This window comes from Pituophis catenifer, unplaced genomic scaffold (assembly GCF_029215685.1).
Source record: "Pituophis catenifer annectens isolate HBS135680 unplaced genomic scaffold, rPitCat1.0.hap2 SCAF_1, whole genome shotgun sequence".
Classification (NCBI taxonomy): domain Eukaryota; kingdom Metazoa; phylum Chordata; class Lepidosauria; order Squamata; family Colubridae; genus Pituophis; species Pituophis catenifer.
The window spans coordinates 84557621-85134336 of record NW_027256881.1 but is presented as its reverse complement, the minus strand read 5'-3'; the positions used below and the strand labels follow the sequence as shown (position 1 = coordinate 85134336).

At 38.0% G+C, this 576716-nt stretch overlaps 6 protein-coding genes and 1 non-coding gene across 8 annotated transcripts; 6 read left to right on the top strand and 1 right to left on the bottom strand.

The window, feature by feature from the left end:
• Nucleotides 1-35989: 35989 nt before the first annotated feature.
• Nucleotides 35990-121044, top strand: PHACTR2 (phosphatase and actin regulator 2). Its single transcript, XM_070952115.1, has 13 exons — nt 35990-36106; nt 89938-90105; nt 94902-94982; nt 96233-96388; nt 99601-99861; nt 102991-103534; nt 105585-105787; nt 108367-108523; nt 109497-109552; nt 111855-111916; nt 118433-118570; nt 119747-119823; nt 120847-121044. The coding sequence occupies exons 1-13, from the start codon at nt 36064-36066 to the stop codon at nt 120860-120862; spliced, it is 1962 nt and encodes a 653-aa protein (XP_070808216.1). The 5' UTR covers nt 35990-36063; the 3' UTR covers nt 120863-121044.
• A 5413-nt stretch (nt 121045-126457) lies between these two features.
• On the top strand, nt 126458-140575 carry LTV1 (LTV1 ribosome biogenesis factor). Of its 2 annotated transcripts, none has more exons than XM_070952107.1 (11): nt 126458-126568; nt 128540-128671; nt 129131-129319; nt 129679-129766; nt 130243-130387; nt 130638-130881; nt 131424-131551; nt 136711-136847; nt 138139-138191; nt 139382-139582; nt 140229-140575. In XM_070952107.1, the coding sequence occupies exons 1-11, from the start codon at nt 126566-126568 to the stop codon at nt 140340-140342; spliced, it is 1434 nt and encodes a 477-aa protein (XP_070808208.1). In that variant the 5' UTR covers nt 126458-126565; the 3' UTR covers nt 140343-140575. The 2 variants fall into 2 exon arrangements, with proteins under 2 accessions (XP_070808208.1, XP_070808200.1); XM_070952099.1 differs by lacking the exon at nt 126458-126568 and adding an exon at nt 127020-127155.
• A 589-nt stretch (nt 140576-141164) lies between these two features.
• Nucleotides 141165-151204, top strand: ZC2HC1B (zinc finger C2HC-type containing 1B). Its single transcript, XM_070952088.1, has 8 exons — nt 141165-141513; nt 143116-143180; nt 144314-144433; nt 145718-145856; nt 146753-146883; nt 148517-148619; nt 149590-149662; nt 151110-151204. Exons 1-8 carry the CDS (start codon nt 141477-141479, stop codon nt 151138-151140), a joined length of 699 nt encoding a protein of 232 aa, XP_070808189.1. The 5' UTR covers nt 141165-141476; the 3' UTR covers nt 151141-151204.
• A 623-nt stretch (nt 151205-151827) lies between these two features.
• On the bottom strand, nt 151828-153514 carry SF3B5 (splicing factor 3b subunit 5). The gene has a single exon (XM_070952078.1). It carries the CDS (start codon nt 153416-153418, stop codon nt 153158-153160), a length of 261 nt encoding a protein of 86 aa, XP_070808179.1. The 5' UTR covers nt 153419-153514; the 3' UTR covers nt 151828-153157.
• Nucleotides 153515-174804: 21290 nt separating this feature from the next.
• Nucleotides 174805-178495, top strand: STX11 (syntaxin 11). The gene is made up of 2 exons (XM_070952066.1): nt 174805-174857; nt 177157-178495. The coding sequence occupies exon 2, from the start codon at nt 177164-177166 to the stop codon at nt 178028-178030; it is 867 nt and encodes a 288-aa protein (XP_070808167.1). The 5' UTR covers nt 174805-174857; nt 177157-177163; the 3' UTR covers nt 178031-178495.
• A 9525-nt stretch (nt 178496-188020) lies between these two features.
• Nucleotides 188021-188103, top strand: TRNAL-UAA (transfer RNA leucine (anticodon UAA)). Its single transcript has one exon. It is a non-coding gene; the product is annotated as a tRNA-Leu (tRNA).
• Nucleotides 188104-195522: 7419 nt separating this feature from the next.
• Nucleotides 195523-553647, top strand: UTRN (utrophin). The gene is made up of 76 exons (XM_070932667.1): nt 195523-195581; nt 197961-198126; nt 244505-244566; nt 251600-251692; nt 252362-252439; nt 255112-255204; nt 257081-257253; nt 259100-259215; nt 260082-260236; nt 265597-265800; nt 267483-267664; nt 269306-269456; nt 270191-270310; nt 271267-271368; nt 274267-274374; nt 275468-275647; nt 275818-275987; nt 277149-277272; nt 278530-278617; nt 282364-282602; nt 283611-283791; nt 286174-286319; nt 287708-287920; nt 292467-292580; nt 295128-295274; nt 296764-296934; nt 298891-299070; nt 300784-300918; nt 302846-302995; nt 303984-304145; nt 304767-304895; nt 307336-307509; nt 309512-309667; nt 310408-310578; nt 313887-314066; nt 315853-315981; nt 316150-316320; nt 317140-317295; nt 319416-319553; nt 321253-321405; nt 327639-327824; nt 328696-328868; nt 332030-332180; nt 332888-333063; nt 334361-334496; nt 334944-335093; nt 337541-337619; nt 338429-338643; nt 342247-342364; nt 343432-343637; nt 347288-347442; nt 349205-349394; nt 434239-434411; nt 444887-445043; nt 461477-461606; nt 473242-473510; nt 475187-475333; nt 476860-476938; nt 477814-477874; nt 491707-491768; nt 492994-493068; nt 498294-498495; nt 501151-501236; nt 506658-506815; nt 507684-507850; nt 511685-511796; nt 522385-522521; nt 523513-523551; nt 523993-524058; nt 525331-525396; nt 527439-527597; nt 529056-529299; nt 533230-533338; nt 535582-535674; nt 549162-549184; nt 551632-553647. The coding sequence occupies exons 2-76, from the start codon at nt 198048-198050 to the stop codon at nt 551638-551640; spliced, it is 10431 nt and encodes a 3476-aa protein (XP_070788768.1). The 5' UTR covers nt 195523-195581; nt 197961-198047; the 3' UTR covers nt 551641-553647.
• The last annotated feature ends 23069 nt before the right edge of the window (nt 553648-576716 follow it).

Here is a 576716-nt window from a genome sequence, read left to right as displayed (position 1 = left end):
ATACTGGTAGATATTATCTTGGACTGGAAAAGGGTGTAGACCAAGTGGATAAAGACAGTCTGGTAAGTGTAATCATACACTAATTTTGAGGGGAGAAAAGATACTTTAAAGCTAGTATATTGTACACAGTAAAAATATACAAGAGTGCAGATAAGAAACAATTTTTAACATGATGAAATTTCTACTTGGTAAGTCATATTTTTAAAGAAGGAATTGAAGTAAGAAACAATATTAGGAAATCATAAAATATAAGTTTTAACAAGGCTTCTTTAAAGCACATGAAAAAGGAGACAGATAGTTCGGATAAAAGAGTGGTGGATTTATTTCTTATACATTGTTTTCCTTTATTCAGTTCAATTTAGACACTGCCCAATTTCAAACTGATTTGGGTTCGTGCAATACATAAACCACAATGTGGTTTACTTGCTTCTTGCTTAGTGTGATATGTGCAAACCCCACACATTACAGTTGAACGCAATATTCCGCACTGTTAAACCGTGTTCAACAAAGTATGGATAAAGGTCTGGCTTATAATTATGTGTGAATGCAGCTACTAAAGCTATTAGTAAATAACCAATTTCAATTCAATAATGTTTACTTCTTTCATATGGGTTAGAATTGTGAGGTTAAAATAGAGACAAAACATTGCTTGGGAGCAGTATCACAATTATAGTTCACTTTCAATTGAAGACACTCGAGTTGTATATATAGTTTATTTATTAAATTTTTATACTGCATTATATAGTTGTAATGACGATATTAACAGTAGATTTCCATCCTTCCAAAAAATAGGCATGCTGGATTCTAATGGTAAACCAATATTATACAGTACAATATTCATTAGACTTTGGCACCTGGAACTGCTGTGCAAGAGAAATGTGACCTTCCTTTCATGATGACATCAAAATATTGGTGGAATTTATTGACTGTAATCTTCACTACTATGCACAGAATTAAGAAACACATCTATTGCTGCAAGAAACTGTTAAAGATAAAATTCTGGTTAGCGATACAATATGCCTTAAAAGCTATTCTGGCAATGATTCACAGAATCCATCTGTCTATCATTCTGTATAATCTATGCATCTCTAAACAGATAATTGGTATTTCCCGCATAGAAAACAATATCCTGCCATCTGTCTATAGAGTTCTGCTAAGATGTAGACCTCGTTAAGTAGACTAGCCAATTAAATGGTTGGCTTTATATTGATACTGTCTAAATGGTTTTCTGTACAAAATGGCAATGATAATCCTATGAATGCTGTTCTAGGCACAGTATAGGTTCCATTAAGTATAGGAATGAGATGGATATGACTGGAAATCAAGATCTGATAGTTCAATTGACAAATCCAAAACTGAAAAATTCAGGATAAAAACAAGAACTCAAAGAAAATATTCCATCAAATTCCTATGCCATTTATTTGAGTACTTATCCAATTTTTACTTAAACAGGTCAGAAGTCCACATGTAAATTTGGACTTATAAGGATCCCTATATGGATTGAATTCGATCCTGGTAGGATAATTTATCATGTAGAAAATAGAAAGCTATGAAGATTTTACTTTTACCCCAAATATTAATCTTTTCTATAACTCAAGGGTTTTGTTTATTTAAAAAAAACAAAATGTCATTCAGTGTTTATACTCACATGACTATCCTGTTTCCCCAAAAATAAGACATCCCCTGATAATAAGTCCAATTAGGCTTTTGAGCACATGAGCTGAAATAAGCCCTCCGTTCCAAAAATAAGCCCTTCCTGAAAATATTTAACCACATGCACAGCCGGTCCCCGACATTTCCCTTGGTTAGGGTTAGGGAGATAGAGTGGGAAATCAGGTAAGATGGCAAGAAGAGCCCCTTCTTGCACCACGCGCCCTAAAATAATAAGACCTCCCTGAAAATAAGGCTAAGCGCTTATTTCGAGGTTCAAAAAAATATAAGGCAGGGTCTTATTTTTGGGGAAACATGGTACTTCAATCTTATTTTAGCATAAGGAAGAAAATTGTCTTTTGATTTTTCAATTGACAGAAATTTTACCAATCCATCACAATACTTGATGACGCTTGAGATTTTATATGTGAGTTGCAATTTTGGTATGCAGATGTGGAAGCTTTAAGGTTTCTATTGATGTCAAAACATAGTATTTATGATGCTTATGTATTAATCTTATATCTAACCTTGTTTATAAATCCACTGTAAAGCTTCCATATTGGAAATTTGTAATAGTTTTTGATATTCCAGCTGACATTTATGACACAGTTGAAATCAACATGTTCAGAGACTTTGTTGAATGGTGAAAAAAATTTAAACTTCTGTGACTGGATCCTGAATCCAGACACCCAGAATCATGAAATCTTGCAGAAAAGCTTTAATTCTGCTGTTTTTCAACTTCTGTCTTAAGTTCTACAACTCATTTTATTGCTAGTAGTCCCAAGGGGAACAGCCAAGTAATATAACATAATTTGTTTGGAATTCAGAACTGCCCTATTATTAGAATTTGTATTGAAAATTTTCTTTGGAATATAAGGTAAAAGTAAAGGTTCCCCTTGCACATGTGCTAGTCGTTCCTGTGTGGGCAGCATGCTAAATGCCAAACGTGCACGGAATGCTGCTACCTTCCCACCAAAGGTGGTCCCTATTTTTCTACTTGCATTTTTTATGTACTTTCGAACTGCTAGGTTGGCAGAAGCTGGGACAAGTAAGAGGAGCTTACCCTGTTACATGGCACTAGGGATTTGAACCGCTGAACTGCCGACCTTTCAATCAACAAACTCAGCATTTTAGCCACTGAGCCACCCCGTCCCTCTTTGGAATATAGGGGACAGTAAAATGGAGTATCCCTTTCTGTTGTTAATATACACATAAACTAGTGAAAAAGGCAAAAATGCATTTGAAAATAATTATTTTAAAATATGTAGTGCTTTCTTCAAATCAGAAGTTGGACTTCTATGATTAGATAACATTAGCACCAATTCCTAGTCAGAATGGCATATATATTGTATAAGAAAACAAATTGGGGAAAACAAATTCAGTATCCCGTAATTGGACAATGTAAACTAATGATAGACCAATTATATCAAGTTGCACTATTGTATTTAATCCTGATATTTTTGACTTTACATAGACTCAAAAATACCTTTTACAATTTAGAAGATGTTTTAACCATTTTGAAAAATCCATTTTTGATGGTAGCACATATTCTTTAAAGACAATAGCTTTCATCTTTCTGGATACTGTATATCATAAAGCTTCTTGTTCAACCATATAGTAAATTTCTACCTAAAATTGAATCTATCTGCAGAACAACATCAAGTAAGAGGGACAGAACAAGTATCACTGAACTTTTTATTGACTTTATATGTAAATTCTGGCTTAACTGCTCCCAGGGCATATTTGCAATTTCCTGTTTCTTTCTGAAATCAAGAAATGACTGGGCTCAGGAAGTACTGCTTTCAAAATTGAGGGTTTATTCTCTTTTGATCTCCATTTTGTCTATTTTATCCTAGACATTGTAGGAAGAGAGCTGTATTATGGCTGCAAAAAATCAGGAGGAGTCTAGTAATAGCTTTTCATACTAATATGATTTCTTTAAAGGCATAGGGTTTTCTGAATTGTATCTCATATCACAGATGCATGGTAAGATTAAATTGATATAGGCTTTACATTGAGCTGGGTGGATGGTGGTGGAGAAAGAGTGGTTATGAAGATTCAGTTACTATACACATGATTCAGATTATAAGTATCTCCTCAAGTAACAGATTAAAACACATTGTGGTTGTTATAATCTTCTGAGATAGCCTGAAACCTTTTAATGTGAGTTGTGCAGTTTCTCAAGTCTATAGTGCTGGTGTAGTTTGGTTCTTCTGAAACTGCTATCTGATTTTAAAAACAGTGCTCTGGAATTTATCCTGTCCCATTCATGTCAGAGGCACCGTTTAAGGCACTTCTGGGTTGAAAGGATTAACTGGTGACCACACCGTAGCTCAGGGGATGCTCTTGGGGGCTATTTTCATGTCCCCATCAAGGAGCTGGAGCAAGTGACAAGAGCTCATCCCGCCACGCAGCAGGTCTCGAATGCAGCCTTGCTAACCTCCAATCCAGTGTCCTAACTACGTGAGCCACTGTTCTCCCTGGAAGGTTAAAAGTCTCTAATAATACTTTGTCCTTGCTTTGAGTCCTGATACTAAATTTGTATCCATTAGTTCTTCTGTGCAAAGTTTGTCCCCTTTGCCCTCGGTAGAATCTAGAGGGACATTACTGGAAGATGAAAGAACAGCATGTGAAGCTACCTGTAATCTTGTGTATGGAATTATTGGCGTCTATGATGGTGCTGATATAAATGTAGGGGCAAATAGACATCTGGGTTTATTGTGGAATGAGTAGAATCATTGTTCCATACTTTATTGTTGCTTGTGAGAATTTGATATTTCCTTACATTTTTCAGTAATGCTTTTAAGATAGCTATATTTCAGATAAAGTGATATAGTGGCTGTAGCTGGTACCAAATCTCTGAAGAGAAGCTAGTAGAAAAAAGACCTACATTACTATACTATAATATAGTTTTGAAAAAAGATTGCTGTGCAGAATTAGCTCACTAGATGGAGCATTTGCCACACTGATAGGTAAACTGTTTTTACTGTAATATCAAATGCCAGCTTGAATTTTTAATTTCTCAAAGAGGCTTTTTAATTAAAATGCATATTCCTAAAGAAGAGATGTAATGCCGGACAGTTGTATATCCAAATATAAAAACTCATTGGAACTTGTAACATTTTAAGGTTAACATATTAAACTTTTTAGTACACATTTTGCAGATTTTAATAGTAGTATGCCTTTTAAATAAGCATCTGGAGGTCCAGAACTTTCTGAGAAAAAAGATATGGTGCATTTTGATATGTCTAAAAGATTCATAAAGTTAGTTTACCATCCAAAGCCAACTACTACTATTATTATTATTATCTCTTTTATTCATTAAACATGAAACTCAGTCAACTGAACATTTAAAAATGTGTCACAAATACGATTGACTGGTGCCAATGGCTGATACGGGTTGCTGCCAGTGTCCTAGGTGTCAAGCAAGTATCATCATCATCTTCTTCTTCTCCTTCTTCTCCTTCCATTTGTATTTTAGCTCTTTGGATTCATTCATAAGTTATTACAGTATTTGAATTGGACATATACTTCAGGTTTGCAACATTACTGATGCAAGTTAATCTGTGAAAAAGTCTATTTTGCATATTTGGTATACCTATGGACAGTGACTGACTGAGGAACTGGACACATTGTGATTGTTGCTCATGCTATATAGCCCCATCTTGCTCTACAATGATTTTCTGCAATCTTCCCAGGACAAGTTATCCAGCAGGGTGGCAATACAGGTAGTCCTCAACTTACAACCACAATTGAGCCCCAAATTTTTGTTAAGTGAAACATTTGTTAAGTTAGTTTTGCCCCATTTTACGACCTTTTTTGCTACAGTTGTTAAGTGAATCACTGCAACTGATAAGTTAGTATCCCAGTTATTAAGTGAATCTGGCTTCCCCATTGACTTTGCTTATGAGAAGGTCGCAAAAGATGATCATTTGAACTTGGAACACAGCAATGGCCATAAATATGAACCAGTTGCCAAGCATCTGAATTTTGATCACATGATCATGCTGCAAAGGTCATAACTGTGAAAAATGGTCATAAGTTACATTTTTCAGTGCCGTTGTAACATTGAATGGTCACTAAATGAACTGTTGTAAATTGAGGACTACCTGTACAGAGGATACATCACACCCAAGGAATCTGAACCCAGATTACCATGTTCAGTTTTAAATAATCCTTCTCCAACTACCCTCCCTGTAACGAACTCTGGCCATATTCTAAAATCCAAGATTTTATTCCAGCAGATAAGAATAACTTCTTTAAACTGATTTTGTCTTGGATTCGGTATGCATGACTGTTGTTTCCCCTCCTTTTTTTCCTGGTATTTCCCTTTTTCTAATGTTCCTTTCTATATTTAGATATGTAGCTTCAAAGGTTTAAAAGAATTTTGCACTTAAAACTTCCCTACAAGCAAATTTGCATGATTACATTGCCACCCTGGGATATCTAAAAGATATGGTTAAAAAAAGTGAAAGATGACATGACAGTGTAATCAAAGCTCAACATTTTTTCTTTTAACCACCTGCTGTGGATACCCTTATAGCTCCACCTTATATCCTAAGGCTGGCAAAAGGTTTGTTAACTTCATGTTCTTCAGTAAGCTTGGCCATTATTGTCTGCCTGTGATACCAATATATATTCTGCTAGCCAGATCTAAGCATGAGTCCCTTTGAAAGTGTATCCATCAAGGTTCAGATTGAACAAATATTTGCCAAGAATATTTGTTGCCAAAAATTGTTCTCCCATCTTTTAAAATGGCCAAAGTGCTACATTATTGTTATTATGTTCATGGCCCAGTCAGCCAGGTGTTTAAACTGTATTTGGCATTTTCATCCACCTACCTACTTAATCTTTCCCAAGGATCTGGACTAGGCTGATATTGTTTGATGGTGTTAAAAGTATCATCACGGGATGTAAATTGTTCCAATTAAGGCTGCCTTTTGCAATTGACTGGTGATTTTGTAAGTGCCGTTGATCAGCAGCCAGAATAGAATAGAATAGAATAGAATCAAGCAGGAGAACCTATACTATCTCAGACAAGTGACTGTCCAGTCTCTTCTTAAAAACTTCCAGTGATGGAGTGCCCACGATTTCTGAAGGTATCAAGTGGTGTTCAAGTGATGTTCCAGATTTTTTGAGATTGCACCCAAGGTGCCTGTTAGTGTTAGTACTATCTTTGCTTTCTTTTGTTACAGGCATTCTACTTCTATTTGCAGGTCTTTGTTTCATCAGTTCATCCTCTTCTCTTCTGCTGTCTCCAGGTATTGCCATCTCCACTATCCAGAATTTTTTTTTGTTTTTCTTATCAACAAATGTTAAGTCTCAGGTGTTATGTCCCAGAACACTTTAGCTTCTTCATTTTCTATGACTTTCTCTATTTTGTGGTCTCACCAGTTCTTGCTTGCAGGTAAATGATATTTCTTACAGATCTTCCAATGCACCATAATTACTACTTTTCCATGCCGTTGCTTGCAGTCAGTCTGTGCAATCTTTTTGCAGCAGTTAACTAGGTGATTCACTGCTTCTTCAGCTTCTTTGCAGATTATTATATTATTATGGTTTTAATAAAAGAAATATTCTTTACTGCACTGCTTGGATTTTTTGGGGGGGCTGATCCCACTTATTCAATTATAACTGCAGTCATGCTTTACATTAGTTGGTTTGTTTCTTGCAATGAGCTGGTGCTTATATTTGATATTATAGTAATGGCATGTTTAATTACTTCTGCTGATTGTTTCTTTGGAACAAACTTCAACCCAGGGAACCTTATTCTGTTCTTTTTACACTGTTTTGGATGCTCAGGTATTCTTTGTTTCAATTCTTTTTTATTTAATGTTGTTTCTGAGGAGAAGGCAGAAGGGATGATGTCTGATTTGAGAATGAAAACAATTTAAATAGCTATGTTGGCTTCTTGTACTGTTATTCTTTGTTTCAATTCTTCTACTTCTTTATTTGGAAGGCTTTGTTCTTTCTGAGGCAGAGGAGAGGGTGACAGGTTTCCAAATGAAAACAATTCTATATCTCTGCTGGATTCCTCTACTTCCAACTCCTCCAGCTTTACCTCTACAGTCTGAGCTACTACTGGCAAGGCTTTGATTTCTTTGCCCTAGGTAGACCTTTGCAGTTCTTCCAAGTCTGCTTCTGTGAATACTTTATTTCACATTATAAATCAATGTTGATCTACTAGCCTTTGTTCTGTAATTTTGGATTCTGGATGTTGTCCCTTCCAGAACTGGTGCATTCTTGTCAGATATCTTCTTATTGAGCTTAATTTGTAATAGCAGAACATTACCTCTTTGTTTTCAATATTTATATTTTTGCAACGGGTAAACACCTTTTCTTCCAGTAGTCTTGAAGCTGCTGTCCCAGGATGCTCATCCAAATGTCCTAAGTTCTATAGGTCACTTGTCATCAGATATTCAGGAACTCCAACATGTACGTAGCACAGTCCTTGTTGATTTGGGTAAGGACCAATCTGGCATGGATTTCAGTAAATTACATCTTGCCATATTGGTTATTGGGGAGACATTCTTCATCTGGCTTTCCTGATGAATTCTGTCCATACAGTTGAACCTCTGGCACAGTGGTGAAATGTAAAATTTGTTACTACCGGTTCTGTGTGTGTGGCTTGGTGGTGGTGGTAATATGATTGAGTGGGTGTGGCCAACTTTTTTTTTTTAACTTTTAAAACCATTTTTCCTACAACCTGTTCAGCTGAAGAGGTTGTAAAAAAATGCTTTTAAAGCCTCTGATGATCCCAGCTGACTTGCCTGATCGGCAGAGGCTTTCTTTCTTTTTTTTTAAAGCCTCTGATGATCCCAGCTGAGCCGCGTGATCATCAGAGGCACTTTTTTTTACTTTTAAAAGCAATTTTCAGCCAAAGAGGTTGTAGAAAAAATGCTTTTAAAAACAAAAAAAAAGCCTCTGATGACTGCACGGCTCAGTTGGACAATGGGGGGGGCAGGGATTTTTGCTACCGATTCTCCGAACCACCCGCCTCCATCGCTACCAGATCAGGCGATCCGGTCCGAACCGGGAGCATTTCACCCCTGCTCTGGCATAGCTCTCATCTTCCTCAGAGTATGCAAGTCCCATAACCACATCAAGGTAGTGTCTCCCTGGGGGATTATTATTATAATGGTTTGTTACATAGTCAATGAGAAGTTTAAAATGGACTGGTCATTTTTATCTACCTACTGAGTCTTTCTCAAGACCTGGGATAGATAGATGTTATTTCATGGTGTTAAAGCTATTGTCATAGGATGTAAGCCAGGGGTGAAATCTAAATTTTTTTGCTACTGGTTCTGTGGGCGTGATTTAATTAGTGGGCGTGGCCTGGTGGTAAGGTGACTGGGTGGGCCACGTCAATGTCACTTCTTTGCCCTTTTTTAACCTACAGAACACAACACAACACAACTGGCTCACCCACAATGTAAAAGCAGCTGTGCTAGACCCAAAATGGCCCCTGCAACAAGCAGGAACTTCACACAGCCACAAAAAGCCCCCAAAAAAACAACTTTCACACTTTACACACACAAAATTCCACATACAGCTTAGTGAGATTTTGTGTGTTTGTGTAGTTAGAGTGAAACACTACAGAAACACAGTAAATCTCAGAAAGCTGCACAAATATTATTTTATTTTAATTTATTTTTATTTTTATATAAAAGCAGCTAAATTTAAAACTTCCTAAACTTTAAATGGCTAGGTCTAAAAAAAGAACAACTAAAAAAAAAACCAATTAACTATTTTTTTTAAAGCTCCCAAAGGGGAAAAAAACTTACCCAATAGAACAGGGGTCTCCAACCTTGGCAACTTTAAGACTTGTGGACTTCAACTCCCAGAATTCCTCAGCCAGCTTTGCTGGGAGTTAAAGTCCACAAGTCTTAAAGTTGCAGATAGAGCTGCTCACCGATGAGCTTGATTGCAGGCAGGGAGATTCAGTTGCTTGCTGATGCAATGGATTGCGTTGTGACCAGCAGCTAAGGTAAGCAAGCTGGAGGCTTGGGGGGAGGGGAGAAAAAAAAGAAACTTTTTTTTCTTTTACATGGCTCTGGCGATCCAAGCTGAGTTGCTTGATTAGCAGGCAACTCAGCTGGGATCGTCAGAGCTTTCCTTTTTAAAAGGAAAAAAAGGCTCTGATGATCGCGCGGCTCAGCTGGGCATGGGGGGGCGGGGGCAGGAATTTTTGCTACTGGTTCTCCGAACTGCCCACCGCCATCGCTACGTACTCGCCCGAGCTGGTCCGAACCGGGAGCATTTCACCCCTGATGCAAGCAGTTCCAAGTAAAGCTGTCTTTTGCAATTGACCAATGGTGATTTTGTCAATGCTGATGATGTTCAAGTGGTGGTCCAGATGGGATTGCACCCAAGATGCCTATTACTATTATCTTTGCTTTCTTTTGCCACAGTCATTTATTTTATTTGTCATCTATATTTTGTCATTTTTCCAGTTCTTCCTCTTCTGTTCTGAACAATCGTGGACTCTTCAGTGTTATATCCCAGATATTTTAGCTTATTCATTTTTTATGACTTTGTCTATTTTGCAAGAACCTCCCACCAGTTCTTGCTTGCAGGCAAATGGTATTTATTGCACCATTATTGCTATATTATTATATGGTTCATCACATAGTCAGCCAGATATTCAGATCCAATTTGGTATTTTTATCTACTTATCAAGTCCTTTCCAAGGACCTGGGATAGGCAGATGTGGATGTTTGATGGTTATTATTGTTAGGAATTATTATTATTGTGGTCTGTCGCACAATCAGCCAGATATTCAGACTGGATTATGATTAGAAGTAAAACAATATTCAAATATTTTTTGAGAAGGGAAACTGCCAATGGAACAATTGTAAAAACGTTATTCAGTGATGAAATCAAAGGATCAGTCATTGGTTATCTGGATCAAGAGAAAGCAAGAAAAAAGGTTGAAGTGTCAAAAAGTTCTAAAAAATGAAACAAAATGGAAAAGTGTCAAAAAAAAAAACTTCAGGAAAATGAAGACATGTTCTCAATAGCGATTTTATTTATTTATTTATTAAAAATGTCTTAAATAAATTTCCGGTGTATTATTTAACTTGGCATCACTGGGTATTCCTTTGTCCTGGGATGCCTCAGTTTTCTCCTGAAGCAGGTGCTCCTGCTGAAAATTGTACCTTGGGGGTAAAGTAAAGAAATTATATTACTTCCCCCATTACATTCAGGGTCTTAATATAACCTTGGATGTTACAGTGCTAATTACAGTATCTTCAGCTTCACTTCAAACAAGTAGTTAAAGTACAAGTGCTAATGGATGCTATTGTGAAGGAAAAAGCAAGGAATACAGTGGATTATTAGCCTGATTACTACCCTAGGAACACGTCATCCAAACAACATTGACTTGTGATCCCTTCAGAAATAGAGAGAATCCTGTGGCACGCTGTGAATGGTGAGCAGCCAGGTGGAAAAAACAACTGTATAATAAACAATATGTTTTTTGTCTCCCACCCTCTATAATGTAGTGTGTTTTGCATCATTGCCAAAGACTTCAAAACAATAATAGTACCTGCATTGCAGCTTGCTAGTGAGTTAATCACAATTTCAGAATACTTAACAGAAGCACCAATATTCACTTAACAGGCCCTAAAGTTAGATTACTCCCTAATGGTATAAAAAAACAATGAAAAGTGGAATTGACTCAGAGACCTTGATGCCAAGTACAATATGGCTGACATTTGTTCCTAGAGCTGTGATGGTGAACCTATGGCACGTGTGCCACTTCAGGCACACAGAGCCATGTCACCTGGCACATGCGGCAGCACCCGTTCCTCTTCTGGGTTTCTAGCGTGCATGCACGCGCGATGATCAGCTGGCCTTTGTGCTTGCGTCAGAGCTGGTCTTCCATTTTCTGGCATGACCATGTGCACTGGCCAGCTGATCGACACGTGTGCATGAAGACTTGCCGGCTGGTGCACATGTGCATGCCAGAAACCACAAGTACATTTTCTGGTGCGCGCTGGCCAGTTGATTGCCGCATGTGCATGCTCGGCAGTAATCTGAAGACTTGCCGGCAGTAAAGAAGAAGAAACTGCAGTAAAGAAGAAACCTGAAGACACCACAAGTACATTCGCCAGCGCGCGCAGGCCCCGGGCAACTCCTATTCCTGGTCTCAGCCCAGATAAGCGCATACATGAAGTGCTCTCTTTTCGACGCTTGGTGCCGAAAAGGTTCGCCATCACTGTTCTAGAGCAAATGAGTCTTTTTTTTTTTTAGCATCACCTGGCTCTGGCAATATCAATTACAATCTTCTGTGCCTATCTTTCCTATTTTGGAAAAAAAAAATATTTCTCCCTTTTCCACACATAATGTTTATATGCTCAAAGTACATAAAAAGATCTGGTCTGGTACAATGTTATAATGCGTTTGCCCTCCAATATATATAGCAAAATTTTATACAATTTCATGCATCATGCAAAAAAAGGATATATGCCTGTGATGGCGAACTTATGGCACCCGTGCCAGAAGTGGAATACAGACCCATGTCTCCGGACACGCGAGTCATTGCCTGTTACTCTTCTGGGTTCCGCGTTGCCGGCCAGCTAGTCTTCACACATGCGGGAGCACCGGAAACCAGAAGATCAGGTGATGAAGATCATCTTCATGGCGCGTGCATGCGCGCCGGGTGGCTGCTCTCCCGGTTTCTGGCACGCACATGCACACTGGCCAGCTGGTCTTCACACATGCATGCGTGCCAGAAATCAGAAGACCAGGTGGCCAGTGTGCGTGCACATGCCGGAAACCAAAAGAGTAGCTGCCTGGCGTGCACATGCGCACCGGACGGCTGCTCTTCCAGTTTCCGGCACACGTGTGCTCGGTCCTGTTTCGGCATTCGGTGCTGAAAAGGTTCGCCAACACTGATATATGCATTAATTTACCTGAGTTCCTCCTAATGTAGTAAAAAAAGACTTTTGGCAGCTTACGGTCTTATCAAATTACATTAAAACATCCATGGAATAAAACAAAAAGATGAAAAATGATTTAAAAAATGCAACCAATAGATGACAACATTCTTCGTTGAAAAAAATTCCCTCTGCTTACCATAATTTCCAAAAAGGCAATAAATTTTTAATTCTTGCATTTTATTGTCTGTATTTCTAAAAGGATCTGAATTATAGCTTATATTTACTATAGCATGCTTGCTATTTTTGTTTCATATATGCAGAAAAATCTACAATTATGACTACGTCATCCCTTTATGTTGCTATTTACTCACATTTCGATTTTGCAATGATGGACGTACAATAAATTACAAATAATATTTTAAGGATTTATTATATATAAGGATTTATTTATTCATTACAAATACATAAGTATCCTGTTTACAAACAGGATAAGGAAGCCATGTTGGTCGATATTTTTGCAATATCGTTAGTAAATAATTTAGCTTTGCAGTTAAACAAAGATACAAAAGAAAAAAAAAGATTAAACTAGAAAGGCAATAGTGTTATAAGAGCTTTCCAGAGACTGTATAAGAAGCAGATTTAAATCTTTAAATGCTTGAAATAGAAATCTCTTCACATGTGAATAAGCTCTACTAAATTACATAGGATTTAATTACAAGAAAATACATAATGCAACTGTATGGCTGCATTCTTCTGCTACTTAAGTAAAAGTTTAAAGGCAGTACAAGCATAGTTCTGAGACTTAGGAAATCAGTAATGTTCACAGGGTGATTTCCATCAGAAGAGATCCAAGGTTAGGACATTTAGCACTGAGTTAATGGATGTGCAGAAGAAAATCTTAAAGAGATCCCAAGTTTCCTGTTAAGCATTTTTTGGCAATCTTCTAAGTGCTAAAGATGCTAATGCTTTGGAATTCATAATTCATTTAAGAAAGCCCTCCTTATTAATAGAGATATGCCCTTACCTATCTGCCAAAAAGACAAGAAAAGAAATTAGGGTTTCATACATTGGAAATATTTATTGGCTTTCATGTATAACAGGGGTAATTTATTTTAGTATGAATTAATTAGTCTTATTATGTCATGGCTTGCAGTATTGTCAATTTTTCCAGCTGCAAAGATGCATAAATATTTGGTCCTTTTCCTCTCCTTTTTATATCTATTGAGCTTCCATCTGACATGGGATCATGATGATTGCAAAAGTCAAGGAAGTTGGGATAGATTCCTCTTCTTTTGTTATATCTTCAACATTAAGGTTACTAGATGTCCAGCAAATGAGGTCATGTCCTCCTTTGTCTTCATGTATTCCATCCAACAGGCATAGCCTTGAAATCAAATATTTCCAAGCTTTTTGAGAGTCTGGTTGGATTTTTTTTTTTAATTGCACTCTTTTAACAACACTAGTCATTCAAACTTTGGTCTACTGCATTGTGACTTTGTACATTGTCTGGTGGTGGTTGTTGTTGTTTCTTTTGCCTATTGACAGACTCAGCAGTCAAGATCAGGGGTGTCAAACTCACGGCACATTGTCGTCACATATGGTAATTTTTTTCCCTTCTCTAAACTGAGGGTGGGCATGGCCAGCATCTAGCCCACAGGCCGCGAGTTTGACACCCCTGCTCTAGATTTACATTATTCAGTCTAGCCTTTCAAATCCATGGTCACTCTAATCTGTAAATTACAGTATACATACAGTTCAGGGGTGAAATTCAGCAGGTTCTGACAGGTTCTGGAGAACTGGTAGCGGAAATTTTGAGTAGTTCGGAGAATCGGCAAATACCACCTCTGGCTGGCCCCAGACTGGGGTGGAAATGACGATTTTGCAGTATCCTTCCTCTGGAGTGGGGTGGGAATGGAGATTTTGCAGTATCCTTCCCCTGCTAACCAAGCCACATCACGTCCACCAAGCCACGCCCACAGAACCTGTAGTAAAAAAAGATTGAATTCCACCACTGATACAATTCCATGGTGAAATTTGAAAAGTGCATTGTCATTGAGCCTATATTATTGCTAATATATGATCTTGAAAATAAAGACTTGTTGGAAAAATATTGTGGTTATAAAACCAGTCTTTCTAATGCTGGAAAAAGTAATTTCATATACATGTAGGCTTGACTACAACTTTTTGCTGTAATTTTTGTTGCAGATGCAACAAATCATAATCAGTGTGATGATGTTAACTAGTTGGATAATGAAACATCTGCAAACAATCAAGTTCTGAGGCTACCAAAAACTCCGCATCATGTCTCTCTCTTGTGTGTGTGTAAATGCTAGTGCAAAAGTCTTGGCACAAGCCCAGACATATCTGCTAATCAAATTCTATCCCTAAAATAGCACATAATCATTCCCATTTCTAAAGAAGAGCATCCCTAAAATTTCTGGGTTTTTTAATATTGCTTTTCATTCTTGTCTCATATTCCAAAAGAGGTAGCTTGGATATTAATTATCCCTCCTTCACTACTTATTTCCTGAAAAATATTTGGGGCAAATCCTATCATTTGGTTGATTTTTTTTAGAAACACAATTAAACATAAATCCTGAGAAGGTGGGGTTATTTTGAGGGGGGGTTCAGGAAGTGTCTCTATCCAAGTCTGCCCTTTTTTATTATTATTAATCATATTTCTGTGCTGCCCACTCTCCGAGGACTCTGGGTGGTTTACAACAATCCACAGTATACTAAATAGCATATTGCGCCCAACAATCTGGGTCCTCATTTTACCCACCTCGGAAGGATGGAAGGCTGAGTCAACCTTGAGCCGGTGAGATTTGATCCGCTGATCCGCTGAACTAGCAGTCAGCTGAAGTAGCTGCAGGATAGCACTCTAACCACTGCGCCACCTTGGCTCTCGGCTTTTTAAAAAGCTGGTATCTATGGTTTGTGACTGCGGGATCAAGGAGTACTGCTCTGTTGCTATATAAAGAGAAAAGGAATAACAGAAAACACTCTTTTGGTTCTCTCCCGATTCCGTTAGGCCCGCAGTCATTCCCAATTGTTATGCATTTTACTTAGATGGTACGGCTAATAGTAAGAGTATCAGAAGCTGGTAAAATTCTCCATAGAACTGATAGATCCGTGATAGCGAACCTATGGTACGTGTGCCCAAAGTGGCACGCGGAGCCATGTTGCCTGGCACGCATGGCATCACCCATTCCACATCTGGGTTTTTGGTGTGCATGTGCGTGTGACTATTGGCTGGCCAGAGCGCATGCTCACGCAGGAAAACGGAAGACCAGCTGTTCCAGTTTCCGGCACTGCTGCATGCAAAAAGGCCAGCTGATCATCACACACGCATGCATGCCAGAAACCCAGAAGAGTATCTGGCTGGTGCACATGCAAATGCCAGAAACTGGAAGTTAATTTTTGGCCACGCACATGCGCCCTGGGCAGCTCCTCTTCCAGTTTGCGGCCCAGACAAGCGTGCACGCTCCCCTTTCGGCACTTGGTGCCGAAAAGGTTCACCATCACTGTGATAGATGGTGACTTAGTTGGACTTTGAGAATATATTTGTTCCCATATTTTTGGTAATAAGATCAATATTTTATATTATTTTCTTTTAAAAACTCATCATCAAACAGCAGTAGTTTATAATATTGTGATTATAACCACCTCGCTAGAACAACCTTCCAGATTTTGATAAAATGAGTACCGTATTTTTTGGAGTATAAGATGCACTTTCTCCCCTCCAAAAGAGGCTGAAAATTTGGGTGCATCTTATATTCTGAATGTAGCTTTTTCAAAGCTTTTTTTCAGCCCTAATGAGGCACTAACGAGTGAAGCGATTTTCCTCTTCTGAGCTTTGCCTGCTTCCTTCGACTCTCAGCTATGCTTTAGAAGCTTTTTTTCAGCCCTAATGAGGCACGAGCGAGTAAAGTGATTTTCTGAGCTTTGCCTGCTTTTCTCATTTCTCAAGCAGGGGATAAAAGGCGCGCACATGCTCAAAACCAGCAAACTAATGTACTGAAGCTGACCAGACTAAGGACGCTAGCCAGATGAATACCTGGTAGGCAGATTTTTTTTTTCCTATTTTCCTCCCCCAAAACTAAGCTGCGTCTTATACTCCGGTGCATCTTATACTCTGAAAAATATGGTAAATATGCTTTGAAGTTTGCATACTGACTAAGAGGGCTCTGAGCAGTCTTAACACTGTTCAGCTTCTGAGCCTAGCAGCTAGGTATTAGCATCTGCTGCAACATTATAATGAAAAGAATTCTGCAAATAGAAATACTATTTTAGTGTTTACTGCAGTCTGACAATGGAGTAAAACTGTGACATTCTTCTTCTCTGCTAATATTGACAACTCCAAATGTCACTATGTGACATTCTCATGTCAAAAGATAGACTAATTTTTAGCGTTCTCTATCTGTACCGCAATGGAGAGAAACGTTTTCAAAGTCAGATAATATCAGTGGTGGGATGCTGCCGGTTTAACAACTGCTTCGGTGATTGCGTGCTTCGCAGTTTTAAAAATACTAACCTTCTGTGTTACTACTTGGGAGTAACACAGCTGAGGCGCAGCAATCCGCTCTGCCATGCCAATCAGCTGAGAAGATAAAGGTAAGTAAAGCTCAGGGGCAGGTGTGGGGGGGGGGCGACCTGATTGTCGAAGCGAACCGGTTCATTCCCAGCTGATTGTTGGAGCTACTGGTTCTCCCAAACCGGTCCGAACCGGTAGAATCCCACCCCTGGATAATATACTACAGAACAAACACCATACAGTAGATTTTAATTGTTTTACACATACAGGTGAATATAATGGTATTCATTTTTACGATCTATTGTACAATTTTCTGATTAGAAAATTAACTGATAGGATTAGAAAGTAGAAGAGTTCCTACTGATAGGTGGATGGCTATATATTATATACCATATTTTTCGCTCCATAAGACGCACTTTCCCCCCCCAAAAGTGGGTGGAAATGTCTGTGCGTCTTATGGAGCGAATATTGCCAGTCCTTTGGTGAATAGCAGCTGGGCCGTGGCAGCAGGGTCCTTTTACAGTGCTGAACCCCGCCTCTTCTGTCTCTTTTCCACAGTGCAGGAGTCAATAGGCAGAGCTGGCACATGAGAGGACACCTATCTGTGGTCCTCTCAGGCTCCACCTCTTGCCCTTACTACATGGTTCAGAATATTTTTTTTCTTGTTTTCCTCCTCTAAACCTAGGTGCATCTTACAGTGCGAAAAATACGGTACTTTTTTAATAAATACATTTATAAATACATTTAATAAATGCATTTATTAATTTTAATTTTATCAAGTTTTATGTTATCTTTTGATTTCCCCAGAAGTGCTATCTTAATGTATTTTATTTTTGTTTTCATCTGGTTCTTTTTTTGAGGTTTTGTATTTTTATATTTTCTTTAGCTTTAATGTTTTAATTGTACAGTACCTGGAGTTGCTCTGTGATTGAGATGAGTCTTACCCAAATTCGAGAAATAAATAAATAAATAAACAAACAAATGCTTGCTTTCTGTGATATCTTGTAATGGACAGATATTGTATATTTTCAAGTTCTAAAAACAATAGGATATTTGGTATGATAATACATGCATTATCGATTGCATGCATTCATTCGATATACTGTTTAGTAACATGAAGTGTATCTCAAGGCCCTCAATCATTTTGAGTCACGCTGGGCATTGACCTTAGTAATTAGATTTGGAATAACTTGATCTCCTCACTCTCCTTTTTTTCTTCATACTTTCCTTTGCCATCTGAAATATCTTCTTTAATATAGGTAACTATAAATTTCTAGATTGGCCTACTGGTAGTCCTTGATTTACAACAATCAATTTAGTGACTGTTCAAAGTTACAACAGCAAGGAAAAAAGCGGCTTATAACCGGTTTTTACACTTATGACCATTGCACCATCTCCATGGTTATATGATCAAAATTCAGACATTTGGCAACTGGCTCATATTTATGACAGTTGCAGTGTCCTGTGGTCATGTCATCCGCTTTTGCAACCTTCTGACAAGCAAAGTCAATGGGGAATCCGGATTCACTTAACAACCATATTGCTAACTTAAGAACTGCAGTGGTTCACTTAACAGCTGTGGGAAGAAAGGTCGTAAAATGGGGCAAAGCTCACTTAACAAATGTCTCACTTAGCAACAAAAAATTTGGGCTCAATTGTGGTCATAATTTGAGGACTCCCTGTAGAAGACTTCACCACAGCAGATGTTTTTCAGTCATTTTTCCTATACTTCTAATGTCAATTTCTTTTTATTTTGCCTGGGTTACAGTATCTCAAAATCTATAATGCCATTTGTTTCATTTGGGTTCCCCCCCCCCCCGTTCATTGTAGAGTCTTATTTCAGTGCCTTACCCTATGCAATACATGTATGCAGGACATACAGTTGGACCCCAGTCATGGAGAGATATTTATGTTTATCGAATTTAAATACCATCCATCTCACCCTCAGAATAACTCTGGACAGTTTATAGATAAAATTATTTAAAAAAGAAGATTCTGTCCTTGTCATCAGAATGAACATGAAACTCTATTGCAGGTATGAAGTCCGCTGACTTTTTAATGCTAATTCATAAGCAGGCATCCTTTTTATATGCATTTTATTGTTATGAGGTAAAGGTAGTTTAAAATCCCACCATTAAACCCCCATCATTGCTGATGGAGTTGCTATGTTTGTATCTGCAGAGATTTGCAGAAGAAAGCATAAAATGTTCTAATTTTAGCATTATGATAATTTCTATTATATTTTATTGTATCTTGATACTATTCTATTGTATCTTATGATTTACAGTATGTTGTTTTGTTGTGTCTTGCTCAAGTTTTTATTTTTTTAGGTCTTCGCTTTTAGGGGTTTTTTTTTATAACCAATGCATTGCTTTAGTTGTATTTGGTCTTTGCTTTTGTGTTTTTAACTTGCCGATTGTTGTCCTTAAATAAATCCGAATTTGATTCAACTTTATTTGTTCAGGTTTGGTTTAATATTGTGGCTGAACTCAATCTTTGACTAGGCCAGTCCATCATTTTCTTTCCTAGGAGAATCTCATAATCGTGAAAGGCTTTCAGAAGTCAAAGTAAAAATAGCTGTTTCACGTTTCCTGATTCAAGGACATACCTATCCCTATTCAAGAGGTTTCTTTCTGGACTTTTTTTGCATCTACTTTAAGGAAGTTTTAGGTGCAAGAGTTTGGGAAGTGGCTTCTGCTGATTTTGAATTCTCCCTCCTCTTCCGTTGCATCACCTCAGGGAATATCATGGGGATTTCAACTATCTTATGATATCTATGATAGGCTTGCACAGTCTGCTGATAATGGAGCTAATGGTTATTTGTCATCCGCAGAGAGAGATAAATTTCCCTGGCAATGTTTGCTATAGTCGGGGTGTGCACTAACCGAGGCAAGGTCTAATAAACTGGCAGGAGCTTTATAAGTGGGGAGGGGGGAAGTGAAGAGAGCAAGCAAGGAAGCAAGCAAGCACAGAAGAGGAAAACAGAAAAGGAGTAATAGCAGCCTGCTGGCTCTGGGATAAAAGAGGAAATGGATACTGCCGGTAAGTGAAATAAACATTAATGCTTGGCTGAACTACAAAATTCATTTGTAGTGTGTGTGTGTGTGTGTGTGTGTGTGTGTGTGTGTGTGTGTGTGTACACACACTGAAGGTTTGCTTTTTCTGTTTGTATTATTGGCCATCATTACATTACATTATCTTTTTAGCATTCACTTTTGTAACCCTTTAGGGGTATTTTCCATCTCTAAAGAGCAAAGATTATGTAAACTGTGATATAAATTGTAGCTCAGAAGCTGCTTAAGGGATGGGCTAACTTGCATCCTTTTCTGCCTTCAGATGGGTGAGGAGAAAGCATACATGTAAACTCTCAAATACTTTTCAACTGTCATACTAATTTGAAGAATCATTACTATCAACTCACCTAAAATGTTTTTATGTACATACGCATTTTAAAGCTATTTATAGGTGTGCAGTTTCATTTCTTTCTGATATTATTTTTAAAAATGTGATCTTTTCCTAAGATAACACTTCTAAAGTATGAAAAGGAGAGTTACACAATAAGGAAAAAAGTGAACTTTTAAATTAAATATCTGATTAGTACTTAAACGAGAATAGTTCTTTCATATTTTCACTGTGATGCATCTAATGATATATAATTGCATTATTTTATCTTAGTGACGCAACATTTCCTTGGATCACACAATACAAAAATGTTTAGAAGAGCCCATTGTACCTTTTTATTAAAGAAAATTGCCAATTCGAGCTAAGCAAATCTTTTATGTTTTTTTAACTTACATGGCACAGTAATTATATTAACCTTTATTCAGAAGAAATTGCCTTTTTATTCAGTAGTGATTACATTTTTAAAAACGTGTTTTAACATTTTAGTCTTAAATTCAATTCTCACATCACTCAACAAACATAAAAGCAAAATTCAGAAAGAGGATGTAATGTTGGTTCAATTTATATTTATAAACAAAATCAGGACATTTCTAACTTTACAATAAATATAGGTTGTTGAAACAAGACAGCCAGACCAAACTGAAGTCCATTAAGGTTTCAGAATACTTTTGTTTATTCTGTATATACTGGTTCTGGATTATAACAGAATGACATAATAATGAGCCATGACTAGACAAAATTTTCTTTACTCCTCCAGCTTCCTTTAGCAGTAAATACTAATTTCATACAAAGAACTTCTGATTTATCCTAGTTTTAATTATCATGCTGTAAACTATTATAGTGGCCTTTCAGGCCAGTTTGATCCTAAACTATATAATAAAAATATCAATATAATCCAGTTATAAGACATGTTATGAAAATAGAAGTAAAAGAACACTAGTGTTTTTTGAACAGTAGTTGTAGTACTATTTGAAAATGAATGGAAAATAATTTTATATATAGGTTTGTTCTTTTTATTTTATTGAAGCTTTAGGTCTTAGATGATTCTTATTTGGTTAAAGATAAATAAATATTTTAAATTTGTACTAAGAAACTGCCATTTGGATTACTTCCATTAACTAGCATTGAGCAGCCTTACACAGGTACGCATGGCTACAATTGAACCCAAAATTTCTGTTGCTAAGTGAGACATTTTTAAAGGTAGCTTTGCCCCATTTTACAACTTTTCTTGCCACTGTTGTTAAGTGAATTATGGCAGTTGTTAAGTTAGTAACACAGTTGTTAAGTGAATCTGGCTTCCCCATTCACTTTGCTTGTCAGAAGGTCACAAAAAGTTATCACATGACCCTGGGACATTGCAACTATCATAAATATGAGTTTTGCTCATGTGACTATGGGGATGTTGCAATGGCTGCAAAGAGCCTGGATAGCTCTGCAGACTAAAGCACTGTAATTTAACACCAGCTGTCTGTAATTAAAGTAAGTTCGAATCTTGCTAGGCTCAGGGTTGACTCAGCCTTCCATCCTTTCTAAGGTAGGTAAATTGAGGACCCAGTTTGTGGGGGCAATAAGCTGACTTTGTATAAAATATACAAAAGTATGAAGGCTATTGCTTAACGCACTGTAAGCCGCCCTGAGTCTCCGGAGAAGGGCAGCATATAAATCAAATTTAAAAAAAAAATGTGACCAACCATCATAAGTCACTTTTTTCAGTTCCATTGTAATTTGAATAGTCATTAAATGAACTGTTATAGGTCGAGGACTACCTGTATAGCTGAAAGGAGCAACAACTACTGCTTGCTTTTTTTGTCATTATGAACAACCATATTCAGGTAATTAAGATTTCAGTTATCAAATAGTATCTCTCAAATGCAGTATAGGATTTTCCAAGAAAGCATTGTTCATTGGTTTCTCTGTGAATTTCATGAATAAAACTGTGCACTTGCTCCATAAAAGCCTGATCTGGAAATACCCACAGACCTTAAGAGAAATTTATTGGTACAATTCCTGTTATTCTGATACAGTATATAATACTTTCACAAGGATTCTGAAGCTTCAAGTAGATTATTGTTCCTCTATACAAATGAATGAGCAAGTATCTAGGCTGTGGTTCCAGGCTAGCAAAAGCATTTTTAGCGTTATTATCCACTTCTTAATTAAGGTTTTGCCTGCATGCTCTAATTTAATCTTCCTTAGTTGAATAGACTTAATCTCTCAGTAGTCCCCAGACAGAATAACCATTACTGAGACTTTTGGGAGTTGAAGTCCATAAACCTAGATGTCTCCCAGGTTGGAGAAGACTCACTCTGGAGGGTATCTACTTTACTTAATGATATTAGTCTCATTTCAGCACAGTGCTCTCCAATTTAAATTACAGTATTATGGTTGCATCAGATTTTTTTTTAAATAAAGCAAGCAAGAAGCCAATCAATGGACAGATCTAAAATATACCTGCACATGAACAGATACTCTGTTGGCTTGCTGCCTACTCCTGTGAAGCATCTCCATATACAATACCCCTAGAGGTTTAGCTGGGTATGGAAATTAGGAAGTAAGACCCAGCAGTTGTGTTACTGTAATACCAGCCACCCTGGATGATTTGAAAGAGGATTAGATAGGTTCACAGATGACTAAGAGATCAATGGCTAATGATTCTGACAACAGTTTACCATCTCCTGATACTCATAGCCACCATGCCTCAAACATTGGTTGCTGGTAAATGAGCTATCAGAATAACAGGGTTAGAAGGGACCTTGGAGATCTTCTAGTCCAATTCCCTGCTCAAGCAGGAGATGCTATACCATTTCAGACAAATGGCTGTCCAATTTCTTCTTAAAAACCTCCAGTGATGGAGCACTCACAACTTCTGGAAGCAAGTCATTCCACTGATTAGTTGTTTTCACTGTCAGGAAATTTCTCTGTAATTCTAGGTTGGATCTCTCTTTGATAATCTTCCATCTGTTACTTTTTGTCCTGCCCTCAGGTGCTTTGGAGAATAGGTTGATTCTCTATTCTCCATGTCAGCCCCTCAAATATTGGAAGAGAGCTATGTCAGTCTTAATCCTTTTCATTAGACTAGATATAGCCAGTTTCTGCAACAGTCCATTGTATGCTTTAGCCACCAGTCCCTAATCATCTTTGTTGCTCTTCTCTATACTCTTTCTAGAATCGCAACATACTTTTGGTATTGTGATAACCAAAGCTGGACACAGTATTCATAGTGAAGTCTTACCAGTGCAGCATAAAGTGGTACTAGTACTTCATGTGTTCTTGACACTAGCTCTGTATTGATGCAGCTTAGGAGTGTAGTACTTTTTAACTGCTGCAGCACACTGCGGGCTCATGTTTAAGTGGTTGTCCACTAGGACGCCTAGATCCTTGTCACAGTTAACTGCTGTTGAGTCAGGTACCACCAATTCTATACCTGTTCATTTGGTTTTCCTTGCCTAAGTGTAAAACACTTTTTGCGTCACTGAATTGCATTTTGTTATACAGGGCCCAGTGTTCAAGTCTCTCAAGATCCTTCTATATCTTGAGTCTATCTTCTAAAGTGTTGGTTATTTCTCCGAGCCTGGTGCTGTCTGCAAATTTGATGAGTTCCCCTTCTATCCCCTCATCTACATTATTTATGCTTTGAGCTTCCCAAATGCATCCAGTTGGTTACTGTATGACACAGATGTTTGGAGTACATGGGCTGTCTTGATAAATCTATAGCAGAAGTGTTTTTCATCAGCCAAGGAAATACATGTGAAAGCAAAAATAACAGTGGAAATATTATGGTGCAATGTTCAGATATTTTTTAAAGGTGACCTTGCCCACGTTTTAACTTTTAACTTGCTAGCTTCACTATTACTCCTTTTGGAGAACAAAACATATTTCTTCTGCTAACAGCAATTATAACTAATAATCAGTGATAATGTGGGTGATAATCTTCTCTGTGTTTATTTAAATAAAATATTGCCCATGAAAATCTATGTGTTCTATCCATATGTTTTAGTGAGGAACATGAAATGGTAAAAGATAGCCAAAGACAGAAATGCTAATCAAGAGAAGATGCATGAACTCCAAGGAATATGCATAATGGCAAACATTTGATGGCTGCTCTAAGTAATACTTTTGCATCACATTTATACATCTGCCAAGTCCTTGGTACTATTTGAGCTTGTTTGCTTGTGGACATTTAATTACCCAAGTAGGTAATATCAGTGTGAGTGAGTGTGAGATTTGCTCCTGTTTATATATCGTGGCTTGCCCACCCAGTTTTACAAGCAAACAACCAAGCTCAGAAGACTCTACAGTTGAACTCTGAACTGTTGTTTACATGCAAACATCCAAGCTCAAAGGGCACTGACTCTATAGTTCATTCCTGAGTTACAGATATTCTCTTCTGTTGAAATGTGTACATCTGCCCCTATAAGAGTGTGGTTTTACTCACTGGCATGCCACAATCATTGCTTCACATAATTTACTGCTAAAAGGAGAGGAAAGAAAATACCCAATGTAACCACCCTATGGATAAGTGAATCTGAACCTTGTAAGATTAATACTGACAATGAGACACAGGAAGGCCGTTTTTAACATCTATCTACAGTTGTTAATCCATACATTATCCTTGAGAAATCTATCTACTTTGTTCTTACTTCCTGGCTGGCTTCATAACTTCCTTTGCTTTATAGCATAATCAGTTTGTGTTGCCCCTTTAAGTGTATTGTTCTAATGGTCAAACAAATATATTTCTGCAGATAAGGGGGAAAAGCCCTGTAACAACTTCTACAATAAATGAATTCCTTTAGTATTACATGGTAAGCATAACTCCCATAAAATATTTGGAAAAACTCTGCCTTGGGCTGTAAGATTAACATGGACTCTTTTTCCCCCTCCAGCTAAATTATAAACTAGTGAGAAAGATTGGGTTTTTTTCTTTTTCGTATTCTCCTCAAAGACTGGTCATCTACCTGACATCATTTCCTGGGCAGCTATTATTTCTGACAAAAGACTAGGTGATCTGGCACACAGCTGCTTGCTCTACTGAGTCCTAGAGACAGTAATTTAGGTACACAAATACTAATGACTCAACCTTTTGTTGTCATTTACCCTTTTGATAGACTATGAATCAGATGAAGGATAATTGTTTAGGAGAGGGACCGTTGAAGATAAAATTTATTTTAATCATTAGTGACCTTCAAATTAATAACAAAGGGATAGATCCCTTCTTTTGTGTAAGAAACACCTCCATCCAGTTTCATGTTTGAATTGGAATTCCTGATCCTAGCACCCCTTTTGTGAAGCTGTGTCTTCCATACTGATATCTAGTAAGCCATTGAGAAGTGTCTCAGGAGACATGGATGAACTCCAGCTGCAAAGAAATGATTTTTCAAGCATCCCAAATTTTGCTTTATCAATATTTTTTTTAACTTGTTCAGGCCCACCCATATGTTGAACTACAACTGATTTCCTTCTTGCTTACGTCATGGTTACAAAGGAAACTGCCTACTTTCTCTTGGAGTTAGAGAAGCTATTTTGTGCATTGAGTTTAATATGTTGCCTTCAAAGCCATTGTTGGAATGAAATATTATGAATTTACTTGCACCAAACAATGAATATGTATTTGGAAATATTTCATTGAATGGAAACAGATAAACTTAAGACAATTCTTTTAAGCAGATTATCCTCTGAAGGAGGATATATCATGTATTTTATAATGCTTGCCTGCTAGGGAGCCAACGGGCATCCAGATATTGTTGAACGATTACTACAAGTAGCTCCAATTATCCTTGCCAATTGTAAGGAACATTTGGGGTTTTAATTCAACAGCATCTTCAAAGCAACATGCTTTGTTTACTGAAAAATTATTTAATGTTTTCTGATTTTTATTTCAAATAATAATTTTGAAAGAGTGCAGGAACTCTTTGCCCACAGTGCTCATTTTTATTCAATTAATTTACTCTAAATTAAAACCTTTCTCTTTGCTAAAACAAGGAACTAGTCCTGTTAGTGATGGGCATGGGATGCTTATTACTTGCAGAGCCAAATAATGATTTTGGTATCAGTCCCAAAGCTCTAAACAACCTGGGACTGAGATGTTTTCCTATCCCATCCTGCCTGTGTTTTATAGACATCTAAAGTTCTTGTTGCCACTTTCATTATTGAAAGTACGTTGGGCAAGAGTCAATATTTTTTTTTCAGTGGTATTATCTTGTTTATGGAATATCACAAGAACATAATTAATTAGCAGTTCAAGTGCATTATAACAATGTCGGCATTTCTAAACCAAGAGTGATTTAGAATCAGTAATTATTTCTCAGTTTAACTTACTTCCCAAAGTTATGAGAATACAAAATAGAGGCAGAAATATAGCAAATTTATTTAATAAAAGTATATGGCCACATCTCATTTATTCTGGATGGCTATCAATTAAAACAACCAACATTTAAAAAACAAATTGCTGCCAAGAACCATTCATAACAACCCATCTTCAGATTAACCATAAAAATGGGTTTAACTTTACTGGCAGAGCCTCCAGCTACATGGCAAAGCCAGATTTTTAATACCTTGTGAATAGTCAACAGGGCTGAAGCAAACCTAATCTGAAGGGGAGATGATATTCCAGAGGGCCAATGCTATGGCAGAAAATACTCTCTTCCTGGGTCCCATCATATGGAACTCTAACCGATAAGACCTGGAACATGCCTCACCTGCCAGATCTAACAGGATGGGTACACAATACTGGGGAGACAGTCCCATAATTAACCTGGCCGTGTGCCATGGAAGGTTTTAAAGGTATCCACCAACATCTTGAATTGCATCCAGAAGCATACCGGTGCAGTTTATGGAGCAGAGGCAACACATGTGGCAACCAAAACTTTCGTCACTGTTATCTTTCACTAGCTGAGCTTTAAAATACTCCTTAAGGACCGCCCCAAGTAAAGTGTGTTGTATCAATCCAATCAGGAGGTGATTAAGGCATGCAGCCTTGCCATTTAAATTGCTGTGTGAGCCTACGAAAAGCTGTAACTCTTCTAAGATGTTGCAGACAGATGCCACATTCAGATTCCCACATACTCAAGAGCATTTTGGAGACTGCATCCTAAGCACTACATAGCCCTAATATCTGGATCTAAGATATTTTATCCAACTAAAATTCCTTAAATTAAATTACAACCTATCTTTCTTTTGGAAAGAAAAATTTAATATTCCTCACAGATAAAGGGAAAATCTGTTCTATTCCATTGGCCTGCTGTCATTGTTTTCCTCTCCTTTTTTCTTCAGTTGCAAGATTTGTGTGCTTGCTGAGGAGCCTTTAATATTGTCCTGATAAAAGCAGTGGTTATTTAGCTGATCAGGTTTGAGATCTAACAGCTGGTCAAGGCCAAGAAAAGGGATATGTAAAAAAAAAAAATCATTGTTTGAGACCTTTAAGATAAACCTACTTCTAGTAGATGTGCATAATTTTATTACAGGATTGAACAATTATTTAAAATGGCAAAATTCATATATCATTTTGGAAATAGGATTAGGATTAAAATCACAAATGAGCCATGGTGGCCCAGTGGTTAGAGTGCAGTATTGCAGGCTAACTCTGCCAATTGCCAACAGTTCAGTCCTGACCAGCTCATGGTTGACTCAGCCCCCCATCCTTCCGAGGTCGGTAAAATGAGGACCCAGACTGTTGGGGGCAATATGCTGACTCTGTAAAGGGTTTAGAGAGGACTATAAAGCAGTATAAAAGTCCAAGTGCTATTGCTATTCAGATTTTCTTTAACTCCATATTAAGCCAAATTCCATAAGTGTTTGTAATCAATCACTAGCTCCCAACTATTCATTTACAGTGAAGTTGGGCTTATGCAATAGTGTTATAAAAGATTTATATGATGATATCTTTGTTTTTCACACACATTTTTTCAATTGGAATTTTATATATAGCATATTGATTTGTATGCTGTCTTTCAACATACAGTTTATCAAATGCTAAAAAAGAAAGAGGGCTATGGTTTTAAAAAAAACCATTGGTTAACACTGTTTTTGAGAAATAAAAAGGTCAGGAAAATATCTGCTTTAATGTTGCAGACAGTTATACTAAGGAAACCGCTCAAGATAGGAAGTGTCACAATTTACGATCAGAGAGAGAAAGCTTTCCAGTTGCCACACATTTTGTGAAATGACAAGTGTAATTTTCAGAGACTTTGTATATCAAAAATATAAAAGTACTGATGAAACAGGAGGCTTTAATATTTCTTTCTGCAGCATAAACTCAAAGGGACGTCTGGGAAATAATTTACCAACTGCATAACAGTTACATGCCCCATTTTCTTAGGCAATCCTGAAGTGTCCAACAATGTTTTCTTCTAGGACCCCTGTATTTCTAAATTGTTACAGTGTATGGATATATAATGTCCTAGGCATTTCAGCTTTACAAATCTGTTGCTTTTCACAAAATAATGAGCAGAATAGTGCTTCTATTAAGATCATTAGCATTTTTTCTTGTAGTGCTTAGCGGCATGCATGCAAAGAGCAATAATTTTTAAATCTAGGTAAAAATGCAATGAAATAAACCAAAAATATTGAGTAGAGTCATTTCATAAAAGAAAAAGATGTTTTTTGGGGGGGAAAGCATTATATTCTTGCCCATTTTTGCTCAATTAATGTTTAAATACCACAAAAAGAAACCTAAACTAGCTTTCAATGAGCATTGCACACTTTGAGTGTTACTTTACATTTAAAATTCTAAATGCATGTTCCAATTAGTTAGATTCCATTGAGTTGGCTTTGATTCCTGATAACAGCATAAGTGCCTAGCATTGTGATCTGTTTTTAGTAATAATTTGTATCGCTTTCAGGAACATTCCAGCAATTTATTTTCTTGTGCCCATCTACCTTATTCTTTTTTGGTCCATCATCTGTATTTATCACATCTTCAATATCTTCTATCACATGTCCTCAATCTCTGCTTGCTGATTATCACCTCAAGGAAACCAACAATTGGGTTTTATGTGGTTCAGGCTGAGTGATTGCTTCTTCTGCAATCTTTGGGACCCTACATAATCATCTCCAAATCAAGAATTCAAAAATGACCATCTTCTTTATTTTTTTCTTCATTAATCGTAAGTTCAGTAAGCATGTAAATTACCATTACCTTTGTTTTCTTAGTATTTATCATTCAACTTTATTTTTTGCTGTTTTTTCACTTTCTTTTTGTCTAAGAAATGGTGCGGTCTACTTATCTCAAATCATTAGAAGCTTGACCACCAATTTGCATCCTGACTATGATTTCTTCCAATCTCTCCTTTCTTGTAATAGATTTGCTGTGTATGCTGAACAGAACTGGGGACTATATGCACTTTTGTCTCACTTCCTTTTGTATTCTGAATCCATCAGTTTCTCCAATTTTAATCCTTATAATAAATTGTTCTTTTGAAGAATCTTTTGCATTAAAAACAATCAGATATTTTCGTACTATTATTAGGCACATCGAGTTCCATATTCTAGGACACTCTACAAGTGCTATTGCTATGGACAGATTAATAGTGTTTTAAAAAGTGGTACTTTTCTGCTTTGTTCCCTTTTCTGGTCTGCCAGAGTCAGACCAGAAAAGCCACTTCAGTTTAAGCTGTGGTCAAAGAGCTTAACATTAGCAGAAAATAAACTCCCATTCTTCCCAGTCTGTGGTGATCGAGGTACATTCAGGTGAACCTGTAGAAAGCAAAATGTATTGATCATCTATTAGTCATTATGGATTGATGCTATACATGTCCATATCCATGGATGACCTCTGTGACAGAGCAAATGTCTGATTTTTGTCCTCCCTGATCACCTAGTCAATGGTCTAACTTGGGCCTGAATCCAGACTGGAAAAGGATCCACATAATCCATCGCCACAAAAAAAAAGAGCTTCCAATCAGCTATCTGTGGAGGCAATAGGAATAAGCACATTTCACCTCACATCCCCACAAGATAATCCCTAACAAAGGCTCATCCCTGTGGCACCTTTCCTGAGACTGGCCCACTCCCTGTCTACCATTATATCTTCTTATTTTAATCTGATTTTGATTTCTTCTGGCTGAATGACAGATGGAGAGAACTTTAACTAATCAATGGAGCAAAGCCCTAAGCGTTCTTATTTATTTTTCTCTAATTAAGTAGCATGTTGTTATGGTATAAAGTCTGGTCAAGATAGCCCAATTTTAAAAATTCTTATTAGAATTAGAATAAGAAACCTTAGGAGTTATCAGAGGATATATGCTAGCTAGGTAGTAACATAGAGGGATGTTAATAGAAATTATTGTCTTATAAATGCAGAGCTGGCTTAATCTATTTTCCCTAACTAGCAAAGAGAAGAGTTGCTATCAATGAATGGAGAATTAAGTTGATCTGCTTGGAACTAATGACAAATAGCAAAAGTCCAACTAAATTGTAAAAAAAAAAATTCCTATGACATTAAAAATCGTATAAGGAACAAGAAGTGTTAATAATGTTAATGCTGTAATGTCAATCTATATGTGTATGTATGAAAGCACATATGTGTGGGGAGTTTCCTCTGAATCAAGCTTGGTGACCTCATGGACAACTCACTGTAATTTCCTGGGAAAACACATATTTATCTTCTATATTGTTTTTATTGTATTTAAGAAATGTTTTTCAACTTTGCCATCTGGCCCAACTCACTGGTTCTCCGTGGTGGACTTTATCCAAGTATTAATCAGATCTAGCTCTGCTTATTTTATTTATTTTTTATCTACCAGCACAAGGTCAGTTCTCCCAGCACTTACCAGGAGATAAAAGTTCATTTAAATTGAGGGTAACCAAATCTACATTTCTACATTGCAAGTTGCTCTTAACATTAAAGTGACATGCTAGGGTTTCATTGTTTAGATTTTATTTATGATACTAAATATTTAATATAACTGGTCTCCAATATGTATTTAATAATTTCTCTCCTCAGTCAAAACCTAGATCTCAGTTCTCACAGATCCCTCAAAATCTTAGTGTTGTTTTCAGGAACCTCAAAAGTTATTGATCAATTGTAATACTAATGGGGCAGATAAGAAAAATGATTAAATCTCTCTCTCTCCAAGAGAGATAGATACAGCTTTTGAAAATACATATAAATTGTTTTACAGATGGTTCACATTAATGCCCATCTGCAGCTTGCTAAAAGCAAACTTAACACTTTTTAAAAAAAGAATTCCTAGTAGAATACTGTTTTCACAGTGCTATGGCTTTAAAAGTTGAAAAGAGCCTTGGTGGCACAGCAGACTAAAGTGCTGTTAAGTAGCACCAGCTGCCTGCAATTACAGCAAGTTCAAATCTCACCAGGCTCAAGGTTGACTCAGCCTTCCATCCTTTTGAGGTAGGTAAAATGAGGACCCGGATTGTGGGGGCAATAAGCTGACTTTGTATAAAAAGAACACCGCTTGGGGGGGCCGAAAGCCCTATTAAGCAGGTATATACAAAAGTATGAAGGCTATTGCTTAACGCATTGTAAGCCGCCCTGAGTCTCCGGAGAAGGGCGGCATATAAATCAAACTAATAAATAAATAAATAAATAAATAAATAAATAAATAAATGCAGAATATTTAAATATTAGATAAAATGTTGAATTTAAACTGGAAAGTTCAGTTTTAGTATATGAAAAGTATGGGTCTGTATCTGTGTATATTTGCTTCTGTATATACACATGCACATTTGCATATACTTTTTGAAAAGTTTAAAATAAGCACTTACCATGTTTGCTTAGAAAAGTTGTTTTTTTATAAAAGAGAAGGCAATTCATGGAGACGAAACATTACTTTAGATCAGGGCCCCCAACTTTTGGTTGTCGTGGCCTGTCAGCCGCTGGCTTCTCCAGCAGCCGAATCAGATGAGGAGGCGGAGTGGGAGTTGGGGCCAGCATCAAGGCAATCGGAGAGCTCTGAGGGGGAAGATGGAATGGAACTGTCAGAGATAGAGACAGAGGTGGAGCCTGGGCTGTCCATCAGCCCAGTCTGGAGGTGGCTGATGAGGAAGAGGAGGAACAGCTGGGTCTCGTGCCTAATGCATGGATGCGCAGAAGGCAGAGGAGAGGAGAGGAGAGCAACAGGAAGCTGTGGGACTGAAGAGCCACTCAGGCTATCTAAGCCCCACCCTAGCTCTGGGGATAAAAGGTAGGGGGCGGGGACGAATAGGTGTGGCAGACAACTATTTGTCTCTCTATCGGTCAGCCACTGAAAGTCTGAATTTCTGAATCCTGTCGGGAACTGTATCGGAATCCTTTCTTGGAATCTGCGGCGCTGAGAGTTGGGCGCACCTTCGGAGCATGTTTGTGTGTGTGTGTGTGTATGTGTGTGTATCTCCCCACTGCTGAGAAAAGAGCAAGCACACCTTCCAGGACTTGTGTTATGAGTGTGGTGAAAGAGAGAGACTCCTGATGTGTTGGAGCCATTGCAGGGGGAAGGGAGCGAGATTCGCTTTCCACAGGCACTTAAGAGATTTCCTTAGCCTGTTGTGAGAGAGAGTGGGGTTGCTGGCACTTCCAATGAAGGGAACGTTTAGTTAAAAACAGCGTGCTTGTCATGTTTGGGAGCCCAGTAAGAACACCGGTCTGTGGACCGGCACTGGGCTACGGCATGCCAGAAACCAGCCCATGCAAACAAGCAAAGCTCCATCCGCAGGATGCAGGCAGCACTCAAAACCATACCCCCTCCCATCCGCGGAAAAACCTCTCTCCACGAAACCGGTCCATGGTGGTCAAAAGGTTGGGGGCCGCTGGTTTAACTTGTGAACAATTAATAATCTTTCCACTTTGCTGTGCTTCTTTGTCAGATAATGGAAATACAAATCACTTAGTATTTCAATGAGTTTGCTTTTTTAATAAGTTCTGACAAATGTTTAAAATACTTAAAGATGTTTAATTCTTATGAGTGCTAAGAGAGATTCTTTGAACATAGGCTTTTCCATAATGTTTTACATCTCAACAGGTGGCAGCATCTAGCCAACTTTACCCACACTTGGAAAGTTAGTAATGTCAGGCTGGTTAGGATGGGAAACCAACAGGAAATATTAGGTTAGGTTGGGAAGCTATATTTGCCTTGTATCCGAGAAACATTATCTGGATGTTTCCCTATAATTATCAGGAGTTGAACTCAAGGGCATCTTTACCTTTGCTTAGAAACTGATATCACATGTTGATGTAATCATTAGGAGTTGAACTCAGTTCAAAGGTGTCTTTATCTTTACTGTGGAGGTTTTAGGCATTTATTTAGGCAACATTTCCTTTTAAATATTTTCAGTGAAGGGTTAAAAATAATAAAACCTACCTTATCAGAAACAAGTTGTTGGAAAGAGGTGATTTTCTGTATTCTGTTGGTACTAGCAGAAAAATTGGAATTACTATTTTTCATCTCACATACATTTAAATACAGGTAGTCCTCAACTTACGTTCACAATTGAGCCCAATTTTTTTGTTGTTAAGTGAGCTATTTAAGTGAGTTTTCCCCCATTTCATGCTGCAGTTGTTAAGTGAATCACTGCAGTTGATAAGTTAGTAACCCAGTTGTTAAGTGAATCTGGCTTCCCATTGACTTGGCTTGTCAAAAGGTTGCAAAAGTTGATCACATGACCTTGGGACACAGCAATGGTTGTAAGTATGAACCAGTTGCCAAGTGTCTGAATTCTGATCACATGATCATGGAGATGCTACAAAGGGTGTAACCATGAAAATGATCATGTCACTATTTTCAGTGCCGTTGTAACTTTGAATGGTCACTAAATGAACTGTTGTAAATCGAGGACTACCTGTAATAATGAAAGTGGTACTCTCTGAGCTTGGCTATTTGCTTGCAGTTATTTCATTAGACATCGCCACACTGATGATATTATCTAGACTGGTAACTATGAAATGTCTGCAAGTAAACAACCAAGGTCAGAGAGCAGCCAGGACTCCAGAGTTCAACCCTGAGCTACATATATTCTCTTCTATTGATAAACTATTTGCACATTTTATAGCACACAGTATAAATAGCCAGGATAGTCTACAATGCTTTTTACCACAGAGTAGTTCTGGCAGCCTAAGATGGCTAGTTCATTTTGTTCACGCATATGCGTGCTATTCATAATATACCAGAGGGCGGCGAACTAGCTTGGCACCAGCTGGCCAGCAGCATTCGGGGAGGGTGGGGGTGTCAGATCAGCTGAGCTTTCTTCCACTGACTTTGCCATGCATCTGTGCAAGTGCGGCACCAGCTCCCACTTCTGTACGGAACGCTGCTAGCTTTTCCCAGTGGAATGGAGCCTATTTATCTACTTGCAGTTTATATGCTTGTTTTCCAACTGCTAGGTGGGCAGAAACTAAGCGCAAATGATGGGAGCTTATTCTGCCACCCGGTGCCTTGGGTTCGAATTGTCGGAGTGCCAAGTATCTCTGGCCAACAATTCCTTGACCCCTAAGTTATTTGCACTAGATGTAGCTTAGAAAATCCAATTTGTAACAACTGCTTCCTAAAAAAGTTACCAATTTCAAGAGACTAGTTTATGAAATTAATTTTAGATGTTGCTTTTCTCAGTTCTCTTCAGTGCTAAAATAAATTCTAAATGTGCAAAATTTTGTTTTAGGGGAAATATTCTGCCCTTTTAATATTTCCTAAAATATTTCATTTTTCTAGGAGAGGAAAAATGAAATATTTCATTTTTCTAGATTTCAACTTCCTACAGTAGAATACCGACTTCTTTGGGAAACCTGATGTTTAGCTCTTCCAGGAAATGTTGTCAAACGTGATAAATCTTGAATGTTGTTGTTTTGACTCAAGACAATAGCTGTGTATGGGCTGTAACATAACTGTAAGTAAACAAAAACAAATCCTACAAAATGGGGGGGGGAGCATTGCAACAGTAAATAAAGAGTGAGGACAGAAAAAAAGACGGGCCCAAGAACTGCACAGATTAGACCCTTCTAATCTATCTGCCCATCAAAAAAAGCAAAAACCCAGCCCTTTGAACCTGGGAAAGGAAGTGGGAGCAAGCACTTTTTAAAGAACAAGGGACTCGGTTCAAACGAAGCGTCATTCATGCTTTCTTACTCCTAACCTAGAATTTCAGGTCTTCCAAGGGTGCACCCATCACCGTTGTAACTGAGTCCATCCACCTTGCTGCTAGTCGTCCCCTTCTCTTTCCTTCTATTTACCCCAGCATTAGCTTGCAGCTGCCTCCTTTGTGCTGGAGTTGCGAGGACTTACAGATTGCAGCGAATTGCTGCTGTGCAGGGGGGGCGCTTCCCGCCAGTCGGCGCGGCGTGGCTGCCCCGGATTAGGGACTCCCTCCCCACGACCTTTGCTTCCCCCCCCACCCTCCCCGTAATCTGCATAGAGGAATGACAGGCATTTGGTTGAACAGGAACAGTTTGAGTTGGGCTGCGGCAACCGCAAGCAGGAGGAGGAGAGGAGGAGGAGGATTTACAACTAGCTCGGCAAGAGGAGGCAGAAGTTGCACGGAGGAGGCTGCTAAGATTAAGAGCTGGGAGAAGCTGCAATGAGTTCTCCGAAGTTTCTGTGCGAGAGGAAGCCTGATCAGAGGACCAAGAGAGCCGCCTGATTGCTGGATCCCGGCCCTCCTCCAGGACGCGAGATGGGCCAGACTTCAATCTCCACTCTTTCGGCAGAGGCTAGTGGTAAGTGGAGCTGGAAATCTGGAAGAGAAGGCGATCTTTTTGGCGGATTCTCCCTTCCCCCAAGCGGGAGCTTGAGCGTGCGAGCGCTTTTGTGGCTAGAAGAGAATCCGGCGTTTATGGAAACAACATGGTCGAGGTGCCAATCTCTAATAGGCAGACCACCCTCATTATACGCTGGGTTCTTCCAAAAGAAGAGCAGGCTGCCTCTTGCGATCTCGACAAAAGTTTCTCTTAAAGGAGCAGCCCTTTCTTTCCACGAAGTTCTCCTCGAAAATAGTGGCTTTTGATTTTTGTGTTCTCCTCTCCCCGAAGTTTATATGTGACTTAATTCTTAGAGAAAGGCCCTCTTTCTTGTATTTTTCGAATCGGAACTGCGAGGTGCAAAAAAACAAAACAAAAACCCAAAATATTTTTATTACCGAGATTTGTAGCACGTAAATCCGTACAGTCCACGCCCAACTTCTCCTTTTACACATTCTTATTTTGTTACTACGAGTGTGGTTTCCTATCATGTATTTGTATTGTTTGTGTAAGTTTAGTTAGCTCTAATCCTCTTGTACACATTCGTCTTTCACTTTTGAACCACGTAAATATTTAGGTGTACTTTAAGTGTTCAACTGTTGTTTTCTTCCTAATGTGTTTTATAAAAACAAATGGATCGTTGATGAGATAGATAACATACCACAGGGGCAATACATAAAATATTTTAATATAACACTTTTTGGATCTTCTGAAATGAAAATTGTAAAAGCTAAAGAACTATGTAGAATCTTTATGTAAGATATATGTTAAGAGTTCCTTAAATACTACATAAAACATGTAACCATTTTTGGAACATTTTACCCAATAGTATGATTCCAATTGCTGATTAATATGGTATATTTTGAAATCTCAGCTTAAAGACATATGTTCCATCAGACAATGTAAATGCCTGTTCTGTTCAGAAAAGTGTCCATAGTGTAAATGAATCTATGAAAATGTATAAAACACAATTCACATTATACAGAACATTGTTTAGGAAAAAGCATGTAGTTGTTTTGCTTTGGGATATTAATTCATGTCTTCATTTTTTGTAGAATAGAGATGCAGTGACACTCCTAGTAATTATGAGTCAGAGCAGTTGAATACTTTACAATTAGGGGCTGTTTTTTTTCTTCAAAAGACACACAAAATGTGAACATTAGTAGGTCTTTGTTATATTCATAGAATAAGGGTTTAGCAGCTTAGGGTATTAGGGCTTTACAGTTGTTTCACAAATTATTCCTCTGTTGAGGTATTTCAGATATTTAACAGATGCAGTAGAATAGGAAGTATAACTCATTCCTTCCTGTTCCTCTTCAACATCACTGGTTCAGCAAGGTGTTAAGATCAACTAGTGTAAATCTTAATTGTTCTCCTTAGAGCAGTAAATTTCTTGAGCTGCATAGCAAATCTTTGACAAAAGTACCCACCTGGAAAGCTTTAGGGAACAAGTAGCTGCCATTTATAAGAATTGCCCAATGACAGTTGAAAACTTCAAAAGGAACATCTGTCTGTTATGTACTTAGGTGCTAAGAAAACATAAAACAAACATGTTTTCTGTTAGTGGTGATATTGTGGTATGGTGTTTTTGTATAACACATGGAATTTGTTAAACTTCCATTTGCTTGATGGCCAGTTTCAACTCAAAATCAGCCTTCTGAAGCCTTCCTGGAATTGTGTAAACCAGTAATCTAGTTTTATCCATGTTAGTAAAGATTTGTAGGATATGCAAGTAATGCAGAATCACAAAGATAACAAAGTTGGAGGTCTTCTAGTTCAACTCCCCTGCTCAAGCAGGAAACTCTACCGTTGGACAAAAGGACTGTCCAATCTTTTCTTTAAAAATCTCCAGTGATGGAGCACCCACAATTTCTGAATGCAAGCTGTTCCACTGACTAATTGTTCTCACTCTCAGGAAATTTCTCCTTAGTTCTAGGTTGGATCTCTTCTTGATAGGTTTCCATCCATTACTTCTTGTTTTACCCTCAGATACTTTGGAGAATAGATTAACCCACCCTTTTCTGTGATAGTCCCTCATTTGGCCACTGAGCTCAGGACAGCCCCCGACCTCCTTTCCTTCCGTAGTGAGTTGAAGACGTGGCTCTTTCGTCAACTTAACTGATCCGATATGGGTGTACATTGTTATAATTTTAAATTGTTTTAATCGGGTTGTTGATTTTAATTTTATTGTGATTTGTATTGGATATTGTTTTTGTAAGCCGCCCTGAGTCCCTCGGGAGAATGGCGGCATATAAATCGCAATAATAAATAAATAAATAAATTTAAGAATTTTAAGAATTTAAACATGTTAAAAATGCTTTCAAGAAATAATATTAAGACACAAAACTCAAGGTAGATCTTCTTGAATTAACTCGTTTTCTTTTAAAGTAAATTTTTGGGTATGTGAACTCCTGGGTTTGCTTTCTCCAGTCTGGATGAAGTGTTACTTGGCCATTCTGGCAGCAGTGGGTGTTGTGTAATGGATAATGTGTTGTAGGATCCTGGTTCAATTCCACCCTCAGTTACAGAAGCTTATAGGATGATGTTCAACCAGGCACTGTCTCTCAGCTCAGCTTACTTCACAAAGCTGTTAATGTGGGGAATATGGAAGAAAGGGTAACCATTTACCTACCTTGATCTTCTGGACAAAAAGGGCAGAATATATGCTAACAAACACATTTACAACAAACCAGGATCTGTTAGTTGTTCGTGTATAATGCTTTGTTGGAAGAAATGTCCATCTGGGTTCAGTTCCAAGTGGGAAGAAAAACACTGGAAACATGGAGACTACTTGAAAAGATGGTTTAATGATGGATAGGACCACCATTGGGGTTTTTGGGTCCTGGGCAGAAAAGAGCACATGGAGTGGAGAGGGGGATATATTTATATACTCTCTTGGGCCCTGCCTTAGAGATTCCTGTTCCTGTACAAGAAATGTATTTCATTGGCTATCAGACTCCCAGGGGGCAGGGTCTTAGCTAACTTTGTAGGCTGTCTGTGTCCCAGGCCTGGTTGAATCTTGCTGGGTGATGATGTAATGAAGGGGCTTTGGGCAATTTCTATTATGGCTTAATGGCTTTGTCCTGGTTTGGATCTTGAATGAGGGCTAATCCTATCATGCCCTGAGGGCCATGTTTTTTGAGTTGTAGATAAATTGGCTCAGCCTTTTGTCTTGTAAATAACCAAAGTATCTGCTGGGGGCAGGGAGCTGGGGCTGAGTTTGTCTTAAAATTTCTGTTTCTCTTTTAGGGAAATATTCTGCCTTTTAATATTTCCTAGAATATTTCATTTTTCTAGGAGAGGGGTGGGTGCTAACATCTTACAGCTTGATGGGATGATGCTCCAAAACCTAAGTTTAATGTGATAATCCATTTAGTCAAATATTATTAATACTTCTGAGAATTGCTAGAGTCAAAATGGCTGAAGAAAACCTTTATTTGTTACTTAGAGATCTGTGCTTAGTATGCATTATTAAACCTATAAAGAAAGCATTCAGATATTTGAAAACAGCCAAGCAGTTTCTGCTGTATGAAGAGATCCACAATTTGCTTAGTGTCTGTTCTTTTTCTATAGATGTCAGTAATTGTAGCATAATCCTTTTATAAAAAAATCTGTGTTTGGATGGAGAGTCACAAGAGTGATCAGTCATACAGGTTTAGAACTGTTTTACTAACAAAATTTATTAGAGGTTATCTATTCAGCAGCACACTTCAAAAAAATTATGATTGATTAGGAGCTACTTTAAAGAACATATTTTTAAAAAGTGAATTTAAGTTTCACCAAGGCAACAATATACAGTAAAATATTGGGTTCCTACAATTTACTGTTTTAGTTGTTTATTTCTCTGCATGATTGCTTTTCCATTGATCACTGGATAGTTTGCATGCTTTTAGGATGCTTTCCTCTGTCTATGTTTGTACTTTCTTTGCAAATATCAGAGTAGAGTTGTGTAGAGTATTCTGCTGTTCTGAAGCAAAGCAGATGGCTGTATTCAAAAATAAGGTGTTTTTTGGCATTGACTGCCGGGCTCTAAAATTGTATTTTCAGAGAAACAGCCTTGTTTGTATTTGTTTCTTGAAAACGCTGTTTAAGAGAGTTTTCAAATTAGCTGATTGACGTGTATGGTTTTTAAATAATGGGGATTAGATAATAAAATGTGAATGCTTTATAATCATAAATTTCCATGGATTGATTATGAGGTTTGATTGTAAAGTTAAAGTTTAGAAGTTGGAAGGGGTACTCTGTATTAATATAGAAAGACACATGATAATAATGCCACATTACATCTGACATATTTTGTATTCTTGAAGTGTGATACAACAGAATATTAATGGACAGTTGAGTCTTCCATCCATCGTCTCTAAAGTCTAACAATTTTGACTGCTATTCCTATTAGCCACTGGTGACTGATTGGAGAAGAACCAGAGCTTTCATTGAAAAATTCCATATCTATTAAGTAAGTGCCCTTCCTATATATTTCAAGGATTCTTTGGGTTGTTGAAAGCAAACCAGAGCTTTCCCCTTAAAGCTAACATTTGATAGTATATCTGGATATTCCAGTGCTATTTATCAGTAAAAAAAGGAATTGATTTTTAAAAAATTACATTTTACTTACACCCAAAGTCCCTCTACCGTCACCCCCCCCCCCAAAAAAAGCCAAATAATTGTTGGATTCTCTATTATTGGCCATTTTGTAACCAAAGTATTTTATTTGTCAGAGTGTTTTCTTATGATGAGAACATGGCCCTAACTATCTTGTTTCCTCTTTCCTATGGCCAAAGAGTTTTACTCCATAGAATCCTGCTGTTTGTTGTGTTTGGCAGTCTACAAAGGCATTGTCTTAGGTCAAACATTAATGTGCGTTTGAACTAGTTTGCTTTTCAGTCTCTTGGGTTTAGGGACTTCCTGTTTATGAATGTAGGAAGAGCATTTTTCCTATGTGGCTACAGAGGAAATTGATCTTACACTGACCAAGTTGATCTTATGCTGTCACCATCTATTACTTGTACATAAGCTGCAAAAACTAGGGGTTTTTTTTCTGTTTCAAGAAATAATTTTTGAAATCATATTTTTAAAAAACCATACAAAAATGCTAATGAGAAATGGCCCCCTGATAATTATTTAGACTGACAAATCTGAATTTCTCCATATTCTATGCAAGAGTTGTTCTAATGCAGAGAAGAACTCCTTGTATGAAAAGGAATGTGTCTGAAAAAAGCCATTTCTCTTTCTCTACGTAGTTGAAACTCAGTTTTCATTTTGGAATGGAAACTTTCTGATAAAGAATCATGAAGTGGCAATCCCCCTACTGGTTTCCTTGGGCCTCTCAGAGCTCCTCCATGAGGATTCTGCATCAGTTTGAAAACAGCTGCATACCTCTGTATTTCCACAGTGTCAGCAAAGTTGGAGAATTCTTATTTCCTGTTCATCTGCAGTGTGATAGTAATTTTGTGATTGATCGGTTTTTTGAGGTGCAGTGATTCCACTTCTCCATGGAAAGAACTTCAGTCTTTCTGTAGTGACTTGGCTTTGCCTCAGGTCTTGTAAGAGAAATGCTGGCTTGATGGTTTTGTAGCTCCTCAGTTGCCCAGACAGGGAACAGGTGTGAAATTGGCAAGAGTTTGGTCAGTTTCCTCCATGAAAATCAAACAGAATCAGTTGACAAATTTTGATCAGGTGACCATAAGGGTGCTACTGTGGTGGTAAATGTGAAAACTGGTCATGTCAATGTTTTTAATGCTGTTGTAACTTTGGTCACAAAACAAATGGTTGTAAGTTGAGAAATACCTCTAATGGAGGGAAAGGAACAAGAGTATTTGCACAGTAAAGCAAAACTGCAAGAGCAGATTTGTGAAGCAAGACGAGTAGCTCTTCAGAGGAATCTTCAATATTAACATGAGTTTATATTGAAGTACAGGTAGTCCTCAATTTACGACCACAATTGAGCCCAAAATTTCTATTGCTAAGTGAGACATTTGTTAAGTGAATTTTTCCCCATTTTACGATCTTTCTTGCCACAGTTGTTAAGTGAATCACTGCAGTTGTTAAATTAGTGACATGGTTATTAAGTGAATCTGGCTTCTCCATTGACTTTGTCAGAAGGTTGCAAAATATGGTCACATGACCGCAGGACACTGCAACCGTCATAAATATGAGTCAGTTGCCAAGCATCTGAATGTTGATCACATGACTATGAGGATGCTGCAATGGTAGTAAGTGTGAAAAATGGTCATAAGTCACTTTTTTCAGTGCCTTTGATCCTGTGACCCCTGAGGACGTGGACAGGATTCTGGGTAGACTGAACGCGACCACTTGTTTATTGGACCCGTGTCCCTCCTGGTTAGTGCTGGCTTCTCGGGAGGTGACACGAGGCTGGTTCCAGGGGATTATAAATGCTTCGTTGGGTGAGGGTGTCTTTCCTGCCGCCTTGAAAGAGGCGGTGGTGAGGCCTCTCCTCAAGAAGCCTTCCCTGGACCCGGCAATGTTGGTAAATTATCGTCCGGTCTCCAACCTTCGTTTTGTGGCGAAGGTTGTTGAGAGTGTGGTTGCGCAACAGCTCCCCCAGCATCTGGATGAAACGACGTATCTGGATCCGTTCCAGTTGGGCTTCAGGCCCGGGTACAGCACGGAAACGGCATTGGTCGCGTTGGTTGATGATCTCTGGAGGGCTCGGGACAGGGGGTGCTCCTCTGTCCTGGTCCTGTTAGATCTCTCAACGGCTTTTGATACCATCGACCATGGTATCATGCTGCACCGGTTGGAAGAGTTAGGGGTGGGAGGCACTGTGTTGCGGTGGTTCTCCTCCTTTCTCTCTGACCGGTCGCAGTCTGTGTTGACAGGGGGACAGAGGTCGACCCCGAGGCCCCTCATATGTGGGGTGCCGCAACGGTCGGTCCTCTCGCCTCTCCTGTTCAACATTTATGTGAAGCCGCTGGATGAGATCATCCGTGGTTTCGGGGTGGAGTACCATCAGTACGCTGACGACACCCAGCTGTACATCTCCACCCCGGATCACCCCAACGATGCCCTTGAAGTGATGTCCCGGTGCCTGGAGGCCGTACGGATCTGGATGGGGAGGAACAGGCTCAGGCTCAACCCATCCAAGACCGAGTGGCTGTGGTTTCTGATGTCCCGATATAGTCAGTTGACGCCATCGCTGACTATTGGGGGCGAATCATTGGCCCCCACGGAGAGGGCTCGCAACTTGGGCGTCCTCCTGGATTCACGGCTGTCTTTAGAAGAGCACTTGACGGCCGTGACCGGGAGGATTTTTCATCAGGTTCGCCTGATTCGCCAGTTGCGTCCCTTTCTGGATCGGGACTCGTTACGCACGGTCACTCATGCCCTCGTCACCTCCCACCTGGACTATTGTTATGCTCTCTACATGGGGCTCCTCTTGAGGAGCACCCGGAAGCTCCAACTGGCACAGAGTGCGGCCGCGCGGGTGGTAATGGGAGCGACATGACGCTCCCATGCAACACCTCTCCTGCGCGAGCTGCACTGGCTCCCGGTGGTCTTCCGGGTGCGCTTCAAGGTTTTGGTTACCACCTTTAAAGCGCTCCATGGCTTAGGACCTGGTTATCTACGGGACCGCCTACTACCACCAATAGCCTCCCACCGGCCAGTGCGCTCTCATAGAGAGGGACTTCTCCGGGTGCCGTCAGCCAAACAGTGTCGACTGGCGGCCCCTAGGGGGAGAGCCTTCTCTGTGGGGGCACCTACCATCTGGAATGAGCTCCCCCCGGAGATACGGAGGATCCCGGATCTGCGCTCCTTCCGCCGTGCTGTGAAGACCTTTTTATTCCATCAGGCGGGCTTGGCCTAATCTCTCCCTTTTTAAATATGTAAATTTTAATCTGTTTTTAAATTATTTGGGTGTTTTAATCTGTCTGGGCCAAAATGATTTAATTTGATTTTATTCTGGTTTTAAATTTTTTGTATCTATGTATTTTATTGTTGGCTGTTCACCGCCCTGAGTCCTTCGGGAGTAGGGCGGTATACAAATCAAATAAACTAAACTAAACTAAACTTTGTAACTTTGAATGGTCACTAAATGAACTGTTGTAAATTGAGGACTACAGTACTAATAACAGAAAAACGATAAGGTGAAACTTAGATAGAGTTTCTGTGATAGGTAGTTTAACTATGTTATGTTCGCCCTCTTCAGAGGTGGTTTTCATCTTTCCAACCACTATAGGGCACTTAATGATTGGCGACACAAATTGTCCCTCTGACTTGGAGCACCTGTATTTGGCCTTCTGAGACAGAAATAATCTTCAGATAACCAGGCTGCGAAACCGTCCTGTTTGATGCATGGTACACAGTGCTCCTTTTGCAAAAATCCAGCCATTCTAGTCAGTGCAGAATATAAATACTTGAGGGAGCTAATTCAATGGCATTTTTTGTACCAAAACTTTGCTATATTTATTGGGTTTAAGTTCATTTTCAGGGTCTCCTTTTAAAAGGCTTTCAAAATACCTGCCATTCTGTATATGTGTATCTGTTCAGATCCTGAGAATTTCTGGGAAGACCAAAATTTTCCAACTGAGTGAGCCAAATTAAATATACTTCAACCCTGTTACAATTCAAAACAGGCACTTGCTGACTTAGATGGAATAAATTATAGTTAAAATATGGTGCAATTTAAAAAAACCCAGCAATCAGATATATAACACAATAACAGTAACCAACATAAGCAAAATATAATACGTTAAAAATAAAAAATATAAAGGACATTTCTAAATATGCTATTTTATAATTAAAATCAAGATTTCTGAAAATTCAAAGTGCTTTGATTTGAAACAGATATGTGCATTATTATTATTTAGTGTTGTATATATAATTTTCACTATGTACTGACCTTAAAAGTTCATCTATATCTTTCAAATATATGGACAGAATTTCCTAAATGCAGCCAGGAGCTACTGCTATTTTCAAATATTCAAGCTGATTGTTGACAAAATATTGTCAGATTAAGTGGGTAGATATTAGTTGAGTAAATGTAAATTCAAAATACGAACAGAACATTTTATCTTATCTGATTGTGTGAGGTAATGAAATTGACCCTCATATTACTGCTGTGTGAGGTTGTGAAAATACTCAAAGTAATTGATGTTTATATTAAACAAGACCCATTTAGTTCCTCCTCTAGTACAGAAATGATACCACTACAGTGACTTGCGTAATACTGATCAGGATTTAGCTATGAAGGACATACAGAAAATCCTGATAGATGGTTGCTAATGTTTTCTACTCCAGCATTCAGTTTCAGTACTCCAGCATTCAGTTTCAAAGTGCCAGTAGAACAGTATAATAGAAACATGTCACGAGAGCAAATGGTGTTTTTGAATTCTCAGTAGCATTTACAAGCATGCAAACTTGAATAAACGTATTCTCTATCAATTTATTAAATCTCCTTTGGAAATGTTCTACGTTGGATCCACCTTGGTAGTAATTTCTATGCATTTCTAGGCAGCATACGATGCCATCTTTTTGCCCTTCTTTTTTTAGATAATGTAGGCATCTGTTGCGCTAAAGTGAAGATATCTGTTTTATGAAAGAGTGAAGATTTCTGTGAAAATCCATTCTTTTCCATAGATTTTTTGTATTTTTTAAGAAGTATTTTAAAATTAGAAAGAAAGGAAGAATTGTCCAATTAAATCCACAGAATGTATCAACCTATAATTTTATATCACCGTGTTTCCCGGAAAATAAGACCTCCCCGAAAATAAGCCCGAGTGCTTATTTTCAAGCCTCCGTCTTATTTTCGGGGAAACACGGTAAATATACTTTTACTATACGCAAAGCATGTCTGCTGAGAATAATTATTATTATGGTCTTGTATTAGTATTCTGATAACAGTATAGAGGTAATCCTCGACTTATAACAGTTCACTTAGGGACCGTTAAAAGTTATGAAGGCACTGAAAAAAGTGACTTATGACAATTTTTCACACTTACGACTTTTGTAGCATCACCATGATCATGTGATCAAAATTCAGATGTTTGGCAACTGATTCATACATACGACCATTGCTGTGTCCCAAAGACATGTGATCATCTTTTGCAACCTTTCGGCTAGCAAAATCAATGGGGAAGCCAGATTCACTTAACAACCATGTTACTAACTTGTCAACTGTGGTGATTCACTTAACAACTGTGGCAAGTAAAGGTCATAAAATAGGACAAAACTCACTTCACAAATGTCTCACTTAACAACAGAAATTTTGGGCTCCATTGTGGTTGTAAGTCGAGGACTACCTATATAAGCCTGGTAAATGCACGATAAAGTAGGTAGTCCTCAACTTACAATAGGGACCAGAATTTCTGTGGCTAAGCATGTTGGTTGTTAAGTAGTGACCAGTTTTACAACCTTTTTTGTAAAACAACCTTTTGTTAAGCAGATCACTGCATTTAAATAATCACATGGTGATTACCTTATTTTTCGGACTATAAGACGCATCGGAGTATAAGACGCACCTACCTTTTTTGGTGAGGAAAAGAAGAAAAACAAATCTCCCTCTGCCTCTGAGCAATTTTGCCATGTTGTAGCAAACAGCCTGCTTTACTTTCATTTTCGTTTTCAGCATAGCTTGATTAGCACAAGGAAAAAAAAATCTGCTCCAGCAATTTACCTCTTTGCAGCAAGCAGCACAGCCCTGCGCAAAACAGCTGAGAGCAAATCAGCTGAGAGTCGGGAGGCCGATCCAATCAACTTGTGCTAATTAGGCTATGCTGAAGCTGAAAGGAGATGTTTTTTCTTGCTGTTTGCTTGCAAGGAGGTAACTGCTGCGAGGCAGAGACCAAAGGGTGGGGGCCAGTGGGTGGGCGGGGCTACATTCGGTGTATAAGATGCACCTAAATTTTCACCCCCTTTTAGGGGGGAAAAAGGTGTGTCTTATACGTTGAAAAATACGGTAAGTGAATCCGGCTTCAGCCATTGACTTTGCTAGCCAACTGGGGAAGTCACAAATGGCGATCACATGACACCAGGACGCTGCTACCGTCGCAAATACATGCCAGTTGCCAAGTGCCAGAATTTTGATCACGTGACTGTGAGGATGCTGCATCAGTTGTAAGTGTGAAGAAGACCGGTTGCAAATCACTTTTTTTCACTGCTGATGTACCTTTGAATGGTTGCTAAATGAATGTGGTTGCAAGTTGAGGACTACCTGTACAATGAATATTTACAAACAACATTTTACACAATATTTCTGCTTTTCTTTTGAGTTTTCGCTTGCGTGTGTGTTAAAATATATAGTATTATTGTACCTGACATTTAAGAGACGCAAGCTTTCTGAATGTGAGCTTTTCCCAGGGGTGAAATCCAGCAGGTTCTGACAAGTACTGGAGAACCGGTAGCGGAAATTTTGAGAAGTTCGGAGAACCAGCAAATGCCACCTCTGGTAGGAATGGAGATTTTGCAATATCCTTCCCCTTGGAGTGGGGTAGGAATGGAGATTTTGCAATATCCTTCCCCTTGGAGTGGGGTAGGAATGGAGATTTTGCAGTATCCTTCCCCTGCCACGCCCATCAAGCCACGCCCACAGAACTGGTAGTAAAAAATTTGGATTTCACCACTGGCTTTTCCCAAATACTCATAGGAGTTAAAAAATTTAAAAATATGTATCTCCCTTTGTTCTGGTTTGTTCTGCTTTTAGCAGAGTATTGCTCTGGTGGAAGTATTTGTCATTGTTTTCTGCATAGAGAAATGCACATAGCACGCGCTGGGGATGTGAGAGGCCCCCTGATGTTTTTCTTAAGCAATGCTCTCTACTACTATGTTCGGTCTTTCTAATACTGCAGGCAGAATAACTGATGCAACTGTGCACTAGTTGGCAGACAGGAATCCCAACTGTTGGTCTTTGACAGTGAAATGACTGTCACTGTGCAGTTGACTTGCAGGGGAAAACAAGCAGCCAAGACCGAGGAACAGAGTTGCCTGTCCTCAGGTTATTTTTAAAAGCATTTGGGTTCTTCAATGCAGGTTTACAGCATCTGATTTGAAGCTAGTTGACGGCAGTGCTGTGGAGTCGGAGTCGGAGTCGAGGAGTCGGAGTCGGAGGAAATTTTGGGTACCTGGAGTCGGAGTCGGAGTCGGCAAACAATGCACCGACTCCGACTCCTACTAAATTTAGATTGGAATTTTAAAAAAAGCAAGTTTAAATGTCCCAATTCACAAAAAGTTATAATTAATGACTTCTCTACTGTAAGAATAAAGACCAATGCATGCAGTGCCTCACGTAACCGCAAAATGAACACGTTAAGTGACCGTGAAGAAGCATGCTTTTCATGTGCTTCACTATAAGGCACGCAACGCACAATTAGGAGTGGCAATACTTATACTTTCCATAGTGTTGTGTTCTGCTGTTACAGGGAACGCAGCGCCCATGGGTAACCTAGCCTCTCACTGATAAGGGATTAAGTAAATATGTTTTTTGCAGGACTAGAGACACTTGCATAAGTGAAGGGAATGGAGGGTCAATAGTTCAAGACTGAAGCTGTAAACCATTGGAAAAACTGCTGTCATTCAGCTAAGGCTATAAAAACTTGTAACTCTGATTGTTAGCTTAAACTTTAAACATGACTAAACACTGTTTAAATTTATGAACCGGCCAAATACTCTGTTCAAAGAAAATACATTGTATGTTTGTATGTGTGTTTCTAATTATTGTTATTTATTCATATTTGTTCTCTTTTATTCTTTAAAGTTTAACAATTCATTCTTTATCTTAATATCTTTATATTTGTTTGGGGTTGGCTTTCTTCCCTTTCATCTTTTTTATTGTACAGCAATCTTTCTCCTCAAACCTACCACCTCTCTCTTTTCTTTCCTTCTTACTTTCTCTTCCTCACCCTCTTCTTCTCCTCCCTACTTCCTCTTCCTTTCTCCTTCTCCTCCTCTCTTCCTCCCTCTCTTACCCTCACTCCTACTCTAATTTCCCTTCCCTTCCTTCATCCCTCTCTATTGCTGTATCCTTTTATGTATATGGACTACTCAGAGGGCTGAAAAAGTTATTTCTGACTGGTCCTCTCCCTTTTGACCAGTCCTCGAACTTACGACTGTCCTCACATTTTACGTTTTTGCCCTATCTTGTCACCATGGTGAAGAGAAGCAGTTGTGAAATGAGTGACATGGTTGTTAAAAATGCTGCACGGGCATAAATGTGAGGATGGTCATAAGTGTGAGGACCAGTCAAAAGTGCGAGGACCTGTCAGAAATGACTTTTTTCAGCCCTCTATACACATAGCCATGGCCACCCGGTCACATGACCAGCTAGCCACACCCACCCAGTCACATAACCTCCAAGCCATGCCCACAAAATAAGCCACGCCCACAGAACCGGTAGTAAAAAAATTTAGAACCCACCCCTGGTTGGGGGTCACCACAACATGAGGAACTGTATTAAAGGGTCGCGGCATTAGGAAGGTTGAGAACCACTGGCTTAGAAGAACTTGGTGGAACAGCTTCTTGGATTCAACTGTAAGTGTTTATATTGTATAGGACAAATCATGTCTAGGTTTAGTGCTGGGATATATAGCTTATTTGTTTGTATAAAGCCATGTACGTACAACTTACAAGACTGTGTATGTTGATATTAAAAATCTAATTATATGCCAGTTAGTATAACATATTTTATATTTTAGGGAAAGAGGCATCCTAAACAATGGCAAAAAGACTGCTAACAACAAACACAACAAAGTCTACTGTTTATGAGCACTTTGCATTATCAAGTGATGGAAAACATTACGTGTGCCAATGTATTAGAAAAGATGATGATGGTGAAAAACAATGTGATGCAAAAATTAGCAGTTTCAGTGGGCCTGATAAAAATGCACCTACAAGAGCATCAAATTTGAAAAGACACTTACAGCGTTTTCATCCCAAAGTGTTAGAAGCCGTGAATGAGAAAGATAGCAATGAAAACATTGCATCTACTTCTGTGACAAAAAACGTTCAGAAATCTACTGGAGAACAATCACAAATAAGAAAATTCTTTATATCTGACAAAGTTACCATAAGGATGACACCAGAAAAATTCAAACACCACATTATTGAAATGGTAGTAAAGAATAGTGTACCACTATCCTTCTTTTCACAGACAGCCTTTTTAGGCCTAAATGGAGAAATGGCAAAAAAACTTGGTGTTTCTCTGGAAAGAGAAAGTATAAGGAAACTTATAATTGAGGAGGCCAAATGTAAAAAGGAAGAACTACAGAAAGTTATGAAAGGACATTTTGTCTTCCTTAAAATGGATGCATGCACACGTCACAGAGTCAATTATTTCGCTATTAATGTTAGATTTGTGGATGAAAATAACAAAACAATAACACGGACCCTCGGAGTAAAGGACACTCAGGCACATCACACCAGTGATTACCTTCAGAAGTTAGTGGAGGGTGTTCTAGAAGATTTTGAAATTAAAAAGGAACAGATTTTATGTGTTGTGACAGATAACGCTTCTAACATGTTGAGCACAATTGAGAAGATGAAGGCAGATGAAGAAGGTATCAAACAGATATTAGACTTAGAGGAAGACAGCTCTGCAAGTATTAGAGAAAGTTTAGAAACTGAAGAGAATGCTGACATTTTTTTAGACAACTTTGTTGAAGAAGCATTGAAGCTTGCTACTATTCATCATATGCGATGTGCTGTTCATACACTGCAACTTGCCATAAGAGATGGATTAAAAGATCGCCATGCAGCTACATTAATTGGCAAATTACGGCAAGTAACTGTTGCAGCCAGGGCCCCAAAAACAGATGCAATTTTGAAAAGACGTGCAGGAAAAGGAGCCATTTTGGATCAAACAACTCGCTGGGGAAGCACTTATTTAATGGTGAAGCGTTTGCTTGAACTTAAAGACTTCATAGAAGAAATGGACAATGAAAATCTTGCATTAACTGCAAGCCAGTGGACACAAACAAAAGAGCTGGAGAACCTTCTTTCTCACCCCTTCACTGTCACCAAGAGGTTGCAATGTGATGATCTAACCCCGGGTAAATTCCTCTTGGAATGGAAGAGCCTGTTATATCGCCTGAACAAAAATGGAGGGTTAATAGCTGAGGGCATTGCATCTTCAATGATGAAAAGAGAGAGTCTTTTGCTGGAAAATGAAATCTTGTTAGCGGCTATTTATGTCGACCCAATGAGCCGACTTTTATTGAACAGTAAACAGATTGCTACTGGGAAAAAGGCCCTCTATGATGTAGCAGTTCGCATGAAGGGATTACGACCTGAAATACCTCCACAGGAGGATGGAGTTCTTTTAAGCAATAGTGGTAACTCAGAATCATCTTCTTCAAACGAAGAATTAGACTTTGATTCCTTCTTAGACAAAATGGAAGTTGCTAAAGGAAAGCGACGTCGCATAAGCGTTACAGAACCAGTAAATGTCCAAATAAAAAAATTCCAACAGGAGTTTTATAAAGCACTAAAAGAAGTTGAAAAGTATGATCGCTCATCAAAACTTACTGTTGAAGAAGCCATCCTTGTTTATCCAGAGATCGTTAGTGATGTGGCCAGAATAGTTACTGCAATGCCACCCACCCAAGTCAGTGTCGAAAGATTATTTTCAGCCCTAAAAATAATAAAGTCTGACTTAAGAGCCTCTATGAAAGAGGATCTGGCAGAGGCAATTTTCCAGAGTACTGCTCCTGCAGTCCATAGCTGGGTTTCTTCATCATCAGTTCCTTTTGACTGGGTGATCTTTAAGAATATCTCTCTCTTCGTCCTGTGGCCACGCCCCCTGCTCCCATAATGCACCAGTCTTTTCACTCAGTCACTGAAGACTGGTGTGTTTTTTCTCTCTTCGTGATCAATATTGCTTCCTTCTTAGATTCTGGCGTTAGGTTTTTTATTTATTTTTGTTAGTTATTTTTTCGGTGAGAGCCTTAGAGGACAAAGCTGCAGGGACTAGAAATCGGCGCTGGGGCTCCAGTCCGTTTCTTCCCGGGGTTTTTCTGACGGCCGTCAGACCGCAGCTGGGAGTTCCGACCCTTCGGGGCGGTCCCCTGGCCTCTATTTCAGCCGCCGGGGTGAGTGCAGGCTTTGCGGATCGCCGCAGGCACCCCCCCACTCAATTAATTTGGACTTCTGCCATCGGCTCTCGTAGGGGCGGCTCCGGAGCTTTGCAAGGTTTGCCCTGCAGGCTCTGATGTGTGTGTGCGGCCTCGTCTGCTGGAGCGAGGCCTAATTAGCTCAGCCGGCTTGTATTTCCTTTATTGAAGGCGCCTTTGATCGGCAGGAGATCGCGGAGCCTTCGCACGCCCGAGCGGCCAGTGGTGAGAGTGCTGGGCGTCCGACCTTCGGGCGGCGCCCTTGGGGGGTGTAGCTGGGCTAAAGGCGATTTGCGGTGGTGTCCAGGCTCACCCTAATTTCGCCGCTGCTGGCCCATGTGTGTAGGAGCAATGCGGGCGCCATTTTGAGTCCACTTTCATTGCGTCGGCCATTTTGCCTCGTTTTTCCGGCTGGTCGCTCCTCTTGCCATTGTGCTGATTTGTTTTTTCTCCCTTTTGGGGGGCTTTAAGTTCTAAGAGCACACCTAGTATCTGGACTGCCTCACTGCTATCCCTGTGTGCTGGGGTCAGAGGCTGACTTTACCTGGTTATAAGCCCAGTCTGATTGGGGCTTCTAGGTTTTTTTCCGCCAAGCCTCCAGGTTCTCTGCTGTTCCCCTCATCATACGAGGCGGCCTGTGACTCTTGTATATAGTTTCCCATTGTTGTTTTTTAAAAAAGAAAAAAAAAAAAATGATAATAATAATAATTATAATATTAATAGTTTATAAAAAAAAAAAAAAAAAAAAAAAAAAAGAAAAGAATAAAGAAAGAGAAGGAAGATTTTTGCATATTTCGTGGCTTAGCCCCTGTTATGGCGGATTCTTTTTTGTCTTCTGACTCGGAGCGGGAGCCCAGTCCACCCAGGGCCCCGGCCAAGCACAAATCGAAGTCACGAGGACGCTCTGCTGCCGCTTCTACGGAGTCTCAACAGCACAGACCCTCATCAGCGGCAGAAAAAGACGCTCAGCGCCGGCATAGAGCGCTTGAGAAGCAATATGATAGGGCCAGGCTGGCCACCTCTGCTTCTGTATTCGCATCCAGCCAGCTGTTACCTCCTCATGGTCACTCATCTTTGACCCCTGAGACTGCTTCTGGCCTGGATACACCACTCGCTCCGGATCGTGACGTCTCCACTTCTCAGGTTCCGCCTAGTCTTCCTCGCGGCCTATCCAAAAGGACCTCTCTGTCCTTACCAGATGTTTCGGCTGTGGGACTTGCTGAACCTCTTGCTCAGTCTTCTCGCCGGGCTGAAGCGACGTTTACCCCTACCGCTGCCGGACTCCGGGGTCCAGACGGGCAGATGCTGACTCCTCAGGTGGACCTCCAGGCAGCGTTGTCCAACGCTCTTTCCTCCATTTTGGCTGCCGGCCTTCAACAGTCTGTCCTTCAGCAACCTCTTCCAGCTCCGTCCAATACTTCATTCTCTGTTGCTCCTGGTCGTTCCAAGTCTCCATCCCGAGTGGCTCAAGTCTCTTCTGAGGACTCTGAACAGGAGGAGGAGTTTCCTGAGGAATTGGAATTCTCGGAGGATGAAGGCCTGGCTCCAGACACCCCGGCCTTTTCCGGCTTATTTCGGCCTTCATTGTTTAAATCTCTGCTGCATAAAGCCAGGCAGGTCACCAATATGGAGGTCCCGTCTGCTGAACCTTCTACTTCCTCGGCTCCTCATGAGGCCTTGTTTTCGTCATCCAAGCCGGGCAAGGACTTTATTCCTTGTCCCCAACTCTTTGCTGATGTTCTACAGTCCCCCTGGTCTCAACCGGGCTCTCAGATGGGTCCCACCAGCCTGGACAAAAAACTGTATTGTGGGGCTCCGGAATTGGACTCCTTATTATCTCTACCTGTGGTTGACCATCCGATTGCCAGCCTCTCCTCTTCTTCGCTTTTGTCCTCGGATGCTTTGGACGTTCTTAAATCAGAGGATAGGAAGTCTGAACTCTCCTTTCGTAAGGAGCATCAATCTCTTGCTTGGACAATTAAGACGGCGACTGCTACGTCGTTCTTTAATAGAGCCACATTGCTTTGGCTGAGGCAACTTCAAGAGAAACTTCCGCCAGAAGACACGCGTCTTCATCAGGATATAAATAAAATTGTTGCTGCTACCGAATATTCGGCGGATGCCTCGTTAAACTCCGTGAAGTTTGCCTCAAGGGCCTTGGCTTCGTCTGTCACATCTCGCAGACTGTTTTGGCTCAGAAATTGGAGAGCTGATGCCAAGGCAAAGTGGAAGTTGGCGGCGGCCCCTTTTAAGGCCCCGAACCTCTTTGGCCCTGCCCTCGATCCTGTCTTGATCGAGGACAAAGATAAAAGGAAAGTGATGCCCACGTCTTCATACCGCAGACCGGAAAGGCGCTACGCACCCTATTCTCAGCGTCAGCCCTTTCGGGCCTCGTCGGGGTCAGGGGGCCCCTACTCACAGCGCGGTTATTTTCCTGGGACCGACCGATCATCGGACAGACAGCGCTTCAGGGACAGGTCCAGAGCCAGCAGCTCCAGACGCCCCTTCCGTGGAGCTGGCTTCCGCCAGTCCCGTCGAGGCAAATGACTACAGTCTGCAGGATCCCATTGGCGGACGGCTACAACTTTTCAGTCACCAATGGGAACGCTCGACCAAGGATACCTGGGTTCTTCGGACAGTATCTCAAGGTCTGGCCATCGAGTTTCTAGGACGCCCTCCGATTCGCCACGTCAGCTGTCCAACCCACCTGTCGCCCGACAAGGCGGCCCTCTTGCGGAAGGAGGTCCTCCACCTACTCCTTATCCGAGCAATAGAACCTGTTCCTCTGGATCAGCGGGGCAAGGGCTTCTATTCAACTCTCTTTTTGGTCCCCAAACATTCCGGGGGTTGGAGAGCCATCTTAAATTTGAAGCAGCTGAATCTGTCAGTCCGCTACCGCAGATTCAAGATGCACTCCCTGGGATCCATCCTCGCGGGAGTGCGACGAGGCGACCTACTCCAGTCTGTCGATCTCAGGGAGGCGTATCTGCACGTTCCGGTCCTCCCGGCCCATCGCCAGTACTTGCGTTTCCAACTTGGGGAGGACCATTATCAATATTGTGCAATGCCCTTCGGCTTGTCATCTGCTCCAAGGACTTTCACAAAACTGGTGGCGGTGGTGGCGGCTGCTCTCCGGATGTTGCCTGTAAGGGTCTTGTGCTATCTGGACGACATTCTGGTCCTGTCCTCCTCCAGAAGCCAAGCATCTCAGGACCTGGCCCATGTCATCGGTTCCTTTCAGGACCACGGGTTTTCGATCAATTTCCCAAAGAGCCATCTGCACCCGACCACTGTTCTCCAACACTTGGGAGCAGTAATCGACTCCATTCGGGGCCAGGTCTCCCTATCCCCGGACAGGGCGGAAAGCATTCGCAATCTGATTCGGCTCATTCACTCCAAGCGGACTGTTCCTCTTCTACATCTATCCCAGTTATTGGGGAAAATGGTCTCGTGCTTCTCGATAGTGCCATGGGCGCGCAGACACACGAGGCCGTTGCAGTGGTTCCTACTGCCTTTTCAACGCACGGGTCGCAGCGACTCTCTCCACAAGGTCTCCCTTCCCCCTCAGATTTCCATGTCCCTCAACTGGTGGACGGGTCCCAACCTTCTTCTCGGAACGCAGTTCCTGCTCCCGGATCGGCTGACATTGACCTCGGATGCCAGTCTTCTAGGCTGGGGAGCCCATCTCGACGAGCGGATGGTGCAGGGCCGCTGGTCATCTTCGGAACAGACGTTGAGCATCAACATCTTGGAGCTGAGAGCGATTCGCCTAGCTCTCTGTCACTTTCAGTCCCTGTTGCAAGGCCAACACGTTCTCGTCCTCACGGACAATATCTCCGCCAAGGCCCATATAAACAAGGAGGGGGGCACGAGGTCAAGGGACCTGATGCTGGAAGCAGAGAAGCTGTTCTCTTGGGCCGAGGGTCACGTTCTGTCTCTGAAGGCCGATCACATCTCCGGCGTGGACAATGTCAGAGCAGACTGGCTCAGCAGGCAGCTGTTAGATCAGTCGGAATGGCAACTGGATCCCGAGATTTTTCAGGAGGCTGTCACCATCTTCGGCCGGCCTGTGGTGGACCTCTTCGCCAGCCCGGCAAACGCCCAACTTCCCAGGTTTGTGACGCGTTATCCGACTCAGATGGCAGAGGACCACAATGCACTACGGTGCCGCTGGCCTCCCGGCCTCCTGTACGCCTTCCCTCCACTTCCGTTGATTCCTCAAGTCATTCGAAAGTTGTTGGAAGAAAGGGCGGAGATTTTGCTGGTGGCTCCCAATTGGCCTCGTCGACCGTGGTATGCAGACCTGGTGGCCCTGTCCATACTTCCCCCGTGGGAGATTCCACCGAACCGTCTCTCTCTACGCCAAGGAGCGGTGTTCCATCCAGATCCAGGATGGCTCCAATTGGCCGTCTGGCGTTTGAGCGGGTCATCCTGCGCAAGGACCGGCTGCCCGACTCTGTCATAACCACTATACAGGCGTCTCGCAGACCTTCGACATCGCGCATATACGAGGCCTCATGGCGGGCTTTCTGCGTCTGGTGTGCTGACAACTTAGTGGATCCTACGTCGGCTCAGGTCGTTGACATCCTCTGTTTTTTACAATCGGGCCTGGACAAGGGCTTGTCGCCGTCTACCCTTCGTCGTCAGACTGCTGCTTTGTCCACTGTCGTTCGCTGCCCGCCTTACTCGTCTCTGTCTCAGCACCCTCAACTCAGAGAATTCTTGCATGGGGCTATGAACTTACGTCCGCCTCCAGTTCGTCGGTACCCGACCTGGGATCTTTCCCTGGTTCTTCAAGCGCTCATGAGTCCCCCTTTCGAACCGTTGGGCTCTGTGTCTCTTAAGTACTTGTCCTATAAAGTCGCTTTCCTCTTGGCGATCACATCCGCCAGACGGATATCCGAACTTTCAGCTCTGTCGATCCGGAACGATTTGTGTATCTTCCACGCTAATACTGTTGTTCTTCGCCTGGACCCGGCCTTCTTGCCGAAAGTGAACTCATATTTCCATCGCGCCCAGGAATTAATCCTTCCCGACTTCTGCCCGTCGCCCAAGCACCAACGTGAGAGGGATTGGCACACCCTTGACGTGCGCAGGGCCCTCCGACGTTACATTCGCAGGACTGAGTCGTTCCGGAAAACAGAAGCCCTTTTGATATCTTTCCATCCAAGATCTTTGGGCCAAAAAATATCTCCATCGACCGTGGGCAGGTGGATTAAGGCGTGCATCTCCACTGCTTATGAGCGCCAGGCCAGGCAGGTCCCAGCTGGGATTTTACCTCACTCTACTCGTAGTGCGGCAACATCAGCTGCTTGGGCCACTCAGGCATCTGTTTCGGACATCTGCCGGGCTGCCACCTGGTCCTCGGTGACACCTTTTATCAGACATTATAGGGTGGATTCATTTGCCTCGGCTGAGGCTTCCTTTGGCCGTCGTGTCCTGCAGAGTGTTCTGGTGACGCAGGACTCCGGGGGCCCTTAGTTTCCCACCCTTGTTTTTTTCTGAGCTTGGGTATATCCCAGCTATGGACTGCAGGAGCAGTACTCTGGAAAACGAACATTGTCTTACCTGAATGTTCCTTTTCGGAGTACTGCGACTGCAGTCCATCCCCTCCCTTGGTTTTTCTGTCTTCCTGATATTAATGAACTACTGGTGTCTGGGCCGGTCTGACTTTGTTGATGTTGTCGGCCCGTTGAGTTTTTTCTTGGACTATTTTAGGTGGTCGCGCCTTCGTTCAAAGACTGGTGCATTATGGGAGCAGGGGGCGTGGCCACAGGACGAAGAGAGAGATATTCTTAAAGATCACCCAGTCAAAAGGAACTGATGATGAAGAAACCCAGCTATGGACTGCAGTCGCAGTACTCCGAAAAGGAACATTCAGGTAAGACAATGTTCGTTCTCTTCCTTAGAACTCTACATTGAATTGATTTGCATTTGCTAAGCCTATAACTACATTTCAAGATTAATATAAACCATTTCTAGGTTTTACAGATTTTGTTTTTGGTTCATATAGATAAGCTTTGTTTTTGTTCTAAAACAACCAAATAATGTGGTTTGTATTTTTGAACTGGTAAAGTTCCTGTTCCTGATGTTTATGCCTGCTGCTACTATCCAGCAACTTGATTAATTAAATTAATAAAAAAAAATTAATAAAACTTTGTTGTTTTCATTGTGTTTGTCTTTTGCTTAAACTGTTCAATACAGTAGACTGTTGGCTTCCCAGCCAGTAGTCCTGTGGTAATGACATGTATGTTGCCTTTCTTTCCTTCAAGGAATGTATAAAATACATTCGCATATTAATACAGAGGAGTCGGAGTCGGGGAGTCGGAGTCGGAGTCGGAGTCGGAAGTACAAAAAACTGAGGAGTCGGAGTCGAAACATTTATCTCCCGACTCCACAGCTCTGGTTGACGGGTCATGTAAAAAAGAGTGGGTGCAAAAAGGATTGAATAGAACACTTTGTCACCCATTTCTATTTAGTTACATATTACCCATCCCTGATTATTTATACAGTTAGTCCTCAGTTAATGATAGTAATTGGGGCTAGAATTTCCATTGCTAAGACATGCAGTTGTAAAATGTGACATCATATAACCACAGGGTAGATTTGATTTAAATCACGATTTAAATCACTAGTAAAAAGGCTTGATTTAAATCAAGTCGAATTAAATCATAATTTTTAAAGAGCAACTGTTATCTCTGTCCCGCAGCAGCTCCTCCTCTAACTTGCTGTTGAATCACCGACAGTCCCAATATTGCAGAATATACAGCCTCATGCTACATAACTAAGCTCCATTTCATGCCTAATAAACTAAATTATTAGTGTACCTTAAATATCTTTAGATAGATTTTTTTACTCCATTTTATTCAAATAAATTTGATAAAAATAAAAAAAATCTGATTTAAATAAAGAAAATCCGTTTTTTAACTTTTTTAAAAAAAAAAACCATCGATTTTTATCCACCCTGTATAACAACATCAGTTGGTGACAAAAATCCAGCAGGTCCCACTGTTCTTGTTCAGTGAGAATAGCAAATCATTAGGCTAGGCCACGGGTGTCACCTGATCATGTCACGTGACGTATCATGATGTATTGCGATGTTTTTTGCCTTTGCAGAAATGGGGTAGGCATGGCCTACACGTGACGCATCTGGCCCGGAGGCTGCCAGTTTGACAGGCCTGGGCTAGGCCATCCTTGGGACTTCTTGCTGGCTTCCAGGAAGCAGTCAGTGGGGAAGCTGGCAGGAAAATGTGAATCCCGGGTGGATTTGAAAGCCTGCTGGTGGATGCATAAGTGGCTGCTTTGGCCTAGCACAAACACAGCCAGGCCTGGGATGAAAAGGCGAGCAAGCTGCCTTGGGTTCTGCCGTCTTACTGCTCCCAGGGACCTTCACTGTTGTCTTCTTCCTGCTGGTGAGGTGGCGTGCCCAGCAAAGGGTGGTGAAGCATGGCAGGCAAAGCATGGCGGGGATGGCAGAGTACAGGGCAACAGAGCAGTAGAGTGCAGGACATGCCAAAGGGCAAAGAGAGAAAGGAGATAGACAGATGGGTGGAAGTTGAAGTGCACCCTGCAGTTGTAAATGCAGGTAGACTGCCAAACACCTGAATTTTGATCATGTGACTGGGGATGCTACAGCGGCTGTAACTTCAAAGACTGGATGTGTCATTTGTTCAGTGCCAGCGTAACTTCAAATAGTTGCTGAATCATTAAGCAAATGGTAGATTGGATTTTAATATTCCACCATTATAATTCTGGGGATTCCACTGAAAATTTGAAAACTATAGCAATAGCACTTAGATTTATATATCACTTCACAGTACTTTACAGCTCTCTCTAAGCAGTTTACAGAGTCAGCATATTGCCCCCAACAATCTGGGTCCTCATTTTACTGACCTTGGAAGAATAGAAAGCTGAGTCAACCTTGAGCCTGGAGAGATTTGAACTGCCAAATTGTAGGCAGCCGGCAGTCAGCAGAAGTAGCCTGCAGTACTGCATTCTAACCATTGCGCCATCAGAGCTCTGTAGGAAAACTATAGGGGACTTCTGCTGAACTATGTTGTAATCTAAAGTTTTAGAACCCTGGGTTCTAGCAGGGAAGGAACAGGAGACGAAGTCTTTAGATATCAGGGCTGTCTATAGGAAATACATAGCATCATTTATAAATTGGAATTGTATCAATTTTTATCTTGTTTGTATGATATCCAAGAGTGGCAGCTGATGCTACACCAAAACTCTGAAAGTGAAACACCCCTCTCCAAGATTTCAATAATACATCCAAGGTTGACCCCCTCATCCATGATCAAGTCACAAAATGAGGAATAATCTTGTTACAGACTGACCTGGCTTTCAGTATCCAGCAGCTGAAATCCCGGGCTCTCAAAAGTCTGCTGACTGACTCCTTCTGTGTTTGATTCAGAAGCTCAGAATATTTTTAGAGGCAGCATCAATAACATTGTTTAGTTTAAATGTATTAGTTTTGGAATTCAGTACAATATACGCAAGAATATTTTTATACTTAAGTATACAGTGCAAGCTATTTTAAGGGCATTCAAAAATAGTGTACAATATAATAGTCTTCTATAGCAACTGGAGTTCTCAGAATTCTGCTTCTATTAACATATATTCTTTATTTTAAGAAAGAAAATAGAATTATGAGGAGGGGGAAAGCAAACAGAAGTACATAGTTTTTGCCAAATGATCCATTCCAGCAGCCTGGGAGGTTAACAATAAATTTAATTCTTTCATTACATCAGTTATGATTCATCAATAGGAATTTTGAAAATATTTAGAGAAGCAGCAACTTAGTCTTCCTTTTTCTGTATTGTCTTTTCTATTAATGTTCTATTGGGAGATGTGATGCAGTGAATAAAAATAAAAAGAGCCGCAAGTACCTGTTCTGCACCCATTAAGGAACTTATTAACTTGTTGAGATCGTTGTTAAGAAAGATTTTAAACTTAATCTGTTAAAAAGAATTAACATTCTTTTTGGATTAGGTTTAAAATATTTCTTCAACAACAATCCTGTGGACTTCAGAACATATTAAATATTAGTAGGGAAGGATATAAGATAGATTGTGAATCTTTCTATGCTATCAGATCACCACTTCAGAATATATTTTTTTTCCTGGCAAAGTGGCTAATATGGAAGAAGAATGAAGCAGTGAATTTCACTGAAGCAGAAAACACAGGAAAATCATTTGTTTTGCTTTTGCTGGTAACATGACTGTTTCTGGCAAAAGAAAAAAAGGAAGGCTTTTTAAAAAAAATTTTTGCCTGTCCTGTTTCTCAACCCTATACAGAGAACCGCTTGAGTACTCTGATCTTGCATACCTCTGACTGACAAAAAAGAAATTTCTCTTTTGTAGTTGTGTCATCTCTGTAGACTGCCTTCCCAAGATCTGGGTTGCATGGGCATTTCCCTTTATCTGTTGCACTATGAAATGATGATTATGAACAAGGCGCTATGCATGTCAGGATGTTTGGCAGCACATTGGAGACCAGAATTATATTTTTATTTTATTTTTATTTATTTATTTTTGTCAAGCATGTATTAGATAACAGACATAGGTGTAGACATGGTTGTTAATCCATGAAATGGATACAAATAAAAGGGGACATTAGGATAGAGACGGTAGGCATGCTGGTGCGCTTATGCAGGCCTCTTACAGACCTCTTAGGAATGGGGTGAGGTCAACAGTAGATAGTCTAAGGTTAAAGTTATGGGGGTTTGGGGAAGAAACCACAGAGTCAGGTAGTGCATTCCAAGCATTGACCACTCTGTTGCTGAAGTCGTATTTCCTGCAATTGAGTTTGGTGCAGTTTACCATAAGTTTGTATCTATTGTATTGTGGTTGAAGCTGAAGTAGTCATTGACAGGTTGGACATTGTAATGGATAATTTTATGTACTATTCTTAGGTCAGACCGAAGGTGGCGTAGTTCTAAGTTGTCTAAACCCAAAATTTCAAGTCTGGTGGCATAAGGTATTCTGTTGCGAGCGGAGGAGGCTTATTTACTTATTTGCGTTAAGTACCTTGCATTTAAGGTCAGTAGTGGTTGGTATTGAGGAAGTTAGGGGCGTGCATTCTAGTTTTGGATGATGGGGAGGTTGGATGTGAGGATGTGGGTTGCGTGACTTACTTTTGATATAGTCAGCACAGTAGTCGGTGTATAAGTCAGTCTCTCCTTGGTCTTGATGTCTTTTAAGTTCTGCGCGGAGATCATAGGAGCATGCTCATTGCAGTATGGTTAGGTCAGGCCATGTATACATGAGAATGTACCATGAGAATGGAAAGATCCATGCTGTCGATACCATATAGCCATATAGTTTTTTCGATTATGTACATTGTTCTTTGTTGCTGCTAAATTGCTTTCTGAATCAACTTGCTTTGTTTTTTCCTCAATCATAAAATATCCAAATGGATGGAGTCAGCACAACATACCACTCCCTGCGAGTGAATATGTGTGCATGGTCACATACACAAACATGTATACAACATTAAAAGGAAACTTGCTATGTTCCTCAAAGATAGCCACAAGATCTTCAACTTGATGAAGTATCTCTATTGCTAGTAGTGTTCTTCAACTAACTTGGTTAAGCATTTGTGTGAATATAGCTGTCTCTTATTCCAGCCTCACTAAGCTCCCAGGAGGAAGCCAGGATATGAATGTAATGATAATCTTGGAGAAGAGTCATGGCTTGCTGGGGTACTGGGAATCCTGGATTGGAGGTTTTGGGATATTCTCTGGTTCCTAATGCCAGGGGACTTACGTGGGACTATTTACAACATAGAAATGTCCTTCCCAGAGTTATGGGAAAGTGGTCAGGCCACGTTGTCATGATGTAACACTTGTCAGTTACAGAATTGTCTAATTCTGGCTGCTGTTGCTATGTACCACATTGCCTTCTTCATGCCACCACAGCATGAAAGTAGGGTGTTTGAAGCCAGACTGGCATCTTTCCTACCCTCTGCTGTATGTCCAACGGATATAAGAGCCGTGGCGGCACAGTGGTTAGAATGCAGTACTGCAGGCTACTTCTGCTGACTACCGACTGCCAGCAGTTCAATTCTCACCAGCTCAGGGTTGACTCAGCCTTCTATCTTTCCAAGGTCAGTAAAATGAGGACCCAGATTGTTGGGGGGAGTACGCTGACTGTATAAACTGCTTAGAGAGGGCTGTAAAGCGATATATAAGTCTAAGTGCTATTGCTATATGACATGACTTTGTTGCTATGATTTGCTTGGCAAACTCCATATGGCTTATGGACATTAGCAGTAGGACAGTCTTTAATAAGTAGGCTCTAGCAGTATTTCCATTGGAAAGCTTAAAGGTTTTTTTGTACTATTCGATTTCTCGTGTTATGTATTATCTCCAGTATACAATAAGATGTTCTGTGGGTGTTCTGTTTTTGTAGTACAGATGAATTTCTTCAACCTCCTTTCCCCCAATCTAACAGTGAGCAATTTGGCATTAAGGAAAATTAGTATACATGCAGGCAATTTCCTGGCTATCCATTTGGCTTCCTGACCTACTTAAGTGTTAATTTTTTTAAGGTTATGCAAAATTAAGCCCCAGTTTTTAAGTACAAGTCTTCAGCTTAGTGTTTAATGCCAATGTTTGGGATCAGGAGACATTCTTAGAATTTTTTTAAAGCTGCATTTTAATGCTTTGTTTGAAAATTTGATCTGCATACCTGTAAAGCTGAGACAGGTAAATAATGAAGGTAGACAGTATCCTGGTTGGTCTAGAAAAGATAGAGAGTCAATTTGTTATAGTGGTTAAGGCACCAGGATAGAAATCGGGGAGAGCGTGAGTTCTAGTCCCATTTTGGGAGTGAAGCCTGCTGGGTAAGTCAGTCATTCTCTCTCAGCTCTAGGAACCAGGTAATGGCAAAACATTTCCAAGCTCTTATGAAAAAACTGCAGGGATTTGTCCAGGCAATTGCCAGGAGCCAGTACTGACTTGAAGGTGCACACATACCTTAGTACCGTGATGGCAAACCTATGGCATGAGTGCCACAGGTGGCACGCTGAGCCATATCTGTGGGTATGCGAGTGTTTCCCTAGCTCAGCTCCAGCATGCATGTGCATGCCAGCCAGCTGATTTTTGGGCCTTCCGGGCTCACTGGAAGTTGAGAAACGGGCTGTTTCTGGCCTCTGGGGGGTGGGGTGGGGAAGGCCGTTTTTGCTCTCCCCAAGCTCCAAGAAAGCCTCTGGAGCCTGGGGAGAGCGAAAAAACGGGCCTACCGGGCCCACCGGGCCATTGTGTGCCAAAAACGGGAGGAGCGTGTAGACATGCGTGGGGGGGCATACGTGACCCCCCTGTGCTCCCCCCCTGCTTTTGGCACACAACGGCAAAAAGGTTAGCCATCACTGCCCTAGTAGGAAGCAGCCTCATAAATGATGTGGCTTTCTGGTATTCTTTTCTTTTCTTTTCTTTTCTTTTCTTTTCTTTTCTTTTCTTTTCTTTTCTTTTCTTTTCTTTTCTTTTCTTTTCTTTTCTTTTCTTTTCTTTTCTTTTCTTTTCTTTTCTTTTCTTTTCTTTTCTTTTCTTTTCTTTTCTTTTCTTTTCTTTTCTTTTCTTTTCTTTTCTTTTCTTTTCTTTTCTTTTCTTTTCTTTTTTCCAGAACGCTGCTACTACACTCCAGCATTGGGAAAATCCTCTTATCTGACAGCAACTGAGAGAACTTTTTTTACTTATCTACCCACTCTGTGCTCTCTCCACGCCCCCTTTTGCACCCGAATCCCCAATCTTTCTCTCAGTTGCTGACACACTGGGAGGATTTTCTCTGTGCTCTGAGTGTTGCGTTAGGCCTTTTGGTTATTTTTGATTAGCCCCCTTTTTTTATTTCTCCTTTTTTTTCGGTTAAGTTTAGGTTTCTCTGAGTTCCTGTGAGTCTATCAGCTGCTCGTCGGTTTCGTGCCCAGGGAGCTGGGTCGTGCCGACTTTCGCGCTTCTGCGCCTGCTGCTGCCGGCTTCTGTCCCTGAGGGGCGGATCCGGTAAGGTTATTCTATTGCCGGGGAGGTCGGGGCTGACTGGGTCGCTCCCCGGCTCGCTGTGTGTAGTGGCGTGACTCATCCAGCGGCCGTCCCGTCAGGCTTCTGCGGGCGGCGCTGTGACTGGCGGTGTTTTCGGCCTCGGAGCTTCGGCCGTAAGTGATCGCTGAGGGGGGTGTGTGGCGTGGCTGTCGGAGCTCGCTACCCTCCCGCCGTACAAAGCCGCTCCGGTCTCCATCCCTGATTGGCGTCCGCGTGTGAGCGGCGCCAGGGGGAAAGCGCTCCGCCATCCTTCAAAGCTCGGGCGGCCCGCCATTTTATAACTACGCCACCAACTTGCGGCCGCCATTTTGAGCCATTAGGGCGGCCGCCATTTTGGGAATCACCTCGTGGCAGCGCGGACCCTAATTAGAGGGCCGCAGCCTTTTCTCTGAGGTCTGACTGGCTGAGTCTCTGTCCCGCCCTGGGCATTGACTCGGAGGAGGAAAAAAGGGGGGGAGAGTTGCCAGTTTATAGCTCACCCCATTTGCAGCCATTGTGCAAGGCTTTCCCACACACCTGGGCAGAGACAGGGGTGCCCTGGTTCTTGGCGTGGCAGGAGTGCCAACACTGCTTGTTGGGGCATAGTGCTTGCCCGGAGCGGTAGCCAGACTTTTAACTCATCAATCAATTAATTAATTAAGCAAGCTTTCCTCCAATCATTCAAATAATTAATCAATCAAGCTGATATTTATTAATTAAGTAATCAAAGCAGCCAGTCATTCAATCAACCAATTAATTAATCAAACAAGTATTCATCCAATCAATTAATCAGGCAAACTGATATCTGTCAATCAATCAATCAATTATTGATTCATTATTTCTTATTATTACAAATCCATCTGTCTATCAATTGGTTAATAATTACTATTCAGCTTGGGGCACTCTCACCATGGCGGACTGTTCGTTCTCCTCAGACAGTGATCAGGAGGTCAGCCCTGTCAGATCTAAGTCACGCAAGAAACAATCGGGCAAACGCTCTGAGTCTGGCGGTCACAAGTCCCGCCACTCTAAGACCTCCTCTGCCGCTGAGAAGGATGCTCTCAGGCGTCATAAGGCTTTGGAAAAGAGATGTGAGAAGGCCAAGCAGGCGTCAGCTTCTTTGGTCCGGGGTGATACGGGATCCGCCCACCAGGCTGTTCCTGTTCCTGACCTTTCGGAGCGGAGAACGGTCCAATCCGGTTCCTTGGCTTGGCAGAAGGGCGTGTCCCAGTCGATGCCTGATGTTTCCTCAGCGGGTTTAGAGGCCTTTCCGCCCCCTCGGCGCCAACCTTCGGCCACTTTCACGCCTACAGCAGCGGGACTCCGAGAAGTGGACAATCCTCCGCCTCCGTCTCAGTTTGACTTCCAGACGATGTTGTCAACAGCGTTGGCTTCTATTATGGCGGCCGGAGCGCAGACAGCGGCCCAGACATCGGCGGCGGGGACTTCGGGCACGTTGGCCTCTTCAAGCACTCGCAGGGCTCGTTCCCCCTCGCCTCGTGAGTCTGTTTCGTCTGAGGGCTCGGGCCATGACGAGGAGGGCCCCGATGACCTCGAATTCTCTGAGGATGAAGGTCTGGTACCTGACACTCCAGCCTTCACGGGCTTGTTTCGTCCCTCACTATTTAAGTCCCTCCTTCACAAGGCTCGTTTGACTACTAATCTGGGTTCGGTGGGAGCACAACCCCCGACTACCCCGTCTGAGACCGGTCCTCATGATGCCCTGTTTAAGCAAGTCAAGCAGGAGAAGGACTTTATTCCGTGCCCTCAACTGTTCGCGGATATTTTGCAAGCGCCTTGGGCCCAACCAGGGTCGTCCACTGCACCAAGCAATTTAGATAAGAAGCTGTTCTGTGCGGCGCCCGAACTTGAAGCCATGTTGGACGTGCCCACTGTGGATGCACCGTGGCGTCTCTCACTTCGCATTCGATGGTCTCATCCGATCCGCTGGAGGGGCTCAAATCGGAGGACAGGCGCACCGAATTGGCCTTTCGTAGGTCTCATCAAGCCGTGGCCTGGACTGTTAGAACTGCCACGGCTACTTCGTTCTTCAATAGGGCCTCTTTGATCTGGTTACGCCAACTTCAGGAACGGCTCCCTCCAGAGGATACCCGCTTGCGCCACGATATTAACAAGATTATTGCAGCCACAGAGTATTCGGCGGATGCTTCGTTGAACTCTGTCAAGTTTGCATCGCGGGCGTTAGCGACTTCTGTCACATCGCGACGCCTTTTCTGGCTACGGCCGTGGAAAGCCGATGTGAAAACCAAGTGGAAGTTGGCGGCGGCCCCGTATAAAGCTCCGAACTTGTTTGGCACGGCATTGGAGCCGATTCTTGTGGAGGACAAAGACAAACGCAAAATTATGCCCTCGTCCTTTCGCAGACAAGACAGGCGTTACACCCCTTACACACAACGTCAGCCATTTCGTTCCTACTCGGGGCAGGGAGGCCCCTCGACTTACCGGCAGTCGTTCCAGGCTCCAGACCGCTTCTCCGACAGACAACGTTTCAGAGAGCGTGGCAGATCACAGTCCTCCTCCAGGCGCCCCTATCGTGGATCCACTTCTAGACCCTTCAGAAGGGGCAAATGACTCACCGACTCCGGGACCAGTGGGAGGTCGTCTCCAGGCCTTTTGTCATCGGTGGGCCCGGTCCACTCCGGACGAGTGGGTGCGTCGTACTATTTCGGAGGGCCTCGCAATCGAATTCACGGATCGGCCCCCACGACGGTTCGTCCGGTGCCCAGTTTCCCTGTCCACAGACTCTCGCAGCCTGATGGTGGCAGAGATAGCACACCTGCTGGAGATCCGTGCGATAGAACCGGTCCCGTTGGATCAGCAGGGGACCGGCTTCTATTCGATTCTATTTTTGGTTCCCAAAAGTTCGGGAGGGGTCAGAGGCATTCTCAACCTCAAGGAGTTGAATCGGGCGGTACGTTACCGTCGTTTCAAGATGCACTCTCTTCGGTCCATTCTGGCTTCTATTCGCCAAGGGGACCTGATGCAGTCGGTGGATTTGCGAGAGGCTTACCTGCATGTTCCAGTGCTTCCTTCGCATCGACAGTTTCTGCGATTCGAGTATGCGGGCAGGCATTACCAGTACTGTGCGATGCCGTTCGGTCTTTCCTCGGCTCCCAGGACTTTCACCAAGCTGGTGGCAGTAGTGGCCGCGTCCCTCAGTACCGTTCCGGTGAGGGTGTTATGTTACCTGGACGACATTCTGATCCTGTCCTCGTCCAGGGCACAAGCGGCGCAAGACAGAGACAGGGTGCTCTCGACGTTCCGAGAGCACGGATTCTCCATCAACTTGGACAAGAGCCAGCTCGTCCCCACGACCGCGATCCTACACCTCGGGACCCTGATAGACTCCAAGAAGGGTCAGGTTTTCCTGTCTTCAGAGAGGGCAAAAAACATCAAATCGCTTGTGGGCCAAGTACTGACCCGGAGGAGGGCTCCTCTGTTGACGCTGTCACGTTTGTTGGGGAAGATGGTTTCGTGCTTCCGCGTTGTTCCGTGGGCACGCAGACATTCTCGTCCACTGCAATGGCTTCTTCTTCCATTCCAGAGAACAGGCAGTTCCAACTCCACAAGGACGGTGTTCGTGCCACCGCGAGTCAGACTGGCACTGGGTTGGTGGAAGTCGTCGGCCATCCTGCAAGGTTGCAGTTTCCTGGAACTAGACCGGGTCGTGATCACCACCGATGCCAGTCTCCATGGCTGGGGAGCCCACCTAGGTGCCCAGGTGGGCCAAGGACAATGGTCTCCGGAGGAACGTGCACAGAGCATCAACCTTTTAGAACTTCGAGCCATTCGTCTCGCCCTTCTGCATTTCCAGTCGCTGGTTTGGGGTCGTCATGTCCTGATTCTCACGGACAATACATCTGCCAAGGCGCACATAAACCGGGAAGGGGGGACGAAGTCACAGTCCCTGATGCTCGAGTCGACACGTCTGTTCAACTGGGCAGAGAGGAATCTGGAGTCCATCCTCGCAGACCACATTTCCGGGAAAGCCAACACACGAGCGGATTGGCTCAGCAGGGAAGTGATAGACCAGGCCGAATGGCAGCTGCTTCCCAGTCTATTTCAGGAGATTTGTCTTCGCTTCGGACGGCCTCTGGTAGACTTGTTCGCCAGTCCGACCAACGCCCAGCTTTCCCGGTTCATCACTCGTTATCCGACCCCAGCGGCAGAAGACACAAACGCTCTGCGGTGTCGTTGGCCAGCGGGTCTACTGTATGCCTTCCCACCCGTCACACTGATTCAGCAGGTGGTTCGCAAGATGATAGCGGAGAGGGCGGAGCTGTTACTGGTGGCTCCACATTGGCCCCGCAGGCCGTGGTTCGCGGATCTTGTGGAGTTTTCGGTGACAGACCCGTGGGTGATTCCTCCACATCGGATCGTGCTGTGTCAGGGGGCCATTCGTCATCCCGAGCCCCAGTGGCTGCAGTTGGCCGTCTGGCATTTGAGCGCGTCCTCTTGAAGAAAGGCCGTTTGCCGGATACGGTGATTGGTACGATTCAGTCGGCCCGTCGACCATCCACGACGAGGATCTACGAAGCCACGTGGAGGGCCTTTTGCCGTTGGTGTGCGACTACTCATGTGGATCCTACGTCTGCAACGGTTCAGGATGTCCTCATCTTTCTACAGGCGGGTTTGGAACGGGGTTTGTCTCCCGCCACTCTCAGGCGCCAGGTGGCGGCCCTGGCCACTGTGTTGTCCTGTCCACCGTACACTTCCTTGGCTCATCATCCGTGGGTGAAGGGGTTCCTTCATGGAGCTACGAACCTGAGACCGCCTACGGTTCATCGCTATCCCTCTTGGGATTTATCCTTAGTTTTGCAGGCTCTCACTTTGTCTCCGTTTGAGCCGCTGGGTTCCACTTCACTTAAGTTTCTGTCGTTCAAAGTTGCATTTCTCCTGGTGCTCACGTCGGCTAGACGCATTTCTGAGCTCGCTGCCTTATCCGTCAGGAAAGACTTGTGCATTTTTCATGCTAACACTGTGGTCCTGAGGATGGATCCTGCTTTTTTGCCCAAAGTTAATTCGTGGTTTCACCGGGCGCAGGAATTAGTGCTTCCGGATTTCTGCCCGTCGCCGAGACATCACCGGGAGGTTCTTTGGCACACTCTGGATGTGCGCAGGGCGTTGAGACGTTACATGCGTAGGACGGCCGAGTTTCGGAAGACGGAAGCCCTATTTGTTTCGTTTCATCCTGCATCCATGGGTCAGAAAGTGTCGTCGACCACGATTGGTCGTTGGATTAAGGCCTGTATTGCTGCTGCTTATGAGAATCAGCGTCATCCTGTTCCTGGGAACATTCTGCCTCATTCTACGCGGAGTGCGGCTACTTCAGCTGCCTGGGCTACCCAGGCTTCTGTGTTGGACATCTGTAGGGCGGCTACTTGGACTTCTTTGTCGCCTTTCATAAGACATTACCGGATTGATGCCTACGCTTCGGCTGAGGCGTCTTTTGGGTGACGAGTTTTGCAAGCAGTGGTGTCTGGGTCCTCTGAGTTGGATAGTGTTTTGCCCGACCCTGGAAGTTAGGCTTGGGTATGTCCCAATGCTGGAGTGTAGTAGCAGCGTTCTGGAAAATGGACATTGACTTACCTGAATGTCCTTTTTCGGAACGCTGCGTATACACTCCATTTCCCTCCCTTTCTTTATATGTTGGCTTGTGGTGGTTTTGTGTTAATAAATTTTGTTGTAGTTTACCTGTGGTGTCTTCGTTCAAGACTGGGGATTCGGGTGCAAAAGGGGGCGTGGAGAGAGCACAGAGTGGGTAGATAAGTAAAAAAAGTTCTCTCAGTTGCTGTCAGATAAGAGGATTTTCCCAATGCTGGAGTGTATACGCAGCGTTCCGAAAAAGGACATTCAGGTAAGTCAATGTCCATTCTCTCTCTTTCTTTCTTCTGGTAGTGCCTACTACCGTATCTTATTCCTAGCTAACCAAATTATTCCACCTGCCTTTTAGCCATTATGAGTATTTGCTGATGTTAAAATATTATGTTTAAATCATCCATTAAATTTTATGGATTTTCAAAGAAGGATATAAAGTGCTTTGGTTTTAAAACTCTTCAAGTATAAAATATGGCTTTATAGTTAAATTTCTAAATATAAATGAAAAAGATCTTCTTTTGTTCTAATCTTTGTTTTCCACATTTTTCATGTATATACTAGCAATCCCCTACATAATATAATAAAAGAAAACAAAATTAAAAGCTTAAATGCAGAAACGGTTGATTGTGGGCAGGAACAGGAACAGAATTTGAGAAATTACATTGTGCAAAATACTGGTGACTAAGCCTTTGTTAGGCCTTTACAAGTTAAAAAATGTCACCAACCACTCCTTTTAAATGCTTTAGAAAGGCATTCATTTTAATGGAAGGAACTTAAATCTGGGTTGTATAAAAATAACCATTTCTTGCACCATTTGTTTCTGTAATAATACATGCTTTGGTGAAAGAGAACACATGGCTGTAATTTGAGAGTTTGTTATTTTAATTTTATATTGTAAATCATATTAAACAATATGAGTTCAAAGATAATAAGGAGGAATTTCAAAGAGAAACTGGCCTCCTAAAGAGCTCTGGAAAGCAAATACAGTATAGAGTGATCTTTGCATGTTTTATTCAAGTAGTCTTTTTGTTCTCCCTGCAGTTCAGGCAATAGTCATAACTTCAGCTTATGATGTTTGGTAGAGGTTTCTGGAGTTGAAAGTAGATGGCATAATTTACTCCCAGTCACTTCATCATTGTGGACTATAATCCTATCAGAATAACCCAGAGAGGAGTAAATCAAGTCTGTGTAGCAGAACATTTATTTACCGTGTTTCCCCGAAAATAAGACAGGGTCTTATTTTCTTTTGACCGCCAAAATATGCCCTTGACCTTATTATCGGGGGGTCCAGCAGAGAGAGGCTCCCTCCGTGCGCCATCAAACCCTGTCCCTCCTATGGGAGGGAATGCAAGCAGCCCGAAGGTGCCAAGCCGCATGAGCGCCTGTTCCCTCCCCGCTTACACGCCTCCCAGGCCTCACCATGTTAATGTGAGTGAAGTCAGTGAGTACCCAACTGGAAGCTGCTGGAAATGGAGAAGACACCGGTCAGGCCAGCTGCCTGCTGCCAAGTCTTCCAGCAGCCGGGGCAGAGAGTCTTCCGGCAGCCGGGGCAGAGAGGCGGTGAAGGGAGCTGCAGCCCCACATGGGGAGACTGTGCCGCTGCTGCTGCCATCTGAGCACTGAGGATGGCTTCCTCTGCGGCTTCCAAAACCTGGCTGGAATCCAAGAAGAGGTCGGTTGGGCCAGCTGCCTGTTGTTAAGTCTTCCGGGCAGCCGCATGGAGTTGGAACCATAGAGTGGGAAGCGGCCTGCTCTATGGTTCCAACTCCATGTGGCTGCCCCGGCTCTCGAAAGACTTGACAGCAGGCAGCTGGTTTTGGAAGCCATCCTCAGTGTTCGGATGGCGGTGGTGTGGTCTCCCCATGTGGGGCTGCAGCTCCCTTCGCCACCTCTCTGCCCTGGCTGCCGGAAGACTCTCCGCTCCGGCTGCCGGAAGACTTGGCAGCAGGCAGCTGGCCCGACCAGTGTTTTCTCCGTTTCCAGCTGCAGGGGAAGCCATCCTCAATGCTGGATGGGCACAATGTGGCAAGAAGAGCCAGGTGGCTGCTCTCTTGCGAGTGGGGCAGGAGTTTACAGGTGAGGGGAATGGATGGATGAATGGATGGGAGGTGGGTGAGCGCCAAGAACGCTAGGGGGAAAGAGAATGAGAGGCAGCTCCCGATCAGCTCAGCTGATCTGCGGGTCACAATTAAGGGGCCCAGCTGCCATTAGCTGACGGGGAAGGGAAGGGCTGTCTCTTGTGCTGGCCACGCCCAACCCTTCACTGGGGCTTATTTTGGGGGGAGGGCGTATATACACCCACCCCAAAAATCAGGCTTGGTCTTATTTTTGGGACATGTCCTATTTTCGGGGAAACATGGTATTTATTAGATGTTTACCCCACCTTTATTACATTTATAAGTATCTCAAGGTGGCAAATCTACTTAATATTCCTTCCACATCTTATTTTCCTATGGTTCTCAAATAGCTTGCAAAGAATCATTCTGCTGGATGAATTTATATTGCACATTAAAACAGGATTTAGTTTTGATATTTTAATTCAATATTTTTTCTCTTTCATTTCTTATTACAGTGAAATGCAAAAGTACAGTATCAACATTGACTTAGGGCTGTCTGTCTCAGCCTACATACATCAAAAGTGGCTCTCAATGAAATCAACCAACCCTACAAAGTATTAATCCACAAATTAAACCAATCATAGTTTTAATTGTTCTGTATTAGAGCTTATCGTGAACAAAATTGCATTCCTAAGACTTATAACAGAAAATATTTTCTTTGAGGGGGCTGTAAAGCACTGTAAAGTGGTGTATAAGTCTAAGTGCTATTGCTATTATTATTGTGAAAGGGGAGTTGAAAAATCGCCTTGGGGCCAATTAGTTGAGGAACCACCGATGATATCCTGTAGTTTCTACCTGGCTGAATAGAGCTGACAGAGTGAACGTACTCTGGGTTCCCTTGATTAAACAGTGGGGCCCTTGGTGAATTCTGAGCTTGGTTGTTTTCTTGCAGACGTTTCATTACCAAACTAAGTAACAATCACATTAAACTGGGTTATCTTTTGGAATTTATAAAATGGTCCTCCTTTGCCATGGTCCCTGCCCTCTGGAATGAGATTCTCTCCCCCTACTTCCCCTCCTCTCTTCCCCCAATCTGGACAGCTCCCAGTCTGTTGATATTCAGACAACCTTAAAAGAGCTGGCTGTTCTTCCAGGCCTTTGATAGGGTGGATAGAACCCCACCTCCCACCCCCATTAGAGAGGTCTCTGTGTTTGTGTGTGTGTGTGTGTGTGTGTTGCAGTGGTGGGTTCCTCCCAGTTCGGCCCAGTTCTGCCGAGCCAGTAGCGGTGACGATCTGATGTCACTGAACCGGTTCTGCCCCCCCCCCCCCCGGCGTTATTTTTACCTTTTATTTGGCCCCACCTTTTATTTGGCCCCACCAATCTATTGCTGCCTCCTGAGTCCCAGTTGATGGCTAGAGGGGAAAAAACTGCTTAAACTCTTGCCGTGGGGCTTCAAAGGGCCGCCCTACAGCTGATCAATGTTAAAAGAAAACAAATGAGTAGACCAGTGCCTGCAAAAATAAATGGGTAGACCAGTGTCTGCAAAAATACATGAGTAGATCAGTGCCTGCAAAAATAAATGGGTAGATCGGTACGGCTCTGTAAGCAGTTAAAAGCCTAGTAGATCAGTACCTCTGCTAAATCCTAAATAATTGTCACATGACCATCAAGCCACACCCACAAAATAAGCCACACCCACAGAACCAGTAGTAAAAAATTTTAGTGTGGTGTGTTGGTGTGTTGATATCTAGACTGCCACTGCTGTTTTCTTACTGTATTTGTGTTCTGTTTTATATCATGAGCCACCCAAAGTCATTCTGGAGTTGGAGGGCTAAAATCAAAAAGATATACATATATATTTTCATGAATAAAATCAGTCCTGAAATTAACAGTGTTCGGGAGTGGGGCCTGAAAATTAGGGGAGAGATATTCGGGGCTGTGATTCTTATCTTATTAGAAGGGTAACACTGCTTATTGGGTTCTGCCAGGATTTTTTAAGATTTTTCAGTTTAAATAATCCCAAATATTTCATAGTGCCAAGAAAGAGTGTTCCTTGTTCTTGGTAAGGTGAGGAACAGTCAGTACATTTTAGCAAGTGTGCCACAAGTGCAATTGGAGCCCAGCTTTATTCCAACTATGCACATACTTTTCTGTGCAAACTAATACAATCTTGCCTATACCCTAAATAGGAGGTATATACAGTATGCTGACATATTTAAGAGTGCTGAACCCAGATTAAGTTTTCTAATATTAGTATACCAAAGTAAATTCTTTGTTCTTGTAGACTGTAGACAAGGCTTAATTACAGTAAATAAATGATGTTTTGTGCTGCTTATGGCATATAATTCATTCTTGCTACCTAAACATTTATTCTATGAATTTGTTCTTATTTATAGAGACTGCTAAGAAATGATGATGTGCTTTATCATCTGTGTATTTTAGGTAGGTGGTGGCAATGTCAGTGATGTATTTTTGCTGTTTAAACAGAGAAGTGGTATTTTTGAGCTAAAAATTGTGTACTTGACACTTCATGAATTGCTATTCCTTCTGACAGTTTGTGACGGCTGGCTGGGAGGGAGAGGAGTGAGGGAAAGAAGGCCATTTACAGAGTTGCTTGGCTGCAATCCATGAATGATTATAATCTAAATCATATAAAATTATGACTTTAAAACTCCATAAATTAAGTCTTTCCTGTTACCTGATACATGCAATTACAGTTTATAATGTCAACAGAGGGGTCATTATTCAGACTGACTGGTCAGGAACGTAATATTTCTGAGTTTTTAAGCTTTTAAAATATAGCTGAACTTCTTTATAGTTTCCAGCGTTTACTTTTCAGTGTGATTATTTTTTATAAACACATTGGATAAAGTATATAACTGAGAAGGCTTGTGTGGAGTATTCTCCATCCTTTTATTTCATAATGCTCCATTGTTAGTTCTACACTTGAAGCATTCAATGAAACAGCTGTTTGCCAGAAGTTGAAATGTGATACATAATAAAAATTATCTTTAGTTTAACACCCGTGGCTTTCTAGTGAGAGTGTTTTTCAGCAAAGGATTGTTCATCAATTCTTATCTTTGGTGAGATCCTACTTGTTTGTAATCAAAAAGCATTCTTGATTTTGAAATCGCACCACAACCTTATCCGTTTTAATTTATCATTTTCAATTTTCAAATTGGCAAATTGAAATTTGGGGCAGATGGTTATTATACTGTACTTCCTCTGGTTCTGTGGGCATGGCTTAGTGGGTGTGGCAGGGGAATGATACTGCAAAATCTCCATTCCCACCCCACTCCAGGAGAAGGATATTGCAAAATCTCCATTTCCACTCCACTCTGGGGCCAGCCAGAGGTGGTATTTGCCAGTTGTCCAAACTACTCAAAATTTCTGCTACTGGTTCTCCGAACTACTCAAAATTTCTGCTACCGGTTCTCCAGAACCTGTCGGAATCTGCTGGATTTCACCCCTGGATTTACACATTAAATCCAATTTTGGTCCTGAAGAACATATTACATAAAGGTAATACAAATTGGAATCTGTTATTGAGTGGGCAGAATCAGTAAGAAATCAGACAGGCTTCATATACAATTACAAAATGGCTGAATAAGCATATGGACTAGTTTGTGCTAATGATTGAGAGGCAAAGTTGTTGCCATTTCACTGAAAAAATGTACTTGGTCTACATTAGGCTACCATAGAAATGGTTGATATATTTTATTGTATTCTTCCACATCTGATCTAAAATCAGTAAAGGTGAAATTACTAAAATGATGTATTCTCAGCCGATGCATTAACTTCAAATATGTTAAAGTTGAGATTTGTCCCCTTTTTAGGATTTTAATCCTGGTGTCTATCACTTTACACCAGGATTTATAAAATAAACCACAATTGGTTGGGTGTGTATAATATAGTAAATAAATACTGGCTTATAAACCACAATGGGTGGATTCGCATAACATGCAAAACTAAAACCAAACAGACAATATTATTACTTAAGAATGATGTAAGAATCAAATCAAGTAGAACCAGCTGGGCTAAGAGAGTTTTTCTTGATCCACAGCACTTACTGTATGTGCACACAGTGCCTCCCTTCTAATGCAAAGGTATTTCAGATATTGGGGATCCTAAACTTTTTAATATCTAGTAAATATCTTTTTGAAGATATTTAATTGAACCTTGCATGTTTGCTCACACTGCTTTACTTTTGTTTTAAAAATATATTGACAATTTCTTAACTTTATTTAGGCTGGTATAGCAATAATTATGAAAAGGAAGAATATTTGAGGCAATTAATGTTGTATTTGCATGTGTTTTACAACCTGCTCTACATGGGACTGCCCCTAAAAAGCATCCGGAAGTTCCAGGTGGAGCAAAATGCAGTGGCCCGCATGGTTTTGTGCAAATCTCAATATGTATATGTATCACCTCTTCTACAGGAGCTGCATTGGTTGCCGATTTGCTTCCAGGTCTAATTCAAGGTGTTGGTTGTCACCTTTAAAGCCCTTCATGATTTGAGACCAGGTTATCTTGCCAGTCACATCTACCTGACCCACTAGAGCAGAGAGGCAAGGAATGTTGCAGGTCCCATCCCCTAAGGAGGTATATCTGGCGGGACTCAGAAGAACAGCCTTCTTTGTGATGGCTCCCTCCTGCTAGGAATATCATTCCTCCAGAAACTGGACTGGCCCCACTCTAACACTCTTTCGGAAGGCCCTGAAGATGTTCTGCCAGCAGACTTAGGGAACCCAGAGCAGGATGGAGTCCATTAAATGACCGGTTTGAATGTGTATTGTCCCTGGGTGGGTGTAGGTTATTATTTTAGTATTTTTTACTTTTTATTATTTTTATTTCTTTTATATTGTGCTTTTATGTCCTGTTGAGTCGCCATGTACAAATAGACAGCAAGATAAATTTTATAAATAAATATTTAAAATTTGAGGGTTAAGTACTCATTTTATAATTTAAATTTGTATTTCTTGACATGAATACCTTTTTGATTGAAAACCCTGGCATGGATGAAAACGACTATTATGCACTTAATTATGTGTCATGATATATTATTATATCTAACATGCACCACTTTGGAAGGTGAGGGAGACAAAGGCAAAGACGCGCTGCTTGGCTGTAACAGCACCAGTCCTCTTCAATGATCTGCCACTGGAAGTTAGATTAACCCAAACTTCAACCTTCCATTTTCATGAATTAAAGATGGAACATTTTCAGAGAGTGTTTGGGGCTTAGCATATATTTTAGAGGATTGTTTCTGGATTGTTTTGACTTTGGTTGGTGAAAGAGTTTTTTTCCCCTTGAATTTTATTAACTCTGATCTTTTCATGTTTCTGACAATCAATCTGATGTACTGATTAAAGGCATTATGATATCTTGAGTTCCAGTCCTACCCTAGGCCAGTCCCTCTTTCTCAGCCCTAGAAAGAAGAAAATGGCAACCCATTTCCAAAAATCCTGCCAAGAGTACTGCAGAGACTAGTTCTACATTTGGGACACTGGGGAGAGCTCAGTGGGAATGTGACAAGATTCAAATGTACTAAATAAACAAATTATCAGGGGTGGGATTCTACTGGTTTGAGCGAAGCGGTAGCTCCAACGATCAGCTGGGAGCGAAGCGGTTCACTCCGACAATCAGGTTGGCCCGCCCCTGAGCTTTACTTACCTTTATTTTCTCAGCTGATTGGCATGGCAGAGCACCTCAGCTGTGTTACTTCCAAGTGGTAACACAAAAGGTTAGTATTTGTAAAACTCTGCATGCGCGCAAATCACGTGATCACCGAACTGGTTGTTAAACCGGCAGCATCCCACCACTGCAAATTACCAACAATTCTCTATCTATTAAGTTGCTTGGTGTGCATCAGGATATGTGTAACTGTGCCTTGAGAGCATGTATGCATATCAAATAATACAAACACAATTTGTTGTGGATTAAGAAGACCTCTATTGTATTAGACTAACAAAGCCATATACTCTAGTAGCCTGCTGCTAGCAGCAGCTGGCTAAATGCCTTTAGTGAGCACATAAATGGAGACGTGATGGCAGCAGGTTCTCTCCTTCCTCCTGCTTCCAGCAGCTGATGTTCCTGTACTCATTTGTCTCTAAATGCAGTGACTTGGTTCATATTCAGAGACTTACTGTCTGAGACTATGATGGCCTTGCTTAATTGCCATTCATAGACATAGACCAGAGCTTTATGAGGCCAGTTGGCCTCTCTCAATAAATGTCACTGAATTATGATTTTAGCGTGTTAGGAAAAAAATATTAATACATAGTGATTAATCTTACGCATTTCATTAAATTAATTATACTTAATTTCAACTTAATCCAATTTAGTTTTTATCCTAGCCTCATTACCTTGCTTGTCCTGGTTGTATTAAGTTTGGGTGTCATTGGCTTGAAAAGGGCTGGGCATCAGGTGCCCTACAGGCTCATTGACATCAATAGTTGTGAACTCTTCATTGCTTCACACTTTTAGTGTGAGGCATTTGCGATGTCTGTAGGCTTCACTACTTAACTAGTATTTGACTATATGAGACACTGCTGCATATGGCATTTGTAAGCCTGGTTTGAGTTAATCAATGGGCTGGCTGTCATAGACTGCAACAGAGCTATTTCTTGGCACTGATAGATTCTGCGAATGAGATTTTAAGTATTTATAATGTGACAAATTGATGTCAAGTTGCAGGAAATGAATGAGAAAAGCCTCTGCTTCCAGTAAATCTGAACTCTAATAATACCTGGAAAGCAGATGTTTTTACAGTGAGATCTCCTCCAAATCTATATCGTACTTAAAACTTTCTTAAATACAATACTATAGTCGTTCCTATCAATAATTAGTTTTAAACTGTGTCATATGGGAACATCCTGGTACCTTGTTCAGTTGACCTTTAAAGTTCTGGAATGGCAATGACTTCAGGGTCAGACTCTTAATTCCACTGAAGTATTAAAATACTTAAAGTCATATTGGTATGGCAAAGAAGAGCCAACAGTTGCCTGGAACAGAAAAGCCTTGCTTGGACAATTGTGGAGGGTAGTAATCATAAAAGTCAAGTTGGTTCTAGTGGGCCTATGGTTGACTCTTTGTCAGCTCCTCTGCAGATGACCCTGTGAATATAGAAATCTTCCAGAGACTCTTGAACCCAGCTCGTATACAAATCTTTGTACATATTAAAGACAGACCTTGACTTATAGCTATTCATTTAATGACCATTAAAATGGCACTGAAAAAGTGACTTAAGACCAGCTCTTTCACTTGCTATCCTTGCAGCATATCCATGGTTATATGATCAATATTTGGGTATTTGTCAACTGGCATCCATCTATGATAGTTACAGAGTCTGGGTTACAGTGTCCCAGGGTCACGCCATTCTGACCTTCCCAGCTACCTTCAAACAAGCAAAGTCAATGGGGAATGCCAAATTCACTTCACCACCACAGCAAAAAAGGTCATAAATTTGGGTGCAAATCACTTAACAGCTACATTGCTTAAGGAATATTCTCGTTCCGATTTTGTTTGTAAGTTAAGGACTGTCCGATTGGGAAGACTCCTACTTTCAGAAGAGAGGACTATTCATTGCTATTTTAGTGATAAACTATATGCATCTTTATAGTCCATGAACAAAAAGCTTCTGGGTCCAAAGAGTTCAGCTGATGGGAAAAGAAGATCTCATTCCCAACTAAGATGAAGGGAAGCTTAAGTTTGGCAAGGTATTTTGTGAAAGGTACAGTAGTTTGTAGTTGAACAGCCCCTTATCTTTTATTTAGCATGCTTTTTAGACTTATGCAAATGCTCAGTGAAGGATGAGAGTTTAAAGACAACTTGTAAAAAAAAGATTCTTAAAGAATTTGGGCACAGTGCCACTTCACAAATCTAAAATCTTCTCTCACAGGATGCATCCTAGCAATAACTGGGCATACAAATGTGTGAAGAACATTATGTGCTTACATACCAACTGTCACAAATTTCCCAGAACCGCCATGTTTCTCAAAGTATGGTCTTGCAATAAAACCTTGTCCTACATAAATCCTAGATCTCAAATATTTGAAATCAGCAAACTTATTTTGAACATGACATTCCATCCAGATTTTGTTTTATTCATCCCCTCTCCAAGATACCTTTTCTGGGTTTGGTCACTTAATCTCAATTTTATTGACACAGGATTTATTATATTTATCCAAAAAGAAAGACAAACGTTAATGTATGAATGTTCCCTTGAAAAGGACACACAAACAAAAAATTAAAAACACAAAAAAAGTCTTCCGTGGCACCTGCCATCTCTATCTTGCCAGTCTAGCATCATCTGAAACAATCTTATTTCCTCTTACCCTTCTGATATGTTGGACTGCAAGGACACATCTATATAATATGATTCTCAGGATATTTCAGAAGTGGTTTGCCCTTGCTTTCTTTTAACTCCTCAGTTAAAATAAATACCTTTAGTTTTTTTCCTAGCAGTGTCCCATCAAAATAACAAGTTTTATCTGTGTTCTGTTGTTTTGAAATTAGCCGAGGTCAGAAAGGTGCTGCCACCTTCTGAGGTAAAATAAATTGAGATACACAGTAAATATTTCCCTTTTTCGATTATGGAAAGTTGACAAGTATTTAAGTCCAAACACTATATATATACAATTACAGCTTCTAATCAAGATGGAGTTTCCACTTTTGCAGAAACAACAGGACTGTTACGCTGTTACATATTGTTTTAATTTAAAATGTCCAAGCCTTCTTCCTTTAACAGACAACCTTGCTGCTTTCTGAGAATCAAGATGAAGCTGCATTCCAGAGAGCATTTCAAATGTGACATTATTGATGTAATTGCATTTGTAAAACAATCAAGAAGTACTGCATACAGAAATTCTGTCTAGGCAAGCAAACATATTTCCCAGATTTCATTTCAAAGTTTGTGTGGCCGTGTATGGAAATAAACCACATAAACTTTCCACAGGATTAACTCAGAAATTAATCATTATGGGTAGAATAAGTACAACTAAACATTTAAAAGCTGGTTAGGATGACACACTGAAATAATTTTTGAACTCTGGAAAAATCTTAGGCAACCTTGCATATTTCAAGGTCAAAAGTAGTAAATATATGGTAGCTTACCTCTATGATTACATTTCTCTACCCACATTCCCAATATTAAGGCAAAAATCAGGAATCGTTTGCAAGCCCAACTACCTACACTTTTAATCTCTTCTCTAGCAGGAGGCTTAATTAACATTTTGTAGCATTGGCAGCCCCATCTGGAAATTACTATTCAGCCACCCACATTAATACCCAAGCTTTTCCCCCTTTCCTTTAATTAAAATGCTGTCAGAACGCTTAGCTCATGAAAGAACTTCCTGAAGTTAACAGTTGTATAGCGACATGTTGAAAACTGCATGGAAGCTTGTGCTGAGCTATACTTAGAGTATAGCTTTTTTTCTCTTTGACAGTTTTATTAACTAGAGATTAATTGTGTATGTGCGCCGGCCACTTCATAGTAGGAAATAGACAAATGAAAGAGATTTATTAGGTATATATCTACCAGGACTTCAGGGTGGCATATACAGTACTATGGCTCTGCATTTCCCCACAACAATCTTGTAAGGTGGGTAAATCTGAGAGAAAGATTAGCCTAAAGCCACCCAGTGAGGTTCTGCAGCTGACTCTGGGAAGTTAAAAAAAAAAACAACCCAAAACATCTGACCAGTGCCATAGCTGCCTGGTTCATTGTTTCACAGCCTTCATCTTGCAATGAACTAATTTAGGAGGAGGATGACATCTGAACTAGTCTTTTAAATAGAATGTACTGAATTTTCTATTTCCTAATGAACTTGCATACTGTATGAAATCAAAGTATAACCAAAAGAATGGATAGGTGAGAGAATTAAAAATTGGTGTTTCTCTAATAGCTGAAGAAATATAATAAAATTAAGGAAATCTATACCTAGGCTGAAAAAATATAATAAAAATACGCACATGATTAATTGCTTTTATTTATAAATCAGTAATTTTTTTTAAGCGGAGCTGCTGTATCATTTTTTATTTATTAAATTTATATTGGAAGATTATAAAGAACAGAGAAGCACATCATGGAGGGAGTTAAAATGATGAGGTCTAAAACAGTGGTCCCAACCATTTTGGCACCAGGGATCGGTTTTATGGAAGACAATTATTCCTTGGACTGGTGTGGGTGGGAAGGAGAAGTATGCAATCTAGATCCCTCACATGCACAGTTTACAGTAGGGTTCATGTTCCTATGAGAGTCTAATGCCTGATGATGTCAGGTAAAGCTGAGGTGGTTATGTTAGAACTGGGGAGCGACTGCAAATACAGATGAAGCTTTACTTGTTCACCTGCCACTCATCTCCAGCTGTACAGGCCCGTTCCTGACAGGCCATTGATCGGTATTGGTCCCTGGCCTAGGGGTTGGGGACCCCTGGTCTAGAAGACAAATGTTAATATAATTGTAAAAGCATTTGCCATGCTTAGAACAAAATCCAGTGCAGATAGTCCCAGTGCTGTGGAGTCGGAGTCGGAGTCGAGGAGTCGGAGTCGGAGGAAATTTTGGGTACCTGGAGTCGGAGTCGGAGTCGGCAAACAATGCACCGACTCCGACTCCTACTAAATTTAGATTGGAATTTTAAAAAAAGCAAGTTTAAATGTCCCAATTCACAAAAAGTTATAATTAATGACTTCTCTACTGTAAGAATAAAGACCAATGCATGCAGTGCCTCACGTAACCGCAAAATGAACACGTTAAGTGACCGTGAAGAAGCATGCTTTTCATGTGCTTCACTATAAGGCACGCAACGCACAATTAGGAGTGGCAATACTTATACTTTCCATAGTGTTGTGTTCTGCTGTTACAGGGAACGCAGCGCCCATGGGTAACCTAGCCTCTCACTGATAAGGGATTAAGTAAATATGTTTTTTGCAGGACTAGAGACACTTGCATAAGTGAAGGGAATGGAGGGTCAATAGTTCAAGACTGAAGCTGTAAACCATTTATTGCCAATAAATAGTGGTGGGCGAGGGGCGGGCGACCCAGCAATTTAACAAATGGTTCGGTGGTTTTTTTGTAATTTTATTGGCCCACGGAGCTTCAGCATAGGCTAATTAGCCCTTGATTAGATCGGCTCCCGACCCCCAGCTGATTTGCTCTGAGCTGTTTTGCTCAGTGCTCTTTTGCTTGCTTGGAAAGACTGCAGATTTCCCCCCCCCCTAGCTATACTGAAAAACGAAAGAGAAAGTAAAGCAGGCTGTTGGTTTTGCATGTTAGAAAATTAGGCAGGCAGATTTCTTTTCTTTTTCCTCACCAAAAAAGGTAGGTGCAAACAACGGGAAATTTAGGGAAAAAAGGAGATTTTAAAACACAAAAGAAAAAAAGCTCTATTTAACTAGGGAATTGTAATAATTGAGATACTATTAATTGTATATTGTGTTGAAAGCAGAAATGGTTAAGTTGTGGTTTGGAGGAATATATGGGGGAAATTATTTGGTTTATTATTATTGGTAAATATAATTAATTGATTTGTAAGAAATTGGATTGCATGGAAATAATTGGAATATTCATGTTCATATTGATTAATATACAAAAAAGGTAGTTATATAACTAATTGATTTATATTAAAATGTTGAATTCATATTAAACAACTGTAATATTACAGTTGCACCTACAAGAGCATCAAATTTGAAAAGACACTTACAGCGTTTTCATCCCAAAGTGTTAGAAGCCGTGAATGAGAAAGATAGCAATGAAAACATTGCATCTACTTCTGTGACAAAAAACGTTCAGAAATCTACTGGAGAACAATCACAAATAAGAAAATTCTTTATATCTGACAAAGTTACCATAAGGATGACACCAGAAAAATTCAAACACCACATTATTGAAATGGTAGTAAAGAATAGTGTACCACTATCCTTCTTTTCACAGACAGCCTTTTTAGGCCTAAATGGAGAAATGGCAAAAAAACTTGGTGTTTCTCTGGAAAGAGAAAGTATAAGGAAACTTATAATTGAGGAGGCCAAATGTAAAAAGGAAGAACTACAGAAAGTTATGAAAGGACGTTTTGTCTTCCTTAAAATGGATGCATGCACACGTCACAGAGTCAATTATTTCGCTATTAATGTTAGATTTGTGGATGAAAATAACAAAACAATAACACGGACCCTCGGAGTAAAGGACACTCAGGCACATCACACCAGTGATTACCTTCAGAAGTTAGTGGAGGGTGTTCTAGAAGATTTTGAAATTAAAAAGGAACAGATTTTATGTGTTGTGACAGATAACGCTTCTAACATGTTGAGCACAATTGAGAAGATGAAGGCAGATGAAGAAGGTATCAAACAGATATTAGACTTAGAGGAAGACAGCTCTGCAAGTATTAGAGAAAGTTTAGAAACTGAAGAGAATGCTGACATTTTTTTAGACAACTTTGTTGAAGAAGCATTGAAGCTTGCTACTATTCATCATATGCGATGTGCTGTTCATACACTGCAACTTGCCATAAGAGATGGATTAAAAGATCGCCATGCAGCTACATTAATTGGCAAATTACGGCAAGTAACTGTTGCAGCCAGGGCCCCAAAAACAGATGCAATTTTGAAAAGACGTGCAGGAAAAGGAGCCATTTTGGATCAAACAACTCGCTGGGGAAGCACTTATTTAATGGTGAAGCGTTTGCTTGAACTTAAAGACTTCATAGAAGAAATGGACAATGAAAATCTTGCATTAACTGCAAGCCAGTGGACACAAACAAAAGAGCTGGAGAACCTTCTTTCTCACCCCTTCACTGTCACCAAGAGGTTGCAATGTGATGATCTAACCCCGGGTAAATTCCTCTTGGAATGGAAGAGCCTGTTATATCGCCTGAACAAAAATGGAGGGTTAATAGCTGAGGGCATTGCATCTTCAATGATGAAAAGAGAGAGTCTTTTGCTGGAAAATGAAATCTTGTTAGCGGCTATTTATGTCGACCCAATGAGCCGACTTTTATTGAACAGTAAACAGATTGCTACTGGGAAAAAGGCCCTCTATGATGTAGCAGTTCGCATGAAGGGATTACGACCTGAAATACCTCCACAGGAGGATGGAGTTCTTTTAAGCAATAGTGGTAACTCAGAATCATCTTCTTCAAACGAAGAATTAGACTTTGATTCCTTCTTAGACAAAATGGAAGTTGCTAAAGGAAAGCGACGTCGCATAAGCGTTACAGAACCAGTAAATGTCCAAATAAAAAAATTCCAACAGGAGTTTTATAAAGCACTAAAAGAAGTTGAAAAGTATGATCGCTCATCAAAACTTACTGTTGAAGAAGCCATCCTTGTTTATCCAGAGATCGTTAGTGATGTGGCCAGAATAGTTACTGCAATGCCACCCACCCAAGTCAGTGTCGAAAGATTATTTTCAGCCCTAAAAATAATAAAGTCTGACTTAAGAGCCTCTATGAAAGAGGATCTGGCAGAGGCAATTCTCTTCCTTAGAACTCTACATTGAATTGATTTGCATTTGCTAAGCCTATAACTACATTTCAAGATTAATATAAACCATTTCTAGGTTTTACAGATTTTGTTTTTGGTTCATATAGATAAGCTTTGTTTTTGTTCTAAAACAACCAAATAATGTGGTTTGTATTTTTGAACTGGTAAAGTTCCTGTTCCTGATGTTTATGCCTGCTGCTACTATCCAGCAACTTGATTAATTAAATTAATAAAAAAAAATTAATAAAACTTTGTTGTTTTCATTGTGTTTGTCTTTTGCTTAAACTGTTCAATACAGTAGACTGTTGGCTTCCCAGCCAGTAGTCCTGTGGTAATGACATGTATGTTGCCTTTCTTTCCTTCAAGGAATGTATAAAATACATTCGCATATTAATACAGAGGAGTCGGAGTCGGGGAGTCGGAGTCGGAGTCGGAGTCGGAAGTACAAAAAACTGAGGAGTCGGAGTCAGAGTCGGAGTCGGAACATTTATCTCCCGACTCCACAGCTCTGGATAGTCCTTGACTTACAACAGTTCTGTTGTGGTCCGCCGGCAGCCTGCGGAGCTGGCAGCAGAGTCAGACAGTGAGGAGGCTGGGGAGGAACATGGGCCAGTCCTGGAGTCTGGGGAAGGATCGGACGAGAGCTCTGCATCAGAGGCAAATATGGGGCCAGGGCCATCTGGGAGTTATGTGCTGACTCCAGAGCCTCTAGAGTCTGCCGTCAGCAAGGCAGAAGAACGGGAGCCTGTTCCCAGTGTGCGCATGCGCAGAGCTGCCAGAAGGCAAGAACAGTTAAGACAAAAGGGGCGACTCAGGAGTAAGGCTTGGAGATGATTGGCCCTCCCATAAGACATAAAGGAGGAGAAAGGCACGAGAGCCTTTGCAGGAAGGAACTTTGTTCGTGCTGGTCGGTTTAAATTCTAAAGCTCCGTTTTGTCTCTGTGTTCTGTGTGGCCTTGCAAAGCTAATTGCCAATTAGGTCTTTGACAGTGTGTGAAGGGAGATAAAGGTGCGTGCTTATCAGCCTTATCCTGAAGGACTGTGGCAGACTTATGTCAGACTCTTTACAACTACACTGTTTTCCCCAAAATAAGACATCCCCTGATAATAAGCCCAATCAGGCTTTTGAGCACATGCACTAAAATAAGCCCTCCCCGAAAATATTTAAATGCATGAGCAGCCGGTCCCCGCCATTTCCTCTGGTTTCTTCCATGCACCCCAAAATAATAAGACCTCCCCGAAAATAAGGCCAAGCGCTTATTTTGGGGTTCAAAAAAATATAAGACAGGGTCTTATTTTTGGGGAAACACGGTATTTGTGACTCATCATGGGCTGGGAATGAACAGAATTACCTTAAGTTAAGTTACCTTAAATTACCTTGATCTATAAAACCTTAAAAACAAAGAACACAAGACTATGTATACCAATTACCATGAATAGAAATTAAAGCAGTAACAATAGCACTTAGACTTATATATGGCTTCATAGTGCTTTACAGCCCTCTCTAAGCAGTTTACAGAGTCAGCATATTTGCCCCCAACAATCTGGGTCCTCATTTTACCAACCTCGGAAGGGTGATCAGCAGAAGTAGTCTACAGTACTGCACTCTAATCACTGTGCCACTGTGGTTCATTACCACTGCGCCACCATGGCAATCCTTCAACTGTGATGTAGATAATCTATATGAATTTTTGGAACATAGAATATCAGAGTTGGAAGGAGACCCTATACCAGTGATGGCTAACCTTTTTGCCATTGCGTGCCCAAAGTGGAGAAAGCGGGGGGTGTTGCACGTGCACATCCCCATCCCCATATTTCTATGTGCCCCATCCCCGGTGCATGTGCATGTGACCCCGCATACAACCCCCGCTTTTGGCATGGTGGGCCCAGTAGGCCCATTTTTTGCTCTCTCCAAGCTCCAGAGCCTTTCTAGGAGCCTGGGGAGGGCGAAAATAGCTTTTTCCACCCTGCCGGAGGCCCTCCGGAGGCCGTTTGTGGCCTCCGGGGGGGGGTAGGGAAGGCCGTTTCTGCCCTCCCCAAGCTCCTAGAGAGGCTGTGGAGCCTGGGGAGAGCAAAAAACGGGCCTTCCCCACCCCTCCAGGCCCTCCGGAGGCAGGAAACAGCCTGTTTCCCTACTTCTGGTGGGCCCAGAAGGTCCAAAAATCAGCTGGCCGGCGTGCACATATGCACCAGAGCTGAGCTTGCATGCCCACCGATATGGCCACAGGTGGCACGCGTGCCATAGGTTCGCCATCACGGCCCTATACCATTTCAGACAAATGGCTGTCCAGTTTCTTCTTAAAAGCCTCCAGTGATGGAGCACCCACATATTTTGAAGGCAAGGTGTTCCACAAATAATGAAAAATAAGTATGTGCATCATTAACAGTAAGTTTAGGTTTCATGGAATAATTACTCATGCTGTGAAAATCTGGAAAATAGTAGAATGTGAATTTCAAGTTAAAGTAAACTTTTGAACTTAAAGATTTTAGCAGTGAGCAAGGGACTTGGTGGCCTAGTTACATAAATCTTTCCATTTCCTTAATTCTAGGGTTCTATATTAGATAAATAAGCAATTTTTCACAATGGAGTAGTGATGTGCTATTCTCACGTGAGAATATTTTTCAGTTTGTGCATGTACTTGTTTTAAACAGTAAGATAAATATTAATGCTGAAGTTATTATATGGTGTTGACTTGAACATTAACACATTAGTTTTAAACATTATAGTATGTATGTATGTATGTATGTATGTATGTATGTATATATAAATCTGATATTTTAACCTGCTGCTTCTGCATTTGCTGCTATATTTTCTGGTTGTGAGCCAAGATTCATTACAGGTAGTCCTTGACTTACGACCATTTGTTTAATGATCGTTTGAAGTTACAAGGGCAGTGAAAAAAATGGTTGCCACACTTAACAACTGTTGCAGCAACCCCATGGTCACGTGGTCAAAATTTGGGCACTTGGCCGCTGGCATGTATTTATGACAGTTTCGCTGTTCTGCAGTCATGTGATCACCATTTGTAATCTTCTAGCCGGTTTCCGATAAGCAAAGTCAGTGTGGTAAACCAGATTCACTTAACGACCACATGACTCACTTAACAACTGTCAAAAAAGGTCGTAAACTGGGGCAAAACTCACTTAACTGTCAATGGAAGTTTTGGGCTTCCCCAAAAGTGAAGGATTACCTGCACTCATGCGTGTTTGGGTATGTAATATCTTATTAAGTTTTAACATTAGGTATTTCTTATAGTTTATTATGTTTAAAATTAATTTTAAGGGGCCTTAGATTAGCACCACCATAAACTGCCTGAGCTCTTGTGTCAAACTAAGTTACTAGGTGGCATTACTCGGTTTATGGTTTTGTATGATGTGTGGAATCAGCCAATTGTGAACTGTTTAGCAAACCCTTAATAATCAACCCATACTATAATGCAGTACATGAATTTATCCTGTAAGGAGTGCCTTATTTCCCTTATAAATTAATGATTGAATCTTAAAACAGAAACTTGGATGGTCTTCATACATTGTATATATTTTGTATATATATGTATTTGTTTTTTGTTTATACAGTTGATGGGATTGACAAAGTATCAGTTGCTAACTCAGATGGGACGAATCCAGGATCTCAAACTCCTCCTTTTAAGAGGAAGGGCAAACTTTCAACAATTGGTAAAATCTTCAAACCGTGGAAATGGCGAAAGAAGAAAACAAGTGAAAAATTTATAGAAACCTCAGCAGGTATGATTGTTGATACTGACAAATACTTTATGAAACCTGAAAAGATTATATAGGGAGTCCTCAACTTACAACACTTCATTTAGTGACTGTTCGAAGTGACTGATGACCATTTTTCACACTTACAGCCATTTCAGCATCCCCATGGTCATGTGATCTAAATTAAGACACTTGGAAACTGACTCATATTTATGACGGTTAAAGTGTCCTGAGGTCATGTAATCCCCTTCTGCAACCTTCTGGCAAGCAAAGTCAATGGGGAAGCTAGATTCACTTAACAACTGTGGCAAGAAAAGTTGTACAATGGAGCAAAACTCACTTAACAAATGTCTCACTTAGCAACATAAATTTTGGGCTCAGTTGTGATCATAAGTTGAGGACAACCTGTAATTGCTAGAGTTGCAAAGAACCATGCAATTAGTTCTACCATATTAACTTTTAGATTTGATCGCTTTCAATGTTGTTCCCTACTTCTCATGATGATTTTTCCCAGTTCTTCAAAACTTGCCTGATGTTACCTATTTTCTTGCATTTCTGTCCTCCTGCACATTTGCCTCCCATGAACTTTGTAGTTGTGCCAAAATACTTTTTTATAAAATGCTTTTTACCCTCAACTCCTGACTCCTGATTTATTGCTTTGATACTGTGTCTTAATCCATTGAATGCCACCCACACTTCAGCTTTCTCTTTATAGCAATTAATGAGCTATAAGATCCTTAAAGATCAAACATTTGGGTGAAAATTATTCTTCCCAGATTAAAGCTCACATACTAAATCTTTTAGAACCTAATTGTTTTAATGTAATTAAAATGAAACAGAATAGCATATTCCAGATGTGCATTTATAGTGAACTGTCTCATAATCTCTTTTGATTTTATTTTTATTTATGTAAGTTTAATAGCACATTAATAAATTGGTGTTTTTTAGAAAAATGTTCCTCCTTTTGTTTGTGTGTCATTAAAATATAATTTTGTCTCAACAATGTAAATGAAGATGTATAAACTTGAGAGAAATATTTATCCTCTGTGCATAAACACTTTCACTGGAGGAGTGACTTTTTTATAGTATACTGAGAAAGAGGAGATGAACATAGTTCATTGGTGATGTTTGGAATATAATAATCCTGATCGTTGCCTTTTGAGATCAAGAGACACTGCACATTTAATATATTTTTACTATTAAGAAAGAGGTACAAATAGGTGAAGAATTATGCTGTATGTACTGTACATATCCTGTTACGTATATACAGTTCTGGATTCTAAAAGAGTTGAGTTCAGAGTACCTTTGCTCCTTAGAGTAGTCAGAATACTAATCTAAATTATGTGTGCATACTCTTTCTCTCTACCCAAACAATGCTTAAAAGCCACTTTTTCCATGTTGATAATTTCTTAAGACTTATTCCTACCTTTATTAACTATACACACACACATACACAGACACACATATACATATACACAACACAGTGTGTGGTGTATACACACACACACACACACACACACACACACACACGTTTATAAATACAAAGTTAAAATATTTTAAAAAGTAAGAAAAACGTAAAATGTAAGGAAAATGAAAAGTAGAAGGTAGAAAAAACAAAATACAACAATTGGGGGAAAAAGTTATATAAAAGGTGACTCCCATTTCTCTCCAGACAAGAATAAACAACCTTATTAAGTTAATACCTTCTCTAATATTTTAATAAGGATAAAAATATTTCTTTACCCAAGACTCATCTCTTGTCAATAATTAAATTATAAAAAATATCATTCGATCCTCATCAGCAAAATATCTGATTAAGATCTGCCAGAAATAGTAATGTATTATATTTTCACTTTAATCTAATACATCCTTTTTGTATTTCAACTTATCACTTTCTCTAAGAAATAAAGCAAAAGAAAGTTTTCCTCATTTATAAACAGATTTGAAAAGCCTTGTCGTTTAGTCCTGGTCAAAAAGAAATTCCATTAATTGCTATCAGAAACCACTACACATACACACGTAGTCCTCAACTTACAGCAGTTCATTTACTGACTGTTCAAAGTTACAATGGCACTGAAAAAGTGACTTATGACCGTTTTTCACACTTATGACTATTGCAGCATCCCCATGGCCACATGATCAAAATTCATATGCTCGTGGCACAACTGGCTCATATTTATGATGCTTGCAGTGTCCTGGAAACGTGACCATCTTTTCCAACCTTTTTGACAAGCAAAATCAATGGGAAGCTAGATTCACTTAACAACCTGTTATTAATTTAGCAACTGTGGCATAATTTTTAACACTTCCCCTTTGTATCCAAGTTAGAAGACTTTCCAAAGCATTCTTCTGATTTATTATTTGTATGTCCTTTTTACTTATTAAGACATCAGCCGATTTCGCATGTAAAACTCTTGTGGCATTCTCTTCCCTATCACTCTTGTAGTTTGGCATCTAAAATCCATTTTCAATTCTACAACTTTTTCCATATCATTCTTATATTCTGGACATTTTTTTAAAAATCCATTTTCAAATCCACATTCAAATCAGTCTCAGTCTCTGTTTTAGCCAGTAACCTTTTGCTGTTTAAGATAGAATGATTTTTTAATAATTTGTTTATTGATAAGGAATGAGATATGGGAAGAAGAGATTTTTAAAAATTGAAATATTAGAGAAGGTATTACTGGAACTGTTTATTCTTGCCTGGAGAGAAATGGGGAATTTTATGCATCTTTTTTCCTCATATTTTTTTTAATTTTCCTTTTTCTACCTCTGTACTTCTCCTGTTCTTTACTTTTTATATTTTTCCTAGTTTGTATTAGTCTTTTATCTTTCTATTTATAAACTATACTAAAATTATTATAGGCAGTCCTAACAAACAAGCAAAGAAACAAACAAAAATGGATAAAAAGCATGCAAAAAATATAAGGGATGCTTGTGACAAGCTATCATTATTGTTCTTTTAATATTAATTTCAATTATCATACTACACATACCTTCCCTAATGCTTAGACCAATAGAGCAGAATCATACTTGTAGGCGGGTTCCTGATATATCACACTACATTATATAGATTATCATAAAACGAGTATTAAAATGTGGTATACATATCACCAAACCTTGGATGAGTTTGGAGAAATTCTCTTTGAGTTATAATTATAGCATCTCAATCCTTCTAGGTAGAACAGACCAGGAAATCAACCCAGGAACATTAGCTTTATTGAGATTGGCTATAATAACAGAATTTTGCAAGTCTGATTGTTCTGTACTTCCTTCCCTTTTTTTATATTCCAGTGAATCAGGGAGCATCTTCCTGAGCTTCTTCTGAATTTTATCTCTCTGCTCTGGATTTTAAAAAGTGTTTTGACCCCTTTTGCCTAGATAATTTTTCCTACTTAAAGGATGTACGAAAACATATGTTTGGATAACATGAGAAATATCTCAAAAGTTAGTTGCCTCTTTCTGAAGTAAAGCAAAACACAGAAAGGAGAATTAATAATTGCAAAGCTTTTTGAAGTACAGAAGTGGAATGCAGATAGGATTTTAGAAAGAGAAGCATTCCATGACTGGCTTAGAATTTAATTTATTTATTATTTGTTTTTTTATACCTCATACTTCTTAACCTTAAAGTTGTCTGTCTCCCTCGAGGCAAATTTAGAAGGATGGGATTTGGAAGGGTAAGCTATGCATAAGCCGTATCTGGGAAATCAGTGATAATAGCAAAAGTTTAAATTCACTTGGAATGTTAGTCTTATAAAATAAACTGAGGCAAAATTTTAAGGGATTAGAAGGGAGGATTTGGGCATTGCTATCCTTTATTTGTATATGATGTTTGCATCATAATTTGCAGTATATATATAGCCATAACATATAGCCATTAAAAGCAGAGATTACATTGTTTATAATTTAGTGCAGTGGTCCCCAACTTTTCTGGCTCCATGGACCAACAGCAACAGCAGAGTTGGGGAGAATGGAAAGGATGGTTTTGCACACGCAACCTAATCCTGCGCATGTGCAAATGAAGCTTTATGTGCTTGGCTCTCACTTGTGTGGCCCAGTTTCCAAAAGTCTGCGGGCTGGTACTGGTCCACAGACTTGGGGTTGGGGGCCCCTGATTTAGTCCATCAAAGCATAAGAAATGTTTAGGAAAATTCCCTGATACAAAATTTAGGCTGAAACTAAATCTTGAGGCTATGATTCATGACTCTGAGCCAACATCATTTGTCTATTTGTTATGACATATGCTAGTGATATAGAATAGACTAGCTAAGGGAATCTGTACAAGAGAATTTCCTGAACCATGAGGCTGTAAGTGATGTAAATTTCCTGAACCATGAGGCTGTAAATGATGTTTTAGTTTTCAGAAGTAAATTGTTTTTAAATTTTAATTTAACTTCTATTTTAAAGCAGAAATATTTGTATTCAGCACAAATGAAAACATAATTAATGCAGCTTCTGTACTTGAAGAGAGAATGAATGTATCAATCTAGTCATATACATTTGCTTACTGACCAATATACCTTAATAGGTAATTACATACATATCCATACTTTTCATGTACTGTTCTATACATTGATTTTTGCTATTTAAACTCCTCAATTTTCTCTTTTTCAGCAATTCATCAACTGCTTCCTGTTATTCTCCTTCCTTTTGACCTATCCATTCTTCCTTCAAACACTTGCTTGCAATTAGATCCTAGTCCTCATTCTAATACTGCTAAATAATAAATATGGAAGCCAAAATTACCTTTACTTAATTTTTTTTGTTGTCTTAGTTTATTTTTTACTGAATAATGTCTTAATTTCTCTATTTTTTTTAAGTGCTGGAAAGAAAGATATCAACAAGGCAGAGCAGAGAGGAGCTAATAAGAAGGGGTGTCCTAAAGGAAATAAATGAGCAAGGTGATCGCAATTAATGTAGATTAATAGACCTTACATTTAATGATGACAAATGTTATTCCCATTGCTTTACAATGTATATATCGGTAGTTCATTTTTTAATTTTTTTTTAATTTGATTTATATGCCGCCCTTCTCCGGAGACTCAGGGCGGCTTACAATGTGCTCAGCAATAGCCTTCATCCTTCTGTATATTTATACAAAGTCAGCTTATTGCCCCCACAACTGGGTCCTCAATTTATCTACCTTAGAAAGGATGGAAGGCTGAGTCAACCTTGAGCCTTGGCGAGATTTGAACCTGCAGTAATTGCAGGCAGCTGGTCTTAATAACCAGCTTAATAACAGGGTGCCTTAGACCACTGTACTACCAAGGCTCCTATTGACAAAGTTTGCAGTTAAGACTGACAATAAGACTGTCACATATCTCTTATAGGGTTAGGTTGAAAAATAAAACTGAAAAAACAGTGATTTTAACTCCAGGAGCTTTGGCCCCCTCTTTTCTTTTCTCCTCAGAAGTGCTCAGATTGTCTTGCAAAGCTAGTAAAGCAGAGACTCAAAGGTCTCTGAAAGACAAAGGAAGGGAGAAAGAGAGAAAGCTGCTTCATGATAAACTAGGGACGCTGGGGAGCAACAGAAAACAACCTAACATGGGAAGATAGTGGGATTTCATATGGGACAGAGAAAAGAAAAAGATGAGTGAGAGGCTTGGGTGTGAGTGAATTTTGGCTGGTAGAAAATGGAGTGAGAGAATTGGTGGGCCGATTTTGTAAAAGAGAGAACTGTTTAGGGGTTGTAAAGGAATAGATTGGGTTTCTGCCCCTGAACTCCCACTTCTACCTTATATTCAGACTCTTGGTCAGGTTTTTAATCTTCCTATCCCTATCAGTTAATCTTTCTATGAAATTTCTTTGACCAAACTGATCATGGGAGACATTTGTGAATGGTCACCCATTACCCAGAGCTATTTTGGAGTAAAAATATCAGGGGAGGGAGGAGGAAGGATACTTTGTGAAAGGTTTCTTAAAATTCTCCCCAATGTAGAGATGAGTCCTCTGTTCTAGTACCACAACATGCCTTAAGTATAAAAGAAGATATGTAGAAATGCATAAAGCTAAAACTAGCTTTAATCAGGATGCTATGCATTGAACAATCCTATCCCAGATAGCAGCACCATTATGAAAATAAAGACAACTTAGTTGCATATAATGAAGGTAATGCTTTCAGAACTAGCCAACATTCTTGTTTTCGTTTCAGATGTGGATGCCACAGTGAATTATGAAATCTCTAATGGTCACACGATAGTAATTACAGAAGAAGCCATACAGGAAGAAAATGTAAAAACTGTAGAAGACAATGGCTCATTATCAGCAAAGGCAGCTGTTTCTGAAGAGAAAAAGGAGGATAAAAAAGGTATTTTAAATGCAATGTATCAGAATGAATATGCCCATTTAAAAATAACTATCACCCAGTGTATATTATGAAAAATGAAAACAGACCTGTTTATAACTACAAAAGATAATGTGTAATTCAGTGGAGAAGAGACAGCAGTAAGAAAATTTAATTTCTATTCAGAGGCAGACATTTTTAATAACACACAAACTAAAAACTTGAGTTCACTATTGGAATGGGAGGAAAAGTGCTAGGTCTTAAAACAAGAGCAGATTTCTGATTGTCCTACAGCAGGGGTCCCCAACATCTGGGCCGGAACCCACTAATGGGCCATGAGGGAACAGCAATCGGACTGCAGAAACAGCAGGCAAGTGGACCTGTGCTCACGTGCATCCCCACTTGTGCGAGCAGCGGGCAAGTGCATGCCCATGTGCTCCATTTGCATGAGTGGCAGGTGCGTATAAATGGAGCTGTGTGTGTACTTGCCAGCTGCGCGCACGGAACCATCCCTCTTCCCCCCCCCTCCGTTGATCCGCAAAGCCAGAAAGGTTTGGGAACTCTGTCCTACAGTACTACATGAAACTTTGGATGTTACGTGATCTATGGGATGTAGTTCAAACCAGGTTTGAAGTCTTACTCAGCTGTGAAGTTCAGGGGTGAGCGGTTTCCATCTATCAAGTTAGCATACAGTTTCACACAAGATTATTTGGGATAAAATAGGAGGATAAAAATAAGAAAGCTGGATAGCAATAATACTTAAAAAAAAAACACCTAATAACCATTGCTGCTGTTTTTTAAAAACAGTAGCTGGAGAGTGGGATGGGGTGGGGATAAAGAGATTTGATTTATTTAAGGAATTTCTGCTCTTTTTCTATTCTTACATTAGTTGATTGATGCATGCTCTCACTAACGTGTCATTTACGAGTTATCATCCTTATCCATGTCAATGTGATCGATTTGAAGACAGAGCTCAAATGAAAGAAGGCTAAGCTCAGAATCTTAATAAACAATTGCTGTATATTTGGGAAGTTAACATGGAATAAAATAATCCTTAACAAAGCTGCTAGTCTTATCCTAGCTTTTCTTAGGCCGTGTTAAAATACCTTTGGACATAGAAGCACACATATTTCCTATGGGACTTGCTGCTACTGCTGTAGAGTTAGGTGATCTGTTACAAGACGAATTGTACCCATGAAAATGAAAGAGAAACCTTTTCCTATTTTAGCCAATATTAATGCAGGTTAATGTGCTTCTTTGCTCATTTTAATTTTTAAAGCGTATACTTCTAATGTTTTCTGTCTGACAAAGTTGGACATTAAAACATGGCTACAATTCTGCTCATGGACATATATCTATACCAGTGATGTCAAACTCATGGCGTCATGTAACGTATCGGGACTTTTCCCTTTCACTAAACTGGATCTGGGCACATGACACATCCGGCCCAGAGGCCGGAAGTTTTACAGCCCTGATCTATACTGATATCAGGAAAGCTTTATACATAACAAAATGCCAGATTGTGCATTGAAAAAGACTAACAACAGAACAAATGCAGTTACTGTAAATCCTCACTTTCCTTCACCTCAATGCAATTTTGCAAATTTCTGCTGCAATTTTTTTTCATTTTTCATAATGATATCATAATTTATACATTTGCTTGATGATGTCAGAGAGATAACATGAATTTCCTCAGTGCCATTGTTCTTTGAGTTATTGAATACCCCACCCCCCAATTAGTAGTTCTAATTATGTTAAGGGCATAGGTGATTAGAGCTTAATAGGCTGGTACAGGAAAAAAGATTTCAAGGGAACGCTTTTACATCTAAACAGCTCTAGAAACAATCCTTCTGAAGCTTACACAATAAATGCTTAGGAATGCTATCTATGTTTGAGTCGTGGTCTTAATGACAATCAACAAAGGAAAAGGAAGCTATTTTCTTGAACCAAAATCAGAAATGCTGACAATTTTTCATTTCTTAGGTATTTTAGGAAAATGTTTATTGATGGTATACTCAATTAAGAAATTTGTCCTTGATCTTTATTTATAAATCTGATCAGCTTTTCCTAACATATTTTTAGAAAGATAGATATACCCTGTTTCCCCCAAAATAATACATCCTCTGTTAATAAGCCCAATCAGGCTTTTGAGCGCATGGCAATAAGGCCAAGGGTTTATTTCAGGGTTCAAAAAAAAGATAAGACAGGGTCTTATTTTCGGGAAAACATGGTAATTAGATATAAATTATCCATAGTAGAATCAAACAATATTGTAAATATAAATGAAAGCTATCATAGTGATAATTATCTTAAGCTTTCCTTGGCTAGGAACTTGTTACAAAAAGTTATATTATAATAGTAGTCCTCAATGTATGACCACAATTGAGCTCAAAATTTATGTTGCTAAGTGAGAAATTTGTTAAGTGAGTTTTGCCCCATTTCATGACTTTTCTAGCCACATTTGTTCAGTGAATCATTGTAGCTGTTAAATTAGTAACACTAATTGTTAAGTGAATCTGGCTTCCCTGTTGACTTTGCTTGTCAAAAGGTGGAAAAGGTGATCACATGATGTCAGGATACTGCAACTGTCATAAATGTGGGTCAGTTCCCAAGCATCTGAATTTTGACCACATGACTATGGAGATGTTACAGCAGTCATAAGTGTGAAAAACGGTCATAAGTCAATTTTTTCAGTGCCGATGTAACTTCGAACAGTGACTGTTGTAAATCAAAGACTTCTTGTAAATGATCTTTCCCTTCCAATAAATGGAGCTATTTTACTGAAAGCCATTAGGGCAAAATGGATGTTTTGTACCATGTGTACCTAACCACACTGCTTGTCTTCATCTACAAATTGTTTTTAATGAGAATGCTGCTCATCTTTCGCAGGTTGGTGACCAAATGTTGGGAAATTCAATTAGGATAGTTTAGAAAACATTTTAAAATAGTGGCTACTGCCCCAAACTGTTAGCAGATTTTATCTCCCTTCATTGAAGGAAGGATTATTATTTATTTTTTTTTAAATCTTTTTGATTCTGCATTTTGAGAGCCATTCTGAACATTCTGTTGAAATCTGCACTAGATGGTGAAGTGTAGTTTGGTGACCCTTCTTTTTTTAAAACAAAAGCAGTCCTTATTCTCAAGAAAGCAGAGCAGCAGGGAGAAATCTGTTTCTTTGTCTAGTATACCCTTGTTGTCCGTTTGTCAGTTGCTTGTGTTCACTTTCTTATTTGTAGATAAGCCTCTTCCTAAAGGCCTTGAAACATCAGCCGTGTCTGTTTCTCCTCTTCCTCCTCCTCTACCACCACCTCCTCCTAAACCTAAACCTAAGCCTAAAGCTAAAAAAGCAGCCATTCCTCCAAAAAACGCTGCTGCTGCTACAACTAGCCATAAAACTACTGAAGTGCCACATGCTAAAAAAAAGGGCAAGTCTCCTTCCAAGCAGACCTCTGCCCCTCCTGCCAAGCCAACAAGCCGCAGTGGGACTCGAGAAGCTGGTAAGTATCACATGTGGCTTTGAATCCGCACTGCTTTATTGCTTGCTTTAAATGTTGCAGTGTCCATATTCTCCCTGTGGATAGTTATTAATAAATTGGAATTTGTGTTATCCAAATTGGATTTTATGTTTATTCATTGTCCTTGTCTACGGTTTTTCAGCTCACCTTGGCTCACAAAATCCAATGTTGAGCGTTAAAGTCTACCTTGTTTTCCCCAAAATAAGACATCCCCTGATAATAAGCCCAATCGGGCTTTTGAGTGCATGCACTAAAATAAGCCCCCCCCCAAAAAATAAGCCCTCCCTAAAAATATTTAAACACATGCGCAGCCGTCCCCTCCATTTCCTCTGGTTTCCTCCATGCACCCCAAAATAATAAGACCTCTCCAAAAATAAGGCCAAGCGCTTATTTCGGGGTTCAAAAAAATATAAGACAGGGTCTTATTTTTGGGGAAACATGGTAATAGGAAGCAATATTTCCCAGATAATTTGTGCAGAGCTGAACAAAAGCTACAGCTGCATAAAAAAAAAACCACAAGCATGTAACATTAGTTGGCTGTGAATGATTATTATTAAATCTGTTGTCTTATCCACTGTCTCCATAATGTGTGGGTGGATAACTGGGGCTTCCTATACAGCAGCCAGATGCAAGACCTTATTTGGTGGTTACTGTATTAAGTTCTTTTAATCTAAAAATGCTTGTAAGAATACTATTTATTTCCATCCCTCTCGATCAGCAAGACCTATCTGAAGATAAAATAGTATAGTAGAAAGACAGTTCTGGGATGTTGTTCTATATAGGAGAGGAGTTCCTGAGGATTGTACTCCGCTAATCGTTGCCGACTGTGGGGGGGGGAGGTGCTCATCTCCGTTTCAGGGGTCTTTGGGCTAGCGCTGTCCGAAGATGTTTCCATGTTCAGATGGCCAGCATGACATCATGGAGTACTGTTACCTTCCCACTGAAATAGTAGCTATTTATTTACTCACATTTGCATGCTTTTGAGCCGCTGGGTTGGCAGGAGCTAGGGTGAGGACAGGGCACTTAACCTATCAGGCAATGCTCAGGTCTCAAACCTGGCTTTTGGCAGGTACAGAAACAGGATAAGAAAAACAGTAAGCTAATTTATTATTATTTATTATTCATGTCTATTTTGCAAACCATCCTTGCTTCCATCATGTCTGTACATTGCTTAATAATTTTCATTTCGCTCTTCTTGAGCTCTATACATCCATGGCTTTCTCTCTCTTCCAACTCAGTTATCAACTCACATATTTAGCTTGCAATTTGTTCCTCATTTACTCTCTATATGGCCAAACTATAATTATTTCTATCAAATACCATTTAGACTTCAATTAATTTTATAAATGGATTTGGAAAATATGCGAGTTAAAAGATAATAAAAATGATATGGTTTTCTTTTATTGTTTCTGTACTTTTGATTCTACCACAAATATTTATTAATCTTACTTTCAAAAATACCTTAGGAATAATCAGGTTGAGAAAACTCTTAGTTTGGTGTTTAAAAGTCCCAGATTTCAATAAGAATGATTAGTATATATATACAAAATGGAAAACATACTTTGTTTTTAAGGTTATCTTAGAAAAAGATTCCACAGAGCATTTTAAGTTAGTTATGTCCCAACAGAACAAAAAGTTTCAGTTGTACTCACTAGAAGAAACAATGAGAATATGAGACCCATTTCGAAAACATTAAAATCAGTCTCTTTAGGAGACAGGTACACAGCTCTGCTTTCACACCTGAAAAATAAGTTTAAATTAGAATCTGTAATCAAAAAATTAACTCCAATCAATCAACCAAGAAAACAGATAGAGATATTTCTATTGAATTAGATTAAAGGGCAGAAACATACCTCTTTCACATTCCTTTGAATTAGCACATATTGCCTAATAGATTACTTTATTGTTCGGATATTTTAAAAAAAACCTCTTTGCCAATTCTTCTGTAGTCATTGACATTCCACTTATTTAGCAAAAACAAATAACAGATTTGGCATGCTTTATTTTTCCAGCCTGCCTGCCAAATGCAAACTCAGCAAAAGCAACCATGTTGTTCTTTGCTGATGTTTTTTGCTTGCGCATAGAGTTGTTGCAGGTTATTTAAAAAAAAATGCTTGCTCCTTTTACTGTATTCAAGCAGAAACCCAAATCAATAGACTCTTTGCATTTTAAAATGTATCTTGAATTTTAATGACACCAGATCATAACTATCACATGTACACCGAAGCTTTACAACCCTTTTCCCAAAAATGTTTGTTGGGAGAATGTGCCCTTGCTATATTAATTTTTTCATGTTTATAGTTTAAAACTTATTGTAATGCTAAGTAATTAAGAATCCTGATTGGTCCTGATGGCCCAACTGCTTAAAGTTCATCACCTATGCTTTAGTCCAGAAGACAAATCATATGAGCCATGGTGGCGCAGTGGTTAGAGTGTAGTACTGCAGGTTACTTCTGCTGCCTGCCAGCTGCCTATAATTTGGCAGTTCAAATCTCACCAGGCTCAAGGTTGACTCAACCTTCCATCTTTCCAAGGTGGGTAAAATGAGGACCGAGATTGTTGGGGACAATATGCTGACTCTATAAACTGCTTAGAGAGGGCTGTAAAAGCACTGTGAAGCGGTATATAAGTCTAAATGCTATTGCTATTGCTATATTCCAGAGTAAGTAGAGGGGAAGAGCATTGCTATTATATTACTTATATATGATAATACGTAATTATTTACATACTTCTACATTAGTGGTGTAGGTGCCATTTATTTACCTTCAGGCTTTCCATTACAGTGGTACCTTGGTACTCAACTACTTTAAAACTCATAGAATTTGGTACTCAACACATTTTGATGTGAAATTTTTGTCCCAGTACTCATCTTTTGTTTGGTACTCAAAAGGTAAGCTAGAACTAGTCATTGTCGGCTGCCTTGTGATTCACTACCTTATGGGGAAAAAATTGTTTGGTATTCATCATTTTTGTACTCATAGCACCTCCCAGAACCAATTAACGATGAGTACCAAGGTACCACTGTATTAAGAAAGAAAGACTTCCTAGCAATACAAAGTAGGTTAATGCAAACCTTCTCTTATGACAAAAAGCTTTGCCCTCTCGTTTCAGCTATTTCCTCTAATTTAAAGAAAGGACATGCTTCCAAATCATCATCTCCGTCTGCCACATCATCTCGCTCTAAACCTTCTAAAGAACCAACAACAAGCAAAAGCAGCACAGGGACTCCCAGGGATAAGAAGAAACATGGGAAACAGGTGACGACACGAACACCATCTGATGGGGACATTACTTCTGCCTCCAGCACGACAGTAGAGAACTCGAAGACCAAAGTGGAACTCTTTAAATCAGAAGAATCTCTCCATATTATCTCTGAAGCTGGAGACACAACCCAGAACAGCACTGTGACTGTTCCTCCTCCTCCTCCTCCTGTTCCGGCTCCTCTTCCTCCATCCATCCCAACTTTGTCTCCAGGCTGTGAGCCCGCTGGCTTCTCAGGCACAGAACATGTGCCAGTTAGTATTGAAGCAGGCCCATCTGTTCCTGGCACACATTTAAACGATCTTCATATAAAAACTGAAGCAGACAGTGAAAGCTCTTCAAGCAGTGCTGTCTTAGACCATAGCCCGGAGATTGGGGGAGAAAACACAGAATGGTAAGACTACATGTTTTCAGCTAGTTCTGTAATTCTGGGGTACCCATGCATTTGGGAAGATGGTGGAGCAACTCAGGTAGGCTTTTGTATACCTTGACTTTGAATTTGAACATGTATCAAAACAGGAAGATATGAGTAAATATAATTCAAGTAATACTTTGAATTCTATTTTCATACTTCTAAGCAGAAAAGGAAAAGAAAATTAAAATGGCTTGGTTGGACTGATTTGATTCCATTTAAATCTTCAAACTTGTTTTCAAAGTTACAGTTTAAGATTCAAATTTACAGCTCTTTTGGAGATGCTTGCTTGGAAATCTTGACAGAATAGCTCTCAAAATCTGTGGTGAAATGGCACCCTCAGCATGTATTAAAAAGGCAGGTACTAAGTGGAATCCAGCTTAGCATTCCATTTATTGAAAATAGGGTAGTAGGTTGAAAAGAAAGCTAATGGAAATAAATAACAAGCCCATTTGTGAGGCATCAAAGGAAGAATTAAAATGAGTTCAGCCCCTCCCTGGACATTTACAGAACCAGTTTAGAAAATTCAGCCCTTCCCTTTTCATTTACAGAACCAGTTTAGAAAGTACCATTTCTGTTCCAGTGGCAGGATTATTATACCTATTAAAAGCAACTTTTCTTCATTTGTTTGTATGTTGCCTCCTGCTTCTCTTCTATACCTCTGTGAATATACTTGGTTGCCTATGTGCAAAGTAAATTAATTCAATTTAGAACAATCCAAATGTAGTCTGCATTTAGAAAACACAAATTGTAATGCTCAGAATTACTTATATCTCAATAATGAGAGTATATGCACCAAAAACAAATTCCTTGTGTGTCCAATCACACTTGGCCAATAAAACATTCTGTTCTATTCTATTCTATAATTGTCCTTCTAAGACCAGCATCAAGGATGTTCCATACAAGGGGAAATATTTACCTAAGGGAGAATGGATAAAGATTATGAAGAAGGAAAGTTGTAGTGAGTTGGATGTAAAACAGAAAAAAGGGATTGTGTTGGCTGCTATGTATAACATAGACCGGGAAAAGTTTGTGGTTTATTTAGATACAGTTTACAGTATGTCTATCTATATCTTGTTGAATATTTCAAATGAGCACTTTAGTAGTCTGTAAGAATTGATGGAAGGTAATAAAATTATATAGGCCACTGAACAATTCAACTTTGAACATCCTGACCAGATCAAAGTTGACTTAGCCTTCCATCCTTCTGAGGTCGGTAAATTGAGGACCCAAATTGTAGGGGGCAATATGCTGACTCTGTAAAGCACTTATAGAGTGCTGTAAAGTACTATGAAGTGTTTTATAAATCTAAGTACTACCGATAGTGCTATTGCTAAGGGGCCACAGTGGAAAAAATTGAAAATTGCAATGGCACTATAAAGTGGCAGCAGTTGGAATTAATTTTTCTGTAGCCCATCTGCTCTTGGCAGTACTTCTGATTACAAATTACTTTAAAATTTCAGGAATGATTTTCATCAGCCTTTCCTAATCAAGTATTCTCCAGATGTATTATACTACAACTCCCAAGATTCTTAGCAAGTATGGTCAAAGGCCATACTGACTAGCATCAAGAATGAAATGGCCCACCTGAAAACCACCAGATGGAGGAATGTTGCTTTATATGAGCTTAAAGCTGGTCAGACATATGCTTAATATTATATATGACTGATTTATGAACTTATTTTCTTAATTCATCTATATGATTGTGAGAGTTAGAAATTTGCTTTCTGTTCATAAATGGAAGATAGATTCTTAAAAATTTAAGCTTTTAATTTGAATGGATTTAAAGTAAGATTCTTAAAACTAGTAACAATCATATTGATATGCCAGAGTATGGGAAAATTTGAAATGTGTTGAGTTTGTGGGGAGCTTAGTTTTAAGTCTTTAGAACTGATTGTTTCACAAGAGTCACGTAGTTTGATTTATGTTAAATTTCAAATCATAAATTATTATCTTACATATTTTTCCTGTATGGTTATATTATACACTATTATAGTATGGTTATATATGACTGGTCTTCTGTATTCTGTAGTAGTTCTGCTATCAAAGAAGATCAGGAAAAAGAAATCCCTGAGCAAACTAGTCCTCTTCTGACAGATGAACTTTCTGAAACTTCTGAAGAAAATCCAGAAATTGGAAACAGCAAAAATAATCATACCAGTGACTCAGATTCAGATGGGCCTATACTTTATACAGATGATGATGAAGATGATGATGAAGATGCAAGCGGTGAAAGTAAGAAGATTTGATAAGCAACTGTTTGCCATTTTAAATGGAGAAATAATGCATGCTGTGCAGTTTGTTTTACTTCTGAACCAAAACATCTAGAAAAGTTTCTAAAAATGGAGGTTACCGATTGACTTGTTGCCTTCATTGGAAAGTGATTTCTCATTGCATTGGCAACAGATGCTACATACTTGTTGTACAGTTGGAATGTCCCTATTGGAGAGTTTGATCCAAGTTCTTGCTATTGTCCTTAATAAGCAAATTGGGAAATATGTGAACTCACAAGCGGATATATTGGATGTATTTCTTGGGGCACAATACATATTTGCAAGCCTTATTATTTGACATGTGTTTTATATATATTTTGCTTCCCTCCTTTGGAATCTTCATCCATGAAGATGGAATCACTTAGCGTCAAAGGCTGAAAATTGGTTTCACTAGCACTGTGATTATCCCACAAATGCTGCACTTTCATATTTTAGATGTGAACATAAAAGGTTTTAATTTAATGAGTGGCATTTCCATGTAGGGCTAGTAAAGCCATTGCCTTTGACTGCTGCAATTAACGTAGCTAGGAATGTAAGAAACTCCTTTATTCAAAGGACATTCTTACACTCCTAGCCACGTTAATCACAGTAACTTATTTATATGAGAGCAAAGATAAAAAGGAAATGTATACTAATACCTTAATTAGGGAGAAACAGGCTCAAACTCAACCCCTCCAAAACTGAGTGGCTGTGGCTCCCGGTGGCCCGGTATAGTCAGCTGGCACCATCGCTGACTATTGGGGGTGAAACCTTGGCCCCCACAGAGAGGGCTCGCAACTTGGGTGTTCTCCTGGATGCACGGCTGTCTTTGGAAGATCATATGACGGCCGTGGCCTGGGGAACTTTTTATTGGTTCGCCTGGTACACCAGTTGCATCCCTTTCTGGACCGGGATGCCCTGCGCACAGTCACTCGTGCCCTCGTCACGTTACGTCTGGATTACTGCAACGCTCTCTACATGGGGCTCCCCTTGAAGAGCACTCGGAGGCTCCAGCTGATCCAGAATGCGGCCGCGCGGGTGGTTATGGGTGCGACTCGGTGTACCCATGTAACACCCCTCCTGTGCGAGCTGCACTGGCTCCCATTGGTCTTCTGAGTGCGATTCAAGGTGTTCTCCTGGATGCACGGCTGTCTTTTAAAGCGCTCCATGGCTTAGGACCGGGGTATATACGAGACCGCTTTCTGCCAGCAACAACCTCCCACCGGCCAATACGCTCCCACAGAGAGGGGCTCCTCAGGGTGCCGTCGGCCAAACAATGTCGACTGGCGACACCCAGGGGGAGAGCCTTCTCTGTGGGGGCACCAGCCCGTTGGAATGAGCTGCCCCTAGAGCTTCGTCTTAGCCCCGACCTGCGCACTTTTTGCCGCGCCCTTAAGACCCTTCTGTTTCAGCAAGCCGGACTGGCCTAATATAAATTTTAAATGGGTGTATGTGTGTTTTAAATTGAGGGCCAAATTTTATATATCTGATTTTAATTGGTTTTAAATTTTATAAATTCATGTGTTTTAATATGGCTGTACACCGCTCTGAGTCCCTTGGGAGAAGGGCGGTATAGAAATTTAATAAACTTAAACTTAAACTTAATTTTAAAGTTTAATATTTATGTATTAATGTAAATAGGCATTTATTGATCAGAGAGATAAAGCTGTTCCCTTCTCCTTATAATCTAGCTCAGGGGTGTCAAACTGGATTTCTTCAAGGGCTGGATCAGCATTGTAGTTTTCCATCTGCTGGCCGGAGGGAGTGCGGGGGAGACTGGATGGATGCTCCTGCAGCATGCTAGCCAAATTGGGGCATGGGAGAGCTCATTTTCAGCCTGGATGGCCTTCTGCAGCATGCTGCTGGCCAAAATGGGGTGCAGGGACCGCACGTGACCCCCACACCCCATTTTGGCTGCCAAAGGCACCATGGGCCGGTCCTTTGCTATTTCCAGGTCAACCCCATGGGCCAATTGCGGCCCGCAGGCCTTGAGTTTGGCACCCCTGATCTAGCTAGTGAGGTTCACGTCTGCTTCTAATTGCAGAAACTCAGCCTAAAAACTGGAAAGCCATGAGTTCAAGTCCTGTCTTAGGCACAAAACCAGGTGGGTGACCTTGGACCAGTCACTCTCTCTCAGCCCTGGAAAGCAGATAATAGCAAATCACTTCTGAAATGTTGCCAAGAAAACTGCAGGGCCTTATCCAGGCAGTTTCCAGGAGTCAACATTGATTCAAGGACACCTTCTCCATTCTGTTATCTTCCAGTTTGCTAACTAGAATATTCCTATCAAATTATTTCATAAGCATTTTTGGGGGGGGGGGGGTGGAATTGAATGTTCTAATTCTACCTTAGTTGGCAGATGGGTTCTAAGACATTAATATAATATATTAATATATTATAAAGGAAAAGTGATTTTGATACGAACTAAAATTGCCCCACACAAAGGGACAAAAAGCTAGAAAGAGATTTTTTAAATTCATGTACTGAATGTCCAAATTGTGGCTGGATCTTGACATACTTAAGTGTGAACTTAATGAATTAAAAAATTCATTCTCCATCCAGGCTCTTTAGCAAGTAAAATACATCGTAGGGATACTCTCGCAATCAAACTTGGCAACAGGCCATCCAAAAAAGAACTGGAAGATAAAAACATCTTACCGAGAACATCTGAAGAGGAGAGACAGGAACTCAGACATCAGATCGGCACAAAACTAGTGAGGTACTGGCTGGGAGAGAAAAAAGGGAGAATAATAAAGAGGCTTCAGGAATAGGAAAAACTGTTTTTCAGCTTTTTGAATAGGTGATATGAAATAAATAAATGACCACTGTGATAATTAATTTATAATCCTGCAGTTCAGTCTCAGGTTTTTACACTTGTTCTATTCAAACTAGACTGAATACCTAAGCCCCCACTCCCCATTGCAAAAAAAAAAAAAAAAAAAGATTGCAGGCAAGTTTTGCTCAATTAGACAATTCACAGGTTCTTTTGATACAACAGTTATGCTACTTGCCATGAATCCAAGATAATTTTGTCTTGAAAGAACAGATTTTTTAAAGCTGATATGCAGTATAGTCTCCCTCCCCACCCCCCATATAAAAGACAGTGACATCTTTGCGAAGTGGGAGAGGGAACGAAACGTCGTTCCAAATATTCAAAAATTCCAAATATTCTCTGCTAGGAGCTCTTTTTGGGCAGTTCCGATCCTGGAGAGATCGGAAAACAAAAGAGGAAGATCTGAAAACCCCGGACAAACAGCAATCGCCCGGGGGGATAAAGACAAACCTCTTAAATCCAGCAGAGAAAGAGTCGGCCTTCAGAGTATACTCCCTCCCCCACTGTAATATCATCAGAATAGGGTTTTTGATTATTTCTTTTATTTCAAGTAGATATTTCCAAAAATGCAAATCAGATTTTGTAGACAGTACCATGGTATATATTCATAAGCAAGAGCAGTTACAAAATTCATTATATGCTTAATTTATGTGATTTCTATACACTCATCTAGTTCAGTAACACTAAATGGTAATTTGCAAATTCAAATTAATGCTCAGCATTGAAAGTAATATGTAAAGTCATAGTATTTGGTAATTGGTATTTGAGAAATTGTTTTGGCAGTGATTCTTTCTAAAGTTATGCCTTCCTAAGAAGTTGTTGTAACTGGGAGAAAATATCTGTGTCTTCCTTTTTGCAGAAGGCTTAGTCAAAGGCCCACCTCTGAAGAACTAGAACAAAGAAACATCCTGAAACGTAAGACTTTAAAACAATGCATCTAATTCTGCAATGCCAATAATGTTATATTTTCACAGTGATCACACTTCCTGGTTTTATGAATGTGAATAATTCTGCAAGTTCTTTGCTAAATATAGCCAGAATATTAAACCATATATATTGGAAGAGTGTGAATGTACAATTTGCAGCTGAATTCATTGAAACATAACCACTTCTGCAGAAGTGTACCCTGCCATTTGGTGCCAAGGCAGGACTGGAGTGGCCCTCAGATAGTAAGCAGGGGGACAATAACATTTGGGAACTACAGATCCTAACATGAACATTAGATCTAAAAATCTTAGTATCGAGTGCTAAATTATGAATCAATTTATGATATCATGCCCAGTAGTTTGAACTGAGCATCCTGATCATGCATTACATAGTAAATATATTAAATATGTTTAACTATATGTTTTATAACTACTTTAAATATGTAAATATGTTTAACCTTTTACAGTGTACAGACGTTGTTTATTTAGTAAATCGCAAGTATGGAGTCTTAGGGCAGTAAGTTTGCTATTCTTGCCAAAACTGGCTTTCTAGAAACATAATGTAGCTCTTTGTGCCAGATGAGAATAAGGATTATCATTGTTTGAACAACTATTGGGTAGAATAATTTCTGTGGCATTCCAGTAGAGTAGAGCTTTGTTTGTTTTAGGTTTTTTGTTTCCTTAGCAAACATACATTGTTACCCAGATATATAAATCCCCACAAGATATAGTGGAATGTTCAGGTTTAATTTCCTGGATTATATTAGGGCACAAACCTGAATGTCAAAAGCAGATGTAGGCTGATGGAGATCCTCCCAACCCAAGTAGATCAGACAGACACTTGGCATAAAATGCCAGCATTTGCTCTTCTCACAAAAAAGTGGCTCTGAAATTGCAAGCGTATTTTCCTAACTCAATCTGTATTAACCACATCTTCTTTCAATCTGCTTTCAGCGTTTTCATGATGTGATAAATAGTGTGGCCAATATAAACTGAGTTGGTGAGTGGCAACTGTGGGTGAATAAGTTATTTTAGCAACAGTGTAATCCGGTCCAAATGGCTTCATTTCTACATTATCATCATGTCATGTTGATAGGCTAGAACTACTGATTTACTGAAACTGAGTATTTGCCACATCTACTGCATAATTTGCTACCGCCTATATACCAGATGAGATGTAACATTTAATTCATCCATCCAAAATTAGTATCAAAGTTCCAAAACAGCCAAACAACAAATGCTTAAAAGTGGATAGGAATTAACGTACAGAAATATAGTGATGGGCCACTATTGAGAGATGTTCTGCTCAACTCTTAACATGTAGTGAGAGATCCTAGCTCTTAGTTCATTAATCTTGAGATGCACAGGCACAGTTTAAGGATACCTCAATGTGTCATAAATTCTCCACCTTGTCTATGGTGGCAGCTTTCTAGATGAATAGCAAGAGATTTACTATCCTGAATGGCAATCAATGAGGAAGATTGGGCATCTTCAGTAAGCCTGTGCATTACCATTCTCTGAACAGTACAGATTGCTGTAATTATATAAATACACAGAGATAGTGCAAGTAAAAACAGAAGCTGTGATTATATTTCTACTGTTAGAGTAATGATGGACAGGAAAGTTCTTGCACAGTCGAGAGTTATCATAAGTTGAAGACAGGTATGGTGGCATAGGCTAACCAATTTCAGCTTGTTTGCTTCATTCTGTTGCTTCTCTTTGTTCATTCCACTTGCTTTTTAAATAGGACGAGCATTTTTTCTAGGTCTCAAATATATAAATATTCTCACCAGTACAGTCCTTGGAAGCTCCTACCCTTCAATTGTATAAGGCATGATTGGTCCTTTCTAAATTGAAATAAACTTGGGAGATACCACTCGTGTTCTTACCAACTTACTCAGTATATATGTTTATACCATATGGCTTCAGAAAAGGCAGAAAAAATTTATGCCGATGAAGAAGGATGAGAGTGAAGGGAGAAAAAGAAATGATTTTTTCTCTAACACATCATTAGATAGAATAATTGTTTTAACACACATAGCTTAACTATTGCTTCCTTGGAAGGCTCTCTATTTGAACCTTAGGAATAGAAATTAATGGAGGCTGCCTACTCTCTGTTCCTTATCCTATGACTGATCATAGAAATGAGACTAGTTTAAGAAATGAAAGAAAATACAACTTGGAATGAATTTAAAATATTAATGAGGATTATTTTCTTACATTGTAACAAGTCTGTCACCTATTTATCATGCCGTAACTATGCCTATGTTTCTTCTTTCATTTGTAAATAGAAAAGAATGAAGAAGAAGAACAAGAAGCTAAAAGAGAATTGAAGCGCAGTCTCAGTCGAAAGGTAACTTAAATGTTTTGTCAATAGATCCTTTGCATTCTTTCTTTCTTTGTGTCAGAAACACCTATAAAATATACCCTGTTTCCCCCAAAATAAGACATCCCCTGATAATAAGCCTGTGGTCTACAGGTAAATCCCATTATCGTTTTAAAGAGACAAAGACCAAAATAATCCTGGAACAAAGTTTATTCTTTGCAAAGGGCCTTTCTCTCTAAAGTAGAGAAAGACGGAAATAAAACAATTTACACGAGTTTTTATAGTCTTCAGGAATATCAGAATACACGTCACTAAAGTACCTTGGGAATCAGTTTCAGATCTTACATAACATCTTATATAACATATGCAGTACATAATTCCACCCTGGATATTCCCCAATTCCCAACAGAAATACCCCTCAAATACCCCTCAAAAACATCAATTACGTACTTCCTTTAATTAATGAGGGCAAGTTGACCCAGGAACATATTTCCTGCAAAACAAACATCCTCTAAAAAACACAGGAATTACACATTTCCTTTCTCATGTTCTTAAATGTCAGCTAAATTATATAATCAGGTTATACAAGGTAAAACAAAGCCTTAACATGATTTCAAAATGGCGTAACTCAGGTTATGCTTTTACAGGAATAATTCCTATTTTTCTCACAATCCCCAATTCTCCTCTTCATTATCTTTTATTCCTGTAAATTATGAACATCCTGTAACAGTATAGAAACTCTTCTCCATACAATAGGTAATTTGGTCAATGCCATGTTACCACATAAAAACATTAACTTGGAGGGAACTTGTATCCTTAGACATAAAAAATGTAACCCTTCCTCCAAAATCCAAAACTTCTTGTATGAAGGTATATAATTACCAAATAGCTCAGTGCATTGCTTATATAAAAATTCCATTCTATTTGTAAGGCCAATGTATTGAGGAACTATCTCATATGTACGTTTGCACTTAGCACACACCATCTGCAAAAGATGACTTAATACATATCTCAGCTTCCTCAGTGGTGTCTATTAGGGTTAGTGGTGTTTCTATAAAAGAATAACGGTGCTCGAATTCAGTATGGAAACATAGCTGCTACCAAGTTATAGGATAACTAGGCAACACAGCCAAAATCCCCATTCCTATCCACACCTGTAGAATAACAAACATTACCACAAAAAAACCCATTATTCCTAGTGAACTAGCTCCCCCAACATATTGTCCAAAGAGATAAAAGATTATTATCTTACCTCCAATACATCAATCAATCAAGGAGAACTTACATCCACTGGATACCAAAACATAGATTTACACCAATCAATAATATATTTCCTCAATACAATCAAAAACACAACAAGAATTATTACCACTCCTAGCCAAATACAAAATTCTTCATAAAACTCTTCTTCCATCCATTGGTCCCCAATCATCTAAGGTTTGTCATCAAAAAGTCAATTTAAAAGGGTTTGCAGGTTCCGCAGCAACTGTCCTTCCATAAGGCAAAACCACCAGTCTCTCGACTCTGGAATAGCATACCCAACCTTGTTCCTTAGTCCTTACAGCCGATTCAGTAGTCAGCAAAACTTGGAACGGTCCTTCCCACACCAGCTGCAACTTCTTCTCAGTAATGGCTTTTATCGGACCCAGTCTCCACTTTTGTATTCATGTGCTTGGAAATCAAGAGGTGGATTCTGTCCTTTTTACCTTAAATGAGAAAAACACTGGGACAGTCCCTGTATATATATTTTCAGAAAAAACATCCTTCAATTCTATCCTAGGCATCTCAACTTTCCCCACATATGGCAATCCAAACATCATTTCATACATAGATATCCCCAAATCTTTCCTAGGACTAGTTCCTATTCTTAATAGTGCTAAAGGCAAACACTTCATCCAAGGTAGTTGAAACTCTAACATTAATTTTTATAACATAGATTTACTTATCTGATTAGCACATTCACAACACCCTATAGAACTTAGCATAAACAATAAATGTAATTGCCAATCAATTCCTAATTGTTCCATAAGCTTCATCACCTTGGACAATGAAATGTATACCCCTATCACTATCAATAAGATCAACCAATGCATATTTCAGTATTATTCACTCCAATATAATTTAACAATCTTCTGAGCACCTATTTTTACACAAAGATTACATATATCAATAGTCACACCACCAGCATTTCAATGTAATCTACTTAGATTCACTGAAAAGGCCAAATTGTCAAATCTCTACATATTTTTTCTTTACATACACAATGTATTCATTTCCATACCATTTATATAACTATTGTATACACACCCCTAGACACATATATGCATATACATTTAATAAAATCAATAAGTGCTTGCGTTCCCCAATAGGTTCCCTCATGCACTCATTCAATCACATTCCACATCACAACTTTAGTAAAAATTTGCACTCCATTCTTATTAATCCATTTCCCAGTCACTTACACACCCCTTCATCCACTATTTATATAATATCAAGTTTAGAAGGGTCCCCAGCTGCCTTTAAAACAGCTGTGATAAGTTCCACCTATCGCAATTCCTTTTACTAAATATCAACCCCCTTTCAATCCAGATTATCCCAAAAGTATGTAAGATACCATAAGCATAGGTTAAATCAACATAAATATTCCCTACCTCATTAATATGTGCAATGCTTACAATAAAGCAAAAACCTCACATGTCTGCACTGACCATTCAAACGGTAACTTTCCACCTTCCAATATCTCAATAGTGTCTCCATTCACAACTGCATAACCATCCAGTCTCATCCTATTCTCAATTCATTTATTCATAACCACACAATATCCCATCTCTCTCTCCTATTGGTCAAGAGAACCAAACTCTCTTGAGACAATTCTAAAAACCTAGCATTTGTGCACCACCTTTTAGTTCCCAGTCCACATGCGAACCAACACTCCTTCGGCTATACCATCTTCCATTACTACAGACAAGTGGAAATTTTTCCTTAAACTAGGCAAACATAACACTGGAGTAACACTACATTATTACTTTCTTCAACTCTTCAACCTTTCTTCCAAACAACTTAGTTTAAAATTAACTATCAATAATTCTTCCCTCAAGGGAACATCCTTTACCTAGACAACACTAAGCTAAAATAACATAGTCAACTATTCCCCAGACTATCCAGTATCCAATATCTAGAAACCGCACCTTCCCTCCCCCCTTTCTTACTTCTCTTGTTCAGAACAAAAAGACGGGGGAGATATAGAGAGGAAAAATACTACTCCTGTCTCCAATTAACATCGCAAATACCTCTACCTAATCCTACTTCTCCATAGGATCTCTCTCAGCTCTCACTTGCTCATTCAAACACTTGCTATTACAACATAACAACAACGACAACAACAAACTCTTGCCACTCACTATTTCAATATACAAAAGGAAATTTCTCAGGGGTTCAACACACAGGCATTCACAAATATCAGGATCACCTTACCACCCCCATTTAAGGGCTTACCACACTCACTCATATTTATTCTGCAATCAGACCTTTTAGTGTATTCCAACACACACATGCCTTTTCCCTGCCAATTAGTCAGCATAAATACTTCAAGGAACTTTATTATCATTCTCAGTATTATTATTTTACAAGACAATGAGCTCTATTGCCTAAACAACTCTCATTACACACACATACCATTTAACAACATTTGCAAACCTGGAATAAAACCTGGAAAGGTTCCATCCCTTCAGATACCCATTTCATTTTCATGCTTGACATCTTGTAGCCCATTCCTCAAGCAGTGGAAAACTTCAGGATGCAGTTTTTAATCAAAAACTTGATTTCGGGCCCTAACCACACCTGTTCTCCACAGCTCCAGGCTTAAGCCAAGAAGGTCACTTAATTAGCCGGCACACACATATCACCATCACATCACATTAATCAAAGACAAAATATTCGCATTCAACCTCAGGTAAGAAGAACAACAAACCCTCATTACCACATTCCTACAGAGTTTTCTGCCTCATCCAAGAACAAGAACGATCTGTATACCAAGCTCACATCCCAGAAGAGACAATGCATCTCTCCCAAGCAGATTAATGTTTCCTTTAAGAGGAATGCCGAATGGTATTGCGGCTAATTCCTTTAGTTTGTGAACATTTAACATGAGGAGAAGTGGATGGATTCCGTTTCACAATTACTAACAATTCACCCAACTCCTTCTCCAGCTACCTATATTACTGCCCTGTTGAAGTCTCTTCCTCTCTGCTCCCAGCAGCAACATCAATTTCACCCACAACTTCCATTATACAAAGGAGGGGGAGGTGGGCATGTAGCATAAGCTAAAGGATTCCAACCTTCCTCTTCTTCTTCCTTCCCATACAAAACTCTAGAACTTCTCAGGGAAGAGGAGTTAAACTACTGAACATGGAACTGAGGTTCAACATATAACAATTGAACTATCAACTTCTTCTTTCACCAAAACTTTCTTCAAAGCATTGATCCAATATGGGTCTGACTCCCCAAACTTACTCCACCTATAATTAGGCTGTATCAGCACAAACGTCAGCCAAACCTCCTTACAATAATTAATCATAGTCACCTTATCTAATACCTTTGTACAAGCTTTCAACCAATCCTCTGACTATTGTACTAACAATTTCCCTAACGGAGATATGGGGGATGGAGGATATTTCAGTCGCAGCAGCACTTTTCCCTAGTAAAGGCCCCATACGTTCCCCAACCTGTATTACACCAATTATCCACACAAATCATACAGGCCATACACACACAAACATACACAAATCCAAACCACCAAAAAGAAAACTTATACTCAATCGGGCTTTTCAGTGCATGACAATAAGGACAAGCGCTTATTTCAGGGTTCAAAAAAATATAAGACAGGGTCTTATTTTGGGGAAAACATGGTAGATGTATAACATTCAACATTAAGCAAAGAAAATGGGTATAAAATAGCTAATAAAAATATAGCATGTGTAAAAAGTATGTAAAGTACAGGTAGTTCTCAACTTACAACAGTTCATTTAATGACCATTCGAAGTTACAACGGGACTGAAAAAGTGACTTATGACTGTTTTTCACACTTATGACCGTTGCAGCATCTCTGTGGTCATGTGATTCTCATTCAGATGCTTGACAACTGACTTAACATCTATGACGATTGCAGTGTCCAGGGGTCATGTGTTCCCCTTTTGCGACCATCTGATAAGCAAAGTCAATGGGGAAACCAGATTCACTTAACAGCTGTGTCACTAATTTAATAAAGGCAATGATTCACTTATCAAATGTGGCAGGAAAAGTTGTAAAATGGGGCAAAACTCACTTAACAAATATCTCACTTAGCAACATCAATTTTGGGCTCAATTGTGGTCGTAAATTGAGGACTACCTATAAATAGGATTAAACCTAAATGACCTTCATCCTGTATCGGGCCACATTGACAGGATTTTCTCTCACCAGCATGAGGTCTTCCTCCGTACATGTACACATAGACATTCTTTGCATTGCCAACTGATAAATGCTGGCGAAGGCCCTGGAAATTTTGTTCTCTTGAGGAAAGATTGAATGAGTTGGGTGAGTCATTTTAATGGGGAGAGGGAATGATGACGGAACTATTTTCAAATGTTGGAATAGCTGTTACGTAAATAATGAGAATGAGTTCAAGGAGGAAGTGCAGCTCCAGAGTGCTCAACAACACTTAATTTCACAAGTGATGTTTGAAATGACATTAAGATGAAAATATAAACAGGCAGGGTACATTGGTATGTTTACCTGACAATGGGTGGACATAAAAAGAGATTTGGCTGTGGTGTTACAGTTATACATATCAACTCATATGACGACCTACAAAATGGGGAGATTGACTAAGAAAATCCTGAGTCCCAACTGGACTCATTGCAGAGGCCAAATGGAATATAAGTATGTGATGAAGTTGATTAACATTATCCAGATGAATAAGACAATGATGTATAAAATGAAGTCAGTGTGTGGAATTCTTTGCTCAAGAAAGCTAAAGAGCTTTGGTAGCACAGTGGACTAAAGCACTGTTATTAACATCTGCTGCTTGCAATTACTGCAAGTTCAAATCTCACCAGGCTCAAGGTTGACTCAGCCTTCCATCCTTTCAAATGGAGGTAAAATGAGGACCCAGATTGTGGGGACAATAAACTGACTTTGTATAAATATACAAAAGTATGAAGGCTATTGCTTAACGCATTGTAAGCCGCCCTGAGTCTCCGGAGAAGGGCGGCATATAAATCAAATTAAAAAAAAAAAAAAAGGTGTGGTTGTCTGAGTCCATTGATTTGACTTCTGAGAAACAAGACTAAATTCTAGGGATTTCTTACAATGCAAGATTGTCCTGCAATCAAGCGGAAGCTATGTTGCTTTATCAGTGAATTTCTTTCATCAACATGATTCTACCTTTGTGTTGTTGTTTTTTTTTAATTCTATACCCTGTCTGTTTTCGATGATGTTTGTATTAGGATAACCCTAACCTCCAGATTCTTTGGGAGAGAGTTTATGAAATTTTTTTCTTTGCAGCTTAGTTTGAGACCAACAGTGGCTGAACTTCAGGCACGAAGAATCTTACGATTTAATGAATATGTGGAAGTAACAGATTCACCAGATTATGATCGACGTGCTGATAAACCCTGGGCAAGATTAACACCTGCAGACAAGGTAAGAGGCATAAATCCTGCATGAATTGAATATGAGTAATGAATTGAATATGAGTGAGTGAATGAATGAATGAATGAATGAATGAATGAATGAATGAATGGCTGAAGAGCTGAAATTTTAAATACATTGTCTTTCTGTATCTCAAAATAAATCTCCATTAATTAAGATTTCATGCACGTCCATACATGATTTCTTTTAATATGATTGTTCTAGAATTATTTTAAAACAAATTGTACAGTTTTGCTCAGAAGGAACAGTGCACTAAATCTGGCTCCCTTGTCTCAGTAATTATTTTTCATATCATAGTATTTGTGGAATGTTAGAATATAGGTAGTCTTTTGTTTGACAACTGTTCATTCAGCGATTGTTCAGCATTACAGTGGTGCTGAATGAAGGGACTTACAACCCGAGCCTGAAGTTACAACTGTTGTATCACTATTGCACTCCATAGTCACATGATGAAAATTCAGGCACCTGGCAATATGACTTCCACCACTTGTTGGGTTTATGCCAATAACATTATGCTTCAATGTGTCTTGCGTTTTGTTTATTGTTTCCAGTCTTGCATTTTATATATCTCTATAGAGTAGAAGATGCTGAAGTTCTAGGAGTAGTTTGTTCTTTTGAGAGATGTAGACAGATATTTTAGACCTATGTTAATTGTAAAGGAAATTCTACCAGAATGATGTATGAAATAACTCTGAATTATTCCTCAACAATGGTTTGATAGATTTGAAAATCAGAGTAACTTTGGGGACCTCTCCCTATTTTGAGTAGTAGGTTTCTCTTAATATACTTTATGGGTAAGTTTGAGTGTTGCTTTTTAATTAAGCTTGAAACACTACACTGTCCAATTTCACAAAGTAAAATATTCTATATAAAGTAAATATAGAATCACATATATAAATTGAACAAACAAATAAAACTTCATGATATAAGAAGAGAAAAAGCAAGTTAGTTAACAAGAGTAAATATTAAAAGGGGATGCAAACTATTATCCTTCAGAGCTTTTGACTAGTTTCCATAAACCCTTAGAAATTTAGCCAATGGTTAGGGATTATGAAATTTGGCTCACAAAATGTATTTTGCCACGTTTTTGAGATTGACCACTTTGTTACATTGTAGGTATTTCCATTTAAGACAATCTGAGTTTACATTTGTGTTTTCTTTCATCAGGCAGCAATACGGAAAGAATTGAATGAATTCAAAAGCACAGAAATGGAAGTACATGAAGAAAGTAGACAGTTTACAAGGTAGGAAACCATTCATGCACAGATAGCAAAGTTTCTTCTTTTCCACTTTTGTATCACATGAATACTTTTGCACATTGCTGGAACTTGTGATGGTGGTATATAATATAGTTGCATCAGCCTGGTTTTATTTTTCCTGCAATCAATATTGTGACTCAATTTCTGACATTGCCTTGACAGAGTAGGCATTGTATTTTATTCAGATTATTTAATTTTGTCTTTTTGTTATCCAAAAATAGTTCTCCAACTACAACTTTATTGACTCAGATGTTTTAAACTGCTGGCTAAAGTAATTTGGTACTTGTCATATATGTGCTTACAGTTTCAAATTATTGCAAACATGATAACAGGAAACAGACAAAAATAACTTATAATGATGACCTATAAATTTGAAATTTATAGAGGCACAAATGATGTGTTTCTATGAATACCTTCAGACATGATCAAAAGCTTCTAAAATCCTAGTTCCTGTACATGTATCCAATGATGCAAGACTTTTGTTCTATCGTATTAGTTCTCCCATCTCTGAAGCAAATGAAATAATAACAATAATTGGGCAACATTCTGTTCTTAAATTGAACAGCATTAAACTGTGTTTCACACAGTTATGTGAAACAGTATCTAAACAAAAGGTTCCCATCAATATTTTTTTTTGCCCATGGGATCTCAGTTCATTGCTAGTTTGGAAGCATTTTGTCTTTCTAAACCTTTCAAGATAACTCATTTTAATCTGTGGGGTTGTTAAAATATTATTCCTGATAGCATAGCACACAAAGAGCTAAGAAGTAAATAAATGTATTCATTAATACTTAAAAATTTAACAGCAATGTTAGTCAGACTTGAATATGGATTTGAAATATGGATTCAATCTATTTTATAAAGAAAGTGGTATGTATGGTATGGGCATTGTGTGGATGTTTTAGCATTTGGAATTTGAATATTTGAACTTTACAATTGCTCTGATCTTTCTTGTACCTTGAGGATGATGAGAAAAAAAAATCAAAACATTTTATTTCTCACCTTCAGGTTTCATCGTCCTTAAGTGTTGAAAATACTCTGCTGTTGAGCACAACTATCTTTCCTGAGGAAAGTCCTCCATCTTGAAGCCCAGAGTACATCACAACTGAAATGTCTGCAGTACCTTGAAACCTGAAGTTACTCTATGTTGTGGGTCCTCATATTTAACAAAAAGAGACAAATAGAAGCGATACAGAAAAGAATATAAAAATGGCCATGTAATATGAATGTTTACTCTTTTGTTTTGAATAGAAAATCTTACTGTTTTTTCCTTACCACCAGTTAACTGGGTGAACAGAAAATGACTATTGACAGGAAGGAAGCACAATCCATTTTCAAATAGAATGGGAACAGACATACCTGAACTATTGTTTGTGGGCCAACTTATATACTTAGAATTAAAAAAAAAATCTTCGTGGAAGTAAGTTTATACTACATTAAGAGACTGGATTACTACAGCAACATGAAAAACCAGGAATGTGAACAATTCTCTTTCTGTCTTCCAGAATGTCTTTTTTGGAGAATTGCCAACTCTACTTCTCATAAATAGTACAGGAATTTCATGTAATATGTGAATTTGGCAGTAATTACTACAATTCACAGTTATGTTTATGATTGTATGATTATGACCTCTAAATTATCCATTGGGGGTTACAGTTTTGAGTACAACTAGATTATATGAGTTGTACAACATTAAAATCGCTAAGTGTATCTTTATTATTTAGGACTGCAACACAAATTCCTTTTTTTAAAAAATGTGATGAATTTAAAAGAAGCACCAAGGGTTCTCTGTAATCATGAATCAATTGAAAAATATGCTTAGAAAGTTTAAAAAAAAATGAGACAATAAGAATGCTGTGAAAAGAACTGATGATCTTTAATCTTGCTTAATCAGACAATAGTGATAATCGGATTTTCAAGCCAAACTCAAAAGTTCAACAAAGACGAAATATACATGGACATTCCCCCCGCCCCCCGTTTTGATAGTTGAGCTATATTTAATTGGTCCTTAAATCAGTAAGAACAATGTAAGATTAAGAGGATAATTTATATTGAAATCAGGATTTATTTCTATCAGAATAGGAAAGGTCATGACAGGAGTTTTCGGGGGGGGGGAGAAGGGGGCTGGCAAATCACATAGAATAAATTGGCATTATATTGCTACGTTTGGGACTACAGTAAATATTTGTTGTAACAAACTAATGGGATAGAAGAGGGTGTCCTTTACACTGAAATGGCTGTTCAAAGGCACATGGGAGTTTATGCACAAGTAAAAATGTCAATATACATATGTACAACAACAAGTGGATTTTTGTTGAATCTGAACAATATCCAATTAGTTTAAAGTTTTATTGCATTTGCAAATAAAACTCTTACAGATGCAAGTCTTCCCTGCTTGAGCACACCACCTGCACATGGATGGATTCCTACCATAACAGTGCTTTGTTTCCCTTTCCTTTGCTTCTTTGACATCACACCAGTCAGCCTGGGGAATGGGAGCCTTGCCCACATTTATTTTTGTTCAATCTATCCTTCCACAGTGGACAAGAGCAATAATGGGGATCGCTAAAAGGAAGTTATTCTGTTCCCCAAAGAACCTGTTGCACTGAACATCTCCATGCTAAGGAAGCAAAGGGACAAAGCAGAACACTATTATATGAGAAAGATCCTTTATCACAAGAGTCAGGGAACACACAATCTTTTATTAACCTAGAATTTGAAATATTTCTTGACTAAAAGTATTCAGTGTTGCAGTTTAGCAGCATTTGGAATGATTCAGGTTTTGTCCTTTGCCTTAGCAAGTTGATGGCACGCTTTAATGGGAAAGGGATTTGCTGCTGTAGACATCTATTAAATCCTCCTCTAGGACCATGAGAAAACTACCAAAAGGGGCTTTAAATTTACAGCCTTTGTTGTGTGTGGTTATGTGGAGCAAATGGTCAGTCTACTTTTATATTATCTTGTAACTGTATTTGTGAATATCCAATTAGTATAACAGTAAAAGGTGGAGTGCTTTATTATGTGGATCCTAAATATGGTGGTTTATTACAAGCCGACGACATTGTTTACACTAAAAATTGTCTTATATTAGCACTTATTTATCCTTTTAATGTACACAGTAAAGCTTAAGGACCTGAAATACACAAGGGCATGTACTGCAGTATTACAATATATGTGTATTATTTATCCTTTTTAAAGTCTGTACATACTACCATTTATTTTTGTCCATGTGTTCTCTTTAGTTCCTAATGATAAAAGATACGTATTTTTTTCAGCAATAAATGATCTCTGTCATGATTTTTTAACGTTGGAACTTTTATTCCTTTCTTTTGAGAAATTAAAAATGTATCAGAATTACTTTATATGTGTGTACTTAGAAATAAGATCTCCTGAGTTTACCTAGAGCCTAGCCATATGCCTATATAAATGTATACAGCATTATACTCTAAAAATATTTTAAACCAACCTAAGTGTGATTTAACACAACAGAGGCTGTTCAAACAGAACTATTTGTAACAAGAAACTGAAGATTTGAACTAGGCTTAAGAAGATTAAAATAAAATAATTAGGGGAGGGGCTCCCAGATGATCTATGTTAGTTTTGAGGATGGTTAATGTGGCGGATTTTCTTTTGAGTGGAAGTTAAGCAGGATCAGGATAGATTATTATGTGGATGAAAACTTCCAGATAATTTCAAGGCTGTGGGTTAGAAGTAAAACAATCTTGAAGAACATATTTTTCCTGCACTGTTGCCAAGAAAACCATAGATGTGTCCATATAGTCTAAGCTAAGGCTAGTTTAGGCAGAAAAAATCCAGATAACCACTGGTATCATAGATCTTTTTTGCCTTTCTTGTGTCATCTAATGATTATCCAAATTTTTGCAGATTTTATAGATTGTTTCAGATATGGTACCTTTAATAGTTCCAGGAGTCAAACTCAAATGAAAAGTTTTGTTCGTGCTCTCTGAGTTTGGATGTTTGCTTGCAGATATTTCATTAGCCAACTATATTGAAGATATTGTTGATAGTATTAATGTGTCCTCTCTAGTTGTTCCTTGTTCCAAGATCAGAGAGCACCAAGAACTCTACAGTCCAACCCGAAAGTAGTGTCTTCTATTGGAATCAAATGAAAGAGTTATTCTCTATTTTTCCTTTTTTTTACAAGTTACAAAAATATAGCTATACAGCACCATCCACAGACTAGCCATACTTAGAATATTGTGCAATATTGGAGGAGTATTAAAACTTCTTTGAATTGTAAAATCCAATTTTAACAAATTTTGGTTGTGATATAAAGTTAAACAATTAAGAATTAGTGCCTTCCCTCTCTCTTTTCTGATTGTTTTTATTTCATCTTTTTACATTGTAATGTTTGAAGGCAGATACAGTCTGAGATCCTGTCTGGTCTAAAAGCAGGAATATATATAAGCAACCTAGTTTGATGTTAATATTATAAAGCAGGGAACTCCTGTAAATATTCAAACTCATAGTTTAACTTTTTAAAGTTACTTTTAACTTTAGAAGTTCTTTACACATAGACCATATATTTACCATGTAAGTCACCTCTAGGCAAGATGAGTGACATGTAAGTTTACTAAATAAATTAAATAAATAGTAAAGATCACTTTAGTACAGTTAAACTCAAAAACAAACAAAAACATCATGCCACACAAACTTTTTGCATTCTTTAACAAAGTAACTAAATTAAAGTGGGCCAGCAAAATTTGTGAACATAGTATATATTTGACTTCAGTGAGGCATTTGACAAGCTAGTCCACAGCTTACTTCTTGGTAAGATAGAAAAATATGGAATAAACAGCATCACTACCAGATGGATTCATAACTGACTGACCAACCACACTTAATGTATTGTCCTCATTGGAATCACATCTACATGGAGGGAAGCATGCAGTGGAATACCACAAGGCTCTGTCTTCGGCCCAGTAAGTTTTCAACATCTTCATAAACGATTTAAATAGATAGAAAGGGAACTCATCAAATTTGCAGACAACACAAATATCCAACACTTTAGAAGATAGGCTCAAGATCCAGAAGGATCTTGACTAGACTTGAACATTGGGCCCTACCTAACAAAATACAATTCAGTGATGAGAAAAATAAGATCTTATATTTAGGCAAGCAAAGCCAAATGCACAGGTATAGAATAGTTGATACCTGGCTTAGCAGCAGTAACTCTGAGAGGGATCTAGGAGTCCTAGTGAACAATCATTTAATACAACAGTGTGATGTAGCTGCCTAAAAAGCCAATGTAGTCCTAGGCTGCACTCCCAGAGCATCAGGATCATGTGAAGTGTTAGTACCACTTTATGCTGCACTGGTAAGGCCACACTTGGAATACTGCATCCAGTTTTGGTCACCACAATAAAAAAAAATATATGTTGAGACTCAGAAACTGAATAGAGAAGAGCAACAAAGATAAATATAGAGGACAGGAGGCTAAAGCATAGTTTGAAGAGTTGCAGGAACTGGGTATGACTAGTCTAACAAAGGACTCAGCATGACATAATAGCAATTTTCCAATATTTGAGAGGCTGTCAGAGAGATGGGTTGACCTATCCTCCAAAGCACCTGAGGACAGGACAAGAAGTAACAGATGGAAGCTTTACAAAGAGAGATCCAATCTAGAATTAAGTAGAAATTTCCTGTCAGTGAGAACAATCAGTGGAATGGCTTGTCTTCAGAAGTACTGGGTGCTCCATCACTGGAGATTTTTAAAAAAGAGACAAGACAGCCATTTGTTCAGATTGCCTATATAGATTCTCTGTCATCGAGGCCACGGTTGTCCCAAAGGTGCTTTTTTCCAAGAGGCAACTGAACTTTGTTTTTTCTTTGAAGACGTTTCGCTTCTTATCCAAGAAGCTTCTTCAGCTCTGGCTGGATGGTGGGAAATGGAAGCATCTTGCCACAGCCGAAGAAGCTTCTTGGATGAGAAGCGAAACGTCTTCAAATAAAAAACAAGAAATTCCAGTTGCTTCTTGAAAAAAGCACCTTTGGGATTTACTCCGATTGGTATAGTCTCTCCTGCTTGAGCAGGAGGTTGGACTAGAAGACCTCCAAGGTCCCTTGCAACTCTTGTTATTCTGTAATTCAATATTACAAACTGTAATATTTATAGTGGTTTAATAGTCTTTCACATAGTGACGCACATCACTCAGACAAAAGACCACGTGCAAAAAACGCTACATCTCATCTTTATGGGCACTTCCGGTATACCAAAGGGTTTTTTTTCCCCCTAATAAAGAGACATCTATGATATCAACTATGCCGCTCTAGCCCTTTCTAAACCGTTGCTCTTTTCTACCAATACTTCCGCTGGAAAAGGGAGAGCGCATTATTGAGGCTTATGATTTTGTTGGGATTATTCCCGGCATGAACACGTTATTATTGCATGGAAAGAAAAACTGTATACTCCATTCTCTCTTGACGATCTTCCTTGAGCTTGCTGGATATTGTAGCCAGCCGATTTATTTGCTTGCCCCCCCCTTTTCAACAACAATTGGTATATCCCAAGATGGCTAGAAGTGCACCAACGAGATCGGAAACTAAGAGCGACAACTTCGGGAACACTGACGATCCGTTTCCGGAACCGGAAAAACGGGAAGCGGCAAAGCGCGTTAGGTGTGGAGTTGCCCGTTTGAGAACTCGGCTCGCGAGTTTCCGTAGAGCATTCGACGCTTGACGGCCATTAGCGTCGGAGACTCGCACAATGGTGAGCGGTGCGTGAAGTTCAGGCTTGAGCAGGCTGACAGTCTTGGGCTGCGGTTGTCAGTTCTCCCGCCCTTTTATGGAGGAAGATGGATAATCTGAGAAAGAAATGTCGGAATTCTTCCAATTGACGTTGACAGAAATGGTGTAGGGCAGGGGTCCCCAAACTTGGCAGCTTTAAGACTTGTGGACTCCAACTCCCAGAATTCTCCAGCCAGCATAGCTGGCTGGAGAATTCTGGGAGTTGAAGTCCACAAGTCTTAAAGCTGCCAAGTTTAAAGACCTCTGGAGTAGAGTCCCCTGCCTGGGCGGAGGTGGGGGGGGGGGGAGTGAGTGGGTTGGACTAGATGACCTACAAGCTCCCTTCCAATTCTGTTAATCTATCTCACAAGTGGCAGATCATTTATGAACCTGCTGTAACTTGGGGGGAAGGGACATTTTGGGATGGGTGAAATCCAGGAAAATTCAGATAGAGGCACCTGCACATGATGCCCTGTAATTCCAAGCAGGCACTGAATCTGAGGCCGTGCTACTTAGAAACGCAGCGAATTGAAATATGCAGCTGTGCTGAATGGACCATTAATGAAAAGGGTATGGAATCAAGAACAGCTTTGCCATTTGAAAACTTACAATATTTTTTTTTTTTTAAAAATGGATATATGACCAGATCAATTAGGATTTTGCCGGCAGGAAGCCTCCCACGGAAATCCAAGTGGTGACAGCGTCTGGATGCTACACATGTTTTATGGCCTCACAAAGCAACACTGAAAATCTTAACTTTTTTTTAGGTTTTCAGGAAATAATTTCCTGTGAACAGATAAGTTTTTCCAAATTATGTGAAGCCATTAGATATGTGGTTTCCACAATCTGTCACCACTTGGATATCTGTGTGAGGTACCTACCTGGTAAAGGTAGCTGCAAATTGCACATGATATGGGACTTAACCAGGAAAAAGTAATCATAACTATCCTCTCCTGTCTTCTTTCATGAAGATTGGAGTAACTGTGACACTTGGAAGTATTTGTTCACCTTACTTTCCTAGATGCTGTTAGGGTGGAGTCCGATTCTTATACTGAAGGCATTGTGTTGGTTGCTGATTTGTTTCCTGATGAGATCTAAATTACTTATTATTTTTAAAATCTAAATGGTTTGTGTTGGGATTAACCGAGCAAATGTCTCCTTTATAATTTCCATTGTTCCCCCTCCCTGATATGCTGGGATTAGCTGATATGATTTACTTGCGATGAAGGTTGTCTCTTGGCAACTTGCATTTCCGTCTTCTCTGTATCAAATTTACTGGAACTGTGGAATCTAACTTCATTGTTTGTATTTTAGGAAGGCCTTAAAACAAAACTTTTAGGGAAAAGTTCTTTTTATTTTAATTATTGTCCTTTTTGCTATCTTTGGCTTTGATTTGGTTTTATGCTTTTTGTTATACACTTAAGAGATATTTCAGTAGTATGTAGTATATAAAGTCAAGTAATTTGAGAATCATCTCAAGTTATAGGCATAAAATTTACCAAGAGTTAGGCATAAAATTTACCGTTTCAATAGGAAAAACATTCACTGTGGAAATTCTCTGCAGTGGGATGATCCAAACATATCTGTGACAGAAAATGTCTAGAGCTCTACAAACTACTCTGTGTTCTGGACAACCCTGGAACCAGACAAACCATCCCAACAAAGCTCAAATCAATCTATTCTGGTTACATTTAACACATTTTAAAAAGCTAAAAGAATTCAAAATACTTAATATGCATCAGTTAACTAAATAAAGATGAAACAGATTTGTTTATTTATTTGGTCTTTGTGATTGCCCAGATCAGAGTAATGTGACTGTGCAGCATTAAAAATTGTTTGTTTGTTTTTTTCAATTATATTCCTAGGGAGGATTTGAATAACCTGTTTTTCCTAGATAAACTGAAACCCTTATCAGTTTTGTTCCATTTTCAGAGAACTGTCTCTTGTTTTGTAGCCTCACAGACGGAAAAAACCTTTCATAGAAAAGAAAAAAGCTGTAACATTTCATGTAGTGCACAGAAGTCAGAAGGACCCTTTGACGGCGGATGATAGTGCACCTCAGAGAGTTCTGTTGCCTACATTAAAGGTAATAAGAAATGACAAAGCTGAAGAAAAGCAGACTAATGCTTACTTTAGGTAAAAGGATGGGGAAAGACTATCCTGCTTATGGATTGACTTTCAGGAGACGCTTGAGTTGACCATTGTGGGGAAATGATACTGCAGAAAAAATGTCAAGACTATTACTAAGTGTTGTATCTTTTTATTTTTGATGAATGTATTTTATTCTCCTTATGTACACTGAGAGCATATACACCTAAGACAAATTCCTTGTGTGTCCAATCACACTTGGCCAATAAAGAATTCTAATTCTATTCCTATTCTACTCTACTCTACTCTATATGTTTTTTCTAATAGAAGAATTCTGAATTCTCTGAGCATCAACATTGCTACAAAGATGTGTAGAAAGTAATTGGAAATGCTTTTTTTCTTTTGTTTGACAGCAACATTAGCTAAATTCATTCATTTTCTTCTTCAATGCCTTTAGAAAAATGATGAAAAAAGAAAAGAAGAACAGCGGAAATATGGAGTGTTCTTTGATGATGATTACAATTACTTGCAACATTTGAAAGAAGCTTCAGGACCTTCTGAACTTGTTCCATCAAGCTTCCCAAATCAAGGCAGGATTGTAGTGTCTACAGAAGGGGAGGTAGAAGATGAAATTCAATATATTCCAGTAAGTAAAAATGTTCTTGGCTACCGTGGTCGTATTTCCTATAATTACTATTATGTATGTTCAAATCAAACTACTAGTAGTTCTTAAATTTAAAGTTTACATTTTTAAACATGTTTTTGATTTTCGCATACCTTTTTCAATCACCCATTGAATTCTTTTATGATAGATCTAAAAACAACCTCATTTTGATACATTAGTGCTGCTAATAAAATTATTGACAGCATTCCAAACTTTTTTATTATAGGACAGAACAGATTTATACATTGTATTATTGAAAAGAATATGCTAGAAACTCAGTTGAGGACACTTGGTCTCTTGAACATTTTAAAAGAAAATGCTACATATTGTTTGTTCTTTAGGCTCCCACCATTAATCTGCCCTCCTCAGTATTTGCATCAGAATTTGAAGAAGATGTGGGACTATTAAACAAAGCTGCTCCTGTTCCAGGTACTTCATTTACACTACATTTTTAATGTACACTTATATTTCAATGTGTAAAATGAAACTTTTTCCTTAAATTTTTTTAAATCTGTCCTTCACATTATTAGTGATGTATATATGATTTGAGGAATTCTGTTACTGTCCTAATCTGTAAAAAGAGATAAATTATAAGGGTTTCATAGGATAGCTGTTGTTTGCCTTGATGGATACTTTGTGCCACTGAGGCAACACATTATTTTCATCAAGGCAAGAAGACAACACTGTTCACGTTTCCATTCAATTCAGTCTGAAAAATTTTTGAAAAATGCTCAGGTGTGATCTGAGGGTAACAAGAGAAAGTAATTTTCTAACTATTTGCTACTGTAGTGAGTTATTTTTTTCTGTTTGGTAAATAACTTGTGTTCAGGGAAACTGAAAGTTCTGAGAAATTACTTTATCCTGTCAAAACTGCTTTTTTAACGTGGTCTTTTATCTAACAATAGGGCCTAGACCGGATCTTGATCCCGACATTATTGCAGCACTAGATGATGACTTTGATTTTGACAATCCAGATAATCTGCTTGAAGATGACTTCATCTTAACAGCTAATAAACCTGGAAGCCTAGAACAAGAGAAGGAACTCTCTTGGTAATGGAATGAAAAACATACTACTATACTTTTATTATCTTACTCAGTTTTCTCCTAGGGAGGGAATCCCAATACTGGGTGTATCAAAATTATTCCACTCTTTATACCTTTTTCAGGTCTTGATTGATTACTATTTCATTCTTAGTTATATTGTACAGTAGTACATGAAAAATCATGAAGTATTAATCAGCATACTAGTAAAATGAAGTGTAAATCTAAGGAAGCCAATTAATGTATATGCTATTGCCAGCTTATCTGAAGACGAAGATGCTTGGGAAGATGTGGAGGAGGAAGAGGATGGAGAAGATTTTCAGAGTGATGAAGAATATGATTCTGAGGGTCCTTTGTCAGATGACAGTGATTTTAAAGGGAAGATGAAAGAATTTCTCTTCATGGAAGAAGAAACCAAGAGCCGTTTCACAGAGTATTCCATGACCTCTTCAGTCATGAAAAGAAATGAACAACTGACACTTCTGGATGAAAGATTTGAGAAGGTGAAATAAACTTACAACAGTTATTGTAATTATTGGCATATACTTGGAAAATATTACTTAATTTTAATTCTGATCTCTTAACACCCCTTGTATGTAAAACTATTGCTCTATTAATGTGCTTATCTTTAAGAATTTTAAGGAGTTTTATAATACTGCATCTAATGCTGTGACTTACCTTGACTTGTACCTTATTTTTTGCCTTAAAAAAATTAGTTTTTAACACTTTAATATTTGCCAGTAATGATGGTTTTAGATATTTATTGTTTTAGTTTTGTTGTATGCCATTCAGAATCACCTGTTTGTGAGATAAGTGGCTATATAAATTAGATAGAAAGGGGATCACTGGGATAACAGTAACTTTTGTTTCATGAGCTTTTTTCATCAATAGAAAATGTTGGTTATATAAAGGGGAGGGAATGTAAAATAATTGTCCTCAAATACATTTTAAATTTGTTTTAAAATGTATTTGAGGGTTGTGATCTAAGTTTGTTATTGAAAGCATATGGAATTGATTTAAATATATATATATATTTTATATTTAGTTTTTCGAACGATTTGATGATGATGAAATTGGACCACTGGATAATGCTGAATTAGAAGGTTTCATCCAAAGTGACAGTGCTCGATTACAGGAAGTTTTGAATGACTACTTCAGAGAGAAAGCAAAGGAGTATGTAAAGTGTTCTTACTGGATAGTATGTTTCTTAGAAAATTTCTGTGTACCTGTTCAACAGTGAACAGTTTATAGATAGAACAGTAATATTACTAATGTAAGACCTGTGGTTTAAAGCATAATTAACTCAGTCCTTTAAAAGTAACTTTAGGAAGTATTGCCTCATGCCCGAACAGCAGTGTAGGCTTCGGCCAAGCTTTTCTTCTCTATGTAGAGTTTGAGCAATGATTGTCGTAGATTTATTTTATTTTATTTATTTTATTTTGAATTTGTATACCGCCCTTCTCCCTGAGGACTCAGGGCGGTGAACAGCCAAGTAAAAACATCAAGTACAAATATTAAAATACAGTTAAAATATACATATATAAATTTGGCCCCATTAATTAAAAACAATAAACAAAACACTTAAAAACACTTAAAAAATTAGGCCAGCCCGGCTTGCTGGAAAAGGAAGGTTTTAAGGGCACGGCGGAAGGCACCGAGGTCTTGGATTCTCCTTATCTCTGGAGGCAATTGATTCCAGAGGGTAGGTGCCCCCACAGAGAAGGCCCTCCCCCTGGGGGTCACCAGCCTGCACTGTTTGGCTGATGGCACCCCGAGGAGGCCCTCTCTGTGGGAGCGCACGGGTCGATGGGAGATCGTCGGTGGCAGCAGGCGGACTCGAAGATAGCTAGGCACTATGCCATGGAGCGCTTTAAAGGTGATAACCAACACCTTGAAGCGCACCCGGAAGACCACTGGGAGCCAGTGCAGCTCGCGCAGGAGCGGTGTTACATGGGAGCGCCAGGCTGCTCCCGTCACTACCGCGCTGCTGCATTCTGGACCAGTTGGAGCCTCCGGGTGCTCCTCAAGGGGAGCCCCATGTAGAGAGCGTTGCAGTAGTCAAGGCGAGAGGTGACGAGGGCATGAGTGACTGTGCACAGGGAATCCCGATCAAGAAAGGGCCGCAACTGGCGGATCAGGCGAACCTGACAAAAGGTCCCCCTGGTTACAGCCGTCAGATGTTCCTCCAAGGACAGCTGCCTATCCAGGAGGACTCCCAGATTGCGAGCCCTCTCTGTGGGGGCCAACGACTCGCCCCCAATAGTCAGTGATGGAGTCAACTGACTATATCGGGATGCCGGGAGCCACAGCCACTCAGTCTTGGAAGGGTTGAGCCTGAGCCTGTTCCTCCCCATCCAGATCCGCACAGCCTCCAGGCACTGGGACATCACTTCAAGGGCATCGTTGGGGTGGCCTGGGGTGGAGATGTACAGCTGGGTGTCATCAGCGTACTGGTGGTATCTCACCCCAAAGCCACGGATGATCTCGCCCAGCGGCTTCACATAAATGTTGAACAGGAGGGGCGAGAGGACCGACCCCTGAGGCACTCCACATATAAGAGGCCTTGAGGTCGACCTCTGCCCCCCTGCCAACACGAACTGCGACCGGTCGGAGAGAAAGGAGGAGAACCACCGTAATACGGTGCCCCCCATCCCCAACTCTTCCAACCGGTGCAACATGATACCATGGTCGATGGTATCAAAAGCCGCTGAGAGGTCTAACAGGACCAGAACAGAGGAACAACCCCTGTCCCGAGCCCTCCAGAGATCATCAACCAATGCGACCAATGCCGTTTCCGTGCTGTATCCAGGCCTGAAACCCGACTGGAACGGATCTAGATAGGATGTTTCCTCCAAGAATTGTGGAAACTGTCGCGCGACCACACTCTCAACAACCTTCGCCAGGAAGCGAAGGTTGGAGACAGGACGATAGTTGGCCAATATTGCCGGATCCAGGGACGGCTTCTTGAGGAGAGGCCTCACCACCGCTTCTTTCAAGGCGGCGGGGAAGTGACCCTCACTCAACGAAGCGTTGATAACACCCTGGAGCCAGCCTCGTGTAACCTCCCGGGAGGCCAGTACCAACCAGGAGGGACACGGGTCCAGTAAACATGTGGCCGCACTAAGTCTCCCCAAAATCCTGTCCACATCATCCGGAGTCACAGCATCAAACTCCTCCCAGGTAACATTCTCAAGACTATTCCTCGTCACCCTGCCCTGATCTACCCAGTCAGAGTCCAAATCCCCCCGGATCTGAGCGATTTTGTCATACAGGTATTGTCCGAAATCCTCCGCCCTGCCTTCCAAGGGATCCTCCCGCGCTCCCGGATGGAGCAGGGAGCGGGTTACCCTGAACAGGGCGGCCGGACGATTCCCTGATGACGCAATAGAGGCGGAAAAGTAGTTAAACTTTGCCGTCTTTATCGCCACTAGGTAGGTCTTAATATGCGACCTTACCAGTGTTCGGTCAGATTCAGCGAGACTGGCCCTCCAACCGCTCTCTAGGCGTCTTTTCCGGCATTTCATCTCCCTCAGCTCCTCGGTGAACCAAGGAGCCGCGAGGGATCGACACCGGGTCAGAGGCCGCAAAGGCACAACTCGATCCAAGGCCCCACCAGCCGCCCGATCCCAGGCAGCTACCAGGTCCTCGGCCGAATCGTGTGCCAGATCTTCAGGAATTGGCCCAAGCTCCGTCTGGAACCTATCAGGATCCATCAGGCGCCTGGGGCGGATCCATCTAATTGGGTCCGCCTCCCTGCGGCGGGGTGTAGCAGTTTGAAGGTCCAGACGAAGGAGTGAGTGATCTGACCATGACAAGGGTTTCATGTCTATATCCCCTATAATAAGACCACTCAACCACTGGCCAGAGACAAAAATCAGGTCCAGCGTGTGTCCCTCCCTGTGCGTGGGGCCATGAACTAACTGGGTCAGGTCCATGGCCGTCATGGAAGCCATGAACTCCCGAGCCATCTCTGACGTTTCACCAACGGACGGCAGATTGAAATCACCCATGACCATAAGCCTGGTGTATCAACTGCCACCGTGGCTATCACGTCGAGTAGCTCGGGCAGGGCCGTTGTCACGCGGCAGGGAGCTAGGTACGTAAGCAGCAAGCCCATCTGAACCCCATGACCCCATCTCACAAAGAGGGACTCACACCCGGCAATCTGTGGCACAGTGGTCTCCCTCGGACCCAGACCTTCGTTAATAATAACCGCCACCCCCCGCCCCTCCCCTGGGCCCTCGGCTGATGGAATGCTCTGAAGCCTGGTGGACACATCTCAACCAGAGGGACCCCTCCCTCCGGGCCCAACCAGGTCTCCGTAATACCCGCCAGGTCCGCTCCGCCCTCTTGAATAAGATCGTAAATGAGGGGGGCTTTATTTACCATGGACCTGGCGTTGCACAGCATCAGCCGGAGGCCCAGGTCCTGAGTATCTGAGCCACCTAGTATCCGAGGGGAGCCTTGAGGACCGGGGCGCGCAATCGCTCTCAAGTAGCGAGTGCGCACCCCCGGCACAAGATAAGGTCCTCTGCTCCCGCCATATCTGCCCCTCCCATCCACCGTGCTGATGACATCCCCAATCCCTCGTCCTGCGCCCTCCAGACCGTTACCCTGTGCCAGGCTGGGCCCTGACCTAGGTGGATTACCCCCCCCATCCCCTTTGGTCGCCCTCCCAGTTCCCCTTAAAAGATTATTAAAAACCCTAATTAAAAAACCCCTCAATCCCCGCTTTAAAACATGCCAAAGATGGCTTGAGCTTCATCTTTTCTGCTAATCCTAAAAGGAGGGAATCTTTTTAATTACTGGTATCTTTTTAAATTGATCTCTAGTGAGTTCAGTAAAACATCTGGTGATAAAATGAATATATTTTTAAAATAATTTTTAAATCATATGGCTGTGGTACATTTGGGGAAAGAACTTAGTTAAGACTTTGGTTATATCTGGATTGATTACTGATTACAATGTTAACAGGTCTATGAACCAGTTGTTTAGCAACCAGTCTAAGTTACAATATCCTTTCCAAAAGATACCTATGACACTGTTCCAAACTATGAATGCATTTTAGGAGCTCAGCAACCAGCCTGCATTTACAGTCATTTGCAATGGCTGGTGCCATCGCTGACTATTGGGGGCGAATCATTGGCCTCCACGGAAAGGGCTCGCAACTTGGGCGCCCTCCTGGATTCACGGCTGTCTTTAGAAGAACACTTGATGGCCATGACCGGGAGGATTTTTCATCAGGTTCGCCTGATCCGCCAGTTGCATCCCTTTCTAGATCAGGACTCTCTACACACAGTCACTCAGGCCCTGGTCACCTCTCGTCTGGACTATTGTAACGCTCTCTACATGGGGCTTCCCTTGAGGTGCACTCGGAGGCTCCAACTGGCGCAGAGTGCGGCCGCGCGGGTGGTTATGGGAGCGACGTGGAGTTCCCATGTAACACCTGCGCGAGCTGCACTGGCTCCTGGTGGTCTTCCGAGTGCGCTTCAAGGTTCTGGTTATCACCTTTAAAGCGGTCCATGGCTTAGGACCTGGTTATCTACGGGACCGCCTGCTACCACCAATAGCCTCCCACCGGCCAGTATGCTCCCATAGAGAGGGGCTCCTCCGGGTGCCGTTGGCCAAACAATGTTGACTGGCGGCCCCTAGGGGAAGAGCCTTCTCTGTGGGAGCACCTACGATCTGGAACGAGCTCCCCCTGGAGATACGGAGGATCCCGGATCTGCGCACCTTCCGTCGCGCGCTTAAGACTTTTTTATTTCATCAAGCTGGCCTGGCCTAAATCTTCTCCCCTTTTTAAATGTAAATTTTAATTTGTTTTTAAATTATGGGGTATTTTAAATTTGTTCAGCCAAATTATTTAATTAGTTTTTATTCTATTTTAAATTTTTGTATTTATGTGTTTTATCCTGTGGCTGTTCACCGCCCTGAGTCCTTTGGGAGTAGGGCAGTATAGAAATTTAAATAAATAAATAAATAAATAATAAATAAATAAATAAATAAATAAATAAATAAATAAATAAATAAATGTCCCATGGTCATATGACCACAATTTATGATGTTTTTGTCAAAACCCAGCATTTATTTCAGGTTTCTGGCAAAAAATACTTTATAATCGCAATGTTTATTTAATAACTCGCCACTAAAGAAAGTCATAAAATTGGGTCAGTCCCTTGATTATCTACTTAATGACCATACTGTCAGGTAAATAGCTAGTCTAAATAATACTGATTTAAGTAAGAAAAGCTGACAGGTTTTTAAAAATCACAGTATTTTAAAATTTAAAATTTAGCTTTTTTTCCTTCTGTATCTTTCTTTTTCTTTAAAAGTTGTGTGAAACTTGATGAAATTGAAACCGAGAAAGAAACAGAGTTGCCCTTGAATGAGGAAGAAGATGAGATTGAAGAAATGGTAACTTTAATCATTGAAAAACCAAAAGAAAAATGGGATTGTGAATCCATTTTAAGTGAGTGTTTGTTTGTTTGTTTGTTTGTTTGTTTGTTCGTTCGTTCATTCATTCATTCATATATATTTGTATTAGCTGCCCATTTCATATAGTTACTCTGGATGCCATGCACATAATAAAGAATATACTGTATAAAAACCATTAAAAACTTCACCCATGTTAGGTCAAGTTCACTCCTCACTGAACTCCAGAAACACTCCAGATATCTCTTAGCCCGTTTCATCTCCCTTAGCTGTTCCTTGAATCTTGGAAAGTGACAGGATCCATGAACCAGGAGAGGTTGTATGGTCATGATCTGGTCCAAAGCCTTGCCTCTTATTCCAAGTGACAGCCAGAACCAGAGTATGCTGCAGACCATTAAGAACAACCCCCATCTCTTCTGGAACCCTTCCGGGCCCATTAGGTACCATAGACGAACTGATCGAATAGGTCCAGCCTTCCTGTGATAGATAGAGGGCAGTACCAGAGAATCTCAAGGTTACCATGACAGGAGAGCCACAGAGAGGTCTTCCAATTCCAGATCACTATGCCACTGCTGCCACAAGAACAGAAAAACAAGAGGTTAAATGTGTGACCACTGGTCCTAGATGACCTGGGATAGGCCCACAGTTGTCATAGTGATTATGAACTCCTGAGGGACCCTGAAGCCCATTCCCAAGGAATGCAGATTGAAATTCCCCAGGCCTAGGGATTTCCACTATCAACCCTGAGATGGAGTCAAGGCGCTCAGGCAGGGATGTTGCTATGCAGCAGGATGCAGGGATTTCAACTGATCCTTAGACCCCAATTTAATGAACAGACTCTCACATCCAGTAACTTGTGGAGCTGTGCCCTTGAAAGCCATCAGAGACTCCCATATAACAATTGCTTCACACAGGACTCACATAGGCACATTTCCAAGAGAAATTTCCAGACTTAGTCACATCTCAACAATCCGCATCAGGTCACCCATAAAAGGCTTTCTTAATCTGGCATTTAATAGCAACAGCAATATGCAGAGTTACCTAGTTTGGGTAATAAAACAGAGAGTACTAAGGGCACCTCGTGCAGAATTATAAATATTTTTATAGGAATAATGCTACTTTTGCTAAGGGTCAAGTTTACTCATTTCCTTTAAGCAGCTTTTGCTTTTTTAATATACCTACTTATCATACACATTCATTAGCCTCAAAGACCTCCATAGATATTTTGAGGTTTAAAAATTGTTTATTAATAACATTTCAAATCAAAAGTTCAGGAGAAAATTAGTTTGTTAATAAGCTAACCTTTGATATTATGTCTTCTCTTTAAGGTACTTATTCAAATTTATACAATCATCCAAAACTTATTGAGGTGCCAAAAAAGGTGAGTGGAAGTTTCCATTACACTTTAAAGACTTATTATTGCAATGAATGGGATCCAAAGAATTATTAGCAGTATATTCAAAAAATTGACTAAGGGGATTTTTAATTTAATTACAGGTAGTCCTTGACTTACCACCATAATTGAGCCCAAATTTATGGTTTGTAATCATTGTAATGGTACACTGAAATATCATGTAACTGGATTCAAAGTTACAACTTTTTTATGATAGTTAAGGGAATCCATTTTCTCCAAAATGTTGCTGGAAACTGGAAATAAATGCCAGTACCTGGCAAAAAAAAGTCACAAATTGACTTCCCTTTAGATATAACAGGAAAGACGTGTTATGGTTTCCATCAGCCAGGGATTTGCCTTAGATGGGTCCCAGGAGGCAGGCCTTCTCTGCCAGGACATTCTCCTTATAAAACATTCTCCCCTTCTGAAAGTTAGGCTCACCCATTCCCTGCTATTCGTTTAGGAAGTTCTTCAAGACCTAGTTATATCATCCGGCCTTCGGGTTTTTGGGAACTGGAGACAATTTTAGTTGCCTCCATTGTGATTGCTATTCTTGCTGTCTCCATGAGGTTTGTATATTTTAAAATGTTTTGATAATATTCTTATTTTAATTATTTCTTTTTATCCTTTTATAATTATTGTTTTTATCCACCTGCTGTTTTATTCAATTGTTATACACCATCCAAAGTTATTTTGTGTGAGTTGAACAGCCATGTGTGTGTGTGTGTGTGTATGTATGAGAGAGAGATAACAAGATAACATATTGTAGAAATAATGTAGAGTTTGTGGTCTGCCTCTTTGAAAGTTAGCCCTTTCCTAGTAGTCCTCACCTCCAAAATCTAGATGCATATAAGTTAAGATTTAGAGGGAGGGAGGGAGGGGAGGGAGGGAGGAAGAAAGGAAGGAAAGGATTAAGCTTGGACCCAATTTTGATCCATCTTGTAATTTATCAAAGTGCTGAACAGGGATGAATGAGTGAATGAATATATACTGTATGTATAAGGAATTCATATATCAAACATGAATTAACATACGGTAGGTACCAATTTTTCCTCCCAATGGCACCTAAACATTTTATTCAGTTATTACCTGGCTTAGTATTTTGGCTTCTGCAAGTTTCATTGACCCAGTTAACTCATTGTTTTAAAATATTCATTAGTTCCATGTATTTTTTATAGCTTAAATCAATTAAAGTGTCTAAGAAGACAGGAATCCCACTAGATGTTCTGCCTCAGAGAGGACCAACAGCTAAACAGACTGAGTGCATGCAAAGGATTAATGACTCTGATTTGCCAAGAATATCCACACAGCCACGCTCTAAGGATGAGAGTAAGGAGGATCGGAAAGCTAGGAAACAAGCTATCAAAGAAGAGCGAAAAGTAAGTTTTATTTTAATTTTTAAAATAAATTATTTAATTAATTAACTTTATTAACCTGTAATTGACTGAAGCAAAGTGGATTACTGTTATGTCATAACTCAAATATATATTAAGTAATTGAAATGTTGCTTAGTGTATATATTATTCCCACAGGATGGAACTCAAAATAGATTATTTAGGATTCCCATTTAGGCACTGAATTTAGCTTTAGCGATATTGTGGCTTCATACACGTAGAACTTGCAATTGTAAAACCATCCCAATGAACAAAGAAATGACATGAACCTAATTAGAAGTTGTGCTATGGCAGGCCTAAGGTAAAATTAAAGGATAATATCAATAAATTAGTTGTTTTTCTTACATGGTAGAGACACAGGGGGATTTTAAAAAAATATTTTAAGTTACAGGTAGTCCTCCACTTACAACTACAACTGGGCCCTGAATTTTGGTCGTCTACTGCACCCTACTTTAAAAAGTATGAAGGGAATGATTAACATCTGAAAAATTAGGCCTCCTTTCAGTGCACTAAGCCTCTTCTGCCAAGAGTTCTGAGCCAGATATTGCTGACATTGTATCTGCAATGCTGATTGCTTTGAGAACACTTTCATGAAGCGGTACATTAATATTGTAAATTATTTCCCCATTAGGAACGCAGGATAGAAAAGAAAGCAAACAAGTCGGCCTTCAAGCAAGAGAAGACAAGGCAAGAGAAAGAGCTGCTTAACGTGAAACAGAATCTTCAAGGACTCAAGCTGTCATAATGGAAGAACTGCTTCTTGTTAAGGACGATGGCTATTTCCTTCTGGTTGCTAACTGGAAAAGATACTTTTGATTTAACACACCAGAAGAGTAAAAATAATGACAATGTGTTGTTTAAATATGTCTAACCACCAGTGTTTACTTACATGGAAACAGTTTTTGGTTACCACAACAATAAAATCAGGGTAATGTATTTCTATTTTCACAGCAACAATAAACCCCCTTTTCAAATTCATCTGTCACCTTTCTTTATAATAAAAGTAATTCACTTTTATAGTTTAAAAGGATGGTATGCCCAGTAGCTTTTTATGGCACTGAATGCTGGCCAATCACCAAATTCATTGAGTGCTCTTTACACCCCATGGAGCTGCGCATGCTTTATTGGTCATTAGGTGTCTCTCTTCCTGACCATGTCAGCAATGTCACAGTATGACAGCAAATGGGCATTGCGCCAATACCCAAGAAAATGCAGGAGAAACACTGGTATGGCCATGTCTTATGAGTAGCCCCCCCACACCTTCCATTTTAACACAGGTGGAAAACACCCTGTGGAAAGCTGAAGCAAAGATGGCAAGACACAAGAAATGCAGATATGAAAATTGCCCAGCTGGACCCGGATGCTACGTTTGATATACAAGATGGCATTCATCAATTCAAAAAGCGAATCCTGCACCTGTTGGGAATAACGCTAGGAGGAGGATGAATTTATTTTATATTTCTTGGTATATAGGAGAGAGATTCAAGGAAAATTACTGGGCTTAGGTGGCAGAAGTTAAGTTTAAGATTTTACAGGAATCTGTAAAATTTCATATTAATGGGATCTATTTTGGTACCGCTCTTTAAGAAGCTGTCTTTAAAAGCAGCTTTGAAACTGGCTAAAGGCTCCATGTTTATTTATTTATTAAATTTCTATCCTCCCTTTATTATTTTACAAGTAAGGCAGCAAAAATACATAATACCGTGCATCATTACATGATGGGTGAACTGTGTCATAATTGTTTAATTGGTCAGCCAATGACATTTCACTTGGAATCCTGCAAGCAAGGGAACTAGACAACAGAAAGTCAGCTATTAGGTACATCTGTATCCCTGAAAAAAATAATATTAAAGAGAACCTGAAAGCACTGCGCTATGAAATGAGTTTGGATTCTGAAAACAAAGCATATGCCACAGGTATGAAGTACCCAACAACATAGCTATTTTGAATGTTGGGTAACTGTATATCACAGTGAAACAATTTGTCAGTGTTTTTATATAAAAGTATTTCAAACTGGTATCTGCATGATGTGTTTAGAAGTATCTGTAGCCTTTATTCAATTACTATCTTATGATAAATCCCATGCAGTGATGTAACTGTTAAAAAAAACCTTTCTATTGGTTTAAGTAGCCATTGTTGACATGTCTTTTTTTTTTCCTGGATGGTTTCTTAGGAGAAGAACAAGCCTAACTTTCCCTAACACTCTTGCTTTTGGATACCAAAGCAATAGAATAAGGATAAAGGAGAATTTTTGTAGCTCAAGTTGAAATGAGGGGTCCTTGGTGCTCTCTGAGCTTAGTTGTTTACTTGCAGAATTGAGAACAAATCCAACACCCCACTTGTACGGATAATACTAATACTGTCTGCAAGTAAACAATCAAGCTGAGAGGGCACCAGGACCCCTCAAATAATTTTAAGTTCAGCATAATGTAAAGATTGTAAAGAATTAAAATATAAGTGCACAATTAAGAATATTTAATTTACTCCTGTACTATGACGTATATTTGATCAGGACTATGATAATTAACCATACTTAATGGGAATCACAAGGACTGCGTAGCCATGATTCTCTAATATACAGTAAATGCACTGACATTAGTCAGGTTTGCAAATGATGCTAAGGAAGCTGATAATTTTTGAATAAGCCACAGTGCCAAAGCCAAAAGCCAAATAAACTCTTATGTTTTTGTATGCGCTGTCATTTTTTGATAATTTCAGATGGATTCCTAAACAGTTTTTAAATAGCCCCACAAATTATTTATTTTTGTAAACTGTTGTACCTTGAGGGTATTGAATTAAAATTTGGGATAAAAATATTTTAAATGACTGTTTCAGAATATTTATTTAGTGTAATTTAAAGAAATATCTACTCTACTTAGCATATAGACTCCTATTCCTAACATTCTATCTCAAGCAACATTTGTTAGGTTTCTTTAGAATCCTAAAAGCAATAAATATGTAAATGACTTGCTGCAATATTTTATTTTTTAAGGTATCTGTGTTCAAAGAAATCTGTACGTTGAAAGAAAATTCCTGAAATAGCCCCTGCAAGATGATGCCATTGATTTTGTCAGTTTTTATCTTAAGCTTCTGAGGATTTTCCTTAAAACTCTGCATCCTTTGCCTCAAAGTTACATTAAGAAATTTAATGGAGGCAGAAGGTTCAAGACATATTTCACTTTTAAAGCTATAGACATGTATAACCTAAGAAATATAAAATGGACTGTTCTTGCAATGCAATTCATAACAGTATTAAATCATTATATTCTGCCTGAATGGGCAATCCTGTGTGTACTGATTTAGAATTAAGTTTTATTGAGCCCTGGAACTTACTTTTAACTCAGCTGTAGGGTATACTATTCAGTTACTCCTTCATAGCAGATAAAATAAGTTCTGGATACTACGTATTAATCTATTTCCTTTAGACTTAGGAAGGATGCTTAAGACTATATTTACAGAGATGTTTGAAAACTGCTTATACTTTAGAGATAAATAGTAATTTTTCCTGTTCCACACAGAGGCTGGCGCACCAAATTTGTTTCTTTGCGACACCTGTGGAAGGCATTTTGCACAGGAAGCACTGGTAAAATAAGAGCATTTTGTACTGAATGTATTTAAGTGATAAAAGAAAAAGAAACTGTACCTGTTTTGAACACACTCACTCAATGAACATCTCAGAAACAAGGGAAATAAAAAGAGAAAGAAGTTTAGCAGGAAGATTTATGACAATTGTACTGATTTATGCAAGCAAAACAAAAGCCTTTGGAAAGCACAGACTTGTTCATCAAAGTGTATAATTCTGTACTAAATGAGAGTGTTGATATATCCCAACTCCGGAAATTCATGTTTATTGATTCAGAATCAGGATTCAAAATCTTATGATTCGTTTTACAACTGTAGTGATTCATATAACAATCATGGCAAAAAAAGTTCATAAAATCCAGCATGATTCACTTGATGACTGTCTTGCTTAGCCACAGAAATTCTGGTCCCAATTTTGGTCGTAAATCAAGAACTACCGGTAACTACATATTAAGGAAGGAAAAACCCAAAATACTTAAATTGAGGGAGGGTTCTAAGTCATGTATTATAAATCTTCCCAGCATCTGTATCACAATTCAGAGAAAATTAAACAGAACATTTGGAATTACTAACTGCACATGGCACCTATAATTAAGTGATAAACAAAGTGGGATATAAATCCGATACATACAGATTAAAAATAGCCACCGGCTCAGTTTTTCTCTGTGATACGCAATCCTTCCTAACTGTTAAACTGGACTCAAAACAGATTAGTCAATTAGCCTACCAAAAACAATGATTACATGCCATGAATTGGGGCATATAGAAGTAACCTGTAATTTTATGTGACATACAAGCACATAATTATTCCCAGTTAAGCATCAAGGTACTGTAATACACTAAAGGTTGAAATTATCATAATTCCCCCCCTGGGGGAGGGAAGAAAGAGTTTCAAGTACAATCAAAAATAATATATGATTGCGCCAGGGGTGGGTTCTACTTACCTTTACTACATCATGCCCGAGCATGCACTCTTCTGTGCATGTGCAGAAGCTTCTGTGCATGCGCAGATTGCTTCTGATGATGTCTGGGTCAGTGGGCGGAGCCTCCCACCGGTTTTACTACCAGGGGGCAACCCAGCACTGGACTGTGCTAGTTTCGGAATGTGACCATATGACTTTTTCTTTGCCTTAGGCAAGGCACAATCCGATATGCAAAAAAAATTTCAACAAGAAGCGCAAGCCATTCAATTCCTTGAAACAACGACTACAGGGAACTGACATCCCAACAGTGAAAAAGAAGCCACCCGTGAAGGTAGACCTGTTAACACCATTCCCATGTTTTCATCAATATGTTTTAAGTCTTGCCATTGGGATGATTTGGAGCTGGAGAAGGGGGTGTCTGGATTCTTTATGTAGGTTGGGGCTGTCCTAATATAGAGGTTTGTAAGATCCCATAACATTTATTACTTGATCACCAATATTTAGCTAATGCCTGGAATTCCAACCTTTTGTTATCTGATATAAAATGGAGTGAACATTATTTGTCTTCTGCTGCCCTGCCAACATTCATTTGAAATAAATGCTGTTAACAGGAATAGCATTAGGGGCTCATCATGGGTGGGTTCTACTTACCTTTACTACCAGTTCGCAATGGGGCTGCGTGCGCTTCTGCACATGCGCAGAAGCTTCCTGTCGGGGTCAGTGGGCGGAGCCTCCAGCCAGTTTTACTACCGGTTCTTGCGAACCAGTCCAAACCGGGGGCAACCGACCACTGGGGCTCATCCCTTATTAGCAAAGAGGTGACATTTCTATTTCCAGGCCTAGAAATGTAAACTTTAAGGATGCACCATTTTTGCCTCATTCATGTAGCTGCTCTCAGGATTCAACCATGTTCTTCCACCTGGATGAATGAATTTAGCTTCTTACCTTATCCATATTTTCAGCCACGGCGAATAAATGGCTCTGGGTCAGTTATTCTGCCTCAGCCCAGTATATCTCTCAGGCTTGTGGAAGGGAAAAAAATGGAGTATTAGGTACGTTGATTTATGTTCCTGTAGAAAAGATGTGATGTAATGGACTACTCTCCTTCCCTTCCATTTGTCCTACTCTCTCAGACTTCCCATGCAATTTCCTTTTCCAAACCATCATTCCCAACCAATGACTATTGGATCTCCTACAACAGAGCAAACCTGGGAAATTCTGTTTGTCCTAAACAGATAATAATAATAATATACGTATTTTGTACCATCAAGCCAGTATTGACTCCTGGAGACTGATTGGACTAGTCCCTGCAGTTTTCTTGGCGACATTTTCAGAAGTGGTTTGCTATTGCCTGCTGCCTAGGGCTGAGAGAGTGTGACTGCCCCAGGGTCACCCAGTGGTTTTGTGCTTAAGGCAAGACTAAAACTCATAGTATCCCCATTTCCAGCCAAATGGGTTAAACCTTAACCACTACTCAAGCTGCCTCTTATAATACCCATTGGAATTCTTTTATTATTCATAATCTGTACAAAATCTCTTAAAATTGTTTTTCAAAACAACACCTGTAATTAATATATGCTCTGATTGACGAAAGGGAAATCTAATTCCTTTGCAGAATGGACGGGAGAAAAAATCGAATTGGAGACAACAGCATGAAGATTTTATTTCGGCCATCAGAGCAGCTAAACTTGCAACTCGTGCCATGAAAGAAGGCCGTCCTCTTCCACCACCACCACCTCCGTCCATTAACCCAGGTGATTTACTTGTACTGCAACTACACCTTGGCTTAAAAATAGAAAAGTTGGTTGGAAGAACCAAAGCAGATCCCTGGCTCATGGTTGTAGAGAGTAATAGTCTCTAAAGGTTTCTCAGCCTAATTTTTTCCTACTATAGGATGGCTGGAGATGGTGATTCTTTCAGTGAATAAATAGCGGCCCTCATATTTTCAAATAGTGTTTCTATCCTAATCTCAAAACTTGAAAGAGTTGAAAAAATAATTTGGAATGTTTTTCAATAAAACATTCTGGAATATATTAAGTAACCAGCTGTCAGCCTTTGAGGCAGGGCAGGAAGCTTTGGCTTTATTGATATAGTTATAATAATTAAAATCTTGAAAGCTGGAGTGTCTTTGCCCTTCCCCCCCTCTCACACTCCAATGAATTAGAATTCAGTCTGTCTGAATTTCTTTGTCATACTTTCTGTTTCTTGGATTTAATGTTAGTCTTTGTTTTGGTAACCATTTCTCCTTTTCGCCAAGGTCATCTCTGTGGCTCTTTACGCTAAATATTCTTCCACTTAGTTACTGTTTCCCAGCAAAGTAATTTAAAAAAGAAGAAAAGGTTATAAATACTCAAGAGAATATGACTAAAATGACCAAATATATTTGTATATGCAATCCATTCTTCTCTGAAAGTAGATAACTTTCTGAGTCAAAAGCTGGTATAATTCTGACAATTACTAAACATTTATTAACTTTTCCCTCTTCTTGCCTAGGGCTTGAAGAGCAACAGCTTTCTATAGCATTCTCTTAACAGTAGAACTATGGAAATATCATTCATTCATTCATTTGCTCCATTTCTATAAAGTTGCCATTTATATACCCATCCTCCAAGTATCATTTGAGATAGTCATGCTGCTTTATTGTATTCAGATTATATTCAGTGTCCTTACTGTATGAGAAGGTTTAATCAGACTGCTGGAGAAAGGCACATCAACTTTTGCAAAGAACAAGCTGCCAGACGATCCTTTGCCCCAGGCCAGAAGGGAGGCAAACCAGCTTCAGTAAGTAACTGGACTCTATTCAAGCTCTTTGCTTCTACCATTTTTCTCTCATCCTTTTTTGAAGGATCATCAGTCTTGGGCTGCGATTGTCAGTTCCTCCCTTTTATGGAGGAAGATGGATAATCTGGGAAAGAAATAGAGAGAAATGTCGGAATTCTTCCAATTGACATTGACAGAAAATGGTGGAGGGTCTCCTGCCTGGGCAGGGGGTGTGGGTTGGACTAGATGTCCTACAAGGTCCTTTTCGACTCTATTAATCTGACTAATTTTGACCAAAATCCTGTCATTATTGTGGCTTTTTCACTTCAGGTTCAGGAAATAACAAGTAATCCTTTGGAATAAGGAACAGATGTAAACTACACTTTTTCTTTTCCAGTAATGATTCTTCACTTTTCCTTTAAATTGTTTTAGAATTGTTTTTCATTTATTACATAAACGCTTTCTTTGGGGTAGAATATTAAATTAGAATTCCTAATGGTCACCTTTTCCAAAACTTAGAAAAAGATGGTGGATCAATTATGTGAATAAAATATTCAGAAGCCATAATTTTTTTTAAAAAGCTAACCATACTCAAATGTATTCAAAGTGAATGTTTTGGGGAGAAGACAACAGTTATTCCACTGGCCAGAGGAGGATTAGGTGGTTTACATGCTGAGCTCAAAACAAAAAAATTATAAGGAAAATCTTAGAAGAAATTTGGGTTCTGTCATTTGGAACCTCACTTTCTAGTGAGACTTTTAAACTTTTCTGAAGGTTGTAAGTGAAAAAAATTGGCTTTGCTTGGCAACAAACAAGTATTATGTTTTCATTAATATACTATAAACTGTGGTTTATTAATGAGCCATTGAGGCACAGTGGTTGGAACGCAATATTACAGGCTGACTCCACCCACTGCCAGGAGTTTGATCCTGACCAGCTCAAGGTTGACTCAGCCTTCCATTCTTCCAAGGTTCATAAAATGAGGACCCAGATTGTTTGGGGCAATATGGTGACTCCATTAACTGCTTAGAATGCAGTTAACGCTATTGCTATTCTGTCCAGTAGCATGGTTATGAGTAGAGCTGGAATAAAAAAATTGAGAATACAAGAGATTTTAAAGCTCTATTTGGAAGCAAGAGTTTGATGGTTTTCTGCAAATATTGCCATGTTTATCAAGACTCACAGAATTGTCCTTTATAACCTTTAGCCTATTTATCATTCATATAATTAACTGAAAATCGCACTAGATTGTAATACTCTATTTTACTACTTAGCAAGCAAGGAGTAGAACTAGTAGTTTCTCCTGAAATATTCTAGGTTTTGGTTGGGTTGGGATGCAAAAGTTTTAAAAACTTGCAGTCTATTTGCGCAACAATTATAAAGAATTTTCAATCGATTTTTGTTATGACAAAGTCAGTTAACTGAGAATCAGAGTTATGCGGTAGACAGTAATGAATTAGGAAAATTATTTAGATAGGAATTTCCCTTCCAAGTGAAGTTTACTGGGACTATCTAAAAATTGCTCAATCAATATCAATGTCTGATCTTCTTTTATTCTCACTCCTTTGAAGATATTTTTAAATATAAAAATGATTATATTACACTCTGAGCCTCTGTGGTGATGCTGTTTAGTTATGTACGCTCTGTTTTCTAGGGGAAACAAGGAGTCTCCAAAAAAGAACCAACTTTAACAAATGCTGTGGGGACACTACTTCAGAATAGATTACAAGGGGCAAATACTGGCCAATCTGTAACAGGTAGGAGGCAACGTATCTGAAATAATTTTTAGAAATACTGAATGCTTAAAGCCATCCCATCAGAACTACAACACCTACTGGTATATTTTACCAGTAATGCCATCTTCGCAGATACTATATATCAGAAGTGTCCAACCTTGGCAATTTTAAGACCTGTGGACTTTAACCTGTGGAATTCTGGGAGTTGAAGTCCACATGATTTAAAGTTGTCAAGATTGAAACCTTCTGCTGTATATGTAGAATTTTATGTCGAATACAGAATTTATCGAAAATCCTTTTTAAAAAATCTTCTCTAGTTATAGAAATCCTATAATATAAAATCAAGTTTAGCTAATAATACACCAACTGCAGTAATTTATAATTATGTGATATTAATTTGACATATAATGGAACAATACATAATCTAGTCTAATGTATAGTTTTCAGGTTTTTTGCTGTTCTATACTATTATTTTAAAAACAAGATTGATTGTATAATTTTTATTCACGTAAGGTGCTTAAAAGAAAGAATAATTAATTTTAGGACAATCTAGCAAAAGCCATGTACAGTAATATAAATTGGAGGTAACTGTTCTCATTGTTTGCTTTCCCAGTTATACTGACATTCATATTAGCATATTTATTTATTTATTTATTTATTTATTTATTTATTTATTTATTTATTTATTTATTTATTTATTTATATAGCATTTGGGTGAGTTAAAATTGATGCTTAAGATCTCTGACTTAACTTTAAAGTGAAATCATACAAACAGCACAAATCATACCTCTATTTGAGTAACGTTCCAAAAGAGGATTTAGGATGAACAACTACTGAGCTAGTTAAATTTCACAGCATTTAATGTAAAATGGGTGAATTAATACTTCAGGTCTGTAATTTGAATCAACAGTGCTTTAAATTGCTTGAATTTGCTGATCATTCTCAGGATATATTTTTCAGAGCTCTTTACAGATATATTGTTGTTTTAAAGGACATGGTATTGAAATTTCAGCTGGAGCAGTACAGAAAAAAATATCCCCTATTTCTTCTGGAACAGAAACTGGGTAAGATATGTTGTGTAGATTAACAGGCTATAATTTAATCCAGCATATTGATCTGAGGATTTGGGCCCATGTGATTCTGCCATGGTCATAACATATTAGGGCATTTCCTAGATAAGTGGAGTACAGGTAATCCTTGATTTAGAACCATTAATTTAGTGACTACTCAGTTACGTGGCACTGAAAAAAATGATTTACAACTGGTCCTTACACTTACAACCATCATAGCATCTCCAGTCATGTAATCGAAATTCAGGCACTTGGCAACCAATATGTATTTATGATAGTTGCAGCATCCTTGGGTCACTTGTGACTTTTCCAGCAAAATCAATGGAGGAGCTCAGATTCGCTTAACCACTGCATGATTCACTTAACAACTGTTGTGATTCATTTAACAAACATGGCAAAAAAAGGTCATAAAAGGCCTTGACTCACTTAACAATTGCCTTGTTTAGGAATGAAAATTCTGGTACAATTGTGTCATACATTGAGGACAGTATATTTTGCTTATCGGAGACAGTTACGTTAATAGATAAAATACCAGGATTATAAATGGGAAACATAGCTTTAAATCACCCAGGAATCATGAAATTCAACTCTTCAGGTTATTTACCCTTCCAGAAAAGACTAGGCTGTTGTTATTTCACTCATAAATAGCAATAATTTTGTTGCATAGAAATAAGCTATGAAATGGAAAACTGTAGCATTTACTATATGCTTCATATCTATGACATACTAGTTATTTCTTAAATTTTTACTTCATTTTCATGTTTTTGTTTACATAAATAAACATACCATTTGCATGACTTGTTCTTATATACATTTTACTCGAAATACCAAGCCACAGACCAGTTTCATTAACCATACTGTAACTACCGTACTGAGTTTTATCAAAGGCTTGTTATAAAATATTGTAAAATTGTTCCAAAATTTTGATACTTCGTGTGAATTTTTAAGCCTCCCTGGTGAGTTTATTTATACTCAACCTTTTAAAAAATATATAAATAACCCAAGGTGGCAAACATGCCTGATACTTCTTCCACACAATAATAACCCTGTGAGGAGTGTTGGGCTGAGAACGACTGGCTTGTTCTCTCAGCCAGTTTTCATGCTCAAGGCAGGATTAGGACAGTCTCCTGGTTTGTAGGCCAGCATTTTCACCACTATATCAAACTGGAACTATCAATAGCACATTATTTCCCATTTTTTTCCACTCTTCATCCTGTACATACTTAACTAATTTATTTCCCTCAGCCTCTTAATTTTTGTTTATATTCTCTTTTCTCCTGTGCTACTTGTTCTTCTATCTTCCAAAGATGCAATGTAATACTAGAACAAATATGTCCAGTAACAAACTGTGAAACCATACTAAGGATCCATGAAATCATACTGCAGTTTCTCAAATTGGCCAGTGCATCAAGCTGTTGTGTTATCATCTGCTTTATTTCAGACTACCTAAATTAATGCTTGCCTGCTCTTAGGGCTCCAACTCAGGGAAGAAGATGAGGAGAACATGCCCACCAAACTTCTGAATAGCAGCCTTTACTTTTTACAGCACCTGAATTAGAAGAGCTCAGCAAACCAGTTTACATACATTCAGCCTCCCATCTCTCTTAAAACTTGTATGATGGATTGAAGTGTGATAATAAAACTAGCATGGCCATATTCCAGTTTTTACAGGTGATAATCTTATGTAAGTAAGAATGTTTCCAGCTTTATGGCCTATGTTTTCTATTTTTTTTTCCTTTGGTCAACTCCTATGCTGCCTTAATCAAAGTGACTCTAGAGACTTTACACAATAGGACTAAAATGTCCAGAAATAACAACTGAAAATGAAACAGTATCACCAAATACTATACATAGGATTTACTGGGAAGCATACCACAAATATATTTTCATCATATTACAGACCAGTCTATTCTCCTGCAGGTATGACAAGAGCCAGGTTTTTATGGAAGTCTCTAAGTGTCGGGCCACAAATAACTCAGTGGACATGTTGATCCACAGGACAGGACAGTTACCAAGAAATGTCTTCTAGGTATCACAATGTCTGTGTTTTATAGCTGGAAACAAGTGTTTCCAATTCTTTCAGATCTTACTTATGCAATAACCATAGGAGAAAAACATCCCTGTAGCTAACTAGGAACTGAGCTGTTAAAGAGCTTTATAAGTAACTAACATAAAGAGCTAACATCCATGAATTGCAACCAGAAGCCCTTTGGCAAGTCAGTACCTTTAACAGAGCAGCAGTTTTGTGCATCCACTCAGCATTTTGGCTGCTGGCTTTGGAGCAACCTTCAAGAGTAGACCCACGTAGAACATTTTGATGTGCTGCCTTTGAATCAGTCTTAATTTCTGGTGACTGCTGAGACTGGTTCCTGCAATTTCTTTTGCAACATTTTTCCAAAGTGATTTGCCATTGCTTTCTTCCAAGGTCTGGGATTGACTGGCCAAAGTCACCCTGCTACCGTTTAAGCTTAAGACTAGAACTCTCAGTCCCCTAGTTTCTGCAGTAGCATGTTGCTTTAACAACTAAACTGGCTCTTGTGAAGAATATTACAATAGTGCAAATGAAAAGTGATTAAGGGATTAATGACTGTGTGAATGGCATGCTCATCAGGAAAGAACATAATTCGCACACCAAATAGATCTGTTCAAAAGCCCTCCTGACCACAGCTACCTACTTTCTCATTGACCAGGAGCCCCCTGAAATTTTGTACTGGTTTTACCTGGGCAGCACCACCAAGTTAGGTATCATAAAATACGTTACGCAGAACAGTTTTACATTAGTCTACTGATCATTACACTGGTTAACAAATGTAAACATTTGGCTTTATCATTAAAACTAATTTAAAGTAGGATGACCACCCGTAGGGATCTTTGTACAGAAGCCATCTTACAAATGGCCAATTACACATTATTATTTTTTTTTACCAGAGATCACTCAAGGGCTGAGATACAAATCGAGATGATTTTGGAGATGCATTAATACCACCCCATCTGTCAGGAGCTGGTTAGCTTGCTATTTCAATTGATTACCCACACATTTGGTTTTTTTTTTTTTTAAAAAGCATAATCTTTTATTAAACCGAATTGTGAAAATGCCTCCCAAACACTCCAAAATGGGGAATGATTGGGAAAAAAAAAGATGCCTTTGCAAGTCTTCAAAGCAAGCCACCCCTGTGCCCCGTCTGCGTGAAACCATCGGGCCCCGCTCTGCTCCGTCTCCGTCCCAAGTCCCCACAGGCTACAGAGGGCAAAAGTTCAGAAAATGCCCTCCCCGCCATGTAAGGGTCTACGAAACTCGTCGGGATCAATTTAACCGCGCAAGTCCACAAGCAGTCACGGGCGGGGGGAAAGAGGAGGTGCAGAATCCAATGGTTCCCCGGGGGGGGGGGAGGGAGGGCAAGGATTCCGCAGGGTCGGCAAGGCTGAGCTCCCTCATCCATCCTTCTTTCCTTCCTTCCTCGTTCGGGGTGGGCTGCACGGCTGCAAAGCTTAAGACTCGTCGGGCTTGTCGGCGGGCGGCCCGCAGGGTTGCAGCATCTTCTCCATGAGGTTGAAGCGGACGCGGGCTTTGCTTTCGTCCTCGGCGATGGCGAAGTAGTTGAGCAGGTCGAAATGGCCCATGTAGGAGCAATAGGAGTCCCGGTGCTGGTTGACGAGCCACTCCCACTTGGTGGTGTCGGCGTGGCCGGTCCCGATGTACTTGGACTGCAGATGCTCCAACTGGCTGTGAATCGTGTAACGGTCCGTCATGATGCGCGAGGGAGGTTAGGACGCCACCTCGGAACAGGCCCCGGTGCGCGCCAACGGTCCTCAGAAAATGGAACCTGAAGGAAAAAAGGCGGCCGGGCGATGTCACTTCCGCTTCCGGCTTTACCGGTCGCCTTGCGGCCAATGTTCCTCTCTAGCCATCCTTCGATGGTTACGATCATAATTTTCGCGAGGTGGGAAGGGGCGGGCTTTAGAGCCTAAGAAGCCCAGTCAACGGTTGTCCCCGCCTTCTTTTTAAACGAATGGAAGGGCCGGTTTCCTTTTTAATTTTAAAACGTCAATAAAAAAAAAAGACAGTCGAAGTGCATCTTGGGGGTTGGAGTCTTTGGAGAGGAATTCTCATGTGACGTTGAAGGAGAAGACGAATAAAATAACAGAGTTGAAAGGGACCTTGTAGGTCATCTAGTCCAACCCCCTGCTGAAGCAGGAGACCCGCCTAGAGCATCTACTGTAGTAATTCTCGGCAGCGCTACGAAATGCTCTAGCTTTGCCACCCTCTGGGATTTTTAAAAATGACTTTCTAGTTTGCGGGAAAGGAATTTCGGGATAGTCTCCTAGGCAGAAATTAAATAGGTGGAATTTTGCTTAGTGTTCCAGATAACTTCCCTTGTGGGAAGTTAAAAACTCTTAGTATTATCTCTAGATTAAGTTGGATGGCTGCTTTAAAGCAATCCCTCAAAGAGAATTACTGTCTCTTTATTCTTACTATTGAATGTGTTTATCTATTAGCTAATTCCAAATTATTCTTGTGCGAGCCAGGTCTTCATTTCTCAGACGAGCCAAGTGTTTTTACCAGCGTTTGTATGAAAGATTTGAAGCAGCAATTTAAGAAATAATCTCTGAGCATGTGCCAAATGTTTACTCTTACGTTTGTTTACTACCGTTTGTAGGAGATCCTTCCTATCCTTTTGTTTTGATACGGGAGCCGACCCATGAAAGCAAAACTTTACAAAACTTTCATCAGAGCAAATGATGGGGACAGATAGCTATTCTGATTTCCTTCATACATTTAACAACTATATTTTTAAAAAGTGTTGAAACTACTATATTTTAAAAAAGTTTTGAAATGTTGCTTGGATTACAAGCATGTCTGTCTCTGTAGTTAAAAAGAATAGCCGCTGGATGTCATAATTTCCTACTTTGCACAGAAATTACAGTAATACATGTGTGCATGGTTTCTGTGCCTTGAGAATCAGAAAAGATCTATCAGAACCGTGTTGTATAGTTTCTGCAGTACAAGTGGGTCCCTTCGAGCTAATTTTATAGTATATTTTGGATGATTTTTATAGTTTTTTTACTGTTTTAAAATGTTTTTATTGTTTTAATTCTAGTATATATGTTTGAATATATACTCAAAATCATTGATTGAGATGGGAGCCTATAAAAATTTAAATAAATAAATAAATGTGTGTTCTTGGATGGTAGAATGCTGAGTTGCAATATCTTTTTTCCACTCTGGTAAACAAACTTGTGCACACATACACCTTTTTAAAAATATCTTGTTCTTACTCAAAATATTTTACCAAAGCAGTTTCAATATTAATACATTCTTCAATGCAATATTTTCAATGCTACCTCATAATGGAAGATGGTGAGAAAAGATTCTTCAATCTGCCACACCTATTTACAATCTCAATGAACGATTTAGTAATTAGACCCTAGAAGCTCTAAAAACTTCATGAATTATTTCTGTTTAATCAAGGACAATTTAACTTGAGAAATAATTCTAATTGTTTGAGTTCATATAACATTCATTTCAAAATTCAAAGCTTGGCCAGATGACAGGAAATGTACTCCTGTTTTGTTATATTCCTTTTCTTCATTGAATAACTGTATTTTGACCAGGGTAAAAAAATACTTGTTTTCTTAGGCCTGTAAAACAGGTACTGCAAGAATTCTTATTATATATAGGTTCTTTCTGGAGTATGGGAAAAATACTGGTTATTGTGGGCCAAATGGCAATTGTCTTTTGGACTGGAGCACTACGGTATTTCATTGAGAATCAGGTGTAAAAGTCTCTAATTCTTGTACTAGCTTTGTACTAGTTTCATTTTTTAAAAAAGAATAACATGATAGCCGGTGAGAAAGAGAAGACGTGATAAAAAAATATAAATGCATATTGGACTGCAAATGTTTGGTGATCATATTTATGATAATACAATCATGTAACATTGTCTGGTTTAGACAGGAAATGTCAAGGATCTATTTGTATGACCAACTCATTTGTATACAATCTGACCACAGTATGTTTATATTCTAGATCTTCTGTACAAATCAAAGTATTTTGTTAAAAAAACTCAAAAGCTGTATTGATCATCCAGGGAAAATGAAAATTTGGAGGGAACACTATCACTACCGGTAATACGAAACTAAACTATTCTAGTACTGGTTTCTTTATTAATTTTATTTGGTGCAGATCCATGTGAACACTTTGAATTCACAATTAAATGCACTGATATGAACATACTTTCTGAATTAATGGGTCATATTATCCACACAAACTACTTACTACTTACATCTCAATAAGCATTATTAGTAAGTAAAAATAATTCTTACTCTGTATGGAAGCTAGTGTTTATACAATTGCCAAGTGCTAACTATAGAATAACCTGCATGGGTGGGAAATGGCTCAGATCTAGTTCAGTCATAGTGAACTTCAAAAGGAGAACTAATTCATCCAGGGAAGAGGATTAATTAAAAGGACACAAAAAGACACAGTTCCTATAGTCAGATCCTTCCTGAGAAATACAGGCAATCAGTAAACCGAAAATCAAGTTCTTGTTTTTAAAGGCTGTACAAACATCAAGAGAGCGGGGTGGGGGGTGGGGAGTTTCTTTTTCTTTCTTTTTGCCTCTGGCCTGTTTATCACATTCTAGTTTGTTTTTTTTCTTTAGTTGACCTGATTCCAAGTCAGAATATGTCCACTTCTGCTATCTCACGCACACTTTACCCCTTACATCTGTAAAAGACTAGTATTGTGGAAATAAGGAAGAATTGCTTCTGACTATTGTATGAGTCTCTTTTACAGGAAGAAGAGACAATTTCCTGCTAGCAGAGTGCAACTATCTCTGGCTGAAAACTCCTGAGTTAATCCTCCAGTTCTTTGATAAAAAGGTCAGGAAGCAGGTGGAATGAAAGAACCTAGGGCAGGGTTTCTCCATCTTGGCTGTTTTAAAATGGATGGACCAACTCCCAGAACTCCCCATGCTAGCTAGGGAATTCTGGGAATTGAAGTCCACTCATCTTAGAACAACCAAGGTAGAGAAACACTGACCTAGAGAATTGCTTTGAATCCAACCAGGTCAGATTGCCATGGTCTATATGAGAGCATTATATAATCCAGTGGGCTGTTTCATGATTAGGAGGTAAAGCTAAAATGATGACTCACAAAGTGATAACAAACATCTCTTCCTAGGGTGAGTAATCCTGCTCTCTATGTACTCCTGGAATGCTTAAACAATGGTATTACAACCAATACAGAAAGACAGATAAATGACTGGATCACAGTTGAAACAATCACAAAGAGCCTTAGTGGGCAACCTCATTGGGCTGTGATCTCAGGCTTACAAAAGGCAGAACCTCCAGAAAAAAAACATTGACCCACAATTTTTATGTGAGAATAACCCTAACTATGGTGTGGTTTTCCTTCACTTTATTTATATTTCCTGGGGAAGGATGTTCGTCTCAATTTCATTTATAAAAACTTGTGTGTGCATGTGTGTAACTGCTCCACACTTTTCTAAATCCTTCATCCCAACAGATGAAAAAAAAATCTTAAACACATAGGATGGATGAGCATGCATTTGTACATATATGTGTAGATGTGCATGTGGGTGTATAATAGAATAATAATATATTAACCGTAAAAGAAGAATATGAAATCTAATAACCACAGCCCTTAGTGGCTGGAAGTGATTTCCTGACTAGGATATTCCCCTGTAGGAACATGAACATCTGCTTGTGAGAATATGTACAAGATGCAACTTAACTTGGAGTTAATTCTAGATAGCATTTTCTGACGCCACTGCCTGTTCTTAAAAACATAGACAGGAAGCTCCCAATTTATCCTGATCTAAGATTTTAAAAGAATACCTTACTCTCTACCATTTCCTAGAATTACATTAGAAATCTAATGAAAAGAACTCCACATTATTCCTGCCCGAACAGGTTTCTTCTCCTTTGGATCTGATGAATCCAAGGCCATTTAAAATCTCTTGATTGCTGGGGAGAGGCACAAAATATTCCTTTGAACACATTGACTTTCTTCTTGTTGTATCATACATGACTTAATTTTTCCCCCCTTCATTGTATTTTGTCCACTAAATTATTGATTCAGTTATTGGGAATGTGTGGGGGAAACAAATATACTAAAATAACTCGTCAGAATATCTTGAAGGAAAAATAGGGCTTCATTTGAGTATAAATAGATTCCCCACTACGTGTGGGGCCTGGGTAACAGTGTCTTTATTGACCCAAAGAACAATGACCTAGCTAACCAAAGCTTCCTGAGTTTCTGAAGAACACAGTACACTCCTGCTATTTTTAAAATACCCTCTTTTTTCCACACTTTCACATCTGCCTAAAATAAGGTGTGGCTGTTCTAACAACTTCATTAAGTTTAATGACTTTGCCACTGCAATTTTTTTTGGCAGCTTCTCCTAGCAATTCAGAGAAAGATGTTGGGTCCTATTATCCACACACAGAAAGATGTTGGTGAACTCAGAATGTCAAAAGCATTTCTTTTGAATAATTTTTCACGTATGCTAGGCCAGCCCTGCTGTTGGGTGAAAATGGCAGTAGCAACTTGAAGAGAAAATAAAGGGCCTTCAGTGGAGAACAGGATGGAATTCCAAGAATCATCAAGTTATTTTCATTGCTGGAGAGAAGGGTGATCTTACACAGTGTAGCATGTACTTATGGGTTCTAGGTGGGAATAAAATAAGGCAAATGTCTGCTTTTCAACAGAACCAGACAGCTCCGCCCAGCATCAGCTCATCATCACTCCTAATGGAGGTTAAATTTTTTCAGATATGCAAAGTGTCTTTTCTGAAGTCTTGGAACACCTTCTGATCGTGACAGGTGGTCATTGTTTAACAATGTTAATTTGGACAGAAAAGCAACATGATTGCAAGTTGAAAACCTATATCAGGGATCCCCAAACTTAGCAGCTTTAAGACTTGTGGAAGAGCTATGCTGGCTGGAGAGTTCTAGGAGTTGAAGTCCACAAGTCTTAAAGCTGCCAAGTTTGAAGACCTCTGACCTACACAGTCATAATCAAAACTACATAACTGAACTACAGAAACCTAGGGACAGCAGTTCCAGTAGTCCCAGTTGCTGTTTTTAACTGAGACCATGGAAGTCACTAAGTGAGGATCTCATGTGACTGCAACTTCTGGGTTCCTGCTGGCTTCCCCATTGATTTTGCTTGTCAGACGTCAGCAGGAAAGGCTGGAAAGCATAATCACATGACTATGGGATGCTGTGATGGTTGGAAATATGGGCTTCCAAACACCTGGATCGCAATCCCATGACCACAGGGGTCTCGATGACAGCTAAAATTATTGAGGACTAGTCATAATTCCCACTTGTTTAGTGCCGTTGTAACTTTGAACAGTCACTGAATGAGTGGTCATTAAACAAGAATTATCTGTACAGGTAGTCCTCAACTTACAACAGTTTGTTTAGTGACCTTTTAAAGTTGTAACAGTTGCAGTATCCCTATGGTCATGTGATCGAAATTCAGATACTTGGCAACTGGTTCATATTTATGACGGTTGCAATGTCCTGGGGTCATGTGATCCCCTGTTGTGACCTTCTGATGAGCAAAGTCAATGGGGAATCCAGATTCACTTAACAACGTTGTTACTAACTTAACAAACATGTTACCAGCAACTTAACAAATGCAACGATTCACTTAACAACTGTGGCAAGACAAGTTGTAAAAAGGGGGCAAACTCACTTACATTTTTCACTTAGCAACATAAATTTGGGGCTCAATTGTGATCGTAACTCGAGGTCTACCTGTATTGCAAAAGGTTGGGAATTGCTGCTGAAAATAATGTTAAGCCTTTTCAACCTCTTACATAAGAGCCTCTTACATAATGCCAGAATTATATGCCCGTCATAGCAAAACCTGCACGAGCAAAACCCACAGTGCCTCCGGCATTTGTTCATCAATGTACTTGTGGTTGAACATCCTCATCCCCAGGTTAGTCAACTGGGAATGCACACCAGGTCTTGAGATGAACTGCTGGTGAGTACTGTAGCAGCAAATTACGATTACGATATGGCCGAAGCAGTATTACCATGCAGAGCTCATTACAAAGTCACAGGGATAGATACAGGTAGTTCTCCATTACATCAGTTCATTTAGTTCAAAATTACAATATCACTGAAAAAAGTGACTTATGACTGTTTTTCACACTTATGATGACTGCAGCATCCCCTGGTCACGTGATCAAAATTTGGATACCTTGCAACTGATTCCTATTTATGGTTTTGCAGTGTATCGGAATCATGTGATCAGCTTTTGCGACCTTCTGACAAACAAAGTCAACGAGAAATCCAGATTCACTTAAGAACCGTGTTACTAACTTAAGAACTGCAGTGATTCACTTAACAACTGTAGCAAGAAAGTGTTGTGGTCCACAGGCAGCCTGTGGAGCTGGCAGCAGAGTCGGACAGTGAGGAGGCTGGGGATGAACATGGGCCAGTCCTGGAGTCCAGGGAAGGCTCGAACGAGGGCTCTGCATCGGAGGCAAAGATGGGGCCACGGCTAACTGGAAGTTACGTGCTGACTCTGGAGCCTCCAGAGTCTGACATCAGCGAGGCAGAGGAACAGGGGGAGCCTGTTCCCAGTGCGCGCGTGCGCAGAGCTGCCAGAAAACAAGAACAGTTAAGACAAAAGGGTCGACTTGGGAGTAAGGTTTGGAGATGATTGGCTTCTCCCATAAGACATAAAGGTGGAGCAAAGGGACATGAGCCTTTGCAGGAAGCAACTTTGTTTGTTCTGGTCGGTTTAAGTTTTAAAGTTCCATTTTGACTTTGTGCTCCATTTGGCCTTGCAAAGCTAATTGGCAATTAGGTATTTGGCAGCATTTCAAGGGAGATAAAGGTGAGTGCTTATCAGCCTTATCCCGAAAGACTATGGCAGAATTCTGTCGGACTGTTCACAAAATGCTTGGGACTCATTACAGGCTGTGAATGAATGGAATTCATAGCCGTTGAAATAAAAAGAGGGTTTTTGGGACTAAGCGTGCAATTGTTACTGTCTCAGGAAGCTTTGGTCACAACAGAAAGGTCATAAAATGGGACCAAACTCACTTAACAAATGTTTCACTTAGCAACATAAATTTTGGGGTAAATTGTGGTTGTAAGTCAAGGACTATCTGTACAGAAAACTGTGACAAAGACAGAGGATTCCTTCTCAAATAATTCCAAAACATTTTGCCAAGTCAAAGAATAAAATGTTATCGGCTGACTTGTGCTATAATGCTGCCCAAGGGACAGCACCCTCCATCATGTCTCAGGCTATCTGAGGGGGTGGGCCACCTAGCACACAGCAGTACATTTAAAAGAAATAAGCATCTGGAAAAAATTGAGAATAAACTAATGAAGCTCTTGCTCCTTTCTCCTCTAGCATATATCCAGGTATTAAAACCAGAGAAAGCAATCTCACTCTGCCTAACAGTAGGCTGGTCTACTGTTAGGCAGAGTGAGACTCCAGCCTTGAAAATAGTTACATTTACATGGCAAAGATATTCTGCTGACTGGAATTTGATTTCCACTTGGATTTATAAGTGTAGATACTTATAAGATATTGTATGACTCTTCCTCCCTTAACATTTCTTGTCTTCTATTTGAATAAATTTATTCCCTTACTCTTTGTATTCCAATCAACAACCATGCAATCAATTTAATTTTAGTTGCCCTCCTATAGTTAAATAATTCGGTCTCATTTTGGTTTTTTCCCATATTGTGAGCAGACCACAAACACTATGTGCTTTACAAGTCATTTCCCCTGCTGATTTTTCATTGAGCTTAATAAGCCGTATTATAGAAACATTCCACTTTCCTTACCTTTACCTCTTTATCTTATGTCAAGATTTGATCGCCTACATCTCAAAGAATTAAATGAAGTAAGCAAGCTCAGCACATTTAATTAAAACACATTTTTATCAATCCTTCCGAGAGCAATCCTTCACTTCTTTAACTCAAACCATAGCCTCAGATGTCACATGATTCTCATTTATGCCATCTGCCTTGCCAGTTGCACCCTGGTGTTTATCCTTCTTTCCCTTTCTAGTTCTCTTCTAGAACTGTATGAATGGGAAGTCCATCTGAGCCCTTGGTGCTTGAATGTCCTTTCTAGATCTTCCAAGTAAATAATGATAAAATGGTAATTATTCTTTTTCATATAATATGCTCTCACATGGGCTAGCAGGAAGAGAGGAATCTTAGCTAATATCCCTGATTCTTGCTCCTGACATACAACACACTTCATAAATAATGGCTCCAATTAACACATTAATTTGGCTCCTCATTTTAACGAGTGCCAGCTATAACAGCTGTTCTTATTTTCTTATCTGGCAAGGTACATCTCCTCTGCTTTTCAGGGACCCATTATAAGGGCAGGAGAATCTGATCTAGCAAAAATGAATTGTTGGAAAATAGATATAGAGAATGTAACCTTGTAAATGTCTTCAATAGATGAAATACATCTGTGCTCTTTTTGTTAGACTTCCCCCATTAGGATGTGTCTTCTCTATTTTTTATTTATTTAATTTATAAGCTTGTTTGTTTATTTCTACAAGTCTTCTCTGCAGCAGAAGGGAAAAGCACAGGTTTTGAACTTGAAGTACAAGTCAGTACCATTTCCTGCCTGGTTAATGGAGACAGCTAATTTTCTGTTGCAGCTGCTGTTCAGAATGGCAATTAAGCTATAGTTTCTTGTTGCGCTCATCCAAGTCTCTGTGGAGTTGTAGCCTAGTTTGTCCCTGCTTTGGGTAAGCCTGACATTCATCATCCTGTCTCCTGTTCCAAACTGACTATTTTTCTTACCCCGAGGGTTTAAAACCTGTTTCTCCTAAGAAACAGCTTGGAAGCCATTCCAGCAGGACTCCAAATCTATTATTTTTAAGGTCTACTACAAGCTTGCACTTGATTAACATGTCATGTCAATCTAGCCACTGTTGACTGAAAACCTGGTTTATGATTAGAACATTGGATACAGGTAATCAGTTATTATGGAATTTGTGGTTTAGCATGATAAACTTTGTAAGATCAAATCAAGTATCAAACTTGAGCTTGCTGTCTCACTTATTATATATTAATTCCTTAATCAGCAGCAAACCATGATTACTTGAACCTGTCAAACACCCATTATCCCTGCTTAGACATTTACCACGTTTGCATTTATACCCTTCTTTCACAGAAGGAACTACTCTGCCACTTATATATTTTTTTCACAGCCCTATCTTTAATTTCTGCATTTTTTTCTGTTTTAACATAGCATTTGTCTTTTTAAGACCTATTCCTAATTATGCTTTATTTTGTGTGTTTTTATCCCACATGCAAAGCTAATTTTTCTAAATTAGGACTGTGGGTTTTCTTGAGTTTCTGTTGCAAGCCTGGAATTTATTTGTTATAATTTTTCTGCCATCTGGACATTTCAAAGAAGAATTAAGTAAACTCAGTATAAGGATAAAAGTTGGCAGACGGGAAACCCAACGTGACCAAAGTTTTCAACCTATAAACTGTAAAGGGTATCTTTATGCTGCTTTTTCAAAGTTTGCAAAATCACAGAAAGAGGGAAGTCCGTTCAAGGCCAAAGTGAAAGGAATAGCACACACCACTCATTATACTATTTGCAGGAAATGAATAATTTCGCCACCACCGAAAGAAAAAAAAACCCCTGCATTTCCTAGAACTGCCAATATGTTAACTAATGTGTAAAAATAAAACCCATAGACTCTTAAATATGAGCAAGAAAATGATAACTGGAAAGATCCCTTAGTTAACCCCTTTAATGGAATAAAACAAGTTTAAAATTGATACTCTGATCCCTTCATGTGCACAAGAAGTCTTGGTATATTTACTCAGAAATCTCATACTTTGTTAGTGAAGATGATCTCTAAATAAATGGACATAGAAATGTAAGTTGATTGGGAAATAACTAGACCAAATAACTAGGCCACCCAATTGCATAAGCATGCATAACTCAGCAGGGAACATTTTAAAACAGGGATGTCAAACTCAAGGCCCGGGAGCCGGAGCCGGCCCACGGGGTCATTAGATCTGGCTTGCTGTGCCTATGCCAGCAAAAACAGAGCTCGGGTGAGGTGGGGGGTTGCTGCAGAGAGTTACAGGAGATAATCGCAGCCAAAAACAGAACTCGGGAGCCTGTTTTCGCTGGCAGAGTGCTCGGGCCACCACAGGAGCCCCCCACACGAGTGACGTTGAGCTGGCTACGCCCACCCCTGTCCCAAGGTCAAACACAACCCTGATGCGGCCCTCAATGAAATCGAGTTTGACACCCGTTTTAAAAGGTTAACACATAATTATTCAGTGGAAAAATGTAACTCTCCTTATCAAAGATAGAAAAACAATATATGGCAATCAATTTTTGATCATTACATGACCTATTATGGTACTATTCAATATATGTTAGGAAATAAGGATGTGCATTACAGGAAAAGCAAAACGTAACCTTGCCTAGGATCCTGATATCATCTACTTTTTAGAAAATGTTACGTTTTCTTATGGAATTTGAGGAGAAAATAGCTTTAATTTAGCTGACCTCATTCAACTTCTTTTGAAGAATTTAAATGTAATATATATAACACTCTCTTTCACCTTTATTACTCCTGGGCCTAAACCAGAGGTGAAATCCAGCAGGTTCTGACAGGTTCAGGAGAATTGGTAGTGGAAATTTTGAGCAGTTCGGAGAACTGGCAAATACCACCTCTGGCTGGCCCCAGGAGTGGGGAAGGAATGGGGATTTTGTAGTATCCTTCCCCAGGAGTGGAGTGTGAATGGAGATTTTGCAGTATCCTTCCCCTGCCATGCCCACCAAGCCACGCCCACAGAACTGGTAGTTAAAAAATTTGGATTTCACCACTGGCCTAAACATAGAATAACTGCACATTATCCTGTGGTTAGCAGCATCTGAAATTATATATAAAAGTATATATTTATATATGCATTATATATAAAAGTATATATTTATATTATATATGTGTGTGTATGTGTGTATACAGTATACAAACACACACACACATACACATATACATATACATATATATATATAAACACACACACTTTTAAACATTTTATTTATATTAGTGGTTCCTTCCCATTAATAAGAAAAATATTACTTTTTAAATGCTTTTTAAAATGTGTTTATACCTATGATATAGGTATATGAGCTGATTCCAGTTCACACTATTTATATACAGTGTTATAAAGTGTTACTTTAAATGCAAAAAAGAGGCAAAAAAGAAAAGGGAAGAAAAATAAGCAGGTACATATTAACAAATATAAGTACTCTCATACAGTATATGAATAAAAATTATTTCACCACATATATTCATCTTGTGACGTACAATTAAATTATTAACAATTTAGGGAGTATAACAACAGGGAGAAATGGGAAATCAAAACAGAAATGAGTATATGCAATTCTGATTTGTAAAGAGTCTTGTCCCAACAAAAATGGTAATGGTGACTTTTTCAGAAGGTTGAGTTTTCGTGTGAGATGGGTGTCCGTATAAACGTGATTAATAAATATTATTCCAACAAGAACAAAGAATTGAGATACATGTACAGTATGCCTATTCTGATAAAACTGCACAATACTCCTTTCTCCCACCTTCCTTTTAATGCTCAGACTTTTGTTTCCAAACAACTTGAGCGTCTACCCAACCCAAGGAGTCTTCCAGAATGGAATCAATCCGTGAAATAAACTTGTGTTCTCCAGGGAGCTTTTTGCTGCACAAAAACACCCGTGGAATTAAAAACAAAACAAAACAACCCAAAACTGAAGTAGTCTTTACACGTTTTGTGTCCATCTTTCCTTATATATTCTCTGCGGGTAATCGGCAGTAATTTTGGCCGGCTTTTTGAAAAATATAACTGTGTGGATGGGAGGATGGATGGATGGATGGATGGATGGATGGATGGATGGATGGATGGATGGATGGATGGATGGATGGATGGATGGATGGATGAGAGGAATAGAAGTAGCGCAGTTGCCCTGATGCTGACACCGGGGCTTCAGGTTCACGCCTTTGCTGCGATGACACCTCAGGGGAGCCTGCCAAGAATTCCGCAGATCATCGACGCGGGGAGCCCGGCATCTGCCCCGCAGCAGCGACCGCCGCCGTCTTTCCAGGCAGCTTCCACCCACCCGCTCGCCGTTCACAAGACGAAGACTCATCACTCCATCACCCGTACCAGAGCATCGCTCATCCCTGACGCACTCAAAAAAAAAAAAAAAAAAAAAGCAACAAGAGGCAGCCAATGGGCTTCGCGCAGGCGGGGCCAGGGGCGGGGATAAGACTCGCCGCGTGGAAACTCCCAGGATGGAAAGGCTTGACAGGTGCTTCTTCCCACGAGGCAGCGTAGTCTTGGCTGGACAGCGACACGGCGGGAAGTCGATGACTCTCTTCTCGGCTCAGGCGGTAAGTGTTTGCTTGATTTCCCAGGTGGGGGCTGTGGGAGATACCCTCTGCTTGAAAGGAGTCTTTATTGCACAGTCCCAGACCATGACAGTGGGGGCTTTTTATCACCTGCACTGGGAGTCTCTTTTGTGTCTATGAACTCACAGCTGGCTGATTTGATAAAGTTTGGAGTCAAAGGTTTGGAGTTCAGTCCGCGGAGGCATCAGCAGCCTGAACCCTGCTTTCTCAGGGGAATGGTGGAGAAATAGAAGATCCAGGTGCACTTTAAATCATCACACCTATAGCTGGAGAAGAAAGGGCTACCAAAACCTCTCTTGTGTGTGTGGCTTTGGGGCTTAGCAAAGAGGCTGAGATGGAAGTGAGGGCAGAGATATGTACAATTTTTTTTTTTTCTTCTGGGAGTTGAGTAACAGAAATGACTCCGGCTGACCATGAGAAAACTGAAAACAAGCAAGAGGAAGTTTTAAAGGCAGCACAGAGTTCAGCTGTAGTTTCTGCTAGGGGGCTTTAAATGGTTGATAAAAATTCATGGAAAAATAAGATTATCTGTGGCTACTAATCATGCTAGTGATTACATAACTAAGTTCCTACTTTGGGAACAAATTGGACCGAAAGTGGCTCTTTCTTCTGTTCTATAGAATTTTGGTAGATGTTTTACTTCTCTATTAGATATGTCCTGAGCACCCATGATTTTTAAAGCTGATACGTTTTATTGTGAATAGTACTTACTAGCATAACATAGTAATTCTAATGTGAAAGTTAATTATAAGAAAAAAAACTTTTCAGTTTTTGGATATTTTTAAAATGTTATTTGATTAAGAATTTTCATTCTGAAAGAGATGTTTTCACACATTACCCATGAAATAAGAACTTGCACTGGATATTTTTTCAATAAATATTTTAAATTCAGGCTTTCAATAGGATTAAATTTATTTTTCATAGCTGGTTACTTTCAAAGCTTTCCTTGTAGTTTTTCATGTTTAGCAGGAATGCCTACTAAAGTTTTAAAATCTTTTGTAACTTTAAAGGAAATGTAGAATACAATACAAATATAATCTGCATTATACTCCCTATGTTTATTAGTGTATATTAGTATGATATTGTTGCATTCCTTAATTCACACATTTGCACATGATGAAATTACTATCTTTTGGACATAAAATGGCATTTTAGGAGAATATTTCTGCCTTTCCCCAAACTGATTCAAAATGAACTTTGTTCCTTTAGTGTCATGAGCCAAATAGCTAAGGGGAACCTCATGTGGTCCCCACCAGATGTGTCAGATTGATTCTCCCATAATCCCCAGTTAGCAAGTTTATGGCTTACTTTTCTGGATATTTGTATTTCATTTGGAGAATATCTCATAAGTATCATTCAAAGATGCCAGGCCAGAATACTATACTCCTAGATACCTTCAGCTTGAAATTAAATAATGGTCTACTGGCAAGAAGTGTATTGAGAAGAGGTACAGGGCTGGATCTTGGGTGGGAGGTGAGGGAATATAAGGAGATCCAAAGGAGATCTCTCAGCTCAATGGAAAAAAATGTGATATGAACATGTAAAAAGAAGAGGAAGTAAATTTAGAAGGTCGGCAAGCACAGGTGAATAAGGATGAGGGAGCATGCCAATAGCAGTATATATTATGTGAGATAAGTGAGGCTAGATGTTTAAATATGTGTCTTCTACTGCTATTAGGACAGAACATCAGGCCCAGAGCCCTGCAGGCCTGGATAATTACAGTATAGCACATGATTGCTCAGAGACAAAACCATCCAGTCCCAGTATGGTATCTGGACTGGCACAGACATGCTGACATTTTCACCCTGGTGATGAAATTCTTCAAGGCAGTATAATTTTTTAACTTCTTATTTTTAAAACCACTTTAGAGCAAAGGGACAATTAGTCAGGCAGACCCAAAGGTGCTTTTTCAAGAGGCAGCTGGACTTTCTTCTTTTTGTTTGAAGACATTATGTTTTTTATCCAAGAAACTTCTTCAGCTTCTTGGATGTGAAACGAAACATCTTCAAACAAAAACCAGAAAGTCCAGTTGCCTCTTGAAAAAGCACCTTTGGGACAACAATGACCTGGATGGCCAAGACACTCCATAGATAGTCAGTCAGACATACAGTTACAGATACTAGTTTTGTTTTTACCTTAAGGGTGTGCTGTTATTTTCTACAACAAAACAATGCTGGTTTCCAAATAAATGTTTTTAGAATTAGGGCAGCAGAAGTAAGTTCCAGTGGTTGTACCCTGTTTCCCTGAAAATAAGACATCCCTTGATAATAAGCCCAATTGGGCTTTTGAGCTCATGCCCTAAAATACCCCCCTTGAAAATAAGCCCTCCCCGAAAATATTTAAATGCATGTGCAGCTGGTCCCCGCCATTTCCTCTGGTTTCCTCCACACGCCACAAAATAATAAAACCTCCCCGAAAATAAGGCGAAGCCCTTATTTTGGGTTCAAAAAAATATAAGACAGGGTCTTATTTTCGGGGAAACACAGTATTGGTATTACGCTTGATCTTGGATTAAAATGAGATACAGAGTTGCACATGCTCAAGAACCTTTTTAAAAATAAAGTTCAGCGCTTTGCTCTAGTCTATATCAGGATGCAGTTGTAAAATATGGATTGGAAGTTGAGGGAACTGAAATGGTAGTTTCATGCTGCGTAGTCTAAGAATTGTAACATGGAAGAATTCTATAAGACTATGCCTCCAAGACATTTGTTTGAGTCCAGAACTCGATCTGAAAAAGGGAAAGTTGGGGCAGGAAGTGAATGATCCCAAAGTTCCCGTAAACTAGCATCTATTAAAGTTACAGTGTTTGCCACTTCAAGATCCCTTCAAGATCAACCTTGTCAAAGATGGAGAGATATTATAGTTACCTGCCTGAGATATAAATTAAGGCAAATGTGGTTAAAAAATAGCAAGTGTTACCCTTGCTGAAATTTAACAAAAATATGAAGAATACAACTTGAATAGTTTTTCGGGAACCCAATGTGTGGGGAGCATGTTTACTAATTATTCTTACATGATAGGCCTCACTTAGATTACAGCTTCTAATTTTAATTTTATATAACTACTAATCTGCTAAGGATTATGCTTCAACGAATTCAGTGACTCTTATTTCTGAGTATGGAAGAATAGGATGCTGTTGATAGTACATTAAGAAACAATGACCATACAACATAGTTTCTTCATGAGCAATAATAAAGTTGTTTAATTTTTAATGTAGTAATTAATATGTTTAATTTATTAAGATTTTAATTTATTTTAATTTTTAAAATTTTAACATATGGTATTAAAAACAATATACTTTAAGGTTTTGGAGCTTTCTTCCAAATCCTACCTTGTTTTAAGATTTGTAAGGAAGGTCTCAGAATGTATGGAAAAAAACACTAGGTCAGAACTAGCAATCAATTGTTTTGTTATTTGGAGTGCTGTTTTAAATTTTGCATGCATTTCTTGCTTGTTATAAATTGTCACATTTGCATTTCAGCATTCTGTATGCCTGGGCATGAATATACATAGATAGACATCATAAAAATGTATAGGATAAAAACAAAGAATCTGAGATATGCTGGGAATTTGTGCTCAGTAATTAGATATGTCATGTTAGTATTTGTGTAATCAACTTTATTACGTAATGCATCTAGCACTTGTGAGCATGAAAATCATGAGGTTTTGTGTCACTTATTAGTATATACCTTATAAGGGTGATGTATCAAGTGACTAGATAATACAGGTACTGTAACTGAATGCAGAATGTACAGTGCTCTCTGTGCTTAGTCATAATACGTCAGTGCATATTTTGCTTCTTAGCTGTTACAAGACAACTAGAGATTAACTTGGAAATTACAAATGGTGTTTTATGACTCGTATTACTCTGGTAATCTATGAGTTTAAGAGATATTAAAAGGGATATGTGATGACATTTGGCACTAGATACAAAATTTAAACACAGTGAAGCTGTTAACATGTTTTTTTCACACTTCCTTTATTAACAATAGACCCCTGCCTTCTGTTTTGCTTAGATACAATTTAAATAGGGGATGATAAACTGTGGCAGCCCCCTAAAGCACTTTAAGCACAGTCCCTGAAGTGCCCCCCCACTTGCTGTGAAATGTTAACTTTCAATATGACAAGGGGAAATTATTTCATACATGGCGAGGGGATCCTATTCACTGTGTGAATCATTTGACAATCTCTTCTATATCAGCTTCTTTCAGTGACTGATTAAAATCTCGGCATGGTTCCTTTAAGACCTGCTGGAATCGCCTAGGTAGACACCTGAATGTTCAGAAGGCACTTTCACCTGGATAGCTAAATTATTTGACAAGCCTAGTAATTATTTAATTTAATTAACTTTAGATGTAATGTGTGTCCTGTTTTTTGCTACCTTTTGGCATACACCCTCCAATCCTACCATATCTTCTGCCTTAAAAAAAAAGTTGTGTGCTCCTGGGTTAACTATCTTACACAACAGAGCCATTTATCTGAATTTCTTTCTTACTGAAGCAAGCTAGTGTCTTACTTTCTCTCAGTCATGCTCATATGTACAATGGAGATGTGATCATCCCAGTTTAGCAAAAATAGAACCTAAGTTTACATTCTCTGCCAGCTGATGCCTTCTTTTGAAAAGGTCTCTAGGAGGAAGACTGGTGACAGGCTGCTTGAAGAAAGGAGTTGAATGTCCATTAATCAGTTTCTCAGTTAAAGTCACCCACCCCAATCGGCTTTCCTCCAGGACTGCTGACTGCCTCATTGAATAAAATGTGTGATCCAAATTAGAAGGAAATGGGGATTTTCAGATGAAAAACAATGAAGCAGGAGAAATATATAAATACCCTTTCCCAGCCAAGCTCGGATCCATACAAACAACCGCAGATCAATAGTGACTGTCTGAAGAAACCCTTGGAGACTTAAAAAATGATCAGCTAATTCTAAGGTGACCCTGAAGGAACACTTAAAGTATTAGTCAAACAGAATTTAGTATATTTCATTGAAATCCAAGTAAGCATTTGCTGAGTTGTTGTGAGTCCCATGTGACTACAGTAGTCCTGTTGTCATCCTGAATCCAAGATCTTAGTGATAGATCAAATGTGCACTAAATCTATTTCTTTAAATTGGGAACCTGAATAAGACTTGATTAGTGCTTTGGAAGGTCCTGGTCAGGTCTATATGTAGGCCAATATCTCTCTGGAAGCAGATATCCAATCGCTGCTTAAGTTCAACCCACAAAGGGCCATGTAGAACAATACTAAACCATCAGAGAGGAGGGGAGCAGCTTAAAGTGACCAATTTGGCATGTGATCCGAGCCCTCACAAAATGATTGATCACAATGTCGGCAAAGCATCATTGATTGATTGTCAAGGAGAACAAACACTGTTGAGAAACTACAGTCATAGGCCAATGCAAGCTCGCCTCTGCGGTGGGTTGGGAACAAGATAAAGACAATATCTCAAGGACACATTCTCTGAGAGTGGTTAGTGGGATGTCTTTGTACCAGAGTTAGAAGGATGTGACAATGAGTTCTATAAGAGCCTGCCCCAAAGAGCTCTGCTGTCACAGCATTACTAGGCAAAGCCATATACAGTAGCAGTTTGGTCACTTTGGGGCTTTCGTGATGAAAAACGGAACTGCCAGCTGTGAGCAGAAAAGCAGCTACAGAGGAAATTCATGTCTGATTATCTTAAAGTTTCATACTGAGAATGAAACTCTAGAGCCATGATGGCAAACCTATGGCACGCGTGCCACAGGTGGCACGTGGAGCCATATCTGTGGGTATGTGAGCGTTGCCCTAGCTCAGCTCCAGTGCCAGCTAATTTTTGGGCCTTCCTGGAAGTCAGGAAATGGGCTGTTTCTGGCCTCTGGAGGGCCTCTGGGGGGTGGGGAAGGCCGTTTTCGCCCTCCCCAGGCTCCTAGAAAGCCTCTGGAGCCTGGGGAGGGCAAAAAAACGGGCCCACCGTGCCATCATGTGCTAAAAGTGGGGGGAGTGCGGGGGGTGGGGGACATTGAATTATGGGTGTGGGCCCACGCGTGTGTGACCCCCCCCCGCAACCCCCGCCTTTTGGTATGTGACGGCAAAAAGGTTAGCCATCACTGCTCTAGAGGATACCAGCAATTCCTGTCCTAAAACATGGAGCAAATTCTACTTCCAATGGGAGAGGTTTCTGAAGCAGAATGTATCATGCTAAATTATTAACCATTTAAATCAGAAGTCCCCAAACTCTTCAACTCATGAACTCCTTTTATGAAGTTCCAGATTGCTCATCAATTCCCAAACACTTATTATAGGGGATGTGATGACTATGAAAATGTATATGAAAATAATTTAATAAATACTACTTTAATAATTCTTTGAAAAACAATAATGACTTCATAAAAATAGGCAATAATTATGAAAGTATCAAATTTAAAATACCATTTTTACTGAAGTTGTTAATATCATAACTACCGGTAGGTGGGATGCATCTGATGAGTATCAATAAGGGTACTGATATATGGATGGAGATTGGTGTATTTTAGTAGTCACCATGCTCTTCTACTGTAGATTCAGTTTGTTGCTATTAATTATCATACATTTACTGACTCCCCTTGACACTTCCAGCCTTTTATCAATCCCAAAGTTGTTGATATTGACCACTTTGGGGGGTTCCAATTTAAATCAATGCCAAATCTTATAGAATACAAGCTAAGACCCAGTAGAAAAGGATGGGATGAGATTAGTGAAAGGTCAGTTTGAAGGAGAGAAATCATGGTTTTCCTCTCATTTCTGCTTTAATCAATTCTCTTCTTACTTGATTTTCCTTTTATTTATCCTATAAGCTGCACCTCTTCTATATTTCTACAAAAAAGATTTTTCCCCTTACATTATTAAATCACCTAGGGATCCAAATGGTAGCCATCCACTTTTTAAAAACAGAAATATAATAAGAACTATAAATGGATGGAATTGTAACTATTCTAATTTTCTATTGTTCCTGGATTTTGAATTTTGGGAGGCCAATGCAAATTGTAAGTTTATCATGTGCATTTGAAGCTTGTCTGATTGAAACAGTTCACAGACAGCACAAAAATTTTCAAATATTTTGTGGCTGTAGTGTTAATGCAACATAATCTTCACGACTTTCCAAAATGTGTACTGTGGCTGTTGTATAAGAACTGTGGGTTGTTCCTGCATGAAGATGTGATTAGCAATATTTCCTTTAGGTGATGAGTCAGGCTGCCAGTGGTTTACCTATGAATTTAGGATTTAATCAGATGTGTGATGTATTGTGGATTGTGCCATCTCATAAAAACACAGGGGGGAAAATGGTTAGAAGCTTTCCTTTTGTCTTTCTTCTAAACCACATCTATCTATATAGCTCCCACAGACCTCTAGAAGCCCTTATCAAACTGCCATTTGTTCTGTGACAGAAAAGGCACATGATTAAACACTTGACAGGAAGCTATCAAATATATTTAATTTTAAGTATAAGTGAAATTGAATGTACGTTCTGGCCCAACCAACTATGGTATTTTGGAATGGGATGGACTCAAAGATTTGAGGGTGAATCCTATTAGAAAATCCTTGACTTCAGTCTTCACAGAATTCTTGTAGACAGAAGCTGTCTAAAGAATTATAGCCCCATAGAGCTAGAAGGGGAGTTGTTTAGACCAGCGTTTCTCAATGTATGGAACCCTGAGAATCAGTCCATACATCTTAAAGTTGCCAAGGTTGAGAATTACTGCTTTACAACATTGAGTCTTGTTGAAAACCTTGAGCTTAGTGCTGGATTCCAACTAGTATTCCTGGCAAATAGTTGTCTAACCTCCTTTTGAACACATCCAATAAAAGGAACCAATGGTGTCTCTCTGGGTCCACCTTTTCAGTTGCTCTTATATTAGGGAGGCTTTGCTAGTAATCTCTTGGCATCTGCTTCCTGTAATTTGAATCTGATTTTCTGCCCTATCATCTGGAATGCTTGGGAACATGTCTTGGCCTCATACAATATTCAGGTATTTAAAAAGTACTATCATATCCTCCTCAGATTCAGTGCTAAACACTGGAAATGCTTTTATTCTTTATTGCTATTTCTCTTCTCCCCCAATTTTAATCCTGAGTGGGCAATCATATTAAAACATTGACAAGCCAATAAAACAGTGATATTGTTAAAATCAGTCCCATAATTAAAGCTGGACAAAGTGTTCCATCTACTTCCACCTGTTGGCAGAACTGGCTAAGATACAGTGAGTGTGCAACATGACTCAGCTTGACACCAGGCTTAATATCTCATGTCAATGGATTCATTTCAAAATTGGGCAGAATTAGGATACATTTTTGAGGGAAAATTTCAGGAATTTAAGAGATGGAATGGCTGCTTTAAATCTTCAGGCACTCATTTTATAGCACGTTTATATTCAAAAAATGGGGGGGGGGGAAAATCCAATCAACCCTAATCCAAAACTACCCCCCCCCCCAATTTCAATCTCTTGGGGCAAGGTTTTTGCTTGGGAACATGTCTTGGCCTCATACAATATTCAGGTATTTAAAAAGTACTATCATATCCTTCTCAGCTTCTGTGCTAAACATTTAAAATGCTTCTATTCTTTTTTTCCCCCCCACAGGATTTAATTACTAGCTCCTGAGCCATCCTGGTTGCCCTTCTGTGAAGTAGTTCCAGTTCTTCTGAATCCTTCTTAAATGGTGGTCTTCTGAACTATATTTAGTACTTGAGGTGAAATCTCACCAGTGCAGGTATATTTGTAATGTCTTGCAATGCCAAATTTCCTGCTTGTTATTGCAACAGTGATCATTTTCAAAATAGTGCACGTCTTGATTCTTGTTTCAAAAGAATAAAAAACATGTTACGCTGTGAATACTGAGTGGAAGGACAGAGATTTCTTGAGTAACATGTCAAATGTAGAGGTAGCATGAAAAGTGTGGTAAGAGTAAGGAATGCAGTTTGACTGGAAAGATGGAAGCATCACTGTCAACTTGACGTAACCTTACAGTTTATTTGTGGATACCTAGATTCTCTTGTACTCTATTCCACCCTGCTGTTGTTTATTATAAAGTTTTACTTTAAAGGCATTTTCTTATGAAACATTAGTGGTGGGTATTTGGTTGACCAAAAAAAGGATGTTTATTGAGAAGCCAAATGTTGGATAAATATTTTTAAAAGTCATTTTACTGAAATAGTACATCTGAAACAATCTAATTAGTAAAGTTTTATTGTGAAATTATGAATTGATTAACTACTACAAAGTTTAATGAGTCTGTAGATGCAATTAATTTACGGTGCTGCATCTGCTCTCTAGTTATCAAGCACTTCAATGTTTAAAAAAGGAAATAAAAATTCGTATATATGATTACTAAATAAAAGCTGGGTTTTTAAGGAAAAGTTATGCTAAGGAGGAATTTATGCTGCAACTCAGCAGCAGATAAATAGTTCAAATTTAGTCAGTATGATAGTTTCATACAAGAGTATAGTGCCACAAGTGGTTAGGATGCTGGGCAGGAGGTTAGCAAGCCCATGTTCGAGACCCCGAGAGCAGCCAAGGGGTGGGGTTGAGCTCTTGTCTTTCACTCTAGCTCCTGCTGGGGATATGAAAGGAGCCCCCAACTGGGCATTCCCAGGGCAAAGGTAGCTAATCCTTTCAGCCCAGATGTACCTTGGGGCTTCTGACTCAAGTGCAAAAAAAATATTAAGCTTCATGGAATAATTTACTCTAGTCAAGTATCAATTCAGCTGATAATATTTAAAATTTAAAATGGAAGATATTTGTATCTTTGACATTTTAATTCATCTATGTCCCCCACCCCATGGATGATGTTTGACTGATTGACCAGCATGACAATCCCAGTAAAGTACGGGTCCCCAAAGTGATCAATATTGACTTCCAATGGTCAATGTGACTATTCAAAGTAATTATTACTCATAAAACTTAAAGTATTATGGTACTTTAAGTATTACTCATAATACTTAAAGTAGCATGGGGTTCAACGAACAATGTGGAATTTCATGAAGGGTGTGGGGATCTCTTCAGTAAATCATTAGCATATTTAATGTCCTCTTAATAAATTAATTCTGGGTCATGGGTTCATGTCTAAGAGGTTTGAGCTTGTGGCTATTATCTTTATAAACTCAAACTCTGACCAGATGGAAGTATTTATTTTCCAGCTGCCACTTGGTGTCCAAGAGAAGCAGTCTATTGTAGTGGACTGAATGTAGTGCTAAGGTAAGACAGAACCTGAAGCCCAGCTCAGAGTTTAAATTGATCCATTCACTATTCTCTCAGCCCAGCCTATTTTTCAGAGCTGTAATTCCCCTGAACTCTTCAGATGAATAAAAGTTTAATGAATAAATGAAATAGTGGAAGGCCTTGGATGATAAGTAAAGAGTAATATCTTAACTATTTGACTGACTTTTCAAAAGTGGACATAAAACAGTAAGTAGACAAGTTTATGAGATCAGCTCTTTTGAAGTAGTTAGAAGCGAAACTGCACAAATAGCAAAAATATCTCCTGGAGAATCTTCTTAAAATAACTCCAATATCAATAAGATTTCCCCCAGGTTTTTGCTTTAAATTTCTTGTGGGAAATTCTGCTTTTGTACAGAATTAATGTACAGAAAACCTCTTGGTTTCGATATACATCAGTTTTGTTTTCTATTTGAATAGCAATGTACATTTCTGTGATTTACATTATTTCTCAGCCTAGTATCCTCTATGTATACCTGTGAATAGTTACTCAGAATACTCTAAATTCATACTTGGAGGGCCTTAGAATGAGAAAGGTTGAGTTAAATATTTTCTACTTCTACAAAGGGGATCTATAAATATTCTGATTTATCAATAGAACAAAGGGATTCATGAAATTCAGTAATTAATCAGAAAGTTAGTGTCTTTCTGATAGATAGTATTTTTCTGATTAATATGGAATATTTCTGATTGATATGGAAATATGTGGTATATCAAACTTCAATCTATATATGGTAATTAAAAGAAATCTATCTTCATCACTTCTATCTGACTTATTCACTTTTTCTTCCTAGGACAAAAATGAGAGACAGACTCTTGGAGTTTTATGAATTATCTAGGCTGTACAGCCAACATACTGGAGATGCCGAGGATGACTTTCAAAGACCTCATGAAATACTTCTTTTTGAAACTGATCATGCCATAGCAAATCTTTACAAAAACATTCACGAGATTCGAACAAACAATCACCGTCTGAAGGAAGATGTGAGACGCTTGAGAAAACAAAACAGTCGCTTCCTGACATCAATGCGTCGTTTCAGTAGCATAAAGCGAGACACAAATACCATAGCAAAGGACATTAAGGTCCGTGGGGAAGAGATCCACAGAAAACTTCAGGTTCTGAGAGATCTGAGTGAAGATGCAGAAACAAAATACGGTGAAAATGCAATTGTAACCCGTGTGTGCAAGGACCATTATGTCGATCTCATGCATGCTTTTCAGGAAGCCATGTTTAATTACAATGAAACTGAGATGAAAGAGCGAGACAATTGCAAAGTTAGGATTCAGCGGCAGCTGGAAATCATGGGCAAAGAAGTGTCTGGAAACCAGATAGAGGACATAATTGAGCAAGGCCGCTGGGATGTATTCTCTGAGAACCTGCTGTCTGACACAAAAGGAGCTCGCTCTGCCTTGAATGAGATAGAAACCCGGCACAAAGAGCTGATGAAGCTTGAATCTCGAATCAAAGAAGTCCATGAACTTTTCCTACAGGTGGCATTGCTGGTGGAAGAGCAGGCCGACACCTTTGATGTCATTGCGTTCAACATGCAGAATGTCCAAGAATATGTTGGAGAAGCTAAAGACGAAGTGAGGAGAGCACTTGAATATCGGAGAAAACATCCTTGCCGAACAATCCTTTGCTGCTGTTTATCATGCCTTAAAGGCTAACTACCTTCTTGAAGCCACTAGATCAGTGTTATGGGAATGCTTATAATTTGTGCTCATCTCTTTATGGTTATCATATTTGTTATTAATTATATATGTGTATGTTTCTTATGAAAACCAAAGGACAGTAGCAGTATGGTACATACCAAAGTTGGGAACCTGTGACTCCATAGGTGTTGTTGGACTACATCATATCTGACAATTAGCTATGCTGGTGGATCTGACAATTAGCTATGCTGGTGGACATCTAAAGGGCCACAGATTCCTACCCACTCATATATTTCAACTTATGTAATAAGAAACAAGATTACCAACCCCCACATTGCTACCAAAATGAAAGGCATACTAGAACCTATGTAAAACCACGGGAAATTTTGATGAGGTGGGTAATAAATTATTCCCAAATAAATACATCCTATGGATTTTTAAGAGAGCAATTGCAATTGCCATTTTTTTTTTCTTGGAGAAAATAAATATGGAAGAAATTATGAACCCTAATTATAAATTATATATAAACTGTATTACATGGATAATGCAGTTTAGACATCTCATACTCATAGTTGAATTTAGAGTTTTGATAAAAGATTTCCTATAAGGTATACATTTCTAAAATGCATTGTTATAAAATTACATGAGAAAAATATTTATCCTAATTATTATATAAAGAAAGTCCTTTGCTTTCTACCCCCTAGTTTAGATTGTCAGGGAGAAACTTGTTGGTAATGGAACCAAAGTACAGTCCCCAATATTTGAAAATGTGGTCTCATTTACACAATATGTCAAAGTTAGATTGGAGCTATTATCTCTGTAGCTAATAGCAGTCTGGAAGTCTTACAGGAATGACAAATAGAGGGGATCAGAAATCAGACATTGTGAAATTGTGTGGCTGTTTCTTGTGCTGGCATGCAAAATGTGCAGCCTAGGGACTGCCTGCAACCTGCTAGCATCCCTTTTGTGGCCTCAGCAGATCCCTAAAGGAGATGGGATTTGACTCATTCTTTAGCCTTTGTCTGAATTTTAGCAATCTGTGTCTGAGGAAGCAAAAGGGATGCTTTCATCTGTATATTGGCTGGGGTGTAGGGGAGATTAGAAAAAACCCATTAAGTCAAAAAGAAACATCCAAAGCAATAGATCTTCCATGCTTAAGATTTGTTTTAGTCACGCTAGTTTATCTGTCTGTTTGAGGATAATCAGAGCAGAAAAAGCTGAAACCAAGAATCTCCTTCATTTAATTGTTGAAAGACTAGCTTCAAAAAAAAAAAAAAAAAAAAAGGATTCATTCATAAGTCTGAGACTTGTGGGTAAAATTCATGTTTTCAGTGTATCACGTTTCTTCAGACAAATGTAAATAAGTAATATAAATTTGGTTGCAGTATTTTGTAAGTTTATGATAATTAAATCACTAATTAAAATATTTTTCCAAAAATTGATAAGTTTTTCATTTATATACTTGCACCTTCTTTTTTAAATGAGTAATCACCATTTTTAAACAATGAATTTTTCAAAACGTTCGGTTACTGAAATTTATGCTTTTTTGTTAAACAGATAAACAAAACATTAGAAATGAGAGTCTTCTACTCTCTTACATATGAAAACATCCAGTGGTGGGATTTAGCCAGTTCGCACCACTTCGGGAGAACCGGTTATTAACTTTCTGAGCAGTTTGGTGAGCTGATTGTTGGAAGAAATCATTAAGGCAGAGAACCGGTTGTTAAATTATTTGAATCCCACCACTGAAAAAAATCAGATTCAGAGCAAAACATTTGTTGTTGTCATTATGATTACTGTCATCGTAAACTACAAATCTTTGGGTTATCAATATTGTATGAATTCTCTAGAAGAATAGTGGGGTAGGCATCTGTGGATCCAATTTGTTTTTTTAACTGGAACACTAAGATCCATTAACTAATAAATAATGACGTTGAAGGAAATGCATATTTCTTCTTCCACACATACATAATTACTTTTCTCTGTCTCCACCTTTTATTCATTTCAGCAGTAATACACAATTTAAATGGAAAGATTGTGGGGGCTACATAGCTGCTGATTAAGTAATGAGTCAGAAATTCTTACTGATCTGTGTAAATCCTCCAGAGATCTATTAGCTGTCCACACTGTAGAGCACAGGATCTTATTAACACATCTTGCTAAATTGTTTGTTTGGTTTTGACTTTGTATATTGTGTCAACCGAACCATTTGTGATTCCTTCTGTAGACCTTGGTTAAGCCATTACTCGGTGTAATGTGTGTGTTCTGAATGTGTATTCTGTACCATATCTGAAATTCAGTGTGTGTAGTAATAAAACATACATATATTATTATTTCATTTTGGCTTGCAAACACAAAATCACTTCTCAGCCCATTTCACATTTTAGAACTACATAAAAGTAAAAGCAAAGTAAAATTGCTTCAACTAAGTGAATGACAAGAGAGTTGTACTTCTGTCTTGCCCCTTTGACTGAATAAGTACTTTCCTCTAATCAAGGGAAGAGAGGTGTATATAAAAAACAGGATTTAGTATGCATACTTCACTAAAGATATATGAAGCTGTGCAATTGTAACAGATGTGAATATGCCGTGAATAGAATGAATGAATCTGGGCATCATGTGTTTGCATGGAATGCTTAGTCTCTGTAGATTGTGGCAGGGCTATTAATTACATTTTTATGCTGCCCATCTCCCCCTACAAGGTGACTATTTATTTATCTAGCCAATTGACATAACCATCCATCTCACAAAACATGTAACTCTGGCCAGCAAATAACAAAACTTAAACAATAAATAAACCCCAAATCACCATCATCATCAAACATTAAAAATATAAAAACAAAGCTAAGACCAGAAATAGTAGGCAAAGGGATGCTAACAATAACAATAGCAATAATGTCTTCTGGCTTCCCTAGGCTGGCTGACATAACCAAGTCTTGAGGGCTTTTGGGAGCTCAGAAGTGATGGAACCAGTCTCGTCTCCCCAATAGTCTGCAGCTCTTTAATCATGCTTAAAGCACAGACATGATTTGTCTATAGCAGTTACCATAATTGGTTTGCAGGAACAACATGTGAAGCTAGAGGCATACACGTTACACAAACACAACCACTGCCATTTTCAAAGAAAGATCCACACTGTGGTAAATCAAAAATCATAATCATGGTTTATTAGAGAAAGAGAAATCATTAGAACTAAGCATATGATGTTTAGTATTATGCATCAATCCAATCAACATTTGTATATAAGCCAGTGTGTTTTTCATACAATGGAACTGTAGAAGGGTAAAAAGTCAATACAGTAATTGTCACAGTCTATCAATCAAAACCCCTGCTTATGTTGTAGACACGTGGGTGTTGCACAAATACACAAAGAGGTGTAGCTTTGATCACACTGCCATCTTGATTTTTTGACTGCCCCTCCCCCCCATTTTACTGTTCTTGTCTATGCTGTCATTTATTTCCCTATATAAAAAGTTGTGTCTCCATTCTTAGCTGATTTTGCACAAATCTGCTTGATAACCTCCTTTTGAAATGCAATGGTTTTATATCACCTTAGTAAAAAAAAAATGACATAATAAACACTACTTTGTTTTTCCTGGACTCTATCCACAGAACAATTGTGTTGTTTTCCTTAAGGAAGCATTAGATCTAATTTATTTGTCAAACATATCAATCTGTGTCATTTCCAAATGGATTACTGTAACAGAAAATTACCCTAGCTCTATTAACCATCACAAAGTCAACCTATAAAATGCAAACCAGAGTGTGTCACAACAAAAAGAACGTGCATTTTAAGAAACTCTTAGTAATTTGGAAATAATTTGAAATGACTTGTGTGATTGCCCAAGTTTGTTTCTTTTTTTGTTACTTTCTTATTGAAATAATTCCCAGATGGAATAGAAACATGACTAATGGATTCATATATGTATGCTACATTTGTATCTCATTGTTCTTGTAGTTTAGGGCTGAAAAACATGGGGCCCTATAGCCACATTCAATCTTTGACTTAATTTCATAATTTTAATGTTTACATTATACTTTAATATAGTCAACATCCTGGATCCCTCTTATAGATATTAGTTAACTGATTTTTAATTCTCTCAAACTTTATTTTGTTTATCATTTGTGTTAGTCTCTGACAGCAATAAACTGAATTGATTGATTGACTGAATTGATTTAATTTTATGTGGACCAACATCATTTCCAAAGTTCTTTCATCTGATTATGTTTGACATTTAGAAAAGTTAGCTAATAGCCTGTTGAATGTAGAAGGAAAAAAGAGAGGAAAAGAGGTATCAGAGGTGAAAAGAAGAGTTTAGGGGAAAAAAATGTAAATAAGTGGCTCCCATTATCTTTGGCTCTGACTTTCTGTTTTCTGCAGGAAACATGTGATGCAATTCCTAGCATATTGCCCATGCAGCCATGTTGCCTTTAACACAGAGGTCTTCAAACTTGGCAGCTTTAAGACTTGTGGACTTCAACTCCCAGAGCTGGCTGGAGAATTCTGGGAGTTGAAGTCCACAAGTTTTAAAGCTGCCAAGTTGGAAGACCTCTGCTTTAACAGATTAAAACAAAAGTTTGCCTAATCTATCTTTCCTTTAAGAACTCATAATACACATGATTTCCCTCCCACTCCCTATTGATAACCTGTGAGGGTGGTTAGATTGGGAGATAAAGAATAAGGATCCCCATCTAGTCAGCCCCACTGATCAGGGTTTCTCAGTCTTGGCAACTTTAAGATGTATGGACTTCACCTCCCAGCATTCCCCAGCAGGCAGGCTACCTGAGGAATGCTGGATATTGTGATCAGTTGTGATCAGTTATATTTTTATAAGTTGTGACTCAGCAGTTGGGAAATGGCCCTAAAAACCTCAAAGAGCTTTAAATGTCAAGGTTAAGAAACTCTAGTCTAGTAGAAATGTGAAATCATTAAGATTTCCGAACTGTAATTTAACAGGGCCTATTGCTACACAATCAACTGAATCGTTGACATTCTCACTTTTTAAATGTAGCCATAACTGCAAAAATGCAATTTGTATGCATTTTTAAAAAATTCAATGAACAGCTACAGGAAATTGGAGTATGTGTGTGATGGCAGAGAGCTTAATCTCTCTCTCCCTCTCTCTCTCTCTCCCTCCCTCTCTCTCTCTCTCTCTCTCTGTGTGTGTGTGTGTGTGTTGAAAATTCCTTGTAGGGATATTTTCTCCTGCCTGTTTTTTGCATTGGAAGTTGAACCTCAGGAAGTGGCCTTTCAGGACTGTAACTATAGATCTGTTGCTTTTTGTTATTTTTTAAAAAATGCACATAATAAGCATTCATGCTCTATCCATCATTTGACTTGGACTCTGTCACTTCAACTAAAAAGTGTTAAAACGGAGGTAAATTTAACTTTGAAGTGTCACATTACCATACAAAGTAGCATAAAACCATCTGTTGATATTTAAAGCTCTTTGAGGTTTTTAGGGCCATTTCCCAACTGCCGAGTCACAAGTTATATTACATAATTGGGGGAAGGGACAACAGCCTGCAGTCAGAATTACAATAGCAATCTTCACATCGGACAGAGAAGCAAAAGCTGGAATCACTTGTGGTTTCTTGCTTACAAAGTGGAAAGTTTTACTCATCTCCATATATTTTATTTGTGTTTGTATCAGTATTTGCATTAATTATGCTCTATTTGTTTTTAGATATACATTCTCATCTCATTTATTGGTAGTTCTTTCACTTTAAGAACTGATTGGTAAGAGTAGCCAACCACTTCTGGTTGGTTAGTATAAGAAACCAAAAGTCTGATTCAATAGGACTATTCTTATGATAGTTCAAAGTAGTTAATAATGAACAATTGGAGGAAGATGATCCTATTAGTGACAGCAGCAAAACCATCATTTCGTATTGTGTAGAAGACGACAATGGTAAACCACTTCTGTATTTTACTAAGAAAACCCCCACAAATAGACACTATAAAATTGGAGTTGGGTGGCCAATACATTTAAATAAATGAATAAATGAAATTACTGATAGTGCCAGGTGATGGGCCTGTCAGGTCAAATGATACATTACATCAGAGGTGGGCAACTGTGGCCCTTTTACAACCTGTGGACTTCAACTCCCAGAATTCCTGAGATGAAGTCCACAGGTTGTAAAAGGGCTACAGTTGCCCACCACTGCACTACATGCTACTAGAGGAGCTGAGAATCTTTTGGAGTGCTAATAGTAACTATGATGCAGCTCCATTAAAGCCTTCCAGCAATCTGGTTGCTAATGTTGCCATGCAGAGAAAGAAAACCAAAGTTGCAAAGAAAGAATTACAGAGCGAATGTGGGACATAAATATGAACATGGAAAATTCAACTCAGAGATAAAATGGATCGTAGATTGAGATACTAGGCATCAATAAACTGAATTGGATGAAATTGGATACTATTCATTACATGAAAAAGAAAGAAGGAACAGCATTGTTTTCATAAGGCTATATAGCAAAGACACTAATTAGATATAATGCAGTCTATGACTGAGTAATATTAATCAGACTTCACAGGCAATCCTTGGAAAAGATACTCAGATGGCCTAACTAACATGTCTGTTAGATCAGAACTGCACAGAGCTAGGTATGAAATGAAGAAAATGCCAAAGATGCAGGATAAAAAGAATACTACTGCTTCTGAATTTTGGTGCTGGAGAAGATTCTTGACAGCATCATGTATAACCCAAGAAAACAAATTAATAGAGCATAGAAGAAATTAATCTAGAGTTCTCATCTGAGGCATAAATGAATCAGTTCAAATTATATTTTAAGCAGGAAAAAACCAAGCTTCCTTGAGAAGTCCATAATGTTACAAAAGGGGGAAGGATAGGGAAGAGGATGAATAACAATGCAAAAATGGACTCAATTATAGCAATAATTGGTGCACTATGGGAAGATATAAATGGCCAGATTGAGGACAGATCATTCTGAAGAAAATGGTTGTTAAGAGTCTCTTATTGTTTTTCTACTTCTCTTCTGGTTGTTTCTCCCTGTATAATACAGGCAAGTCCTTGATTTACAACAGTTCATTTAGTGACTGTTTGATGTTACAACGGTACTGAAAAAGTGACTTATGACCGTTTTTCACACTTACAAACATTGCAGCATTCTCCATGGTCACGTGATCAAAATCAGATGCTTGGCAACTGACTCATATTTATGATGGTTGCAGGGGGCTGGGTCATGTGATCAGCTTTTACGACCTTCTGACAAGTAGTCAGCGGAAAGCTAGATTCACTTAACAACTGTTACTAATTTAACAACTGCAATGATTCACTTAACTGTGGCAAGAAAAGTCATAAAATGGGACTTCAGACTTGAAATTTTGAGCTTATATCAGTAAATGTAAATATAGGAGAAATATGGGGGAGCTTAACCAATATTTGCAAAATACATTTGGGCAATGCCTCAACAGGAACAATTCAGTTTACTTCTACACAATTCATTACTGAGTTTGAATTCTTTCTCTTTCTCGAGTTACTTGCTTCCTTTTTCTTTCACACTATGAAACTGGAATGGGGACGGGCCTTTACTTATTAATTTATTTTGACACTAGTCATTCTGTAAACTAACTCTGTAAACTAGCTATATTTCATTTTTTCATATAAATTATTCTGTAAACAAGCCAGTAAAGTTTTACACAAAAGCTTAGGGCTATCGTAATCCCGAAGCACAAATACATAGACTGAAGAAGAAGGAATGCAAAAAGCTATTTCATTCAGCAGGTTAGCATATCCTGTAAGACAGCTTTTCTATCCTCAAGGATCTAGATTCATGCCCCATTATATTAGAAACCAATTCTGAAAGGTCCCTCACTTTCAAAAGCAGCTGCATGGCCAACATCAAAAGGGACCTGGTGGGAGGGAACCCAAGAGGTTTTAATGAACTATCCCCATAGCCCATATCTCCTCTCCTCTCCCTCTCTTCTCCTCTCCTCTCCCTTCCTGTCTCTCACCTTCTCCCTTCCTCTCTCTCGCCTTCTCCCTCTCCTCTCCCCTACCTTCCCCTCAGAAACACATATTTATTTAGATCTATGTTTAATATTATATTTCAGTATTAAATGACCAAAGCAGCATATTTCAGTAGAAAAATTAGCATTAAAAGTACAACCAAAGGTAGTCCTCAACTTACTGAGCCCAATTTTTCCCTTGTTACTAAGTGCTAAGTGAATTGCACCCCGTTTTACAACCTTTTTTTGCCAGGGTTGTTAAATGAATCACTGCCATTAAATGAATCAAGTGGTCATTAAGTGAATCTAGCTTCCCCCCCATTGGCTTGGCTTGTCAGAAGCCAGCTGAGAAAGTCAGAAATGGTGATTATGTGATTATGGACTGTAGTGGAATGGAAGGACTAAAAAACATTCCCAGGTCAGTCAGAGACAGCTTTATTGCGCAAGGTTCAGAGCCAGATTTGTACCTGAAGCTTTGAACAAAGAAAGAACTCTGATACAATGGTTTTTATACATTTCTAAGACAAAGGATTCAGTGAGATCATACATTTTCCATATATGGTTAATCATGAGATCATACATCCGATTTTCCTTCTATGGTTACATACACTGAATAATAAGTTCATCTAATTACTTAAAGCATTAATCTTAGTTTACAAAATTATCTTATCCACACAACTTTTCTTAAGTGCTCAGAGTTGCTAATGGGAGAGTTACTACTATCCTTGGGTAAATTCATTGGATTAAGTAACTCTTTGTAACATATAGGTCTTTGTGTCATTCACAGTGAGGTCACTCAGATGTTTTTCCATATAGCAGTCCTTTCCGTGACATCTAGGTCTCAGAAGATATATTACCACTTAAAGGGGTTTAACTGTTTGTTAATGTAATTTCCAACAAGCACTTTCCTCTCTTATAATAATGTGAATAGATAGGGTCTCTCAGAGTTCATGTATCCAAGCACGTCTTCCCCTTATAATAATGTGAATAGAGAGGGTCCCCCAGAGCCCATATATCTGACTCTATGATTCCTATTCTATTCACATTATTTCTTTTATCTACATTATTCTTTATTTGCTATTTACCTCAGGACAGTGCAACTATCACAAATACATGTAGTTGCCAAGTGCTGGAATTTTGATCACATTGGGGATGCTGCTACAGTTGTGTGAAAACTGGTCACACATCACTTTTTCCAGTGCATTTTGAACGGTCGCTAAAGGAATGGTTGTAAGTTGAGAACTACCTGTACAGTACAGCCTCTAATATATCTATTATCAAAAAGGTGGGAGAGAAAGAATAAACACCTCCTCAGGTAAGAATCATGAAAGCAAGGTGGACTAGATTAGGTTCAGGAAAAGACTTTTTCCAGAAGTCAGCAAAGCTTCACAGATTCTCTTATGCCATCTTGGGATGTGTTTGGACTCTCACCTTAACTGGTCTCAACCCAGCCAGGCATAGTTTCATTCAAACCATCACTAAACCAACTTTAGTTAGCTTGCTGTGCCCAAGCCAGCCAGAGGTGGCAGAGTTCTAAAACAAACCTGGGCTTTATACAATGTGTGAACCCAAACATTTAACTACGTCACTGGCCATGTAATCAGCCCAACCTTCCTTCAATGGCAGGAACACGGTTGTGCGACTTGCTTGGCAGCGAAGGAAGGTTGTAGCTTTTTAAAAAAAGCTGCTTTCGCGAAATCTGCTAAAGGTTTGCCAATTGTTTGAGGAAGGTACTTTGAAGGAGGCTACTTCCGACCGCTCGCGTGCTTTTTTTATTCCCTTGAAATCCGGGTTGTACTTTCCTCTCTTTCTGCGCCCTCCCGCGCGCCGAATAAAGAACGCTTAGAGCGGGCGGAGGGAGAAGAGAAGGAAGAAGTCGCCGAGCGCGGTTAAATCTCTCCCCTCCGCCCGTAAATTCGACTCAAGCGGGGCCCGCCGTACCTTGGCAGGAGCAAGAAAAAAAAAAAAAGACGAGACGGTGACCCAGGAGCTCGCTCTATGTAAGATTGCCTGCTGGTGGGGCTTATAACCGTACCAGGATGGCCGAGTGGTTAAGGCGTTGGACTTAAGATCCAATGGACGCATGTCCGCGTGGGTTCGAACCCCACTCCTGGTAATGGCTTTTTTTCTGCCCGGCTCCTCTTAAATTAAAGAGGAAACGGAGAAAACACCGCAGAAGATGTCAGGTGAGGCTTCTGCCTTTGAACGGACGCCCGGCAGGACGTAGCCGCCATTTGAGCGAGTCCTCCTCCGCCTCCTCCCGCTGGGTGCCGCTTCTCTGCAACGATAACCGAAAGCAAAGCCAGGTTGGGTTGCACGAAAATGAATTCGCGTCATTTTCCCGGGGCTCCGTGTAAACATATGAACGAAGCCGCTTCTCTTCTCCCCCTCCTCCACTTCCTTCCCTCCACTCTGTGCAAAGCGTGGTGGATAAGGGGTGCAGGAATCACCGACTTTAAAGCGTCCATACGACAAAAAAAAAAAAAAAATGACAATTTTAAAAGGGTTTGATCAGGGAGGCCAAGGGACTGTTTATTTCGGTGGTCTTCAGTTGTGTTGGACTACAACTACCATAATCTCTGGCCAGCCCAACTACCCATAATCTAATTTCACCTGGAGAGCATCGGAACAGAGACGAACAATTTTCTTACAGAATCTCTAGAAAGATAACTGCAAGCAGTTTGATTTTCATTCAAACAAATAATAGGAATGTTGGTTTTTTTGGGGGGGAGGGCATTCCTATATCTTTCCTTTTCCCTCTGCCCTATCAGTAAAGGATAATATTTGTAGCTCAGAGTTGAAATGGGGGGTTCTTGGTGTTCTGTGAGCTTGCTTTGTTGTCTTGCAGAGGTTTCATTACCCAAACTAGGTAACATCATTACTGTTTAGGAGATAGCCCACACTAAAGAGGCTGACACCTTTCTAACAAAGGCCTCTTACCTCAGAAGTTTTTATGTTGGAAACACTTTACTTTGAACCAGTGGTGAAATCCAAATTTTTTTACTACCGGTTCTGTGGGCGTGGGTTGGTGGGTGTGGTAGGGGAAGGATACTGCAAAATCTCCATTCCCACCCCACTCCAGGGCAAGGATACTGCAAAATCCCCATTCCCTCCCCACTTCTGGGGGAAAGATATTGCAAAATCTCCATTCCCATCCCACTCTGGGGCCAGCCAGAGGTGGCATTGGCGGATTCTCCGAACTACTCAAAATTTCCGCTGCTGGTTCTCCGAACTGCTCAAAATTTCCACTACCGGTTCTCCAGAACCTGTCAGAACCTGCTGGATTTCACTCCTACTTTGAACTCCTGGTTGACCTTGGCAGATCCGCAAAAAAAAACCCACGGTGGAATCTGATTGCATTCAGATCATTATATTGTGTTATATTGCACATATATATGTTATATCATACATTATTTTGTAAATAAAATGATAAAACATACCCTAATTATGTGATGCATCATTAATTTCCGGTTCCCATTTACTTAGGACTACCTGTCTTTGTATTCTCACTTTCCCAATGTTTTCAGTGAGGGACAAGAAGGATGGAGGACTGAGAATAATGGAGGTGATCATAGGATGGGTTGATGGGTTTTATTGTGATTTTATTGTCTTTCCTTGAGTTTATGAGAAGACCATATAAAAAAAGTAAAAAATAAATAAATGTCTTGGCCTGGCTCTCATGATAAGGCCTTGATACAATATGAGGTCTGCAATTAAAATGATACATGAGGGAAGTATCTAAATAGAAAGAATGAAGTCCAGAAATATCAATGTGATGATACATCGGTGATGATCCATTGATTAATCAATTTATATTGTGAAGCCTGTCATGGAGTCTTAATTATGAATAGCAAAAAGTATAGCATGAGACAATTGACAATAACAGTTGGCATTTAATAATGAAGGAGACCAATTCTTGCAACTTAATCACCTTTACTTAATATTTCCCCCTATGGGTGAGGATTAGTCTGACAATTCAATTGGGCTATGGCTAAACCATAAAGAGCCATTCTGTATATTAATGAATGAAATAATGTATATTATTGTTTAGGAGGATGTAAATGTTTTATGTTAATACTTCTGCTGTAGGCCAACATATGCCAACATGACTCTGCTAGTGGTCTTTCTTTGGGAGAAGACATTGGTTTTATTTTTATTTTCTTTTATTTATTTATTAGAACAGTGTTTGTCATCTTCAGCAACTTTAATCTGGGTGGACTTTAATTCCTAGAATTCTCCAAGCAGGGGAATTCTGGGAGTTGAAGTGTGGACATTCTCTAAATAGTGATTTAGCAAATGAGCCAGATAAAAACAAATTTCCTTTAAAAAAGATATTTGGGCAAGTATAAGCTTTACACATAGTATAAACATAACTACACATTTAACCAGATACATGATTTGGCTCCTTACTTCTCAGAGATATGCCCCGATGGTAATACTGAGAACAGAGCAGTCTGTCCCATTTAGTACCATTTACTATAAACATTTGTCAGTTTTAGAAACAGACTCAACATTTAGATAGTATTTGTTCCAGGGTAAAATGTGTGGCTTCAGCAAATAAAGAAAAAAAATATATTTAGAGGAGTGACCCCTAGTGGCCCTTTGTGGTTATGAAAACTTTACAAATGCTTTGGGAATCAAGGATTTGCAATTTGGGCAAAATGTCCATGAATTAACATACATACATACATTGAAGTGCTCCAGAATTGTTCATCACAACAGTATAGTATAAAAAGCAAGTTTTTGTTTGGAAGGAGAAACAGAAGAGTTTGAAATGTACAACGAACTCTCATTTTGCTTGAAACATTTTGAAACCCACTGCAATTTTTTTTACTGGTAGTCCTCGATTTATGACCACAATTGAGCCCAGCATTTCTGTTACTAGGGGAGAATTTGTTAAGTGAGTTTTGCCCCGTTTTACGACTTTTCTTGCCACAGTTGTTAAGTGAATCACTGCCCTTGTTAAATTAATAACACAGTTGTTAAGTGAACCTGTTTTTCCCAGACTTTGCTTGTCAGAAGGTCGTAAAAGGTGATCACATGACTCTGGGGCACTGCAACTGTCATAAATATGAGTCAGTTGCCAAGCATCTGAATTTTGATCACATGACCATGGAAATGCTATAACGGTGGTAAGTGTAAAAAACAGTCATAAGTCACTTTTTCAGTGATGTCTATGGAGATTCTCAGTCATCCAGGTCATGGTTGTCTCAAAGGGCCTTTTTTACAGGGCCCTCAAAGGGCCCTGTACACCGCCCTGAGTCCTTCGGGAGAAGGGCGGTATAGAAATAAAATTATTTATTTATTTATTTATTTATTTTTTTTGGGACTTCCATTCTCCACCATCCAGTCAGAGCTGAAGAAGCTTCTTGGATAAGAAGTAAAACGTCTTCAAAGAAAAACCAGAAAGTCCAGTCGCCTCTTGAAAAAAAAGCACCTTTTGGTTTTTCAATGATGTGGTAACTTTGAAAGAAGACTGATAAACCAACTGTTGTAAATCGAGATGTAAATGTATAGGTGTCATTCACATTCCAGTGAGACTTGGCTTTCCTTTCCAGAGACAGCTTCATTTTGCCAGATTCTACCTTAATTAGATTAGAATGAGGCTTCTCCCACCTCACAGCCTTCAGGGGATTGCTAGAGTTACCGGTGGCCAGTTTTTATTTATTTATTTTGTGTCCAGATCAAACCTTAAACTACCGAAATGAGGCCATCTTTTTGGCTTCATCATTGGCCAGAAACAAATAACTTTCAGTGGATACTACTGTAGTAATCCACACACCAACAAGTGGGCCAGACTCTGCGTCTGTCCACATTTACACAGTGTGTTATTATCCTCCAGCAACCTCCACTTAGGAACTCCCATCCTCAACCTATTCAATGTCCTTCAAGTAACACAGGGGCGATCGGATCCCTCAGCCATGTCAGCAGGGCCGGATTTAGATGAAAAGAGGCCCTAGGCTATTCCACTTATGAGACCCTTTCACCTATAGTGAAAGTGTAATTTTAATTTTGCTAACAATTTGAATGTAGGCCCCTCTTGATCTTGAGGCCCTAGGCTGAAGCCTAGTTAGCCTATAGGAAAATCCGGCCCTGCATGTCAGTTATAAAGGCAGATGGATTGCCAAGCACCCGAATTTTGTTCACAAGACTGTGGGGCCACTGCAGCAGCTATTAACTTTGGCTAAAATTGGTAAATTCATTCAATGCCATCGTAATTTCAAACGGTCACTGAAAGAACTGTCGAAAGTTGAGGATTACCTATATCTATTTCGTTGGAAGATGTTGTGTAGGTAGTCTGTTTCCTTTTTCTGATATTCTGGGTTGCTGCAGTGCATTTATATTCCTCTGAAAAATGTTCTTACACAGCTCCTCTTGTGGGAGATTGCTTACTACTTTACCAAAGTAGTAAGAAGCACTTGGTTAGTGTAGGTTGTTTTTTTTGATAGATTTGTGTTTCTGATTTGCCATCATCTCCTCTGCTGATAAGGATACCCAGGAAAAGGTAGCATGTTGTTGTTTTATTCTCTCCTTGTGACCTTTAGTGCTTTGAAGCTGTTGTTGATGGAGGTAGTCCTCGGCTTATAACAATTTGTTTAGTGACCGTTTGAAGTAGAAAAAAAGTGATTTATGACCATTTTTCACATTATGACTGTTGCAGCATTCCCACGGTCATGTGATCAACATTTGGTTGCTTGGCAACTGGCATATATTTATGACAATTGCATTGCCCCAGGGTCATGTGATCACCTTTTGTAACCTTCCCAACTGGCTTCCGACAAGTCAAGTCAATGGGAGAAGCCAGTTTCACTTAACAACTGCATGATTCACTTAACAAGGTCATTTGCTTAATAACAGTGACAAAAAAAGTTGTAAAATGAGGCACAACTCACTTAACAACTGTCCCATTTTGGGCTCGATTGTGATCATAAGTCGAGGATTACCTGTAGTCTCAGGTATCTTCTCCAATTGCTTTTCTATCATGATGAAGGTATCATCTACATACTGGGTCCATACTTTTGGTTATAGGTATGAGAGTGCTATAGTTTCTAGACACTGCATCATGGTCTTTGATATTGTAGAAAGTTAGCACTCACCCGTCTCCTAGAAGAATGAAATATTCTAGGAAATATTAAAAAGGCAGAATATTATATTTCCCTGGATGAGAAAAGGAGAAACATGATTTAAAACACAAAGCAGCTCCCTGCAGCTCCCTGCCCCCACTTCAGCTCCAGGGTGATGGGATTAAGACCTTCACCCTCAGGACATGATATGATTAGCCCTCACTCAAGATCCAAACTAGGACAAAGCCATTAAGCCATAACAATAATTGCCCAAAGCCCCTTTATTACATCACCCAGCAAGATTCAACCAAGCCTGGGACTCAAGGCAATCTACAAAGTTACCTACTGCATGGCCCCATGGGAGTCTGACAACCAATCAGAATACATTTCTTACACAGGAACAGGAAGCTCCAAGGCGGGGCCCAAGAGAGGGTATAAATCTCTCTCTCTCTCTCTTTCATCCATGTGTTCAATTGCCCAGGATGTCAAACCATGTGGTCCTGTCCACCATTAAACCATCTTTCCAAACAGTCTCCATGTTTCCAGTGTCTTTCTCCCCACTTAGAACCAAACTAGATGGACATTTCTTCCAACACTATGAATCGTGAGAATGGTGATCGCATGGGTTTGTTGATATATTTATCCATCAAACTGAAAATAATTAGACAGTGGTTGATGAGATCCATGATTCTTGGTATTTCATATATTTGGCTAGATCAGATGTGTTGTGCAATATCCTGCATGGATTCTTTTACTCGTTCTTTATCTATGGATGTGAAGAATTCTGTATCTTCAAATGAAACTATAATTTCAACTTCTATTTTTAGGACTTTTGATTTAATAGAGGCACTATATTGGGGAGTTTTAATGGTATGTGTGAAAGGCCTTGGGAGATGGGGGAAAACATGCTGCCTAGGAAAGATCAGATAGTGGGGTGGAGGGGGCAGGGAGTTAGCCTGCAGCTGCATAACAAGTCGAAAAAGAAATCCAGAAAGGATCCTCTCTATCTTATGGCTGTGAAAAGAGATGGTGGGATATTTATACGGTGTTTTCAAACTTGCAAGATTCTACAAGTAGTCCTCAACCGAAAAGGAGATGCCTATGTAATTATTTTCACCGCACAAAGTGCCTTTTTCCTGAACGTCTACGGAGATTCTGACTCATCCAAGTCATGGTTGTCCCAAAGGTGCTTTTTCAAGAAGCAACTGGACTTTCTGGTTTTTCTTTGAAGACGTTTCGCTTCTCATCCAAGAAGCTCCTTCAGCTCTTCTGAAGAGTTGAAGGAACTTCTTGGCTGAGAAGCGAAACGTCTTCAAAGGAAAACCAGAAAGCCCAGTTGCTTCTTGAAAAAGCACCTTTGGGACTTTTCCACTGGGACGTTTGACTTCCCAATCTTGCCTATACAAGCCCTGGGATTTCTTAGTGGTCTCCCATCCAAGGACTAATCAGGCCATCTTTTGTTCGTTTTTAATTCCCCAAAGTCATCATTAGGATGCTCTCCGTGTGTGCGTGCGTGCGGAGCTTTCTCTCCTGGCAGGATTCGGTGACATCGACTTCGGACCAGCGGCAACACCTTCGGCTGAGGGAAAGGCCAGCGGCCCCGGTGATTGACAAGACGAGCGATCACGTGGCTCCTGTCACGCCACCTCCCTCCGCCGGAGCGCAGGTCTGCTCTACAAGGGCGGGGTGACCGAGAGGATAAGAGCGCGGGCCCGCCGAAACAAACTTCCCAGCGCAGCGGAAAGTTCGCCGAAAGAGTTCAATGCCCGGAGTTGCGGGCGGAGGTTCTTCGCCTCCTTCAGCTACAACACGCTTCTCTTTCCCTTTGCAGCGGAGGCCGCCGAGCAGCCGGGGCCAAAGCCGAGATAACTTTTCCCGGAGTTCCCCCACTCTTCCCTGCTCCGCTCTGCCTTCACCTAATAACAAAGGGGGCCGGGACGAGCCGAGGGACCGCCCCGTCGCCACCGCCCCCTTCCTCTAAAAGTTGAGCTTGCCCGGCTGGTGAGAGGCGCTTCCCTCCCTCCTTCCCTCTTTCCTTAGGGCGAAGCAGCCGGTGGAAGCGGAGGAGAGAAGCGGGCAAAAAAGGGTTCGCGGGGCTGCAACAAAAGACCAGCCGAGCTCGTCGGGAGAAAGTTTGGCTTTGCTTTTAGCGACTTGTTTAATAAGCAGCGGGGGCGGTTTGCCTTTGGCGTGTGCTTTCTCCAGGGGCGCTTTGGGGTTTTCTTTTGGAAGTTTTTTTTTTGGGGGGGGGGGAAGTCTTTAGAAAAAGAGCGAAGCCGCAGCAAAACCGCCACGGAGCGAACCTGAGGCTCGACCGTCCGGCGCACACCAAAGTCTCAGCCTCCTCCTCCTCCTCCCTCCCCCCCACCCTCCGGCAGGTAAGCTGGTGAATAATTGACGGTGAAGGGAAAAGGGGAAGGAAAAAAAAAAAAAAAAGCAACGCGATTCCTCCAGGCGGAGGGCTGGGAGGACAAAAGGACACCCGAAGAATTCACTTCTCTCTTCCCAACTTCTCTCCCGCCGCCGAACTGTAATTGAGTCTCGCTTTTTTTGGGGGGGGGTACTTTCCTTTGAGTAATTGCTACGGGTGTGGGGGGGGGGTGATCTTAGCTTAGGGTAAAGCCAGAGGTTGGGAGCTGAGCGGATTTCGCTGCCAAGTGACAACTTTTGTGGAGAAGTTTTGCTCCACGTGGGAACTGCACTTTTATTATGAATTTGGCTTACTTAGTCGGTCTCAGCGTTCCTTTTAAGAACTTCTCTGACTCTTGAATGTTTGGAATTTCTTTCCCCCTCCTTATCCTGGCTTCCTTGTAGCAAATGAAAGAGGCGAGACCTTTACATTGTTATCTTTGAGAAGGACCTTTTGGGTGCAATTAGACTAAGCAACCTAACTCTTCAAAAGCCCCCCCCCCCCTTCCTTCCCTTTGGCATAAACTTGAGTGATCTGACTTCGTGCTGTTAAATGTTTTATTTAGAATGATCTAGGGAACTCTTCCCTTTGAGCGCATTTTGTGGGATTTATTACCTACCTGTAGTGTTGGTGACAGATGTTGGAGACTGAGATACCAAACACAACCTGTAAAACTCTGGGCAGCCGCTAGTCAGCACTAAATCATCTCTTTGCTGCCATCAAGTGATGCCCAGATTTTTGTAGCCTTTTTTAAAATGCAAATAGCTTTCATTGGGTTGTGATTTATGCTACATAAAGGTTAGTTGCCTTCGAATCAAGTTTAACTCCTGCTGACTCTATGGATTTCTTTAAAGTTTTTTTTTTTTGAGAGGTGGGCAGAGTTGACCTCTGTTAACCTCTTGATAAATAGTAAATTTCTGCAAATTGATTTCTTGTCCCACTCACTTTTAGATTTCTTGGGATGTCAAAACTATTTATCAGGTCTCAGAAGAAAAACATTTGCATGCATTTTGGGGGAAGGGACAGGTAACAGTCCTGAGACTTAACCTTAGCCATGTCATTGGTACTTCCTGAATTGCTTTAATATGGGAGGAAACACCACTGGAAGTACAGCTTCTGTTTGTGATCCAGTTGCACTGCAGCCTTCCCCAACCCTCCAGATTTCTTTGACTTCAATTCCCAGAATTCCAAAATTCTGGAGTGCACCAGTTTGGAGAAGGCTACTGTAAAGTGAGTGAAAAAGACAGCTGTTGCTTTCACTTGAAGTGGAAAGTAATTGCAATCCTCTTTATCATCCATCTTAGTCCGCCTCCTTCCTGATACATATCTGGAGGGTTTTTTTGGATAGTCACTGGTTATTTTAAGGAAGAATAGCATGACCTAATCTCTGTTGGAGTTTTCTAATTTAAAATCCTTGCAAGTTCTGGTTGCAAGTAGGGTGGAACCTGAGTATAGGCATTAACTTGCTTGCTCTGGAGTGTTTGAAGGACCTCAGAAAAGACTGAAGTGGGCTTCTGTTGGATGGGAAGGCAAAATAATAATAACTTGAGTAAGAGCTTGGCTCTGTTGCTAAGTTTGAGGGGGGGCCTTTAAAATATTTTCTGGAAGAAAGTCACAGTGACACATTTGAATGAGCAACTGGAGTATCCATTACATGCTGTATGCTTGTAGAAGAGTGTATCCACGCACATGTTGCTTGTAGAACTGGAAAGGGCTGAAAGGTAAATTGGGTGGAAATCAAATTCTGTGTAATGTGCAAAATCTGATTTGGATACTTCTCTTTGGTAATGGAAATGATCATGAGCTGAATAAAATTCTAAATTAAATTTCCTTATCTTAAACATTATTTCCATATCTTATTATTTGATCTGTTCCCTGTTTCCCATTGTAGTTGTATATTTATATTAGTAGAGATCTCCTGATTCATGTTTTTATTCCTAATATGACTTAAGTTACCCCAAGAAATTCTCCACTATATTCCCAGCCCCACTGAACTTTACGAGGTGTAATTGTATAAACATGATTCTGAGCCCTTGAAGAAGGGTGCAGAAAAGTATTAATCACACATTGTGCCTTTGCTAATGTATATAACTCCTATTTTATATAATTTAAATCAACAAATGTGAGGTTGATAATTAGTGTTTAGATAACTAATATTCCCCAATGTAACCTTGCAAGAGTTATCCAAACTCTCTAGACAGGATTTGGGTAGAGGGCAAAGTGCTTTCTTTGCTACTTTTTGTTAGTAACGAATCAGTCCTGCCACTCTAAACAGTTTTCTGGTCTATAGACATATAGAGCTAATGATAAAGAAAAATATGAGGTTGCAGGTTTGTCTATATTTTTATGGAAATATCCACCGGACTCCATTCAGAGAAATAATTGTGTACAATTACACTCCATATGTTGCATTAGAATGTATATGGAATACAATAAATACAGTATGTAGGTTCCAAAATAAGTATATTTATGTTTTTTGCATGTGTGTTTACATTTCAGATATTAATTTCATGACAGCCCAGAGTGTGAGTTCAGCATGCAGAGGTTTTAAATCTATATTGTGATCTTGAACTGGGAGAAAAAAGGATGGCTAAAGTTTTGGATATTGATAAAGGATCTGAGGGAGGTAACAATGAATTTAGCAACATTATTAAATCCAGATCTGGTAAGTTTCACTTACAAGTAAATTTTTTCTCCCTAGGGAACATTCCACTGTAAAAACAAAGGAAGTGCTATTTATTTGACTGGAATTGAAGGGCCAGAATGCATGTTATGTACAAGTGCATGCTGATGTCCCTTTAAACAGGAAAAACTTGTTTAAGAAGGGTGTGATTTGGAACAGAACAGCAGAAGTGCAGGGCAGAGCCTTTTAACTCTTTTTTTTTGTCCTCTGTCTTTTTGCCATTATCCCCATTTCTGCTGCTCTTTTTCACTCCCAAACAGTGTCCCATATTTGCAGTAGACGTACAGTATGTGTATTATACAGTGCTTTTGAGATAAATTTCAGTGCTTCAATTGACTTTTCCAATCTCTGATTTTAACAAAAAAAAAAAGGGGGGGGGGATCATGTTGTTGTGTATTGTGCAGTTTGTCTTTCTCGTTCCTTTCTGATTCATCTGCTTGTCAAAACTTTTGTCAGGGACTTGAATCCCTGCTTCAGTTTGACAAACCTCTTGAGGCAATTGTAATGTAATAATAATAATTACAGGCCTCTGCTTTTCTGCAGTGCAAGTCAAGTCTGTTTATTTAATCTCCTCCCCACTCCATATTCCGATTGCACTGGCTTTTATAAAGTGCCATATGTCCAGTGCGCCTTTATAGAATTATCTAGCAGCTTGTGCTGTTTGAGGCTTGGAAAATGTACTGTGTGCACTATTTAATACATTTAAATATACTAATGAGAGTAAAGGCTGCATAAATCTGCAGGGGCAATTTCATGGCTCACAACATATTGCCTTATTTCAAAACCAGAATTGTAGCAATGAGTGGGGAGGAAAGTTTTGTGCACATTTTGGATGTGGGGCTTTCTTGCTTCTCAAGGTTTCTCAAACTATGTTAACAAGGCAGAATTGCTTAAATTGAAAGAGCTCAGGTGTAAACTTGCACCATTCAAGGATCAGCCTAAAACCGTGATGGCGAACTTATGGCACATGTGCCACAGGTGGCATGCGGAGCCATATCTCCGGGCACGCGAGTTGTTGCTCTAGCTCAGCTCCAGCGTGCATGTGTGCACTGGTCAGTTGATTTTTGGCTGGCCCCGCCCACACTGCCCCTCCCCTCCCAGGAGTCTCCATGCAGCCCGTTTTGGATGCCAGGTAAGTACAGGGCTTGCGCGGAGGCTCTGGGATGGCGTTTTCGGCCTCTGGACAGCCTCCGGTGATGGGGGAGGCTGTTTTCACCCTCCCCAGGCTCCAGGAAAGCCTCTGGAGCCTGGGGAGGGTGAAAAACAGGCCTACCGGGCCTACCAGAAGTCTGGAAGTGAGCCATTTCCGGCCTCAAGGCTTCAGGGTGGCCTCCTAGGCCCAAAACGGCGCGCGAGGGGGGGTGTTTGTCATACGCACATGCACAGGGGAGTGCGGGGGGGGGGTTCGCATGTACATGCACGGGTGTGGGGCCCATGGGGGCATTGAATTTGGGTGTGGGCGTACGCACATGTGCTATTGCATGGGCACGCTTTCAGCACCTGAGGAAAAAAAGATTCGCCATCACTGGCCTAAGATAACTGATGTGCATTAATGCAGAAAATGTGGTTTTTGATAAAATGCTTTTTGATTCTTGAAAAGTAATTCTATTGAGTATGTTTTCTGTGAATATCTTCTCCTTATAACCTGATGATTTAAAATCTAAGCATTATTTTTCAGAACTTTATAATGGTATAGTTGGGTTAAAATCCAGTAAGATGTTAATACAAAGTACTCCTATTGATTAAAATAGTTTTCCTACCAAGTAGATGTGTGTAAAGTTCTTTCTTTCAACTGATTTAACCAGAAAGAAAGTGTTAAATTCTGTTTACAAACATCAAAATAAGTTTGCCTATCTTGTTTATTTATAAAATTTATAGTCTGCATCTTGCCATGAGGTGACTCTATCAACCTTTGTGGATTGTCCTGTCCTCAGTTTATTTATTCGTTTGTGTACCTGAAACATGAACCAAATCTTCAGGAGAATTTCTTAGGAAGCGTGATAGCTCATGAGCTTAAGATGCTGGGCTGACAATTACCAGGCTCATGTTCGAGACCCAGTTGTTGCTGCAGGATGGGATGAGCTCCTGTCACATGCTCCAGCCAACCCCGCAGTTTGAAAGCAGGCAACCACGTGTAGATACATGAGTATTACTTTGGTGGCCAAGTTCATGTGGATGTGAAAGGAGCCTCCATTGCCACTATTCCCCCAGGCAATGGTGACATCACTGTTCAATCCTTCCAATCCGGAAGCACTTCGATGATCCTGACTGTAGTAGTAGAAGAATTTCTTGATGGAAAAGTCTCCATACTTTATAGTATACTAGGCAACAAGTTAAAAACCTGTTGTCAAAATAGACATATGTATATTTGACCTTTATTCCACCTTCTTGTGCCAAAAAGTATATCTGAGAGAGGGCTAAAAATAAGAATGGGAATTCCAGCATAGAAATAAATGTGTTCAGTATTTAACATTGTTATATAGAAGTTATTCAATGTTTAAATTTTACTGTAATAATTCTCTTTGGTAAATTATATGTAAAGAAACTGGCTGATTTAATAGAAATATATATATATTTTCTTAGTTGTATATTTGTGCTAACTTTTCTGAAGACTCAGCTGCACAAATTTCAGCTCTCAGAATTCTGAATGAGCCTGCTAACTAGGGAATTCAGGCAGTTATGATCTGTACATTTGCAAAGTGTCTACATTGGGTGACCTCAGCAATCCTTTTCGGCCTGGCATTTTCATATACATTGACTACAGTACTCATAATTCAAGTGGGAATTTCAATGAAGTATATCTGGAGAAGGCAATGAAGTATGTCTGGAGAAGGAATTAGTGGATTATGTACAGAGTAATTGTATCTGTTAACTTGAATAATTGATAACTGCAAAACTTCCTGTTGTCATAGTACTGATCCCTGGAACTAATTGGGGCCTCCAGAAAATATTTAACTAGAGGTGGCTCAGCACAGAATATTTCTTAAACCAGGCTAGATTACGGATCCAGCTAGGCCAGTATTATCTGTTCTGCTTTCAACTGCTCTTGGTTCTCCTTTTAACTGATATCTGACCTTTTTAATTAGATACATCGTGAATCAAACAGGCAATTTTTGGGGGAGCAAATTGGTAGCTCTGTCATAAAACTAATGTTGCTCACCAAAAGAAATACTGGCTTGAAATCAAGTATGTACAGCAATAAAAAGTCCTTTCTCTTCTGCAGAGCAGTCTTATCAAACACAGATGGTCCCTTGACTTTTATAAATGGCTTTTTAGGAATGCAGGGGCTGAAGTGGGAGAAGGAGCCAAGAAAACTGCAGAATGAAAATGATTTCCTTCTCTGTTTTGGAACCAAATCATGATATTTACAATTAGTATTTTTCAAGCAAAACCTAAACAGTAACCATCTCTTTGAAACATGAGTATTATTACTTAGTAACATCATCAACAATCAAATGCACTTCTGGTATGTAGTTTGCTATCATTCTGGTGTATTTTGGTACAGCTACATAACTGAGCTACAAAAATCCAGGTAGCTACAGGATGGCATCACTGAACAAGAGTTTTCTGTTCCTCTTGTCTGCCGTTTTGTGATTGTTGGTTCTAGGAGTTATAGTGTGCCAATAGATAATTGAAATTCTTGTCAGACAAAGCTAAGTTGCTATTCTGAAACTAATATTTTATGTTACTAATTTTGGATGTTTTTTAAAGCAAGAAAGACCAGAGCCAGAGAGGTATGGAGGCTTAAAGCTTGTTTTTTGGCCATTGTGATCCCTATCTCCCTCTTGCAATGGATACATAAATAAATAAATAAATTATAAATAAACTTTATTGTCATTGTATGTGTATACACAGTATACACATACAACGAAATTTACTTGACACCCAAAGACCAGGTCCCACACACATAATCCCCAAACACACTCCCACCCACCACAATTCCCCACCCCTAAATCACCCAAACAGCCACACAACAGACCAAGTAATACTGTCCAATAGTTCACTGATGGTGGCCCTTTAGTTCATTGTTGAGTGCAATTATAGCTCTGGGATAAAAACTATTCAGAAAACGTGTGGTCCAAGTTTTAATTGTTCTGTATCTTCTGCCAGAAGGCAACAGTCCAAAAAGATTGTAAGCAGGATGGGAAGAGTCTCTGAGAATGTTATGCAACTTCCTCAAACAGCGAGATTTGAAGATGTTGTCCAGGGTTGGTAGCTGGAGTCCGATAATATTCTGGGCAGTTTTAATGATTCTCTGTAGAGCTTTTTTGTCCACTACAGAGCTGCTCCCATACTATGCAAGAATGGTCAGGACACTCTCAATGGTGCTGTGATAGTAGGACAGAAGTAGAAGTACATATAAGAACATTTTAAAAAAGAGATGCAAAATTGGAAAGCTTGATAGCAAGGTATAGGAAGGACTCCCTACGCACGGTCACTCAGGCACTCGTCACTTCCTGCCTGGACTACTGCAATGCTCTCTACATGGGGCTCCCCTTGGGGTGCACCTGGAGGCTCCAGTTGGTCCAGAATGCGGCCGCACGGGGGATTATGGGAGCGACGGGGCGCTCCCATGTGACACCTGTCCTGCGCGAGCTGCACTGGCTTCCTGTGGTCTTCCGGGTGCGCTTCAAGGTGTTGGTGACCACCTTTAAAGCGCTCCATGGCTTAGGGCCAGGGTATTTACGAGACCACCTTCTGCCGCCAATAGCCTCCCACCGGCCAGTTCGCTCACACAGAGAGGGCCTCTTCAGGGTGCCGTCGGCCAGACAATGTCGGCTGGCGACCCCCAGGGGGAGAGCCTTCTCTGTGGCGGCACCTGCCCTCTGGAACAACCTACCCAGAGATACGCACGATACCAGACCTCCGGACTTTTCGTCGGGCCCTGAAAACACATCTATTCCATCTAGCCAAGCTGGCTTGACCCTATCCTTACAGTTTTAAATTTATAATTGGTTTTAATTGGGTTATTTTAAATTGATGGCCAAAAGTATTTAATGTTTTTTAAATTGTTTTTAAATTTTATATGTTGTATTTTTACCATGGCTGTTCACCACCCTGAGTCCTGTGGGAGAAGGGCGGTATACAAATTAATTAATTAATTAAACAAACAAACAAACAAACAAACAAACAAACAAATAAATAAATAAATAAATAAATAAATAAATAAATTTATACCAGGTATGTGTGAAAACTATGTCTTCAGGCCAGTGGTGGTATTCTGCTGGTTCTAAATGGTAGTGGTGGCAACGGGAGGCTCTGCCCACTTGCCCGGACATCATCATGTCGCATTTTTTTACGCTCTGAGCATGCGCAGAAGGTCTTGCGCATGCACGAAAGTGGCACTTGCAAGTGAAGCAAGCGCGTGCTCACATTTGCAAACGGGTAGCAAAGGTAAGTGAATATACCACTGCTTCAGGTTCTAAAAGCTAATTGAAAAGTAGCTTTATGATGCTTCCAGTAGAGTAAGTAAACAACCAAGCTCGGAGAGCACCATGGACTCTCCAGTTTCTGGTGCTTATTGTTTGAACCTCTCTTAATAAGAAAAGTATGTGTCTGATCAATGATTTAGATAAGGGGTATCAAACTGATGGCCCATGGGCCAGATGCATCATGTGCAGGCTACGCCCACCCCAGCTCCGCAAATGGGAAAAACGTCGCGAAACATCACATGATGGCAACGTGACATGGCAAGTTTGACACCCGTGATTTAGATTTATTAAATGGGAAGAACTATCAGGAAAAACAATCTAATGTATGGGAAAAGTGAAGTTCATTTTCAGATAATTACAGTTGTTTCATGGGTATTCTTAGGATTTTTTTCAGGAGGAAAAACTACAGCATAGTATATGACTGATTTCACTGTGATTTTCTCAAGAAATAGAGAATCCGTTCTCTATTTTTTGCTCTGATTAATTGTTTTAGTAGCATCAAACTTTTGTGTAAATTTGATTATTTTGTATGATTGCTCAGGAAAAGAGTCATGTGTTCTAGCATAAGAACATTAGAAATGCCCTTATACAAAGTTACATCCTGGTGTTTAGGTGAGTTTTTCCCAATTGTACTTTAAACTCAAGAATTAACTCTGGGTCCTTAACTCTGCAAAGTGGAAACTTTTTCACTGAATGATCACCCTTCTGGCCATCTTTGAAATATACTGCTCAAAAAAATAAAGGGAACACAAGCAGAAGACATCCGAGATCTGAATGAATGAAATAGCCTTATTAAATACTTTGTTCTTTACATACAGTAGTTTATACACTGCTCAAACAACTAAAGGAACACAAAACTACTGTATGTAACGAACAAAGTATTTAATAAGGCTATTTCATTCATTCAGATCTCGGATGTCTTCTGCTTGTGTTCCCTTTATTTTTTGAGCCATGTATATTGAACATTCTTGAGAGTATAGCAGAATCTGATTCATTTCTTCTGCAATGTGGACAAAGGAATATAATTGGCTAATCATCATATTTGGTTAATCAAGACATAATAGTTCTCTTGAATAAAGTCTTCACAGGATGAAAACCATCAGGCTCTGAAATAGTTTTTTAGAATTAGTTCTTCTTGTAGCTATTATTATTGATAATATTAGGCAGAGGTGTTCTTGGTCAGACAAAAGGCAGATCAAGGAATTGCTAGCTGTCTTAATTGGCATCTACTGAGAAAGAAAATTGTTTTCTTTCATTTTGCTCAGCTTGCATTCCGCTGCAGACTCTCTGCTAGACTGTGATGTCTTTATAATACATTTTTACAAGAAAGAAACCATTAATTCTGAGCAGTAGCATACCATACCAGACTGCATCTTTGGCCTCCCCCTACATGTGTGAAATTCCCCAGAATGCTCAAGCTAACAAGACATTATTGAGAATTCTGGAGATGGAAATACACACATCTGAAGTATGCCATGGTGAGAGAAGGCTGCCATTTTGCCTCAACACCAGAAAAGAGGAAGTGGCTCCATCCAAAGTTAAAGAAGAAATCTGTGATCTTCTTTAAGCTAGTACATTCATGTCAGAACTGCCTTCAATAATAAACAGCACAAACTTTTACAATTCTTTCCTTGCAGACTTGCATCATGCTCATAAACTGATAGTATGCCTTTCCTTTTTTATACAATTTATTTTTTATGTTTTGGTTAAATAAACCAATTATGAACATTTCATATTTCCTAGAATTAAGCCCTGAATAGTAACAGAAAAGTATTCTGTGCTAATAATAATTTATGATTCATTAGTTCATTCTTTTTACCTGTTCCTCTTTCCTCTGTCCACTCTTAAGTTATGCATTATATTAACACTCTTTTTTACTTTAAGGAAAATGCTGATAGGATGGATTGCGCTTTTTATATGTAATGCTGTTCATACATTTGACTCTTCTGAACAAGACATACTTTTGGCAACTGCATGCCTAGGGCTGGGAATTTATGCAGTGTTAGCTGTGTCAAATGGCAATCGATTGCATATTGCTTGGATTCTTTGTAATAGAATTTCAGTAGAGCCTGCAGACAGAATTTCTCAGTCAGTTGTGTACAATATAATCAAACCTCTCTATTTCAAACTGTCATCTCGCCTACATGCTGTTTGTATGTTGTAATGGTCAGTTGGAATGACCTTGGGAGATGGGGAAGAGATGCTGCCTAGGGAATGATCAGAGGAGAGAGGCCTTAGCCTACATTTTGCATTTGCATACGGGCAAAGGAAAAAAACTTAAAAAAAAAACCCTCCCTAAATTATCAGATTGTAAAAGAGACAGCAGGTGATTTGTATTATTAAACTTGCGAGATTCTGTTAATCTATAGCCTTTCTATAAAATGAAGTGTTGATTTAGTTGTGTTGCCTGTCTGTTCTACTGGGAAGGTCTAAATTGGATCTATAATATTTGGAGTAGATGGATAGGTCAGATGGGAAGGAGAAATGAAACTTGTCTATGTAAAATCTCCTTTCAATCAAGCTTGACTTTAGGTGTCTTCAGAATATATCCATGGAGCTCTCCTAGCAACAGTACAGAAATAATTTGTCACTGTTGCCTTTTTGTATAATTTGGGGTTTTATTTTTATTTCTTAGTTTTATCTTGTAGCAATAAAGCAGGGGTGTCAAACTCACGGCCTGTGGGCTGGATGTGTCACATGTTGACCCCGCCTCTGCCCAGTTTAGTGAAGGGGGAAAAAGTCCCAATATGTCGCGTGATGCTGCCGTGACACCGCGAGTTTGACCCCCTGCAATAGAGGGATATTATAATATTATTATTAAGTAACCTCTTGCTATAATGAGCAAGAGGTTACTTAATCCAACACTGGGTCTGGTTTCTGTGCTCTTCTTTTTCTTTAACACATATACAGGATGCCAGGGGTGGGATTCAAAAATTTTAGTAACTGGTTCTCTGCCCGGTTGCTGGGTGGGCGTGGCCATGCTGGGCATGGCCTACTCGACCTCTGCACCATGGCGGGGGCGTTTTCACCCTCCCTAAGCTCTGGAGGCTTTCCTCAAGCCTCTGGGAGGGCAAAAATGACCTTCCCCAGGTTCCGGAGGCCTTCCGGAGGCCGGAAATGGGCTTGTTTCCAGACTTCTAGAACTTTCGGGAGGCCCGTTTTTTGCTCTCCCAGAGCCTCTGTGCAGGTGCTGCACTTACCTGGCATCCAAAATGGGCCACGTGGAGACTCCTGGGAGGGGCAGAGTGGGTGGGGCTAGCCAGTCCTTGCAACTACCGGTTCGGCAAACCAGATGTAAAATTAGCATCTGGTTTGCCCAAACTGGTCCGAACTGGCTGAATTCCACCCCTGCAGGATGCCCATATTGGACTGGATTCTCACATGGTGCAAAAACCTATTGCATAATTTGTTTAGGCTCATCATGTGTGAAACCCGATATTTGTGATTTGCTCAGTAAGCCACAGTTAAATAAACCACGGAATAAATTTATAGGCGAACCTATATATGCCCCCATATTTGTACTTTTCATATCTTAATCTTAGGGCTTCTGAACCTATTTAAAACATATGCTGTATATTGGAATTAAGATAGGAAATATTTCCTTCATCTCATCCTGAGTAATTGAATGTTGGCATGAAATGCCAGAAACCATTGGACTACTGTAAGCACATGCCCTCATTTTAAACATCCACTCCTAAGTGATATTGGCATACATGGGTTTAGTTAAGAAATTGAGTCCTTGGGGTAATGCTGTGGGGCACAAATATGTTTGCTGACATTTCCTGATGACATTGCTAGACTCTCTACCGCTCCTTGACTTTTTAAAAACATTATTTTAACTAAAAAGAGTAGGAAATTTGCCTGCTGCAGAGCAAAATGATAGCCTCCAGCGTGATTTTTATATGCAAAAAAGCCAAAGGGCGACCAATAAGCTTTCTCAGAGATTAAAAAGAATGATGATGTTCTGGTAGTTCAGTGCTTAGTTTAGAAGCCTTAAGAGGGAGCATCAGGAGAGCAGGTCATGCAATATTATGTACTTTTCAGTTGAACCAAACTAGTTTGCTGTAAATACGATTCACACACCATTCAGAGTTACAGTTTGTTTGGTAGCTCACAGCTGTCTAGATTCAGATAACACCATACGCAAACAAATCCCATGAAGGATTAGGGTGATATGTGAATCAGGTCCACATGTGTCTTTCTATGACCATTCCCTGTTATAGTTTTGCTTTGAAACGTCTAATTCTTGCTTCCTTCTGACATAATTCAACTATAAACATTTGCCTTTGGGATGCAACTTTATATTGTCATTGGTGTTTTAATATTGAAGTCTGCATTGGCTGCTAAAATGCCTATGTATAATTCTTCTCTCAAAATGGACAATTGGTTAGTATTTTCTTTTGTGAATTTTCCCTCCCTCTACCCCAGTTTGATTATGTAGACTTAAAAGATTGCCTGCTACAGTGTTGTTTACTGTGTGCCTCCCGGGAGTCAGTAACTGTTTCATGCTGAGTTGTAGGATGGACGGAAAGCATTATTGAAAGAAAGAATGCTGAATACCATTTCTTCCATGTTATTGTTTTCTCAGACTTGGTGAGTGTAATGTTAGATATTGCTTTGATGATTATATTCAAAACAAGACTTCTTTGTCCACGAGCAGGAAAAGTGAGTCAAATGAGATTCTAACTTTCCAATATTGCTAGCTTGATCATCGTTGCACATAACTATTCTCCCCTCTTTTTTTGTGTGTGTCTGTAGCCTACGAGGAGTCTTTTGTGAGACTTGGAAGCAAACATTTTAGGATTCAAGCATAAACATAAACACACTTTTATTTTTTATCTTTTTAAAATTTGGCCATTGATTTAATTTTCTTTTACAAGGTAGCTGCATTAAGATAATTCCAAGATACATAAAAAGCATAAGGGTACTCTTGGTTCCCTTTACTGAAATGTGTTGTTAATGAGGAGAGAGATTGCTTGGCACCATTGCAGAAAAAAAAAGACAAGAAAAATGAGTAAAAACCATTGAGATAAAGTAATAGCTTGATTCAGCATACATATAATGCGGCAAGAAACAAGTACACATACTATCAATGAACTTTAGCTTTTTGGAACATTATGTCAACAAGTACATGACCAAATAACATGTGATATGTGGAATATGAGGGAAAGGGCAATGGATGCACAGACTTCATTTTGGAAATGATTTCTTCCTTATACCTTGGGATAAGGCAAGAGTGGGCAACTATGGCTCCTTATAGCCTGTGGACTTCAACTCCCAGAATTCCTGAGCCAGCCATGCTTGAAGTTGAAGTCTACAGTTGTAAAGGGGCCATAGATGCCCACATCTAGGATGAGGTAACAGAAAAATGGGTCCTGTGGTATTTAAATCTGCATGGTCTTAAAACTGCTTCTACTTCATACATAATAATTAGAAATAGGAGGGTTTTTTTTGTAGAGAGAGAAACAAGGATGCATATTTCAGATAAAGATTTGTACTAATGATAGCAAGCTTGGATAATTGGATAAAGGTTTGAAGTGGGATTGTGCATTCATCCTGTTTATTTCTTTTATCATGTTCTTTGCATGTTTGGGAAAGTACTTGCTTTAGAATGTACATTCCTGCTTATGTATGAACGCAAAAACCTTTGGTTTAAAGTTTAAACCCTGTCTTCTCATTGGGATACAAAACCAGAATTGTTTCAAATTTGTGTACACTGAAACTCTGTGATAGTTACATTGTAACTTTTTAAAAGGCTTTCATTTATTAAGCTAAGACCACTTTATTTATTGGATAAGAATCCTTGAACCAGATGGTATCTATCATACTGTAGTATTCTATATATTTTATTTTTTGTGGTTTTTGTAATGGGAAAATATGCTATCCATGGATAGAAGAAATTAACAAATTTTTAAAAAATTGTTCAGGATTGGAAATTTTATTGTTTTCCTCTCCTTTGCAATTCAGTCATTCCAGTTTTAGTCATATTTGCATTCAGGCCTTTGAAATGGCATTATTCTTACTCAGCAGTTAAGCAGTCAAAGCTATCCAATTAAGCACTTATAAATAAGCCACTTATTCATCAGAGCTATGCTCGTTTTTGTATCAATTCATTTTTAATACTTCCATCTCCCATATGGAAAAGAAGATTTTGAAGTATAAATTGCTCACAAAGGGCCTGATATCATTGCAATAAAGAATGGAGGACCAGAAAGCATAAGTCAAAAGCCTTATGGTTGAGTGGTTTGTCTGCCTCAGAATGTGGTAGTTCACTTCATAGTCACATCTTTGCCTTTTTAAAACTTCCTGAATGGCCTTCTGAAGTAGCAAATGGATATTTGATACAACACTCTGTGCTTCTGTTCAGATTTTTGGAGCAGAATTAAAGGAGCAGAATATGAGCCACTGTGGCGCAGTGGTTAGAGTGCAGTACTGCAGGCTACTTCTGCTGATCACTGGCTGCCAGCAGTTTGGCAGATCGAATCTCACCAAGTTCAAGATTGACTCAGCCTTCCATCCTTCTGAGGTCGGTAAAACGAGGACCCAGATTGCTGGGGACAATATGCTGACTCTGTAAACCGCTTAGAGAGGGCTGTAAAGCACTATGAAGCGGAACATAAGTCTAAGTGCTGTTGCTAAGTGCTATTGCTAAAGAACATTTGGATCTCTCTTGTTTTTAGGACAGATCTATTCCAGTATTTATTTTTCCAGGTTGTTCCCTGGCCTAATTCATATGTATCACCTTGGCTTCCTTAGTCATTATTTTGGAAGCTGGAAGCCACATTTATCTGGAGTGTACCCACATTGGGTACATTTGGAATGGAACATTCTTCACTTGCCCCTTATGCAGACTTTCTTTGCATGATTAGATAGATTTGGCCCAGTGAAAGTCAATAGGCAATAAATAAAATGGCAAGAAAAAGCATGACTATTTGAAACCTTCCCTGTAATCATAGTGTCCCATTTTGTCCAAACTTTGAGTTTACCAGGGCAAGTACGGAATGAAAAGAAGGAAAGGGGGGAGCATGGGGGCTCAATGCTATCTGCCTTTTCATTTATAGGTTTAGCAAATCAAAATTGAATTTCTGAACTGGCCTAGTAATTCTGTTCTAGTTAGCAATTACTTCTTGGCCCTCAGTTCCTTTCTGTAACAAAGTGGTGAGGAAGTTAGAAAACATGAATGCCATGTTCATGCTGGTGCTTTCTGGATGAGTTGAGCTACAACCCCTCACAATTTGCAGACATTATGACCATTTGGAAGAATTGTTAAAAAAGCTCTCCATTTCTATTTTAGCTCGTTAAATTTTCTGCCAGTGCCCTGTCATATAATATTCTGTCTTGCATCATTACACTATTGATCCATCTAAATTATTTCTGTCAACACAATCTGATCTACCAAGTTTCCGGCAGGCATTTTTTCCAGTCCTACTTGGAGGAGACTGGAATTAAATTTGAGATTTTGTGCATGTGAATCAGAAGCTCTACCATTGACCTTCATGTTGAGCATATGTACTGTATGCGTTCTTGGAAAGCTGTACGAGTACAGCAATTTCCAGATTATGAAATAGAAATAGAAAACAACATTAGGATTGTAACCAGCAGGCTCCACTATAGTCATAACTCAAGGATTATCGTAATTGAATTGTTAACCCATATATCAATGGTTAAAGACTAGAGTGACAGTTAACTCAATAGATTATGTGTAAGTGTTGTGTTTATTCTTTGACTTATGCTCTGAGTAAAATAATAATTTTCAGACAGAGTCACATTTTTCTACAGCATAGAATAATCTCCATTTCAACCTTCTCATTTGATATTTCCCTTTGCTACCCACTCATAAAAGCAACTTACATGTCACTTTTTTAGGTGTAGTGCCCAAGTTAATTTTGCTGTGAAATGCTTCCCCATTCTGAAATAGTTTTCAAAGTGGTACCTGCAACAATGTATGTGTATTTATTTTGTATATTTATTTATTTATTTATTTATTTATTTATTTATTTATTTATTAATTTATTTATTATTTATTGGTTCGATTTATGTGCCGCCCTTCTCCGGAGACTCAGGGCAGCTTACAATGCATTAAGCAATAGCCTTCATACCTTTGTATATACCTGCTTAGTAGGGCTTTCCCCCCCCCAAAGCGGTGTTCTTTTTTATACAAAGTCAGCTTATTGCCCCCACAAATCGGGTTCTCATTTTACCTACCTCGAAAGGATGGAAGGCTGAGTCAACTTTGAGCCTGGTGATATTTGAACTTGCAGTAATTGCAGGCAGCTGGTGTTACTTAACAGTGCTTTAGTCTGCTGCGCCACCAAGGCGCTCTATCTATCTATCTATCTATCTATCTATCTATCTATCTATCTATCTATCTATCTATCTATTCAATAAATAAAGTTACAAGGCAAACCAATCCCCCAGCCCCACCTTTGAGGAAAAATAGAACTAAAACAAAAATGAAAGCAAATTGAAAAAAACAAAACAAAACTTGGGAACAAAAGAATATAACTTGAGATATATTTTGATAAATACATAAAATGTGTGCGCACACACACAATTTATTAATTATATCCTCACTCCCCAAGAGTGGTTCTGGCCAGCTAGAAGAACATTAAAAATAATAATAAATAAAGCTAAAAATATGAATCAAACATACATTCCAGCCGACAGCCATATCGTTCATTCCCAGGACATGAACATCTAATATTCAGGCTCACAAGCCCGGGGCAAAAATATTATATTACTTTAATTGTCTTTGATACTTGTGTCTTCAGTTGGATTCCCTAGTCATCAGTATCACCTTTTAAAATATTGCTGGTTACTTTTTGAGTCATTGGATAATTTCATAATTAACTCCTGCAGAACAGAATGAACTTCACTAACTTCCTGATTTTCATTATAAATAATAAGTGTTATAATTATATTTCCACAATAAAGTGTTCAATGGTGTAACAAAATAGAAGGACTTTTCTTTAATTCTGACTTAATAATAGGTGAGCCCTGAAATTACAATTTACATTTTCCCATAATCAAATAGGCTTTTGTCGAAAATATATTCTAAGCTTTAAGAACTAAGAGCTTTGTTTTAAAGTATCACCTGCAATATAGAAATAACTCAATTGTCTATAAACATTAATTATTGTAAATGTAAATATATCCAACATAAATGTAAATAAAAGCATAATGAAAGTAGGTAAAGGTTGGGCTAAAGATGATTATTATTAGATATTGGTACTGTTTGGTTATTTGTAATAGACCAGTAAGAGTGGTTGAATAACAACAAAAATATTACAGTCTTTGTGTGATTCATGGACCAATGATATAGTTGTGGTTTCATTGCTGCTCAGATCTGAAATGAGACTTTATATTCTTTAAATATCTATCTGTTATCTATCTTTCTATGTTAAAGTTTCTAAAGGTGCTTTTGATTGACATGACAACTGTAACTTGTGGTTATCTACTATTGAACATAGGATCTGAAAAATCAACAAGTTGTGGCTTGTTGGAAGAAGCCATTTAACCACTGAATTCAGTCCCTGCTCCATGCAGGAATCCAAAATGTCAGCAACAACTTGTTTACCAGCCTTTGAGTGAAGATAACCAATGAAGCCCCCCCCCCAATTGTCTGAGTAATTGGTTCCACTGTCAAACATGCCTTACTAATTCAGGCATTCAATAGCTTCAGTACAGAATACTGCTTTTTGAAAGTTGGGATCATTATTTCATGTCTTCCACTCTGAAATGATAGAGATCAGGTCTTTAGAGAGAGAGGGAGAGTGTGTGTGTACGACATTCCTTACAGGTACTGTCTTATCCTTTTTTCTTTTATCCTTTCTCTTATCCCTCCCAAAGTTTCTAGTTTCTTATTCTTCTACTCACAGGACTTATTTTCTAAAGCCCTGATTATATTTGTTGTCCTTTACTGAATAGATTTAATATGGTTTGTTTGAACATGTTGCGATGAGTTTATAGTTTGTTCAGAAGAGGCTGTCACTTCACATTCAACAGCTGCCTTAAACATGTCATGGACAGATGGTTTGTAGTACCTGTGCTATTTCTTGGTACATTCTTAAGTAGCCACAAGCCACACTTAACGTGCTGTCTGAACCCAAAGTAAATACGTTAATCTTCAACTTTTTCACCAATAAGGAAAATAGCATTCCTTCAAGAGTTGGTAGTGTTTTCTAATCTTGGGATGCTGAGCCAGGATCTGGTTTTCCTCATTCTTCAATGAGATTTGAACGTTTTCAAAATTAGCATTTCTGAATTAGCTTTTGAAGAGTTGGCGTTATTAAGCTGATGCCTTGATGCCTATTTCTGGTTTTTACTGGTGGCCTTTGACAGCCTTGGCACAGGTCTATGCAAAGTTTATAACCATTGAGGAGTAGAATTGTAATCAGTGTAGCAGGTGCCAGTCATCCTAGATTGACTAACTATCATTCACCCTTTGAATCATACCCTTGGATGCTCATTTCTGTCATTTGACATAGGTTAGTGAACCTCAGTATCTAAATGGATCATGGGAATCTTTGGAGTTTCCTCTCTCTGTAATTTACCATTCTGGTGCTGAAGGCTGAAATGTAAATTGGAAGCTATGAATTCATTCATATGATTGTGCAGTGTGGTAATGCATTAGTGAAGAGTCAGCTGGTGTCACTGATGGTTCTTCAGTCATATGATGCCAGCTGTCTGGTCTAAAAACTAAGAGGTTGCATGAGACCTAAAGTTAACAAATGAGAATTCTTGGGAATTGTGCCCAAAACATTTGTATCCACTTAGGTGGAAATAACTTTTTCTTGTCCATTTTATTGACATCATGCATAATTTTTTACACCACAATCACGTACCTTATGCTGGTTTCAGTTTTAATATTTTTTTCATAAATTTGTGATATAGTTCCAGGTTACCTCATTTCATCTTGAGACCAGATTTTTTTTAGAGCTGATGAGCCATATATATCTAATGGGAAGACGTACTTGCGAAAACAAGCGATGGTCATCTGTTGCTGAAAGCAGGCAGATGGGTGGGAGGTGCAAATGTCTACAAACATCACTGCTGAAAAGTATGAAAGTCTTTGAAGATTACCTGCAGGATTAGAGGGATTTCATCTGCCGAATTTTTTTAATACAGTATCTATCAAGGCATCTCTTCTCTTCCCTGCTCCATTTCTTCATCCTCTTAATCATTTTCCTCAAGTTTTGTTCATTTTCTTTTATCCATCTCCTGTTTTCCTTCCATCTCCAGGACAGCTGTCCTTTTCTGTTGTACTTTCTTTTTGTCTTATATATATTCTTTTGTGCTGTTTGTGCTGGAAGGTGGTAGACTATGTGTGTGTGTGTGTGTGTGTGTGTGTGTGTATGTGTAAATGGTTCGTTTCTGAGAAAGATAATTTATGCAGATGGGGAATGAATTTTAGAAATGTGCCATTCTTTATAGTGTATATAGTGTAATATAGTATATAGAGTAATACAGTGTAATTTCTGGCATTTGCATGTATATATATATGCATGTTTGTGTGTGTGTGTGTATACACATGCACATACACACACACACAAGCAAACAGATTATATGAAGAAGTTTCTTGAGGAGAAGGAAATAATTTCATCTGGAACTGGCAATCTTAGATGGCCAATTCTAAGTTTTCTGTCTGTTCCCTTGTTTGAGGAGTGGTTATCTTACATTCATAATTGTGCTTTTTTGGGTAAATGTGCAGACTGTCAGCAGAAGAAGTATGATATGCTTTTTCTGCTTGTTTACTTTATTTTGGATGAGTACGATGTATGAACGAATTGGACGAATGTTATTTGTGGAGTAGAAATCTCTATTGTATTCCTTTCCTCCCACTTGTAGCCCCAATCCCTCATGTCCCTACAAATATCCATTAAAGAAGCTTCCCAACCTTCCCCCCCCAGCAGATTTTGGTGGTTTTGGTAAGCTGTGCAGTACTTCGTTCTTTCTTCTACATATGGACATTGCTCTTAGAAGATACATGCTTGATTTCATCCACAGGATATAAGAGTTTGGCAAAGGAACCTTGAGCCGTTGCTGGGAATATACCGGGTCAGCTAGAACTTTATTTTAATACTGTAGGTCAGAATTAATGTTATGTTCTTATCCTCCCATGGAAAGGATTATGAAGTTTTAATACATGGTAACAGATTTATAGTAACATAAACTTGGCTATTTCTTGTACTCTAAACTTTTCAAAAGTGAAATATGACATTTAAAAAAAAATTGGCCACAGCAGAGTGATAACTATTTTTTGTTTCTCAGTCAGAATTCATCATTATTTATACTTGTGCTTGGTCATTTATTTTTATCTTAATGTCAGAAACATATATAAATAGTGCATGGGCATCCAGAGTCACTTAGGTGAGAATGGCAGGGTAGAAATATGATGAATAAAATAAATAAATTGCATTTGTGGTGCACTTTTGTTAACTGAATGACCTTAATCAGTTCAGTTTCAGGTGATATGATCTTTATATTTCTATGTAATTATTATTATTATTATTAGTGTTTTTATTATTATTTTGAAGAGCCTAATGCTGGGAAAGATTGAGGGCAAAAGAAGAACGGGACAACAGAGAACGAGGTGGCTGGATGGAGTCACTGAAGTAGTAGGCGTGAGCTTAAATGGACTCCAGAGGATGGTAGAGGACAGGAATGCCTGGAGGAACGTTGTCCATGAGGTCGCGATGAGTTGGACACGACTTCGCAACTAACAACAAATTATTATTTTAATGTCTGTATATTTGTTCAGCATAGTCTACATAGAAAAAGAACCTAAATTTATTATGAAGTATAAATAGGTCTCCTGGAAATATCTGAAGATTGTGTGTTGGTATTTCATATATAGGTGTTGGTATTTCATATATAGGAATCAATTCAAGGGATTGCTTGGATGGAATTCACTAACACCTTCATAATGTATTTAAATGTATAAAATACCTTTTCTGTTATCTCACATCACTTCTAACAGATTTATAGTGGATGAAGATGCTTGTGCTTTACTTTTATAATCTAAACATGATTAAATTTGGTGTACAACTTTTATATGTGAAAATAAGTAAGGTTTTTATATTGCTGTTCCAAGCCAATTAAAGCTGGAGTTGATTTAAATCTTTAAGACATAAAGGTAGGCGGGGTCAACAAAATAGTGCTTATGACATTTAAGAGTCTCAGTCACTCCTAAAATTAGTGCCTGTAAATCTCCCAACGATTAAATTGAAATTAATTTTAATTAAAAATGATAAATGCTCAAAATCTTACAAGACTGGCAGATCACCTGATATTTTTGTGTAAAGTCTCATGCCTGGGTTTCCAGAATAGGAGCTTTTGCATGATTCAACAATAGCTTTACTACTGGAGAATGCTGCCTGTGGCCTGCACATACTGAAAGTTTTTCTCCTCCTTTCTGGCAATTGTTACCTGAAACCAATTATTAAACAAATCTGCCTTTTGTGAGTCTTAGCAGACTAATATGTTAGTTACAATCTTATGGTTCTTAAGAAGGAACACTTTCCTTTTGAGGATTGAAAAAGGGAATGCGAAACAGCTGACTGGAGAAGGAAATATCAGCTGGATGTTCCTTTCCTGTTTTTTCCCCATGAAACGTTCATGTTTAATACTTCTCAGAATTGGAAAATTGGGCTTATGGATCCTTGGGTATGACCTTCCAATTTAGCAACAGATTACTTCAGCTGTAGAACCAGTGTAGGTTTATGCTGTCCTATTCATTTCTGTGGGAATTTTAAAAAGGGGAAGACTTTGGGGGGGGAAAATCCAGATTTCCCCTTCAGTTACTTACCCCTCTTGTGAAGAATATAACAGGGTCTTAGGTTTCTTAAAGGCACCCATATCAGAATTCTCCACAATAGGAGGAAGGACTTGTCAGCCCATTCGATAAGCTATTGTTGTGGTAGTTCATTTGCTGCATTTATTTGCAAATTGATACCGAGGCAGATTTGTAGGTTCATACAGAACAATGCATTTCTTAAGAAAAAATAGTTGAGATTAAAAAAAAAAATTTTTAGGGAAGTGCCAGGATACTACCTGCATGATTTTTGGAAATGAGAAGAAAATGCCGCACCAAATTAGATATTTGTCTTGTTTCTTCTAACATGCCTTTTACTCTGTCTGCTTTTGAAATGGTTTATGTTTTAGTATGGGGTTTGGTTTGTTGTGTTAAATGGGTGGGTGGTGGAAATGGAATTCTTTAAATTCTTAAGGACTCTTAAACAGTTCTCTGATTGGATCCGGTGAATGTTCTTTTCTAACAGGGCTACAAATGATAACCTGGAACAATTTTGTTTGTTTGGATTCAAGAGTTGTTGGTATTTATGGTGATTTATATGTTGTCTTACGCCTGATTGCAATTCATTTCAGATTTTTAAATAAGCTTGTCAATTGCCTAGTTCCACATTCAGGGTTTTTAGATGTAACAATCCTGGCACTGGCTAAATATCACAGCAGTATTTCATGATACTGGGCTGGGTTTCCATTCCTGAGCAAACGCTGGAATTTTTAAGGAGTTAGTTTGCAGAATATTTTCTTCCTTAATCTTTCCAAGCTGCTGACCTGCTCAGAATAGCCTTGATTCTTCCAAGGCAGTCTGCCCAGAATGGGCAGTATTAGAAATGACAAATATATTAAGTGAGAGCTTGGCTAATACACACAGTTTGCAATTTTAAACTACAAAATAGACCTGGTTGCTAATATGGCTCGATTTGCAGGGACTGAAATGCTGTTGGGGAAAACAGACTCTGTCCTTTGTCATGTCATACTTGACCTATTGAGCCTTTATTGCTGGCTGGTTGTGGCACAGACAATGTAAACTGAACTGTATTCTAAATTAAATGGTGCTGAGAGAAACATTCCACGCAAAATCCTTCCCACTGCTGTCCTGAAACTAACTTCTATAATGCCAATTAAACATTCATAGTCAAGATCAGGAGCACCATTAACCTCTGTCTGTTGTTTCTTTATTAACCAAAGTAATCCAATGGTTTGTTAAATGTTTACTTTGAGACCTAGTTGTCTTAAAATCCTTTCTATTACTGAAACTAGCTTCTCACAGAGGTCATATACTTGGGTTGTACCACTTCAGAATGCTAATCAGTGTGCAGGGCTGAATGTTCCCTCTTCACTGGAATTCCATCAAACACTTACTCTATAGTGCTAAAGTTGTGCACGGATGGGTTTTTGTTCCAGGGAATCGATTGTAAGAATTTTAATCTGTGTCTAAAGTGGGAGTGGCATGATTTTACTAGTGGCACTCTATGCATTTATTAAGAAAAGCTTGGGAAGACTGTTTCATTGATGTCCCATATCTCTTCCCTCCCCAAAAAGGGAGAGATTTCAAGGGAAAGAGGGGGAAAAAAAAACATAGATGAAGATTGTGTTCTCTCTTCCATGAATAGGAGCCTCCACTGGCTTGAAAACTCAGGTGATCACAAAAGGATTCCTTGTTTAAACAGAAGCATATTTTTGTTTCTACTTTACAAACTAAACCATCGTAGAATGGGACTACTTAAATTGTTTTATGATAGTAACATAACCAGCTTGTTGTGCTTTTTACTGCCAGCCATTCTCGGAATGTTAGTGGGCATTTAAAGTATGAGATGTAAATGTATTAATTATATTCATATGCAGATTTATTTTGTGTAACTCAAGGCAGAAAACACAATGTTTCCGCCTCCTATATTCCAACAACAATCCTCTGTGATGGATTGGATTGAGAGAAAGTGACTGGCCTAAATTCATTCAGTGGGCTTCCTTCTTAAGGGGACAATCCAGTTTCTAGACCAGTGCTTTGACCACTGTACCAGAGTAGCTCCTGCATAACTGTAAGGCACTGATGGAATTGTGTAAATAATAAATAAAAGTTCCACAGTCATGATGAAAGCCTATTTAATTGACTGCTTGCTCTACATGTTGGAGCACAGAGTTTGCAAGGACTTTTTCATGACACGGACAGTTCAGGGACAATTTATCCAGCTCTTTTTATACGCTGCTCATGTGAGTAGACTGTGACTTTTTTCTAGTTCAAATAATCCACTCAAATGTAGATGGACTAATTACGGATTCTATAAAACAATATTCTGTTGAGGACCTGCAGAACAGGAATAGAATGCTTCTGTATTTAAATACTCTTCCTTGTTCTCAGCTGGGCTTGATGTTTTGATTAGTTCTTAATTTGATGAAGTTGTTTGTACATGACAAAATAGGTAAATTAAGAGCAAGTTACATAAGGTTTGCAAATACATGAATGGCAATTGCTTGCTTTAAGGACATGATGTTTAATTTAGACTAAGTTATTCAATCCTTAGAAAGTGCTTAATTGTCTTGTCTGTTGGGCAAAAATGTTTTGTAGTAAACACTACATTATCAAATGGATCTAACTCTCAAACTCTTACTTTTCTGGGCTGGATTTTGAATTTGAACATCTTTATTTTATTTATATTTTTTTCTCCCTTCCTTTTAGACACAGTACATTTGTTTTCTAGTTCATTCTTTCACAAAAATAAAAACACTGTTCCGCAGTTGAGCTCTACAGCGACGGTAGGGTAGAAGGATGTAATTTCATAAAACGCCTGGAAAGTTTTATACTAGAACTGAGACATAAAGTGTTCTCCACCCATTTGGCCAGCCACAAAATAAGTACTATGACTTTTGTGGGGCAGCTTCAGTTGGCTAGCAATGAGGAGGCTGGTTCCTTGTTAAGAGGGCCTGTTGTCTCTGCCAGAACCTAGTATATGACAGCTTTAATTTTTTAAAAATATTTAAACGTATTTTATATTTAAAACATCTGTCTGCTTTCAGCCTGAGGAAAAACTTGTAAAATCCAAAGTTTTGGCTTTGCATTTATCAGGACTGAGACTTGCTTCCTGTTATCCTGGCGGGTTGCTCCAGCAAAACACTGCAAATTACTCATGCATGTACAAGGCTTTAAATTCAATAAAATGGTCTGTGAGTGGAGTAAAAAACAAACAGATGACAAGCAACCTGGCTACTGTAGATGAATAAAATGAAGAAATAAAAACTTCTGATGAATGCAAGGTGAGGCAGTGTTGTCCTCTCCAACGTCTCCATCAGTGCCTGCTATGTTCTCTGACACATCTGATTTTATTTTTTATTTTACTTTTTTTGCTTTAATTTATATGCTGCCCTTTTCCGGAGACTCAGGGTGGCTTACAATGCATGCATTAAGCAATAGCCTTCATACTTTTGTATATTTATACAAAGTCAGCTTATCGCCCCCACAATCTGGGTCCTCATTTCACCTACCTTTGAAAGGATGGAAGGCTGAGTCAACCTTGAGCCTGGTGAGATTTGAACTTGCAGTAATTGCAAGCAGCAGATGTTAATAACAGTGCTTTAGTCCACTGTACTACAGGCTCTTCACTTTAAAGTATTTGAAAAATACTTTAATAAAAATTAATAAAATGGGAAACTGACATGTTGCAGAGCAATGTAACCAGCTTCCAATATCGTATTTATTTCTAAAGACTTCCTTGGAAAATGGGTGGTAGCTTAGCATTTTGTTTGGAAGGATGCCCACTTTTTCAAGAGAAATTGATAGGAAAAACTACTCCATCCCTTTGCACATTGTTTTGCAGGATGTATAGTGGGGAAAACCTATAGATAAAGAATAGAGCTGTGCAAATCTTTGAAGGGAGGATGTGTTTTAATGAAGATTTAAGTGGAATGCAAAATGCTGTGGTACCCCACTCCTAACTGATAAAGAAGAATGGTTGTTGCGCTTCGTTCATCATCAAAAGTGCTGCTGCTCATGTCTTCTATATGAACTATGTCGTACATGAATAAGTTCATGCTTTCCATCAAAGCAAAATGGATGGTTGAGAAAGATTGGCGATGTCTCAGTGCTTCCTTATGTTAAGGCTGAACAACATACTGCTATGAGGCAAAGAAACCTATTGAAATTGACAGACTTGATCTGGAGAGGCTTAAGAAACAAACGTGGCTGCCCTGACCATATGCAGTTTGCTTCTTATTCTTACACCAATTTGCTTATTTAAGAAACTGATTTTCCCAGACATTCCAATTATTGCATAAGACAATGAAGTAATAATAGAGTATCTGTTCCATTCAATAGTAGATTTCATTTTTCAAAGATAAGAACAATATGAATATTGATATGCTTATGCTTAAGCATAATATTCTCTGTAGTTACTGTATAGCTAAATAGAAAATATATTCTTGTGTACCTAACAATGTGCACATGAAGTATATTAAACCTCCATTTCTTCATTTTGTTAGTTTAAAAACTCTGAACTGATGTTGTATACCACTTTGTAAGCTTAGTTTGAGAAAAAGGCCACACCTGTTGTTAGTTCATCAGGACATAGGAATTCCATTGCAATCCCTACTCACATCCTCTTTCCTCTCCAAGTTCAGGCCCCTCAGTGGCTTGTCTTGTCTCATTTTGTAACTGATACACACTGAACAGCCATTCTCACTGAGTTGTTTACTGTCTCCAGATTGGAGTTGAATTGGAAGTTGGATACGAGGTCTGGATGCTTCTATTGCTAGGGCTTGAAGAGACTGAGGGGTGAGCCAAGAGAAGGGATGGGATTTTCAACAGCTGCTGTTTTCTGAAAATTGTACTTGCATCAGAATTGAGGAGGGTGCAAGTTTGCCAATTGCAAAATTTTTACCTGATGAGGCAGGAAGCAAGGATTGGAGAAAATGTTGGGGAGAAAAATGAAGGGGAGATACCATAGACATTCTTGCAGTTTGAATTTTTAAAGCTGATTATTTGCATTGGGCTGTACTTTTATTGGCTCATTGGTTTTTTACAGTATATCAAGTGAATCATATGAATACACATTTACTTTGTGCAGTCACAAACCCTTTTACAACTTACCAAAAATACTTAAAGAGACAGTGAGTCAGTCTATTTGGTTTAGTAACTTTGGACAGCAGAAAGAGTTAGTGGCCATGTTTAGGATTAATAACCTATAAGGTCTGAGGAAGATTTTTTTAAGTTTTAACTTAAAGAAAACTTTTTAAAGAAAAGTTTTGAGTCATAGTTGCTAGTTCAAATGATGGAACTACAGTCTTCTACAAATTTGACAAAAACAGTTTTCAGAATAAGTGACTAAATTGGTTGAACAGCCTGTTCTTGGTATATCTTTCTTGTATGAAATTTCTCACACATAATACTTTAGAAGACAGAAACAAAATTCAAAATAATCTTCATAGAATAGAGAAAGATAAATGCAAAAATATTCAGTAAAAAGAATGCTGAAAGGCTCAAGTAGAGGATAGAAAACATCTGGCTTTGAAAAGAAGACTGTGAAAAAAAAATCTTGGAAGTGAAATTGATCATAAGTTGCATATGAGTCAGCTGCAATGTGACATGGCTGTGATACAACTAAAGCAATTTTAGTTGTAAAATGCACCAATAGAAGTCTAGTTTTCAAATTACATAAAATAATAGTTCCACTACATTCTGTATTGGGCAGACACCTATTTGATCTCACTTCCACTGTCACACACCATATTATGAGATTCAGAAAGTGCAGAGAAGGACAGAGAATGATCAGGAGACCATAGAAGTCTTACAAGGAAAGACTGAGGCAATATTATAAAACATAAAATATGACAGGTGGAGTATGATAGCAGATATCTGAAGGGATGTCACAATGGAAAAGGGTATTCTCTTTCATTCAAGCATTCAGGATTCAGGACAATCACTTTTAAGTTGCAGGAAGACCATATCTGACTGGATATTAGGAGAAAAAAACCTTACTAACAATAAGAACAACTTCACAAAAGGCAAAAAAGGCAAACCATAACCAAAGGGGGTGATATTCAAGCAGAGATTGTAAAGCCATTTCTGTGAGGTACTTTAATTTGCCTTCTTGCACTAAGCAGATGATTGGATAAAAGGTAAAGGTTCCCCTCACACATATGTGCTAGTCATTCCCAACTCTAGGGGGCAGTGTTCATCTCCGTTTCAAAGCTGAAGAGCCAGCGCTGTCCGAAGATGTCTCCGTGGTCATGTGGCCGGGATGACTAAACGCTAAAGGCGCATAGAACCCTGTTACCTTCCCACCAAAGGTGGTCCCTATTTTTCTACTTGCATTTTTTAGGTGCTTTCGAACTGCTAGGTTGGCAGAAGCTGGGACAAGTAACGGGAGCTCACCCCGTTACGCGGCACTAGGGATTTAAACCACTGAACTTTCGATCGACAAGCTCGGCGCCCTAGCCACTGAGCCACTGTATCCCAATGATTGGTTACAATGACTTAAATGTTAGGGCTGTCTATACACATCTTCCAGGGTTACTCCATATTGAAGAAACATCACAAGCTCCTTGCTTCTGAAAGTGTTTGGGTATTTTTATAATATAATCTCAATTTAAAACTACAACTTAAAATGCCATATTTAAAAGCGTCAGTGGTCCATGATATTTAAAACCGTCATTGGCACCTCTATCTGAAATACTTAAGTCAACTTCACCGAGGCCTGTAAAAGCAAAATGTTTCTAAAACCACTTAAAACAAATTAATAAATAACTTGATTGGTCGTCTATGAAGCTAGTTCCAGAGGACCGGGGCTAATTGGGAAAAGCTCTCAACCATGATATGACTTTTTTAGGACAAGGCAATGCTAGTTAATAATGACTGAATAATTGGACTGGGTACATACAGTAGGTTCATGAGTCATAAGCAGATTTTTCAAATAGCTGGGTGTGTCAGAAATGATCCAGAATCTAATGCTTCTGGTTAGCCACAGAGAGCCTCTTCTGGGATTTGCAAATATCAGTAGAGGTTGTGAGGTGTATCATCTTTTTGTCTCAATGAGGTTTGTTGTATTGTGTATGTGGCATAAATTGCCTGTTGGAGGAAAATCATAGTTATCTCGTGCACTCTTCCAAAATGATCCCTTCCATTTTGTGAACCGAACTGCATCCTAGTAGATGTATAATTGCAATAATTTATTAGTAGTGATTTGATTTCTTTGTACTATTTAATCAATCAATAATTGACAGACACATTGCAAAATTATTTAAAAATTAAAAGTGGTGTAAACTATAACCTGAAGGATTTTTCATAAATCTCATATAAATGACAAAATAAAAATAAAATGATTTTCCAGTGTGCTGAAGGTTTTTTTAAAATGTAAAGATAGTTACTGCCTTTATTTTTAATAATAATTTTATTACAATTAAAATAATAAAAGGCTTAACAAAATAAAAATGTAAAAGAATAAAAGAAGGTACAGAAAAGAAACAGAAAATATAAAAAAAATATTTAAAAAAATCACACAGTAAAGAAAAAAAGAAATATTTAAAGAAATTACTTTTTCCTTCATCATAACAAGCATAAACAATTTTAATAATTTATTACCTTCTCTTAAATCACAACAAATGATTTCTTCTTCCCATATTCCCTCTTTACCTACTTTGTTGTTTTAAAGGTTCCTAATAGCTGAAAAGCAGTTAACAAGCAATTTCCAAAAGGGATCTGAAAAGGAACTGCACAAACCATTTTAAAAGTGCCAACTGTGGTTTGAATTGTACATGCAAATGAGTCAGGGATCCAGCTCCTAAATTAAGAGCTTGTTTGGACATTAGGCGAATACTTTAGTTTATTGAAAATATTGAAAAATCTTATCCTTTAAGAACCTATTGATTTTGCATTGGTGAAAAAAAAGGCAGTCAATCTGATACTTAGTAGAAATTGGTCTATCCGTTTAACCAGATATACTACAGGTAATTCTCACTTTACCAACCACAATTGGGACTGGCAACTCTATCCCTAAGTGCCACGGTTGTAAAATGAAAAATCATATGATGGTGCCCAATAGTGTTCGTCAGATCCAGCTGTGGTTTTTAAGCGAATCATGACAGGTTAAGTGCTATGTCATGTGGCCAAAGTTTGCAACCTCCTGCAGGTTTCCTTCTGATTGAAGCTAACTGTGAAGGTTACAAATGGGAATTGCGTGATCATGGGATGTTACAACCATCATGCAAGCCATCAAGTTTATGCTAGTTGCCAAGCACTCAAATTGCGATCATGTGACTGTGGGCATGCTGCTACAACTGCAACATTTAGGACTAGTCATAGGTCTCCTTATTCAGCACCGTTGTAACTTTGAATGGTTACTGAACAAATGGTTGATAAGTGTTCTGACCCAGCCTTAGCAAGTAATGATAAGCCGCTTACTCATGAGTACAAACAAACCCCTTTTCAAACAGGATAGGAACAGTGTTTTATTCACATGGATAAACAAAAATCAAACGTAATTAGTCCCAACAGACCTGGCCAAGAAATCCAAATTGCTTGCTGTATCCTTAAAGCGAAGAGTTGTCTGTGACAACTGGCCATTCTCAGACCCCTATTATTCTTTTCTCAGCCAGGGAAGGGCTGGCTAGTGTCCACGTCTGCTTCTCCTTGAGAGCCAGCTTATTGTTTTCCTTCACTCTCCTCTCCTTTCCTCTCTGTGCATATATCTGGGATGGGTCCAATCTGTTCATCTCCCTCATTCAGCTCAGGCCCCGAAGACAGCTGCTTCTCCACCTGGGGGAGGACAGAAGGCCCCCGGCTCTGTCTCTGATGCTGTTTCCTTATCAAAGCCTTCCAAAGGCTCCGAAGTTGGCTCAGGCTCTCCCTCAACCTCCTCCTCATCTGACTCTTCAGCTAGTTCTGCTGGCAGCTGACGGGCCACAACAGAGAAGTGAAGACTACCTGTATTGAATCCTAGACTAATGTATAGGTCCACTTTACTCTAATTGTAACTGCTAATGCTGCGTCTCTTCTTCCACTTTCACGAAAAATAATACAATATTCAGCTTGTATCTTATTTCCAACCAGATTTTATTATTTGTGTAAACTTAAACCACCTTAATTTACATAATCATGATTGCCCTGGTGCAAGCAGTAAGTGGATTTTTCCAAGTCGAATAGAAGAAGAAAAGAGACATCTGGAAGTTGACACTTTTTCTAGTGAATCTCTATAGTACTAAATCATATTTTGGCATTATTTCCTAGCAGCCTTCTATTTTTAGGTGAAAAGAGACAAACTCAATTCACATGACTGAGAAAGCCTAGAGTTTGGCACGATATTTAACTATGCTGCTTGGCAGACTAGATTGAGAACTCAGTAGAAATATGCAAACTGTATTTACGGGGGACTCTGAATTGAGTTAAGAACTGAATTGGCAGTCAGTTTTGGGTATCAGTCCTGATTTCTTTTTCAGCTCAGTTAAAAGTCTCCCTACTTTAGATTGACAATATGATAAAGATGCAGCATCTTAACTAATGGTATGTTAAAATAAGTCTGCTTTATAAGCTTTAGTCTGGAATTGGTTTTTCCCCACTAACTGTTGACAAAACATTGTTTAAATTCAGATGTCATAACAAGCCACAGTTACTCCAAAATGAAGGCAGAAACTCCCATATATGGGAAAAGGAGGGAGAATATGCAATCTGCAGTATCTGCAGTTATCATAGTTTAGTAGGAAAGTAAGACTTCTTCAGCATTTGCTGAAAGTTCGAAACAAATTGGTGAATGGACAGCAGAGGAAAGAACACACTTGCTGTTTAAATATTTGGAATTTAAACGGCCATTTGATTTGGTGTATTTCAATTCCATGTTTTGGTTTTCGAGATTATAAATTTTCATTTTATGCTTTGGGATCCCAGCAGAGTCTGACGTTTGTTCCAATCTTGGTTGCCTGCAAAACAGTTCTGGATGGTACTGGTTGAACTAGGTGAAAAGTTGACATTGTGAGTGTCATTGCACTGCTGTGGCACCACCCAAGGGTTCAGTAGACCAATCCTGCCCTATCCCTCCAGAGGCCAAGTAGATCAGCTCTTCCTTTGGCTGCTGGAAATTGGGTAGACCAGTCTCCCCCTAATGCTCCAGAGGCCAGGTAGAATGATCCCTCTATCAGTTGACATAGAGTGGTCAGCTGCAGTCAAGCTAGCATGAAGTTGGCCATTGCTCCAATCCCCACTGCTTTTTTGCCCTTGGTCATAGGGATTTTCTGTTTAAGTAAGGAAATATCTCAGATGAAGGCACAATGGGTCACTGGTTGTTGAATATAATGCTAAATCATGATCTTTAATTTTGATCTGAAGCAGCTCTTCATCCAGCAATCTAATTTATTTAGTGCAAAGCAGATGTTTTGTTGCATTGCCTGTTTCTTCTATTATCAGGAGAATGGTGGAAACATTTCTTACAGAAAGGAAGTACTAATATTTTAATAACTTTCAAATGTATTTTTGATGAAAAATTGTGGAAAAAGTGTTTGGGAAGGAATGTTCTTTTTCAGTAAAATAAGGAGAAGGCTAAGCAAAAGCAGGTGGGGTGGGGATGTTTGAAATAATGGTACCTATTCAAACCTTTTTTTTTGCTGAAGGCTTAAATATATTAAAATAATCTCTTCTGAAGTCACATATTTGTGAACTGCATATTTTGTATATTGTCAGAACTTGTTCATATTCAAATGGAACGTGCTCCTGTATTGATATTTATTACTCAGAAATGTGTTGTGTCTTGCCATAATTTACTAAAAAAAAATTAGTGTGGATAGTTGAGCCATGGTTGAAGACTTGTATTCCATTACATTGCAATCTATTTTTGAAGCATCTGAAACTATTCGATAGTGCAGCTATCAGGATTTGTTACAGGGCAAGGGGGATTCACATGTGTGTCTGAGCAGGGTAGATGGGAAGCTTTGCAGATACTATTAACTGGTATCCTGAAAATAAGCTGAGCCAATTAGAGAAAAAGAGTAACAGAATAGTTGAAGCGAGGCTTCACCAATGAGTAGGAATAACAGCCAATGCCACTAACATGAAGATGGCAGTAAGAAAGGTTTCCAATTAATACACCAGCAAGACAAAGCTAATAGGATGATAGGTGTGTATAGTACATATACTACTGTATGTGTGTGACACACACATATTGAGCTGCCAAACTTAACTGGATAGCCATGGAGCCTAGGCAACCACCTATTAAAAGACCAGGAGTCATTTGAGCATTTTGGGAGAACTTCAAATACAGGTAGTCCTCAACCTGCGACCACAATTGAGCTCAAAATTTACATTGCTAAGTGAGAAATATGTTAAGTGACTTTTGCCCCATTTTACAACTTTTCTCGCCACATTTGTTAAGTGAATCACTGCAGTTCTTAAATTAGTAACATGGTTGTTAAGGGAATCTGGTTTCCCCAGTGACTTTACTTGTCAGGAGGTCGCAAGTGGGGAATCACACGACTCCGGGTCGTCACACGAGTGCAGCCATCATAAATGTGAGTCAGTTGTCAAGCATCTGAATGTAAATCACATAACCATGGGAATGCTGCAGTAGTCATCGGTGTGAAAAATGGTCATCAGGCAGTTTTTTCAGTTCCGTTGTAACTTTGAATGGTCACTAAACGAACTGCTGTAAGTCGAGGACTACCTGTATTAGTTTGGGAGGATTCATAGACATCCCCTGTAAAGCTGCTTTCCCTTTCAACACAATGCACCAAAAGATCAGCTATCTCATTAACAGCCATGGACTACTGAAGTAATAACACTGAAACTTTAATGGTAAGAAGGATACAAATAAAACTAGAAGATGAGTGGGTAGGTTGGTGGGAGCTTTTCAACATCAATGTAGCATGTGAGATTTCTGATTTAATTTTCCAATGATCGCAAGCTCCTTTATATATTCTTTCTTTTTTTAAAAAAACTTATATAATAGATGCATTCTCATTAGTTTGTTATGGTTTTAAAATAATAGGTTGGGATATTTTTGGTTTGGGAGGAAAGAAGAAAAAGGTTAAGATCATGCTTCACATTTTTGAGGTTTCACACTGAATTCTTGGCTTCTGGTCTGGGATGGAAGCTTCTAGGAGTCCCTGGTGAATAATTTTGTTGCAGTTTTTGTTATGTAAAAGAAAGAATGAGTGGATATAAGTAAGTTCACAAAATTACTTATTTTGGAGATACTATATGTTTGTTGTTTTTTTCTGATTTTAATAATAAAATCAGGAGCCTGTAGTACAGTGGACTAAAGCACTGTTATTAACATCTGCTGCTTGCAATTACAAGTTCAAATCTCACCAGGCTCAAGGTTGACTCAGCCTTCCATCCTTTCAAAGGTAGGTAAAATGAAGACCCAGATTGTGGGGGCAATAAACTGACTTTGTGTAAATATACAAAAGTATGAAGGCTATTGCTTAACGCATTGTAAGCCGCCCTGAGTCTCCGGAGAAGGGCGGCATATAAATTAAAGCAAAATAATAATAAAAAAATAAATAAATAAAGGAAACTGATAATGAGTTTCAAACGTGCTTCCAGTATTTTGCTGTTTATCTATAAAAGCTTTTAAACTGAAATATACTTATTTTATAGGAATGGAACATGCCATTATTGAACAAAGTTATATGGAGACATAAACATAACTAAGATTAATTCTGAAAAATTTGAAACACTGCTTTAAAGTTTTTATAAATGTTCTTAAATGTAAATGGACAGTCTTCTTTTTTTTTAATATGGATGGGAGCCATTAGCCATTGTTACACACAAACACACCAGCCAGATTTCCTTGGCACGATATTCTCACAAAAGTGAAAACTTTAATTGTGTTAAAAAGGAAGGAAATGAGTCATTGTCCAAATTTTCATAACATGCCGTAGTTCAATATTTATTTGAGTGAACTTCCTTTTATCTGGAGATAAAAGGACAATGCGGAAAATATTCAAAATGCCTGTATTTCTAACAGGTTGTAGCCACCAGAGTATGTAAAAATGTAATTCAATGCTTAGTTCTGTATTAAAATAGTAAATATGTGATTTTGTTAATAGGATTATTGAATCATTGAATGCGATGAACTTCTTAAGATTAAAAAAACAGCTATATTAGCTAAAGCAATTTCAGAACTTAAATCAAAGTTATTGTTCGTGTTTATTTTCTTTACATTCATAGTCTTGTCTCCATAATCATAGATATGTTAATTAAGTAATACAATAGATACATTTTTAAAAGATGCAGTTCTAGTAGTACTCATCTGGAATTTGATGAGTAGAAAAGTTGGTTAGCACCATGGTTTGTGGACTTAACACCACAACTTATTTCTAAAAAGTTTCAGAAGATCTTGTTACACTCAACAGATTTGTTTCTTAGATTTTTAGCCCGCCCTTAATTAATTCATGAGTAACTCAAGGCAGCAAACATAGATAATACTCCTTCCTCTTCCTATTAGCCCCGTCTGAGAGAGAATAACTGACTCAAAATTAATCCAGCCAGCTTTCATCCCTATGGTAGGACCAGAACTCTCTTGGTTTCTGGGCCAGCACATTAACCACTATACCAAATTGGTTGTCTGTCCATTCCACCATGATTACAAGGGGTTTTAGCTTTTTCTTTTTTAAAAATGGTTTTAAATTTAAATAATTTTTTGGTGGGCTTTAACTGATTTTGGGATTTTGTTGTTTTATCTGTATTAGCTGCTTAGAGGCATAACATGGCAATAGCAGAATACACATTTTTAAATAAATAGGTTTCTTGGGTTGTTAGATCTACAGGAAAGCAGAAAAGATTGAGAACATATTGTACAATGGGAAGTCTGCAACATTTGATTCCAGTTGTATGACATTTGAGGAGTTCTAAAATTGGGAAAGTTACCTTTTCTATAATGTAAATTAAGATAACATTTATTTAAGTGAACCAATAAAACTGCTAGTGATATTTTTTTCAACATCTTTTACAATGTTTAAATGATGTGACAAAACCTTAGTTTTACGACAGTAAAAAAGAACAGTGCCTAGAAAATAATTGTATACATCTGGCCTGTCATGTTTCCTCTCATGTTTTGGAAACTGAATCATACTGCATCCAAATTAAATGTTTATTTTTCTTATCTTTGCCTGGATAAGAATGCCTTCTGTCTGACAAAATCTGTGCTGATAGCTTGTATTTATGAAAAGGGGTTGACAAAAGCAAATATAGCAAAATGAGCTAGCAAAATAACAGTAGCAATTTAACAAGCATTGGTTTGCTTAAAATATGGTTGTCTTCATTCTCATAATATATGAAGCTCAATAAAGTCACTTTCTGTATATCAAGCTGAAGCTCAAGAAAAGGTGGTGTACAGTGAAGGAATTAATAAAGACACTTCTATTCTTTAGTACTGCATTTTCATCTTTAAACATTGCTGAGCAGGTGCCAACAAATACAAAACAGTCTTTTGTGAGATTTATTTTGTAACTTACTTTAAAATTCTAATGGTACAAATTCAAGGAAATGGTACAAAACTATATTTTATATTATTTCCAAAAGAAGTAGGGTGATTAGGTTTGATCTTTTGAGAGGAATATAGAAGCAATCCAGATACAGTATTGGGTTGATCCTCATCTTTGATGCAACATCATAGCAACATGGTAAAAAACACTGAATGCTCAAAATTAATGATAAATACTCACTGATTCATTCTGACATTGGCACTCTTTTAGTAGTTACCCCAAAGGGTAGATGGGAAAGATAGAGAAAGAAAATAGATGAATAACCTATTCTGTGGCTGAAGATGGACCTGTCTTTTCTTTAGGATTGTCCATTTTCAACATAGCTATTCTAAAGTGAGGAAGGAGATTGAAGCTTCTGTTTTTATCTAGCTACCTTGGGTTCATCACTTCCTAGATGTGGGAAGATCTGGTGAAGGAATACACATTATAATCATTATTAAGTTGCTAATGAATTTAACATCCTGGTCACAAAATTCATTTCTTTCTAAAGCAAATTGTTACAGCTTCCAGTGATTGGATTCTTTAACTCTCTGGAGTTGAGGAGTGTTTCAGTTTAAGGAAGCTGGTTATTAGATCTGCAGGTTTAGAGAAGACAACTATTGGTAGCTCGATCCCCACATTCATCTGGTGAGAATCCTGGGGCAAAAATGGTTGTGAATTTGTACCAAGTTTTCAAATTTTTAAGCCTGTAATAAGACACAGCTTAAGAAAAGTATTTTCAGTGAAAACAAAGTGACATGTTTGGGGCACTGTATTGTATCTTTCTTTTGAGAAGCTAGAGTGTATAGGTACCTTTTATGGAATCATAAATTTGAAGGGAAATTTCAAGGTCACATGCTTAATCTTCTATTGACTCAAGGAATATTCAAGGATAGGAGAATGGCTCTTAAAGTCCAGTATCAAAAAAAGAAGAAGAAAAAAAGAAAATATGGGGGGAAATTTGAGCATTATAAATTATTTTTCTGTTTCATGTTTAATGCATGGGATTAACTTTAAGAGCTAAATATTTAAGCCAGAAAGATTCTGTTGCAGAAGTTATATATAAAAAAAGCAAATTTGACATAGTGCTAATGGCCTAGAAACCAGGAGACTGTGAATTCTAGTCCTGCCTTAGGCATGAAAGCCAGCTGAGTGTCTTTGGTCCAGTCACATACTCTCAAGTCTCAACTGAGCTCATCTCACAGGGTTATTATTGTGAGGAAAATATGAAGAGGAAGGAGCATTTTCTGTTTGCCATCTTGAGTTATTTTTCAAGTAATAAAAGTGGAATAAAAGGTAAGTAAATAAATTTAAAAAATCCCTCCCTGCTCCCAAATCACTATAGAAATTTTGGCAAGTACATACTATATTTGATTTACTAAACATTCCCATGGAAAACAAAGCTTTTCAAAGAATAACCGCTTGTTGATTTTTTTCCTACTCTATCCTTGTTTCATATCTGTGTTGTAAGATACATAAGCATCTGGTGTTTTATGCACTTCATAGTATTTGTTTTCTGAATTGAAAACAATTCAGAAGCATCTATTGATCTTAATTAAGACTGCTAGGGTTTGACTGGAGCCTCTGAATTGGACAATATTGCTTTGATCTTGTGCCTGTTTTACTGGCTGTTCATTTGCTTCTGAAGATGTTTTGGGAGCTTTTAAAATCCTAAAAGATTTGGGATTATAATGCCTATCTCAAGGAATATATTTCTCTCCGTGACCCTGCTTTAGATTCTTCAGACCAGGTATGCTTCCTCCATTGAGATAAGAGGTGTAGATACTAGAGGCATACAGATTTTTAGGTAAAATATGAAAGCATGGGTTATTTTCAGCTTTATTATTATTATTATATGATTACATGTTGCCCAGAATAGCCAAGGGATGAAAGCCAGTTCATTCATGTCTTTGTCTTGTGAAATTTATATTTTAAATCAAAATACTACATTTAATATAAATAATATTGTAGAATAATTAAGATAGGTATAGGACAGGAGGAAATAGGAAAGAAGGAGCTATAAGCAACTGAAAACATAGTTCTTTTATTATTATTTAAATAACTCTGGATGAAGTTGGTAAAATTGGGATAATCTGCAATAGAATAAATTTGAAATACAATTTTCCATGTATAGAAATCAGTGTGGGAACAATACTGAATTCTTCCTGATTTCTGAGACTGACAATTCATAAAATGCTATTTGATATCTGATGGATATAGAATATAGAAGCAGTATCAATATTGTTGCAAATGGTTACAGATTTAATTTCCCTCCCATCTTCTGACTGTAGCTGCATAGAGTAATTAAAGGAAGGAAGGAAGTACTTTCCATATACACTGTAACCATGCAACATTCACAGTGGAAAAGTTACATTTTGTTCCATGTCTCACTTTCTTTTTCACATAGTTCTAGCTGATTTAACTTGGATAAGGGAGCTGTTTTAATTCCCCAAGCTCTTTTAGTGGGGTTTCTCTTCTTTCTTTCTGCAAACACTTGAATACTTGAGATACAATAGCAGCCAACAAGACTTGAATAGAAAGAAAATGCAACGAACAGTTTGTTTCTAAGAGTAATTAAACCTTTGGACCTCTTGTTTGCCCAATTTATGTTTTGCTCCTGACTTGCACATGCTGTGGTTTCTAGACAGATGTAGCAATTGAAGGAAACTAGTCTATTTGTTAACTCATTAAGTTATTAAAAATTGGATACAATAGAGTTTCTTCCTGCTCAGTTTTTTACTTACTTCAGGAAACTGTTACTTATGATTCAGAGTTTCTCTTTCTATTGGCATGCATATATATATATATATATATATATATATATATATATATATATATATATATATATATATATATATATATGCATATATATATATATATAATATAATATAATTTTTTTTTCTTACTTCTTTGTAGGGTTTATGTGTGTTTTTCTTCTAGCCAGGTTTTCCCTACGTAGCCAAGGTTTTTTTGTAGCTCCAGCTCAGTAGAATCACATCTACTCGGTTCTGGGCTTTTTTCCTTTCTAACACCTAGCAAGCTCTAACTGCTAGGTGGGAGACCTAAATAGATCCATTTCTAGCTCGTTAGCTGTCATCAGTAGGCCACACCCATATCTTATGTATCCTCCCTGTAAAGGTACAGTATCAATTTTCTTACTTCTTCGTAGGGTTTATGTGTGTTTTTCTTCTAGCCAGGTTTTCCCTACGTAGCCAAGGTTTTTTGTAGCTACGTAGGGAAAACCTGGCTAGAAGAAAAAAACACACACACACACACACACACACACACACACACACACACACACATTATTTTGATTTATATGCCGCCCTTCTCTGGAGACTCAGGGCGGCTTACAATGCGTTAAGCAATAGCCTTCATACTTTTGTATATTTTATACAAAGACAGCTTATTGCCCCCACAAACTGAGTCCTCATTTTACCTACCTTAGAAAGGATGGAAGGCTGAGTCAACCTTGATCCTGGTGACAATTGAACTCGCAGTAATTACAGGCAGCTGGAAGCTAAATACTACCTTTAACAGTAGCATTAGTCTGCTGCGCCATCCAGGCTCCTATATATTAGGCATATTATGTAAGTTTGAATTGAAAGAATTGTCCTTTTTGAGCAAGTATTGTTGCTTGATATAATTAATGATTATAATAATATATTAATATTATATTAATATTATAATATAATAATCATTGGAAAGAGCAACTGATAAGATACTACAGTGTATACATTTCTGCAATAGATTCACCTTATGGTTTTGATAAAAATAAAGATGCATAATCATATATGCACCACTGAAAATCATGTTGTTTGACTTAGTTGGCTTTATAAATCAGTAAATTAAAATAAAATAACAAAATAATCTTTGTCCTGCCTTGATATATAGTTTATATAGCTTAATATTAAGTTTAAAGGGAGATAAAGTTTCAGCTGTATGGGAATTTGCATTTTCAGAAAGGTCTTCCCTAGCTCCTTGTTTTCCTGTCTGATATTTTGAGATAGGGAGCTTTTGGGGATATGTGACAAATCCCTATCGAAATATTAAGAATCCTCTTATCTCTAGATATCCTTGTTTTCTTGATACAGGATAGTGATTGGACAATGGTATGTATGCTATTGTGAGAAGATCTGGGAGGAAGGATTTCAGAAGCAAATCAACTAGCCTGGATAGCTCTGCAGACAAGGCACTGTAATTTAACACCAGCTGTCTGCAATTAAAGTAAGTTCAAATCTTGCCAGGCTCAAGGTTGACTCAGCCTTCCATCCTTTCTAAGGTAGGTAAATTGAGGACCCAGTTTGTGGGGGCAATAAGCTGACTTTGTATAAAATATACAAAAGTATGAAGGCTATTGCATAACGCACTGTAAGCCGCCCTGAGTCTCTGGAGAAGGGCGGCATATAAATCAAATTAAAAAAAAGAAAAACTAGAAATATTTAGTACTCTCCAACTTGACTTAATTACTTGTTAGATTCTTCCCCCTCTCACCTCTACAAGTTCAAGACAATATACATTGTATTTCCTTTTCTTGTTTTCTTTGCACAACAATAGAGAAAACAATCTGGACTACCATTATATGACAGCAATCCACTGGCTCATAATGTGGCTATTGTAAATACAGGAGCTAGTGCTGCCATTTCATACTGCTTGCTTCCCAAGCACTAAAACTACAAACCATAGTTTTATAATATGATGAAGTATGCTTAAATTGTTGCACTTGGTTTAAAACAAGTTTTCATTAAATTAGGTTGGATTTATGCCATAAAAACATTGTAGGATTGTAGCTGTAGTAACTATTCCTATTTTCTGTTGGTCTGATTAGTTTTCAGGAGAATACTTCTGCCAGTTCAGGAAATTAGAGCACTGCCATATAAAGAGAAAGTGGTATAAAGAGAGAAATCATGCATACTTTCTTACGCATTATTTAAGTGTACTTAATTGTAAATTAGAATGCTTCATGGTCTTTAGGATTAAAGATAGGGTGGAAGTATTCTGCTTCAGAAAATAAATGGTACTCTTCATTTAGCAGTTAATCATAATTAGTAGTCACTCTTCATTTCTTCAGAGTGGAATCTTTAATGTTAGATAATGGAATATAAGTACACTTGATTTGCATTTTCAGGATGATGAAAATGATGCCATCTTTTTGCCAAAATATGATTTTGTCTCTTTCTCTGTGTCTGGTAATTCCATGTGGTAAAGCATGTGTGGGTAAGTTATTATGGGTTGGAAACATACTTATTTTTTTTTATAGAAAGTTGATAGGACTTGCTATTGGTATGATTATGTCACAAGATTATGGTCTGAAGTATTACACATTGCAGAGATATTGAGGCTCATTCAGATAATCTGTTTTAATGCTTAATGTTGTATCCCCCAAAGAAAAACAAGTGCATTTTTGCCACTAAATTTAGCTCACTGGTACAATAAAAGAGTTTAATTTCAAAGTATTTCCATGACCATCTGATCGTAATTTGGCACCTTCAGATAGGACTGTGATTCCCAGAAATCTGAGTCAATTCCTTGGGAGAGCTGTAATCCAAACATATCTGGAAGGTTCCAGTTTGTAAAGTTTAGTGTATGTGTCAATCTGTATAATCTGCAAAGTCCATGCCAGGTTTGGACAATAACTTTGGTGTGCTTGGCCATTAAGAAATGAATGAAGAATCGGGTTATGTAGCACATTTCATTGCATAGATTGACAGAATGTCATTCATAATAGTCTTTGGGTGTATTGCTTTACATTCCGAATCAAGTAAATATTAACTATAGTTTAATTTGGATGAAAGACCACCTGTGAGATGTTTCTGAATACTCACAACAGCTTGGCAGTTTTAAACTTTTATCAGCTCAAAGGTTTTGAGAAAATGCAGGGCTTTGTGCTATTGGACCAAAAGAAAGTTCAGAAGTGAGAAGAATGGGCAGTATCAAAGTGTGATGAAGAATGATATGTGGCAGTTATATGTGTCTATACAAGTACTTTTTATTGCCATTTGTTCAACCACAGTTTGAAGTTACCATGGCACTGAATGAAGTGACTTAACAGTTAATTTTCGAAGATATAGCCGTTGTAACACTTCCATGGTCACATGATCAAGTTCGGGTGATTGGCAGCCCACTCCCATTTATGATTATTATTGATTACAGGGATGCTTCAGCTCTTTCCACCTGCTTGTCTCTCTCCACCTCCCCCCCACCATAGCTGCCCTTTTGGATGCTCTGCGTAGAGACATTTTTTGGTGGTGGTGGCCCAGGGCCCTCAGAAATCTCAGCCAGCTGCCACTACCCAGGCCTCTGCTTCAGGCTCAGTGTAACCTGCCCCATTGCTGAGGACCTCAGCTTTAAGCCGTCACTCTGGTCAGCCACCCCAATGCCACAGCACAAAGCCTCAGCTGCCCCACACTCTGCAGGCTCTGCTGTGCCCAGCTGACCTTCACTGTGTTCCTGCCACTGCTGACAGAGATAAATTATTAATCTTTAGCTTTCTCATCTTTCTAAAACAGGGGTCTCCAAACTTGGCAACTTTAAAACTTGCAGACTTCAACTCCCAGAATTCCTCAGCTAGCTAATTCTGGAATTTGCTAAGCTGGAGAGCCCTGTTCTAGAATAATTAGAAGAATTACAGTGGGTGGAATACATAGGTAGGTTTATTAGCTTATTGGTAAAGTTTCTTGTCGATGTCTTAACATGCTTACATTGATGAAGCTGATTTTTCCATCTGATTAAAGATGTTCTTACCCATTGATTGACTTATGACAAAGAATCTGCTTGTGATCAGTGATGCAACAAAATGCCACACTTAAATAGAATAGGATTATCTTGAATTTATATGAATTTGAGATTAGATAATAGATGGACTCATATAGTATATTGTATTAATATCATAGCATTTTAGCTAAGGTTTGTTGAAGAAGCCAAAAGGATTGGGGTTCACATATAGCAATAAACAAGAAACTATGGTTTGTAAATGACAGAGCTGGTTTTATATATATGCTATTCTAATGCTAGATAAATCATACATGAATGATGTGAGTGCTCAAATATGAATTTAGTGACCTAAGTAACCAATATAGAATTGGTTTACTTTGTCCCATAGCAATTAATCCTGCAGGGAACTCAGGACTGGGGTTAATGGGATCGATTGACAGCTAAGATTTCAAGGTTAATGAGTGGTTAATTAGAATATAAGGACGTACTGAAGTTTGTTACTATTTACTGAAACCACAAGAGATTATTATGCAAGATGCTTGACATGAAATCTTCCTTTTCATCTTCTTCTAATTCCTTACTAATAAGGCATATACACTGCTCTTCTATGATCAGAGCACTGAACTCCATGTATATAGCTGGTTCAAGGCACACTGGTGTTTTAGAAAGCTCTTAAATCTAGTGTGAAGTATGGTTTCTAAGGCGTATTTTATAGAATGGCATCATTTGCCAATCAAACCATTGTGGCTTAGACAACAAATTATGATAAATGAAATGATAGCTAGGCACACTGTGTAAACATAATCACAGAATCTAAGTAAACAAAGGTGTGTTTGCATTTGATTTAAAAATGATTCTTAGATATTCTTGTGTTTGTGATATTTGCTCACAAATGAATGGGCTTGAAATGACTTGAAATGATTCCATGGGTCCAGAGGTGGTATTTAGCAGGTTCTGACCAGTTCTGGAGAACTGGTAGCAGAAATTTTGAGTAGTTCGGAGAACCGGTAACTACTACCTCTCACTGGCCCCGCCCCCATCTATTCTCTGCCTCACGAGTCCCAGCTGATGGGGAAGAAATGGGGATTTTGCAGTAACCTTCCCCTGGAGAGGGGTGGGAATGGAGATTTTACAGTATCCTTTCTCTGCCATACCCACCAAGCCATGCCATGCCATGCCATGCCATGCCTACCAAGCCACGGCCACAGAACCGATAGTACAAATTTTTTGAATCCTACCACTGCATGGGTAAACATGAAGACATCCCTTTTTTACTTCCAAGATTCCATGCTCTTTCTAGTAGTCAAGCTATCTTTTGGGGTTTTTGACTTTTTTTTTTAAATGCAAAAGTAAATTCTTTAATAATTGGATCTTGGAAAAAGAACTTTTGCCAGTTGAGCAATCCTATTAGCAACGATTGTCATCTAAAGCAGAGAATCATGTTTAAAAATAATACTGAATAATATAATAAAAGGCATTGCCTAACTTATTAATATTTATTGCATTTTTATGCAAAAAGGATTCATGGAAATACCAAAACTAGAGGACACGTGGCTGTGTTTATGTATTCATTATTATTTATTACTTTGCAATCACTATTTGATTAAACTATTTATGCCTCACTTTTATTTCCTGCTGTCTGGATTGAATTGTTGTCTGAACAATTTACAAAATAAAAACAAAACAAAACCTGTCTGCCTTGAAAGTTATAAGGTAAATTAGTCTTTAAATAATTCTCCCCAAAGAAGGAAAACAAACTAGAGAAATAGGAAAAGCAAAGAGTACCTGGAGAATGAATTTAGCTTTGGGCTTCTCACGCATTAGGATTTTGTTGAATATATTGAAGCTTGGAATGGGCTAATTAGTTCCCCAAAGTTACTGTTGTGATGGGAGTTGGCAAGGAAAGGAGTCAGTGCTCAGTTCTTCTTGTAAGGATCTACTGAAGCTCTCCGCTGGGTGCAGTTTTTCTTTTTTGGCAGTGGGCTTCATTTCTAGCATTGCTATTCCAGCCTACAGTCTTTTCTGCATAGTCTTTCCTTGCAGCTGTCATCCAAAACTATAAGCAAAAGATTATTGTTTCATCTAGATGAAGAAATGTTTAAAGTAGAAAGTGCTATTGTTATTCAGATGTTATTACCATCAGACCTCGAGGAAGCACAGCTGTCATTGCCCGTGTCCGCTCATTGATCCATTTAGAGGTGATGAGGGCTTAGAATTCAGCAGTACTATTATCTAAGGCAGGGGTGTCAAACTTGCGTCGTCATGTCGTCGTCACATGACATATCGGGACTTTTTTCCCCTTCGCTAAACCGGGCATGGGTGTGGCCAGCGCATGACGCATCTGGCCTGCGGGCTGCGAGTTTGACAGCCCTGATCTAAGGGTTGGTTGTGGGTTCTCCACCCCTGCGCTAAATGTTTTAAACACCAGACTGCCTTCTCATATATATGTTTCTTAATTGTTCATTAAGATCATCATTTTGATTTTGGATGGAAAATGAATGCCTGGTATCCTCTAGACTTGAAAATATAAAATGCATGAGCTGGAAGGTACTATAAGTCATATAGTTTAACCCAGTGGTGAAATCAAATTTTTTTTAACTACCAGTTCTGTGGGTATGGCTTGGTGGGTGTGGCATGGTGGGCGTGGCAGGGAGGAATACTGCAAAATCTTCATTTCCACCCCACTCCAGGGGAAGGATACTGCAAAATCACCATTCCCACCCCAGTCCTGGGGGAAGGATATTGCAAAATCTCCATTCCCACCCCACTCTGGGGCCAGCCAAAGGTGGTATTTGCCAGTTCTCTGAACTACTCAAAATTTCCGCTATCGGTTCTCCAGAACCTGCTGGATTTCACCCCTGGTTTAACCATCTGCTGCAGGAATCCACTGCATCTCACTTATTTTGGCCATGTCATATGGGTGAATTTACTGGAGAAAGCAATGAAGTTGGGAAGATTTAGAGGTAAAAGGAAACCAGGCTGCCAAAGAATATGATGGTTGGACACTATCAAATCTGACACCATAGAACAATTCAAAGAAGTAGTACAAGATTGGAAGAAGAATTGCCAAGAGTTGGACACAACTGAATGGATAATATCATCATCATCATCATCATCATCATCATCATCATCATCATCACCATTTAAAAATGTTTTAGTGAAGGTGGATCTACTACTGATGTACTTACCAGCTCTTGCTGTCATTAAATTCTTCTTAATATTCAGGCCAAATTTCCTTTCTTTTAATTTGAACCCACTAGTCTTTGACCTTCTCTCAGTTCCAACATAGGACAGGTCTGCTCCACCAGTACATTTATTTATTTATTTATTTATTTATCAATCATATTTGTATACCGCCCTACTCCCGAAGGACTCAGGGCGGTGAACAGCCAAAATAAAATACAGAGACATACAAAAGTTAAAAAACTATTAAAAACAGATTAAATAATTTAGGCTCAAAAAACAAATTAAAAACATCTAATTTATCTAAAAAACATTTAAAACCCAATTTAAAAGCCAATTTAAAAGGGAGAGTTAGGCCAGACCAGCCTGTTGGAATAAAAACATTTTTAGGGCGCGGCGGAAGATGCGTAAGTCTTGGATCCTCCGTATTTCCGGGGGGAGCTCGTTCCAGATGGCAAGTGCCCCCACAGAGAAGGCTCTCCCCCTGGGGGCCGCCAGTCAACATTGTTTGGCCGACGGCACCCTGAGGAGCCCCTCTCTATGGGAGCGAACTGGTCGATGAGAGGCTACTGGTGGCAGAAGGCGGTCTCGTAAGTACCCTGGTCCTGAGCCATGGAGCGCTCTAAAGGAGGTAACCAAAATCTTGAAGCGCACCCGGAAGACCACTGGGAGCCAGTGCAGCTCGCACAGGAGGGGGGTCACATGGGAGCGCCACATCGCTCCCGTCACCACCCGCACGGCCGCATTCTGGACCAATTGGAGCCTCCGGGTGCTCCTCAAGGGGAGCCCCATGTAGAGAGCATTGCAATAATCCAGGTGTGAGGTGACAAGGGCATGAGTGACCGTGCGTAACGAGTCCCGATCCAGAAAGGGATGCAACTGGCAAATCAGGCGTACCTGATAAAAAGTCCTCCTGGCCACGGCCACCATATGCTCTTCTAAAGACAGCCACGAGTCCAGGAGGACGCCCAAGTTGCGAACCCCATCTGTGGGGGCCAACGGCTCGCCCCCAATAGTCAGAGATGGCGCCAACTGACTGTATCGGGACGTCGGAAACCACAGCCACTCGGTCTTGGATGGGTTGAGCCCGAGTCTGTTCCTCCCCATCCAGATCCGTATGGCCTCCAGGCACCGGGACATCACCTCGAGGGCATCATTGGGGTGGTCTGGGGTGGAGATGTACAGCTGGGTGTCATCAGCATACTGATGGTACTTCACCCCAAAACCACGGATGATCTCACCCAGTGGCTTCACATAAATGTTGAACAGAAGGGGCGAGAGGACCGATCCTTGCAGCACCCCACATACAAGGGGCCTCGGGGTCGACCTCTGCCCCCCTGTCAACACAGACTGCGACCGGTCGGAGAGAAAGGAGGAGAACCACTGTAAAACAGTGCCCCCCACATCATGTCCTTTTTGATATTTGTAGATAAATATCATATATTCTCTTAAATTTCTCTTATTGGATTATGGTTTCTGTCATTTGCAACAAAATAATGTGATTATTGTGCTAGTTGGGGATAACAAGAACTAAACTGCTGCACACATAAGGCACCAGTGTGAGAAGGACGGCTCTATAGGATGGGATCGTGTCAATTCTACTGCTATAAAATTCCCTGCCTAGAGGCATGTCTTAAAATCCCACCTGTTGTCTCTTAAATGGCATGTTGAGACAGTTCACACAAGCATTTGGATGTGCATGATGGTTCTCCAGTGATTTATGTTTGTTAGTTGTTTTTATGGATTACTGATTTTTTTTAATGAGGCAATGTATAAAAATTAATGAATAATTTGGCCATTCAATTCTTCAGTTCTGCCTGGACAGTCTGGGGGAGGGTTGATGCATATAGATTAGAGCAGTATAATCCCAAGGCAAGCAAATGGAAGCTTGTTATTCTGCAGCATTCTTGGTCTTGTGATTATTGAAAACCCACAGGCTAATTCCTGCTTTTACTTCTAAATTCCTTAAGCAATTAAAGGAAAGGGGGAATTTTAAGAACTAGTTAAAAAGAATGTTGACCTTTGTGTCTTAATATAATGGATGATGTCAGAATGAGTTTGATGTTCCAAGCACATTTTGAAATAAGCAATATTAGTCTCAAACTTCTGTTTGATAAAAGTAAAAGGAGTGAACCAAAGCAAAGAAGAAAGAGAAGCCTAACAAATGATTTCAGTGTTTTGTTTCAGCAGAGAGAGAAATCTAACTTTGATATCACGTTTTTTGGGGGAAACAATGTTTAATCCAGAGAAAAAGAGGTGAAATATCCAGATATCAGTAAATACTATCTTCTACCTTTGTGGAAGGTAATTAAGGGAATTATCTCTGTGGGAGGAAATTAAGAGGACTTTCTGATTGCCTGTTAAGAGCTTCAGGGTTTGAAGCATTTCAGCCCCGTGAAACTCAGGAATTTGATAGCTCTTTCTTAGTAATTAGTTTGTATGAGCTCTCCAGAAGTTATCAGTCTTCAGAATTTGCTTCTCCTGAAAAGATTAACAGTTTGTTTTTGAGAACTCTAAGAAAAATTTTGGTCAGGAGGTGCAGAAAATCTGTTCTCTTTATGAACACCAGTTTACATTCTGATAGGGACATATATTATCCTTGAATTATGAGAGTCATTTAGCTTGAAAATCATATTCCAATCTAAAATGTTACTTCATGTCTCCATGTTCAGATGAACCTCTGTTTTTTTCTTGACAACTTTTCCTGGAAGAAAATTTTTTGGCTGGTATACCATTGCATAAAACTGAGAACGATATTTACATTTCTTAACTCTGTTATTTTCTAGATGAGCACAAAGATGTACAAAAGAAAACCTTCACCAAGTGGATAAACACTCGTTTTTCAAAGGTAAGGATGGCTCACAGTGGCTATTTTTTAATCTCTTGTCTTCCAGATGTATTAAAGTTCCATGTGAGAGCATCAGGTTGAAAAAGGCTAGCTTAAGTTATGTTCAGTAAAACATAGCACCTTCAGATATGCATTGGATTAAAATATATTCCGATTCTAGATCCACCAGCAATATTTGTTTTGCTCTCTCCCTCTTTCTCCATTAGAAGGGCTTCGTATTAGCTGCAACCTAATTGTGCTAATCACCCTTTAAAACGGCCATTTTCTTTGCCACTGAGTTCCTTCTTCTCCTGCTCAGCTCCAGTTTGCAGGATTTGGTTAATGCATAACTTTTTGAAATACCTTTTGTTATAAAGGGCCCAGTAATAGACTGCATACATTATATGTTTCTTGAAAGCTGCCTGTGTTGGCAGAACCTTCTCCAGAGATTCTGACCTTTCTGGAAACAAATGTTTGATTCATTGTCTTTTAAAAGCCACATGCAGAAATTCTACAGTCCTTTTCAGAGAAGTATGGCATTGTCAGCAGTGTTGTTGGGATTTCGGCCAATGTCAGAATTGCAACTCCAAAGTAAATCTTTTGCTTTTTCCAGCAATAAACAAAGTTATTTCATATCCAGTGATGTGTATGGGTATGGGTGCTCAGTATGACCTTTTTGCCCAGTGGAAGATCTCAGTTAAATGCAAGGTTCAGTAACTTGTATAGGATGTTCCCTTGTAGATTTGGCTGTATCTATATGCATTGACCATGTAGTGTTTCTCTACTGCAGGCGTGTCAAACTCGATTTCGTTGAGGGCTGCATCAGGGTTGGGTTTGATCTTGGAGGGTCGGGTGGGCATGGTCGGGGGTGGGCATGATCATGGTGGGCATGACATAGGACTCGTGTCGGGGGCACCTGTGACTTCCCTGAGACCCTTCCTCACTCTCATTATAATCACCTTCCTTCCTTCCTTCCTTCCTTCCCTCCCTCCCTCCCTCCCTCATCATTCTCCTTTCTTCTTCCTTCCCCTCTTTCCTTATTTTTCCTTCCTTGCTCTCTTCCCATCTTCCCATCTTTTTCTTTGTCTTTCCCTTTCTATTTTCCTGTCCCTTCTTATATGCTCAAATGCAAAAGGGAAAACGTTTCTCCTTTTGTTTTGTTTTTAGTTTGTCTTGTTAGCCCTCTGCCAGCAAAAATGGAGCTCAGGGGGGGCTGCGCGCACCTCCCCGTGCCCCGTTTTCGACTGGGATGGCTTCCTGCAGTCCTCTGCAAGTGAAAATGGAGCTCGGGGATACTGTGTGCAGCTGTCTCAGGCTCCATTTTTGGCAGGAAGGCCTCCTGCACCCCTTAGCCAGTGAAAACGGAGCTCTGTTTTTACTGGCAGAGGCACCACAGGCCTTTGCTGTTTCTAGGCCGACCCCGGTGGCCAGATCTAAGCCTTAAATTTGACATCCCTGCTCTACCAAGTACAGATAGACTTAGGTAGACTACAGATATACTCAATTTACAACTATTTGTTTAGTGAACGAAGTTACAACCTTACTGAAAAAAGCAACCTGTGACCATTTTTCAGACTTACAACTGTTGTAATATCCCTGTGGTCACATGATCAAAATTTAGGCCCTTGACAGCTGTCATATATTTATGACAGTTGCACTGTCCCAGGGTCATGTGATCACCATTGTGACCTTCCCAGCTGTTTTTTGACAAGGGAAATCTGTGTGTGTATGTGGGGGAAGCCATGTGTGATTCATTTAACAATTCCAGTGATTTGCCTAAAAACTGTGGCAAAAAAAGTTGTAAAAGGGGACACAATTCATTTAACAACTGCCTTGCTTAGAAGTAGAAATTTGGGGCTCAATGGCAGTTACAAATTAGAGATTGAATGTAGCTGTAAGTGCTATAGCATAGAACTAAGGTTGGGTGTTTGCAGTCCCTATTTCTTATCTATATATGTTAGATATTATTAGCGTTGGTGGCATTGTGTCTCAAAGTAGCCTATGCCCTATGGCTTACTGTAAAACATCTCTGATCTCTGATTAGTAGTGGGTTTCAATTTTGGCCACTACCAGTTTGCTTGTGGGTGTGCGTGCGTGATGCTTCTGCGTATGTGCAGAGATGTCCGGGTGGGTGGGCGGAGCCTCCCACTGCCGCTACCGGTTCGCCCAATCTGGGGTGAACCGGTAGCAACCCACCACTGTCTCTGATATGGTTTTTGCTTAGCAATGGAAGTTCTGGGCCCAATTGTGTTTGTAAGTCAAGGACTACCTGTAGTATTAGCAATAAATATTTCTTCCTCCCCTTCTGCACATTCAGTAAACTGCACTTATTGAGCAGTTTATTGGATGACAAAGTAAATAGCAGCTCCTCTCTCTTGGTTCCTATAACCACCGTAGATACTCAACAAATAATGTGGAAATTTTCTTTGGGTCTCCTCTGAGTATATCACTTTGCTCTTCCTTAAAGCACAAATGTATTTGTTCAGGCTTCCAGGTAGCTCTGAAGAAGAAGAAAAAAGATTCCAATGCAGAAGCATCTTTTTTAAGGCATAGGCAGGAGAGAAAAACTCTTTAAGTACACAGTGAGCAATTATATTAACTTACCTAATTAAGTTGCTTAAGTGTAATTAAGTAGGAATTAAATGACATTTAGTTTATATGCTGGTCCACCTGCTTCTCTGTCTTCCTGTTGGAATTTAGCTTTGGCCCATCAGTCAAAGGCCAGGTGCAGTCCTCAGCTGGAGACGGTGCACGCCTCTGCTTTAATGCTGCTTAATATTCATCAACAGCGAGGAAACCGGGGCAGGATTTGACAGCACAAATGCAAGATCTGCCTCAGTATAGAAAACCTAGGTTAGCACCTTTTGAAAATAAGTGAATTAAAACATGGATGACTACCCAAAAAGCTTCTTTGTTCTGTTCTCTGTTAAAAGATAGTTTAACTTGGATTAAACTCAAATTATAAGTCACAAGTCAACAATTAATAGTGTGCAAATGGATTTGCCATAAGGGTAACTGCAGCGCCCAAGCTGCTCTGGGGATATTCAGCCTTCAACCCCTCTTCTTGTTTGTTTCATCAGCTAGAAAAATTAGTTTGATTCTGCTGACTTGAAGTCATGCTTTTACATTCTGCTTTCTAGCCAATCTTTAACTGGAGTTCTGGTATTAAAATCAAAATTAAAATAAATGATTTCGCAGAAAGGGAAAGATATCCAGAAGTAGCTCATATGGATGAGCATATGGATTTGCTCTTTGATGGGATGTCTTTGTGTGAGCTATTTAGAATTGAGGTTTCTCTATAAAATTTCAAAATTATGACGGATAAAATGAAGAAATACAAGACATGCTTCCATACACTTCAAAGGGGATACAAATAATCTTGATTGGACTAGAGACGTGATTCTGAGAGCTTTGATTTCACTTGGATAGCCTTTAGAAATCAGGTTGTTTTCAATTATGGTTTAAACTTTAAACAGTATTTTGAAAGACAAGCCTGTTTTTCCTTAGCATTATGGGAGTAAATATAGTTGTTGCTGTTCATTTCTGTTTTAGAAATAATCTATTATATATGAGTTTTTCCTGTACTGTCATTAAAATGAATAAATAAACTAACTGAACTATTTTTTGTTTTTGTTTTGGTCACAAGTATATCAAAGAGCAAATATCCAGCTCTCCCAAAACCTCAACAACATTTAATTTGTTGCTTTCTTGAATAAGTGGAATGCAAACAGGAATTCAAGCAGAAAAATAAACAGATAGAAAGCCACAATAAAATGCTTCTCATTTAAGATGGTGCACTAAATTTAGATGCTGGCAAAATGCACTGTATTTTATTTACTGAAACTGCTCTTCTCTTGCGTAGTGACCTTTCTGCTTTGTGAATCGTTTCCCACATCAAATTCTCATGCTTTGGGTACATCAAATGGAAAATCTTGACACAGATATCAAAGTACCATATTTAGATTACAGAACATGAATTAGAAATTAGTTTTCTATCTATGTACTGGAAATCTTTCCTTTCCTGAATAATAAATAGCCAGTAGCAATAATCTTCATGTTTGGTTCTTATGAGGAGGAAAGTTTAATAAGAAGTTGATAAGAAGTTAATGTAATTAAGAGCTAAAGGAACTTCATGCTTCCCCCTTTTTAATATGTTTTATTAAGGTACTCTTTGAGTACATTCAGTCTTTCTAGCCTTCCACATCCATTTTTGCTGCCATTAGGAAACAGGTCTAATTGTCTGTATTGGTGGATATGATGGTTGTTTCCAGTTTATAAACATAGTTTAAGATAAAAAACTTAGAGGTTCCTAATACTACTCAATATCCAAGTTCCTATTGATTCATGACTGCTATCTTCAAATAATTTCCCTAAGCACTTTTATACAGTTCCATCAGTCAGCTCATGTGGCTTGCCTTGGCTATACCCAGGTAGGTCTGATACTGAAATTTCTTCCTGAATTGACACACATTCCGTAAAGAAAAGAGTTTCAAATTATTTATCATTGATGCTACCCATAAATAGAACTTTAAAAAAAATTCTCATCCGAATATAGTTTAAATAATATCCTTCCACAACTTAGTCATATTTCTGCATTAAGGTATTTTGTAAGCCGATTAACTAAATTTCAGGTATTGAGGGCCTGTGAATTCAAACTGACTTTGCCTTGTGTTAAATTTGTTGTTGGGTGACTTAGAAGGAATTAATATAGATAAAGGAAAACAAACCGGTGATAGATTGGAAACACTCAAGCTTAAGCTAAACAAAGAGTGGAAGCAAGTGAAAGAGCGTAAGTTATTTGTGATAGACTTTTTCCCCAAAAAGAAAAATGCATTCTTTGTGAGCTTTATCTACATAAAGTAGGCTTTTTCAAGCTTGAATCATGATCTTATTGAAGAGGGACGTGCAGCAGAGAACCAAGTTCCTAAATACACTACTTCTTATTGCATAATGTAGCACTTAATCTTTCCAGATATAGCTTGCTTAGGCTACAGAGGATGACAATCTGAGATGGGAATGAGAGTTGGGGGGGGGGAACATTTGTTTATCTTTTATACCTTATCATTTCATCTCAAACTGGAAACTTATTTTTTATGAACAGTTCTAGAGTATGACATTTCCATATCTGGAAATGATACTGTCCAAATTATTCTCTTTTCTCCCTTATAGTCATTCCTTGGCTAGGTTGCAAGGAGATGCTTTGAAATTATTGATTACAACTTGACTTATAACTGCAATTGAGCCCAAAATTTATGTTGCTAAAAGAGACAGTTTAGAATTTAGAATTCAGAACAACAGAGTTGGAAGGGACCTTGGAGGTCTTCTAGTCCAACCCCCTGCTTAGGCAGGAAACGCTACACCACTTCAGACAAATGGTTATCCAATATCTTCTTAAAATCTTCCAGTATTGGAGCATTTACAACTTCTAGAGGCAAGTTGTTCCACTGATTAATTGTTCTAACTGTCAGGAAATGTCTCCTTAGTTCTAAGTTGCTTCTCTCCTTGATTAGTTTCTACCCATTGCTTCTTGTTCTACCCTTAGGTGCTTGGAGAATACTTTGACTCCCTCTTCTTTGTGGCAACCCCTGAGATATTGGAACACTGCTATCATGTCACCCCTGGTCCTTCTTTTCATAAGACTAGACATATCCAGTTCCAGCAACCGTTCCTTATATGTTTTATCGTCAAGTCCCCTAATTATCTTTGTTGCTCTTCTCTGCACTCTTTCTAGAGTCTCAACATCTTTTTTACATTGTGGCGACCAAAATTGGAAACAGTATTCCAAGTGTGGCCTTACCAAGGCATTATAAAGTGGTATTAACACTTCACGTGATCTTGATTCTATCCCTCTTGTTTATGCAGCCTAGAAAAGTGTTGGCTTTTTTGGTAGTTGCTGCACATTGCTGGCTGATATTTAAGTGATTGTCCACTAGGACTCCCAAGATCCCTCTCACAGTCACCACTATTGAGCAAGGTACCACATATACTGTACCTGTGCATTTTGTTTTTCTTGCCTAAATGTAGAATCTTACTTTTTTCACCATTGAATTTCATTTTGTTGGATAGCACCCAATGTTCAAGTCTGTCAAGATCCTTCTGTATCTTAAGCCTATCTTCCAGAGTGTTGGCTATTCCTGTTAGCTTGGTGTCGCCTGCAAATTTGATGAGTTCCCCATCTATCCCCTCATCCAAATCATTGATGAAGATGTTGAAGAATTCTGGGCCTAAAACAGAGCCTTGGGGTACCCCACTGTATACCTCCCTCTATGTAGATGCAGTTCAGTTGAGAACTACATGTTGAGTGCCGTTTGTTAGTCAGTTGTTAAGTGAATCACTGCAGTTGTTAAGTTGATAACCTGGTTGTTAAGTGAATCTGGCTTTCCCATTAACTTTGCTTGTCAGAAAGTTGCAAGAGGGGAATCATATGAGCTAGGGACACTGAAGCCATCATAAATACGAGTCAGTTGCCCAGCATCTGAATTTTTATTATGTAATCACTGGGATGCTGTGATGGTTGTAAGTTGAATAATGGTCATAGTCACTCTTTTTCAGTGCCCTTTTAACTTCTAACAGTCACTAAATGAACAGCTGTCAGTTGAAGACTACCTATATCTACTGCTTCTATAGTGGTGTTTCACTCCTGCAGGGGAGAGCTGGATTTCCTTGCTTAAAGCTTAAAGGCTTTGCTTAAAGACTAGTTTTTCATCATATAGTAGCACTCTACCGGTACCTATTATATGTGTTCTGGTGGTTTAATGTATTTAAAATGAATTCCCTAAAGCATTTCCTTGCAAGAGACTGATTTTCTATCTCATTTCTGGGATACAAAATTTCTTCTAGTGCTACTCTTTTCCATCTAAAAAAACAGGAATATGTGAAAAAAACAGAGCACAGCCCTGTTATAAAGATCATGCTAAGAAATCTGGAATGCTATAACACGTGTAGATAATAGTATTTCAAGATGACATCTGGCTGTAGTTTATCTTTTTATTTGTTTATGTTATATTTTGGACTCAGAAGTTATTTTTAAAAAATTATTTATCATCTTTTATAGTTTGGAAAACAACCAATAAAGGATATATTCACAGATCTTCGAGATGGGAGGAAACTCTTAGATCTTTTAGAAGGGCTAACAGGGAATCCACTGGTAAGTGGTAATTACCATTATTATCACCATCTTGAAAAGATAATTTAAAATACTATGCCTTTGCTTATTTACAATATCAGAACCAGCATTCTGGCTTGGGAATTTTGGGAGTTGAAGTCCACACATCTTAAAAGTTGTCAAGGTTGAATAACACTGGTCTATTTTGCCCAGTGACAATTAGTTTAGCTAATTTTAGTATCCTCAGCAGGAAGCAAAATGAAATGTCAACGTTTTAAATCTATTTCTCCGACTGTTGGAAACAAAATTCTATTCACCCTGAATTTAGTTAGTTAACAAGAGCATTGATATGCATGGTTTGTAAATTCTGTTTCTACACCAATTTTCAATTTTTAAACAAAATTTGTAAAATGGGCTTTGCTAAACTTATGCTTGAAGAGAGAAAAAGAATGCACACAACTAAAGTTTGCTACAGTGCATTTTGTACAGTATTGTTCTTAAAATGTTTTGACATATGTTGCCAAAATAATGCATACTGCAGGGTGTTGTAGTCCTGTTACTTGGATAAAGGAAAGGGATATGCATTCAGTTCAATTAGAGTAAATGTTCCAAAATCTGCATCATTGCTTTTTTAATTGTGCTTTTCCTGAAAAGTTAATTGTAACAGTTATTATTATTTACATATTGTTTTCTCTTTTTCTTTTTGCATAGCTAAAAGAACGTGGAACTACTAGAGTCCATGCTTTGAATAATGTCAACAAAGTACTTCAGGTTTTACATCAGAACAATGTAAGTTTCTAAATTGCTCAGTTTCCTTGAAACTTGAGGGAAAAAGATAATTGTAAAATTGTTTTCTGAAAACTCTATCTTTGAGTAGGGATATGTGGACTAAAAATTTGTGCAACTTAACATGCCTCCTTTCAATTTTCCTAGTTGCTTGTACTTTGCAGATAACAAAGTGTGCTATATGGCATGATCATTTACTGTAAGAAGTGAACTTGTATTTCTTGTTCTTGGAGATCCTAAAGGGCTGTAGATGGAAAGAATGAATATTTATTTTGTGAGGCTGAGCCAAATTGTAATTTTGTTTGTATAGACTTCAGTCTGTTCTCAGGTGCATTAGACTCATAAGATATGATGTTGATTCATTGGCTTGTAAGAAGTAATTATCCAATTAAATATTGCCTACTCTTAGGCTTGGATACTAGCTTGACTCCATTTATCAAATTAAACACAACCACAGCACATGTCTTTCCTGATGCCTATATTCTTCTTTTACTCTGTACATTCTCCAGAATATGGAATTGTAAGCTCCTTCAGACTGATCAGATGGAGCTGGCAGGTTCAGCTTCTGGAAATTGCTTTTTCCTTGTAACGTGACAAATTATTTCTTTTCCTCAAAAGTTATTTTTGTTGTTAAAAACAATAGAAGGTAAATCCAGGCTCCCATATAATTGTCCTTTAGGAAAAAGCTCTGCTTTGGGAACGAGCTGGTAACATCAAGAAGCTAAAAGTGGTCAATTTACATTAGAAGATTTATAGTACTGACTCAGTAATAGAACTTTTTTATGGGAAAACATAAAAACTTTGTTTTCTTTTTACTGATAAGTATGTTGTGGCAATAACTTTGGAAATATTTGCAATGGAAAGGTTGCATTGATAGCATGAGAACTTTTATTTTGCAAAAAATGAAAGATTAGGAGTTTTATATAGTTTTGATTTGATTTGATTAATTTTTTTAATTTTTATATTTATTTATTTATTTATGAATGAATGAATGAATGAATGAATGAATGAATGAATGAATGAATGAATGAAAATTTATATGGCCACCCAATTCACTCTCTCTTAACTCTGGATGGCTTAGACGGGTAAAACCCCAGTACAAAAAGCAATACACCCACCTCAACCCACCTAGTGACAACAATCAGAAAAGCCACTTGATGGGCTCTATATCACTCTGGAATCTCCAAGCCTGTTGCCAGAACTATGTCTTCAGAGCTTGTGAAAAAGTATCAAAGTGAGGGCCAATCTTATTTCCGCAGGGATGATGTTCCCACAAGTAGGAAGCCACCGCAGAGAAGGACTTTCTTCTTGATCCCGCTAGATCAGGGTGGTCAAACTCAATTTCATTGAGGGCCGCATCAGGGTTGTCTTTGACCTTGGGGGTTGGGGGGGCGTGGCCAGGGTGGGTGTGGCCAGCTTGACATCACTTGTCTTGGGGTGTCTGTGGCGGCCTGAGCATTCTGCCAGTGAAAACAGGCTCCCAAACTCAGTTTTTGGCTGAGACGGTCTCCTGCAACCCTCTGCCAGCAAAAACAGAGCTTGCGATGGCTGTCCTCCTGGACTCCATTTTCGCTGGCAGAGACATTGCGGTCTGGTCCTTTGCTATTTCCAGGGTGACCCCGTGGGCCAGATCTAAACATCTTGCCAGCTGCATCCAGCCTGCCGGCCTTGAGTTTTAACACCCCACGCTAGGTGGTTCTCCTTAAGAGGGGGGGACCTTTTGCATTCCCTGCCTCCTTACTCTTGTAGGTCAGGTATATATGACTGGGATAAATGGTCCTTCAAATACTCTGATCCCAAGCCATGTAGGGTTTTGAAGGTGATAACTAACACCTTGAATTGGACCCAGAAGCAAATCAGCATCCAGTCCAGTTTCTGCAGGAGAGGTGACATGTGTGCACATCTAGATTTGCACAAAATCATGTGGGTCACCTTGTTTTGAGCCAATTGAAGCTTCTGGATACTTTTCAATGGCTGCCCCAGGGGTGAAATCCAATTTTTTCCCCTACCGGTTCTGTGGGCATGGCTTGGTGGGCATGGCAAGGGAAGGATATTGCAAAATCTCCATTCCCATCCCACTCTGGGACCAGTCAGAGGTGGTATTTGCCGGTTTTCCGAACTATTCAAAATTTCTACTACCGGGTCTCCAGAACCTGTTAGAACCTGCTGGATTTCACCCCTGGACTGCCCCATATAGAAGCTCATTATAATAGCCAAGACAGGGGGTGAATAGAGCATAGGTAACTCTGAGTAGCGATTGTTCCAGGAAAGGTTGTAACTTATTCACAACTTGCAGTTGCACAAAAGCCCTCCTGATCACAACTGCCACCTGTTTATATTCTATTCATTAATTATGCCTTTATATTACACACTTTCATCTTCCTGCTGGTGTTTTTAAAGAAAATAAATTCCTGTGAATTGATCATCATATTGTCAGTATATTAATATCAGCACATTATATAGTACTTCATTTGGTCTAAATTGAATTATTCACGTACAATTAAATCATTAAGTTACATAGCTGATTCCAGGAATGTGAGAAACCATGGTGAGAGTTATAGTAGAGTAACCGCTGATAGGCCATTGATTCTCTATTCTCCACTTTCTACTAGTTCCATTAAAGTTTGCATGCCTTTGATTAAGAAGACATTTTCATTGTTTGATAATATTTCCAGGTGGATCTGGTGAACATAGGAGGGACAGACATTGTTGATGGAAATCACAAACTGACACTTGGATTGTTATGGAGCGTAATTTTGCACTGGCAGGTGAGCAGATTTGATGCTTTTTCTCAGCCCATGTGTGTGAATCATTATGTTGCTATAGAATGCATTGGTGGGTATTGGTGGAGTATTAGCTGGAGATGCTCTAGAACTTTCACAGCAGCTGACCAATCAGTCTTGAATTTCTGGGTACTCTAAGCCAGTGTTTCTCAACCTTGGCCACTTTAAGATGTGTTGACTTCAACTCCCAAAATTCCCCAGCCACCTGGGAAATTTTGGGAGTTGAAGTCCACACATCTTAAAGTGGCCAAGGTTTGGAAACACTCACCTAAGCAACAACTTGAAACATAGTGTGAAACTTCTTATAGAATTTTCAGGTCCATCCCTTACGTATTTTTGTGCTACGCTGCAAATCCTGTGCTAAAGAGACAGAATTCACATTGCAGCATCATGATGCACATTTTGTTATTTGCTTCCTTTTTCGCCAGTGCTGAAGATGCCATGTATAAAAAGACCTTTGTATCCTGTGCTAATCTATGGGTTTGTGTTTAAAATGAGTATGGGCTTTGAAATTTCTGGACTTCCTCTTCCATCTTCTTTGTGTGCTATCTTCAGAACAATGATTTCCAGTCTATGGTCTGTAACTACAGTTAGTCCATATGGGTATTACAGGTAGTTAGTGAGGCGTAGTGAGATCATGTAATAATAATGTAACTTATGTAATGTAATATTTATAAAATAGAACTTATTTTAAAAAATTGAGCTAACGTTAAGAATTTGCAAGCTAGATTTTGAATTAATAATTTGAATAAACCAGAATTTCCTCCATTTGGGCAACATAGGAAATGTTTGTTTGCCCCTTTGTTTAAATGAAATGGGAAGCAACTGCTTTACATTTCTTAACTTCTCATGTGGAAGGGGTCAGGGAAGATAGATTTTTTTAATGTAAGTCTAATATTACAGCTGGAAATATCATTGGAACCAGATTTTATGTGTATGATAAAGATGAGATCCATTTAAAGTTATTTCTATAGTTTACCACTGAGTCCATTAGAGAATCTCTATTTATAATTTAGGTGTATTGGACAGAACAGAAATTTTGATTTGTTAAATCCCATGTTGCATTTCTGATTTTGGTTTGTAAATTAATTCATTGTTAACTGAGAAAGAAGGAACTTGAGCTATTTGTCATACCTTATCAGTTCAAGATTGATTTATACTAGAGGATAGAAAATGTTTTAAATTTGAAACATGCTGTTTTCAGTTCAGTAAACTGATTCTTATTGGAAACATTTTTATGTTGTTTTAGAAGTATACTGTGCTCAAAATATTTATGGTATGGATGGAACGTCTCTGAACACTTCTAGTGAGGTCAAAACAACTTCTTGTGAACTCAGAATGGGATGCTTCAAGCTTGATTTGTTTGTGTATGAAACAATTTGCCTGCCTCCAAATTCTACTGCTTTTTCAGTTGATGGCATCCTAAATACTTCTAATGAAATATAATAATATAATAATTATAAGAAACCATCAGATTATGTTCTGGGCCTTCCTTGTAGAAATATCCAAGAAAGCTATTCAAAGTTATTCCAAGGCTAAATAATTTGTTAATGGAAGACATTGATGTGTAAGCTTGGGAACCAGAGTAGGATTTTAGGGCAGGTACTCCAGTTTTCTTAATGTACAAATCTTATTAAGGGATACAGAGAACTTAGATTAAAGTGTAAAACAGAAGAATTAATATATGGTGTAATGAGATAGAAATAATGTTTTGAGTCTTCATTTGCTGTGGTATGGCGTAATTCAATATCTATTTCTAATATTTAACACTTTGCAGCGTTGTTTTAATGCTAAGATTGAGACAATGTTTTTTTGAGTCCTTCTAATTCTTTTTTATTGACACTTGGGCACTTCTTTTTAGGTTAAAGATGTGATGAAAGATATAATGTCAGAATTACAGCAAACCAATAGTGAAAAGATCCTGTTGAGCTGGGTGCGGCAGTCCACAAAGTCATATAATGAAGTTAATGTGTTAAATTTCACTACCAGCTGGACAAATGGGCTTGCCTTCAATGCATTGATCCACAGGCATAGGTAGGTGGCTGCTTCCCAGCATCTGTAATATTATCATCCTGGAGGGGAAAGGATATTTTGCTTCAAATTGGACAATTTTAACAAAAGTTTCTAGGGATGATAGAAGGAAAGCTACCAGTGTAGCATTTCGTTACAGAGCAGAAAAACCTGTGCTTAGTTTTCAATAATTAATCCTTGGAATTATTTTAAAGCCATTTGGCACAGGTTAGGTAGAGAGAAAGCAGGGCATGTTTTAATGGAGTGGTTTCTAATTTGTATGAGAAGGCAATAAGCTTAATTTTCTGTCATTCTTTTTAAGAACAAACATGGAAAACATGAAGTACAAATACCTGTCTTTCTAATTTTACATGGAAAGATATAATAAACATTTTTTTCTTTGAAAATCTGATAATGTAATGACGTACTAATTGAAGTCCTACACCATCTACATACCGTAGATGGTGTAGGACTTCAATTAGTACATCATTGCATAAAGAAAATTAGTCATTTTGAGGGTATATGGATTCATAGACTTCATTCCTTGTAAATATAATCTGGACTAGGCATCATTGAAACCAGTTGAACAACTCTGAAATTATTCTTAACGGTTGAAACATGTTCTGTTTCATACGCAGCATGCAGCTGACTCTGCTTTTCCTTGAAGCAGAGAAGTACATGGGTTCTAATAAGAACAGGAGCAGTACATATTACATATTATGTAAATAACATGTGCTTCAACCCCATGTTTAGCTGTTCAGTGTCGTCATTTTTTGTTTATGAAAACAACATAGGCCCATGATGGCGAACCTATGGCACGCCTGCCACAGGTGGCATGTGGAGCCATATCTGTGGCCACATGAGCATTGCCCTAGCTCAGCTCCAGCGCGCATGTGCGTGCCAGCCAGTTTATTTCTGGGCCCACTGGAAGTCGGGAAATGGGCCGTTTCCGGCCTCCGGAGGGCCTTGGTGGGGGGAGCCATTTTTACCCTCCCCAGACTCCTAGAAAGGCTCTGGAGCCTGTGGAGGGTGAAAAGCAGGCCTTCCGGTTCCACAGGAAGTTGGGAAATGGGCCGTTTCCAGCATCTGGAGGGCCTCCAGGGGGGTGGGGAAGGCCATTTTTGCCCTCCCCAGACTCCAAGAAAACCTCTGGAACCTGGGGAGGGCAAAAAAACGGGCCTACTGGGCCCACCAGGCCCACCGGGCCATCACGTCCAAAAGCGAGAGTCGCGCAGGGGGGGTTGTGCGTGCATGCATGGTGGGGGGCGGGGCGCATTGAATTATGGATGTGGGCATGTGCGCACATGACCCCCCCCGCTTTTGGCATATGACAGCAAAAAGATTAGCCATCACTGACATAGGCACTGTTGAATATTACAATGCCAGGGGTATCAGGGGTATCAAACTTGTGGCCCATGGGATGGATGCGTCACGTGCTGGCCAGCCCCACCCCCGTTTTAACGAAGGGGGAAAAAGTTGCAATACATCACGTGACGACAACGTGTCATTGCAAGTTTGATACCCCTGCCTTATATTATTGGCTCCCCCAAATCTCTTAATTTCATGTTTTTATATTAAGAGTGAAGAAACAAAAGCAAATAAATAATGTATCTAGGAAAATCTGCTGTGTTGGAAGGAGCCTTCTTATTGAAGTAGGGGGCCTACATTTCCAGGGAATGGTTATGTAATTTCCCAGTTTTTCTTTCCACAAAATATCAGCAATTGTGTAGAATTGATGTCTTCATAAACTATTTACTTGGGTTTATTGTTATATGTAATGCATACAAGTGTTTTGTTTTATAGTATGAAAAAAAGTATGCTTTCTTGTTTTTTTTAAAAAAATCATTTATTTTTCTTCTAATTTTTTTAGACCTGAGCTCTTCAGCTGGGATAAAGTCATCAAAATGACTCAACATGAAAGATTAGAACATGCCTTCAACGTAGCTAAAAATTACTTGGGAATAGAAAAATTGCTAGACCCTGAAGGTATAAATATGATAATACTGTATAACTGCTATATAATTTCTTTCTGTTAGAGGTAGAGAATATTAAAGATGAAAGGGGGCAGTGTTGCTCTAGACAAGAAATTAGGGACCCCTTACCTGTGGCGTTATGCAGTTTTGCAGCACAATTGGGTGATTTTAAGAGCATTCACAAGATTATACAGCTGAATTTAAGTAGAAAAGTGATTGATTCTTGCTCAGTTTTAATTATTTTTGAATAGTTAATTATTTAAGGAACATCAGAACAAAATTAACTGCTAGTGACTGCATGGATACATACTTCTCATATTGACTAGTCCTCTGCATTTATAAAATATAAATGAACAAAATAGCAACTTTTTCCACAAAATGAAGCAAAATAGTCACATTAATCTCTCTTAAAACACCAATCACTAGCGAAAAGCAGATTGGAAATTATAGCGATATGCCACATTGCTAGTCAAATTATCTTGGCTCCCTAGTGGTCAAAAAAGTTTCAAAATAAATGAAATTGGGCCCATGTCCAAGACATAAAATAAGTTTGTCTGCCCTTGTTGTAGGTGTTTAAACATTAATAGAGAGTTTGCATATCCTGCAGTCACTCATGTTGTGCTTTTTAAAAATTGATTTAAATCCATCTGCTAGTATAGTTATGATGGTAAAAACATGATAATGGAGAAGTGATGGTTCTCAGTTTAGTGGTTCAGGTTTTGTACTTGTTTTGCTGAATTATTGTTTTGTGGGGAATAGCTATTTTGAGGATATGGACTTGAAGATAATGAGTGTAGTTTTATGGCTCTGTCATAACTTTAGCCTGGAAACCTTGCATAGCCCTCAAATAAGTATCCCATTTATATGTTCTGTTTTCAGATGTTGCTGTACAGCTTCCTGATAAGAAATCCATTATTATGTATTTGACATCTTTATTTGAAGTCCTTCCTCAGCAAGTTACTTTGGAAGATATTCGAGAAGTAGAGACTCTTCCAAGGAAATATAAAAAGGAATGTGAAGAAGAAGATATACAGGTGATGCATATTGATGACTCTAATTTTTCTTTCACAGTACTGTATTTAATTAGTTTTAAAAATATATGCCTCAAAACAAAATTTTCCAGGACAGCTTACCAGTATTTTACAATCATGACTGAACATTGAAAAATATAAAGAGTGAGTAAAATATACAGAGCATATTAAATGCAGTAAATATGTGTGTGTGTCTGTGTGTAATCATATATAAATTAATATTAACTCACAACCATGCTAGCTATAAGAAATGTGGATTTAAATTCCCAGAATACCTAGGAATCTAGGAGTCGAAATCCACGCATCTTAAAGTTGCCAAGGTTGAGAAACCTATCTCATATAATTACATTCTTACTGCTATTGGACTTAGTAAGATTCTGAAATAGAATTCACAGTGCTTTACAGCCCTCTAAGCAGTTTACCAGGTCAGCCCTATTGCCCTCAAAATCCTCATTTTACCCATTTCGGAAGGATGGAAGGCCGAGTCAACCTTGAGCTGGTCAGAATCGAACTGCCGGCAGCTGGCAGTCAGCAGAAGTAGCATGCAGGACTGAAGGGACTTCCTTTTCATCTTTGTTTATCATTAATATACCATAATATCATGTGCAGTTTTTCTCTTGTTTCTCTTGTTTTCAGGTTGGTGTTTATCTTTCCTTTCTTCCAATGAGAATACATTTTCTCTTCCTCTTGATAACCTCTTTTTGAAAATTGCTTACTCTCTCAGTTCTCCCTTCTACTGCACATTCATGCTCTCTGACTCCAGTTCTCTCCTTTCTCTTGGTCACCAACACATATTTATCTTTTCTCCTTTATCTTTACCCAGTTTACTCCTTTATCTCTTCTAAAGTTGAACAGAGCTTTGGATTCTAAGCCACAAAAGTGCTCTGGAGCTGGCAGGATGTGCACAAAACATCTGTCGCCAGTTGCTCAAATCCATCTTTTCTCAAGACAGCGAGGGAGGGGGAGAGTTACTTTAAGGAGTTTGAAAGCATGCTGTCCCTTTGAGCTCCAAAGCACTTTTTTGTTTTGAATCTTAAATGCTGCATAGCCCTAATTGCTTCGTTTTTCGTTTTAATGCTCCCAAGCTTATTCCATCCTTGTCTTTTTTGCTTCTTAGATCTTATAAACAGATTCTGATCTTCTTTTCAGAATTTTCATTTTACAGAGATTTGTTTCTCAGTGATATTTTTGCAGCAGATCTACAAGTATTCATTTTCTCATTTGGGCTTTTACTGTATAACACGTTTGATTAATAATTTCTCACTTAGTATTTTGGTGCTGCTTTCTATGGTTTCCTCAGTGATACCATCCTTAATTATCCTTTTACATATTTGCTAACCGTCCAATATGCGATGCAAGATGACTTAGCTGCAGTCTGTCCATGAACACCAGCATTGCTGTTTACATTAATCGATTTCGGATCTTCCCCACCTTGGTGTCTTGCAGATATTTTGGTCTGCATCTCTCCCAAAGTATATAAAGTATTTATCTCAATATGGGAACAAGATCATGCTAAGTGGCTCCACCTCAGTATTGCATGTTTTTGCAATCCCCGCCAACCCAGTTTTTGTGTTATTTCTTGTTTGTGGATAGATAGCAGCAGCTAAAGTACATGGTGTGCAGTCAGTATTGAGAGCAGAACAAACAATCATGTTTAGGAAGGTAGTTGGTATAAAGCTTTTACGGGTTTAGTACTAAGCCTTCATCTTTTGTTTTCCAGAGATAGCAAATCAATGACTTCCTGTATGCACTTAATTTTTTCCTTCCCTCATTTGTTAGTGTTTGTTATTCCCCTCTACCTCATCACATTTCTTCAAAATGTATTTTCCTTCACCCTGCTCAGCTTTTTCAACACCACTTTGTCCTACTGCAATAAAGTTGCTGTTACCTTTTTCCTCTCATATTTTTATTCCACTCTAAAATTTTGATTTCTTCAGCATTACTTCATCCTCTAACTTCCAGTCTTGATTGTTGTGACTTTCTTTTAGTTATCACAGTAACTGGGTCATCTTAATTCTCTCAGACTGCTTTTCTGTATCTGAAATGCGGCTACTTGTAATCTTCTCTTTGTGGCAGTGATTTGTGCCATTCTTTTCATTAACTTCTTTCCTCCCTTTTTAAGAAAAAAAAATTGCATTTAACTTTCCACCACCATGATCTTTTCCATTGGAGAGTATTTAAATTTTGCTAGCTGTTCCCTGTATATAATAGGCATGGGCCACCTGAGGACACTCCAGTAAGCCTTCAAACATGTTTTGCAATTTCCAAAATCCACTTTGCCTTTGCATAGCTAAAATTAGATGACACCAAACTTTTGTGAAGTGATTTATGACTGTTTCCTATTACAAATAGAGAAATAAAAGGTGTTAAATCTTTGGATTGACTTAGTGCAATGTTTCTCACTGTAATTTTTAAGAAGTGTGGACTTCAATTTCTATAAATCCTCAGGCTGTAGTTGAAGACTTCACATTTTAAAAGTTTTTAAGACAGAGAAACACAGCTTATTGCATACTAAATGATCAACTGCTTGAACCGCCCCTCCTTTGTAAAAAGCTGGTAACAATGACTATTTTCCTGTATATTATAATGAAATGATCAGTTTATAATACATAATAAGGATAGTTCAATACACTCATATCTTTTTATTGCAAATAAGAAACTTTGAACAATAAAAATTCTTTCCTGGCATTTTGCTGTGGTATTCGCAATTCAGTACAGCCATATATTCTCTTAAAAAAATAAGTGCATTGGAAATTATATAACTGTACACACAGAGAGACAGTAAATTGTTGATGCACACAAATGTACTGAATAATTTTTTTTACTTTGTTTTGAGAAGTTGCTAGGGTTAGAAATTAAGCCAGTTAGCTTGGACATTTTTGCATTTGATGTTCCAATTCATTTTAAAAGGAGCTAATCAGATTCTTGCCATTCCGTGACTGAAACATATACTTTTAATGTATATTTTTAATGTATAAATTTAAAAATTTGAAAAGGCAGAGGAGAATGAAATGCTCAAAGCTATTTGACTTCATAATTATTAAGGAGTAAACGGAGGATGAAATGATTCAGATTTATAGTGTAGTTCAAAGAGCTTTGGGGGTCTAAACAACTCCCATTATTTTTAAAGCATTAATTTTGAAATTGCAAATGGGCAAACAAGGCCTATTAATCACAGCACTATAATAATGCTGGGTATTTTGTAAATAACAAACAAATTAATGACATTCTTGGAAGTATATTTATCATTTACTTGTTTTCCTAATGACCAACAAATTGTAAACAAAGTTTCTACTGCCACCTGCTAACATCTTGCTTCTTGTTAGACTGGTTGAAAAACATTCAGTGTGTGTACTATTTAAAGTGTTTGAAATATCTGAAGGGATTTTTGCCAGGCATCTGTCAGAGATCCTAGCTGATAACAGGTTTGCGGTTACATACCATGCTTAGGCATCCGGAAACTTGACTTATGATAGACATTCATACTTGAAATAGATAGGATATTTTTTACAGATGAAGTCTGTACATAATGTGGTACTTATAAAACATATTGGGCTATGATTTCACTTTTCAGTGTGAGCTACACAGAACATTGCTCTTACGAGCAATGCAGTTTTAGAACACCGAGTTGCATTTGCTTTGAAATTTTTACGGGCAGGGTTTTATTTAAAATAAAGGATTTCTCCATGGATTCGTGAGGGCAGTTCCCACTTCTGTCCCTATGAGTGTTTAAAAATAGTTTCTTAGACAGAAGTAGGAAATAATCTATCCAGATAAAGATACGTTTCCATTGCTTTTTTTATATTTATGTGTGACTTTTTCCTTTTCTAGTGACTCCATGTGAATTCTTTCAATGATGGGTTTCAAAATTTTTTACTACTGGTTCTGTGGGCATGGCTTGGTGGGTGTGGTATGGCTTGGTGGGCATGGCAGGGGAAGGATACTGTAAAATCTCCATTCCCTCCCGATCAGCTGGGATTCGGGAAGCAAAGAATAGATGGGGGCGGGGCCAGTCAGAATTTTTACTACCAGTTCTCTGAACTACTCAAAATTTCTACTACCGGTTCTCCAGAACTGGTCAGAACCTGCTGAAACCCACCACTAAATTCTTTGGCTAATTATTGTTTTGCCAATTATTCTGTTTGTTTTTTTTAAATTTAGAGCATTTGATAAATTTACTCTACTAGCTATTACTTTAGCAACAGCTGAGTTTCCCCTGGATTTTGCTAGTAATTTCACTATATGTATGTGTATATATATCAGGTGACAACATAAGTAACTTCCTCAATTGGAAATGGAGTCTAATGTATTTCTCTATTTGGCTCCATATATCTTACTTTTACCTGAATATTGGTGTATAATATCATATAATAATTTTAAAACTGACCATGGCAAACTCACTTTACAATTGTAGGTTCATTTCTTGAATTAGTACTTTTACAATGTAAGTGTATAGTATATTTGCAATAATGTAAGAAATTATGAAAGGAATATGATTAGAACCCTGAAAATGAAAATAAAGTTCCCAAAACAACTTTGTTCCCTAGCCAAAGATAGTGAACTCTTGTAAATAGAATGTATCATATCATGCTAAACTTAGAATCCACACCTTTGTTTGGGGGAATGTACAGAATTTGGATGGAGATGTATGGGGTCTGGAAGTTCTAAAACATGGACACAAATGCATGAGTTAACTTTTTTTTTTTATTGTATAGCAATTCATCTTGCAACTGTAGCAACTTTGGGCAACTGACAAGATTAAAAATTTAAATAAAAAACCCAACCAGAAATAGTAATAATAGATATGTATACTGTCAGCAAAGGATAACAATAATGATAATATGTTCCCCGACAGGCTTTTTTCAAGAGGCAACTGGGATTTCTTTGTTTTTCCTTGAAGATGCTTCTTGAAGTTCAGTTCTGAACTAAAGAAGCTTCTTGGATGAGAAGTGAAACATCTTCAATGAAAAACAAAAAAAAAAATCTAGTTGCCTCTAGAAAAAAAGCACCTTTGGAATAACCATGACCTTGGATGACCGAGAATCTCCATAGATGGTCATAACATTAGCACCTATCTATTTGGTGTTTAGTTAATTGTGCTGAACTTTTGAGATTTCCCTCTCCCCCACCAAACAGGCTGTTTTATATGTGGTTACTGCTTATATCATGGTCCCATAAGATATTATAAAAACTTGCTTTTTTTCAAGAAGATACGAATAGCATGATGCTTTAATCTGTCGTCAAACTGCTTTTATATTTACATACTGTTACTGATACAATAAGTTGTTCCTATAGGGAGGAACATCTGTGTTGGAAAATAATTTTGTGAGAAGAGGCCTTCAGTTTGGTTTTTCTACTTGCAGTGTGCGACATCTGAGGTTGATTGTGCAGTTCTAAAAGCAGAAGCATCTAGCACCTTGACTGAAGTGGATATGGACTTGGATAGCTACCAGATAGCTCTGGAGGAAGTTCTCACTTGGCTGCTCTCTGCAGAAGATGCCCTCCAAGAGCAGGGAGTCATATCTGATGATGTTGAGGAAGTGAAGGAACAATTTACTACACATGAAGTAGGTGGCTGGGGATGATGGGGAATTAGATTTGAATTGTTTTTTTTTATTAAGTAAGTAATTAAGTTCTCTTAATATTTTATTTTATAGTATTTACAAGGGTATACAAGTATACAGATGGGAAAAAACAAAAGTCCTGGCCACTTAAATGTTAAGAAATTTGTTACCACATAAGCGTCTGTGGATTTTACTACAGTAGAATAGATCAGAGGTCCCCAACTCCCAGTCTGTGGACCAGTATCGGGCTGCAGCATGCCAGAAACTGGGCTGCACAAACAAGCAAAACCCCATCTGTGGGATGCAGGCAGCATGTGAAACCATGCTCCCTCCGGTCTGTGAAAAAAAACTCTCTCCACAGAACCGGTCCCTGGTGCCCAAAAGGTTGGGGGCCGTTGGAATAGACGATAGAAACTGGAGACATGAAAACTTTTAAGATAATATATTATCTTTAATGTGCCCCAAGTCCTGTTTTTCATTCATGTACGAGATGGAGCTGACTGGAATAAGCTCTGTGTTACTGTTGTTGCTGTTATTATTATGAAAAAAGAGGTTTCCTTCAGAACTGTACCTTTATTCATGTTAAAATTCATGCAGTTTTAGTCAAGATACTTTAAATTATAATATAACTGACTGTTATCTTGATTTGTATTTGTATATTTTGCTGTTGTAGTTTTAAGATAAAAAACTTCGAAATAGGGTACTATTGTGTATTCACCTCTAAATCTATTCTCTGCCTTAATATTCACAAGAAACTGAGATGCTTGCTGTGTTCCAGTATTTTAATCAAAAAGAAGTTATCATTAAAGGACACATTATTGTGGTGTACTTATTTAAAGCTGAGTGTTTATTTTTAGCCTCGGTATGATATATACTACAGCTGTTACTATGATCTGACGATCTTTTTTTAAGTCTTCCATTTATTTCTTTTGGAAACTTCAGCTCTCATTCATTAATTCTTAAAAATGGCTGGTCTCTGAAGAATGCTTACTATAAGAGGCTGGCTAATATAGTTTCCACTTGATGGTCTTTCTATTCCACAGATGATGAGTTAGGTTCTAATTAAGGCCTCAGAAACCTAGATTTTTCCCTTCACCCATCCAGAAAATCCTACAAAGAAACTTGGGGATCTTATGGATTAAATTTGCTTTGTGTAGTTGCTCATCTTAAATTGCATCCAATCCTCTCCTTAGAGTTGGCTATAGTTTCCTAACAACAAAGGATTCAAGAAGGTACCTAGAGTTGCTTCTTTTACTTTTACTTTTTTACCTTTTAATATCAGCCGGACATAAGAATATGTCAGACCAGTACTGTACTTGTTTGCTTTTTACCAAGCGTCATCTGATTGAGGAATGATTTTTATTTATTTATTTATTTATTTATTTACCCACCACAGTCTTAGTCTGAATCAGAATTGTCCTCACTTCCAAAATGAAAGGGAGCTAATTGAAATTAGGACCATCATGGAGCCAAATGGTTAAATGGTCCTGTCCATTTCATAATACCAATCTGAATGAGATTGTTCTCTGCCTGGATGCTAAATTACTGTGGGCTATGCCTCTTTTGAGATTTGCTACTTATTGTATAATGTTGCAAATTATATTTATGTTTGCAAATAGCTGGCAGTTAATGCAATAGTTGAGACAATGTTTGCTTTAAGTTACATTAGTCTGAACTTTTTATAGGCATTTATGATGGAGCTGACAGCACATCAGAGCAGCGTGGGCAGTGTGCTTGAGGCTGGCAGTCAACTGATAGCCCAGGGCAATATTTCAGTAGAGGAAGAAAATGAAATCCAGGAACAAATGAAATTGTTGAATTCTAGATGGGAGCGTCTCAGAGTGGACAGTATGGACCGCCAATCCTAGTAAGTGGCATGATTTACACATGTTTTATATACATGGTTTAGTTTTCCAGTTGTGATGTAATATATTAAGCTCTTTTCTCAGTTTTTAAGGCTAAACATTTTTTTAATGTTGATATTTTTGAAGAGTCATCTAAATCATCTTTGCAAAGAGGAAAATGAAAAATGAGTTGGATATGTTTGAAAATGGGATGTTTCAAATGGTCTGTGTCTGTCTGTCTGTCTGTCTGTCTGTCTGTCTGTCTGTCTGTCTGTCTCTCTCTCTCCCTCTCTCCCTCTCTCCATATACATGCATGCATGCACACATGCATACATACATATATTGGTGCATTCTTAAAAACTTATTTTGGTTTCTAAATTGAATATCTTACGAACATTAAAAGTAGAACCATATGCTCTTGAAAATAAACAAAGGTCTATCATATCAGTCAATCATCCCTGCCAATAGCCCTGTTGACTAAATCTTGCAGTAAACCTGAAACATGAATCTGTTAAACTGAAATTTGATGTCCAAGGCAATTTGGCTAAAACATTATTTAGCAATAATTGTATGTTGATAGCACAGATCTGTAGCGTACAACTCCCCCCCGACTAGAATTTCTTGTCTAGATTTAACATTTTCCACAAATTAGAGAATATGTCTCAAGCTGCATGTCAGATAAGGATTTGAGGTAACAAAAAGCAGTACTGTATAACACATAAGATGGTTTAAGCATATGAGCCAAGCCACATGATCATGCTATAGAGGAGAGAACAAAGCAAAAAGCATGTGAGCTAAACTAAGCCACAACATCATGAGATGGGAGATGGAGGAGAGCATTAAAAAAAAGCAAAGTTTTATAGATTACTATTAGATCATTTTGTCTGGAAGACAATTCATTTCCACTTCTGATTGAAAATTTAAAACTATCCTAAAATATTTTTTTTGAAAGGAACTTTTTTATTAGGATAGTTCCTAATGCCAGAGGATAGATTACAATTCAACACAATTTAATAAATCCTAACTTTAAGTAGTTATTTACAGAATTGGTTGATTAGTTGATAATTCCATTTATTTACCATAAAGTATCTTTTGAAATTGGGCAAGTGACCATTATATTTGAATAAACAGGAGTTTCTGCAACAGGGATCCCTCAAAAACCTTGTAGAATAAGTTTGGAACAGGTTCTGTTCTCCAGATAGTATTTGCTTTCACCCAGTGGTGGGTTGCTACTGGTTCACCCTGGATTGGGCAAACCGGTAGTGATGGCTGCGGGAGGCTCCACCCACCCACCCTGACATCTCTGCACATGCGCAGAAGTGTCACGCGTGCCCACGCCCACGAGCGAACCAGTAGCGAACGAATTTGAAACCCACTACTGCTTTCATCCATAGATATATGTTAATTGTATTTTTCCTTAATTATATATTTGTACCATCCTACTTTTCAAGGATTCAGATTTACTGAGATCTTAGTCTTATTGATTGTGTTTGTGTTATAACACAGTTATACAAAAGGCTTGATCAGCATGCTTAGTAATTTATTCCACAGAAAGCTAGGATTACCAAGTTGCCTGTATATGTTATGATTATACTTAGGCAGAATTTGTGAACTCAGGGCTCTTTGGATGAATTACTCCTCTTTTTTGTCTGTGACTTGGGCAGCCTCCATGATGCGCTGATGGAACTACAGAAGAATCAATTGCAGCAGTTGTCTGACTGGTTGACAGTTACAGAAGAACGCATTCGAAAGATGGAATCTCAGTGCTTAGTTGAAGACTTGGAGACCTTTCAACAACAGATGGATGAACATAAGGTATTTTTACCCCTTTCTATAAGGAAACAATAGGGGAAACCCTCTAACACTTTAATTTCTTGGTTACAACTAAATGAGAATTGTTATATTTTTAAATAAGTCCTGAATTCTCTTATGTTATGATATCATGCTGTGGTTAATGGGATTCAGCAGCATTATTTATTTGGAATCTTATATTGTTTCTTGATTTCCTTTCCTGTTATATATATAATTCATATGTGATATGATACGATGCATATTTTTTCCTTGAAGAAAGACTTCTGTTGAAGGGAAATATCATTTTCTGATCATTTAGAACAGGGGTGTTAAACTCGATTTCATTGAGGGCCGCATCAGAGTTGTGTTTGACCTCGGGGGGCTGGGATGGGTGTGGCCAGGATGGGCATGGCCAGGTTGATGTTACTCGTGTCAGGGGTGCCTATGGTGGCCTGAGCACTCTGCCAGTGAAAACGGGCTCACAAGCTCTGTTTTTGGCTGTGACTTACTCCTGCAACTCGCTGCCAGTGTAAACGGAGCTCCAAGGGCCAGTCCTCTGCTGTTTCCAGGCTGTTTCCAGGCTGTTTCCAAGCTCCTGCAAGCCAGATCTAAGCACACCGTGGGCCGAATCTGGCCCACAGGCCTTAAGATTGACACCCCTGATTTAGAATGTTGCCCCTAAGAAAATGTGGCTTCCATTCTGTTCTCTGAACTTTCACTGCATCTGATCTTTGTAACATTGGAATACATTCTTTCAGGGACTCCAAAAAGATATTGAAACAGAACAAGTTAAAGTCAATTCGTTGACTCACATGGTGGTCATTGTTGATGAAAATAGTGGCGAGAGTGCTACTGTTCTATTGGAGGATCAATTGCAAGTAAGTGGATGTTATTATTTTTTTAATTATATTGTGTATCCCATACTGGTCATTCTGAATGGAGTCATGAAGGTGAATGTTTTCAAAAATGTTTTATGTATATATTGGTTAGATTTATATCCTGCCTTTCCTAGGAGCTCAGAGTGGCTTACATGGAAAGCCATCTTCATGAGTTGCATGGCATGAACTGTTCAGGATTTTTAAAATAAATTCTAATTATCCAAGATGCTTAGATGTTCATTTAAATATAAGCTGAATATTTACTTGTGAAAATTAAAAAAAATACTTTATGAATGGATGTATATACGTATGCTGGGTAGTTTTTAGAATGGCAGTCAAATTAAACATTGTTTATTTTGAAAGGGAATGATGTGATGAGTATGTACCAAATGTGGGTGCGAAGTTTCCAGATGTTGGTCAACATTGAACAACAAAAAAAAAGAATTACTTGTAGCACTGAGAAGGTATCTAGATTAGAATGGGAAAAGATGATTGGCACATTCAGGAACACTTGAGTAGCAGCTGTCAGCAATTATTTCAGGAAATTACATCTTTTTGCAGGATTGTATATGCAGTGTGATCTGAGAAAGAACAAGTTGGTTCAGGGAGATGCTGACAGGTGTGTGCTGAATACCCTTCAGAAACCCTTCAAAGTTGCACAGTTCAGTTTTACTGTCTTTCAATCCTGTTGAGATTAAATAAATAACCATAAATCTAGATTCTGTCCAGTTAGCTTAGACTTCATTATTAGAATCTTCCAAACATAGCAGTCCACTTAAATGGTACAGTTTTATTTCTCAGATTTGATCTTAATTGAGAGGCCATTCCAAAGTTGGTATTTTTGTATAAAAATAATACAAAAGGCTAAGTAGGTGTGATTCTTTTAATTTCGATTTTCTGTCTGCTTTCAGAGGAAACTGTATAATATAAGACTTTTTTTTGGGTGTTATTTCCAGAGACTTGGTGAACGCTGGACTGCGGTTTGCCGTTGGACTGAGGAACAATGGCTCAAATTGCAAGAGATGAATACCTTGTGGCAAGAATTGTTGGAAGAACAGGTTAGTGATGGTAATCCCACCAATTCCTGCTTCTGTCATTGAGTGAGTCCTGAATGGCCTGCACCTTCCCTTCTGGCAGGAAAATGACTGCTGCTGGGAAGTGAGGAAGTGAACAATTGTGTAGGTGGCCAGAAAGCTGTAAGTGAATGTTAAGAGAATAACAGAAGAACAGAGTTGGAAGGGACCTTGGAGGTCTTCTAGTCCAACCCTCTGTTCAAGCAGGAAACCCTATACCATTTCAGACAAATGGTTGTACAATTGTTGAAAATGAGGATCACATGTCTGCAGCAATGTGGCGGTGGCACTGAAGCAGAAGTCAACTGGCGGTGCTGAAGCTGTCATGACTTTCCCAAATTTCATTCCCTCAGGAATAATGAGTCCAGGCACTCTATAAATTAACCGATTTGAGGTATCTTAATTGAAAGGTTTTGCCTTTTGATGCATTGATTTGCCCAGTGAAAGGTTACACGCCTGAGAATTTTAGTAGTATATAGATTCTCTACATTATAAAAATCTGAAAAGGGAATTGATTTCCTTTCATATTTTTAATTCTATTTTCTTTGATCTCCTGAAGCTATGCCATTATTCAGGTGTAAAATTAAACTGTAGTTTTCATCTGAACCAGACAAAAAGCATCAATTAGGTCAAAGATGAACTTTTAACTCTCCAGGGTGATAGGAAGCCTATTTTTGTTCTCTAAAAACCTTAATTGGTTTTGAGGTCCTAGTTCATTTTTGACATTTTTTTTTTAAAAAAGAATGGCATTGTTAAGACTCATTAGAACAAATGGGATTAAACAGTTCTGCCAGTTTTAAAAAATATTTATATGTAAGGATGTTTTAATAAATGATGTATTTTTTCCTCAAAATGTTTTCTTTTCAAAACCTGGCCATTTTATTATTAGTGGCTAATATTCATTTATTTACTGATTAGATTTCTACCCTACCTTTCCTCCAGGAGCTGTACATATAAATCCTTCTTCAGATTTCTTCCATTTTAACTACTATTTTGTGTAGTCCTTGTAGTAAGTGTGACTGGTCCAAAATCACTAAGTGAAGTTCTATAGCTGAGAATGGGTTTAATTTAGATTTCCCGGTTTCTAGTCCAAATACAAGAACCAAACAGTACTGAAATGCATACAATAATCACCTTTGGTGGCACAGTGGTTAGAATATAGTATTGCAGGCTAACTCACTGCTCACTCCAGGAGTTCGATTCTGAACAGCTCAAGGTTGACTCAGCATTTCATTGTTTCGAGGTTGGTAAAATGAAGACCCAGATTGTGGGAGGCAATATGCTGATTCTGTAAACTGCTTAGAGAGGACTATAAAGCACTATTAAGCCATGTATAAGTTTATGTGCTATTGCTATAATCATCATGGGGGATGTTTGGGCCTGACTTGATAAAAATGTAGTTTTTATTTCAGAAAATTGCATCAAGTAATGGTATTTATGAGTGAATAAAATTTATAGTGTCTAAAAGTTTTGTTTTTTTTACTATCAAAACAAAAAAAGTAGCTGCCTTGCTGTCTATATGGTAGCAAATAAATCTAAATATTGGGTATAAATCATGTCTAGGTACCAAAAGATGACTTCAGAAGAACTCAAACATGAAGTACCTAGACATTATACCTTATAGTAGATGTGAATAATGCTACTGCAGTATGAGATAAATGGCTTCTCCTGCTATAAATAATGTGAGGATCGAACAGAATTAATTGAATTAACTTAAAGATAACTTTAAGGTTAATGACAGTTAATAACTTTAAAAAATAGTGTTTGGGAAGACTGAGCCAAACCAGCACCAGGATGAAAAGCAGACTGATCCTTGCCATAACTTGGTTCAAAAAAAGTGCATGGGGGAAGAAAACATATGGGAGAGAAATGAAAGGTCTGGTTTTAAGATTCACAATAAATCTGCTTCTTACCTTTTATTACTCACTTTTGTCTCTGTTTTCATAATCGTTCATGTTCTCCTTTTCCTCCCGTGTACATTTTTGTCCTGCTTGTCTCCCAAGGAGCTAAGGAAAATTACAATTTACTCAATCTCATCCATGAAAGTTAAGATTTACCAGAGTTTAACATTGACCTCATTTTTCTGTTGTTGAGTAGGAATAAACAGAGTAGAAAATAGGGGTTAAATATTTGGGGGGAATTTCATTTTGCTTTCTCTGAATGATATCTTTTCATAATTTTTGTTTGGGTTGGGTTTAATGCTATGGTTACACAGTGGTTAGAATGCAGTATTGCAGGCTAACTCTGCATTTCCACTGCCAGGAGTTCGACTCTGACTGGCTCAAGGTTGACTCAGCCATCCATCTTTCCGAGGTTGCTAAAATGAGGACCCAGATTGTTAGGGGTAATATGCTGACTCAGTAAACACTTAAACAGAGTTCCCCAATCTTGGCAGCTTGATGGGGAGGGGCAGGCACCTTTACGTGCATATGCGAATGGAGCTGTGAGCGCACACGAACAGGGCCGTGAGTATGGAGTATTCACGGTGATGCTAGTGTGAGTGGTGTGTGTGTGCGCATGCACACATGTGCACGTACTGGTCAGCCACTCATGCAGCCTGGTGGCCAACAGGTTAGGGACCCCTGGCTTAGGGCTGTAAAGCACTGAAGCAGTATATAATTCTAAGTGCTATTGCTATTATCTCATGAATATCTAGCAATTGAGTTGTAAGACATTCCTACCCAATCATGGTTGTTGCATGTAGCATGATACCTATTATGTTGAAAATGGAAACAACCCATAATTTTGTGTGATTGTAACTTAAAAGGCAGCTTGATTATTGTTATGATTCTGGGGTCTTGTTTATGTATGATGCAATGGTGGTGGTGTATAAAATATAGGGGAATTAAGTAAGTATATCTGTGGATGTACTTTTTTCTTCAGTGTATGTTGAAAGCCTGGTTGGTTGAAAAAGAAGAGGCTTTAAGCAGAATACAGACATGCAACTTCAAAGATCAAACAGAGCTGGGTGCAAATGTTCGAAAGCTGGCAGTAAGTATCACTTTCTTGTATTGTAAATCTAATAAATTAATAAATGAGCAAACAAGCCTTATTTATTTGTCAGACATACCAGAGAAAGTGTGGCGGGGGGGAGAGAGGGAGAGATTTTTAAGGCAGAAGTTGTTTCTGTTGCAGGCATAGATCATGATCAAAAACTTTCCCACCCTTTGAAACAATTTTGGTTTTTACTGAAGGAATGCCTCTGTAGTGATATTACCCATAATGTTTTAAATGGCAAAGTCTCTTCTTATGTGGGAAATTCTATTAATATTTCCAAGGTTCAGTGCAGTGGAACCTCTGAATGGTAATAGCGGCCTGGAACTCATTATTTCTGTAACCACTCAAAATAACATTGCAGCCTCATCTCTCCAAACCTCCTATTTCCCAGATATATAGGTAGCCCTCACTTATTGACTGCCTTGATCAGCAGTCATTTGAAGTTACAAAGATATTGAAAAAAGAGACTTACAACTGCTCTTCAAACTTAAGGCTATTTCAGGTTGTTGTGATTTGGGTGCTTGGCAGCACAGTGCATTTACTACGGTTACAGAATCCTGATGTCACATGATCACCATTTGCAACCTTCACAGTTGGCTTCCGACAAGTAAAGTCATTGGGGAACCAACAGGAAATCATAAGTCATGATCATGTGACATCATGCTTAGCAATTGTGGGTGATTTGACTATCACACTCAGAATTGACATTGAAATTGTCATGGTTCCATAATATTTCACTTTTTACAATTGCATTGCGTAGTGGTAGAGTCGCCACTCTCCATTGTGGTCGGTAAGTGTGGATTACCCGTATTGCGCTTCAGTTCCCATATTTTCAGCATATTCTGTGAATTTGGGGTACAGCCCATTGGAAAACAGGCTGTTCTAGCAAGTATTCAAAATAAACAGTCTCTGGTGGAATGGATATGAATTTTCTGGAAGCTCATCTTTTTCTGCCCATAATTCCTATTCTGTTGGAATTTACAAATTTACAAGCATCTTACAGTCTAAGAAAGTAGCTGTTCCTGTGGGATATCTGAGCAAAAGACATTTCTCTAAAATGACATGGCTGTTGTTTTTTCACTGTCAGAGTCTGAAAGAAGAGATGGGAAAGAAGCGCCAGATGCTAGAGCAGCTGAATGAGATGGCCCAGGATTTGGCACAGCTTCTGAACAACAAGAAGGCATTAAAAAAAATTGACAGTAATCTTGAAGAACTCACACAGAGATGGGACAATTTAGTTCAGAAACTTGAGGATTACTCTAATCAGGTACCATCCAAACACTACCTTCTCTTTAAGTTTTGGTTGGGGCTTCATTTGGATATGAATGTTGTGCTTCTGTTAATTGCATTTGTGATATAAACAAAGTTGTCATTCGTTGAAGTTTTCCCCCAGCTTCATTTGATCACGATTGACCCCTGTCTCCATTGTTCCTTCAGGTTACTGAGGCAATTGTAAAAGTTGGAATGCCCCAGATTTCTCAGAATGTTCTCACGGAAACAATCCTGGTCAAGAAACAAAAAACAGCCCAGGACATCCAAATGGAACAGACTCCACCGCCTCTACCAAAGAGGCGGCAAACTGGCCTGGATACTGAAATGAGAAAAAAGTAAGATGACATCTTGGTCTGGGAACATCATTCCTTTCTCACCGAACATAGGACTGTATTATTAACAAAAAATATTTTCTTTGCTTGCAGCGCCATTACTTTCCCTTATAGGCTGATCCATGTTCTTCCTTTACACATTGGGTGTGGTCCCTTTGCGACACGCCTCTTTTTATTACTATTAACCTTCTCGTTGTTCCTATCACCCATCTCCTCCCACTTATGACTGTATGACTGTAACCTTGTTGCTGGTATCCTTAAGATTTATATTGACTGTTAGATATAACTATCATTAAGTGTTGTACCTTATGATTCTTGATGAATGTATCTCTTCTCTTATGTACACCGAGAGCGTATGCACCAAGACAAATTCCTTGTGTGTCCAGTCACACTTGGCCAATAAAGAATTCTAACTGAGTTAATTCAACTAATTGGTGTTAAGAAAATCAAGACTTAGCCCAGAATGTACCTCAAGTTATTTCCCAGATGTGTATGTTGATTACAGATGAAAGCAGTCAGTTGCTTTAGAATCAACAGTGAGGAGGGAGCAGTGGATAAGCTGCTTTAAGCCTTTAATGGATGGTGTTTATCTCATTGCTTCTCTGGGTGTGATGCTTCCCAATTTCAAAGTACAGCCATCTTCTTTGGTCATGGGGATGAGGGCTGGTGCAACAACAGCTGTAAGAATCTTCTTGCCGCCATTTTTCAGGAAATAAAAGAATCTTGCAATAGTTTCTGCACTAGCACTTTCTTGGCCTGCCAGTGTTTGGATCAGTCTAACGGAATATGGTTTGAATATATGATTTCATCCCTTTATTATGTTTGGAAATTATGGCATGTATATTTGAAGGAGGCAGCAAATTGAGAGTACTACTTTTAGGATGAGGTACAGGAGAGTGGAGAATATAGTGAGAATGTAACTATTTTCTTCAAGACAAAATGTTTCTCCCCACCAATCTAGGAAATGTTAGTTAGTTAGTTTCCACCACATTATATGCTGGTGAGCCTGTAACCTTTAATACATGGAAGAATACATTTTAGACAAAAGATAATGATTTAACCGGAAGGTTGGGGAGGAAAAAAGATGATTAAAATGTTTTAAGATCTTTGAGTTTTGAATGGGAGGAGAAATTATTCCAAACATTGTTCTGCTTCTTACGCTAGGCTCGAGGTTGAAATTGCCGAGTTGTTGAATGGGATTTTAAAATCAAAAGCTGCCATTCAGGCCATAGAGATCAAAGAGTACAAGAAGATGAGAGAGACTTCAGGCATGAAAGAAAAACTGAAGGTAAAGATAAAAATGGGAAAGCATTTTCAGTGAACACATTGTCTTGCTAACAGCTGGAAGTAGAGTCTGATAGGAAAGGTTCTCTAAATTGAATTCTATTTATAAATATCTTTTTGGCTAACATAATTATTCTCTACTGGCTACAAATAATGCCCTTTTACTAATGACAGGCAATGTTTAGAGGTTTAATAGGCATTTTTGGCTTCTTTTTGGTTTCCTCCCTTGTATTAAATTCCCTTTTTACTTTGGAGAAGGAAGAACGTTTTTAGAGAAAACCTTATTCTTAAATATGGACCCTACAGAAATTCTCTCAATAAAACAGAAAATAAAGTGAAGTCATGATTTCAATCGTCTAATAACCTTCCGGTCCACCCTGTGGAGAGAAGATATAAAAAATGGAAATGTTGACAATAATTGTTTTAAGTTCATTTTAAATGGCTTAATTAAAAATATCACCACAGAGATACCTCCTATGTGAAATATTGTCAGATATCATAGAGTTGTTTATGACCCATAATGGGGGTGGGGGACTGTGCAGCTTTGTCTTTTTTTTTAATCTTAAATGCAAATTGTGAAATATCATTCGGATCATTTTCTCAAAATCTTTGGATTATAGCAGCTACACTTTGTGAAAAATTGCAATCTGGAATGTTGCTATTAAAAGAATCACATTACTTGCTGCTGTAATAATTATATATATTTGGAGGGTACTTCCAGAGCATCTGACACTTGTTAAATTTAATGGATTTTTTTCCATGAACCAGAATAGCCTGTTTACAAGGATCCTGACACATTATTTTACAAAGACTCATTTAAGTTTTCTGTCACTCTGATTTGATCTACGTGTCACAGTAGCATGAGAGAGAGACAGAAAAATCAATGACTAATCTGGAGACACAATGTTTAGTTTAAGTAAAAATTATTTAATAAGTGATAATTGGCTGACAGTAGAGTTTCAGAGTGTGATAAGATTCTCAAAAAGATGTAAATATCTGAGGAGGATATAGCGTTTGAAGACTTAATTAATTTTCAGCTTGTGAAGTATGTTGATTTTATGAAAATATGACCTAAGTGGAAAGCATTTTAATACACAGTAAATGCATCCTCATCTGGTTTATTATTTAGTGCTGTAATTCTACTGAAAAGTTAGAATCACTAGTTACTAATTGCAGAGGTGGCAAAAAAGGTTCAATTTTGCTTAGTGGAATTTTTAAATGTTTAGGTATTCACTTTAAGTGTTATGGCTTTGATTGACAGGCAATAAAAAAAGAAAGAGTGGAAAAAGAGAAAATGTTGAATGAATTGAATCAGACTGGAGAAAATCTGCTAGATCAAATGGGAAAAGGTAATGTTACAATATAATGGAAGGGAGAAGCGTGTGTCTTTTCAATTATTTTCTCTTGTTAATATTTGGAATTTTTAGAAAGTATGAATCCATCTGGATGTATATTAATGGAAATTTGTGACAATGCTAGTTATAATTTAATGATGATGAGTGTCCAGGTTGTATAGTCTGTGTTCTAATTATCTTCCCCATTTATGGACATTGATATATCAGCAGTAAAATGGGAGAAGCACTATCTTGCTTTATTTGATGGTAACAATACAACAAATGTCTTGCAATTGGATATCCTCCAGCAAGAATTAAGGAAATGTCCGGAATGGACACCAGTTACCCCTACCAAAGTTAAGCATATAATTCAATCCTTAAAGGCCGTGAAGGCCCCTGGAGAGGACTTGTTGCCTCCTGAACTCTTTAGGTCCAACATTGACTTTTGGGTACCGGTGCTGGTAGTACTGTTTACTTATATCGATAAAGTAGGGATAATCCCTGAAGGGTGGAGGTTAGCTATAGTTTTTCCAATTTTTAAGAAAGGTGACAGAGCTGCCCCATCCAACTACCGACCCATCAGTCTTCTTAATATAATTTCAAAAATGTATACGAAACATCTCCTAAATAAAATAGAGGACTGGTGCTTGGATAAGGAAATTCTGGCAAATGAGCAGGCAGGTTTTAGATCAGGTAGGTCTACCATAGACAATTGTTTTGTCCTTTCCCACTTAATTAATAAATACAAGACCCAGGGGAAAAAGCTGTATACCGCCTTTATTGACCTTACTGCTGCTTTTGATTCTATAGATAGGAACCACTTGTGGAGGAAACTACAAGTTATGGGGATGGACCCCAGACTTATTTTGTTGATCAGGATTCTCTATACTAATATGGCAATTAGAGTCAGATATGCAGCAAATGGGGCCTCAACAAACAGCATACTGACAACTAGAGGAGTGAGGCAGGGCTGCCTGCTGGGCCCTACTCTTTTTAACCTTTATATAAATGATATCCCAGCACAGCTGGATGATCTTCTGAGGCACAGCCCCCAAATAGGCTCTAGATTTATTAACGTATTAATGTATGCCGATGACTTAGTGTTGTTTTCTAGAACCCAAATAGGAATGAGGAGACTTCTTGACAAGCTCACACGTTACTGTACTGCAAACCACTTGACTATAAATGTAGCTAAATCAAAAGTTTTAGTCTTTGGCAATAAGAATAAAAAGCACAATTGGCAGATTAATGACACAAAAATTGAGCAAGTTACCCAATATACTTATCTCGGAATTGTTTTTTCCAATGCAGGAGGTTGGACTCCGCACCATCAATACCTTTCTCAAAAGGTCAGAGCAGGAGCAAGCCTTGTATCCAAATTAAGTAAACGAATCCAACCAACCTCCATTTTACCTCTTTGTAAAGTCTTTCAGGCTAAACTTGTTCCGATCATGCTCTATGGTGCTGAAATTTGGGGTCTTATAGAGGCCCCCATATTAGAGAGAACTCAAAATAATTTGTTAAGGAGGATGCTTGGGGTAAACAATTCCACTTCAGCTGCAGCCGTCAGAGCTGAATTGGGACATTTCTCACTGTACAGCTATATAATCACTAGGGCGGTAGCCTACTGGCTAAAAATGACCCAGATGGATGCCAGCAGACTCCCTAAAATATGTCTAGAGGAACAGCAGATTTCAAATCCTCAAAGGTATTCCTGGCTAACCCGGCTGTCAGAAATATTGAACCGATATGGCGTAGGGTTCCCGTTGTGTGACACACTGAACCAAGTTAAACAACGGATTAAAGATATACATGGGCAAATGGACATGGCAACCCTTTCAACTAATCATTCCCTTAAACTGCTGACAGCAGCTAAAACAACTTTCACTCTGGAAAAGTATTTACATTTAGAAATGCCATCAGTGGAGAGACAGTTATTTGTTAAGTTTAGATTCGAACTTCTAGATACCAACGTTAGATTCGGCCGCTATTGGAAAATCCCGTATGACAAAAGAATATGCATATGTGGGGGAAACGTCGTGGAGGACACGGCGCATATAATATTCGAATGTAGTCTCTATCAAGAAGTAAGAAAACAATATCTGTCCCCAATTATAAATAAATTTCCCCACTGGAATATAAGCCAAAAATTAGCATTTCTGTTGAGGGCTGACTCTCCTCCCCTGGTAAGAGCAATCACTCGATACCTTAAAAGAATGACGGCAATACAAGCCAGTTTTATCAAAAAACATTTTATCGATTGTAAGGAAGATGAGCTCAGTTAGAGAGGAGCTAGCCTATTTGGGTTATCTAGTCTTGGCAACTTAGCTATTGAAATTTGATATTGTAAAATTTTAATGTCATCTATCATATATTTTTAGATTGCTATTTTTGTAACTGTTTTATCTTTTTCCCTTTTTCTTTTCTGTTTTGTTTGAAAAGGCCTTCGGGCTATTCAATAAACTATACTATACTATACTAATTATCTGGTGTCCTGATGTTTTGCCAGTAACAGTGGCTGACACCTTCAGAGGTGAAAGTGATCTGTTTTGTGGCAAACACCTCAACAGCTCAGGGGCAACAGAGCAGGAACTGACTGAACTCTTGTTTTTGTTACAAAATTAAATCTTTAAGTGGATTTGCCAAGAAGTTTGCTACAGAGCAGACCACTTTCACTTCTGAAGTGATCAGGCACAATTGCTGGCAAAATGTCAGGATACCAGATAATTAGATCATAGTTTATTAATCCAAAAGTTCATCACCATCGGACTGACAATGGGCACAAAAGCCTGCATTGATATACTAGTGTTAATCGACTGAAATGAAAATTGTCCAATAAATTTGAGAAGGCAGGACTTAATGAATGTAAATTCATTAAAGTTTTATATCTTTAACTTTGTTTTGAGGAAAAAAAAAGTGTTAGTGAAAATGAATTTTAAAAACAAACCATTCAGCCTTGTTTTTCCATCTTCCAGCATGTATTATAATAGGCATTCAGTTACTATGCTTAAGTCAGGGCTGGGAAATTATGGACCCACCCAGATATTGATAAATTGCAATGTCCAGCAACCCCATAATCATGTCAGAGGTGAGGGATTCTGGAGTTTTAGTTTAGTAACATCTGGAATTCAGCTGGAATTCCCAAGCTGTGTTCTTCTCTCAAGTTGTTCAACGCAGCAGACATAAATAGGAAGGAATATTTTGATGGTCTTGACTCAGCAAAATTCAGGCAGCCACACAACTTTTATTAATATTGTATGGTTTTTAATGAAACCAGCAGTATCATCAGTAGAAATCAGCAGTAAAACTGAAACATCCAGAGCACAAGTTAATACAGATAATAGATGCCTAATAAGGAAAAGATATGTGACTTTTTTTCCTTGCTAATATTCATGTATTCAGTTCTGTTGATCAGTCTTAAGCTTTTGTGTAATTTCTTAATGCAAAGGTACACTTATGACAATATTTTTGTCTGCTTTTTTCCTTTTCATTAAGAAGTGAGAGTTTAGTTAAATTATGGCTGCAAAATATAAACATGCTTTATTAAAAAGATATTGTTTGACCTGTCCCTTGTGTGATGCTTAGCCATAATTTGTTTTGTTTTTTTTGTTAGCCTATTGTGTCTTAGAACAATAAGGGAACTAATCCAACACAAACCTGTAGCTCAAAAATCCTGCTTTAGCATTTATACCTGGAATAGAGCTGAAATAAAATCTTCCATGCATTGCAACTTACACACTTGATTCCTTTTCTTTGTTCAGAAGGGCTTCCTACTGAAGAAACAGGCAACGCCCTTAAGAGGCTCTTGGCAGAATGGAAAGGGGCTGCTTGCTACTTGGAAGAAGTAGCAAGAAAAATGCAATATCAGGATGAAATCAATATTTACTTTAATGAAATGAGTAAACTCAATAAGTCTGTGAGTGAAAAAGAAGCATGGCTGCAAGACAGTTCTACGGTAGTTGAGCATCAACCATTAGCAGTGCTGCAGGAGTTGTGCCAGGTAAGCTTGACAACCTTGGTACACAAAATTCAATTATTTATGTTTGACCTATACCTCTAAAGTACAGTTGTTGTCTCATATTTATGTGCCTGGACTTGAACATGATCTTGAAAAAGTCTGCTCAGGTGTACCACCAGGTGAGGCAAGTTGGCTCTCAGAGGAAAAGCTTTTTCCATTACGGTACTTCATCTGTGGAATGTTCTCCTGAGAGAGGTTCATCTGGAGTTTGTATTATGGTCTTTCTAGCACTTAGATAAACAATAGTATTGCTCTAGTCCAGTAATGGCTAACTTTTTCAGCACCAAGTACTGAAAAGGGAGCACTGCTCGTGTGCTTGTGTGCTTTGCACGCGCACTCATCTGGGCCGTGACCAGGAATAGGAGTTGCCCAGGGGCGTGCACGGTCCAGAGAATGTACTTGCGGTTTCTTCAGGTTTCTTCTTCTTTACTGCAGTTTCTTCTTCTTTACTGCCAGCAAGTGTTCAGGTCACTGCCATGCATGCACATGCGCTGATCAGCTGGCCAGCGCACATGGTCATGCCGGAATATGGAAGACCAGCTCTGACGCAAGCACAAAGGCTAGCTGATCGTTGTTCACGCATCCGCGCCAGAATCTCAGAAGTGGAATGGGCGCCGCCATGCGTGTCAGGCGACATTGCTCCAAGTGCCATTTTGGCACGCATGCCATAGGTTCACCATCATGGGTCTAGTCATTATATGGATCTATTTCAGATTTAATTAATGCTGTTTTGCTCTGGTCTTATTTGTTTTTATTATTATACTATTATACAATAATGATATTGATGAGCTTTTTATTTAAATATATAAATATTTAGATATTTAGATAAATAATCTAAATAAATAAATTTAGATAAATAATATTTATCTAAATATTATTTTATATTATAATTTTAATCATATTTGTAAACTGCCAAAGAAATGAGGTTTTTGGAGTCTTTAAAAATATTATGTTAAAAAATAACCAATGTTGGCACTTTGTCTTTCTTAGAGGGAACTCTCCAACCTCTTAAGTCTGACTCCTCAAGTGGAACATCTGAAGATCAAGTGCAAGGAGCTGACATCTCATCCTGCTGCTCCAGACTTTATTGAAGATAGCTTCTGCTCTTTGAACAGCCGCTTTAGTTCTGCCCAGCAGGAACTAGAACTCCTTCTGCAGAAGCTGAAGAGAGGTGTGCTTTGATTTCTATAAAATCTCCCTTCCTCTCCTTTGTATCGCCTTAAGTTTCCGCTTTTGCTAGGAGCAAAAACCTCGCAACTGCGGCTGCTTTCATCTTAGATTTTGGCAAACGCTATATAAATAATCACGAGCATAATAATCTTAAAAGGGAGGGAATAGTTTGGCCTTCTTTTCGTAATGTCAGAAATATCTTCTTCTTCGCCACCCTCCTCCCAGCATCATCTAGATTGGGGCTTTTCTGGAATGGATGAATTTATTAAGCAAATCATTCCAAAAGCTGGTGAAAAGAGAGAGTATGGAATATCCTAGGTGATGTCAAAACATGTACTTGTCCTTATCTATATAATGCTCTTTTTTTTCTTTTGATTGTATTGATTCCAAGGTCAGATTGCCCCTTTGGTGTGCTTGAAGGACGTAGACAGGGTGGGAGTAAAGATGACCGTCTATAGTGGCAAGGTTTACTTTTGTGTTCTGTGTTCTATTAAGCACTTTCTCTTAAGTCAGACGGTCAGAGTTCAATCTGTCAAGATATCCCGTATGTCTAAAACACAAGAACTGTCTTCACTTTCGTTGACCTTGAATAGAAAGTCTTAAGGAGCATCATTTGTTATGATGGTTTAATGTATACCCTGCCAGACTAAATGTCTGCCTTGGGCAACTGAACAAAAATCACACATATAAAATGTATTACTTAAATTCAGCAATAAACACAGAAAATGTCAGTGTCAATAAAACATTCTAGTAAAACCCAAATGTCAACACGCTTGAAGTTATTACTGCTCAATGCTGCCTTAGGTCGAGACAGCTTTTCTTTCATGCAGCTTAAGTATGCTTGCAATTCCCTGTAGAGTTTTTTTAATGCTCGGATTCAGATGCCTTTTTTTCCCGTGAAAAGAGGGTTCCACTCACAGAATCTTCTTCTGCTTTGGAAGAGAACACGGATTCTGCCCATTGTTTTGATTTTTATTTGTGGATTTTGCTGCCTTTTTGTCCTTATTATATAGGTTGCTAGTATTAACCTTAATCATTATACCAAACTGAATGCACAAGTTATGTTTAAGGTATGTAGAACAACAAAAGCAAATCAACTCATCTTCAAAATATATTTTAAATATTTTATATTTATATTTTATATTTAGGAAAATAGAATCCTGGATTGAGGTAACATTTAGGAAAAAAAAGGAAAAGAAGAAAATAAAAAGTAGCAGTTGCATTTGAATTATTAATTGGATATTGATTTTTATAAATAGCAGAAGGTAAACATTCTTATTAGAATTTAATAATTTGAATACTTCAAATTTCCATACAATCAGCGAGAAACATGTTATCATAACCCTCCTTTACAAATTGTCAAATATAAAGATAAACAATTGAAGCATTTCTCCCCCCCCCCCACAACAATTTTGAAGGAAAAGTGAAGAGGAAGAAAAAATATGAAAAGTTTAAACCTGAATTCATTACTTTAGGATACAGCCACTAATTTGCTCAGTTGCAGTTGATAAACAAACAGATGAAGCAGACAGAGCTGTGAGACTTGATTAACATTTATGTAAATGACCAATACTGCAGGTGTTTCTTTCAATGCTAGTTGTCAAAGAGCACCAGAAAAGAGGGAGTAATAAATTCTGTAAGCCATTCTGGACCATAATCAAATCCTATCAATATTAGCATACATTCAGAACTGTATTAAACAGAGCAGCAGCGCATCAAAGAACAGTATTTATAGTGAAAAGGCATAAAAAAGACATCCTGGGAAGACTGCCTGCAATCATTATTTGACATCAGCCATCCAAGTAATTGGTCTTTAAAAGGTAGATCTACTGTAAACTCTTCTGCAGGGATTCACAGTGCAGTTGAGAATTTTTTTGAATCAATGATTCAATTACTCAGATTTACATCCACAGACAAAAATCCTTGGCTTCTAACCCGGCTTTTCAGTTGATAGATTCCAACCCTAATGTGATTCCAGCTTTCATATAACTATTCTGTATTTTGAATTATAAAGAAAAATCAATATTACATTGTGCATTAGCTTTCTTCAATCTGATTACTTCCAGATCCGAGTTCCTCTTGACTCTTGTTGGGGGAGGAGAATGTTGGCCTCAGATGATATATGTAAACAAACACATACTGGAGTCCTGTTTTTGTACTGGCTTCGCAAGAGTTTTAGGAAGCAATTTGTATACATTTGCCACAAAAAACTTTTTTAAAAAAATGTTTTTACCTAGTAATTATCTATCTATAATTGAAAAAGTCTGTATGTACTGTAGACCAAAATTTCTGTTAGGTTATATTGGATTTATATTTGATATTTTTGGTTCAAATTGTATAAGCAAGTTGTTAACTTGACTTTAAATACTTACTTTAAATGCAGAACTTGAAAGTCATCCCCCCAAGACTTATTTGGATTCTTTGAAAACAATTAAGGATGAGTTGAATGAATTGGAAAGCAAAGTGAACTCCATCATGAATTCAGTAAATGACTTGACTCAGGTTGAAAAAGCCTTGCAGCAGACAAAGGTATGTTTCTTCTTGGCACTTGATTAAATTCTAAGTTCAGATGAAGCAGAATATGAGAGGATTGGTTTCATGTCTTTATCATATCACATTTTTAACTCTGGTGAGTAATGTTGGGATGTGGGTGGAAAGTTTGATTGTCTTCTGCAATTTTTTAAAAAAGTTTATGTGTGAAAACTGGTGCTGAGTGACAGAGCACTAACAGAGGCTTGGATTGCAGAAATGCAGACAAAATGAAGGCTGCATCTAAAATATTTATTGAGAAAAGCTCCTTTTTTCATAGAAACAAAGCTTTAGAATTTTTAGGAAGTATTAGCTAAATAGTTTTAAGTAGCCAGAATAATCATTTCCTTGCAGAGCTGTCAATTTGCAAGTGCAAAGGAATAGGGGGGGTAGCTGGGATTAAGCAGCTCATAACCCATTTAAGAAAAAAAAAAACATGGCGGATACACAAATGCTAATTTACGTGTTGAGATTCCAAATGACAGGCAAAAATGAAGATTTAAGCAACATGGTTCTTACCTGTTTCTGATGTGATCAAAGCAAGGTATGAAATTGGTTCTCCTATAGATCATATAAAAATATAGATATATTAAGGCAATGTCTTTATTAAATCAATTGAACCAAAGTTGCTTTTTTCAAAAGGCAACTGGATTTTGTTTTCCCTCATCCACTTCTTGGATGAGAAGTGAAACGTCTTCAAGGGAAAGCAAAGACCAGTTGCCTTTTGAAAAAAGCACCTTTGGGACAACTATGACCTGGGTGATTGAGAATCTCCATAGATAAATCAGTTGAAGTTATGTTAAAGCACAAAGCTATCCCATTTCTAGCAGGTAAACTTGCTGAGAAACATGACAATACCCAAAACTTTCTGTAATAATGTGTCAGTGTTGGAAAAACTGGTTGAGTCCTTTAATAGGGAGAAAGTAACGTTCAACAAAAGCTCTTAAAGAGAATGTTGAAATGCATTATTAGCAAGTCAGGATTTATTTTAGGCTTTTCCATCTTGGGTTAGAATTCTAGTTATAGTTAGTTAATTGTCCCTTTGATGTCAGTGGTTTGGGTTGTGTGTAGAATTTAATTTTAGATCTTCAAATGTTGAAGGTGGATGGAATGAGAGGGATGCCTCTAGCCATTTTTATTGTGAACTGCTGCCTAAAAATAAACACAAGATGTCAATACAAGAATCAGGGTTTTGGACTAGTGCAATATTTTTAAAAGCTTTTAATTATACAATATAACTTTCACTTTGGCACTGGACAACATCCTAATTTGACACAAAGGTCAATTCCATTATTCCAATAAATCAAATACATTTTATAGGATATAAAACATGAAGGAGCACCATTTAATATAACTATAATTAATATTTTTATATTTATTCCCTGCAGATGGTTTGTGAAACCCTAGAAAATCAAAAAAGCATGGTCGATAAACTTGTTGCAGACACACAAGTATTGGAGAAGCATATTTCTGCTGAAAAATCAAAACTATACAAGCAAGAATTGAAAAGTTTGCAAGGATACAGGGATAAATTAAAACTAAAGATTTCTAAAGATGTTCACTTATTGGAAGAAACTGTTTCCAAATTGAGGACGTTTGAGGTAACTAGAAATACCTTTTGTTTAAATACTTTTTTGTAAGTATAATATTCCTCATTCTCAAATTAATTTATATTCTGCAGCAAGCTATAATGTTAGTACCTGTTTATATGATTCCAAATGATATATAATTATATGAGTCAATCATTCTGCAGCCAGAAGTGATTGCAGTGGGATGGGAAAAATAGTAATAATATACCGCCTTGTTCCACGGAGAGTCAATCTAAAAACCGAATAAGCAGAAATAAATTATTTTAGTAGCTTCTTCTTGACAAAAGTTTAAAATTTTGTATCTAGTTGGTAACAATGAATGTTGTTTAGTGCCTGTAAATATAAAATTTAAACTTGATGCAAAAGACTCCAGTTATTGTATGTATATACTTATCTTCCTTTATGCGTTTAGACATTTCTTTATGCTAAGGTTAATGAAAGATGGCCTGAATGGTTTCCAACTACTGTTTAGTTGAGAAAATGAGGCTTGATTTATTACCTGACATTTAAAACATTTATTTCCTGCATGATTGTTTTCTTCTCTCTGCTGAGGAATGACAATGAATATTAACTGTTTCTGTAAAGCAGGGGTTATGCATGCAGTGTAATGAGAGAATGGATAATAGACTAAAATAATGGTCCAACACCTTTCTGGGCTAGTTGGCACATTTGCAATTATGAAAACATGTCATTGGTGCAATCACAAAATAGTTCCAGAGGTCCAGGCTTCTGGACTGCTACATCAGGCACTCTTGATAATGCATATTAATCATTTGACCTTTGGATATATTTCCTAAGAAAGAACCAATATGAGTGCACTATTTTTATTTTTGAAGATATTTGTGAAGGAGCTCACAGGGCACTCAGAGTTGTTATTTGAAGTGAAGTTCAATAGACTATTTGCGAGATCATATAATCATATAAACCAGTGGTCCCCAACCTTTTTATCGCCGCGGCCCGCTGAGCGCGCGCAGGGGTGGGGGCACGGCCCAGGAGCTTTTGCGCACGGCCCATTGCGCACGGCCCAGGAGCTTTTGCGCACGGCCCAGGAGCCTTTGCGCTGCAGCGTTTATGTCCCCCGGCCGCTGCGCGGCCCGGTGCCAGGTACTCCACGGCCCGGCACCGGTCCGTGGACCGGGGGTTGGGGACCACTGATATAAACCCAAGAATTTGTCTCTCACCAGCTTGATGGGATGAAGATATTAGTAGATATGGAAGTTATGAAACATCAAAGGAAATAGTGGCCAGAGAGAATAAGAATAAACACCTTTGAGTTTTAGAATCAGAAAAAAATATATTTTGGTGAGGACCATACATGGAAAGGGAAAATGGAAACCAACAGGAGAAACAGATGAAAGTCAAGATATTAACTATTAGTGAGGTAATCTAGAGACCTAGAAGCAAATGGTAGAATAACATTCTGACAATATTTAGAAGGGATGGATAAATCCAAGGGTGGGTTTTCAAGAACAGGAAAAATTTTGTCTTGAATGCAATTGAGTCAAAAAGGGAAAAATAAGAGATTGATTTTGGAGAGTCCAGAGCTAATGGTCCATAAGAAGTATTTAACCCTAAAATAATTCTTTTAACACCGTGTAAAAGTTAGTCAGTATATAAAGACCTCTAAAAATAGAGCAAATATTTTTGGGACTACAGTATGTTCCATCAGTTTTGGACACACTTCATAAATGAAAAATAATAAAAATTGGAGGTAGAGCTAAGAATATACGAATTGGACAAATAAGGCAGAACATGTCAATATGACCACATAATCATTGAAAAAAAATGAAAAACGTTCTCAGATTCCATTGGTAGCATTTCTAAAACAGGAATCCTACAATAGCCTAAAATAGTTCATTTAATTCTAAATGTGAATGTTGGTGAACACAAAATGTATGGTTCTGGTGAATGTCTGAGGCCTTAGCTGTTGTTTGGAATGAGAGAGTAACAATAGCCCTGGACCAGGGGTGAAATGCTCCCGGTTCGGACTGGATCACCCGATCCGGTAGCGATGGAGGCGGGTGGTTTGGAGAACCGGTAGCAAAAATCCCTGCCCCTCCCCATTGCCCAGCTGAGCCACGCAATCATCAGAGCTTTTTTTTAATTTTTAAAAGCATTTTTTCTACAACCTCTTTGGCTGAAAAAATGCTTTTAAAAATAAAAAAAAAAGCCTCTGATGATTGCGCGGCTCAGCTGGGATCATCAGAGGCTTTTAAAAGCATTTTTCTACAACCTCTTCAGCCAAAGAGGTTATAGAAAAAATGTTTTTAAAGGGAAAAAAAGCCTCTGCCGATCAGGCAAGTCAGCTGGGACCGTCAGAGGCTTTAAAAGCATTTTTTTTACAACCTCTTCAGCTGAAGAGGTTGTAGAAAACATGGTTTTAAAAGTTTTTTTTTAAAAAAGTTGGCCACGCCCACTCAGTCATATTACATCCCCCCACCAAGCCACGCCCACAGAACCGGTAGTAACAAATTTTACATTTCACTATTGCCCTGGACCAAATTGTACTCGCATGGACCTTCTATGTCTTTGTATCCTGGAACCTGCACTGGTTTTCAGAGGAACTCCAGGAGATGAATTGGCATAAGAAACGCCTGTAATCCTGCTGAAGGAAAACAGTGAAACTGGTAAAGTGTGAGTGAGAACCTTTCTTAAAGATTACCTCATGGCAGTAAAAGCAGACAAACATAGTAATTTTTCTGTCTTTATTACATTTATGGAGAACTAGTTGGCAGCCATGTGTAAAGGGATCTGGTCCCTCCTACTAAGGAGGGTCCAGAAGAAAATTGCAGGGTATTGTGAGCATTATTCTAGGCATCTGTCAAATAAAGTCTCTTGAGTTTAATTGGAGTTGGACTCTGTGCAGGCCAGTGGTGTTGTTGGATGAATCTGTTAGTCCTGATAAACTGGATAAAGTCTTTGGAACTGTGAGCTCAGAGTTCTGCCAGCCAATGTTCACTAGGGTACTAGTAGGTTCTGGTAGATTCCATGGACTGGTACTGGTCCATGGCTCATTGGGAACCGGACCACTCAAGCGGTGGGTGAGTGCATGAAGTTCCATTTGTAAAAGCGGCGGGAGCACAATGTGAAATCATCTCCTTCCTCCTTCTGCTGCTGCTACTTCTGGTCCATAGAGCTGGAAAGATTGGGGACTGCTGCTTTAAGGATTCAAGACAATTACTAAACAAAATTGTAGCGGAAACAAGTCCAGATATTTTGTGAAGTAATATAAATGACAAAAGAAGGCAAACCTAATGTCCATTCTAAAGCAGACAGGAACTATAAAGCCGACATTTGACAGGACCAGGTTATATGCTGGAGTCTTTGTCTCCCATTTATTTTCACCCACCAGATCTAACATATTCCAGTTTCTTCTATGAATGTGGGATGTAAGAGATGTGCTTTCTCTGTCATGGAGCCTGCTGAGTTCCATGAGATTTGGATGGCCATGACCATAAGGTTTCAAAGTCTTGGCTTTTCCCTGAAGCATTGGGGCCAGATGGTTAGGCGAAACTAGATGGTTTGGCTGTGTTTTGCTTGCCTACTGTTTGATTTGCAACGGGAAGGAGATTTTTTTAACCTTAGGCATATTGCATTTGATTTTTATTACAGTTGCTTTTAATCATTTTGGGCTGCTGTTGCTCTTGGCTTTTAACCTATTGTTAGCTGCCCAGAGTTGCATTTGCGAGATTGACAGCCATGTAAATCATTTAAATAAATAACCCTCCGTAAATGTAATAAAATTATATTTTTGGTCACATGTTTTTCTAATTTAGGGAAATATGACTCTGGTCCTTGCTCAGTTCTAAGATATGAGTCGAAAAGGTTGTTGTAAGTCTACTATTGAAGCAACTCAGAAATTATTTTCTTCCTTGTTTACTGTAGTTACTACTCCATGTTGACTGTCATCTAAAAAGATATCTCTGTAGTTGGGTTTTTGCTTAACAAATATTTACATGAACCTATTGTTATGAGCAGATATTTTTAAAATTTACATGGCAACTAATTAGCTGTGAAAATATTTACAGACCCCTCGCATCCTGGACATAAACTGTTTCAACTCCTACCCTCAAAACGACGCTATAGCATACTGCACACCAGAACAACTAGTCACAAGAACAGTTTTTTCCCGAATGCCATCACTCTGCTAAACAAATAATTCTCTCAACACTGTCAAACTATTTACTAAGTCTGCACTACTATTAATCTTCTCATCGTTCCCAACACCCATCTCCTTCCACTTATGACTGCATGACTGTAACTTTGTTGCTTGTATCCTTACGATTTATATTGATATTGATTGTTTCCTGATTGCTTATTTGTACCCTATGACTATCATTATGTGTTGTACCTTATGATTCTTGATGAACGTATCTTTTCTTTTATGTACACTGAGAGCATATGCACCAAGACAAATTCCTTGTTTGTCCAATCACACTTGGCCAATAAAAAATTCTATTCTAAAAAAAAAATCTATTCTAATTACAGACAATTTAATATTTGGCATTTGAATAATACATCACATTACAGAACATTAACTTTGCTATTTTATATTCAGGCTGATTCAAAAGTAGTTCAGAAGTGGCTGGATTCTGTGAACGATTTCCTAATGAAAGACCAAATCAAGCAAACAGAACCCGAATGTCTTCAGAGACAGCTTGATCAATGCATGGTAAGATTCATAAATTTATTATACTATTGCATATGCCCATTTTGTTTATTTCTTGGCCGTGTCTAAACATTGTGAAGAAGAGTGCATGTAGTTTCTGTTATAAAGGAGCTATTATTACTACATTTTCAATTTGTGAATGCGGAGTAATAATGCAAATGCAAGATGGAAGAAGGAAGTCTCTTTTTATGTATGTCATAGATGGAATCCATTAAGCTATCTGTAGCATAGTTCTGATTGGCTATTCAAAGGATCTTGGGTACTAATTCACTGATGCTGCCCGTAAACATCTTAATTGTTATGAGTACATGTTTAGAAAAGGAATACAGACTTCTTTTTTAGCATTTTGTATTTTTATGCTCACTCTCTTTGGCACATCTAGTTACCATCACTTTTGTTTTGTTCTTAGAGGGAAATTTCCCTAAGGAAATCCTCTCCTCCTTTAATTAAAAGCAATTTATTAGCGCTTTTAGCTCTTTTTGGTCCTAGTCTGCACTTGTAGGTAACAATAATGATGTAGGTATGATGATTGGCTTTTACAGATCAGGGCTTGTTTAATTTCAGTTTTACCAGCCTTTTGAACCCTTGGGTGCTTGGATCATCTTTTTTTTGCAAGCCAAATCAGATATAGTTAGAGAATGTGCTGAAAAAAAAGGTCCCCCTTTGGGTTAATTATGCAGTTTTACTGATGTTTCAGAAGCAAGATTTTTTAGCAGGGCACCACTAGGCATAATGGCAAGTTCTCCACATTATAGATATAAACCAGTGGTGAAATCCGGTCGGATCTATCCCGGTTCGCGCGAACTGGTAGCTCCAGTGGCGGGAGGCTCTGCCCACCTGCTGGGACATCATAATGTCCCATTTTTGACCCTCTGCACATGCACAGAAGACTCTGTGCATGCGCAAAGAGGTGTGCACATGCATAGCGCACATGCACTCCCGCACGCTCCCCTTCCCGAACTGGTAGCAAAGGTAAGTGGATTGCACCGCTGATATAAACCCTATATGTTATGGTTTATTTTCTCTGGGCAGTAAATAAGGTTCTTCTGGTTTCCGGATGCATGGTTTTAGTTCATGAGTCTCCAGTATGGGAGCCCGCAGAAAGAGAAAAATGATTAGTGAATAGCTGCATCCATTGTCACCCATACTTTCCTTTAGCTGCTGAAGTCTTCCATCATTTCCAAAACAGAACTGAATTGGTGCAGTTCTTGTCTTCATCTTGTATTTCATAAAATTATTTCTTTTTAAATTTGTCAGTTATGCCGTCACATATCTAGAACCCAAAGTTGAAAATCTGTAGCATACTCTCATATCTAATCAGGGGTAAAATCCAGCAGGTTCTGACAGGTTCTGGAGAACCGGTAGCAGAAATTTTGAGCAGTTCGGAGAACTGGTAGTGGAAATTTTGAGTAGTTCAGAGAACCAGCAAATACCACCTCTGGCTGGCCCCAGAGTGGGGTGGGAATGGAGATTTTGCAATATCCTTCCTCCAGGAGTGGGGAGAGAATTTGCAGTATCTTTGCCCTGCCACGCCCACCAAGCCATGCTCACCAAGTCACATCACACCCACCAAGCCACACCCACAGAACCGGTAGTAAAAAATAATTGGATATCACCATTGTATCTAATGCTTACTCTATCAAAGATAGAAGTTTTATGATCAGCTGAAACTTGTATCATGGGATCTTTGCAACTAGCTTTCAGGCAGGTCACAATCGTAGCATAGTTGTCGGTATCAGTGCTAGTGTGAATTAGATGTATTCATTTTGTAACTATGTCAGTCACCAAGAATATCATGAATCTTACATGGGTTTGATCAGTATCGAATTTTTCTGGTCACAGGGAAATATATAAAATCCATTGCTTATTTTTCCTATTTTCTTGTGTTTAATAGACACCTTACTCTTATTATTCAGCTTTGGTGTTAAGTGATAGGGATTATTGAGATGCATAAATAAATTTATATTAAAAGAATAAAAAGAGAAGTTTCCTTTATTTGGGGGAAATGCCGTTGGATATCTGAAATACTGCTCTCTGGATTGCAGCCATTAACTTGGTTAACATGGTGATGCAGTTTATTTGTTTCTGCTATGTGTGCTATATAAACACTGACATTTTTCAATGATTGTTTATCAAGCGTGCTATGTGCATCCAAATTTTTTTTAAAAAACAAACAAACCAAGGATTAAGTAACCATTTATCCTTAAATCTTCCAAGGATAAAAATCCTATCATTAATAAATGGTGATTTTGCCATCAAATTTTGGTGGTTCAATATTAGAGCGTAAAGTGTGCTTAAGGAGTTGCTCACATCTGGTTAATATGATATAAAAACATATTGTATCCTCATTCTCTCTCTCCCTCCCTCCCTCCGCTCTCCCCCTCCCCCTTCTGTCTGTGTATGTCCATGTATTAAATTATTTCATTAATTATTTTTTTCAAACATAATAATAAGTCTCTGAAATCCATAAAAGTGTCTCAGAAATAAGCAACATATCAAGTTGCATCTTTGGAAATAGATATTAAAATATGTTTTCTCATTTATGAACAGCTGTTTATTATTGAAATGGAAAAAATTGAGTCATCTCTAAAAGAGATGAAGGAAATAGATTCTTCTTTAAGAGGCCAGCCTGCTAATGCTTCGGTGAAATCCAAACTGACAGACATCCAATCCCAGTGGGACAAACTAAGCAAGCAGGTTGGTTCTTGGTACTATTATTCTTGCATTTTCATATCTGTAATTGTACTCAAGTAGTAGCATTGTTACATGCATTGCAACCAGTCATATAATATCCAAGCATCATATTTTATTTTCAGCATATAAAATCCCATTTTTATATTTACAAGTGCCTAAATAGAAATGCAAACTAAATAATTACATTTACATTACTGTATGAAAAACATCTATTTTATAATAAAACCAATTTAATTTTAAAACTATAAACCAGACTGGATTTATGAACATACTCAGTAGGAAGAAGATGTTAAAAACACGGTTCCATTAAGTGGAACTGAGAGTGTTAGTAATGGGTTATTCTTGTGTGAAATGGTAGAAATCTAAATACTTGCAACAAGTATTTGATTCGTTTTTGTCGCCATGAACATTTATACATCTGAACTAGACTGTGTTATTTCTCTGTCATATATGTGGATATGTCATATATGTGGATATGTGGGTATATGCATATCTGTCTGTCTGTCTGTCTGTCTGACTGACTGTCTGTCTGTCTGTCTGTCTGTCTGTCTGTCTATCTATCTATCTATCTATCTATCTATCTATCTATCTATCTATCTATCCTAGTCCAGGAAATCTACTTACCTTCCTTACCGGTTCGGAAGCACACACACGTGCTGAAACCAGGAAGTAATGACAGCCGGGCGGTGATCGCTACCAGATCACCGAACCACCGGCCAAGATCGCTACTGGACTGGGTGATCCGGTCCAATCCGGGAGCATTTCACCCCTGATCTAGTCATGTTTATGTAATGTGAAGGCGGTGACCTTTTGAGAGCTGTATGCAATGAAATTTCATTTTAATGCTGATTGCTGAGAGCCATGGTGGTGCAGTGGTTAGAGTGTAGTACTGCAGGCTACCTCTGCTGACCACTGATTGCCAGCAGTTCAGCAGTTCAAGTCCCACTGGCTCAAGGTTGACTCAGCCTTCCATCCTTCCGAGGTCGGTAAAATGAGGACCCAGATTGTTGGGGGCAATATGCAGACTCTTAAACCGCTTAGAGAGGGCTGTAAAAAGCACTGTGAAGTGGTATATAAATCTAAGTGCTATTGCTATTAGTGTACATTTAAAGTGACAATGAAGTTATTCTTGGTCTAAGTCTAAGAATCTGCTGCTAGTTCACTGCTGCTAACATACATTATAAACCCTTATGATGGCTATGATCACAATGACTGCCATAGCCATCATCATGATTTCTTCATTTTTAATGTGAACAATAAGCCATTAAAAATTAATCAAAACTGCATTAGTTACATTTGCCCGTTCTTGGGACTATAAAATGTTATTTCCTAGATTTCCTGTTGAAAAAAATGGAGAATGTTATTATCTCAAAAGAACTTCCACCATTCTGTTGATCACGTGTTTTGCTTTCATCAGTTGTACAGCACCCTTAAAATAATAACAAGTTTAAACAATGCTGTCCGCTTTGTGTTGCTTTGTTTGAATTGCTAGATCATTAGCCATAAAAATCAATTATCGGAAAATCAAGAAAAAGCTGTCAATCTCAAAAAGGATTTGGCAGAAATGCAGGAATGGATGGCTCAGGCTGAAGAGGAATATTTGGAGAAAGATTTTGAATATAAGAATCCAGATGAGCTAGAGAATGCAGTGGAAGAAATGAAGGTCAGGAATACCTGAAAAGCTTAAATTGTATTTTAAAAGTGACGTAGCCGCTAACCATGGATATGTATTAATTGTTGTTACTAATATTATTACATCAGGATATCCTTTTCTGGAAAGTTTTTCAGAATAGAGTGATTTGTTTTTTAACAGCTTGAAGCTCACTATCCTTCCTACTTAACTGTTGAAAATGAATTAATCAGATTATTTACATATTTATAAAACTGTGTTTTGTCCACCGTCACTACTAGAGCTTGCACTGTGTGAAAATGTATAAAAACTGTTACCTATCTTAAAATTCTATATCATTTAAGGTGCTGCTAATAAGTTGAATATGTTTGGCCATGTACATTTTTTTTTCTCCGTTGACCCCGATTGCTGCATAGCCCTGTCATGTACTCTGCAATTTGACCAGATGGTTTCAGGCTACTGCTGTTTGATCAGCAAATACTGGTTGGAGTAGAAATTCCCAATCTTGCTACATAGTGAGATTAGAGGAGGCTGGAGTTTGGAATGACATTTGCTTTAATTTTACAGTGTTAAAGTGAATGTGGAATTAGTGGATTTAATAAGAGAATGTAAAACTTCGAAACTGTGATAAGGATGCAGAGCCCATTTTGATTATTCTTGAAATTTCAATGCTGCTGTCTCTTGATTTTATATGTGCTTATATCCTAAATTATTTCGTATGATATGCCTAATTGTAATTTAATAGTGGCTGATCAGCTCTCTGAGAAAATACGAAGGATGCATGCATGGGAGTAGCAAATTACAAATTTTAATATTTACATACTTTTGAAAAAAATAACAGCTATTCTGAGTGTAAAGAATCTTTTTAAATTTCTTGTTCATTTTATGCAGTACAATTGTAGTAAAATTTTGGTATATTGTAAAGAACTGACATTTTCAATTGTCTGGCTATCAAACACTAAATCAGATTGTAGGATTTTTTTTTAACATTAGAAAATGTGGCAGCTTTTTGAATTGAGTGACAGGATTGCCACTGGCATTTTCTGTTAAATTATAAAAGGTTTTGTAATTGAGTGCTCTGTAGCCTTTGCCAGTCTTGTGCTCCTCAGTTATGTTGACTTTGCAACTGTCAGAATTGCTAGTCAGCATGACCTTGGTGTTTGAAAAATTATTTATTTTGAAACGGTCACATTCAATGGAATGATAAACTTGGTGTAATACTCTTGATTGTAGTAAGATTATTAAAAATTACACCACAGAAATATATGTGATCTGAAAGGGTTTTTTTTTTATGTACTAGTTTTTGTTGGCCATATAAATTGGGAATTTCGAGACAATAATCTATATGCATAGTAAGTATTTATCTTGGGATAAGTTGACTTCGTGCAACCAGATTTATATAAACCAGTTTCCAATATCTCTAGAGATGAAATCCATTTGTGTGCCAAGGAAGGTCAGAATGATGGTAGGCAACTAGTAGAATAAATAATAAATACATTATATTTATTACAGAGTCCATTGGAGTTGGGTGGCTTATAAACGCAAATAGATAAAATATGATTGATCTTCAAGTGAAGTGTCTTCAGAGCCATGGATTGCATCCCAAAAGGTGCTTTTTCAAGAGGCAATTGGACTTTCTGATTTTTCTTTGAAGATGTTTTGCTTCTCATCCAAGAAGCTTCTTCAGCTCTGGCTGGATGGTGGGGAATGGAATGGAATTCAGTCAGAGCTGAAAAAGCTTCTTGGATGAGAAGTGAAATGTCTTCAGAGAAAAACCAGAAAGTCCAGTTGCTTCTTGAAAAGGCACCTGTGGGATAACCATGACTTGGATGATTGAGACTCTCCATAGACATGGATTACATCGCTTCTCATGTGCATATGAAATACAGTGTTAACAATTCATTTCAGTCTTTTAATTATTAGTTCAGATTCCATGGTTAGTACAGTAATTGCAATTTAGTTTGGTCCTTATTTGCTTCCTCTGGGCAGAGAGCAAAGGAAGATGTATTGCAGAAAGAAGTGAGGGTGAAAATTCTGAAAGACAGCATCAAAATGCTAGCTGCTAAACTGCCATCTGGTGGTCAGGATTTAACAACGGAGCTCAACCTTGTATTGGAGAATTACCAGCTACTGTGCAACAGGATTAGAGGGAAATGTCACACTTTGGAGGTATGGTCCATAACTAATTCTTCCTGCCCTTAACACCAATGGGAGGTTTAAGACTGTGATGGCGAACCTATGGCACGCGTGCCCGAGGTGGCATGCAGAGCCATCTTTCCGGGCACCTGAACTATCGCTCAACTCCACTGCAGCTGCGCATGTGCACATGCCCCAACTGATGTTCAGGCCTCTGGTGTGCATGCATGCAATTCAGGGGACCCAGCTGGTCTACGGAGCTCTTGCATACAAGAGTACTTGCGCACAGCACGTGCATGCATAGATGGCATTCACACGCGTGCATTGCATGTGCAAAAACTGAACAGATGCGCAGATGGTGTGATTGCACATGCAGCGCATGAGGGAGCTGCGTTAAAGTCATGCACATGCGCAGATGGTGTGGTTGTGCACGCAGCGTATGGGGGGGGCCGCAAAGCGCGTACCTGTTTGACACTCGGTGAGTAAAAGGTTCGCCACCACTGGTTTAAGACATAAGTTTATACTCCAGTTAAAAGAAATCATGCCAATGGTATCTTTTTGCTCTATATTTAAAAGTTGGGGATGGGGGCGTTGTTAGACCAGCAACTTATTTAATGAACAAACTCAAAACTCTTTTATTATATACTTAATTCTAAATATTTTAAAGCTTCCTAGAAAGCCAGTTGACATAGTGCTTAAGGTTCCAGGCTGGAAACCAAGAGACTGTCAGTTTTAGTCCTGCCTTAGGCACAATGCCAGCTGGGTGACCTTGAGCCAGTCACTCAGTCCTAGGAAGAAGGCAAGTGCAAACTACTTGTGAAATTTTGCCAAGAAAACTGTAGGTACTTTCCAGGACTCAACACTGACTTTAAGCCTCATATGTTAACACTGCTTTTTAAATAGTAAAGGATTGTAGTGGCTCCAAAATTAGTGGGACTGCACTGTTTTTTGGTGATTTTAAAATGTCAGTGAAAATCCAGAGATATAGGGATGAGAAATATGTAGCTAATGGAATGCATTTATTAAGACTCCATCAAAATAGTGATTATATATTGCCTACTAAGTATTTCAGGTATATTTAACTTCTACACACATTCCTATATTTCCTATAATACTTTTGATATTAGCAACTGTGCAGTCAGGCCCCTTATTTAATTCTTTGTAGCTGCAAATCAGGATAAAATCAAGTTCTTAAACTCAGTTTTTTATTTTAGTCACATTGGGCAAATACATTACTAGCTTTGGAATGTGATCTAAATCAATTTTGGGTCATGTTTAAGATGGTGAATTAGAAAATTCTATATTATTGATTAAGATAAAGAAAGAAGTATATAATATGTATAAGCAGGATACATTTTTGCCTCTTAAGTTAGGAAACTATTATTGGCTATTGTCTCCAAATGTATTTTTTTCCATACAATATCTAAGTTATCCCCATTGTAATATTAAATCCCATTGTTTTGATGTTGTATATAGTGCAAGCATCTGGAATTGGCATTGGAGATGCAGTAAGTGAGTTGAGCAATTGAGAACCCTGAGGCTGAGTGAATTGAAAGTATCTGTCTCCTTGTTAGGCAACAACTTGTAAATTATCTGGAGTAGTTCTAGAAATCATTGCTGTTGATGAACAATACACTCTGGAAAATCTACATAAAGCTTAAGAAATAAATGTATCACCTGACTGAGAGGAATCAGCCTCTGAAATAGAATGAACCTTTTCTTCTTTCATATATTCTTTCTCTTCAGGAAGTATGGTCTTGTTGGATTGAACTGCTACACTATCTGGACCTAGAAGCAGCTTGGCTGAACACTTTGGAAGAGAAGATGAAAACAATTGAACACTTGCCAGAGAAAATAGATGCTGTCAGTGAAGCCCTTGAGGTACAGAGGATAGTCTGCAAAAGTAGCTTATGCAAATGAGCTTAGGGTTTTTTTAACTGAAGACTTTTTCCCCTTTAAATACAAATGAAAATTCCTCATTTTGCATAATATTTAAGTAACTGTAGAAGTGGATGGAACTCAGACCTGTTGAAAGGGTTTTTTTTTTTGTTGCTTTAATTCAAGATGGGCAAGAGAAGGCAATGCAAAATCACTCTTGATTTAACAGAAAAATCATACAAATAGAAAAGAAAAAAGAGGGGAGATGCATCAATGAGGCCCATGATGCATGAAAAAAATCTTATTTGAGCTAAAAGAAATAGGGGTGTCTGCAGGTCTCCGATCTTTGATGAAAGATCAAAAAAGGGCAAAATACCAGATGCAGCATCCCAATGTAGACTCCCCTCTTTTTAGAATGTGTATTTTGTGCCTACCATCTTTTTTTTTTAAAAATATTTTTTATTGAGTATTTTATATTTTTAAAACCAAACACACAATGGCAAAAGAAAACAAGAGAAAAAACAAAACAAAAACACATACACTTACATCAAATGTTAAAATACAATACCAACAACAGATATATACAATTTTACAACTTTCTGCATCGACTTTTGTCTTTACTCTTAACCTTTATCTTCTCGCTACTTCTCTTTATTGTTAAATATTCATAATTGTGCCTACCATTTTTTATTTTTATTTTTTTACTCTCCCACTCTTTTAGGTGTCTAAACATATTTTGAAACATTGATATTTTTAGCTGCGGTGTTGTTAATAACAAATAAGAACTAGGAACCTTTATTGATCTGCTATATAACACACGGTGATCTTGCAAAATATTCCAACTTTTGTTCTGCTAACTACTTTCCTTATTCTTTGAAATGTGATAGTGAAGTACATGATTTAAAAAAAAAAATTAATGATGCAATAAGTTTTGTCTTGAAACAAAAGTTTTCTAAGGACACTTTAAATTTTGGTGATTATATTGACTAATTGGAATTCTTTTAACTTGCTTTGACTGGTGCACTAATGCGTATAAAACAAACTCTTGATTTCTATTGTTCAGTAGTTCACTGGTGTTTAGAGTAGGCTATGGCAATATGTACTGCATAGATCTCTCTTTGAAGGTGTTTCAGAAACTGTAGTTAGAATATATTAACCAGGCAACTGTTTATTATCCACAGTTAACTGAAAGGATTCCTAGTATATTTCCATAGTTACTTCAGAGTGACAGTTTTTCTTGAATGTTTCATGTGCAGGAAATTTGAGGCTGCATTTGCTCTTTGACCCTCCATATTTATTATGATCCGCTCAGGCAGAAATATGGGATTGGGAATGCCAACGTTTAGATGACTGCTTAAATGGCAGCAAAAAGATATATAAAATTCTTTGTGCTGCCATCTAATGGTCCCTTAGATTTTTGCAGCCTAGTGCTGGTAACCCTAACCAGAAGAGGTCCTATGTCTGCTTCCATCATACCTGAATATTTCACAAACTGCACCACCTTCTGCTATAGAATGCATTCCCATTGGTGATGCTTCCTTCCTTCCTTTTTATTGTCTGAAGACATTTAAAAAAACTAATATTTTTTCCATCTGCTTTCCAGTTTGGGTTTACATTTCACTGATTCCATTGCCATCTGCTGATTTTATTTCCTCTTGCTCTTTTTGTTTTGGTAGAGTTCTTGAGTTGTTTTTATGGGTTACACTGTTTTGATGAATTTGTCTGTAATTTCCATAACTATTTTAGGGTGATAAGATGCCATATGTTTCATTGTTCTCTTAATGGCAATGTGAGTCCTCAGACACTGTATGTAAATGTATACTTTTACTGGAAAAAATGATATTTTTTCTAATTTTAAAATGTCAGAGTGTTGCGTTCAGTATGTTAGAAAACAAGTGCCTACATTTTGGTTTAATTATTTTCTCATTAGTCACTGGAATCCATTCTGCGCCATCCAACTGATAATCGGACTCAAATTCGTGAGCTTGGCCAAACATTGATAGATGGAGGCATCCTTGATGAAATCATCAGTGAAAAGTTGGAAGTTTTCAATGCCCGTTATGAGGAATTAAGTCATGTGGTATGATATGTCACTTTGATGGAATAAAACATTTGTTTTTACTGCTGTCAGTATCCATAATGTACAGTTTTGAATGACGCTTAAAGCTGTTCTTCACTAGTTTATAGAAGTAAGGCCTGCCCTATATTAAGGTGAGATGTGCAATTGTGCATAATTATGGCAACACTACCTATATCTTGCATTATGGTCTGTCAGAAGTTTGACAACCCCATAAACTGGATGGCTGAGTGAATTCTTGATTGAAAGTGTACAGATCCAGATTCAGCTTAGTGGATCCTATATTTTTGTATAGGCAAGAAGCAGAATTATGATGCCAAATCATGGGGTTACATTCCTCAAACAAACAAAAAGGAAAAAAAAATAACAATTTGGAAATGCAAATTTAAATCATGATTGCTACAAACGAGGTAAATGATCTCTACCAACAAAGACCCATCCCACAAAAATGTGTAAAATGACTGAACATCTGATTTTATATTTTAAAAAGAGTTGAAGATATGAGCAGATGTATACAATTCAGATTACAGAATATGGAGTAAAGCTGTAGCAGTTTTAAAAGTTTACCTGCTGCCTTGGAATAAGGACTCCTTTTTGGTCTTGAAAAATACAGGACAGAGGATCTTGCAAGGGACAGAAAGCTGAATTGATAGTCGTTTTGAAACCGTTGTTGTCTATGTGGATTGATGGATCCCATCATGATTTCAATGGTATTAATATGTCCTCTGGAAATTTCCATAAGTTTTGATAACAAAAGTGAATGCTGAAGTCAGTGTTTCTGACTTAGGTTGCCATGCTAGGAATCTCTGAATTATGTGCCTTTCAGCAGACATCCCTTGACCGTAAGAAAGTAATATTTCACTGCAATGTTGATAATCAGAGAATAACAGCATAGTGTAAGCAGTTCTGATTTACCATTTTTGTATTTAGGTTTAGGTTTATATACAGGTTCTAAAGTTTTCATGCAATATATTTCTTTGTCTCTCCTTAGGCAGTCAGTAAACAGATTTCTTTGGAGCAACAACTTCAGATGATGCGAGAAACTGAGCACATGTTGCAGGTTCTTCAAGAAAGCTTGAAGGATTTGGATAGGCAGCTAACATCCTATTTGACCAATAGAATAGATGCGTTCCAAATGCCTCAAGAGGCACAGGTATTTCTCTCTCTCTCTCTCTCTCTCTCTCTCTCTCTCTCTCTCTCTCTCTCTCTCTCCCTCCCTCCCTCCCTCCCTCCCTCCCTCCCTCCCTCTCTCTCTTTTTCTCTTTTCTTTTTTAAAAAAACCACTTTGTAACATGGTTTTTGAGTTGTAGGATAATTAAGGGAATACATGCTCTATGAAGAGATGCTGATGGTGTCTTGAACTAGAAAACCTTCAGTAATCTCTTGATTGTGAAATAAATACCGTGTTTCCCTGAAAATAAGACCCTGTTTTATATTTATTTGAACTCTGAAATAAACGCTTGCCCTTATTTTCGGGGAGGTCTTATTATTTTGGGGTGCATGGAGCAAGATGGGGCTCCTCTTGCCATCTTACCTGATTTCCAGCTCTGCGTTTAAATATTTTCAGGGAGGGCTTATTTTCAGGGGAGGCTTATTGGGCTTATTATCAGGGGATGTCTTATTTTTGGGGAAACAGCGTAGTCTATCCCTGAAATCAGCATAGAGTAAAGTGGATGTTATAGTCTTTATAATACATTTTAGTAGTATGATTTATTGGGTAGTCAGATTGATATCTGCGATGTCTCTTTCCCCTGTTTTCTATAATGAATGGCAGAAAATCCAAGCTGAGATTGCTGCTCATGAGTCTACCTTGGAAGAGCTTAGAAAGAATGTCTATTCTTTAATACCACCTTCACCAGAGTGCCGATCCCCCCGTGGTGGGACTCATTTGGATGTCTTGCAGGTAAACATTTCGAAAGGAAAAAAAAAAGAAGCCATTTTCATATTTTTTGTAATTATTGAGATCAAGCACTAAGGCATAATTAAAAAGAAAAGCAGAGATTATATGCGTTTTTTTAATTGACTTGGTATTTAATTGATATAGTAGAATTTTGCATTCGTCTCTTAGAGTATGTTTCTTTATTTGGTAAAATTATAAAAAGAAGAGGTTCATTTTACTGCTGAGAGATTTATAATGCTTTGAATAATTTCCAGTCTTACACTAGGCAGTTTTTGGGTGAACTACTATAATTAATTGTATGTGGTATATGCCATAGATCAGAAACATATTCAGGTTTCAGATATATAAGTTTTCTGAAATTTTAAATTATATTTTTAAAATTTTGAAAACAGTGATATTATAACAGGTAACACATTGCTCACCATCCATGCCCCTGGTGTAATTCTGCATCATTCATTAAATTGCATGATGATAACTGAAAATCCCCATCACTGCTTTCATCTTGATGATAATGATATAATAACACAATAACAATAATACAATGTTATATAAGTAGTCTTAGTTTCCACTCAGTGTGAGAAATGGGCAGAAGAAAACAAGGTTAGGAGAGAATTTGACTTTGTTTGAAAGACAAGATTTAATATGTTGAGAAGTAACCTCATTCAGGCTTTTGAAAGTTAGTTTCAGGCATTCAAAATCGAAGGAAAGCATTTCGTAGAGGAAGAGACACATTCAGGTAAGGACAGTAGGACTTACAGAATCAAAGACCTGAATGTGAATCAAGGTTTTCCCCATCGTGCTAATTAGTTTCCCAGTGTTCCCAGAGTTGTTGTGTTGCTTTCACAACAACACATTCTGTTGTTCTATTATCACATCTGTGATAATAGAATAGAATTTTATTGGCCAAGTGTGCTTGGACACACAAGGAATTTGTCTTGGTGCATATGCTCTCAGTATACATAAAAGAAAAGATACGTTCATCAAGAATCATAAAGTACAACACTTAATGATAGTTATAGGGTACAAATAAGCAATCAGGAAACAATATCAATATAAATCGTAAGGATACAAGCAACAAAGTTACAGTCATACAGTCATAAGTGGAAGGAGATAGATGATGGGAACGATGAGAAGATTAATAGTAGTGCAGACTTAGTAACTACTTTGACAGTGTTGAGGGAATTATTTGTTTAGCAGAGTGATGGCGTTCAGGAAAAAACTGTTCTTGTGTCTAGTTGTTCTGATGTGCAGTGCTCTATAGCGTCATTTTGAGGGTAGGAGTTAAAACAGTTTATGTCCAGGATGCGAGGGGTCTGTAAATATTTTCACAGCCCTCTTTTTTGACTCGTGCAGTATACACGATTCTACATACTATAAAGTTTAATTTATTTGTCATTTCTGTTCTTTTTCAGTTTCATTTTCTTCAGCCTTTTCCCTTTTTCGACTTCCATAGGCATATATTTGTAAAAGTAGGATAATACTTTTGCATGCTTCTGAAAGTTCCTATGTGTGAAATATGCTATAATTCACTTTTCTTAGATCCTTGGGCAATTGTTACACAATTGTTACACTATATCTGTTGAACAGGATGGATATTAGCACTGCTAATAGGTAGAGAAAATGTTTGAAGAGTAGATAATACTAAGATTATGGCATTTGGCTAGCTAACCTGAAGCACTCCTTAGTGACTACAGAAAACTGAGTAGAGGTGCCAAATAAATCCCCTAAAGAGAAGGAAAGGGAAAGCAGTTGTTTCAAAAAAGAGATTATGAAGAGTGGAATCTAGACGGAGGCATTTATATTTTCACAATAGGGTGAACAGTTTGGTTTTGTGAGAAATATTCAGTGGAGCACAGCAAATGGAAACCAGGATAGAAGGGTTGAGTTTGGAGTTGATGAAGAATTAAGTGGCAAACTTGATAGCATTGATTTTGAAAGGTAGAAGAAGAAGAAGAAAAGGCAATACTAATTAGAGATGAGGAATCCATTCAAGCAAAAAGATTTTTTATATTCTGGGAAGTATTATAAATTCAGGACATGAGATGGTGCTTAAATCCCATTTTGTGAATTCTCTGATTAGATAGCTAGAGGGAGAACTGATTAGATCATGGTATTCCATGCCTGTTTTTGTGCTTTGGGGCTGACAGAAGTGAAGAAAATTTGGAAAGAGAGTACACACTGTACCTTTGAAAGTCCCCAAACATAGGCTTGGACAAAACTGCTTGATGGGGGGTTTTTATCTTGTTTTTGAAGAGTTGGCTGTGTCATAGAAATTAAGTAGAAATTAAGTAGAAATGTTTAAGGAAATCCACAGTGATATAAAAAAGAGAGAAATGCTGAACTAGAAGAGTAAGATATAAATTATAAATAAGAACAGTTAGTAGAAAGATTTTTCATTCTAAGTGTGCAAATATGTCAAATTTTTGCTTTCTTACATAAACAGAGAAAGTTCCGGGAGGTATCCACGAAGTATCAGCTGTTCCAGAAACCAGCCAATTTTGAGCAGCGTATGTTGGATTGTAAACGAGTTCTGGATAGTGTAAAAGCTGAACTCCATATCTTGGATGTGAAGGATATTGATCCAGATATCATTCAGTTTCACTTTGATAAGTGCATGGTAATATAATGATATGACTAAATTATCTTAATTTCTCTCTATGAAACTTTGTTTGCTTCTTTACCTCCATGCAGGGGTGAAATGCTCCCGGATCGGACCAGATTGCCTGATCCGGTAGCGATCTTGGCCAGTGGTTCAGCAATCCAGTAGCGATGGCGGAGCAAAACTCCGCCCACCCACCTGGGTGTCATTACTTCCTGGTTTTAATCAGGAAGAAATGTGTTTTTTACCTTCTGTGCATGCACATAAGGTTTTGCGCATGTGCAGAAGGTCTGCGTGTGCATGTGACACTTGCGCGGCACATGCGCTTCCGAACCAGTAAGGAAGGTAAGTAGATTTCACCCCGCCTCCATGGTAGTGAACTTTCCAGTAGCCTGACAGTTGACATTCACAGCAGTGGTAGAAAACATGAATGAAAGGAAGAGACTTTGTGCCTTGATTCTCCAATTTAATAGCACCTGGTGACACATTTGATATAGAGTCTCATCAATATAAAAGACTAACATGCTCATTGTGTACTTAGCCAAGATTTTAGGCATGCTTTTTTCCCCAGACTTGTCTGGAAACAGAATAACAGAATAATAGAATAATAGAGTTGAAAATAATCTTGGAGGTATTCTAGTTCAATCCCCTACTCAAGCAGGAGACCTTATACAACTTCAGACAAATGGCTGTCCAGTCTTTTTTTTTAAAAGGCTCCAGTGATGGAGCACCCACAACTTCTGAAGGCAAGCTGTTCCACTGGTTTATTGTTCTTGCTGTCAGGAACTTTCTCCTTAGTTCTAGGTTGCTTCTCTCCTTGGTTAGTTTCCATCAATTGCTTCTTGTCTTGCCTTCTTGTGCTTTGGAAAATAGGTTGACCCCTTCTTCTATGTGGCATTTCCTCAAATACAGAATTGGAACACTGATATCATGTTGCTTCTAGTCCTTCTTTTCACTAGATTAGATACATCCAATTCCTGCAACAGTGTTTTGGCCTCCAGCTTCCTAATCATCTTTGTTGTTCTTCTCTGTACTCTTTCCAGAGTCTCAACGTCTTTTTTATATTGCAGTGACCAAAATTGGATGCAGTGTTCCAAGTGTGGTCTTATCAAGGCCTTTTAGTGCATTACTACCACTTCACATAATCTTGATTCTATCCCTTTGTTAATGCAGCCTAGGATTGCATTGGTTTTTTTTGTTTTTTTTTTTACGGCTGTAGCATATTACTGGCTCATATTCAAGTGATTGTCCACTAGGACTCCAAGATCCCTCTCACAGTTACTGTTATTGAGCCAGGTTTCACCTGACTTGCACCTGTATGTTTGGTTTTTCTTGTCTAAATGTAAAACCTTACTTTTCTTTCCCTTGAATTTCATTTTGTTAGATAGGACCCAGTGTTCAAGTCTGTTGAGATCCATCTGGATCTTGATTCTATCTTCTGGACTTGGTCCTGCCAGCTTGGTGTCATCTGCAGCTTTGATGAGTTCTTCTTCTATTTCCTCATCTAAAATATCTGTATTGCAAATACAAAATCTTCCATTAAAGTGTGATCAGTCTATGTCAGAAAAAAAATGAGCAAAGTCTTAGCAATGTGAACAAAGCAGTGTATTTTTTTTAAACCATGGAGTTATTTCTTTGCACTTGGGCTGTATTCAGACATCATTACCAGCCTTTGAACATGCTGGGAACTTGGGTGTTATTTTCCTTCTTTCTTCTTCTCTTTTGTTCTAAGCTGCCATATGATCTCCCATTCATTCTTCATGGTAACTTCTATTTGCTATGATGTTGGAGACATTTTTGTGATTTATTTTCTAAACAGAAACTATTGCTCAAAATGGGTTATTGACTAATTTGAATCAGAACTGGGCACCACAGAGTGTGGATTTGGTGTGCATAAAGATGATAATGGGGTTCAATTCTGATGGTTATTGAAAAGTAAAATTAAACCAGGAAGTTGAAGTATTATAATATATTTTAATATAATATAATATAATAAAACTATATGGTGTCTTGATTCTAGAAACTCTATAAGACCCTGAGTGAAGTAAAACTCGAAGTGGAGACAGTGATCAAAACAGGAAGGCAGATTGTACAGAAACAACAGACAGACAACCCCAAAAGCATGGATGAACAACTGACAGCACTGAAATTCCTTTATAATGATTTGGGAGCGCAGGTTAGTCTTTCATAAGTACAGTTTTGTTTCACTGTGTAAAATCCACTTGAGGTGAATTTCAAGCATTTAATTAAATATTATGTGAGCCCGATTAGCTGAATCTATAATGTTTTAAATCGGAGATGAATATATGCAAATTTCCACATCAATACTATTATCAGTAGTTGTGATTGATGAGAAATATAGACTAGTCTTATCTAGAGTAACTCTGCTCCGTTTTGAGATTTCATAAAAAGAAAAAAAAGCAACATACACATATTTCTGGAAAATAAAATAAATGATCTAAGAGGTTGTTTCTTGACAGGTCATCTTTTCCTTCATGAGTCCATCTATCTTGTAGAATTGTCATTGAATGCCTTTTCCTTATCCATTTTCCTTCATAGATGTAGTTGACTGATGAGGACAAATACTTTTTAGAGGCAAGTAACCATAGCCAAAATAGAGGTTGTGGAATAATACTAAATTTAAAGGTGCATTGAGTGCAATTCCAAAAATCTGGAACACCACTTGAAAACCATTAGTATTGACAAAATTACCATCAGTCAATTGCAAAAAACAGTTTTATTTGGAGCAGCTCATATCCTATGAAGATAGCATTAACACCATTAAACAGCAATGTTTATCTATGCCAGGTCCTTGGGAAGGACTTGCTCACTGTGAGACCACACATAATGTTGATCAAATAAGTTTTCTTTGTTCTTGAGGCTCACTCTTTTATATGCTTTTAAAAACAACAACAGGTGACAGAAGGGAAACAAGATCTAGAACAGGCATTGCAACTCTCATGCAAATTCAATGAAGTCTCCCTCTCCTTATCCAAATGGTTAGAGGTGACAGAAGCTGAACTGGTGCATAAGTCCACTTCAGAACGTACGCTTTCTGATCTGGACACTGAAATCGCTTGGGCTAAGGTAAGCAGCCTGTTCTTAGCCTTCTTAGTTTGCATCTCATTTTGATACTTCTTGTTATAGTTCCGAATTCTTTTTTTTTTTAAATTTGATTTTATTATAACATATAGTGATACAATTGGTACATTTTCGGTTCATTGGTGCAGTTATATACATATATACATCTACATACATTATTGCTTGTCTTTTGTTGATATTGTTTCTTGAAGCTAGATTTAATTTCAAACACTTAAAAATAATAGTGCTCAACTCCCTAAGACTAAATCTAATACTATTCATATAGATTTTTTTAATTAGTTAAAATTTAATCTCTATTACCTTCTTTATTTCTTTCCCCCATCCATTCGTACCACATGTCCCACACGCTATAAAATTCTGAATCTTCTCTGTCATTAATTTCTGAAGTCAATTTGTTCATTTCGGCGCACTCCAATATTTTTCCAATAACATGTTCTTGAGGTGGTATTTGTTTTTCTTTCCAATACTGGGCAAAGGAAATTCTAGCAGCTGTCAGAATATGTATAATTAAATACTTTTTCTTTTTTGCATATTCAGTTTTCAAAATTCCCAGGAGAAAAGCTTTTGGGTCAAAATCAAAATTTTCTTTTATTATTTCTCTAATCCACACCCATATCATCCTCCAGAATTTTTGTGCCTGATTACATGTCCACCAGCAATGATAAAAAGTACCCTGCTGATGGTCACATTTCCAACATTTAGGGCTCGAATTGGGGTAGATCTTCGCTATCCTGGCTGGGGCCATATGCCATCTATAAAACAGCTTGTATTGGTTTTCCTTATAAGCCGTCGCCTTTGTCATTTTAAGGTTATTATTCCATATTGAATCCCATTCGTTCAAATTTATATCCTGTCCTATATTTTTGGCCCATGCTAACATCGGTTCTTTAACTACTTCCTCTGCCATATCGTACTCCAATAAGTAATTCTATAATTTAGCTAAAATTTTGTCGTCCGTACCCATCCATATCTTATCAAATCCATTTATGCTCATTTCAATGCCAAATTCCTCCTTATCTTTTTTATATCTGGATTTAATTTGGTTATATGGCCACCAGTCTATAGAAATACCTTGTTCCATCAATTCTTCCCTTGTTTTAAGGTTCCGAATTCTATCTGCCAGGAGGCCCCCAGGGGCCAAGCCACCCCGGAGAGGTGACAAAAATAAAAGGGTATAGTTCTTATAGTTGAACAAAAATATACTGTCTGTTTCACTTTGGAAACAGTTGTGGACAAAAATCAACCTTTTTAACTTGGAGCCTAGCTTAAATATTTGAATCCAGCAGGTGGAGTGCATTCATTCCTGGTTTTATGGAGGAATCTATTTGGAAGCATATTCTATATTGCATCTGAACATCTCATGTTGAGTCTGCAAGGAATTCCAGACTCCCTTCAAGAAATTTAGCCTCCTTTCCTCTTCTTTGCTGTTGTAGGGGCATTTTTTCTTATCCTATTGTATTGTATGCCTATGGATTCCTTTTAAAGAAAGCAATTCTGTAATATACATGCTGCTCATGTGCATTTATTATATTAATATTTTAGAAAAGGTCACTAAATGTTGAACTCAACTTGAGAGACTTCACTCATTTGTTTGCCATTTGTAAACATTTTAAAATTTTACTATTTCAAACAGCTGAATTCCACCAACAGAATTAAAAAATTAACAGATCCAGTGCTCTACTTAGTTCTTTTTCTATTAATGTAATGCAGCTGTTGGCTTTTTGAATGTAATTGCTTGTTTTAATTATTGATTGCTATTTTAAAAATGTCATGGTTAGTCAGTTCTTTGACTAATTGAATGCAAAATGTCATTAGCCTGCTAGGAGGAGGTTTGTGCGCCTGGGACTAATGTTGAAAACGAAACAATATAATTTCTGTGTATTATTTATTCTGAACAAAGAACACACGTGAATTACTAGATGTATAATCCAAAGTGAAAAAGGGCACCAAGTGGCTTCCCACTAAAATAGGAAATTGTAGGAATCATTCTGCATGTTATTCCTACACTATAAAGTGAATTGTATTATGAAGGAAAGCATATATCCTACCATAAAAAATATGCATGTGAGAAAAAGCTTGGGGATTCCTGAAGAGAACTCTAGAATTAAATGGAGATTTGATATTATTAAGCATTTTTGAGGTTTGTGTAATTCTTCCTAGTTTTGGATTGGCATTGGAAACCTCATATGAAACTTAAGCAACAAACCATCTCCATATTATTCAAATATGACAGAAATTATATTCTGTGGAACACTTCATTTGTCTTCTAAACAGTGTTTAGGCTGTAGTGTGATCTTGGTTTACAGGAAGGTGATAGTTTCAAATCATAATTTGATTTGATTCCCATCAAGAATCATAAGGTACAACACTTAATGATAGTCATAGGGTACAAATAAGCAATTAAATCATATTGGGAAACAAGTCAATATAAATAATAAGGATACAAGCAACAAAGTTACAGTGATACAGCCATAAGTGTAAGAAGATGGGTGATGGGAACGATGAGAAATTTAATAGTAGTGCAGACTTAGTAAATAGTTTGACAGTGTTGAGGGAATTATTTGTTTAGCAGAGTGATAGCATTTGGGAAAAAACTGTTCTTGTCTCTAGTTGTTCTGGTGTGCAGTGCTCTATAGCGTCGCTTTAAGGGTAGGAGTTGAAACAGTTTATGTCCAGGATGTGAGGGGTCGTGTATAATATATATAATACTTGTATAATATATAATATATATATATATATATATATATATATATATATATATATATATATATATATATATATAATATTTATATATAAAGTATATTTATGAAAAATATATTCCCTCAAAAGCAATCTTAATGTTTCCCCTTGAAATATATGTAGTTCCCCAAATTTGCAAAAGATGTTTTGTGAAATGAATGTACTTTGCATAATAGATTGCATAAAACTGCAATTTGCATTGATTTGACATGTCATAATAGATTTTGCAAAATCAGTTACAGAATGTAATTAAAACAAAGAATAGAACATTTAAAACATAACCTTACCAGTTACTGAAGCTACCATTTCTTTGAAAATTTTCTATTCTGTGACTACTAAGATACTTTGAATTTTAGAAGATCCCTTGCTTTGGAATCCTTTAGGTATCATATATCATATCATATAATTGAATTCCTTTCGGTATCATATATATCATTGCAATGATATGTCAATCATTGGGAAAACTGATCAAGATAGAAATTAAGCCAATAATAAAATTTTTGTTTCTGTCACCTTGAGAAATTTTATTCTGTTCTGTTAATGTTGCCTTCCAGAATGTGCTGAGAGAATTGGAGAGGAAGAAAGTAGATTTGAACAGTGTAACAGAAAGCAGTGCTGCACTTCAGGCCTTAGTGGATGGAAGTGAAACTTTTCTGGAGGAAAAACTCTGTGTTCTTAATGCTGGATGGAGTAGAGTCCGAACCTGGACCGAAGATTGGTGCAATACACTTCTGGTAAACTGAAACCGCAAATGGCAAATTTTGACATTTGTCGAATTTGTTATCTGTATGGCTTTGGATAGGGTCATATGCATTGATGGTGGTCTTATTACCTTTGAAGTAGGCAATGTTTACAAATGTCAAGTTTCCAATAAGAAGAGAACGGCCTTACTCAATTGAACGCCTCCAAGATATGTTAAATTTGAATGTCCCATGGCCAGGCCAGATAGGATGATATCTCTAGTTAGAGCAATTAATCAGTGGAACAACTTGCCTCCAGAAGTTGTGAATGCTTCAACAGTGGAAGTTTTTAAGAAGATGTTGGATAACCATTTGTCTGAAGTGGTGTAGGGTTTCCTGCCTAAGCAGAGGGTTGGACTAGAAGACCTCCAACTCTGTTATTCTATTCTATATTCTAGAGAGTATTTAGTTGGGGAAGGCTGACATATTAAATGGAAAATTGTATCAGATGATGAAGAGCTTGACAGCTTTTCCAGAAATAGTAAAATGTATTGAACAATTTGATAGATTTGCTTCTTACTTCATGCCCAAGTATCTTTGAAACTTTAGCCCAAGAATAAATACTTTAAAAGTAATTATTACATAAGAGGACTCATTGAAATATTCTTTGAAGTTTATTTAAATAAACTGTAGCTATTATCTGTGCAATCGCTATTCATTGCTTTTACAAAATTTAAAAAACAAAAATGGATGTAATGGGCTCTGAGAATAATCTTGAAGAGGAGGATGAAGAGTTGCAGCCAGGGCAATGGTCAAATAAGAGCTGGAAGGGAATTTGAGAAAGTGTTTCAGACTTGACCGTCCATAGTTCAGGGGCAGGGAGAAGAGAGGAACATTCAGGGAAGCAAGATTTTATTACTGTAACCCTATAGTCAAAGTATTTTTTAGTATTCATGAGTTAGATGTTCAGGTTTGTTCTACCTTGAAGGACTGTCATCTGTCTTGCAACTCTGAATGTGCCTCTCACTTCATTGCTGTTATCTTATAGATAGCCCTTAGCCTTATGACCACAATTGAGCCTGGAATTATGGTAGTAAGTTGTGGCAATCGTCAAGAGTCACCAAGTGACTGTGCCCAATTTTACAACTTTTTTTGTAGCAGTTGCTAAGTAAAAGCAGCAGTTAAGTGAATCCATTCTTTCAGTAGGCATTTTTGCCAGAAACTGGAGGTAAATGCTGGAAACTGGCAAAAAATACTGAAATTTGCAATCAGGATACTACAGGATAATGCAGGATACTACAAATAGCTGTAAATGCAAACTGGTTACCAAGTGCCCGAAATGTGAGATGTCGCCACAATCCCTTCCCCTCCCCTCCCTCCCTCTCCCTCTCCGTCCTCTCCATCTATCTATATCTAAATCTATATATCTAATCCAAATCTCTATATAATCTCTATCTCTCTATCTAATCTCTATCTAATCTCTATCTCTCTATATCCATATCCATATCCATATCCATATCCGTATTCCTATCTATATCTATGTGCGCGCTCACACATGTGTGTGCAGTGTTGGAACTTTTGTTGAAAAAAATTATCTGAAAGGAATACAGTGTATAATATGCCATCTTGAGCTTTGGGAGAAAAAATAAGCTATAAATCTAGTCACTAAAATTATAACAAATAAATACCAAATTATTCTTAGTCTTGGCACTAAAGGAGCTGAAAAGCCAAATGAAAGTGCCATTGACTGACCACTGTGAATGTTTTCTATTAAAATAATCAAATTTTATTGACATTTAAGGTTCATTTTCATTGATTTATCTTTGTCTTTCCTTTACAGAACCACCAAAGTCAACTGGAGATTTTTGATGAGAATGTTGCCCACATAAGCACTTGGCTGTATCAAGCTGAAGCTCTGTTGGATGAGATTGAGAAAAAGCCTGCCAACAAGAAAGAAGAGACAGTGAAGGTAGCAAAATTGAACTTTTACTGGCATGGCTTAGACAGTAATAGTATATTTTGGATCCAAATGAAAGTCTGCCAGGTTCTGATTTTGATTTCTGTCTTGTTTCCCTTCCTTCCTTTTTTAATCCTACTGTGATCTAAACAATAATTCTATTTTTCCCCCCATTCACAGCGCCTAACATCAGAATTGGATGCTGTTAGTCTCAGAGTTGATAATGTGCGTGACCAAGCTGTTATGCTGATGAGCGGTCGTGGCGTATCATGTCATGAGCTTGTAGAACCCAAATTGACTGAACTGAATAGGAACTTTGAAAAAGTGTCACAGCACATCAGAAGTGCCAAGGTGAGTACAGAAGTCTTCCCGGTCCCAAAGCATATCTACTGGCCTATTTTTACATTTATATTGCTGATTTTTTACTTCTCTAATGCTTCTGTGAAATGCATGCTACGGCACTATTTTTTGTCAAAGGGAACTACTTTCTAATATTTCACTGCATTTTTGCATTATTTAGGAGATTATCTCCTGTTGCAGATGGTTGCACAAGGACAAAAATATATAGATAGTCCTTGTTTAGCAACTGCATTTGGGGCGAGCTAGTTTTGTGGTTCGGCAAAGCAATCTCTAAATGAAACAGCACAATACTTCAGCTTTCCTTTGCTTTATGGACCTGTGAAAGCCATAAATGCGAGAGTTGGACACTAGTTACTTTTTTCAAAACTCTTGTAACTCTGAATTGTATGAAGCAGTTGATAAATAAGGACTACCTGTATTAGTTCTGCCCCACTTTGAGTGGGACAGCAGTACTACTTCACCAATACTTTTTAAACATGAAAAAGAAGGAACATAATTATTTTATTTTTAAAACGTTAAAATGGCATGCTACTCCAAAACTTTCTCTTTTTCTCTTCTTAGTCATCAAAAGCACATAAACTAATATATTCTCTGGGTTTTGGCACATCATTTTATTTTACATGTAATTCTGTTTCTGCACTAGCTAACCTACAAGCTATCTGCAAAAGATAATTTCTTAGTGTCAGTTTTGGGAATGAGAAATTCTACAAGGTTATTTGCTCATTTACAACTATACTGTTGCAGTTATGTGAAATGTATACAAATACATTGACTATTGATCAGGGTGCTTGCTATTTTTGTGTGTGCCAGATGCTGTTCAGTCAGGACGCTCATAAAAGGTTTGCTAAGCAGGAGCTCTGTGGAATGGAAGTGGCTTCTAAAGACCTTGATAAATTTGAATGTGAGATAAAGGAAATGCTGAACATAGTGGAAAAGCACATGGAATCAAAAGAAGATGATGAAAAGGTTGGAGAACTTCATGTTAAAACAAAATTATCTTACGCACCCTTGACTTTTCTTTCTCCCCCTCCCCTTTCTTTTAATTCCCAGGCATGATTTTTTAAAATCTAGAATCCTGTGACCTAGAGGTCTATTGATGACATTGTAATTCACTTGCTGCATACAATAAATATTGATCTTGCTTGTATCAGCTGTTTCACCATTGCGGTCTTCCTGATGATTTTATACATTCAGTTCTACATGTGCAAGGGATTTGTCTTGTTTGATTATGATAAAATGTATAGTTGTGTCACACTTGAAATCATGCATTTGGAAGCTCATCCTTTTTCAAACACTTTCTCGTCATTCAAAGTCCTTGGCAAAATTTGCAATGTGTCTCCTTTCTGTGCTACATCTACAGGTAGTCCTCAACTTACAACAAATCCTTTAGTGACCATTCAACTTTACAACAGCAACTTAAAAAAGTGACTTATGGCCATTTTTCACACTTATGACCATTGCGGTATCCCCACTGTCATGTGATCAACATTTAGATGCTTGGCAACAGGTTGATATTTATGACGATTGCAATGTCCTGGGGTCATGTGATCACCTTTTATGGCCTTCTGACAAGCAAAGTCAATGGGGAAGCCAGATTCACTTAACAATCATGTTTTTAATGTCTGCAGTGATTCACTTAACAACTGGCAAGAAAGGTGGTAAAATGGGGCAAAACTCACTTAACAAATGTCTCACTTAACAACAGAAATTTTCGGCTCAATCATGGTCATAAGTCGAGGACTACCTGTATTATACTGGAAGCATACACAGTGTAGGAGATATTCAACTGTGATTTCCCCCAGCTGCTGCTGTTCCTCCTGGACATTGCTAGAATGGACAAGAGTTGCTGTATCACAGCCCTGGCTTACTTCTGCAACAAATAATAGAATAGAATAGAATAGAATAGAATAGAATAGAATAGAATAGAATAGAATAGAATAGAATAGAATAGAATAGAATAGAATAGAATTCTTTATTGGCCAAGTGTGATTGGACACACAAGGAATTTGTCTTTGGTGTATACACTCCAAAAGACAAGATACATTCGTCAAGAATCATAATGATAATCTTAATGATAGTCATAGGGTACAAATAAGCAATCAAACCATACTAAGAAACAATCAATATAAATCGCAAGGATACAAGCAACAAAGTTACAATCATGCAGTCATAAGTAGGAGGAGATGAGTGATAGGAACTATGAGAAGACTAATAGTAATGCAGACTTACTGAATAGTTTGACAGTGTTGAGGGAATTATTTGTTTAGCAGAGTGATGGTGTTCGGGAAAAAACTGTTCTTGTGTCTAGTTGTTTTGGTGTGCAGTGCTCTATAGGTTGTTTTGAGGGTAGGAGTTGAAATAATTTATTTCCAAGATGCGAGGGGTCTGTCAATATTTTCACAGCCCTCTTTTTGACTCGTGCAGTATACAGGTCCTCAATGGAAGGCAGGTTGGTAGTAATTGTTTTTTCTGCAGTTCTAATTATCCTTTGAAGTCTGTGTCTGTCTTGTTGGGTTGCAGAACCAAACCAGACAGTTATAGAGATGCAGATGACAGGATGTTTGTTGGACAAGTGAGGAGATATAAATATAGATACAGAACATTGATTTTGGATTATTATTTTAATATTTGGTATCTTCGTTGAAGACTGTTTTGCATTGTCACACAATTACATGTTGCAAAGTCAGTAATTACAATTGACCTCCTAATGAATTCACAGCAAAATATGAATTCGCTGATTCTTTGTGGAGGATAAAACTATTATAATTAGAGTTCTGCATTCTTCAAAAAGGATTCTGAGGAAGTACTTCCAAACTCATGCAACAGAACACCTCTCTGTTATTTGTGCCAACCCAAAGAAAGGTGTGATTTCTTTATGGGATTGATGCCTATTTCTATTTTCAACTATGTGCGTGGTTCCTTGAATGAATAGCAGAAAGATGCTGTGCAGCACTTTTCCTGAATAGTTTTTATGCATGCACAACCATCCTATACATGTTTCTCTGTACAGCCTTACTCTTTGGGAGTAACAAAAGCTGGTTGCCCCAAGTACTCCTGAAAACATGTCCTTCTTTCTAAAATTGTAGCTGGATGAAGAAAGAGCTCAAATTGAGGAAGTTCTGCAAAAAGGTGAACATTTGTTACAGCAGCTCATGGAAGATAACCGGAGAGAAAAAATTCGCTTGCAGCTCCTCCTTCTTCAGACCAAGCAAAGCAGCGCAAAGGTCAGTGAAAGTAGCCTTGCTGTGCAGTAGATCTATAATGTTTTAGACGTGACTTCTTCTTTCTTCCCTCAGAAGCCTTATACATACCTGAAAAATTTCACTCTTGTCTGTGAGACATATAGAATCCACCATTTTGCCTGTTCCTCTCTACTATCATTATTTAATTACAGGTAGTCCCTGACGTATGAGTATAATTGAGCCCGAAATTTATGCCGCTAAGCGAGAAATTTGACTTTTGCCCCATTTTCTTGCCACATTTGTTAAGTGAATCACTGCAGTTGTTAAATTAGTAGCAGCCTTGTTAAGTCAATCCGGCTTTTCCATTGACTTTGCTTGTCAGTGGGTAGCAAAAGGGGATCATATGACCGCGAGACACTGCAAACGTCATAAATATGAACCAATTGCCAAGTGTCTGAATATTGATCACATGACTGTGGGGATGCTGCAGTGGTCATAAGTGTGAAAAATGGTAATAGGTCACTTTTTTTCAGTGCCATGGTAACTTCAAACAGTCACTAAACAAACTGTTGTAAGATGAGGGCTACCAGTATTAAATTTATATGCTATCCATCTCACTATCTATGTGACTCCGGCAGCTTATAATGCAGTAAAAATATAAATATAAGAAGAATTTTAAATATGACTTAAAAATTTCAAGTATTAAATATAGACAAAAAACAAAAGATTTGAGGAAAATGAAAATGGTGTCTTCTATGTCACTGCACCAACCATCTCCAAACTGGAGCCTCTCCATTGGGGCCTCAAATCAACCAGCAGATAGATCCAGGTCTTAAGGCCCTTCCAAAAGGCCAGAAGGTGTTGTGACCTCAACTTCCTGAGTCATTAAAACACACGAGTAGTCCCAAAAACCTCTTTTATTGCAACAGCTGTGAATTACGTTCATTCACAGCTGAGTCCCAATTAGTTGCAAAAAGTCCTTCAGGAGAAGTCCTTCAGGATAATCAGCAACCTTTATCTCCCTTGACACGCTGCCAAAAACCTACTTGGCAAAGCCACACAGAGTCCAGAATCAAACAGAGATGTCGACTGGTAACAGAATTAACAACGTTGCTTTCCTACAAAGGGCCCACGTGCCTTTGTTCCTCTTTTAAGCCTTATGGGAGGAGCCAATCATCTCCAGGTTTTACTCCTGAGTCGTCCCTTTTGTTTTAACTGTTCTTGCCTTCTGGCAGCTCTGCGCATGCGTGCACTAGGAACAGGCTTCTCCTGTTCCTCTGCCTCTCTGATGTCCGACTCTGGAGGCTCCGGAGTCCGTGCATAACTCTTAGATAGCCCTGGCCCCATCTCTGCCTCCGACGCAGAGCCCTCATCCGAGCCTTCCCCAGACTCCAGGACTGGCCCATGTTCCTCCCCAGCCTCCTCACTGTCCGACTCCACTGCCAGCTCTGCAGGCTGCTAGCGGACCACAACAGAAGGCTGGGGGGCAGATCTCACCTGGGGGGCAAGATGTTCCAAAGGGCAGGGACTAGGACAGAAAAGATTCTTCTCTTAAACCAGAAGTGGGGAACTATGGGCCTTTTATGACTTGCGGACTTCAACTCCCAGAATTCCTGAGCCAGCATGGCTGATTCAGGAATTTTGGAAGTTGAAGTCCACAAGTCATGAAAGGCCCTTGGTTCCCCATCCCCATCTTAGAACCTTAATTATTAATTTTATAATCTTTCTTTTTGGGTTGTAGGAGCTTCGGTCATTACAAAGGAGGCAGGTGTTAGAACTTTCACCTTCATTTACTCCATATGAAATGGAAGCAGAGAGTCACTTGCAGTGGTTTAGTGAAACAGATGCAAGTCTTTCTGGACTTCAAGAAGCAGAAGAGATAGAGAAAACAAAGGTAAATTATTTTTAATATAAACCACTCATTTATGTAATATTTCAGTACTGTTGTTCTTAATAATACCTGCGGTCCATCCCAGTGTTTCCAAACTTGTGCTTCCACATAGGTTGAACTCAACTTATTTTTTTGACAAACTGCTGGGTAGTTATGACTGTTGAACTCTATCATGTTTAGGTTGCATAAGAATCACTTGGTTTGTGTTGCTCGAAATGTAATAATTTGTTCAAGACTAATGGTTTTAACTCTGTTAAAGGTTATACTGTTCCCCCCCTGAGTAATTCATTTATTCTGGGGAACTAATTCAAACTTATTCCACCGCTTGTCTTCTTCAAATCTCATGTACCTTGAATTTATGAGGTGACTTTTAGCAGCCTTTCCAGGATGAATCCAGGAAGGGTTAGGGTTAGGGATAGTGTTAACTATGCAAATCAAAACTGTGACTGATACAACCTGGTACTATGCTGTACAGTTTATAAGTAATAACTAATACTTTAAATTGGGCTCAGAAGTCATAGGAACACATTACAGTGACCTCAGAATCACTGTCTAATTGAACAATTCTTGAACTAATTACATGGATTTTGTGTCCCCCGTGAATATGAAATACATTGGCATATAATATGAAGCAAGAGTAGATTATGAATATTTTCTAAAGCTCATCTTTAACTAAACATAAGAACGTAAGAACCTAGGAAGTGCCACACTAGATTGGACACTTGACCTCTTCTCCCAGTGGTCAATAAATCCTATAAGGAAGTTTACTAATCCCTTACAAATGACCTTCAGAGGCACTCCCGCTGCCATCAAAACTCATCGCCACTGATTCCCATAACTTCAATTAATTCGGTCAAATGTTCACCCTTATTCTTCATATATTCAAAGAATACTCCCAACTGATTATAACCACAGAAAATGAAAAGTCAGTGTATGTATATTTGAATTATTAAAAGAGCTTATTGAATTGGCTATCAGCATCCTCTCAGTAGGTAGGAATCGCTCTTTTAAATCCCTATTACAATCAATAATATTTTTCAAATATATCTGACTCATTGGTATAAAATTCAGTGAGAAAAGAGGTAACTTTTGGCTAGGGTTTTGGTTAATTGAGAGACTTGCCAAACCTTAGTTCTAATTAATTCCTGAAAAGACACACTATTTCTACAGGTAATCCTTGATTTACAACAGTTTATTTAGTGACCATTGAAGACCAATGTGATGGTTTTTCACACTTACAACCCTTGTAGAATTCCCATGGTTGTGTGATCAAAATTCAGATGCTGGGCAACTGACTCATATTTATGACAGTTGTAGTGTCCCGGGATCATGTGATCCCCTTTTATGATCTTCTGACAAGCAAAGTCAATGGGGAAGTCAGATTCATTTAACAACCATGTTTTTTAAAAACCACACATAACAAATACAAATACAAACAAATAAAAAGAAAAAAAACCAAACAACACAACAGTATAATACAATTTTACAGCTTGTCGTATCAGTGTGTATATTCTGCTTTTGTAATTCACTATTCAATATTTGCCTTCTCATAGATTTTTAATACTTCTAGTAATAATACAATAATTATGTTATAATGATATAATACATTCTGATTATACATATATACATATATCTTTATCTTGTAGTCAATGATTTTAAAACTTTTATTTTCTTGTTTTGGCTTCTATTCTCTAGCCACTTGTACAATCTACTCCAAGTTTTATAATAATCTGATTCTTCTCTTTCGTAACTCCATGGTCATCCTATCCATTTCAGTGCATTCCAGTATCTTCCTAATTACCATTTCCTCTGAGGGGGTATTTATTTGTTTCCAGTTTTGCACAAAAGTGATCCTGGCCACGGTTGAATGTGTAATATTGTGGGAAATAAATTATAAACTTACAATGGCTGTAGCCTATAAGGAGAATCTGTATAAAATGTTCTACTGATGGCATTTACCCCCAACAAGATTGACCAAACCTATCCCCTGAGTGATGGAGATGTAGACATAAATCTGGAACATTTTACCATATGTGGTGGACATGTCCCAATGCCAGGAAATATTGGCTCAAAATTAAGGAATGGCTGGAAGAAATTACGGAACATAAAATAGAATTGAAACCAGAATTATGTTTATTAGGCATATTAGATTCAAAAATGGAAAAAGCTATCAATACATAATATTACACTTAACCATGTTATTAACTTAAACAATGATTCATTTAACAACTGTGGCAAGAAAAGTTGTAAAATTGGGCAAAACTCACTTAACAAACAAATGTCTCGCTTAGCAACAAAAATTTTGGGCTCAATTGTAGTCAGAAGTCAAGGACTACCTGTACTATTTTTTGTTTGGATTTTATACCAATGAGTCAGATATTTTTGAAAATATGATTGATTGTACTAGTGATTTAGGAGAGAGATTCCTGCCTACTGAGGATGTTGATAGCTAATTTAAGAAACTCTTTCAATAATTCAAACCTATATACAATGACTTTTCATTTTCTGTTTCTAATGGACCCACTTTTTTTTCAGATTTTTAGTTTGCCATAGGATTTGTTTTACGTTTATTTATATAATGAGTCTTGTGGAGCAGTAAGTAATTTTTTGGACAGGCTTGTGTATTAGGCAATCTGTCAAATCCTTTTGCATTACTGGTTATGGAGCTTCATAATTAAATTAATCAATCTCTTTATGACTCTTCTGTAACTTGTAAATCTAAAACCAATTGAGGATGAGATGAAGGAATGTTCAAATCTCAAAATGAGTTCTGTGTAATGTAGAATAATAATGGTCTGCTTGACAGTAGTAACTATATGCCTTTTCTTTCCACGAGGCTAATAGGAGCTTGGGAAGAGGTGATTTTGATCTACTGATCATATACTGAATGTTTCTTCCTTCAGTGTTAGTGTTGCTGTACACATGGCCCACCAGTCATACTAAAATCCTAGAAAACTCTATAACAAACTCCCACATAATGTAAGCTGTGATCCTCAAGAATGATCAAAAAAATAATTGGTCTTGAGGGATTTGCATAATGGGTGTTTATGGGATGGGAATAAAGGGGTCTGTATATTGAGATGTAGTATTTCTTGGTGTGCAGAAAAAAAATAACAATTCTTCCAAGAACTATCCACTTTTATCTGGCCTCTGACAACTTTTTTTTGGCAGAGAGCATCACTCCACAGGTCCTTTAGGGCAACAGCAGTATTATTAAACCCTCCTTTCTTAGGATTGCTAAGAATTGCTTAATGGAAGGGTAAGAGATTCTTCGTTGATTTGAAGATCAATTACACGAAGGGGGCATTGCATATACTATTCAATAGTTACAAGTACAAAAATAATGAATCAGATAAGGCCCAAACACTGTTTTGATTTCCATTTCCATGAAGACCAGGGAATGTTCTTTACACTTAAGAAATGCAAAGAATTCATCTGTTAAGTTGAAGTACATGTGAACCCACCCTACAGTTTAATTTTTATCTTGATATTGCCTAGTTGGAGTTCACACTTTCTCTCTCATGCCCCCTCCCCCACTTACTGTTGATTACCCAAACTTTCCTTTCTGTTTCAAAGGCATTTTATTTCAAGGGATCTAATCAATTATAGTTTTTCCCTTACATTTTGAATTGAACCTTGACCAGGGGTTTGAGTTTCTCATTAATCTTCCCTGTTTGCCACCTACATTGTGCCAAACAATTGATCAATATTGCAACTGTCTAAGACTTTGCTACTGGGGAGCTTAATGACCTTCATTCTGGAATGGACTCCAACAGTGTAATTCAGAAAACAAATAAATCACTTTTTGTGTGTCAGGATTTTGACTGACCACGTTTTAGAAATGTGCCAATTGAGGCTTTTTTTATCTAGTATATTGCCTGTATTTTATCTAGCAACCACTTCTAGCTAATGTGAACTCCTTGCAGGAAAGGTAGGATGCAATGTTAATTAATAGAAGCAGTAACTCTGTGTCTTGTTGAATGAATGACCTTGTGGGATCATGCTAAGAACTGTCATCTCCAATGTTACATTTCCCACAGTAATTAGCCAGATGTCCTTGGAAGCCATAAAGATCAGCATATATTATTTGGATGCCCGGGGCGTGTGCTCGAACCCCCAAAATGCAATGCACGCGTGGCCCCCACACATGCACCCCATCTCTGTGCATGTGCGCGCTGCCCCCTGCATGCGCCCCACCCCTGTGCATGTGCGACAGAGACCCAAAGACCAGCTGACTGGCGGTAGACACATACGCATGTGCAGCGAAGCTGAACTGGGGCGATGGCTCGTGTGCCATCAGAGAGGGCACTGCGTGCCACCTCTGGCATGTGTGCCATAGGTTCACCATCACGGCTATAAGGAGATAGGGCCATGCCATGCTGCAGGAGCCATCTTTCAAAGTGCATCATTTGTTATCTAATCCTTTTGTTAGTAGCTATGGCATAGGAGCCCCATAATATTACATCTCCAGTCTGTTCTGATAACCAAAGAATTGATTGACTGGATAGACCACTGGTGAATCATAGTGTTGGTGACAGTGGTATGTGATTTGCTTATTTTCAAGTATCATTGAAGTGGCCTAGAAACAGGGTGACAATCTCAAAGGTACTTTTTTTCAGGTGACAACTAGACTTCCTTGTTTTTCTTTGAAGACATTTTGCTTCTCATCCAAGAAGCTTCTTCAGCTCTGAATTCTGAGCTGAAGAAGCTTCTTGGATGAGAAGTGAAACATCTTCAAAGTAAAACAAGAAAATCCAGTTGCCTCTTGAAAAAAAACATCTTTGAAACAACCATGACCTGGATGGCTGAGAATCTCCATAGACAGAGGATGGCAATGTTTTCATTATGTATGTGTCCCCTTGGAAACAATCAAAAGTGCAAAATTGATATAAAATGGAAATAAAAACTAAACTAACATTTGTTAGCCAAAACTTGGGCAGAGTCTGGTAGCAGCTTTTGAACTAACAAGTTTATTTAAGGCATAAACTTTAATGAACTGCAACTCATTTCATCTGTCAGAAGTATGAAGTAGCTTGACTGATGTGTTATTTAAGTACCTTGGAATGGGGAGGCGATGGGAAGACAGGATAGTTATGCAGATGGAGTTCCTTGGCATAAGCTTAAGCCTTAAATAAAACTGTTGATCTCAGAAGTGCTACTTTTTTTTGCTATTGCTGATCAATCAAAACTTTCTACATTTTCTACAGGCTTTCAGGCAGGGGCAGGATTGATATTTGGAATTGCATGCAAAGCATGGTATGCTTTCAACAATGCATACCAAAAATATATCAATCAGTGTGTTTTCATTAGCTTCATTATGAAAATGTAATATTTTAATAAAATGAAATGAAATGCAAGACATATTAAGGTATTTGGTGAATGTTGTTTTGGTTTTCCTTATGCAGTCATATTGTTATGTATTTAAATGAGACTGGACCGTCATTTATTTGATACTGATGAGAATATTTATGAATTATATTTAGTTTAATTTTTATACCAATTTATTAGACTAAATCATTTAAGCAAATCCACTGATTTCAGTAGCAGTATTTCCAAATGTACAGTGTTCTTTTAGGATCTAAATAATAAGCTTTATGAGGTTATCTTCCTATAAATATGCAGTGCGTAGTTGGTTCATATACTCTGGATGGAGTTACAAGTGAGAATATACTAGTGGGTCCTTGTTCTACGACTACGTACTATTATGAAAAGCCACTTTGTGAACTGGAAATTGTGGTCTGGGTATCTGGTTAAAGAAAGAAACCTTTGGGTGTAAGCAATGTTGCAATAGATCTTGAAGTGTATATTTTTGAATTAACTAAAGATTATCAGAATGCGGATATATACATTTCAGAAGAATAAAGCGTGTGTAGGCAGAGATAATCCTTTCCTTTTTTAATGCAGCTGGAACTACTTAACTAGAAAAGGATATCATTGTTTGATTAGGATATTGTTTTACCATATTATATACTTGCTTCTGTAGTAATTTATGTGTCATATAGTTGACAGTTAAGCAAAAGGATAAGAGGAATTAATTCATGAAACACCTGATTTAGTCACAGGGGAAGTACTTCCTTGTAATTACAATATAGCATCATCTGAAGAATTATTTAATTAAAATAGCATTAAATCTTAAGGTTAGAATATAATGAAAATGAAATAAATGAACCTTTCTTGTATTTTTATAAAGAGGTTAGTTTTAAAGAATTAGTTAACTGAAGTTTATTTTGCTTTAGGCAACTCCACAAAGGATTCAAGGGTCTCAGTCATCAATGACCAGGGAATCTCCATTCCCTGCAGAATACCTGGTTGAAATTAACAAGATTTTGCTGGTTATAGCTGATGCTGAGCTCTTGCTAAATGCTCCAGAACTTCATTCAGCAATCTATGAAGACTTTTCTACTCAAGAAGATTCATTAAAGGTACTAGAACCTGAAATCTAATATTATAATTCAAAATATAAAAGAGCATTAACATTCTTCTCAATAAATCTTTTAACTCTGGTGCATGGCAGTACATCTCAAGATGCTTTCCGACTTGAAAAAAATCAGGTTCTGTCTTGGATATGTCTTGATTTATAGGCACCTGGGTCTAATTTTTCTAGAATCATCACCAATCCTATCACTTGTTAGATTCAGGACATATAAAATAATTCATTTAATAAACTAAATACCGGGTCATTTTAAAAAGCAGTGTAAAAGTTTGAAAAGGAATGGGAAGAAATTAGATAAAGACCATTGTGAAGTACGTTATCAAACAAATAAAGTTCGATTAAACAAAATTCACACATGATTTTATAGATATACACATACTTATAAGGGCTCACATCCTATAAGGTGAAGATTGCACTTACTGGATTTTTCCAGTTCATTCCTTATTCCTTATTTCTTTGATAAATTTATTTACTGCCCATCTTGCCATGGGACTATTCTGGATGGCTTACAGTAATAAAATAGAAAATGATTACTGTTATACATTATGTATGTAGTATTAGATACATATTATATTATGTACTCCCTAAACTGGGAGACATGGTTATTTTTGTTTCTTGAGTAAGCCTTAATGGTCTAGTTTGCTTATAATGTTGAGCTGTAATGGATGGCTTCAGAAAAGTAAACTATTTATGTCTTACATGCGTGCATCATTCTAAGCCATGAGCCAAATGATGAAAGATGTAAATATACATATATACTGATGTTTGTTGCCATCTAATCAGGCTCTATTTTTCCAGCTGGCGCTTATCTTTGAGGGGATGCTAATTCTGCTTGGTATTTTTGTTTTACTATATTACAGAACATAAAGGATATGTTGGATAAATTAGAGGATCAGATTGCAGTTATTCATGAAAAGCAGCCTGATGTTATATTAGAGGCATCTGGACCTGAAGCTGTTCAAATAGAAGATTCACTAACCCAGCTTAATGCAGAATGGGATCAAATTAACAGAATGTACAATGACCGCAAGTGGTAAGTAAAAGGACTGCCTATATTTTGTACTTACCATTTTTTGCCAAAAAAATGTGATGAGTTAGGCAGAGAAGAGAATAAATCACTTAGTAGCCATTTTGTAGCTCTACAGAGCCTTGATAGTACAGTGGTTTAGTGCACCCTGTTATTAACACAGCTGCCTGCAATTTTTGCTGGTTTGAATCTCTCCAAGGCTCAAGGTTGACTCAGCCTTCCATCCTTTCTAAGGTAGGTGAAATGAGGACCCAGTTTGTGGGGGCAATAAGCTGTCTTTGTATAAAATATACAAAAGAATGAAGGCTATTGCTTAATGCATTGTAAGCCGCCCTGAGTCTCCGGAGAAGGGCGGCATATAAATCAAATCAAATTAAAATTAAATTAAATAAATTAAATTAAAATTCAAATTAAATTACTGTCCCTACAGCAGGGGTGGGTTCTACTTATCTTTACTACCGGTTCACAACGGGAGCTTCTGAGCATGTGCAGATTGTCAAGTATGACATCCGGACAGGTGGGCGGAGCCTCCCACCTCTTTTACTACCGGTTCTATAGAACTGGACAGAACTGGGAGCAACCCACCACTACCCTGCAGTATAAACCAGATGTGCTAAGTTTGGATGTATAAACAGGGTAACATTTTAAAGCATTATTTGTAAAATATTGTTTATTTGCCAAAGTTGCTTAGCAAAGGACTATGCAAGCTAGCTGGCAGGCAACCAAGAAGTGTTAATTCAGGTGGCGTGAGAAAACAATATATTAAATTTAAAATGAAAATTAAAGTGGCATCATCATGTTCTGAACTTTATGAATAACATGGAATGGAGAAAAACTTGACTCTTTTGTTTTCAACCTTTTTTTCTCTGGAAATTACAAAGCAAATCAGTTGCTGCATCTTAAACGTTTCTCTCTGTCTCTTTTAGTGTTTGCTTTTTTTTAAAAAAAGATAATTTCTAGCCAGCTGAGACCTCTGTTTACTAGCATTTCTGTAAAAGTCACAAGAATGTGGGCCAATTAATTCATGAGAATATAGGAATCCGCACAAACATTATGTACACTCTTTTCATTGCATTTTCAATCTTGTTCCCTATAGTTTTAAAGGCTGCACCTGTAGAATCGCATCAGTCCCTAGCATCATCATTTGAACTTGTTTTCGAAAACAGTTTTGTATTATATCACATTTGCTTTTTGTGCACTGCAGGCATTAGAAAAAAATTCTTCCTCGGTATTTGCAGACATTTGTGCCGGGACTATATTTGAAGCCCCATCATTCATTTGGAAACTCCAATGATCTTATAAAATTAACAATGAAATAGGCAAACCTTCCCGTTTTAAAAGAGAAATTAAACTTCATAGTCAATTGGTAAAATACAACAAGCAGATTTCCTAGCTGATTCATTGCAGGATAAGACAGTTCTTGAATCTCATAAATAATGTATCTTATTTTGCATTGTACTTAAAAGTAAGTAGGCTTCTTTAAAGCCAAGACTTTAAAGCCAAGACTGTTATGAATAAGTCTTTTGTAATATGGAAGAATTCTTCTGTCAACTTGGGATACAAAAACAATTTGGTTCAATTGTAACTATATCTCAGAACTGGGAATAAAAACATATCTCTAAATAGTGACACAGAAAGCTGTGTTTTCTATGTGGAATATAAATGCCCTCCTATTTTTCTTCATTAGGAAGATTTTGTTGCAGATTTTGTTGAGGAAAAACACTTTTTTTTCAGCTGTAATGACCTGAAAATTGTAATTTTTTCCTTTCACTGGAGCAGTGGAACAATTGGGTGTCTCTAAGCAAGATGCCTTTAAGACTTTCCTGCAGCTTTTTCTCTTGTTACAGGCTGTTCACTTTCCTCCTATTCAGTTTTTCCATTTATTCTCCTAAATTGATAGATAATATCAGGAAGGACTCTTTTTCCTGTCCTTCCTTTTCCTAGCCAAGTAATGGACACTCGGGACTGATAAAGTGCCCCTGGAATGAATAATGGAATGATGGCCTACTTCACAGTGTTGCTTATGAAGCAGAAGTAGGGGGATGGATGGAGTAAATACTGGAGTTGTTATGCTCGCAATCTTACCATCTTTACTAGCTTTCCCAGAAATTCTTAGGAAGGAAAGGCCTTCCCCCAAATGAAAAAGGAAAGCATCCAAGTGCTGAAGCAGTTTCTGCTGATGGTTGGCTGAGCAGTACACCTAACACAAAATAATAGGAGGAGGTGGAAGAAGTAGAGGAAAAACATCTTTATATTTTCTAGTAGGTTAGATGAAAAATTGTAGTGGAAGTATCTGAGTAGCTTGCCTTATCAGGTAGCACTGAGAAGAATATTTCTTTTAGATCCTATGGAGACAGGTGAAGTATCTGTTGGCTTTAGTCATGGGCACTTATCTCTAATATTATTACCTGGAAAAGAGTGATAGAAGACACACTGAAACATTCTGTTGATTGGCATGCTTGGCATAGTGGAAGGCTTACTCTTTGAAGAAGGATATTATCTGTTCTTGGTGCTTATTGGGATCATTATCTAGTTTTAGCTTGTTACTCTTTGCTTGTAAATCTGGAAAATTGCACTAGTGACCTTAAGAAGTTTATGTTTCATGTTTGGCTTCCACTTGGAAAAGTATGCTCCATAAATATTCATACACTCACATATTCAGTAACTTAGTTTCCTCTGAAATTTGGCTGTATGAGGAATGAACGAGGGTCAACTGTATGGCTAAGTTTGTAAAATTGATGTCCCCCTCCCCCGGAGTTCCAGTTTGCAGAACTGGTTTATTATGATTCATGTGTCCCAGAGTTACAGTTGGTCTGGGCACATTTTCTTCAAAGTAGACAAACTGATTTTAAATAGGAATTAAAATTTGTAAGTTGCCTGTATGCTTATGCACTCTCTTTCTGTTTCTTTATAAGTTTGAAATGATAGAAATTATAAACTGGTGGATCAAAAGTGTGAATAGTGCTTCCTTTAAATATCTTTGTTTTCAACACAAATAAGCCAAAATAAACTATCTGCCAAGATTGCATCTGTTGTCTTCTACATATGCACACACACACACTCACTTGCATACATATTCTATTTTGTATTCTGTAGTGCAAAATTATCTTGTTTTACTTCTGAAATACCTTTCGCATTTTTTCTCTTGTTCTTCTTATTCCATTTAGCGGTTTTGATAAGTCCATAGAGGAGTGGAGACAGTTCCATTGTGATCTAAATGATCTCTCACAGTGGCTAACAGAAGCAGAAGGGTTGCTGGCTGAAGCCCACGCTCCAGATGGCAGCCTGGATATAGAAAAAGCCAGGATACACCAGCAGGTAACTGATTACTGTGTATTAAGCCCAGCACTCTAGTTAGAACCTTTAATTCTACTGTTGTTACAGAAGAAAGTGGCAATTGTCAGGTTTTGTAATGTTGGCAGCTAGGACAAAGCATTTAAAAGACTGCTTTGCAAAGGGCATTGGTGCTGCCTTCAAAACCCAGTGCAGTTGCTTCAAAGGTTTATGCGTATATTACACTGATAACACTTCTGTTGAGACTGCCAGTAAATCAAAGGGGCCACCGTTGTGCTGCAAAGGTGGTGCCATCACATTTTGCCTGAATGCATTGCTTAGCCCTATTAAAACATATAAAATCAACTTACCGTACATGAATTGTATTAAGAAATTATTCGCATAGCTTCCAATGATGCTGATAAAACAAATATATGATACATGATGACAATGTGATCATGTGAGTTTGAGACCCCTGAGATACAGTATGTTGGGCAAGGCTTAGAAGCAAATAGGCAGCCCTTTGCCGAAAGAGATACATGGGGCCCAAACTAATGGCTTACTAATAGTAGATAATACTTCTCAGGTTTTTTTAAAAAAAGCAGCCCCACATAAATCAGGAAAAAGGAGGTCCAGTCCAGATGCACGAACGGCAGTTGTCACAAATCCATCTTCTTGCAGTGGACGTAACATCTGATATAGATATTCTGGGTTGAAACTGAAACCGCTACCTATATATGCATTTCCAACAGGAACTTGAAGACGGAATCAGCAGCCATAAACTCATTTTCTCAACACTGAATAGAACAGGAGAGGAAATAATCCAGAAACTCTCCAATACAGATGGAAACTTCCTGAAAGAAAAACTAGCTGGGCTGTATAAACGCTGGAAAAACATCAATGCTGAAATCATGGAAAGGCAACAGAGGTAAGTGTTGGATTTGAGGCTATTTTAGTAGCAGCGGAGATAAATTTCTTTAAAATTTGGAGATGCCATTGTTGACTTTCACCAAGAGAAACTTCTCATATCTTTATTCTAAAAGGTTTCCTAAGGTAGTTTCCTAAAACAGCTTTATAGCTGTTACTATAGTATAGAATCACTCTGTGAAGGAGATGGGTGGTTTCTAAGTGTGATTTATTTAAATCAAATATATAGTGTAGCATAGCATAGTGTATCATATCATATATATATAATGTCATATATATCATATATATATCATATATTATATCATATATTTGAGATACATTAATATTCTATATAATGTATAGCATGCATTTGTTTTATATTTTCCATGCTGTGGAATCTGAATTAATTATTAATTTAAATGTTTTTTTTTTGTTTACTTTGGTGTTTCAACTGAAGAAAAATATTCTGAAATTGCATTTTATTAATCACTGTTGGAAATTTCTGAGTGCTTCTTACTAGGCAGGTGGTTAATAAGTTTGAAGAAGTCTTCTATCTAAAATGAACAAAATCCAACTAAAAACAGATTTTGCATTAATATAAAATTTTAACGCAAGTGTGTTGGAAAACTATTTCCTCCTCAAAACCTAAATGATACCTGCTATAAAGTCCATTTCCCCTATACATTGTCATATTCATATACAGTAATATCTAAACTATATTAATCTAGTTGAGAGCCAGTGTGGTTAAGGCACCAGAGTAATAAACCAGGAAACTGAGTTTTAGGCATGAAAGCAACTAGGTGACTGCAGACCAGTCACTCTTTCTAAGTCCAATTTACCTCACAGGGTATTGTTGCGGGGAAAATAGGAGGAGGAAGAAATATTAGGTATGCTCACTACGTTGAGTTATTATTTGGCTCAAGTTATTATTTGATTATTATTTGAGTTATTTAATAAAAATATTAAAGGCAGGATGAAAAAAGCAATATGTCAATTCATTGAATTTTTCTATCAGGAAATTAAGTTGATATTTTCATAAGACTATAAAGTATTGCAGAGAAAAAAGTATTTTAAAGACTTAAGGCCTACATTTGAGGATTTTTTTTGTAAATCACCTTTCTGGATAGGACATGGAATCTGGATAGGATATGAAATTTGCGTCATTAAGGCATATTGTTCATTCAATCTTGTTTTTTAATATTGTACTGTATCCTTTCTAGGCTGCTTAGTAAATTATAGAAGGAATATTTTGCTTTCATATCTATTTCAATATTTATAGTGATTTTGTTTTATATTCCACTTCGGGGTTTTTGATTCAGACTGAAAGGAAAAAATCAGCAATTAATAGACTTCACAAGAAAACTAGAAGAAATTAGTTGCTGGATGGAAAATGTAGAAAATTCCCTGGATGAGAAACCTGCAATCAGTCATGAAGAGAATTTACAAGAATTAATGGCAAGTAACATTGAAAAAATATTAAGCATTTTATTTATGGTATCATGTTCCTTTTTGTTGTTGTTGGATAATATTTAGGACTACTCAGTGTCTGTTGGTGTACCACTGGATCAAAAGCATAATCTATAAGTTTCATACATAAACATCATTTCCATATACTTGCTAAACTATATATTTTTCTGTTTTAGCTTAATGTCATGTGTTATGATTAATAAAATTATAGTTTATTTTGTAATCTGTTCACGATACTAAATATTGGTTGATTATGTTTTTACAGCCATAGAACCTGGAATTTGCTTCAAAATAAATTCTTCATTGGATTTTTGTCGTCTAAACCACTTAATGTGATTTTTTTTTGTGCTCTTAGAATTTGAAGCATATTACTACCCTGATTATAAGAGATAACCAATTTTTAATGAATGAGTGACAGTGTCTTTACTCATTTAGGGTCTGATTAAGGAAATGGATATACAAGGAGAGAAACTTAAGTGGCTAAATAGAAAAGAAGCAGAGGTACTTTCAAATACAAGCATTGGGCCACAGGAAAAAGACAATATTTCTAATAGACTGAAGACCCTGAATATTAAATGGAAGAAGGTATACATTTTAATCTGTGTGCGTTAAATATGTTTCTTTAGTTGTGTTCATCCAAAATAGTTGTGACAATGGGACAGAACTGTATAACTTACTTGATAAAGTTAGTGTTAAAATTCTTAGTAACATTTTCATTGTTTTAAATTTACATGATTTTCTTCTGTGTACACCATCATGTATGTGTTCAGCTATCTTTGAAAGTAATTTATTGTATTGTACTATTGAATATTTCCACATTATTGAATTGTATTGTATTGTATTGTGTATTATTATATTTTAAGAACACTTAAGTTTTTATATTAAGTTTTTTCAACTGTTCTTCGAAGTTCAGCTGAAATTTCAGTTTCCAAAGCCTTCTTTCTCTCCTTCCGACAACTGTTCAGAGCCACACACACAAAACTTTGGCATTGCTATAAGACTGAATATATCTCTAGTTCCCTTGCAGGAAAAATGAAAACCTAACAGGCATAGAAAAAAGCTCTGAAGTAGTCATCATCTTGTAGGCAGCTTTGCTGCTTATGGAGTATCTTTTTATTAGTGCGAGCACTCAGACACATAATTCTCACCTGCATTTTGAAGTAGTATTGCAATGTATTTATTTTATTCAATTTAACACTGCCCAATGTGTTAATAACTCTAGGTCAGGCCTGTCAAACTGGCGCCTGCGGGCCGGATGTGTCATGCACAGGCCATGCCCACCCCGGCTCTGCAAAGGCAAAAACCATTGCGATATGTCATGATACGTCATGTGATGTGATCGAGTTTGACACACGTTCTCTAGGTGGTTCACAAGAAAACAGCAGGATTATATTATATGGCTTTTCTGCCTGCTTTTTCATTTTGGGAGATAATTCTTGTTGAAAGTCATTGATTTCATCACACTGCTGAGTAATGTAAAAGTTCTTAGGCTCATGTAATGAAACGAATGATCAGTGCCCAAAAATATATCCTAGAAGAATACTTTAGCATATGGTGAAGTATGGTGTAGTAAGCTTAGAGAGAAAGGAAGATTGAAGCAGATATGAACATTGCTAGGATACAATATTTATGGTTTTGGTGGAGAATTGAGGAAATCCAGATTCTAGTCTACTCACAGCTGTAGAAGCTCACAGAGTGATTTCTGACCAATCATTCTCATTGTCCAATCTACCAACAATTGTATGTTGGTTGGTCAGTCAGCCAGATGTTTAGGTTGGATTTGGCATTGTTTATCCAGCGATCAAGTCCTTCCCAGAGACCTGGGATAAGCAGATGTTGCTGTTTGATGATGTTAAAGGTATTGTCATTGGATGTAAGCTGTTCTGAGTAATTATTATTATGGTTATTATTTTTGGGATAACATGAAGGGAAAATATCATGTAAGCAACTTTATTTTCCTAAAGGAAAGGTATGATATAAATCCAAGACATCAAAATTTCAGGAAAAATATTTGTTTTGGGACTTTTCCCTTTAAATCTAATAAACTCCATGAAGTTCATTAAAGTGCTTAACCACAGAAGAAAATAGTATCAATGATTGATGCCATATTAAGGGACACATAGAGTTTCTATATAAAAGATCTCCCAACCCTTTTCAGGACCAATTGCAAACAAGATCAAGGGGATCTTCTATAGGCTGTTTAGTGAAAGATTAATTGTCCTGCCCACAATTTTCTGTAGTTGCCTAATATTATTTTATTTTATTTTATTTATTAAATTTTTATACCGCCCTTCTCCCGAAGCACTCAGGGCGGTGAACAGCCAAGGTTAAAATACATACAGTATGAAAATTAAAATAATTTAAAAAATAATTAAATCCAATTTGGCTTCCCAATTTTAAAACCCCTTACCCATAAAATTAATCAATTAAAATCTTAAGCCAGCCCGGCTCGCTGAAACAAGAAAGTCTTCAGAGCCCGGCAGAAAGTACGGAGGTCTGGGATCAGTTGTATCCCTGGAGGTAGCTCGTTCCAGAAGGCGGGTGCCCCCACAGAGAAGGCTCTCCCCCTGGGGGTCGCCAGTCGACATTGCTTGACCGACGGCACCCTGAGGAGACCCTCTCTGTGGTAGCGTATTGGCCGGTGGGAGGTTATCAGTGGCAGAAGGTGGTCTTGTAGATATCCAGGCCCTAAGCCATGGAGCGCTTTAAAGGTGAGAACCAAAACCTTGAAGTGCACCCAGAAGACCACCGGAAGCCAGTGCAGCTCGCGCAGGAGAGGTCTTACATGGGAGCGCCATGTCGCCCCCATAATCACCCACGCGGTTGCATTCTGGACCAGTTGGAGCCTCCGGGTGCTCCTCAAGGGGAGCCCCATGTAGAGAGCATTGCAGTAGTCCAGGCAGGAAGTAACGAGGGCATGAGTGACCGTGCATAAGGAGTCCTGATGCAGAAAGGGGCGTACAGCATATATTGTACAACGGTACCCATGATCTTTGGAATATAAAAGTTATTTTCTCTCCACACAACATTAGGTGTTCAAGGAAGCACCCACCAGATTGAGAGAACTGGAGGAGTATGTTCATCAGCAGCATCTTGTGCCTAAGTCCTCTGGTAAGTTTTGAGCAGAAAATTATGTCTTTGGAGAAACATTTAGGCATATTTTTTGTTATCTTAGTAAAACTTAAAGTAGATAAAGAAGCAGATGTGGTAGATCTGTTTATTTTGATCTTGAAAAAAAAGGATACTTTTACTTTAAAAGAGCATAAAATGCATTTTGAAAAATGCATGTGTAATATATTCACTTAACAAGAGAAACTAGTTCATTGTTGCACTTTTTGAAAATTAGCATTTGTGTGGTTTTCCATTTGTATGATTTAGAGGATCAGGAAGTAAATGTCGCTTATGAAAATCAATGGCGTTTCTTTGACTGCGAAGTGCACATTTTCAATTGATTCCTTTCCCCCCTTCTAAATAGTAAATTAAGATTAGCAGCAGGTTGTGAGTTTACCCTCGTTGACAGCTTACTGCTGACTTAGTGTTTGAACGCTTCAGAACTGTTTTGAATGTGGTAATCAGAGAGTGAATTTCTCTCATCTCGCTAAGCTGTCAAAGATTTAAGATTTTGCAAAAAAAAAAAAAAAAAAAAAAAAAAAGACAGCAGCAATCTTTCTAGTACCGTTATGTATCTAGAGGTTAGATTAAATGATGAATTGGTGGCTCTTTAGACATATGGAAAGAAGCTATTTTCGGAATTCTATCTCTAACAGTAAAGTCCTGACAGTTTTAAAGTGTTAGTATAGAATAGAGATACAAGAGGACTAATATGAACTACAAGAAGTATTGTGGTGTTTTGCTTTTCCAATGTAAATAAATTCTAGATAATAAATTGAAATATCAAATCAATTATGTTGGTTGTTTAGGTTTCCCTGTTCTCCAAACAACAGTGCTCTTGTCTTCTGCCTCAGAAAATGTGGCACAAACTCAGCATCCTTTGGAAATCTCGACTCCTGCTGATTTGGATCAGACTACGACAGAATTGGCTGACTGGTTGACATTGATCGGCCAGATGTTAAAGTCCAATATAGTTACTGTTGGAAATATTGAAGAAATCAATCGGACGATTGCACGCATGAAAGTATGTGATGCTCTGAACTGTATTTTTGGAAAGCCTCAGAATATTCTCTGTTAATCCCTTTCCCTGTTGGTTTTTTTTTTTGTTCAGTAAAATTCTGTCACGGTATTTCACAATTATTGAAAATAAATCCAAAGAAGAATAACGATTAGAGCATTCTTCTGTTTTGGAACTTCAGTGTTGCCACTGCTTATTTTTGGTAGAGTCAAGATTTTAGTGGTATCAATGATTAGTCAGAAAAACGCAATGCCTTTTTTGAATGTTCCTCCAATTCTGTAAATTATTGCTTTGTTTTCCTTGCTTGAATCCTTCTTGCCCAAGAACCTATTTTTGAACAACTGGCAGGGAATTCAGTGGACCTTTCCCATTCTTGCTCCTGAGACTTAAATCCATCTCAAAGCAGCAGAAGAATATTTTGTGTGCAGTTTTTCTGATTGCACATCATCATACCCTGTTAAGATACAGGAGTGCTGTCTTTTTTTTTTTTCCTGCCTGAAGGAAACTTCTGTGGAGCATTGATAGAGGAAAATGGGCCATGATTCACAGAGTCAGGCTGAGCATATATTTGCTCACTGAAGGAGGTGCACACAGCTTTGCTTGATCAGGAATGTGCACATTTACTATTAGTTTTCATAAGAAGCCCAGGAAACCTATAATGCATTTTAGAATACCTATTTCAGATTTCCTCCCCTGACTCAATAGCAGCACAATATAATACATTGGCATTGTTTCAGGGTCTGACTATTTAAACCCAGTCCAATGTTTAAATTGACTGCCAGGTATATTGCGCATGGGCATACAGGTTGCTAGAACAAGTTCATTTTTATGTATTTCATTCATTCATTCATTCATTCATTCATTCATTCATTCATTCAGAGAAGTGACTGGGTGGCAAATAATCATAAAATCATTTAAAACCAAGTGCAAAGATATGTGTGTGTGAGAGGAGGGAGAGAGAGAGAGAGAGGGAAGGAGAGAGAGAGGGAGGGAGGGATGGAGAGAGGGGGGGAGAGAGTGTCTTTTGACATAGTTGGGGCCTCAGGCCTAGTTACATAACCAGGTCTTTAAGGTCTTACAAAGGGCCAACAGGGTTGGGGCCATCCTACTTTCTGGAGGCAGAATGTTCTAGAGGTCAGGGGCTATGGCAGAGATGGCACACCTCCTACCCCATTAGCCAACTTTCCTTGGCTGATGGGACCCTTAGCATGGTCAACTTGCTGGACCAAATTGGACTGTTAGAAACAATTGGTCCCTCATGTATTTTTGATCCCAAGCTAAGAAATGCTTTAAAGATGACAAACAGCAATTTGCACCCAGAAGCATACTGGATACCAGTTCAGTTCACACAGTGGTGTTGTTAGATGTGTCAAGTATCTGACACTATTTATTACCTGTGTCACTGCATTCTGCACTAGCTGAAGTTCTGAATAATTTTCAAGAGCATCCTCATGTAGAGCGCATTGCAGTAGTCCAAATGAGAGGTCCCAAGGATAGGAGTCACTGAGCAAAGCCTCCTAATCCAAGGATGGGTATAACAGTCACATATCCTGAAACTTCTAGCTATGGGTTCCACTTGCTGTTCTAGAAGGAGCTGTGGGAATTTGTGCCTTCATATTTGCATGATTCAGTTATTGCCTTATAATAAAGTAGAATTAGTTCATCTTGTGTTTCCTGTCTGACTTACCTGGGAGACCTGACAATAATGTTGCAAACTATTATTATAATGGTTTGTCGCACAGTTAGCCAGATGTTCAGACTGGATTTAGCATTTTTGTCCACCTATCCAGTCCTTCCCAAGGATCTGGGATAGGCAGATGTTGATGTTTGATGGTCTTAATATTATTAGTGGTCACTTACTCCACAACCTCTAAAAAGGGAGATTAGAGACTGGAAAATTGTTCCAACTAGTTGCAAAGGTCCCTTGAGGAGAGGGCACACCACCACCTTCTTCAGAACTGATGGGACGTTCCCTCTTTCAAGGAAGAATTAACCACTCTCCAGATCCTATCATATATTCTCTTCCATGCATCTTTAGCCGACCAGAAGGGGCAACCATAGATGTGGTTGACCTAGCAGCTATAAGAGCCTTCTCCACTTCCTCAGGTTCAATAGGATCAAAATTTTCCAGATAAGCATGCAGGACTCTGCTCCTTTGGAGTAATCTTCAACTGAAATGTTACTGTTATCTACATATAGTTGCAGCACATCCATTCAACTTAAAATAATTAAATTCAATTGAAATAGGTTAATCGCCTTGCTCAAGAATTGTTAATCATTGAGATCCAGCTGTAGGCAAGCTGCGATTGAATTTCAGGAGAAATGAGAATATTTTATACTGGCATTTACAATTTGCCAACAGAAGTTAATGGTTACAGAAACCAATGCTGACATTTTCTTTGCTACTGATATTAGCAACATATGGATGCAATTAGTAGCAAATAACTTGAGTATAGATCTGGGCATAACGTGTCATAGACAGCAATGGGCAAATTAACTGCTCGTGAGAATATATTTAATGCAATTTAATAGGAAAATCTCAGAACTTTTGAGCTGCCCTTTTTTTAGATGAAGTATTTGATTTAATACTTCATGGCCTTAAAATGGAGATGAGCACCACCAACAACTACTGAATAAAATCTGCAGGGACTCCTTTCCTTTCTATTTAGTTTAATAGCACAGGATCAGCAATTTGCCATGGAAAACGTGTGTGTGTTTGTGTGTAGGAGGGAGGGAGGGAGGGAAAGAGTGCTAAGTAGCTACTGGTGTATGTCTGTGGAGATTCTCAGTCATCTAGTACTTTCACCAAAGGTAACTGGACTGTTTTTTCCTTGAAGAAAAATAACAAAACTTTTCATTTCTCATCCAAGAAACTTCTTCAGTTGTGATGGGGGTGGGCTAGGGGGAAGGGATGGAAGGATAGGTATTTGACAATTGAAACTGGGTGGTGGGGATAGAAAGATTCCCCACCACCCAGTTGGTGGGGGGAGGATTAGAGAGTTTTAATCAACAGGGATTTTATTAAAGCTTCTGCTGTAATAAAATCCCTGTTGATTAAAACACTCTGAATATACAGTGTCTAAAACCTGGGATCAACATTGAGAACAAAATTCCTTAGAGCAGAGAAACATAAATAATGTATCTTGGAATCCTAGAAAGAGATTACAGAAAGTACGAAAGTTTGCAGCCTTTTATGAATCAACATGAATTTTATACAGCTTTATTTCCACTTGTTTCACTTTGCGAGAGCAAAATCTCTAAATTTACTCTGCAGATCTAACAGGTGGTTAACCCCTATTTCAACTTCCTTAAATTGGTGGGCTCCAGGTGTGGGTTAGTGTATAACTCCAAATTCCCAAACATCATGATCTTATTGCCTGGGAATTCTAGGAATTGTAATAGCAACACATCAGATCATGATTTCTGACTGGAAATCTTTTCTGTATATTATTTCTTTTGAATGCAGATTATAATGCAGAGCTTTTTAATGCAGATTAAATGTGCATTAAGACACACTTCTTTGTTAATATTTGAAGCATTGATTTGAATAACTATGTTTTTATTAAACTCCTATCACTAGTAGCACACCTTTATTCCATTATTTTACAGATAACAGAAGGGGATTTAGAACATCGACATCCCCAATTGGATTCGGTTTTTACCTTGGCTCAAAATCTGAAAAACAAAACATCAAGTTCTGACTTAAGGACAGCAATCACAGAGAAATGTATGTGCTTTTTGTCAGTAGACTGAACAGTAGATATACATAATCATTACATTATTTATTGACAAAACAATGGATACAGAATGGAATGAACCAGGTAGAACTGGGAGTAATCTAACATACAGAGATGAAGGCAGGATTAATCCTGATTCCAATAAAGGAGAACATTTGTAGCTCAGGGTTGACCCAAAATAGGTAACATCATCAGTGCCAGTCCCACTAGCACTGATGATGTTACCTAATTTGGGTAATGAAACATCTGCAAGAAAACAAAAAAGTTCAGAGAGCACCAAGGACCTCTTAATCCTGATAAGCAAAAGGAAGAAACAAGCATGAAGATATATAGCACATATATCTCCACATTTGGCAACTTTTAAGTCTTGTGGACTTCACTTCCCAGAATTCCTCATCCAAATATGCTGGCTGGGGAATTCTGTGCGTCAAAATCCACAAGTCTTAAAAGTTGCCACATTTAGAATATAGCAAGGTATCTTGCTTAAGATGTTGCTTGACATTGGCTTCTTATATTCACATCTTTGGATTTCATCGGTTTTAAAGATGAACAAACTGGAACTTGGAGATGTGAGTTTTTAAAAAGATTTATTAGGTTATATGTTTTGAACAGTGTTGGCAAGCCACAAGATTAAACAATGTTAGATCCAGTTTTTATGAACAAATTTTTGTCTAATTTTCTATTTTTTATATAAAAGCGAATGCCTATATTGGAAGTTAATAAAAATGAGGAAAAAGCAGATGGAATAAGAAATACTTTGCTAAAATAGTTTGGTATCAAAGATACTGGCACTGATTTAATCAATATAACATTGTCAACCAACATAAATTGTCAAATTAAGAAAGGCATATTGTGTATTTTGGGTGTGTGTATTATAGAAGTAGATTTGACCCCCCTCCCCAGAATTATGGGAATCTATAATAGTAGATTTTGGACCCAATGTTGCTTTGAGTGATTTTTTTTTTTTATTGGTTAGTTTGAGTAGTAAAAAAATAAAGATGATGCAATATTTTCAGTGTCTTTTCACAGGACTAGATTTATTTTCTGTCTGTTTCAGTGGAGAAAGTTAAAAACCAGTGGGATGGTACTCAGCATGGGGTTGAAGTACGTCAGCATCAGCTGAAATGCATGCTTACTGACAGCATGAAATGGGATGAGCAGAAGCAAGAAATGGAGAAGCTAATTGGACAATATGAGATCCACCTACATGCTCTCCTACAGTCTTCTAAAGAAAAGCTTACCAAACAAATTTCAGAAAACAAAGTGAGTTCAAGTATGTTTTCTTATGCAGAAACTGGCTCATAGATTCAGTTTAACGTCTTACTCCTGTCATACAGTTAATTCCATTAAGACGAATAATATGATACAGCTCCTTCTGATATATCTACAAATTGAAGAGTTTTACGAAAAAGTCCAGGCAGCAAGATTTATATGCTTCACGTCTTGAGCTTTTCTTAGATACCATCCAGATTCTTTTCCATTTTTAGTTTCACAAAACGCGCAACCAACACTTGGGGAACTGCCAAGTTAGAGCTGGGGCAGGCAGGGGAGGAAGTGATTGTGGTGTTCATGACCTTCTGTTGATTAAATTAAGGAGTGGTGCATGTGTCTTCTAATTAGATTAAAATGAATTTTCCACAGATATATTACTGCTTGCCAGTGCTTACCTGACAATAAATCTCATCCATCCCTAATGTAAATCTATACATTTCTCAATTCAGGATCTTGATGGGAAGATCAGACCAATTTTTACCATCTTTTTACCAGCTTAGGAACTTTGGAGATTGCTTTTTACTCTTTAAGATGAACAGATTCCTTTCCAATTAATCCAGAGACATTAAATTTTTATCTAAAATCCTATAGCTATATTTGAATGGAGGCATTGCCTATTCTTGTGGTCCCTTTGTTGCAAAATGTCATTGATTTAGTCCAAGATAATGACTCAGGGTTTACCTGAAGTCTTAAACATTTTTTTTTATCCTAACCTCTTACTGTCTCTCCTCTGTTGCCTCTCCCATCTTTGTAGAGTTAGAGAATCTTATGCTGCTTTGCTAGCCCAGAGTTTTAATTTGCCTGGAGATTGATTTATCTTTGATAAAACACCCATTGTTTTGCATAACACTCTTAATCTAGTTATAAAATTAAACCATTTTCTGGGTCCTTACAAAATCAGCTATATATACTGGGCTCAGAGAAGCATAGGTTTTTCTGAATATGTTTGACAACCTTTATCCTCTCAGGAAAAAAAAGAAAAAGCCATTTGTTATATTTCAGTATCCTTTCAGTAATCTATTAGTCATACTAGATTCCAGAAACAATATAAGAGGTTAGTTTGTTAATAAATTATGACAGAAGCATCCTTTTAGCTGCTAGGCTAAAAACCAGGAAAATGCGAATTCTAGTCCTACTTTAAGCACAAAAGTAAGCTGGATGATTCTGGCCCAGTCACTCACTTTCAACCCAACACACCTTACAGGGTTATTATTGTGGGGAAAATAGGAGGAAGGAGATTTAGGTATATTCACTGCCTTGAGTTCCTCTTTTTGTATTGTTACCTGCCATTTTATACAAGAATGCAAATTGGGTTTTCCTTGGTTTTGTTTCTGGATTTGTCATTCCTATAGTTTCCAAGGAATAAACAATCATCTTGACATCATATAAGAGATACATTATATTCATATGTCTTATCTTTATTTTTTAAAAAGATGCATTCTTAAAAGCTTACGGGTTTATCAAAATCTAAATAAAATTTCTTTCCAAAAAGCCACTGGAATACAGAAGAATATTTAATCTGGGGAATCTGGGTAATTAATAAAATAAACATATTTTCCTTACTATTTTGATAGACTCCATATATTTGGAAAGCAACAATATTTTGTTTCTGTTAATATTTATTTGTATTCATCATTCCAGGTTAATGTTTGATTGTTCCATTGATAGTACTGTATTCGATTTTCCTATGGAAAAACTGAACCTTAAATAATTATTGAAACATAATATACGTCAATAATCTTATAAGGAAAATAAAGGAGTCCAGAATAAATGATATTTTCTTATTATAAACTTATATTCTATTTATTCTTATACATATCATAATACATAATGATTCACCAGCATTGTATTTCTCCTTTATTTAGAAAATAAATGATTTATACAGCCTTTATGCTCTTTTTATTTGACATCTCTATATTTTATTTATGAGAGTCTAAATAAGAAATAAAGTTATGATTTCAAAAGTAATAAAATAAGCTGTCTTTGTAAGTTGGCCATACCTATATAAGGAAAGCAGTGATCTGTTACTTTAAGACTGGGAAGGAAATGTCTGAAAAATACCAGTTGTTCATACTTATAAAATAAAGAAAAGCCTCAAGGGAAGCATTTAAAGATTATCCATATATCCTCTTTTAAATAAACCCCTTTATCTTTCTCCTTGCTATCTTTGGTTGCAAGCCACTTGAGCAGCACCTTTCCAAGTCAGAACTTTTTTTTCCCCTGCTAAAGTTGTAAAATGTGATTTTAGTGATGCTAGCAGATGCTCTGCAAAAAGATTGAAAAATTAAATTCCAGGTCTCTGAATAATTTGCATTCTGCAGAGGGCTTTTGTTTTAGATCAGCAGTCTCCCAAATTTTTTGATCATGTATCGTAGTCAATATTTTTTTCTTTGGGCATTTATCCTTACTGCATGCATGCATTTTTACACACACACACACACACACACACACACACACACACACACACACACTCATTCACTCACTTTAGGAGCTAAGTGTAATCTGCCCTCAATGTCATAGTGTGGAAAAGCTGCACTCAGAGAAACTCCAGAAAAGCATAAATTGGCATAGGTCAGGGGTGTCAAACTCAAGGCCCACAGGCTGGTTCCAGCACATGGGGTGCTTAGATCTGGCCCATAGGGCTGTCCTGTAAACAGCAAAGGACCGGCCTGCGGTGCATCTGCCAGCGAAAACAGAGCTCTTGAGGGCTGTGCGCGGCATTCACGAGCTCCGCTTTCACTGGCAGAGTGGTAGCAAAACTAACTACTAGCAAAAGTGGCATTTGATCACATGAGTGACATCGACTTGGCCACACACACTCTGGCCATGCACCCCCCCCAAGGTCAAACACAATTCTGATGCGGCCCTTAATGAAATAGAATTTGACACCCCTGGCATAGGTTGACACCCCTGGCATAGGTTTCCTATGTTCCTCAACATAGGAAATGATCTCGGAGTATCAATTTTTCTCTGTATGCCCTCTAGGCTGCAAACTCAATTTAACATAGTTTTTCTGCTTTCCATTTTTCTGCTTTCTTTCATTTTCTACAGCTTTTTTTAAAAGCACAAGTAAAAGTTCGGCACATTGATCAAATCATACTGTTGTACAGGTTGCTGAATCTTCAACCTGCTTTCTACTTTTGATATCTTCCCCTTTGTTTTGCTGTTTCTTCATAAAAATCTGTTGAATGAGTTTTGCTCATAACCCATTTCCCAGTTTCCTCTCCCCTTTTGCCTTCAGTCCAGTTATTCTAATGAAAATGTCCAATATAAGGCAGATATTTCAGCTTCCACATTGGTAATCTTGCTGATTTTCTCTTCTCCTCTACTAAAATGTAAGAATTAGCTTTCCGGAAAAAACAACTGCTAGAAATAATGTTCTATTCCTTCAATGGGAACAATGAATATGACCTGAATTTTCATTCGTACTATTTGTTGCAACAGTTTGCTTTGCTTAGTAGAAATGGTGATATATTGTTCCTTGGTAGCAAAAATGCAGAAAGCATTCAGTCCCATGGATTAAATCACTAGGAATTTAATCCCCAGCCTCCCATTGCTGGTTTAGTCAACTTCATACACTTTTAATAAAAAGCAACAACTGAATGATTAGAAATTTTGACGACTATGTATTTACTTTTTAGATATTAATGCAAGACCTAGATAAAGGAGATGCCAGGATGATTTCATTTAATGAGCTGTCAAGTAAGCTTCTTCAAGATTACAGTGGTGATGACACAAGAAATGTGAAGGAAATTATGAATCACTTGAATACTTCATGGATTAACCTGAAACACAGGTATGTATGTCTAAATTATACATAGGTGTACTCACCTCCACATTTCTAAAATGTGAAGAATAAAAATTATGTTACTGGGCAGCAATATATGATTTAAGTTGGGGACTGCTTTCTTTTTTATCATGGTATGTATGATTAAATCAAGAAGCCTCACATTTCTTATAGCTGTAACAATAAAGGGAGCCAATTGGTCTTCTGACTATCATACAGGTAGTCCTTGACTTACGACCACATTTGAGCCCAACATTTCTGTTGTTAAGTGAGACATTTGTTAAGTAAATTTTGCCCCATTTTACAACCTTTCTTGCTTCAGTTATTAAGTGAATCACTGCAATTGTTAAGTGAGTAACAGGGTTGTTAAGTGTATCTGGCTTCCCCCTGACTTTGCTCGCCAGAAGGTTGCAAAAGGTGATCACATGGCCTGCAACCCCCGGGACACTGCAACTGTCATAAATATGAGTCAATTGCCAAATGTCAGAATTTTGATCACGTGACCATGGGGATGCTGCAATGGTTGTAAGCCTGAAAAATGGTCCTAAGTAACTTTTTTCAGTGCGGTTGTAACATTGAATGGTCACTAAACAAACTCAAGAACTACCTGTACAGTCAAGAAATGGGGCCCACAATCCAGCTTCATGGCCTTATGAAAGGCTAGTAAAATTAGAGTCATCCTGATCTCTGAAGGGAGAATGTTCCAGAGGGCAGGGCGATGGCAGAGAAGGCACATCTTCTGATTCCTGCCTGGCAACATTCCTTGGCTGAAGGGTCCCATCCAGTGGTGGGATTCAACCGGTTTGCACCATTTCGACAGAACCGGTTGTTAAATTGCTGGCTGGCCCCTCCCCTCCCTGCCAGAAGTCTCCCCGCAGCCCATTTTTGCTCCCAGGAAGCTGCAGGGAGGCCTACTAGACCCAAAATGGGGCACAGGGAGGCGGCGTGCTCCCCGCCGCCTATGTTTGCTCCCGGGGGGTGCAGGAGGCCAAGTGTTGCCTGTCAAACCCCCTGGCCACACCCACCATGGTCACACCCACCCAGCTGGTCATTAGGGCAGAGAACCAGTTGTTAAAATTATTTGAATCTCACCACTGGACCCATCATATGCTAGACTGAATTGAATTGGACAGATAGAAATGACGGGGAGAAGACATCCCTTAGATAATCTGACCCCAAGCCACGAAATCTTTAAAGGTGCTAACTACCATCTTAAATTGCACCCAGAAACACACTGGCAGCCAGCTCATGAAGCAGTGGTGTTTACATGTTAACGTTCTTTAAGCTCCATTGACAGATTCTAAATGTTGTACCTTTTGTGTGAATAACAAAGAAAGAAAGAAATTCCAGTTGCTCAAGTACCGGTAAGTTATAAAATAAAAAAGTTAAGTGCCACTTTTCATCAACTTTGTGATTTGAATGTATACGCAAGTTCAAAGAATTGTTTGCATTCATTGTGTGAGAAGCTTTTACATTACACATTCACAACCTCCGACAGGTGTGTGCTGTTCTTTTCCTCAAACTGGCAGTTTCATACCTTGTTCATAGCAAGAAGAGAAATTGCGTAATTTTCATACATTTTCATATTATTGTTTTACTATAAAATATAGTACAATTAGGGCATAAATTTTAATAGTAAAAAGAGTATAGCACTAGTTCCTAAAGCTGTACATAGCATATAACAAATGCATGCAAAATGTGCTGAGTCACCCAAAGGGTGATTTCTTCTCACTTTCCTGTAGTCACTGATTTTTTTCTTTCCCTTCTATAGAACTTGCAATAGGCAGAATTGTTTGGAGGCTGACCTGAAGACTGTACATGCCTTGCTCAGAGACCTTGAAAAGTTCCTCAAGTGGATACAAGAAGCAGAAGCTACAGTTAATGTCCTTGGAGATGCATTGCAACGGGAACCCACTACTCTGGTCAGTGGTCCTGGAAGGGAACTGAAGAAGCAGATAGAGGTAAGAAGATGACTAATTCTACATGTGGGAATATTTTCTATGTTTTTTAGACTTAAAATGGTAAAATCCACTTTCGGTTGCTAAATAATCTTACTCAAGGATAACTATAAGATTAATGCAAAAGATAAAACTTGTCAGCACAAGATAAATATTTAAAGGATGGTCATTAAATGTCTGCTGAAAAAAAAGCAAGTGAGTTGTTGAAATTGAGTACCTGTCTCCTGAAAATGAACAGGAACCAAATGTTTTATTATTGGATTGATAACGCTGTTTATAGTTGCTTCAACGAAGCACCCACCAATCTTTTTGTCTATTGGAGAAAGGGCTTATATGCGTGATTAGCCATGCAACAAATCCAGTGTTGGTGCCTTACGTATCTACCAGAACAATCATAAATTGAGATCTCCCCTGAATGGCAACTTCCTAAGCAACCAGAAGGAAATAAGAGGCAGTTTTTGCCCAGTGTGTTGCTATGAGTTACTTCCTTATATATGTTTATGAGGAAAAAATGATTGCAGTATGTTTGATTGGCAGTAGGAAGGAAACTGTGCAGGGATGTCTTACTTGTTCTCAACAGATTTGGGTCTTGCACTTTTCTGTCTCACACACACATTGCCATTCACTCCAGTTGAAAAAAAAAACAAACAACCCTTGCTCTGCATCAGCTTTATATGAAGATTGATTAATGATGGGGCATGCATTTGTTATATGCTATAACAATAAAATAACAACAAATAATGACTTTTCTTGCTCCTTATAAATAAGTATGGGTAAATCCACACTAACGAAACTAAAAGAACAGCTTTAAATGCCTTCATCTGTTTCATTTTCATTCATTCATTCAGTTTCTTTTATATTTGTTTCTGAACAAATTATTTATTTTGAAGATGCATAATTATAATGCAGTTACCTCTTTATTAATTAAGCTCTATAGATTACTCAGTTCATTGCTTCCTTTTACCCCCAACTGGGTGAAGTTTAAAGTTACAGTTGCTGAAATTCATTCAAATGCCACAACAAATTTGAATTTCACATTCCTAGATGGCCTTAGATGAATGAGTAATTTAGAATGTGCTCAATGTTGGTTCTGAATGTTTTTATGTTGAAAGTAATTACAAGGCGGCTTTTGTGTTAAAGTAATTACAAGATGGTTTTTTATCTTAAAGCAGCCTTAAAATAATTCAAGGACAAATGTATTTTGAAGACCGTTTGGAAAATGAATGGGTGTATCTCAACATATGGTAACTTTTAATCACAGTTCATTGTGATTCCAACATTATAAAGTATTGGCAATAGTAGGACAAATTATTGTAATTCTATAAAAAGCTGTCACTCTATCTGATGAGTTTCATGATTGCTTAGCGATGCATTTGGGAAGCTGAGGACAAAGATATAACCATATTCATCTTGCTATCAATGTACATTCTGTCTGGGGAAATCCATATTGGCTTTCAAGCTCTATTAGCTGAGTAATATAATTTAAGCATGCACAGTTTTCCTGGAGGTGTTCTTATACTAGAGAAGACTTTTATATGGCAGCCCTATATTACATCATATAAACATTTAATAGTTGTTTTCATCCTGAAGACTTTAATACATGTATGCTTTCTCTATGAATCATCTGATCCAGGGGTGAAATCCAGCAGGTTCTGACAGGTTTTGGAGAACTGGTAGCGGAAATTTTGAGCAGTTTGGAGAACCGGTAGTGGAACTTTTAAGTATTTCGGAGAACCGGCAAATACTACCTCTGGCTGGCCCCAGAGTGAGGTGGGAATGGAGATTTTGCACTATCCTTCCCCCAGGAGTGGGGAGGGAATGGGGATTTTGCAGTATCCTTCCCCTGGAGTGGGGTGGGAATGGAGATTTTGCAGTACCTTTCCCCTGACATGCCCACCAAGCCACACCCACCAAGCCATGCCCACCAAGCCACACCACGCTCACCAAGCCATGCCCAGAGAACCGGTAGTAAAAAAGATTGGATTTCACCACTGATCTGATCCCAGAATCATCTGCTATAATGTAACATTGCAAATAAATTGGACAAAATGCATATTTGATAGTCATGCCTATGAAGTGGCGAACATTGAAAAAGAACAGGCTTTTAATGGCCAGCAAAATTACATTTGGTTTTAGCAAGTAAAAACTTGCGAGTGATACAGTAAATGTGCAGAACTCATTGTGAAAACTTTCCTTCATAGGGTTATGCCTAAAATATAGAGCATGGAGTTAGATACGTGATTGCTAGTTTTCAGACAATGTCTATTGTTTGGAAAGGACATTTTTAAGAAACATTCTGGAGGCCATCCTTACTGGTGGTTTCACAAAGAAATAGTTTTCTTTTTGTTGCTCATATAAACTTCTATCTTCTGTTACAATTATAATTTCTCTTTTGTAGGGCTGTTTAAATGCACAGCCTTTCAGTTGGTTTGGACTGTCCCTTTCAATGCTATTTTTTTCAGTTGGCTGATCATGGATGTTGGTGTCCACAATTCCATTAGCAAAAATTCTCAAGCACACTTCTCACATTGCCTGGATTAGAAGTGGAGGAAAAGGGGAGCTCCTTCAGGAGTTTTTATTATTTTTTTTTTTTAAGAAAGGGCATACAAAAAGACATGAATAGCTCAGTGAACAATACCAGTTCCTTAAAAATGGGATTGATTGAGGCAATGCAATCAATATGTAATCAAAGTAAAGCTTGATAGCTTGACACTCTGTCATTCTGGGAAAATATCATTTCTGTCATTTTTATTAGTTCGTTGTGTCCCTTTTAGAGTCATGCACATTTTGAACCAATATACATTATACAGCTATTTACTAGGCATTCCTGACTAACTGCTGTTGAAGATGAATGTGTTTGTTCAAAGAACAAAGGACATTCTCCATTCTCCATCCAAATCTAACTGAGATCACCCAACAGAGAGAGTATATTTGAAGTCTCTCTCCTTGAGTAAATACAATCTGAGATGGGTTTGAGCTTTGGACTAGATGTATAACCAAATTCTTCTCTTCTGTCAAAAAACATTAGGAGTATGTGTTTATATGCAAATGAGTGAGGGAGTGAGATTTACTCCTTGATGCATTATACCATTTGCATGCATTTTGATTTCTTCAGCAGGAAAGGGGGTTTCTGTTGAACATTGAAGTCTGTTTTGTATTTTTTTTTCCTAAGTGTTTCATAATAATAAAAAAAAAATCAGTAGCAATCCAATATAAATTAAATATCAGGATTATATAGGAGAAGAATTGCTATTTTCCTGAATTGGGTTACTAATTCTGTATGTTTCACGTTTTCTTTTTATGTTATGGACACATTTAATTTTGCTCTAGAATGCTTTTGAAGTATGAATGAATGAGATGTTTGAACTGGTATGCAGTTATTTTCTGTCAGTTATCACTCTATCTAGCCTTTCATTTCATATGAATTATTTTTAGCTGTTTGAGCAATGTCCATTTGCATTATACAATGAACTGCATGTAATCAGATAATTTTGTCTGAAGAGGCTCCAGTGTGTTAATAATGAATTATACACATAAAAGAATAAGCAACATACTGCTCCTTATGTCCTGTCCTTAAGAAAAGTATTTGATTGATGGGATTTTTAACTTCAGAATTTGTTATGCATTTTTCAAGGAAGAAAATTAATAGTTATTTTTGTTCCACTGCTTATGGTAAGGCTACTTTAGTTGGTTATACCTTCATTAAGGTAAAAATATAAATGGTAAAATCTCTCAACCTGTTTATTATTTAACTGTATGTATTGTGAAAGAACACTTCATAAATCCAACAATACACATCTGTGTATTATGAATGACAATTCAAAGCACTGGAAAGGATGGACACACATGCCTCTTTGTGATTATTAGAGTTATATTTTGCTTTTTGACAGGAAGGTCAAGTGGCATACAGTATGTCCCCTTCTCTAGAGGATAGACTTTTCTTAGTTGTACTGCATCGTAGTACTCTTAGCAAACAGAAAAAAGCATGATTATAACATTTGGGGGAAAGGCTTAAAATCTTTCACTGATGTTATTTCCTGGTTATTTCTATCCAGTTACTTAGAAAACTTGAAAGCAAAACATTGTAACCGCTTTGCTAGGGGTCAACCTAGGACTGTGATGGTGAACCTATGGCACATGTGCCACAGGTGGCACACAGGGCCCTCTCTGTGGGCACATGAACCGTCACCCCAGTTCAGCTCTGCTGCATATTTATGCGTGCCTCCAGCTGGCCAGCTGATCATTGGGTCTCTGCTGAGCATGCGTGGGGGTGGGGCACGTGTGGGGGGCAGGGCGCATATGGGGCCCCCATACGTGCATGAGCAGGGGCCGGGGTGCATGCATGGGGCCGCACATGCATTGCATTTTGGGGGTTCGGGTGCATGCACACATATTCGTGTGTGCGCGCACGCAGGGTTTGGGCATTCGGTCTGGAAAAGGTTAGCCATCACTGACCTAGGAGATGTGACTGATGCTTTCATCTGTGTGTCCTAGATGAAATTCGAATAAGGAACTGTGCCCAACGGAATCCAAGTTTCTATCTATCTGTCAAAGAAAAAAAAAATGCTGACTAAAAATTCCAAAGATGGCATTGAAATCATATTTTTGGTTTCACGTACTAAAGAAATTTAACCTGGATCTTACTGAAATGGTTTATTTAAGCCCAAAGGGATAGAGTGTCAAAATGGACTGTTTGGATTACATGTTAAAAGCGTTATAATTTTAAAAAAAACGGCTGAAAGGGTTGGCATGTAGCAAACCTGATGATGGCAGAACGAAGTAAAATATTCATATACTAATGAAACAGAACTAAACTAAAATTAGTAAAGGAGTTACTGTATGCTGTCAAAAACGTTCTTGCCACGTGTTAGAGAAAAAACATTCTATTTTAGGGAGATTGGTGATGCAGTAAAGAACATTGATTCCTAGCATCAGAAAACACATAAACCACCTGGACAAAGTGTAGGCAAGCAGATTCCTGTGCTAAGAAAGCTTAGGAAGCAAATTCTTTTTCTAAGTTAATTAGAGGCCTGGAAAAAAGTGTTAGGGTGGCTAATCATTTCTGAAAAAAAAACAACTCCACTACAACTGTAATCTATATGTGTTGTCAGTAAAATAGTCAATGTTACTGACACCCTTGTTTAATCTATAATCTTAAACAGTGTCCTGTGGGAAGATACGCAGAAAGAAAATACTTGCATAGTACCTTTGTATGTATTTCTTTACACTATTCCCTTAGGAGGTAAGCATTGTTATGGATAGCTCAGAAAAGGATAAGAAATATTAAGTGAAGAAAATATGGCATGACTTAAGAAGAAATACAGAAATAGTTTGCTCTGGCACCATTGGCTTTAGCTCTCCATAACTTTCTATCTTGCAAACCAGAAATGATAATTGTTTCTGTACAGTATAAGATTCAGTCATTCACTCACTCCATTTTCCCTGTCAGACCCCATAGCGAAGGATGAGCTGATAATAGTAAAATGTCTGACTCCCAATAACAATAATTCTTGTTGCATCATACAATCTAATATCTGCTGCAAATCATTCAGGTTCTCATCCAATAATATTTCCTAAAAACAATATTTCCTAAAAACAATATGCACATTTATATGCTCTAACACAATTTCATACACATTTGTTCATACATTCATTGAACCTCTCACATCCTTGATCATCTACTTGCTGAGTATGGAGCTATTCATAGAGCATTTTAGGTATTCTTCTGTTTGCTTCCATCATATATTTCTCATTTCTCATTCACCAACCAAACTTCAGCACCATATTTGCTCTGAATTCATCCCTGTATTTTCTCTAAATTGAGAAATAAGAAATAAACTTCCTCACATTCATGCATTCCATACTGCACTTCCAAAATTAGAAAACTAATGAAAAGTTTAACTAATTTATGTAATTAGAAGCATTGGGACTTACTGTAAACATTTAAATATTGACTAAATCAGAAATTCACCATTTAACAAAAGATACCATAGTACTTAAAAGCTATCCATGATCAGTGAAAGAACCATTTAGTATCATATTTGTTATTTGATGGAAAATAGGAACAATAAAGAGGAAAGGAAAGTAAAAATACTTATTTGGGTTTGAAATTTAATTGGTTTTGGTGACATTGAGGCTTCCTTGGATGCAATGGTAAATCATTGTTATCTGTACAATTTAGGATTTCAAAATCCCCTACAAGCCCTCTTTGCTTCCAACATGGCTATAAGAAGATTGTAAAAGATGTTTACTTTCAACAGCTTATTTAACTATGTGGTTGGTTAAAAAAACCTGTGATTTTTAATGGTTTGGGAAACAAGCCAATTGAATATTGCTTTCTAATATTAGCTTATTTCTGCAATCTATAGTTCCAGTTCACATTAACAATAGCTCATTGAGAATGGAAACAAACATTTCTGACATCTTCCATAGGGCTTCAAGAAATTTAGTTTTAAGTTTGAATGCTGTCAGAATAAAGGGCAGTAGATGTAGATGTAGTAGATGTAGTAAAGATGTAGATAGAAGTTAATTTTAAAAGTGCTCATTATGAAATTGTGTTGAAAGTAGCAACTAGAATAATGGGTAGTTAAGGACTTGCTTTACTTTGGCTTGGACTTTGCCAGACCTCAAGGGTAGGGGCAGTTTTCCCCTTTTCGATTCTAACCATCATTCTGTGCCTCCATTTTGAATATCCCAGTATTTTGTATGTTATTATCAATTGATATCAGATTGTTAACCAATGCAGTCTGTCTCCATTCTTTTTCTTTCCACATAAGCTAATCAATAACTTTATATCTTTCAGCATCTTTGCCCTGTAGGGAACAATTGAATCACACTGTTAATACACAATGTATTCTAACATTGTAAGTTCAGTATATATAGGTAACATGAGCAAGCTGATTTATGTCTTTTCATTGTCAGGCATTTTTTGTGCTTCAAACAAGATCATGTTTACAAGACCTTGGAAATTTTTGGTAATTTTATTGCACTAAGTAGTTGGAAGCAAGGACAGCATCATAGAGACACATCTATGCATACATGCATGCATGAAAATATTACTTCTTACATACATGATTTTCATTTTCATTTGGATAAGACTGGGAATTCTAGGGCTAGAATAAAAAGCAATTCATGGGTCAGTCATTTCCATGAAATGGCTAACTAGCAGATTCTAATTACTGACATATATTTTTATTTGTTCATAAGATAGTATACAAAAACCTACCAAATTCTAGTTAAGGCCTTTTCATAGTTCACCATCTTGTGAACTCCTATCAGGAGTAATTTTTTTTTAACTTGCAATATCCTATTTTGGGAATGGCTTTTTCAAATATGTTGATATTTTAAGTGGTAAAGTTAACCTTTACAATTGATCTGCTTGTATTTATTTGGTGTTGCTTGATGCATATTGATTGCTTTGTTGTTGTTTTCCTGATGTCCGATGATTTTGTTGTTGTTTTTTTAATGGCGTGATTTTTTAATATTATAAGATTTTTATTATTGGCTTGGATACTTTTGTAGAAAAATGAGTCATACATTCTTAAATTTATAGTATAACATTGCTTTATATTCCAGAGAAGCTTACAAATTAGGTTTTTTACTGTAACATACACTGAGACCTCTATGCATAGAGTCAAGAAACTAGGTTCTAAATATTCAATGTAGTATATCAAAGCTTCCATTGATTTTGCTAATGGCTGTAAATTGGTTAGATGTACAAGAACCTTTGAAGTTCTAGCTGGTAGAGGCATAAATCTCATCTTTCTGCGGAAATGGATCCAATTAAATCATTAGTGTCAAGCAACCACAATTGGCTATCTTTGTAGCTTGTGACTTTTCTATTCTGATGTCTCAGCCAATCAATATATGGAGGCTCTAATCACATGCAAAAAACATGCACCTAAATTTTGCATGCTGGCCTTGGGTAAGCCATTTAACTTCCTTGGATTTTTGAGCAGTTGCTGGAGTGAAGCATCAATCTGCTCAGCATCCAGATGCATAAATCGATTGCTTTTTTTTAACACAATTGGAATTATCACATGGAATTCAGAAAAGCAAAAACCAATGTTAAATATAAAATAGTTTTTTTTTCTAAATATCTAAGCCATTTGGTATTTGAAGCACTGAAAGGTGGTCATAATTTTGGACTTCTCCCAATTATTTCCATTCATGATTTTCCAAAAAGAAAGGAACATACTGTACATTCAACCAAGCAGACACACCACACAGACACCACCACACAAAACATATGAATGGTATGGTAATAGCAGATAGGAAGAACCACAAGTGGCTTCTGACCCTTGAAAAGTTCATATAATCCCTGCCTGTGTCTTGTGGTTTCAGCTTTTTCTTTGTGCTAATACTTTGTGCTAATACTGTATGTATTGTAGAATATGCCATGCAATTTTGCTACTGTTCCAAATCAGGCTTTGTAAGTTGGACTTATTAGGAATTGTTTCGAGTATAACAGAGGTTCTAGAGTTGCTGACTAAAATTAGGTTCTTCACACATAATAATTCTATTTATGCTTGAATTCCCACATAATTTATATTGTCTGGTATGGGTCTCCCTTCCTTGAATATCACATGGGGCAATTTTGCTCATTGTAGTCCTCCGTGGAACATATTTGTTTACTGGTTTTGAATGAGCAATAAGTAGGTGATATGTTCAGCAAGATGTTGTGCTAGATGAATTATTTGCTTCAGTGATCTAGTTCTGTCTAAAGCAGAGAGATGAAATAAGATGAAACTTGCTGCCCGATTGTCAGGAACCAAGATTCCTATTGAAGTTCTATATGTCTTGATAATCTATCCCATCTTTCTTAAGTCAAGGTAACATATTAGGGTTCCTAGACATTACTCTCTTGGGTACTGGCCTGATTACACTTAGATTGATGATGCTTAAGCTATTTTACAGCATCCTCTGCCTTTTTTTAAACATGATGTAACATGTGATAGCATTTGCCACAATGGGAGTATGTTTTTGCTGCTAAACTCACATTGTCTCTCACAGCAAGAGAGGTTTAATGATACTACTTGTCAGAGTTTGTTACCAAGATTTAAAACACTGAAGATCCTGACCACGGAGGAGACAAGAAGGTAGAGTAATCAAATATATATAAAACCAATTTTAAAAAAATTAAAATCAAATCTTTCTGTCTCTTGCTCAGTGGAGAAGCTCTAGTAGGAAATTCTTCTTCTGGGAGCTCTCGAGGCAAATTAGCTTAGGAGAGTTTTTACAAGATAGGGTTTTGCCCCTGTAGATCTTCCTTTTGTGGACAATAATCTAGCTTTTGGAGAGCAGCCACTATGTGATTTATTGTCTTTTAATGTATGGCTGCTATAATTAGGGCAGGTATCCCTCTGTTCTTATAAGATTTAGAGCAGGCTGTGTGATTCACTTGCTCCGCAGCTCTGGCAGAGCTGCTTTCAGTGTGAGGGTGACAGCATCTTCCTCCGGAGTGAGGGAAGGAATGCCATTCCCTGTTTTTCTATGAAGCCAAGGGGAGAACTAGTATGATGATGTCAGAACAGGCTTCCCGGAGGAATTGTGCTTCATCTCTGCAGCTCTACCTCGTCAATTAATCAACGTTTGCTGGTATGTAGTTCTCCACTTCGAAGCAGGCATCTCTCTCTGATCAACAACTTCTCTCTTTCTGGAACTGCTAAACAAATCCAGCCTTTGAGGATGCAGGCAGGCTTTTCTTTTTGTGTGTATTTGGCTCTCTAGAAGAAGGAATACTTTTAGCATGATGCTTATTGCCTATGCCTTTGAGTCTGTCCCTTGGAAAAGCTGTTTTGGAAGCGAGCATGCTCAGAAAGCTGGCAAATCATTGTCCAGCGACTGAAAGAAAATGCTGGGTGCTCTTCATTTATAATGCAAATTCTGAGGTGCCTTCAGAAGTGTGGCAAACTTAAAATGATGGCGGTGGTGAGAACATCACTGCAGAAAGTTGTGGTATTGCTACATCGCTTGCAGAGAATGGCAGTTTCATCACCACGTTATCAAAAGCTTTGCAAGGTGAGTCAAAACTAAAAAGTAGGACTGCTAATTCCATTACAAGTACACATTGTTTCGGAATTTTGATATAAATATATTTTTCCAAACAGGTCTAATGCCAGTCATTAGAAACATGTTTTTGCATATACTTACTCCAATTATAGAGCTGTATAGCTAGTTTCTCACTTTTCTTTTTTTTAAAGTCATAGGTAGGTATTGTTGGAAGTTCTCTGATGTGCAAAGTTAACTTAAATGTTTAGTCTAGTCTAACCATTATTTTTCACAGTGAAGTAATATGTTGTGGAAGTTAATGCCTTAGAAAGGAGTATCTGCCATTTGCAGATTTACAACTAAACCTTAATTTATCATAGGATTTTTCTGTTAGCAATTTTACCTTTTTCCTGTTTGAATTTTCTATTAAGAAGTTACAAATAAGGCATGACCTCTTATGCCAAAGAAACCAGTGGCAACCCAGAGCTTTTGACAGTAACTTTTATTGCTCTTAACAAAATTTTTATTTTCCTTTTTGGAGTGTTAAAATTGCTGCTTCACAAACTCCTGTATTGTGGGACTTTGATTTATAGAAGTGGTTTTTGGCATGTGGAAGATTAACTTAGTGATCTTCAGCTATATTATTAAGTTCACTAACTTCAAATTTGAAATTGTGCACTAAAAGTCATGTTTAAACCAGAATTGGAGTAGGAAAGAGCAGGTCAACAAGGTGCTTCTGAAAGGTTATTGAAAAATTAAAGTAGTCTTTTTAAAAACTAAACAAAAGAAAAACTTTGGATCATTATTGGAACAAACATGAATTAATTATAAATATCAGAGTAGAAAAACATTTGATTGTGTGGGGTAGAACTTGTGAAATTCTTATTTTCGGATTTAATCTTTACTAGCGTCTTCAGTGTGAAACAATGATTTATTGTGAATAATGATTTTCTATCATTACATATGTATGAACAGAATGGAAATGTGTTGGAATCTTGGATGATAGCCCACTTTTATTTTCATTACTTCTGGGACATATGGCGGAAACAGAAAAAGATTCAGAAGTTATGCAGTAAATCAGACTATTCTATTACAGATGCAACTTTTCAAGAATGGCTGTTTGGCATTTTTGCATTTTTCAATTACAAAAACAATTGTAATATGAAGCTGCCAACTCTTTTGAGCAAAGATCAGATCTTATTTGCACAGAAATAGTGTGTAAACATATAGTATAGCTTTGTTAAATCCTACAAATTAAGTCAAAAGTTGCTGTGAACATGTAAAATTTAATATAGTTTTTCCTTATATAAAGAACATGAGTCTTTCATCCTAAGGAGAAAAGTTAATTCAGAATATTTTATTTTTGGAATGGAATGCTATGGAAGCTTACAGTGAAATATATCACTTGCTAATGGAATATTTAAAGGTTGTACATTGGAAACGGAATTCCACTTGTGTTTGTCACATAGAAATATATACAGCATGGAACAGCTAATTAGATATATAAATCTTGTTTGAAATTATTAGTTTCTAAGGAGAAAGAGTAGTACTTTAAATTGCATAAGGTTGTTTTTATTTGGCCTTTAAAGTATTTTAAGTTGCTTGTAAATTTCACTCCAGTGCCATTAAGTAAATAGCTTGCAATCCTCCACCAGGTGTCAGTGTAAGGCAATAATAGATAATTATATTCATCACTTAATGGTTTAACAAAATACTCTCAAAGAATGCAGTGTGGATTGCAAATGTAAAAACTATCATCAAAGAAGTAATGAACTGAAACCATCCTTGTGCTCATTTTATTATTACTAGATTGTAAAAAATCAAAATGAAACAAAACGAAAACCTGATATGCTGCCCGTGAACATGTGCATCAAAAATGCTCTTTATTTTGGTCCTTATTTCCAACTCTGTACTTCAGTGTGTTTGGAGTCTTGTTTTGTACATTAACACTGTTTTCAGTACTAAGTAGTAAGACTTTTAATGGGTTGGTATGCAAAACAAGAGTGGGTTTGGGATTTAAATTTATTTTAAAATTGTACATTTAAACCGTACTGCAACCTTTAGAAATAAGACTGAAAGAAACTGTAAATGTGGCATATTAAATATAAAATATTGGAAGTCTAATATAGTTCATAAGTAAGTTTAAAAAAATAAAATATATAATAGTTCATAAGTAAGTTTAAAAAAATGTAAATGGTCTCTTATGTAGTTTAATGGTTGAATAAAATTGATAAATATATTTTCTAGGTTAGGTCTAATGATATGCCTCTAAAAGTGAACCTGCACAGAAAATAAGCTTTCATGAGTATGAATTCTTTTCTTTTAAGGAATAGGAAGAACATTTTTACAGACTAGTCCGCTTTGTGACATTCCAGCCCAATACTTTCCATGCTCTTCTAGAAGGTTATTCAATATGTGAGAGAGTTGGATATAATCCATCTTCAGGATTGACACGAAAAAAGTTTCTAGATAATGAAGAAGGGGAATCACATTTCTTTGGCTATGGTGTTCCCATCAGCTTTTTTGATATGAATGTATGAGATCTTTTCAGAGGAAGTATAATGTTCTTCTCCAAATCCACTTTCTGTGGCAATCTGACAATTTTTCAAGGACCAAACAATTCTCTCTTGCTGGTTGGAGCCCAGATGATCAGTATGTATAGGCAAGAAACACTGATTTCCTTCTTACAGCTGACTGTAGAATATTAAAGCAATGGGCTTCAGGAATAATCAGAAGCTCTCAGGATAAAAAGGCTTCCTTTACTTTACTTCCCTCTCTTTAACAACTTTCTAACAGATGTGGAGGGATTCCTCTTATAAATCAATATTCCACAACTTTTCAAAGTTCTTTTGTACCGTGATCTTTTAAGATATTTTTGAATATCACAGATTATTGTGTGATCCAAAACTGCAAATGTTATAACATATAACAATATTAGGAAAGGCAGTTACAAAAGATACATGGAACGGAAAAAATTGAAAATATATTTAGAACTATATAGAACTATAAAATATATTTATAAGGGCACATCTGAAATCCTAGTCCAGTATGATATATGCTGATTTATGCAAGATACCCTTTTGTTGTGAAGATAAAGGACAAACTAACACCAAGCTGATGCAGTCAGAGTGTCTTTCACTATTTTCCTAACACCTCTAATGTAAGCATGTTAAAACAATTTCAGTTCATTGTGATAAAGTATCATTACGTTATACTCAGTCCATTGTAACTCCCTACCTAGGTTGGTAGTAGGATATGTAGCCATCTGAAGTTATTTTTCAAATTAGTCTCATGCATATGTTATATTCCTTTTTATAGGATGCATATATGTTCAATTTAGAATTTTCACTCATTGTTTTTTTTATGAGTGGGATTATTGTTGTCCATTTCAGGATCCAATATCTCACTGAAGTCTCCTCCATAATAATAGAATTGTGGAAAATATATACACACACACATACACACACACACACTTGTTTGGCTTCTAATGGTTAGCTCAGACTTTGAAATACAGGTCACCCTTTCATATCACTTGTTAAGCAATAAATACTTTTAATTCTAAGTGTGCACAAGAACGCAATTTAATTATCTTGAACAAAGCTTAAGCTATAATTCTACTAGTTCCCTAAATTTTTAATAGTGTTAAAACTGATGAGATAGAAAATTCAGTGTCATTTCCCTCAGTAGTTTAAGTGTAATACCAGACTAGCACATAGTAATAGACCTCTGAAAACCTGAGACGGGTTGGCAATTTACAAAATAGTACAATCCAGAATATCTGCATATTCATTGTTTGTCAGGAAAACAGGTAGCTTTATTTACTGCATCAACACTAGTTAGAGCAGTGTTTCTCAGCTTTGCTGGTTGGGAAATTCTGGGAGTTGAAGTCCCCACATTTTAAAGTTGCTTAGATTGACGAATACTGAGGTAGAGGATTCAGGAATGCATACCCTCCTAACAAATTTACCAGTAAATTGGATGCTGAAATAAATCCAGTTTCCTATAACTTTTCCTTTCATACTCCTGTCCCCTAATTAATCTGATTAATAAGGCTCCATATCATACATATTATCCACAATGTTTCAGGCTGGATGTTGCCAGAGATGATATTCAGATATTGTCTTGTTTTGGTGCCAGTTAGCGTCCAACTCCTTAGTCATGACTCAACAGTAAATCACAGACTTCTAAGCTTTACACAGCAAATCTCTGTTTCTATGCTAAGACTCAAAGTCTCACAGACAAAACGTGTTAAGAAATTGGATTGGTAGGAGGTCTTACTTGGTGGGAGGCAGCAAGTATGGTAGAAGGGAGAACCTTGCATCCCAGGGAGGGAGCCAAAAGATGATTTCATTACGGTCTGAAAACATATGTGGATTGTGAGTATGGAGCTGATCTATTCACAGATACTGGAAAATGTAATGAGAATGGTAAATCATGCAGAAACTTCTATGGGTGGCAAATGGTGATTTGTAGAAGTTCTATACACTTTGTCATGGCCCCAGAGTGTAAGAGTGAACTACAAATCGTCTCAACCTTTACAGGAAGAGAATAGTAAGAATATACTTACATGCAAAGCATGATTTTATAAAATTGCCATGCTGCGAAAATCTTCTAAGGCTTGTGGATATATTCCAGTGCCAGATATCTGCAGGATATCTGAAAAAAAAAAAGACTTAACTATTGATATGTAGTCCATATGTGTGGACCTTGGTTAATTTCTGTTTGTTCCAGTATGGATGCCCCTAAGAGAGGAGACAGAATTCTTAGTTCGAAGACCGGAGTTGCCAGGGCAAGAGATTGAAGCCAGGTGAGCTGTGCAGGTGCCTAGCACATCTAAGGGTCAAGTTGTCAGGGAGCATTGGAAATGATGATCACATGACTGCGACTGACCACAGTAGAGGTACAGCACTGAAGCAGCCATACCTTTGCCAAATTTCAGTCCCATCGGAATGATGGATCCTGGATTTTGGACTGTTCTGCCCCAGCTACGGACCCCAAAGAACGCAGCGCACACAAAGTCTGTACAAACCTTAGTTTATTAAATTAAATCAGTCTTTTTCAAATAAAGGCTATTAATTAACTTTCTTAACAGCCTACAAGAATCTAAAAAATAAATAATCGTAATCTTACTATTGTTGGCAGAAAGCCCAGAAGCAATTTGCAGGAAACTGATAAGAGAACTAAGATCAGGACGCGAAGGAGAGTGAACGAAGTTGTTCCCTGCAAATTGCCTCAGTTGCCATCCTTCCTTAAATAGGCTAAGGGATGGCCAATTAGCCCTAAGCCTTACTCTCAAGGAGACCTCCTCCTGAGGAACCACTCCTGCCTTTTGGCAGCTCTGCGTGCCCATGCATTGAGAAAAGGCTCCTCCTCTTCTTCCTCTTCACTTATGGGGGCTTCTGGATGTTCTGAAGGCCCTGGCTGAATCCCCGCCTCTGGCACCACATCTTCTCCAGCCTCCTCATTGTCTGACTCGAGTGCCAGTTGCACAGGCTGCTGGCGCAGCACCACACCAGCCTCCTCGCTGTCTGAATCGGCTACTAGCTGCACAGGCCACTGACGGGCCACAACATGGACACATTCTGTAAATTTACCCTATTTGAGGTATGTTGATTTCAAAAATCGTTGCCCTATCATGCATCTTTTTGCTCAATTGAAAGTTACAAACAATCTAACAGACATGAGAGTTTTAGTAGTATATTCAGTAGGTAAGAACTTGAAATGAAATCATTGATTGCCTTCTGTCAGGTGAAGATGCTGGTGGCTATTATGCCCACGCTGATGCAAGCCCATTAGTTTTTTTTTTTTAATTCCTGTCTTTTTTTTCTTCTTAATATTTTTTTAGCAGATTAACATACTGCTAACTTTGTATTACTGTTCATCCAAGATAACAAACCTTTAGAAAACTTGTTTGTTTAATGACTGTGTTAGGTAGCTTAAGAAATATAGGCATTTCCATTGTGGTAGCATTTCCAAAGTTGGTGATACAGTTTTTAGAATTTAGATATCTTACTTTTGGAGCTTGCCTATGTTATATTTATTAAAAATGCAGTTTTTCTTTTTTAAAAAAACAAAAGGGGATTCCTGTTTTGGCTCTAGTTTCCTATGTTAAGGTTTGGCTGCAGAGAAAGTAGATCTTGGTTTATTTTTGCTGGCCTTTTAATTTAATGACCAAGCCTTAATGCCATGAGAATGTTCAGTAGTGTAAAGGAAAGGGGTTTATTTTCTTTTCCTCCTGAGAGATATGGTGGCTCAGTGGCTTAAAGACACTGCAGAAGGTCTGTGCTCTGGGGATTCAAGTCCTACCACCGTGTAAGGGAATGAGCTCCCATCATTTGCCCTCAGCTTCTGCCAACCTAGCAGTTCGAAAACATGCTACGTGCAAGTAGATTAATAGGTACCACTTCAGTGGAAAAATAATGCCACTTTGTGCCGGAGCTGCCCAAATGTGATGCCCAAATGTGAGGCAACATTGGTGGAGGGAAAATGCCTCAGAATGGATAACAGCTGCAGAACGCTGTTAACCATTCTGAGTGTGGTGCTAGTTCGCCCTTTGTGGTGCACCAAATGGACTAGCAGTCTTGAGCAGCCAAACAACTACTTTGTATTAACATTGTTGTCTCCTGGCTAATGTACCATTGCAATATACTAAATAAATAAATCTCTTCCTTCTGCATGGAAAGCATGTAACAAAGAAATTAGAACAACCCCATTTCCTTTTAAATGTAAGAGGAGCCTTACAACATCACAGAATAGCTGGTTCTCTCAAAAATTATACATGTGTTTCCCATTAATTATTAATGTGTGGAATAAGACCCAATGGGAGAGAATGAGTTGTGTGATGCATATTTGTTGCCTGAACTCTAAACAAACATAGTCAAAATGGTGTTATACTTCACAGAAAAATTATACCATTTCAATTGAGCAAGCAGGATCTAGGCAAATGAGTTCCATATGGAACCCACCATGGTATGACATATACATAGAAACATACATTTTTATTAAACAGTACTTTAGACATTTTGGAGACCCAGCCTTTTCTGTTCTTTCTATGGCCAGTCAGATTGCTCTTGAATATGGCATAAATGACATTCAGCCATCCACTAGATATTTGTATTGAAAATCATGCTGCCTAGCCTCTTGTAGGTATTACACCAATCAGTTTTAGTTTTTATGAACTGGTCTTTTAAAGCCATCTCAGCTGGTGAGTATCAGTATATCTTATGGTAGCAAATTACATAGTATTAAGTAATGCAGTGTGAAAAATATTTCCTTTCATCTCTTCCAAATCCCCCACTGTTCAGCTTAATCCAATGCCCAAAGTTATATATTACAGTATATGAGAGGGAAAGGGAAAAAATACCCTTCCTGTTCACTTTCTACACAGCATGTGTGCGTGCATCTATCTATCTGTCGGTATATAAACATATACATCTATTTACAATTTTATTTTACTTTGTTTTTTTTTCTGAATGAAACATCCCAATATTTCCTTTTTCTCTTCCTTTGTAGGAAGTTGTTTCAGCTTTTGATTATTTGGTTGCCTTCTGTGTTATCTTTTCAAAGATAATAATAATCCTTTTCAAGATCTTTTGTTCAAAAAAGTACTTAATATTTTAACTATGGTCTCTCTGCCTCCTTTAAGATTATGAACACACAAGACTACCTTTGGAGTAGAGCTCATACATATAGTTACATATATCTAGACCTGTAAATATACCTATACATATTTATGGTGTGTGAAATATTGATCAAGTGTCTCGGTGTATATCTCAAATATATATTGTCTCAGTATATATCACACAATCTTTATTCTTTTTGGAGGGGGGTGGTACCTCTAAGCAAAAGCAGTTCTAGTTCTTGAGACATATTACGGCAAATGCCCTCAAAGTTTAAACAGTAAACTTATTTCATGGTTTGGGGTAAGTATTATATGTCCTTTGCAGTGGTGGGTTTCAATTTTTTTTACTACCGGTTCTGTGGATGTGGCTTGGTGGGCGTGGCTTGGTGGGCGTGGCAGGGGAAGGATACTGTAAAATCTCCATTCCCTCCCCAATCCAGGGGAAGGTTACTGCAAAATCCCCATTTCCTCCTAATCAGCTGGGACTTGGGAGGCAGAGAATAGATGGGGGCGGAGCCAGTCAGAATTTTTACTACCGGTTCTCCGAACTCAACATTTCCGCTACTGGTTCTCCAGAACTGGTCAAAACCTGCTGAAACCTCCCCCTGGTCCTTTGGAATAAATGAATAACTACAGATAAAATCCTTGCTCTGCTCTTTGGATGATTACAATATTATTTTTCCTTCTGTATCTTTAAATATCCCCGAAATATTATGAACTGAACATTTCTAAATAAATTCTTAGACTCTATTTTAATTCTAGCCTGAAGCAGTTAATGGCAGCATGAAGGGACTTTATCTGAGTTGTAATGTACTATTTAGGAAGCAATCTATTTTTTTTTTTTCATTTCTGCCTTGAGGACAACTCTTCACAGTAAAATTAATCAAGCATTTCAGGCAAATTTTGTTGTATATATCATTTAATGTGTTCACTCTAATTGGTATCTGATAATTTCTTCATTCTTCATGAGTCTTCCATGGTAACCACAAGCTATAAAGAAGTAATCAATTATAAATATTGAAATATATTTCAAATTTGTATATCTCAAATTCATGGTCTGCAAATAGCTTATTTGGCAAATGTTGCACACTGTAGGAATGGAAACTTGCTACTTGTGTAAAGACAAAGTAGAGTCATATTTCCTTGAAGGCTAAATACACTAATCATCTTCAATCCTTTGATCAATCCTTTGATCATCCTTATCTTGTACTGAATCTTAAAGTGGGATGCCCAGAAGTGGGAGCCCAGAGAAATGGGTCTCACCAAAGAAGAGTGTAACAATTACAGTACTCATTGTGATGGAAATTGGACTTTGTTGATGCAACCTAAAGCTGCGCTTATCTTTTTGCAGCCATTTCATATCATTAACTCATATACAGTTTGTAGCATGTTTCAGAATTACTATTTTCAATAGCTATCCTCCATTCTGCAACAGTGCAACATGTTCCTGTACCCTAGCGGAGAAGTTAGCATTTGACTCTGTTAAATTTCAATCTGGTACTTTCAACCCCTTTCTGTAATCTATCAAGATAATTTTGAATTTTATTTCTATCTTTCAAAGTATTAGCTATCCAAATGATTTATGTACTGTCTCCAAATTTGATAAGCATATCCTCTACCTCTTCATCCAAGTCATTAATCAAAATACTGAAGAGTAAAGGAGACTAGGCAAAGGACATACCATAGCAAAGCATATATCTGTAATGCTTCAGTCTTCAACAAAAGAGTGGCAAAAATAGAAAGTGTAGGTAAATTAACTTCTGTAGTTCCTCAGACATGCCTAATTCCTGGTTCTGAGAGGCCAACATATTCCAAAATAATTACCCATAAATTGGGTAATTGTACTTGTTATGTCCTTATAAGGATATCCTCCGGGGATTGGCTAATCCACCGGCGGGAAATTCAAACAACTGTCATTGGACGGCTAAGTCTGCCGAAGCGTATAAAAGAGCTCCGGCAGCACAGCCGTCTGCCTTCATTCAGAGCTGAAATAAAGGTACTGAATGGACCAACGCTGGTCGCGTCTTCCTTTCCCTGCGCCGATCTAACAGTACTCCTAATAATACTACTAAGATTACCTCAGGAATTCCTTATGGCCTACAGACACTTTTTATGGCTCAGTGGTTAAAACACTGGGCCTGTTAGCTGGAAAGCTGGCAGCCCAGGTTCAAAACCTGAGTGTCGTGCAACGGGGTGAATGCCCATCTTTGCCTAGCTCCCACCTACCTAGCAGATTGAAAACATGCAAATGTGAGTAGAGAAATAGGTATACCACTTTGGTGGGAAGGAAACAACATTCTGTGACATCCATGCTGGCCACATGACTGTGGAAACTCCTTTGGACAGTGCTAGCTCAGCGGTCTTGAAATGGAGAAGAGTGCCGTCCTCTATAATCAGCAATGACTAGGGGAGTGAAATCTGAAAGGACCTCCATCCTTTACAGGCACTTTTAGAAGTGAGATGATAGGAGCCAGCATTTCTAAGTAATTTGTCATTCTCTTTATTAATATGTTAACATGAATGCAAAACTGTAATTCTAAAAAGCCAGTAGTATCAGTATTGCTACATATAGTTAGAATAAAAGATGTGCATGTGTCTGTCTGTCTGTCTGTCTGTCTGTCTGTCTGTCTGTCTTTGTGTCAGTCTTGACTCCTCATGACACCTTTCAGTTTTCATGGTAAGATTTGTGAAAGTGATTTGCCTTCTTTCTAGGGCTAAGAGTGAATGGCTGGCCCAGAATAAACCTGGTTGACCTTTATGCCTAAAACAGAATTAGAATTCACAGTCTCCCAGTTTCTAGCCTGGCTGCCTTAAACACTTACAGTCTTTGGGTAAGAAGGATTCTAAAAATGAAGTTATAAAACTTGTATATTATTTAAGACTTAGGACAATGTCTGTTTTTCAAATATGGTCTGAAATTCTGTATTGCTTTGTCATTGTTCATACAAGTAGTTGTAAAGGTCTTTGATCCCTTTTAAACATTTTACTCTTACCTCCAGTTAAATAGAAGAAATGAATTGTTGAAAGGAATGAATTGATGAAATGTGATTTTTGCAGTTTTTTTTAACCTTTGTTTATAGTACAATAAAGGTAAATGTATAAAAAATTATTAAGAGATAAATCCCAAGATCAATGCAGTTTGCCTCTTTCATTAATATTTTATTATTTCAATCTGAATTGTTTGATTCTGTTGCAACAGAAAATAAACCAGATTGCCATCATATAATTTGCTTTGTGGCTCTCCAGGTTTTAAGAATTTCACAAGAACACACTGACAAAATGTGACACAGGGTTGATCAAATTTGTAGAACATAGATACAGATTTTTTTCAGTCATGCTCAAACTTGTCAGATTTATTCAAATAATCAAAGTTTTCAGACAGTTACAAACACAATTAATATTGCCTATAGTATGCTAGAGATGACATTTTAAGAAACACATATTTCATGACTGTTTAAATATTTTTACCTTGTTACTGGGAAGTGCTAAAATCAAATTCTTATTGGATAGCGGATAGATATTTATTTCACACTTATTTGGAGCTGCAGATGCTCTGTTTGTGGCATCGTACAAGTAGAATTTCAAATAGTTCCCTCAGCAAAGAAACTTGCAGTCTAGGTTAGATTAGAAATAAAAGAATCCTAATAGAAATTTTGGATCAATAAATATTTCAAACAGATTTCTATTATAGTTGTATAATTACAGGCCAGAGATATTGGGATAAATAGAACTTACTTGGTCTATTTCACCTCCCATCCCTTTCATTGCAAAATGGGTAGTTGCCAAGAATTGTTGGGACCAAGCAGCATTCAAACAACGTTTCCTCCCAGACATGATTTTTCAAAATGTGAGATTTGATGAGATTCCATGTATAGCTATGGGGATGGGGAGTTTACTCATAGATAGTCAATTTTCTACCCTTTTCCATTCTAATCCTCTTGATTTGGGATTCCGGGATCTTTTTTCAAATTCACTAACTTTCCCAGCAAGTTAGTAAACTCAAGTAAGTTGGGTTGGAGTCTCTCTCTTTCTATAGCTCTATCTAAGTGTAACCTTTACTTTTACACAAGTTTTGCCTTTCTTGAGATGTTCAGTGCTTTGTGGTGTGGATTGGCAATCTGTGGTTGGTTCACTGGTGCTCACATCATGGCTTCTGCCCTTTAGTTAAAGCTCCATCTGTGAGAGATAACTGAAGCTGCTTGTTAATACTTTCACCAACACAAAGCCTGATTTTTTTCTGCCTCATTATAGGTATTGCAGACTAGTACAGTGCAAGAGTGCACCAAGCCGTCGTCTGTAATAAGGACAACAAAAATCTTTCTGCATACTGGTAGACCTTGACTTATGACCATTTGTTTAGCAATTGTTTGAAGTTCTGACGATGCTGGAAAAAGTGACTTATGACTGATCCTCACACAAGTACGATTGTTGCAATGTTCCTATGGTCAGGTGATCATGATACAGGTGCTTGACAACCATTGCATATTTACAATGGTTGCAGCAATTCATGATCACATAATACTATTTGTGACCTTTCCAGATGGCTTCCGATGAGCAAACTCAATAGGGAAGCCCAGAGGGAAAGTTGCAAGTTGCTGCCACATGATGTATTGCTTAACGGTGTTTTGCTTAATCACACTTAGTGACTTTACTGCTTAACGACAAATGACAAAGTCCCTATTGTAGTCGTAAATCGAGGACTACCTGTACCTTATGCTTGATCATATGTATCTTATATAGATAAGTCCTAGATTGAAAATGAATAGGACATCAGTAATACTGATAAAATTCATGTGTGAGGGAGACTCAAAATCCTCTTATCAGGAATGTGAAACAGGAGGATGTAACTGGTGGTGAAGCAATCTCGAATTGTATTGTCAGCCTGTTTCTAAAATGGAAATAGATGCTCCAAGCCTCCAATCTGGACACCTCAAATCAGGTGTTATCTCTCCTGGAAACATGGGAGTTCTATTTTTTGGTAAATGATGATAATAAAAGATGCATGGTCTGAGGTTTCATGCAACGACAACAACAACAAACCTTGGATGCCCTCTTCAGAAACTACTAGATTGGGTTTATTTTTGAATTGTTACTGCATTGTTACTGTTCTTGTTTCCCACCTTTTTATTGAAAGTCATGCCTTGGAGGAATCCTGCTGTGTAGTAAACAGGGCTGAGACAGAGAGAAAGCACACTGGTTGTCCTTTATTTATGAGCGTAATGGAACCTTCCCATTAGCTACCAACAGGTATGACCAATAGCAATAGAAATAGTACTTATGTACCACTTCACAGTGCTTTACAGCTCTCTCTATGCAGTTTATAGAATCAGCATACTGCCCCCAACAATCTGGGTCCTCATTTTACTAACCTTGGAAGGATGGAAGGCTGCCCCAACCTTGAACTCCACCAGGATCGAACTCCAGACTGTGGGTAGAGTTAGCCTACAATACTGCATCCTAAAATGGAACAACTCAATTTTATGACATTTTAAGTGAACAATTTACCAAAATTCCAGGCGAGTTTTGGCAAAAACATCGTAAAGAATGGTCACATGACTGCAGGATGCTGTAAAAGCTGTAAATGCAAGCTAGGTGCCAAGTGCCCCAAAGCAGTCATGTGACTGTGGGGTGAGGGGCAGCCATCGGAACTTTGAACCAGGGTGTAAATACCCCTGGGAGCGGGGGTGTCTGTCGGTGGCCAAGTGACCGGTCATAAATTGAGGACTGTCTGTATTCCAATATCCATGCCCAGTATTCCCTCATTGTAATCCAATACTTTAACTATTACATTTCGCTGACTTTCATATCATACAAATTGTCCTTTGTAATGTGATAAAAATGGAAAAAAACTAAATGAAAGTTTAGAGTATAGAAATGCTGACTATACTGTACCCAATTAAATATAAATACGAAATTAAATTTTTTCCCCTGATTGCATCTACAACTTTTTGGAGTGTCACTTTTATTTCTCAAAATCATCACGTATCTTTAAAGAAAATAAGTGAGAATTTGCTTTTCCACATTTGCTGCTTGAAGAAGGAGGCTATTTATTCCTGTCCAAGTGGAAGGAAATCGAACTGTTTCATGCCTGCTAGAAGTGATTCTCCTTCCCTAAGTTAAATGATACTATGGTAGCTTTTTGCATTTGATTCAGGAAGGAAATAGAAAAGCAAAACTATGCAGTTAAATCTTTCAGAGAACAGTATAAGCATCTCTTTTTTATGTTTGTTCTCATCAAGGTGGATGAGATGCATTCTCATAGGACATTCTGCATTTGTAGAGAATTCTGCAATGGATTTCATTGTTTGGATTTTTTTAAAAAAACGATACACCATCTCACCATTTTTAGAGGTATATTAAAGCTCAGCTTTTGTTTCAGACTGGGTTAGTGCCATGTGCTGTGTAATGGTTGTTGAAGAATTGGGCAACAGATGGTTCAATCCATCTCACTGGGTAATGTTTGACCAATCACACACTAACAAACAAAGGTATTCCACAAGGAGCATTTTATATGCTGTGTTGTGGTTGACAAAGTCTTTTTTAAAAAAATTATTTATAAAAGAAGTCCAAAAGAGTTAAAAAAGATGTCCTACAATTTAAGTATAATCAATCCCACCTTAGGCATAAAAGCCTGTTGGATGACTGGGCCAGTCCACTCTCTCAACCCAACCAACCTCACAGAGTTGTTGTGGAGGAATTAGGAAGGGGAAGGAATATTAAGGTATGTTTGCTGCCTTGAGTTATTTATAAAGTAATAAATGCAGGATTAATTATTTTTTTAAAAAAATTGAGCATGGAAAAGGAGCAGAGTTTTTATTTTTCTATGGATCCTGCATTTTCTTCATTTAACTTATTTAAGTTTTGCACAAAGTTAAAAGGCCACGTGGCTCAGGAAGGGTTTTATTGTATGGAATGTTTTCAGTAGATAAATGTTGTAAATGTGTCTATCTGTAGATAATTATTGCTTGGCTAATCCGGCATTCAGTCAATGTAGACTATAGCAGATGTCTTCCGAGATGAAGCGTTAATTGCCAATTCTCTGAGGGCAGATCTGATGGACAGTTATATTTATTTCCTCACATTCTTCTTGGGAAGTTGGATTATTGTGTGATTAGTGTATCAGCACTCAAAAAAAAAAAAGAAAAGAAAAGAAAAAAGAAAAGAGCCTGCCATCAGGCACGCACCTGAGAGCAAACACCATGGAAGGCAGTAAGATTTCTTCCAAGGTGATAGAAATAGAATTGACTTCAAGTCAAAGAACTCTGCAGCAGGGCAGGAGAAACTGGCCAAAGGTTTTGCAATCTCTCATCTAAAGTTGCATATGACTTAATTTGTTGCAGTTCCAACATGCTGGCTGGGGAATTCTGGGAGTTGAAGTCTCCACATCTTAAAGTTGCCAAGATTGAGAAACACTGGTCTAGATCAGTGATGGAAAACCTGATAGTTCTGGGAACTACAACTCATAGCAGCTACAGTCAGTGAGGAATGCTTGGAAATGTATTTTCAGCAACATCTTGTGGGCATAGATTCCTTGTTTTTGATCTAACAATATGGTATTTTTAAACTCAAGGTATTTTATTTCCCAATTTGTTATATGCCTTGTACAACTTGAAACTTGTCCTTAGACAGCTGTACTTGAAACAAGGTATTTATTTCTGAGAGGATTCACCTTTGAGGTTTCAGCTTAAAGAGTTGGAAATTCCGGTACTTGGCTGTACCAACTATTTAAGGCCTTTAATTTCAGTTTGTATTTTGCATCTGTGGTGGTGCAGTGGTTAGAATGCAGTATTGCAGACTAACTTTGCCCACTGTCAGGAGTTCGATCGTGACCGGCTCAAGATTGACTCAGCCTTCCATCCTTCCGAAGTTGGTAAAACGAGGACCCAGATTGCTGGGGTCAATCTGCTGACTCTGTAAACTGCTTATAAAGGGCTGTAAAGCAGTATATAAGTCTAATGTGCTGTTACTGTTGCTATTGCTATCCTGCATAGTCTCTGATCCGATGTAAGCATTCTCCCTAACCTTATATAGGGGAAGGCAGTATATATTAGGAACTAGAGTGGCATTACTGGAAACTAATAAACAAGAATGGATGGGTATGTCTGCATACTTTTTCTTCTTTCTGAATTTTATTTTATTTTAATTTTAGGTTAAAAAAACCAAATATTGAAGAGATTTAAATACATCCATCAAAGTAATCAAGACCTTCTGAGTAGCTTGATCTTAATTCTCTTCAGTTGTTCAAATCATATATACATTTAGATCTGGAGATGGAAAAATGACATCTGACAGTGTTATCTGCGTGGTCTGACTGATTGATTGACTGATTGATTGAACTTCTGCTATAGCTGCTTAGTTCTTCATTGGTCCTCTTATAACTCTTCAACTTAGGCTGGTTTTAAAAAAAAATTGACTTTACTGTTGGTGGGCATTGGCTGTCCTTTAGAAAACTTCTATAAATATATGATTTCCACCAATTCTAACCAGCAGGCCACTTTGTATTACGTATGATGACCACAAAGACCAGCACCAATAGGAACGTTGATTTAGAACAGGAGTATGCAACTTTCATCACCTGTAGTGTTGTACTAGGTCCGTGATGGCGAACCTATAGCATGCGTGCCACAGGTGGCACGTGGAGCTGTATCAGTGGGCATGCGAGCTCAGCTCCGCCAGCTGATTTTCAGGTCTTCTGGGCCAAAGTTGGCAAATGGGCCATTTCCGGCCTCTGAAGTGGGTGGGAAAGGCTGTTTTCGCCCTCCCAGGCTCCTAGAAAGGCTCTGGAGCCTGGGAAGAGTGAAAAACAGGCCTTCTGGTCCCACTGGAACTTGGCAAACAGGCCATTTCCAGCCTTCAGAGGGCCTCCAGGGGGTGAGGAAGGCTGTTTTCGCCCTCCCCAGGCTCCAAGCAAGCCTCTAGAGCCTGGGAAGGGCAAAAAACAGACCTACTGGGGCCACCATGCCATCATGTGCCAAAAGCAGGGGGAGCCCAGGGGGGGTCGTGTACGCATGCATGGGGCGCATTGAATTATGGGTGTGGGCACGCATGCGCTTTCCCCGCTTTCCCCGCTTTTGGCACGCAATGGCAAGAAGGTTAGCCATCACTGCACTAGGTTTTAAACAGTGTGCTGATGGCTGGCTTTCAGGTGTATAATTAAAAGATGAACCCATAACACTTCACTGGTTGTAAGTACTTTTCTAAACAAGATTTTTGTAAAAAAACAACAACAAAAACAAACCCAAACAAACCTGTGCTTCTGTTGTTAAAATGGTGGGTTAGTTGGAGGAGGGAAATCAAGCTTCAGGAATATATTTCCATGTGAAGCATATGTTTTCAAAGTATGGTCACATGATTTTTCCACTTAGTGTCACTTAGTAATGGTCTCAGTTGTGGTCACTAAACAAGGACTACCTGTACATTGTTAAAATTGAAGTAGAAAGCATCATTGGATACCATGCCATTCTGAGAGAAGGATGGAGTAATGACGTTGTACCATTAATATTTTGATTACAGTTCTAGTCTATGACAGTTTACCTTGACATCATTTTTCAGTCATGGAGGGAAAAGCCCAGGTTATTTCATTATTTACATGAGTTTCAACCTGAATTTGAATATCTGTTATTAGAAGTATATCATTGAGAAAGACCATCTGGTTCAATGGTTTGTTAAATATAGGAAGCAAAAACTACAGGTTTGTTGACAAAAAAGACGTAACATTTTCAGTAAAGTTTGGAAATGTTCTTTTTCTTTTCACACTATCTGTGGAAAACATAAATGCATCCTATAGTTTATCGACTAATCATAAGGTTAGCAGTATTTTTTCCTTCAGATCCTTTTTTACTATTGCCATGAGATTTCATATTTTTCTACACAGTTCCTTTGAAAGTGAAATTGTGCTTTTCATCAAATTGTACAAGAAAGAAAAGTGGTAATGTATTCTGTCTATGTGTTTCTAATGATTTTGTTTATTCATTCCTATACTGTGCCCAACACAATCATTTTTTAAAAAGCTATTTGTAGTTTTTGTATGACGGTTTACATATTTTTTAGATCATTAGATGAAAAATTCTATTTTCTTCATATCTTTTTCCATAAAGAAAAGTTTGCTGTTGTTTTGTCAAGACTGGTGACGTAGTTCTACATCATTTCTAAAACCTATAATTTGTCTTAGATGTGGATCCCATTATTGGTCAAGAATTTCCCCATGAAAGCACTGCTCATCACTTTTTGTGAAATAAAGACAGATAAAAAAGAAATATAGGAACTTGGGTACATTCAGTGAAATTTAGTTTATTTACCTTAACAATCCATCTCAAGAAATACAGGCATTCAGTGATGTCACTTACCCTTTAAATGTATTTAACAAATTCTACAACCATTTGGCAGGATAACCTACATATATATTCTTTATTTTCGTCTTTCAAAGAGCTTTACCGACATCACATCATTACAATGGACAAATCCTAACTAAAAAATGTTATTAGTAGAACTGGGTGATGCTTTGGATTTTGATTCCAAAATGATTGTTTTGAGCATGCAAGGATAAAGACACCAATTCTTGCCTGCAGATCTTTAAAATTGTTCCATTTTGGAGGTGGGGAGGAAATCACACAATAGCTCCCATGGAGTTGAGTGGCACCTTTGTACCACCATTCATTCCTGTTTCACTTTTTGAAATTGAACTGGGAACTCTCTACATCTCTGCTCACGGGGCACTTACTTCACTCCACTCAAAAAAGAGGTAACAAAACAAAACAAAAATCTGTTACCTCTGTTACCTCTTCAGTCAGAGTTGGCAATTAATATCTCCAAATGACATTTGATGGAAAAAAAAGTTGCATTGGGCATTACTATTTACATAAGATAAATTTGGGGAGTACTTTTAAACAGGTGCAAGCAACTTAAGCAGACCACTAAAATTTGTCCAGAAAATAATGCTTTGGGGCAGCACGTGTTCCCTATTTTAATATTCAGTAAAATAGAGTCTTTGAACTTCTGAACCTTTAATGCAGGGGTGAAATGCTCCCGGTTTGGACCGGCTCGGGCAAATAGGTAGCGATGATGGCTGGTGGTTCGGAGAACCGGTAGCAATGGCAGCTGGAGGCTCCGCCCACCCGCCCACCCGCCCACCCTCCCCATTCCCCGGACCGCAGCTGGCTGTCAGGGAAGGCAAGCGCCCGAAAGGTACCGGAGTCACTCACTCTCCTTCTTGAATGAGCCGCTCTGGTCTATGCGCCGGCTGCACAAGCGCACACCGTTTATTTAATTCAGTGGCAGGTTGGCTGTGCGCTTGCGCAGCCGGCGCGTGGAACAGAGTGGCTCATTCAAGAAGGAGAGTGAGCGACTCCTGTATCTTTCGGGCGCTTGCCTTCCCTGACAGCCAGCCGCGGGAGAAAGATGAGCAGTAGGAATCGGGGTATGCATCATTCCCCGACTCTGGGGAATGGGGTGGGCGGAGCCGTGTGGCGAAGGGCGAGTAGGCAGCGGCTCCGCGGCAAGGCCAGAGTTGAGGAATGGTGCATTCCCCAACTCCTACTGCTCACCTTTCTCCTGCGGCTGGCTGTCAGGGAAGGCAAACGCCTGAAAGGTACCAGAGTCGCTCACTCTCCTTCTTGAATGAGCCACTCTGGTCCATGCGCCGGCTGCGCAAGCGCACACCCAACCTACCACTGAATTAAATAAACAGTGTGCGCTTGCGCAGCCGGCGTGTGGACCAGAGCGGCTCATTCAAGAAGGAGAGTGAGCGACTCAGGTACCTTTCGGGCGTTTGCCTTCCCTGACAGCCAGCCGCGGGAGAAAGGTGAGCAGTAGGAGTCCGGGGAATGGGGCAGGTGGGCGGAGCTGCGGGAGAAAGAAATTTTAAGTTTTCCTACCGGGTTCTGTGGGCATGGCTTGGTGGAAGGGGGTCTTGGGACTGAGTGGGCGTGGCTGTGAATGACATCGAGTTGGCCATGTCCACTCAGTCACAGGACACACACCCCACCAAGCCACGCACACAGAACCGGTAGGGAAAATTTTAGATTTCACCCCTGGTTTAATGTATCTATCTACTGGGGTGTGGAACTAGCAATAAAAAAGCTAGGCATTTTTGCCCCATTCCCATAACAGCATTAACATGGTCCTTTGGAATCCTCAGAATCTGTAAACAAAGTGTGGCCCTTCAGAAGAAAAGTAGGTGAGTAAAATACTATGTTTACATTATGTTTTTCCATATGTCTTGTGATCAAAAGCAGTCATGTCTTCATAATCCCAGCAGACTCTTAAGATTTATATTTGCCAGTAGAAAAGAGTTTTAATGGAATTGATTTCATTCATGAATGAGAGCTAAATTGAGCTATCTGTAGAATTTATATTGTCTTGTCCAACATTTGGTAAGTTTTGCTTTATATATAGTTCCCTATTCCATACTATTTTGTACAAAGTGGAATAAAACTAAGTTTTTTCCCCAGCCACTTTTTAAAGAAAAATCCATGCAACATAATGAAAATATGTCTGCCCCATCCCCAAATTTATTGATCTGAATGGGAATATTGAAGCATCTCCCCTGCCCCCAATAATATATATTTCCTTTTAAACAAAACCTTAGGGGGAAAAAAAAGTTGTAGATTTTCCCCCTCAGCACATAACGGTCCTAATCTGCTCTTACATTTAAAGGACAACCAAAATGATGGTTGTGAATATAAAGGTGTTTTTCCTCACATAGGCAGAAATAGATTGGATTAAATTCTTTCCACATAAAACAGAGCAGTTGATGGATATTGCAGCCCAAATCTTTCCATAATTTTTAGTGCTTCTCTGAACATCTGTATATTTTAGGGGCTTTACATTTCAGCTTGAGTACTATCTAGAGAGGAAATTATTTTATGCAGTTGCTGTGCACAATTTCTTGTTTATGTGTCCCTTCCCCTTACTCCCAAAATGTATACTGTTCTAAAGAGGTGGAAGAAGCAGAATGAAACATTAGTAACTGTAATAGTAGCATATGCTTACTCAGAGATTAAGCAATGCTGTGCAAGCACATATAATGAAACACAGAATGGTTCATTAAATAAGTTATGGTTTATTTGGCTGCTACAATCATAAGTGACTAATTCTGATGTAGTGTTTGCCATGGTGGGAGCAGTTTTTTTCCTTCTAAACCCAAACAAACAAACAAACACAATCCTAGTAATGAACTAGAGCTATCTGGCATCTTTATTTGTCACAAAGATGTACAGTATGTGCCAGCTCTGAGGAATGAGTCTACTCCTTACTTAGTTCTGCCTTAATCTCAAGGATGAAGAATAAATCATGTACAGTATACTTAAATTTGACTGGCTATTATGTTGCAACTGTAAATGGTTCATTAATTGATTGTAAATCAGCAGTACCTTTTTTTGCCACTGTAAAATGTGTGCTAAAATTGCATCCAAATCACAAGAAGTAACCATATCTTGGACTCAAAATGTATTTCAGAATAAAAATTTGGAAAATTATGCCAATTTTACCCTGATGTGTCCATGCATACTTTCCGTAACTTCGTACTTACCAGTAGTTGATAACTTTTCAAGAGGTCAAATAACATTTGCAAGCAATTGGTCTAAAACTTTACTAAGTAAAATTCTTTTCAATGACCCAACCTTCAACTTTTCTTTTTCTTTGTCCACTGGCTTAGCATTATTGAAACACTCACTGTATATTTGCATTGTGAGAAAGAGAAGTGTTCTGAATGACAATATTTTTGGAGTTATCAAAATATTTGGACCACTTTTGGTGTGTTTGCAAATTAATGAACTCTCCATCACTTATACAAGTTTCTCTGAATTTCTCAGATTGCTGAAATGATCAAAAGAGGTCAGATCATCAGTTGGTATTTGACTTCATTTGTCAAGTTTTGATCATGTCTCTGTACTTCTGTGCCTGTAGTCTACTTCCAAAGGCAAGAAATTGTGAGACTTATAGAATATTCAAGAAGGATTATGAATTAAGTTGTATTGTGGTGAAGGTAGAGTCCAAATATTTCAAGATACATGAGGTGAAACTTCAGAGTAGACATAATTTTATGAACTTGATTGACAATCAGTCTGAGAACTTGAGTGAAAACATCATTTTATAAACTTGGCTGGGAAAACTTATCACTAGATAATCTTCATTGTAGTGTATGATTTGCATGAGAAGAAAAACAAATGTATACACTGGAAGAGTTGCAGCCAAGATGTCTAGAATAAGTGAATCAAGATAAAGCATGACAAGTCCTATCCTGACATCTAGTTGGGAGAAAGATGTATGTGTCTGAAAGGGGGACGCGTATTAACACAGCTGCCTGCAATTTACTGCTGGTTCGAATCTCTCCAAGGCTCAAGGTTGACTCAGCCTTCCATCCTTTCTAAGGTAGGTTAAATGAGGACCCAGTTTGTGGGGGCAATAAGCTGACTTTGTATAAATATACAAAAGTATGAAGGCTATTGCTTAATGCACTGTAAGCCGCCCTGAGTCTCCGGAGAAGGGCGGCATATAAATCAAAAATTAAAAAAAAAAAAAATCATTCATAAAAGCTCATTTACCTTTGATTCTGTGGTTATCCAACTAGCATAAAAAAATGGAAGGGTTCTCAGCCAAGATTAGGGAACATTCATAGAAGATATATAACACTTTAGTGTGAGTTTCATGTGTTAGAGAAAATGTAAAGAAATAGCTTCTCATAGATAGTATTTGCTTTACATTCATTCATTCAGCGATCATTGAAAGTTGCAGCAGTGCTGGGAAAAAAATGGGCATACAACTGATACTCGAAGTACCAGAAGTCAAAGCATTCCCATGGTCACTTGAATACCATTTGAGACCTTCCTTGCTGGCTTCCCACAAGTAAAGTCAGTGGGGAAGCCAGCAGGGAAAATATTCTGGTAAGTCACTCCCACTTTTTCTCCTGCATTCCCCATCCTACCCATGCACAGCCTTCCCTGGCCTCCCACAACACATCTTGCATGAGACCTCCCACACCCTCCCCCAGCCTCCTGTGTCTTCCCTATGGCACATCCTTATGGCATGTCCATGATCCTTACCTGGGATTCTTGCCTCGTCCTGTTTAACAATTCACACATCTAGAGGTTCCAATGGCAAATGGGTCTGAGTTTGCCATCACCAATGGATGTCATCCTATGATGTTACATTTTATGACCATATTGCTTAGCTGTGGCAATCCCAGTTTCAGTTGCTGTTGTAACCTGAAGACTACCTGTTTGTGCTGGGTTTATATGTGTTGGTTTTCTCGTGCAATCTTTTTAAACAGAAATTGTTATTAAAATACAACAAATCACAACTCATATATTACTTCCTAAATTGTCCTTATTAAGTTCTTTGGATAATCCAAACATTTTGAAAAGAAAGAATTGATAGTTTTCTTATTGGTTGTAGCCAGACAGTAGCAAAATTCTAAAATGCAGAAAAAGATTTGAATATTTATTATAATAGATGACGGCACAAACTCTGGAAAATTGTCCTAATGGAAAAATCTTCCCCCACCCACCCCCAAAGTGTAGATATTATTATAAAGGAAGCTTTTTTTTAAACTTCACCTGGTTTAAACTTAATAATTATGCACAACAAAAGCATAATTATTCTATGCAGTTCCAGTTCCAGTAAAGTTATATATGAGTTTTGCTTCTACAATAGATATATAGTACACCATATTATTAATAATTATTAATAATTATTAACAGAATTAAATAAAAATATTCTAATCACTCATGATTATTTTCCTTTTTAGTATATTTAAGGTGTGATTAAAACATATTTATAAGGCAGTTTATGTGTTATGTATATATAAATCTTGCCAAACACGTTTGAAAATGTCTTAATCACAGTAGGAGGTTTGTGCTATGACAAAAATAGTTACTTCATGGCTAGAAACATCTGGATCAGTCATGTGTTGTCTGGAAATAGTTACAGCTTCAGTTCTTACTGTGAGAAAGCAGGGTTCTGTATTAGGTAGTAGCAAATACAGCAAATAATATATTTTAGCTATTCATTTCAGGTAGTAGAGAAATGGAAGTCATTATAAAAATAGCATTGTTATTCACATCTATAATTTCTGTTGTGTGCTGAATACAATTATTTGAAATGGGTGGATGGCCATCCAGAACAGCTCCAGCATGGTCTTTTGTAACTATTCTAAGTTTGCAAACATATTCTTTCCTCCAAACGCTTTCATTGCATTTATCACTTGTAAAGGTGATCCACATCTCAAATAAATCCCTCTTGAGTGTCTTTGTGAATTCAGCAGACATATCAGTGGTTTCTGATAGGTGTTCTGAACTTCAATTAGTCTTGACTGTAGACTGAAGTATTCCCTGGAAATGGTTTCATTGAAACATGATTGCTTCCATCTGTAGAAACTCCAGTGAGCAGTATGATTTTAGAGCACCGTCAACAAAAAGTGGTACAAGCAGAGTGAGCAATTGCTTCTACATTGGTTGAAGTACTTGAAACTGTTGGGGCAACCTCAGATTATCTTTTTCAATGTGAAGTACAAAAACTTCCTCTGTTATAATAACTGCATTGTTGACGGGTTAAAAGAATCTGTCAATTTTCCTGACGGGTGTCCTCCTTGAACTGCTTTTCTTGTGCTTTTCCACAATCACATGAAACTGAATCAGTTGTGTCTTTATTTGCAATGGAGGTGTATGTGCTAGCTCTCTGTATTAAAGCTGCGTAGAGTTCCAGATTCAAACGGCAAAATGTTTGCACACATAGCACATGCTGGGAACACCTTGAAGCAGCGTTGCCTTTTCCTGACATTGAATAACTGCTGCCGCCACAAAGTTGAGAAAGGATGTATTTGCAAACCCTTTCTCTCCAACTATTGTTGCAATGGATCTCTTGTAAATATGTCTCCTGTGTTAAGGATATTGGTGGTGTGTTATCAACCAGCAGAGTAAATGCACAAGGAAACGTTGCTGAGAGCAATGAATAAGAGATATGCAAACTGGTTTATCAAAAGCTTACTTTATAGTAGAAAAACAGTCTCATAGTCTTTAAACAAATTCCAAGTCTTTGCCAGTAAATCAGTCCAGTAGTTACAGATATCTTCTTACCAAACAAACAGTAGTTGGTTAGAATAACAAACTCACTCTGGTTCACAAACCACGATGGTAGCAAATCCATCCAACAATGATTACAGATAGCAACTCCTCTCAATGGCAGCATATCATACTTCGGTAGCATATCACATCATCTTCATACACAATGGCACATATCATAGCAGCAACTGAACACGTTACAATACCTTGCTTAAATACTCTCACAACCAATGATTACCTAATTATAGCATGACTCAGCATTAAAGCCTTAAAGTAACATAATACATTTACAGATTAAAGGTACAGTACACATATATTGCCTGGACAACTAGTTAGGCTCAAACCATACCCTAACATTCTGGTTCTATATTTATTTGTTCATTTATTTATATATTTGTTTCTATAACTATCCATCTCAACAAGTGACTCTGGGTGGCAATGTTTTGGATAGGTATTCCAAATCCATTTTGCTTTTCAAATCCAAATCTTTGCCTAGCCATGCTTTATACCAGGGGTGTCAAACTCAAGGCCTGTGGCCCACATCCACCCTACAGGGTGCTTAGATCTGGCCCATGGGGTCGCCCTGGAAACAGTGAAGGATCAGCCTATGATCCCTCTGCCAGTGAAAACAGAGCTTGGGAGGGCCACGTGAGCTTCGTTTTTGCTGGCAGAGGGTTGCAGGAGTCCGTCGCAGCTGGAAATGGAGCTTGGGAGGCCGCTTTTGCTGGCAGAGCACTCGGGCCACCACAGGTACCCCTGACATAAGTCAAGCTGGCTATGCCCATTCTGGCCCCCCCAAGGTCAAACCCAACCCTGATGTGGCCCTCAATGAAGTCGAGTTTGACACCCCTCTTTCTATACCAGATTTAAGTTTTGGCTCCATACCAAACAGCCTCTATCAAAGTTTAAGTGAGAACAAAATTCCTCCCACTATTAAATTGTTTGTATGATAGTTAAAGTCTCTGCCACTGACTGTCTTTATGCAATGAAACTTTCCACTTTTTGTTTTATCGCCTCTCTTTCTCTGAAGGAAACAAGAAACACTGGAATTTTAATGACCTCCCAAACGATGAGTCCTGGGATCACAGGGCATCATGCATTCATTGACCATTCCCTTTTTTTTCTTTTCACATGCCAGTTGAGATGCCCCAGGTTTGAGATGCCTTTTCAGTGCATCACAGACAGCTAGGAATAGTTGCCCTGTTCCTTGATGGTTGCATGCATTGTACCTAGTGCCATAGGCTAACCTAGTCCTATCGTTTGGGTTTTACTTTTTGCCTGGTCTAGCTAAAACTTGAATGTGGTATAGAGAGTATCTCTTCAAAAAATCCAGATTTATGGTTATCCAGTCTTAACCTAAGAGTAAAAGAAAATGAATGGTAGGTCTCGGATCTGAGGCATTTTGTAGCAAGAGCTTCTTTAAGGAGTTAGTTTTGGATTTCTGTTACTAAGTTACTGCAGTTAGAAAGAAAAAAAAAGACTAACTTTGGTTTCCTGAAGTTTCTTGTGGATCTTAGTATCTTATTTGCTGTCAGATCCAAGCCCAGAAACGAGATAGCATGATCCAATCGAGTTCAATCCTTTATTTGTGTAAAACTAATGGACAGAATCTTGCCAAACTAATTCTATAATTTTCTTACCTACTAGTTATAATCTGAGAGATTCTAGGGAGTGGCTACTTTGAGCCTCTTCACCCCGTTGCTCTCTAGCTCAGCACCAGTGGTGAAATCTAAATTTCTTTCCTACAGGTTCTGTGGGGGTAGCTTGGTGGACGTGGCTAGGTGGGGTGGGGGGTCATGTGACTGGGTGGGCATGGCTATGTAACCATGTGACTGGGGGATCAAAAGACAGAAGCTCACAAAGAATGAGTTGAACTAGATGACCTCCAGGTCCCTTCCATCCCTGGATTATCCTCTGAAGCTGCATCTAGTGCCAGGTTGTAGTCCTTCCTTCCTTCCTTCCTTCCTTCCTTCCTTCCTTCCTTCCTTCCTTCCTTCCTTCCTTCCTTCCTTCCTTCCTTCCCTCCCTCCCTCCCTCCCTCCCTCCCTCCTTCCCTCTCCTTCAAAAACAGAAGCCTGCTGGGAGCATAAACGGACCCCCCCCCCACCCCCGTAAAAAAAAGGTTCCGATGATCATGCGTCACAGCTGTGATCCTCGGAACCGTTTTTTTTTAACCTTTTAAAAGTGTTTTTTTATTACCTATTTGCCCAAGCCGGTAGTAAAAAAATGCCTAAAAAGTAAAAAAAAAAAAAAGTTCCGACAATCAGTTGAGCGATGTTGGAACTTTTTTTTTTTAAACTTTTTAAAGCATTTTTAACTACTGGTTCTGGCATGTACCCCTGCATGTGCAGAGGGTACAAAACACATTACTGCCTGGTTAAAACCAGGAAGTAACGACAACTGGGCAGAGCCTCGCACCAGGATCGCTACCGGTTCTCTGAACCACCTGCCACACTCGCTACTGGATCAGGTGATCCGGTCCAAACTGAACCGGGAACATTTCACCCCTGCTCAGGACTGCACATTATCTTAATCTGGATCTCTTTCTGAGAAAGTTCTGTATTGACAAAAGTCTCCCACATTACTGCTCCTGCATGTGCACATTCCATCAGATTTATCTTTGAATGTAAATATCCAAGTCTGAACATACAATTGCTTACCATTGCTTAAACTCCCAAAGATCACCTGGGTCATGAGTGTTTTGGGGAAAAATTTTCAATGAAAGGTTAAGGGGACTCACCTGTAGACAGCTTCTTCCCTCTGACCTCCGACCCCTCCCTAGCAAAGTTGCTCTCTAAAGAATAGATTTCTATTTAATTGCATTTTGCAGGCCGACCCTTTATGGAAAGGTAGTATAAAATATGGAAAGCACTGCTTTTCCTTTGAGCTTTGCATAAATAATATACTCGTATGGTTTATATTTGACATTTCACACCTGAAGTAATTCACAATCTGTTGTGAAACTTAATTCTTGATTTTATGAATAAAAAAAAATGAAAATAGCTTGCTATTTCTAAAACAATAAAAATGAAAACAATTCTCTCCAAGTTTGATACCCATTTTCCTCCTTAGATTAATAATGTCCATTTCTCCATTGAAATTAAGTTAAAATGCAATGGTTTTTTTTTAAAAAAAAATCATTAAAAGTTTGACTTTGTCAGAATGTACTCTTCAGTTATAAAATTGAAAATGGCTGCTTCTGAGGCAGTAACTCAAGAGAAAAAAAGAAAAGAAAAAAGGAAACAGCTAGAATAAACTAAGTTTTCCTATTAACATGGCTATTTTGGAGCACTGCAGAGATTAGTTGTTTTCTAAATTCTTTTTTTTTGTACCCCCTTTAGCAGAACTTTCTATAAAACCTCTCAGTTACACAATCTGCACATCTCTCTTTCTTCTTGGCACAATGACTTTTACCTCAGGCAAAACTGGATGATCCTGTGATTCTTTGTGTGTAATGCTGAGATCACTTTTGCTTTAGTTTGTGCAGTGGACATGAATAGAAAACCCCATCTGTGTTTCTGTGTCACTGAAGTGTTGCAGTTCTGTGACTTGGAAGCACATCGAGTCTTGTTATATTATAAGGATCCTTTTGGTTTAAATGCTGCGATATCATTATACGCTGTCAAACCATATCCTGAAAAATAAAACAGACAAAACACAAAAGAAGGGGTTAACACCTTGTACAGAGGTTTTCTGGAACGCTGACATACGCTTTTACTATTGGGATAACTGTAGCCTGCTCAGCTTTTTTCATAGTGTGTCTTTTAATGAAGAGTACATGGATAACTATAACTTTGGGCTTCTTATTTTTACAGGTTGTAAATTGAAAATGCACCAATATTTTAAAATCAGAGAATTAAACATACTGGAAAGCCCTCTAGTGACTTCATTCTTTGAAGGCATTGTGCTAGAAGTTACCAGATCAGAAGTTATTTTTTTAATTGAATCTTACTGGGATTTCAAAAAGTATTTCTCATTAATTGGCTGCTTAAGACGTAAACCTGTAAATTGCATTTAAAGTCTCATTCATTCTACTACTTTTGCCTCAATGTGTCTTACTCAAGGGGTTGGCTTACTGCAAACATTCCTGAGTTAAAATTTGATCAAACTGTTTAACCAGATTAGATGTTGCCTGGGTTGTACTAAACCTCAAACCACATCACAACACAGTTTACATGAGTTTAGCCACTGTAAATGCGTATAAATCAGACCATTGGAACTTGTCTTTTAAAGAGGCAAGGCCTTTACCTGATCTTGGTGTCAGGGTTTCTGATGAATCATGACAGGTTGATTCTTACTGCTAGCAACACATCTACACAGTGAAGTGAATCATATATGAAAACATGGGAGATACCATTATTCTGCTTCATTCTGATCTTTGGAATCAGTCCTTCAGTGGTGACCATTTTGCACTGAAGAAAGGCAGAACCCACCCACCCACCCCTCTTAGAAGAATGAAATATTTTAGGAAATATTAAAAAGGCACAATATTATATTTTCCCTAAAGGAGAAACATGTTTCTAAAGACAGAAACTCAGAGCCTCAGCTCTCTGCCCAAAGTAGAAACTAAGGGGCCAACTTTTAGAAATGCAGATTTGGTAATCCATTCAAGACAGGATTAAAACCCCAAGAAAGCCAGCATCTAGGATTAATTACATTTGTTAAACAAGATTAAAAACCTCAACTCATTGCCGGGGCCTACGGGAGACAAACTAATTAAAATCAAATGACAAAATACACAAAGCAAGCCTCTAAATTACAAAATGCTATAGAACAAACTGTATAAAAATCCATGTGCTCATCAAATCAGGTGATCAGCTACCCAGAATCACACGTGCTTGGTGGTTCTGCTTCACCATTAAACAGTGGTGGGTTCCTCCCAGTTCGGTCCGGTTCGGCCGAGCCGGTAGCAGTGACGATATGACATCACTGAACCGGTTCTCCCCTCCCACCCTCCCACCCCCCTGCCCTCAACACCCCACCCACCCACGTTATTCTTACCTTTTATTTGGTCCCACCCCCAATCTATTGCTGCCTCCTGAGTCCCACCTGATGACTAGAGGGAAAAAAACTTTAAACTCTTGCCGCGGGGCTTCAAAGGGCCGTCCTACAGCTGATCAGTGTTAAAAGCAAACAAATGAGTTGGGTCATAAGTGCGAGGACTGGTCGTAAGTGCGAGGCCCTTCCAGGAATGACTCTGACCAGCTAGCCACGCCCACCTAGTCACATGACCTCCAAGCCACACCCACAAAATAAGCCACGCCCACAGAACTGGTAGTAAAAAAATTTAGAACCCACCCCTGCCATTAAACCATCTTTCCAATCAGCCTCCATGTTTCCAGTGTCTTTCTCCCCACTTGGAACTGAAACCAGATGGACATTTCTTCCAACACCTGAAATTGTATAACCTTTAGTCAGTATAATGAGAACTGCGTCTGTGTTTACCTTTTCCAAATAATTTGGCAGTTGTTAATCAATACTACAGATAGCTCTAGGTTTAAATTTAAGCACCTTTATGCTTACCTACATTAATATTTTAGAAAGCATAGTTAATATTGAAATAAACCTTTCTTATCTTTGAAGATTTAAGTTATCTAAATCATCAGAGTATTAACAAACCCTAGTCAATACTATACAAAAATAGGGTATGTGTATAGAACCCCCCCCCCCCCAATGCAAATATCCAAATAACAGGTAATGGAACTATGAATAACAATGGCAAGTCATATGAAGATAGTCCTCACGACCAAAATTGAGATCAGCAGTTCTGTTGCTAAGCACTGCAGTCACTAAATGAATCGTTAGGGGATCGTTCAAGACTTAACAACTTTGCTTCTGATTTGTTAAGCAATTATCATGGTGGTTAAGTGATTTCACTTCCATATTCTTCATTAATTCTGCTTGCTGGAAGCTAATTGTCAAGAATGCGAATGGTGATCATGTGACTGTGGGATACTATGACATAAATGAGGGAGGGGGCGATTGGTCACAAAGCTGTTTTAAACTGTAACTGTAACTTTAAAATGTAACTTTGAACAGTTGCTAAAGAAGGCAGTTGTAAGCAAGGACTACTTCAGGGGTGGGTTCTATTTACCTTTACTACCGGTTCGCAATGGGATTGCGCGCCGAGGTTCTGCACATGTGCAGATCACCTATGATGACATCCTCCCGCCGGTTTTACTACTGGTTCTTGCGAATCGGTCCGAACCGGGGGCAACCCACCACTGGACTACTTGTATGCAGAATTTAAAATTAAAAGCTAATAGGAGAGTTGAAAGTTCTAAGGGCTGTTGGTTGTGTACAGCTACAACTTACAGCATACAACAGTGCTCTCTACAAAGAGCTGCACTTGAAGTCTGCTTAGAAACTAAAGTTGGTTCAGAACATACGGCACAGGCAGTTATGGGTACAGATTGATACAGCCAGATTTGTATACTTCTGTTATATGAGATGTGTTGTAATCGATAAGCTTCCAGATACAATGCAAGATGTTGCTTTAAAGCTCTTTATATTGTGTGAATTGAGGGACCTTCTTTTCTCATTATTTCTACTCATCCAGTAAGATCTGACAGAGCACAGATATTATACTCTGGGTTTCATAAGTGGAAGGTCTTCTTTATGGCATCTTCCCTCTGGAATTGCACCCTCCCAACTCTACCTCCAGGTTCAAACTCCTCCACCCCTGCTATCCTTTCAGCATGCATTGAAGAAGTGGTATTGGGTTAGGAAGTGCTGAGGGAATTTTTATCTGACGTTTTGCTCTTGCATTTTTGTTCCCATTGCTGGGAATTGGGTGGCCTACATGGTACATTTGATTTATAAATAAATAAAGTGGGGCTTAGAGTAAACCATGGAGAGAGCTTTACTAGAGGAATAATGTAAAATTACATTAAGTTGTAGGAGTGGCCAGTCTCATTTCTGCTCTGTGGAGTTGTACTATATTTGCCTGGCAATATTTTTGTTTTTTGTTTATTTGATCATTTATAGTTTTAATTACATGCTTTTATTTATTTGGTTTTGCAAAGAAACATTGCAATATAGCTGTGATATAGCTGTAAACCTGTTCAGTCCCAAGTGAACATGGGTATCACTCAATTTCTATTTGCTACTGAAAAATCCAGTTGTGTTTTAGACAGTCATGTAAATAAAACTAAATTTGCTAGTAGGCTGAGAAACACCTCTGTACAGGTGGATATTAAGTATTATTTATTGAGAAGCCATTGTAGGAAGAAGTATCCTTCTGGGTTCAGCTCCAAATGGAGAAAAAGACACTGGAAACATGGAGAATGCTTGGAAAGATGGTTTAATGGTGGACAGGATCACATGGTTTGAGTTCCTGAACAGAAAAGGGCCAAGATGCAGTGAGTCCCCAGGTTTTATGCCCTCTCTGGCTTTGAACTTCCTGGGGCCTAGAAAGAGTATCCCAATTCGTTATCAGACTCCCAGGGGGTGGGAGTCTTAGCTAGCCTTGCTGGTTGATATAATCTTCCCAGGTGCCATGTGGTGAGTTTCTGTTGCTAGATGGGTCCTATTGTGTTGCAGATGATGGTTCATTGACAAAGATGGGAGGGAATTGAGTTTCTGCCTCTGGCCCATTGACAAAGGGTGGGGTGGAGCAAGAAGGTGGGAGCTGCTTCATCTTTGAAACATGCTTCTCCATTTCTCATCCAGGGAAACATAATATTCTGCCTTTTTAATATTTCCTAAAATATTTCATTCTTCCAGGAAAGGGGTGGGTGCTAACTTCCTACATATTGAAGGGCAAATACACTGTGTTAAGTTGTCAATCAACAATATTTTTCTTTCCCCCCCACTTTTACCTAAATGAAATGAAAAGGATAAGTCATATTTACAGAGATTATATGCTTATTAACCTAAAATGGTAACTATAAGCAGCACTTGGAAGATTACTTTTGAATTACATATAGAATCATATAAGCAGGAAAAGTAAACATATTTGTAATAAAATTATATATAATTGTGCAGTTTATTCTGTGATTTCAATGAATCATATCTTTGACTATATTTGCAACAATTCTTTCTACTATCTCTGTGTGTAAGCATGTGTATGTGTATTGTATATCGGCATGTGTGCACACATAAACGGCCACACAATTATTTGATATCTCTCTCAGGAGTATAACTTCATATTTTGCAAATGGGTGGTTTAATTTTGGTAAGAGCAGAAAAGTAAAAGGGTGGAAGAAATTCAAATAGAAATAATAAAGTTGGCTACATTAAATAAAAATCCAAAAATGTAACTAAATCTTTTTTAAGCACTAGATTAACATCTTCATGTGAATTCAAGATCTTTGTAATGTGAGCAGAACAAAACCAAACTGAAATGTTAGATGTTATTCCTACTGAGATCAAAGAAAATTACTCAAATTAAAATATGCCTTGGTACAAATGTTTAGACTGCCATTTCATTACGCAGAAAATGACAAAGGGTTGTAATAGCACAGCAGGACAGCTCAATTATTCCTTTGCTTGTATTTTTAGAGTCGTAAGTACCTTTTCTGCTGCTTTTTGATTTTGACTGGCAATCAAGTGTAATCCTGAAGTAATGCTTAAGAACAATGGAATAAAGATAGATTGAGTCGATTTGGTAACTGAGCTTCATCCACACTCCCTCCCCACTACATTTAGCCAAAGAAAAGAAATTAAGGGGACAGTGTAAGATCTCGATGTACTGTGAGCTGATGATCCATTTCTGAACTTCTGTCCCAGCCAAGAGAGGCAAGCTTTGAAGTTGTGTCTCCAAAGGACTGGAGCACGAAGCATCATCCACCTGGCCTTTGAGATGGATTTCATATTCAGGAAGAGCGTGGAAAGAAAGAGATCCAGGCTTTAGCTAACCCGAGATATTACCATAAACAGATGTTACCTAATAGCATCATAATACATTTGCAGGAATGGAATATTTACATCACTGTAGATATGGAAGTTTCATGTGCTTCTGTGAGTTTATTTGAAAGTGAAAAATCAGATATATTAAAATTATGATTAGCTTTTGAATCAAGGATAAACAGTTCAGGCCAGAAAGATCTTATTCAAATATTGTTGCTAAGATATGATTTTATTCTACTTAAAGTGGAGCATGGTGGCTTGCGTGGTTAGGATGCTGGTTGACAGTAGCAAATCTGTGTTTGAGACCTAAATGCTGAGGGTGAGCTCCCATCCTTTGCTCCAGCTTCTGCCGGGGATGTGAAAGGAACATCCCTCAGGAAACAGTAATGTCACCATCTTATCCTTTCAACATGGAAGTGCCTCAGTACTTCTGAAACAAGTGTGATGCTATTCTACTATGTTCTATCAATTTAGACAATATTTACAGATAGTCCTTACTTAATTTCCATTTGTCCAATGACCATTGGAAGTTACTTCAAATGGGAAGAGTGTGATAGAAGCTCCAATTACACCAGAACAAAAGATGGTGGCATAAAAGAAGGCCCAAGACAGTACAGCAATAGTGTGTGATACAGCGGGCATGGCAGTAGTGGACAGGGCTGGGTGGCAAGGACAGCTGCTGGCAACATGGAGATGGGCAACCAAAGAGATAGACAGGTGGAGGGGGTTCAAAGCAAAGCAGAGGGGTCAGTCACATTACCTCTTCAAGACTCAGAGGGGCCAAACTGGGAATGGCTTTGAATTGGGATGGCTTAATGAAGATGGGATTCAGAGGTGGGTTTCACATAATTTTACCATCGGTTCTCCGCACACCGAAAATGTGAGTGCGCCTTCTGTGCATGCGCTTTGCTCTCTGCACGGCTTGCACGCATGCATCTGGCTTAGTAAACATGGCTAAATAGGACAGCATAGTGCCGAGGTGGGTGAGTGGCAAGTTACCACTACCGGTTTACCCGAACCGGTCTGAACTGGCTGAATAGCACCACTGGTGGGATTCCATTAACATTAGCAAAGAGTATGATGGAATGTACAGCTGGAGAATAAGTGGAAGGAATCTCCCTGCAGTTTCCCAGGGAAGAGGCAGCACATTTCAAAGAAGAGCCCAAAACAAGAGACTGCAGGGTCCTGAACTGAATGTGAGAGGGAAGAAAAGATTCAGGGTAGCCATAACCTGCAACCTCTACAGCAACCTCTATAGCCTAAACGTATTAGGTTTTAAGCAGGGGTGAAATGCTCCCAGATCGAATCGGATCACCCGATCCAGTAGTGATTTTTCCCTGTGGTTCAACGATCCGGTAGTGTTTTAACCAGGAAGTAATGTTTTTTTACCTTCTGCACATGCAATTTCAAGTTCAGGAAGATCTAGCTATAATCTATTTCTATTCAAAAGATCCAGGCAATCTAAAAGTAACACCAAACAGAGTCGCAGGGAGGAAATCTGAAGATTGTTTGCTACAGGAAACTAATGATAAAAGCCAGGTCTTTAGTCTAGCCCTGATTATTGGCTTGACTAAAAACCAAACCCTGCTTCTTTTTTTGGGTTAAATGGCCTGCCTTTGCTCTTCATAATTTGTGCCATGTTGATGGGCTTGGATCTTGCCCAGCTCAGGCTCTGGATTACCTGAAACAGCCTGTACTCATCTGTCTTTGGGGTGAGGAGACTGTCCCTTTTATCCCAGTAGTTTAAGCTAACCCTCAGATGGTCAAATTGTTTGGCTTCTAAATCTGAAGACTCAGTCTGATCTCTAGAAGTCCAATTAGTGCTGACATCTCCGTTTTAACACTGGAGAAGATAATATACAGGTAGTCGTCGAGTTACTACCACAATTGAGCCCAAAATTTATGTTGCTAATTGAAACATTTGTTAAGTGAGTTTACCCCATTTTTACGACTTTTCTTGCCATAGTTGTTAAGTGAATCATTGGACTTGTTAAGTGAGTAACATGGTTGTTAAGTGAATCTAGCTTTCCCATTGACTTTGCTTGTCAGAAGGTCACAAAAGGGGATCACATGACCTTGGGACATAGCAATGGTCATGAAGTATGAACCAGTTACCAAGCATTTGAATTCTGATCACATGTTCATGGGGATGCTGCACAGGTCATAACTGAAAAAAGGTTTTTTTTCAGTGCTGTTGTAACTAAACAAACTGTTGTAAGTCATTGTTGTAAGGACATCCTGTACTCTATTCTTTTTTTTTTCTGTTTTTTTTTATTTTTAAATATACATCAATATCAATACATATTGATGTATTGAGTGTGTCCCCTGAGTATAATTCATTTTGATACAAACATCAGTAATGATAATCGTAACAATTGTTATATTAATTAAATTTATATAATCCTAGAATTGATATACATGATTTTTAAGGCAATTATTCAATATTTCAATATTCCATTTTAATGCCAATGATGTTATAAATGTACATGGTAATACCATCTTTCACCCTTTAGTCTTTCCCATCAAATAGTTACTTACTGTAAATTCTATTATGTAAAAAGAAGGGAAAAAAACTATGTCTGCGAATATTCCCCCTAAATCAGGTCACTATTACTAATCCTAATATATAAAAGTGTGTGTTCTTATTTTTTCTTCTATACATTTCTAATCAGGCCATCATTATATTAGAAAAAAAAGGGAAGAAATATCTATAATAATTTATTTCTGTCCATCTCTCACCCGTTTTAATACTTCAATTTTTATTCGTTTTTTGGCTTGCCTCCCAAATTCCTATCTTGGATCTTTATCTCTATTAATACCTGTATCTGCACCATTCAGACTGAATATTTCTCCCATCTCTATCCTTCTAAGCTGCCAGGTCTCCAGAATATTCACCCACGCCCCTATCTCCTTTCAAAGGTATCTTCCCAGTTATCTGATTCCATTTTTAAATCTCTTAAAGTGCTTTTCCCTTGGTTTATTTCATCAGTCATTATTTTCTATATCATCTTCTCCTTCCCATCTTTTGGTTTTGTTCACTGGTTTGTCCATTCTGTCTTTTCTTCCATTCTTTCTGCTATCTCCTCTCTTTCCTGGATTTTTTGATCTTCGTTCATCATTAGTTGTAGCATATTTTCTATTTTCCCATGTATGCCGTGCATTAGGTACTTTATCTCTCTGATTATTTTCTTTAGTACCCCTGATGCTTTGAAACATCAATGCCATTTCTCTTGAAATCTCACTCCTTTCCCTAGATGAAGCATCTTGTCTTAATTTAATAAGTCCTGCTCTTACTCAAGTCCAAAAGCAATATATTCCAGTCCAATGGTGGAATTCAAACTTTTTTACTACCTGTTCTGTGGGTGTGGCTTGGTGGGCATGGCAGGGGAAGGATACTGCAAAATCTCCATTCCCACCCCACTCCAAGGGAAGGATACTGCAAAATCTCCATTCCCACCTCACTCTGGAGCAAGCCAGAGGTGGTATTTGCTGGTTCTCCAAACTACTCAAAATTTCCACTACCGGTTCTCCAGAACCTGTCAGAGCCTGCTGAATAGCACCGCTGTTCCAGTCCAATGGAGAGAATTCAGTAATCATAGTCGTTTACATCTCAGTTCCATTTAAGTAGTCCAGAAAGCTTCCGCAAGTCAAAAATCACTTTGCTTTACTTAAAAGTCTTCCTTATTCTCATAATAGCATCTCCAGTAATCATAAAGTAACGAAATAAAATAGTAAGTGTAACCACAGTCATCCAGATGATGTTATTTCTCTCATCAAAAAGTTTTTCTAAACTTATAAGGGTCTGCTATATTCCATTCACCAGTAGATGGCGCCCTCAGCTAAAGTTTCTGCATTGTTTCAAGTCTTGTAGATATAATTAATCCAAATTTAGTTCAGTTTATGGGAACAAAGTCCACTATTCAAGTAATTTCAAGTAGATAGTCCAGCATTTTTATGCCTTTCCAAAACAATGCCTACCCAATTTAAAAGTCCAGATTTTCTATGTTTTAAAAGGTTTTCACTTTTCTCCCCTTAGTTCCTTTCTTTTGGGTCTAGGATTTTTCTCTCTATGGTAGTTCGCCACTTTAAAAAATAGTTCTAAGAGTCTCTTTTCCTGGATTTCCCTCTTTCTTTTTTTCTTTAAGGTTAGGGTCTAATCCAATCACTGTTCATCTGCATTGCTCCTGCACATTTCTTTGTTGCCTTGGCTGTCCCAGCTTTGTGGCAGCCATGATGGCTGCCTCTTCTCTTCGTCGAGGGAGACGGAAGAAGCCCTGAGTCCAGCAGGAGAGTTGCTGCTCTCCCTGAACTACAGGGCACTCCTCTTTTCTTCATCATCCCTACAGAGTGGCTTTAGCTCCTTTCAGAGCCCTCCAACAAGGAGAAGTTGGCTTGGGAGACCTGCTCCTCACGTCCGATACCACCGCGACATCAGCCAGAAGTCCTGTACTCTATTCTTATACTTGAGGTGTCATGTCCATGGCCTGACTATGCCATTTATTCTGTATTTTACTACTTTAATGTTTGTTCTACTGGGTTTATTGTTTTACTTTGTTTTTATGGACTATATCGCACAATGAGATCTTTAGGATAATTGGTGGAATATCTGTATTAGCGAGGAGAGAAGAAGAGAGGAGAGCCGAGCTGAGCTAGCCATGTGCTGGGATTGCTTTAATTTGAACTCTTATACCAAATACAAGAAACGGGGCGACCGTGAGTTCTAGTTCCACTTTAGGCACAAAGCCAACTGAGTGACTTTGGGCCTGTCAGTTTCTCTCAGCTCTAGGAAGGAGGCAAAAAAGCTACAAGGACTTGTTTAGGCAGTCTCTGAAAATTGGACACAATTGAATGGAAGAAAAAAAAATGGCTGCCTCCGGTTCTGTGTTTTTGTGAAAAAATTAAAAGAAGCCTAATCAGGTTCTTTAAAATCAAAACTAAGAAAGGAAATACAAAAATCATTGATTGTTCTCAGCACTGTCTAGATTAAGCACTTTAAAGGCTGCAAGGTCATGCCATTCAGTTTTATTATTCTAACATCAAAGTGCTATTGTTTAATTTAAATTATCCTATTTACTCATGGACATTTCTGATTTCTCTAAAGGGAAACAGATGCAATTTCAGCTTGTTCAATTTAGCGTTTTCCTGGTCACTAGTCAGAATCTAATTTACTACAAATGTCTTTGATTTTGGCTCACTGCCTATAACTGGCCTATCATCCTGAAAACCTACATGTATATTTGGCAATGATACATCTTTGTATTTTTATAGTGTCAATCAACTTTTTGTTAGCTATTATTTGTTAGCATTCCATCTAATGTAATGCTTATTCAGACATTAAAAACAACGGTTGATTTAAGACCAGAGTTAATGCTCATGTTGACTTAACCCTCATTAAACTAGGAAATTGGAAACTAAGTTAAGCATAAGCTGTGAGCCTGCAGAACATTATGGTCAAGGGACATCCTAAATAGAGGTGTCCATGATTGCAACCTTCTGCAGTGTCACAGATTATACTTCTTCTTAACCTCTCTGTCCTTCCACAGTGCATTTTTCAGGCTCAAATTCATCTACCTTAGAGCATTAAATGGGTCCATAGTCAAGAATGGTTCCCATATATAAAACACATCATGCAGCATGTTAAACAATCAACATTGATAGAATTTTTACTTTTCTCTTTTAATTTTTAATATGTTAAACCTTTAAAATAATAGGATATTAATAAATATTAATCACATATAAACATTACTTCACTGAAACCTGTGTTGAAATACTACAATGTTACCCGTGGAAGTACATTATTGATAATGTCACCTAGTTGGATAATGAAAAGTCTGCAAGTTAACAACTGAGCCCAGAGAGCACCAAAGACTTCACAGTTCCACCCATATATTTATATATATTTGCTTCTAGCAGAATTATACTATCATGATTTACAACATTACAATAAAAGGAGACAAAATAGGACCATAGTCTCCTGAGCCGCCTTATTCATATGGCCTTTGCAAATGGTTTCAGTTTCTGTTGGTGCTATTGTTGGAATATGCTATATATTGCATAAAAATGTTGTTGGTGGCAGCAGATGAAGTATTTTGGAAGAGTAACGTGGAAAGAGTTTGCAACCAGTCTACCAACTAAAGATGTCCTTTGTAGCTAGCTGCAGATATTCTAATCTGCAAAAGACTAATAAGATCTGGGTATACTTCCTTTGTCCTCTCTTGAATTGCTATAGTTTAATGGCTTTAGAAAGAAAACGGTGTATAAAAGTAAATAACAAAATGTTTCTCACTACTCAGTTTTGATTTTTCTCACTTTTAATGCAACAGATTTCCACAAACATCTCACTCCCCCAAACTTTCTTCTTGCCTAAGGTCTGCAGCCTGTTTTGGCTTTCGGCTGCAAAACAATATGTAAAATTGTCCAGGTTTTTCTGCCAATCTCTTTTTTTGGGTAATGTGAATCGCTGCTAGTTCCTGCTGTTCCCGCTCAATATTGTTTTCTTTAGAAGCTATAGTCTAGCAAATAACACGCTTGGCCTTTATCCAAGGAGTGGCATTCTAAAAGAAAAAAAAATACTATAATTCACCTGGCTTGATCCTTCTTATTATCCTAATGAGCATATTTAATGAGCATATTTGTGTAACAGACTTAACAAAAAGCAGTGATATGATTCATAAGCCTTCCATTCATGGATTCATGATTTAAGTACATTATATGATATCGATACTTCTGGCCATTTTTGAAAACCTTAAACTAATGTGTTGGAAACCACAGGTCCAGTGTTTGCTTTTCAGTTTCCAAAAACCATGTGCATCCTGAAAACAGATGCATTGCATGTTCGTATATCAACCATGGAGAAACAGATGGTAAAGTGTGCTTTGAGGGCAGGAACTAGGCATTGTGAAAGATGTGGGGTGGTAGTCATTGTTCACCATTTTATCACTTTAGAGACCATAAGTAGAGGTCAATTTAAATGGAAAAAAAGGACAACTGGGTGTGCAACATTGGGTACGTGGTTCTCCATCAAGAAAAGGATCATATAACAGAGAAAATCTGCTTCTATGTATTCAGAGCTCTTAACTGGGTTTAGTACCGGTTCCACTCCCTTAGTTTGTAGAGCAGAGGTCTTCAAATTTGGCAGCTTTAAGACATCAACTCCAGAAATCTCCAGGACTCCTGCTGTAGAGATTCTCAGTCATCCAAGAAGAAACTGAAGGATGAGAAGTGAAATGTCCTCAAAGAGAAACACAAGAAAGTCCAGTTGTGTCCTGAAAAAGCACCTTTGGGACTTCCTCTCCCTTAGTTTGGCTAATAAATTCAAAAGAGTGACAGGGCTGTCTGCAGGGTTATTCATATTAACCCATCTCCTGGAACATCACTGTCTACCTATGGAGCTTCTTTTCCGTCTTCTATCACTGCAACCATTAAATGAGACAATTGGGCAGAGCAAGGTAGACATTCTGCGGATTTCTTCTTCACTGAATATATTCAGTAATACCATAGTAGTGCTAATAGCAACTCGGAGTTTGAGGAAGAGAGCTCCCTCCTTTCATAAAACCTGTGCATTAAGAATGTAAGAAACAGGTAGTCCTCAACTTACAACATTTTGAAATGTATTTGAATATAAGTAGCTAGGGTTGGTAGTTGGTAGTTGGGCTGCTGGGCTGAGCTCCGAGCTTGGCAATTTGGTTGCAAACGTTTCGTCACCATTTGAGGAGAGATCATCAGTGCGCGCACTGACAATGTCTCCTTGAATGGTGATGAAACGTTTGCAACCAAATTGCCAAGCTTGGAGCTCAGACCAATAGCCCTTATCTGTTTGTTTCATGACCATTTGAAGTTAAAATGGCACTGAAAAAATTGACTTATGACAGTTTTTCAAACTCATGACTGCTGTGGCATCCCCATGGTCATGATCAAATTTCAAACACTTGACAATTGACTCATATTTATAATGATTACAGAGTCCCGGGGTCATCACCTTTTGCAAAGTTCTGATAAGCAAAGTCAACGGGGAAGCCAGATTCACCTAACAACCATATTACTAACTGAATAACTGCAGTGATTTACTTAGCAACTGTGGCAAGAAAGGTTGTAAAATGGGGCAAAATTCACTTACGTTTGCTGAGCAACAGTAATTTTGGGCTCAATTGTGGTTGTAAGTTGAGGACTACCTGTCAAATAATCTTTAGATGGAGGTTCTTGAGATAAAACAGTAGTGAAAGAAATTAATTAAAGAAATTAAGGAAATTAAGCTCATACAGTATATAAGCAAGTTAACATGTTTGCATCTAAGTAGCTTTTGTGGCAAGTCTTTTATCTTGCTTCAAGCTTTAGCTTACTTTTAAAAAGCATTCTAAAACTTTTTCTAAAGTGGTTAAGGTATACTCTTTAAAAATACAGTTGCAAGAAAAAGTATGTGAACCCCTTGGGATTACGTGGAGTTTTGCATGAATTGGTCATAAAATGTGCTCTGAACTTCATCTAAGTCACAACAATAGAAAAACACAGTCTGCTTAAAATAATACTACACAAACATTAGATGTTGCCATGGTTTAATTGAACATAACATGTAAACATTCACAGTGCAGGGAGGAAAAAGTATGTGAGCCCCTAGCCTAATGACTTCTCCAAGAACTAATTGGAGCCAGGAGTGAGCCAACCTTGACTCCAATCAGTGTGATGATATTGGATGTGTTGCTGACAGCTGTCCTGCCCTTTAAAAACACAGTGTTTTGGGTTTACTGGTTTCAAGAAGCACTGTCTGATGTGAACCATGCCTCCCAGAAAAGAGCTCTCAGAAGACCTACGATCAAGAATTGTTGACTTGCATGAAGCTGGAAAGGGTTACAAAAGTATCTCCAAAAGCCTTGATGTTCATGTGTCCACGGTAAGACAGACTGTCTACAAATGGAGAAAGTTTAGCACTGTTGCTACTCTCCCTAGGCGTGGTCGTCCTGTAAAAATGACTGCAAGAGCACAGCACAGAATGCTTCATGAGGTAAAGAAGAATCCTAGAGAGTCAGCTAAAGACCTACAGAAATCTCTGGCACATGCTAACATTTTTGTTGACACATCTACAATAAGGAAAACATTAAACAAGAATGGAGTACATGGGAGGACACCACGGAGGAGCCATTGCTGTCCCAAAAAAATATTGCAGCACCTTTGAAGTTTGCAAAAGAGCACCTGGATGTTCCACAGCACTACTGGCAAAATATACTGTGGACAGATGAAACCAAAATTGAGTTGTTTGGGAAGAACATACAACACTATGTGTGGAGAAAAAAAGGCACAGCACACCAACATCAAAACCTCATCCCCACTGTAAAACATGGTGGAGGGAGCATCATGGTTTGGGGCTGCTTTGCTGCCTCAGGGCCTGGACGGATTGTTGTCATTGATGGGAAAATGAATTCCAGAGTTTATCAAGACATTTTGCAGGAAAACGTATGACCATCTGTCCGCCAACTGAAGCTCCGCAGAGGATGGGTGATGCAACAGGACAATGACCCAAAGCATACAAGTAATTCAACAAAAAAATGGCTTCAACAGCACAGAATACGCCTTCTGGAGTGGCCCAGTCAGAGTCCTGACCTCAACCCAATTGAAATGCTGTGGCATGACCTTAAGAGAGCGATTCACATCAGACATCCCAAAAATATTGCTACACTGAAACAGTTTTGTGAAGAGGAGTGGTCCAAAATGAAACTACAGGAAACGTTTGGTTGAGGTTATTGCTGCCAAAGGAGGGTCAACCAGTTATTAAGTCCAAAGGTTCACATACTTTTTTCTCCCTGCACTGTGAATGTTTACATGTTATGTTCAATTAAACAATGGCAACATCTAATGTTTGTGTAGTATTATTTTAAGCAGACTGTGATTTTCTATTGTTGTGACTTAGATGAAGTTCAGAGCACATTTTATGACCAATTCATGCAAAACTCCACGTAATCCCAAGGGGTTCACATACTTTTTCTTGCAACTGTACATAGTAAAGAATCCATTTTTTAAAAGTTCAAAGCCATTTAGTCCCTCTCCATTTTTTTTTTTTTTTTTGGTTTTACAGTCATTCAGAAGGTATTTGGAACCTTTACCCCTACATTTCAATTTCAGTGATGATAGTGTTACTTAATGACAGAATCCAAAGTTCTGCTACAGCTAATCAATTTGTCGTATAATTTTGAAATTCTTTATTTTCTTCTGAAAGAAAATAGCATATCATCTGAAGCATTCTGTGAATTACATTGAGCCCAACCTAAGCAGAACAAAATTGTTATAAATAAAATTTGAGATTGTTTTTATTAAAATGAACATACCTCTTTTGTTGCTGGTGAATTACATTTTGGATTCATTATTTTGTCCAGAAATAAATTATGAGAAATTGAAGTATCTGTCATCATGAAGAACAAATAGTGGCTATTTTTAACTGTATTATAAAGTGCAATTTTGTCTTTGAACATGGCTTAAAATCATAAAAGTTGCTCAGCAGCTTGTCCATGTATTAAGAGACAGAATGGCTACATGAAAAGAAAATTATTTTCTATAATAGGAGACATCAGAAAGAGAATATAGCAATTAATATGTTGACATACCTAGTCCATTAAAATAATACTACAAAAATATCAGACTCTTCACTTCTGATGTTATTCAGACAACCAAAAGAAAGCATCTTTTTGGCCCAACTCTTGATTTTAGATGAAAGGGATCAAAATTATTTTTTTCTGTGTCTAAAGTGGGACACTTTATTAATGATTGTACTAGTTTGCCCTAATTGAAGTAGACCATAAGATGTCTTTCTTTCACTTCTATCCTCAAAAATACAAGTTGAAAATTTCTGGAGCTTTCTGCCACTCCAACATTGTCATCTAGTATAATCAGTAGTGGTTTCCACTTACCTTCGCTACTGGTTTGGAACTGTGAGCATGTGCGCTCGCGCACTTGCTTCACTCATGTGTGATGCTTCTGCACATGCACAGAACCTTCTGCACATGTGCAGTACGTCCGTGATGACGTCTGGGCGGGTGGGCGGAGCCTCCTGCCGCTGCCGCTACCGATTCACCCGAATTGGAGCGAACTGATAGAAACCCACCACTGAGTATAATGAACTCAAAATATGCTTAATGTGTTTTTGAAACTACAATATTTTTCCTTAGTCAAATAAAGGCTTTTATTATTTATTTACTGAAGTTTTATGGCTACCTATCTCATCATATGCAATGCTCTCTACATGGGGCTGCCCTTGAAGACCACTCGGAGTCTTCAGCTGGTACAGAATGCGGCCGCGTGGGTAGTGATGGGAGTGTCCTGACACTCCCATGTTATACCTCTCCTGCGTGACTTGCATTGGTTGCCGGTTGCCCTCCGGGTGAGATTCAAGGTGCTTGTGATATAAAGCCCTATATGGCTTAGGCCCAGGATACTTGGCGGACCATCTGCAGCCAGCAACAGCTTCCCATCGCCCGGTGTGCTCTCACAGGGAGGGCCTACTCAGGGTGCCGTCGGCCAGATAGTGTCGGCTGGCGACCCCCAGGGAGAAAGCTTTCTCTGTAGGCGCACCCACCCTTTGGAATCAACTCCCTCTGGAGTTCCGGGTGGCCCCTTACCTTTGCTCCTTCCGCCGTGGGCTGAAAACGTGGCTATTTCATCTAGCTGGACTGGACTGATGGGGTTTTTAATAGAACTTAATTGGGTTTTATTGGATTTTTTGTCAATTTTATCATGGACTTTGTTTTTAACGGTCTGTTTGTTTGTTTATTGTTGTGAGCTGCCCTGAGTCCTGTGGAGATGGGGTGGCATATAAGTCCAATTAAATAAATAAATAAATAAATAAATAAATAAATAAATAAATAAATAAATAAATATAATGATTCTAGGTGGCTCTCAATAAAAACAAATATAAAAATCAACCTTCTCCCTCAGGTGCCAGGCCAACATCCTCCCAGCTCATGCCCCATTCTAACCCAATGCTTGGGGAAAGAGCCAGGTCTCAGATCTGAGGTAGAAGGCTGTTTGAAAGGGCTGGAGCAACCACCAAGAAGACAGATCTCCAAGGTCCCATTAGGTGATAACACTTAAATGTGCCCACCCTATTTGACCTTGTAAAATGGCACATGCCTTCAAATGGTCCTACAAATAACCTAGCCTTGTGTCATGTGGGATTTTCAGAGTGATAATCAATACCTTGAACTATCCCTGGAAAGCAACTGGGAATCACTGTAGCTCACACATAGTGGGTAAACTATGTTTCACTGCATTTTAGACCAGTTTCAGTTTCTGTATTATCTTCAAGGGCAGCCCCATGTAGAGCAAGTTGCAGTAATCTAAAGAGGAGGTGACTAAAGCATAAGTGATTGTGAGCAAGGCCTCCCAGTCCAGCAATGGTCATACTTGGTGCATAAGATGAAAAGGATCCCTAACCATGGCTGCCATCTGCTCTTCCAGATGATGGAGTTCTCTTTAAGCCACTATCAAAAATAATATTTTAACTGTAAACTCCTCTTTCTTTAAACCAAAAACGCGAGTTGGTTTATACAAAGATGGTTAATTTCAAAGAAAGACATCTAAGTACAAAGCGGGCTCTCTCTCCTTTGTTCTAAAACTCCACTCCTGCTAAGAGACGTAGCCGAACATTTTCACATCAGTAACTTCTTTCCTCTAGAGTCTCTGCTTTATGTTTTCTGTTTTCTCTTGCTTTCTGCCATGCTCACTGAGACATGAACCAGAATTCTGTTGTATTGTATGATGTGATCATTGTTATCAAGGAAATCTGCCCCGGGAAAGAATGAAAGGCATGAAACCAAACACCTCCACTTGTGTTTTATATTATTTTCAAAGATTGAAATGTAAAACATTGGATAGCTTATCGTTTTTGCCAGCTCTTAATTAGCTGTTAAAATTTGTTAGCAAATGAGAACACTAATGAAAACAACAAACCATATGTTCCAACTTTTATTTGGGAGAATTAATAATATTTAAAAATTAGCAGTCAGAGCTCTCGAGCAAGATAATTTTTCAGTGTAGCAGCATGTGAGCATAACATATTGTTACCATTATGTTAGGGAATAGCGGTTCTGCAATCCTGGATTGTTTTAGTAAACAACAGGCATTTTCTTATGTTCTATTTTTTTTTTTTTAAAGCAGAACTACAGCTCCATTGCTAAGGAAATGAATATAGAAAACAAGACTACAGCAATTCAGGAATATGTAAATATGTAATATGTAAAAAGTACAGGAGAGTGCAAATAGATCACATATTAGCAAGTTTTAAAGCAAGGATCAGTTGCATAATGGAACCACAACATTTCTGGGTTTCACTTACCTTTGCTACCGGTTCACTCGCGCGCCCACCACTTCTGCACATGCGCAGAGCACAGAGGTGGGTGGGCGGAGCCTCCCGCCAGCACTGCTACCAGTTATCCCGAACCAGGGTGAACCGGTAGCAACTCACCACTGAACCACAAGGAACATTATTTTGATTTTGGAAGAATGGTAGATGGCACAGAAAACCATCGTTCTTATATCGCTTCAAACAATCCAAGTTCGCCTGTGGCTTCTTGTTAGTCACTGAGGACACTGAGTAAAGGTTAACAGAGGAATACGTTTACAGTATTAAACTCACCACAGAGCAGTTACGTGTTTTATATAATTTTTTGCATTTTCTAGAAGGTTAATAAACGTCAAGATGACGTTCACAGGCTTTCTATCTAATACAGACGGTGCTTATTTTTTAAGCCTCATTCCTATGCTTAAACAGGTTAATATTACTTAAGCTGCGTAAATATAGCTAGATTTAATTATCTTAAGGTTTCTAGACTTCTGCCCTTGAGGCAAAACTGTTCTAGGAATATAACTAACACAGAGAAGATACTTGCTGCACTGAACAGTGAAAACTGTGCAAGGGTTTCATTATAAGATTCAGTTTCAATAGGAATTTCATATACCTATACCTTACATATAAACCTGACAAGCCATCCAAACCATCTGAATGGTTACTAGGAAGCGGTAATGATTCAAGCTTCATTAACCATATTTTCTTGAAGCAGTGAATATCTTTTGTTTTTATCTAGTATTCGTTTTAACTTGCTGACATCTACTTGAAAGGGATGGTTGATGTAGAAACACAGAATGCTATTAAATGAGTGAATTAAATTATTAAATTAAATTATTCTATCATTTGTCAAAATTATAGACCTCATTAAAATTAGGAAATTGAAATAATTGAAATTTGTTGAATTTACATTTTGTAATTTTTAAAATAAAATTTACTTTATTTCAAGGAAAATATATATTTTTCCATATGCGGAGAAAAAAATGTATTCTAGTCACATTGATTGATTGATTGATTGATTGATTGATTGATTGATTCATTCATTCATTCATTCAATCAAATTTAGAAGTACATCCAACTCCATAAAGACTTTGTGCATTAAAGCCAATAAGAATCAATAACACAAAGAAAATGATCATGTACATCAAGAAGAAGAAACACTCAAACTGTCTTCAAAAAAAAAACCTCACAAGGGGTTCACTATCCACCACCATAACCCAAGGCCTTGAGGGGAAAAGCCTGATTTTCAGAGATTTTTTTCCACTGGAGCAGTTACATTCATAAGGTGACTAGGACTATAGGGCCTCCTGGGCCATGATCTGACTATAACAACATCTGGCAGTAATGTGCTCTGCAACAAGATCATGTCGCAACTGCACTGAGACAAAAACTAGAGCTTTCATGCAACCCTTGTACATGTTGAGTGTTCAGTGACTTGAGTTAGGTCCCTAATGGCCATGACCTTTTCAGCTTGCTGCAAGGGGCAAGTAGAAATCTCCAAGGACGAAGTATCAACGTAGTGGTATCCACTACTAACCTGATGATGGAATCTAGCGAATGAGGCAGGAATGATGCAATGCAGCAAAGAATGATGCAGGGTGAACTTCAGCAACAAAACCTATAGTTCCCCAGAACCCAGCTTCAGCCCCTGAGTCAGATGCTTAGAGGAACAAAGCCACCGCAAGCATAATTGTGATTCCCCCCACCTCTTCCCCAAGCTTGTGGCTGGGGAAGAAACCAGCTTGACTGTTTTATCCCCAATAATATCATATATCAGAGCAAATGTATTATAAACTGACCTGGCATTCAGAAACAACAGCCCAAACCTGGGTCACTGAGAGTCTTCTGATCTGGTCTCCGGGGAAAATACTGAGCAGTAAATGGTGGGACAGCTTTCAGCCAGCTACCTTGTCACCCTCAAATATTGCTTGCTCTCAGTTTCTCACTATACCTTTCTCTGCCTACCATGAATCATTATTACTGCCTGTCCTACATACTGAGGAACGTATACTCCGTCACTCCCTACCACTTCACCAATCCCTCACAAGCCACAGCAGATTTTTCATCTCGGATCCCAACACCGTTCTCCTTTGCCCTTGTTCTAAGGCACTCAACTGTGAGATATGCGCTCTGCGCCTGGGGGTAGTCCCACCATATCCTAATCCTTGCTGCCATTTCTCAGTCCAAGTATTACAGTCCAAATTCAAAGTGGGACACTGTTTCCAGTATGGATAACAAGCCTGCCATGATCCCAAACCAACTTCCAGTGCAAAAGGGCACCCAGATTTAAGAATTTCCTTCATGTTTGAAGAAAGAGGACTGGATTCGTCACAACAGAGGAAAATGGCGATCAGTCTAATTTTCTAATACTAACCATGTAATCGATGATGTGGAAACACTTTAATAATATTCTGGGTGTTTATGAAGTTGTCAACAGTCATGTTCTAAAAGTATAGGAAAAATAATTGTACCACGAAGCAAAGAAGGCTCAATTAAAATTAGACCCAAGCCTTAAAATAACTTGATATTTCTTTTTCTGTATATAGTATTCAAGAAAATCAACAAGACACTGTCTAGCAGGGAATACAACACAATTTCAAATCTGCTCTACTGCGCTCTCCTTTTGTTTTCCATTTATAGAATAATTTACCAAAGCAAAATCTGATCTTGCTGTTAATTTTGACACACATTCATTTCTTTGTTTTGGACAATAATCACATAATTAATGAAGTTGATTGTAGTCTACAAAATATTATGGTATAGTGAATGTGTTAGGTTTGAAGTGCTTCAAAGCTGCATTTTTGTTTTTCCTGCAACACACTAATACAGCTGCCCAATAGAAAAGTACATATTTGGATCAAGTTAATGCGTTTTCTGTAACCATTGTTTATTATTTTTCCAACACTTTATTACATTTCAAAAAAGTATAAAACAGAAAAGCCAAAAAAAAAAAGAATTAAAAAGAATAAGGGAGCGATAAGGAAAAAGCAAAATTAGGGAATGCAGACAAAAAGGGGAAAAAACTATAGAAAAAAGTAACTTCTGACTTTATTCAGCACAGATCAAAAACCTAAGAATCAATAATCCTTTGAACTAGAAAAAGCATAACAAAGTGTACTTCTGTCATCATAAACAATACTAGTCATCAAGATCTGAGATTAAAATTTGATTTCTTTCAGTTTCATCCAAAAAATCCAAAAGTGGGTTCCAAGTAGAAATGAGCTAGACAAAATCTTTTCTTTAATCAAAGCAGTCAATTTCACCATCTCTGCCAAGTCCATTGATTTTTATCATCAATTCTTCCATTGTGGGTACCCATGAATCTTTACAGGAGCCTTGTTGCTGTTGACATACATAAAGACAAAATTCTGTGTTTTTTTCCCAATCTGTTTGTTCACCAAACGTAAAAGAACAGCCTATGGCTTCAATTTATATTCAGTTTAAGAATTCTCTGAGTTAAAATACATATTTGAGTCCAATAACCCTTAGCTTTCTTATATGTCCACAGGGGTGATTAAAAATGCCTTCAGATTGCTTGCATTTCCAACATAGATTGACACATCCTTAAACATCTCTGACAATTTATCAGGTGCTAAATTCCAATGGTACATTCTCTTATAAAAAATCCCTTTCAAATTGTAATTCAATGTAAATTTCAGTCCTTTAGTTACATATTTTCCCATTGATCAAGCATTATATTGCAGCCAAAATGTCTTGTCCTTTTACCATATTCATCTACCAAATTCATTTTTAGTGATGCACAATTTATATATCTTAGCAATCACGTTTGTCATTAGTACATAAATCCAATTCAAAATCAGTTTTCTCATTGTTAAAAATGAGAAAGTTTGGTGAGCCAGTTTGGTCTAGAAGTTAGTTAGCTGGAGACTGTGAGTTCTTTTTCACAGTCACTCTCTCTCAGCCCAAGGGTTATTGTGGAGAAAATAGGAGAAGGAAGATGTATTGGATATGTTGGCTACCTTGAGTTATTTGTAAAACTAATAAAGGCGGGATACAAATAAATATACCTAAAATTATTATCACCATTGTTTATTACTAATTATCCCATAAGCATTGTAAAAGAAGAGGATGAAAAATGTTTTTCTGTTATCTACCTTTGCACAGAGAAAATTACTTTTAAACTGTATTTAAAAAAACAGCAAAAATTGCAAGGGCTCCCTTATTTGAGGGATTACTATTATTTATGTTAATATTCTAATATTACCCCTTTCTTTTGTTTATTATTGTCTTGCAAGTACTTAATTTGAAGACTCAATGTATCCTGTTTTTTCAGCTTTTCTTTTTTTTGGGATCCTCATGGATCGCCCCTATTTTTTAAAAATTGCCCAAACAATTCCTGTGCTATCTGTCATATGCCATATTGCTTTAGGCAATGACTGACATTGATCTAGGAATGACTGGGAGGACAGACTAGTATAAGATATACTATTTCACTAAGATCCTCTAAGGTAATCAGAGTGAAATTGAATCTTTTCAAACTATTTCAATATAAATTATTAGGAAACACATCCACATCCACACCCACACATACCCTTTTACTATTATTTCATAAAATTCATAAAGCTATCTACTCTCTAACTGCTGTCCCCTGCCATGGCACAGAAGTGAACAAAAAATATACCACAGTGCTAACAGAGAGGAAAATATTTCTGAACTTTGGACTAATTTATACAATTTTAAAGATACCCCCCCCTTTTTTTTGAGGAGTTGGATAACTGAGCCAAATGGAGAAAAGTCCAACTAGTCCATTTATAGTCAAGCTGAGAGTGAATTTGTTGCCTAAGCAAAGTTTGAACATATAGATGTAGATCTTGTCTCTCATTGGCCTATTTTTGATCAACAACAATTAATGGTCATTAGGTTGGCTGGTTAGGGTCCATAGATAGCTGGTTCAAGAGAGTTCTTTTACTGTTTCATAAATTTTATAGAAAAAATATTGTGCATGAATTTGGCAGCAAATTCTGGTATCTTTAAATGCAGGTCAATGTGTAGTTTGATTTTGTAACAATATTTACCAAATGAAGGTGTCTACTTTAAGATAAAAATGATACTTTGTGAGCCAATGTTAACTGTGTCAATCACTCCAATCAACAGATATGACCCTGTAATTGATAAAATTTAATGGGTTATGACTCAGTTTTGATAAGATTTTGAGCCTAAATATTGTACATTGAGAAGTGAAAAAAAATTAGTGATTAGAGAACTTGCTTTCAAAATTTTCCACCACCAAATAGCCTGCTTTTTCATAGTCACCCATGCCAAGAGATGTTTCAGAGATTCTCCCTGTGGCCTCAACATATAATATGTATTTGTTACTAAAAAAAAACAAAGCTGTATGTCAAGTTCCACCAAAAACCCAGTGAGATACAGTCATTTCTACAGCTTAATTTGATTTCAGAGTGGTAGAGTCATGCCAGAGTCAAATTAGGACTGTCTCCTTTTTTGTTTTTTTATAGGCAATGAAATATTTTGCTTTTTCAAAATATTTTTTACTTTTATAGTTTCCTCTGGGTTGACTTGCACTCACTTGTCCCCAATAAACAAATACTTTATGTTTTTATTAGGTCACTATATATTTTATGTTTGGCAGAATATTTTTCACTAGAAACGGATGTTTTGCTCTGTTGTGTTAGATGTGTGTACTGTTGTTTTAATGGCCAGATTCACACATATCACTAGGCTATAATGCTTATAGCATTCTGTGTGAACCAGGATATTACACTATGGTTTGTTAAAAATCATAATTAATTTTTTGATTTAGTAGTATGAACCCATTGAGTAAGTAAATATTGTGCTGTTATATAAAGAGATATATTTCGTAGAATTCTTGAGACTCTGTTAACATACTCTAGTGGTATAAATATCTCTTTTATGTTTATGCCTGGTGTTTGAAGGTCCTAATTTGTTCTTTGTTGTTGGCATTAATGTATCTTCCTGTAGTGATAAGATAAATTTCATAGTAATACAGTTTCCATTGTATCAGTTTGCATCAGCATGTTTTTGTAGCATGTGGCAATCACCACAGTATGTGGATGTGTTTTCATGATACAGTGAGTCTTCACATGGAGTCTTTAGTTACAAAAATTATTTGCAGCAAAATCATTATCTTGCATGAATAATTCTTATTTACGGTATAATCTATATTTTATCTATTTCCCTTATGGCATTGTATATCAGTTCAGGAAATACGTTTGATGAAACTGGATATGCATTGACAGACCCTTAATGCTTGCACAGTGTAAACCTCTTCTTGTTTTGTTGCTCTTCGCAATGTTATTCTGAAGTCATTTTTCACTTGCAAATATCACTGTCACTGAATTCTTGAATTCACAGAATAGGTCATTTCAGAACTTTAGTCCATATCATTAAATATTTTGTTGACTTGCGAAGTGTATTCTTTAGTATTTTGCTGTCCTGCCCATTGGTACATAGACCCTGTCCCAACAATATAAATGCTTGTTAAATCTTTGTTACTGATGTAGGAAGAAAATGCTAATTTCCTCAGAATTTTTAACATCTCTTTCGTATAAAGTAGGCTGCAAAATTCATTGAGCAAAAAATGTTTTTGTATACGTAAGCTCTGATTCAAGACTGCTTTTGGTGGGAAGCCAATTTTACCCTTAGAAGATTAGCTGAAACGTATTTGCACAAGTGCTTAAATTGTCAGAATGCCAGCTTCCTTGCTTTTGCTGCCTTTAATCTTTGTAAAGTGTATTTTGTTCTACGGTCCTTTTGTTATTTCACTGGCAAGATTGGATGTTGTTGTGTCCATGCAGGAAAACCAAATTATACTTTTGTTATTTTATAGGAATAGCTAGGCTTCCTGTTCTCATACAAATGAAAGTGGTCTATGTTCACAAGTCACAATTCCCACAAATCCATTGTTTTGACTCAAATATGAGGTTCTGGAAGCTTTCATTTACACGATCTTAGTTACAGGTCCAAGAAAATTCAGTAATTGTTAGTTGAAGGTACCCATTATAAAAGATACTGTATTATAGAACCCTACACAAAGTGGTAGGAGGAACATGTGGTCTAAAGGAATAGATAATGGTCCTCAGTAACAATTGACTCTGACACAAGGCCTAGTTTTCTGAATTATCCTGATTTGGTTTTTTTCTACCCTTTGTTTCTGTGACAAGACTTTAGAAGGGATTAGTGTAGTTCAGCACAAGAAAGATGCTTTCGACTATGTCCGATTCTTGGCAGTTTTGTGGACCATCTCTCTCCACAGTTTCCACTCTTGCATGGGTTCTTTTGATTGTTCAGTTGTTTAATGCTCTGTCTGATTTTGGCTTTAATTGTTATCTAGCCATCATATTTTTTGGCAGCCTTGTTTCTTTATACCACTGAACATTCTGAGCATAACTGCTTTTCCCAGTGAGTTTGATCACATGATGTGGCCAAAATAAGTATATAATAATAAGGCACAAAAGTAATTGTGCAACAGCACAGTGCTGGTAAAACTGTCTGGGTTGTGGATGAATTTACCTAGTCTCTGTTGTGTCTCCAAAGTAGAGTTTTCATATGGTTGATGCCAGTGGTGGTCTTCAGTTGCTTTGCACCGGTTCGACTGAACCGGTTGTTAAATTACCCACCACCAACCTGACCCTGGGCAAACTGGTTGTTAAGTCCCCCCCCCCCGCTAACAAAGTGGATCCTGGGTGCTGCGCTGCAATGGAGAAATGGGCAACGGAGCGACCGGCGTGAAGGAAGGAGAAGGCTGATTTCCTTCTTTATTCTTCCTGCTCCTCTTCCTTCTCTCATGCCAGCCGCTCTGTTGCCCATTTCTCCATTGCAGTGCAGTGCCCAGGATCCACTTTGTTAGCACGAAGTGGGGGGAGGGGGAGAGAATTTAACAACCAGTTTGTCCAGGGTCAGGTTGGGCCATGCCTCCCATGACAGCCATGACCCTGGGTGAACAGGTTGTTAAATTATCTGAATCCCACCACTGGTTGATGCCCTTTCAAAGGGGTGAAAATGCCAAACTCCTTACCCTTGCATAAATGGATAAAAGTGCTCACTATATGTTCCACATCATTTTAATAATCTAGCTTTAGATATGCATTAAGAGTTACAACAGTTTCAAGTAAACTACAAATAGCCCTTGTTTAATGACTAGTTACTAGCAACTGTTGGAAGTTACAGTAGACCCTTTCCAAAAGCTACTTAGAACTGTTTCCGTAGTTCTGATGACTGCAGACACACCTGGAAGTCACATGACTGTATTTTGGCTGCTTGGCAATCAGCTCACCTTTATATGACCTATTGCAGTGTTCTGCAGTCATTTATGATTTACGATTTTTGCCAGGATCCATCCTTTTCAACTGGTTTTTGGCAACCCATTGGGATACATTGATTCAGTTAATGACAAGGGGTACACTTAACAGTCATCGTATTCACTTAACAACCATGGATTGACTTAATGACCACTGCAAAAAATGTTGTAAGATCAGGTCTTGTTGCTTGGGTGCCTCAATTTATGACTGTTGTGAATTAATGACAGAAAGTCTGGGATCCATTACAGTTGTAAGTCGAGGACTCCCTGTATGGAATAACAAGGAAAATAACAGCTATTAGCACCTGTGCAACAAAGACACATCATTGGTATCTTCATCTGGTTGATATTTAATTAGAATGTGTTGAATTAGAATGTGGCAATAGGATTGTCCAACAACATTACCTTTTTAGTAATGAAATAGAAACAATATCTTTGTACACAATATAAGAATAGTATTTACTTTCAGGTGGTAATTCCTGTGATTGCTAGTATCCAATCACTGCATATGAGATATTAGTTGGGATCATAAGGGTACCTCTGTGATGCTCTCTAATCACATACTCTCTTTCAGCAGTGTCTGCTAATTTTTTTATGAAACTTACCAACAGAGACCAAAGCAGGATTTTTTTTGTCCCCCTCTATCCAGTGTTTGATATATTTTGAACTATACAGATAGTCCTTGACTTACAACCATGCGTTTAGTGACCGTTGGAAGTTATAATAGTACTGAAAAAAGTGACTTATGACCATTTTTCACACTTACAACCGTTGCAACATTCCCAGGGTCATTTGTGTTTAAAATTTGGATGCTTAGCAACTGCATGTATTTATGACAGTTTCAGTATCCCAGGATCATGTGCTCAACCTAACTTAACAACTGCAGCGATTCACTTAACAACTGTGTCAAGAAAGGCCATAAACCAGGGCAAAATGTAACAACTGTCTTGCTTAGCAATGGAAATTTTGGACTTAATTGTGGTCATAAGTCAAGGACCCCCTGTATCACTTTCAGCATCATCTTTGTCTAACAAAGGCTATGAGCTTTGAAACCCCAAACTTTGGTAGAACTGCTATGTAAGTAAGCAGTCATGCTGACTGGTTTTGTGCCATTCTCCTTTCAAAAAGGGAGTTGCTGTTTGCAGGAAAGCAGTTTGAAGCCCTCTGTAGGGTCTCCGAGATGTAAAAGAAAACATGGGTGATGATTGCAATGTGTGCTCTTCCCCTGTTTTTTTTTTTTTCTCAAATGGAATGTCTTTTTTAAACTAAATCGGAAGTGATCGCCTAGTAGCTGGTTTTAGGTGTCAAATTTCCTGCTGAAATGAGAGCAAAAAGCTCCACATGAGAACCATCTGCATGTGTGTTATGACTGAAATCATGGTGGTTGAGCGGCAACAGGCTTCGTTGCAAGATTTTCCTGTTTCTTTATTTGGGTTTTCGAGTGGCCTTTTTGTCTTGATTTAGTCTGGGCTTTTTTTCTTTTCCAAGTCACATTTAATGAGTCTGAATATCTGGGTTTCTTTTGGAAGCAGAGCAGGAGAGAAGTTGTAAAAATAGCAGGCGTGTGGATGGCCCAGGATTTTCCATTCCTCTATAGGTACCAAAACTTTTTTTCCTGTCCCTTTTCAGCTAGGGAGGGAGGGCTGTAGGAAGTGGGACTGGGCTGATCTTCAGAGGGCAGAAAGGGTGGGGAAAGGCTGGACAACTGTGCAGAGTTGTCCAGATCTGGAAGGGGGATCTCAAGGACAAGATTTCCCCCTGTGAAGGTTAGAGAGGCTAGTCTGCGCTTTTGCTCAGGGGTGTTATTGAAACAAAATGAAGTGGAGGTTTCTTTTTTGTTGTTGTTTCAGTGGAAAATAGCTGAGCAGCATCCCTTAGGCTACTTTGAGCAGAAGGAAATGGAGTGAAACTGGCTTGGTTATTTCCATAGCAACACAAGTCTGCTGGTTACTCTGTGTGATTGTGTGTGTGTGTGAGAGAGAGAGAGAATAAATTGAGGATGCTTCTTATTCAACATCCAGAGTTACAGAAACTGAATTGAAATTCTTCCTGCTTTAAGATTTGTTGCAAGTTGGTTAGTGGTATTCGTTTTATATGCATTTTTATCAGTGTAAATCACTTGTAAATGGAGAAACACTGCCACAATACGTATATGTTTCTAATTTCTTATATTGCCCACAAGGAGAGATTTCCTTTGCAAAGTGTAATTGAGACACAACACTGAGCTCAGGATTCAGGAGAGAGAACTTTGCTGATCATTAGCAAGTAGTCCTTGGCAATCTAGTAAGATAAGGATCATGTGCCAGCATCATGGAACCTGGTTAACAGACCAAGCAAAATTAAGTCTGCTGACTCTGACTTGTCCAGCCTGAAAATTTTGGGGCACAATGTGTCACTGAAGGGTTGTGGTCTTTATTGTGCCACTGAAAGAGTGCAGTGTGTGTGAGTGAGAGAGATGCATGATCAGGATTTTCCAAACAGCTTTTAAGAAACAGAGTTGGGGGGGAAAAAAGTAAACATACATTTCAAGGCAACAGACTGTTGATTTGGAAACCTTTATTAGGAAGATGTAGGCACAAAAGGGACAGTGAAGAATGATTGGCCTGAACTTCAACTTACGGGAAGTGCTGACGAGATTTGAAAAGGTATGAAAAAAAAAAGCAAATTTCAAGTACTTTTTTTTTCCCTTAGAAAGGAGAACAAAGTTCTAGTTTTCATTTCTTGCAGATTCCCAGATATGAACCTTTAAGTGTTTTGCAATGGCACTCCCCGCCCCCCCACCTTCTCCCCCTCTCCTCCACTGTTGGCAGTGCTGGTATAGTGTATAATTCATCAAAACTCCTCCTTCTGAGTTTTTTAATAACTAACAGAAGTGCCCAGCTATGAGAATAAGAGATCTGTTCAAGGAGTGATGTCATCTCATGCTTGCCCACAGCAGAAAGCACTGCACTTCATAACTTTTTTTGCTGACAGTAATTGTGACAATTTGAGGGGGAGAAGGAAATATATTCATAAGGAATGTCCTGGCTTCATCAGATGAGAACATTGTTTTCTCCTCTTTCCATCTCTTTCCTCACTTCAGGTATTCTCCTACCAAATAACCAAATGTGAATGGAATTAAGAAAATGTGGATATTTTCAGTTTTGATCTGATGTTATTTTGAATCCTTTTTTTCTAGGTACCAGAAATGTATTTACTGTATTCTCTGAAAAGTGTTAACTCTAAAACCTGACCTACTTTTTGTATGAAAACCACAAATGTTATAAGGAGCAGGATACATTATTAGGAGTCAGATAAATGATCTTTCTTGAATATCATGAGATTTCAATGTTGTACTGGGTTATCACTAATTTATAAATAGTTTTATGAGCTATGCATGCTTTTGGTTTTTAAAGCACTGTATCTGAATGTCTGTGGGGTAATCTTTCTACAGTCTTGTTCTAATTAGTAGTTTTCTTCTATAGTAAGTAAAATATTCTTGTAAAGAGTGTTGGTGAAATCTGAGATAAGAATGAGGTAAAGAATGAAGATTATGGAGCGGGATTGTTTGGGCACAATAGATACTACATTTAAATAGTTTAAACTCCTTATAAATTTAGCCAGCTAACTAATGAAAATTGCTTAAAACAAAATTGTGTTTCAAGCTGTCTACAGGGAATAAACACATTTCTGGCAGAAGCAGCATGCCAGACTAATAAGGAGTTTAAGGGTTTATTTTTATTTATCTAACTCCATCCTGCCCACCAAATTTTATTTCACATCCTTTGAAACCCAATCATTATTATCCATAACTGGTATGTTTGCAGCTATTAATTTTAAAAGCTTAGATTAGATAGTGAAGGGAGAGCAAGCATTGTAGTTTTAAATGTGCCAGTTTTCAGACCATTTCATGAAGAGTACAGAAAGAAACTTTTGTCTAATGTCTTATCTCTGTCTCTCCTTCGGTGATTTGGTATTTGCAGATTTTAGCCTCTGGATGCTAAGGCTCCCAGTTCTCATTGCATTTAACTCGAATGGCAACTAGGGTAGTATCAACAAAATTACTCTTGAGTTTTACGTCAGTGCTGCTATTCACATAAAGCTAGCCTTTTCTCTTTTAAAACATGTTGCCCTACTTTGTTTGCAGTAAATGTTCAGGAGATAGAGTCTTGGCAACTTTATTTTGGTGATTAGGAATTTTAATGGGAGCCTTTCATGAGGTTCTGCCATCAACATTGTAGCTATAAAATGACAATTTTAACTGTTTCAGGAGGTGACAAGCCCTTTTGCAATGAAGAAAGAAGAAAAGGGAGTTGAAAAATAAGTACCTCATGTACTTATAGTAGCTAATTTGTGCTATAGTTTGTATGAGAAATAACTTTTATTTGCTCTGATCCGCATATCATCATTTGACACTCTGGAATAGATAATACTTGCAGCCACTAATCATAATATGCACAAAATAAAAAGGGGAGGCTCTAGGATTGAGTTTCTCTCTTGCCGTTTAAACTTTGACTTGTGTTTTCCTTATTTATTTATTTATTTATTTATTTATTTATTTATTTATTTATTAAATTTTTATACCGCCCCCTCTCCCGAAGGACTCGGGGCGGTGAACAGCCAGAATTAAAAACACACAATACAAATATTAAAATACATTAAAACGAAATTAAATTATCTTTGGCTTCTCCAATTTAAAACCCCTTACCCATAAAATTCCCCAATTAAAAGATTTTTAACCCAGCCCAGCTTGCTGAAATAAAAAAGTCTTCAGGGCCCGGCGGAAGGTCTGGAGGTCCGGGATTAGTCGTATCCCTGTGTCCCAGTTAATATTTAGTACTTATGTAGTTCTCAATATGTCTTTGAAGGAGATTTTAATATTGATGCTCTCTGACAAACTAGAATGTAGAATTTATAGGTACACAAACATATTCACCAAAGGTCACATTTCTTATTAAGATTTTTTGCTGTTGGATAATTATTGTCCAACGTAATATGTAGCACTCTTAAGTAATATATGGGAAAAAATAACTGTGTGCAATAGTAATTGTTTTTAATTGTTCATTTATTTCTGATCATTTAAATCAGGGGTGTCAAACTCACATCGTCATGCGATGTCACATGACATATTGGGACTTTTTCTCCCTTCACTAAACCGGATGTGGGTGTGGCCCGCATGTGATGCATCCGGCTCACGGGCCGGGAGTTTGACAGCTCTGATTTAAATTATTTTAGTTTCTCAGAGAAATCAGAGTCTAGCAGTACCTTTTTTGGCTAACAACTTTTTGTTTAAAGTCATAAGTATTTGTGAACTACAATCTTCTGATTTGTTTTTGTGCTACCATAGACTTTTCTTCTTCGGTTTCTCACCAAATTTTGTCACAGAAAACTTTTTTAGTCAATCTGCTGGATGATTTACATTGAGAAATAGAACAGAGAATGCACTATTGTCTAAATCTCTTAGAATTTTATACAGGTTTCAGTATAATTGATAGTTTAGTTCTTGGTTACCTGATTGTAATAAGTTGAATAAGGACTAATGATCTGAACCTTTTACCCCATGTTTTGTGCAGAAAACTTGGATAGAAGAATATGACTAATGTTAGATATTATTTATTTAGCCATTTGTCACCTTTATTATTTTTACAAATATCTCAAGGTAGCGAATGTATCCAAAACACCTTCCTCCTCCTATTTTCCCTACTACAACAACACTGTAAGGTGAGTCGAACTGAGAGAGAGCCCAAAGATGCCCAGATGGCTTTCATGGCTAAGCCAAGACTTGAACTCACAGTCTTTTGAATTCTATCCTGATGCCTTAACCACTAGACCAAATTGGCTAAAAGATACAGTTACATTATTCCTGAAAGATCAGATATGCAGATAGGAATATTTCCTGGTTTCTGATATCAATGTAGATTACTTTGGGACAGGAGTATCTTTTATTATCCTGTTTCTCCGAAAATAAGACACCCCTTGATAATAAGCCCAATGGGGCTTTTAAGCGCATGCGCTAAAATAAGCCCCCCTCCTGAAAATAAGCCCTACCCGAAAATATTTAATTGCATGCGCAGCCAGTCCCCACCGTTTCCTCTGGTTAGGGTTAGGGAGACAGAGCTGAAAATCAGGTAAGACTGAAAGAGGAGCCCTGTCTTATTCTACACCCCCCAAAATAATAAGACCTCCCCAAAAATAAGGCCAAGCACTTATTTCAGGGTTCAAAAAAATATAAGTCAGGGTCTTATTTTCGGGGAAACATGGTAGTTACAGCTGAAAGTTGAACTATTATTTTAGATACAAAGATAGCAAGTCAGTCACTTTCTGTCCTATCCAATCTGGACCAAGAACAGTTTTTAACATTACCCTCATTATAGTCCTGATTCACTTCTCCTCATATATTTTTGATTTGTATGAACTGAGCATGTTCCCAGTGCACTCATATGGCCAATCAAAAGTGATGGCTTTTATCTTAAAGTCCTCAGCAGTTTGGGATCAGATTATGTAAAGCATTTTCTGCATTCCCGCTTCATTGTATTGATTATTATGGACCATCAGATCGATGATCAAAAGAGACCTATACATTTTTAGGATGACCAAGTTAATTTTTCCTCCTCTCCCCCCTTTTAAAATGCAGTTTTAAAATCTCATTTCTATAAACGTTTACTGATGAGCTTGAAATTGACTTAGACCTCTATATTGGAATCAGCAGGCATAAGATATACATATACATACATACATATACATACATACATACATACATACATATATATATATATATATATATATATATTCTTCCAATATATATATACTTCCAATTTTACGCGGAAGAAAACCCGAATAACCAAAGACCTACATATATATATATATATATATATATATACATACATATACACATACATATATTGGAGTACTCCTATTTATCACTGAAGTGTGCATAGAAACCAGAATTCTTTATCCTCTTACATATGTCTAATAACAGCCTCTATTTTTATGAGAAAATGTCAGTTCTACATTAACTTCATGTCAAATCATACATTTCACTCTTATGTCATTTATTTTGATAAAAGCTGTAACATTTGTGAAGGAACATCCGACATAAATTATAGAAACATTTATGGCTGCTGGCCTGAACTGGTTCCATACATATTTGATTTACCGATCCTTCATTGCCTCAAGGAATAGCATGAACTACAGGCAATGAGAGAATATGCTTAGAGGGGGACTGTTTCACCCATTTAATCCATCAGTTTAGATATTGATCTGGATTTTGACAGACTTGTTTATCAGTTATGATAAGGGAATCCACATTCAGTTAAGCTTCTACCACTGCAAAAGCTTGAATGTAAACCTCATCAAATAGTTTAAAATTTTCATGAAATATTCCATTTCATTTTAAAAATTGTATACATGTAAAATGTTACCGAAGCTGCTGTTAAAAGACTTATCTTTTTAAGAGGCATTGTTTTTCAGTCTTTGATGCTGGATCTATCAAAGATTATGACAAAGATGCTGCCGGCATTTCAGAAATATGACCTGAAAATATTGTTTGATGGTTTGGCTTGAATAGAAGTAAAGAACTTCTGAACACTTCAAACACACACATATATATTCAAATGTGGTATTAAAATATGTAGAACTCTTAACAGTAGTGTTTTACAAGTATAGTAAATAGTCTTCATTACGGGGTGAAATCTAAAATTTTTCCCTACTGGTTCTGTGGGTGTGGCTTAATTGGTGGGCATGGCTTGATGGTCAGGTGACCTGGTAGGTGTGGCTTGGTTGTCAGGTGACTGGGTGGGCATGGCCAATACTAATAAATAATAAAAATAATAAACAAAATACACAAAACAATAAGAGGTACCAAAAACCAACTTTCACACTTTACGCACACAGAACACAACACAACTGACTCACACACAATGTAAAAGCAGCTGCACTTGACCCCAAATGGCCCCTGCAACAAGCAGGAACCTCACACAGCCACAAAAAGCTCAAAAAGCAAGTTTCATACTTTTTCCACACAAAATGCCACATACAGCTTTGTGAGATTTTGTGTGTTTGTGTAGTTAGAGTGAAACACTACAAAAACACACTAAATCTCAGAAAGCTGCACAAATATTTTATTTTATTATTTTACTTTTTAAAATATTTTTAGATAAAAGCAGCTAAATTTAAAACTTCCTTAACTTTAAATTGCTATGTCTAAAAGAAAAATTCCTAAAAAAACCCCCAATTAACTACTTTTTTTAAAGCTTCCCCCCCAAAAAAAAACCAACCCAGTTACTTACCCAATTGAAGGCACAAGGCAGGCAGATTCAGTTGCTCACCGATGAGATTGATTGCAGGCAGGCAGATTCAGTTGCTAGCTGATGCAATTGATTGCAGGGATTGCAGCAGACGAAGCAAGGCCGGAAAAGCCAGCGAGCCGGAAAGAAGCAGCAAACGGCCAAGCGGGAAAGTGGGCGACTGGGCAATTGGGTGGGCATAGGCGGGGGGGGGGGGGAGGAGAGGGATTTTTGCTACCGGTTTTCAGAACTACCTGCTGCCATCGCTAACGGATTGGCCAATCCGGTCCGAACTTGGAGCATTTCACCCAGGTTTCACCCATCTAGTCTATCCTAACCTTCTCCTCTCCTCTCCTCTCCTCTCCTCTCCTCTCCTCTCCTCTCCTCTCCTCTCCTCTCCTCTCCTCTCCTCTCCTCTCCTCTGCATTCCATAAATGGGATACAGTCAAGAAAAGGCTCTTTCCCTTATAGAGATGGGGTATTGATTATTTAGCTCTTTTCATCCTCTGGGTCCATGTTTGCTTTCTTTAGGGCAGTGTTTCTCAACCTTGGAAGCTTGAAGCGCTGCTGGCTGGGGGATTCTGGGAGTTGAAGTCCACCCATCTTCAAGCTACCAAGTTTGAGAAACACTGCTTTAGGGACATCCTTATCACTGCCTTAAAGGGCTGGAGCCATTCCCTCTCTCAATGAGACCCTTACAACTTCCTAGTTCTAGTTGTGTTAGGCAACTATAGCTATCCTTAGGGAAAGTAACATTTTGTTACACTTTTATGAAACTGGAACCTTTTAAAAAAAATTCTAGCCCCTCAGATTCACTAATCTGTACACCATTTGGGTGCTTCTCTTTTCTTTGTTTGATAGTTGTTCTTGATTTACCAGCAGTTACAGCACAGGAATTATAAAAGCAGATTTCATCACAAAACAGTTGAGCTACAATTCATGATGGATTTAATATTATACTTGTGGATTAAACTTTGACTAAGTATCTTATCACATGGGAACATGTAATTTCAGCAGATTGTGTCACACTCGACCCCCATTTCTTTGTTAAAGGTAATAATTTATTTGTAATTTTTCACCTGCTTCACCTGTTCTACATATTTATTTCTCTCTTATACACATGTGCGTATAGGAGTGTATGAATATGAATGTAGGTACGTGTAATATCTTTCTCTTAGCCCAATTCACTTCACAGGATTATTGTTGTTATGGGAAAAATGGGGTGAGGAAGGAGTATTAGATATGTTCACCGCCTTGAGTTGGTGATAAAAAATGATAAAGATGTGAGATAAAAAAAAAATCTGAAAAAATCCTCCATATTATCTTAGCTTGTGATTCACGAAAAAGTTACACAGAAATAAATGCATTACTACTGAACACATCCCCAGAGAAGTTTACAGAGCTACCCATATAGAAACATAAGACACAGATGCATGAGCAATTTGAAAGTCATAGCTGTGTTTTGAACTGGATCCTCTGTTGTATTATAATTCATTTCTCTCTTACTCCCTTTTGAGTGCAAACTAGCCATTTGTGCTCTTCCTCCTGCTACACTGGAAGCTGGATAATTTGACATTGTGAGGTGAAATTGGAGTTGATTTATAGCAGGAACTATAACTAAAGTATTCAATTCAAAGTGCAGCACGCTGTCTGGCCTGTCCTACAAAAGCTAAAGTTTTTTGTTTTTTGTTTTATCATTGACAGCAAGTCCCTGTTAGCAGTGACCAAATGTAGATTCTTCTGATTACAGCTGTCTGGAAGAAAGCAATTCCATTTGATTGTGATTGTTTTCTGGAGATTGTTCTTTCAGCTTCTTTGAAAAGAGCATCCCACTTTAAAAAAAAAAAAATCTCTTGTAGGCAAAAAGGTAAAATAGTGCCCCACATACAAAGTTAGCCTAAAAATGATCGATTATTTTATGGTCTTTAGTTTTATCAGCTTTCTATGCTTATCTGTCTGTTAAAGGTATCTTGTTAAATTTTGGTAACTGAATTTGTTTGGTTGCCTTCTCTTTATCATTCTAAAGGTATTCTGCTCCATAGATCTTTGGATTTAATTAAAATTATTTTTTGAATTGGTGTATGCACCATTTCCTGCAGTTTTTATTTCATGTTTTCTCTTTATTGCAAAATTATGTCCCCTTTGGCATATGCTTTATGTACCGGGGCATTGATTAAATGAGTATACAAGCAAAGCGCAGTTGATGCAATTGTGCAGCTCTCAGTATTTATTTTTTTCCCAGTCATTTAACTAATGTAACATACCAGTAACGATCTTTTAGAAATACAAAACTAGATTGAGTCCATTTCCATAAATAAGTCATTCTGATGTATTTATATTTGTCACACGGGTACCACTCTGGGAACACTATCAGACAGATGAACCGTAATGGAGAAAGTTTTCTGTGTTGTTTAGTTTCCTATCCTTCTTCTTTGCTACTTGTAAAAACAGCTTCCTTGCAAGATGGGGCTTTAGATTGTGTCTTTTCACAGAGGTCATATGCTTTCTGTTGATTTAGGTCACAGAGGTCATATGCTTTCTGTTGAGTTCCTTGGACTGGGCCTTAAAAGGAATACCAATGTTGGGTGATTCCTGAAGAATCAAATGGAAAAGGGGTTACCACTTTGAGAAGCCTCGGGACTAGAGGTACCTACCCCACTTTTAATTTAGGTAGCAGGAAACTGTGGCAGGGCAGAATTTTGGACAGTGATTGATTGTAGCCTATTTTTAAAAGATACATCACAAAAAGGAGGACATTGCAGAATGAAAAAGTGTTCCAGAGTGAACACTGAAGAAGTGATGGATGGGAAAGACCTTGTTTTATAGGGAAGGGAAGGCAGAACAATGGCTGTTTTTTTCCCTTTCAGGCAACAACCACTAATGGTTCCTCCAACCTTAAATTCTTGCACTTTAATGTGAAATCAGTTGCTGGTAAGACATCTACTATCCAATTCTGGATGACAAGCGTTAATAAGTCCCAGAGTTTTCATTTAAGGCCAGATAACCAGCCTAAAATTACCCTACTGGAGACACATTATACAGAGGCCCAGCTCTCTATAAAAGGCTCTAATGCCGGGAAAGGAGGAAGGAAAAAGAAGAAGATAGCCATCAACATTTACAGCAGTGCACTGTTGGGAGATTTGGAAGACTTGGAGAAAAACTATGTGATTGCTAGGAGTCAAAAATAACTTGATTAATCAACCAAAAACCATCTCTCCTAACTGTCTATGTGGAGGGAGCAGTTGTATTCTACAGGAGTTTCATCTTTTTGATCAGATATTCCATCCAGAAGTGTATGCATATTCTAATATATCATGATAGTGAGGAAATACTATTGGTGTATTGTCACTTATGCTGCTTTATATTTAAATATCTGTATTTAAATATGTAAATGTTTATTTAACTTTTCATTAATTTAATTTAAAACATTTAATTAAATTAATAAAATTAATAAATGTTTATTAAACATTTAAATATGTCAATGCTCAAATATCTATGGAGATTCTAAATCATCCAGATTGTCCCAAAGGTGCTTCCCCCCCCCCCAAAAAGACGACTTACTTGGTTTTTTTTCCTTTGTTTTGCTTCTATCCAAGAAGCTTGTTCAATTCTGAAGAACTAAACTGAATTCTAGTTTTGAAGAAGGTTCTTGGATGAGAAGTGAAACATTTTCAAAGGAAAAAACCAAGGAAGTCTAGTTGCCGTTTAGAAAAAGCACCTTTGGGCTTTATGTTTAACTTCCTGAGCTAGCCAGAGTGATCTCAAACATGACAATGGATTATCCTAAATTCTTGTCTTGGGAGATTTCATTGTCCACAGTAAGTAGCCAAATCAGGAATGGCTTTACATCCTTTATGAAGGAGGTCCCAACTAGTATCTGGCCCCATACATACAGCAGGGCATAGATTGGATTTAATCTATTATTGGATTTAATATTCTGTTCAAATAAGATGGAGTTCTGAAAGCAGAAGAGTCCTGTATGGCTCTGTTGTCAAAAATAGATAATTCTATTATTAGTTTAAACTGAAAACTGGTATAAGCCTTAGTAGGGATCGAGAAATGGTTAAAATAGTCTAAGTCATGGGTGTCAAACTCGGTGCATCATGTTCTTGTCACATGACATTTTGGGACATTTTTCCCATTCACGGAGCTGGGGTGGGCATGGCCTGCTCATGACCCATCTGGGCCTGTGGGCCGCCAGTTTGACATCCTTGGTCTAAGTAAAGAATGGTTGACATTATGGTTCTTAAGCCAATTTAGCCCCTTGGTTTACTGGGAAGCTAAAAGCAAGAAGCAGGTTGGTTATCAGCTGGAATACAAAGGGAGAGGATTTTCTCCTATGTTGCTCCTAGATTATTTCCTTTTGGAATTGCTATGTGCCTTTTATTTTCCTCTAGAAAATCTGTAAATCTCTTTATACCATGCTTTTAATATGTATTACAATTTATGAATTAATATTAATGTTGACTTATATGTCCAATGTCATATTCTGGGTTTGTTTTTTTTTTGTATTCACTAGAGAAAAAGTATTTAAAACAAATATATTAATAAATAAGAATAAAGTTGGGCAGACTGCAAGTCTTTTATACTCTACTTTTATTATACAAAAGTTCAACTTGAAGTTTTCTTCTCCCCTTTCTCTCAGCTTGCTATTACTCTCTAATCAGCGTGTTATAGCTTTAGCTATCTCATCAGTATCTGAGTGGTGTGCTTAAGATTTCAAAAATTTTCTGTTTAACAGTTTTCTGACTGTGTTTGGCTCTGCGAAAATAATGATGAATTTTTTGCATTTCTTTTCATGTTACTTCCTTAGAATTTGGGTTATAGGCACTATCTGGGATTGAGAGAAACTGAAAAATTTAACTGCTACATCTCCTGACAAAATGCATCAGAGATAGTTTTACGTTTGGATTAGGGATAGCAACAATTTAAATACTTGCAAGAAATAATCAGAAGAATTGACAGAAAGGAACAGAATTGTGTTTAAGAGCAGGAATTCCATAGAAAATGTCAACATAGTTGTGTCTGTGGCCTGGATGTTCTTTACACCAACAAAGCAAAGTACCTATGCAGAACTCAAAAGAAGCAATGAAGTGTTAACATCGAGGCCAAAATGAAAATGTAGCATAGCCCAGGGAACATAAAAGACTAGCTGGGGAGAGGCATGTATCATGAAATGTTGTTTGCTGTCTCAGATGATAAAAGGCTTACATCTGGTTACTGATGCAATTCTGTCTATAGTCCCTCTGCTCCTGCCAGAGCGCTGTTTATATTTTCAGACTTAGCTATAGAAGTCTTCAGACATAGCTTTACCATCCTGACAAAATAATGAACTCTAGCAACTTCTCTGGCTTGCTGGTATCTTAATGAGTTGATCTGTCTTTGAATTCTATGCATGTGGCTTTATATAAGGTTAGAAACTAACTGGATGGCTGGATGTTACAGGCATAATTTGCATTGATTCCCTGAACCTTTTCTAGTTAAAATCAAGTAGCTAATGAACCTGGTTTAATTCTAAGATATTTTAAGGATATGAGAGAAGGAGGGGAATTCTCAACTTATGACCACAGTTGTGACCAGAATTCCCATCATAAGTTAGTGCAGAATTCCCACCATAAGCAAGTCTTCAGTTGACTAGACCCAATTTTGCAACCATTTTTTATTATGGTTGATAAGTAAATCATATGGTAATTAAGTGAATCTAGTTTCCCCAATTTTCAACAGCTGGGAAGGCTGCAAATTAAATCATATAATTGCAGGATGTTACAGCTGGTCATAAGTGCAAGCTGGTTGCCAAGCACCCAAATTTCAACCATATGATTTCAGGGATAGTACAATAGTGGTAAGTGAGAACAGGCTGTAAATCACTTTTTTCCAAGACCATTGTAAATTTGAACCATTGTTGTAAGTCAAAGACTATCTGGAAAGAAAGATAAAACACCTTTTTGGGAGTTAAAATATTATCACAGTTTACTTTGATTTGAGGCTAGGTAAGCCGTTTTCCATAGCAATATGCAGATTGCTTGACTCTGTGGCCTACGATGTAGTGGATTGGGCCCTACTGGCTTCCATGGAGAGGTCTTAACACCTACCACCATCAGAAGAGCCAACTCTGAACAAATGCTGCCACTGGCCAGTTTACTCAAGGAAACCCCTTCTGTGACACCAGCTTATGAGGGAAAGATACAGTAAGTGGCAGTTCTCCTTCCTTCAAAACTTGACTGAATTGGAAGTTAGGTATAAAAGGTTGGCCCCTTTCTCAGAAAGAATATTTCCCTCCCTCCCTCCCTCCCTCCCTCCCACCGTCTTTCTTTCTTTCTTTCTTTCTTTCTTTCTTTCTTTCTTCCTTCCTTCCTTCCTTCCTTCCTTCCTTCCTTCCTTGCTTCCTTCCTTTCTTTTTCTTTCTTTTTCTTTCTTTCTTTCTTTCTTTCATTTCAAGCTTTTATTATGTCTATCTAGGCCAAAGAACAGATGGAAATAAAAAGACAAAAGGAGAAAGGAGAAAATAAGACAAAATGAATAAAGTACTTTTGAAGTCATTTCTTCAGCCTAGGATCTCATGCAGAGATGCGCACAAAACACAAAGTCATGCAACTTTGATCACAGTGTATTAAAGAAAATAAATTGTGTATTGTTTCTAACATTCAGCTTGCTGTGCAATTCCTTGATCTTCAAGCCGGTTTTATATGCAGGACAGTTTTGATAGCAGAAAAGGCAAAACACTAAAATGGTGATGGTCCGTTTAAAAGCCTCTCCCCTTCCCCCAATCCAAAACCAGATAACTGTTGAAAGGCTAGATTTTCCTTTAATTCTTTACATGTCTGAATATAATGGAATGGAATGGAATGGAATGGAATTTTTAATTGATAACAGTGCTTGGCATTGTTTTATTTTATAACTATATTACATTTCATGATTTGGTTTTTTAAAAAGAATTTTTATGCTTCTTGGGTACATTGTATGCATGGTGTCTTAGATACAAAAGCAGAAAAATGTGATATAACTGCAACTTTTCAATACAGCAGTTATTTTAATTGAAAAAAAAAGTAAAATAGCAAATTTACTTATTTTTTGAGGAGTATGAGAATTGGTTAGATTCCTGTCCTCTTCCCCTATCATCTTCTGCCTCCAGTTTTTCAAAAACTCTCTATGACATGAACTATAATCTGTTATAATCTATATAGGGTCTTTGTTTTATGCAGATTTTATAAATTGCACTCCAATAAAAAAATTTCTATCATATTTTGCAAATACAGTATGAGTCATTCTTCCAATTTGCAGCCTTTCACTAACTGATTTGTAAGTTTCATTCCATTTTTGTTTTTGAAAAAAGCCTTGTTGAGTGAATAACATAATGTATTTATAAATTATGGTCCCACTGAGATTTGGAGCCTTTTCCTGTCGTACTACTGAGAATAAAAGACTGCTTGTTTTCTGAAATAGCTTTATTTTATTTTTCCATTAGGCGTTATGAAAGAGATGGCCGCAGTGTAAAAAGTAATAACTGTATAAAATCAATGTTATGATAGAATTAGTTTTTTTTAAAGTTTAGTAATCCATGCTGTAGAGCATGCACTCGTATAAACAGAACCTCTCCTAGATAACTAGGCATTGAAAAAATAAAACAAAAATAATTATGCAATATTACTGCTTTCCTACCTACCTTGGGATGAGAAGCAAAAATGCATATTATTTCTCTTTCAGTCTGAAATATTGGCGCAGTATTAAGTGTACCTGTTTCTGCCTCATTTTTCAAGGGATAACAAACATTTTTACAGCTGCATTTATATGACTGATATATGAGTCATTTCAATCTGTTCTGAATATTTATCAAAAATTCTGAAATGTCACCTGGTCACTATGGATATGATATGTCCCCTTCAGAACTATATAAAGTGATGTCCATCACCACACCTAATGGCACTAAAATTCAAGATAAATTATGCATTGTGTAAAGAGATACTTCCTTTTGTTGTTCTTGAGTCTCTTCACACTGAGATTTAATTGATTATCCTGAATTTTAATATTGTATGAAATAAGAACTTTTTTCTAGTGACACATTGCATACTATCCATGATTTTATGTATTTTTTTTTATCTTCCCTTTCCTGTTTTCACTTTAAAAAAGATCAATTATCTTTCCTATAAGGAAACTATTCTGGCCTAACTACCATGTTTCTCTGAAAACACAACCCCCCCCAATAATAAGCCGAACCTTAATTTTTTGGGGGGTGGGCCTAATATTACCTCTACCCCAAAAGTAAGCCCAGGAGGGATGGTTGTGGCCAGCATGAGTGACAGTGTGGGGGCGGGGTGCCCAACTGTCTGGCTGCAGGGACAGGCCGCTGGCCCCTTGGGGCAGCGCAAATACTGCTTTTGCTCTTCTCTTTCTGGGCGCAGCACTTCTGCTTGTTGGGCCATTTCCCCAAAGCCAGCAGCTCCACGGGCAGCTGCTTTGCTTTTTCCCTCTTTTTGGGAGGCTCACGGGAGGAAAATGGGAGGGAGATTTTCCTGTCTGTCATCCATTCCTCAAGCTCAGCACAGACTGAGGGAAGGATGGCAGGCAGGAAAATTACCCTCTCCATTTTCCTCTTGTTCGCCAAAAAGCCTCCATTCCGAACGCTGAAGATTCAGAATGGAGGCGACGGTGCATCCATGGCGTGTCCAGCTCATTGAGTCTGGCCTGCTGCACCTCAAAAAAAAGTAAGACCTCCTCAAAAATAAGTGCTTATTTTCAAGTCTAAAAGAAAATAAGACTCGGTCTTATTTTCTGAGAAACACGGTATCATTTTAGTTGTTCCTTTCTAGCTCTACAATATCCTTTTTAGATGTGGTAATCAGAACTATATGCAGTATTCTATACATGGTCTACAGGATATTTTAATATAGACATTAACTTATTCCCTTCCAATTACAAAGTTTATTTTTCTACAGTAGAAATATCTTGGGTTGTTCAAGTGCGACCAGACTTATTTTCCTGATTCTGCCACTGCCAGTTGTCTTTCTGGATGACTTAAATTTTTCTAAAAAATTAATAAACCAAATTTTATTTTAGTCCATAATTTTGATTTAGCGTTCTATGTTTCTCAGTTATCTCATATTTCATTTATTTTGTTTTCCTCATTGAGGATAATGATGCATTTCATAATATCCCAAATGAACAGGAACAGTCACTGAATTTTTAAATGCCTGTTGGGTGTATAATAATAATAATATTTTTTTGATGCAGTGCTGTTCTCTAGGACTCCTTTGTAAAAGCTCACTTGGGAAAGCCAAACATGCTGAGTAGAAATAGGGAAGAATCAGGTCTTTAGGGAAGTCAAGATTGTTTTCTCTCAAGAAAAAAAAACATGTTTGTAATATTATAAAGATTTCTCTAGTAAACATTGCTGAATAATCCCTTGGAGATATATAGGAACTCTATGGTTTTTCTCCAGATTTGTATGTTCTCTTTAAACATCTTTTCGTAAATATTGAACGACTTCCCCAATAACAGTGATGGCATATTTCTTACAATGTTGTTTGTTTCTTCGATGAAAAATGAAAGCTTTCTCTTTCCCTATTCCTTGGAGTCATAGAACTGGATTTATCCAACTTCTTTGATAGCTTGTAGTTTCAGGAGCAATTCTGTCCTTTGGAACAGGAATGATATGTTCTTCCAGATGTTCCTGATCTACAACTACCACATTCTTTATCACTGGTTATGCTGGCATAGATTTTTAGGAACTATAGTTAAACACTATTTTGAAAGTCAGACGTTCCTCATTCTAGAGATGAGAGTTGCATATCATAAAACATTTCAAAGGTTTTCCCTACGTAGGGAAACCTGGCTAGAAGAAAAACACACATAAACCCTACGAAGAAATAAGAAAAATATCTATCTATCTATCTATCTATCTATCTATCTATCTATCTATCTATCTATCTATCTATCTATCTATCTATATCTTTAGCCAGATTCTACCTACGTAAACCAAGATATTATGCAGCCCTAGTTCAGTGAAATCACAATTCACTAGTTTCTGGATTTTTTTCCCTCTGGCAGCCAGTAGACCCTTTGCTGCCCATTGGGAGACTAAGATAGATTTAAATTTATCCTTAGCCAGAAGCTTGCTGAGTGACTTTGGGCTAGTCACTCACTCTCATCCCAATCGTTATAGGGTTGTTATTGGGATGATATGAATAAGGCAGAATTCTATGTGAGCTACTTGAACTTTTGCAGGATATAATTGGTAAATGGATAGAATTTCCATGACCTAACAATAAAGCTTCAAAGATAATTTTTATGTTTGTACACATCACAGTGTTATATAAATATGAGCAAATATAGACAATATAGTACAGTAAACCAAACCAAAACAAAACAAAACACAGAAAAACAATTAAATTGTGCTACTTAATTTTGAATACTATACTGGATCAGGGTTGTAGCTTGAAAACTTCCATTATATTTCTGGAACATATAAAGGCCATGTCTTCATTTAAGTCGACTCAAATCATGAAATCATGTTCCAGGTTTCAAGCTCTTCAGCATGTAAGATTGTAGGGAAAAGAAGTAGTTCTAATGAAGCTATGGGTTCAAGAAGTTGTAGTCTTAAAATGGAAAGTAGAAGAAAGTATGATTCGTTTCTATAGGTATGCTAATGGATTGCTGAGATGCAAGATAAAAAAACAATGATTTTCCTTCCTCATTTTCTAACACATACAAAAAGCAAACTAGAGAAAAATGAGACTGGGAGTTCCACATAATTATTAAGTCTGAAGTATAAATATAGGCATTTTTCACAAAGCATTCAACAGCATTATAAATGTATATCTTCCTGAAATATCTCTGAAGGTGGCAGTTTTGTATTTTTAGACCCCAGACTTATTTTTACAACCATTTCCAGTTGTTTAGTCCAAATAACAGAACAATGTCAGCAGTTTATTTATTTTTTTTCTCATTGTATGTTGGATGCAGATCTGAAGTCCACATCTCTGGGTTTGGTTTAAACAAGTTATTTGTTTCGTAAGTAAGAGTGTCTTTTTTAAGACACTGAAAGATTCTAGAAGCTCACTATGCTTTGTGGAGGATTGCAATCACCTAGGATTTGTCTTTACTGACTTTCATAGTAGGAAAGTTGTGGTTCCTGAAACTTTTGTAGTCCTTGATATAAATAACAATAATGATAGTGGCATCTTGGTATATATGTTATTTTTAGTACAGGAAAGCTTCAGAACAAAGCCTTAGTTATCCACAGTTAACAATCAGCGTAACTTATTTTCTGAAGCATATCACAATGGAAAAATGCATTCTTTAAAATCGTCCCAGTGTAGTAAATTTGATATACTCATTTTTATTTAGACAGTGAGGATTTTGAATGGTTCATTTCCTTCTTCTGAGCACAGGACTAATACCAATTGTCTCTGGATTTATTAGCTGGCCTTTTTTTCTCCTTAGGACATCCAGGCTGAAATTGATGCTCATAATGATATCTTCAAGAGCATTGATGGAAACCGGCAGAAGATGGTAAAAGCCTTGGGGAATTCTGAGGAGGCTGCACTGTTACAACATCGCATTGATGACATGAACCAACGTTGGAATGATCTGAAAGCAAAATCAGTCAATATCAGGTAAGATCAGACCTGCACAACTCATACAGGCAAAAGGACCTCATTGATACACTATCAATAATTGCATGTCAGAATTGCTGACACACCAATCATCTGTTTGGCAGCTAGTGGTGTGTCAGCGATGCTGAATCTGGCAGTCTTAATGACATCTGGAGGTGTTGGTGTCATTTAACAGTTTGTCTTTTCGGTTGGAAGTGACTGAAAAACTAGGCAGTGGTGTATCTTTCCAGGTTGCAGAGCCATTTGTTGGCACTGGATTTGTTAGCTTTCAAAAAAACACTGGCAAGTTTCCTTGGTGGCCGCGTGTGGCCTGTGGTTGCTATGTTATGCAAGGCTGGGGAACATTTAATAAAATAGATGCTACTTTTAACATTCCAATGTTTTATGTATCTGCAGAAAAATGCATTGTGTTACAGCAATTACAAGCTATTTTTAAAATTATTTTGTGGACCATAATTTAAGAGACTTTTCTGCAGAGTGATGTCCCTCAGGTCCAGGCCTTTAATTAGTGTGGCCTTTAATTTCAGCACAATTAAGAACATCAAGCTGAGAACAGTTGTTTAGCATGTTCTTATAGGGCAATCTATAGAAAAGAGAAGAAACATTTAGTTTCATTAACAGAGGCAATCATGTGATCCAGAAAAGTAATTTTAAAATCCTGCTGTATAGGAAGCATTAATAGCATTTGAGTTGGACAAATCCCAGATACATAGATGTACAGATTAGAAGGCCTCATGAGGCCTCCTCTGAATAAAATCTTGATAAATAAATAATATTACAGGTAGTCCTTGACTTACAACCACAACTGAGTCCAGAATTTATGTTGCCAAGTGAGAAATTTGTTAAGTGAGTTTTGCCCCATTTTACGACTTTTCTTGCAACATTTGTTAAGTGAATCATTGCAGTTGTTAAACCAGTGACATTTTTGTTAAGTGAATCTGGCTTCCCCATTGAATTTGCTCGTCAGAAGGATGCAACAGATGATTGCCTGATCCCCGGGATGCTGCAACTATCATAAAAATGAACCAGTTGTCATATTGTAGTATCCAAATGTAAATGACCATGGGGATGGTGCAATTGTCATAAGTGTGAAAAATTGTCACAAGTCGGTTTTTTAGTGGCATTGTACCTTCGAATGGTCAATAAATGAGCTGTGGTAAATCGAGGACTACCTGTATACAGGTGAAGGGGATCCATTAAAAAAAAAAACCACTAGCATAGAATGGTTGTAAAAGTAACCCCAGAATATTAAATTGTTCTTTTTGCATGGCGCTGCATATGGCTTTCATGGCAAATAGCTACCATGGATTCCATGGTATGCTGCTTCTGCTACCTGCCTAATTATTAAGTCAGACAAGCTTCCCTTAAAAAGAGTTGGTATACATCAGTGAAATGACCTGCACGTTTCACTGTCTAACGATAAAGAAAAACAACCTTAAAGGAGCTCATTCATTGTGCATGTAGCCTGCCAGCAATAGAATGGATGGTGCCCTTTTATTTATTGATTGATAGCTTATCTGTATCCCAAAAAACATCCCAAGGCTGAGTGATGCCTTGTGGGGCTCAGGTCTGTAGGTGATTCTGATCATCAAAGTAAATGATATGAAGGAAACTTCATGGATGGCCTGTGAGTCTGTGTTGTATTTTTGGTTGTGTGAAATTAGCAGTGGTTCCCAGACTAAGGCCCTTAACATTGATGTTCTTGCAGGCAATAAGAGAACCAGTTTGGTATAGTGATTAAGGCACCAAGATAGAAACTGGGAGTCTGTAAGTTCTAGTTCCAATTTAGACATGAAGCGAGCTGTGTCCTCTTGGGCCAGTCACTCTCTTTTGGCCTCAGGAAGGAGACAATGGCAAACCACTTCTGAAATCTTGCCAAGAAAACTGCTGGGACTAGTCCGTGCAATCATCAGAGGTCAAAACTGACTTGAATGCACCCCCCCCCAAAGTAGATTGGAAGCAAAGATTGGATGGGGGGGGTTTCTATCTCTTTAATTAGTAGCATGAATTATGCAAAACTTGCATTCATATCGAATATGTGACCATGTCTTCTGCATATGTGGACCTTCTTCTAAAGAATTTCCTGATTTAGGGATCGTATTCTGTACACAGAAGATGAAGCAGAACGCATACATTTAAGAACCCATCTTAGCCTCACCCTAAATAGAGAGAGATCAGTGAAACAGATTAATATTCTTGGTCCTCAAGATGTAGTAATTTCAGTTTGTCAGAAACTAAGAATAATCTCTGTTACTCCTCTGAGAAATGTGTAATATAAGATTTATCTGTTTTCATAGCATCATAGTAAGCTCATTTCTCATAACATCAAAATAAATCCAAACTTTTAAAACCTGTTGCATGGAGAACAAGGCAAAGCAAGTTAAAGAAACATGGTGATCAGCATGCTTTGCAGGATTAGGGTTTAATCTTAATTCTAACAGCATTAAAAATTGTAAGCAATTTGTCCAATAGGAGCAGTTGGTCTTTATGAATGAATGATTAGATTATAAAGACCAGCTGCAGATTATGATGCATCTGGCAGTTCACTAGAGGCAGAAATATGAATTGTACCTGGAAGCAGGGATCTGAATTTGGGATATTTCCTTAGACTCTCCTATGACAGCATGTATCTCTAAATCATCCAGGCCCAATAGTTAACCTTAGCAAGCACGTCAGGTAAATGTTTTTTTATTTCATTTTATTTTCAGAGACATTTTTGTAAATAATATAATGTCAAGGTAGTCTGCCCTTTATTACCTGAATTTGATAAGTGCCTCAGAGCAATATACCCTGATGTAAAGTTTCTGACCCATGATCTGTGAATATTTAAACTAACTGAATTTTGTATTTTATTTACGTTGAAAGAGTGGTAGAGTTAGTTAAAGAAAGCACTGTTAATGCCTGGTGTTTCTAATCCGTCTCTGTTAAATTAGAAAAATAGGGAGAGGTTTCTGCTAATACATTAACTGAGAGCTACAAAATTCCAGCTCTAACATTTGAACAGCTTGGTGTTTCTTGGGGATTACTTTTTTTTTAAAAATAAAACTTTTATTAAATTTCAGAAAAATGTAAAACACAAAAAAGCAAAGGAAAGGTGTTTTTTTTTAAAAGGTAAAGGGATAAGGAGAGTGCAGGCATAAAGAGAGAAAAAAGCTATGGGAAAATATAACTTCTGAATTTCTTCAGTACAGATTAAAAAAAACCCTAGAATAAGCATTAATAAATAGTATTTCTATCAGCATAAACTCATTTGTCATTAAAACTTGAGAGTAAAATTTTATTTCTTTCAGATTCAAGCAAAAATCTAAAAGTGGGTTCCAAGTAGAAACAAGCTAAACAAAGTTTTTTTTTTCTTTAATTAAAGCAGCCATCTCTGCCATCTATTAATTTCACCATCTATTCTGCCATTGTGGGTATACATGAGTCCTTCCATCTCTGCTCACAGGAAGCTTTGCTGCTGTTAACAGATATAAGCACAAAGTTCCAAGTATTTTTTTCAGTAGGTTTGTCTATCAAACCTAAAAGAACAGCCTCTGGCTTCAATTGGGCATTCAATAATTCTCTAACTTAAAACACATATCTAATTTCAATAAGTCTTAATTTTTTTACATGTCCATCGCAGGGGTGGGCTTCAAAAGCCCCTTAGCAAGGGGTTCTCTGCCTGGTTGCTGGGTGGGCATGGCCATGGTGGGCGTGGCATAGTCGGCCTCCTGCACCATGGCGGCGAAGGGGATGTTTTTGCACTCCCAGGGCTCTGGAGGCTTTCCTCGAGCCTCCGTGAGGGCGAAAACAGCCTCCCCAGGTGCCGGAGGCACTTTGGAGGCCAGAAAAGGGCCCGTTTCTGGCCTTCCCGAACTTTCAGTAGACCCATTTTTCATCTCCCTGAGCCTCCGTGCACGCCTTGCACTTACCTGCACCCAAAAGGAGCTGTGTGGGGACTTCTGGGAGGGGCGGGGCAAGCAGGACCAGCCAGAGTAGGTTTTGGGGGTTCTCCGAACTGCACAGAAACTTAGCTAGAGGTGCTCCTGAACCCCTACGAACCCATAGCAGCCCACCCCTGGTCCAACATACTTTCAAATTGTTTACACTTCCATCATAGATTTGGCATACTCTCTTATCTCTTTGATAATTTATCAGATGTTAAATACCAACAGTACATACTCTTATAAAAATTATCTTTCAAATTATAATTCAATATAAATTTTAGTCTTTTACTTCATATATGCTCCCATTGCCCAAGTATTTCTTGGAAATCAATCATCATTTGGAAGAATGAATGATTCTTGCTGCCTTATAGTCATTTATTTCAGCCAGGCTCTAATGTCAATGTCAGAATATGCAGATGAGATAATGAGAGTAATTCTTACGAATAGTGCATTGCAATCACATTTTTTGGTTGAATTTGTGTTTGCCTGATGTTTTCATCACAATTTTCAGCTGCTCAGGTGCTTTGTTGCTGAGATAAATACAAAAAATAATTGTATGATATAGATACTCCCTAAAATATGAAGTTTGAATTGCATTCTATGGGCAGAATCTCAATTTTAGTCAAATAGAAACATTTCTACTATTGCATCAATGGAGAGACAACACTAAACAAGTCAACACTTGACAAAGAAGAAGTGCAGTACTGGGGCAGCTGTGGGACAACCCAAAGAAATACAACAAGAATGCAACTTGGATAAAGGAGGTGGGTAAGGATAAAAAAAGAAGTTGAAATGAAAAAAAAATGTAATAACAGCAGAAATGGTAGAGAAAAGGCAAGGAAGATCAAGATTTGGTCAGCATCAGATGAAGATGAACTGATTGGTTTTTGATTGAGACATCTGACTGCTCTACACTCTACACTCATTGCCATTGCCAAGCAGTTTAACAACATATTGCAAGGAAGTGAAACTGAAGATCACCTAACATCTGGCAAAACTTACCTGATTATGAAAGATCCAACCAAAGCAGCAGCATCAGCAACTATAGGCCAATTACCTGCTTACCAACACTTTTCAGTTTGTTAACTGATGTGGTGACTGATGCAGTTCAACAGCATCTAGTTGAAAACAAGCTCTTTCCTCTTGAGCAAAAAAAACAACAAAAAAAAAAACTAAAAAAAACCTGCTGAAACAGCAGAAGAACAAATGGTCTACTAATTGACAAGGTGATTTTTGGAAAACTGCAAGAGAAGGAAGAGCAACCTGAAAGTAGCTTCAATTGATTATAAAAAGTCATTTGACTCCCTGCCACATGATTGGATAATCAAGAGCCTAAGAATAACATCAGAAGTCAGAAGCTTTGCACAAAGATCAGTGGCACAATAAAAGACACAATTCAATGACAGACTGGTAGAGGTTAATATCAAGAGGTGACTCTTTCAAGTGGGTTCACTATCACTACTACTCTTTCTCACTGCACTGATTCCTCTCTCAACAATACTGAGTCAGGCCATGGCTATCAAACATCAAAAGCATCTGTCAGGCTATCCCACTTCCTTTACATAGACAATTTGAATCTATATGGAAAAACACCATCTGAAATAGAATTGCTGCTCAACATTGTTGGCATATGCAGCCAAGATATTGCAGTGGAGTTTGGACAAACATGCCACCTTCACCATTCTCACAGGAAAAATAGTAAAAACTGAAGGAATCAAAATACCTTATGGAAATAATTTCAAGAGTCTGGATGAAGACCATCACTACAAATAGCTGGGCGTCCTTCAAGCTGACAACATCAAGCACGCTGAAGTCAAGAAGAAGATTAGAAATGAAATGAAGATATCATGGGACTGAAGAAGATCTTAAAAGTCCAGGAAATACCATCAAGGAATTATTTATTATTATTATTATTTAGACTTCTATACCGCTTTACAGCCCTCTCTAAGCGGTTTACAAAGTTTACAAAGTTAACATATAGCATATTGCATATTAGCATATTGCATTAGCATTAGCATATTGCCTCCAACAATCTGGGTCCTCATTTTACCCACCTCGGAAGGATGGAAGGCTGAGTCAACCTTGAGCCGGTGAGATTTGATCTGCTTACCTGCTGAACTAGCAGTCAGCTGAAGTAGCTGCAGTACTGCACTCTAACCACTGCGCCACCTTGGCTCATATTAACACCTGGACCATTCCAGTCGTTAGATACAGAGTTGGAACAGTGGGCTGACTCAGGCAGATATAAAAGCCCTGGATAGGAAGACCAAAGAAATGACATTGAATCATGCTGTTCTCCCATGCAGCAATGGTGACAGACTTTAATTACCAAGGAAAATAAGTGGGTGTGGAATGTTGCAAGTGCACCAAAGAGTTGACGGTGAAAAGGGGCATCGGAATATCTAAAAACCTGAATATTTGAAGAGTACCAGAGAGACTAAACAGACCAATAATAAAGATCAAATAAAGAATAGGAAAGAGATACAACAAGGCAAAATATTACATGGGCAGCGCATAAAAAAATAGCAGCCAAAGCAGATGACATCAAGTTCTGGCTATGGTAAACAGAAGAATTGAAGAAAGAGACATTGGGTTAATTCTGGCTGCACAAGACCAAGTCTTAAGAACAAAGAAAGCAATAAATTTCCTTTTGTTTTAACTATTCTTTGGCTGTACAGCTTGTGTTTTAAGTCACTGTCTTGATGCATGACCCACTTTCTCTTGAGTTTATGCCATCTAAATTTTTGAGCCACAACTTTCTATAAATATATATGGCATATTATGTACGTATGAAGTTCTTTTAATTAAGATGCCTTTTGAAGTGTGGTGACAAAAGAGAAAATTAGGTAAAATAATTTGATGTATATAAATAACACTTATACATAGATGCCTCAATACTTAATAAATGAGTGCGATTAATTAGCCAGTAGGGAACGTTGGCAGGTCATACTTTTTACTACAACAATTGGTAGGAAGCTAAACAGATAACAACATAGTTAGCAATAAAATTAAGAGATTTTGACACCAGCTTCTGGGGCACTCAGTAAACATTCAGAAATGCTCTAGAGCCAAAAAAAAAAGGATGTTAATGTTTGGATGGATACTCCCTGCTGATGGATTATTATGATTTGTTTTAACTTTAGTTTTGTTTGCATGGGGATTTTTTGTTTATTTGTTTCAAGCTGTCTTTATTGATATTAGATTTATTGTTTAAAATGCTTAGGGATTTTGTTACATTATGTTTCACTATTAGTTTCAATAAGTAAAATAAACATATTGCTCTTTCTCCTGGGCAAATACAACTAATCCTTGACATACAACCTATCATTTAGCGACAGAAGTTACACTGAAAAAAGTAACTTCTGACCGGTTTTCATACATATGACTGTTTATGATGCATGTTAAGACTGGTGAGAAAAATATAATTATTTTTCCAGTATATATAAAGGAAAAATAGCAAGAATGAATGCAAAAGCTACAGGGGAATCGGCTGGTTAAATTAATGATTCAGTAGTAAGTAAGTGTGAGTTGAATACAAAAGTGATTAATTTATAGTTTGCTCAAATAGAATGAATGAGGATTGAATTGCTGAGCAAATATATAAAGTAAGAATGAATGGATCAAGAGCAACACTTAAGAAAGTCGGGACTGAAAGGTGAGAATGAAATCCTCAGAGAGATTAGAAATTTAAAGAGTGAAAATCAATGTATGAAATGGCATGTGGACGTATCAGAACAAGAACATTTTCAAAGGGGAAAAATGGTGTGGAGAGCTGAAGTAGATGAAATGCTGTAAACAAGATTCAGCTATGTTTTCACACCTCATGCTTTTTGGTTTGTTTGTTTTATTAATCCATTAATCTTTGTATGTAATTTATCCCAAAGGGATAAATACCCAAAGCTTAATGGATATGTCTGCATATCTGCATTATTTTCTCTCACTGTGAAATGTTATTGTGACAGGACAAGGGGCTAGAATAGCAGTTGGGCACTGGAAGTCTTCTCTTTTTGAAGTTCTCCATTGGCTGAAGGGAGTGGAAATTCAACAAAGCCTTGGTGTCAGCTGACCTCTTACCTTTGTACTACTTTTTTTTTTTTGCTGGGGCTTATGATGAATGGAAGGGACGTGGTGGCTCAGTGGCTAAGACGCTGAGTTTGTCGATCGAAAGGTCGGCAGTTCGGTGGTTCGAATCCCTAGTGCCACGTAACAGGGTGAGCTCCTGTTATTTGTCCCAGCTTCTGCCAACCTAGCATTTCGAAAGCACGTAAAAAATGCAAGTAGAAAAATAGGAGCCACCTTTGGTAGGAAGGTAACAGCGTTCCGTGCACCTTTGGTGTTTAGTCATGCTGGCCTCATGACCACGGAGATGTCTTTGGACAGCTCTGGCTCTTCGGCTTTGAAACAGAGATGAGCACCGCCCCCTAGAGTCGGGAACAACTAGCATATATGTACGAGGGGAACCTTTACCTTTACCTTTACCTTTACCTTTACCTTTACCTTTACCTTTACCTTTACTATGATGAATGGATGAATGCTGTGTTCTGATGGTTGTCATTGTAGTGTGGGAACACTTCTCTTCACCTTCCCACAAAAAAAAAAATTAATGACTGTCTCTATAATCTACTAGAAAATATGAAATCTATCTTCATACAACAGACTTAACTAGGCTGGTATAGTATGTTTACTGTATATCATGCTAAATTTGTTTTGTTAAATCTTGGTTAGGTGTTTTGTGCTTTATAATGCTGTGCATATTTCCCTTGTATGGTCAGTTTATTGTTCTGTGCAGTATATGAACTGAAACAAATTATTATTTGGTAACTAGGTTGAAGATTAGATGAACCTATTGCAATACTTTAAAGATTAAATAACACTAATTGGACAAATGGGAAAAATTATGGACTGTAAATTATAAACTGACAATGTCTATATCCTATAAGGAAAATCTGTTCAAAATGTTCTATCGATGGCACCTCCCACCATTGCGCCTAGCAAAAATGTTTCCAAACACCTCTCCAATTTGCTGGGAGTGTAACGCACAAAAAGGAACATATTCCATCTATGGTGGTCATGCCAAAAGGCAAAAACAATATTGGCAAGAAATAAGGAAAATGATAGAAGAAATTACAAATCAGAAGTTGGAAATGAAGCCGGAAACCTTTCTACTTGGAATAATCACAGCACAGTATGAGAAAGAAATAAAATACTTAATTATCCACATCCTAACTGCAGCTCGCATACTCTTTGTCCAAAACTGGAAACATGAATACATACCGACAGAAAACAAAATAATCACTAAAATCACAGAATGCGCAGAAATGGATAAACTTACAAAAGAGCTACAAGAGAAAGATGACACAGAGTATTACTTAGCATGGCAAAAATGGTATAACTGGTTGGAGAAAAACTTAGAAATACATTCATAGGGACACTAAAGAATAAGGTCAATTTTGAGACAAAATTTTGAGTACCAATTAAGGAGTGTAACAATTTAAAGATGGAGCGTATATTAATGCTTCACATGTAAATACGTAAATAGACAGATATATAGATAAATACGGAAAAAATAGTCTACCGATGTGACAACTTTAAGAGCAAGTCGTAAGACTTGATTGATGTTTGTTTATTTTATTTGTTGTATCGTTGTATTTATGTTTGTTTGTACTTTTTAACTAATAAAATTTAATTTTAAAAAAAGGTTAAATAATACTTTTTCTGCTGTTAGAATTTCATTCTGAAAACTAAAAACTTTTATCAGAAAACTAAATTGTGTCCTGAAGCCTAGGTGACATATAGGCATTAAAATTGTTTATCAGTTGTAATGCTCTCAATATTAATATTATTGAACAGATAGATTTGAAGGCAAAGTATGGGATACTTTTACCATCATTCTAGGAAAAATGGCTGTAGAAGATTGTAACAATTTCCTTACAGTGTTTATGTTTGCCATGTGTTGACGTAAACAAGGGACTAAATAAAAGAGATCTGACATCAAGTGTAGTTATACTAACAGCATGTCATTTTAACTAAAATACTGCACGGTGCTCTCGTGATTTATTGATTCAGCAAAATACAAAATATAATCAGTATCAACAATGTTCATCTGGACGGCAGTTAACCTTCAAAAGCTTATGCCTTTCTGGAAATGTAATAGCTTAAATGGAAATTAAAACGATTGCTTTAAAAACATTGAAGAGTGGGGGAAGTTTGAGATCCATTTATATGGTGGCCAGAGCTTGGATTTGCAGGCAGTGCAGAAGTAAGATAAGCTTTTGGTGCTTTTATTTATTTTTAACACATTTAGAAATCCATTAAATAAGATTTTAAACTGCATTTTAATATCATGGTGTTATTCATTACATTTTTTTTTTTACTGGATTCATTCATTTATAAATAATTTTCAAATGTATGGAAGGCGTTGTTTGTTCTGTCCTTTGCTTTAAATAAAGAAAATTGCGTTCCATTCACAATGCAGTATTTTACAGCTGAAATCTGGTATGTTTTAATGCAACACAAAATTCCTAAAAAATGTGTTCAATCTTATTGTAGGGCTCATTTGGAGGCAAGTGCAGAGAAATGGAGTAAATTACTGATATCATTGGAAGAACTTATCAAATGGCTAAATTTGAAAGATGACGAATTAAAGAAGCAGATGCCTGTTGGTGGAGATGTTCCAACTTTACAGCAGCAACATGACCACTGTAAAGTAAGTTGCTTAATTTGACATTATTATTTCATCGTGAACAGGATGGATAAAAATCATTTTTTTAATTTTTTTTAAATTGAATTTTTAAAATTTAAATTGGATTTTTAAAATTTAAATCAGATTTTGTTTATTTTTATCAAATTTATTTTAATAAAAGGCTTTTGGATTAAAAATATATCTAAAGATAATTTTCTATTTAAGATACATTAATAATTTAGTTTATTCATCATGAAATGGTGCTTACTTATATAGCATGAGGCTGAATATTCTGCAATATTTACATTTTTGGTAAACTCATTCAATGAATCCAAGCTCTGAAAACTGAGATAACATGTCCTGCATTGATGCATTCACACAATTTCATCGTAATCATGAGATAGATCATAAAACAAAGTTCAGGAATATTCCTTTATGCCATTGTTTTGCAAATCTATGTACACTACAAACTCTATGATTGTTTGAAGAGAAATGCATCTGTACCACTTAGGGTGGATTTGATTTAAATCGAGTCGATTTAAATCATGATTTAAATCACTAGTAAAAAGACTTGATTTAAATCAACTCGATTTAAATCATAATTTTTAAAGAGCAACTGTCATCTCTGCTACTCCTTTGACCTGCTGTTGACTCACCGATAGTCCCAGTGTTGCAGAATATACAGCCTTGTGCTACATAACTAAGCTCCATTTCATGATGAATAAACTAAATTATTTATGTATCTTAAATAGAAAACTATCTTACGATAGATTTTTACCCCAAAAGTTTTTTATTAAAATAAATTCAATAAAAATAAAAAAAATCTGATTTAAATAAAAAATCCGATTTAAATAAAAAAAATCTGATTTTTTTGATTTTTTTAAAAAAATCATTGATTTTTATCCACCCTGGTACCACTAGGCTCTAAGTGTGAGGAGGAAGGGCAAGCAGTAAAAATGAAAGTGAAACCTTCTAAGCAGCTTATAAATATATTAAAGAGCACCTGTAATTTCAGATCCATCATGGATCTGTTAGCGGGCATCACCTGTTAACGGGCATCCACTCACCTGCTGCCTGTCACATCCCTCAACTTGTTGTGTCACTGCCACATCACCAGCTGTCCGATTAAAGTGAATGGGGCTGTCGGTGAGTCAGCAGCAGATCAGAGGAGGAGCTGCTGTGGGACAGAGATGACAGTTGCTTTTTAAAAATTATGATTTAAATCAAGCCTTTTTACTAGTGATTTAAATCATGATTTAAACTTGATTTAAATCAATGATTCAACTTGATTTAAATCAAATCCACCCTGATCATGAGCATGTTTCAGTAAATCCTTACTTCATTTAAACAAGAGTTAAAACGTAGAATTGGCCTCCAATTAAAATGTTGGATACTTGCCTGCAAACCATTGAGTCCTTTCCATAACTAGCAACACAGAAAAAGAAAAATCACGTTGTTTTAGAGGGTTCTGTTCTATTCTGTGAATACATCTTTAGACATCATTAAACCTAAGAGGCCATGGGTACATTGCCAACTGGGTCCAGAAGTCAGAAATAAAAAATTAAGTAATGAAGAAATGAAAAATAATCATAGCTTTCAGTTGGTAGACAAATATGTTCAAAGTTGCCAGTATTTTTTAAAGCAGAATTCAGTACACGTTTGATACCATATTTTAATGCTTTTCAAGAAAGCAAATATTTCTGGGCTCAAGGGGTGTTATTTTTTACATAGGTGCACAGTCATTCAACTTCTGTGTGTTTTAAAGGAAAACGTGAATTGAACTTTAGAGAGAATTAGAGAATGTAATATATTTAACATTAAATTTAAACAATTTAAAGACACAACAAAAATGTAGCACTCATCTTTTTTTTTTAATCATCCAGTATATTTTAGAATATGTTCTGTCAAAGTGAACAGAGTAGTTCTACTTGTACTGAAACTGTGAAATTTGTGAGGTTGGATAATGCCTGGTGGATCCTTTTTAATCATGACTCCTTAGTTTTGAATTTCTTCAACAAGGAGGCATTTGATTTTGTTGTCATTTAAATATCAGGCACATGTTTTAACTACTCATTTAAAAATACATAGCAGCTGAGCATCATAAGATTGTGTGAACCTACAATCTACTCTCCTACTTGCACTAGTTTCCATACTGATTTCAAGCCTGTATAACTGAGAATCAAGTAGGCATTTAGGCCTTGAGCCCACTTTTGTGGTTCTAGTTCCCTTCCAATCATGTTTTCTCCAACTGAGCAAAATGTATTATGGGAACTACCCAAACAGTAGAAAGAAAGAAGAAAGAAAGAAAGAAAGAAAGAAAGAAAGAAAGAAAGAAAGAAAGAGAGAGAACTTATGAAATACATTTATAAACATATGGATGATGATGATGACGATGATGATGACATGAAAGCATTTGCTGTTGTTCCTATCTAATATTTATAGCCTGAGATAGATCTCACTGAACGGAGATCATTTCAAAGTTGGTGTGGATTCTTCCTCCTATGAGAATTCTTGAGTTATATTACCAAATAGATTTCTTCATTACAATTTAATGGTCTCCATTTGCCTTTACCTTTGCATTTGCCTTTGAACATAAGTTCAAAACTTATAACAACACTTTATCATTATTATTTTAACTGCTGCACTTTGGTAATTACGGTTACTCTGAGCTTCGCATGAAAATAAATTCCACTATTTTGACACAATTTTTCATGGAAAAGTACTGGATTTAATTTGGTGCTGCAAAAAAGCTCCTCCACCTCTATCTCTCCCCCCCCCGTCCCCGTTTTATTGTCCTGTTACTTCCTATCTTCATAGGCCTAAAGGGCTACTAATTTCAAGTGAAGGAAGCTTGATTACAGTGTGGAGGAAGAAATCTGTTTTTTAAAAAATATCACACTATTCTTTTTAATTAAGTGAGATGAAGAACATAGGGACTCTAATAAGAGATCTGCTTTCCCCACCTCTCTTTTTAATAAGCTCTTTGTGAAAAAAAGCTTTGCATAAATGATTGAACACACCCGTTTCATTTCCTTAAATAAGATACTTTAAATAATTACTCCAACATTAATCTTATTTTTCTTTCAAAATACCATGGGTCTGCCTTACCCAGGAAAAGGACAAATTGATAATCATATAATGTTATTTATTTTATAAATTTACAGCCAGAGACTAAATCAAGAGCCATGGTGGCGCAGTGGTTACAATGCAGTACTGCAGGATACTTCTGCTGACTGCCGGCTGCCTATAATTTGGCAGTTCGAATCTCAGCAGGCTCAAGGTTGACTCAACCTTCCATCCTTCCGAGGTCGGTAAAATGAGGACCCAGATTGTTGGGGGGCAATATGCTGATTCTGTAAACTGCTTAGAGAGGGCTGTAAAAGCACCGTGAAGCAGTATATAAGTCTAAGTGCTATTGCTATTGCTTAATTGGTATAATAGCAAGAGTTGTGCACACCTTAGAACGTATATGGAAAATTAGTTATATCATTGCTATCTCTTTTTTGTTCACAATTCAGTAATTTTATTAATTATCCTTTTCTGTGTAAGTACCCTTTTGTGTGTTTTGTTTCTTTTATTATCATACTAACATTTAATACTTAGAGGACAGCTCTTTCTTGGCTTATCCTGAAAATACTGTGTTTATTTGGCTATATGTGGTCTCTGGTCTAAGACTGTAATAATAAATTGTTGTTGTTGTTGTCTATATGTAACCCAGTATGAAAATGTTTGATTCCCAAAGATTATTAAAACTGGCTTGTTAGCAAAAAAAAAAAAAAATATCTCTAATAAAAAAACACTTTCTGCAACAGTAAAGTGGAGGGTGGGATGGTGGAATGAAACAAAAAGAAATAAAAAGAAAAAAGGGACTAATTGAGATACCTGCAGAGTACTTAATGCTTCCTTTGTTCCTAAAACAGCATGTACTATCTTTGTGAACCTCCTGCAACATTGCTGGCTCATGAATTTGCATCATTTTAGCTGCTTGACATTTATTTATTTATTGGACATTTTATTCTGTGGTTATATCTACCATTGATTCTTAATTCTTAATGTCTAGCTTACATACCTCTTTGCCAATCTCTTCTTTGTTCAGATTCCCATTCTTACATTTTTAATGTGTTGTTCTCATTTCAAAATACGTTATGGCTCATTTGTATTCAAAATTATTAATTTAATAGCTCGCTCTCTCCTCTTCCCTTTCCCCAGTACCTTGCTTCAGTGAAGTAAACAAATAAGCAGCCTACAATCTAAGATTCAAATTTCCTTACTTCATTTATTTAAATGTTGCTAAAATGTGCTTGGACTCCAAAAAAGTAATGTATTTGTTTTTTTTTATGAATTTGCCTGAAGTTTATATTATTAACAGTTATATTTGGGGTAGATAAATTTATACAAGAAAGACCTGTGTAGACATGAGGACTGAAGAGGGGGATAAAGTCAGATGAAGCAAAAAATAGCCTCTAATAAATATACCCTACATGTAAAATATTTCTATTTCCTATTGTTTAATTACATTTCCATCTTTTAGATTTTATCATGCTCTCAAGCTAGTAAACACATTAAAAAAAAACATTTGTCTGTTCTCCATCATCAGAACTGTTTTGAGCAAAAGATGCATACATTCCTAGAAAGAAAATTCCTACAAGGAAATTTAAAGTGATTGAATACCAATTAAATAACAAGCAAATCTGGAATTTCCTTAAATGCTGTCATTTCTGAGCAATTTTGCAGCAAATACTTTAGGTTCTTGAGGTGACTGCAAAGGATTTATTTATTCATGCATAAAATTAGCATGGTAGTATATACATGGAAGCTGGAAGCCATTTGCTGTATGTATAAGATGCTGAACTTTGAAACAAGGACAGAAGCTCCCACAAGCATAACTAATGTAGAATTCAACAAGGAGTATAAAAGGAACAAAGGATGTGATTAGGCAGCATTAAGGATATTGCAATCAATTTAGACCTATGATGAAAATGACCTGGCTTTTCCCTGGAAAACTTTTACCAGGCAAAAAGGGCAAGAAAAGAGACAAAAATAAAAAACAGGAACAAATTTAGAAAAAGAATAATTAACTTCTGGTATTTAAATTGCAAAAAAATCCTGAATAATAAACCCTAAAAGTCAAGTTTTCCTAATCAAAAATACTGTTAACCACTGTAATGACACTGACTTGTTTCAATCATTGGCTTTGTTAATATTTTTAACAGATTGCAGTTGGAGAGTTTACAACAGTAATTGGGACTGGAATTTCCATTGCTAAGCAAAACTATTGTAATGCGCAAAATTTAGTTATTTGTTTATTTATTTATAAAATTTATTGGCTGCCCATCTTACCATAGGGTAAATCTGGGCATCTTACAATTACATATACAGTTAAAACATAAAAAGTTAAAACCGGACTTTAAAATCAAGGACACATAGGAAGGGCGGGGGGCAGAGTGGCAAGGAGGTGGGATCTGTTATTACTCAATTGGCCACCTCCATTGCACTGTTCTCCCACTGGGGCCTCAAGCTGACAGGTCTTTAGGCCCTTATGAAAAGATAGGAGGGTTGGGGCCTTCTTGGGATGTTAAGCAAGTCCAAATACCCCCATTGACTTTGCATGTTGGAAGCCAGCTGGGAAAGTCACAAATGGTGATCATATGATCCTGGGATACTGCAATTGTTGTAAATACATGCTGGTTGCCAAGTGCCCAAAGTTTGATAGTATCACTTTGGGGATGCCATGATGGTTGTATGTGCAAGCACCAGTCATAAGACATTATTTTCAGTGCCATTCGAACAGTCACTAAATAAATAGTTTGTATGTTGAGAACTATCTGTATACTGAAAAAGCAAGCACTGTTGGCTCACTGTGGAAATAATCATAAGCAGTACATTATGTTTTTGTTAATATTGTAAAGGAAATAGAAGTCAAGATTTACTGTGAGATACTGTGCTTTTATATTCCTGGGAAAGAGGTCCATAGTACTTTTGGCATTTCCCTGATTCCTTCTAGTATAATAGGAAAACTCTTACTGAATTATAGAGTGAGTAATTTTTTTTCTTAAAAAGGGACTGGTTTTTCATTGCCGTTTCTGATTATTAGTGAAAAGAGTATTTGGATGTGTCACATCCTATACTGATGATCAATAAAGTGAATGATAGCTACTTTGCTCCATAAAAAAGCAAAACCATTCAGAGATACACGTACATGCCAGGAGTCTTGTGAGTTAAATCTTTAGACTGTAAGAATTTTATGATTTGTAGAAAACACTATGCACTTGAGGGTTCAACAAAGAGAAAGACAGACTATAACAAGTAAATAATGAATAGCTCTGAGTTGTTTTCCACTTAAAAGCTGATCCTTGGAGGCTCCTGCAGTTTGTGCCATATCCAAGTATTTTTAGGAAGATAGTGTAGCTCTTCACCGTAGATAGTGTTTGGAATAATAAGATAAATCATATTGATTATGCAATACTTTCTGTATGTGGTGAAGAAAGGAAAATCAAAATGCCCATTTCTTGATTCTGGTTGTTTCTCTTGGAGTACTTCCCCCAGATCTACAAATATTTCTTTTAAAGCTTTTCTTTAGGGTTTGTGTAATACAAAATGAGGGGAAGAAATTTGTGTTTGGATAAACTGTATTTGCTACTAGGAAATGATATATTTTAAGCTATTTATCTGCAGTCCCACTATATTACACAACATGACCTTAATCTTTATAAGAAGTAAAGAACTGGTGCAGCTCTATAAACCTGCATTCTTCAAATACTGAAAATATTACCCAGCTTTTTCTGATCAGTCAAGGTTGATTGGGTGCTACTAGAATCTTTTGAAATTTCATTAGGTACTATCAAATGTCTTTATATTTAATCAATAGCCATATGGACTAGAAACCTGCTTTCAAATTAAAACAAAACTCTGAAATTCTATGCTCAGTATTGCATTTCGTGTTCGATTTGCGCAGCCACAAAATTTATAGTGCAATACAAAGGATAAAGCAGTAGAAATTCCTGCAAATATTCTCAGTTGCCAGATTGGTAAATTTCTTGCTCTAGCTCAATCAGGGTGTGTCTGGCATTGACTATTAAACTTTTCTTCCCAGAATGAAGGAAATAAACATGTTTCCTTATTGGAAATGAAGTACTGTTGTGAGAAGGGCAAAAGAGGCACGACTTACAAAATTGGAACTTTAGAAGAACTCTATCAGGAAAATCATAAGAGAACCTTGACATCAGAGTTATTAGTTTTCTTTGCATATTTTGCTGGCCTGATTTATGAATTATTTTATGTAAATATTATCTCCAGAGGTTAATAAAGATGCCAAGAATGCAAACATTGGTATGGATAGGAGGGATGTGACTTAGACAGATCACCTCCACCCCTACAGTCCTTTTAAATATCTCACCCTAAATATTTACTTAGAAGCTGAGGAGATTCTCTGAGGCAGACGGCTAGGGAGCAAGAGAATTTCTTTCTTTTGCTGGCAGAATCCTTGATTCAAGCATTGCCACTAGTGGAAGAAAACATTTTATTAGGATGCGAGCCTGCAAGTTAATTCTTAGTAAGTTGAAAATGATTAACAGAATAGTGGGCAGAGAGAAACAGGAGGAAACTGAAAGTTAGACAGCTTATTACAAAGCTTACTCTAAAAGAGAATGAAAAGACTGGGATTATTTTGAAGTGCAGAGTAAAACTCTGAAATTGTCAGACCAGAGAGGATCCTTAGATGTTACAAAAGCTTAAGAGAGGTAAAAAATACTGAAATTGAGGTACAAGCAGGGGTGTAATGGAATAAAAGCAATGAACATGATAGGATTCAAAATTTGAAGATAGAGAAGAGAGTGAAAAGAAAAAGAGCAAAACTATGTAACAGGTGTCAAGATATACTTGAGTAGAAAAAGATGGGGTACAATTATAGATATTTTTAAAATAGAAAATGTACAGGTGATGGACAAAGAGCAGTCATACGATGTTGACTGATGTACAGAAACGGTTGAGGAGAGAAACCTTAGTGAAACTATTTTTGATGAACACAATTTTCACTGAAATCCACTATAAATCAAATATGCCCCCTTCCTTCTAAGATGTGATTACATAATAATTACTTATGTAAGAATTATATATGCTATCAACACAATATTGCCTCAGTATTCAGGTACATGGATTTTCTCCATTATGATATGTCCACAACCTGACCTTTCAGGTCTTCTAATGGTGACCTCTTTCAATCTGTTGACCCTCATGTTATTCCACAGATTTGCTGGCATAGTTTGGTTAGAACATTTACTGTTTATTGTTCAGTTGCTTATCACATTTTTGTAGATATTCCTTTCATTCCTGTAGCCTTCCTACTTGGTAATGATTGGAATGCTGATCTAACTTAATGTTCTAGTAACAGAAGATATTGTAAATTGGGACTATCTTATAATGTATGTTGGATATAAACATCTCTACTGAATTTCATTGTATGCTGCTTCCATCGTTATTTGATTGTCACTAAATCAGTTAGTGTCTTCCCATTAGCATATTAGTATTACCAATTTGAGGTCAGAACCTCCTTCTGAGTTTGGAGATATTTACTTGTTTTTCCATGCTTTTGTTCATCCTCAGTGTCTTTATTGATGTTGTAATAAATTGCTTCATGTTGCTTCTAAGAGTGCTCTGAAATTCTTTGTGAAGTTCCTTTCTGAGAAGTTTGTCATTCTTTGCTTAGGCTTCTCTGCTCATCTTGACAATTTCCCCAGCTTGTTCTGACATCCAGTTTCCTGGCTTAGGTTTTTTCATCTTTGGCAGTCTCTTTTCATGTTCATCCTTAACAACTTCTTTGATTTCATTACATAGTTCCAGTTTCAGGACTTCAAAACAATCCCTGATGTTCCATTTGAAAAGTGGGTATAAGTTTAAGATCATGTATTGGAAGTTGGTTGGGTTTGTTCTTCTACTTTAACTTGACTTAGAAATCTTTTACTTCCTTGTACCAAAAATATAGTCAATTTGATTTCTGTGTACTCCATCTAGTGATGTATGTATGTATTATTTTGGTTGTTTGAACACTGTTCAAATGAAGCAGTGATGAAATCACAGGAATAGCAGAACTGATAAATCATTACCCTGCTTCATTTCTATGTCCTGGGCCATAAAACCCAATTACATTATTTCCCTTACCTGTTCCAACTCTTGATGTTCTACTCTCTATCCACAAGCAGCACATCTATCAGTTTCAAGTTGAACTTAGCCATAAAAACCTATCTACATCCTTTTCTTCTTCATCTATGGAGCATAGGTTTGGATAATCATTATGTTAAAAGATTGTCCACAAAGTCTGATATTATTCAGTTACTGATTGCACTGGATCCAAGTACTGTTGTTGCTATCTCCTCCTTAATTGTGAAAGCAAAAGCATTCCATTGTTGTTTTTCATATCCAGAATAATTAATATGATCTTCTCACTGAAAGTATCCAATCTCACGATGCAAAACATATCGTTGTGCAGTCAATTAATTTCACCTCTCAATGTATTGTTTCTAGAATAGAATAGGATAGGACAGGACAGAATAGAATAGGGGTAGGGTAGGGTAGGGTAGGGTAAGGTAGACTAGACTAGACTAGACTAGACCAGACCAGACCAGACCAGACCAGACCAGACCAGACCAGACCAGACCAGACCAGACCAGAACAGAACAGAACAGAACAGACCAGACCAGACCAGACCAGAACAGACCAGACCAGAACAGAACAGAACAGAACATGTTCATATTGAAAAGTTATCCTGTTCTACTTTCAGGATCAGTTGGAGGGCCAGTGATTGTTATTTCCACACTGTACTAATTCTCCATGACCATCCCTTATACCTCCAAATGAGAGGAACTAGAAAAGTTTGGTAGGGAAAAACCTCTGCCTAAATACTGGAGGGCATTACTATTACAGCAGTTTGCTATACTTCTCTTCCTTGATATAAGGCTGCATTATAAATTTACATGAATTATAGTCATTCTTTTTTTTTTATTATTATTTCCTATACAATGATACCTTTTAAGGCAAAAACAAAATAAGACATCCTGTTAAATTTCTGTAAAGAATTGTGATGCAGAAATATTTTTGAATCAATATTTTTTTCCAAAGAATGCATTGGTAAAAGTGTTTACGTAAGCATTACATTAACTAATTTTAGCTATAAAATCGATCGATTGATTGATTGTTATATCTGCCATCAAATAGTTTTCGACTCCTAGTGATTACATAGGTAGATCTTCATGACATTCAAGCCCTAACCTACACTTTCCAATCTCCCAGTTGTAACTGAACCCATCCACCTTGCTGCTGGTCACCCACTTCTTTTTCGTTCCACCTTTCCCAGCATAAAAGCCTTCTCCAGAGAGCCGGGTCGTCACACAATGTGGCCAAAGTTGGATAATTTGAGCCTTGATCTGATTTGTTTGATGGTCCATCTGTTTGTTTTCTTAGCTGTCCATAGTATTTGCAGGAATCTTCTCTAACACTCAAGTTTAAAGGTTTCAACACTCTTTTAATCCTGCTTCTTTAAAGTCCAACTTTGGCTTCCATAGAGTGTCACAAGGAGTATCATCGCTTGCACAGTTCTGATCTTTGTAAGTATAGACATCTATAGGAGGTATTACATTGCTGATTGTATAAAGAGATCTTTTTTGCTATACACAAAAATGGAAAGGAGGAAAACAAAATCTGTGCTGTAAAACTACACACACACACACACACACACACACACACAAAAATGTGTGTGTGTGTGTGTGTGTGTGTGTATGTATAAATAAAATAACATGTTCTTATGGATTTCCAAAATTTTGGGACTGGAAGACAACCTAGAATTTTGAGTGTGGGTTGGTGAACATCCTTACAAGAATTACTATGAAAAAGAGACAATCATCATCATAATTTGTTCTATTATCTACCCAAGATGGTCCCTGGCTTTTTTGTCCCTCTTCTTAAAAGCTCCATGCAAATATTGGACTATAGTTACCTGCCTCTTATTTTCAAAGAAAGTATTTGAGGCATTTGTTGCAGAACAACAACCAAATTATAAAATGGCAGCTACCAACCAAGGCTGAGTCTTTTTTTTTTTCTTCATCACTTTTGTCACCCGAGCTCCAGATGTGGTAGTTCTGTTTGGGAAATTTAATCAATGTGTTTTGAGTAACTGTGAATAAAAAGGCATAGCAAAGTAATTTAGAACAAAGATTTCAGCCCAGTGATTGTTCCTTCTTTTGGTGAAGTCTGTATAAAATCTAATTGTATGTGACTGTTAGGTACATGATTAAAACTAATGGAAACATGATTTTACTATTCGTTTCTATTAGGTTGCTTTTACTCAAAATTTACAGTGGAATTAAATTATTACAGGGATTTATGAGCAACGTAATTTCACTCAAGTTATCTTTTAATAATTCAAGTTGTTTCCATCACATTCAGATTTAAGGTATTCTGTGTGATATGTAAATTACTATTTTTTCCGAAGGAAAGACTGAACAGTTATGTCTGTATTCTTTTGGTTTGAAATTGATTTTCCTTTGTGAAATTGATTGTGTAATTTTTTCATGACTTAATTCTCTTGTAGATTATAATCTTCTGAAACATGTCTGACCAGAACAGAAGAATGGGTTAGGCACATTATGCTGTTTTTTTTTGGGGGGGGGGAAGGGGTAGTCTTTCTAGTTCTATATTATTCCTTCAAGAATAAGGAAGAGAAGGATGTCTTTTCTATATTAATTCAGATTCTGATACATTTATTGGCTTACAGGAAAATGAGTTTTGACTTTTGTTTAGGATTGAGTGTACACCAATTAATGGTGACTTGGGAGCTGCACATTAAAAATAAAAGTGAACAAAATATTTCCTTATTATGAACTATTATTAAGAGTTCACAAATTTTAAGCACTTCTATGTACACCAGTTTTAAGATTAACATTCTCTTTGAATTCATATCCTTTTCTGAATCATGATATTTTTAGTATTTTCATGAACTTTGCACTGAATATATTAAAATAAGCATGCTAACAATAATTGAATAAATGTTTACTGAGTTGCAAATTATGCATTCATGTGCTGTGGATTAAACATTAATATATTCTCCTGACATAGAAAGAAGAGTTTAAATGTTTAAAGAAATATTTTAGGATAATTATATGTGCATTATAAGAAACTAAGACCCATTATATTCAGTCAGGTTTACCTCTGGGTTTGAAACTAATTTGATAAATTGTGCATATTTTAGTGGATTGATGAAGTACTGGTAATTATTTTGAATAGCCTGCATGTTTATGGTTTAGGAATTCTGAGGATAGTCAATATTATCTGAATAGAAGTCAGTCCCATAATTGAACTTTTTATTCTTTCCTAAAGTTGTCCCCCTGAGTCCTCATCAAACTTGCTATGGAAATTTCCTGAATTTCTAAAAGTGGCTTTCTAAAAGAGTTACAGGACAGGAAGAAGAATCAATTCCTGAGTTCTGCTGGATAAAGAAATTCAGCCATTGGACATAGAATCTTGAATTTTACTATTAGCTATGCTTAGCCTGAACTCAATAAAATAAATCTGGCTTAAATTTATCCCAGTAACTGATAGAGTGGGTTACTCTACGTCTATTTTTTCATGCATATATATATAAATAAAATAATTCAAAACAATAATAAGCATTTTTATTTTAAAAAAATTAACCAGTGTTCAATGTTTTTAAAGTAATAGAAACCCAGAGTCCCTTTCATTTTGGATTTCAGACATGCTGCAGAGTAAAATATTAGTGTGGAAGAACAAGTTAAATTTTGATTTTTAGTAGCAGCCAAAGTTCATTGTGGAGGATAAACTTAGAACATTAACAATAGCATTAAGTTTCCTCTTCATACAATTGCCCTTTAAAGAGCTGAGCCAGAGTGAAGCCAATAATGCCATATTAAGTAACCTACTTAGAGGTCAACTATCATTGACCTGACACCTTTGTCCAAGCAGAAGAGTGGCTCATATCAGTTCCAGACACGTTTGATGGGAATAACCATAAAACTACTACTCCAGTGGTGGGTTTCAAAATTTTTTACTACTGGTTTTGTGGGTGTGGCTTGGTGGGCATGGCATGGCTTGATGGGCGTGGCAGAGGAAGGATACTGTAAAATCCCCATTTCCTCCTGATTAGCTGGAACTCGGGAGGCAGAGAATAGATGGAGGTGCGGCCAGTCAGAATTTTTACTACCGGTTCTCCAAACTACTCAAAATTTCCTCTACCGGTTTTCCAGAACTACTGAAACCCACCTCTGTACTACTCATATTTAAGGCCTTTCAAAAATATATGTGACATATAATCTGTGAAGGATTATAATAGTTTGTTTTATAATATTATGCATGCTTAGGAATAATATTATGAATGATGCAAATATCTCTAAGGCTTCGGGGGCTTAGTAGACTCACTTGAACTTTACTGCTGAAATTTGTAAGAGAAAGTTGCTCCCTCTATGTGAAATAAAGTTATTTTTGGTTGCTTTATTTGCTGTGGTGCAAAGAAAATCCACATTTTGTATTATAAGAATGTTCTTTAAAATATCAGAGTGATCAGATAATGATATCTGATATTTTAGCCCATAAATTATGTAAGCATCTTCCACTAATTAATAGGTAATAATATAGATATTATATGGCACGATAGCAGTGCATTTCTGGTTTTTTTCTTACTACCAAAATTCTAAATCATTATTTCCTAAACTATGGTCCTAGAGTCTCTGGGGGGGGGGGTCCATAAAATCAAAATTGTTTGCCAGTCTATGCTGAAAAAGATATTATAATATGAAAATCCCATCAAACAAGTAGTAGTGGCAGCAAATGCATCTATTTTAATTTTTAATATGGTAAATATTGATAAATATAACCTATTGAAACAAAAGCTGTTAGAAAACGTTTTGACTATTTAATCATAGTTTGGACTGTAGCAAAGATCTAGACATTGCATTTGAGAAACATATTATCATCCAAAGAAATAGTTCTACTATGTTGCAAGCTTCTTTAAACATTTTCTCAAAAGTTTTCTCAAGATGGCTACCTGTGTGTGGGAACAGCACCCTCTCTGCTGTTATTAAGCTTTAAGCTTTAGCCATTTATTTAAAAAACAAACAAAGAAACGATAATGAGACCATAATTTCAATAGCTGGAAAGTCTTTGTCAATGTGAGTTGCTGTTAGAGATAGAGAACCAATTCGATCTAGTGGTTGAGGCACAAGGCTAGAAAGTGGGAGGTTGTGAGTTCAAGTTCTGCCTTAGCCATGAAATTCAGCTGGGTGACCTTGGGCCAGTCACTCTTATCAGCACAACTCACCTCATAGAGTGGTTGTTGTGTGGAAAATAGTAGGAGAAGGAAGGTGTGTTGGATATGTTTGCTGCCTTGAGTTGTTTATAAAAACAATAAAGGTGGGATATAAATAGATAGATAGATAGATAGATAGATAGATAGATAGATAGATAGATAGATAGATAGATACACAAGTATCTTAGTGTACTGTATAGAATATTTTGGAGTCTAATGGACATCTAGTCCTCTGACCATTAACTATATACAACTCTACTTTTGTTCTCTGGGGTCAATAGTATACTAGGTTTCCACATGTATTCATCGTAAGCAGTGATGTGAAGTTTGCTAATGCGTTGCTTGTCTAGCAAGTAAAATACAGCATTCTTAGTATGGAGCATCTTCTTCTAACTACAAGGAAAATTTCATTTCTATTACCTGAGTGGAAGAATATTTTCCTTTTACATTTGTGTAAGACTCCTTGCAAGTTTTAACAGAACTAACTCACAAATGATATAAGGGCAGGGGATACAGCTAAGCAAGTTCATTTATAAAATTAAAACATAACATATTCTCCTTTATGTTTAATTAAAGTTACAAAGGTCAGTTGAGTATAAATCTCTTCATTTCAAGAGAAATCAATAGGTTTGTGCCCTTAATCCAAAATATAGGACTAGATCCATATTTTTAAATTAATATTTGTGCTATGGACAGAAGGACAGATATGAGTATAGAAGGATAAAAGCAACCGTTTCCTGCACCAGCCAAGGAAGCTAGATATCCGTAAGGTGGTTTTTCCAAAAGGCAACTGGATTTTCTTGGTTTTTTCCTTTGAAAACATTTTGCTTTTCATCCAAGACTTTTTCTGAACTGAACTGAACTGAAGAAGCTTCTTATACGAGAAGCGGAACATTATCAAAGGAAATGTTTCAAAGAAAAAAGAAAAAGTCCAGTTGCATATTTGGAAAAAAACACCTTTGGGACAACCCTGACCTGGAGGACTGAGAGTCTCCATAGACAAGGAAGCTTCTCCATTTCCTTATTTTAGAATAAATCACACATATTCATTTATTTGCTATTTTGGGATTTTCTTTTTTGGTCTTTTTATCCTGGCCGAGGTAAGGTGTGCTGGAATGGGACTAACATTCATATCACTTGCTTGAAAACATTTGACTTGAAAAGTTGCAATGGTCTTTTAAGGTGATATGATGTTCTGCAGCTTCTTCCTAGGTGTTTCCTCTATATTCTGTTGACAAGACATAGCCATGATTCCACAACACTTAATAATTTTGTCGCTTATCACTTCCAGACTTCAGAGGAGAACACAAGACTAGTATAATGGTATACAGATAGTCCTTGACTTACAACCACAATTGGGACCAGAATGTCCATTGCTAAGTGAGACAGTTGTTAATAGCATTTAGCAATAGCAATAGTATTTAGGTTTATAGACCGCCTCATAGCACTTTACAGCACTCTGTGGACAATTCATAATGTAGAAGCATTATTTGCATAGTAAGCGAGTCAGGCCTGATTTTACAATCTTTTCACCATGGTTTTTAAGTGAATCACTGTGGTTATTAAGTGAACCCTTGGTCTTTAAGCAAATCCAGTTCCCCCCATTGATTTTTCTTGTAGTAGGCTGGCTGAAAAGGTCAGAAATGGCCATTAGCTGACCCCAGGATGCTGTAACCATCATAAATTGATGCCCGTTGCCAAGGGTCCAAATTTCGATCATGTGACTGCAGGGACGCTGCACTGGTTATAAGTGCCAGAACTGGTTATAAGTCAGTATTTTCAACACCATCATAATTTAAAACAGTCACTAAATGGTTGTAAATCAAGAGCTATCTGTATTGTCATTAACGGTGTTATCCTTTAAACTTAATCCTCATGGGTTATTTCTGAAATTGCATGAGTATAATATTTTTTCCCTTGCTTTTATGTTTTTAAATTTAGTCTATTAAAATGCCTGCCTTGCCTCCAGATTTCAAGTCAGTTTTGCATGTTCTTTCACGCTATATTTATTTATTCCATCTCTGTGTTTGGTAAAATGGATATTTTTGTATTATAAGTTTGATCAAGTGAATGAAAAGAGCGGACTGCTGTTCTGCAGATTGCCTGCAGTGTGAATTTACAAATTATTCTTGTTTTGTTTTTTGGAAAGGCACTCAGACGTGAACTGAAGGAAAAAGAGCAAGTGATTTTAAGTGCTGTAGACCAAGCACGAATGTTCCTTGCCGATCAACCAATTGAAGGGCCGGAAGAGCCAAGAAAAAACTTACACTCAAAGTCAGGTCAGTTTTTTTGGATTGCTAAATTTGAAAATAGAGTCTCTCTCAAGTTAAAATAATTGTTTTATTGAACATGTGAGCATAATGGCTTTGATATTCTTTCTTCTTCAAAGAATGTTTAATGAATATTATATGCATTGATATAATAATGAACACGGACATATTATTGAGAATTTGTGTGCAAGCACCGTTCAAATAAAATTTAAGCTGCAGGAAAGCAGAACTCAGTAGTTTGAGAGCACAAATTGAAATTATACTTATCCAAGGGACTGGACAATTTAAAATGTGACTCTAATTCTCAATTTTGTTAGAAGCTGCCAAATTTGATACATTGAGACATGCTATCTAGCATTTCTTTCTAGCAGTCTAGACATCTCAGTAAAGATAAGTTTAATTAAAGGATATAAAACCTTATCACTCTTAATGATTAATATGAACTGGTGTAACATTGTTGGAGAAATGTGAAAAATAAAGAATTTAAGGATGCAAACAAGTATTTGGAATTATCAATTACTTGAACTATGAATTTCTTCTATGCGTTGTTAACATATTGGTTTACTTTGGGACCCCTAGCAAATTTAGGGAAAACAGCACATTTGGATAATGAGAGCATATTATAAGTACCTCATTAAATGGCTGCCATGATGGGCCAGCCTAAACACAAACTGATCAGTATATACATTACCGCATGGAATTGTACAGTGTAGTAAGGTCATTCCATCTTTCTTTAAAAAATGTTCTCAGTTAGATATTTCATATCATTAAAACATAGATTCTATGCATAGCTATATCTATTTTTTTGATATAGTACCAATTCATGTTTTAGGTTAGTCTAAGAGTAGTTTCCAGGGTGAGTTGAAATCTGTGTCAGATTTGTTTTTAAGGTGGGGAGTTAATCTGGACATTGCAGACATGTTTCCACAACTTGGTTAGTTATTTTTTCATAGAAGGGATCAGACAATCTTACCAGAAGAAGACATATATCTTTATTGTTGATATTATACACACAAGTAATTCAGTACCTTTTGAGAAATATATGCACTAGTGAAGTGTAGTAGAAATATTGTAGGTTGAAATGGAATTCAACTTTTAAGATTAGTGTAATAGTAGTATGAATCATTTTTTACAATTGTTGAGCTTTACAGCATTGTCACCAAACATACACACATGCATGCACACACAAACAACATACCTGATCCTACCTGCTTATAATATTCCCAGCATATTTTTTACAATAACATGCCCATTTTAGCAATCGAAACCAAGCTAGTGTATCAACAATACTACATCTTTCCCAATTTTCTTTGAATATAAAATTCAGAGTAAATTTAATGTTTTGTTCTTACAGTGAAAGAAGGCCATGAGTTTCAAAGAATTTAAATTTCATTGTATTGATAATTGCCATGTATACTTGTGGGTAAGCCCATCCATGAATAAGTTGAACCCAATTTTTCAGTTATATTTTGGAACCTAAAACTATTGGCTTTTTATGAGGAAGCATGGCAAATTGTGCAGTTGGAATGAATTGTTATCCCTCCATTAAAATTTGCCTTCTGGTAAAAATAAATATTTAATAATTATATTTGAAGGGTTTCTTTTCCTGTATTTCCTACAGATATTCAGTGTATCACTTACTGTTGCACAATCTCTTAATGGTTATTTGTTCAAGCCAGATATATTTATGCAAACCATCTGAAAGTCCTACCATTGTCTAGGTCAATTGCTTACATATTAATGCTTTCCCAGCTCCTAATTTCGACTTCTATTATTCAACCATTTGTAAAATGAATCCCATATTTGAAACTATTCTGTATCTTCCTTCTCTGTTATCTTTAATGTCAATCTATCCATTTCTGCGCAATCTAATATTTTTTAATTACATTTTATTTATTTTATTGGATGCAATTCTGCTTAACCAAATCGCATTTATTTCATACACATAACCCCTCTCCCCCCAAAAAATCTGGACATATCTGTTGTGTTCAAGAAAAGATAAAATAGTTACTTTTAAATAAAGTCTCATTATTAAGATGGAATGTTAACCTTAGCCTTAATCGTAACCTTGTCTCTGGTTGTTTAGGATTTTTATACTAATACCAGTGTCCTCAACCTTGCTCAATGGGCACTACAGATTGTTTAGCATAATTATAATAAGTACATACGCCCATCAGTAATGAAGCTATTACGTTTTGTAATAATTGTAATTTCTGAACACATTCCAAGGTCATATTTACATGGATTACAATACAGTCATTTAAGGGCAGCCTCATGTGAAGCAGTGAAGCAGTTAGAAGTATACTAGTGCATGAATCACAGTAGGCAAGCTGTTGCTATCCAGAAAATGCACGTAGCTGACATACCTGACAAACCTAATGGTAAATATTTCTAGCTGTGAGGATCCCTTTGACCTCTAGCAACAATGATGACTACTAGCACTCCCAAATTGCAGAACTGTTTTTTCAGGAGTATAACACAACCCCCAGTAGAGCTAGTTGTTGAGTATCTAGTTTAGGGAACAATTTACCCAGTGAATTGTCAAATACAAATTGCATTAACTAAACCTCATGAAAAACAATATTTTCTTCAACTACTGTTTTAAGTCAAATGTTATTTCTCCCATAGTTTTCAACATGATCATATCTTGAAGTAAATCTTTTAATGTCTATATAAGGCAGCTTTATATAAATTTAAAATTGTATCTTGAGAAATCACATAGTTAATGGAAACACTGATAGAATGTTCTGCAACTTACTCTACAGAACCAAAGTCTAGGATATTATGATCAGTAGCCTCAAAACCAATTGAGAGATTAAATAAAAATAATAAAATAAACAGGAGTAGTATCGATTCTTTTTCTACTCTGGTGAGATCATCTATGAAGACATATAATTTCTTTAGTACCATAATTAGGACACAATACAGATTGAAAAGGATTTAGCTAATAAATACCATACAATAATGCTTGTAATTAAATCAATATCTTCCTTCATATCACCTTACCCCCAAAACAGTATTTTATTATTTTCTTCTTGTCTTATACAATAATAACATATTACCTATTAAACACAGAAAAGGGATTCATATCCATTCATATCCTTGCATTGGTCCTCTGAAATAAATGAACAAGTTGGTTTTATTTGGTTTTATAATTTTTATGGAGTTTTAGTTTTTCTTTCTTCTTTTTGTAGGTCCTTTACACTGTGAATATTTAGTGATTAAAGCAAATAAACCTTTTCTCCAGGTTAATTCTTTTGTTGGATATTCTTATTCCTAGCTATTTGGAACAGTTAAGTAAATCAATAAGCCTACATTAATCAGCTTTGATGAGAAGTTACACACATAATCTAACTTTAATCTAAATTATGACTATGGTTAGGAAAATATATTTACTAAATTCAAATTTGTCAAAGCCCTTGTGTTAAGAGAAAATAGTGATCAATAACATTTATTCAGTATTTGAGCCTGTCGGGTTTGTGAGTGATAATATGGTAAATTGCTTCATTTAAAAGTCTAACTGCATTTTGAGTAGCTAATTAACATCTTGCGTCTTCCAACTTAATCAAACTTACAAAAAAAATTACACAAATACCAATTTGTAAACGTTCAGTGTTCAAATGATGTAATTGCTTAAGAATTCAGATAAATTTAAATCTCCATTCCACTACAGTCTTGCATCTTGTATCTCCTCTCCTTTGCAAACTAGAGCTTTATTTACTTTAAATAAATACTAGGGTTCTTTTTTTTTTTTTTTACAAATTTTTAATTAAGGTCAAATGAGATTCAGTGAGAAAATGATAAATGAGGTGGACAGGTTGCTAACATTCAGAGGGAGATGGTGAACCGTTTTCCTTTTAGATAAATTTGGTAGTAACCCTAAGAAAAGAACTTCTAATTGTTGCCAGTGGTGCTAATTTTCATAGAAGCAAGGACAGGAAAGAGTTAACACCAACATTTCATCATGATCTCCAGTTTTAATTTTGATCACCCATCCTGTTATTTAGGAGATGAAAACAGAAATCTTTTGGGCAAACCCATGTTCTAACATTACAATAAGGCATCTGCTGTATGCAATATGCCTATTTGGTTGGCTGACCAACTGCGAGAAGCTAGAAAAATTATGTACTCAAAATCCTTGAATGTGGATGGAATAATATAAATATCTGTAACTCAATTTAGATGGAACTTAAGATCCCTTGTTATATATTTGGTGGGAGCAGCAGTAATTTGAATCTTTCCTATCAGTATAACATAAAATGTCACTACTCATGTGGAAATGCAATCATTCTTCATCACCATTTATGAAGACTGAGCAAATGTTAGCAAAGCATAGTCTTCTATCACTGCCCAGAGCTTGTTAAAGTGTTCCAAGAAGAATGGAAGCTTTGCAGGCCAGTATAATATAAGACAAGGGGAAAGACTATAGAAAAATGAGGTGTATTCAGCATTGTGACAACCAGAGTTAGACAAAAGAAAATGGGACACTGTGTAAGAGATAATGTGCACAGCATTGTCTCAATACACATTTTAGCATCACAAACAGGTATTTTGTGCATTACTTAACAAGCAGAGACAGGTGCTGATTTTAGTTCTGTCTCTTTTTGCATAAAAATCTTGTGCTAAGAAGAAAGAGTCTTTGCTCCTGATAGGACCCAAAAGAATTTAATGCTTTCAGGGAAAAAAAATGTCAAAAAAGCCTGGCAGATTTTGTTGCCAGGATGGACACTTGGGTGCAGTTTGCTTTCAATGTTAGGATTTTTGTGTGTTTGACAACTGTTTGGAGAATCACATAGACAACCAAAAGGTTTTTCATTAATTAAGACTCCTAAGACCTAATCTATAAGAATCATAACGAGCACAAGGTCTTTATTTTGAACAGATTTGTATTCTACAATATAATCAGTTCAGGACTTTCAGTCTTGTATTTGTAGGAGAAGAGCAATCAGAACTAGAAGGCAGAGTTAAATGCATCATCAGTTTAGAGTCCATGTGTTCTCACAAGAGATCCAAATCCTGCTCCCCCTTGAATTCCGCTCACCCTTATTTAACACCAATACAACGCTGAGCTGAGTAGTTGACTAGATTCTTGTGTATAGGTGAAAATCATAAATCCTCTGTGCTTAAACTCAATGAATGGTCCTAGTTCTTTACTCCTGACAGTATTCCTTCTTTTCTGCCTCAAAGTTATTAACAAACCCATTTTTAAAATTAATTATTATTAATATTAGTTAATAAATATGTTGGTGTTCCATTTAACAAATTAAAAAAGCAAAAATTTTTTTGACTACCCTATATTTGCCCTGGGTATTATTATCTGTAGTAGCAGCAAAAGCAGCAGCAGCAGTAGTTATATTGATAATATTGGAGAATCAGCAAGAGACTATTGAATTACAAAATAAACACTTTGTAGAGTTTGTTCTAGCATACAGTATATGCAAGTGTTTGATAGCTTATGATACTCTTCCCCTTCATACTGTCAATTATATTCAGATTTATTTTGGTTTATATTTATATTGGTTGCAAATCCCAAGACTTGAATAGCCCCAGCATATCTGAAACCACCAAATTGCAATCAGAAGATTGACTTAATTCCATGTGTCCATTGCTGACGATTGAGTCAGAACAAGTAAGGAGACAAAATAAAATGCTCAAAGCTGATTAAAAACATCTAATTTATCAGAAGTTTTTTCCCTCTCCCATGGCCAGTATGTGAAAAATCATATACTTTCAATACAAATAGATGTATTTGTATGTATGGGAATTAGTGAGAAAGTACAAGAGTGGGACTAAATAGCTGAATTTGAAGAGTTTTTATCATATTCATTATTTTTTTCCTAGCCTCATAGGGTAATACACACAGTATTCTACCGTAGGACTAACCCTACTTTTTAGGAAGAAAAGCAAGTTGGGAACCAGGATAAGTTCTTCCTAATTTTTTCTATAGGAAGCATTGTTTTTGTAGGAAAGCTTGAAAATGGGGTAGCAGTCTAAGACAATGGGTTTTAGAATGTGATTTTACTGACATAGAGTGTGTGTGAGTGTGAGTGTATGTGTGTGTGTGTGTATGGCCCAAATTAAGTATTCATTCATACCTTTTTGCTTTGAAATTAATCTTTTGGGGATCCTGGATTGCATTGAACCCCTCATTATCAAACCTTTGTCCTTCTATAATGATGTGCTTTGAATCCCAGGATTCACAAGGAAAATCTTATGTATAGTTTCCTAAAACTAAGAGATGTAACGAAGGACATGTTTTCAAGATTTGATTTGGGATGTGTTGTCTGTGGAGCTCTTTTGCAATATAGCTAATTTAGGTTTACCTTCGCCTTCAGTAATAGAAGCCCATTATTTGATGTGAGGGCAATCTCCGGCTCTCAGTCCAACTCACTTTTTTTAAAAAAATGGGAGTGGGGAGTTCCTAGGGAAAAGCATGAGTTTGGAGTGTGCTATGCATTGCTTGGCATGCCTGAGAAAAGGCAGAATATAGTTAATAAATAATAACGGTAGCCTTTAAAAGTCGTGCTTGTCATGTTATTGCTTCAGCCAACAGTAGCAGATCGTATCAGTTGTCCAAGGTTTTATTTGGCAAGGGCTTTAAGCAGTCTACAGGGACATTAAGAACAATTGAGAGTGTAAAAGAGAACATAGAAAGACAGAATGAAAGATTTTAGAATCAAGGAGGAAACTATTGAGGAAATCCCCAGGTAACATTAATAATTATACAGAAGCAAAGATTATTTTCATAAGTAAAGCATTTTAAATTAAGCATTCACCATCTGTTCTGCCCCTTAATTACAAATGCAAAAGGTGCAATAAATCATACTTGAGCCATAAAAGAAATATTGGCTACAAGTGATTTATATGCATGCTCCTCATTTATGTTATGTACCATCTGGAGTAGCTGTATAGGGCAGGTTTAAGGGAGACTGGCTGCAGCTGTTGTGAAGAGGCTGCATTTGTTATGACTCATAATGCCTTCAAGTCATCATCAGAAGCTTTAAAACGAAATGTTGTGAGGGAATATGACAAAGGTCCATAAGACTTTATTGTGAGATGATCATAATAGTGTTCCTTAAGCTGTGTTTGATGCTCTGTGAAGTGCTCATAATTGTGTCAGTTACACTGCATTTGCATAGGGGCTTTATATGATATGAGAGAGAGAGAGAGAGAGAGAGAGAGAGAGAAAGAGAGAGAGAGAGAAAACGAGAGAGAGAACATACACACACACATTTGTATTCCCTTTGTCTCTAAGGTGGGTCATTTTATGAAGTGGAACTCTATGAAAATAGAGATAATGCACTAATTTCCATTAGATGCGCCACCTCCTAGGTCTCCCCCCCCACATGCACATCTGTGCAGAAATATTCCCTGATTCCTCCAAGAAGAATAGGAAGGACTTCAAAGAAAGGTGAAATTGCTAACTTCTGCTGACAGAAGAGGTTCACTGGATTCTACCCAACAAAATTATTCCAAAGGAAATCAAAACTACTCTCACAAATTTCTTATTTAATAGCACTTTGTCTCTGCAGCCACGGTTTCCCTCTGCAGTTACTGTATGACCTCAGTTTTTTTTGTAATTTTTCATTAATGCCCTGGAACATCAGAATGGCTGGTAAATTTATGGCCAAGAAATGCCTTCTCATAAGTGAATAGTTTCTTCATTACTCATAATAGCACGTACGGTATGCTTGCCTTCAATCCTTTTCTAAATGACATTTTAAATATCAAATATAAAAGCAAATCTACAACTCAACCCTGAAAAAAAAATCAGGGTGCTTATCCATGCAGCAATACTGAATTCTGTTTTGAATCAACTTCCAGCAATCTGAAAATTCCTGCTTTTAATCAATATACTATGAAAATTTACAATGAAGAAAAAATTATAGTGCCTATTGCCATCTTCGCTCAACTCTTTAAAACCCAAGCCCAGCTTCATCTTTCCAATTTACACACAAGGCAGCCTTTTAATGCAGTGTTAAGTTATATTAATAATTGTTCCACTTGTAGATTTTTAAATATTATAATAATACATGATAATGCAGAAGTAGTATGATTATGATACCCAAGAGACATATAAAGAAGTGTCTTGCTCAGAATCAGTGCCAGATTTTGTGGGTCCATGGATATCTAATCTTCTTAATAAATCATCTTAAGGTGCTGGCATCCCCAATAAAAAATTAATTAGCAAAGAACGGGGATCCTCATGAATGGGAACCATGCCAACCTATGGTAGGGTTGAGTATTGAAGAATGTTTCTATGCTATGCTGTGTTGAATAGGAATCACTTCAATTATCAGTTCCCTCCTGGCTTCTATCTTAATTTTCTCAAATGCAGCATGCATTGTATTGTCTGATCTCAACCAATGCCTCTGGGAAGAGTAGAGGCAGGATATAACAGCAATACCATTTTTCTTTTTTGTTTCTCTTTAATAAGTAGAATTTGGAAATAGTATGCAGTAGTCTTCCAAAAATCTCTCTGTCTACCTATCACATAAAGAAAAGGCTCTGGAATTTTCATGGCACATAATGGGCACTCTGCGAAAATAGTTATTATGATGGATATACTGTAGTCAATTTAAAAATTATTTACTAGGAGAAAACTAGTAAGATTATTCTCTATCATCTCAGTCTTCCCAAAATGCTTTCTATGTGCACCTTCTATGTAGGTGTACATGCTTCCAAGCATCAGACTGCAGCCATTCTAGAAAATGCTTCTAGGAATCAGTGTGGGACCTTCCCTAGGCAGGTCCACCTGTAGCCATGGAAACTCACTGAATAATTTAGGGCTAGTTGCTCTTTTTCAGGCCACTCATCCTCATATGGCTGTTGTTGCAGGTAAAAAAAAAAACAGTAGGGAAGCCAATATACGCTACCTTGAGCTGCTAGAGGAAAGCCAGCATATATATCTAATATAGACACAAACGTTCTACCCACCTCAGCTTATTTTAGGTACTTTGCTTTGCAACATTCTAGCTTCTCATTGTTTAGAACATTAAAAATAAACAAATCCACTGAGTAAGGATCTGGTGGGAACCAAAATAGATGTAGGCAGTCACTAAGAATGTAACATTGGGTACTCTGGGAGTAAGATATAAAATCCTGACTATCATGCACTTTTGAAACTAAAATAAATATATACTCAAAAATGGGTTTTAAAAAGTTGAAAAATTCAACAGATTACTTCTAATAGCCTATATTACAGGTCCTCAACCTCTGGCCATGTCCCACTACTGGGCCATGAGCCATTTGGAACCGGGCAGTGGAAGCGACGGGCGAGTGCGCATATCCCCATTTGCATGAGCAGTGGGTGAGCGGGCATGCACAAAAAGCTTCATTTGGGCAAGCGGGTACACGTGTGTATTTACCTGCCACTTGCACAGAACCATCCCCTCCCCCCCCTTTGTCAGTCCACAAAGCCAGAAAGGTTGGGGGACGCTGGCCAGAAATTTGTCAGGAGAGCACATCTATTGTTATGGGTCAGTACTGGAACAATAAAGTCACAATTTACCCACTTACAATCTTTGGAGAAATAGGCTGGGAATTTTTTTTCTTTCAACAGGGTCCTTCCTCCTCCTTCCTTTAGTTTTAAAAGTGTTGTTGGCATTATTTGCTATAGACAGGAGAAATCTGAGTTCCCATTTACTCAACCCCTGAAAATCAGTTAAGAACAGTTTTAGAGCTTCATAAACAAGTAATCTGTTCAGCCTGCATGGATGATTAATGACGATGACGATGATGGAGGTAAATTATAATTACAATTATTTTGCAGTATGACAAAATTCCGAAGCAAAAATACATTAATAATAACACCATATTGCATTCTGTTTTCCTGATGATGTGAACCTCATCACAATTTTTTTCTCCAGCAAATGAAAAACCTATTATATCTGTGTGGCTTTTAATTGTTTTCAAAGCAGGTATTTGTAATTTCCAGGTAAAGTTGTTTATGCCTGTTGAGTATATATACTGTGTTTTAAAATTTTAAAAATGGTACTGATTTAAAATAGAAAAACTTGCTTCGTTCAATTATTTTTTTAATTTGATTTATATGCCGCCCTTCTCCAGAGACTCAGGGCGGCTTACAATGCGTTAAGCAATAGCCTTCATACTTTTGTATATTTATACAAAGTCAGCTTATTGCCCCCACAAACTGGGTCCTCAATTTACCTATCTTAGAAAGGATGGAAGGCTGAGTCAACCTTGAGCCTGGTGAGATTCGAACTTACAGTAATTGCAGACAGCTGGTGTTAATCAGTCTGCTGAGCCACCAGGCCCTGGCATAGGTTAGAAGTGTATAGCCTGAACTTTTTAATGAAAATAATTTTGTAAATAATTTTGTGGGGAAACTCTGGCTTTCCAAATAGTAATAAACTATAGTTCCCAGATTCCTTTACCTTTGGCCCTAATTAATGAGGCTCCTGGGATTTGTAGTTTGAAAGCACTTGGAAATCCACAGGCTGTTGATTACGGTGATATTGGGGCTAAAATCTCACCCTGGATTTAATGGATTTTCCCAGGGACAACTCCTCAAAGCAGAAAAAAAAACCCCAGAGAATCTGATCTGACTCTGATTTGAAGCCAAAGTCTAAAACAAATTACTCTTTTCTACTGTTTGCTTGTCTTTTTATGGCCAATATTAAGAGGTCTGCAATGCTGTTTCTAAACTTGATCCCAGATAACATCTGTACACTTGCTATATTCAAGGATGCTTTTTCCCCTATTCATAATATTAATCATCCACAGATCAATCTTTTTAAATTGTTTTTTATCAAAGGCTCTTAAAAGTTAATATCCCAAGTAGTATTTATATCTTATTCAATAGATCTTGTAAGTTAATTACATTCTTGCCCTGGAAGCTATTTTTACATTGATGGTATAAAAATACTATTTTATTAATTGGGTGTCACTTGTCAGCATTACAATAACATTACAATAATGTTGCAATTATTTATCAAATTCTCCAAAGTTTGCCTTTTCCTTTTTTATAACCCAGTTTTATTGGCACATTGTTAGGAATAAAATTCAGCATTTGCCTCCATTTGAACATTGTTTGTTTCAGCCTCTTTTCCTATTAATTTGGCCTTCCTTTGAGGATCACCTCAAAACACATGGTGTCGAGTCCTGCCGGAGCTCGCCATCGATGGGGGGTGTGGGAGACGAAGGAGTGGAGATAAGCAGCCACAGCGAACACACAAACAGTTCCTGGATAGCAGCATTCAGGGCAATGATTGATGACGTTGCTGGGCCTCTCCGATTCTGCTGTCCTCACTGCTCGCAGCTGTTACTGTTAAGGGAGTGGGGGGTGCTTGATTGATAATCACCGGATGTATGTTTAAGGGGCTGAGTTTTTGTTAAATAGCGCTGTGGTGTGATTACACCCAGCGCTGACTTTGAACCAAAACACCGACTTGTACTTTACTTTTGACTGCAAGCTTATCATTGCCAAAGTAAACCCTGATTCTCTGTGTGTTACTGGTGATTATTTCCTATCGCAGTTCTGAACGAACGACAAGCCGAGACATGGGCATGGAAGTCCATAGTTAGTCATCCTTGGCAACAAGTGTATTTTGAAAGCACAATATTTCTTGTCCACACACTATGAATCCCTGTTCATTCCATTGATCATTTTTCCCATTTTCAGAGTTGACCCCTGAAGAAAAAGCGCAGAAGATTGCTAAAGCTATGCGCAAACAGTCTGCGGAAGTGAAGGAGAAGTGGGAAAGCCTGAATACCTGTGCCAGTGGTTGGCAAAAACAGATAGACCAAGCCCTGGAGAAACTGAAGGACCTGCAGTGTTCCATGGATGACCTGGATGCAGACTTGAGAGAGGCAGAGAATGTGCGAAATGGTTGGAAACCTGTTGGAGACAGGCTGATGGCCTCATTGCAGGATGAAGTTGATAAGACAACTGTAAGATCCCAGTAGTCGTTTAAGTGCATTGCCAGCTGATGTTTAGATTTTGGCTCTGGAAACTATACAGTGGTACTCAGGTAGCCATAATCCAGTGCCCAGCTGGATCCAGAATAGAAAACACTTATCAGTGAAATAGCTGTATTATTCCTGCTTCATACTTTTCCATTGGGAATGTTTAACATTTCATTAAAATTATTTTGACAGCAGTAAAATGACAACAGGAGGCATAAGTTTGTAGTAATGTATATAATGAGAGCAATATAGCTAGAGGGAGATAGAGAAAATCCAAGCAACTCGGAAACTCTCTCTGTGTCTCCTGAATATTAGGCACCCTAACCATAAGGGTTAATTAATTAAATGCTGTTGTCAAGCTGGACTGCAGATATCAGTCCCCTGTCACCTCCACCTGTCCACCTGTAGATGGGGATGCTACAGATTATTTGTGAGGGGATATTTTAATTATGCAGTGAAGTGATATTTTAATTATTTAGCTCTGTTCTAAGAATGCATTGTTTTAATTGGATGACTGAAATTCCTCTTAAAATATATTTTCCACTCTGTTTTTTGAGGAGAAAGGTTGACTGTAAGTGACGTTATAAGATGGAATATTCACACAATTATCTGCCTATGAAACAAAATGAATCAATCCCCCTTAAATGCCTTTGAATTCTCAGGACTTTCTACCATAAACCATTCTGCTATGTCTAGGAATTCCAGATTATAATAACTAATAGTAGAACACCTAAGAATTTATGTTATTCTGAAGTCAATGAGCATTTTAGCATTGAACTTAGAAGCCTTTTGCCTGTATGTCCATGGATTGTCCAGAAAATGACAAATTAGACTATTTATGAGTAATGGAACATTATACATAAATACACAACACTCTGCCTGAGGCTTGTTTTTGCTTTCAAATAAAGATTAAGCTAAATTTGATGAAACACAATTTCTGTTGCCTTAGAATTAAATCAAAGCAGATTTAAATATGTTGATTTAATTATAAAATATCCATCTTTCCTTTTTTTCGTTTGAATAAAAACATAAAAGAATGCTTTTGCATACTAGTGGGAATATTTCTTTTTTTTTTCTTCTTGCCAGCAAGAGGTAATTGTTCACATCTTAATGGTATTTGCATAAAGAATTGTAAAGGGAAACCTATTATGTTTACTATTTCTTCTAATAGTATCGTCTGTTGAGGATTATTTCATCTATTAACAACATCAACATTGATGTTGAAAATGATATACTAGTAATTCATGGGAAAAACAGTATGAAGTTGGAAAATTGTTATCAATTTTGTAGAATTATCTGGCTTTCAGCAGATTTCATTTTTATGTTTTATTGATGAAATATAAAGATAATGAAACCCAAATTAAGAAGTTCTAACACTTGTTATTGAATTTGAAAATGTGTTTATTAAGTATCTTTGCTTTTCTTTCTTATTTCTTCCATTTATTTAGTGGCTTTTTGTTTCCTGGTAAACCTTGACAATATAATTCATTACTAGCAAATTCACTGCTTTTTTTATACTCACAATAGTAACATGTATTTAAGGAAAGTCAGGAGAGATAGTGAAAGAATGAAAATGAAGGACACTTACATATATCATTTAGAGATTATAGCTTTGCTCTTCAAGATTTTTACTAAAAGCAGTTGTGTATTCTCTCTTCTAGGCCTTTAGAGAAGAAATTTCACCAATCAGCTTGAAAATCAAAAGCATCAATGACTTATCCAGTCAGCTCTCTCCACTTGATTTTCATCCATCCTTGAAAGTCTCACGACAGCTGGATGATCTGAACATGCGGTGGAAACTTCTACAGGTAGCTTTCATTGGTTAAGAGTTAGGGAGATCCATGAATCTGTCACTGATTCCACATTATCCCTGACATCAGGGAGAAAATCCTCTGACAATATTGATAAACGACCAGAAATTATAGCCTTACTGCAATCATATCATTACACAAATGTCATAAAATGATGTAAATACAACATAATTATCTCAGATTATATCTGCTAAACTGAATCTTCATTGAATATCAAAATGATTCAACATATTTGGGTAGACAGTAAGGAATATTAGCTTGATGGAAATACACAGATTCTGTTGTCAAGGCCATAAAGACTAAATGATAAGTCCAGAATGTCCAGACAATGTTTAGAAGATGCTTAGACAGATATTTCCTTCATTCACTGAACTTTAAAAAAGAAGGATAAGGAGGAAGTGCACCAAAATCAGACTTTTCTAATCTGCTATTATAGCCTATCTCAATAAAAGTAGTTTTAGCCTCCTTTGGAATTGATTTCATAGTCTGATCTACCTGGCGGTACAGACACATTCTTTAATATGGAAGTCCCCAAACTTTTAAGTTTAAATAATGTAGCTAAACAATGTAACACACAGAGGCATTATTCAAAATGCAGATAATGCTTGAGGCTTGTCTTTCATTTTGCATTGCTCATTTGTTAAATTTAGATCCTACTTTTCCTTCATCTCAAGGCACTTCCATTTCCATTTTCCCCACAACAACCACCCTGTCATGGTTGGGCTAAGAGAAAGTCAATGATCCAAGGTGACCCAGTAAGCTTCTGTGGCTAAGGATGAACTTGAACCTGAGCTCCTAGTGTCAGCCCAGCATCTTAAGCACTACCCCATACTGTTTCTGAAATATTGTGTTACTATTATGCTAATGCTTCATTAAAGTAGCCATCTTGGGAGACTGTTAGGTGCCATGTAAAATATTTTGGGTTTCATTGGAGCTCACAGGAGCTCTTTAGTTAGAAAAGAACTGATAGAGCTGTTTACAAAGAATTATGATTAAGCCCCTTGTTCTGAGGTGTTTCTAAAATCCATTTTTTTCTTCCATTTCAATCTAATTTGGAGCACTAGAAACGCTTGTTATGCCTTACAAAGATTTGACTGAATAGTTTTGTATATGTTCATCCAGCTTAATTAGCAACTAGGAGAATGTTGACCCATAAGGTCAATCAGTAAACAGCATGTTCCAGTATGGTATCTTGTAAAGATCAATAAAATCAAAATAAGGCATGTCGACTGCAGACATTTAGACAAGGGAAGAAGTGAACATTTCAGTAGACAGTATTAGGCACTAAGAAGTCCTTTATTTGATATTGATTTGCATTGCTTACAGAAGAATCATTACTAGCTTATATTTAAACATTATAAACAAGGAAGCAGATTTAAGAGGAGAGAATATTTTCTCTTTAAATCTATTTGCACAAAAGTATAGTAAATCATTGTTTGCCTTGTTGGCTATATGCAGTTGGCTTGGTATGATCAGTTGAAAGCTTACTACTTGCTTTTCCTTGTTTGTATTTTTACACGCAGATATCAGTAGATGATCGTATTAAACTACTACAAGAAACACACCAAGATTATGGACCTGACTCTCAAGATTTTCTTTCCAGTAAGTGTTAATGAAATGGGTTAATAAGGATTCTAATAGTAGACCAATGAAGTACTTCAGAGGTTCTTAATTTTCTTTTCATCCCAAATATGCTTATGTTTTAATAACTGGCATTGAGGAAAATATAGAACAAAATGATTGTCACGTATGGAAGATCCTTTCAGAGAAATCTTTAGAAAGACAATTCTCAGAGAATGACAATTTAGAATTACAATTAAATTGTACTTAACCAATATCAGGAACAAGTTTGCAACCGCTGGATAGGAAACAAAAGATGATATAGAGTTAATATATGACTTTGGACATAATACTAAACCTTGATTAAAAACCACAATGAAAGAAGGAGTTCATCTATATTATCCTAGGGTGACTTTTTAACAGTTTGGCAAAATGTTAATGGTTTTGTCCTCAAGTTACTGAAACAATTATGGGAACTGGGGGATTCAAGAAATAAAAACTCACTGAAAAATATCTAGAAAGATATATTTTTAAAATTGAATCAGTGTATGCACTCACAAATTTGCAAGCAAAGAATCAAAAAAGAAAAAGGAAAGCTCCCAAATCGAAGGGTAAGCGATCACCTGGTATACTGGGTCTGTTCATTAAGTGGACTGGATTAGACCACATTATCTTCCAAATAAGTGGTTTTTCATCAACAATTGTTTTAATGTGTTCAAATGGTGATCATTTTAAATGAGTAGTTGATTTTGAGAATAAATGCTTAAAAATTGTTCAGGAGAGTTTACTTTCCAGAGTTTGAATTATTTCTTCTCATTTCCTACATTCAGCAATCTTTATACAAGTATGCCTATTTATAAATAATAAATTATTGATTTCTTGATTTATTTACTTCCAATTTTTTATTATTTTTATAGCCTCTGTACAACTACCATGGCAGAGATCGGTGTCTCATAATAGTGTTCCATACTACATTAAGTAAGTTGGTATTTGTTCTTGTAGTAATTATATTAGAATAAAATGCATGGAATTTTTAAAAGCACCATTGATTTTCAGATGCCCTTCCTTATATTTGGAGGTCATGTAATTAGATAAGACAAGAATACTTTGGGTGGAGGTATCTATCCATCTAAATAAAAGGAATGGAGTAGAGTTGCACTCCTCCAAAAAATACCTATCTGGATTATTGCTGTCTGTGGAAACAAAGGGTTGCAAGCAGTAGCCAAGAACACCTTTTGTTATCTTTGGCTTGGAAAGTTCTGAGATCTGAACCCATTTAGGGAAAATTATAACCAGCCTGGTCCACTATACAAGTGCTGCAGATGATGTTACTCCTGAAAACTTTAGTTTAGATGAAATGTAGACACTTGAGTTTTTGTTATGTCTATACAACAAGCTAATAGTATCTTTGTATACTTGGTATTACGGTAGTTAGCAATGGGTGTTCTGGACATGTGATAATGTAGGTTATTACTGTCATCGTGTTTAATAGAATCTTATCAAATACCAGGTAGAACATTTATGGAATTGCTCTCAAAGATTTCACCTATACCTGCTTCCCCAGTTCCCACCTATCAACTCTTAACGTGAATCAGCCATCTTTTGCTGCCTCATAGTTGCTGTCAGTGGTGGGATGCTGCTGGTTTAACAACCGGTTCGGTGATCACGTGCTTTGTGCTGCACGCGCATGCACAGTTTTACTAACCTTCTGTGTTACCACTTGAGAGTAACACAGTTAAGGCACGGCAATCCGCTCTGCCATGCCAATCAGCTGAGAAGATAAAGGTAAGTAAAACATGTGGGCGGGTGGGCAAGCTGATTTGATCGTCAGAGTGAATCGGTTCACTCCCAGCTGATTGTCGGAGCTACTGATTTGCCCAAACCGGTCTGAACCGGTAGAATCCCACCCCTGGTTGCCATGAACTCTGAAAGGGGGAAGTAGATACACTGGCTAACAGTCAAAACAAAAAGTGTTCTTGTTGTGGGAGCCAAGGTCATCCTAACAAGTGGCAGTTGAAGGAGGAGAGGAGGGACCAAGCAGCCTGCCAGCTACTTTCATTGGACAATGTGACTGGGGAGGGAAATGTTTGCTCCTTTAATTAGGCTAAAACCGTGGGAACTTTTAGAGTTGATTTTCACTAGTTGTGCCAATAAGATATATCCAATAAACATGTTCTTTGAGGAATCTACCTGCCTCAGAGTTCTGCTTTTGGCAGATGCATTACTCGGAATGCTGACACCACTTCTGTCTGCTTTTCTCAGCTCAAGAGCCACATTAACCGGTTCTTAGAGGCCTTTTATAGCAGCTGCAGCTGCTTAATGCTAGGTCTGCCCATTATGTATCTCTCTTCATCCGTAACCTAATTGTGATTAGAGGGCACATTAGCAAACCTGGTTGAGAAATAGGAGTGTCCCCTTTTTTACAATGTGCCCTTCTGAGTTTTGGGTAAGATTCTAGCTGTGAGTTCAAGGCCAGGGAGGAAGTATAACAGTTCTCATTTGAAAGACTCTACAAGTGACCAGAGGTAGATAAGTTAGATAACCAGATGTGAGGCATTATTCTTGAAGTTTGGTACAAGTGGGTGTTGCCTTTGTTGCATGATAGCATCCCTCTCTCATCACCAGGATGATATTGAAGCTTCCCAGACATTATATGTTTTTATATGCCATCTCTGGGAGTGGATGCTGTAGTTCATGGCCACCGTGTCAACCCTGGACATTTTTCAGATCGTTGTGGCTCCAGCTGGTAGAAACTAACACATTAGACTTGGATTTCTCTTGTAGCAGATGCAACAATTTGAGGCCGGAGGACTCTTAAGTCTCTTCCATTAGGGATTGTCATCTTTGGAGGCCAGAGATCAACCTTCTCAGTCTTCCCTTTATCTTCTAAAAAGCAGATTATGTCCTGCCTTGTTAGGCATTAGGATAACTGATAAAGCATGATTTTGAAGAGAGCTTTGGATTGGGAATGGAATGGCTATGACTAATGAAGTCCTTTGAGAGCTTCTTTTTGGATGCTTGATTGTTCCTGGGTGCCAGTGTTTTTGTATTTTGTCATGCTGTTCATATTGATTTTTTTAACCTTATTAGTGTAAGAGGGGAATATAAATAGGTCAGAGTCCTTTTGGATTGGGACAGCATATCAGTTTAAACAAACCGTTTACAATGGCTTTGAACTGATGACTGTAATGATACTTGTGGATGGTAGGCATTATAAAACTGCATTTCACTGTTAACTGGCTGATTGAAATTTTTCATATTTAATGTGATTTAATGAATATTTGATATTGAATTGTTTGTGTTTCCTTGCTTGCTGGTTGGCTTGATTTTTTTATTCTGTCTCTCTACTCAAATGAGTAACCCAGCCAGCAAAGATGTAGTAAGCGATTACTATATAATGCTGTGTGCTATCATGGGGGACTATAATTGTGGCTAAAGATTTTTTAAAAGTAGAAATATTGCCATAATTAGTCTCAGTAATTGAATTTGTCTACCTGCTTTGTTAAGCTTTTATTTTCTAATCAAAGCTGGTGGTTGCACTGAATAGAACAACAGTTCTGCAGGGGTCTATATCCTGTCTGATGGTATCAGAAATTCTATTAAGTTAATGATACTGCTTTTACATTAAATTAAAAAGGTGTTTAAGAAAGTTCTGGAAACGATAACTAAAGTTAAAATTCTAGGTCAAAGAGAATGTTCTACTACTTCTAAACTTTGCGTTGAACGCAATATGAGTTGTGTTTGTATTTTCTTGTCAGAAAGTGATTTGGAACTACCATATTTTTCAGAGTATAAGATGCAGTTCCCTCCCCTAAAAGAGGGTAGAAATGTTGGTGCATCTTATACACCAAATACAGCCATTTTTGGCCTCCCGAAGCACTGCCCCACTTGTCCCATTTTTGTGAAAAATGGGCCCGTTTTTTACAAAAACAGGGTGTGCAGAGGGTTTGGGAGGCCTGCAGAGTGCTCCTTGGTGCTGGGGAGGGGAAATCCGTTTTTCACCCGGTTTTTGCAAAAACAGGAGCATTTTTGCCCTCCCCCAGCCCCCCAGAGCACTCTGCAGGCCTCCCAAACCCTCTGTGTGCCCAGTTTTTTGCAAAAATTGGCCCATTCACCCGTTTTGGCAAAAAATGGGGTGCACAGAGGGTTTGGGAGGCCTGCAGAGTGCTTCTGGGGGCCAGGGAGAGCAAAAACCTTTTTTTTTCTTACTTACCTCTTTGAAATCTTGGTGCGTTTTATACACCGGTGTGTTTTATAGTCCAAAAAATACGGTAAGTTTTGGCAGCCTAAAGAGAGTGTGGGAAGTGATTCAGGTCTAAAGACATCTCTGTGTTGCTTACTCCCTTGCTTAGTTTATTCCTTACTTGTTCAAAAATAGTCAACCATCCATTGAATAAGATTTTAATTCCTGTCAATAGATTGAATTTTCCCCGACATCTCAGAAGCTGGACTACAAACAACCTTGTTCAGCACACAACCAAACATCCCAAGCCATTATACTGGCCAAACCAATAAATGTCAGACAATTTATCCCAGAAGCACAATATAGTACAGACAGAATTGTATTTGAATTGAAAAAAAGAAAGAAAGAAAAAAGGCAGGCGTTCTATCAAAACGCAAGATTTATTTTCTCCTTAGCTTATCAATTAAAGCCCCGTATAAACTCCCAAGGCCTCTAAATCAAGAGAAGCTTCTCCATTTCAAGATTTAACAGGATTTACTATTAACTAAGGCATCCTTAATTATGACCCTAGGCTTACTCTGTTGAATGGATTGTTAGAGTCCATAGAATGCCATTGATTAAATTGAAGAATTTCTAAATGTCAGATCATGGATTTAGCAGTTTCATTTTTTTCCCGGTTGTAATAGACTAAGATGCTTTCAAAAAAGAATAAAATGGGCGCTCTGCCATTTTTAACTCTGTACATTTTTGAGAGTGTAAGAAATAGTATTGTTAAAGCTAGCTATGGATTAAATGGGACGTGTATCATAATTTACAAGCATTCTTCAAAAGAAATCATACTTACTTTGTTTCTTGGCCCTTGCCTGTAAATGCATAGACAAGAGAAATCAATTTTGAGGTAAGATTTACATTATTATTTATTCTCAGTCTCTTGATGGATAGGCCAGTGAGACAATCAGCAGCAGGGGCAGAAAGGTCCTTCGATGGTTGCCGGGATTTATCAGCTCACAAGGATAATTGGCAACAATAATGAAAACACTTCAGTTCCCCAGTCTTTTCCCCCAAATGCAGAGATTGACTGCAAGTTTTTTTTTTTTTAAAGTTATGTGTCTGGATAGACGAAGGCATCCAAAGACCTTGCATCTTGCAGGCCCTCTAATTATTATTTCTATAGCCCTTATGCTTTCTGAAGAATAGTCAACATGGAATTAATTTATTTACAACCTTTTCATTATTTTGTTCTCAAATTCAATTTACTTTTAAAATGTGACCCCCATTCCGTATAGTAGCCAATCTTATTTGAAGCAAGAGCTGTACTGATTAGTATCTGCCCTTTCTTACATCTTGCCTTTCAGTCACGTTTTGGCATTTCAGTTCGAATCTAGCTAGGTTTTCTCTTAAAAGCAAAATTTTAGATGCGACTACTAAGGGCAAGAGGGAATGATACCAGGTGTTTTGTTTGTTTTGTTTTGTTTTGTTTTGTTTATGTATTTCTTACGCAGCCTGAAAAGTAGGAGATAACAAATGGAGAAGCATAATGTAGTGATTAAAGTGTTGCCCTGGATCTAAGGATACAACTGTGGAAATTACTGGATTGCTGTCTCTCAGCCTAAGTAACTTGATTGATTGGTTTGGGATATGCTTCTCCATAAAAGAAGTAATATAAATGCAGTAATACAGTTATATAAATAAATGTATGGTATTTGACAGAACAAATGGTAGGTGTAACTCAGGATAGCTGGCGACAGTGAAAACCCTTTCTTAGCTGCACAGTTTGGCAGAACAAACAAGATTTAAAGCAGGGATCCTCAAACTACAGCCCGCGGGCTTGATACGGCCCACCCAAGCCATTGATCTGACCCACGGGGGACCCAGAGGCTGCCCTGCCTACTTCACCCCACCCACCAGCCAGCCCCCACCCTTCAGCTGAGCGCAGGGTCACATTTAGTGAGCTCCGCAGGCTTGAACTGGAAGGTAAGGCCAGCAGAGTGCTTCTGGGGATGGGGGAGGGGAAAACAGGATGCAAGGAGGTCCAGGGAGGTACCTGCGCACTTTCCATTCATCCTGGGCAAAGCAGAGGAGAAGCAGAGAGGGTTGGGAGGCCTGAGAACACACAGAGCCCCAGTGCTCTCTCCTGCCGGCCGGCCTAGCATGGGAGTGGCACATCTCCTGGTCCGGGGCTGGATGCGGGGCCTAAGGCAGAGGGATGGCACATGCGCAGCCCTCAGGGGAGAGCAACACAATGGCACTAAGCGTGACTCTTAGAATAGATGCATAATTACGCAGCCGATGCAACCTCTCTGTTGGGACCTTTAGGCTTTTTCCCCCTCAGCGGAGTGACGATGGCAAATTTTCGACCTCTTTCCTCGGCCGGTCGGTCTCCTGCCCTACAAAGCAGCCTCCTTTTGTTCCTGGGCCCAATGGCGTTGTCAGCTGCTCAGAACAACCTTCCTTCCTTCCTTCCTTCCTTCCTTCCTTCCTTCCTTCCTTCCTTCCTTCCTTCCTTCCTTTTCCTTCCTTCCTTCCTTCCTTCCTTCCTTCCTTCCTTCCTTCCTTCCTTCCTTCCTTCCTTCCTTCCCTTCCCTTCCCTTCCCTTCCCTTCCCTTCCCTTCCCTTCCCTTCCCTTCCCTTCCCTTCCCTTCCCCCTGACAACTGCACACTGGATAGATCAAGTCAGGCTGAAAATTGGCAATATATTTATCCCAGGTTTTACATTCTAGCACTGTCCACCTGCCCTGATAACAAGAATATTCCAGTTGAGTTTGTATGAGATAGCAATTAGGAAGCGCAATTAATAACCTGATGATCTTAATTATAGTATGCAGTCAATAGTTTACTGCCAAGAGAATGCTTTCAACACAGGTAGTCCTCAACTTACAACCAGTGGCTCATTAAAATTTCAACAGACTTCCCCAGGGTGCTTAGACCCAGATGTGAAGTTTTGATCCCCACTTCTTCTGCAGTCATATGATCACATCTGGATGCTTGACAATGGGCCTGAATTTATGGTCATTTGCAGCATTCCATGGTCATGTGACCATGCTTATGTTAGAAATTGGCATTTACTTCTGGCTTCTGGCAAAAACCAACCATTGCAGACAATGGATTCACTTAATGACTGTGGGATTTACTTAATAACTTTGCCGTTTGGTTTATAATTGCTGCAAAAAAGGTCATAAAATTGGATGACCTGCTTAATGAGCAACATAACTTACTACCGTAATTACAGGCTCAATTTCAGTCGTAAATTGAGGATTATCTATATTCATTTTCAATGAACTGCATTTCTGAAGATCCCCCAGAGGATCTAATTTGCAAAGACAAGGATTCCTGAATTCGCAGTAGCTAATGCAGATCTGTGCAGAAGACCAGATTAGTGAAGTCAAGATGGATCAGTATCAACTCTTAAGTTTGCATTGAAAGATAAGGTCAGTTTTGATTCACCAAGCAATTCTAAAAATGCATGGTTTTGTACAGCTGATCAAAGCTCAGTTGTCAGACCTTTGTATAGTTGATGGGAGAAAGCTATAGTGCATTGCATGTAATTATAGAATGGAAAATATGAAGGGATTTTACAGACTGCCTAGTCCACGGATGTCAAACTCACTGCATCATGTTGACATCATGTGATGTCTCACATTTTTCCATTCGTGGAGCTGGGATGGGCATGGCCTTCATGTGACGCATCTGGCCTGTGGGCCGCCAGTTTGACTACTCTTTGCCCAGTGAAAGAATCTTCTACAACAGCATCCACAAAAGATGTCCAAGCAGCCTCTGCTTAAATACCAGCAATGATGTAGAGTTGACTGTCTTTTGATGAGGTTCCATCTCTTGAACATCTTGTCTGAATCTTGTAGGCTATTTAAATTTTTAAAATTTATTCTGGATCCAGAACATGGATTTTTTTGGCCATCTTTTCAGTTTTGTGCACAGAACCAGGACATGGAGTTCAGCTTCTGCCAAAATACTTCAGATACAAGGAAAAGGAAAGCATATGTAATCATGTGCCTTTATTTGATTCAGTTCAGAGTTGTTGCTTTTTTTTTTTTCATTTTTAATCTCTCTCTCATGTTCAATGATAATCGTTTTTATGCTTCTATCATTTACGTGCTCCTTTAATTGACCAGACATCAAGGAGATCAAGGAGACAGAGGCTAGTTTTTCAACTGTCAAATTTGGATGCTTTTAAGGAAAGTCGAAAATGAGTTGATGAAAAATAGACCCATGGGGTTCAGCATAATAAGCAGAAATAAAAACACTGTTTATACAGCCAGAAAAAAATCACTGATTTACTGCTATTTGTAACAGACGTGATCTGTTTAGATAAATGCTTATCAGAATAAGAAACTGATTTCTCTAAGCCAATTTTATATTAAATGAATGTTATATATTTATGGCAAACGTATTACAGTTTTATTTTTAAATTTATTATGTCAAACTAAACAGCAGAATAACTATCAAATCAGTCAATCTCTATTACAGCCAAAAACCAGCATAAGAGGATGGAGTACAGTCATTAATAAAAGTTTAGAAATATAATAAATAAAAGGCATAAAATACATACAGTATGTAAAATATATAAACTAAAAACTAAAAGTGCATATTAAAACATAAAAACATACAGTATGTAAAAGCCATGTAAAATATATAAACTAAAAACTAAAAGTGCATATTAAAACATAAAAATATATAAAAAATTAAAAAGTCAAAATCTCAAAGAAGACATGGGATATTAAAAACGTACAGGGAAATATTAGAGGGAAGGGAGACACCCTATGAGTAACCACTGAGTCTAATTTGTAATGTTGAGTCCCAAACATGAGCCTCAAAACTTCATCACACAGATTTTAGGATACACAGAACTGGCAATGCTATAAGTTGTAGGAAGGTTGTATTCAAAAACTGCAGGAAATGTCTCATGCACCCCGGATATTTTTGATATAATTATACAATAAGACACTTATAAATGTTTATGGTACAGCACTGGAGAAGTATATGCTTTGTTGTTTCTATGTGTCCAGAGATAGGGGCATAGCTGCTTCAAATAGGGAATCTTCCTTTATGGACTCTCAAGAATGGCTAAAGTGAAGGTATGGACCCTCAAGGATGCTTAAGAGCTTCTATTTTGGGTGGGAATGCCATGAGGAGGTAGTGTACCTGATGAATTTTCTGACAAAGTTCAGGGTCATAGCTAGGATAGAAAGATACTCTGTATTTGTTATTCACTGTTTGATGCTTTGACCTATCATAACCCATGCTAAGTAGAATTCTTCAAGAGAGGTCTAAAAATGACATTGTAGTTGCTATTCTATTTCCCCCCCAAATAAATAAGAATTCATTGCCCGTACTTAGGAGGCAAGACCATGAATTTATGTTTCAGGAAGACAAATCCCAGATGAATTCTGAGAAAAAACTTCCTAACATTAAGAGTAGTTAAGCAATGAAACCAATTAATTACCCATGGACCGTTGTGGCTTGCATGGTTAGGACGCTGGGTTGGAGATTAGCAAGCTTGCGTTTGAGACCTGAGTGCTACTATAGAGTGGGTTGAGCTCCTGTCCTTCGCTCCTGCTCCCAACCGGGCATCCCCCAGGCAATGATGATGTCACTGGCTAATCCTTTCAACCTGGAAGTGCCTTGGTATTTCTGACATGAGTGCAATGCAATTACCCATGGAGGTTGTGACTTTCCCTTCAGTTTAAACAAAGGATAGACAGGGATGCTTTTGTTTGGATTTTTGAACTGAGTGGGGTGGTTGGACTTAGTGGTCCGTTCCAAGAGTCTGTGACCTTGTAGAGATCCTATGATTTTGCATGACCATGCCTTTCAAACATCTTAAGCCTTATTTCCAATATTTGGTAGAGTGTTCGACTCTGAGATTTGAATTGGGTATGTTTGGGTTTGAAGTATTTATTCTTTAAAATATTGTGTGGATAAGGTGTTGAGCAAAGCTTCAATCTTTCAGTTATCACTTTAAAATAACACACAGGGATGAAAATAATGAATGAAGAGAATGAAAGTTCATGTTGGATGTTTTAGAAAGAACAGGGGCGCCTCAGCACTATGAAAAGTTATTGCAGTAGGAAGCTGGGAAAATAAATTTTTAGAGACACGAGAAGCCTGCCTTTAAAGGCCTCTTTTTATGATGTTGTAAAACTACTAGCATTTCCCTTGCAATTTTTCAAGACTGATGAAATGCTTCATCTGTATCTTAGATAAACTTTATGATGTTACCCTTAAAAATTCAGAAGAGAAATATATTTCTGTTAGTGGCAACATAAATCTAAAATTTTGCTTTCTACCTTATAGCAGTTAACATAGAAGTTTTAGTTTGCTAAACAGTTTTACTACATTATTCTTTCTCTTCTGATATTCACAGAACTAGTCAAGAGCACATGTAAAGGTAGTCAACCCACTGAATAATTTTTGTTTGTTAAAATTTAACCCTGCAATTAGCAAATAATATTTTGTGTGAAAGAATTGAATAAATATGAAACATATTACTCCGCCTTAACTATTTCTTGTTTTTTCCTCTCTAGTGGCAAACAAAATAGCTTATTAGAAAAAAAGGCACTCTTAACTCTTCCTTATGTTTATCCAGAATTTCCTATTAATCTCTCCACTGATTGATAAGTCACAGTAAATAGATTTAAAGCTACATTTTTATCAGAAAATGCTCAAAAAATGAAATATAAATCTGAAATAAGATAATAGCTTATTGTCTTAAGAGTATTAGCAGGATCAGCTGGATCAACTGGAACTGTGTTGCTAAGTACTCTGAGACTTACTTGAATTGCAGCAGGATAGATAGAAATGGAATAAATTTCTTTGAAACAGAACTATTTATTTATTTACAAGCAAAACATTAATTAGATGTTTTCAAATAGTAATAGTTAACAAAGACATTCTGTATTCTAGTTTGGAGAGTTGGAAAAATAGTTTATAGTGCCTGGGAAGAAAAGTATGCAACAAGAAAACCCCAAAATGTGGAAGAAAATGTAGGTGCCTACAGTATCCCTGCAAAATTATGCACTGCTTATCAATGTGGGGCCATAGCAATGGTGACACTCTTATACTATCAGCATACAAAGAGTCCAAAAAAAAAAAAAAAAGGCATGCAGAGAAACATACAGCAACAGCACAAAACCTAAATTGTGACACATAGATATAAAAAATTAATCCTCCTTGGGTGAATAACTTGGCATTGATTGATACAGAGATTATATTATCTTATTACTTTATAGGTACATCATAATATACAATTATGTTAAGTTTAAATGTTATAAGTAATGCGTGAAAGCAATCCTAAACCTCCAAGGTCAGTGGCTGAAGAAATTAGAATGGCAGGGCGATAGAACTCCACTAAACGAAGGGAAGAAAGCTTATGTCCTAGGAAATAAATAACAATTTCTGAGCAATTTTTCAAGCCATCAGCAATTTAGTGCAATAGGACATTAAGGAGACAGCTTGGGAATCAGTCCATCCACAGCCAATTTGTTTTCTTAGATGAACTGATCAGCTATATCAACTGAATTAGCAGCCGAGTAATACAGCACTGGTGCCATATTACTTTATTTGGGTGGAAGTGAGCAACGAAGATGGATGTAAAGATTGAGGAGTAAATGATCGGTTAAAAGTGGAAGCAGTGATGGCCAAAACCCCTCTGGAATTTTGGATATGCTACCTCTGGAGAGTAGCAAAACTATTACTAGAGAGCAGTAATAGATGCTACCTCTGGAGAGTAGCAAAACTCTATTACTAGAAATATTTCCCAATTCTCCATTTTGACATCAATAAGAAATATATCACCATTTCTTTCTAACCATGGCTGAGTAGGTAGTGAAAAATTATTTTCTCATTGATTTTGGCCATCAACTGAGTGTACCTCACTTATTGGAGCATGTTTAAAGAGGACAATATAATGCATTGCTTCATTAAATAATGCTTAATTTGTTAACATATACTCAATTTATGAACATTATATCATACTGGATGTTTGAAAGGTTCTTTTTAAAAATATGACCTACTATATCTAATGAAATTAGTTTTCCAGAAATCCTGAAATAAAATAATATACTGTTGTATGATTTGAATAAGGTAATTGAGCAGCTAGATATCATCAGGTCATTGCTGACCACATGTTGATTTGTTCTTAACCTGAACTTTCAAGTCTTCCATCGTTGCATTCATTGCTACTGAAACTGAGTCCATCTGAGTCCACTTTGCTACTGGTCATCCTCTTCTTTTTGTTCTTTCTATCTTTCCCAGCATAAGAGCCCCAGCATAAGAGCCTTCTCCAGAGAGCTCAGCCTTTGCAAAATATGATCAAAGTAGGATAATTTGAATCTGAATCTGATTATGAATCTGATCACTTGTGCCTTGAATAAGAGCTCTGGGTCAACTAGTTTGACGATCTACTTGTTTGTTTTCTTTGCTGCTGTCCATGGTATTTCAGAAGTTTTCTCCCAACACAGAAATTCAAAAGTGTCAATACTCTTCCTATTTCTGCTCCTTCAAAGTCCAACTTTCATTTCCATAAAGTATCATAGGGACTAGCATTGTTTGCACGTTCCTGATCTTTGTAGATGTAGACATATTGAGCCGCAGTGGCGCAGTGGTTAGAGTGCAGTACTGCAGGCTACTTCTGCTGATCACCGGCTGCCAGCAGTTTGGCAGATCGAAACTCACCTGGCTCAAGGTTAACTCAGCCTTCCATCCTTCCGAGGTCGGTAAAATGAGAACCCAGATTGTTGGGGGCAATATGCTGAACTCCAGAGATGGGTTTCAGCAGGTTCTGATCAGTTCTGGAGAACCGGTAGCAGAAATTTTGAGTAGTTCAGAGAACCGGTAGTAAAAATTCTGACTGGCCCTGCCCCCATCTATTCTCTGCCTCCCAAGTCCCAGCTGATCCTTCCCCTGGATTGGGGAGGGAATGGAGATTTTGCAGTATCCTTCCCCTCCCACGCCCACCAAGCCACGCCCACCAAGCCGTGCCACGCCCACCAAGCCACACCCACAGAACCGGTAGTAAAATTTTTGAAACCCACCACTGCTGAACTCTGTAAACTGCTTAGAGAGTGCTGTAAAGCACTATGAAGCAATATATAAGTCTAAGTGCTATTGCTAAGTGCTATATAACTGCACCTGAATATCTTGTCCAAGGCTTCCCTGGCTGTTGTAACAAGTGCTAATCTGTGGCTTATTTCTTGACTGCTTGCTCCTTTAGTGTTGATCCTAAAAGGCAGAAGCTATCCAGCACTTCAATAGCTTCATTGATAATTCTGAGATTAACTTTTCTACCTGTGCTCATTAGTGTGTTCTTTGTTAGCATTTCATTTTAATCCTCCCCTCCCCCATTGTGGTGCTTCATTTTTATTACTAAGACTTGCAGATCCTTTACAGTTTTCGCTATCAGGGTAATGTCATCAACATAATGTCATCAACCAATAACTATTGGTATTTATTCCTGTCTGTTACTCAGCAAGACAGTTGTTAACTGAGTTGTGCCCCATTTTACAGCCTTTTATGCCATGGTTGTTCAGTGAATTACTGCAGTTGTTAAATGAGTCATGTGGCTGTTAAGTGAATCTGGCTTCACCATTGACTTTGCTTGTCAGAAGGTTGCAAAAGGTGATCACGTGAACCGGGACACTTCAACCATCATAAATATAAGTCAGTTGCCAAGCATTTGAATTTTGATTACGTGATCGTGGGGATGCTGCAACAGTCATAAGTTATTTTCTTCAGTTGTAACTTTGAATGGTCACTAAATGAATGGTTGTAAGTCAAGGACAGTCTGTACTAAAAATAATAAAAATCTGAGAAATGTAGAGCCAGGATTCAAAGAACTAATCATATTCTATAAAGCAGTGGTGAAATCTAAAATTTGTTACTACCGGTTCTGTGGGCATGGCTTGGGGGGGGGTAATGTGACTGGGTGGGCGTGGCCAATTATTATTATTTTTTTAACTTTTAAAACCATTTTTTCTACAACCTCATCTCTTTTTTAAAAAGCCTCTGCCGATCAGACAACTCAGCTTGGATCGTCAGAGGCATTTAAAAGGAAAAAAAGGCTATTTTTCTTTTAAAAGCCTTTGACGATCCCAGCTAAGCCGTGCGATCATCAGAGACTGTTTTTTTTTTTACTTTTAAAAGCGTTTTTTGGCCAAAGAGGTTGTAGAAAAAATGCTTTTAAAAGTAAAAAAAACCCTCTGATGATTGTGCGGCTCAGCTGGGCGTGTGGGGGGGGGGGCAGGGATTTTTGCTACCGGTTCTCTGAACCACCCGCCTCCATCGCTACCGGATCGGGCGATCTGGTCCGAACCGAGAGCATTTCACTCCTGCTATAAAGGCATTATAATACATGCTCTTCAGAAAAGAGATTCTACCATTATAGTAAAAACTACTTGCTAAATCCCCCATGTCTCAACAGTGACTCCCCCATGTCTCAATCATTTCATGTTGGATAATTGATACATGTATTTACAATACATAAATTTGAAACTTGTTTCAGTATAGATCCATAATTGAAATTTGGTCATTATACATTAATGCTGTTACTGCAGATTGTTTATTGCATTTTTGCTTCCAGGTGATTGAAAATAATATTCATGTTTCTTTCTTGCAGTCACCACACTCAAACAACATCCTGGGATCATCCTAAAATGACTGAACTATTCCAATCATTATGTAAGTGCCCTTAAAACTAAAGCCTCTCCATGTACAAAAGTGCAGTTTATGCCACATAAGCAGGATACAAGTTACAAGAATGACACTCTTTCCTCCCCCTGACTTATATCATCCCAATTGAAATCCTACATCAGTTTAAGCATGCCATGTATCTGAGGAAGTGAACTACAGTTCACAAAATCGTATGTCTTTTAATAAAATCATTATTATGAAAAGGTGATACTTGATTCCTTCTAAATCTCAGTCATGGATGTTCACAGGATAATTTTAGGCCGTCATCTTCTCCTAGCCCAACCTTTTTCATTATTTTTTTTTTCAAGGTGAAAAAGTGAAAGAAGGAACATTATATATGCCTCTTCAATTTTTTGGACAAAAGTCTGGAAATAAACGTTCTAGGTATAGCCATCAAGGATTTCTGTTAATTGCGTTATTAACACTTCTCATCTGGCTATTGAAATTAAGAATCATGCAGTTAGAGATTGATCATGTGGCCCTTTTCCATAGGATTCGATTCTAATGGGAAGTTGCTTCCAGGGTGTTTATCAAAGTTTTGACTCTGAAGACCTGGAACTATGAAAGTTGCTACTAGGAAGCTCTGAGGACCTTATCAAAAATATGCCACAGAGAGGACTGGTGCAGGGCAGAATGTAATACTAAAGATCTCATGCATTTCTGAAAGGCTTAGGATTGGCCACTGGAGCATCTCCAAGGGTTGTCACTAAAAAAGAAACACCTTCACTATATTTGATTTAATTTGCATTGAATCAGTGAATTGAATCAGATCAATTCACTTTTACCCTGGGTCCATCTATTACTTTGTTCTGATCAATTTTTGAAATATAATCCTGTCCATGGCTTGTTGCACATCTCTATGTTATAGCAACTACCGGTAGCCTGTTTTGTATTGTAACGTAAAAGATTTTTTCTCATCTGAATCCATTCATGTAAATGTTGCTAGGATGTTCAAAGTAAAACTGTCTAAAATGTTAAACACCTGCCATTATAGGATCATTTTTTCTGAACAGGAACTAACTTTAAACCTCTCATTTGATTTCTGGTGTTGCATTCCTATTATCTCTTTTTCTCTTAATTAATTAAGAAAAGAATAAACTATTGATTGATGCACTATTGATGCATTTTGTTAAAACTGACAACAGATGTTTGATGGTATTGGGTTAATGCTTTCTTAGGCTATATTAACTTTCTATTCTTTGGCTTTTTTCAGCTGATTTGAACAACGTGCGCTTTTCTGCTTACCGTACAGCCATCAAGATCCGGAGACTACAAAAAGCTTTGTGTTGTGAGTATGCTTTTCAAAATTCATTATTTCTTTATTGTCTCAGAAATCAAAGTTATCCCGAAGAATCTGGAGATAGTTTCTTAAACTGTAGATTTCGATATTCAAAATGGTAATTCTAATCACTCCTAGCCTGAATCACTCTTCACCTAATTTGCATCACTTGTGTCATTGTTTTGGAATGACAGCGATTCATACTCTTATCTTTTTGAGTTTAAATGCCTGGAAGGCACATATCATGGATTGACTGCTTTACAAAGATTCAGAAACTGTAGTTGTTCCCAAATGCAACAGCCCAGCTGCTGATGGGATTAAGCTGCTGCAGTAGCATAACAACCTCTGCTGTGGAATCCATCCATCTTCTGCATTTAACCGGAGGCAAAATGCTTTAGGACTCTTCCTTGGGTGAAATTTGTTGAACTGGACATAGAGGCAGTTCTTCTTGGTAATTGCCCCTATTCCTTAAAGCATCTTTCTCCAGAGGTCCAAAATGGCTCCTTTTATACTGTCATTCTGGAAAGCTTTTAAAACTCCAGAGTTTAATGGTGTGCTTGCATGTCACTGCTGGTAGGATGAGATATTAGCTTTATTTATTTGAGTTTTATATTAGTTTATGATCATTTATGTTGCTATGGCTAATTTGTTTTTATGAATGTAATCCAATACATATATCCAAAAAGGATATAAATCATTTTGAATTTCATGGTATACAAACTGTAAATTAGTAAATAAAGAACAAACGTGGTGCCCAGGAAATGCATGGGTGGTACAGTTCCAAGCAATTAAGGTAGGTAATAGATAAATGAGAAGAAGATGGCAAGATGGTATAGAAAGAGCTGTTCCCGATTCCTTTTGAAGGAAAATGTATGTTGGGGGAGGAAAAAATGTAGATGCCATGTCATATTGTCTACTATGTAGAGGAACAGCATGCAATAGGGAAATTCCCTTGCTGTTTGCTGAAAAAATAATTAAAACATATATAAGTACATCTTTTAGTGAGCTTAATCATTTTGGATTCATGGTAGGTTATACATTTAAATAAACATTTTTTTCCTTTTAATAAGTAATCCCTGCATCTGCAGAACATAATCTCTCAAGAGATTACACGGAATCAGGTAGCAGGAGGGGTATTTGACTAATGTTAGCATTATTGAGACATCCAAGTATACCTAGAAATCCACAGCTGTCTTTTTCAATCTCTCAACTGTTTATTTTATTTTGCTTAGCAGCAGCCAAATCTTCTGCTTTTCTTCTATCATGGATTACACTGACAATTTATGTTCACAAAGCCAAATGAGGTTTCCAAAAGCTATCAACTTGGTATTTATACAGATAGCTGAAACTGCCATAGTATATTCATTTCTGTATTGCATAGTGTGAATGCAGTCATAGGGATAATTAAATGTAAATCCACTACAGAAATCCTCCTATAATACATAGTTCAGTAAAGTAAACAAAACGGATAAGACATTTTTATTGTCATTTAACTGTAGGCACAAATGGAACACATTAAAATGAAATTTGTATGCCCAGCTCTCAAAATAAGAAACATCCCACATTGAACAATGTCACAAAAAATGTAAAACTTGAAATATATAAAAAGCATATGGATGGATGGATGGATAGACAGACAGTCAATTAGTTAGCTTGGTCTAGTGGTTAAGGCACCAGGCTAAAAAGCAGAAGACCATGAGTTCTAGTCCCGCCTTAGCTATGAAAGCCAGCTGTGTGACCCAACTCTGTCTTAGCCCAATTAACTCACAGGGTTATTGTTGTGAGGGAAATAGGAGGAGAAAGGTGTGTTAGATATATTTGCCATCTTGAGTTATTTGTAAAAATAACAGAGGCAGGATACAAGTAAATAAATAACATAGAAAATCTGTTCTGTTATTGGCTGGCAACTATCAAATCTTGAACCAATGTGTTCTTGGACTTCTGGACTTTTAAACAAAACTTCTCTCTGATTGTTCACTGAGACATACTTTTCAGGTATAAAATAACACTAGAACTCATTGAAACATCAAGTGTTTTGTAGACAGATAATGAAGGAAAAATAGTGGTGAGACACTTCTGGAATTGAGAATCACACTTTTATTGTTAGTTTCGTCTTCCCAGAAAGAAACAATGTAAGGTTTCCCTGTTCAGAGATAAATTACTGGAAATCTCTTTAGCACTGACGTTGTGCAGAATGACTATAAATGACTGAGGTCAAAAATCTTGTTTCGCTGCCAGGCCTCACTGAATCCAAATCCAATTTTGTTCTTTTAAACTAATCTCTCTGAAGCAGAAATGCTAACAGGTGTTCTTTTTTTATTATTATTACTTTCCAACAGCTCTGACAATAAAACATTTTATAATCTCTGCGCAGAAATAAGAAGTCACTGTATTAGTTATTAAATATATTGAATTCAACAATAGACAGATCTTTAAACAACGCTACCTTTACAGTTATTCTCAACATGGTTTTTAAAGCTTCGTAACCTACCTCTATTTGGGATAGGTAAAGTGAAACTTGTATATTTTATTATCAGACGGCACCAAAAGTAAGTTGAAAAACTTAATTTGAGGACGATAATTTTCTAACATGTAAATTGGGATGAACAACTCTGCTATGCTTCCATTTTAGGTGTCACCCAAACCAAGCTGTCATGTATAGTCAGTCGAAATGGGAAATAGTTACTATAATTTAAATTTCTAAGAATGCCAGACTATATACAGGTAGTCCTCAATTTGCAACCATGGGGGAGTCCAAAATTTCCGTTGCTGAGAAAGATAGTTGTTAAGTGAGTTGTGCCCCATTTTACAACTTTTTCTTTTTTTGCCATGATTGCTAAGCGAATTACAGGAATTGTTAATTGAATCATGTGGTTGGTAAGTGAATCTGGCTTTCCCCATGGACTTTGTTTGTCAGAAGTCAGCTGGAAAGGTTATAAATGATGATTGCATGACCTCTGGACAGTGCAACTGTCATAAATAAATGCCAGTTATCAAACACCCAATTTTGATCTCATGACCATGGGGATGCTGCAACGGTTGTATGAAACCTGTCATAAGTCACTTTTTTCAGTGCCATTGTAACTTTAAATGATCCCTCCAAAATGGATGCAAGTTGAAGACTACCTATATAGTGATAACACTTTAAAGCAAAGAGAATGTTGGATTGAATCACTTTTAACAGAGGTTCATCATTTGATTGTTAGAGGTGACTGTATTGGTAGAGCATACCAATTGCAGAGTTCAGAGGCTTTGAGGTAGAAATTATGAAGATGTCTGAAGAACGTTAGAGTCTGTGTTGACAATAATATGCTTTAATAAAAATTATTAAAAATTACAATGTTGGTTTATAATAGTTTGAATATGTGTAGTACCAATACATTTGATGAGTACTTGGTTGGGAAAAGCTATTCTACACTAATTTTTGTCTCACTGGATAATGATAACAAAAGCAGAAAGATTTACAATATTTTTGTTATCTAATTTTCAGCACAACTAAATGATAATCCTCCTTCCTCATAACTTAAACTCTCTATAGCTGCAACACTTTTTGGAGTGCTACCTATAATTGGGAATTGTGGAAAAAGGAATAAAATTGTCTCCTGAGACTTCTGTAAAAGAAGGGAATGAGAATTGTGTGAGAGAAATACTAACATTGGGATTTTGTTTATTGCTAGTGCTGCATCAGTGGTAGCAAATGTTTGCCAATGCTTTTCTGCCCTACTATTATAAAGAGCTTTTCTGCCTAATTTCATATCAGTGATATGTAATAATTTATCACTAATCCTAAAACTGGCAAACTGATCATATAAAATCATTTGAAAGAAACTAAATATTAACATTCCAAATGTACATATTAGGTGAAAAGAATGTGAAGATAACACACTGTTTGCCATTTTTTTAATCGTTTCTGGTAAAAGTTGTCTCTAAAAATTATGGAAACATTTGGCTTCCAGCTTAAATCCTTTTTATCCCCATGAAATGCCTATCTCCATAATTTAAGACTACTTGGGGAAAAATTCATAAAGAGCTTTTTTTTGTCTCCTATCTCATTGAACAGATGATAATTAGTTTCCCATAATCACTATTGTAACTACAGGTCCTTTTGAAATTAACACATATTGTTGTCATCAGCAGTAACAAAAACGGGAGCTTCCATAATGGATGACTATCACTTCATATGTGCAAAGCCCCATTTTCACATTTTTTTTCAAGATCATTAAGGGATTTTAAATGATACATAATTTTGCATGCTCTGCTTAGCACTGTTGGATGCCAATATACAAAGCAATTGCTGAATCCTGTTTAGATATCTTTGAAATCAAGATGATTAATGCTTGTTTACATGTTGTACCCAGAAGCCCTCGCTGCCATACCAGTTTAGAATTCTTGGTTATAAATGGTGCTTCTTGTCAGAAACATTAAGTCTTGAACTTTGTCAGAATATTGAGGCTTTTCACCCGTCACAAAGGTTATCTTTTAAGATAACATTATCCTCATTTTAAAGGTTTTAGCTGGGCTTTCATGTAGTTAAAAAGCCTGGAAGATGAAAACATTTTGATCCCATGTCAAAAAGATATCAGCATTTTGATCCCATGCCACAAAAATATCAACCTTCTTTTGGAAGAATATCACTCTCAAACTTGTATGCTTAATTTGGATGATTTCCCAGTAGATGTGCCACTTGAAATAAAAATATTTTCTGTTTCCTTAAAACTTTTATATATTTATAAATCTTGTTCATGCATGTTATATTATCCTACGCAAAAGTACATTGATGTGTTGCTTCCTCAGAATTCTAATTTAGGGTGCCTTCAAATGTTTAGGCACCCTTCGTGTTTGATATATGCACACAGAATATTGTAATGTATCTAGAAAATCAATAAATAGATAAAATGGAGATGACATACATGACTGAAATTGTGCTGGATGGGGATATGAATGACACAGCATCCTAGCTCAAGTATTTCTCATAGCAGTAAACCAAATTTCAAACAAGATTAAATGCTAAATGATTTCTCCATCTACATCTATAAAGCAGATGGCTTTGGACTGTTAAATGCAGAATGCTTATACAAACACTTTTATTTAACATCATGAGTTGGAAAATAACTGAGAAAATGCTTCTCGAGCTGTAATATTGCTTTGCTTTAGGGCTTAAAGAACTCATATATTTGTGATAAAAGAAATGTCTTTCAGTTGTCACAAACAAGTATATATATATATATTGCCAGTGGACCTCTTGGACTTAACCTCAACGAATGAAGCTTTTAAACAGCACAAATTGATTCAGAATGATCAGCTCCTTTGCGTTCAGGATATCATCAGCTGCCTCACTACGATTTACAGTGGAATGGAAGAGAAGCACGAAGATCTTGTGAATATTCCACTCTGCATAGATATGTGTCTCAACTGGCTACTCAATGTTTATGATAGGTAAGTGTAAAAAGTTCAGGAAAACCTTGTAAGTGCAGCAATGTCCTTTTACTGTAATATGTGGAACATATTCTTAATGCTTTTTTTTAATGGCAATGACGGCTCAAATGTGTTTACTAACTTCTGCTTGGTAGATACCCTTGATTACTATTTTCAGAAGGCTAAATACCTTAAATGAAGCAGATCTAGAGATTGTTAGGTGCCTAGTTTTATGGGAAGAAGGAGCCACTGAGATTTGAACGCAATTACAGAATTCAACAGGTCCTCGATATTTTGCTTCATGTGGAACCTTGCCTAGCCTTTTTATAACTCGTTGTTATTTTCTACTTTGTACAGTATGTGTTCAAGCAATGCAAAGTTTACCCTTTTCCTGTAAAATTCCCCAACAGCAAAATGATTGTGCGTAACTTTATCTTAACATTTTCGCTAATGGGCTTGGTTTGTTTCTAATTCATCACTTAACATGCTCATGGTTTATATCATTGACGTATACCATTTTTAAACAATTACCCACCTACAGATACCATCTGCTTCTCTCGTACTATTAATCTGGAATTTAATTAGCATCTGTAAGACATGTTCACTGATGTTTATGGCCTTCGTAAGACATTAAGTGAAAACAATTGACAGCAACACCTATTGTCTTTTGTATTTCTGTCACATTAAGAATTATTTATTCCTCACATTAAGTCAGTAGACAGAACAAAAGTGAAATTTGATATCACTGAATATTATTTTTCAAAGAGTCATATATTTTAGAATCCATTAACATCTGCTCTGTAAAAATGCACCAGCTTTAAACATAAGCCTATAAACATTTGCATTGCAAATGTGGTTTAAGTATGTAACACTGAAAACATAGTAATGTACTGGAGCTAAAGAGTAGCATGAGAAATTAGAATCCTTGCTGCTGATTTTCTTGTGGAAGAATTTCCAGCAGTGCCAGACATTAAGGACTTTCTGAATGAGGTGAATTGTTTCATAAAGAATTGAAAAGAAAAACTGGTTGCCTGTAAATTGTATAAATCAGGCAGTGGTGGGCTGCTGTCGGTTGTAACAACCGGTTCACCCGGAACCGAAAATGTGAGCGCGAGTTTAGAGGTTTGGTCAGCCAGACATCATCAGATCTAGACAAAGGATTATAGGAGGCCCAACACAGTGAAGTGTCAATGCATGCAATTGAGATGTCACAGAAAGACATATGTGTATCATCTCTCTGAATTTAGCTGGCATTAATCTTGAGTTTATGATTTAATGTTTAAGTAGAACATTAATACTGAGGTAGTTTCTTCTTCTCTCTGCCTACTGGCTCTTAATAAATATTGCCATAAACAATGGATTGGGCTTTCAGGTTGCATCTCCATAGTGAATCCTGTTATCTCAGTGGCTATGTACCTACTTATATAGAAGCTCAGTAATGGAGAAAGGCAAGATACACAACAGAAGCTGGGTCAATACCCAGAAATGTGAGTAGATCTGGGTCAATACTTGGAGATATTAGCCCAGAGAAATCCCAAGGCAATCCAAGGTCACAGTAATCAGGCGGAGGCACACAACCACAGTCAAAAACAATTGCAAGCAGCTCAGGATTAGCTGACAGCTGCTAGCAATACTGAAAGACATTCAGACTCAGGCTTTTAAATATTGTAATATTGAGTTGAGTATTTCCTTTGAGTCCAGGTATTGGAGTCTTTAAAGAAATATAATTCTGCAAGATCTCATCTCAGTTTTCTTTTGCATGTGCTTGTCCGCTGTTTCCACGGCCCAGTTGCAAACGGCTCATGGTCTGGTAGTGATTCAGGGTCTGGGGGTTGAGCATTCCTAAAGTGATCTAGTGTTTTTGGCAATATTTTTGGAAGCGGTTGGTTATTGCCTTCTTCTTAAGGCTAAAAGGCAATGACTGCCCCAAGGAAGGCAAAACTAGAATTCACCGCCTTTTGGTTTATAACCTTATGCCTTAACCACTTCAGAAAGATCCAGGGTCATTGTCAAGAGTCAAGATTGACTCAAAGGCAGAAAAAGTATAAATGTGGGAGGGAAGAAACTGGCGAACTGTCCAGGAAAAAATAAATAAAACAGTGCCCAGCAAGTCTTCCTGATTAACTTTCTCATTTGCAGAAGCACTGCTTGACCCATCTCCAGCCACAGTTGGATGTTCTTCTTTCACTGGTTTTGTTGCCAGTGATGGTTTTGTAAATACCAGACCGCAAAAGATTGAAGTCATATTGCTAGATGAAATCAGTACTATGCATTTTCTAATTGACATATGCACCCAACATTTTTGCTCTAATGTACATACACATCAAAGTTTGTAAAACTCAGACTAGGCAAATCGTGCTCTGAAAAATATTAATGTACCTGTAGATACTATAATTTGCATTCATTTGTCATCAGCTCCTGCAATGCAGGGTGTCACATTATTAGGACATGCTGTGATGCTGTATGCTTGAACTACAATGCATTATAATTAATGTGTTTAAGCTGAATGTAAATATTTAGAGTTTGCACTGAACATTTGTGAAAGAGACTCATTGATATGATTAGTAGCTAATGTCTAGAAATTGAAGTACACCAGGTGTTTTTGCTAGCTCTTTCAGTTTTTGAATTAAATTATACCTCCTCCTGCCAACTATTTTAATGCTGTTTCTATAACAGTGCCCGGACTGGAAAAATCAGAGTGCAATCCCTGAAGATTGGCTTGATATCGCTTTCTAAGGGTCTCTTGGAAGAAAAATACAGATGTGAGTATGTTTTAAATATAATTCTGCAAAACTCATAATTTTTTCAAGGTTTGGCAAGAGATGAAGTAGGGTTGTTTGGAACAAGTGCATTTCTCTGTCCTTTCTGTCTGTCTATCCATACCCATAGCCATGCTTGTGTGCACACACAAAGACACTTGTCACTGAATATTATTAAACTGTTAAATTTACATCCCCCTTTGATTCTGTATTTGAAGTAGGGCAATATTCCAGCTTCAGTTTCAACAAAGTCCGCATTCCGATAAAATGTTCAAAATGTAGAATCATTAATTATTAATTAAATTTATTGGCCGCCCAACTTGACCACAGGCTAACTCCGAGTGGCTTACACTACTTTCTTCATTGTGCCTTCATTAGCACAGTAAGGCACAGGTAATCTCTATTCTGCCTCAGAAGCAAGTGTGCCCCTATACCAGATGTTCTGGTAATGTTAAAGAAAACTGACCTATAGCCAAATAGCAGTTTTATTTAGTATTATATGTATTTGCAGCAATGCCTCTGTATAGTAGAGAACTACCCAGTGGGATAGTAGAGAATAGCCAGTGAGGCAGTTTGGTTCAATCAGTATAAATGGATGTTTTGTAACAAAACATAACTTCTATGGCAACCATTTTGTAAATAGGTAAGTCTCCTACGGGAAGCATTTTTAATGCCCCATCACACCTTCACATCATTCTAAATATACAGTCAGCTGAAAAGGTCTATCTCTAGTAAATTTTCTGTACCTCCCTCTTCTGCACATATACAGATTCCTATTAGCTATTTCTATTACTTTCCTCACTGGTTGATTATCCAGTTATACTATATGTATAACTGTATTATGCTATACAGGAGGGGGCTCTCTGCCCAGTTGCTGGGTGGGCGTGGCCATGGTGGGCGTGGCCTAGTCAGCCTCCTGCACCACGGGGGGGGGGGGTTGTCTTCCCTGGGCTTCAGAGGCTTTCCTCGAGCCTCCAGGAGGGTGAAAACAGCCTCCCCAGGCCCTCTGGAGGCCAGAAACGGGCCTGTTTCTGGCCTTCCCAAACTTCTGGTAGCCCCATTTTTTGCCCTCCCTGAGCATCTGTGCGTGCCCTGCACTTAGCTGCATCCAAAATGGGCCACCTGGGAGAGATGGGGTGGAGGGGGCAGGGTGGGGCAGGGCCAGCCAGGGATTTGGGGGTTCTCTGAACTGCACAGAATCTTAGCTAGAGGTTCTCCCGAACCCCTGCGAACCCCCAGCAGCCCACCCCTGCTACTATATGAGAAGCAGATAGAACTGTATGCTGTTCTGCAGCACATGATAAGTTCGACTTTTTTCTTCCTATAGAGTTAATGAAAATATAGTTTGGGCAAAATTTGTAACTTTATGTATAATTCAGCTGTTAACAAATTTCATTAATTTAAAAAAAATGCCTTTCAAATAAACATTTGAGGACAATAAAATCAAAGGAAATTAAGTTACCAGAAAACAGTGGGGGATTTCTATTTATTAGAATATTTATAAACTGCCATTCCTCTTTACCTAACCATCTAGTTCTATAAAGTAAAGCAAATAAAACGATTGTATTAGTAATAACCCATCTCATTGCAATGGATTATATGTTCTGTTTTACAAAGTAGATTTGATGTTTACTGTTCATAGTAGCATTGGCCTTTTACATTGTATTAAGCTAAATTTCTATCGTAATAGAATTAGTAAATAATAGATGCTAACAGTGGGCACGCAGTGGGCATTCTGTGTAATTCAGATCTGCAGAATAAAATAAAATGACAAACATTGTTTTTGTTTCTTTGCTAGCAAATGATCCTTTGTGCCATATTTGTTTAATAAAAAAGGAATTCTTTTAAACCCTATTTTGATGTCCCAGTCCTCTTTTCTCAAGATATGCACAAATTCCACTATTTAATTATTTAGGAAGTTCCATAAGACATGGCTTTTTTCTCAGGCCTGGAGACAGGGTGTTTGTTGAGTCCCTTGTTAATATGATTATTGTCGATTCATCCAAGCACTTACGTTTTTAACTATGTTTTTGTGCTTTAAATATTGAAAGTCGCTCAAAGTCTTTTCAGAGTTGGTTAGCTCTGAAAATCCACTCAATCCATCAAAATAAAAAATAAGATAATCCAATTTGCATATATTGAAAATTATTGGATCTGAAATCCAATAGCCATGGTGGCACAATGGTTAGAATGCAGTATTGCAGGCTAATCCTGCTAATTCCTGATTGCCAGCAGTTTGGCAGTTCAATTCCCACTGGCTCATGGTTGACTCAACCTTCCATCCTTCCGAGGTCGGTAAAATGAGGACCCAAATTGTTGGGGGCAATATGCTGACTCTGTAAACTGCTTAGAGAGGGCTGTAAAGCACTGTGAAGCAGTATATAAGTCTTAAATGCTATTGCTATTGCTATATTCTTAGTATATCTTCCACTCTTGAGAAAGTAACTGCTTCTTTTAGTCTTCTGGGATCTTTTAGTCCACACTGGAATTTGTATAACATGTGGGTGCTCTTGTAAAATAGCTTATAACCAGATAAAGCATCACATTACATGATGTACGTGCCATCTTCTCGATATCTTCCTCTGTATGTCATCCAAATGAGCCTGCTTATCTTAATTATGGGCAAATAAATGTGCTTCCAAACAAACAAAATACATTTGGTCCTCAGCTAGAACCATCCATTTTTATCAGTCTCAGAAGTAAAAAGTTTTGGTTGGAAGCATGCAAGCTTTTTTCCCCTTTAATTAAAATACTTTAAAAAAAAAAACTCATATTATATGAGTGGGGAACTTACTGGGCAAAAAGGAACAATCCTCAGGACCACTGGAATCTCCAGACATCATTTTGGAATCCCCAAGTTTAAAGAAATGTTTACTGTGACAGAAGAAGTACCACCCGCTCAATTTAATTTGGACCAAAATATTACTGAATCAAAATACAAGTAAATGAGAAAAAAAAGCAGTTGGTTACTGGCTAATGAAACAACAGATTCTTGGAATACATTCAGTGGTGGGATTCAGCCTGTTCTGTCCGGATTGCACGAACCAGTAGTGGCAACAACGGGAGGCTCCACCCACCCACCCAGATGTAATGTGCGACTACTGCACATGTATAGAAGGCCGCGTGCATGCGCGGCCTCACATTTGCGAACTGGTAGGGAAGGTAAGTGAATCCCACCTCTGAATACATTATAAATGAACCTATACTCTTTAATTAGCTTCAAATATGATAGGTAAATATTGTGTTGCTTTTCAGTGGAACTCGGAGCCAAAAATGTCATAAAATAAGGAACGTTCAGTTCATAAATTCTTTGACAAACTTATGAAAAGTTACATGTCACATATTGGGAACATAATTTTACAGAAGTAACTCCACCTCGGGGTTGATAAAAGATGATTGACACGAGAATACTTTATGATTTGGAAGACGAGTTGGTGTGATTCATGTTTGTCAGCTCATAAATATATCTTAAGCATGCAGTATAAATGATTAAGTAAATATTAGACTAGGAAGAATGTGCTGAAGTCATTTCAGATAAGTGAAATGGGAAAGTCTGTCAGATTCTCTTCTCTCTTCCATGTGGTATTTAAATAGATCTGCTAAACCAACAGAGTACAAGTCTTGATAGAGAAACATGCTAGGTATTTTATTGTTTGAATGTTATCGTAACTTTGTAACTTTTTGATAGGATTATCTTTTATTTTAACCCATAACAGAATGTGTTTTAATAAAATAAGAAAGATACTTTCAATTTAGAGAGTGATTTTAGAAAACAAATACTCTGTGCTTAAGACCTCAGAAAGAGACTTAGGTTCTCAGAGTGAATGGTGTAGTGTAGCTTGGTGCTGTACTTCAAAAACTCTAAAATATATTGAAGAGCTATTAAGCAGCAGTGAAATCCCCCTGGTTCTATCCGGCTCACAAACCGGTAGCGCTGGCGGCAGGAGGCTGTCATTACGTCCCGTTTTTTTACCATCTGCACATACACAGAAACGCATGCTCCCATTCCCAAACCAGTAGCAAAGGTAAGTGGATTTCACTGCTGCTATTAAGCCATGGGTGCCCAACATTTTGCTTGCCTGGGCCACATTGAGTGAAGATGAATTGCCTTGGGCTGAATATAGAATATAGGTAGTCCTCAACTTACAGCAGTTCATTCAGTGACCATTCAAAGTTACAACGGCACTGAAAAAAGTGAATTATGACAATTTTTCACAGTTAGGATCTTTGCAGCATCCCCATGATCATGTACTCAAAATTCATATGCTTGGCGAACTGGTTCATACTTATGACCGTTTCAGCATCCCGGCGTGATGTGATCCCCTTTTGCAGCCTTCTGACAAGCAAGGTCAACGGGGAATTCACTTAACAACCGTGTTACTAACTTATCAACTGCAGTGATTCACTTAACAACTGTGGCAACAAATGTCATAAAATGGGGCAAAGCTCACTAAACAAATCTCTCAGTTAACAGCAGAAATTTTGGGCTCAATTGTGGTTGTAAGTTGAGGACTACCTGTATATAATACAGTTAAGGTATAAAATAACATAATAATGTTAACAGTTTACAATCTTGTGGGGCTGCATTATCAGCTGTCTAGGGCCAAATGTGGCCCATGGGCCAAGGGTTAGACAGGTCTGTGTTAATCTAACAGCTTAAATATAACAGAAATACAAAAATGGATTCTTTTAATACAATTATTTACATTTTCAAAAGAATAAAAAAATTAGCTTGTCTCTGATAAACAATATTGTTGATTGCTATGAAACAGTGGTGGGTTGCCCCCAGTTCGCACCGGTTCTATAGAACCGGTAGTAAAACTGGCGGGAGGCCCCGCCCACTGACCCTGAAGTCACCAAAACACTTCTGCGCATGTGCAGAAGAGTGTGCGCACGAGCGAAGCAAGCGCATGCGTGCAGCCCCACTGCGAACCGGTAGTAAAGGTAAGTAGAACCCACCCCTGCTATGAAACTTACCCCCCCCCAGTTTTGGTGGAGAAAGTATCTCTATTCTTTATTTTTCACATACTATTTGTAAGAAACAGAAAAAAATATATGGTAGCGTCTACTTTAATAGCCAACATGTCACTGTGGAATGCAGAGGGAGTATTTGTTAAGGGGCAAAACCAAGTCGAAATAGCCCTAAAACATCTCTTCCTCGTTCTGAGTGTTGAATTTAGATTTATTTTTCTGTGATCTTCCTTTATTAATAAATAAGAAATGGTAGAGAGTGGCAGACATTAAAGTGGTGCCTGAAATACAAATTTTACAGGAATTATAAGGAAAGCTCTATTTTGCATTTCTATGCTGTGTACTTAAGGAAGAAATGGCTTAGAGTAATTCGCAGGTAAAATTGGAAGAAATGAGAAATTGCTCCTTCTCAAGCAAGTGTCCTTTTCCCCCCCCTCCCTTTTTGCCTTGAAGATCTCTTTAGAGAAGTGGCCGGACCTACTGAAATGTGTGACCAGAGGCAGCTTGGCTTGTTATTGCACGATGCTATCCAAATCCCACGACAGCTTGGGGAAGTAGCTGCTTTTGGAGGCAGTAACATTGAGCCCAGTGTCCGCAGCTGTTTCCAGCAGGTAATTGTGTCTGTTTCCATTTCTGGATGCTCTAAATTCAGTACATTCAGATGTTAGTTGGGTTCAGAGGGAGTCTCTTACAGACCTTCTGAAGATTTGAAAGTCACTTCTGAAGGAAGAGGGACATAACAGAATAACAAATGAAGAGTTGGAAGGGACCTTGGAGGTCTTCTAGTCCAACTCCCTGCTCAGGCAGGAAACCCTAGACATTGGGCACAAGGTTTATGCACCCATTACTGCCATCCTTTCCTTTAATCATTTGAAGTGCCTGGAATGGACTTTAGTCTCATAAGTTTGTAGCACTGATTGGAAATGTTTACACCAATAGTTCTCAATTTACGAACACAGTTGAGACTGGAATTTCCATAGCTAAGTAAGGAAGTTGTTAAGTGATTCACACCTGATTTTATGACCTTTTTTGCCATGGTTGTTAAGTGAATATCACAGTTGTTAAGCAAATCTGGCTTTATTGACTTTGCCTGTCAGAGACTGGCTGGGAAGGTTGCCAGTGGTGATCAAATGACCCCATGAATGCTGCAATCATAAGTTCAAGCCGGTTGCAAGAGCCCAAATTTTGATCACCTGACCATGGGGATGCTGCAGTGGTCATAAGTGCGAAGATTGGTCATAAGTCACTTTTTTTTAGTACTGTTATAACTTCAAGCAGTCACTAAAAAGAATGATTGCAATTCAACTACCTGTACAAGGGGCGCTTCAATTACAGAGGAAGTAATTGTCTTTTCTTCTTTGACTGAATATTGTTTCCTTGAAGGTCAAACTTGGAATACATTTTTTTTTAGATAATAGACTGGACAGGAAGCTTAAATATGAATGTTAAAATCTTTTTAATCTCATCCTCATTTATCAGCATAATAATAAGCCAGAAATTGATGTAAAGCAGTTCATAGACTGGATGCGTCTGGAGCCACAATCTATGGTATGGTTGCCAGTTCTACACAGAGTAGCAGCTTCAGAAACAGCAAAACATCAGGCCAAGTGCAACATCTGTAAGGAATGTCCAATTGTTGGCTTTAGGTGAGCAAAATAAAATTACCTTTTATGAATTGCATCAGTAACGTAATCGATTTATATTCCAGCTTCATTGTACATACTATGCTAATAACTCATATCTTGATATGTTATAAGTTAGAGACTCATAAAAAGTACTGGTTGTGGTCTTCTGGTCAGTACAGGCTGCACTACAACTTCTCTGTAGTGATGACCGTCTAGCCTCTGTCTGAAGATATCTATCAAAGGAGAGTTCACCAAGTTGGGCACTTCCTTTAACCATTTTTCTTGGGGTTTGGTGTTTAGATCCTCATTATCTCGATACTCATCCTCTGAACCCTTTTTTGGTTTGCGAGAAATGAACACGAATCAATGTGTATGCTTAATTCAGTAAGTGGAAAAGCCATTGGGCGGTATTGGTTCAGAAATTCACATTCATCAGATTGTCACCTGGTTCTGGGTTATGGCCTTTAATACAACTTACCAGGTTTTTGAAACTGAACTATAAAGTAATTTACTATAGGAAACTTCACAGTACAGTAAATTATTAAATGTAGAAAATGTTTGACAAGATTATGTAGATTAACGTCTATAGCTAATATGGATTAGAATGTAAATAGGGTTGAAGCCAGCCATAATGGTAGTCTTCGCCAGTCTCATAATGCTGCTTTACAAGTAACACTGTACCCTTACGTGAGCTTATTATCGCAACGATGCAGTATTTTCATTATGTTGGGAGAAATTGCAACTCAATAACACAGACTTTGTGATAGTTTTGTTCTTATGTGTAAGATTTTTGTGCTCAAATTTTCTCTGAAATATTTACGGTGTTAGTTCAGTAATTGAATCTGAATTCATTACAAGTGTTATTACCAGGTTTCCCAAATTGTATGAAAATTCATAACAAAGACGTTTTAACAGTAGCAGGTTTGCAGAGCTGTCTGTTCTAAGGAAGGTTTCTTCTCCGTGAAGGAAAGCAAAGGGAGGCAGCAGATAGTGACAATTCAGAATGGTCTTCCCTATGAATGGTCACACATACTGTGCCCGCTTCCATAGGCATAGGTTTAATTATATCAGATGAAGAGCTCTCTAAGGGACTGGAGTTAGCTATCATATTATTAGGCTAGCATTTCCTTCCTTCCTTCCTTCCTTCCTTCCTTCCTTCCTTCCTTCCTTCCTTCCTTCCTTCCTTCCTTCCTTCCTTCTTTCTTTTACAAAGGTTTGGCATTTTTGTGTTTGATATTTCTATCCTGTAAATTCCTGCCTTCTCAACTTCCAGCTGTATTTATTCAGTGAGTCCCATAGTTTCATTTCCATCGTACAGACTTATTCTGTCCATGATCCTTGAACCTATCTTACTATGGAAGATATTCTCCTTTGAACTGAACTTGTCTCCCAGTCATTCCACAGACATATCCATGTATGGGAGGGAGGGAGGGAAGGAGGGAGGGAGGGAGGGAGGGAGGGAAGGAAGGAAGGAAGGAAGGAAGGAAGGAAGGAAGGAAGGAAGGAAGGAAAATTTCTGATGCTCCTTGCCATCTTCCCGTAAGGAAACTCAAAAGGGAAGCTGACAGTATATTGGAAATCAATCTTGCTCTTGCTGCTTTTTTTGCCCACCTGTGGTCATTCTTTTTTTGGTTTCTTTATTTAGGTAATGAAATATCTCTGAAACTATGACCCAACAGGTCACAGATTGTCTAGTCTCTATGCTAATAACAACTTCAGAGAGATACTTTTTATCACTAACATGGGAAAGATTGCAAGATTAAATCCTCTCTGTCCGTCTTTGGTAGTCTCATCACTGTTTGCAGCTTCTGTTTAGTTTTAAGGACAGTGTGCTAGATGTATTTACTTAGTATAAATGAGAAAAATGGATATAAAGTAAAGAAAATGAATGATTACAAAGCGAAGGCAGGAAAAAAAGTCAATGTGGATATTCCAATTATAAAAATAAATTACATTATTTAAATGAATTACATTATTTAAATCATATTTTATGTCACACTGGAGTAGCAATAGCTGGTTCAGCATTTCTCAGCTTAACCCCCTAGATTACAGCATACAGTATATTCAAAAGTCATAGTCAAGGCTACAAATGTCGGCATTAAGACTAAAGTACATCAGTATGAACGATCATTCAGATATTGTTTGGATTATCTAAAAGTTTGTTGCACAAAAGTATATAATCTTGCTATCTGTTAAAAATAATCATGAATTCTGGAGTTCCCACATTTCTAAATGGGTCAGTAGTAAAAAGAAAACAAGGTCATTATCTTTTCTATGTCGCTAGGCCACACCATTAGTCATTGACTATAACAAACCACATTTATCAATAACAATAGTACTTAGACTTATGTACCGCTTCACGGTGCTTTACAGCCCTCTCTAAGCAATTTGCAGAGTCAGCATATTGCTCCCAACAATCTGGGTCCTCATTTTACCCACCTCAGAAGAATGGAAGGCTGAGCTGGTAAGGATCGAATCCTTGGCAGTGAACTGAATTTGCCCGCAATACTTCTAACCACTGTGCTACCACGGCTCATTGCAGCATTTTCCTGATTCTAAAACACTGAAAATTCAGGTTATGCTGTTCTAATACAGCTAATGCTGGTTGCTATTTACCTATCTTCTCTTCACATAATATATTTAAAAATGGATTCATTTTCCCCTTTATTGAAACTCACAGTTTTATTCATTTAGATGTAAAATAATTTGTCAGCTGGCATTAACAAAAGGAGCCCAGTAACCTTATCATATATTTCTGTTGATTTTGTTATTAAGTGTTTATGACAGCCTAACAGAAATTGCCTATTTTGTAGTTAAATCTTCCACTAAAGCCAGTGCTGGAAATTTAAGTAAAACACAATATTTTTGTTAGCTGCTAATCAAAAATGCCTTTTATCCATCTCCCAGGAATAAGCTCTGACATCCATGGGATGAACATTCTTAGCTTAATTTATTTTCTCACAGATCAAAGTAGTCTGGTCTATCGTAAAATTGAAATATTTTAAATACTTGGACAGAATGATTAAGGGTTGCTTCTTCCTTTTTTCAAACTCCTTCTTTTGAATTGCCATCAAAATAATTGAATAAATAATGTAAAACCTAGCTGTGAACACAACTTTGAGTACACAATATAAAACAAAGAAGAGTATGATATAAATTATAATTAAAAAAATATTAATTTTCTTTGGGTTACTTCTTTGATTGCTCCTGGTGACAATCACCATCTTGAAATAGTGATCCTTTTAATTATACTGAACAATCAATCTCTTCCTTCAGGAACGCATTTATTTAAAAATATGCTGCATTGCTCTGCAGTGGTTTCTCTTCACCCCTGCCATATGTGAGAAAATAGTTCAACTATTGAAAACCTGTGAGAGATGTTGATTTTCAGACTAATTATAATTGTGTTATAGAAGCCATGGCATACTACTCATGGAAATGCAGTCTTTCCAGTGCCAATCAGTAAATAATTAAAAATGGACTTTAGGGACTAGAATTTCTCCTTAAATTTCTTTAAAACATAGGTTTTTCTGGTTCTGTAGTTACATACAATTTTATTTGCTATTTCTAAGGACAAAATTGAACATGGTATTCATAGAATTGGTAGATGAGCATAGTTTTTGATGGAATAGTGTGCACACAGTCTTTACTCAAATCATGATCATCATCCTCATCATGAGATTGACAGCTCCCTGAATAGTCTCACAATCTATTCATCTATCTTAATTAAGATGTGTTTTATACTCTATAATTTAAAATTTTGAGTTACAAAATCTGTGGAGCTTGGCATTAAGTTTTTGAACCTTTCACAAACTTGAGGATCTTCATTTTTTCCCTCCCAAATTTCATTCACAGATATCGGAGCCTGAAACATTTCAATTATGATATTTGCCAGAGCTGTTTTTTCTCAGGTCGAACAGCAAAGGGTCATAAATTACATTACCCAATGGTGGAATACTGTATACCAGTGAGTATAGAATCTTCTTCATTGATTACTCTTAATTTATTCCCTATTATGCCTTTCTTCTGCTTTTTAAGATTCACTTATTTTACCAAAGTAGCTAATATTATCTTGAATTAAACTTAATGTATTAAAGAGAACTGTAGTTAGTTTTGGATCTGGTAAAACAAATGTAAAGTTATGTTTTTGAGAATGGACCAAGTTTGTTGTGGAGTAATATTGTTTACACTTTTTTTTTTTTTTTTACAAAACATTCTTTGTTTATTAGATGGAAAGAATAACATTTTGGTTTTTTTAATAAAAAGTCTCATTTAAAAGAAAATGTAAACAAAAAAAATGTATTTTTTCCCTAAAATATATTTCACTTATTAATGTTAGTGTTATTTTATTGTTGTTGTTATCTGTTGTTGTTGTTGTTGTTGTTGTTATTGCCATTGATATATATTTTTACAGTTTGAAAGATAAGAAAGATAAGAATTTGGAAAGTCTATCAATATTGACTGCTCTTAATATGTTATTTAGGAATTCATGTTTATAATTTTCTGGAATTCCCATGGTGGCTATATAATCAGACACTTGTAGCATTCCTTTGAGCTGGACCCAACGTACATTCAGCGGGCTGCAATTTACTTGATTTTCATCCCCTTGCAATCTCATGACTCTCATCAGTTCTAATGTCAGAGTAAAAATAAATACGGAACCAAAGCAGCATACAATCCATATTGCAAAAACAAAACCATCTAGGAAAGAACAATAAATAAAGAGCAACAAGAGATGCAGGTGATGTTACTGAAAGGGTCTTTGAAAAAGCTTCATTTTTTAGTAACTTCTAAAAATTGGCAGAGATGGAAGCAGCTTGCTCTCAGTAGGGAACCCATTCCATACAAGGTTGAACATCAAGAGAATTGAGATTCATTGCTGTGCCTGATGTGAAATCTGGCACATGGTGAGTTTTTGAGTCTCTGTAATGAACATAATTAATTCTTTCAGGTTTTGGATGGATAGAATGCAACTTCCAGGGGGATGAAAGGAAATGCCTTTCTTTGTGCATCACTAAATGAAGTGCTGTCTTCACAGTAATGCATAACAGCATGAATTACTATGGAACATTAGGAATATTTTTTATAGTTAGCATGAAGACTTGGTATGGTGTTAACCCATCTTTTAGTAATCCTTTTTAAGATTTATTTTCACTGTCCCACTGCTGAAATGCTGACTTCAACAGCAAAAATTAGATTATGGTAAAATTCAAGACACCACTAATTCAGTGGTGAAATATAAAATTGGTTACTACCGGTTCTGTGGGCGTGGCTTGGGGGGGTAATATGACTAAGTGGGCATGCCCAACTTTTTTTTTTTACTTTTAAAACCATTTTTTTCTACAACCTCTTCGCTTTTAAAAGCCTCTGACGATCCCAGCTGACTTGCCTGATCGGCAGAGGCTTTGTTTTTACTTTTAAAAGCATTTTTTCTGCCAAAGAGGTTGTAGAAAACATGCTTTTAAAAATAAAATAAAAAGCCTCTGATGATCGTGTAGCTCAGCTGGGCATGGGGGTGGGAGTGATTTTTGCTACCGGTTCTCTGAACCACCCGCCACCATCGCTACCGGATGGGGCGATCTGGTCCAAACCAGGAGCATTTCACCCCTGCACTAATTATATCCTCAGCATGATGGTTATATCCATCCTTTAATATGTACCTGTAATATCAAAAAGGATTAGACAGAGCATACTTACTTCCTATTCCTAACATGTTTCTAAAGGAAAGATGAGAAAATGATTTTGTATGCTGAGATTCTTCTGCTTTCCACTAGGAATACCATGGTCCTCTTGCTTATCATTTTGATTCATCATATAGATTCATGCATTTTGTGTTTAGAATGGCTTTTATTGTTGTTCAAAACTTTAGAAGGGTGTCAGCTTACTTTATTTATTTATTAGTTCAATTTGTATGGCCAGTCAATTTGGAAATGCAGTTCTGGGCAGCCAAGAACACACTAAAAAAGATATAAAAACGATACAGGTTAGTCCTCATTTAGTGATTGCATTTGGTTGCAGCAAAATGGTTGCTAAGTGAATCACATAACTGAGAGAGAAAGAGAGAGAAGGAGAGACTGCAAAGATCACAGGCTGTTGCCATTTCATTTAGGTAAATGAATTGTATTATCGTATACAGTCTCTTTTGCCTGACCCATTTGTTGTCCTTTTCTTTTTACCCCCTCCCAGGGTGGAAAAATTGCTTAAACAATGTATCTCTTCTGATATATCTGAGCTACAACACATCCATAAAATGTGCTAACTGCAAGTTAATAAGCTCATTTCTCTGACCTTAATTTGTTGGTTAGAATCCTCTGGCCAGCAGGCAGTTGCTGCCTGAAATTGACCAGACTTTAATCAACAGACCAATCTTAACTGAAGGCTTTTGTTGTGATAAATGCCTTCATTCACTTATTACCATTTAGTTCCATTTATTTGCGAGCCATTTCTGTCTGAGGCAGTTGTTAAATGAGGACTGCCCGTACTTTCAATTATTAAAATATTTATACTCAAGTCAACTGATATGGGAGATGCTTTTTGCAACTTAAGCAAATATAGAGCAATATATTTTCCATTGATTATATAAGACACTATTCTAGAATTAGGACCTTAATCTTAAATCTCACATAAAGTTTTCTTCCACTTTGCAATATAATTATAAATGTTCTTTAAAAAATTGAAACGTTGAACATCAGGTTTTTACACTTTGGCTGAAATCCATGGATACTGAATCCCTCAGGCAACCTATTGCAGTAGACACCAATTATATATTGGAGACAGCTCAAAATATATAAGTATGTAGACTATTGATAGACATTATTGTTTCAAGGACATCATGATTTTTTTTTTAAGAAGATGGATGCAAGATACTTTTGCACTGATTGCTCAGATGAAATTAAGAATTACATTATACTTAACAAAATAAATTTAAATTTAAATTATTATCTTCACCACCTTTATCGACTTCTCATTTTTGAACTCATGAGGTGAAAGCGCTTTGGACAAAAACTATTTTAACTTTAATCAGAAATTCTATTAGTAAGTGAAAGCATCATTCTAGGTTCTTGGTAATCTCACAATCTCCCTCCTCCCTGATTTCCCCCTTGTAATTAGGAATTTATATATAAAAGACATTATTTTAAACTTGCATGGCAGCAAGCAAAAATTGAGAGACCTGAACTAGGACATTAATACCAAGAATGTCAACATCCATTTTGTAATGCATTCAAGTGCTAACTGCATCAATTATTAATACAGCCTAAGCCTAGGAGCATGTAATTATTCATGGAAGTTCCAGATTTCCACATAAATGGGTAAGATATGATCATCCTAAATATTCGTCAGAGAGCTTATGGAATGCTTTCTAGGGTCTTGATGCACAGGGCTGGGGCACCATTGCAGTAATTTAGGCATTTGCCTAGCATGGCACAAGAGATGGGTATGGTGCAGAGTGGCAGGTGGAAGCAGGTTGTGTTAATCCGGCCTGTGGAGCCATCCTGGAAACACCAAAGAACTGGCCTGTTGTGTCTCTGCTCGGAGCTCAAGAGGGCCATACGCGGCACTCCCGAGCTCCGTTTTCACTGGCAGAGGGCTGCAGGAGGCCATAGCAGCCAAAAACAGGTGCCCTCAACATGACTGATATCGAGCTGGCCATGCCCACCCTGCTATGTACACCCTGGCCACACACACCCCAAGGTCAAACGCAACCCTGATGTGGCCCTCGATGAAATCGAGTTTGACACCCCTGCTCTATTTCATGTTGGCTGAGTTCCCACAATGCACAGCACCAAGGAAATCCTGTATTGCCTCAGTGTGTCTTGTAACTCTAGATGTTCTACAAATGTAGTAGAAAACATTATATGTAGTCTCCAACACTTGCACTTTGATTTCTCTTCTGGAGATCTCAATTCCCAGAAATTGGCAATAATGGTATATAATCTTAAAATTTATACTATAATAGAACCAAACAACCTTGTCCAGGGGTGAAATCTACTTACCTTCCCTACCAATTCAGAAGTGCACGCGCTGTGTGTGTGCTCCACTCGTGCGCATGCATCATGTGCGTGCTTTGACCCTCTGTGCATGCGCAAACCCTTCTGCACATGCACAGAGGATAAAAAAGGGTTACTTCCTGGTTAAAACCAGGATGTAACAATGACTGGGTGGGTGGGCAGAGCCTCGTGCTGCCGTTGCTACCGGTTCTCTGAACCACCCACCGCCATCGCTACCAGTTCAGCCGAACCGGTCCAAACTGGTAGCATTTCACTCCTGACCTTGTTTGAATCCTATTTGTCAACCCAGGGTTTCATGAATCCTTCAATATTACCTCGCTTATTAGTCTCCTAAAGTAATAATTAGGATGCACTATTTTTAGCTTTTGAAGAGCTTATTAAATTTATAGCTTACTCACCATAAAATTCATAGCTAACAGTAATAAAGATCTTTATTACTCTCTGTTATTATTATAACTGTATTATGTTATTCATAGCTTTTCTTTTGTGCTATTTGTAGTTGATTTTTTGAACGGCTTCAAAAACAGCAAAAACAAGAAATTAGAATATTTAAAGCTGCCCATATGTTCTTTTTCATTCACTCTTTTTAAAAATCTGAATTTTCTCAGTTATATTTAGAAAGACAGTGATGAAGTTTGTTAAGTGCTTATCAAAAGGGATTGATAGATAATCTCATTTATTTCCACTAGAATATTCAGTATTTACAGCTCTTTCCAGCTGTTACAGAGTTCTTAAAGATGAGGATCTTCTGAGGAAAAACAATAACCACTTTAGCTGAGTGTATGAAAAATGGCTGAATCATGCAATAAGTTTAATCAAGCCAGTCGAGACCTATCTAGCCATAATGTTAGGATATGGTTTGAGCCTAACAAGTTGTCCAGGCAATATAAGTGTACTGTAACTTTAATCTGTAAATGTATTATGTGACTTTAAAGTTTTACTGCTGATTCATTGTAATGCTGAGTCATGCTGTAATTAGTTGTGAATGTATTTAAGGAAGGTACTGTAAAATATTCAGTTGATGATAAGCTACCATAGTGTGAGAAGTTGCTATTCATTGTGCTATCATCGTTTGATGGATCTGCTACCATCGTGGTTTGTGAACTAGAGTGAGTTTGTTATTCTAACCAACTACTGTTTGTTTGGTAAGAAGATATCTGTAACTACTGGACTGATTTAACTGGCAAAGACTTGGAATTTGTTTAAAGACTATGAGATTGTTTTTCCACTATAAAGTAAACTTTTGATAAACCAGTTTGCACATCTCTTATTCATTGCTCTCAGCAACGTTTCTCTGTGCTCTACACTCTGCTGGTTGGTAACACAACAACAATATCCTTAACACATTGTATATGTACAGCATGTTAACCATGCCTCATTATAATTTTGTGAGTGGCTTAATACATTTCATGAACTTAGTCTCTTCCATCAGCTTATGATTCAGTGTTTTGGGTGAATTTAGAAAATAGTTTAATTCAGAAACTCAGTTAAATGCATTATGGGATTTAACACAATTGTAGAAGTCAAGCATTTTAAATCATTTGATAAAAGTCTGTACTGCATATTTTCCCATATGTAACATTTTTTTAAAAAAAATCTTGGATTCTTTTCATCTTCTCTACACAGAATTCCGTAATTTTAAAAGCCCTGAATAATATTCTCATCAGTCCTTAACATTAAATGCCTTAAAGTCTTGGTCTGTACCCTAACCTGTTGTTTCTGATTGGTCCATGGGCCAAGGTTGTCTTCTCTTGTTGTAATCAAAACCTTGTCTTTGTGTTACACTGTAATGAAAACGTTTTATAGTCAAATCTAACTTCATTTTGTCATAGTTATGCTTGGGGAAACAGATGCAAACCAGACTCCGTATAAACGCCTACATTCTAAAAAAGACATTAGTGCCAGATCAATGTGCGTTTTGCTATATACATAATCTCAAGAATGAAGAGAGATCATATTTCATTACACCCATGTGATTGGGAAGTATTCGTTCTATAATAAGAATGTTTAATTTGTAATTGATTGCTTAATACATTCATTCATTGCAGATCAGCTCTTCATTAAATTCTCTTTCTTTCTGAAGTAAACCAGTAAATTCCTGGTTGTGTCCTATTTTTCATTTTCTTTTCTGCTCAATTGAGATGCCCCCCCCCCCGAATCACACTCCATATTCATTTTCCTACTGCCATTTCTCTGCTTATCTTTCCTACCTTATAATCATCTGATTGTTATCAGGCGGCCCCTTAATTCCCTTCAATTCTCCAGCACACTGGAGAATGCTAAACACAATCCTTCTATGAAAAAATGCCAGTCTTCATTACCAGCGTATTCAAAGCCTGTACATAAGAGTTACACAATATTGATTATGCAAATTTTTGCAAACAAGGGCTTACGCAAACAAAAAAGTTTGCTCGAGGTGCCAACAACTCTTGTCGCAGCCCTTCTGGTCTAGTATTGCAAAGTTGAAGTTTTTTGCCCTGGATTTGAACTTTTGAGGGGTATGAAAAAGGAAATGGGAGCACTCCTCTCCTTTGTACTTCAAATCTCTATACACAGCAGAGGAAGAAGATCACAATGAAATGAAAATGGGAGGGGCAGTATTACATCACCTGACCCATTTCAGGTTTGGAAAAGGATATATCTATCTATCTATCTTAGTCTCCCAATGGGCAGCAAAGGGTCTGCTGGCTGCCAGAAAGAAAGAAAAAGTCCAGAAACTAGTGAATTGTGATTTCACTGAACTAGGGCTGCATAATATCTTGGTTTACGTAGGTAGAACCTGGCTAAAGAGAGATACATACATACATACATACATACATACATACATACATACATACATACATACATGGGTTTTCTATCGAAGCAACCTGGTCTACCCAAATATGGGAAGGAGTATACTGCTTCCTTTCGTCTTTCAGCCCCAATCCAGGAGCCCTCAGGCAGTCACTTTCACAACAAACTATTTTGCAAATTTATATTTACTGACAAAGAAATAAAGGGAGACTAGATTAGTATTAGGCAGATGTATTAACCTCTAAGCCACAGGTTCTCCTCGCTTTGTCGCTTGTACCAGGGGAGATTAAATGGGTTTTCTATCGAAGCAACATGGTCTACCCAAAATTGGGAAGGAGCATGCTGCTAAAATGCAGGCAAGCCCAGGTTCGAATCCCAGAAGTGTATGGCTAGCTGATGAGAGCTAAATAGCTTGAAAGAGATCTATATTAGTCTCCCTTTATTTCTTTGTCAGTAAATTTAAATTTGCAAAATAGTTTGTCGTGAAAGCGACTGCCTGAGGGCTCCTGGATTGGGACTGAAAGGCTAAAGGAAGCAGTATGCTCCTTCCCATATTTGGGTAGACCAGGTTGCTTTGATAGAAAACCCATTTAATCTCCCCTGGTACAAGATGACAAAACAAGGAGAACCTGTGGCTTAAAGGTTAATATATCTGCCTAACATGCAGGCAAGCCCCGGTTCGAATCCCAGAAGGGTATGGCTAGCTTAGCCAGGTTCTACCTATGTAAACCAAGATATTTTGCAGCCCTAGTTCAGTGAAATCACAATTCACTAGTTTCTGGGCTTTTTTTTTTTTCTGGCAGCATATATATATGTTTTCTGAGATTTTCACGGGTGTTTGTATGTAGGTCTTTGGTTATTCGGGTTTTCTCCCGCATAAAATTGGAAGTGTCTTGGCAATGTTTCGACGAAGTCTCATTCGTCATCTTCAGGCTGGTGTTTTTGGCTTTGTGCTTCTAGGAGCAATGTGTGATCACAGCTATTTCTTCCTTTTAACTGCCAGTGGAGGTGTGAACTGATTGGGTGTATATATATATATGTATTTCTCCTCAGCCAGGTATTTTCCTACGTAAACCAAGTTTTTCAAAATGCAGCCATAGCTCAGTGAAATCACATTCACTAGTTCTAGGCTTTTTCAGATAGCAAGCATTAGTCTTCTGGGAGACTAATATAGATCTATTTCGGACTAATTAGTCCTCATCAGTTAGCCACACCCTCATCACATGTTTCCTCCCCGTAGAGGTCAAGTAATTGTTTTCTCCTCTATGGGGAGGAAATATGTGATGAGGGTGTGGTTAACTGATGAGGACTAATTAGTCCTCTATATTAGTCTCCCAGAAGGCAGCAAACTGCTTGCTTGCTATCTGAAAAAGCCTAGAACTAGTGAAAATGATTTCACTGAGCCATGGCTGCATTTTGAAAATCTTGGTTTATGTAGAAAAATACTTGGCTGAGGAGAAATAGACATAAAGGGCCTACGATAAGAGAAGAAAACATACACACACACACACACACACACACGTCATTTATTGAAAAAACCAGTCTTAAGGGACAGTTACTCATACTGTTGTAGACACTTTTTTGTGCTTATATAGTTGTGAGTTTAAGAAATCAATGCATAAGCAATTGTAAACATTGAGATGACCTATTTTAATTGCTGATGTTTCAGGTGCTAGGCTAAATAAAGACTCTAATTTATTAAAGTCTTCCATTGTTCCAACATGACAAACTCAGCAAAAGTGATTAGGCTCTTTGGCAGGGATTCACTAAAAATCTTTTTCTAGTTTTAAGACTCGAAGGGAAATTATGGAATTGAAAAAAGTGTCTATAGCAAGGAACGAATTGAGCAACACATCAAACAAAGTGAAATTGATTTTGTCCTTTATTGAAAATCAATAAACCAACATTAAAACCTTTCTTAATTATTTAAAAACCTTATTAAGATATCAGCAACTACTACAATGTTTGGAAATGTATTCCCATGTTTCGTACATAGTTAGAAAATTTTATATGTAATGGAACTTCACCTCAAACAATGAACTTCTGTTAAAAATTCACTTTAGATCAGAGTTTCTAAATATCTCAAATAACCCTTAGTGTTGACATTGTTCTGGATGCTTCCTTGATGCCTTTGGTACACAGGAATATATATAACGGTTGTGAATTCTCTAATACAAAACTCCTTTTTTTACTCATAGAAGTAAAATAGAATTATGAGCACAAGTGATTGAAATAACATCTCTTTATTAGCCATTCATTCTTTGTGTCAGAATTCATGTTGCAATAGTGATATTATCTGCTGGAGCATTAATTTGACCTTCAAAAATTGCTCCAAGGAAGTTTTCTTAGGGAAAAAACCCCCTCAAAGTTGTATTGGCTTTCTTACCAATTTTACCAATCTGGGAAACTACTTTTGTATCTTAGTTTTCTTCTCTTTTACAAAAAAAATCACTCAAAATAATGAATGGGTGGTTGTTTGATATTGTTGTGGCTCCGATCCCCGAGCCCATCTTATCGGAGGAAGAAGGCTCCGAACATGAAGGAGAGGAGCCGGCCAGGCCTCCCTCTCCAGGCCCCTCCTCTCTGGCAATGCCTCAGGTGTCTGCCGAGGGAGAGGAGATTGACCAGGAGCCAGGTGTCTCCGATGACAGCGATGAGGGTTATAAGTCGTTCCTGGATCCACGCCAATGAAGGCGAGATAAATGTTTGCAGCAGATGAGGAGGCGTGCCAGGGATTAAGCTGAATCACTGGACCACACCCCACAGGCTATATAAGAGAGTGTGGTGGCCATTTAGACTCTGTGACGGACAAAGCTAACTTCTGGCTAGTCACTTTGTACAATGCCTGATCTGCTGAAGGTTTCATGTTTGAGCTGGACTGTTTTGAAAACTGTGTGTATTAGTTGGTGTTATCTGGTGAAGGAACACTCCCTCTTCTTGAAGTAAAGCACTTGGCAGACGGTTATTGTATTGCTGCCAAGTTCCTGATAACGAACCTTGCGTGTGCCGAGTACTTCTTTAACCCCCGGCTGGCTGTTTGTGTGTGTGTGGGGACGGGGACAGAACAGATATTGTTATTCTTCATACAGAAGTAGCCATTCACCTTTTTAATGAAGCTCAGTGCACCAATATTTATATTTACACTTAAGGGGGGGGGAATCATCTCATTCTACATTTGATGAATTACATATTCATCCACTTTTTTATATTCCAGTGAGTGGTAATGCATGAGTGCAGCATTTTTTTGACTGAGTAATGCATATGCTCATAAAACTTTCAAATGGAGAATCAAATATTTGGGTACAGAAACAACATTGTTATGTTTTACTCTCATATATATTGATAGATTGCTGGCCCACTCTTAGCTTTGACAAGGTGTGAGTTGTCAAAGTTGTCCATGAGTCTTCATTTTATTTGGTTCTATTTTAGGAACATATGGAAAACATTTAAATGTAATTAATTTATTATATTAATTCATATTTTGAGTAACATAAGAAGAGTTTTTAGATTTTGTCTGTTCTAACTTTTGTTCAACTCACTTAGTTAAATGGGATTTTTTTTTCTTTTTAAGTCAAGCTTTTTGTATTCTTGCTTTTGGGTTTGGCTTCTAACAGTTTGTTTCCAGTAATTTTAAATCATTATCATTTGCATATTGTAACAAGCATCAGAAGACAATATAATGTAATGCATTCATCATTTCAAGCAGAAAGTAAACATTTAATTTGTGTTTTCTCCCCCCCCACCTTTTCCTAGACAACATCAGGGGAAGATGTACGTGATTTCACTAAAGTGCTAAAAAACAAGTTCCGATCCAAGAAATATTTTGCTAAACACCCACGACTTGGTTATTTGCCAGTGCAAACAGTTTTAGAAGGCGACAATTTAGAGACGTGAGTTTTGAACAGAGATTGGGTCTTTTCAATATAGTATTTTTTTCTCACAAAGATGTTTTGTAAGGGTAGAAGCTACAATGAGAGAATACTTTGCAACTTCATTTAAGGCTAAACATGTTCTAACGCAAGAAGAAAGCTAAAACACAGAAGTATTAAAAATTCAGGCATAGTAAAATGTCCTTTAATAAAACATATAAGCTATACTTATTTAAGACATTTTTAAAGTACATTTCATGAAAGTGTCCAATACAGCTGAAATTACTTTGTAGTTCCATTTACTTACTGGGAATGAATTAAAGACAGCTTTAAAATTGCATACTGAACCATGCCCAGAAATTGGTTTTTATTCTTTAAACAAAAAGGAGAACGTACTTTCAATGTGATTGCAGTGAAAGAGAAGCATGTCACTTAAGATGGTCTCATCAAATATATTCATTCTGAAAGTCTCTTTAAATTGCACTCCAGTTTATGTGCATTGTAATGATATCATTAATGAATAGAATTACCATTAGATTTAGCTTTCTATACATTCACACTTTTTGTACACCTGTTTGTTGAATGGTGTACATGGCAAAGCTATAAAAATTGGTTTATATACTGAAAAATTGCAATCAAATCAAATTGTACAGAATGAACACTCTACATTAGTGTAATAAACTGTGAAAATCTTTATAAGCTTCATTTTTAGCCAGATACTTTAAACAAATTCCTAACAATTAAGAACTATGTAATGTTTTAATTAGTTCCTTTTCTGATTATAAGACGGGGGAAAGATACTGTGTTTAAGATTATCTTCTATTTGATTACAAAAAAATATTTTTTTCCCTCTCAAATGTATTCTGAAGTGGATTTGGTTATGGGCAATTTCATTTTTTCCCTAAAACAAAATATTGGGGTAGAACAATAAATAAATATATTGTGCAGTACTTGTCTAAATAGCATCAGTGTTTTAATCTCCTGTTTCTTTTCTATACTTCTTTTCTTTCAGTCCTATCACTCTTATTAGTATGTGGCCGGAGCAGTATGAGTAAGTATCTTCCATCTTTGTTCTCGGTAAGATAGCTGAGTTTAATATATCAAATGTTTCTTCTGCAAAATTGTGGAAATGAATGAGACCATACACAATCATGGTTCCCTCAGTCTTCCATTTATTTGACTAGAACAGGCATGAAATAAAACTTTTCTGAGTGGTGAACATTTGCTACCACAATTGTATGAGTCAAGCCCATCACCGTAAAAGGCATTACATTCTTTTTTTTTTTAATTTGATTTATATGCCGCCCTTCTCCGGAGACTCAGGGCGGCTTACAATGCATTAAGCAATAGCCTTCAAATATACTTTTGTATATTTATACAAATCAGCTTATTGCCTCCACAAACTGAGTCCAGTATTGTGTTTAATACTGTAAAAAGTTCTTGTTTTTTATAATTTAGAAAATTCACTTTCTTTTCTGTTAAATTCCACTAGCCCCTCCCAATCTCCCCAACTATTTCATGACGACACCCATTCCAGAATAGAACAGTATGCTAACAGGTAAGAATCAAACTCTCTCTCCCTCTCCCTCCCCCTCCCCTTTCTCTCTGTATGTGTTGATACATCGCAAAACTGAGACTGACATTACAAAATAGAAAGTATGCATTGTTTTGTATTATCATCAATTCATCTGTGTAAACTAAGAGAAAATAGTTAAACATTGAAAAATGATATAATGCATAATTATAGTTGTGAGCATCATTGAATGACCATTTAATCGTTAATACATGATGTGACTCAGAAATACATCCTTATTTACCAGTTTGGTATTTTGGAATTTTTAAAATCTCTTTTGGGAGGTGAATGGGTGTATAAAGTGATTTATCCTTTGTTCAAAGGATAAAAAGTTAAGACATACAAGCAATCTGATACCAAGCTTAGTTTATTTAACATCTGTAAACTAATAAAGAGGAAGTGAGGCTGTTTTCCTTTAAAAGTGAGTTCGAGATGTGATGAGTGACCCGCCTTCTGTATCTCTTGGGGAACTTGAGGGGGACAGCAGGGCCGATGAAAACATTCTGTGTGAATGCAGGGCACAGTTGGCCTCCAGTTTTACTTTAAAGCCTTTTTGATTAATTTTCCTATATGAAGATTATGAATTATGACTGAAAGTTATGAAATAAGGTTTTATTTCAAAGGAGGAAGGGAAAAAAATGGGACAACGACATGGTAGCATATTTTCCAAAAATGATACATTTGAGAAAATCGTCAGGTTTTTAAGTGATACGAATGAACATTTATTGTGGAATAGGCAGTCACTTGTGATTTGGTTATTCTTATTCATTCATTCATTCATTCATTCATTCATTCATTCATTCATTCATTCAGAAAATTTATATTGCCGCCTTCTCGCACATGGCGACTCAAGGCGCCTTACAGGACATAAAAGCACAATATAAAAGAAATAAAAATATTAAAAAATAAAAATAATAACCCCCACCCCAGCGACAACACACATTCATACCAGCCATTAAATGGGCTCCATCTTGCTCTGGCCCGTTGGCAGAACCACGTCTTCAGGGCCTTCCCAAAGAGTGTTAGATGATGTTCCAGAAAGAGGAGCCACCACAGAGAAGGCCTTTCTTCTGGGTCCCACCAGATGTATATCCTTAAGGGACTGGAACCTCAACATTCCTTGCCTCTCCACTCTAGTGGGTCAGGTAGATGTGACCTATATTAAACTGCCAATAAGTACTTCAGTTGCTAAATAGAGAATTTATCTGTCCGAAATATAATCCTAATTTATCTTTCATGAATATGGTTTTCTTTTAGGCTGGCCCAAATGGAGCGGAGCAATGGTTCCTTCTTCACCGATGGTAGCTCCACCACAGGAAGTGTGTAAGTAGATATAGTAACTGGAATTATTGTAAAAATTAATGGCCACTCATTTGATTACAAGGGTCTGACAAATCTTTTATTCATTGATATGTATTATGTTGGTTACCACCAAACAGATATTAATTAGAATTTCCTAGTGGTCTGCATTAATGACAGATAATAATAATTGCATGGCATGAAGGATGTAGCATTTGATTAAATGAAGTGAGTGACTTAGTAAAAAAATAATAATTTTGTAAGGCTGTATTTTGAGGTTGTCAGCGTTCCAGAAAACCCCCAACTCCCGGAAGATGCGGAAGCAGGCATTTTCCAAAGTTCGTTTTACTAGAATAAGTAAACTGGCACATCTGGGAAATCCCGAATCTGAAAAGGGCTTTCCTTCAGTAATCCAAAGCTCCCAAAACCACCCCCTTTCTCCTCAATCGATCACATGCTCCAATCAACGTCCATTCCACCTCAACCCAGCCTCTAACCACTCCTCCTCCAGATGCTGGATCACCCTTACCTTGACCGATAGGAAGAATGCTATTATGTCTACTAATTCCCCTCTCCTAAATCCCCCCTCCTACTTTCCCACACACAAGGAGGTGGCAGCATTGAAGCTTCCGGCCTAATATGGCTTCCAAGGCTGACAGAGGTATTTACTGTAAACAAATAAATGCATGATAAAATCATGAACAGATAGTCCTCCACTTAACAACAGTTCACTTAGTAACCGTTTGAAGTTACAACAGCACTGAAAAAGTGAGTTATGACTGTTTTTCACACTTAAAACTGTTGCAGCATCCCCATGGTCAGGTGAGGAAAATTCAGATGCTTGGCACCTGACATATTTATGACAGTTGCAGTGTCCTGAGGTAACTTTTGCAACCTTCTGACAACCAAAGTCAGATTGACAGCTACGCTACTAACTTAAGAACGGCAGTGATTCACTGACAACTATGGCAAGAAAATGGGGCAAAATTCACTTAACAACTGTCTCGCTTAGGAACAGAAATTTTGGGCTCTATTGTGGTCATAAGTTGAGGACTATCTGTACAATGCATATAGTGGTATATAAGAATGATGTTGAGGAACCAGGGGAAGAGATGCTGTCTAGGAAAGAGAAAGGGAAGCCCACAGTTATTTAATGGTCAGAGGAAGAAACTTAGGAAAGGCCCACCTTTAAGGTCAGACAGTTGACCTTAAAGATATGTGCTTTCTTTCTTTTAATACAGTATAACCTTAAAAATTTTTTCCCATGGGTTCGTTTTTAGCACCAGGGGCCTTTCTGTTTCCTTCAGAATCACTAGGTCATCATGGAAACGTTCACCTGAAATTGATGTGTGTGCAATAGATTCGCCTTAAACAGTTTGGTCTCTTCAGGGATGGCTTTTAGACCAGTCAGGGGGCAAAGCAGATGAAAAATGAGAAGGCAGCGAGAAAATATGTGGCCCGATATTACTTCCAACAAAGAAGCGATTGGTTGCAAAATGCTCTCTAAATTATTTAATTTAAAAATTAATTAATTATATTTGAAAAGCAAGCAGCATACACAGAATTTTGGAAGTCCATAATGCATAATGCAATGGTGCAAAGTGGGAAACCTTGCATGTTTATGGCAGTGCCAAGATTACCCATGTTTTTCTGTTTTGGGGGAGGAAGGTTTAGGGCCTATGTGATATTTGGTACGTTTTTGTCTCAAAATGGTAGAAAACTGCTGTACCATTTATTTATTTTTTTGCCATTGTGCAATTCTAGATAACTCTAGAGAGTCCCCCACCCTCTTCAAAACATTCCAAATAGGCTGCTCTTCTATGTTACACAGGTGGCTTACTATTTAAAGCAGTAATCGATTTAATCCTTTATAAAATTGCAAGTTTATCTTCTTTTCAGTTAATACATCTTGCATTTATTTTATTTTATTTTATTTTTTGGCCTTTTCAGGCAATTTTATAACATTTAAAACTATGACATTAGTTATGCATTGAGTATTCATGTACAGTTCATTTATATTTCAAATACGTAAAGTATATATTTATTCTGACCCTCTTCATCTCCAGGGAAGATGAGCACGCTCTTATCCAGCAGTATTGCCAGACTCTGGGAGGTGATTCGCCAATGAGTCAACCGCAAAGTCCAACCCAAATCTTGAAGTCAGTGGAGAAAGAAGAACGAGGAGAACTTGAACGAATCATTGCTGACCTCGAGGAAGAGCAAAGGTTCCCTAACCCTGTTCTACATTCACCATGTCTTGAAGATTGGCTATGAAAAAAATACTAAGGGTCAGAGGTTTATTTCTGTGTGTCAGTAGGAAAATAGGAATCAAATATGCTAAATATAGCCTTTCAAAATTGAAATGGTGGGAATTGTTCCTTTCTTTGGTTGGCAATTTCCTTCCTTAGTCCTCTTCTTGTAACTCAACATTTCAACCAACGTAAATAATTGGCACCTGTGCAGGTTTCTCTGTGCCAACCTCCTCCTGTCCCAGTGATATTTCTCAGAGTTCTCTCTTAAACTGAATTGAGCCCCCCCTCCTCCTTTTTCTTTTTTTACACCAAATTTATGGGCAAGAGACATTCTCATCAGCCCATGGTTGAGGACAGGATTTACAATCCAGAAATCAAAACTTCAATCTCTGTCTTCCCCAGATAGAGCTAGAAAGATTCCAGATTAAAATCAAAGTCTAGGTTATATTCCCAAGAAGTGGCCAACTTTTATGAGCCTGAGGACCATCATAACCCTTTGGCTGAAACAGCAAGGTTAGCATTTTCACTGCAGTCCGAACTATAAAGTCTAGGAGGACATACTAGATCAGCAGAAGAAGAAAAAAATAAATTTCATTAAGGATAGTTAATATTATTCTCAGTGCATTTTTTTTTCTTTTGCATCAAAGTTATAATTTGGCAGAAATTTCTAGTGTGTGTGGGATCACGAGCGATGTTTTGTGGCCTTGCATGAATCCTTGGAATTTCATAGTACCTAAATATATAATACAAGTATTTCCTGAGTGAGGTGAATCAATTCAGTAAGAAATGAGCTTGCTGTTTTTCTGATTAATGGGGCAGAATCTGACAGAGGTGAGATTTTCTTTGGAAATCTTTGGACATAAAAATTGATGCATTTGTTCATATTTGCCACTCATTAATAGTAGCATCAAGAAGTGACTTCTCTGTTCAAATATGTGTTATAGGCCAAATTGCTATTGTCCCGTGTGAACTCCAGCATACAACTTTGCAATAAAACATTATTAAATTCAGCAGCCAGTAAAAAACAAAAAAGTGGTGATATATTATGTACTATATGTTATTAAAAAAAATAGCCCTAACCCTAACATTTCCCAGGAGTGTTGAGGTGGTATAAAGGGGAATGTTTAAAACCATGGATGGAGATTTTTCACAGCCATTTCCCACCACTTCACAAATCACAAATTGCATGGGGAAAAGTTGCATAGAGAGGTTTCTTCTTCCTGCAGCCGTCTGAGTTATTTTCTGCAGGTTATCTGCAGAAAGGAAAAAAAAAGTTCTATTAACATTATATTCTGCCATCACTAGTCAAACATTTATCTTATAAGTTGCTCTGACCTTTTCATACAATTAGATAACAAGGAGAAACTTTTAAGTGGATTTTCCTGTCGTTCTTCTGCTATAAAATCAGCTGCTTTTTAAAATTCCCTTTAGGATGCTACAAGTGGAATATGAGCAACTCAAGGAACAGCATCTTCGAAAGGGAATCAATGCCCTTAATTCACCTCCAGACTCAGCTGTGTCACCTCAACACACTACTGAAGATGCTGAACTCATTGCAGAGGCCAAACTATTACGACAACACAAAGGGCGTCTGGAAGCTAGAATGCAAATCTTGGAAGACCACAACAAGCAACTGGAATCTCAGCTTCACAGGCTACGACAACTGCTGGAACAGGTATTGTATTCAGTGACTTTCTCCCTAGGACAGCAGTTATTTATAGACATACAGTGTGAAGCTAGTTAATTGTATTTGACTTCTTTACAGACGTACTGTTTTGTGCTCTGTTTGGGTTCTCTCTCCAAAATGGTTTTAATTTTTTGCCAAGAGTAAAGCCATATTTTATTTATTTATTTATTTATTTATTTATTTATTTATTTATTTATTTATTTATTTATTTATTCATTCATTCATTCATTCATTCATTCATTCATTCATTCATTCATTCATTCATTTATTTATTTATTTATTTATTTATTTATTTATTTATTTATTTATTTATTTCTACATGGGGCTCCCCTTGAGGTGCACCCGGAGGCTCCAGCTGGTGCAGAATGTGGCTGCGTGGGGGATTATGGGAGCGAGAGGGCGCTTTTCTCTTCCATCAGGCAGGGCTGGCGTGAAACCCCCCCCCCCCCGTTTTTGAGATATTAGATTTTTAATTGTTTAATGGGTTTTAGTCGTAAGGTTCTTAATTTTTCGGCCAAAGGATATAATTCTTTTAAATTTTTAACTTTTGTATTGGATGTTTTTTACTTGGCTGTGCACCGCCCTGAGTCCACCAGGAGAAGGGCGGTATACAAATTTAAATAAAATAAAATAAAATAAAATAAAATAAAATAAAATAAAATAAAATAAAATAAAATAAAATAAAATAAAATATAATAAAATAAAATAAAATAAAATAAAATAAAATAAAATAAAATAAAATAAAATAAAATTAAATTAAATTAAAATTTATTTATTTATTTATTTATTTATTTATTTATTTATTTATTTATTTATTTATTTATTTATTTATTATTTATATTTCATGTTTCCAGACTACCTATCTGCTTCAAGGAGAGGCTTTGAGCAGTATACAGTATATAGTATAATCAACATATAAAGCAGCATATAAAATTAACAATAAAATATTAAGATTAATTTAGGATTTAAAACTTTAAACATTATAAGATGACAACATAAAATTTCAAAGAAACAAAAGCAAAAATAAAAATTCCAAGTTGGTCATTTAACATTGGTTCATAAGGCTCTCGTGGCAACAGCCAGCCCTACAATTGTGTGGACCTTTGTGCCCCTCACACAAGGCCACAGAGCCAAGTGTTGACCTCTTTACAGAAGGCCAGAAGAGGCCTACCTCATCTCTGGGGGAAGGATGTTCCATAATGTGGAAAATTCTTTGACAGGGTCTGCAGCATACTCTCCCTATAATCCTGTCTGATATTTGATTTTAAAAAGTGGTTTCCAAATGTTCTTCCATGAGGAAAAACCGGGAAAATTTAGAAAAGCACCCTAGGGAAGGATCTGAATGAATATCTTAATGCTTACTAATTGTATATATTGTCAACCTCACATTATCTAGCAATAGAGTTATTTTACTACTGGGATTTTGAAAGTGAGAAAAATAGAAATGTGGTGGAGCTTCAATTAGTTTGAAGCAAAAAAAAAAAATGATCACCAAACTCTAAATGGGTTGGCTACTGTAAGCATTTTAATTCTCTCATTTGGTAATTCATAGAAAAAAACAAGAAGGAATATGACTTTCTTATCTTTTGTTACGATTAATAAAAAAATATTCATTCTGAAATATGGGAGTCTAGCTCCAGTTTAACACTTCTCCTGTAGTTGAGGCATTGAACTATTTCACAAATTTTCCTTTTTTCAGAGTTCACAGGAAACATTTTATAATAGCCTTCTTTCAACCTGTTTGTGCAACTTTTGTAAGCATTAATATGCATTATTCTTTGAAGTGTTTATTTATTCAGTTGCATTTCTTTTCAGTTGGTTTTAAAATGGACTATGTGGTGACAGGAGTTATGTAACCTTGTGGCATGTGCTACTGTTTGTTTTTATAATATGTTATTTGCAAATCAGTCTCATTTTTTAAAAAAGATTTCTTTGTGATTATGATATATTGACTGAAGAGTGTTGATTAGATTAATAACCTGTCAAGACTGTATTGTCTCTGAGCTATGGGGAAAAAAAACCCTAATTGAGGTGGTGGTATCAAAGAGAATACTGTTGTAAGATTATTTTGAATTCCTGCAGTTCATCATGTTAAAACTTGATATTTCAGGTCACAGTTTGAAGGTGTACTTACTATTTTTATTTCAACAAGGATTGATGGTTGCTGTGAAATTTGGCCATTGTGTCCAAAATATGCAATAACAAAGTCATATTTAGAGATGAAATGGAGCTGCACGAAAATAAGTTCTAACAAAATCATAAATGTGTTAACTAAATCCTTATGAAAATCTGGAAGCTTGCAGATCAAACATATTTATTACTCCATAGACAAAGAATAAGAGAAATAGGCTATCGGTAAATTAATCATTGTTTATATGGCATCAGAATCAGTTGAGTTTGTCAAAAAATGAAAGCAAAATATTTTGTGAATTCATGTCTATCTGAAAAAAGATGAATCTAACGGAATTATAAGCCCAACATTTGCTGAGAATTGCTTTGTAATATGGAACAACTATTTAGTATTACATGGAATTTAGCTTCTCACTTTTGTAATCTAGTAGGAAGAGCCATCAAAACAGTCATAAAAATGCCTCTTTAAATTAACTAATGAAAAACGCTTCTAGAAAAGTATGGACAAAAGCAAAAACAGTATTAGAAAACCAAGTTTACCTGCAGTATTGTAAAGAAGTGTTTCTCAATGACTGAGGAATTCTGGGAGTTGAGTGTTCATTGAGTATTTCTCAATGACTGAAGAATTCTGGGAATTCATCAAGTTGCAAAGTTGAGAAATTGTCAGGGCCCCAACGAAAACAAAGTCCGAAGCTTGAAGTTCCTCAAAACTAACTTTTATTAGAGATGTCATATTGGCACATCTGGGAAAACCCGAATCTGAGAGCTTCCGGGTTTTCCACACCCAACAGAAAGTTCAAGACCTTGCCCCTCTCCCACATGTCCACCACACATCCAATCACGTACTGTCTGGAACACAAGATACCTTCCTATTCTTCTCAACACAGCTGCAGGGCACCATGCCCTTGACTTTCTATAAAGAATTTTATTTTGACTACACATCTTCCCTCTATGTAATCCCCACTCTCAATTTCCCACAGTAGGATTCGTGGCAGGCCTGAAGCCTGAAGGCACAAAGGTAGAAAGATGGCTTCCAGGTCTCACAGAAATACTGCTAGAGACAGTGGTCCCCAATCTTTCCAGCTCTGCAGAACAGTGGCAAAGGTGGCAGCCTCAGGGGGGAGGGATGGTTTCGCATGTGCGAATGCTGCTTGCACAAATGGGGCTTTGCACACTCTCTGCTGCTTGCATGGCCCAGTTCAAGTCGTGTGATTCAGCCAGTTTGCACCAGTTCGGGAGAACTGGTTGTTAACTTTCGGAGCAGTTTGGCAAACTGATTGTTGGAAGAAATAATTAGGGCAGAGAACCGGTTGTTAAATTACTTGAATCCCACCACTGCCCAGTTCTCAATGGGTTATGGACTGGCACCAGGCTGCAGACTGGGGGTTGGGGACCTCTGGCTAGAGAGAATTATCACTTGCATTGGTACTGATATTCTGCTCTGTTCTGCTCTGACTCTTGGCACTACACATCTTTAAACTGTTCCAAAAATGCAAAAGCCAACACAGGATTCAGTTTACATCAAAACTGTTATGAAATATATTAAAAGTCCAATATATGTGTTCATTGTCAGCTGAACAAACTAATTGCCATCATGACTGGTGAAAACCAGCAGGCTCAGTGGGTGATACTTACCTTTATCAAAAGCTTGCTCTTCTTCATGGTGTGTCTGATTCATTTCAATTCTGGATATTGAATACTACAAAGTACGTTTTATTAGATTTGATCAGATATTTAATGTTTGCTCTGGTATGTTCAAATTAACTTCTTTCCATCTCTAATTTACAGCCTGAAACAGATTCCAGGGTTAATGGAGGCTGTTCTAATGCTTCACCTCAGCAATCCACCCTTGGGTATTCATCTGATCAGGATGCTAGTTCACAGTTTAATCAGACAGGTAAGTTACTAATTAGTGCACAGCTAGCAGTGTTATATTTCCCTTGAGCCAGTTTCCAAAGTCTATTGAGTTATAAAATTAACCCCACGCAAAATGTATGCTGAGATCTGAGATACCTTGCAATTGTATATTCAGGTTGAAATTTGAGTTATGGTGTCTCGTTCATTATATAAATATTCAGTAGATGTATTTGCCTAATGCAATAACAGAGATAAAACTTCTTGTTTGGTGAGCATTTCTTCTTAAAATTAGAAAGTTAATGTACAAAGAACCAAGTGAGAATTTACTACAGAAGGTGCTTAGTGTAATATATTATTATTATTATCCAGGTCAGGTATTCAGTTTATTCTTAAGAAAAAGTATAATTACTTGTATGTGGTTTGTTATTCAAAATAACAAAGCTTCATAGTTTTGCTGAAAGATTCATAACTTTTCTGAAATTGGAAAAAAACATTATTCATTTATTTATCATTTTAGCCACTATAAAGCATTTTTAGCCATTGTAAAGCCCTCTGGGCATCTTGCAAAAATTTAATATAAAACAATGGAATATTAAAAAGAATATAAGAGCTAAATAGATAAAACGGCCAAAAACCCAAAACCCATCAACCGAATATGTCACTACTGAATGTTCAACAATTGTGAAATGATCCCATTAAAGTCAGGCCACAGGCATGACAAGTAAAACAATTACTGTGTTATTGTTACCTCATGATGATAGATGACTTTGACTTTATTGTAATAGTTGAGATTTGAAAGGGTGAGGTTGAACTTTTTAATTAAGTAAAAGCATTGATATTAAAAATGCCTATGAATAGGATATGTTCTTTTTGCGTCTCTCTCCAGTCAAGTTGAAAATATTTCAGATGTTTCCGCAGCCTAGAGCTGCATAGAGACCCCAGTCCCATTTTTGCAGCTTCTGGAATTTTACACTAAACTATGCTGCCAATTTTCAGTAGCAAAAGAGAAAAAAAAATGTTGGTTTCGTGACTTTTAATCTTTTTAACATTTTTTTAAAAAGTATTATTTGAACAAATAATGTTCATGTCCAAGCCCTTCAAAAATTTTAAACGCCAAGCCAAACCTTCTAATACTTGCATGTTTTTTGCAGTCTTCATAAGTTTGTAGCAGTGGTGGAATTCAATTTTTTTTACTACCGGTTCTGTGGGCGTGGCTTGGTGGGCATGGCTTGCTGGGCGTGACAGAGGAAGGATACAGCAAAATCTCCATTTCCTCCCCACTCCAAGGGAAGGATACTGCAAAATCTCCATTACCTCCCCATTCCTGGCAGAAGGATATTGCAAACTCTCCATTCCCACCCCACTCTGGAGCCAGTCAGAGGTGGTATTTGCCGGTTCTCTGAACTACTCAAAATTTCCACTACCGGTTCTCCAGAACATGTCAGAATCCGCTGAATAGCACCCCTGGTTTGTAGGTGAGAGATGGATGGACACACGGGTTGATACATAGATAGCTAGACAGATGGATTGATGGTTAAATGGATAGCTAAATGGATGGATGGAGGGATGTACGGACAGATAGATAGCTTCTACTAGCCACAAAATAGTCCAGATTATGAAATGGGTGCTGGGTCAAAGAGAAGCAGATGAATACCCCAAAAATATTAAAGAACCTTAGGGAAGCTAGAGAACAAGGATCCAACTGTCGCCTTCAGCTACCTCAGCTTTAAGGCATACAATTGAAGACCAGTGCTTTTGTGCTCACGAAGGCAAGGAACATACATCATCTATACAGAGGTCATTTGGCAATCAGGACTATTGCTTTTCATTTTTTTTTCTTCTCTTCTTTATTCAAAATATGGAGGTTCTGGCCTTTATAATGATCATTGGCCATTTGTGCACTGAGACTTTCTGCTGAATATATTGATTTGAAATACAGAGCCATTCTGCATGTATCATCTACTTGATAAAATTGCAATATTTCCACAACTAATTGCCTTGGTAAAATTCTGTCTAATATCATTGCAGGCAACATGGATAAGCTTTATAGTTCAGATATGAGAAAAGGGATAAATTGATACTTTTAATTTCTATTCCTCTCTGTCCAAGCCATTATCAATGAGCCATTCTTGCATAATGAATCAGATATTTCAATTAGTGGAATTCTTTTTTAAAATTATTCTGAAAACCATAACGATAATAAGGGTAGGTGGAAGCAGCTTTTGGGATTTTAAATGCTACTTCCTTTTTTACTAAAGTCGTTGCACATTTTGTTTTCATTAGGTATAGATGACTTGCTAGTCCCACCTCATCATACTAGCACAGATTTAACGGAGGTCATGGAACAAATCAATAGCACATTTCCAGCTTGCCGCTGTAAGTATTCAACATACCAACCCAAGAATCTGAAGCTGAACTTGAATACAATTGCCTATTCGAAAGGCAATAATTTAATGTTCTGTAAAACTGTTCACTGAATACACTTAGGAGGCTCTCCAATCTGGAATCTCTCCAATCTCTACTCTTTCAAAGTGCCTTAGTATTGCGTGTACTTTGATATTATCTAGAAGTCCCAAATTTTTGTAATTTTTTTTAAAATTTTTATTTATTTTTATAAAGAGAGTCTCCCTTCTCCGGAGACTCAGCAATAGCCTTCATACTTTTGTATATTTTATACAAAGTCAACTTATTGCCCGCACAAACCGGGTCCTCATTTTACCCACCTTAGAAAGGATGGAAGGCTGAGTCGACCTTGAGCCTGGTGAGAATTGAACTCGCAGTAATTGCAGGCAGCTGGATGTTAAATGCTGCCTTAGTAGGAGGCATTAGCCTCCTACGCCACTCAGGCGCCTAGAATAAGCCAACTGATCCTTTAGCCTGCCAATTAATCACCAAAAAGGAGAACAAATGTCAGTTCTTTGAGGTAGACTAGACCAGGAAACCTAAGTTATGAATACTAATACTACTATTATTATAAGTTACAGTAATAAACCTTGCAAGTTTTGAATGGGCCTCCCCCATCCCTGCCTTACTTTCATGAGAACTAAGGAGGCTCAAGTCTAAATCAGTTTCTCAAATTACATTTCTGCCTTGGATTCAATTATTTTTTTATCTGACCATTTTCTTTGTTCTCACTCTTGTTTCCCAAGATAACTCTTACAGTCCATTGCATCAAGTTAACATTTCTAGCATGCATTGCTTAATGCCCATATTGAAAAAAATGCTTAGTGATTAACATTATAAACACCAAAAAGTCTTAGGTACCTTGAACAAACAGTATGATCAGAGGAGAGTGGATCTTCTTGTACTATAGGAAATCTTTTTATCTAGATAAATATACAATCTGTATTGGCTTAATCCAGATTTGTTGCTCTTTTATACAGTATGCAGAATGTCAATTTATATAACCAGCCTCTAAGAAATGTACTTTATGCAATTGATGTAACCTGTAGCTTGATTCTTGTAGTAGTTTGAAATACTATAATTCAGTAACAGATATACACAGTATGTCACATGTCTTTTATTTGTATCATTGTGTACATCCATATCCTTCATGCAGAATAACTCATAACCTTGGCCATATGTCCAAGAACAGAGCCTTGGTGGCGCAGCAGACTAAAGTGCTGTTAAATAGCACCAGCTGCCTGCAATTACTGCAAGTTCAAATCTCACCAGACTCAAGGTTGACTCAGCCTTCCATCCTTTCGAGGTAGGTAAAATGAGGACCCAGATTGTGGGGGCAATAAGCTGACTTTGTATAAAAAAGAACACCGCTTAGGGGGGGCCGAAAGTCCTACTAAGCAGGTATATACAAAAGTATGAAGGCCATTGCTTAACGCATTGTAAGCCACCCTGAGTCTTTGGAGAAGGGCGGCATATAAATCGAACCAATAAACAATAAATAAATAGGTCCTGCAGCACACACTTACCTTTATTGCAAGTATCACAAAATTATGTGCCAAAAATTTTGCATAAAATACTAATTTACATTGTTTCTGTTCACGCAACTTCTCTTTAATAGAAAAAGTAGGTGGGTCAGGAAGGTTTATGATACTGTTCCCCCCCCCTCCCATGTAGAGTTTCAGTTAATAAACTTTGTTGCATTTAATGAGATACTATTCATTTAGCAGGTGACTACATGCTTTCAATGTGCCTTAGTGATGCATGTACTTTGTTATTATTTAGGAGCCCCCAATTTTTGTAAGCCTAGAATGCCAACTTATTCCTTAGCCTGCCAATTAATCACCAATCTGTGAAGTCTAGATAAAGCAATTACTGAGTCCCACATGAGTTTTCACTTTTTTTCTCAGCTGAAAGTTATGTTTTTGTCACTCGTTTTCCCTCCAAATACAAATTGGATGCGCCAAATTGAATTTTTACTTGCTTTTGAATTGTGTTCTTTATGACATCCTATTAAGGTGTTAATATTTGCTGCTTGGGATATGAATTTTTTATTACGTTTTCCAACAAATACACAAGGGACGATCAGTTAAGTCAACTAAGATGATGCAGATCTGCAGAAGATGGAATGTAAAGTAGCCTCATCCTGCAACAGCAACAGAAACAAATCTGCTTTATAAGTTTGATTGTAATGACTAATTTAGGCATTCCTGTTAGCATTTTGCTAATTTTGCTTCGTTAGATAGGTGAATACTTTATGCTCCCCTAGGGTGATTTATTCTGATCCTTAATAGAGTGCATGAACATGTAGATAGCAATTATTTTGCATAACTTTCATTGTCAATCTTTATCTTAAGTTGACCTGACATTCATTGAGAACTCATGTTTATTTCTAATTCAGTACCAATTTTGTGCTGCTTCCTTTGAAATCATAAAGGCAAATGCATTTAATATTCATAAAATTAAACCATTTAGGTATACAATCCTATGCAGAATAACAGATCAAATCAAATTCTATTATGTATTATGTTGTTTGTAGTTGTGCTTTGCTCTGCTCTGCTCTGCTAATCGCAGTTATAATAACCTGATCCATTTACAGTATTATTAGCTATAATTCTAAACCAGATTGTATTAAACTCTCTTAAATATCTCCCATCTCTCATAAATTTCCTTCCTTCTGGCAGAACCATGATGGAGATCATACACTTTATAACTTAGCTAGAAAGCAAATTAAAATTCAGCTACTTGAATTGGTTCCTGGGATTTATTATTTTTTCTGATAATTATTCAAGTTCTATTCTAATTTAGAATATAGAGTACCAATTCTAAACAATTACTATGAGATAGAAATGTGATTACTTGCAGTGAAAAATATTTATCAGATTCAAACTCTTCATTATCCCTTTGGAGATGATCTTTAGGACAAGCTATTTGGAAAGCCTTACATAAGGTCAAAACACATTTTTTAAATTCTCCCCATACTTCAAGGATTTTCCCTTAGAAACTAGTAGTTTTAATACCTCACTCATACACGTGCATGCCATATTTTCTCCCAAACCTATGCTAAATTTTGAAAACTGAAAAGATCCCTAAATCAGACCTCTTCTATCCACCCTTGAGTGTAGAGCTGAGCTTCTGAAGTTGAAAGTATATGACTGATGCTCTCCTTTAGCCAGAACAACTCATGCCTTGAAATCAACCAGAGGACTTGTACTTCCTTTGTCCTTTTCTGTTCTCAGCTATAACCTTCATTTCCTATTTTACAGTCATAATATTATCATTAAAAACAAGGAAAGGTAGAGACATTCTTTCCTTCAAACTAAGCAATTTCAAGAATTTAAAAAATCAGCTTTCTGTATTGTTTAAAGTGGAAAATGATAGGTTGCATGAAACGTATCATTATCTTGTTTGAATTCTTGCTTCCAATTCTATCCTGGAATTGATCAATTAAAGAAAATAGTTTTCTGATGTTGGAAATTGTCAGGAACTGTAGAATTCCATGGGGTTGTAGCAAAAACTGTGAAATCGTGAACCTACTGTGAAATTTAACCTTTACACATAGTGCCTGAAGTGCTTTAGGAAACTTAAAAACAGGTTTTAAAGCCTGTTTGAACATTTAAAACATACTGAGGGTTACGTTATTTAAAAATAAATAACTAGGCAATGTTTGGATAGCAATATCAGAGAATTTAGACTTGAGCTTTCAGACTCTGGATAAATAGATGTATCTTACTGTCCACATGGGAAGGGAGGACGATTGAAGGAGAGATGAAAGAGGAAATGGCTATTTTATGTAGTAATCTTGCCCCCAGTCCTTCAGGATATTTCAAATTAAGCAGTTCATTGATATAGTTTTTTTTAAAATTAACAATGAAAGGGGAGTTAATTACATGTTGTAAAGCAAGATGTTGGACTTCAAAAAAATATTAAAAATAATATTAAAGATAATTAGAAGAATGGATGTCCTTTTCTTATTACCACCTTTTGATGCTATTCCCCCCCCTTTTTTTTATTCCGTTTGAAAGCGTTCAGAGACATATTTATTTATAATTATGCTTTGTATCCCTTAAAATAGTTAATGGCTACAACCAGTGTTTTGCTTTTAAAACTGCCCATCTGCTCAGAGAAAAGAAAATGCACTGAAGTAGAATGCCACTTAAAATAATGCCCACAACAAGGTTTAAAATCTTATCAGTCTGGTTGGATTTGATGCAATTTCACTATTATTATTATTATTTTATTTGTATTTTTTTAATTTGATTTATATGCCGCCCTTCTCCGGAGACTCAGAGCTCTGTCTGTTGAGCTGTCCAGGCTCAACAGAGCCTGGACAGCTCAACAGCTATCCAACAGCTGGCTTTTGGGGTAGGATTTTGGAAATTTCGAGATGAGACCATTGATAATGGTCAAAATGTTGACTATTATTATTTTGCTTATTCAGAACCCAATGTTTAGACAGGCCATAACCAAATAAGAGCAAATATCTCTATTTTTTTCCATGGAAAAAGAGGTCTCCTTAGAAAATCTTAGAGGAATTTGTTTTTTAAGTAGAAATGTTCTTTATGAGTATTTCTGTGGGTTAGAGCAGCGACTGCCAACCTTTTGGGCACCACGGACAGTTCTGTGGACCAGGTGGCATGGTTCCACATGTGCGGGGATGGGGCTTGTACGGACCAGTTCCTGGCAGGCCAGGACCGGTGGCGGTCCATGGACTGGGGGTTGGGGACCTCTGGATTACAGTACATTAGATTGATTTGTTAGCGTTCCAAGCACAAATGTGTGCATGTTAATAGTTGCACCCCCAGAACTTCACCCGGTATTTGAATAGTCATGTAGAGGCTAGTTCAGGAAGAGGTGACTGGATGAAGCAACCTTAATAAGGATCAAGAAGACAGAAAGAAGATACAACTAAGATCAAGATAGAGTGATGAAGAGCAGAAAGCAATAATCCTAAAGTTGAAAAGCTATGATAGCAGTGTCAGTAGGCTTTAAAGCATCCTGTGTGCAATGGGAAAATTCTTGCCAGTTGTTTTAAAGGCAAAACCTTGTTTGTAATAAACATTACACTAACAACAGACAACTATTTTTAATATGCAGCTTTTTTCCCCCTCAGATTAATGGCATGCAGTTCCTAGTAATCAGCCTGTGATAACTGTGGCTCCTAACAAATTAAATTTAATGAAAGCAGAGTCCCTCCAGGAAGACCCTCTACAGTCAAATGTTACTTTCTAAAATATAATGGGCTGTAATGCTTTGTGTTGTAATACCACTAACTGGCACCCACAGGAATAATGTCCATTATGTCCATTATGCTCAGTAGATGGCATCGCACTGACTTTTTTTCCCTTAGTCAGAAAGTGAAATGTAGAAAGTAATACCAAAATCCTATCTAGCCAACAGCCTATTTATCACATTGTTCAACTAAATTTGATACATAACAAAATGCCACTGGCTTTTTTTACTGTTGATCCCAGAGTTGCTATATAGATATCACAACTCTAATAGTTATATCCTCCATGAATTCATCTAGTATTCCTTTAAAAAAAAGTGATCATTAGATTTTATGGCAGTGAATTTCATAGATTTTCTCTATGGCTGATTTTCTCTTGGCTGAGACAGCAAGCTGGCCCAGGAATTCTGGGAGTTGAAGTCCACAGGTCATAAAGGGGCCATATTTGCCCACCCCTGCTCTAAGCTATTGAAGTATTTTTCCTTTGTCTTTGTGAAATCATTCACTATCGTTTAGCTTCATTGGGTGAGATTTTATGTTGTATGTTGCAGTATTTGTTAGTAGATGTCATTCAAGTGATATTCTGAAAGTGTTCTTCACATACAGGTAGTCCTCGACTTAAAATGGTTCATTTAGTGACCATTCAAAGTTACAACAGCCCTGAAAAAGTGACTTATGATCGTTTTTTTACACTTATGACCATTACAGGATCTCCATGGTCACGTATTCAAAATTCAAATGCTTGGCAACTGATTCACATTTGTGATGGTCCTGAGGTCATATAATCACATTTTGCTATCTTCTGACAAGCAAAGTCAATGGGGAAGCCAATTCACTTAACAGCCATGTTACTAACTTAACAATGATTAAGTTGCAGTGATTCACTTAACAACTGTGACAGGGAAGGTCGTAACATGGGGCAAAACTCACTTAACAAATGTATCACTTAGCAACAGAAATTTTAGGCTCAATTGTGGTTGTAAGTCGAGGACCACTTGTATTCATTAACACAAGCAAATAAGTTGCAGAGCCTCCACACCAACTAGTTATGCTACTGGTATTTTACTCAGAATGAACTAAGACCCTACAGTCATCATCATTTTCATTTAATGACCCCACAATCCCTTGCAGGGTGGAGTCTGGGCAACCAAATGGAGCTAGCAGAGTGTTTTAATGCCTGGATGTCGCCAATGTGGAGTTTTATTCAGCAGATATATTCTCAGTGTGCCCAGAGAGAGAAATATCTGCCTCTACCTAGGATCAAACTCACAACCACACGTGATTGTGAGAGGAGAGCTCCACCTCTAGGCCACTGTACCACTCCAACTAAGACCCCACAGTAATTGCTTAATAATCAAACCACAAAAAAACAGCAAGAGTAAAAAGGCGCTCTGAGAAAAAAATATGGGAAACTGAAACCTTCTCCCACTTTGGAAGAGTTCTAAATCTTTTCCTTGAAGTTCCTGCTCCTTTCAAATTTCTCAAGTATCAGCATTAAGCCTAAATTACCAATTCCACTTTAGAAATAGTTCTACCGTGCCTTTGATATTCTTTAAATGATAGGATTTGCTCTTCTAATCATAGTGTGTGGAGAGCGAAGGCATCTTCATTCAGTAATCCACTGTGATCAGAACGGAAATTGAACTTCTGTCTGCTTCCCAGGCAGTTGAGGGGGGAAAAATGGCATAAGTGAAAGTATCTCCCAGAACATTTACTTTGTGCACATAACAAAATACTGTAATATATGAATATTAACCAGCAAGTGAGAATCTTATTGCATTTATTCAGAGCATCTCTTCTTTGTTATTTCATAATTTGTAGAAAAAATTAAGTTCTGTTCACAGTGCAGAATTGAGCCTGCTGTTGAAGGTTTTGTGATATACATATAAAAACACACACATTAAGAAACAAGTCATTTAAAATTGGGTATATTCAGGGAAGTAGAATAGGAAAAAAGGGATTTTCTTGTTTTCTTTATTTGCAGAACTAGTAGAAATATTCTTACAATTCCTATAATTCAGTAGATGCAAAATTGATGCAGACTGCATATAAAATGATTCCTATAACTCTAAATAAACCCATTCCAAGGTTTCTCTCAGGATTTTCCAAAGGAGTATTTTCTTGATTGAGGCAAGAGCTTCCATTAAGTTTTATTTAAAGACCCAGACAACTTAATCCGGACTCTGCTTTCTAACTTGCCTGTCCCCACTTTGTTCTGTTCTAGGCATTGCAGTTTGAGAAAGATTCATACAACCAAACAGATGCAAAAGAAGTTAACAATGATAATCGGGGGGGTTGAATTTAGGGATCTGGAAACATTTTATCTTGAGAAAGGATGATAAAAAAGGGAGAAGATGGCATCCATTTAAGTGTCACAGTGTAAGTGCTACAATATAAAGCATGTACAATACTCATGTTTTGATTGGAGCACCTCAGAGCCTTCTTTTTTTAAAAAAATAAAAGATTTAATTACAAGAGTAAAATAATACAAGCTGAAAAGTAAAGAAAAAATAGAAGTGCAAAAAGAAAAGAAGAAAACCCTAAGAAAGCAATTTGCTGTCTTCGTTATGACAAGTATAAGAAATTTCACTATTTCTTCACTTCCACTTAGTGAACAAATATAAAACTTTTCATCTCATAACCCAACTCTTAACTATAGGAAAACCCAATAACTAGCATCGTCTCCAAACCAAGGATCAGCAAAAAGTCCATATGGCACTCTGAAATAATATCAGTAATCGAACATGTAAACCTGATTTCTTCATATCTCAACTCTCAACTGTAAGCAGATCCACATTTAGAAGATATAATAAAGTGGTCCCAGTATCCTAGTACGAACAAAAGATGAAAATTGACATATCCAAGAGGGACAATTTCTCCTTTAAAGAGAACATCCCTTACTTTAAATGAAAGAACAATTAAATTAAATAGGAGCCTGAGTGGCGTAGGAGGCTAATGCCTCCTACTAAGGCAGCATTTAACATCCAGCTGCCTGCAATTACTGTGAGTTCAATTCTCACCAGGCTCAAGGTCGACTCAGCCTTCCATCCTTTCTAAGGTAGGTAAATTGAGGACCCAGTTTGTGGGGGCAATAAGCTGACTTTATAAAAATATACAAAAGTATGAAGGCTATTGCTTAACGCATTGTAAGCCGCCCTGAGTCTCTGGAGAAGGGCGGCATATAAATCAAAATTAAAAAAAAAAATTCAAGGCCAAATAATTAAGTGACCCATTTGGCAGATGTAGCAACATTTACTTGAGCTAACATGAAAGAGTTACATGAAAGATCACTAGTGTAGTGGTTAACACATCAGACTAAAAACCAGGAGACTATGAGTTCTACTCCCACCTTAGGGACAAAGCTGCTGGGTGACCTTGGGCCAGTCACTCACTCTCTCAATCCTAGGAAGGAGGCAACACCAAATCACTTCTGAAAAACCTTGCCAAGTAAACTTCAGGGAGTTGCCAGGAGTTAACCCTGACTCAAAGGCACCCTCCTCCCCAAATCTTATGAAATGAATACTTTTACAATAAGATCATTCAGGAGAGCAACAGTGCTGTGGTGCTTCATTGTGAACCAGAAGAGAGAGACTGAATGTGAAATCCATTCTAATTTTCTGGAAATACTGAGTTAGCAATACACTTTTAATGATGCTATCTTGTCAATTTCTTCAACCTTGGAGAAAATGAATTGTTAGAATCAGAAACCCTGTCATTTTGTTAAAAATAACACTGGTTTGAAAAATAAGGTTTCTCTATTTTTTTTTTTCTTTCTTCTAGACTGTTGAATGACTTCGACTAATATGGATTCTTTTTTAAAAAAATCTCTTACTGGCTATAACAATAACAGATACATTTCAAAGAAACTGCATGGAGTTAGAAGAGTACCGTTGTCTTGTCCTCATGTTTCATAATAAAATCACTAAGTACTACCATATCTGCCTCTGGAAAATTGCTCATTCAGGCTTCCCAGGCATGTGTATATAGAACAGGGGTGCCAAACTCGCGACCCATGGGCCAGAGGCGTCACGCACTGGCCATGCCCATGCCCAGTTTAGCAAAGGGGAAAAAACTCACTATACGTCACGTGACGACACTGTTTGACACCCCTGATATAGAATGTCAATAGTCACATATGGCCACTGTATATTACAGTAGTCCTCAACTTATAAGTGTCCAAAGTTCTGATGGACTGACCTGGGGGGTACTTAGGACCTAAATCCAAAGTTCTGACATCACCTTCCTCCCCACAGTCACATGACTGAATTTTGGGTGTTTGGCAACTGGACCATAGACACTTGATCACATTTTTGGATGGTTTTGCCAAAAAAACTAATTATTTCAGATTTCTGGCAAACCCACACCAATAGCAAACCAATTATTTGCTTAACAACCACTGTGTTCACTGCATAAATGGTCTTAAAATCTATTTATGACCATCACGATGATGGGCACAGGCTTCATTATGACTAAATTGAGGACTACCTGTATGTCATTTGTAACATCATGTTTTCCTCTTCAGCTAGTGAATAGGAAGTCCATGCTTTGTTGTTGATTCCAGAAGTGATAAAACCAAAGAGAAGCTGTGGTAGACAGGGCTTTGTTCTGCAAATTCTCTCCTCCTCTGTGTTTGGAGATGGGAGAACTTATCTCTGAAGAGGGGAAGGGGGTGAATGAAAATGGGTGCAAGTTATTGGAATTCTGGATCTAGCTCATTACACTTCCCATCATCCCTTTTAAGATACTTTATGGATCAGCTCAGTGTTGAAATCCAAATACTTTTACTACCGGTTCTGTGGGCGTGGCTTGGTGAGCGAGGCATGGCTTGGTGGGCATGGCAGGGGAAGGATATTGCAAAATCTCCATTCCCACCCCACTCTGGGGCCAGCCAGAGGTGGTATTTGCCGGTTCTCTGAACTACTCAAAATTTCCACTACCGGTTCTCCGAACTGCTCAAAATTTCCGCTACCGGTTCTCCAGAACCTGTCAGAACCTGCTGGATTTCACTCCTGGATCAGCTTGAAGATGTTGTATATATTTCATAGCATAGCATCACAAATTAGTATTCAACTAGCAAAGATAGAAATATGATTATTTATGGGGGCATGATGACTTCAGTAGTTAAAGATGCTCAGCTTGTCAGTTGGAAAGCTGACAGACCAAATTGACACCCAAACACTGTGTGACAGGGTGAGTTTCCCGTTCCTTGCCCCAGCTCCTCCCCATCTAGCAGCTTGAAAGCATGCAAATACAAGTAGATCAGGCACAGCCAAGCTGTCTCAGGAATTCTGGGAGTTGAAGTCCACTGGTTGTAAAAGGGCCACATTTGCCCACCCCTGAAATAGATGAATAGGTACCACTTTGGTGGGAAGGTAACAGCATTCCCTATGCCTCAACATATAGTCTTGCTGGTCATATGATCGTGGAAATGTCTTTGGACAATGCTGGCTCCCTTGGCTAAGAAACGGAGATGCACACTGTCCCCTAGAGTTGGACACAACCAGGCAGGAGAAACCTTTACTTTTATGATTATTTCATAAAATCTTACAGTAGACCTGGATTTATTGTGTAAGAGGCCTAAAGATATGAGAAACCTTAGGAAGGTTAAGGGAAGCTTTCTAGCAGAATGCCTGTTTAATCCAGTTTCACACCTTCCTACAGAACACAAATCTCTGTGATCACTTAGATCACTTTCCATTTAATGAACTAACACCAAATGAGTTCTGTATATTTGGATTGTGGTTTTTGTACCAAAAAAAGGTTACGTATGAAAGTTTCAACTGGGTACCAACATCAGATTTCTCAAAGTGGGAGTGGCGATAAGGTGCTGTCTGTTAATTTGGGATTATCAGCAAGCATAATATTTATGTGAGGTTTATTTCCGTTTATTACGGAAACGGCATTGGTCGCGTTGGTTGATGATCTCTGGAGGGCTCGGGACAGGGGGTGCTCCTCTGTCCTGGTCCTGTTAGATCTCTCAGCGGCTTTTGATACCATCGACCATGGTATCATGCTGCACCGGTTGGAAGAGTTGGGGGTGGGAGGCACTGTGTTGCGGTGGTTCTCCTCCTTTCTCTCTGACCGGTCGCAGTCTGTGTTGACAGGGGGACAGAGGTCGACCCCGAGGCCCCTCATATGTGGGGTGCTGCAAGGGTCGGTCCTCTCGCCTCTCCTGTTCAACATTTATGTGAAGCCGCTGGGCGAGATCATCCGTGGTTTCGGGGTGGAGTACCATCAGTACACTGACGACACTCAGCTGTACATCTCCACCCCGGATCACTCCAACGATGCCCTTGAAGTGATGTCCCGGTGCCTGGAGGCCGTACGGATCTGGATGGGGAGGAACAGGCTCAGGCTCAACCCATCCAAGACCGAGTGGCTGTGGTTTCTGACGTCCCGATATAGTCAGTTGATGCCATCACTGACTATTGGGGGCGAATCATTGGCCCCCACGGAGAGGGCTCGCAACTTGGGCGTCCTCCTGGATTCACGGCTGTCTTTAGAAGAGCACTTGACGGCCGTGACCGGGAGGATTTTTCATCAGGTTCGCCTGATTCGCCAGTTGCGTCCCTTTCTGGATCAGGACTCTTTACGCACGGTCACTCATGCCCTTGTCACCTCCCGCCTGGACTATTGCAACGCTCTCTACATGGGGCTCCCCTTGAGGAGCACCCAGAGGCTCCAACTGGCGCAGAGTGCGGCCGCGCGGGTGGTAATGGGAGCGACATGGCGTTCCCATGTAACACCTCTCCTGCGCGAGCTGCACTGGCTCCCGGTGGTCTTCCGGGTGCGCTTCAAGGTTTTGGTCACCACCTTTAAAGCGCTCCATGGCTTAGGACCCGGGTACTTGCGGGACCGCCTACTACCACCAATAGCCTCCCACCGGCTGGTACGCTCCCATAGAGAGGGGCTCCTCCGGGTGCCGTCAGCCAAACAATGCCGACTGGCGGCCCCCAGGGGGAGAGCCTTCTCTGTGGGGGCACCTACTATCTGGAACGAGCTCCCCCCAGAGATACGGAGGATCCCGGATCTGCGCACCTTCCGCCGCGCCTTAAAGACCTTACTATTTCACCAGGCCGGCCTGGCCTAATTTTCCCCCTCTTTTATAAAAGATTTTTAAAATTTAAATATCTTTTAGTATTTATATATTCAATTTTAAATTGGTTTTAAAAGTTTGGGGTTTTAAATTTGTCAGGGCCAAAATTATTTAATTTGATTTTATTCTATTTTTTAAATTTTGTATTGCATGTGTTTTTATTGTTTGGCTGTGCACCGCCCTGAGTCCTTCGGGAGTAGGGCGGTATAGAAATCTAATAAATAAATAAATAAATTTCTGTTCTTCAGGGAAAGAATGACCAATGAAAGCAGTACAGGTAGTCCTCAACTTAAAACCACAATTGAGCCCAAAATTTACATTGTTAAGTGAGAAATACGTTCTGTGAGTTTTGCCCCATTTTACGACCTTTCTTGCCACATTCGTTAAGTGAATCACTGCAGTTCTTAAATTAATAACACAATTGTTAAGTGAATCTGACTTTGCTTGTCAGAAGGTCACAAGAGGGGATCACATGACTCCGAGGCACTGCAACCGTCATAAATGTGAGTCAGTTGTCAAGCATCCAAACGTAAACCATGAAGATGCTGCAATGGTTATAAGTGTGAAAAATGGTCATAAGTCATTTGTTTCAGTGCCGTTGTAACTTCGAATGGTCACTAAATGAACTGTTGTAAATCGAGGACTATCTGGATTGCGCCATTGCAATCTTCTCCTTTTGTATATACATGTGAAAGTGGCAGCAGTATGATGCTGCTTTTATCATTTTGATGTCCATGTTGGCATTATTTTTTCATAGTTGCCTAATTATCTGTTCTCCAGTCTCTAGATTTAAATTTAAACGTGTCATTTATTTGAGTGATCATCCATATATTTCCTGTGCCATCACCATGTGTTGTTATAGCAATAATGTAAACCCCTCTATTTGAATTCATTTCATTAAATATGACTATTAAAAATTTATATGCTAACATATTTGATCTGTGCAAATACTTTGTTATAATCAAATGGTTAATAGAGTGCTTAGGATTTATGGGAAGGAATTCTGACAGATTTTTTTTTTAAAAAAAGCATGGTATGTGTTGGATATAAATTGTTTTCTGCATACAGCATAGCTACATCTTAATCTTTTGAGACTGCATTATATGACAACTAATCACTGTGTTTTCTTATTTACAGCGAATCTTACTGGCAAATCACAGGTATGAAACGTTTGAATGCTTTTTAAGTAGGTTTTAATGGGACAGATATTTTTATTTTACTTTTTCTCAGGGCAAATGCACAGAATTAAAATGTCTTTTTTCCTAATGGCCCTGCCCCCTGCAGAGTATGACACGAGCAGGATTTTATGTATATGAAGGGTTACCTGGCTGAAAATGCAGCATGTAGGAATGAATGACCTCATCCTACCTTAGTATTTTACCTGTAGCACAAAACCACACCAAATCTACTTTCATGTTATTTTGGTTTCCATGGAGCATAGATCTGATTCTTCATTTCAGAGATGGTGGAAAGGAAACACTGTTTTAATTTTCTTAGATTTGTATGGAGAAAAAAAATAAAGATTAAACACACACACATACCCCACACACACAAAAATAATATTAACAATTCAAGGATAGTAATACTGCCACTTTTTTCATACTCTATCAACAAAATCCTGCATATGTGGTATAACTGAAGGAAATGTGTTGTAAATAGCTCCAAAATTATCTGTTGAGATTTTATATCCATCTCAGAAATTCTGTCTGGGTATTTTTTTCTTCTTCTTCTAAACTTGAACTTCAGTGCACATTTCATCGCAGGAATGTGCCCTGGGCCAACTGCAAAGAAACCATTTTACCACTAAGATGCCCACAAGGTTGCTGCTCACTCATCTTGCTATCCCTCAGGGCCAAGGCTTCTGTATTGGCCCTTTTGCACCAAAAGATTGGGTGCCTTGTTTAATTTAATTTAATTTAATATTTAAATTTATATACTGCCCTTCTCCCGAAGGACTCAGGGCGGTGAACAGCCATAGGTAAAAAAGATAGAATACAAAATTTAAAAACAATTTAAAAAGTATTAAACAATTTGGCCCAACAGTTAAAATCCCCCATTTAAAATTCAAATTAAGATTACATCATTGGAAAGTTAGGCCAGCCCGGCTTGATGAAATAAAAAGGTTTTGAGGGCCCGACGGAAAGTACATAGGTCCGGAATCGTCCGTACCTCCGGGGGGAAGCTCGTTCCAGAGGGCAGGTGCTCCCATAGAGAAAGCTCTCCCCCTGGGGGCCGCCAGTTGACATTGTTTGGCCGACAGCACCCGGAGGAGCCCCTCTCTGTGGGAGTGTACTGGCCGGTGGGAGGTTCTTGGTGGCAGAAGGCGGTCGCGTAGATATCCAGGTTCTAAGCCATGGAGCGCTCTAAAGGTGGTCACCAACACCTTGAATCGCACCTGGAGGATCACCGGGAGCCAGTGCAGCTCAAGCAGGAGAGATGTTACATGGGAGCACCATGATGCTCCCATAATCACCTGCACGGCCGCATTCTGGACCAGTTGGAGCCTCCGGGTGCTCTTCAAGGGGAGCCCCATGTAGAGAGCATTGCAGTAGTCCAGGTGGGAAGTGATGAGGGCATGAGTGACCATGCGCAAGGAGTCCCGATCCAGAAAGGGACGCAACTGGCGAATCAGGCGAACCTGATAGAAAGCCCCCCTGGCCACAGCCCCCCTGTTGTTGGCTTTTACACAGGTGTTCAAGGGACTTGTAAAAAAAAGGAGTATTATTTGAGTGTAATATTTCATGTGTAACCTTTGTTTTAGGTATTTATCATGAGTGGCAATAATCAGTTAATAATAAAGTGATAACTTATTGATAAGTTACTACTTTATTATTAACTAATTACCCCCGTTCATATTAATACTGTACAATACTGTAACAGGACTCTCTTGTTATGCTTTTGTCAAGACGCCAAGGCAGAAGTGCACAGACATAATCAATAGGGGAAAAAAAGCTATTATATGAAACTATTTAATCTACAGCTCTGCAGCGTAGGATGTACTGAGCTTTAAGTTTGCTCATCTTGATCCACCCCAGAGGAGTTGCTACATCATACTTAGTTAGTGCCAATACGGTGTAGTGGCAAGGTGTCTTGGACAACGGAACCCAGGTTTTAGTTAACCTACAGAAACTCCAGAAGTACTTTGGACCAGTCATACTCTCTACCAACCTACAGAATTATTATGGAGAAAAATAGGAGAACGAAGCTTTGGTTATGTTGCCTTGAGCTTCTGAGTGGAAGGTGGGAGAGAACAGGCATTACGATTTATTGTCTAATTGGAAAAACAACCCCATGTGGTGAAATGGATTTAACAGGCTTTGCCCTGAGCCTGTTAAACCTATCCGATGATAACCTATGAGGAGACATATATATATATTTTAGAAAAGATTCAACTAATTCCCAAACCCATGATTAAGTGTTGTTGCCGTAGGACAAAAGTTAGGCATGCATTCTTGTAAGATGTGTCATGCATTTTTGCTATCTGTCTTCCTAGAAAATGTGATGCCTCTTAGATAATTTAACTCAGCTACTTGACATTGAAAGAAGCTGTTGCCTCTGGAAAATATGGTCCTCAGTTGGTTTTCTCTTACTGTTTCTTTGCCTTCAGGCGATGTGAGCCTCTTCTTTGGAAGATCACCTGCTCTTCCCAACTTCAGCTCAACCAGTGCCAATCACAAGTTCCAGTTATCACATGGCTGCTTGGGACCTTGTAACCTGCTGTTCAGCTCTGTGTATTCTTATTCCAAATAAGAAAACACTTGAACTACCCAAAGACGAGGATGTCGTGTTTTATATTATTGTGTGTGTTTTTCCCTTCTTCCCTCTCTATGCAACTGTAAATTAACAAACCGTGGAGTATTTGGAAATGGTTATGCATATGTACTTTGATTTATATAATTATGCAGCATCAGGAAAGGGGATGGTAGGGATTTATATCCATTCTTTTTTGATATTGCTAAAGTGAATTGCCTTTAGAGTTTGGAGCAAAGAGTTACATTTATACATTCCTTTTGGCTTTTTGCATTTACCTTTTCAAGAACCTTTTCTTCTGACACGTTGCTTTTTCTGCACAGGTCATTTATACTTAGCCTAAGAGTCCGAAAACGTGGGCAAAAAATCAGCTTCTCATAAACTGCACAGTTAGTGTTGACAAATACTATTTTTGGCGATCTATTAGGCACACGGGGCTCTATTTTGCCCCCACTGACTTCATTCAGCTATAGTTACTGTTGGCACTCAAGTAGCATTTTAATGGATTTATTTCTCCCACAGAATGTGGAATGATTTTTCTTCCAGATTTTGTTGCTTTTAATTTTTATTGTTAGGCTGAATTTTACCTTGATTCGATTATTCTGAGTATGTGCAGTTTTTATTTTCTGTGGCGAAGACATGACCATCGTACTGTGCCAAATTTTATGTCTATCACCCCATTCAAAGTATGAAACCTAGTCCTGAAGTAACTGTAATTTGGAAGCATACCTAGATGAAGGAGTTCAGACTACTTCAGTACTAATTGCTCTGCCTTCCTTAGTGCCAGAAAGGTTGGCTGGACGGATACCTTTAATCAATAGCATTGTACATTTTAAAAATGATTCCCTTGCAGTCAGCGTTTCAAGGTAGAGCTAGCTGAGGAGAAAAATTTGGTCACTGTTTATGATGAGTAGCTGGGCTTGGTTCCTTCCCCATTGGCTGTGTGGCTTTGCATGGCCCTTTGCTCTCATTATAAAGCACTCACTCATTCTTTCCATGCGTTGCATGTGTGCAATAATCATATTTAAAGGACTGAAATAGTGTTGGAGAAATTCCACTGTTGGATATTATTAACGGGCCTGTCCAATATTTTATGTTATCATTTACAAGGTGAGTCCTTGCAGAATTTGACGAGATATCCCAAATGACATTGCAGTAGAAGAAGCATTAATCTCGGGGTGATGCGGAGGAGGATGTCTTGTAACCACTCAAGTTTTCTCATAGCTCATCTCCAGTACGGAGGTGGTACTAGTAGTAACTATGCTTAGAGGTATCATGAGGGTCAAATTAGATAATATATACTATATAATCAAATGATTCAAAGTGCTATCTAAAAGTATTATTTTTTTCAGCAGCGGGGAGGGAGGGGGTTGCCCAGAGTAGGAAACAGAAACAGATTGCAGGTTACTATGTGGATTTTTCATCTAGAAAGAAATATATTTTGGTATAGATATTTTGAGAAGGAAAAGAAGTTTTGCAGAAAAGGAGAGCCATGACCACCTTTCTACCTCAAACCAATTTTCTTTTTCTTTCTTTTTTTAGTATTTAGCTTGGGAAACAGTTCAGAGATCTGATATTTTTGAGTATTTTCATTTACCAGATAGTATCAAGCCAAAGGGGGGGTTTAAAAAAAACAAAAAAACCCACATACCCCCCTAGAGCCTCCTTTAAACATACTTTAGCAGAAAAACAAATCCCAGCAATGGATAGGATGGAACTTTTGTTTTTATGGAAAGGATATGTATAAATTGTTTTTTCAGCCTGTGTTTGTATGCAAATTCTGTCCTTTACTCTGCTGTCAAGTAAAAATGACTTAACAATATTACATTGTAATACTCTTCCTCTGATAACACTGATAAATAAAAGGAATATGTTGTGGTAACATCTCAGAAAAAGAAACGTTTCCATTTTGTGGTTTTAAATTATTGCATTTCCCATTTCTAATCTGATTATATAGTATGATTTTTCACTCGCTGAATAAAATTAATTTTTAGTGAAGACTGTTTGATATTCTTCATAGGAGTAAATAAATTTCAAAAGCTTCAATACCTTTGTAAGAACGCTTCCCATTTCAAGGTGCCTTTAAAATAAGTAGCAACAGCATATAGCATCATACATCAATGCATATTTTTATACCATTTTACATTTTCAGGGATCAATATACATCTTCACCAGTGAGATTGGCCTGCCACCAATCTGTGAATCTAGTTAAAGGTTTACTATTCATATTGAAAATGTATTAGCATGTGTTGCTTTATTCAGTGGCAGAACTTAAAATTTCTCTTCCTGGCAGTCAGCATTGAACTCAAATGTTCTGTATACTGGCAAATATAATTTATACCCCAGGGTGATGTAACTTTAAACAACCTCAACGCTAAGCCTAAACAGGTCTTTAAAACCATGGCACAGCTTGAAAAAAGTCTTTCATCAATGAAATAAGCATCTGATACAGGACATTCCACAGCAAAGTTGGTAAATATATAGCCCTCTCCTTATCCTATAACTCCTAGACGGAGGACAAAAGATACAGTTCAAGAACACCTGGAGGATTACACCTTCCTCAGCCCTGCCGTGAGACAAAAACTGGGAGATAACCACTAAAAGATACTGTCGGGTGAAGAAAATTCTCCCTGCTGAGGGGGAAAAATTCCAAAATTTTCCCAGGGTGTTTGAACCATCATCCATATTGATCTGCTCCTGAATTATCTGGTAGAGGAGATTTTTGGAAAAACCAAAAAGGTAGTGTCGGGCATGCCTTATATACAGTATCAGCTGCCGCTATATAAATTGGGCATGGCGGGAAGGGGCAGAAATTTGCCAAATAATGCAAAAGATATCAAAACTGGCTCTGAAGAAGGCATGCCTGATGACCTGGATGACAAATAGATGTTTAATATCTTTTCAAGAATTGATGACATCACATCTCTCCTGTCCATAATGTTGATTTTAAATGAGTCAATGAATTTGTGAATGTTTATTATTGTACATAAAACATCCTCTACCTACAGATATAGGAAATTTGTTAGCCACAATGAATACTAGGAAGAGACTAACTAGAGTAATGAGGGATTAGTATTTAATCATTTATTTACCAGTTTTTATATCATAAATTATGAGAAGATAGCATCAAAACTAGAATGTATATAAAAACCATCATAATGCTCATAAAAAGCTATTGGTATACAACTCGCACTATTTCTCATTGTGTGAGAATTTTTTTTCCGTGCTTCAAAATGCACTGGCCACTGGTTTTATTTATACATTTATAATTTAAAATGTTATACACGATTTGCTCTTTTACTGAACCTAGAATATCTGTTGAGCATATAATGTGAGTCACTGCAAGTATAAGTCTAACCTTGTTTTATAAAAAGAATTGAGCTCATTTGTTTGGCTGTGTAAAAAAACAACCCCTGACTGTTTTTGAAATGTTTGGAAATAAGCACTATGGACTGCTTATATTTTCCCCCTTTTAAAGATTTTTTAATTTATCTCCTTTAATTATACAAATCTCAAGAACCTTCTAGTTATTTTTGGATTACCATATATTATGGATTACCATATATACTCATAAATAAACCAAGAATTTTCAGTGCCTGAATGCGCTCCCAAAATTGAGTTTCCCTTATCCATGTCTTATCTGCAGGTATATAAGGTAATACTTTTTATAGTATTTACATTCTCATATAAATACCGTGAAAATACCATGAAAAATGTATAACCCATGAATTATACAGAGAGATAAGCCTAAAGAAGAGAATATTTGTAACCCAGGGTTACACTGGGGTTGTTTGTGTTCTCTGAGCTTGCAGATGTTTCATTCCAAACTAGGTAACATCAGTGCTAGTAGGGTGTGAGGTTTGCTCTAACTTTATATTCCATTGGCTTGGACTATCAGTCTTGCTGGGAATGGTTTTGGTGGTTCTTTGGTTGGGCCGTTAGGTTGTTTAGCAGTTCCTTGATTGGTATTGTTTGCTTCTTGATTGTTAGTCTAATGTTAATCTTGGTGTTTGCTCATCTGGGTGTTGATTGCTGGTTTTGTTCCTTGTTAATTGTTTCTTTGAATGGTATGTATATGTTGTTGATGTCTGGGTGCCTGTTGATGGCCGATTTGTCAGGCTCTCAGGAATTCTCTGGCATTTTTGGACTTGGCTTAGTCTAGGATGTTCACCGTTTCCCAATTGAAACTATGGTCAAGTCTATCCACATGTTGTGAAATTAAGGAATGTTCATGTCTTCTGTTAGTTGGCATTCATGAATGCACTCTTGCTAGTCTTCTTACCTGTTTGTCCTACAAGTGTCTGTTGCAATCCTTACACTGTTTATATATGACTCCTGTTTTTCCCCTCTGGGCTGCTAGGTTTTGGTTTATTTAGGATGTTTTGGAGGGCTTTGGTTGATTTATGCTACAGTGATGCCATGTGTAAACTTCTTTTCGGCTTTTCAGTCCGTGGGGAACATGAATATGTGTTTCCTTTGCAAATCTGAGCTCTATGTCAAAAGTTCAGTTTTCTGGTTGAATGGAGTCCTCCTGCCAATTCTGATACAGCCTTGCTGGTTCCTGAGATGTTTTTGATTTATGGCAGCAAAAGACTATTAAGGCATACCAGAAACATATCTATATTACCCTTGCTCAAATAAAGCAACTTTATATTCCTTCTTTTTACTTCTCACAATTTTAAATAATGTCATAGAACTTGATTACTTTTCATTTTTTTTCTTTGTCCCTTCTCAGTACCTTGGTTAAAAAAATTAAAAGTTGCTTCTTAGTAGATGGGCTTGTATGCAAGTATATGTGATACAATTCATAGAATCTTTTGCCATTAATGATGTGGATTGGGATGATAGGAAGTCTTATACAGAAGGAAGTCATCAGACAGCATAATATATTACCCTGCTTCTGATAGAAAACTTCTTTTGACATTATTTACATTGCAGCCCCTTATAAACCTAATATAAAAATTCATAAGGGAACATAGATTTGAAAGGAGCACCTTATTCCTGATTAACCACCCAACTCTAGATTCATATGTAATGATTACCAAAATTAATTCCAAAATCAAGATGGATGTTAACATCACTAAAAATCATACCTCAAAAGCAGGGGTGGGTTCTATTTACCTTTACTACCAGTTCACAATGGGATTGCAGGATCTTGCTTGTGCAAGATCGCCGATGACGACATCTGGGGCGGTGGGCGGGGCCTCCCACCGGTTTTACTACCAGTTCTTGTGAACCAGTCTGAACCGGGGGCAACCACCACTGCTCAAAAGTGTCCCAAATTAGCAACTCAAATATAACTTAAATTGAAAGGTGGTGATATCAGACTAACGAGTGGGATAATACTTGCAATACAATTGCCAAAGTTATGGTTGTAGGTCTAGGCTTCTCAGAACCACTAGAGATAAATATTACAAAGCAGTTCCAAATGGCCCTGCCAGATGTTTTCTGGGGGGGGGAAAGAATATTCTCCATTTGTCAAAAATCTAATCAGTAAAAACCCTTGGGAAATGGCTAGTAGAAGAAAGATGAGTAGCATTTGGAATACAAATTTATTTCAAATTTATATTTAAACAGTTCTGGTCTGAGCACCTTTTATTGACAGAGTTGTTCATTCTGTACAAATATAAGAAACTTCATTAAACAATACAATCTTTAAACATTCATAAACAGCCAAGATATGCTGGTGGTATGGGTCAGGGGTGGGTTCTAATTTTTTTACTACCGGTTCTGTGGGCGTGGCTTATTTTGTGGGTGTGGCTTGGAGGTCATGTGACTAGGTGGGCATGGCTAGCTGGTCAGAGTCATTTCTGGAAGGTCCTCGCACTTACGACCAGTCCTCGCACTTACGACCCAACTCATTTGTTTGCTTTTAACACTGATCAGCTGTAGGATGGCCCTTTGAAGCCCCGCGGCAAGAGTTTAAACAGTTTTTTCCCCTCTAGTCATCAGCTGGGACTCAGGAGGCAGCAATAGATTGGGGGTGGGACCAAATAAAAGGTAAGAATAACGTGGCTGGGTGGGGGGGTGGGAGGGCGGGGGGGGAGAACCGGTTCGGTGACATCATATCGTCACCGCTACCGGCTCGGCTGAACTGGACCATATGAATGTACAGTATCTACTATTGTGATTGATAGCTGACATTCATTTTGATAGTGAAAATACAGTCAGTTCCTTGGATTTTAAAACTGTGGTTTGCATCAAAGGGACTAAAGTTGAAACAGCTTCATGTCTTTTTGGCCTTTTGAAAAGATTAGCAATTTATTTTTTATTTTATTTTATTTTATTTTATTTATTTATTTATTTATTTATTTATTTATTTATTTATTTATTATTTATTTATTTTGTCAAGCATGCATAAGATAACAGATATAACTGTAAATATGATTATGAATACATGAAATGGATACGAATAAATGGGGGCATTAGGACAGGGATGATAGGCATGTCGGTGTGCTAATGCACGCCCCTTACAGACCTCTTAGGAATGGGGTGAGGTCAACAGTAGACAGTCTAAGGTTAAAGTTGTGGGAGTTTAGGGAAGAAACCACAGAGTCAGGTAATGTATTCCAGGCATTGACCACTCTGTTGCTGAAGTCGTATTTTCTGCAATCGAGTTTGGAGCAGTTTACCTTAAGTTTGTATCTATTTTTTGCTCGTGTATTGTTGTGGTTGAAGCTGAAGTAGTCATTGACAGGTAGGACATTGTAGCAGATAATTTTATGTATTACGCTTAGGTCAGACTGAAGGCGGTGTAATTCTAAATTATCGAGGCCCAAATTTTCAAGCCTGGTGGCATAAGGTATTCTGTTGCAAGCAGTGGAGTGGAGGACTCTTCTCGTGAAATATCTCTGGACTCTCTCAATTGTATTAATGTCTGATATGCAGTGCAGGTTCCAGACAGATGAGCTGTATTCAAGAATTGGTCTAGCAAATGTTTTGTATGCTCTAGTTAGCAGTACAATATTACTAGAGAAGAAGCTACGCAAGATTAGGTTAACAACTCTTAATGCCTTTTTGGCAATGTTGTTACAGCAATGCTCCGTTACTGGGGAGTTAACAGCTTTTGTTTTTAGCAAACTACTTCAGCATTTCCTTGAGTGGCTTTCCATGCTAAACCAATGTCACCAAAATGTGGTTGCAGTGCAGAATAATCATAAAAGAGTGTGGATATTATATTACTGGGGCCATTAACCATCTATCAGTTTCCACTTCAAAAGTGAAAGAACTAAACAAATTATTTAGGTTATTTAAAATATGTTTAGATTGTCCCTCATCTTTATGTATACAAGGATTGTATATATATTTTGGGAATATACATACCCCCAAATAACAAAAGATTAAAAGCCACCTTTATTTAACTACCACTAAAGGTTTGCCCAACCTTGGCAAATTCCAGATATGCAGATTTAGTTCTCAGCAAAGAACAGGCTAGATGGAAAATTATAGGAGTTAAAGTCCATCTGGAAGTTGCCATGGTTGGGAGACACTGTGGCAGTTAAATGATTGCCTCAGCATCTTCCTATTTGCTTGCTATGTGTGTATATGTGCATCCAAGTTTCAAGTATCATTCATTTTCAAAGGTTTCGTTTCTCTCAGAGCTAAAAAGAAAAGAAAAAAACTAGGTAATCTTCCCTAAGGGTTTTAGGTAATCTGTTAAGTGAAAAGATATGCTTCCCCTTTTAAGTATATTAGCATTTCCCATCCTGAAGCCCTTCAGCTGTAAAGGGATTGCAACAACCAGAATTTCTAACCAGCATAGACAGTGGAGAGCTTGAGTTTTAACACACCTGGAAAGGACCAAATTGGCAAGGTAGCCCTACAGCAGCTTGATATCCTAAACCAGGGGTCTCCAAACTTGCACCTTTAAGACTTGGGAACTTCAATTCCCAGAATTTCTCAGCCAGCCATGCTCAGAATAACTCAGAATTCCTCAGAATATTTCAGAATTCCTCAGCATGGCTGGACGAGGAATTCTGGGAGTTGAAGTCCACAAGTCTTAAAGTTATCATGTTTGGAGACTCCTGTCCTAAACCATGACATTCCAGTTAAAAATTATATTTCCCAAATTTGCTTTTCTCCCCTTTTTTTCTTTCCTCCACCTTCCTTTTCCCTTTCCCTTCCTCTTTTTCCCCTGCCACCCATCTTTCTTCCTTTCTTGGAATAAAATGGATATTTCCATGAAAAGAAGCTTGGTATTAAAAGACAAGATAGAAAGACCTGCACATGGAACAGCGAACAAACGAAAGTAGATGATATCATCAAGTGTGTGTGTGTCTGTGTGTGTGTACACACGCACGTACATATACTATCAAAAATAAAATATTAGGATAAAATGGTAATCAGTCAATGATTGTATTAACTGCATATTAAAACCCATGTACATATTTTTTTAAGTGAGATCCCAAATTAATATTGGGCAAAAGATTAGAAGAAAATTAATTTCCCTACAGAAAAGATGTACAGCTGTTTAGAAATATGCTAGTATTTATACAACTATCTTTTAACCATGCTGATTAAAATGGATTGTTTGAGAGGAGAACATTGTTTACGAAGTATCGTGGTTTTAGTGTGAGCTGGGCAAAAGAGGTCAGCTCACTTTTGCTTCTTGTTGATCACAACTATTCAGTTTTCCTGATTGGATGCAGGCATGGCAACTGAAGTCAAGTTTCTGAAGTCAATCATTCAGCCATCAGTAAGAAAACAACACTTGGCAGTCACACAAGCATTTGTCCATGTTGGATTAGGCAATAAATGGTTCATTCCATGTGAAATCAGGTCCTAGTCATTTGTATAATGCAAATTATCCTGAACTTCACAGTTCATTCTAAAAGATGGATGATGGAGATCTATTTTCAGCATTCTAGAGGTGTGCTTGAAACACTGCAGTATTGAAAAAAGAGTGGGAATTTCAGCCAGTATGGACTAAAAAATATTATTTCCTAGCAACCTCCAGTTTGCTTAGCCTCTGGCCTGCTTTGAGTCATATCTGTCTCCCCTCTGCCCTCATATTCCTCCACTGTATATTCGGTAAAAGCTCAACTCATATAACTTAGTATGCTGCAGGCTAAATATACTCATTGATTTGAAAGTATAGCAGAACTGGAAGCCCAGGTTACTATTATTATTATTATTATTATTATTATTATTATTATTATTATTATTATTATTATTATTCATTTACACGAATAGTGCATCAACAAAAACATTGAAAGTCAAAGAGATAAATAATTCCCAGTATAAGAAAGAAAATGAAAAGGACACAGCAGCAAATTAACATTGCACAGCTCAAGAGTATATGTAAATATGCTTTTAAATTTAAGGACACCAAATTCTAAACACCCCATATTTTTGTCCAAAATACATCTGGAGACGTAAGGAAAGTCTATGGGGAATATGTTAATGGAGCAAAGGAAGATCACATCCTTAACTAAGAGATTATTCAGGGTTTTTGTTTGTTTGTTTGTTTTGCTGTTGGGCTAGATTTTTAAACAAAAGAAAGAGAGAGGAAATAAAAATGCTAGCCCCCCCCCAAAAAAAAGGTTTTATTTGGCCCGATGAGTTTCAGAAAACACATTCCTTTGTCAAGGACTATCTGTGAACTAATAGACCATGTTCTGCAGTGTTTTTTTCCTCCCTCTCCCGCTTCGTTTACTTCATTGCCTTCTGCGTACTTCAGTGTTAATTTTTTTCAGTGTTAATTTCTTAGCAAATGTTAATTTCCCACCCTTTTAAATACCATTGATCCAAAGATCGATACGCTCAGTAGACACTTGTAAGCGGTGCACGTTGTGTACTAAACAGGCTCGCTGCACTTGTTCTCCTGGTCTTTGAGCTCCTCTCTGGGAACAAGCTTTAAAAATAGCAGATGTGAAAGCTCTAGGCTTCATCTTTCTCCAAGCCAAGTGCCGTATCCAGAACAGTCAGCCAGTCCCTTTTCATTTTTAGGAGCTTGAACAATCCCCTGTCTGCAGAGAGTCCTGGGCAGGGGTGGGATCCTACCGGTTTAACAACTGGTTTGCTGAGCGCATGTTTCGCTGCGTGCACATGCGCAATATGCAGAAAATTGAACTGAGAGCAAGAAAAACAGCTGAGGAGCAGCAATTCACTCTGTCACTCTCAATCAGCTGGGCTTCTGAAGCAGAAATAAAGGTAGGTATAATGCAAGGGCAGGTGGGCCCACTTGAAAGAAAGAGAGAACAGGTTCACTCATGGCTGGAAGTCGGAGCTAACGATTCACCTGAACCGGTCCGAACCGGTAGAATCCCACCACTAGTCCTCGGGTCTCTGCTGTCCTATTATCAGCAATAATGTTGAAAGTTTTCCAAGTGGTTTACCTCTCCCAATACTCAGCAAGGCAAAAAAGAAAAAGAGGCCTTCTGCCTCCTAATTCTGGTCCAACAGCATCAAGTTCTTCACAATGCCAGGCTACAGTTTTGTTACCACCACTTCTTCAGTGGTTTAATAAGATCCTGTTTCTTATGCTTTCTTGTTCATTTCTGATAGTTTAAAAATACAGGAGTGATTAAAGTGTGAAATTATCAACTGTCCGACCAGTGAACCCAAAATAAGGAAACACTCGTGGGAGCTTTGAATTCCCAAAAGTAAAACTTTATTAGATACGCCATTTTGGTAATGAAGAATCAAAACCAGCTCTGGTTTTCCCATGCAAATGCTTGCTTGGATAAACAATAGCTTTCCCTTTCTCCCACCCCTGGGTGACCACATTGTCCAATTATGAGACATCCTTTTGTTATGGGAACAGTCCATCTCTTTCTTAAGCACCTGAAGTGATGACCTTGATGGTTGCCAGGCTCTCACGGTCCATGCACACATTCTCAGCATTCTATTTCCTCCTTCCCTCCCCCCTAGTCCATTGGCAAGTTGAAAAGTGTTAGGTTTGAAAGAAGCAAAGTGGTTCAATCTTGACAGAAGTAGTAATTGGAGATCCTATTGTCTCTCAGGTCTTCAAGAGCTTTCCCAACCAGCTTCCCTTACACAGTGTTAAGCTGTAATTGTTGTAGGTGACTGCCTTGCTTCCTTCACTGCTAAGGATGCAATCAGGCCACTCTGAAATTATTGTTCCTTGGCATTCTTCTCTGCACTTTCTCTGTGGTTGTAATGTTAAAATGTATTCCCATACTGTAACTAGATGTTATGATCCATGCCCCCCCCCGCATTTGTGGTTCCTATGAGCAATTTCCAACAGACATTTGATTCCTTGTCTTTGAATAAGAACATTTGAAGTGTCCCACTTTTCACATCTTCAGTTGCACCCGCTACCTTTCATTCAACTTCTGCAGGCTGCTGACATCAGAGAATTTCTTCCCTCAGTTATGTTCTGCAAAAAAACATCCTTCTAGAATAGGTGATTTCACAGAAACTCCCAAGAAGTGTTCCTTTAGTTTTCCCTGCCTATGTTTGGTCCAGGGGTGGGTTCTAAATTTTTTTACTACCAGTTCTGTGGGCGTGGCTTATTTTGTGGGTGTGGCTTGGAGGTCATGTGACTAGGTGGGCGTGGCTAGCTGGTCAGAGTCATTTCTGGAAGGTCCTCACACTTACGACCAGTCCTCGCACTTACGACCCAACTCATTTGTTTGCTTTTAACACTGATCAACTGTAGGACGGCCCTTTGAAGCCCCACGGCAAGAATTTAAACAGTTTTTTTCCCTCTAGTCATCAGCTGGGACTCAGGAGGCAACAATAGATTGGGGGTGGGACCAAATAAATCCAAGGTAAGAATAACGCGCGGCGGGTGGGGGGTGGTGGGTAGAACCGGTTCGGTGATGTCATATCGTCACCGCTACCGGCTCAGCTGAACCGGACCGAACTGGGAGGAACCCACCACTAGTTTGGTCAATCCATCCTGTTGCTACTTCTTTAATATCTCTTTAACTCAAACTCATGTTCTCTTGAGTCTGAGCAGTTACAGTGCGAACCTAGCCAAAAAAAAGCTTGTTTAAGGAATAGCCAAGAAATAGAGAGAGTACCTTTTCAAACTCCAAACCATCTTTGTCCATTTCAAATTTGAATACTACACCCCATCAGAAGCTCATACCCAAGCCCACTGTATTCAAGATGCAAAGCACTATGATACATCAACAAACTCAATCTCCTTTGAAGGTTTCCAAGACTGTCTTTGTGGGCAGATTATCCAGGTGATATCAGGCAATTCTTTGATTCATGAATAAACAAGGTGGCAAAAAGTTCAACTCTCTATGCCTTATTTTACAGATTTGACATTGACACATCCATCACTCCTTCATCCAATTCATTTCAGATGATTTCCTTTGGAACTGCTGCTAGAACAGCTGTCTCAATTTTTGAGTGTATGAGGGCTCCTTCCAACCAATTTTCTAAAGTCTAGAATGGAGTTATATATAGGGAGGTGGCCTTTGGGGGTGAATTCAGATATGACAACTTGAAGAACAATATTTACAGCAAAGTAGTTAGTTCTTCTTGGTCCTATTGTAGAAACTAAACAGTTGAATGGTCCTGAGCAGTGTTGATCTGAGGAGTCAACATGTGGGTCCTGCATCCCAAAGGTCTCCAATAGTTATCTAAATAGTGGCAGACAATGGAGGACTGAGCCAACATGGGAGCTCTGGTCTCTCTTGAGACCCATGTTGATCACTGTAGCAATCTTTTGTTGTTGCCTTGAAAAGGTTTTATAGTCAGTGGTTTGGCAAGAGATGTTCCTCTTATCATTTTTAGTTTTAAAAAGCTGGAGCTACAAAAAAACCTTGGCTACGTAGGGAAAACCTGGCTAGAAGAAAAACACACATAAACCCTACGAAGAAGTAAGAAAATTGATACTGTACCTTTACAGGAAGGATATGGGTGTGGCCTACTGATGACAGCTAACGAGCTAGAAATGGATCTATTTAGGTCTCCCACCTAGCAGTTAGAGCTTGCTAGGTGTTAGAAAGGAAAAAAGCCCAGAACCGAGTAGATGTGATTCTACTGAGCTTCTAACATTCCAGAAATATAGACACATTTTAAGTGTGGAGCCTTGTGCAATGCAAGCGGAGTTTGGTTTCCTGTTAACCCCATTGCAGTTTTATTTGACTTTTCTAGAAAGACTGAAACTAGCCAGTGTTTTGCAATCATCTGCAGGGCAAAAAGTCTTTGAATAATGAGAATTGAAATTCAACATTTGTGAAAGGCACTGAGAAAAGCTGGACCAATGCATCCTGTAGATAGGAAAACAAGTTACCTATTCCCACTTGGGAGCTATTTCACATTACTCCCTGTTAAACTTTAAAACAATTTTTAAAAAATCTATGGGAAGACAAATGGCATCTCTGCAAATTGTTTGCTGAAGTAACAAAAAATACTGGAAATGACGTAAATTTTGCCATCAAGAAAATATGTGAGTGAGTTTTTGAATTAAATCAATAAAGTTATTGCAGGATCATATCTGGTCTTGAAAAGCAAAAATATTATGAAATGTGATCTAGCTTGGTGAAAGACTGATTGTTCCAGAGGTGCCACATTTGAAATGAACCCCCCCCCCCAGATCAGTCTTGCTGGGGCTGTTTTCCTGCCTGCTGTTGTGGCCCGCCAGTGGCCTCTGCGGATTGTGGCTGATCCTGACGACGAGGAGGCTGGTGTGGTGTCGTGCCAGCAGCCTGCGCAGGTGGCGCTCGCGTCGGACAGAAAGGAGACCGAAGAGGATGTGATGCCAGAGGCAGAGACTCAGCCAGGGCCTTCAGAACCTCCAGAGGCTCCTTCCAGTGGAGAGAGCGAAGTGGAGGAGCCTCACCTCAATGCTTGGGCACGCAGGGCTACCAAAAGGCAGGAATGGCTACTCAGGAGGAGGAGGTCTACTCGAGAGTAGGGCTTGAGGATAATTGGCCACTCCCTTAGCCTATTTAAGTCACACGCAGCTAGTGCTTTCTTGCTAGAAACAACGTCTCATTAGTACAGAGCATCTTGGAGAGCGAGCGACTTCTCATATCTGGTTTTCTGGGCTGATTGCCAACCTTTGTCGGACTTTGTTCTTAATAACTTTGATAAGGACCCTCTGCACGGGAAGCCTGCATTCTTGAAAGGGGTTTGTTTGGAATTAAACAGTGTTTGCGAAGCTTGGTGTGTGTCACATTCTCTGGGAATCCAAAGCTGGGGCAGAACACCTGCATCCATTTTCATGGTCAGCAGCAGTGGTGAAATGCTTTGAAGTCTACTACTGGTTTGCTGCGCATGCATGCGGAGTGCACGCCAAATGCATGCCGTGCATGCATATGTGCAGTGCACACCAAATGTGAGTTTCGCACGCATGCGCATTGTGGACACTACCGCGCAACGCTGAAAAGGGAGGCTTAGGAAGCCTTTTCCAAGATGAGTAGAACAGTGAGGGGGGGAACAGCTGTGCCACGTGATTTAGATTCACTAGAAAGCAAGATTCCTGTTTCTAGTGAATATAAATCACACGGCACAGCTGATTGTCAGAAATACTAGTTTGTCCGAACTGGTAGCATTTTTTTACTACCGGTTCAGGCAAACCGATCCGAACCGGTAGCATTTCACCCTTGATCAGCAGATGGCCAAACATGGAAAACCATCCAGGGCACTTCAGAGTTGTTTCTGCCTCTGCTGATGATGTCAAGAAGTGAAGGAATGCAATGGTCGTCCCACCCAGCTCTTGTTAGCTAACACAACAGCTTTGAGATGTAAACTGTGTGATAGAGTAGTAAAACCCTGAATGGCACTTTCTTAATTAGGTGAATCTTTTGGGGGATTCAGTAATGGATCTGCAACATTTCTTGCTTCATAAAATCTTGTATCTCCGGGACTCCAATTGACATTACAAATTCTAGATCTATAACTCATTTGTGTGCTTTAATTGAATCCTCCCTTGTTTCTTGGAGACCTTTAAAAAGTATCTTGTTTTGGTTAAGATTCTATTCTCTTTTATGACTCCCTTTTGCCAGGTGGCCTTATTTCCATTATTCAGAAATTCAGTAATAACTAATAACTCTTCTCATAAGGATATTCAGATGTGTTAGTAAAGACCCAGTTTGATGTAGTGGTTAAGGCATCAGTCTAGGAACTGGAAGACTGTGAGTTCTAATCTTGAAGCCACCTTGAGCCAGTCACTTTCTCTCTGCTCTAGGAAGGAGACAATGTCAAACCACTTCTAAAAAAATCTTGACAAGAAAACTGCAGGAACTTGTCCAGGCAGTCTCTGAAAATTGGACACAATTGAATGGAAGGGGGAAAAAAATTGCCACGAAAATGGCAATAATTTTTAAAAGTCTTACTTCTTGTAAGTGAGCCAATCAAATCCTCTTGCTGTCATAGAGAAAAATTTTCAGCCTTGCTTCCTGCTGATAAAATAGAGATGATATTATTAAGTTTAAGGCAAGAACAAAGTGATTCTGATCAGTTATTTGCAAGAATGGCAATCTATGTCTGACAAAAAAAGTTTACTTTTAGAGAATCTCTCCCTTTGACGTATGAGAATTTTTTTTAAAAGGTGTATTATCACAAGTCGATTGGAACATATAAGCTTTTCACAGCTTTTTCTATAAGGAATTTACAACTTGGTGTTTCATGTTTTAACATTTTAGTCAAGCAATTAAGAGACAAATTAAGTCCTACTGTGCTGCCTCATGATAGGGGGTATTCCTGGGAGGGATGAGTGAAGAATAACTATATGCCAAGAATATATAATCCAAGCAGGGACATCCAAAGCCTGAAGGTCATTTTAGTTGCCTAGACACTTATATAGGGCAACAATGATCCAGGAAGATGTGGAGGTGAATAATCACTTCAGCAATAACAGCAAAGGCATTTATGTATTTATCACATCATTTCATGCTGTGCAGGAAAAGACAATGTTTTTTTCCTGTTTTTTTTTTTTTTTTTTTTTTTTTTTTTACTGAGGAAACCAATAAATGTAAACTGATTGAAAATATAGTGCTAGGTCTCTCAGGTCAGATAGCACCCAACATGGCACTAACTTTCAGGATGTCTGATTACTGAAGTAGCCATGCAGAAAAATAAAACCCAAAGCTCAAAGGCAGAATTACGGTGGAAATATGGAATATAAGAAGGATGAACATGGGAATGTTGAAGGCAGTGAAGGATAAAGTAAATTGACTACACATTTGAGGTGAAATGGACTGGAATTGAACCCTTTAGCTCAGAAGATTGTGCAGTTTCCTACCCAGGAGAGAAAACAGCAAGAAGGAACAGTGTTGCTTTCATAAAATGTAATTAATGGCCAAATAAGATCAGCGAGACTTTGTGGACAACAATATGACGATTATCCAAGTTTATGCTCCAACCCCTGATGCGGAAGAAAAGGAAGGTGATGATAAGCTTTAAGCTCAATCTGAAATTGACAGGATTTACAAGCAGTGCTTGTGGTTGGAGACTGGAATATTAAGGAGGAAAATATAGTTGGCCTAGAAAACAGAAATGCAACATCAGTTAAATTGGATTGTATCTGGTTAGTGCTTGGATGGGAGACCCCAAGAAATATCAGACCTGGAAGACATCCTGGAAGATAGACATGGCAAATCATTTCCCTATTGTTGCAAATATAACAATAAGGACATACCCAAGTAGATGTAAGAAGTTACATTTGGTCCACAGTAACTTTTGAATTAATGACTAAGGGTAGTGTTTATGAACTTCAACTCCCAGAATTCTCCAACTAGTGTGCTGATTGAGGATTCAAGAGTCCCACATCTTAAACTTGCTGAGGTTGAGGAACACTGTTTTAGGCTAGTAAACCTAGGCTATTAAACTATCTTTTATTGGTAGTGAGATTATTGAGGTTTTATGAAGAATAGCCCTATAGTAAACTGAACTAGAGAAAATCACCAGTTTCATCTCTGATTCTTTTAAACCTATGATGCTTATTCTGAAACCTGAATCCTTCCACTTTTCTTCATTATGTTAGATACCTTTGTCCAATGTTGTTATGCAAGTATAAAAAGCTAGTGTTTGCATCGTGACATGATAACGTATTTCATGAGTGTTTCATTGTTGCAATTCATATCATAAACCCTATGGAATCAATCTCATTAAACTGCTTAAAATCCAATGGTCTACAGATACATTAAAGAGATTGTGTGCTCCAATAGAAGGTCTGCATCTCTGACTGGAAAAAAGAGAATTAGGGAGACTCTGTAGTTGTAACTTCCCTGTAAGAAACAGGTTGCCAAAAGTGTGGGGAGCGTGAGGGGGTCACACACATGTGTGCCCACATCTATAATTCTATTTGCCCTGCCCCCCCCCATACTCTCCCTGCTTTTGGCACGCTGTTAGGTTCAGCTTGCAGCTTACTCCTAACTTGTTGGTCAGGCAATATCTGTTTCTTTAAGAAACAACTGAGCCATGTAATCAGGGTTTGCTGAACCCTGTAATTAGGCTACAGTGCATAAATAAGCAGCACAGAGAAGCGTTCCTTCTTCCTGCTTCTTCCGGATTGATACCTGATTGTATCCTGTTGCTAACTGCGTCTGTTATATGGTACTGAATACCAAGAGTTACTAAAGTCTGTTTGCTTTGGTAAGGGAAGATACTTACTGGACTGATATTACTGTTTATGATCTTGGACTGTTTTACTTACATCGAGACTGCTTGTTATCTATAAAGTATTATTCTCACACGAGCTGGACGTTTATCTCCTTCCCTGTGTGTTTCTGCTCTGCTCGTTGCACAAGCAACAAATACTTTTTACACACCCCCTAACACACGCTATGGCATGGTGAGCCCGGTAGGCCCATTTTTAGCTCTCCCCAGGCTCCAGAGCCTTTCTAGGAGCCTGGGCAGGGCAAACACGGCCTTCCCCACCCCCCGAAGAGGCCCTGCCGAGGTCGGAAACAGTGTTTTCCTGACTTCTGGTGGGTCCAGAAGACCTGAAAATCAACTGGCCGGCGGATGCATGCGTGCCGGAGCTGAGCTCGCGTGCCCACCAATATGGTTCCATGTGCCACCTGTGGCACCTGTGCCATAGGTTCACCATCACTGACCTAAGCATATGAGTCCTCCAACTAGGAGAAATCAGGACAGAAGCAGAGACAGGAATCAAACCCTTCATTTGATCCCTGGAAGCCAATAGAGTAAATGTTGGGAAGAATATATCCTTTTAGTTCTTATAATAATAAATTGTATGTGGAGAGTTCTTATATCCTTTTGAAGCTGCATCTCCAATAAAAAAATACAGGACAGACCATTCTCAGGTTATGGATTGGGGTGACCAAGAAGCTGAACTGTCCTGCTTTGACTTTCAAACTTTGATTTTTAGTGCCTGATTAAGCAAGAGATCACTTATACTATCAGATAATTAAACAACTCAAAGCATATCAATGGAAGCAAAGAATGGAGTCTCCAGAACTTGTCAATGTGCGTCTACCCATTCTTCACCGTATGAGGCATATTTCAGATGAGACTATCCAGGGCTCATAAAAATCCCACAATACTCACAAAGGCCCCAACCTTTGTGACTATTGCCTTGTAAACATAGTTTACAGAAATTACCCCGGCATTATTTTTCAATTGAACTTTTACTAACCAATAGCTAGAATCATCAGCATTTTACTAACCAATAGCTAGAATCATCAGCAAAGCAGTTCTTTGTTTTATTTTGTGAATACCAACAGAGCCTGCCTGAGATTTTAATCCCTTTCCAGAATGCACTATCAGGCCTATTAAACTGGCGGCCTAGGGGCTGGATCAGGGGTGAAATGTAAAATTTGTTACTACGGGTTCTGTGGCGTGGCTTGGTGGTGGTGGTGGTGGTGGTAATGTGACTAGGTGGGCGTGGCCAACTTTTAAAAAAAAACTTTTCAAAGCATTTTTTCTAATCAGGCAACTCAGCTGGGATCATCAGAGAGGCTTTTTTAAAAAATGCTTTGAAAAGCTTCTCTGACGATCAGGCAATTCAGCTGAGAACGTCTAGGGTTGCCAGGCCTGCTTCCAAAAAATAGCGGACAAGCAGGGGGGAGGGGGTTAAGTAGTAAAAAAATAAAAACATTTTTTACAATTAAATTATATATTTTCTTACAAACATTTTAACACGCCATTTTAGGTCAGTCGACACAAGCTACAATACATTTTAAAAATGTGAACTGTACATAATTTTATAATATATTTTTATTTTAATCTCATCATTAATTTTTTCGGAGAATCGAGTTCAATGGATATTCGTTCTTTGTCTCATTCTAACTTATGAAAAAAAAGACAAAACGCGATTCTCCTATCCTTATTCTCTTAGACTGTACAGCTTTAGATTACGTACCATTTCATCATAAAGCTTTGAATAAAAAAAATGTCCACTATTTTGTGAAAAAAAATAGTGAACATAATGTGAAAAAAAGCGGACTGTCCGCTCAAATAGTGGACACTTGGCAACCCTAGGAACGTCAGAGACTTTTCAAAGCATTTTTTTTACCACCTCTTCGGCCAAGAGGTTGCAGAATAAAATGCTTTTAAAAGCCTCTGACGATCCCAGCTGGGCTGCATGATCATCAGAGGCTTTTTTTTTTAACTTTTAAAAGCATTTTTTCGTCCAAGGAGGTTGTAGAAAAAATGCTTTTAAAAGTAAAAAAAAAAAAAAAAGCCTCTGATGATGGTGCGGCTCAGCTGGGCATGGTGGGTTCTCTGAACCACCCACCGCCATCGCTACCAGATCGGGCGATCCAGTCCAAACTGGGAGCATTTCACCCCTGGGCTGGATGCATCACAGGCAGGCCATGTTCACCCCAGCTCTGCAAAGGCAAAAAACATCACGATACATCATGATATGTCACGTGACGCGATCGAGTTTGACACCTGTCCACTAAAGGCGGGATTTGCTTAGGCTTCATTCCACCTTCTGCCTTCACCTTGACTTCTCCTCCCCCTATTACTATCTTGTTTGTTATTTTGTTGCAAACTCCTTCATAAACAGACAATAGTAAATTGACCTTAGCAATTAGACTATTAATCTTCTCAAATTGTGTTACAAAATGAGGGAAATCTCCAGATCAACTTCAGAGCTTAAATGGATATATGTGGGTAGGGGAGGAAAACATCAGGATGTCTTGTTGCAGAAACTGAAGCAGCTTGCTTAATGTTGCATATAGCCTTAGTAGTTGTGATCCTGGGATTAGGCAATTTGCTTTCTCTGCAAGCTTTGAGGTGGAAAAAAAGCTTAAAAGGACTCTCAGTAGCCTAACTATATCCAGTCAGAGAACCATGGTCAAATCCTGTGCTTCCAGCTGAAATCCACAGATTTGAAACCTTCTCTTTGAATCCCTCCTCTTTGGACTAGTTAATATCCAAAATCCAATTCCGTCTCTGTTTCCTTTTCTCCCTCCTTCCTTCTTGTTCCAATTTATACAATTATTACTTTTTTCCTACTTTTGCATTGTCCAATCCTACATCACTGTATTTTAAGTTTCTCCTGTCAAATTTCCAGTCCTACCTGTCATGTTTTTTTACCATCCTTGCCTTCCCTTCATTTGACAGCTGTGTTATTCCCCTGATTTTCTTCCTCTAATTATTACAAAAGGTTCCTGTTTGCAGATAGACCTGGAGCAGTGGTGGGTTGCCCCCAGTTCTCACCGGTTCTATAGAACCAGTGGTGGGTTGCTACCGGTTCTCCCCAGTTCTTGCAAACCAGTAATGGAAATTTTGAGTAGTTTGGAGAACCGGTAAATACCACCTCTGCCTGGCCCTGCCCCCAATCTATTCTCTGCCTCCCGAGTCCCAGCTGATCAGCTAGAAGAGCCTTGGTAGTACAGTGGTCTAAGGCACCCTGTTATTAAGCTGGTTATTAAGACCAGCTGCCTGCAATTACTGCAGGTTCGAATCTCGCCAAGGCTCAAGGTTGACTCAGCCTTCCATCCTTTCTAAGATAGGTAAATTGAGGACCCAGTTGTGGGGGCAATAAGCTGACTTTGTATAAATATACAAAAGAATGAAGGCTATTGCTTAGCGCATTGTAAGCCGCCCTGAGTCTTCGGAGAAGGGCGGCATATAAATCAATTTAAAAAAAAAAAAGGAAAAAAACTGTTTAAACTCTTGCCGTGGTGCTTCAAAGGGCCGCCCTACAGCTGATCAGTAGTAAAAGGCAGTGTGGTGGTAGAGCAGTGCGCTCCAAAAACAAATGGGTAGACCGGTGCGCTCCAAAAACAAATAGGTAGACTGGTGTGCTCCAAAAACAAATGGGTAGACTGGTGTGCTCCAAAAACAAATAGGTAGACTGGAACGCTCCAAAAACAAATGGGTAGACCGGTACAGCGCTGCAAGCAGTTAAAAGCCTGGTAGACCAGTACCTCTGCTAAATCCTAACTAATTGTCACATGACCATCAAACCACGCCCACTAAATAAGCCACGCCCACAGAACCGGTAGTAAAAAATTTTAGAACCCACCCCTGTATAGAACCGGTAATAAAACCAGTGGGAGGTTCCGCCCACCAACCCCGACGTCATCAGAACGCTTCTGCACATGAGCGCGGCCGCGTTGCGAACCAGTGGTAAGGGTAAGTAGAACCCACCCCTGACCTGGAGCAGCAGATGCTTGAGAAGCCGTGTTGTCCACCCAGTGCTCAACAGAGATAATTATGATAATATAAACATCACATTTCCATAAAAAAGAAGAAATAGATGTTAATAGTTGCAAGTGACAGGGGTCAATTTTGCACTTGAAACCAAATGTATCTGTTGTGTCTTTTTTAGATTACAGTATTAAATCTCAAGAAGTTATGGTAAATAAAATATACACAATTCTTATAGTGAAATCTATTTTTCCTTCTATATGGGTGGCGATAACAGTCTTGCAGTCAGAAAGTCATGCACACAAGCGTGCTTATTGGACAAAAGTAGGGTATACATATTAGGACTAAACCACCATAAGCAGCAGGGAAAAATCAAATAGTTCCATTAGAGATACCTTAGATTCCATTAGAGATATAATGTATTCATTATATTACATTTACATCCTTGGACTAGATCCTGGTTCAAGGTGGCTGGATTAAGTCTAATCTCAATAGGTTTAATTTAACCAATTTTTACATTTTATAATTACATTGCTAATTTTGATTGACATTACAAAGGAAGAGTAAAGTTAGACTTGGTTAAAATAAGAAATCTCAGGCAATCTCAACAATGTGGGGAAAATGTTCCTGAAGAAAGCAAAGGAATCACTTCCCAACCTTGGTGAGCATCCATATAATACCAGGAGTACCGATAAAATACCAATACCAATAGAGTACCAAATACTGATAGAGGACAATATTTGAGGTTAACATCAAGATTAAGAGCAGGCCAACAATAAAGAAGTAAACAATATCTCAACCAAGGAACTGCCAAACAGGCTAACAGTAAGCAGCCCAACCAAAGAACCACTAAAACCATTCCTACCGACATTGACAGGGCAGGCCACTAGAATATAATTTGAGACCCAACCCCACTCCGTACTAGCGTTGATGATCTTACCTAATTGGGGTAATGAAATGTCTGCAAAAAAAAAACAACTAAGCTCAGAAAGAACCAAGACACTATATTTCAGTGGTGGGTTACCCCCGGTTCGCACCAGTTCTATAGAACCGGTAGTAAAACCGGTGGGAGGCTCTGCCCACTGACCCTGACATCATGAAAATGCTTCTGCGCATGCTCAGAAGAGTGCGCGCACACGCGAGTGAAGCACACGCTCATACAGACCCGTTGCGAACCGATAGTAAAGGTAAGTAGAATCCACCCCTGCTGTATTTGCCCTAAAGGAAACTACCGGTATATATTATTATTTGTGTGTTTATGTTCATTTGCTGGGAAAACCATAATACATATACTAATGCCATATCTACTTAGTACACAACAAATGTATTAAGCAAAGGGAATTACAATATTCAGTGATGGCTATCCATAACAACTCAGAAGATTCTCACCAGCCTTCTGGAGATAACCATCACCACTACTACAACAGACACATAATAATTTTTTACAGGAAGAAACCCGTTGACAAAAAGCATTAGTCCTAACTGATTGTCTCTGGCCAAGTGCTAGTCTATTGCTATGGTGTGAAGGAAGAACATGTGGCATTACCTATCGCTGTCATCCAGGTGACAGACCATTTTGTCCTGAAGAGATGTATAGCAATGGGCCATGCCATGAAGCTTAGACACACATCAATGGCAATGCTTGCATGCTTGGTGCCTCAGTCTTTGTTGATCTGATTTCTGCTTTGGCTTTTGTTATTGCTGTGAGCTGTTGACAGTTTGTGGATTTCATTATTTTATATCCAAGTTCAATGCTGCCCTGAGGGATGTAGAGATGGAAAATAGAATCTGTATGTATATTTTTATAAATTATAGATGTTATTTTTTTCAGATGCAATTTCTCATGGAAATCCCTGACCAACAGAAAACAAGTTATATAAGAAATGTATTAGCCACTGCTTATAGCATAATCAGGGTGCATGTAGTCTGCCAAAACCTTGGTTGCAACTCAAAGTCCTCTAAAGGTTGCCACCAAATTTTAGTGTTTAATCTGACTGGTGGTAAACATTATGAACAAGATGAAGAGTGATTGTTATTAACTGTACGTAATTAATTAATTAATTAATTTAAATGTATATGGTTCCAAAAGTCACATCATGAAGAATTAGTAGCATTTGAGGATAAAAATTGTCCTTTTCTGGAGTAAAGGGACATTAGAGACAGTAATTATGGCAGCAAGCATTTTGCTGTGCTGTGCTTTACCTATTGAGGAACGGTATTTAAGTTTGGTGAATATTTGTACAATGATCAAAAGCCGACAACCTTTTTCATTCAGTTCTTAAAATCTCCAAGACTCTTAATTGTAACGTTCAAGTACTTCTAATGCACTGGGTGGGGAATGGGTACGTGTGTGTGTGTGTGTGTATGTTTTAAATGAACTTCTTGTTTCATGCAGGACAACCGCCTTTGAGGATGGAGGACCCCCTTATTAGGTGAATTTTTCCTTCTTGTCTAAGAAAAGGTGGCAGGAAACCTGGGAAGAAAAGTTACTACCAGGCTGGCTACAGATGAGCTAGCAGTTCTTCTGCAGTTGGCCTTGCTCTGCCCAGTTTACAGTCAGAAAAGGAAGCCAAGGGGTGATCTGACTTCTGAAAGTCTGGGGAAGTTTTTTACCTGCCTGCCCACCTATTTTTTTTGCTATTGGTTTCTGCTCTCTGTCCTGGGACAGAGAAGCAATAACCGAGTCCTCTTTCAAAGCCAGAGGGATTTTCCAATAGACCCGTGACATTCTTTGACGTTATGGGTGATGCTTTGTTGGATGAAAAAACACAATATTTGGGAGAGGGAGGCGAGAGGGAATGGGGCCTTATTCCTTTTTATCCATTAGAAAATCTCTGTAAGGAACAATGGTGAATCAGGCATCTTGCATAGTTTACTGGCTACATAGTCTACTGAAGTAAGACGAGCAAGATTAGAACAAGGGGAAATCAGATATTCTCAACTGTCAGAGGCATGAAATCTAATCCAGACGTGAGGTGTGGAGGCAGATGTAAATAGAAATGGAAATGGGCAGGGAATATAATTAATTGCTGGATTGATACAAAAGTCCAGAAACTCTGGGCATGATGTTCCCTTGAGTCCCAACCATGATGCTTGCAAATGAAACATTTTTTCCCCCCAGGTGCTTATGATGATATCTGGCCCAATTGTTTTCCTTTTCAAGATTACTCTTTCAATCTTTTTTTAAAATGGGAAAGCCCCATGCTGGAAAGCAACACACCAATCTCTAGCAGCACCTTTATTTTGAAGAATGCCCCAGGGCCTCATAAATATTTTTTAGGAGATAGAAATAATGGCCTGGGGCATTGTCTGGTCTGGGAGCGTGTCCCCTATTCAATAAAGGGATAAAGGTTAGCAAGGCTAGCAGAAGCAATCTCTTTTAAGAGTTTTCTGGGTGTGTGTATGTGTGGTAGAATGTCCTCTCTCTGGAGTTAGATCCGGAAA

What these genes read in the sequence shown, in the direction of transcription:
- PHACTR2 (XM_070952115.1), top strand. Translation starts at nt 36,064, where the DNA reads ATGGGCCAGACTTCAATCTCCACTCTTTCGGCAGAGGCTAGTG. An exon ending in GGGGGAGAAAACACAGAATG is followed by an intron (nt 103,535 to 105,584) that starts GTAAGACTACAT and finishes TGTATTCTGTAG; the next exon opens with TAGTTCTGCTATCAAAGAAG. An exon ending in ATCGGCACAAAACTAGTGAG is followed by an intron (nt 108,524 to 109,496) that starts GTACTGGCTGGG and finishes TCCTTTTTGCAG; the next exon opens with AAGGCTTAGTCAAAGGCCCA.
- SF3B5 (XM_070952078.1), bottom strand. Translation starts at nt 153,418, where the DNA reads ATGACGGACCGTTACACGATTCACAGCCAGTTGGAGCATCTGCAGTCC.
- STX11 (XM_070952066.1), top strand. Translation starts at nt 177,164, where the DNA reads ATGAGAGACAGACTCTTGGAGTTTTATGAATTATCTAGGCTGTACAGC.
- UTRN (XM_070932667.1), top strand. Translation starts at nt 198,048, where the DNA reads ATGGCTAAAGTTTTGGATATTGATAAAGGATCTGAGGGAGGTAACAAT. An exon ending in TCCGCAGCTGTTTCCAGCAG is followed by an intron (nt 506,816 to 507,683) that starts GTAATTGTGTCT and finishes CTCATTTATCAG; the next exon opens with CATAATAATAAGCCAGAAAT. An exon ending in AGCTCCACCACAGGAAGTGT is followed by an intron (nt 525,397 to 527,438) that starts GTAAGTAGATAT and finishes CTTCATCTCCAG; the next exon opens with GGAAGATGAGCACGCTCTTA.
- ZC2HC1B (XM_070952088.1), top strand. Translation starts at nt 141,477, where the DNA reads ATGAGTTTGGATTCTGAAAACAAAGCATATGCCACAG. An exon ending in AAAAGAAGCCACCCGTGAAG is followed by an intron (nt 144,434 to 145,717) that starts GTAGACCTGTTA and finishes ATTCCTTTGCAG; the next exon opens with AATGGACGGGAGAAAAAATC. An exon ending in TCTTCTGGAACAGAAACTGG is followed by an intron (nt 149,663 to 151,109) that starts GTAAGATATGTT and finishes GCTTTATTTCAG; the next exon opens with ACTACCTAAATTAATGCTTG.
- LTV1 (XM_070952099.1), top strand. An exon ending in TTCAGAGAGAAAGCAAAGGA is followed by an intron (nt 131,552 to 136,710) that starts GTATGTAAAGTG and finishes TTTCTTTAAAAG; the next exon opens with TTGTGTGAAACTTGATGAAA. An exon ending in CTATCAAAGAAGAGCGAAAA is followed by an intron (nt 139,583 to 140,228) that starts GTAAGTTTTATT and finishes TTTCCCCATTAG; the next exon opens with GAACGCAGGATAGAAAAGAA.